At 41.5% G+C, this 576,716-nt stretch overlaps 3 protein-coding genes and 1 long non-coding RNA gene across 17 annotated transcripts; 2 read left to right on the forward strand and 2 right to left on the reverse strand.

Moving 5' to 3' along the window:
• Positions 1–1,724: 1,724 nt before the first annotated feature.
• SRGAP1 (SLIT-ROBO Rho GTPase activating protein 1) lies at positions 1,725–242,388 on the reverse strand. 6 transcript variants are annotated; one of them, XM_043494010.1, is made up of 23 exons: positions 241,660–242,387; positions 123,356–123,482; positions 118,601–118,796; positions 108,628–108,790; positions 96,178–96,240; positions 79,628–79,810; positions 79,020–79,148; positions 67,077–67,298; positions 62,088–62,189; positions 58,759–58,956; positions 58,570–58,654; positions 47,961–47,988; positions 45,928–45,961; positions 41,215–41,275; positions 40,967–41,044; positions 39,200–39,334; positions 26,712–26,817; positions 22,662–22,886; positions 20,079–20,158; positions 11,037–11,217; positions 10,267–10,401; positions 9,790–10,132; positions 1,725–4,954 (listed from the first exon to the last, which is right to left on the reverse strand). In XM_043494010.1, the coding sequence occupies exons 3-23, from the start codon at positions 118,639–118,641 to the stop codon at positions 4,580–4,582; spliced, it is 2,967 nt and encodes a 988-aa protein (XP_043349945.1). In that variant the 5' UTR covers positions 118,642–118,796; positions 123,356–123,482; positions 241,660–242,387; the 3' UTR covers positions 1,725–4,579. The 6 variants fall into 6 exon arrangements, 5 of the variants coding, with proteins under 5 accessions (XP_043349945.1, XP_038259972.1, XP_038259961.1 ...); XM_038404044.2 differs by lacking the exon at positions 123,356–123,482 and having other exon boundaries at positions 11,037–11,214; positions 241,660–242,388; XM_038404033.2 differs by lacking the exon at positions 123,356–123,482.
• A 39,002-nt stretch (positions 242,389–281,390) lies between these two features.
• Positions 281,391–302,004, reverse strand: RXYLT1 (ribitol xylosyltransferase 1). 9 transcript variants are annotated; one of them, XM_043494050.1, is made up of 7 exons: positions 301,111–301,313; positions 299,386–299,556; positions 298,015–298,177; positions 292,832–293,146; positions 289,036–289,206; positions 284,433–284,596; positions 281,391–283,095 (listed from the first exon to the last, which is right to left on the reverse strand). In XM_043494050.1, exons 1-7 carry the CDS (start codon positions 301,256–301,258, stop codon positions 283,076–283,078), a joined length of 1,152 nt encoding a protein of 383 aa, XP_043349985.1. In that variant the 5' UTR covers positions 301,259–301,313; the 3' UTR covers positions 281,391–283,075. The 9 variants fall into 9 exon arrangements, with proteins under 9 accessions (XP_043349985.1, XP_043349988.1, XP_043349991.1 ...); XM_043494053.1 differs by lacking the exon at positions 301,111–301,313 and adding an exon at positions 301,982–302,004 and having other exon boundaries at positions 281,391–284,596; XM_043494056.1 differs by having other exon boundaries at positions 281,391–284,596.
• Positions 302,005–453,261: 151,257 nt separating this feature from the next.
• On the forward strand, positions 453,262–467,433 carry AVPR1A (arginine vasopressin receptor 1A). Its single transcript, XM_038387516.2, has 2 exons — positions 453,262–454,391; positions 464,206–467,433. The coding sequence occupies exons 1-2, from the start codon at positions 453,320–453,322 to the stop codon at positions 464,454–464,456; spliced, it is 1,323 nt and encodes a 440-aa protein (XP_038243444.1). The 5' UTR covers positions 453,262–453,319; the 3' UTR covers positions 464,457–467,433.
• A 23,171-nt stretch (positions 467,434–490,604) lies between these two features.
• On the forward strand, positions 490,605–504,025 carry LOC122456155. Its single transcript, XR_006274847.1, has 3 exons — positions 490,605–490,617; positions 499,673–499,677; positions 503,851–504,025. It is a non-coding gene; the product is annotated as an uncharacterized LOC122456155 (long non-coding RNA).
• Positions 504,026–576,716: the final 72,691 nt, after the last annotated feature.

The following is a 576,716-nucleotide window of genomic DNA, read 5'->3' on the forward strand; positions in this document are numbered from 1 at the left end:
CTTATGGATCCAAACACCCCTCTCCATACCCTACTTCAAACATGGAGTGAAAATGAGGTAGCACTGGCCACTTGAATGGGCAGGCAGCTTGAAACACTAGTTTTTAGTGGTGTGAACTGTCCTAATGCTGTAATTTTCAGTGTCAACATTAACTAGTTTGTGGTAGATCGTTTTACTGATCTGCTAACATGCCTACCCAAGCAAACCAAACAGCACCTTCCCCAACTGCCAGCAGCTCCAATGGGTCCCTACTCACCTGTCAGTCTCCTGCCTCCCCCTTCCTCGCTCCCTGGTAACTTCTACAATAATTAAGCATTTTCAATATGAAATTCTGCAGTATATTGAAAATTAAAAATGCAGGGTACAACCTTGAATTTATTATGAAGTTAAATAACATGGGGATATTATAGTGATTGCATGAGTGATTATTTATTTTAATAAAAAATGTCAACTTAAAGTTGATCAAACTGCTGCACAATCCTCAGTCCCTGCAGTGTAGGGTTTTGGTACAGAATTTAGATCAAGCTTGCTGTGGAGTACACAGGCTTTGAGTAAAATATGACATTTTGCTCTGCCTGGTTGAATCCTTACTTTTGTGTAGTAAGGGACGAGTAGAAATACATAAGGTACATACTGGAAAATGGCATGCAAAGGCTCGCAACATGGGCTGATGGGTGAGCCTACTACTGCATAAAGCATCAGCCAAAGATGTTTAATTCCTATTGAATGGCATCCTCTGAACATTGGAAGAGCACTCCTGAAGGTGCTACCTGTAGCTGTAGCCTGCTAAGTGATTCTCCCCTGCCATTTTATAGCGCTTGAGTGCTACAGCCAGGGAAAAGACAATTCTGGGCCTTTTGACTGCTGCTGACTTATTTTTAAGAAGGATTTTGGTTTGGGTTCTCTGATGTGTGTTCTTGCTTCCACAAAGCCCTGGAAAAGCTACGAAGATAAAGTAGGTCAGAAAGAGCTTGGGTGTGTGGCAGGATAACATCTCCCAGATTAAAAATAGGCCATCCCTCAGGAAGGTCTATTTGAGTAGGAGCCCTCTGAGCCTTAGAGATACTTGGACAGAAAAATCTAAAGTCAACTGTGTGTGTGGTTTGTGGATAAAACATTGACTGTTTCTTGTAAACTAATGAGTGTAACCATAGCCTCCAAATAAGAGATGAGATATTTCAGCGGTTTCTTCTTAAGCCAATTACAAAACGAATGTATGGCCGTTGGCACAACTGACAGCGTTTGCTCGTGGCTAACCAGATTGATCTCCGGCTTGCCCCTAATAGCCACTTCTATTTCACTTTGAGGTTTTCAACCTCTTAGTGAAGGAGAACAAGTATTGTAGCTTCCAGACAGCTGACCTTATAATAAAGCTTGGTGTTGGCAGCTGGCATGAAGCCCCATTCAAAGGAGACCTACAGCAGTAAGTTTCAGGGAAGGGTAAAAAGCAGGGGGATGTTTATGCAGATTAGGTAGGCCTTTCTGAAGGCCCATGCAGGTGCCTCTGATCTTGTCATCTAGTCTGAGTAAGATTTCATCTGGAAAGACCACTTGGAGGAAGGGAGGCAAAATGGAAATTGGGAAGACTAATGGGGTTGATAAAACTAGCAGAAAATAGCAGTAAGAACCTCTCAAGCCTCTTGCCTTCACATTACCAAGAAGGAAAAAGGTCATTTGGGTATACACATGTAAACGTACTGAGGATTGCACACCATTAGACTACACCAATGCAGACAGAACTATCTTCTTTATTATAAAGATACACTATGGGGAACAAACCTGAATGTATACTGAAGCCTGTGATGGTACATGCCAAAATGTACAGTACTATACATAAAAGTGCATTGCCACAACAGATTAACAGTACATTTTTCTTCCATGACTGTATTTTTAACTTTTTTGAAAATGGCAGGAATGTGGCTGTACAAGAGCAGGGATGAATGCAATGAAAATGCAACAGTATACAAGCAAGAGTGACCGCAATGGAAATGCAATAGTACAAGAGCAAGGCTAAAGCTCCTCTAAAATTTTAAAGGCACTTTCACATGTACATACTACAGATGTACATTGACACAATTAGGTAACAGTCAACAAGCAGGAAGCTATCAATACTGCAACTTATCAAACTGACAGTAAAGGACAATACTGATTTGATTAGGTGTGCAGGAGTTGCCCCTTAGTATGTTTGTAGTTGTCAGTCTTTCCTGTTACATATCCACTTACTATACGTTAAGTATCTATAATAACCATCAAACTACACATTTAACTTGTGTGAATGCTCTAAGTGGATGCATTCACTAAATGCACTGTTTCTAATATTTTCTCTTGCTACACAATTTCTAATATAAGCATTATGGAATCCAATAGTGTTATTTAAATATACAAAATTCCCTATATAATTTAAAGATACAGATATTCATCTCAATTATGCCACACTGGTATTGAACAAATTACTGAACTAAAAACCATGAAAATTAGAGCTGGAATTCCAGTTTGTTCCATTGATCCTAATAAGTTTGGGAACTACTTGAAAATAACTTCTGGTCCTGGACAGGTGAACATACCAATAGACTAAAGCCAACCTTTAATGGGGACTGGCTTCAGTTAGAACCTTGCCATGGAGTTTAGGACTATAGGCGGCAGGGTACAGTCAAGAGATACAGGATTAAACATAAATTTGACAAGTTGTTACCCTGTTTATACAGTGGTAGCATCAGTGGATTAAACTGACTGACACCTGAAGAGTCCACTGTGCTAGCTAAGAGTTTATACATGTGGCAGCCCCCAAACAGACATACTTATAGATTCCTTGGATTTTTTTGGACCCATCCTTGGGCTGCAAATATCAGCAACAATATGAATGACCCTGACAGCATTGCTCTCTAATGCAGTTTATGGGATATTTGTCACGTCCAGGGCTTGGAGTTCCTTATCAAGTGATTACAGTTAGTAAACCACAGTGGAAATAAATAAATTCCCAAATGACAGCAGGACATGGCTTCTGTGACTTTATATAGACTATAATATACTAATCAAATCTTTGTTATAAGACACTAACTCTTCCCAATTATGTTTCCATATAGTGAATGGAACTTAAGACATTCCATAGGAAGAATGGTAAGATCCTAAGGTAACAAATGCTATGAGGAAAGACAACTCTTATTTGAAGCCAGTTTTATTCCTACAGATGACCATCAGCTGATTTTTTTTTCTTGGCCCCAGTATTTTAGGTAACAGCCAACAGGGTATCCTTTATAAATAGTTTGACTGCATGGCTGCGTAAATTAAAAACCTGCTATAAATGATCTTATAGATTGGGCAAGTAATGATATTATGGCTTACTGTTAATGTGCAAAACAGCTGTACAATTAATTCACATGTAACAGAAAATTTAATAATGGAGTACTAAGCAAAGCTGATAAAATCTTCACTCACACACACAGATGCGAGAAAGGTATAGACTTTTTTTTTTTTCAAATTGGTTCTGGCAAATTTTATTTCGGTTTAGTCTAGAGAGTAGCAAATGAGATTTCTGTGCTTCTAACAACCTCCTGTGTAATTGAGAGAAGTTATTCAAGAACTCAGGAGAAAAACTGTTTAGTAAGCATCATAGAGAAACCGTGCACATTGTTTGCACTGTGAAGGATAACTAGTGAGGCTACAGCAGCTTGAAACTGTGGTTATCGCAGCTCACATTGAAGAAGATACTGAGCAATAAGGTCCAAGGAATGTTTGAAAGTAGCAGTTGAACAATAATTCAATAAATCTTTTATTACGCTACAGAAAGATCCACAGACTTGTATACCTGCAGTTACTTGGTTCACTGAACTGTAAACTGTAAGTGAATTTAGTGCTTGTGAAAAGTGTCTGACAGTCCTGGGGACTGAACTTTTAGCTTCAAAAGAAAGGTACAGCACAAGTGGCAGCATTAGAAACTTCATACCATCCAGGCAATATACTTTAACCCTGACCTGGAGTGAGGTCAGAAAGAGTAATTCAGTCGCTCTACTTACTCAGCACTTGGCCTTTGATAAGACTACCAAAAATATGCTAAATACTTAGTGCCAACTGTGAAAGTGTTATTTTAATTTATATAGACTGAGATTACATATACACTTCACACAGGCCATTGACTAATTCCTCAGATGCTAACTTTTACCAACCAGATTGGGATTTGAACCAGTGATCTAATGGTCAAGGGTTCCATATCCACTTACGAATTCCTTCAAGTTACCTTTCTGTTGGATCCCTTATTAAGTAAACTATAGAAAGACTATGAAATATTGTACAAAGTGGGAAGCCATTTCTGATCTGTTCCTTTTATTACAAATGGTGCAGCATCAAGTTTTCAAGTCGGTTTTAAAATGACACACATTTGTCCAGTTTTTTTAAAAATTGAAACTATACAAAATACAAATGCCCGTGTTAATGATACTAGTTCAGACATTACATTCAAAAAAATTGAAAAACAAAACATCTCCAGTTATAAACATGAACTAATAGTGTTATGGAACCCTGACTTCTATCGCTAATCCATTCCTTTCTGTAACACACTCCACCTCCTGGGTTGCTTAGCTTTTTACATTGTGCAAGATTTGTCTGTTGGACCTTGGGAAGGAGGGGAAGGTCCTATAGTAGGATTTGTTTTTGGAAGAACAATGGGTTTTGGCCTCAGAGCTGGGGGTTTTAGCTGCACTCCCATTCTGGGGGCCACCATGGGCTTGAAAGTACTCATGGTATCACTGGAAGAACTAGTGCTACGTCGAATCTGAGGCTCGGTGCTCCTTAACACTACACTATGGAGAGGGCTTAGTGATTCTGTCGAGGCCAGGCTGGGTGAGTTTTTCATTTGTTCCAATGTATCCAGCACCACGTCGGGAGCGTGTTTCGCGGAGCTCTGACGTTCCAGCTCACGGAGTTCATTCAGAGCTGTGTTCATTGTCTCTTCAATATCCTAGTCAGAACAGAGAGACAGAGCAGCAAGTCATTAAATACTGAATGCAAAGAGTAGTTGCTGAGGAAGAAGTCTGAGAAATGCATAAATTCAGTTATAAACCATCCATTCATTTCTAACAAATATTATGAAGCAGTATTAAAGCACATTTACAGCCCAGAGCTGAAGAAGAGCTCGGTGAGTCTCAAAATCTTCTCTCTCACAACAGAAGTTGGTCCAGTAAAAGATATTACCTCACCCATCTTGTCTCTCTATTCTTGTCCTGGGACCAACATGGCTACACCAACACTGCATGCATGTACATCAACCTCATTTAGAAGTGGCCTTCCTGAACAAGATGGCAGCTTGGGTTGAACATAAATTAACTTAATGGCAGAGGATCAAAATTCAGTCAGGCCATTAAAAACATACTCTGCTGCTTGCTGTTAAATTACTGTTAAGAGAACAAATATTTGATGATTGATTTGCAACAATATTTAAATAAATGTGAAGCCTAATAGCTCATGTGCTATACTCCAGATTTTACCCTGAAATATTCAGGAACAATACTCTAGCACAGGGATTTTTTTAAATTAAAGTAAAACTGAAGTTGGAAAACTATGATTGAGTTTTTCAAAGCCACCTAAGGCATTTACTTGGACATCCAGGTTGGCTTTGAAAATCCTGGCCTATATTACTTTTTTAAATAAAAATGTAATTCAAGGCCAATGGTAAAATAGCTGTGCTTTTGATAACTTTCAGTTACGGGGAGAGAGAAGTTGGTGGTTAGTATTAAGATGCATCTGAAGTGGGTTTTTTACTCACAAAAGCTTATGCCCAAATAAATCTGTTAATCTTTAAGGTGCCACCGGTGCCTCCATGTTGTTATTAAGAATTAGAAACATCTTGAAAGATAATGGCCACCTTTCCAGCTTTTAAAAATGTTTGTGGCAGTGAGCTCTGCTTGCTTGTATCATAATTTCAGGGCAACTGCACCTGTATTGCCCCTCAAGGGTACCCACTCTAGGCTTTTGGTTCCCAGCCATCACCTCGCTTGGGTGGGGACCCGCATCTCGCTTCCTCCTGACTGGGACATCTTTAAGGTTGCACAGTTCCCTGCCTATGCTGTGATATCCCCAGCAAGCCAGACTGCCTAAAAAGGCCAGCACCTGAACTTCGTTTTCTCTCTGAGGGCTGTGACCAGTGTAATTACCAGCAGTTATAAGCTACCATATAGCTCTTTCTAAGCAAGCATATTTATTCTTAAGGTAAAAGCATTACAGAAAAAACAGAAAAGTTCACATAAGCAGGCAAAAAGCTTAGCAGAGGGCCCTAGTAGGATTGGGGCCCCGTCTTGGACAGAAGGTCCTGTCCAATTGCTGGATCAGGCCCTGTGTCAGTTTCAACTCAGGCTATTTATCCAGAAGTCCTTTCTTTGTCCTTAGTCTCTGGAGAATCTAGTTTGAAGTAGTATATATGCCTCCCAAGGCGATGGTACTTCTCTGGGGGAGTTACAACCTTGCTGATTTGCCTTAATCATCATCCACTGTTTTTAGTTCCTGGAGGAGCTGCAGTAGCCCTCCCTGATGACATAGAAAACAGTCAAACCATTAATTTAAAACAATGGACCCTAAAGATACTGCATGGAGTTGCAATATCTGTCACATCTCCCCCCAGAGAGGTTACATACAATCCCAGCCCACACTAATACTAATCAGTTCTTCTGAGGATACTGCAGGAAATTGCCATATGTAAGCCCCTTCGTTTTCAGTTTAAACTGATTTTTACTGAAAATTTCCCAGGTTTTACAAAAAGTATTCATTTTTTTCAGATTTTCTACTTTTGTATCATTCAAATTTATAAAAAAATAACTTGTTTTAGTAGGAAAATACAATATATTGCATGAGATATATGTATACCTCTACCCCACTATAACTTGACCCGATATAACGCGGGTTCACATACAATGCGGTAAAGCTCAGACACGCTGCTCTGAGCAGCGTGTTAAGGGTTCTGGGCCAGGGCCGAGGGGTTGGCTAAGGGGCAGAAGGTCTCGGGGGTAGTCAGGGGCTCCCCCCCCCAGGGTCTGGGAGGCAGGAGCTGTGAGGGGGCACTGTTAGGGGCCCCGCAGTCCCAGAGTGGCCCGGGGGATTAGCAGGGGGCTGGGAGCAGCCCGCTCCGCTTCCCTCACCCCGGCCCCAGCCGTGTTGCTCAGTGGAGGGGCTTGGGGGAAGGGATTCCCCCCCCCCGCACTCACTGGCAGTGGTGAAAGCGGAGCAGCCTGGCCCCAGCCCACTCCACTCCGCCAGTTCCCAGCTGCAGCACTCTGCTTCCTGCCGCCGGTGAGTACGGACAGCGTCCTTTCCCCAACCTGCCCGCACTCACCGGCGGCGGGAAGCAGAGCAGCCCGGCCTCAGCCCTCTCTATTCCGCCAGCTCCCAGCCACGGCACTCTGCTTCCTGCTGCTGGTGAGTACGGGCAGCGTCCTTTCCCCAACCTCCCCGCACTCACGGTGGCGGGAAGCGGAGCACCGTGACTGGGAGGTGGCCGAGCGGAGTAGACTGGGGCTGCGTTGCTCCGCTTCCCGCCGCTGCCGGTGAGTGCCTGTCAGGGGACCGGGGATGTGGATAGGAGTCTCTGGAGGGGGCGGTCAGGGAACAAGGAACAGGGGGGCCAAAGCGAGTTCGATATAACGCAGTCTCACCTATAACACAGTGAGATTTTTTGTCTCCCGAGGACTGTGTTATATTGGGGTAGAGATGTATTATGATAATACATTAGTCTCGGTGTATCTGCAAAGTTTCCTGTTGAAGTAAGGCTATGTATTAGTCTATAAGATGCACACAATAAACAGACACGCATGCAAACTCTGAAGTGCATGCACATCTGAACGTACTGATGAATCTCACGCCCACCACATACACATTTCAAGCTGTTAGCAGATAATGGTTAAAGATCTGACACACTAAAATAGGAAGAAAATGAAAATCTGCATCAGAATACATTTCAGTACACAAGGAAATATTCAAAAGTTTTAAATAACAAAAAGGATGAAGTTGAGTGTATGTGCAGCAAATTGTGAGGCCCAATTATTAAATGTAAATAGTTCTAAGTCTACAGCAGTAAACTGTTTATTCAAATGAAAAGTTTTATCTGAGGATTAGAGATATATTGTTTTCTTAAACTCAGAGGTGGCATTGTGTTTTTGAGTTCTGTTTTAGTTCTGCAGCAAACCACACTGATGAACGGAATTCAAAGCATTAATCTACCGAATACTTTTTCCCTCTGTCTTTCAGTCCACCAAAACAAACCCCTATATTTACCTAGTAAAAATCAGTGCAAAAATATTAATTTTTCCTGTTTTTGTTGTAATAAACACTGAAATTCCCAGGAAAAATTAAAATAAAAACTGAAAATTAAGGGCCCTACATATGTTATAACTTGTTCATCCAATAGATTTTTTTTTTCAACATGTAAGTGATGATGTGCCCCCAATAGCCTCATATTTGTAGTTTAAACGTTAAGGAAAACAAAGAAGAATATCAGACATGTTAGAAGTTGTCATGCAAGACAGTGTTTAGTGAGATCATTTATGAGAATATTTCCATGTTTGTTTTGCACATTTAGATTTATTCTTAAAGTACATCTGCTAAAAGGACATGCCAAGACTGGCTTCGTGGTTAATTTTTCAGTGTTGGTGAGGCACAAGTGGGTTAAATAAGAAAACTAAGGTATTTCATGCTTGTTCACAGCAGCATTTACATGATTCAGTCAAAGTTCAAGTTCTGTCTTTGTCAAATAGTAATTGGTCTAGGTGAGTACAAATTTAGTTAAAGCCAAATAGGGCTGTGCATAGCTCCTGGGCAGTAAATAAGTAACATAGCTTAACCTAGTATTTAAAAAGTTAGAAACTGTTGAAATAAGAGCAATGAAAATTGATGTCTGAGTCATTCACAACAATTGAGACTCTCTCCTCCCACTTCATAAGCAGCAGAGACTTTGGAAGCAAAAGTTGCATGACATTTTGAAATGTCAGTGCAGGATTATTTTAAATGCTTTTGTAATCAGATGGTAATTTGAGGGTGTTGAGTGTTTACATAATGATCATATTTTAAACTAAATGAGCTTTGAGTAGGACAGAAGTATTTATTAGCCCAGGATATGGCTATTATTGAGTTAGCACACTTTAGTAGCACAGAATTAATAACTTGCTTCTTGGTGCTATCTGTCTCTGCTATTCTATCCCTCTCACCTCTCAACTGCTGAGAAAAGACTAGCCACCTCTCCTACATATACAGTGATGGCACAGTCTATTACTTATTTATTCAGATTCTACCTAGCATGTTCCATAGGCACAACTAAAAGAGTTAAAAATCTCTACATTTATACAAAAACTATGTTAAAAGGACTGAAATGCAAATTCCTGTGTTTTCAAATGACTGAGGACAGTAGTAGCCAATTGAAGCACATATTTGCGTACTATAAGATTCAGAAATAATCATACAGTAATTATGAAAGCTAAACCCACTTCCATCAGAACACAGGGGTTTACATAACTGAGAAACAATACCTCTGCATTATCCCTATGCTCTGAGTGGCACAGAGAGTTTCATTTCAGTACAACTGAAAATTATTTCACTGTAATGCTGTTGCAACTTTTATTCCTATTGGCCCTCCTTTCTCCCATGATTATTTAACACATCTCTGTCCTAGACTCCCATGGCAGAAAGTTAAGTGGGATACTTTTCTGATACATCTTTTCAATAAAAAATTAAACTCTCTGTGTTGTGAAAGTCAAATGTTCATTTACATCTATTTGACCATGCTCCTCACTAAGGCAAAGAAAAGAGACCAACCTGAGCTATCGACTCTGGGTCCAGTGGCTTATGGTCATTGAAACCTGGGTATTGACCAGATGATGTAGATCTTCTAATAGGAGGACTATCAGTCTTCTTTAGTGAATCATGCCTACTAATGTTGGTGAGGCTGCCATGCCCAGGTCTACGTCTTCTTTCGGGGCTGTCTGCATTGAGGTTGCGATTATGAAGAAGGGCTCGAGGACTGCAATGACTTGCCATGTTGGGGGAACCTAGCTCCACTGATGAGTTGGTGAGTGTGTGTGGTGGATGTACAGGGCAATGGCCATCATTGGTCCTGCCTGGGCGTCTTAGAGGAGGTGGTTCTGATCTCTTTCTTTGCCTACACAAATGTAGAAATCATAGGACATGTTAGCATTATTAACAAGGTGTGAGAAGAAATCTCGCCACTGCATGAACCCAGAAGCAATCTAACAGCTGCAAAGCAATGCAGAAATGTTGCTATGTTAACCTTACCTTCCTAAATATATGTCAGGGTGACGATCAGTTGGGGAGTTCATGTCCTTAGATGAGGACTTGTCCTCAGTTATTGGCCCACTGCTGGCTTCACTGTCTGCTTTTTGGCTCAGCGTATCTGAGAAGGTATCATCCCTGAAAAGAAGATATAGATTGAGAAGTCACTTTCCAGGAAGTGAGGTATGTAGGACAGCAGGCATCACGGATCTTCTGTTTTTGTCCTCGTATAGAATTAAAACTAGACATATAATTGCATCTCCAGCTGCTGTACTCTCATTGATGACCTATTTGTTTATTGACTTCACTCATGTCACCTCTTAAAATTTAGAGTAACCTTTTGGGAGCAGGCACTTTGGTTGGTTTTGAAGTGCCAAGTACACCTCCGAGTACTATTAAGAAGTGCCATGGTGTACTTATCCAGCACTGTTACTTAGAAGTTTATTGGCAACAGCTGCTACAACTATATGGTAAAACTAAAATAGGTACAATATCCTCTTCTTAACATACTGTATGGGGATCATTTCTGTCAATGATGTAGCCGAGTCAGCCTATCAATGTTTTGTGATTCTGTGGTGTCGCTTGATGGGCATTACTTCGGGAAAATGTAACAAAAAGATGGTAGCGTCCAGTTTGGAGGCAAAATCTCCCAGGTGTTTATGAGCCTTCAAAGCACTCTCACATTTGGGTGATACCCCACTAGCTAATTCAACAAGCTTCTTCTCAATAAGGAGCAATCACTCAAGTATATTGTATAACTAGACACTGCTTACATATCCTGCACCACTATATATTGGTGAGGTACTAGGCCATCAATTCCATTATGCCTTCCTTCCCACCAGTCTTCAGATGCTCGATGATATAAAAGCAGGGAGGCTCCTTTTTTGAAGGAGAGTTCTCGTGCAGATCTTCCAGTGTAGTCAAACTTGGCTATAGCTTCTATAGGCTCACCTTCTAGGGGGAAAAAAAGTAAGATCTCAGACTCCAGAATAGACTTATTTGTTTATTTCAGCTTTGTAAAATGTAACCCCTCAGCATTAATATTCAAACAAAGCTTACAGAAGTCAGATATTGAACCAAGATATACTTCAGGCAGTGGCCATGTCCGTGTGCCCCAAGTACAAAGCAACTGGGCTGCTTTTAAGACCTCTAGACAGAGAACATAATACATTCAATGCTCAACATTTGAAAGTGGGCGGAGTGCTTGTCTCCTAATATAAAAAGCTATGTGATGGGTGGGGAATAGTTACAGGTGATAAAAAAGCAAAACCAAACCTGAGGGAGCCTGATAAATCAGATGCACAAGCCAAAGAGATGTGCTACAACAATTCGCAGTGAAAAAGGAACGAATAGCTAGGGGTTTCCTCAGCAAGAATAGGCATGAGTAGAGTCCTGTGCGGATACAAAATTTGTATTTGCATCCGATCTGCAAACATGATCTGCGGATATCTGCAGATTTGCAGGGCTCTAGGCAGGAGCTGAGATGAGTCAGTTTAATAGCTTTAGAACTCTATTAGAATTTGTCACTCCTGTGCTAAGAGTGCAGACCCAGTGTAAACCTCATATTTTACAAAAAATACAAGGACCTGTTCTTGGGCCTTCTCTGGTTTCTCTTGAAGCTCCAGTTTGTGCAAAGCCACCAAACATTTGACAGATCCAACTCCTTTGGGAGTACATCTCAGTATGAGGAATCACTGTATGGCACAGAGCTGGTAGGATAATTCTGTTACACCCCCATGTATGGGGCCATAGCTAGGTGAAAGAGGGCAAAGTGTAGGTGTCCCTCTGTTCCCAGTGATCACTGGCTGCTGGAATGGATTCTGTGAGCAGCCAGGCATAGGTTACAGGAGTTTTGACTGGCTCCTGGAAGGGGGGGAGAGAGAGAGAGAGTGTGTGAGTGTGTGTGAAGCTTCTCCCTCTACAAGAACGGATTTTAAAAACCTTATCTTCACAGAGATCATTTTAAGGATGAAAATGAGAATTAAAACCTCCCTTCCCTGTCAAAACTTCCTGATATATCAAAGTTCATACTGACAATGGCCCCATCCTATAAGTAGATATGGTTCTGCTAACACCTGTGCGGAGTCCACAGACATCAGTGGGCCTCTGTGCAGCCTCCAGGGTCCCTTGTTAGCATATCTATTTGCAGAATTGGGGCCAATGAGTGTAAGATTTTAACTGATGTCTTTGGAGCTGCTACTTTGTCAGTTGTACCTTGATGGAACAGCTACGATTTTATTGTATGATGTTGGCAATGGCTAGTTCTAAAAGTTATGAAAAACTAATGCCTGTGAAATCACATTTGTCAGGTTAAATTTATCACAGTATCAAAATGCCAACCAAAGCATTAAGAACTCATGCCCGCAAAAACGTCAGTTTTCATATTATACATTTTGTTTGCTCTGAGTAGCTCAAAAATAAAGCCATCCAAAATGAAAAATACCTTATACAATTAAATCAAAATTTAGAAAGAAATTAACAGATAGGCTGATGACTGCCGTATCACGTTTTAGCTTGGTGCAAATTTAATTTGCTGCATTGTAATACCTGAAAAACTTGGTTTATAATGAAGACTCCTGCCCCTATATTATGCATTAATATTATGTGCTGGAATGTCTCTTTAAAATTAAGTTCCATCTTGCAGTGTGGAAATATAATCCTTGTGCCCTATTAAGGTTACAGTTTGCAGCTATTTTTTCATACCTTGCCCAACCTGTAGAGGACTGTCCTGTAGTTGGCTATCTTTAGGCAATCAGGTTAAAGACTTGCAATAGTTCAGATGACTTGTTTAGATTAGTCAAGCCCAGCAAACATTGAAGAATTTCAGAAAGGCCTACACACAACTAGGTGAGGCGATGGCAGTGAAATTCAGTGTTACAAATGCAAAGTAATGCACACTGGCAGGAATCACTTCAATTACTTATTCATATTGCTAGTTTCTAAATTAACTGTATTTATTCAGGAAAGACTGGCTAGCTTAATGAAAACCTCTGCTTTTTTGACCACCAATGCACACTGAGCAAATCAAATGGTAAGATGTATATAGAATGGGCGAGAAAATAATAGTGAAAATTACAATGGCACTATATAAAGTCAGCGGCATGCTCTCACCTGGAATATTGTGTTCAGTTCTAGACACCTTATCTAAAAAATTATATAAACAGAAAGCAAAGAGGACCAGAGATGTGACAAAATGATTATAGGTATGGAAAGGCTTCCATCACTTGGAGAGACTGAAAAGATTGGGACCGTATAGTTTAAAGATGAGACAAATAAGAAGAGACATATTTGGGGTTGGGAAGGAATTTTCCTCCAGGGCAGATTGGAAGAGGCCCTGAAGGTGTTTCGCCTTCCTCTGTAGCATGGGGCACAGGTCACTTGATGGAGGATTCTCTGCTTCTTGAAGTCTTTAAACCACGATTTGAGGACTTCAATAGCTCAGACATAGGTGAGATTTTTCACAGGAGTGGGTGGGTGAGATTCTGTGGCCTGCGTTGAGCAGGAGGTCAGACTAGATGATCAGAATGGTCCCTTCTGACCTTAGTATTTATGTATCTATGTATAAAGGTATACAAATTAATGATTAGTTAGGAGAAAGAAAATAAAGCACTCTTGTTTATCTGCATCAATATATAAGGGGCTAGTCAATGAAACTGAAAGGCAACAATTTAACACCAGAAAGGAAATATTTTTATACATATCATAAAGTTAGCCTTTGGAGCTCACTGTAAAAAGATATTCCTCACATTATAAAAATGTAGGGTTGGACCTCAAGATCATCTAGTCTATTTTTCCCCCCTCCCCCCTCACTGAATACCGAGGCAGAATTAGCTCATAAGTATAGCTAGACCAGATGTTTGTATGAATAATAAGAACATGCTGTTACATTATATTAGGTTAAATAAAAGGAGAGCGGGGAAGTATAAACTCCCATACTTGAGGGCACAAGCCAATCTCTGATTGATGGGGGTTAAGAAGAAACTTCACCATAGGCAGGTTATTTCATAATTGCATGTTCAGGGTTTCCTTTCACCTTCCTCTGAAGCATCTGGTACTGAGCATTCTGAGGCAGGATATTGAAGCACTGAGTTGATCAGATATGGCAATTCCTTTTTGGGTGAGCCATACTACAATTAAAAGTTCAATGGACTGTTTGATATTAAAGACTTGAGTATACAGAGTTTGATTCTTCTCACTTACCGCATACCAGAGTAAATCAGAAGTAACTCCATACCTATGTAAGCCTAGTGTAAGAAGAGAGTCAGGCCTATGGAATGTTGAATTTTTCCTTTTCCTGTACCTTATTATAGACCAACGTCCTTTTTCAGACATCTGTAGGAAGTTGCTGTACTGGGAACAGCTGTTTGAACTATTAATCTACAGACAGTGAGTGAGACTTCTGAGACATGCTATTTATGTGTTCCTATGAAACGTACCCTATACAATGTGGTGTATAGCTGACATAGTTGCTTTTCTTAATGAAACTCTTATATTAAGCTCATACAAATTGTTCTTTTATTCTGATAGGAACTTTCATTACTAAAAATGTGCCCTTTACTTGGACAGCACATTTCTACAGCAGACAGTTCTCAGATTTTATTTTTCAAATACTAATTCACCTGTTAACAAATAGAACTTTGACAATTAATATAAAAATACCTTGACTGTTCCATTTGGACATAAAAAAAGCCAAAAGATTTATAACGTCAAAGTTATTGAGAACTGGAGGGAGCCATTTCACAACTAAAGGAAAGGGAATAGAGCTAATACAAATCTATGATTTGTAACTGAAATTCTGCTCGATATTGAGCCATGGGGTCTAACAGTAAAATTAAGACAGCTCAGAGGGAAATATAATTATACTGTTCTGTCCTATACCTCGAGTCATTTCCTATCTATGGCAAGAAATATATGATGACATCTGAAATATCACTGGCTATGATCCAGACAAAGACAGAAAAAGAGAAATATTAGGACAAGCTAAAGAACTGTGGGAAGAGCTCTAGGGATTCTGTTCTCAGTTTTGTACTTATGACCTCAAATTCTGCTAATATTATTACTGCCATTCAGTGACACATTATGGTGCCTTCCACTTAAAAATCACTGGCTAGACTGTAAATAGCTCTGTACAGGTCCAGTAGGTGATAAGGGGAAAGATGTAAGAAACAAAGGTTAGTCACTATTTCCATCTTTGCACTTCAAGAGCCAAACTCAGCACTAGTCTTCCTCAAAAGGTGGTGGTATGAGGGTGGAGCTATGCCATCCCAGCCCACTGCTAGGGTTGCCAAAAACCAGACACCCCAACAAGAGTGCTGGAACTTCCCCCCCGAGGCTCTGCCCCACCCTCATTCGCTCCTCTTCCCCCTCCCCCAGCTCCACGCCCCTCCCACCCCCAGTCGGGAGGAACTTAACTGGGGGCTGGGAGCTGCAGTCACCCAATGTAGGTAGGAGGGGGCCTCGGCTGAGTAGGGGCTGGCACAGGTGATCATCCAGCGCCTCCCCCACCTGCAATAACCGGTCCTCAGATCTGACCAGAAACTGTCAGGTACCCTTTTCATCTGGACTTTCTGGTCAAAAACCTGGCACCTGGCACTCTACACCCCACACCAGTGAGCCAAGTGGAGCTGAGCCAGCAGAATGAGACCATCCACTGTACCTTTCACTGGGTGCATCAGAGCAGCCCCTTCTCTGTGCTCCCCAATTCTTCCACATGCATCGTGCTTGTCTTAAGCAAAAGACATCCTGATCCCTATGCTCTCCTCTACACCTTATCAAAGGGCTGTGGCTTTACAGTAACAATCTATCCTCAAGTTCTCTGGAAGTTCTCTGACTGGAAAACAACAAAGGGAAAGAAGGTTGTGAATTACTGTTACAGCAGAACTTGGAAAAAAGTTGATCATAGTATGAATTATTTCAGAATAGTCAAATCTGCAATGGTGACCATTCAGGGACACAACAGCACTAACTCTCAGCCTTATTTGTCCTTTAATACCCCCAACTGTGTGAGAACTACTTTCTTGATTTATAAATGTAAGGCATCATAAGGTGTCAATGAACAGCAATAAAAATGTTAGCATGTTTGTGTTTTACATCAGGAATTACCCATGTGTCCGAGACTTCCTCAGGAAATTCTCTTATTTCCTTCGGAAACAGATCTAGTCAACTTTTATATGCATCGACTAGAGTAAAATATCTTCAGTGTTAAAGAATTTCAGAAGAAGATTGTACAAAAACTGCTTATTAAGCATAAAGATGTATCCCCTGAATCTTACACTCTTTTCTAAGAGTTATTTTCAGGCAAATGTCTTTCTGTAATGAAGTTACAGATAAATAGATATGGCTCATTCTGAGGCACAAGGTGAACTCTTTGAAATGCACAAAAGTTCATGTTTTCAGATCTAGGGGAAAATGCTATTTAGCAGGAATGCTCTTCTTTTAAGTAGACAATGTAAATAGAAGTTCTTACAGTGAAGGCTTTTTATCCTTACAAAAAAACCTCTTCACTATGACCTGAATTCAGAGAAGCAGGTAAACACATGCATAGCTTTAAGCATGTGAATAGCCCCAATAAAGTCACTGTGACTACTCACGTATTTACAGTTAAGGATGTATGTAGCTTTTTTATATTTCATCATTGTATGCCCCAAACCTTCAAAGGATAGAGGACAAGCTAATATTATTCCTATACATACATACATTATATATTACATATATATATACTTGCCGTATTTTTTTAAAAGAATAATTTAGCTTTATAATTCCATAAATACACCTTTACTTCCCCCCACAGTGGCTCAGCCTTGTCATTATATAGAGCCGACTTCTTGTCGGCATAGAGAGACTTACTTGTAATTTAACCTTATACAGCAAGTAGTTCTTATAGTGAAAATAAGAAAAATAGAAAAATAAATCCTCTTGCTTTTGATTACACGTCAATTGCCCAATATTGTTATGGGACTACAGGGTTTGAGAGGAAAAAAACCACTGCAGTATAAAATGAACTAGATTAAAACGTAATAAAGATTTACATGTTTAGAGAAGGCTCTGTCCAACTCCTAACAGAGAGAAATGCAAAAGTACAACATGTCCAGTTCGTAGTAGCAAGCTCAGTTCAACATTACCTTACTCTCATACACATGTAAATCAGGGTCCTGGTGTGACAAACTATTAATCAATAAATCTACTGAAATAAAAAATTTCGTTTAGTGGAAGCTTTCCTGTTCCCCCACAAAAGATCAATTATCTGATCCTTGTGATTCAAGATTGAATCACAGTTGTAAAATTGTTACGAATCACAGCGTACATATTATTGCAAACACTTTTTATTCAAGGGATAAACACAGGAATGTGTGTGCAAAAAGACAGTTAACAGCACCAGTTCGATGAAAATACCCACCCTTCATTATAAAAAAATAGCTTACCTAAAGGTAAACTTTTATTGGTGGAAAAACTTGATTAGAGCTAGCTGGTTAAGTGGAGGCCTCTCACTTCATGCACTGGTCTAGTCACACCAACTACACTGTCATCATCTTTGCTCAAGCATTACCACAAAGTTCAAATCTTTGTATTACCTTTTTCCCCCTTTATATGCAAATCCACAACATGACTGTTCACTTTCTGTATTCAATTCACAAAACAAAGGAATGGCAAAAACTAGGATTATCTTGCTGGTCATCCTGATAAACAAAACTAGATCAAAAAGAAAAGGAGTACTTGTGGCACCTTAGAGACTAACAAATTTATTAGAGCATAAGCTTTCGTGAGCTACAGCTCACTTCATCGGATGCATTTGGTGGAAAAAGCAGAGGAGAGATTTATATACACACACACAGAGAACATGAAACAATGGGTTTATCATACACACTGGCAAAAGAGCAAAGAGGTCCTCTTTGCAGTTTCAAGGTAGGCCTTGCTTGTCACCATGAAAGGTTTTCCTCCTTTCCCCCCCTGCTGCTGGTGATGGCTTATCTTAAGTGATCACTCTCTTTACAGTGTGTATGATAAACCCATTGTTTCATGTTCTGTGTGCGTGTGTGTGTGTGTGTGTGTGTGTGTGTATAAATCTCTCCTCTGTTTTTTCCACCAAATGCATCCGATGAAGTGAGCTGTAGCTCACGAAAGCTTATGCTCTAATAAATTTGTTAGTCTCTAAGGTGCCACAAGTACTCCTTTTCTTTTTGCGAATACAGACTAACACGGCTGCTACTCTGAAAACTAATTTAATTTAAGTAATTTAATCCTTTCTTGGCTACCTCTGCTCCACTGAGAGTCACTCCAGTCAATTTTGCCTCAATCAGTAATGCTATGCTACGCTACAACTTTACTATACTCATTGCATCCAGGATTGATATCAAGGCAAAAATGAAGTACCATACTACTTTCACATGGTCAAGATTTGCCTGTCCATGCTTTTCAGATGCCATTTAATATTTTACAATTGTGTACAAATGGATTAAAACAACTTTTGATTGTTGCATGTTTTTTTCCCTCCTTTTCATTCTCATGTGCAGGGAAAAGTTTTCAGAAATGCACATTTATGAATCTGAATTTCCATCATTTACACCTCTGTATGTATGTCAGAAATAGAGAAACCTCGAAGAGAAACTTGATATCATTAAGTGTTTCACCCCCTATCTGTCATCAGTTTAATCCTGAGCATTTCACAGGAATCTGAAATAGTCTTTTTTAGCAACATGAGAAACTGTCTGATAAATTAGTATATAAGGGGAGAGACCCATACTAACAAGTTGTGGCTGCTGCTCAAAATAAATGGTGGGTCTGGGGCTGGCAACAGGACCCTTTTTCCAATCCTTGAAATTATTATTTTTGACCCCACACTTGGACATTTCTGATCTCCTAAATAAAATCAACTATACCATTTTGGCCTCTTACTCTTCCCCACTTTGTCCCCTGTAATTCCTTCCCCTGCTCCTCCTGAAAATGCGAAGGAGGCCCTCCTGCACTCTGCTGCTTACCTTGCCCCCCTGAACAGGTTCTCATTGCAACCCACCAGATTACAGGCCCTATCTGCCTTCCCTTTCCTGTTTGGTCCCAGGCTCCTGACCTGTTGCCTCCTTGTTATCACAGGCTGCTTTATCCACTGTGCTACCCTAAACAAGGGAACGAGGCATCTGCCACTAAGGGCTTGCCTATATGGGGAAATATACTGGCATAGCTATGATGGAATAACTATGCCATTATATTTCTCTGTCTAGACAAGGCCTAAGTCTTACTTTGCTGAAAGAAAGAAGAGGAGATTTGATAAGCGATGTTTATCCCATTGGGCCCTCACAGCCAGCTACGACTCCTAGTCCAGCAAGGGTGAGCATGAACCAACATTATAGTGAATGGCTTTGGTTTAATAGTTTTGGGGGTCCTTAAATCCTCTAGAAAGTTGTGTTTTTAAATATCAAAATATAGCATATTGAATGCAATTCTCTAAGCTAAAATATTCAAAGCCATGGTTTGGATCAGTTTATCTTGTGCAAAAATGGTAAAAGGCCACTTAAAAAGGGAACATTACATCAGAAAGTAATTTGTGCTGACTGAAGTAGTTTCTCACTTGCTCTTCCTGTAACTGAGCAAGCCAGGAAAGGTGCAAGGAAACAGCTGGCGAAACACAGATGGATAAAAGTGAAAAACAAACAAAAAAATTGAAGATTAAAAATGGAGGTGTAAGCAGCAGAGCATCCTCCCAGAAGTAATTTAGTTTCAACTGAGAGACAGTGAGGAAAAGAGAGAGTATCTCCTGCATGAAAAACCTGTAACTGTAATTTATTTAAAAGAGGATTAAAGATGTAACATAAAGGACGTACCATCTTCACTGGTGTGGGGCTCTGTACTGGCATCCTGGTCCACTTCCTCTAGTGTACCATGTTCACTATAAGGGCTATCACTGCAGAAATACACAATGTTAAGCAAGTACAGGCGATTAGCACATGAAGCAATGCTTAATGGATGCTTATATTTGGCATAACCCTCCCCCCCCCCAAGCTAACAAGAGTAAGCTATTTCTATAGCAAATATCACTTAAATTTTCTTCTGAAACAAATAGCACTATTAAAATTTTTATTTATATTTATAAATATATGTGTGTGTGTGTGTAAGTAGAGGCTGTCAAGTGATTAAAAAAAGTTAATCACGATTAATCACGCTGTTAAACAATAATAGAATACCATTTATTTAAATATTTTTCGACGTTTTCTACATTTTTCAAATATATTGCTTTCAATTACAACACAGAATACAAAGTGCAGTGCTCACTTTATATTTATTTTTGATTAAAAATTTTTACACTGTAAAAAACAAAAGAAATAGTATTTCAATTCACCTAATACAAGTACTGTAGTGCAATCTCTTTCTCATGAAAGATGAAATGTAGAATTATGTACAAAAAATAACCAGATTCAAAAATAAAACAATTGTAGAGCCTAGAAGCCCACTTAGTACAGTACTACTATTTGTTCAGCCAATCGCTCTGACAAACAAGTTTGTTTACATTTGCAGGAGGTAATGCAGCCTACTTCTTGTTTACAATGTCACCTGAAAGCAAGAATAGGCGTTCGCATGGCACTGTCATAGCCAGCATTGCAAGGTATTTATGTGCCAGATGGTCTAAAGATTCATATGTCCCTTCATGCTTCAACCACCATTCCAGAGGACGTGTCCATGAGGATGACGGGTTCTGCTCGATAACAATCCAAAGCAGTGTGGACCAACCCATGTTCATTTTCATCCTCTGAGTCAGATGCCACCAGCAGAAGGTTAATTTTTTTTTTGGTCGTTTGGGTTCTGTAGTTTCCGTATCAGAGTGTTTCTCTTTTAAGACTTCTGAAAGTATGCTCCACACCTCGTCCCTCTCAGATTTTGGAAGGGACTTCAGATTCTTAAATCTTGGGTTGAGAGCCGTAGCTATCTTCTGAAATCGCACATTGGTACCTTCTTTGCATTTTGTCAAATCTGCAGTGAAAGTGTTCTTAAAATGAACAACATATGCTAGGGCATCATCTGAGACTGTTATAATATGAAATATATGGCAATGTGGGTAAAACAGAGCAGGAGACAAACAATTCTCCCCCAAGGAGTTCAGTCACATATATAATTAAGGTTTCAGAGTAGCAGCCGTGTTAGTCTGTATCCGCAAAAAGAAATGCATTCTTTTTTTAATGTGTGTCATCTGCATGGAAGCACGTCCTCTGGAATGATGGCCGAAGCATGAAGGGTCATCTGAGTGACGTAAATACCTTGCAATGCCAGCTACATAAGTGCCATGCAAAGGCCTGTTCTTGCTTTCAGGTGACATTGTAAATAAGCAGGAGGCAGTATTATCTCTTGTAAATGTAAACAAACTTGTTTCTCTTAGCGATTGGCTGAACAAGAAGTAGGACGGAGTGGATTTGTAGGCGCTAAAGTTTTACACTGTTTTGTTTGAGTGCAGTTATGTAACAAAAAAATCTACTTTTGTAAGTTGCACTTTTACGATAAAGTGATCACACTACAATACTTGTATGAGGTAAATTGAAAAATACTATCTTGTTTATCATTTTTAGAGTGCAAATATTTGTAATAAAAATAATATTAAGTGAGCACTGTACACTTTATAATTTGTGTTGTAATTGAAATCAATATATTTGAGAATGTAGAAAAACATCCAAAGTATTTAATACATTTCAATGGGTATTCTATTGTTTAACAGTGTGATTAAAATTGTGATTAAGTTGAGTTAATTATGCGAGTTAACTGTGATTAATCGACAGCCCTAATTTATATATATATTTTACACCCTGGTCTGAGGATTACATTGCTTCTGACTAACTTTTTATATATATATAAAAGTTTAAGTTAAAGTCAGAAACAATGTAATCTCAGACCAGGGTGTAAAATCATAACTCTTACAGGAATTAACACATCTTTCCTTCAGCTATCATTTCCATTTATTTAAATGGATAACAGGGTAACTGGATATTTCCCTTCTAGCAGTACTGAATTTAGCATATATGTGTCTGGGCTTAATGGTGAAACCATTATGAACTGAAATTCTTTTATGGAACCCTTCAACAAATGCAAGACTGGGACTACACCATCTGGCCACACACTCCCAATTGTACATGTAGACCTCTGTCAACTACTTGATGGTCACATCTGTGATAGTTCTCAGAATCCTAAATTAACTCCACTGAAGTCTTCTAGTTAGGAAACCCTGACAATCATCATGGTTATATTTGCCCCATGTGTTTCACAGTACCACTTTCCTGTGAATCTTCCACACATTAGAATTATTTTTTTTATTTTCATATTTATTTTATTTATGCAGAACCTCTTATATCATGGGAGTCATTCATGTAAAATGAAGGCCTAGCATTTTGGTATGAAGACAGAAAGATAATATTCTGACTTACCAGTAGTCATCTCCAGCCATACATTTTTCATAAACAGGGCCATCTAGCTCTTTAGCATCTGGGAAAATAGCCTCATGATGGATGATGATTGTTTTGATTATTTCATTCACATGAGCTTGACATGACACCTGGTCTTGCATATCCGGAACAGGCATCAGTGTTGGGCCAAAACATATGGCCAAGTTATAAGGATCCATCATGTTCTCATCACTGTACTGAGAAAGGCTTTGGAAGAAGAATCAAGAAAAAGACTTTTCCTCTGTGACTATCCTAATTCTGACAACTAGCTCAGAACAACCTTAAATTGTCAGCACAATGCAATGTTCTCCACCCTTTTTGACACTTAGTCCTGTACAACATAGCCAAAAAAAAAAAAAAAGAAAAAAAAAGAAAAAAAAGAATTTGTTCTTCTATTGTCTGGCAATATACAACACTGGGAGAATTTAGAATAAACTGACACTGGGGGAGGGTGCGGGAAATGAATTTGAATCAATCATTTTTTAGACATGGAAAACTTTACTCAGGGCTTGTCTACACTTACATTTTATAGCGCTCTAACTTGCTAAATCACCCCCAAGTGCAGCAAGTCGGAGCACTTTAAAGCGCTAGTGTAGACAGGCTCTGAGCGCTGGGAACAAGGCTTGGAGCTAATCCCCTTGTGGAGGTGGATTACCAGGAGTGCTGGGAGAACTCTCTCCCAGCGCTTGAGTGCGACCACACTCGCACTTAAAGTGCTGCTGCAGGAGCGTTCCCGTGACAGCGCTTTGAAGTTTCCAGTGTAGCCATGCCCTCAGGGATTCTGTATGATTTACAATAAAGACACTCTTCTATGTGTAAAAAAATAAAAAATGCAAACAACCGTCGGTGAGATAGTACTAAGAGCTTTCTGAGGGAAGGAACCCTCTCCCCTTTACTATGAAGCCATGTATCTAACAAAATTTCCAATATCTGAAACAGAGCACAGCTGACCACAAGATAGTCAGAGAGGGATCCTCTGGTCGCTGCTATGTCACTCCACCTATCTGAAAAAATCAGTCTCCGATAGAAGCAGGGTGTGGCTGGAGCTTTCCTACATCTTGCTGAACCCTGGATTCCATGTCGTCCCCTTACTGCTTATATCATAGAATCTCAGGGTTAGAAGGGACCTCAGGAGGTCATCTAGTCCAACCCCCTGCTCAGAGCAGGACCAATTCCCAATTTTTGCCCCAGATCCCTAAATGGCCCCCTCAAGGATTGAACTCACAACCCTGGGTTTAGCAGGCCAATGCTCAAACCACTGAGCTATCCCTCTCCCCCCAGCAGTGACTCTCAACCTTTCCAGACTACTGTACCCCTTTCAGGAGTCTGATTTGTCTTGTATACCCCAAGTTTCACCTCACTTAAAAACTACTTGCTTACAAAATCAGACATAAAAATGCAGAAATGGCTCAGCACGCTATTACTGAAAAATTGCTCACTTTCTTATTTTTACCATACAATTATAAAATAAATCAATTGGAATATAAATATTGTACTTATATTTCAGTGTATAGAACAGTATAAACAAGTCTTTGTATGAAATTTAAGTTTGTACGGACTTCGTTAGTGCTTTTTATGTAGCCTATGGTAAAACTAGGCAAATATCTAGATGAGTTGATGTATCCCCGGAAGACCTGTGTATACCCCTGGGTGAGAACAACTGTGGTAGAGGACCAGCCTGATGAATACCTGGCTCAGAATCAAAAAGGCTCCCTCAAGTTGAACTGTGTGCTCTTTAGCACTATCTGAGGAGAGAGGCTTATAGCTCCCCAGATTAGTCATTCTTAAGGACTCAGGACCCAGTCCCACAAGGCCTGAAATCCCGTAACCCCCATTGATTCAATACTGCTTGGCACCCTGAAGGATTAGAGATGCAGCTGGTATGTTTGCCCATCTTTAAATACACCAGCTTAAAAGGCTTTAAACTATACTTTATAGAGAAAACATTTGCTGCATAGCAACAGCATTGTGACATCAATACAAACTGAAAAGAGCCAAGAATTCTAAATGTTCCCTTCCAATTCTGCAAAATCTGCTTCTAAAATCTTTTTTGTGTCATATTTTGTTAATGTGCTGTGTGCTATTCAGAATCATAAATCTTGTTCTACAAATTACAAAGGCGATTTAGCCATTTGATTATTCATGAACTATGCTACATAGGTGGTTATAACTGATTTATGAAATATGAAAGGCTACATGCTGTTGCCTCTCTGTTCTCCATAACACACACTTGGTGGACTATAGTACAAGAGACTATTTTTATTTCAGCAAAGTGTTTTTTGTGCAGCCCCAATAGATCCACTCAATTATGGAGCAAATAGGAGCAAAGGAGGAATATGCTAACTAAGGGCCTGATCTCTCATTCACTAAGGCTATATCTACACTAGAGCTGGAGGTGTAAATTCCAGCTCTGATAGACACACCTGCCCTAGCTTTGATTGAGCTAGTGTGCTAAAAATAGTGTAGCCACAGCAGAATGGGTGGTGGGAGGGGCTAACTGTCCCAAGTATGTGCCTAGAGCTTTGATGGGATTGTATGTGAGATGGCTAGCCCATGCAGCTGTGGCTACACTGCCATTTTTAGCACACTAAGTCAGTCTACCTGAGCTGGAAATTCCACCTCCAGCTCAAGCGTAGATGCACCCTCAGTAAGCATAACATCATCTAGTGCTGGTAGTAGGTCCATTGCTGCTGGGGAATGGGAGGTAAAGTGGAGACTGGAGGATTGGGATTTTACTAAAGTGAATGTAAAATTAAGTGAGGAGACTACCAAAGAGCAGCAATGATTGTGGATTAGTAATGGCTGAGGTCAAGGAATACTGACCCAGACCATATAACATGTATTACCAATCCTGATCCATGTTAGGTGGTTGAGGTCAGGAAATAAAAAGCAGTCTTACATGCACTGCTGATTGTCATAGCCTTATTATAGCCATTCTCAAGAGATACAGCTGGGGTTTTTCAGGTGGAAAAAATAACTTGGCCCAAATCCTTATATTTAAAGACTTTGTGTGCGCGTTTGGAAAAATCACTTATTTGGTGACAAGTACAACGGAGGCTAGCCACAACAAATATACAGTATGTGCACACACTATTAAAACCTAACAACAAAAACTGTAGATTTAATATATTAACATTTAATAACACAGTTTATCATTCACATCCTGGATGATATAGTAGAAGCTCAACCCAAAATACACATTATAGTGCTGAAGGAAGGGAGGGTTTAAGGAGCAGCAGAACAAAAATCCCAGGAGGCAGGCAGTACAGAAACAGAAAGAGCCAGAAATAGGGCAAAACACTGATCAAAGAAAGCATAACACAGTGAAAATACCAGGACCAGGAAAAAAACAGAAAAGGGACACAGGTAAAACAATGTTTTCTCCCACACTACCCTTTCCTCTGGCCCAGTTTTTTCCTTCAGAATGGGCCAGTTTCTGATACCCCACCACCCCAACAACTGTCTCCGTTTTTCAGTATGAAGGGAAAAAAGTGGGATTCCTGAGCACCTGTAGCACCATCATTATTTTGGGCAAGAGCACCAGTGAATTTCCCAAAAGATACACACGAGGAAATTTGGATCTTGTTGCACCACAGCATCAAACCACCAGCTTGTAGGTGCTTTGGCTGTTTGAGTATGTTGCATTTTTTCCAATCAGAAAGTTAAAATCAGCTAGGAGTATAGGTGAAAAAGTTCACTTCTAAATTATGCAAGTTATTTTTAATGTGGATATTTTTTATTTGTTGTTTTGTTTTACAGCTCCAGCTTTAGCCAGTCCTTGCGAACAAGGCAATACTTTTATCAGTCTTACCATGACCTTGTAGTCAGTTAAAAAGAAAAGTAACTTCAGTTTGTACAAAAATGGGCCTTTTCCTTCTGTTTTAATTGCCAATTAAAATACCCTCTTCTGTGTTAAATGAAGCTAAAATGTAAACTTCATGAAGATTATGAAGATGATAAAGGAAATTTTGACACCAGCAGTGGAAGTGGGATGAAGATGCAGCATTTTGACAGGAACCTTAAGGTACTTACTGGTTAAGGAAGGCAAATAGGTATCTCATCACTATAAGGACAGACCTGGGTAAAGTCAGGAGGAGTTTGCGGATGTGAAGAGCCCTCTCATAGAGATTATCTATTCCTGAAAGGCAGAAGATAATATTTTCAGCTCCTTTTTAGGAGAAAACCTGTACATTCAGCTTAACGGTATCATTCTTATGCTAATATAGGTTGCTGGCCAACATTCTTCAAACTTTTGAAAAAAAATAGCAAAAATTTTGGAAAAGATCAAGTTCCGCTCCCCCTTTTTGACCAGCTTTATTAATACATAATTACCAGATGATGCTTTAAATATGTCCAGCAAGTCTGCTGAAAACTAACTTATTGCAGATTTCTAAGTAAGATAGCTTGCAAAACTGCAATAAGAGGATTTTCCCCTGAAGGTTAAAAAGTAATATTAGGAGGCTAGGAATCTCTGTCATCAGTTCCAAACACTTGCTTATTCTCTGTATTTGAATTTGCATATTGAAAATATCCTTCTGATCATTGATTGTAAAGCCTTCCCAACTTAGTTTTCTCTGTCAACACTATCTCTCCAGCTGTAAATCTATTAAAGTCAATTCTAGATCAATGCCTTCTTGTGTTAATCCAAAAATACAAAGTACAATGATCAGATGTGTTTTCCCTAGATAATTTCATTTAGGTCCATCAAAATGTTCCTGAAATAGGCAAACCAACAGCTGTGTAAAGGAGGACTGAGGCAGCACAAGAGCATTGGTTTCTATTGCCTTACAACAGAAATCAGCATCTATTATTTTCTACATTGTTCAGAATGAACATGTGGCTTCATCTGGAAAGCAAAACATCTTTCAAAGTAGCAAACGTCTATTCTGAATAAGAAATCCTTGAACTCTTCTCTCAAAGATATTTTTGGTGTAAATGACATTGCTAAGAGCAATTTAACATTTCAATAAGGCCCCCTAAGTCAACCAAGAAATAATAGTACAATTCACATAATTTAAACACAGTCCTAGTAGAATATTAGAATAATAGCACCTAATAGCAGTGCAATGGACAATTGGTAACATTGAGAAACTGTGAAATGAGGAATTGGGGGTGAAGCCAACAACTAAAAACCATTTGTTACAGAATACAAGATTTTTCACAGAAGACATTTAAAATAATCACTTATCTAAAAGGTCAGTGTTAATTATAGACAGTGTTCTCAAGGTTTATTTTTGGTCTTTTCATGTGCTTATTTTATACAAATTAGGACTCATTTTCAGATGTAAAATGTGTGTTGATTAGTGTTTAAATATTTCTCCCCTTAGGGAAAAAAAATCCAGTTTCTAACAGTTGATATTTTCATACCATAAACTGAGGACAAACAGAGCATCACAACAGCAGAATTCGCGTTTCTCAAACAAAAGTGATGCACCTCAATAGCACTTCCTTGAAGATAAATATTTCTGCCTGGTAAACTACAGGGCAAATACTGCTTCTGTATCAGCAGCCATGGAAGATTCCCCAGCAGAACGGGGGTGTGAGGGGGATTCGGGTTGTGGTGAACAGGGATTTGATTGCATGCAATCTAATTCCTTGGGGATCTCTTGTGCACAAGCAGATTCTTCCATCCTCTCTTCTCACTTCCTGTAGCAGGGATGGGTTGGGGCTGCAGAAGCTCCTGCAACAGCAGCAGCGAAGCTCTACAGCCTGGGGTGAGCGGTATTCCTCTCCTCATGGAAGAGAGCAGCATGTAGCCCAGCATTCCAGTTCTGGGGGTAGGTGTGTTGGTTTTCAGAAATTGTACCTTTATTTGCTGAACAAGCAGCTCAAAACTAAGGCTATGGGTTCGTCACGGAGGTCACGGATTCTGTGAATTTCCAGAAGCACCGTGACTTCTGCAGCAGCCAGTGCGGCTGGTCCGAGGCTGCCTGAGCAGTTCGGGCAGCTCCTGGGCCAGCTGCACCAGGCACTACTAGGGCAGTCTCGGGCCACCGCGCCCCACACCCCAGCATTAGAAGGAGTTTGGGTGTGGGAGGGGGCTCAGGGCTGGGATAGGGGTTTGGGGTGCAGGAGGGGGTGAGGGCTCCAGCGGTGCTTACCTCAGGAGGCTCCTCAGAAGTGGCAACATGTCCCTCCCTCAGCTCCTAGGCTGAGATGCAGGCAGGCGGCTCTGCACTTTGCCACCGTCCCCACAGCTCCCATTGGTTGTAATTCCCGACCAAGGGGAGCTGCAGATCCAGCGCTTGGGACGGGGCAGTGCATGGAGCCCCCCGGCTGTCCCTCCGCCCAGGAAGGAACATGTATGTTGCCGCTTCCGGGGAGCTGCATGGAGCCAGGCAAGGAGCCTGCCAGCTCTGCCAAACCCACCCTCCCAGCACCCATGGCTCCCCTAGGCAATTCCCCCCCCCCCATGAGCACCCATGGCCTCCCCAGGGCTGCCTCTCCCCAGACCACCCAAGATTTAGTCAGCGGTATATAGTTTACTGCCTGTGACCTGTCCATGACTTTTACTAAAAATACCTGTAACTAAAACATAGCCTTACTCATAACTACCTGCCAAGGGCATAGACAGTGTAAGCAAAAAGGGAACATCAGGTTTCATAGTATGGGTCCTATCACATTCTAGCAGCATGCTACCTGTCAGGACACAGTGTAAAACAGTCACTATAAGTCATTACAAACCGCATATTGCTGTAATTAGCTGCGTATATTTTAACTCATTCCTAGTAAAATTGTCCCAATTTTCTTACCACTCACTCATTTCCGTGGCGAAAGCATTCTCTTCTGAAAATCTGAACACTGCACAACTGTGAATTTGGCTGCTTTCCATTGTTTATTTCCGAAACACTGTTATTCCCCTCACAAGTTTTGCTTTAGTTTACAATGAAAGATAGATGAGAATGCTTTATACATTGTAATCTTTTACCTAAGGATCTCAAACATCAAGGACTAAATTCTAGCTGCTTCTATGGGGGAAAAAGGACTGGATGCAAGAACCCCCTTGCATAACTGTGTTGCTTTCCCCATTAAAGGGAAAGACAGTGTTGCTTTGCCTCTAAAGGTTACTTTTCCAGAGGTGGTGTGTCTGCGAGGGTAGGGTTGTTGTGTGGCCATAGCAAAGGCTAGCAGATCAGTTACTGTGAGGAGGGATTACTGGCTATAACAGTGCCAAGGAGGTAAAGCCCATTGCACACAAGTACAGCAAGTCTTCTGCTTGCATGCTGAAGGCCTCTTCTTCATCTTCATTACTTTGACTCTCAAGAACCATAATTTAGTCCTATTTCAACACTCCTCTGAAGTGAACTGGTATTTTTCCTATTTTTCAGATAAGATAACCTAAGCATTTATTTTAGAACATAAGAATGGTCATACTGGGTCAGAACAATGGTCCATTTAGCCCAATATCCTGTCTTCTGACAGTGGCCAATGCCAAATTCTTCAAATGGAATAAACAGAACAGGTAATCATCAAGTGATCCATCCCCAGTCATCCAGTCCCATCATCTGGCAGCCAGAGGCTTATGGACACCCAAAGCATGGTGTTGCATCCTCAACCATTCTGGCTAATAGCAATTGATGCACACATTCCATGCAGCCATGAATGTATCTAATTCTTTTTTGGAACTGTCAGGAAGGAGTTAAAATTCAGCCAGCAAAAAAGACAGAAACTGCTGAGAAGCAAGGACACTGACAACTGTAAACAATTAATAAGCTTATATAGTCAATGCCTGCCCAGTAACTCAGATTTTAGAACAGAATAAACCCTCCCTTCACAGCCCACCAGATATCTGTAAGCACTCATCCCTACCTCCCCCCAACCCTGCCTCCTGCCCCCACAAGGTAGCCATAGATGCTTGATGCAATAGGATGACCTCTATACATACGTACTGTTCCTATTTTTATCTTTGTTTAGGGTTCTCTCTTGATTTGTAACAATGTCTGTCTCTGTATGTACAGATAAATGCAAAAGAATTTATATAAAACTGGCCACTATGGCACCGTATTTTTGAAGCCCTGCTTGTCAGTCTTCCCGGTACTGTGAATAAACTCCCTTCAGTATTGTCTGTGCCTGTCTGATTTTTGGGGAAAAGAATCTTTTGCCTAACAGAACCGTTATGGTTTTGGCCTTCACAACATCCCCTGGCTATGTGTTCCACAGATTGACTGAGTTGTGTGAAGTACTTCCTTTTGTTTGTTTTAAACCTGCTGCCTATTCATTTCATTGAGTCACCCCTAGTTCTTGTGTTATGTGAAGGGGTAAACAACATTTCCTTATTCACTTTCTCCACCTCATTCATGATTTTACAGACCTCTCTCATAGCCCCTCCTTAGTCATCTCTTTTCTAACCTCAATAGCCAAGTCTTTTTAATCTCTCCTCATAGGGAAGCTTTTCTAGACTGCAAACCATTTTTACTGCCCTTCGCTATACTTTTTCCAATTCTAATGTATCTTTTTTTGAGATGGGGTGACCAGAACTTCACACAGTATTCAAGGTGTGGGCATACCATGGATTTATATATGGCATTATGATATTTACTGTCTTCTTAATCTCTTTCATAATGGTTCCTAACATTGTTAGCTTTTTTGACTAATGCTACACATTGAGCGGATGTTTTCAGAGAACTATTCACAACTCCAAGATAGCTTTCTTGGGTGGTAACAGCTAATTTAGAGCCCCATAATTTTGTATGCATAGTAGGGATTATGTTTCCCAATATGTATTACTTTGCATTTTTCAACACTGAATTTCATCTGCTGTTTTGTTACCCAGACACCCAGTTTTGTGAGATCCCTTTGTAACTCTTCGCAGTCAGCTTTGGACTTAACTCTCTTGAGTAATTTTGTATCATCTGCAATCTTTGCCACCTCACTGTTCATCCCTTTTTGTAGATCAATTATTAATATGTTGAACAGTACCAGTCCCAGTACAAATCCCTGGGGGACACTGCTATTTACCTTTCTCCATGCTGATAACTGACCACTTATTATTACCCTTTGTTTCCTGTCTTTTAACCAGTTATTGAGCCATGAGAGGACCTTCCCTCTTATGCCATGACTGCCTACTTCTCTTAAGAGCCTTTGCTGAGGGATCTTGTCAAAGTTGTTTTGAAAGTCCAGGTACACTACATCCACCTACCACCTTTAATAGATTGGTGAGACATGACTTCCCTTTACAAAAGCCATGTTGACGCTTCTCCAACAAATCCTGTTCATCTGTGTGTCTGATAATTCCATTCTTTACTACAGTTTCAATCAATTTGACCGGTACTGAAGTTAGGCTTTCTGGCCTGTAATTGCCAGGATCGCCTTTGGAGACTTTAAAAAAATATTAGCATAATATTAGCTATCCTCCAATCATCTGGTACAGAAGCTGATTTAAATTATAATACAACATACAAACTGTGGTATGCAACCTATGTGACTTGCCCAAATAATGCAGAGTTAGTTGCAGAAATGGGAATAAAACTTACAATGAGAGGAATGACCCAGGAGTCAAAGATCACAAGACAACACTCCCACCTTTAAGTCCAGGCAATTAGCCTGGCTTTGGCAAGGATAACCTCATTAGGAATTAATCTATCCTTTATGTGTGGGGTAGGAGGCAAGGAAGGGAGGTGCTTGGAGAAGGGAAGGAATATTGGCCACAACTGAAACAGCCTCAGGGGAACTGATGTCAAGTGGAGAGGTGCATATTTTGCAGCGGCCAACTATATTTAAATCAAGAGTGAAATCTACAATGGTGTGGAGGGCCTTGCAAGATCTTTTGCACCCTGGAAGCCTAGAGTTCAGGGAGAGGGAAACTATAGGTGTAGTGGCTGCATAGGAGGGTCTCAGCACTCACTCAGAGATCTCTGAACCAGCTGTGATAGGGCAGCACTGTGGGAGGACCACGTCAGGGACCATAGTCTTTTTGAGACTGTGCTTTCCAGAGGCCATAATGCCTAATGGAAGAAGTGCAGAGAGGTTGGAGCCACTGCTGACTGCATACTATAGGCAGGTATACAGTGGGGGTGAGGCAGGCTGTGCTGTACTGAACTCTGTCACTGGGTTTTTGTGTGTATTTCTAATCAATTGACTTAGTTCACTTACTGTGTAATAGAGCTTCAAATTTTTAAACAAAACTCTATTTTTAAAATCATCAGCTGCCAAAAATCACTAGAACCTGTTCATAATGCAGTGTCATCTCTGTCCATTTTGGAGATGCTGAGAACCAGGGTGCGCATTTGCTTTTCCTTAAGAAGCAGCAGCCCATTTTAATCACCTGATGAACTATCTTGAGGTTTCTGAAAACAGTGCTTAAAGCGAAATGCACGATAACCAGCATCTAAGGAATAAAGTAGACCAGAGAAGGGGAAAAAACAACAAAAAAGCCAAACCAAATAACACAATATTAAATTATACATGAAGACAAGAATATATCCTGTCGAAAGAACATAAGACAACATCAGGCAAATTGATGTTTAAGCAATAATCCCAAAGTAGTGGAGCATTTAACAGGCAATAAATGCTCAGGTATATAAACCACAAACGTTTGCATTTGAGCACAGAAGCATTGTGCAATGGAGCACTACTTAGTGGTTAGAATGTGGTAAGTGAAGTTAGCCTAGTGGTTATAACTCAATCACTGGGGTCAGGCTCTATTTCCATCTCTCCCACAACCTCCCCAGTAATGTATAGCAAATATTTATCCTTTCTAGGCCAAATTCAGTGGTGACAAAACAGAGGTGTGAGTTTCATATAAGGAGTATGCTGGTCATAAAATAAGTGCAAGTTCAGTAAAACCTGCCAAGAGCAACCACTCATGGGAGTTAGCAAAAGTGGTTTCTTAAGTGGTGGTCTCTTTTCAAAGGTTTGCACACCAGAGAGCGGTGGTGTTCCATGGCCTCTGCAAGTAGTAGCTCGTGACAGGTTGTCTTTCCTGAGAGGTGGTCACTAAAGGCAGGTTTTACTGTAGGTTCTAAGTGACAAAAGTGATTTAACGTATGCTGACATGGGAGTTGGTGAGTGTACAAAATAAGTGTAATTTACATTCAGCAGGAAAAGCAACTGATGAGAGTGCAAGATACAGTTGGCCATCCCTCTACTTCATCACCAGTGCTTCCAGTGGCCAAATCTGGCTCCGGTGTATGAAGGAGTCACTCATATTGCCTTCAGTATGACTAGCATCTACCGAAAAGGGCTGACTTCAATACCCTCAGAATACCAGCAGTAGTGTCCACCATTCTGCTCAAGCAGCAGAAGCAGCTGAATTATCACTTTCCGGTATAGAGAAGTCCATAATGATACAAGTTCCTTATGCCCTATCACTTGCTGCAGACTAGCTCTGGAACAATCAGGACTTGTCCCCAGTTTAAACCAAAGCTATTCAAAGATCAAAACAAATTAGCTATATAATTATTATACATTTATCTGGAAAATTGCACAGAAAGCATTGAGTCTTTTGTAGCACCATTTCCAAAGCACTTGCAAAGAAAAAGCATTAAATCACAATATGTTATTTCATTTGAAAATGTATGCATTAATGCCAAAAAAACAAAACAAAACAAAAGCCTCAGTGGCTACATTGTGAAAAGCTTCATTTTATGGTAGTAGCCTCAAATATGTTTGACATCCATAGCTGAACATTCCACTTTCAAGGTTCTTTCACTAGCAACATTATATTTTCAGATACTATCTGTGACATTTTGCCATTTTATATTTTTAAATGAATGCCAACTTTATGTATCAATTTCTATATCCTATTTTGTTGTGAATCACAGGAATCTTTGTAAACAGAACTGTAAAATAAATTTGCATTAATCTTCACAGGCTGTTTGGAAGGACACCAAGTGAAAATGGATATATTCATTTTCATAATGTACTATCAAAAACTCTATTTAATAAGAACTGGAGCATTTGCAAGCTTCATTAAAAAATAAAAGCTTTCCAGAATCTACATGCTATATAGTGCTCTCAACAAGTCCTAACAATTTCTATTCTCTTACAGGAAAAGGGCCTGTGCCTGCTTCTGTTAAAAATAATTAGCAAAACTCCCATTGCCTCTAGTAATAGTGATACATATTTGTATTATTATGATAGTGCCTGAAGGCCTCAATCTGGATGGAGGCCCCAATGTGCTGGGGCTGTACAAACACAGAAAATAAATTATCCCTGCCTTGAAGGATTTACAATCCAAACTGGGAGCAGGGTTTTGCCCAAACTGTCTGTCCCATTGCAGATTATATGATGTCTAAGGTTAAAAAAACAACAGTAAAAACTGCATTTGGGACTGGACTAGGATTTTGTAAATATATAATATCTGGGTTCCATCAAAATTCAGGTGGGGTATAGTAAGTTCTAAAATTAGTGAGTTTCTTGTATAAAAGATTATATTCTGAAAAGCAGCACACAACCTAAGTATACAAGTGTAGAGACAAAATTAAAACCCTGAAGAGGGTCTGAAAACTCACACCAGCAAAAGGAATTAAAAATACTGCTGCTGAGGTGCTCTCAAGACATCAGAGAAGAAACAAAAGCACAAAGTTCAGTACAAACATTTAAGCCATCCACCTGCCTTGTTCAGTGCAATAGTTCTCTGGAGGGCTGAAACATCTGCACTGAGCTTTGCGCTATGTTTCTTCTATGATGACTCTTTAAAAATGCAAGTAATGCTTTTAATTCCTTATACTCATTTTAGCTTACTTCAGTCTTAGTTTAAGGCTTAGAGTCTGCTTTGGTTTCCTTTGTTCTCGCACCTATTTTTGAGCATACAAACACCAACATGGGTTGGTTCGGGACATGAATTGACATTGCCTTGGATTAAAAAGCTAGGCTTTAATAGTGCGTGAATAAATATGATTTTGCTTGGAAATCAAATAATAGTTCATATGAACTATACTCCTTTCTACCTTATCATAGCAGAAAACAGAAACAAGTCAAAAATAAGCAAATATATAAATATTGTGATGGGCAAACATTTTAATGTAGGTAATATTTCAAGGATGAAGTAGTCAACAGACCATGAATTTCATACAAACCAAATGTTTCACTGATACTCAGTAACTGTATTTAAAAATAAACACACACATAAGTGTTTTATAAATATTTTAAGAAAGATACCCAAACTCTCCACCGTAGGTTTTTCACAGGTAAGCTACAGATGTAGGTTCACAGCTGACTATCCCTGGACTGGATCCTAGGGCTGGCTGTGAATATAAATGCAAGAACCATCCCCTTAACTTGATCAGACCACTTGCTGCTCCAGACAGGAATAAGAACTCTTCTTATTCCAAAACAAGATGAAACACCATGATCTACCCAGAAAAAACTCTTGGAACCTGCCAAAACTTACTCTACCCAACCACACAGCCAAGGAGTAGATGAATTTGCTAGGTCCTACAGCCACTTCTAGAACACTGCTAAAGACATTCTAGTACCAAAACACCCTCTCTCAACCTCCCCACCTATGCAGTCAGTTGACTTGTGAAAGAAATAACTGAAAGTAGTCAATGGCACACACAGAATTTCTACAAACCTATGCTACTGCCATAACAAAGGCAAACAGAACCTCTCTCTTCTTTGCCACTGAGGCAGAAAAGTGAAGCCCAGCAAAACTTTTTTAGGCTACAAATCATTTTGGAAATACAGACTGGCTCTACTCAACCCTAAGACACAGTGCCTCTTTTTGAGAGTAATTGTCACAAAGAAGGTTACTTACATCCAAGATGGCCTCATAAACCACAAGAGGAACTAGTCAAGAGCAGGAACAGAAACACAATACTCCCTTTCCAAGGAAAGGAGTGAAATCATTCAGGGTTACCATCTGTGACTCTGATATCTGCTCTTCCTGGATAGAAACAGAGAACAGGGAACTTCTGGGAGCCCTACTATAACAGAGATTGTCAACACTTCCTTTCAGGAAGATAATTTACTGCCTACCATAAGACATATAGTAGTCAGACTAAAGAAACCATTGGGTGATGCAAGAAGCCTCACAAACTATCACCCAATGCCCAGACTCACTTTTCTCAAATAAGCTGACTGATAAAATAAGCCAGTCTCCAGTGCCACATGAACCTGGTTCCCCCTCAGTGAAGCTATAGGCCACAAAATGGTGTTGCTTTGGCGCTGACCTATTGACAAGGGACGCATATCTATACTCATTCTGCCAGAACTCTACCATCAATTACCAAATACACCTGTCCTACATCTGAGAAGCTGAAGGAGGGAAAGGAACTTTAAACAGTTCAGGCCCCTCTTCTTGGAAAGAACCTAACAGGTTGTTTTGGACAACTGCTCTTCCATCTCCAAAGCCCTCATTTGAGCTATAAGGCTCAATCTTCTTCCTCCATAGCATTCAAATCTATTTAAAGCCATTGGGAGACCTGGTGAGATGACATAAGTTGAAGTGCCAGCAGTATGTGGGCTTACCCAGGTCTACATGTAAACACCACTATCTCCCAGCTGTCTTAATGCTTAATCAAAAAAATGAAGGCATAACAAGATCCAAAGGATAGAAGTTGAAATGAGAAAAATTAGACTGAAAATAAGGTGCAAATTTTTAACACTGAGGGCAATTAACCATTTGAACAGTTTACTAAGTGATGTAGTAAATTCTCCATTATTTGATGTCTTTAAATCAACATTGGATGTTTTTCTAATATCCATTATTTAGTTCAACCAGAAGCTATTGGACTCAATACAGGAATTACTGGGTTAAGTTTTATGCCCCATGAAGGAAGTCAGACTGAATGGTCCCTTTTCTGACCTTAAAATTTTTGACTCCATGACATTTGCTCTTGGATGAGTAGCAGCTGGTTAAAGGTGAACCCAGACAAGACTGAGGTAACGCTGGTAGAAAGGTTGAAATACTTTATAAAACTTGTCTTCTCTCACATCTCCTTCTGTTGGGGGAATCTGTCCTCGGATTGTTAAATTAGTCTGAAGTTTTGGGGCCCACAGTGCTGCTGGAGACTCAAATAGTCATGGTGGAAAAAAATGTGCCCACCTCCATCTCAGCAGGACCAAAATACTGCGCCCTCTCCTAAGTGACCGAGCGATCACAGTGATCCATTCATTAATAACCTCCATGCTAGATTACTGCCATTTATCCTATCTAGAAATGAAACCACACACTGAGCGCCACATAGTACAAAGCACAACTGCCCATTTGCTGAGCAACACAGGGTACCTGAACAAATCACCCTAGAGTTCTGCATGTTGAGCTGGCTCCTCACTGAGCAGATAGTAGAGTTCACGGTGCCTGTCCTAATTAAAACCCCCCCATGGGATTGAACGTAGCTACCTATGAGATTGTTTCCCCTCCTTCAGAGTAGCAGCCGTGTTAGTCTGTATTCGCAAAAAGAAAAGGAGTACTTGTGGCACCTTAGAGACTAACAAATTTATTAGAGCATAAGCTTTCGTGAGCTACAGCTCACTTCATGCATCCAATGAAGTGAGCTGTAGCTTACGAAAGCTTATGCTCTAATAAATTTGTTAGTCTCTAAGGTGCCACAAGTACTCCTTTTCTTTTTTCTCTTCTCCTCCTTCATAACACTTACATTCAGCTGGGACAGCCAGCCAATAGAGTGAGGCTAAGGGGAGGAAAGTTTTCCACAAGAGCTGGAACTTAACTATGGAACTCACAAAGCCATGTTTTGTGCCCTGTTGATTCTGGGCTGTCCCAGGGCCGTAGGGTATCCCAGTGTAACTCGGACAGCAATCGAAAGTTGCGTAAATTACAGTAACCTGTCCCTGCCTGCCTGTGGGCAACAGTACTGCCCAGACATTTTGCAGCATTAGGTGTTGCCGTCCCACTTCTTCCCAAAAACATCCAGTCCCATGATGGCATGCTCTTCATGCTGAGAGTTGTGAAGAAGTCCTCTGATGACAGCCTGCAGCTATCTGTCTCAGTTCCATGTACTCAGGGAATTTTTCATCAGCAGGTTCTGAGGCTTTCTGAGCCCTTTTATACTACTTTCCTCTCTTTACCTAGTGTACAGCGGAAAGAACATCACCTGGAATGAGAACTATTATACTCCTAATCCTTCAAAGGGCTGAGGTATCCCAACTCCCCAAAAAACAAATGGAAATTGAGAGCACTAAGCATCTCACAGGTGGTGCTCAGAATCAGACACTGTTGGGTCATTAAATAGTTATTCACCACCATTTGCATGAGACTACTGCAGAGAGTGAAACCATTGCTAGAAGTAATGCACTCTCTTGGCACACAGATGTCATCATTCCCTTGTTCTGCCCTAGAGATTAGAAGAAAATGGCAGTGTATGTAAATTTAAATATTTCATATACTAAGAAAGATTGTCTTCCTGCTGTACTACAAACAAAGACTTATACTGTACATTGATCCTTCTGGAAAAAGGGAGCAGTCACAGCTGCAAGTATGACTAATAATCGACACAGACTGTTGTAGATGGCAAACTAATTGTTTCAGAAAAATTAGTGAAACATTTTTTTCTAGGTAGCTACTGTATTTATGAACATGTAATTCTATAGAGAATGAAATAGGAATTTTTACTTACTGACACAGGAAATAAGATCATTAAATCTTTCCTTAGGAAAGACAGGACTTTCCAGCCCTCGGAAATAGAGCTTCAGTACTCCAGCAACTGAGTTAATGTCATGGTTACTTTGGTCATCTGCCAAAGGATTTTCACCTTAAAAATAAATAGAGTAAATGAAACATACACAGGCATTCTTGCTTAATAGTATTTCATATAAATAAATGAAGATTTGATTTGTCTGTGTGGGATGTTGCACGGTAGTAAAATAATAAACATTGGTTTAGAAATCCCACCCCGTGATTAAACTGAAAAAAAAAAAAAAGCCCACCAAAAAAAACCCCAGCCTGAAATAAATCTTTCTTTAAATTACGTAACCCAGTGATCCCATAGATCATGAAGTTCAGAATGAATATTTTGGGACAGATTATGATTTGCAATTAGTGAAATAAAGAATGCGATCATTCTTAGTGAAATAGGACTTTTAGGACTATTCCTAGGCAGCTTATATAGAACATATAAAACAGAAATTTATTTGAGCTGCACATCTCTCTTTAGATTGAAAAAGCATTCACAGAAACTCAGGAACATGTGCATAATGCAGTTTTATGAGTACAATGGACAGAATCAAAACAACTAAAACTCACAACAAAATACTGCATCATTTAAAAGACTAAACTGGATGCTAAAACATTTTTAGCTTTAATGATATTATATGATTTCGAGAACATTTCCGTAGCAAAACAATTTCCATTTTAATAAGGCGGACTTTAGAGATAGACAGTAACAATCCATTAATGTCCTCAGATATAAGGGTGCTGCATCATTTATCATATAAAAATAGTTACTGCACACATCTGCTCAAGTATCATATCTGATTTTACAAGGTATGCAGTTCATATTGGAAAGTGAAAATATCATCTACTCTTTCTTCTTGCTGTTAGTCACAAGACAGATTTTTCTCCAAGGGTTCCTCTGATTAAAAGGTGATCTGCAAAGGTTATGCTAGAAATTAAAAAACGGTTTGTAAAAATCTCAAAAGAGATGACTTAGCTTTTTTTTTTTCCTTTAGAAAAATGTAATTAACACTATGCTTTAACACAATCAGAGAATTGCTAGCTCCTTCAGATCCTGGTTCCTCTGCCACAATAAGTGACATCACAACAGTCGTAGACTTAATGTAGGTTGAAAGACAAACACATTTAAAACCTCTGTTCATTGTCTCACATCTTTCTCAGAAAATTATCCTCTGGGATGAAATTGCCTTAGGAATGAAAATAGAGGTTTAAAATGGAACGACTCTTTCAACCTATGTTTGTATCGATTGTGATGTCACTTTGGCAGAGGGACCAGAAAGTCAAGCACTCATATGCTGCAAGACCCAGTAACAGTGGTCTCAAATTGTGTTAAATATTGTCTGATTATCCATTTAATATTTTTGGTTCTTTTGGGAATCTTAAAGATAATAAAAACAGGAAAGACAAACAAGTCATCCTTTGCAGATCACCATTGGAAAATTAAACATTTTACAGATAGTGCAAGGGTCACAAATCTTGTGTACTCATATAGCAAAATATAATCGTATGTGCCTAGCGGCAGAATAATGTGAAAACGCTGAAAGAGTCATTACTATACTGTGCAAGTAAATATACAGTTAGGCAAAGCTTGAAGTACAGTGAATACAGTACATAAAATTGCTTAAATATCCAAGAAAATTATTAAATTAACAGATTATTTTTTTTCAAGAGCTGGATCTCAGGTTGCTCATAGGGATGAAAATTCAATTACCTCTCTCAAATGAATTTTTAATATCATTGACTTCCACCTGGGAACCAGACACTCTGAAAATTCCCTGATGCTGAAGACCTGAAGGGTAGGGGAAGAAAAGATGAGCAATGAGATCATGTGCTAAAGAATTAATCTATTTTTTAACAAGTAAATGACAAACATGAAAGTGTAAAATTATAATGCAAAATATACTTTATGCAAAATAGCCAGGGTGCTAATGAAGTGACATGACATATTTCAAAGCTTACCATATAAATTGATAAATCTGATACAGCTTTCCACTATGAGGGGAATGACTTGTCCTGAATCCTGGCAAAAGCAAAAAGAATATAATCACAAACTGAAAGAGACAGAAGTTAGATCACATGTGAAAATGAGTTTTATTGATAATTCAAGATTGACTCACAGTATTTACTAAAACAACCCCTTCCAAACAAAACTGTCTCCCCACTTTTGCCAGGCGTCTAAAAAAATAATATTAAGGTTCTTATGCAAATCATCAATTCAAGTAAATTCTAAGTGATGGCTGAAATTTTATCCTCAATTTATCTCATTGCATGTGGTTATCTTAAAACACATGAAACCTCATTTCATGCAGTTATTTTAGACTCTTGAAGCAAAATGAGTTAAACAATGAATTTCCTTTTAAATATACAATTAACATTAATGATCATGGTATAAAAATGAAGCTTGTGCATTAATTTAGCTTATTTTTCCATTAGTAGCTGGAGTGAATTTTATATACTCTGGGGCCAAATTCTTGCATATGCTTGCTCATATGGCTAGGCCTGAAAGGCCAGGGAAAGAAGTTAGTGGCCCCTATTCTGGCTCCTCTGAGGTGTCAGAAACGCTGCTCCACAGGCTGTCTGCAGTAAGAGCCACCAACTGGATAGCACGGGATGATATACTGTCTACTTCCTGACCTGGGAATTACTACCACCGACAGCTACCTGTACAATGTATTCCTATCCTTAGCAGGACTAAGTTGTTTGAGGAGCTTGTGTACAGGGCTGGGTCTCAACCAGAATAGAGATACACATTAATGCAGCTTTAGAAGCATGTGTTCTCCTGTGTGGGGATCCATTATGCCTATTTTCGGTGCCATTTAGGACCTACCCCTCTATTTGTGATACAGTCTGAAAGGGAAGTTAAGATATTTGGGCCTGATCCCCAAGTTCTCCTCAATGGGATTCTGAATAAGAGTAAGCAACAGTATGGGTCTGTGTGGAGGATCAGAACCTGTATTTCTAAAGTTTCAGAGTAGCAGCCGTGTTAGTCTGTATTCGCAAAAAGAAAAGGAGTACTTGTGGCACCTTAGAGACTAACAAATTTATTAGAGCATAAGCTTTCGTGAGCTACAGCTCACTTCATCGGATGCATTTGGTGGAAAAAACAGAGGAGAGATTTATATACACACACACACAGAGAACATGAAACAATGGGTTTATCATACACACTGTAAGGAGAGTGATCACTTAAGATAAGCCATCACCAGCAGCAGGGGGGGAAAGGAGGAAAACCTTTCATGGTGACAAGCAAGGTAGGCTAATTCCAGCAGTTAACAAGAATATCAGAGGAACAGTGGGGGGTGGGGTGGGAGGGAGAAATACCATGGGGAAATAGTTTTACTTTGTGTAATGACTCATCCATTCCCAGTCTCTATTCAAGCCTAAGTTAATTGTATCCAGTTTGCAAATTAATTCCAATTCAGCAGTCTCTCATTGGAGTCTGTTTTTGAAGCTTTTTTGTTGAAGTATAGCCACTCTTAGGTCTGTGATCGAGTGACCAGAGAGATTGAAGTGTTCTCCAACTGGTTTTTGAATGTTATAATTCTTGACGTCTGATTTGTGTCCATTCATTCTTTTACGTAGAGACTGTCCAGTTTGGCCAACGTACATGGCAGAGGGGCATTGCTGGCACATGATGGCATATATCACATTGGTAGATGCGCAGGTGAACGAGCCTCTGATAGTGTGGCTGATGTGATTAGGCCCTATGATGGTATCCCCTGAATAGATATGTGGACAGAGTTGGCAACGGGCTTTGTTGCAAGGATAGGTTCCTGGGTTAGTGATTCTGTTGTGTGGTGTGTGGTTGCTGGTGAGTATTTGCTTCAGATTGGGGGGCTGTCTGTAAGCAAGGACTGGTCTGTCTCCCAAGATTTGTGAGAGTGATGGGTCGTCCTTCAGGATAGGTTGTAGATCCTTGATGATGCGTTGGAGAGGTTTTAGTTGGGGGCTGAAGGTGATGGCTAGTGGCGTTCTGTTGTTTTCTTTGTTGGGCCTGTCCTGTAGTAGGTGACTTCTGGGTACTCTTCTGGCTCTGTCAATCTGTTTCTAAATGTTTCTAATGTATTTCTAAAATGTCTTGCCTTTGGTGCTTGAATCATAACCATGACGTTAGCTAAATACAGGGTTTTTTGTTTTATATTAAATATGACTGTTTAAAAAAATAATCAGTGGGAGGGAACAGGAAGTATTTGACCATACATGGATTCTAGATCAGTAAAGTTTAAGTTTAATTAGACTATTTTTCAAACCATTGATTATCCAAAAGAATTCCTTCCCTGAGGATTTTATGTGGTGAGAAGGCATGTGTGTTTCAATGACCCTGATTGCTTTGCTTTGCAGGAGTTTTAACTTCTGGTAGGGTCACCCAAACTGGATAGGTGTAAGGGTAGGGACCAAGCAAAAAAAAGTCTCTGTCCTCCACAGGCTCAACATAGTCTTATAAAAAAGTTAAGTTATAAAAACACAAAAAGTAGCCATTCCAGCAAACAGCATGAGAGAGAGAGGAGGAGGAGCATTGTTCATGCCCTCTGCAACGTCTGCTAGTGTCGAAAGGATCAGATCCAAGAGAATGGTTACTGTTTGCTGGGCTCTGCATTTTGGCATTTTAAAAATAGGATACTATTTACCCAGTGGAGATTAAGGACTCTGAAGGAGTCCTCAAATATGCATTGAGGACATGAACCATATATGGTTAAAAATAGTTACTGTTTATGCTTGAAAAAATAAACTTTTTTCACAACCAAAAGGTACCTTCAAAAATCATTTGGTGGCTACAATATATTTAGAAAAATGAATCTCAATTTATTTCAAAATTTAATATAAAAACAGATTAAGTTACAAAACCACATAGAAAACAAATAAAAAACTGTCACTCAAAATATGCAACCTTTCTTTTTCTTCTTATAAAATAGTCCTTTAGTTTCATGTGAAACTAAATTAGAAGTAAAGAAGGGAGAGCTAAGAATTAAGTCCAGGCAAAGATTCTATATGTAATTTGTGTGTCTAGTTTTTTAATGGAAGACCATGGGCAAATATACAGTATATATATTCTTATATGTTTCGGGGAAAAAATCTACAATGGAATTGCTGAGATGACCTAACTATTGCTTTGGTGTGCAACATTATAATGCTTTAATGGGGTTATTTATCATAATTCCAGTAACTATTCTACTTTAAATAATGTAAATTTTAGAATTTTATTTAAAAAAAAAGCCAAGGGGAGGGTTATGGCTAAGAACCAACAATAATAATTACACCAAAATTTACATTTCAGGTTGTGTAGCAATTCAGGAGCAGATAAATTAATTTGCACAAGATTTGCACAGTTCAGCTGCTAACCTAGTAATACTACAACAATTAAAAACAATAAATACTGGGCTGTCCGTACAAAACAGCAAAATATTAGAACACGTATCACATATACTGCTAGCATACTTATCTGTACAAGGAATGTAAAGCTGCTAAAAGGGTATTGTTTGCAGTAAGAAATTACCAGAGTACACATGACTATTTTAATGCTTGTTTTAGGAGTAGTCTCAAAACACTAAAACATTCAGCCTTAGTTTTCACATTTGTCCAGCTCATTGCTAATCAAAAGTAACAGGCCTGAGATTTTTTAATCCATTGGTGGAAAAAAATCATTTGAGGAAGGAATCTGCTTTTGCTAGATGTCACCAAGACTGACCCCTTCCACTGCCATTAATTCAGATAAAATATTTGCTATTAACAAGCACGTATTTCGGCCCGATGAGCACGTCTTGTTAAAGCAGTTATGTAATAAGGAGCCATTTTTTCTATCCTGTTGTGGGGCCAGTCAAAATGACTCATCCTTTCCATACAAAGCTCATTCTTTGACTAGAGGCTCTTTCCCGAGCCTTACTGAATGATCAGTCATTAGGCTACCTCTTTTTTAAGACTGGACATGCAGGGGAACAGCCTCTCTCCTTGTGGCAGAGCTCTCACCCACCTCGTCTCATAGTGCTTGTTCCAAGATCTGGATTGTGCTGGAAGGCAATACATTCTATTTTTTTAATCTGGGTGTGTTAATTTTTGTTTTATTTGTATATTTGTGGAGATAATTGAAGATAATGATGTTAATGTTTTGCCCAGTGCTATGATTTACTATTATGTCTTTATATCACAAATGGTATTGACATCTGTGTAATACCATTAACCTTCAGCGCAGTTGCGTAGGTGTCACGAAAAGCTCAATTTGAAGATAGTGGGATATTTGTGCCATTAATGGTGGAATTTGTCCTACAAAATATTTACTACCAGTGATGATGTACAAGAAGAAAGGAACTCATCTTGACTCTCAGATCCCAGGTGCATTTCCAGGAGTTGTTGTTTTGAAAAATATTTTTAAAATTTGTAAACTGATTACCTAAACCTTACTACTAGAGTTGACTTGAAGTTTTATTCTCATTCAACACAGGACATTGTGGGGAGCAAGTGCTTGCTAATGAATAAGGGAATATCTGTAAATTTATAGTTCATCTCTCCATAGTCATTCTCTAGGAGGACTATGGCAGCCAAAACTGAATTATGAAACAATCTAATTTCTTAATGCAAACCTCCCCTGTAAGGTCAACTGAAAAACTAATTTAAAGCCAGGCATGAATGCAACTTGTTAGTGAGGAAGAGTCAGCTTTCTTTTCACTAGAACTATACCTGGTGTCTGGTGTGAGAGTTCCTTCGTCCTCGGCTACAAGCATTATCAGAAATAAAATAAGAAAAAGAAGAAGATAGTAAATACAGCAAAGATACAAGATACAGAAGTATGCTTCTCACAATTTCACACAATACAATGAATTCCTGAAGTCATGGGAAATGAAAATCTTGATTTAAGACCCAGTGTACTATTGGTTGTACATAGCGTTCTGATTTATTTAAAGTGACTAAAACCGCTAGTAGGAAATAATGTCAGATTGTGGGATATAACATTAAACTTTATCTTTTAATGAACTGCAAATTTTTTACCAAAACCATCCATGCTTGTATTAAATAAATTGTAAGGAAATTCAATGTGAATATTGTATTCTTCTGTTTCCCTCTGACTTTAGGAAGTATTATATTGATCAGCTGGGCAAGAGGCCCAAGACAAATTTGAATGTCATGATCTGCCTCAGTTTACATGAGGTTTTGACCATTACAGTAAGAAGTGTTGAGATCAGCCACCCAGAGAGCCGGTGTCTGTACCTTGATAAATGATTCCAAATCACCATTAAACAACTTAGCATTATATTGTGATCAGGGTCTGGGCTTCCTGTGTTTCTGGGGTTTAGGGGGAAGGTTTGGAGGCCTAAGAGAAGGGAATGTGATTACTGAGCAAGTAGAATTAAGTCATACTATAAAATATCTGTAAGCTCGTGGCAAAATAATAAAACATTTTAAGAGGAGAAAAGGAAAACAAAAACGGTACTTGGCAAACAGAGACATTTCACAAGATTTATGTGTAACATAATAAAAAGAGGAAAAATCCTGCTAAAAAGAAATTCCTCACTGATAATTCTGACATTCCTTACAAATCCTCTTTTAAAGTTTTATTGTACACCCCCGCCCCGGCCAAAGTGTATGATTGGAATGGTCTTATTTTGTATTATCATCCACGAAATGTGCAGCAGGAATGGAAATCCATCCTGCCAACCACATCATGACACACCAACATTCTAAGCACCTCTTATTAAGCAGAGAAGTTGCCTCATGATGGAGAAACTTCAAATGAAAATTAAAGCTAGGCATTGTAATCCTCAGGCATTTCAAAAAACAATTCATGGACATTTTCATCTGGAGACAGTAACTGTTGAACAGATTAGCCTCTCACATTCATACTGACAATTTCTTTTCACAAGAAACAAAATACATTGCAATTTAGCTAGATGAATTAAAGGAATAGCATCAACATAAAGAACTCATGATGTACCTTTATCTGCTAAATGTTTACATAGTATTGTTACATGTAACACATGGGATGACTAGAACCAAAAGAGATTACTGAAATAAGTATTCTTCTCTAATTCACAATTTCTTTTGTGCACTTATCAATACTTGGTGTGTAGTTAGTGTCCCTATATAGCCAGTCAGGTTCCCTTGTTTCGATGGCTCCTTCAGATGCCAATAGAAGACAGAAAACCTTTTTTTAAAAATTAGGAAAAAAATCACATTAAAACCTAAAAAAAATGGTAGAGAGACTCTGGGCTGATGTAGGATTGGAAATTACTTTTAATTAATCTTTAAAGAAATCCTTCTCCCCTAAAACTTCTGTTTCCACAGTAGTGCTATGGTAGCAGTAGAAACTACATCTGAGAAGAGATATCTTGCAAAAGTGACAATTTGGAACATTACATTACAATTTAAGAGTGCAGAAATGTTAAAAAAAGATTTCATTCCTATTCACCAAAGCAAAAAAATTAACCTTTAAATTGATGTGTTTCAACTTCATGAGATTTTATGAAGGTGTTCACAAAAGTACTTTATAATTCCAGAAAAAAATGGACAAGTGAGTCCTTTATCAACTTAAAGTCACAGCATTAGCTTAGTTAGATGCTAGAATGTGTGATGCAAGTATGCTTCTATACAATTTATTTAACAATACTCATGTTTCAAATTAATCACATTGTTCATATAGATGATTTTTGAAACTTTATTATCTTTGTAGCTCTCTACAACACAAAAAAGGTAAAAAAAATAAAAAAAAATCTTACCTGGTGGTCATGTATTCAGCTCTGTGACCTAGAGGAGTTCAATGAACAAGGAAATATTCAGTTGTAGCTTATGGAAATAAAAGCTTATTTTTGTATGCAACTATACTTATGCTTGCCAGTTTACTATTCATCCTGAATTATTTTTAACCCCAAATTTATTTCACAAGATTTACAACTGTACAACGATTCAGGGCAATGTGAGGTTATCTTCCATCTCCATAGTTTTAAATAACCCAAAACAATCCACGTATAAAGCTACTTCTCAGACATTTTCTCTTTAAAAAAAAATTTGGTAATGTAAATAATGTGATGCAAAATTTCAAATAGCCTCCACTGTTTATGCTTATGTATTTTAATGACTAAATCAATATGTAAATAGAGCTATGCCAGGATTAGATTGCATCCTGGCTGGTGCCTAAACTTGTTCAATGCCAAAAATGCAGAGCTCTTGAGTAACTGCTTGCTAATAACAATTTATTTATTCTCTTAAGAGTATAATAAATGCTGCACATTGACCTGTCCACAGTGATGCCCAAGTCACTTTCCTGAGTTGATATAGTTAATTTATAACCATAAGGTATATGAGTAGTTTAATTTTTATCACCCCAATGTGCACTGTTTTGCATTTATAAATAATTAATTTCATTTACCATTGTGTTGCCCATTCACTTAGCTTGGTTAAAGCTCTCTGAAGTTCCTGAGTCTTCTCTAGATTTGACACAATTATTTAGGTTAGTCATCTGCAAACTTTTCCACCTCACTGCTCATACCACTCATCTCTCTCCCTCAAGATAATTAAATATATTAAACAGGATTTAACATGGAACACTGAGTCACCCTGCTGTTAACCTTTTGCAATGATAAAAATTGTTTACCTTAGAAAGGAAAATGAATAAGAGGGAACATGATAGAAATATATAATGAACGGTCTAGAGAAGGTAGCTGCAGTCAATAAGGCAAATAAGATGTTAGGATACATAGGAACAGATGGAGAAAAATATGCAAAATATTATAGTGCCATTATACAAATAAGTGGTGCAGCCTCATCTTGATTCTGCGTGTACTACTGGTCACTCCATCTCAAATTTTTTTTGCAGAATTAAAGGAGGTTCAGAAAAGGGTGACAAGAAAGATCAAGGGCATGAAGGGCATGGGTGGCGGGTATAATACGCTAGGGAAGGCTCTGCCTTCCTTGGCTGCATTTGCTGCTGTGGGAGGCTGGGCTGGGTCTGCTCTGGCCCCAGGCCAGCCACTGCGGCTGGGGCTGCTCCGGCTGAGGCTCAGGTCGGCTGGCTGGCTGGATTTGCTCTAGCTGGAGCTTGGGTTGGTCGGTTGGCTAGGGCTGGCCCGGGGCTCCTCTGGTGGCTATGAGAGGGAGGTGTGGGGAGCTCAGGTCCCCAGCCAAAGTGGGGATCCACCTGCCGCCCATGATCCAGGGCATGCGAGGAGAGAATTAAAGAGTGATTGTTTACCTTTGAAAGAAAATGAATATGAAGGGACAAGATAAAAATATATAAAATAATGAATGATTTAGAGAAGGTAGACTAGGGAGAGTCAATGAAATTAAAAGGTGGCAAATTCAAAATCAATTAAAGGAAATACATTTTCATACACTATATATTGAAACTGTGGAACTCTGTCACAGGATGTCATTAGGGCCAAAATTTAAACAAGATTAGAAAAGGGATTGGACATTTATATGGCTAAAAAGAATATTAGAGTCATAACAGTTAAGGCAAACAAATTCTAGAAGAGATTAACAAAACCTCAGACTTCAAGGTTTAGGCCCATCTCTAGCTACTGAAGATCAAGATGAGACCTATTGGGAGGGGCTGATTATTCTGCCTAATATGAGGTTTCTTGTACCGTCCTCTGAAGCACTGGTATTGGCTCTTGTTGGAGTCAGAATACTGGACTAGATGGGCCATGGGACTGAACCAGTTTGACAATTAGTATGTTTCTTATATTTGTTATTGACACGATAAAAAAAACAGTTACTAACTTTTCTGTAACGGTTGTTGTTCGAGATGTGTTGCTCATGTCCATTCTACGTTAGGATTGCGCATGCCATGTGCACCATTGCCAGAGATTTTTCCCTCAGTGGTATCTGTTGGGCCGGCTCTAGCTCCCTCTGGTGCCACACGCTTATACGTCAGTGTAAGGGCACTGCTGGCCCTGCATCATCTCAATTTTTTCTTGCTGGCTAACTCCAACAGAGGGATAGGACGGTGGGTCATGGAATGGACATAAGCAATACATCTCAAAGGACAACAGTTATGGAAAGGGTAGTAACTGTTTTTTCTTTCTTTAGTGCTTGCTCATGTCCATTCCATATTAGGTGACTCACAAGCAGTACCCAAGGAGGTGGCCTTGGAGTTCATGGACATGCATATTACAACACTGCTCTGCTGGGTGATGGCATAGTGGAAGGAGAAGGTATGCACTGACAACCAGGTTGTAGCCCAGCAGATATCTTGAATTGGGACCTGGGCCAGAAATGCAGCTGATGAGGCCTGAGTTTTTGTCGAATGAGTGGTCAAGAGAGCAGGAGGTGGAATGTCCGCCTGCTCGTAGCAGCACAAATACAGGAGGCTATTCAGGATAAGATTCTCTGGGTTGAAACCAGCAGGCCTTTCATCCTTTCTGCTACTGTCACAAGGAGTTGCATAGATCTACGGAACAGCTTAATCCTCTCAGTGTAGAAGGCTAAGGCATGTCTGACATCCAGTGAGTGAAGCTGTGGCTCTTCTGAATTCCTGTGTGATTTTGGGAAGAAAACTGGCAGGAAAATGGCTTGGTTACTATGGAACTGTGAAACCACCTTTGGAAGGAAGGCCAAGTGGGGACACAGCTGAATCTTGTCCTTAAAGAACATCGTGTATGGTGGTTCTGACACAAGCCTTGATTTCTGAGACCCTTCTGGCTGAGGTAATCACTATCAGAAAGGTGACCTTCCAGGAGAGAAACAGCAGAGGACAGGATGCTAGCGGCTCAAAGAGAGGGCCCATGACTCTTGACAGGACTAGGTTTAAATCCAACGGTAGAATCAGCTCGCAAGTCTCAGGGTGAAGTCTCTCTAACCCTTTAAGAAAGCGGATGGACATCTTGTGTGAGAAAACTGACCTAACACTCACTGGCAGGTGAAAGGCTGAGATCGCTCTTAGGTGTACCTTGATAGATGGAAGGGCCAGACCTTGCTATTTTAGGTGGAGCTGGTATTCCAGGATAGATTGAAAGGAAAACCAAAAGTAAGAGACAGACTTTGTTGCGAAGACCATAATGAGAAATGCTTCCACTAGGCCAGGTAGATAGCATTAGTAGACAGCTTTCTACTACCTAGCAAGACCAGGTGGACTTGTTCTGAACAAGCTTGTTCCTCCAAGTTCAACCATGGCTGAACTCCTCCGAGTTCAACCATCACACAGTCAGATGAAGGGCCACAAGGGTCATATGGAGTAAATATCCATAGTCTTGCGAGATCATGTCTGTGCAGAGTAGGAGGGTAGCAGGGGCACTACTGACATGTGTAGCAGCGTGCTGAACCAGTGTTGGTGTGGCCTCACCGGCACTATAAGGATAACACTTGCCTTGTTCTGCGTGATTTTCAGAAGGACCTGAGGAATTGGAGGAAACACAAAGATTAGGAGCTCTGCCAATGGAAGCAGGAAGGTGGCTGAAAGGGAGCAGGGTTGTGACCATGAAGCGAGCAAACCTGATGGCATTTCCTGTTCTGCCTGGTTGCAAAAGGTCTACCTGGGGAGATCTCTTACCTTTGGAGGATGAACCTGATAACCTCTGGATGAAGAGACCACTTGTGGTGAGAGGAGAAAGATCTACTGAGGTGATCTGCCAGGGCTTTCCGGGCTCCTGGAAGATGGATAGCCTTGAGGTGAATGGAATGCTGCAAGCAGAAGTCCCCATAGATGGACGGCCTGCTGACACAGGGTGGAGGACCTCACTCCTCCCTGTCTGTCAATGTAGAACATGGCTGCCAGGTTGTCTGTAAGCACTTGTACTACTTTGCCCATGATCTGGGGAAGAAACACTTGGCAAACTAAGCAGACCGCTCTGAGCTCTCTGACATTTATGTGTAGGGAGAGCTTTTCCTGGAACCACAAGCCCTGAGTCGATCGAGGTCGGCTCTCCAACCTAGATGGAAGCATCCAAAACTAGCATCCAAAGCATCCAAAACACCGACAGATGGACACTGACAAAGGGAACTCCCCTCCCACTGCTGACCAGGGGTCCTTCTACCAACCAAGGGAGGCGAGGACCGGGGCTGGAACACTAAACACTGAGTCTAAGTGATGTCTGTTCGGTGAGTACACTGAAGCTAACCATGCCTTGCGTCTCGTACCCTGTACATGCACACAGCCATGTGTGCCAGGAGCTTCAGGGAAACCTGGGCTGTTGTGACGGAGTGGACCTTGACCCTGGATATCAGATCTGACATTGTCTGGAATGGAGCCTCTGGAAGGAAAGCTCTGGTCTGTGTCAAGTCTAGCACTGCCCCGACTAACTCTATTCTCTGGACTGGAATGAGAGTCGACTTTTGTTCATTTATCAACAGACTCAGTGCTCAGAAGGTGGCTTGGACCAGGCTGATGCTGTACTTTATTTGAGCGTCTGAGTGGCCCTTGCTTAGCCAGTCGTCGAGGTACAGGTACCCTTTGCCTTCTGAGGAAGGCTGCTGACACAGGGTGTCAGCCATGCATTTCGTAAAAACCCAGGGTGCTGCAGACAGACCAAAGAGGAGGACAGTGAATTGGTAATGCGACTAGTTTACTACGAATCTGAGCAATTTTCTGTGGCTTTGGAAGATGGAAATAGGTGTCTTTCAAGTCGAGGGTGGCACAACAGTCCCCTGGATCTAGAAAGAGAATGATGGAGCCTAGATAGAACTACAGAACTTCAGTTTATTAAAATAACTGTTGAGGCGGCGCAAGTCCAGGACGGGTCAAAGAAACCCCCCCGCCCTTGGCCTTTGGGATTAGGAAATATCGTGAGTAAAACCCCTTCCCTCTCAAGTTTCAAGGCAACTCTTCTACGGCCCCACCTGTAGGAGGGCTTTCACCTCTTGGGCTAGAAGTTACTCATGAGAAAGGTCCCTGTAGAGGGATGGAGGGGGGAGGAAGGGGTGGAGGAAAACTGAAGGGTGTAATTGTCCACAACTGTATTCAGCACCCAGCGCTCTGATGTGATGAAGGACCATGCTGGGCTGAAGTGGGAAAGTTTGTCCAAAAACAAAGGGGTCAGGAGCAGGACCTGACATTGGAACTAGTATAGAGCCCTTGGGCAGACCTTCAAAAGTTCTGCTTGGGACCTCCTTAGTATCTATGGGACCGGTAGTGAGGTTGAGGCAGATGGGGATGGTTGACACTTGTAACCCCTGCTCCTTTTCTTGAACAAGTCCTGTCGTGGTGGCAGAGCTGAGAAGCAGGCCAGTTGCTGAGGCCTGAAATGCCTCCTCAAAAGAGCCGGAGCATAGGGACCCAGGGATCCGAGGGTAGCCCTCGAGTCCTTCAGGCCACGGATCTTTGTGTCTGTTTGCTCAAAAATGGTGAGGTTCCCTCGAATGGGAGTTCTTGGATTGACTGTTAGACCTCCTGTGGTAGCTCCAAGGACTGCAGCCAAGAGCATCGCCTCATAGCCACTGCAGAAGCCATTGTTCTGGCTGCCCTATCAGCTGCATGCAGGGCTGCCTGGAGGAAGGCTCTGGCTATGTTCTTTTCCTCCTCTAAGAGGACAGAGAACTCTTGCCCGGCATCATGAGGCAGCGAGTTTTTAAATTTCATCAAAGAGTCCCACATATTGTAATCATACCGCCCCAGCAAGGCTTCCTGGTTAGAGATACAAAGCTGCAATCCCCTTGTTGAATAAAAGTTTCTGCCAAACAAATCTAATTTCTTTAAGTATTTCTGTTTGGGGGTAGTACTTGCCTGGCCTAGTCTGTCCCTCTCATTAGCCGCTGTTACGACTAGGGATCCCGGAGACGGGTGAGAATATAAGTACTTGTACCTTTTGGTTGGCATGTAGTATTTCTCCTCTGCCTTCTTCAAAGTGGGAGGAAAAGAAGATGGGGTCTGCCACAGGGCTCTGACTGGACTCATAAACAGCCTCATTGATAAGTAAGGTCACCTTAGATGGTGCTGCTTCAGCCAAAATGTCAGTGAAGCTATGGACTTCTTGAATACCTGAACCTCTAGCCCCAGATTAGCAGCTATTCTCTTTAGAGGCTCCTGAAGGGCTCTCCTGCTCGGCCCTGAGACAGACTCATCTGGGGAGGAGAAGTAAGAGGCTTGTACCGGAGGGAGAGCTTTCTCCTCTTCTTCTGCCCCTTCAGACCCACATCTTGCATGTAGGTACCAGGCTTGGTACTAGAGTCAGAGACCGGTGCTGAATGGAGCAGTGTGGGAGCCAGCCTCTGGGACACAACTGAGCAGGACCGGTGGGATGACAGTCCTGGTATCGGGGGAAACCCCCACAGATTCCGGAACAGCCACTGCATTGGCCACTGCCCTGCCAGTCAGGTGCTGGTGGGGGGACCTGCACTGGGATCTGGTGGGATGTAGGATGGATACCACCGGTGGCTCTTGGGATGGGTGTAGGACTCCACCTCAGATTCTAAAGAAGAGGCCTCCTGAGATGAACACGGTACCCCTTGCTTCTACCAAGGGTGCGGGGACTGGTGCCAGACCGGGGGTGAGCTCACAGATGAAAGAAGGGCTGTCTTGCCTCTGGAAGGTACCGAGGGCCCTGGTGCTGGGAAAGAGCTTGGAGCTCCACACTCTCTTCTGCTCATGCTCATTAGAGCAGGCAGTTGTCCCATTGGGGTTGGCAGAGAAAATAAGTCCCTGGCTGCTTCAAAGGCCTCTGGGGTAGAAGGCACTGCAACCCCACTGGCACAGCAATGACTTCCTGGTGCGGGCGGGTTCCTGCACCGAGCTCAACTGCTCTTGAGGTGAAGTTGACGGTACCGCTATGGGACCGGGGATGGAGGAGTGGCCTGATGTGGGTTGCACTCCACTGCCTTCCCCCTTTTTGCCTTTTCTTGGCACTGGGGAGTGTCTTCTCTTGGACTGCTGTTCCTTATGTTTTTTCTTTGGCACTGGAGATGAAGAACAGTGCTGAGAAACATGCAGTACCAGAGGGGCGCTTTGCACTGAAGCGCTTGGTGCCCAATCCAATTGGCTTGGCTCCGACGCTGGTCTAAGAGCGGCTTCCATTAGGATAGCTCTCAGTCTAGCCTCTCTATCTTTCTTCGTACAAGACTTAAGGTCCCGACAGATCTGAAAGCGCTCTTGTATGTGACCCTCTCCCAGAGGCTTCAGACAACTGGAGTGGGGTCGCTCACTGACATAGGCTTGCCAGAGGAGGCACAAGGTTTGAAGCCTGGGGACTGGGGCATGCCTGTCCCACGATAAAGGAGGGGAACTAATTATCTACACTTAAAACTATTTACACTGTTACTACACTAAAACTAACAAACTAAGTTGAAGAGATAAAAAAACTCTGAAAAAACACCTTGCCGAAGCAAGAGGACCTGTTCCAGTAACCGTCAGGGCAGTAAGAAGGAACAGAGGGTGTGGAGCTGGCAGGGCCCCTTATACTGGCGCATAAGTGTGTGGCAGCAGAGGGCGCTAGAGCTGGTCCGACGGATACCACTGAGGGAAAAATCTCCGGCAGTGGTGCACGCAGCGCGCACATATCTAACGTGGAATGGACGTGAGCAAGCACTTGAAGACAAACATCTCTAATTTATTTTTCCAAATCTGCAGATACAGGTTCACCAAACTAAATAAATACTGAACTAAAAACTGAACTTTAGCAACTAAATGAACTTTGGTAGCCTATCACCTCAGCTAAAAAGCTGAAAGCTTCCTTCGGTGTGCTCTGGCTTCAGGTGATGTTTGTTTGCAGAGGTTAGTTTGTTTTAGTCTGTGTCTACAGTAGGTGCTGTGGGTGAGATTCCCTAGCGTGAGTAGTCACACTCCTGATAGCTCAGTAGGATAGCCATGGTAGTGGCAAGCAGTGGCATGGGCAAACTGTGCTCAGTAAAATCTGTCTGAACTCCATGGATACATACTTGGCTCACCTAGTCTGTGCCACCATGGCTACATTACTGTGTTTAGTGCCCGCTCAATGAGAGGTAGCATGGGTATGTCTATGCAAGCTAGAGAATCACACCCCTAGCTCTTAGTGTAGACATAACCTTAGTTTTACAGTGTAGTGATGCTAAGGACATAACCAACCTGACAAAGCACTGCCACCTACTCAGAGTTTTGTCCTAATTTTGATAGGGCTCTGCCACTTCCAGCAACTGTGGCCACCAAGAAACTATTTGGGGGTGGTATTACATGAGAGTTCCAGTACAAAATGATGGCCTTTGCAAAATTCTGTGGGACAATGAAAGTCATGAAGATAGTAATCATATGCTACATGAATGTATGCAAAGGGAAAAGAGAACTCAAGGCGTTATATGTTTCTGTTAACTACTAAGCCATATAATAGGTACATCCAAAATAGCTTCCTTTTCTCTCTTTCAATCTATTCTATGTATACAAGGTGTGCACATATCTATTTTTAATTAATGTAGTACCGTCTCAAGAGGCTACGAAATCAGTTTTGTTAGAAATACATGACATAGCATTACAACTTATGCACAATTTGTTTTTCCACCAAAATTCTTAGAAACTGTGCCTGTATAAACTATCAATTTATGTCACAGTTTAACAATAGATTACCAACTATCTATCTATATAATTGAGAAGAATCAGTTTCCCGAATAGCTGTGGAAGTTTAAGTTAATATTTGGATAACCTAGACTTGACAGAATCCTTTTTCAGGATGATCATGTATCTGTCTAAAGAAACCAGTGAAAAATTTTAAGACTGCTTGTTATAGGATTTATCTATACTCAAAAGACAACTTCTCTAATTACCCTCTCACTATCTTCAGTGCAGCAGGGAGTGAGAGAAGACCAAAGCACAAGCATCGCAGAATGGGAGCTGTCCCACTGCTCCCTTCTCCTTTAGTCCTCCACTTAGTCACTAAGAGGGCCAAGGGAGATGGTCCCACCTGAATGGCAGGCTGCTGGATGCACCTCTCTTCCCCTCACCTATTAAGCTAGTCTGGGTGTTTCAAAAGTCTCTTAATCTACTGTAAACTGCCCCTCCCTCCCCTTCACTGGTTGTGGATTTGGAGCTGTGCCATTTATGATGCTATTGGTCTAACCAATCACCTGTTTCTAGAGTTTAGAAAGGAATTTTTCCCATTAGGGCAAACTGGCATGAGGTCTAGTGGGTTTTTTCACCTTCCCTGCAGCCTCCTAGAGGCACAATTTGGTTGAAAGCAGAAGAATTCCAAAATTCACGTAATGCTGGTATGACCACTGACTCATCGCAACTTGTGGCTGGTGTCCTGTGCACATAAAGACTAAAAGGGCCAGCTCCCAGAAGTAAACAAGACCCAGGATTTCACTGTTGGACCTTGCTCTCAGCAGAGTAGAGGAACCTGAAGTATTTGCGGACTGAGGCAGCCCCCAGCCCTGTGGCCTCTATCATTACAGTCACCAAGTTGTTTGGTTTGTGGTTAAAGTCCCGTGAGAGCAGGGTGAAAAGTAGTTCCCCTCCCCAAGGTATAATTAATAGAGTTGTGGCCTGCAGATTAATTCCATCCCAAGTATCTGTCTCTCATTCACCCACATGTTCTGGTCAGTCTACTCATGATTCTGCTTGGCTTGACCACTTGATAGTTGATTTCATGGTGGTTTATTTAACTTTGCCAAACAAATCGCATATTAACCCCATGTACATGATGTGTCTGTAAGAAGACATAGGTTGATCGGGGTGATCAGGACCCAGATGCTGTCCAAATTTTAGATTCCTTCTGAATTTGGATTTTTATTCAAACTGTATCCATACTCTGAATGCAAATCTGGATCTGCCATCCTGACTGAACAGGTGGAACTTTTGTGAAAACAGATTTTATCACCAAATTTCCATTATTTCTGCTTCCCCCAGCATCTTGCTTTCTCCCATCTCTTGGGCCCCCACTCGCTAATGCTGTCTTGGATGGATCCATTTGCTTGTCTCCCCAAGGACAGGTCCCCATCCTGGAATGGAGCCACAGTGGGGCTCTGCAGGACATGAGAGTCTGTGCTGGTGGCTCCAATTGCAGGATAGGGGCCTTACAGAATGTTGCCATTTACGTGTTTACAAAACTCTCTCTGAAAAAAAATTCAGGAAGCAAAAACAGAACATCGTGCACAACTTTTAATTCAGTATGTGTCTAGTACTGTATTATTTTCTCAGATCAGAACACAGATGTTTCATTCAATACTTTCATTCCCAAATGCATTCATTTGTCCATATTGTTATATTTGTAAAATACAAACTAATATCTATTGAAGAAATAAAACCAGTTTATAGCTTTCTCTTGTGCAGGAAAAGGCTCTAACCATTGCATTGAATTATGACTGGTAAAGAAATCAGGCATACATTTACTGGGGGCTAGGACTCTGAACTTTGTAATTTTCCACTGCATACACTTTAAATATTTTAGAGGGGTCACCCTAGAATTGCTTCTCAGTCTCTTCTGCATCATTTACCTTCTCCAAGTGTCCTGTGCAGTAAGTCATGTTTTGCTTGCAGCTTTGTGATGAGATTACTCCCTTCCAGGAATTCTCTGAATTTCTGCAGAGACAAAAATCAATGGATTAATTTTATCTGTTATTTCAATTCATTTTGAAAACACTTGTTTGGACCAGATCACATGGCTGAAGAAGCAACCAACCTACCATGAAATAGAACTGCTCAGTCTCCTGCTGGTTAGCTCTTCTTTTTGCAATGCTGGGCTTACTCATGTACGTCTCAGAGACTGTTGACTTCACAGACTCTGTAGAGCGACTGTGCTGGAAACATTCTGACACGTCATAGTCCTCAATGGTGACCATGTCTTGTATAGTCTGCAAAGTAGCTTCTGTCGTTTTCTTAACCTGGTGTGAACATGTGCAATTTATCAAATAGAAAGGAAGATAAATAAATTCTAGTAGCAGCTTACAATGGAAACTAATGACTGAAATGAATTCACTCTTACATGCTCTGTGAATGAACTGAGGTATATGACAATAGCAAATGCCATGTTCTACACTGGTGTAGAATAGAAAAAAAAAAAGAGATCATTGGTTCCTAGGTCTGTCTCTATGCTTTAATAAGTTACTATAAGCAAACATAGGCTGCTCTCCTGTTGACTGAGTATGATCATCAGAATTTGGCCTCTGAACAATAAAGTGGGAAAAAAAAGTGGTAGTGAATAGAAACAGTACTGGTACTCTAACCCGAACTGTCGGCTCCCCAGATTAAAATATGATTGAGCACATCTGATGGCATGGCTGGCAGTGCACTGTATGCTCCCATGAGAAACTCTGGTGCAACAATTACCTTATGTTGGTAAGGGGTTTGATGTGTGGTAAAGATCATGTTTATAACCCACTGGTACAATATGGATGAAGAGAAGATGGAAGAAGGTACAGTTTACAGACCTATCACAGCATTTCCTACTAGCTGCAGAATTGTGTAGCTAGTATGGCCATTCAGAGTGGACAGATGACTAAAAACAGAACAAGAGATATACTGCATCCACACAATGAAAAGACAAGTGATAAGATCCAGATGATAGTGCGTGTACCATCAAGCTCTGCGGTAGTGAATATGTTTGGAGGTGAAGTTGGTGACCTGCGTGCTTACTCCATAAAAAGTCACTTCTACATACACCTCCTTTGCACAAGCACATCTGTCTCTGTGAAACAATGCTTCCCCATTCATATGCCCTGGCCTAGTACGATGAACCTCCTGCTTCTCCCTATATTTGTGCACTCATTGGGTGAGTAATCAAATATGCTTTCTTACCTTCTCTCACTTTAATCTTGCTTTCTCCCCATATCTCCTGAATGGTGAATCTGAGTTACTTTCTGAATTTAAATAGTTTATTAAATTATTGTATGTTTGTTTACATAAGTATGTGGATTCTGATTCAGGCCTTCAAGGTACGAATAGAGTAAGAAAAACGCCATGGCTTTTAGTTTTAGGAACAGATTCTCATTTACACTTCTTTAAGTATAATTTATGCACACTTTAAAGCCCCCATATGCTGCCAGAGTGGTATGAAGAGCCCTTATTTTTTTTTTTAAACTCTTTTTAAAGAAAACAGCAACTTTCTTTTACTAGGTGAGCCATCATCAGGAAAGGCATTCAATATCACTATGTATAAACAGCTCTGGCTAAGAGCATAACAAAGATTCTGCCTCTGCAGCCATAGAACACAGCCAAAATTCCTTCATCCTTCAAAACTGGTAATCTGGGAAATAACCATTTGTTAAATCCATGGTAGAGAGAGGGGAGGGGGAATTAGATAATTAGACCTCAGTAAGTCTGCCCATAATACTTCTTAGAATCTCAGCAACTGCCTCCAAAATTGACAAATTCCATTTTGTAGAAGACAATAAAAGTAACAGTTTTAATCTATTGATTTTATAAATTTCTCTCTCTCTCTCTCTCTCTCTCTCTCTCTAATGTTAAAACTTGAAAATCCAAAATGTATGGAACATGAATAAATCTAGAATCTGTGTTCTTCTGCATAACAAGTCCATGCAGACAGCTGCAATGGGAGATTCCTTGCAGCGGCTTGCCAATGACCTTAGCTATGAGGTACTGAAAAGGGGCAAATTTACTGTGCTAGTTTCAACAAAGACTCGTTGGCTGACATGCACATGTATTGCCAAGAATTGAAACATGCTGGTTTTTGCTTAAATGCATTAGTTTCAGTAAAGGTGGACTGAGCAGTTACAAGGAAAGTGCAGTAGTTTCAACAAATGCCATTGGTTTAAAACCACCACAACCACCTAAATGTGAGTAACTTGAACTATATTTGGTTTAAAAATAAATGCACTGGCTGGAATACAAGTGTTTCTTTAGAAAGCAAAATTAACGCGTTACACATATGGGTCAAATAAACAGAAGAATTAGCTGAACCACTTGAGTAACATGTTTTTTTAAAGCTGAAAAATATCCACATAAATAAGAATATTTTCGATGAATCCTAAATGTAAAGGAATCGATAGATACAAGCTCAAACACATATAATGAATTCTCACGGAAAGCAATACACAAACTCAAATGCACACATTTTTAAACCGCTTATAACTGATTCCAACTCATTATTGACTTCATTCCAGGCCTTTCCTAAAAGAACAATGGAAGTTTGTACCAAACCATGGAAATGTTTTTGGTCTGATCCATTTCTACAGGTGACTCAATGATCTGTAGGGCCAAATTCTGCACTGGTACACCTTCTGTGCAGCTCCTCTGACTGATAGTGATGCATTCGAGATGTATTAAGACATAATTTCACCTTTGGGATACAGATTTTAACCTCTGAAATGTTTATAGATATTTGATATTATAAATGAAAATTATGTGTGCAGATTTAAACCATTTTAGTCTAAATCAGTGGTTCTCAACCTATTTACCGTTGTGGGTCGCATCCAATACTATCAGTATGGCCCTGAGGATCTCACATGGGCTGCAGCTCTGTGCAGACTGGGCTGCAGGTTGAGAACAACTGGTCTAAATTATGTATCATAGTTTTTGACACAGTGGAAATCAGTGGCGGCAGGTGAACCATGGGCTTGGGGAGGCTAGCCCCTGACCTGGCCCACCCCTTCTGTTTGAGGCCCCACCCCTTATCCTCCCACTGGAGCCCAGAGTGCCCCCCTGCCCTCAGCCCTGGGCCATCCGAGTGCCTCCAGCCTTGGCGTGCTGAGTGGCATGGCCCCAGTGCCTGGGGGGCCCCATCCATCCCAAGTCCCGGCCACAGGTCGGCCGCCCCAGCCCCAGCCCCAGCCCCAGCCCCAGCATGTTTCCCGGAAGAGGAGCAGTCTGCCTGGGCTTGGGCCAAGGGCGAAGCGGCAAGCAGGAGGGGCCTTGGGGCAGAGCATGGGCGGGGCCACGCAGAGCTGTTTGGGGAGGCTTAGCGTTCACCAGCCTATGATACGTGCCTCCCATGGTGGAAATCCTTCCTCTCCAAAAATGTTGTTCATCATACTTTACAAGCAGACACAAATCTCACCTCTTCATTTTCAATTTTGAGTGTGGCCAGTCGTGACTGTAGCTGTTGATACCTGAGCATAAGCTCTGCTTGTACCGGTTGCTGGGCACTGACCTGACAAACCTAACAAAGAATCAAAAATGGCTATTAGACTCAGAGAAAATTTCAATTCACCAACACCAGCTTCTGTCACACTCTTTAAAACCAGATGAATTGCTGCTGAAACTATTAAAAATGTAATTAAATTTAGATTTTCATTTTCCAAATCAATTACTTTAAGTATATGTACTATAAGCCCTGGTCTACACTATGGGGATAAGTCGATTTTAAAATGCATGCTTCTACATAACCAACCCCGTTCTGTTGACCTAAAGGCTCTTAAAATCTACTTCTGTACTCCTCCCCGGTGAGGGGAGTAGCGCTAAAATCGACCTTGCTGGGTCAAATTTGGGGTAGTGCAGACGCAATTCGACGGTATTGGCCTCCGGGAGCTATCCCAGAGTGCTCCAATGTGACCACTCTGGACAGCACTTTGAACTCTGATGCACTAGCCAGGTACACAAGAAAAGCCCTGGGAAATTCTGAATTTCATTTCCTGTTTGGTCAGTGTGGAGCGCTCAGCAGCACAGGTGACCAGAATTGCAAACGAGCTCCAGCATGGACCAAAAGGGAGACACTGGATCTGATTGCTGTATGGGGAGAAGAATCTGTGTAGGCCAAACTCCGATCAAAAAGAAGAAATGCTAATATATATGCCAAAATCACAAAGGGTGGAGAGAGGCTACAAAAGAGACATACAGCAGTGCCACGTGAAAGTCAAGGAGCTCAGGCATGCCTACCAAAAGACAAAGGAGGCAAACGGTCGCTCTGGGTCAGAGTCCCATACATGCCACTTCTATGATCAGCTGCATGGCATTCTAGGTGAGGACCCTTCCATTACCCCACCACTGTCCGTGGACACCTGCAAGGGGGGAGTCTCACACAACAGGGAGGAGGATTTTGTAGATGAGGAAGAGAAGAAGGAGAATGTGCAGGAGGCAAGTGGTGAATCCGTTCTCCCAGGCAGCCAGGACTTTTTCATCACCCTGGAGCCAATACCCTCCCAAGGCGGGATCCCCGACCTTGAAGCCAGAGAAGGCAGCTCTGGTGAGTGCACATTTGTAACTACAGTACAGGGTTTAAAAGCAATAGTGTTTAATGTTAGATTTTCCCTGAAGAATTGGGATGCATTCACGGCCAGTACAGCGACTGGAAAAGTCTGTTAATGTGTGTGGGGATGGAGCGGGAATCCTCCAGGGACATCTCCATGAAGTTCTCCTGGAGGTACTCTGAAAGCCTTTGCAGAAGGTTCCTGGGGAGGGCTGCCTTATTTCATCCTCCATGGTAGGACACTTTACCACACTAAGCCAGTAGCAAGTAGTCTGGAATCACTGCAGCACAAAGCATGGCAGTGAATGGTCCTGTCGCATTCAAGCAACATTCGGGCTTTATATTTCTGTGTTAGCCTCAGGAGAGTGATTTGGTCACCTGATTAAAATAGGGGAATTTTTGTAAGGGAACAGTAAAAGGAACCCGTTCTTGCTGTAGTTGTTTGTGTTTGGCTAAAAGGGATCACTCCAGAGAATAGCCACATGGGCAGGGGGAGGGGTAAAGGGATCATCCCAGAGAATAGCCATGTTGCGGGGTGGGGGGAAGTGTGTGCTGTATATCCACCCGAAAAACCACAGCCCCTCCTTTTAAATGTGAAACCCAACAGGCATTGCTTGCTATGGGAAAGGATGGCACTGCAGTTTGAAACCATTCCCACATGTTATGAAGATGGAAGAAGCTAACCTTGCATACCAAAAGGCTTACCATGGCTGCCTGGAAATCGAATTCTGTTGCCCAGCCATTTGTGACATATCACCATACCGGCACATGCTCAATATAAAAGGCAAAATGCGACTTTGTACCTAAAGCACATGTCCTGTCTGTTGTGAATTACTTGATTCACTGTGAAAGAGTCTTCCTTTTGTTCTCAGAAATGTGTCATCTTAAAATTTACTCTCCCTTTTTATCTCCCCCCAGGAGCAAATGTTTCTATGCTCCTCCATCATCTCTGTCCCTGAGGTTATCACAGATTAGATGGCGAAAAAAACGCCCTCATGATGACATGTTTTCCGAGCTCATGCAGTCCTCCTGCACTGATATGGCACAGATTAATACATGGAGGCATTCAGTGTCAGAGGCCAGGAAAGCATTAAGTGAGCACGAAGAGCAGAGGCAGGAGGCAATGCTGAGGCTAAGGGGGGAGCAAATGGACACGATGAAGCGTCTGGTGGAGCCAACAAGAGCACAAATTCCCACTGCATCCATTGTATAACCGTCTGCCCTCCTCCTCAAGTTCCATATCCTCCTCACCCAGACGCCCAAGAACACGGGGGGGATGCTCCGGGCACCCAGCCACTCCACTTCAGAGGATGGCCCAAGAAACAGAAGATTGTCATTCAAACAGTTTTGATTCGTAGTGTGACTACAATAAGCAATGTGGCCTTGTCCTTCCCTTCTCCTACACCCTACCCCACCCTGGCTACCTTGTCAGTTATCTCACTTTTTTTTTTTTTCAAATTAATAAAGAACAAATGCATGGTTTCAAAATGATAGTTACTTTATTTCCTTTGCCAGCTGTGATCGAAAGGGGGTTTGCAGCAAGGAGAAACACATACAACTGTCACACCGTAGCCTGGCCAGTTATGAAACTGGTTTTCAAAGCCTCTCTGATGTGCAGCGTGCCTAGCTGCGCTCTTCTAATCACCCTGGTGTCTGGCTGCTGAAAACTGGCCACCAGGCGATTTGCCTCAACCTCCCACCCCGCCATAAATGTCTCCCCCTTACTCTCACAGATATTATGGAGCACACAGCAAGCAGCAATAACAATGAGAATGTTGGTTGCTCTGAGGTCTAACCTAGTCAGCAAACAGCGCCAGCGAGCTTTTAAATGTCCAAAGGCACATTCTACCATTCTGCACTTGCTCAGCCTATAGTTGAACTGCTCCTTACTACTGTCCAGGCTGCCTGTGTACGGCTTCATGAGCCCTGGGAGCAAGGGCTAGGCTGAGTCCCCAAGGATAACTACTGGAATTTCTACATCCTCAACGGTAATTTTCTGGTCTGGGAAGTAAGTCCCTTCTTGCAACTGCTCGAACAGCCCGGAGTTCCTAAAGATGAGAGCGTCATGCACTTTTCCCGGCCATCCCATGTTGATGTTGGTGAAATGTCCCTTGTGATCCACCAGTGCTTGCAGCACCATTGAGGTAAACCCCTTGCAGTTTACGTACTGGTTGGCAAGGTGGTCCGGTACCAAGATAGGGATATGTGTTTTGTCTATCGCCCCACCACAGTTAGGGAACTCCATTGCAGCAAAGCCATCCAGTATGGCCTGCACATTTCCCAGAGTCACTACCCTTGATAGCAAAACATCAGTGATTGCATTGGCTACTTGGATCACAGCAGTCCCCACAGTAGACTTGCCTACTCCAAATTGATTCCCGACTGACCGGTGCAGTCAGGCTTCCACAGCGCTATCGCCACTCGCTTCTTAACTGTCAGGGCAGCTCTCATCTTGGTATTCCTGCGCTTCAGGGTGAGGGAAAGCTACTCACAAAGTTCAAGGAAAATGGCCTTACGCATGCGAAAGTTTCGCAGCCACTGTGAATCATCCCATACCTGCAACACTATGAGGTCCCACCAGTCTGTGCTTGTTTGCCGGGCCCAGAATCGGCGTTCCACTGTATCAACCTGCCCCACTGCAGCCATGATGTCCCAATTGCCACATCCCGTGCTTTCAGGAACATCTGTGTCCATGTCCTCATCACAGTCGCCCTCATGCTGGTGTTTCTTAGCCCGGTTCTGCACATACTCCAGGATAATGCGCGAGGTGTTTACAATGCTCACAACAGCAGCGGTGAGCTAAGCGGGCTCCATGCTTGCCGTTGAATGGCGTCTGCACGGGTAACCCAGGAAAAAAGGCGCGAAATGATTGTCTGTTGTTGCTTTCATGGAGGGAGGGGCGACTGACGACATGTACCCAAAACCACCCTTCACAACGTTTTTGCCCCATCAAGCATTGGGAGCTTAACCCAGAATTCCAATGGGTAGCAGAGAATGTGGGGAACTGTGGGATAGCTACTCACAGTGCACCGCTCTGTAAGTCAATGCTAGCCAGGGTATTGAGGACACACTCCACTGACTTAATGCGCTTAGTGGGGACATACACAATCGACTGTAAAAAATAGATTTCTAAAAATCGACTTCTATAAAATCTACCTAATTTCATAGTATAGACATATCCTAAGATGAGGAAATAGTCACAATATTCTATGAAAATAGATAGGAATTGATGTTCCTCTGCAATATGGCTTTTGGCTGCTACAGGGCCACAAAGCAGTGCACATCCAAGATTTCCCTTGTGGAAGGGAAATCCCCAGATGCTGTAGTATTCTATGCTCCCACCAGTCCCTAATGTAGTGGAAAATAGGGGCATGGTTGGAGACCACTTGCATTCTGGCAGTCTCCAGATGATATGCTCCAAGTGCAGTGTAGAACAGCTCTGAGGCCCCTCTAAGTTGCACTGGGAAGCCCCACTGGGTGGTTCGTGATATAAAGCCATCATTGCCTCTGTTCCTGTGCTGGGCACATCTTGGAAGCGAAGAGAATCTGAGCCAATGTCATTATAGTGCAATACAAAACACAACAAGAAAGGATTGCTCTTGCATCAGAATTATTTTGAGCAACTCTGAATAGCATGTTTCCAGATCTGCCAAAGGTTTTGTTTGCTGATCCATTTGTGTCTGCATAAATAATACTGGCTTACATTTCACTTTAACTAGATTCTTTGTAGAAATGGATGAAAGCCACATCCTGCAGAAAATAATTCAGAATTCACATCAGGGAAGTTTTCCTTTGTGCAAAAACAGACATTATTGGTTTGGATTTACTCTATTTGTCTCTAAGAAGTCACTAACTACTGACCTCATCACCCATATGAGACTGGAACTCAAATTTCATTGGCGGACAAAAGGCAGTGGGGTACATCTCCATGAATCTCTGCTTGTCACTTCGTGGCTCCAAGCTGTCAACAGCATTCTCAATTATATCTAGGCCCTCATGTCTAGATGTTTCAAGGTTATACTCTGCAGAGAGATATGTTCTTAGGGCTCTGTTCAGACTTGCATGGTATCCAAGATCGGAACACTAATACACAACAAAGAGAGAAGAAAACAAATTTAAAAAGCAGAGACAAATTGCAATAGCCATAACATAAAAAACTGCGTAACAACAATTAGAACTAATAGTATCAATGTTTTGTTTTTTTCATCTGCAAAGCGCTTTACAAACTAATTAATTAAACCTCACAACAGCCATGTCAAGGTGATAAGTAGCTATTATTCCCATTTGATGGATGGAAAAATGAAAGCAGAGAGATTAAAGGACAATTTTAAAAGGGAGGCCAGAGGTCTGTACACAGAAGTGAGTTCATGTTTCTGGATATACATGTGCAATTGCCACAGTTGCACAGAAAAATGGGAGTTTGTACATGATAATGGCTATTTCTATATCATTTCTGTGTATGAACCTGAGACTTTTTTTTTTTTTAATCTGGTCTTATATAACCTCTCCAAGACAAGATAGTTAAGTCAGTGGCATAGTCAGAATTAAAATTAGAGTTCCTGTTTGTCAGCCCAGTGCTTGGATTAACACCCAAAGCACTCTCCTGTCTTTGAGATGTTTTTTGGTTTAAATCACAACAAAATCCTCCTCTAAAACAGAGTAAAAATGTATTTAGTAAAATGTTTTAAAAAGAGTAAAAATGCCTCTTAAAACATCATTGATTTGCATTTTCCATCTTTTATTCATATTTTAAAGTTATAACTAAGCAAATACTATTAATCAACACCTATTTTTAAAGAAAATCAGAGCTTTCAGGCTTGATCCTGCCTTGGTTTATACATTCAGAACCTCTGTCAGGAGGCTGTTTGCAGCAGAACAAAATGTCCAGTATCTGCTAGGGCAGTGGTTCTCCACCAGGGGTTCGTGTATCCCTGGGGGTACTCTGAGGTATTCCCAGGGATATTCAACTCATCTAGGTCAGTGTTTCTCAACCTGGGGGTTGCAGCCCCCAGGGGGGTTGAGGTCTGGGTTTAGGGGAGTCACATTAGGGGGTGGCAAGCAGGGCAACTGCCTGGGCCCCACAAAACTAAGTAACATGCTTCAGCCACACTGCCTGTGGCTTGGGCTTCACACAACGCTCACAAGTGAAAAACAGGCTCAAGTGTCACACTGAAATGTAAGTACAATATTTATACTCCAATCAATTTATTTTATAAATATAGGGTAAAAATGAGAAAATCAGCAATTTCTCAGTAATAGTGTACTGTGACACTTTTGTAATTTTATGTCTGATTTGTAAGCAAGTAGTTTTTAAGTGAGGTGAAACTTGAGGTACACAAGACAAATCAGACATGAAAGGGTTACAGTAGTCTGGAAAGGTTGAGAACCACTTATACTGGGGTGTCCCCAGGATACACTACAGCCTTAAGGGAGGTTGGCACCAGTCAGGGAGGGTGCATGGCTAGGGCAGTTGGGGGACATGCTACTTCAGTGCATCCCCCAGTCATCTTCAGTCACCCTAGGAGCCCAACTGAAGTTTAAAGCGAGTCTTCCCTCTGCAAACCCATAGGTAGAATGGTGCAAAAAAGCAATTTGCATTCCACCCCATGCCAGCAGGGTGAAGCAAGCCCATTGTGTATTCACGCATATGCACCTCCCTCTTAACTGTTAGTATCTCTTAGGGAAAGTAATATCATGCTTTGATCCCTCTGTCTTATCTATACAAAGAATTTCCAAACTATTTACCATAGCTGAGTGTAAAAATTCTCTTCAATGGAAACAAATCTTTCATACCTCGCCACATGTTTAGGACTCTAATCACTAGTCCTAAGAGATCAAATTCTGCTCTGAAATCTATGACGAAAAAGGGATGTTTCATTCACATTACTGACCACAAAACTGCTGTGATCAGCAGCTGCTTTTGGCCTTAGAGGTTACTGCAGGTCATTTACTGCTGATGGGATAATGGCCCCCAAAACACAATACATGAACCATTTTAAATCTACAAAAGAAGGATTTCAATCTTAGTTAAGTGCATGTCCAGTGATAGCCTTTCCCCACCACATTGGAAAATTTGTGTTACATTTACTGAAACCAAAGTCCCTAACTTTTTAATCTAACCACATCCATATTTTAAAGGTTTCCACACTAAAAAAATAAGGGTGTTAGCATTTATTTGTAAAGGAATTACCTCTCTCTGTTTTTCCCCTTGTTCTGTGTTAAATAAGCTTTTTAATTCAACTCACTATCTTGGATGAAAAGACAGACAAAAAATGATGGTAAGAAAGAGGATCAGGCCAGCTATTTTTATTTTAGGAGTATTAATTTCAGCAAGAACTCAAGGAAGGCTAAACTGAGAGGAAAAAGAAATACAAATGGCAATGGCTAATTTTACTATAGTGGCCAGTTAGTTACTTGTTTTAAAATTACAAGCAGTTAGAATCTGAATTTAGGAAAATAGGATTTGTATTAACAAAATAATTTATTGATTTATAGAGGAAATCAGGATTTCAGATTTGTATTAACAAGATAACTTATTGATTTATAGAGGAAATCACAAGAACAAGCACATGGAATTTTGATGTAGCTTCTCCAGAGAGCCAAAAAATGGTGTTGCAGCCTCCATCCTCTGATAGTCCCAAGGATGCCAGGATTCACCCCTCAATTCACTAAGCAACCATCTTCAACCACAAGAAGAAAAACCACGATCATCATTAGTTTGGGTAAATAAGGCTGCATGGGACTATCTTTGAAACTTAGTACTGCTTCTGAATCAACCTGAAAGGTTTCTCAAGTGAAGCAGGATACCCTCTTCAGCACTTCACAGCACTCTTATTGCCAGCAAGAGAAGTGAGAATGAGACCAGAATTTGAACCAAAGACTTCCGCACAGTAGATTTGTACATGGAGTTTAATACCTGAATTTGGATTTGTGCTTCAAAATTAATATGTGAATAAAAATAAAATTTGACTGAATGACGATTTGCCTTTACTTTGTTTAACAAGAAAATCCAGACACTCTAACCGCCTTCCCCCCCAAAACACCCCCCCCGCCAAAAAAACAAACTCTGTGAAGCTTGGTACCTCACAGGCCTGGGTTAAAATATACATATATATTTTCAAACAATGCCCCAATCCAAAACCCTATTTGTTGTGGATGGATCAGAGATTTTTGCACTCTGTGAAAGATTCCATCAGGCAGTATCCCAAAGACAACTAAGAAAGGAAAGGATGAAAGGTTTAATCTACCACCAGAGTAGACTTGCAATGACAGCTGAAAAACAGGGATGGCTGAACCAGTTTGGAAAGGATAAGAGTCAACGTTTTTTAATCTTCCTCCATTTCTAGAACCAAAACTATCTAAAAAAGTATCAGAACCTTACAAACTGCTGTCACTGCTAGGAGTGCAATTGTCATATCTCTCACAAAAGCACATTCTCTCAAGTTTTTCAGACTTTAGCCTGCAGAGCCAAGACATTTGGAAAGTTTGAATAAGCAACCAAAACATTTTGACATTTATCCAAACTGAACTCAACCTCTGAATCTTTGTGAGATTCACTCATCAATAACTAAAAGCAGAAAGTCCTTGTGGTTAAAGAGATCCATAGCCAACTAATGGATAGGCATTGAAGCTGGACAGATGATCTGAATAAGCTCTCCCCTAGCATCTATTGATGAACTGTGAAAAAGACTTCAGGAGCAGACTGCATTTGGATAGACACAACTACTCTGCCTACATGATCAGTAGATAGACCTGCTTTGCAAAGTGATGAATTTTGGCTGTTTTGGGTTAAAGTTCACTTTAGATTTGGATGCAGGTATAATAAAATGTTGTTATGCTTATTGTATGTATAAAAGGCAGCAGAACCTTATGTAGTATGCTCTAATTGAGAAGGTGAGGTCCTTCAACCGCACTTACTAAGTGGAGATAGCGATGCCAAGTCCAAGTGAAAGTCAGAGCGGGTCGGCACACAGTGTAGACACTGTTTAAAGGGCCTTAGATATCATTTGACCTTTCCCCTCCAGTGTTTAAAGACAGAACCGAATGGACTCAATTGAGCGTCCTTGTTTCCTCTCAATGATCTTTAGAACTGAAATCACACTAATAAACTGATGTAGGGGGCTTAGTCCTGGTGTGGGGACAGGGCTGTTGTGAAACACCACACAGAACAGGCAGCAGCAGTGAGTTCCTCTCTACCCAGTGAAATCATTAGGAGATGGGTTATGTGGTGGCAACTCAAAACACGACATCACAGTGAAGAGAAGCAGCAGCCGTGAGCAACAGCAGCAGTAGAAACAGCAGCGGCAAGCTGAAGCAGAGATTTCAGAGTAGCAGCCATGTTAGTCTGTATCTGCAAAAAGAAAAGGAGTACTTGTGGCACCTTAGAGACTAACAAATTTATTTGAGCATAAGCTTTCGTGAGCTATGAAGTGAGCTGTAGTTCACGAAAGCTTATGATCAAATAAATTTGTTAGTCTCGAAGGTGCCACAAGTACTTTTTTTTTTTTTTTTTTTTTTTTTTAAAGTAGAGGTGTCACTCAATCATCTCCCAATCCCACCTGAATATACCCCGGGTCTCTGATACTTTGCTGACCACAGATAAGCTGTGAGTGGGGTTGTCAAGGTTCCTTCCCCACTCTGAACTCTAGGGTACAGATGTGGGGACCTGTATGAAAAACCCCCTAAGCTTATTTTTACCAGCTTAGGTTAAAACTTCCCCAAAGTACAAGTTATTTTACCTTTTGTCCTTGGACTTTATTGCTGCTAACAAATATATAACAGGGAAAGAGCCCGCTTGGAAACGTCTTTCCCCCCAAAATCCTCCCAAACCCTACGCCCCCTTTCCTGGGGAAGGCTTGATAAAAATCCTCACCAATTTGCATAGGTGAACACAGACCCAAACCCTTGGATCTTCAGAACAATGAAAAAGTAATCGGGTCTTAAAAAAAGAATTTTAATTAAAGAAAGGGTAAAAGAATCACCTCTGTAAAATCAGGATGGTAAATACCTTACAGGGTAATCAGATTCAAAACAGAGAATCCCTCTAGGCAAAACCTTAAGTTACAAAAAGACACAAAAACAGGAATATACATTCCATTCAGCACAACTTATTTATATCAGCCATTTAAACAAAACAGAATCTAATGCATATCTAACTAGATTGCTTATTAACTCTTTACAGGAAATTTGACCTGCATTCCTGCTCTAGTCCCGGCAAAAGCAACACACAGACAGAGACAACCCTTTGTTCCCCTCCCCCCCCCAGCTTTGAAAGTATCTTGTCTCCTCATTGGTCATTTTGGTCTGGTGCCAGCGAGGTTATCTTAGCTTCTTAACCCTTTATAGGTGAAAGGGTTTTTCCTCTGGCCAGGAGGGATTTAAAGGTGTTTACCCTTCCCTTTATATTTATGACAGGGGTGCAACTGAAGGAAAGGCATGTTAAAGGGACATTTGTCTACTGGAATTTCACACCTGAAGGTGGGAAAGTGAAGGAAAGGACTCCTGTCCAAGATAGTATGGGGCAGGAGTTCACTTATGATTTGCATACTTTTGAATCACTGTTGCAATGTTTTCCCAAATTAATGCTGTGATCCCTCTCCCTTTTATTAAACATTTTCTTTTATATACACAGACTTAGTGCTTGCCAGTGGGGGAAGTACTGTCTCGTGGAAATGCCCAGAGGTGGTGTTTAGTGTTCCTAGATTTTTGGGTGTGGCAGGTTCAAGCTGGTTTTCATAGATTCTAAGGCTAGAAGGGACTATTGTGATCATCTAGTCTGACCTCGTGTGTAACACAGCATAGAACTTGCCCAAAATAGTTCCTAGAGCAGATCTTTTAAAAAAACATCCAATCTGGATTTAAAAATGGTTAGTGATGGAGAATCCACCATGAGCATTGACCTGTTAAACCCAGGGTTGTGAGCTCAAACCTTGAGGGGGCCATTTAGGGGTGTAGGGCAAAAATTGGGGATTGGTCCTACTTTGAGCAGGGGGTTGGACAAGATGACCTGAGGTCCCTTCCAACCCTGATATTCTATTCTATGAAATCTATGACACTTGGTAAACTGTTCCAATGGTTAATTACTCTCACTGTTAAAAACGTACACCTTATTTCCAGTCTGAATTTGTTTCGCTTCAACTTCCAGCCACTGGATCTTGTTATACCTTTCTCTGCTAGTCTGAGGAGCCCATTATTGAATTTTTGTTCCCCATGTAGGTAGTTATAGACTGTAATCAAGTCAGTCCCCAACTTTCTCTTTGTTAAACTAAATAGATTAGGCTCCTTCAGTCTATCACTATCAGACAGGTTTTCGAGTCTTAATTGTTCTCATGGCTTTTCTGTGAACCCTCTCCAATTTATAAAAATCCTTCTTGAATTGTGGGCACCAGAATTGGACACAATATTCCAACAGTGGCCCACCAGTGCCAAATCCAGAGGTAAAATAATCTTCCTACACCTACTTGAGATTTCCCTGTTTATGCTTCCCAGGATTGCATTAGCTTTTTTGGCCATAGCATCACTCTGGGAGCTCAAGTTCAGCTGACTATGCACTACAATCCAAAAATCTTTTTCAGAGTCACTGCTTCCCAGGCTAGAGTCCCCCATCCTGTAAGTATGGCCTACATTCTTTGTTCCTAGGTGTATACATTTACCATATTAAAAAAAACAATATTGTTTGCTTGTGCCCAGTTTATCAAGTGACCTAGATCACGCTGAATCAGTGACCTGTCCTTTTCATTATTTACCACTCCCCAAATTTTTGTGTCATGTGCAAACTATCAGTGATTATTTTTCTTGATTAGTTTTCTTCCCAGTCCATTGATAAAAATGTTAAATAAAGTAGACACAAGAACCAATCCCTGAACCACACTGGAAACAGACCCACTTGGTGAGGATTCTCTGTTTATAGTTATATTTTGAGATCTTTCAGTTAGCCAGTTAATCCACATAATGTGTGACATGTAAATTTTACATCATACTAGATTTTAAATCAAGATACCATGCAGCACCAAGTCAAATGCCTTACAGAAGACTATTACATTAACACTATGTCCTTTATCAACAAAATTTGTATTCTCGTCCAAAAAAAGATATCAAGTTAGTTTGACGGGATCTATCTTCCATAAACCCATGTTATTTGCATTAATTACATTACCCTCCTTTAGTTCTTTATTAATCTACTCCCATATCAGCCCCTCCATTATCTTGCCCAGGATCAAAGTCAGACTGACAGGCCTATCATTACCTGGGTCATCCAATTTACCCTTTTAAAAAATTGTCACATTAGCTTTCTTCCAGTCTTCAGGATGTTCCCCAGTAATCCATGATTCAGTGAAACATTAACTGTCCAGCGAGCTCCTCAGCCATCTTTTTTAAAAGCTCTTGGATGCTAATTTAAAAGTATCTAACTTTAGTAGCTTCTGTTTCCAGAGTAGCCTTAACAATGCTGTAGCAACTTCTCAAACAACTCCAGGAATCATGGTGGAGACTGTAGTTCCTTCCTCCCTTTCCCCTCGTCTACCAGTGCTCTTATAAACTATCCCTCTGGAGCATGCCCTGCAGCTGCTGAGGGGTGGGGCCTCCATAGCCCAGGACTGCTCTATGCCATGCCTTGATTTAGTTTGGGGTCTGCAAACCCCAACACAGAAACTTGTGAAATAAAGATGGTGAGCTGCATAGAATTTAGCCTTATTTCAAATTTGATCTATGAATGACTACAAAAGCACATCTTTAGAGGACAAATCAACTTCACGGAGGGTTTGGTCAGAAGCAATACCCACAACATTAGAAATCCTTTTAACTCCTATTCATCCCAAACACTACTACTGAACATAATTAGAAGGCCTCCAAGGAAGGATGAATAGTGAATATTTTATATATTCCAGGACTACAGGCAGATTTGCTGTTGATGCTGTTCTGTTTTGATTGCTGTTTCTTCAGCATTTACCGTTTGTTTTGTGGGTGCTTGAAATGTCTGAAAAAGGGCTCATACCTTCCTATTGCAAACAGACAAATCTTGTAATCTGAATGGCATAGCAATTTTCAAATAACTGAACAATGATATGCACCGTATGGACAAGCACTCAGATTAACAGGGGTGTGTACTGTACTGCTGCTCAGAGATCTCTAGTTTTAAGAAACAACCCCACAAACCAAATGAAGCTTGCTCAGTCTAGCTGAAAAACATTCTTTTCCAGTTTTTCCACACAATACAAGTCAAATGTACACTCTCTCCTGCAAATGAAGTAGATTTACAGTAGGTCCAATAGAAGGGAAATAATCTATTTAAGAGACATTCATATTCCTCTGCTTGAATAAAAAGGAAATAGAAACAATTGTACATATTCAATAATGTTTATCCTACCACTCCTTTTACCAAGGTTGGCCTCAAAACTTACTCCATAAAATGTTTAAGACTCAAGGTACATTTTTATCTGGCTTTTCTTATGAAGGCTTAATAAGATTATTAACTGCACAGCAGCATTTTAAGAAAGAAGCACTAAGCTTTGTTAATGAAATGAATGAATTGAAGAGTTCAAACTGAGTTCAGGGTTCAGCTAAAAAATTACAGTTTAGTATCATCCGTATGAATTTGCCAAAATCAAGTTGTATTACATTTTAGGGTAATATAAACACTATGAACTGTTACTTGAAAAATTTAATCCTGTTAATTCTGTTGCAATACTCCCAAAAGAAATTATTTACTTTGTAGTTCTTTTGAAATGCAGAAATGTGTACATACGTGTACACACACACAAAATATTTAAACACATCCTATAACATGCGTTCATTAAGATAGGTTAACCTGATAGAACACCTCTTCTATGTTAATTTATTTGCATAATTAGATAATTTATTACAATCAGTATACAAAATAGTTCATTGTACACCTGCACATAGCTAAGTCATCACTGCAAAATATATGCATCCCAGTGGCATGGGTTGCTACTCAGTATTATGTATTGAATATATACTCCCCAACATAGGACTAGATTCCATATTACTCTGGTCCTTTTGCACAACTCAGGCAGTGTAACCAGCTCCATCCCATTCCCAATCCCTCCTGTATGATCAGCACTTAAGATGCAGTGGAGAACTGACTTCATAACATGCATGTGCAAGGATGCATGGGAGGGAGGGCAGATGATGACAAGGTAGAGAAGACAGAGCAAAGTAGTAACTACAACATTGAATTTCCTCACTTTTGTAAATTTAAGTCAGGACTGTAACATTGCATAAGTAGTTTTACAGCATGAGAATTCTTAAATTCACCACAACATGTGGGCAGTAGAAAGCATGTTTCATATTGTGATTATGAACCAACTGCCTTGTGAGAACTTTTCCATTTACAAAACACTGTTTCCTTTGTGAAATAGTAAACACTTAAAAAAAAATCTATACTGACTTCAGACAACATTCTGATTAGACATGAATGTCTGAAAGACACTTCATTTAAACATTACATGACAGCAACATTATATTGCTGAACATGGCTCTGAACCAATTTCCAGCTACACATAATTATAGCTGAGTCCTGTATATCAATGGTGTAGATGGAGTGCAAAGTCCAATCCTTCATTTAAATTCTTTAAGGAATGGTCATATTTAAAACAATTTTGCCTATTTAAAATTGTTATTGCATATATTAACCCATGGCTTGAAAAGCTACTCATCCATTATGAATAGGTATCTTTCCCATGCAAGTGCCACTAAATTCTGTTGATTTTAAGTTTTCTGACATTAAAAAATCCAGTTTTTACGACTGTCAATAGCTTTTCAAACATGAACCTCAAATGTTAGCCAATGCGATGTTGTAGCATTGGCTAGGCAAATTTGTCTGTAGACAAACAGCTTCAGTGCTTCTGCTTCTGGTAGTATCTTTTCTCCAGGTCAGTGAAAACTGTTTGGTCTGGTCAGTTTTCACTCCTGCTATCGAAAACTCTGTGGAGATCGTGAAATTGACAGAATCAGGTCAATTTTCCAATCTGCAGCTTGAAAAAGTTCTTTCCAAAACTGGAAACAGGCACTGGAGCTATTCTCCGGGGAGGACGACTCAAAAATAGAGGCCAGACAAGGTGACGATTAGCAGGGACATCACCAATACACTTGCAGAGGAGGCTCTTGCAGAGGTGGTGGAAAAACAGAGAAAAAATCCTCCTTCCAGCAGATAGACGGGTGTATCTTTGTCAGATAACTACTAACTAGAGGCTACAAAAATGGAACCCCCAAACAGGGTCCAGGGACAGCAGTCTAAGAGTCTGGGAGAGCTTGATTTCTCACTTAAAGTGTTGCCCATGTACAGAAGAGCCTCTAATCTTAGATTGGTCCTCTGGCTTAATCTTCTGACTATTAGGAGTCAGGTAAATTTTTCAATGTATGAGGAGGTGGATTGGGGTGAGTGGATGCATGGATGTGGGTGGGGAAATGACAGAAAAGACAAATATGGGTGCTGTGGGAGAGAGATTTTGGGAGAACTGGGAGACAAAACAAAGGGGAAGAGAGAGAGCATACAACAGAATAAAAGAAAGAGGAAGAGAAGAGGAAACTGGAAAAGAGGAAATAACTGATATTGAGAAAACAGCAAGAAAAGATATGTCATGTCTTAGAAGAAAGAAAGGAAAAAAGGTATTGTGAAGGCAGAAGGAAAATAAAATAACAAAAGCAAGAGAAATTATGTAACTTGCATTAAAAATATATATATTAAAAGGAAGTTATAATGTCACAAAATTATAATTAAACACAAAACTACACAGCTATTCTAGTCTATTAAATTGCAGTGGGTATTTTTCACCTTGGCTAGTCAGTGTCATGTAAATTTTTCAAGGCCTGCAATAAACCCATGCTATAAAACACAGAGTCAAGCGAGCTTGTCCTATAATATAGAACATCTTGATGTCAGTGCATGACATTTGTGAATATATATGCCATTTAAAGTGTAGTTTTACTCTGAAAAGTGATTATAAACATGGTGATCTGATGTTTCCTGTCTCAAAGTTTTCTGTATCTAACACAATAAGTTTACTTTTTTTTTTTTTTTTTTTTTTAAATACCAGGCCTACAATCTCATCCTGGGCTCAGAGTCAAGCTGGGTTCCTTCCATCGCTTGCATACAGATTCCGTAGGCCAAATTCTGATATAAGTTACACCTGTGTAACCCCACTGCCTTCAATAGCTTTGCACAGACGTAGCTCATTGAAACTCATCAGACATTTGTGTTGATGATGTACAAGGTGGAATTGATCCAGTATACTCAATTGTAGCTGTGTTGTCTATGCAGTGCTAACAGGACTAAAAATCAGTAAAAATGTATTTTTGCCATTAAAATTAACATAAGTGATTCTGAGTACACATAAGGAACAGGGTTTTTTTTTGAGTAAGGTACCATTTTTATATGGTCATTTTAGAGAGTAAAACCACAGTTTAAAGTTTTTAACTTGCAGCATTAAAATTTTTCATTCTTGTTCCAGAAACATTTCCCACCATAATGTGGAAATGGCCAACCATTTCTGTGTTTAGTGCCATCATTGCCATGTTTTCTCCAGTCACCTAGGAGAAAAAAATTTGCCCACTAAATTTTAAAGACATGAACCCAGCTTCCTACCAGCATTTGTTTTTGTAAAATATAAAACTAAAAGGAAAACCTATTGGTTCCACTATGAAATATTATAGAGATCAATATACTATATGATCAATGACAAATGCAACTAAACATTGTAGACTTCCTCTTTGAAGATGAAAAGCAGAAAAAAAAAATACTACGTATTACTCCTGAAGAGAATATAGGTATAAACATCAAGTACTTACATCAATTAAATCTGAAAGATCATGAATATAATACTTGAAAACAGAAGCGTTGGTTGCTTCAAGGGTTAGTAGGTACTCATTTCTGGCTTTAATAGATTTCAGCTTGTTTTCAGAGTATTTTGCTTGACGCTGAGAAAGAAATTGTGTATTAATATAGTGAGAAAGTTTGAATACCTCAACTTTATCATTCAACTAAATAGGTAAGTGTGCATGAATTGTTACTATCAACTAGAAATAAAGTTCAATTTTTGCTATGCATTTAACAGAAACCCAATTTCAAAACCCCATCAACAGAAAATGTAATTTATGAACAAGCCATGTAATGAGAAAATTACGGGGAGTAAAATCACTCACTATCTCTGAATTGCAAGTTCTCTGTAAGCTACTACGAGTTTATAACATTAAATATCTAACTAGCTACTGCTAGTTTATCATAGATTATATTAAACTCATTATATGCCACATATTTCCTTAATGGACAATCTCTCTCTAAAACCATTCTATAGAAACATATACATCTAAGCTACAGCTTCAAAGGAATCTCAGAACTGCACTGAATTTATTTCAAATTAAACAGGACAATCAGCTTTTAATGAAATCCTATTTACTTTTTCCTTCATTTTCTCAATCTTCTTCACAGAACTCCTCCTCTGGTGCCTCTCCTCTAGTCGAATATGAAAGACAGGGTCTCCCGATCTCCCAATCTGTTTTTCTTCTTGCTTCTCAGCCTCCTTCAGCTTGCTTTCTGCACTGATGCTCTCTGCATGATACATATGGTATGTTTTCATGACCTGTGGAAGAGATAGTCAAAGAAGAATTAAGAGACAATGGATATAAAAAAGCATCTCATAAAAAAAAAATCACAGGGCCCCTGAATAAAAATACCATCTCATGAAGCCTCAGCAGGTGGGATGCGCTGAAGAAATGGAAGCAGCTTCTGTAGCTGAATAGTCAGCAAGGCCTAAGAAGCTTTCATAGGCTGGCAGACATTGAGGACTCCCAGCTGGATAGGCTCAATGGTGACTTAGTCTCATTTGACAGCTTTTGAAACATGGCTTAGAGCTGATTCTCAGCAACCTGCTGTGTGCTATTTCAGGTGAATGTAGAACAGATGTATTTTTAAAGTTTTGTGCAAAAAAATCCAAGAAGCTTTTGGAGAACTCTAATTGTGCATAATGTATGTAAGTACTAAACTATTTAGCACTTAAGCTGTTGATAGAACTAAAATGTGATCTATATTGAAAATAAAACAGCAGACTGTTCACTTCCCTCCTTAATGAACACAGAAAATTTGCTACAGCTTTTCAAAATGAGTTGATTTTTGAATACATTTGCAAACATAGGATTCCAGCTTCTATGCAAAAATACCTAATATATGGAATGGATATTATATTACAGCAGGATGCATTCAGAACAGCATGGCACTGCGCTGTGCACTATACATATGCATAGTAAGAGATACTCCCTGCCCCAAAGACCCTACAATCTAAACAGACAAGACAGACAAAGGTTTGGAAGAGGAAGCAGAGATACAGCAGGGCAATGGCCAAGCTGGGAACAAAATGATGGCCTATTGAGTCCCAGTCGTACATTGTTTAAATTTAACAATGTTGTTTTACCCATTACATTTGACATTCTTACTAAAAAGCACTTCTAACAGCAAGAAATAATCTATGCATAAGGATTCATATTATATATATGAAATAAAAGAATTGATAAAATACAACAGATCATAATTTTTCAATAATTTTGTTTTGTAAAATAAACACTGAAAAGAACAGCAAGTGATGAGATTCCATTAAAGATGACATGAAAAGGAAATTAAAAATATGGGTTGTGGCCTTTAGAAGATACTTTTTATATAAAAGGCCTACAAGATTTTTTCAGCAAAAGCATGCCAGCCTCAGAATGAGAACCATGCTCTTTTAGCTCGGAGGCCAAGGCCTACCCCACCATCAGGGCCAAATAGGAAAGTCATTTAGTTTTTCTGTCTCAGTTTTTTTTTTTTTTTTGCCAGTAAAAAGGGCATAATGACACTTAGTCACTTTTGTCAAGCAACTTGAGGTCTGCAGTTGAAAAAGTGCAAAGCCTGAGTAGTGCTGTTTTACAAACAAACTAGGCACTCAGATGTGAAGCAATTTTCCAGAGCGCCCCTGTAGTCTAGTTGATGAGATATAACTGTGTCTCACACTCCCCACCAACTCTTTACACATGAAACAGAAGCTGTGATGTTCCAGCTAGCAGCACTAAGGGAGTACAGGAGCCTCTACTGCTAGGAACTAGCTCTCTTGGAGGACTCCAATAATCCCAGACTGGAGTCAGAGTAGCAGCCGTGTTAGTCTGTATTTGCAAAAAGAAAAGGAGTGGGGTGGGGGGAGAAATAACATGGGGAAATAGTTTTACTTTGTGTAATGACTCATCCACTCCCAGTCTCTATTCAAGCGCAAGTTAATTGTATCCAGTTTGCAAATTAATTCCAATTCAGCAGTCTCTCATTGGAGTCTGTTTTTGAAGTTTTTTTTGCTGAAGGATAGCCACTCTCAGGTCTGTAATCGAGTGACCGGAGAGACTGAAGTATTTTCCGACTAGTTTTTGAATGTTATAATTCTTGACATCTGATTTGTGTCCATTTATTCTTTTACGTAGAGACTGTCCAGTTTGACCAATGTACATGGCAGAGGGGCATTGCTGGCACATGATGGCATATATCACATTGGTAGATGCGCAGGTGAACGAGCCTCCGATAGTGTGGTTGATGTGATTAGGCCCTATGATGGTGTCCCCTGAACAGATATGTGGACAGAGTTCCCCTCCACCCCATCCCCCACTGTTCCTCAGATGTTCTTGTTAACTGCTGGAAATGGCCCACCTTGCTTGTCACCATGAAAGGTTTTCCTCCTCCCCCCCCCCCCGGTGATGGCTCATCTTAAGTGATCACTCTCCTTACAGTGTGTATGATAAAACCCATTGTTTCATGTTCTCTGTGTGTGTATATAAATCTCCCCACTGTATTTTCCACCAAATGCATCCGATGAAGTGAGCTGTAGCTCACGAAAGCTTATGCTCAAATAAATGTTAGTCTCTAAGGTGCCACAAGTACTCCTTTTCTTTTTTCCAGACTGGAGTGCTATTCCCTCAAGCCTCATGTCCCCGGAGAGAGCTCCTTCTTCATCTCAACCTCTCCTTACACATAAGGATTACAAAATCCACAGCATCCCAATAGACACTACTTCCAAAGCAAATCTTTGTCAGCTCCACCCTCTCCTGAAGCCTGGCCTTGACTCTGTCTCTACCGAGAGAACCGTATTGATTTAGAAATTAATATAGTTAAATTGGTGTAGCCCCTAGTGCAGATGCAGTTATATCAGTAGCGACATTAACATATAGACGATGTGTCTGCATTCACACTGGAAGGTTATTCTACTTTAACTATATCAGTTTCTAACAGGTATCGTTTAATCAGTGCACAAAGCATAGACTAGCCCTTACTTTGCGCATTTGGCTTGTGTATAGTGTGTTTTGTTGATGGCCCTTCCTATTTCATGCATTGTTATGATTACATCATTCTCAGGCAATTCTCTGGAGAGCTCATAAGCACAGTCCTCCCCAGGTTCTGCCAGTGGGTGTTTACCAGTAATAACAGCAATACTTTAATTGCAGAGGCAGCAGCAGATGTTTGCACAGAATGAAAGGGATTAGAGGGGTGATTGGGCCCAAACATTTTTGGTGTTGTTCCCACAAGTAAGACAGACAACATGAAGTTTGCATGTGAAGTTGCACAATTAGCTCTTTTTCTTAATTTTCTACCATGTTTTGCGGGATGTTCTCTCTCTCTCTCTGCACTAGAGGGTCTAAAATGATGTCAAATAATAGAAGAGATTGGTAAAAACCTGCCTTGCCCAAGTCTCCTGCTTACTGAAAACTTGTGGAATGTACTTTAAATTCTAAATTCAGAAAACAGACTGGTTAGTTTAATTTTTTTGGTAGTCTGTTTCACTTTCTGGTTCTCATGCAGAAGTGCAATGTTGCAATGCTTATTTTGCAAATGCTGCATAAGAATATTGAAATCCAAACAAAAACCTAAATGTTTATTTTTTTTAAAGAAGTTATGAAATGCTACTAATATGAAAATGTAAAGACACCCTACATTTTGCAACTAAACTGCCAGTCAGTGTCTCTTTAAATGAATTACAAATTCTCAGTACAAATTTTAAAGCTGCCCATCAGAATGTGTGTCTCTATTGGAATGATTAAATTATCCTAGAATTTATTTTCTTATTGTTTTGTTTATTTAGTAAAAGCCCTCCATATAAGATAAACCCACACCTTCACTTCTAAATATTTTTTAAAGAAAAAGCAATTTCAAAAATATATGGATGTTTTATTCTTTGTGCATATCTACAATATAATTGGAAAATTCAAAGTTAATGCAAAGACGAGATCAATAAGATTTATGATGCATTTCCTGCCTAATGGCAGCATTTTAAAATTAAAAACAATTTAAAAAATAATCAAATCATTAATACATATCCATCTTGCTCATCAATACTTAGATATTTCAGTGGCAATTCTTTTAGGATCCAATTCAGTTACAGAAGTTGATGGGAGATTTTCTTGTACAAAGAGTTCTGATCTGGGTCCTCAAGCTATTATTTTGGAACAAATATCCTGGTGAAATGTACAATACTCCTCTCAATTGCCTGGCAAAGTGTTGAACTGATAGGCCATACTGTCAGAATATCCATCATTGCAGTGACTTTAATTAGTCCCAAAAGTGGTTATTGATCTGCCATCAAGTGTTCATTGAAGAGGAAGAGCAAGGTCATAATTTCACAAATGCTGGGCTGTCATCATGACAGATACAGTAAGATCCTGTTCTGTATTTGACAGACATCTTTAAATGCAATATTAGTCTTCCTATAAAATAAAATGAGTTTAATTCTGCCAATTTAGCAGGTGTTATAGGTGCATTACACTAGATGAACTGTTTTAAAATAAGGATTTCTGATCCCCAACGAAGTCAGCCTAAAAATGTCTGGAAAGGGTTATGCTGCACCAAATTACAAGTGTTCTATTTGTAAAGAAATAGATTACCCTTGATTTTAGTGTGGAAGCCTCAGTGTCTTTGATAGGAGTTCAGTATGTAGACGGAGGGCAGTATATGGCACTCACGCATCATGGTGAAGTGCATATTACAGAAAAATTGGATAATTATTTTAGTTAAATGCACAAATTCATTGTGCAGATCTATCAATAAGAAAGTAATTTGTGCTATGTAAGACAACTGAGTTTTGTGGGGAGATGGAGAGAAGTTTTCTTGTGAAAAGGCTGTTTTTTATTTCCTCTTTGCTATCACGTTATAGGATTGTTCCCATCGCTCTGCATTTTTCATAATAGTGGATTGAGTTCTGGCTTAAAAATTTAAACTTCTTTTGTTGAAAACTTCCTATCTCCCAACTATCAGAGCTGCTCAGAGCACCAAAATATAACACTAGAAGTTAACATTGTCTGCTGAGAGAAGGAACAAATCTAATTTTTATAATAAAACTGCATAATTAATAGTCTTGTCCCTTGTTCATCATGAAAATGCTACTCAACTGCATCAATGGGTGGGGGAACTTAATGGGGCAAGTGGTGAAAGGGGGACACTTTCTAGAGCACAATAGGTAGCTCCTCCCCCTGGGAGCCTCTGTCACCCATTTAGCCAGCTGCGGGGTGCTAATTGACCAACATTCCCCAGATCTCAGGATTTAGCCCAGCACAAGGGCTATGTGGAACCTCTTTCGGCTCCATTCTAGCAGAGAAAGGGTTACTCATCTGCTTCCAGCAGCAGCAACAGCAGTCCTCAAGTTGCAGAGGAAGGCTGGTAAGAATTCTGGGGCCCCTTTCCCCAGGGGCAGAAGGTCTACCTCTGCCTCCCTTGGCATAGGGGCTCTGCCTGCTACAGGAGCCATTCCATTACGACTCCCCCAGGAGGCCGGGAGCCACATGGGGGACCCAAAAGAGTGTGGCCCTGGAACTGTATCCAGGGCTGGCCCTGGACCAAATGGCTCCCGAGCTGAAGAGCATCTTTGGCGCCCCCTCTCCATTTGTTAAACTTTTGAACACCTTATTTTTATTGCATTAATAGCCCCTTTCATGACTTTGCTACACGATTTGCACGCATGATTTATCCCTGTCATAAGACAATAAATGAGGCTGGTGACGGCCTTTGTTTTACACCGTGGGTGATTTAACATCCTTTATCATGCAGTAAATGTCCTGGAAGTGGATAATGGTGTTACTGATGCTCTCTTGCTCTCAAGACGACCAATTGCAGGAACAAACCCAGCAGGGACTTGCAGCCATGGCCCCAACAACTTGGGGATATTGGCTCATGACAGTGGTAGGACTAGTTGAAAACTTGGTTGCCCTGAGGACTCTAAGAACCTATAAGGCCAGCTGTTCAGAATTAGCGAAATTTAGGGAACAGGAAAGGCTTCATTGTGGGTGGCCTATACCCATATATCAGGGGTCACAACAAGTGGTGACTTTGACCCACCACTGGTGTGCTCCCTTCACTATCTCTGGCCGGCTAGTGGGCATATCCTTCTGGAGTAGGTTGGTGGGTTTCCCAGACCCATGTGGGCATTTCATAGCAAGAAAACTGTTAGAAGGGTGATCCTGGAGGGGTGGGGCGTAGAGTGACGACAGGTTACCCATGCTGTTGGAGTTTCCAAAGGCTCAGCCTGAGGCCACAGCTGTAGGAGGCAGGCCATTTTATTTAAGGCGGCATTTATCTTTGCCTTATTTGGCACTTTGAGAGTGAGTAAGCTGATGTCTATGGGAGCTGTGGACAGGTCCCAGCATGCGTTAAATGCAACAGATGTGCAACTCTGTGCAGAAGTGGTGTCCTTGTGCTTACAGTATTCCAAAACAGACCAGAAGGAAAGAGGAACCTGTGTGGTGTTGAAGGAATGTGCAGATGAGCACTTGTTCCCCGTAAAGGTGATAAGAGTCTCACTAAAATCCAGGGCCTGCAACCAGGCCAGTTGTTCTCATGTGGTGATGGCAGCTTCCTGACAAGGTATCAATTCAGCATGGTACTGAAAAACACCTTGCACTACTGTGGTCTTCACCAGGGTAAATTTAGTCCTTATTTTTTCAGGATCAGTGAAATGTCAGTGGCTGCAGAGGGTTTTGGCCCACGTTAGGTGTAGGCAATAGGGCACTAAAAATCAAGGGCTACAGGACTTATGTCTGCACCAAGGAAAAGATGGCAGGGAATGGTGAAACATATGTAACCCAATGTGCTTGTTTGTTTTAGAAGCTACCCAGAGCGTACGCAATGTTTGGATTTGTGGGCACCCTATATTGCACTGGGGCCACAAGACGCTGCCAGGACAGTAGAAGGATCTCAGCTGGGCTTCGGTGCTGAAGCTGTTAGCATCCACAAGAGGCATGCAGTGGGATCAGGTTGTACCACTTCTACACTCACTGACAAAAAAGGGCTAGAGCCCCTGTGGGCAAGATTAGAAAAAGTAAATAATGGGGTCACCAAGATATTCCTGGAGAAAGGGATTCTATGATACACCATGGGGACATCCATTACTATTGGCTGGAAGTTTTCAGGGATGATGGCGTATATCCATCAGATGGAGGTGCTGACGAACGGCTATGGCATGTGCAGGCATGGGTTGAGCAAGTGGTGCGATACCAGGTGACGTGGTTGGGTGGAGAGTGACCAAGCTTGTTGCTGGCACTCCCTGTGGCTGGTTTCCAGTGCAGCCAAGAGGAAAAAAAAGATTTCTAGAGGTAAAAGACCTGGGATTTTGGTGTTGGGCCTTGGGCTCATGTGATATGATGAGACCTTCTGGCCTTTGTGGGCTGAGATCCTCACCCTGCTGCACCCTCGGTCCCTCTGTTGCTAGGACTCAGAAAGAACCGAGTCCTGCGGGGTAGGGCTGAAGAGAGCATACCCCGCCTTATGGGTTCTATGGTAAGTTCTGCAGTACTGGAATCAATTAAATGGCTGGTATAGGAAAGTATGGGTGATGAGTGGGTAGTGCCCCTTCCCCATGTTAAAGTTGTGGTCTGCCACTTAATTCCATGCATGTGTCTGTCCTCATTTTGCTGCTGTGTCCATATCAACAGGCATTTAATAGAACACCAGCTTATCGCTGCTGAAATTACTGTCTTTGATTTATTTCAAAACTGCCTCCAGTAAAGTAGTATTTCTTCCTGGAAATTGAGTGTGTGTGTGATTCATTAATCTGACCAGCTGGCACTTCCCCAGAGAAATAAAGCAAAATCTTATGCTAAATTTCCCATTTTCCTTGGTCTCTCATACTTGTGTTCAGAGGACTATTGGTAGACTAGATATTAGATATTTTCATCATCCTACTCACTTCCAAACCAATCTCTGATGCAAATATCTGGAAATATCACTGATGTTTTACTGCCATCTTGGCATTACTGACCTCACTATCTATCAAATGTCTAGTACTCTGCAATAAGTTGGACATACGATCATGTTACACAGAAGTTATTTGGTGGCACTCCTGTGCAGCAGAATGAAAATTCTGTAGCAACTTCCTTTAAAATTAAACACTGGAGATTTTTAATGAATTATATAAGGCAATGAGATATACAATTGGTACAGCAGCCCGTGTTATTTATTTTAATATTAAATTCATTTTATTTTGCACTGTCCCCACATTTTCAGACTTCAGCATGCCACAGGTTTTTGTATTGCTTATGAAAATTGTCAGGGCAGAAGGTTTTGACAGCTGAGTAGAGGATACCAACATGTATTTTTAGGATACCTCAAAAATTCCTGGTCTTTGATATACACAGCAGATATTGTCCGTCATTACTATCACTTAACTTCTGCAAAATGGTCTGATTGGAGTGGAGATGCACCAAAAGGAGCATTCTAGATCTAGATTTAAACACAGTTTACTTACCACTTACTGCAGTCCCTCTGAATCTATTAAAACTGTATATGGCCAAGGCTGGATTAAGGCAATCCAAGGCCCTAGGCTCATGGCCAGATTCCTGGGGTACAGTTTCTCAGTTGGAGCAGCAAATGCCCATTGAGGTACATGAAGCAGTTAACACCTCTTAAAGCTATTGTTTCAGGCAGTTTGCAGACACAGGCAGACATCACTGTATAAATTACACTCCGGTGATCTTCTCAAGATTGTCTCCTCTACCATAAGGTCTAGAGGGACTTACTGTGTTTAAATGAAAGCGGATACTCTGACTTGTTTATTTATTTGGTGTATGCAATCCAGTCAAGCCAAGCCACAGCGTTCTTATCAACGATATTTAATGCACAAACACCTCCAGAAAGTGGAGTCATTTTGCAGTCCTCAACAATGTGTGTCAGGGTTTGTGGCTGCCCATGTTGACATACTGGACTGTCTCTAAAATGCCACAAATTCCAATGCAGCACAAATTCTGTGTCTGGTACGAAACTGATTCAGAAGGCTCTGTTGCCTTTGCAGAAAATTAAACCTGGGTTGATGTTGAGTGGGGTCAGAGATAAGAGAATTATTTCTCACTTTCTCTGTGGACCATGAAGAAGAAAAATCATAGAAGATTAGGGTTGGAAGAGACCTCAGGAGATCATCTAGTCCAACCTCCTGCTCAAAGCAGGACCAACCCCAACTAAATCATCTCAGCCAGGCTTTGTCAATCCAGGCCTTAAAAACCTCTAAGGATGGAGATTCCACCACCTGAAGCTCACCACGTCCTCTACTGTAAACCACCACAGTTAGTACACTGCTTGTGTCTATGCGTGGTTGGCACCTTGTGTTGGCACTTCGCGTACTCACAAGAGTGCTTGTTTCAATGCACAGTGAGGTGCACTGTAGGTAGGTATCCCAGAGTACAACTCACTACCATCCACTGTCTTTTCAGAAGTTTTTGGCAAGGCATGGTGGGGCAGAAACCATGGAGGGATGATTAGGATTGCAGAGTCATGTTTCCATCATGCAACTTTCTCCATCTCATAATGTCATCTCTATCCCATAATTTTCATGCCTATTTTTAACATCTCACAAACCCATGTGGGACTTGTCGCTGTCCACTTTCTCTGACAGAAGCATCGAGCCTGCATAGCGCTGCACTGTTGTCATGAGCATTGCAAGCATAGGATGTACAATCCTCCAGTATTTGCAGAGCTGCAAAAAGAGCCAAGGGGAACATGATGATTTCCTGGAGGTCAGAATGCTGTGTCAACAGAGGTAATGTAGTGTCTACATTTGCGCTGCGTCGACCTCAGTACATCATCCATGGTTCAACGCCAGATGGGGAGATGGTGTTTGCATAATGGTTAGCATACATAGGTAGGAGACAAAGTTAAGTGTTGACACATGAATAACTAGGTTGATGCATGGTGGCTTATGTCAAACTAACTTTGTAGTGTGTGTACACACACACACACACACGCACACACCCCACAGTGAAAACATGAAAAAATGGGTGTTGCCATACCAACTATAACGAGAGTAATCAGTTAAGGTGAGCTATTATCAGCAGGAGAAAAAAACTTTTTGTAGTGATAATCAGGATGGCCCATTTCCAACAGTTGACAAGAAAGTGTGAGTAACAGCAAGGGGGAAAAAATAAGCATGTGGAAATAGTTTTACTTTGTGTAATGACCATCCACTCCCAGTCTTTATTCAAGCCTAATTTAATGGTGTCCAGTTTGCAAATTAATTCCAATTCAGCAGTTTCTCGTTGAAGTCTGTTTGTGAAGTCTTTTTGTTGTAGTATTGTGACTTTTAGGTCTGTAAGCGAGTGACCAGGGAGACTGAAGTGTTCTCCGACTGGTTTTTGAATGTTATAATTCTTGACGTCTGATTTGTGTCCATTTATTCTTTTATGTAGAGACTGTCCGGTTTGGCCAATGTACATGGCAGAGGGGCATTGCTGGCACATGATGGCATATATCACATTGGTAGATGTGCAGGTGAACAAGGTTCAGGCTATCGGGCTGTCTGTCAAGCATTCTTACAACTACAATACCCACCTGCTGAATGAAGAAACAGATTGACAGAGTCAGAAGAGTACCCAGAAGTCACGTACTACAGGACAGGCCCAACAAAGAAAGTAACAGAACGCCACTAGCCATCACCTTCAGCCCCCAACTAAAACCCCTCCAACGCATCATCAAGGATCTACAACCTATCCTAAAGGATGATCCCTCACTCTCACAGATCCTGGGAGACAGACCAGTCCTTGCTTACAGACAGCCCCCCAACCTGAAGCAAATACTCACCAGCAACCACACACCACATAACAAAAACACTAACCCAGGAACCTATCCTTGCAACAAAGTCTGTTGCCAACTCTGTCCACATATCTATTCAGGGGACACCTCCATAAGACCTAATCACATCAGCCACAATATCAGAGGCTCGTTCACCTGCACATCTACAGTGAGGGTAATTAACCACTGGAACAATTCACTAAGGGTTGTGATGGATTCTCCATTCCTAACTATTTTTAAATCCAGATTTGATGTTTTTCTAAAAACTATGCTCTAGGCATTATTTTGGGGAAGTCCTATGGCCTGATGCCAGATTAGATGACCACAGTGGTTCCTTCTGGCCTGGGAATTTGAAAACTGGTCTCTCCAAGCAAACAAACAGCAGCAAAAGTTGGAAACATATTCGGTCCTCATCTAACACACACACACACCCTTAATGAGGGCAATCCTTCAGGTCCCAGCGCAGCACACACAGTCAATAGAGGTACACACTGACACCATCCAGGCCTGTCTCAGACCCCAGAATTTACTTTTGCAGAACACATTATATCCCCCTTTCTAGTCTCATCAGCAATGACAGATCTGATATTTAGCTCCAACAGTTTATACACTTGTGAAGAAACTCAGAGTGCTAATTACTAATCTACATTGATTGAGGGAACAGTAGAAAGTGGAGCAGGAGAAAGGGGTGAAGTAGCTGGGGTGGGGTGCTGGAAACATGAAAACACTGATTGACTGGCACAGTAAAAGGAAAGTACATACATAATTAAAAATATAGTTGTCACTTTTAATGTACTGAACTTGCAATACTTCACCATGAAGTTTAAATATTTGATTATTTTCTGCAGAATGTTTGGAATCATAATATAAGAACAAGTGCAGAAACCAGTGAGAATTTTACTGAAATAAATTAAAATACCTAGACTTTGTCTTGAAATAATACACAGATGTATGCACTAATCATTTCAATATCATGTACGAGGTACAAGAATATTTCACACAATGAGCCAGATGGCTCGTCCCACAGAAGAAGCCACAGGTAGGGGCTTATGGGAGAGGAAAACTGATGTTTCCCTTGTGGGATTTTCAACAGATCATTCCTCCGGGGAAGCCCTTCTTGTCCACTGGGGGAAAAAAGGGGGCTCAGCACTCAGAATCTATGCTTCCCCAAAATCAACATGATCCTAGCTTCCAGTGGATAGCCAAAGAACCATCTGTTCCTGCTACTTATTACCTCAATCCTGTTTATGACATCATAACACTAATTACGTTACAAATAGAGAGTGACTATGAAAACAGCAGGAACAGATTAAATCCTAAGCAACAAGAATTCTGTTTTCATAGAGAAGTCCATAGTAATGAAAACAGGGAAAGAGAAATAGAAAAAGTATAAATCAGCATAATGGTCTCTAAAAGATCGTTTTTCTTAAAGTGTCAGTAGGTTTTTAGTATTCCAGAGTGTGCCTGAATTTTGGAGATATTTCATCTCATTTACATGTTTTTCAGTTCTAAGCTTTGTCATATTGAACATGAAGCAACATCACTTTGTAGCCTCTCTCAAAGGTCAGAGTTTGGGGTTTCATTATAGACTTATACTTCCAAATTCTTAAAATGCCCTGGAGCAAAAAAGAGCTATTTTTCAAAATTATAAGCCTTTTCTATACTCGACAGGAGGTGACAAATAGCTTGAATTCTTTTGTGACCTCTCTTCCATTTTTCCTCTTGGGCTAGTTTCTTCTCTCTCAATCTAAAACATTGTCTATTGACTTTAAGGAGCGAATACAAAAACCACTGAAATATTCCCATTGACTACAGCAGGCTTTAGATTAGGTCCTCTGAGAGCCGTCCTTGAACAGGCTAAAAATGACTTTCCCGGGTAGATGTGCAAGATTGGATTTCCAATGAAGGGTTTTGAAATTGTTTTTTGTTTCTAGCTCCCTCACTAATACAAAAAGATTAGAACATCTGATATAGCACTATTTCCAAAACTACTCCTGCACCACTTACTTAGCAATCCGCACATGAGATCAAGCCTAAGTTTTAAAAGGTTTCATTTATAAATTTTTGAACAAAAATCAGCAGGGATGCCCATAGAGAAGCCCCAGTCAACACAACCCATTTATCTAAAAGTTCTGAATGTCCCACAGAACCTTGAGATAAATGAGGTTGTACTGTATAAAGAGTTCGGGCATTCTGAAAGTATGAGTGGCTAAGCTTGCCTGAACTGCTAAAACGTTTGGAGTGGATGGTACTGTTTCATGTCATTCAAAAGATAACTCCTTTGAATGTGGAATAATATTTTGCTTCCAGCCAATGATCTTAAAGTAACCAGGTAGAGTATTAAAGTTCTCCAACACGTAACTTGCCGTTAAAAAAGTTCTTTAAGGCTTGCTAGAATGATTATATTAATGATTATTATTTGCATTATCATAGCACCAGGGAACCCGTCATGGGCCAGGACCCCATTGTGCTAGACGCTGTACAAACACAGAACAAAAAGACAGTTGTTGCATCAGAGATCTTACAATCCAAGTATAAAATAAGAGACAACAGATGGAAACAAACAGATGGGGGAATGCAAGGAAACAATAAGACATTATTGTCTAAATAGACAAGACAGACGTAGAGCGAGGAAAGGGTTAGAACACACAAGCAGAGTGAACAGCGTGATAGCAGCAAACATGTTAGTGCCAAGATTTCGATTAGTTTTGTTTTGGGTGGCTTTACTTAGAAGGGGTCAGGCAGAAAAGGAAAGGCGGGGGATGCAGGTGACAGGGGAAGTGGGGCAGGAGTGGAGTGAAGCTGATGTGAGGAGACTGAGGAGCGAGGGGAAGGGTTGGAGTAAACAACCAATCACTGTGGGACAGAGAAGGTTTGCCTGGAATGTCTAAAGGATGAAAAGTTCCTGCTTTGGATCCATCTGGTCCTACAAGCTCGAGTCTCTGTTAAAGGTTAGGTCCTTCAAATGGACACACCTAGGCAGATACCTGAGGACACTTGGAACCCGACTGAAATCAGTGGGGCTCTGCACAGGTACAGGGATGTGCCCAAAAATATCTATTTACAGGATATGGTCCTTACTGAGAAACTCAACCAGTAGAAATCCTAAAACATAACTTATTTACAATGACCACGCCTGCTCCTCAAGGAGGCAGTTACTTGATATTTCAGCTAATAACTAGCTCACTTTTTTCTCTCTGATGGTCTTTAATCCATCTTTGAGCACAGCAGCTTTTTAAACCTGGAAAGTCATGTAATGACCCTTTCTTATAAAATAATAAATTATACTACAGGTTATAAATCCTTCCTTATACACCATTTTCAGTGGATTAAAAACTTGAATCCTTCTTTTTACTCAGGGAATTCAGAGATGCATGGGGGTACCTGAATGCCAGTCAGCATTCAAAGATTTTAATTTTAACAACTGCATGAGTGGAAACTGATCATTCCATTAAAAAAAAAATGCAAGGAAGAGAACAAACCAAAGGAGAGAGAGATCAATACCAGTCTACCTTTCACCTAACTGAACCAAATTCAACTGCTTCCCTTCACTTTTTTCACACTGAAAAGGTTACAATAATTTTATGGTTTTTGTTTATTGCTCTTTATTGCTCATGACTAGAGCCAAATTTTAGTCATGTGTATTTTTAGTAAGAGTCATGGACAGGTCACAGGCAAACAAAAATTCATGGTTCGTGATCTGTCTATGACTTCAACTATATATCTCTGACTAAATCTTGGGGTGGGGGCAGCCTGGGTGCTCAGGGGGGTTCCTGGGGTGGGATGGGGTGGTTGGAAGGGCTGGCAGGCTCCCTACCTGGCTCTGCGCCTGCCTGGAAGTGGCGACATCCCCTGAGCTCAGCTCCTAGGTGGAGGCATGGCAGGCAGCTCTGCACCCAGCCTTTGCCCCAAGCGCCAGCTCCACAGCCAATGGGAGCTCTGGGGGCGGAGTGATGTTGTCACTTCCGGGGAGCCCCCCCCAAGGTAAGAGCCGCCCAGAGTCCGCCTCACCCCATCCTGGGCCCCAACCCCCTGCCTCCTCCCACATTTAACTCCTGCTGAATGTATAAAAAAACCTGCATTTAAGTCCACTCAGTCCTATTTCAGCTAATCACTCAGACAAACAAATTTGGTTACGATTTGCAGGAGATAATGCTTCTTATTTACAGTGTCATCTGAAAGCGAGAACAGGCATTCACATGGCACTGTTGTAGCCAGCATCACAAGATATTTACGCGCCAGATACCATAATGATTCACATGTCCCTTCATGCTTCAACCTCCATTCCAGAGGACATGCGTCCACGCTGACGACGGGTTCTGCTCAATAATGCTCCAAAGCAGAGTGGAATGATGCATATTCATTTTCATTGTCTGAGTCAGATGTTACCAGCAGACGGCTGATTTTCTTGTTTGGTGGTTCGGGTTCTGTAGTTTCTGCATCGGAGTGTTGCTCTTTTAAGACTTCTGAAAGTATGTTCCACATCTCATCCCTCTTAGATTTTGGGCGGCACTTCAGATTCTTAAACCTTGAGTCGAGTGCTATAGCTATTTTTATAAATCTCACATTGGTACCTTCTTTGCATTCTGTCAAATCTGCTGTGAAAGCGTTCTTAAAATGAACATGTGCTGGGTCATCATCCGAGTCTGCTATATGAAATGAAATATACGGTAGAATACAGGTAAAACAGAGCAGGAGACATACAGTTCTCCCCAAGGAGTTCAGTCACAAATTTAATTAACACATTTTTTTAACAAGCATCATCAGCATGGAATCATGTCCTCTGGAATGGTGGCCGAAGAACGAAGGGGCAAAGGAATGTTTAATATATCTGGCATGTAAATACCTTGCAATGCCAGCTACAAAAGTGCCATGTGAACGCCTGTTCTCACTTTCAGTTGACACTGTAAATAAGAAGCAGGCAGCATTATCTCCTGTAAATGTAAACAAACTTGTTTGTCTTAGTAATTGGCTGAACAAGAAGTAGGACTGAGTGGATTTGTAGGTTCTGAAGTTTTTCATTGTTTTATTTTTGAATGCAGTTATGTAACAAAAAAAAAAATCTACATTTGTAAGTTAAACTTTCATGATAAAGAGATTGCACTGTAATACTTGTGTTGGGTGAACTGAAAAATACTATTTCTTTTGTTTTTTACAGTGCAAATATTTGTAACCAAAAAGAAAGTGAGCACTCTACAGTTTATATTGTGTTATAATTGAAATCAATATATTTGAAAATGTAAAAATATCCAAAATATTTAAATAAATGGTATTCTATTATTTTTTAATATTGCACGATTAATCGTGATTAATTTTTTTAAATGATTAATTTTTTAATTGCTTGACAGCCCTACTTAAAACAAAACTCACACTTAAATATTAATACTGTGACAGAATTCAATATTCATTAGAAGCCATGGCATAGTGGTATGACTTCAATGGGACTACTTGATGCTTACAATGTAAGTGTTTCCAGGATCAATTCTTACAAAAATTATGAATGATTGGGCAATGTTATAATGAGCATGTAAGACAGAACATTTCAGCTGATAAATAAGGTGTGCACTGCACTAAGCACATTTACCGACTTCAGGAAATGTATAAAGCTCAGCTAAACATATTGAGAGGAAAAACAACCGGTTGTACTTTGCCTAGACAAAAATACTGTGGTATTTCTATTGGTGCAAGTTGCCATATGGGGTGCTGGAACAATTTTTATAGTGGGGGTGCTGCTGATGGAAACCACGTATTTAGTGTCTGTTATTACTACTTCAAGCCAAGGGATGCAGCACCACCCCTAATTTCAGCACCAATGGTTGATATCTAAAGGGATACTTACAGCATGCAGAAATCAATTTGTACAAACAATTCTTGCAACAGAAGCTAACTAAATGTGCTTACCGTATAAAGCTCATTTAGAACTTTCATTAAATCTTCATGAAGCTGGAATGCAATCTCTTTGCTCTGTAATTAAAAAGAAATTATTGTGAAGAGGCACTTAAATCTCCACAGAAATTTGCATTCATCATTCATTCATATTTGAAAGCTAGCACAATAAAGATTGTGAAGATGGCATTTTGACAGAATTCCAGTACACTAAAAATTAATGATTCAATGATATAGAGACAGACAACAGCTGGAGAGAAATTTTCTAATAGGAGATCCAGAAGCGATTTAAGAGTGCGATTCCCATGAAGTATCAGGAAATTAGGTGCCAACACAAAGGCTAAAGTTTAGGATTAATGTTATAAGGCTTTTTAAAAACTGTATACCATTTTACACATACATAATAAACCACTTGCAACGTTCTAGGATATCCTATCAATTTCTATCATGAGTGTAGCCTTTGTTTCTCAGTACATACAACTATGCTTTTATCTAAATATTTATGCAAGCAGTAATTGTAGTTCCTCTTTGAAACAGATAACCAACTGCATAATTTTCCACAGAACAGAGAGCTGAAACAGCTTTGTTTAACTTTTCTGCACTGAGTCTTTGCTTTCATTATGACCCATAAAGAAGAAATACTTGGCACTAGTTAGTGAAGAAAGCAAATATGTCAAAACAGGAGAGTTTAATTGGAGCCTCATTCAAATAGATCCCTTTGTTTTTTGTCCATGTAACAGTTCAGTCAGATGAAAATTGTGGGAACTGTGCAAGAGTTGCAGGCAATTGTACAGCAGTCTTTGGAAAGCAATTATGTAAAAGATTCATAGATTCTGGCAAACTGCCTATTTAATATTTTTCCTTTAGTGTCTATCATCATAGCTTCTAGCTAAACTACGGTGTGGGATCTCAACACATTTTTGCTTTTTGTGAGTAAACTGATAACCACCACTTAGCCTAAAAATCAAATGAAAACCAATCTCATGATATAATTGAGATTTTTAGCTGTGGAAAGCACTATATGCTTATATATTAGATGAAGGAAAATCATCTGTGGCATAGCAACTCGCATCTTAGCAATTTACATACTTAAACATCAGTGAAACACCTGTAGGAATAACTACTTGAACACACATTTTATACTACACCCTAATTCCCCAAAGAGCCAGAGGATACATGCCATCAAGTACACTTTCCAAGAAAATGAAACAAAATTTCTGGAACAGACATTTTTCATTTGCTTCCTCTCCCCCCCGCTGTCCCCATGTTTTAAAGCTATGTCACACCTATACCATCATTTTTCAATTTTTATTAGAAGCCTTAAAGGCAAGATGATTTTTGATCATTTTCTGAGAGCCTGAAAGACGGAAAAGGGTTAGCAAGATTCATATTGTGTAACAGACAATCAGCTTTGGTAACTAAGGTGTAACAAAATCCAGTTCCACATCTAGACAGCAGTTTTGAAGCTTTGTTATACAGATACCCCACAAAATCTTTCCCATTCTTCATGCTTTTGAAAGTTTGGCATATTTTTAATGCCGAATCTCTCCTTCAAGTGGGTTCTGCCATTTGAAAGTCTAGCAAACAAGGTTTACTACTTCAATGTCTTTGCAAAATCCAGACTAATGCATTTTATGTTATGATAACTAAAGAGCAAGTACTGCAAGCTACATAGTTTATAGTACACCATGTAAAGATACGTGATGTATTGCAACATATTGCAAATCATTGGTCTGAAACACAGTAAAAGCATCCTAAAAAATTCTAAACTACTTTCATTGCTTTATTTGGCATATTACCTCTAAAAGTTAACTCTCCTGCTTTATGATAGCCCAGAATGATTCTGATGCAGCTTGCCCATCACTTTACAGAACTCAGACCTGTTTTCCTTCAGGTAATCTTTTTTATGGAACTAAATATGATCAGCCTGTGTTAAAAATATTTTTGCAGACCAAGATATATAAACAACATGGTAGTAACCAGATTATACACCAGGTTGAAAACAAATCCATGGAGAAATCCTGAGACGAGATCAGTCCCCAACCCCAACTCAATACATCCATATTTTTCAGCCACAATTATCATAGAATCATGGAATATCAGGGTTGGAAGGGACCTCAGGAGGTCATCTAGTCCAACCCCCTGCTCAAAGCAGGAACAATCCCCAACTAAATCATCCCAGCCAGGGCTTTGTCAAGCTTGTTCTTAAAAACCTCAAGGGAAGGAGATTCCACCACCTCCCTAGGTAATGCATTCCAGTGCTTCACCATCCTCCCAGTGAAAAAGTTTTTCCTAATATCCAACCTAAACCTCCCCCACTGCAACTTGAGACCATTACTCCTCGTTCTGTCATCTGCTACCACTGAGAACAGTCTAGATCCATCCTCTTTGGAACCCCCTTTCAGGTAGTTGAAAGCAGCTATCAAATCCCCCCCTCATTCTTCTCTTCCGCAGACTAAACAATCCCAGTTCCCTCAGCCTCTCCTCATAAGTCATGTGTTCCAGTCCCCTAATCATTTTTGTTGCCCACCGCTGGACGCTTTCCAATTTTTTTTTCCACATCTACATTTTACTGCCTGAATACCGAACTTGACAAATCAAAACCTAAAGAGAGTAATGTTGATTCTAAAGCAGTGTTTCCTAATCTGGCAGGCAAGTGCCCAGACTAGTTTCAGGTGTGTGTTGAAGGGGGGAAGGGGCAAAGGGAAAGCAACCCAATACGATGTGCCCACTGCAAATACTGTTGCAGTTGAAATATCTGGTAGCTCTTTGAAAACCATGTGCCTTTCCTACTGCTCCCCTGTTGGGCCTTAAATCAACTAGCCATGGGATATGCTCCTATATCAGGAAGTAGCTCCCTGGCTCAAACTTCTCCTCTGCTTCTGCAGTTCTCAGCACAGTCACAAATTCACATGTAGCTCAGCTTTATAGAACCACCAATGATCACCCCCGGAATGCCCCCCTCTTCTCTCCCAAGCAGCACAAAGATTTTGGATGAATGGGGCTCAGGGGTAAATAGAGGGAAGTCCACTGGAGAGAAGGAGCTTTAAAAGTAGAAAGCTAAAATTATAAAATAGAAAGTAAAAAAGAAAAACGAAACAGAAAACACCAAAATGAGCAGGAAAAGAACAGACTGAGGACAGCAGAGACAGAGATGGCCAGAAAAAAGGACAGAGTAGCAATTGTGCAGGGTCATGGATAGAGGGGGATACAGAATATGGCACCCATTCCACCAGATCATCACGAGAGAGACCCCAGCAGACAGACGTTGGGAACTGCTCAAAACAGAGCGAACCTTGTAATGGAGCTCATGTGCAGTTTATTTCTGACATAGCCATTGTAATTGTGTGTTGGGGGGAAGAGGGGAGAAACAAGTGAAGGGATTTTAGAGTAGCAGCCGTGTTAGTCTGTATTTGCAAAAAGAAAAAGAGTACTTGTGGCACTTTAGAGACTAACAAATTTATTTGAGCACAGGGGATTTTCTTAACCCCCAGTTCCTAGCAGTCCAATGGACTAACTCTCAAGAACTAATGCATTTTGAATTAGTATTTAACATCAGGAAAAAATGGCTCAAGGGGCTAGTAACAAGGCTTTTAATGTGTAATATATATTGTGTGTGCCTCAGATGTGCAGTGCTTTTCCTTTCAGTTATTAACAGCTCCCTCCTCATTTTCAGTCATGCTACTTATTCTCCTCTCCTGCAGTACTTTAGCATGCTTGATTGTTACCTTCCTCTGGGAGTTTATCCTCAGCAAAGCCAAATTATAGCATGCAAGATATAGCACACCTTTTCCTGGAGCTAAGTCAGTATTCTCTTACCAGTCTCTTAAGATCTTAAAAATAAGCTTTGAGAAGCTTTGGTCTTCACTCTAACTTCAAGAAATTTACTGAGGTGTAACCCACATTCTGCTTAAAATTTTTAAGATATAACGGATCCAACAACTGTAGAGAAAAGCAAAGACCACAGGCCTTAATACAACCTCATAAGAATGGATTAAATAGTGATCTTCTTGTGTTAAACTATAAACACAATTTCTACTAAACCAATTATAGTAATTCCTAATCCAGTTTCAAAGTATATCGATTGTCTTCAAATGGTGTTAATCTATATCACAATAAATGTAAAAAAAAACCCTTACATATTTATTGTTCCTAATTTTATTGGTACAGTAAATATCAGTGTATCCAGAAACTGTACAAATTAGTGACCTGCACCTGCAAGTCAATGGGACGACTCTCATGCTTATAGTTAAACACAGGTATAAACATATGCAAGAATGGGGCCAAATATAAAACCTATTTTGTACTACTTGACATTAGGGAGGTGGGAATTGTTTTTGGGGAAACAGAAAGTCTAACACTTAATGTTTAAAACTGCAAGAGAGAAAAAAAAGGATTGTCAACAAATTATAAAATCCAAACAATACATGCTTTGCTCTCTCTAATGACACTTTAAACACTAACCAGCACCGGCATATATGCATAATGGTAGCATATCAAGATTTCATTAGATTTATTGTTTACTTTTCATTACCTAACATTTTACTACACACTAATGGCCTGCTCTCACTGACTCAGCACAAGTATTCCCATCAGTTTCAACTGGACCAGCACTGAGCCCAAAATTATTATTTGACTGGTTTTCATTTTAATTTTATAGTTAATTATGCTGAATTTTTCCTGCAATGCTGTAACACCTATGTTTGGGACATGTTATTTTACCATTAGTTACAGCATTCAGTGACACTATTCATGGAATATATCTCTTAAATGAGTCAGCTTGTTATGCTCAGAAAAGGTCATAATAAGCCGTTTTAAAAAATACAGCTTTTACCAGCTGTAGTGACTCTCTATAGACAGATAGTTAAACCAAAGTAAAATTGGCCCAGATCAGTTTGCAGTGATGAATTGTTTATCTAGCTTTTAATTGTTAAATGTAATTCCTTTAAATCTTAATGAGAAGAAAGTGATGCAGAGATTCTCTATATATCATGTGTTTTTATAATTTTCAACTAGAGCTGGTAGGTAGTCATATTTCCAGTTAATTACAAGATTACAGAACTTAAATATTTATTGTGCTTGGCTTCCCCAATCTCTTTTACTGTAAACATTGGAGATATGTTCATCTGAGCTCATTATGGTTTCGGTCCAAAGAAATAAAGTTTTTATAAACTATAAATACACAAATCTAGTTAAGGATTTTGTGTATATGTATTAATACAGTTGTTTATTAACACAGCAGCAGCCAGTATCATTGTATAAATGTTCTGTGAGATACTCTTCACATTTGTTGGTTTTTGTTATTCCTTTATTGTTCAATTGAAGCACATCTACCCCATCTGCCTGACAAGATCTGCAAGAACACATCATTTTAATAGGTTTGAACTCTGCTGTTTGAGGCTCTGTGTAATGGTGGTGTTCATTTTCCACATAAAATTGCAATCTGTATTGCTTTTATATGCTGCCAACTAAAAGGCAGAAAAGCTTGAGCGCTAAATTGGAAGCATACAGATCATGCAGACTGAGCTAGGGCAGGGAACTCTGGGGCAGCCCTACCATGTGGACTGTCCTGGGACTAGGGACCCCAGAGCTTCCAGAATTCTAGGCTAGCTGTCTTCCTGTGCTGTCAGAATCCTGTAGCTTGGTGAGCCAGCTGGTCCAGGAGGCTGGGGGTCTCTGGCTTCAGGATAGTCCACATAGCAGGGCTGCCCTGGAGCTGCAGACCCCAAGAGCCCTGGCAGCTGCTGACTGAAGTTGATTCTTACCAGTCTCAGCCAGCAGCTGTCGGGTTCAAGGGAGCATACTTCCTTTCGGAAACACCATGTGACAACAAGAAAAGGAGTACTTGTGGCACCTTAGAGACTAACAAATTTATTAGAGCATAAGCTTTCGTGAGCTACAGCAAGTGAGCTATAGCTCACGAAAGCTTATGCTCTAATAAATTTGTTAGTCTCTAAGGTGCCACAAGTATTCCTTTTCTTTTTGCGAATACAGACTAACACGGCTGCTACTCTGGAACCATGTGACGACGTTTCCCAAACATTTTTTTAAAATTTCTAGTTCATGGGAAATTTTTGTAAAATTGGTTGGTTTTGTTCCAAATCAGAATGCAAATTTTACCACATTGAAATTTCCCATGAACCAGAAAACCCAAGTTTCAGCCAGCTCTACACCCAATACCAGCGTTTTTCCTATTTTACAAAATGGTGATACAATTAATTCAGGGTTCATCCAGCACACAGAACATCAATTATGAATTAGTGGCAGCCAACTTTATAAAGGGCACCCTGACTTTCATATGCAGACAGACTGTAGGGAAATGGCAGCCATCTTGCTGACTTTAGACCTGCTTCCCTTTTCAACCCAAGTGGCTAGTCAAATTCTGGGGCCCTGGGAACGTGCCAGTTGGGAGTAGAAATGGATGGAGTCTGGTATTCTCTCTTATGTAATCTTGTTTATTTACAAGAATGTACAAAGTCGTGCTTCTCCAAATGCAGGAGAAACCAAGAACAAAAGGAAAAATGTTAGCTTAGAGCCCCAGGCCTGTTCAGCCAACAAACTCAAAAGTTCTCTCTCTTTTTCCTGGTCACACTGTACTCAAGCTGTGCTTGGCTTTTTTTTTTTTTTTGTTATTCACTCTTGCCCTGCCCCTCTATCTGAGCTGTCTGTTCCCAGTTTTTGTGTGTTCTCTCACCTGCCTCCCCTCCCATACTTGGTCACAATACCCAGTGGAACCCTCTGCCCACCTGGTGCTAGTTTCTGGGCAGATTCTATTAGGACTTGTTTTAGGTATGATCCCTCTTAAGTATTTTCTTCAACTGTCTTCAGTGAAGGGCATGTTCACACATCAAGGTGAATATGGTTTTAGTTCAATTCATAACAGGTTTTCACCCAGCTCATAACAGACCCATTGACAGTAAAAAGAAGACAGTGACCATTTTGAAGAAGGTAAAATTCAGGAGTTGGCAGTCTTTCACCACGTTTTCATGAGACAGGTAAAAAAAACACCTCCCAAAATTGCTAGAATCATGATCAAATAGTGAGAGTAGGCAATACTGAATTAGATTAAACTAACCCAATTTTGACCTTGAAAACCTATACAGGAAAAAGAACGAGATCAGTTTCATAATCAGGACTTAATACTTTTGGGACAGGACGTCTCTTCTCCCCTCTCCCCCATAAGCCTCCCCCCCAAATGTGCAAATAAGTTTACTGATGCTAGATCATCCCTTGACTTTATAAGTATCATTTCCAGAGTTTCCTCTTGAAATATTTCCTTATTTGCACTTTTTAGGCATTTTGGGTCTTAAAGCTTTTTAAAGAGGTCTCCTGAATTTCCCTTCCCTACTCCTCCTGAGAAAGAACTAAGTATAGAAAAAAAATGCTGCTTTTGACCTCACTATTCAGAAAAAGTGGCAGAAACATACAAGATGATACTAGACAGAAAGGAGATAATCTGCAGTGGAATCAGTTCCTGGAAATAACAGTCTGAGAAAAAAAAATGTCAGTGTGCCTGGAAGACGCTGCACTTCCCATAATACACATTATGGGACACAATTATTCTAGTAACCATTACTGTTTCATCTAAAGGGAAGCTGCAGCAGAATCTCCACTAATTAAGGCTGTGTGTATATTTAAAACGCTACAGTGGCACAGCTGTGGCCCTATAGCACTGTATTTCCAGTAGAGACAGGAAAGTGTCAGTACCATTGTATAAGACACTGGTGAGACCTCATCTGGAATAGTGTGTGCAATTCTGGTCTCCCTTGCTTAAGAAAGATGAATTCAAACTGGAACAGGTACAGAGAAGGGCTACTAGGATGATCTGAGGAATGGAAAACCTACCTTATGAGAGAAGGCAAAGAGCTTGCCTTGTTAAGCCTAACCAAAAGAAGGCTGAAGAGAGGGATGATTGCTGTCTCTAAATACATCAGAGGAATAAATGTAAGGGAGAGAGAGGAGTTAGTTAAGTTAAGCACCAATGTGGACCCAAGAACAAATGGATATAAATTGGCCATCAACAAGTTTAGGCTTGAAATTAGGTGAAGATTTTTAACCATCAGAGGAGTGAAGTTCTGGAACAGTCTTCCAAGGGGAGCAGTGGGAGCAAAAACCTAACTGGTTTTGACTGAGTTTGATAATTTTTTGGAAGGGATGGTATGATGGGACTGCCTACAATGGCATATGGACAACTGGCGAATGCCAGTAGCAAAAATCCCCAATGTCTAGACACAGGCCATTAAAAGGTTAGGCTCTGAGTTACTACAGATAATGCTTTCCCAGGTATCTGCCTGGTGGGTGTTGCCCTCATGCTCAGGATCTAGCTGACTGCCATATTTGAGGTTGGGAAGGATTTTTCCCTTGGGTCAGATTGGTAGAGACCCTGGGGGGTTTTCACTTTCCTCCGCAGCATGGGGCACGGGTCACTTGTAGGTTTAAACTAGCGTAAGTGGTGAATTCTCTGTAACTTGAAGTCTTTAAAATCACAATTTGAGGACTTCAGTCACTCAGCCAGAGGATAGGGGTCTATTACAGGAAAGGTGGATGAAGTTCTGTAGCCTGCAACGTGCAGAAGGTCGGACTAGATGATCACGATGATCCCTTCTGACCTTAAAGTCTATGAGCACTTCAGTGTGGATATTCACTACAGCAATAGGAGGGGTTCTCCCATTGCTATAGGTAATCCACCCCCCTGAAAGGCATTAGCTAGGTCAAGAAGAATTATTCTCTTGATCTAGTGCTGTCTACACTGGGGATTAGGTCGGCTTAGCTAAGTCTCTCAGGGGTGTGGATTTTTCACACTCCTGAGAGATGTAGCTATAGCAATGTAACTTTTCAGTGTACACCAGACCTAAGACTGAATAAGGAAGGGAGCAAACCTCTGTGGCTTAATTTAAATGTCCCTGTGTATTAGATCTGGATATAGGATAAGCAGGGCTCTCTAGGACCAGGGCTTCTAACATTAAAGGCCTGAGTTCTTATCTTTTGTTGTGGATGGATTCTTCTCTCCTGTTGCTTCAACAGATGAATGTTCAGCTAGTATTGACTTGATTTCTAGGTGTATTTATTTTTATAGCTTCTCACATGGCACCTCCACATTAGTACACTTCAGGTGGACTGCCTTTGGGGCCTGGAGACTTGCCCAGGGACAGCTGCTTGATGTCTCTTGTTATGAAAGAGCAATATAAAGCCTAAGCAAACAAGGAAAGACTTCTAGGACATGACATTCTCAGCTGAAAAAAGTTCTGTTGTTTTTACAAAGCCCATTTGTTCAAGTTCAAACACAGGCTGTCTTCATATGATCCTGAACAGTACTGATCATCATCTCATTATACCAAACAAATCTGCAACATACCATAAGTTATGGACACAACTGAATGTTTCCAAGCCATATATATTGTTTAAAGCTCCTCAAGAATTTTTTATCTTTTACTTCTCTTGATTTGTTTCTTTTTGTTCTCTAGGACTGTCCTAATTTTCTCTTGACAAAGAAACGAGGCTCAGGGGCCCAAACACTTCAAGTAATATGCTCTTGTAACTTTGGGCACAAAATGCTATAACTGGGTATCTCTATAGCATTTAAACTGAAAGATCCATCTTCCTGTGTTCTTCCTACTAAAACCACACACTTTAGTTATATGCAAAAAGAACAGGAGTACTCCTGGCACCTTAGAGACTAACAAATTTATTAGAGCATAAGCTTTTGTGGGCTACAGCCCACTTCATCGGATGCATAGAATGGAACATATAGTAAGGGGTGTGTGTGTGTGTGTGTGTGTGTGTGTGTACACACACACACACACACACACACACACACACACACAGAAATTGGAAGTTGCCATACAAACTGTGAGAGGCTAATTAGTTAAGATGAGCTATTATCAGCAGGAGAAAAAAAACTTTTGTAATAATCAAGATGGCCCATTTACACAGTTGACAAGAAGGTGTGAGGATACTTTACTTAGGGAAATAGATTCAATATGTGTAATGGCCCGCCACTCCCAGTTTCTATTCAAACCCAAGTTAATGGTATCTAGTTTGCATATTAATTCAAGCTCAGCAGTTTCTCGTTGGAGTCTGTTTTTGAAGCATTTCTGTTGCAAAATTGCCACCCTTAAATCTTTTACTGTCAATGAGTTACGCGCAAGGCCCAATGACTGAAGGTGCAGCAAATACTGCAAGATGTCCTGAATAGAAGCCAGCATCAACTGAATTCCATGGGCCAACAACCATACTAAAAACTGCTTCAATTTCACTGAATAGGCCATTCAGGTAGAGGGCTTTCTACTGTTGAGTAGGACTTGTTGAACAGCCACCAAACACCGCTCTTCCTTCTTATTCAGCCATCATGCAGCCATGCCGTGAGATGCAGTGAGCTGAGCATGGGATGCAAGGTGTGACCAGGAGTCTGAGAAGGTTGGGATGAAGAGGAAAGGGTATGGGTATGGGACAGCACAAGGAAGTCAGAAAACCTGCAAACTTAGACTTAGCTGTCCAAATGACAATGTTGTACTTGGACAGCAATGCCTTCTGGTTGTCAAACCACATCTGCAAGGAGGAGGAGGTGTGAATCTTCCTTCCCATCAGGTCCATTAATTTAGCGTCCTTATTCTTGGGAGTGCATGTAAATCTGCTCTGCCAAGCTCTATTGTTCACTGTGGTTATGACCAAGGAATTGGGGCTGGATGGGAGTAAAAACCCACAAATCCCTGCACTGGAACGAGGTAGCGATTTTCCATGTGCTTTGCTATAGGTGGTACCAAAGCCAGCATACTCCAGAGAATCTTAGCAGGGTCTAGGAGTGCACTGTTAATAGGGAGGACATCTCTCCCAGGGCAGACAGCTGCAGGATATCCAACAATGTATGCATGTTCTCCTCCAGGAACTCTGCTTGAATACTCAAGAAAGCAGCCAGGCACCGCAAAAGCTTCTGGTGCTTCTTGAAATCCTCTGGTACTGAAGGAGAGGAAGAGCCAGGCACTATAGAATTGTCTTGGGATGAAAATGAAGCTGACGGCAGGTGTGCTGAAAAAGTTACTGGTACTGAGGAGGTCCCTTGTGCCGAGCCTGGCTTCAGCCCCACTTCCACTGACTGTGTAAGGTTAACATTGAGGTATGGTGCCAACAGACCAACAGGTTCAGTGGCCCACTCAGCCAACGGAGCTATAAATGATGCAGGACTGGCAAAGTCCTGGACCAAGGGAGAGGTTGGAACACGAAGGGAGAGGAGTTCATTGCTGCCTAATACACCGTTGGTGCAGAAACAGCCAGTGCTGCATTATCCTTGTTGGTACCAGACTCAATGGAAGCCCCAAGATCGAAACTGGAATCAATGGTCTCTGACCTCACTGCCCGGAATCAGGGAATTATTGATGGGACCTACTCCATTCTGCGTGCCGGCATTCACACAGTGAATCAGCACTGATACATGCTTCTTCTGGAGGAGGCAGATGAATCACCATGCAACCTGGAGTGGCTTTTTCCTTGGCGCACTCGAGAGGAATGACTCCTCTGTGTGTCTTTGGAGAGGCACCAGTTCCAGAGCATGAAATGGCAGCACTCTCAGAGCCCGAGGGCAACCTCTGATCTGACAAGTACCTCAGTGTCGAAGCAGGCCAAACAGCCTATTCAAGCAGGTGCTGCTTAGACAAAGATTACTCACCACCTGAATTGGCTTGGTGAACAATCTGCAAATCCAACATTGCTCCTTGATGTGGGCTTCCCCAAGCATGGTAAGCACCACGTGTGTGTGGATCATTGTTGGGGATTGGCTCCCATATGACGACAGTGTTTAAACTCTGCTGAGGGCATCATCAGGGAAATACTTAAACTAACACTAACGGTGTAAATTAACTAAATACAACTAGAAAAGTCATTAAGAAATAGAAGAACTGTGAGATGAAAACCACACAGAGCTCCAACTCCAGCCACTGGTGGTAAGAAAGAACTGAGGGGTGGGGGTTGAGGCAACAGTGCCTCATATATCCAAGGGAGGAACTATGGCACGAAACACAAGTGCTGTTCCTTTATGAGTACTGTTAGGCAAAATTATTTGGCTCTGATGAGCTGGGCGCCCACACAGCTAAGTGGAATACACAGTTACATGTACATGAAGAACCACCATGGCCATACAACATTTCTGCAAATAATCCAACAATATTCTTTTGTCAATTCTAGGTTGAACTGTTTTTTCCTTCCTGCCTGACTACACAATACACTTTTGAGCAAAGAATGGGGCTTCTTCCTCACCTCCTGAATTTAAAGCAGTTCAGTTCCTGAGGTCACCCTCAGATAGTACATTCCCCACTACATTCGTAGTAAGAATTTTCCCTGTGAAAATTGCCATGAAACATCTATTAATGTGCTAAAGCAGATGTTACTAGACTGCTGAATCTTCCCTTAAAATTCTACCTCTTAGACACTTGCCTTTCAATGGTAACTGAAATTTAACATGATATATATTACCTTTTTGAACATTCTGGTGGAATCCTCACTTATCTGCATGAAGCGCATGATAACGTTGTTCAGATAGATATCACTCAAAGTTGCATGGTCTTTGCTTTCTCTTCTCACTTGGTTTAGGAGTAAGTACCAACAATTCACTGGAGATAATAGATTCTGGTCTTTCCTAAAAAGTATATATATGTTACATAATTAACATATCAGAAACATCTCTCTGCCACACCCATCCTCCATCAGATATACATAAACATGAACCCAACAATTTAAGTTTAATTTAAAATTAAACAACAACTGATCTCTGTAAAGAAAGAATGCACATGTATCTGCCAGGATAAATGCTGGAAGTCAAGTTCTGCTCCCTTTATCCATGCAAGTAGTTCCACAGAAGTCAACAGGGTTACTCTTGTGAATAAAGTAAACTGGATTTGGATCTAAATCTGTTTCTGAACAGTCAGTCAATCCATTCTTGGAATATATTTGGTTAGTCAAGCTTTACATTGTATTTTAAGGCACGTTTTACAGGCCCCATGAGGCACAAATAGAAAAAACTAAATAATTCATATAATTACAACCTATCTGCAAGTAACAAAAACTTGACACAAAGTTTGCAGTTGCTCACAGATGGACAATATATAACATTCAGAATCTATATAGGTCATTGCAAAAGAGTTGTACTAATTATTTCTCTTAGCACTGAAAATCTTGCCTAGTAAGCATAGTCGAAATACTTTACAAGAAAGAAATCATAGGTGTGCTTGTCTATCAAAATACTGTTCACTGTAATGAATTTAATTGTGATAGTTTTAAAAATGTCCGTAACAGTATATAATGTCTCCTAACTCTGATCTGCATTCATAAATTCCATTTGATCACTAATATTCATGTAACATTGTCAATTGCAGTTGCATAATATGAGGGCCACTGATATGACAGGGCTGTTTTTCAATAGTTCAGCATCTCTGTGTTTCCATTACAGACTCTTTCCACCCCAGTCTGAGTACTTAAATCACATATATATACATGAAGCTTTTTATTAAAAATGCCAAAATAAATTACTTACTTAATGACCTAAAAACCACATTCTTGAGATTTCAGGCCCCCCCCCCCACATCCTTAACATCTAATATAAAATATTAGTTAAAAAAAAATTCTTGCAAACAGACCTTATGGTGGACTCTGATATTTCAGTTTCAGTGTTACCTGCCAAACCTGAGCAGTAGCAATTTTCTGTAACTTCTCCCTCTGTGCACCAGGAGCATATTAAAACATTGTAGAATATATTTCATAGATTTTAAGGCCAGTAGGGACCATTAGACCACCTAGTTGACACAAAAATTGTGGGACAACTCACTGATTCAGAGCAATCTGGATGTTTTGGTAAACTGTGCGCAAGCAAACAATGCATGTTTTAATATTGCTAAATGTAAATGAATACATCCAGGAACAAAGAAAGAATGTAGGCCATTCTTATAAGATGGGGGACTCTATCCTGGGAAGCACTGACTTTGAAAAAGATTTTGTGAGCCTGGTGGACAATCAGCTGAATATGAGCTCTCAGTGTGACAAACAGGATCATGGAGTGCATAAAGCAGGGAATCTCAAGTAGGAGTAGAAAGGTTATTTTATCTATTTGGCACTGGTGCGACAGCGGCTGGAAGATTGTGTCCAGTTCTGGTGCCCACAATTCAAGAAAGATGTTAATAAATTGGAGAGGGTTCAGAGAAAAGCCATGAGAATGATTAAAGGATTAGAAAACCTGCCTTACAGTGACAGACTCAAAGCCCAATGTATTTAGTTTAACAAAGAAATGGTTCAGCACAACTTGATCACTATCGATAAGTATCTACATGGGGAAGAAATATTTAATAATGTGCTCTTCAAACTAGCAGAGAAAGGTATAACATGATCCAGTGTCTGGAAGTTGAAGCTAGACAAATTCAGATTAGAAATAAGGCATACATTTTAAACCACTGGAACAATTTACCAAGGATCGTAGTAGATTCTCCATCACCAACAAAAGATGGTTACCTACCTTTCGTACCTGTTGTTCTTCGAGATGTGTTGCTCATGTCCATTCCAACAGGTGTGTGCACGTGCTGCATGCATGATCATCTTAAGTTTTTTACCCTAGTGGTACCCGTTGGGTCAGCTGTGAAGCCCCCTGGAGTGGCACCTTTATGGCAGTGTATATACGTCCCTGCAGACCCATCACCTGTCAGATCCCTCTTGCCGGAATACTCCAGAGGGGAGGTGGGCGGGATTTGGAATGGACATGAGCAACACATCTCAAAGAACAGTTATGAAAGGTCGGTAACCATCTTTTCTTCTTCGAGTGATTGCTCATGTTCATTCCAATAGGTGACTCCCTGTCTGTTTATATAGAACATTGCTGTGGTGTTGTCCATCAGTAATGAGATACATTTGCCCTGAAGATGGGCCGGAAACGTCTGGCAAGCCAGGCGAACCGCTTTCAGCTCCCTGATGTTGATATGCAGCCACAGTTCTGGTTGTGACCACATGCCTTGAGTTTGATGCTGCCCAGTTGCGTTCCCCAGCCCGTCTCTGATGCGTCCGTGACAAGTGACAGCGAAGGCTGAGGTTTGGCAAAGGCGCACAGATCACCTGAGGTTGTAGCCACCAGCTGAGGGATTCAAGAAACTTGGGCGGAAGGGTAACCAGTCTGTCCAGAGAGTCCCGGCTGGGTCTGTATATCCTCGCCAACCAAGCCTGGAGAGGGCAAAGGCGCATCCTGGCAACCTGCACTACATATGTGCAGGTCGCCATATGCCCCAGAGGCTTCACGCAGTTTCTGGCCGTGATAGTTGGGAATCAGTGGAGGCTGATGATGATGCCCTTGATGCTTTGGAACTGGGACACCTTTTGACCGAAGAGATCCAGCTTCTTAGGATCTTTATTCTTACGGGCAGGCCTCAGCTGCCCCCGCTGCTCTTTGTGGTTTGGTGCTTTCACTACCAAGGTCCTGGGTTGGGGCGGGTGAAGAGGTGCTCAGACCCCTTCTGAGGGGCAAAGTAACGCCTCTCTACTCCCCTGGCCGTTGGTGGTATAGGGGCTGGGGTTTGCCAGAGCACCTTCATGGCGTTCTCAATGGTTTTTCTAAGTGGCAGTGCCACCTTGGAGGAACCCTCTGGGGCAAGTATGTCCATCATGGGGTCTGAGTCTTCCACCACCTCCTCTGTCATCATGTTGAGGTTCTAGGTCATCCTCCTAAGGGGGTCCTGGTGTGCTCTCATGTCCATCGCTGGAAGGACGTGGTAGTGCCCGCCACTGCCTTTCCCAGCAAGGAAGAAGATGAGGTTTGAGGTGGGACAGCGTCTTCCTGGTAACTTGCTCAGGGACATCCATCATCGCTGCTACTGGTGGTACAGGAAGTGCCGGTGTAGGTGTCTCTGACCATGCGCTTAATGCAGGAGGTCCAGTGTCTGAACCCTGTGGTGGGTCCTTGGGAGCCCTGGACTGATCGGGGCAACGGATGTCGCAAAAGGAGGGGCACGGGCAATGGAGACCACCGATGCTGCTCTAGAACCATGCCCTGGGCTTTGGCGGTAGGCCCAAAGTGTCCAAAAGGACCATTGTACTGGTCCCTGCCACTGGGGAGGCCAGGACACCTTTGGTACCGAGTGTTCCTCCACCCTATGGTGCCGAGACCAGTGCCAGGATCTCAAATAGTATCGGCTGCATCAGGACACGTACAACTCTGCCTCTGACTCCGATGAATATTCCAAGCCTGACCAGGGAGGGGTGGATCCTGACAGTGCCAGGAAGTGTACTGTGGCAATGGGGAATGACACCGCATCATGGGGGGCTTGCTCCGGTGCCAGATAGGAGATGCTGCCATTGGTGCCGCCATCGGTGCCACCGACAGCGCTGCAGACGGTGTCAGAAGTGGTGCAGCAGCCGGGCTTATGCCACCTACACCTGAGCCAGTGCACGGGAATAGGAGGCCGGGGACTTTGCTGTCATGGCAATAAAATCTTTGCACAGCCTCAAAAGTGTCTGGTGTGGAGGGGAGGTCTAGGTCCTCCTCTAACACTTCCTGGACCAGAGAGTCCACCAACACCAGACTTGATGGACCTCCCCTTGAGGCTGGAGTCGACAGTGCCAGGACCGACAGACCAGCCTTCTGGTGTCTCAACGTGGGACACACCCTGCTGAAGTCCTGTCAGCTCTTCTTGTGGAGGAGCGGCCCCGTTCCGCCTTCTTCTTTTTATGTGGCACCAGGGATTGTGATCAGTGCCGCACTGATGAGCCAGCCTTCCACGCAGGGAAACTGTGCTGATGTTCCTTTTGCGAGTCCTTCCTTGGTGTCAAGGTGTCCCGCACCGAGGCTGGTGCGCTGTGCCCTGAGGTTGCTGGTGCCGGCTCTTGAGCTGGTTGTGGCCGGAGAGCGGACTCCATCAAGAGGAGCTTGAGGTGATCGTCTCTCTCCCTCTTAGTGCTGGGCTTGAAGCCTCTGTAGATGGTGCACTTATCTTACAAATGACCCTCTTCCAGGCACTTCAGACAAGTGGCGTGCAGATCCCCTCTGGGCACAGGCTTACCACACCTATCGCACGGCTTGAACCCCGGGGCTGCGGCATGCCCCGGCAACGAGGAAAAATATGGGGAGAGAACCCCCCAAATTAAACATACTAATAAACTAACTAACTGACTGACTAAGATAGTGAAGGATAACAACTAGGAAGCACTTGCTAAAGCAAGAGACCAGTTGCTCCAATGACCGTCACTGGTGGTAAGAAGGAATTGAGCAGGCAGAGGGTCGACAGGGACCTAAATACACCGCCATAAAGATGCCACTCCAGTGGGCTCCACAGCTGACCCAACGGGTACCGCTAGGGTAAAAAATTTCCGACTATTTTGCATGTGCACACACCTATTGGAATGGACATGAGCAATCACTCAAAGAAGAGTTGTTAAATCAAGAGGATTTTTTTTTTTAAAGCTATGCTCTATGAATTATTTCGGGACAGTTCTATGGCCTGCGTTATACAGAAGGTCAGGTTAGATGATCACAATGGTCCCTTCTGGCCTTGGAATCTAAAGGCGCATAGCCTTAAAGACTAGAAGGGACCTCCTGCACATTGCAGACCATAGAACCTCGCCCACCCACTCTTGTAATAGACCCATAACCTCTGGCTGAGTTACTGAAGTCCTCAAATCATGGTTTAAAGATTTAAAGTTACAGAGAATCCACCATTTACACTAATATAAACCTGCAAGTGACCTGTGCCTCATGCTGCATAGGAAGGTGAATCTCCCCACCCCCAGGGTCTCTTCCAATCTGAACTGTAGGGAAAATTCCTTCCCAACCCCAAATATGGCGATCAGTTAGACCTTGAGCATATGGGCAAGACCCACAAGCCAGATACCTGGGAAAGAATTCTCTGTAGTAACTCAGAGCCCTCTCCATCTAGTGTTTGAGTCTCTTGCCATCGGGGATATTTGCTATTATGAATCTACTCTAACCTCCTGTAAAACACAGGCTATAGAATTTCATCGAATGATTTCTGAACCGAGTGCAACAATTTTTGTTTGAATAAAGCATATCTTCCAGAAAGGCATCCAGTCTTTATCTGAAGACATCAAGAAATGGAAAATCCACCACTTTCCTTGGTAGTCACTGTCAAAGTGCATATAGTGTTAATCTATGAATGGTTTATGTGTAACTGTGTTCTATTCCATAGGGGATGGTTACCACAGCTCCTTCATGAACTAAAAACAGAGGAGGGTGACTAAGGAAAGTCATTGAGACTAAACAACTCTAGAGAAGTACCACGCTCACCCCGGAGTGGTTTTCATATACTGCTTCAAGCTGGCTTTTCCAGAGACAAGACGACAAAGAAAAGACTTTTGGTATAAAAGGAAGAACTTGAACTGACACTGCCTTCTTTCTGATCCAGCAAATGGACAGGACCTTCTGTCCAAGGGAAGCTCCAACCCTTGCCAATGAGTTGGAAAAACTTTGAGCTAAAAGGACCCCATAAGACTGGTGAGTGACTCCTGGCATACTTTGTGTGTTTAAATCTGTTTTTTTTTTAAATAGGTTTTCTCTGTAATGCTTTTACCTTAAGAATAAAGGTGCTTGCTTAGAAAGCTGTGGGGTAAGTTGTAATTGGTGACATTATACTGTTGTTCATAGCCCTCCGGGAGAAAGCAAAGCACAGGCATTTGGCCATTAGACAAACTGGCTTGCTGGGGATATCACAGTGGAAGCTCAAGAAGGCGTACTGAGCTTCTTGGCTTGATGCAGAAATTGCTACCACACTGAAATCTTATGGCCTGTATTATGATGGAGCTCCTACTAGATTATCATTGTGGTCCCTAGCTTTAAAATATATGCATGAAATTCTGTCTCCATTGACATTCAATGGAAGTGTTGCCATTTACTTCAGTGGAACCAGGATTTTATCTTATGAATCTAGAATATTCAGGCTATCCCATTTCTAGTTGCAAAGAAAACTTTCCTGACATGAACCAAATGTAACTGATAAAGTGTTGTGTATGTGAGTCTGAAAACAGTTCTGAGTGTGATGAACTGCCCCATTCATCTCAATGGAGCGTTAACTAGGAAACCATCTAGAGAACAATTTATATGTCAGGCTGCTGTCAAGGGTTGCTGGGGGAGGGAAGGAGGAGTTCAAGTTACCCCATAACTTTTAATTTTGGTGCTTCCCAAGAGTAGAAGGAAAAGAAGTTACATGCAAAAGCCTCAACTGGCACTACCCAGTTGTAAAACCTCCAGCTTTGTCCTTGACAAATTTATATAACAAAAGTTGTTTTTGTCACTACAAAAGTATGTGGCATATTGAAGATATGGGGACAATATAAAGTAAATTCTATTTATTACAATATTAACACCAGGATTCCTGTACTAATTATATTATTCATTTTCATATTTATTCACTAAAAAACACCACTTAGTTTGCTTGAAGCTACCACAATATTTTCAGTGTGATGCAGAAGTTGGTATTGCAAAAATCAGAGGCCCTCCCATGCAGGATTTAGGTCTGAGTTGCCAAAGAGTACACAGAATCCTCATGTATAGTTGACAATGTAGGTGAACTACATTAAATTCACTTACAAAGATCTTCAGCCAGATAGTTTAAAAATATCCTGCTAATTCATATATTTTAAATTCAGAAGTGACCACTATAATCATCTAGTTTGTCCTTCTGCAGAACACAGACCACAGAACCTCACCCTGTAATTCCTTTGTCAAGATCATAATTTCTCGTTGAGCCTACAGCATGTCTTTTAGGAAGACATCCAATCCTGATTTAAAGATTAAAATGCCAATCCCCAAGAATGCAAAAATCATGATCCCAAAAAGATGTAGCACTGCTTTACAAGTAATGATATTTTTTAAAAGATTCTTTTTATTTGCCTTTTGGTGTTTGAACATTTAGATTCAAGTTTTCCTCTGCAACCATGAGTGCTAGAAACAGAGGCCTGGTCTACATTTAAAACTTTTACTGGCATAGTTATATTGGTTCCAGTGTCAAGAACAATCATACCTATAGCAGACATTTCTGTACTGGTAAAAGCCCTAGTGTAGTAGTGTTGCCACTAGGGTTGCAACTGTCTAATCCCACAAACCCAAACACCCTTGCCATGCCCCCGCTCACTCCATCCCTCCTCCCTCCCCCGCCTTCACTCACTTTCACCGGGCTGGGGCAGGGAATTGGTGTGTGGGAGGCGGTGCAGGTTCTGGGCTAAGCCTGGGGCAGAGGATTGGGGTGCAGGACGCGGTGCGGGATCTGGGAGGGAGTTTGGGTGAGAGGGGGGCTCATGGCTGGAGGTTGGGAGGTGATGCAGGCTCTGTGAGGGAGTCTGGGTGTGGGAGGGAGGGGGTGAGGAGACGGGCCGGGGGTTAGGGTGCAGGAGAGGTTGGGGTGTGGGAGGGGGTGCGGAATCTGGGAAGCAGTTTGGTTGCAGGAAGGGGGGAGAGGTGCGGGCTCCGGCCAGGCAGTACTTACCTCAGGCGGCTCCTGGAAGTGACTGGCATGTCAGGCTCCTAAGCTCAGGGGCGGTCAGGCGGCTGTGCACGCTGTCTTTACCTGCAGCCCCCCCCACAGCTCCCACTGGCCACGGTTCCTGGCCAAAGGGAGCTGTGGAGTCGGTGCTCGGGGCGGGGTCAGTGCACAAAGACCTCCTAGCCACCTCTCCATTTAAGAGCTAGAGGGACGTGCAGGCTGCTTCTGGGGGCTGCACAGAGCCAGGGCAGGTAGGGAGCCTGCCTTAGTCCTGCTGCGCCACGCCCACCAATTGGACTTCTAGCGGCCTATTAAAATCTCCTGGATTGGTTTCAGTAGCCAGTAGGAGATCAATGCCGATTCTGGGAGACCCCCAGTCAATCCTGGAAGGTTGGCAACCCTAGTTGCCACCCAGACAGACTGATTTTTGGCTTCTATGTCTGGGTGCCATTTAGTGTTTCCCAATGCCCATTTTCGACCGGAAAGTCTGGCAGCTGAATCAAAAGTCCAGTTACTGTGGGGCAGGGAGAGGCGCTAGCTCATTAACCTGTCCCAGCCCGTGCTCAGCTGGGGCTGCCTTCTATCTGCAGGCAGGCTTCTTGAGATGATCCACCAAGCAACAGGGGAGAAAAAAAAAAGTGAACAACGGGGTGGGGCCTTGGGGAAAGAGGCAGAGAAGAGGGCGGGGCCTTGAGGTGAAGAGGCAGATCAGCGGGTGTGGCCTCAGGGGTCCAGTTACCAGCAACCCTATAGTGTAGATACAGTTATATTGGGGTGAAAAGTCTTTTTGCAGGCATAGCTTATTTTGTTTGGGGAAACTGGACAAAGCTTTACTGCAAAAGAACCCTTTAGCTGGTATACACGGCTTCTACACTAGGAGACTTTGCCTGTATACCTATACCAACAAACCCTTTCTAGAGTAGACAGGGCCTGGCATTTTTTTCTTTTCCTTGCTGCAATTCATAAATAATCACATGATTCAAGGGATATAATTGCAAGCACTGCAACAACGAATTAGAGAATCTACCACATCCCTTGATAAGTAGTTTCAGGCGTTGTCCCTCACTGTTAAGAATTTGCTCCTTATTTTCAGTGTGAATTGATCTAGAATCAGCTTTCAGCCATTGGCTGTTATGCATTGTCTATGATCATTCACCAGTATTTTGATTAATTGCAATATGGTTTGAATGAGCTAATTTGGTTTTATATATACATGTAATAAACAAAAATCAATATATTAACATCCGATGAAGTGAGCTTATGCTCTAATAAATTTGTTAGTCTCTAAGGTGCCACAAGTACTCCTTTTCTTTTTGCGAATACAGACTAACACGGCTGCTACTCTGAAATCAACCAGCTCTGTAAGTTGGGCAAATACATAGAAGAGAATATTTCAACAATTTTTATGAAATATTTTGCAAAACGTACCAAATAAATTTGACAAATAGTATCTGACCAGCTCTGTGGTGAACAAAAGTTACTATAGTCTATGCACATTCATATACAACCATTTGCCATGTATGAAATATGACTCTTCCTTGTTTCTAAGGATAGCAGCAAAGCCCATATGTAAAAATACATACAATAACAAGTTTCCCTCCTCCTCTCCATTTTTTTAACCTCTTCCTAGCTCCTCTGGGAAGGCTGATCAGCCTTTATTATGAGACTGTCAAATTCTGAAAACTCCATTGCAACAATCAGCACAGTTTTGCATATCCAATGCTGTGCATCTCTTCTAGCTGCGTATTACATTTTGTTTTCCCACCAAGTTCTTTTCAGACGATAGTATTCGTGCAATTTAAATTTCAAGAGACTGTATCAGTCTGCCACGAACAGTCACTAATTTAACAGTACCACAAGTTAGTGGCACCAAATGCAAGAGAGATGACTGATTACACAGTATTTGGACTTTGACAAAATAAATAACCTAAACCACTTCTAACACTGGAAAGTGAATTGAGTTTGAGTATGAGAACTTCTCTTACTTGTACTGTTGATGGTCCTTTGTACTTCTTGTTTTTGCCATGAACCTTTCTGCTAATTTTTCTAGATTGCGGGAATATTCTGTCTCTATTTCTGCTTTCTTGCGGAAAAAATCCTGCAGGTCCTGAAGAAGCTGCACCCTGATTTCAGTTTGCTGCTCCAGACATTTCTGCTGCTCTATCAGTTGAGCTCGAATCTCTAAAGGAAACACGCATAACTGAAGTCAGTGAAAATAGGAAAGAAAAAAAATAGCACAAAAATAATATTTGCAGCACATTCTGAATAAAGCACATAAGTGTGAGGAAAAAATACAATCTAAGTTATATATATATAGAAGTTATATGGCGCAAGTAACCTAGCAATAAAATCCACACAGTTATCTTCTACTTTCAACAGAAGAGTGGTCACCAACAGTCACCACACAACTCTTGAGTTTTCACATGCTTCTTATTCTTAATATAGGTGGAAATTACTGTATCACAAGTATACCGATCGCTGGCAAGTGCTGCATTTGTAGCTATGACAGTAGAACAAACAGGTATTTCTGACAGTCAAAATGCATCACAGATGAGCATAGGGTCCTTGAGACTCCGGTACACTTAAACAAAATAAAAAAACAAACACACACACACACACACAGCCCCCTATAATATTTATCCAGAATGGTAAGAGAAAAGATCAGCTTTGCTTTCAAATTTGTGGCCACCATTAGCACTTGAAAATAGCATCTGGTAATGTTTATTTAGTGTTTATATTTTTGTAGTGTAAAAATACATCATTCTCAAGTTATAGGAATACCTATACTAAAGATATCCTTCTGTTTCTTTTAAAAGACATTAACTTAATAGGAAAATATCCAGAGCAGAAATTATGATTTCATTCATAACATTTATGTTCTTTTTTGTCACTGTCCCATTCAAATCTAGGCTAAAAAAATTATCACAACATAGTGCATAGTTACTAAGAGTAAACATTTTGTAATCTTATAGAAATATGTTAACAATACTGAAAACTACAAATGTAACAATATGATCAGCCTGAGTCAACATCTATTGAAGTCAAAAAAGCAAGACTCTCTTGGATGTTAAAAGGAGCTCAACTGGTTCCTAATTATGTGACCATTTAATAGGTAAACTGACTTTAGAAAATCTTAAATGTATTATAGACCCATGTACAGTATGCTCAACATTTGTAATAGAGGAGCATTACAAAACCAATATTGTACCTATGCTACTGGGTGCTAAACACTACTACTATTAAAACAACAATAATGTCACAAAGTCTTATTGTATATATTATTTGCATCCATATTGGTCTTAGAAGACAGGTGAAGGGAAAGATGTAATCTGAAATACCACCTGAATTGGAATTTAAAAATGTATGCTAAAGTGACTAGTGTTAGCACAGAATATCATTAAGCCAGTAGTTGTTCAAGGAGGGAGATATCCCAAAGCTCTCTCCCAAATCTCCTTTGAGCCACCAGCTATCGTGTTAATCATTAATGAGAGCATCCATTTCTACAGTCCAGGAGGTGAACCAAAAAATCATGTATTTGGTTTTCATTTCACTTCAACTCAAGTCACTGGAAAAGAACTATGCCTCCAGCAAGGATGAGCCACTGTAAGACAACATTATCAATGGCATACATATGCATAGAGGAGAAAACACATTGGAGTTGGAAGTTAACAACAGAAATAGAAAAGAGAAACCCAAGAATAGATGCTTGATGTGTCCACTATTTTTAATGCCTTTTGATTCTAATGGAAATGTTCTGAACACAATTCCTTAAGTAACTCGCAAACCGTAGTATGAATTTACCACTAAGCCCAAAAGTTTAGTTTTTGGAGCAGTAATTTTGACTGACTAAATCCATTCCTAGACAGGCCTGTGTAAATAGTCACTCTAAGCGAGATATCACTAGTAACTTTAAGCTGGATTGGTTTTTCAAATAACTACATCCTAACTATACTGAACATCAGTGGATCTTGTCACTACACTTTCCCCTCTTTGAGCAGGTCTTCTCCACAGCAACATGGAAGAGAAAAATATTTAAGAAATAAGAAAATGTGAGTGGAAAATCTACAAAAATGACTAGGATCATTGGGAGTAGGTGTAATATCTAAAAATACTTTAAACTAACCTTTTAAAACTGACTAAATTTCTAGCTGACAGTATTTTCTTAAAGCTTTTAAATACTTTAAAACAGAGAATGATATTTGAAAGATGGACACAGCTCAAGGTTGCACAGATACAGTAAGATGCAGTGATTATTAAAGCTGATTGCTTATCTAGAAAGTCACAGATTCCATTGCTTTATGCCCCACAATTTCCTACTTCTCAGCACCTCTCCTGGGAGGAAGAATCTGCTTTTGTGGGCAGCTCCAGTGGGGGGGGGGGGGGGAGGGAGGGTAGGAGGCGGGAGCCTCTCAGCTGCCAGGTGAAGATGTTGCTATATTCTTACCACCTGCAGGGGATCTAAGGAGGGCTCCACTACTGTAGACTAGTCCCTTGCAGGAGGATCAAGATCTGTTCCACCAGACTTTAAAGTAGCAATTCTCTTTCTAGCTTTATCCTTCTCTTCGGCTCTTGATCCTTTCTTTGCCTCATTCCCCACCCCCCACCTCCCAACACAATATATGCAGTGACATTTTGGTGGGTGGGAGAAGGGGAAAGAAGAGAAAGTTGTGACTTTCATTTTTTGTCATAACAAGGCTGTGATTTAAAAACTTTTTTTTTTTTTTTTTTTTATAACAGACAACCAGCCTTAGTAATTGTTTATCAGAGGTAAATACCCAAGGACTACTAATAACTATGGGCTTTGCACTAATCAGTATTATGGAAAACTCCACAAAGACACCAGGATCCTCTTCAACCACTCAGCATAAATCAACTCCCTAGTTCCACAAAGAGCTGTAAGAAGTATTACTATGCTTTATTTAATCTAAAAGCTCGACATGCAAGATTATGAAAGGGTGCAAAGCTCTCTAATACATACATGACAGGTACAGTATAGCCAAAGAACGGCCCTCCCCCACAAGGACACTAATTCTGACATGGAAGAGCCACCTGTATGAGTTAGGGTGGAATTCAGTCTCCCCATCCATTCAATCAATGACTTTTCTGCTAAAGGATAGTTGCTATCCTACTCTGCTGTATAGCATGTGGATATTAGAATCCGAGTCAATGCTGTTACTCCTGAAGCAGCTAGGGGGGTTAATCACTGAATTAAACTAGGCAGCACTTTGACCCAGTGGCTTGAGGAATTAAACCCAGTCGCAATTTATGGTATTCAGCTCTCCTGCATAAGATGATACAGCACTACAACTAAGTTAACATGCAACTCCATTTTTATATTCTAGTATATATCCTGGTCTTATATGATGTTTACTGAAAACATTAGGGAATTGTACAGACAAAGTTAATTATAATATACACAGGTGAACTGAAGTATTAAATAATGTACTGGAAAGAATAAGCAGAAGTATACTGGAATACGTGTTGATTAATTACACACACCCAGTTCAAAGCGAATGGCAGCCACCAATTTTTCCCTTTCTTCTGCTGCAGTTACATTATAATCAGACCTACGTCCCAGCAGTTTTAACCTGATCCCTACTGCATTACATTAAAATGGGCCTTAGCATGATTTTACCTTCCAAAGATTTCCTCCCTCCTCAAGCATTATTGTTGAATTGGATCATGGATTTTTCCTAGTCTCAGAAAATGCTACATGAGAAGACACGAAAAAGCACAATTGCAACTGAATTTTCACAACACTAATTTCTCACTTTCCATGCAGAAAAAATTCAAAGCATTTACCGCCTCAGTTATAAGAAGTTCTTTATATTGATTTCTTTCAAAAGTTCCCCCAACACACAAATTATCTATTAATTTAGAAAGAGAGGTAGCATCTCAGATAATCAAGAGGCTCTTAAAGTCAAAAACTAATATTTTAAAAACTTTATGCCAAAATTAAGTGACAGCCAGCTCAAATAAAAGAGCACAGGCATAATGGCAGTGTAGCAAGTAGGAAGCCACTTTCTGCACTAGTTTGTCATTTCTAAATTATCTTAAGGTGCAGTCGCATATAGAGCACACTGCAGTCTTCCTGTGTCAAGGCAACAAAGACCTGGAGAAGTGTCTGTTGGGGGGAGCGAATCCCAACTTTGGGCAATGGCTGTTCCTTGTAGTTCCAGAAGCAGCTGGGCTTACAAGACAACTCCCAGGCTGCTAAACAGAATAACAATCAGTAAATACTGTGATAAAGGGCACAGATATAAGGTGAAATGCTGGCCCCATTGACATCTCTCAGCCATTTCTTTTGGTGGTTGTCTGTGCCCTGTGAGCGGCTACAACAAATGCCAAGTCATGTTACTACATAACATTGCAGTAGTACGTAGCATTCTACAGTAACTGTGTCATACCAAGAATAGACCCCTACTCAAAATGTTTACAATCTAAAAGTATGAGTAGGTACAATGGACTGCTATACAATACAGAATGATTGAAATAGCTATGTATCAGCAAGGAATCAGATCTGTCATCCCAGCTTTCACATACACTGGCATTTCAGGCCTAATCAGATACCCCCCAGAAGTCAATGGAAAACTCCCATTAACCTCAATGGGCGTTGAATTGGGCCTGCTAGGCATATGCAATACTAGTTAAATTTAAAAAAAACCAACAACACATAATTCTATCATAACTACTCCCCTTTTTAGTAAATCTAACTTTTCTATTTGCCCAAAAATTCTTACATTCTTTGTTGTTTGTTAATTTAGTGCTCATGAGAAATGCCCAAATGGCAACAATCCAGACTCTTTCCCCCCTTTTTTGGCAAAGCAGCTACAGCAGTGGCAGGCCCACATGCAGTCTCAATCCTGTCTGAAAGAGTTACATATTTAAGTAATGATTAAAATACATAAATGCATTATTAATACATTTACACAGTTACTGGATAACAACACTGACAGGGTTAGTGCCCAATCCTGCTAACAATCCCCCCGCCACACACACAAGTAGCCGATTAGAACTAGAGAATATAGATGGGTATTCACCGTTTTTGCAGATCTGCTTGTCTCAGCATAACAAATGTCTCAGTGACAATGCTAAGAGCTTATATTCCAGGAGTGTTACATACAGCTCCAACCCAGCTACCATCCCTCCCCAACTTTTCTTGAATTGATGGCCTTCTTATTGATTTATACACCAGATCCTGTTTACCTAGAATAAGAGCCATTTAATTATTTCAGCTTAGATATTATCTGGTAATTAACACACATTCCTATTTAAAAGAGATGGCAGAAAATTAATTACCTTGCAATTCTGCTTCTCTGAAGATATGGTCTTGCAAGATTCTCATTTCTGGGTCCTAGTTGCTTAGCGCAAGACTGGCTAAAGTTCGAGTTGGCTAAGACCACTGGGTTACTCGGTGCCAGCATTGCCTGCATCAGTACAGATCCAACCTCCACTCCACCATAAGCCCAGCCGGCAGCTTCATCAATTAAGAGCCCTACATAATCACTAGCTAGGCCAAGCATTAGCTTCTCATCACTTGGAGCCTTCCTGCTTCAAAGTGGTACTTAGCATCAGCTCACTGGATGATGTAGGGAAATATCTGAGAAAGGGCCAGAAGCTACTCAGTGCACCTTGGATGAAGCCCCTAACACATGGCAGCATATCAGTGCCTCCGAGTCCTCCCCTCCTACATTCATGTCTTCAGAGAGGAAGGTGATGATTCTGGGTACCAGTATTACATTTGACATTCTGGTCCAGTCACTCTTGGTTCTCTAAGTGGCTGCTATGAAGCCCACATCACTGACCTCGAGGCACTGAACTGCTTTTCTTTCTGAGACCATTGCCTCTCATACAATCAAAGCATCTGAATGGCAACTCTGGACAACTGTATTTATAGTTGGCAGGCGGGTGCTGTGCCACAACTGGAAGGGGCCTGGCTCATGTTCTACTCCAAGCTACCACTATCTTCCTGGCCAAAAAACCTTAAGAACTTGTGAGTTCCAACAGACTCATTGTTGAAGAAAGATCCAGGAATGAGAATCATGCAGCTATGATACTTTTAGAAAAAACACATATAAACAGTTCACTAGCACATTCCCCAGTGAGAACTTTCTACAACAGACTAGTAAAAATTGTAATCATGCGAGTCTGTAAATCATGTAATCAAGGAGTCTATAGCCAGATCCTGCAAACCTTTATGTGATTAATTTTACTCACAAGAGTAGTCAGTGGCAGGTCTACTCACCTGCTTAAAGTTAATCATATGCCTAAGTGTTTGTAGGATAGCTCCTTAACTGATGTAGCTTCCCCCTTCATTTGCTTCTTCATCCACTTCGGCCTTAACTACACTACCATGGAAAGTTGACCTAAGTTATGCCACTCCAGCTACGTGAATAATGTAACTAGAGTCATCATCGCTTAGATCGACTTATGCTGTATATACAGTGCTATGTCAACGGTAGACACTCTCCCAATGACTTACTTTACTCTTCTCATTCCGGTGAACTACTGGAGTCAACTGGAGAGCACTCTGCTGTCGATTTAGCGGGTCTTCACCAGATCCGCTAATTTGCCCCCGCTGCACCAATCACAGCAGTGTCGATCTTCAGTAAGTGTAGACATGGCCTCACTCACAACATAGCCATTATACCAAGTTAATTTGGATTCACTTATTTGCCAAAGTGAAACTTCCCCATCATACATGCCATCTCTGAATTTGCCCCATATGCAATTTTTGAACCAGGCTAAATTTGCTTTCTAATTAATTCTCTTGGGATTTTATTTGGCAGAAACGGTATATTCTCCCTCTTCAAAAGAAAATGGTTCTTTGACAACCTATTCAATGGTACATTGGCTGGGGTGCAAGATTTATTTCAGTCCATCTGAAAGACTTGTGTAGAAAGCCAAAAGTCAAGGACACTGAAGCGTCTGTTGAAATCTCTGCCTCTACTTACTTAACACTACAATAAATTCATTCAAGAAATTAAAAATGGGGAGTCCCTATACACACATTAGTAGAAATTTTAGTTTATAAGGGACTATAATGATGACAGTGAGCACTTCTGGGTCCTTTTAATAACCATCATGTAACATCCAGGTCAAAAAGAGAATAAATCACTATTTCTTATGAAACTAAAACTAGTTCTACACAACCAAAATATATTTTCTTTAGTTTTAATTAAACCAGCCATAAACTGGATTAGCAATAATGCATCCTCTTAACCAGGGGTCTGCACAATCATGGGATCCAGACAGACAGAGCCAAAAAGGTGTAGAGGACTCCATTTGAATGCCCCTCACCCTTTTGTTCCCCATGCAATGCTAAGCTATGCTAAGAAGAGCCAAAAATATACTATATGTAGCTGCAGGAACTTTGTTGTTGTTGCTGGATAAAAAACCTGGTATTCACATCCACAGCTGACGGTCACCTGGCTGCCTACAGTCAGAGCCCTCTGAATGGATGGCATTTTTCTTGCTTGCAACTTGGTTGGATGGTTCTGCCACAACATTGGTGCCAAGCGGCCATAGGTTAGGCAGGCAAGCTGCCTGCCTAACATTTTGAGCTCCGTCTATTCTGCAGAAGCTGCTCATTTGTGCCAGCAATTAAGCACTGGCACTACATCTTTTCTTAAACTTAGCAGCAGCAGACTTCGTCCTTTGGTCCCTGCCTGGCAGCACACAGTTCTACCCGAGAGGGAGGGAGGGAGTACTTTCTATTGCTCGGTAGCAACCTTCTCCAGCTTACCCAAAAGTGCCATTGGTCAAAACAGTAAGCAGCAATGTCCAGGACTCCTTGTCCAGAAAGGACTGTTGGACAGGTGTCCTTAGGCAGGGAATAGGCTGAGGGACTCAACCCTGCAACTCCCCCTACCAAAAAAACATAAAACAAAACAAAAACAAAAGATAAGAAAAGCCAAAGGAGACCAATGTGATGGCACAAGGAGCTTTTTAGCTAGCTAAAAACCAAAAGGGACACATGCAGGAAATGGAAGGAGGGACATGTCACTAAGGTAACATACATGGGAATAGAGTGAGCATGTAGGAACAAAATCAGGAAAGCCAAGGCAAGGAATGAGTTACAGCTGGAAAGAAATGTTAGAGACAACAAGAAGGGGTTTTACAAATATGTCAGACAAAAAAGAAACTTCAGGAATGGTGTGGGTCTGCTGCTCAAAGGAGAAGGTGAGCTGGTAATGAAAAATAAAGGTGGAGCTGCTCAATGCCAATTTTGCTTCAGTCTTCTCACAAAAAAACCAACATGCGACCACATGACTAGTGAAGTTATCATACACAGTAAGGGGAAAGGGATGCAGATCAGGATAAGTAAAGAACACGTCAGAGACTTTCTGATTAATTTGAATGAATTCAAGTAAGCAGGGCCTGAAGCTATTCACCCCAGAGTGCTGAAGGAATTAGCTGAAGAAATCTTGGAGCCACTGGCAATAATATTTGTAAACTCACAGATAACAAGAGAAGTCCTGGAAGACTGGAGAAGGGCTAATGTAGTGCCCACCTTGAAAAAGGAGCCAGAGAACTATAGACCAGTTAGCCTGACCTCAATACCTGGGAAGCTACTATAGCAATATATAAAAGATTCAAATTTGCCAATACCTGGAGGATGAAGGAGTGTTCACTAGCAGCCAGCATGGATTTACTAAGTGCAAATCATGACAAACCAGCTTGGTAACTGACAAGGTAACTGGTTTAGTAGATGGGGGAATTTGGTGGACATAATATACCTGGACTTTAGCCAGGTTTCTCACACAGTCCCACAGGAGATTCTTATAAGTAAGATGGATAAACGCAGGCTCGGTAGAACTACCATTAAGTGGATACATAATTAGTTAAACAACCACAAACAAAGAGTAACTATTATGGAATGATGTCAGATTGGGGAACTCCACTTGTGACGTCCTTCCAGGGATCTCTTCTGTGTCTGGTATTATTTTACATTTTTATTAATGATCTGGATGCAGGAATAGGGAGCATATTGATCAAATTTGCAGATGACACAAAACTCTGTGTGTCTGTGTGTGTGTGTGTGTGTGTGTGTGTGTGTGTGTGTGTGTGTGTGTGTGTGTGTGTGTGTGTGTGTGTGTGTCTGTCTGTCTACTTTGGAGGATAGAACTAAATTCACAAGGACCTTGATAACTTGGAGAACTGGGCTATAGATAACAAAATGACATTCAAAGAAGAGAAATGCAAGGTGCTACACTTACGGAAGGGAAACCAAATGCACAAATACAGAATGCAGGATAACTGGCTTGGCAGCAGCACAGCTGAGAAGGATCTGGGAGTGTTGGTGGATCACAATCTCAATACGGGTCAACAATGTGATGCTGTTGCCCAAAGAAAAAGAAAAAGAAAATGCAAATGCAATTTTGACTTGCATTAACAGAGGCATAGCATGCAAGTCACAGGAAGTGATAATACCGCTCTATTCGGTGATGGTTAGGCCTGAACTTGGGTACTGTATCCAATTCTGATCACTGCTATCTGGAAAGGATGTAGAGAAACTGGAAAGGATCCAGAGGCAAGCAACAAGGATGATCAAAGGGATGCAATGCAAGCCATATGAGCAAAGGCTGGAGGAACTGGGTATGTTTAGTTTGGAAAAGAAATTGAGAGGGGACACGATAGCAGTCTTCAAATACCTGAAAGACTGCCATAAAGAAGATGGAGAAAAATTGTTCTCTCTTGCCACAGAGGGCAGGGCAGGACAGGACAAGAGGCAATGGGCTCAACCTACAGCATGGCAGATTTAGATTAAATCTCAGGAAAAACTTCATAACTGTAAGAGCAATAGGACAATGGAAAAAATTGGTAGGAAAGTCATGGAACCTCCTTCACTGGAGGTTTTCAAAAAGAGGCTGAGTAGCCATCTGCCTTGGAGGTTTTAGACACAACAAATCCTGCCTTTTGGCAGGGAGTTAGACTAAATCAGTGCCTCTCAACCTTTCCAGACTCTGTACCCCTTTCAGGAGTCTGATTTGTCTTTGGTACCCCCATTTCACTGCACTTTAAAACAACCTGCTTACAAAACCAGACACAAAAATACACAAGTGTCACAGTACACTATTACTGAAAAATGGCTTACTTTCTCATTTTTACCATATAATTATAAAATAAATCATTTTGAATATAAATATTGTGAGTACATTTCAGTGTATAGTATATAGAGCAATATAAACAAGTCACTGTCTGTATGAAATTTGCATTTGTACTGACTTCACTAGTGCTTTTTATGTAGCCTGTTGTAAAACTAGGCAAATATCTAGATATGTTGATGTACCCCCTGGAAGACCTCTGCATACTCCTGGGGTACGCGTATCCCTGATTGAGAACCACTGGACTAGATGACCATTGTGATCCCTTCTAACCCTATGGTTCTATGATTCTATGAAAAACAAAGCCAAGAAACTATCAGAAATGTTGACACTCGAGAAGAAAAAAAATACATAAAAGAAAGGAGTGAAGGAGATGTGGATCTGGTGTGCACCTATGTCTGCCAGCTAGAAATACTGTTTTGTATTAGGTGTCTATAAATTCATTAAGGCTACCTGAGCTGTCAGGATTTGTGTGACATCTTATTTTCCGGCCCTCAAGCGATTTAGACCATCAGAATGTTTTACACTGGATGACAAAGGCTTGGAACTTTTTCCTCAGAGGCATAAAATTCTTGAAGCACAAGAAAAAAATTTTCTCCTCGTCTAACTATAGACATACTAACAGTGGAAGAGGGAAGAGACTTTCATAATTCTCCTTCAAATTATCCTTTTCTTTGCAGCACAGTCTGAAATACAAATTGGACTAGAATCTCTTTATAAGAGCATTTTGCAAGACAGTCATCCCCCATTACATGCTATGGATTCCTTTACCTCTATTATCCAATTGCCTAGCATATGTTGCTCTATTTTCTGTAAACCACAAGTGATGTATCATCTTCATTTGGGACACATTTCCAAAAGTCAATTAAAATGAAAAGGATAAACAATGGAAGCGTTTTTCTGCATGCACTCTATGTAAAGAAAACTCTTTGACCAAGCAAAGTCATTGAAACAAACTAGGGTGGATTGATTTAAATCAAAGCACTGAAAATCACCAATTTTAATCATGATTTAATCATAATCAACAAGCAAGAAACCTTGATTTAAGTGGTCAATTTTAATTTTATTTTGCATTTGTACTCTCTGAGTTATTTTCATAAAGAAAAGTTCATTCTCTATGATTGGTATAATATGGAACTTTTTTTTGCTAACCAGGAGAATACAAAAAGAAAAGGAGTACCTGTGGCACCTTAGAGACGAACAAATTTATTAGAGCATAAGCTTTCGTGAGCTACAGCTCACTTCATCGGATGCATTTGGTGGAAAAAACAGCGGAGAGATTTATATACACACACACAGAGAACATGAAACAATGGGTTTATCATACACACTGTAAGGAGAGTGATCACTTAAGATAAGCCATCACCAGCAGCGGGGGGGGGGGGGGGGGGGGGGGGGGGGGGGAAAGAGGGAAACCTTTCATGGTGACAAGCAAGGTAGGCTAATTCCAGCAGTTAACAAGAATATCAGAGGAACAGTGGGGGGTGGGGTGGGAGGGAGAAATACCATGGGGAAATAGTTTTACTTTGTGTAATGACTCATCCATTCCCAGTCTCTATTCAAGCCTAAGTTAATTGTATCCAGTTTGCAAATTAATTCCAATTCAGCAGTCTCTCATTGGAGTCTGTTTTTGAAGCTTTTTTGTTGAAGTATAGCCACTCTTAGGTCTGTGATCGAGTGACCAGAGAGATTGAAGTGTTCTCCAACTGGTTTTTGAATGTTATAATTCTTGACGTCTGATTTGTGTCCATTCATTCTTTTACGTAGAGACTGTCCAGTTTGGCCAATGTACATGGCAGAGGGGCATTGCTGGCACATGATGGCATATATCACATCAGTAGATGCGCAGGTGAACAAGCCTCTGATAGTGTGGCTGATGTGATTAGGCCCTATGATGGTATCCCCTGAATAGATATGTGGACAGAGTTGGCAACGGGCTTTGTTGCAAGGATAGGTTCCTGGGTTAGTGGTTCTGTTGTGTGGTGTGTGGTTGCTGGTGAGTATTTGCTTCAGATTGGGGGGCTGTCTGTAAGCAAGGACTGGTCTGTCTCCCAAGATCTGTGAGAGTGATGGGTCGTCCTTCAGGATAGGTTGTAGATCCTTGATGATGCGTTGGAGAGGTTTTAGTTGGGGGCTGAAGGTGATGGCTAGTGGCGTCCTGTTATTTTCTTTGTTGGGCCTGTCCTGTAGTAGGTGACTTCTGGGTACTCTTCTGGCTCTGTCAATCTGTTTTTTCACTTCAGCAGGTGGGTATTGTAGTTGTAGGAATGCATGATAGAGATCTTGTAGGTGTTTGTCTCTGTCTGAGGGGTTGGAGCAAATGCGGTTATATCGTAGCGCTTGGCTGTAGACAATGGATCGAGTGGTATGATCTGGATGAAAGCTAGAGGCATGTAGGTAGGAATAGCGGTCAGTAGGTTTCCAATATAGGGTGGTGTTTATGTGACCATCGCTTATTAGCACCGTAGTGTCCAGGAAGTGGATCTCTTGTGTGGACTGGTCCAGGCTGAGGTTGATGGTGGGATGGAAATTGTTGAAATCATGGTGGAATTCCTCAAGAGCTTCTTTTCCATGGGTCCAGATGATGAAGATGTCATCAATGTAGCGCAAGTAGAGTAGGGGCATTAGGGGACGAGAGCTGAGGAAGCGTTGTTCTAAGTCAGCCATAAACATGTTGGCATACTGTGGGGCCATGCGGGTACCCATCGCAGTGCCGCTGATTTGAAGGTATACATTGTCACCAAATGTGAAATAGTTATGGGTCAGGACAAAGTCACAAAGTTCAGCCACCAGGTTAGCCGTGACAGTATTGGGGATACTGTTCCTGACGGCTTGTAGTCCATCTTTGTGTGGAATGTTGGTGTAGAGGGCTTCTACATCCATAGTGGCTAGGATGGTGTTTTTAGGAAGATCACCAATGGACTGTAGTTTCCTCAGGAAGTCAGTGGTGTCTCGAAGATAGTTGGGAGTGCTGGTAACGAAGGGCCTGAGGAGGGAGTCTACATAGCCAGACAATCCTGCTGTCAGGGTGCCAATGCCTGAGATGATGGGGCGTCCAGGATTTCCAGGTTTATGGATCTTGGGTCGCAGATAGAATACCCCAGGTCGGGGCTCCAGGGGTGTGTCTGTGTGGATTTGTCTACACCAACATCACATCAGCCACACTATCAGAGGCTCGTTCACCTGCGCATCTACCAATGTGATATATGCCATCATGTGCCAGCAATGCCCCTCTGCCATGTACATTGGCCAAACTGGACAGTCTCTACGTAAAAGAATGAATGGACACAAATCAGACGTCAAGAATTATAACATTCAAAAACCAGTTGGAGAACACTTCAATCTCTCTGGTCACTCGATCACAGACCTAAGAGTGGCTATACTTCAACAAAAAAGCTTCAAAAACAGACTCCAACGAGAGACTGCTAAATTGGAATTAATTTGCAAACTGGATACAATTAACTTAGGCTTGAATAGAGACTGGGAATGGATGAGTCATTACACAAAGAAAAACTATTTCCCCATGGTATTTCTCCCTCCCACCCCACCCCCCACTGTTCCTCTGATATTCTTGTTAACTGCTGGAATTAGCCTACCTTGCTTGTCACCATGAAAGGTTTTCCTCCTCCTCCCCCCCCCCTCCGCTGCTGGTGATGGCTTATCTTAAGTGATCACTCTCCTTACAGTGTGTATGATAAACCCATTGTTTCATGTTCTCTGTGTGTGTGTATATAAATCTCTCCTCTGTTTTTTCCACCAAATGCATCCGATGAAGTGAGCTGTAGCTCACGAAAGCTTATGCTCTAATAAATTTGTTAGTCTCTAAGGTGCCACAAGTACTCCTTTTCTTTTTGCGAATACAGACTAACACGGCTGCTACTCTAAAACAGGAGAATACACTACAACTATACATATGTATTTAAACAAACATTTATTCAATCTTAGTTTTTACTTTTTTATTATTAAAAAAGGTAAATGATGCATTTCTTAGTTACTTGATGGTGATTAACTTTTTATTGATAACTTATGTCAAGCTGCATTTTGATGGAAATTGGAACTCAATTAAAATGCACAAAACCCAGCATTTTATACTTGTGGTTTATTAGTTAAATAAAACTACCTTAAATGTGCCAGATTCATAAGAAAAAAAAGTAATTTTAATCAAAAATATGTTTTGGATTTAAAACTGATTAAACAAAGAAAGTATTATTTGTAATTAATGAATGGAACCAATTTGTTTTCGGTCATCATGTCCTTTAAGATTTTAGAACTAATAGATCTCATTCTTTCACACCTCATTTTTTTCATAAAATGGAAGAGAAAAACGAACTTTCCTGATTTCTCAATTTCCAATGGGTTTCTCAACTTTGAATGAACTAGTCATTGAACAGAACTAATTGAATAAACTGAAAATGAAGAAAATATTCTCTAGAAACCTGCAGAAGAGGCTTCTACTGTCAAAAGAACCTCAGCAAAGTCTGGATTCAGGTGCTTTGCAGTGACTTCCACCAATTCAGTGCTCTGACTTTAAAATATTGGCAGCGAACATGTTCTGCTCAATTTTTTGTAATTTAAATTAATAGATTATTGTAAACTTAAACCCTAACATAGGTAGTCAACATTTCAAATTTAATTTTAAATACGTTTATTTTTAAAAAGAAAAAAGGGCACGTCTACACTACAAACTTCTGCTGACACAAGTTGCATTGGCATAAAACTGTTGCAGTTAGTATATTGCTTATGCTCCTGGCATCGATCCTTCATGTACTCACCAGGAGCGCTTGTTTTGAAGCACACTGTATTGCAAACTGTAAAATACCATGGGCAGGTATTTTGGTGTGCAACTCACCACCATCCAGTGCACTGTCTTTTGGGAAATTTTGCATGGTGGGATAGAAATCAGTTGTGCAGGGGTGACTGGGATTGCAGGGTCAGGTTCCCACCATATAACTTTCTCTACCCCATGCCATTTGTATCCCATAATTTTCATGCCTATTTTGACAAACCCATGTGGGACTTGTTGCTGCCCACCCTCTCTGACAGAAGCATGGAGCCTGCACAGCTCTGCACTATTGTCATAAGTATTGCAAGCACCAGCAGCAAAACCCTCCCATATTTGCAGAGCCTCAAGAAGAGCCATGGAGCATATGATTTCCTGGAGGGCAGACTGCTGTGGGACATAGAGAGAACCAATTCAAGATTGTTGGTGGAAATCATGGAGCAGTTGCAAATAGTGGAGTGCTGCTTCTGGGCCTGAGAAAAAGAGCACTGACTGGTGGGATCACATTATAAGGCAGGCTTGTTTGATGAGCAGTGGCTGCAGAACTTTTGGATACGCAAAGCCACACTCCTGGATCTGTGTGTCGATCTTGCCCCCGCCCTCCACCATGTGGACACAAGAATGAGAGCTGCACTGACTGTGAAGAAGCAAGTGGCAAATGCACTACGGAAATTTACAACGCTGGATTGCTATTGGTCAGTGGGAAATCATTTTGGAGTTGGAAAATCCACTGTGACAGCCATTGTCATGCAAGTGTGTAGGGCCATTAATTGTCTTCTGCTACATAGTACTACATAGAAAGCTTATGCTCTAATAAATTTGTTAGTCTCTAAGGTGCCACAAGTACTCCTTTTCTTTTTGCGAATACAGACTAACACGGCTGCTACTCTGAAAGCTGCATAGTACTGTGACTCTTGCCAATGTGCAGGATATAGTGGAAAGAAAAGGAGGACTTGTGGCACCTTAGAGACTAACAAATTTATTTGAGCATAAGCTGTAGCTCACGAAAGCTTATGCTCAAATAAATTTGTTAGTCTCCAAGGTGCCACAAGTACTCCTTTTCTTTTTGCGGATACAGACTAACACGGCTGCTACTCTGAAACAGGATATAGTGGATGGATTTGTAGCAATATGATTCCTGAACTGCGGTGGAGCAATAGACACCATGCATCTCTCTATTTTGGCACCAGACCATTTTGCCATAGAGTACATTAACAGAAAGGGCTATTTTTCTATGGTTATGCAAGTGCTGGTGGATCACTGGGGATACTTCATCGACATCAAGGTTGGCTGGTCAGAGAAAATGTATGATGCTTGCATCTTTAAGAACACATGACTGTTCAGAAAGCTATAAGCATGGACTATTAGGAATAGTATGGTGCTTGGGGCACATATATGAAAGTAACACTGACAATGTACCTATTAATTTTGTGGTGCTTGTTGTACATTTATGATTATTACACTGTGTTTGTTGCTGATCCTATGAGTTATATCACAGTGTATAACAACAACTTAGTGGATCCTTTTACTACTGCCATGGATTTGCAGCATATGTCAGGCACTAATAAAGATGAATATTTTGCAAAGAACAGAGTTTCATTTCAAAAGGAATTGTCTGCAAGGTTAAAGCAAATACATTAAAACCTTAATAAAATGTATGGAACAGAGCTAAAAAAAGGGGAGGGGGAGGAACATTCATGTCCATTTTAGCTACACATACATCAACTGTGCCTCTCACAGATCAATGTATGTGAAGCTGTGCTTGTCCTTAGGTTGTCCTGGTGTGGAGTGACAGGAGTAGGGATACAACACCTGATGCCACATGGAATGTTGGAGGGGTTTAGGGAGGTACTATACTGGAGAGGCAAAAGGGAGACACGCCGGAGATTGTTAAACCTGTAGGTCCACAAGAATCTGCAGCATCTGTATTTGCAGCTGGAGCATATCGCCCCAAGTTCTCTTCTTCTCCTCCTTATTTGACACAGATGTTCCTCGGGTGTGAAGGGGGGACCCCACAAGGTCACAATAGCAGCAGCCACAATTAAAAGCACACAGAGGTATCACTGTCAGTATAGCCACAACGGAAAGTTAAGATTTAGAACTCCCATGCTAAGCGGCATGAAACTAAATGCAGGGCAATGGCATTGAATACTGGTACCATTTCCAAAAGGGGATGGTAATTTTAGCTGCTCTCTCACTTATTAGGGTAATAAAGGCACACAGAGCACAGTTGATGCTGGTGTCCTGAAGATGCCCAGGCCTGTGTGTGCTAGCTTGTTCAATGCAATGATGCCTACTGAAGTTACTGCCTGGCATGGGAAAGTATCCTACTGTGGAGGAAGAAATAAGGCTGCCATCCCTAGAAACCTTAAGGAAAGGATTGCAGAGTACCTCCATGAAAGTGTCATTGAGATCTCTCAGGAGGCTTGAACGGACATCCTGGTGCACAAACAACCTGCTCTGCCTGCCTCCCCCACCCCCACTTACCTCTACGAGAGAATGAAAAGCACATACCTCTACCTTTATTTGTTGTAGCGTTCTCTCTCCTAGTTTGAATAAATTAATGAAAAAAGTCAATAGGTGTGTCCTGCTAAGTTGGGGGTGCCATCACTGTAATGTGGAATAAATGTACACACTTAAGGTTCCTTCCCCTGCATTGGGCTCTCCCAGGCTCAACTGCCAGGACTGACTGGACTGTGATAGAGTCCCAGACAGGTCCTGGTACTCAGCATAGATGGACCCCTGGTCGCATCTCCCCATCCTCCTCCTCGTCCTCGCTGTTCACACCAAGGGTTTGTGTCTTGGACTCCCGAGAGGTATCCAGGGTAGTCTGCAGGGTGGTGATGGGGTCTCCACCAAGTACGGCATGCAGCTCTTGTAAACATGGCAGGTCTGCAGTTCAGCATGGGATCAACTGTTGGCCTCCCTGGCTTTCAGATATGCCTGATGCAGCAATGCAGCTGATCTCTGTCTTTACCCCTTCGCCTGCATCCCCTGTGAAATCTCTTCATAAATGTTCACATTTCTCTGGCTGCTCAGTGCCTGCAGAGATTCTTCTCCCCATGGACCCAGGAGATCCAATATCTCCTGTCTACTCCAAGCTAGAGTACATATGGAGTGTGTAGCTGGCATGGTCAGCTGGGCAGTTGCACACAACAATGGAGAACTACCTGGTGTGCTTGCCAAGATGGACAATCAGCAAAAGGTATTTCAAAAGTTTGTGGGGCTTTAAAGAGTTGTGGGGAGGGGCTTCTGGTCTCCATGACCTCTGGGCTGTGGAGCTCACAACTGTGACCAGAGTGGTCAGTGTCGGGCATTGCAGTACAGCTGCTGGAGGACTATTAGGGTCAACACAGGAAATGCAGTGTTTACATTCATGCTGCATCGACTTCAGTACATCGACGATGGCTCAATGTCATTTTGGGAGTTGGTGATACTATGTCGGTGTAATGGACAGCTCATATTGGTGGGAGACAAATATAAGTTTAGATATATGCACAAATAGATTAATGCAAGGCAGCTTACGTTGACCTATCTTTGCAGTTTAGACCAAGCCCAAGCATCTATTTTCCCATTGCTAGAGTGTCAAAAGTAGTTTTAGCATCAATTGCAGGCCAAACTCATGCTATGGTTACTGTTTCAGTAAAAGATCAAATGCTAAGACTCTTAGGATGAAGTCCTTGTTCCCATGAAGGCAGTGGGAGTTTTGTGGTCGACTTCGATGGAGCCAGGATTTCATTATTAGTTGTAGCTGACAGGTATGGCAAAGATTATCTGCCTGTTCTGTAGTAGTTATTTTTTATTAATGAAAATGCTGCATTTTCCCACAGTAGTCTGCTTCTTATACCAGCACCTCTGTACTCTTTGGGAAGATGGACACAAGTTCTAAAGGAAGATCTTTGGTGTCTGCAGCACCCCTTGGCATAGACTGGAAACTCTGTAGCAGCTGTCGGTACGTTAAAAATTGAGGGTTTTGTTGTAATTAATATTAAAATTAATACAACTGTTATAGTGTCCCTTATTTTTTATTTTGATATTATGTTTAAAAAATAAAAATCCTCTCATTTTCAATATGCTTCAGTTGTTTATGTTGACGGTACAACACAGAACTGAACTATAGAACCAGCTGGGCAGTTTCAGACTGTTTATAGACAGAGACAGACATGTTTTATGTTCAGTTCAGATGGTTCTTAGGAGATAAACGGCTGGTTATTTTTATTTTTGTTTTTTGTGTGCATGCGTGCTGAGAGACTTAAAGCTCTCAAGAATTGACAATTATTTTAGTTTGTAAAGAAATCGTTGTACTGATTTCTGCTTAGTTCATATTTTGATATTGCTCTTTACAACTGTACAGGCTAGAGATTTTATTCCTTTTAAAATGAGATCTTACACTTTGGAGCACAATTTTGCAACTGTGAAATATCAGCACTTACAGGGCACTGCTCATAAAACTAATCCTTTATCTCTATAATAATGTAAATAAACTAATCTACACATAACTGAGTCTAGCTTTTGTTCATACCCATAGCATCACCATGGAAATCCAAAGAATTCAAGAAAAGGAATTTGTGTGGTCTGTTAACCCTATCTATGGGTGCCTTACCAAAAAACAGGAAAGACTGCTGTACTGAGTGCCCCTCTGAGCTCACCAGTACACCAGTTTGTGCCCGCAGGGTGATAAATGTTGGGAGCTGGAGAAAGAGAAGAGAGATGGAAATGGAGAACACAGGAAACAGCTGAAAGACTCAATCTCACACATCTGATGGGGTAATGTATAGCCAGCTGCTGCACTGACAGAACAACATAAAGACTGACAGATCTTGGGGTCATCATTATAAACATGTCAGCAAAGTGCAGATAGGCATTCCCATTATCATAAAGGGTGTCAGTCTTGCCCTGGAATTCCTATTGTATATTATCACTGTTTTCAGCATATGCCTAGTCACCACTGGATCATCAATATAAGCAAGTTTCCATAGAGTTGTAAATGGGGAAAATAAAATGAGTCAAAATTTGCAGATACAAATAAGAAAGACTTTACTCTTTTAAATCACATTTAGGCTTCACTGCTGTTAACTTGTAGAAACCTCTCACCTGCTCTGGAATCTTTCTCCTTGTCTGTCAGTCTTCTGTTACTAAACACACTCAAGTTGGGTCCTTCTTCTGCATCTGTCCCATTCCCCCCTCACACCAGCAGTTATTTTTAGTACTTCTGTAAATCAATTCTTATAATTTAATGTAAATGGAAACAAAAATCAAATGTGGATTTAAGATTTTATATGCACCTCTACTACTTTCTTAGAGTAATACAGTTATGCAGATTAGAAAATAAGATAGAGCCAAACTCTGCTCTCAATTATACTAGTATAAAGCCAAATTAACTTCACTGACTCAAGTCTTGAAATAATCCCAATATCATAATTTGTTGAAGCCTTTTATAAAACAAAAAGTAGTATCTGAAATTTAGCTCAGGGAAGGCATAAAAATCACTGCAAATTCTAAGACTTTTCAATAATTTTCCATTGCTTGGATCAAGCTGATAAAGGAAGTGAACTGACAGAATGGCAGTGCAACAGTGTTTAAACACGGAACATGACCTTACTGATAAACATGAATACCCACATTTGTAGTATTTAGTAACTGCAACCTCTACAAATTCTCTCTCTAGTGCTCAGAAAATAGTATGAAATACAAGAATGAACTAGAGGAAGAAATCAAGTATCAGTTTGTCATAATCAGACTGGTAAATAAAACCTAATGATCTTAATCAGCTTACTTACTTCTAAAGCTCAGTAAAGACAGGTTAAATCTCTGACCTTGTTGCTAGGGCAACTGCCCTAGAGAGATGGACTATGAGGTAGACTCATCTAGCACCAAATGGTCATAGATACTGCATCATCAGTGTACCAGCGCTTTCCTGAAATTGCATCAGAATGAACATATCCCTCATCTAGCAGAAATCAAAACTATCCTAACATACTGAGGACAACCATTTCCCCCTGTTAAAATTACAACATTAAAGCCCTTTAATATTTAACAATTAGAGTAGACAATTTCTAATATTTCTCTAAGTACTGCACTGACTGGGTCAAGGTATATTTTCTCAGGTACAAAATGAAATATGTACCTCAATGGGAGACTGAGGCAAGTTTGAACTCAATTTATGGAGACAGTCCAATATCTACTAACAGCAGCTGAAAAGGATAAATCATTCACTGTCATGGGGAAGATTCTTTGTTTCAGTTTCCCACTACTGGAAAGTTTAAATTGGCTTGAGAACCACATGCAATTACATTTAGCTTCAATTGTTACAGAGGAAGGAGGGGATGGCTCCCCTGAGGTTCCCACTAATGGTGGTGATAAAAAAAATCAGAGTCGAGGGGAGGGGATTGATTGGAGGAAACCCCTGTTCACCCATTCAATGGCAAGAGGCAAGGTGGTGTCTGCCCCTATGATCTTTGCACTAAATCATATGCATATTACCAGCTCCCATGAATGTAATCAAACCCCCGTCTGCTAGAAATCAAAAAGATTTTTTTTTTAAAAAAAAAAATAAAGTGAAGAAGCTTTTGACCCCATCCAAACTTAAAACTGCCATTTTGGCATGCTACACTGCAGAACTTGTTTACCTGCACAGTCTTCCAGCAATAACTCATGAATTTAAGCCTATACTGAAAATAATCCCTCTCCAAAGAGGCATATGGATGGTTATGATTTCCAGCAGGGCTCTAACAACTGCTCTATGGTAGTGAGGCCATCAAGAACAGATGCAGTAAACAGACCTATTCATCTCTTTAAGCTAGCAGGAATGGGGCAAGGGAGAAATCTTTCATGTGCTATTTAACTGGAGACCTCTTCTGAAAATTATATTGTATAAATATAAGGGCACTGTGCTAAAAGTTTAGACACTCAGGCAGCTAAATCCTTCCCACTGTGATTAAAGAAGAGGGCAGTACAAATATTTGACTGGCAATTAGGACTTAGAGCAGATGCTTCTCGCATTTACAGGTCCTGGTTAGCACAGGAACAGAAGTCAGATCCTCCCACCAACTTGAACTTAAAATCAAACCTTAAATAAATCAGTCATCGATATAGCAGATAACGAGGAGGAGAGAATACATAGCACAAGGATGGCAAATTGGTGACCTGAAACAAGCTTTCTATAGTCAGCCATGATAGAAAAAAAAAAAAGTATGATTTGCAAGGTATTAGCTAAAGACATACAATACAGGGAAGTAGCCAACAAAAAAAAAGCAAAAATCCTGTGCTCTGTCCATCTGTCTTCCAAACATGGGCAATGGGCAAAAGAACAGAGAAACTTTTGAAAAAAATATAGTAGATGGGGAGGCCAAATGAGAAAACATAAGGGAATTAGGGGTGGTGGTGGGGAAATAGATAAGCTGGTAAATCAGATTCATCTCTGAGGCTTCTGACAATTGGCCAATGTGGCCCTTATCCTCTATTACAAGGACACGGCAGGGAAGCTAAATGATTTATTGGCATCAGTCTTTCCCACAAAGTATGTAGGGAAGATGTACCTACCCTGGGTCTACTCTTTTAATGGACATATAGATGAGGTAGAATGAGAGACTGAAGTGTCCGAATGGGTGCTGATACAAACTGATAAACTAAAGAGCAATAAGTCATCAGGACCATGTGGCGCACACACTGGATGAATTTAAGAGTGAAGTGGTTGAACTGCTAACAAAAAATATGCAATCTCTCACTAAAATCAACTACTGTACCAGAAGACTGGAGGCAGGAGTACCTATTCGCGCTGTGCTCTGCCCCCATCCTACAAAAAACAATGTGAGGGGTGGAAATTATTCTTATTTTGCTATCATATAAGTAATTTGAAACTATAATTAAAAATAGACACTTAAATGAACAAAGTAAGAAACCAGGGGAGTGTCTATAAAAGAAAAGTGTGCTTCTACAATCTAATAGAATTCTCTGAGCATATAAACAAATTAGCAGATAAAGGAAAACTAGTCGACAATTCATTGAGACTTTCAAAATGACTTTGAAAAAGTCTCTCACAAGATTTTTAAAAAAAGTAAGTAGTCCTGGTGTGAGAGACAAAGTACTGTTATGTCATGATGCCAATGCGAGTTGTGCACACTCATTCTAAGGCTGAATTTTGTACCAGGTATCTTATGGAATGCAGGTAAGTATTAGGATGGGTAACTATCTGTTACCAGCATAAGAACTAGATGGTTCAGTAAATACTGGCCATCTTATTTCTCAGGTTCAAGGTTGAGTTCAGTTTCATATATCCCAGATATATTTCATGACAGAAGCTCAGAATCAAGTTACTTGCAATCCATATCGCTCCCTCCCAATCTAAATTATATCATTAAACTCTTAATGAATGTGAAAAATAAAAATAACTAGCCCATAGAGCGTGAAGAGAATTTGATTTCTCCAGATATACTGTCCTGTGGGGGCATCTTCCTTCCCACACCCTATCCATTGTTAGGGCATGAGGTCAGTGACAGAGTGATAGGAAAGGCACCTCACAGTTCCTCCTGCATCTTCTGCTGGAGATCATCGGCCACAAATTCTTTATCCAGTAACAGGTCTGTCACGAATAGTTACTCCCCTTTAGCAGCATTTTAGGCAAATAGCCCTCTAGCCAGATGGTCACTTTGGCCACTACCCCCAAAAGGAGAACTAGGATTATAATGTATAATATGTTTACACGTGTTTAGCAAAATAATGCATGATCTGGCAGTGGTCTTTAGCTGCTACTACAATATAAATGTTAAATAATAAATAAATAATACAAAGAAATAATAAGGAATAAGGAGAAGTGTGATGGCCTCTGAAGACAGGCTACTCGTGGGAAGCAGGACCCATTTGTGAACCTATGCACAAACACCAGGTTCAGAAAAGCACAGGGTCATTACTTAGATTGTCAGTTCCTTGGGGCATGTATTTTTGTTCTATGTTTGCATGACACCTATCACTATGCGGTCCTGATCCATGATTGGGCCTCTGAGGTACTACCATGATACAAATAATAATTCATTATTACTGGCATTTGGGATTCATATGCCAGTGGTAAATGATGCGACTTGTACCGCATTAACATTTATTAAATAAATACTTAAAATAGTAAAAAACAAGATTCTTTAAAAATTTTTCATACAGATGTTGAGCTGTGTAGTGGGGATGAGGGAAGGAGCATAGGATAGGTGGATGCAGTCCAGAAAAATTAAAGGACCCCAAATTTAGCTAATCTAATTTACCTATGACCGAGAGGGAAGGGGGGATCTCTTCCCCTTTCCTATCATGGAAAGGGACTTGCAGAATCTTTAGCCAGTGTATGCGGGTCTCATAAAATCCACATGCTTTGCCAGCTGACAATTTATCCTCTTTCTGCAAATCTCAGTCTCAGATGCCTTAGGTCTAAGCTGCCAGAACACAAGGTGGACCTGATAATTGCAGGAAGATGAGGCCAATTATAACATCCAAAAATTCTCAGATACACATGCAATTAATCTCACCACCATTCCCCTCCATATTTTGGCTCCAGTTACAGATGGACAGTAGGGCTGTAGGAGCAAAATACACAAGAGATAAAATTTTAAGGGTAAACACAATAAAACCAGTTCTTATCTCCAAAATGAAGTTTTCAAATAATGCTAAAACCTCAATGGGGGGGAATAGCCAAACGAACCTGCCAACATTTTCAAATGTGGATGTTTAACGTTACATAAGTGGACTGATTTTTCAGAGGTATTGAGTGGCTTATTAATGTTCAATGGAATGTGTGTGTGTAACTCAGACACTCTTAAAGACAGGCCTCTTAAAGACATTATTTTATATATGGCTAACTTTAGACATCCATGTTTGAAAATTTAGCCCCAATTCTTAAAAATTTCCCAGTGTGGCTGCTCTCATTCTAATCTAGTTTGATACTGATGATGGGCAAGTGGCAAATCAGAAAACCGGTAGCTCAAATATTCAGAGCCGGCTGTAATTAAAAGGCTTTTGATGGGCCTATGAGGATCTACTGCAAACACCAAAGCAGCTGCTTGAGCTCCTGACATTGTGTGGATGTAGAAAAACCATTTAAGAATTAGTATAGTATCTAAATGAAGCAACTTGTGCAAAAGATTGTTGAAGATGGTTATTAACTCATTTGAGTTATAAATATCTTTAAAATATTTAGCTCCTTGAGTATCTCTCCACTTCTATATGAAATCATCATGACAAAAAAAATTATGCTGGAAAAAAATAGAAATGAAACAGTTTGTTGTTTTCAGACCGTGTTAATCTGCATCTGCCCGAACTGCTGCAATGCCTAATGGCAGTTGTAATTCAGGTCTCATCCTCCCAGTTTCCTCTATGGACCAGGCTTCCCAGCTAGACTACATCCAGCTCACTTGATTCACTGTGTAGAGAAAGAAGACTGCAGTGAATGATGGGAGATGTAGTCCAGTCAGGAAGCCTGGCCCCTAAAGGCGAGGTATTGTAGACAACTCAGGCGAATGCAGTTCAATGTTAAACTGAGGGGGAAAAAAACCCCTAAACCAAAACCAAAAATACCCACACATATGAATTCATTCAACAAGTGAAAATAAAACATTTCAATTCCAAAATTTCTAAATGTTTAGTTTTAATTGAAAATATCGAAACAAAATGTTTTGACATTTCAAATTAATTTTTTTAAGGAACTTTCTATTCTGCAGAGAGTTTTGATATGTTGGCTTTTCATGCCAATTCAGGATGAAAACAAATGCTGAACTAGAAACTGTATTTTTGATCAACTCGAATTATTATATAATATCTGTGGAATTCTGTTTAAACTTCCAAGAAAGCACAAATTACTACTGCCAATCCCTCCAACAACCCTCAATGACTTATCTAAAAATGGCACAGGAGGAGACGAAGCCTGGAAGAGGCAAATATGCAGTGTTAGGAATAAGAAGGTCTTAGAAACTTGCCATCGCTTTCATGAGTCTCAGCCTCCTCCATAGCACTTTTAGTTGTGAATGCTTGTTCACAGAATGAAAAAAAATCTTGTTCTTGTTCCTTATGCTGTCATTCGGCATACATTTAATCTCAGGCACTCAGTCTATACTTGCTCAGTTGCAAGAGCACACAGGCTAGCAGCTGTTCATGTTCAGTATCAGATCTCCTCCTCCTCCCTGGGCTCACCTTACTCGCCACTAGCATAGGGTGCTGTAATCTGCACCCTGCTGCACCATACGGGGCATTGCCTTGCTCTGCAGCATGGGTCACTTGCTAGGATTAACTGGGTATATCTCATTAAATCAATTCCTTGCCATTGCAGGGGCCTCACTCCCTAGTCTCCCTGAGGTCTGTAATACTTTGGCCTAATTCTGGATATTGGCCTTGGTGTGGTGGTGGCTGGGTGGTGTTTAGTGGCCTGCAGTATGCTGGAAATTCCGATTATGATTTTGTGGTCTCTTCTGGCCTTGAATTCTATGACTACCTACTCCAGAGCAGGTTGCAAATGGTGTTTGAACTACCACTCACCCTCCCTAGAGGTCCCATTAGGAAAGGGCAGTTTTAATTTGAAGCAGAGGCTCATGGGATCCAAACTGAATCCACATCTATTTTAGAATTTCCCTGGCCAGTTTTGGGTTTCTTTGGGGTTTGTGGATGATTTGCAATGCTATGACTCCCATCCCAAACTAGCCCCCAGCATGAGTCCTCCACTAGGGAGTGAAAAACCAGATCAGAATCGGAAATAAAACAGTAGTACAGCAAAGAGAGAACATCTTTAAGTGAACCTTTCAGGGCATGGGGAGGGAAAAACTGGTAGAAAAAAAGAAAAAGAGTTGAAGAAAAGTGCTGATGAAAAAAGAAATCACTTCACTGTATATTTACACAGCAACTAGACAGGCCTCTGAAACATACTGACTTGCACTGCACTCCCTCTCTCTGTTTACCAATATGTTTTACTTAATACCCAGATGCTCCCTACTCAGCTCCCATATGTTTTCAAAAATGGGGGAGGGAAAGCATTTGCTCCATTACAGGCAGTTACAAAAGAAACATTTTGGAGCAGAAGAGCGTCAAAAAATTGGCTGATTAAGCCATGAGATTTCTTGTCTCCTTTCACTATTCTAGGCTTTCAAAAATGATGTAGAACAAATTACTAAAATATTACTAAAATTTTTCAAACTTGTGGCAGTAAAATATCTGAACAACTGTGTGATGCTGTATGATTGAATATGACCATTTATATAATTGATGTTGCCATTGTTACACAATTGCAACAAACTGTGTACCAAGTATGTCATGTAAGGTGTCACTGGAAAAGTTATGGTTTGCCAAGTATGATTATCCTGTTTTTATGTTTTATTTTTGTATCTGAAGTTATGAATATTAGCTATGTACTAGCATCATACATATGTGCTGTATTCCTGGGTAACACTCACCAGGTAAAATGTACATTGAGGCCAGACAGCTATCTGTTGACAACCCATCAAAGACACTTAACTCTCACAATGAACCATAGAAGAAACTCATTCCATACTAACAGGTTTCAGAGTAGCAGCCGTGTTAGCCTGCTTTCGCAAAAAAGAAAAGGAGTACTTGTGGCACCTTAGAGACTAACAAATTTATTTGAACATAAGCTTTCGTGAGCTACAGCTCACTTCATCGGATGCATTCGGTGAAATGAGCTGTAGCTCAAGAAAGCTTATGCTCAAATAAATTTGTTAGTCTCCAAGGTGCCACGCGTACTCCTTTTCTTCATTCCATACTGATAGCTCTTCCTGTGGACACCTCAGACTCCAAGGGGGCAATGGCTCCCCCCTGTAAGTCATCAAACCATGTAAGGACATGTAATATGCTCATGTGACACTGGACTTCACCTTAAGCCAGTAGCTTTCCACAAACTGGGCTGTGAGATTTGTTTGAGACAGTAAATTTCCAGGCACCTGTCAAAGGATGTAAAAGACCCCCGAGAGCTCCATTTTGCCTCTTTCCAGTTCTGATTCTCTGGACTGTGGATTTACAACAAAAAGGAGCATTTTTTAAACAATGGACTGAGGGCCTTTCAATCTTTTGGAAGTTACCAGAGAGACTTTACAAGCTAGCAGTCTATTCCATAACTGCTACAAACCAGATATAAGAACTCTGCAATTGTTTGTATGTATATGATCTATTAACCATTATTAACTCTCCTTTTCTTTTGTTAAACCTTTAGATTTTAGTTACTAAAGGACTGGCAGCAGCAAGATTATTGGATACGATCTGAGTTATATATTTGACCTAGCTATGTGGCTTATCTCTTGGGATTAGAACCAACCTATGTTTGATGAAATAGAGTCCAGTGTCTGAGTGGTGAGACAAGGGCTGGAATGCCTAAGGAGACTGCATCTTTGACTTTTTGTTAACCAATTTGGTGAGACAGAAGTTTACTTTTGTTACTGGCTTGGTATAATATAATGATCGAATAACCACCACTTTGGGTGAGTTTGCCCTATTTCTCAGCAGTTTGGCATCCTCAGCTGTTATCCACTGAGGCACGGTGACAAACTGTCATATAAAAGTACATGATGTAGAGATTAGGTCAATAACAAAGATACAGCTTTATGCAAAGATGTAGTTGTGTTTCCTCCTGCATATGATAAGTCTCTTGTTCAGAATAGGACTCAGAAAGCCATCTACAGTACATAACTACTGTATTGAATGTACGGTACTATCTCATGGACAATTCTGTATATTTGTGTGTGCCAAATACTTGCTCTCTCTTTATATAACACTTCCCTAACAAATGCTGCATGTAAAAAAGTGGTTATGTTTCTTCTCAAATATTAAAAAAGCCCCTGGTTTGAAGCAAAGCATAAACAGTTTTCAAGAGGAGGGTGGAGAAAGGGAGTGTAGCTGGTATGCAGGGATCTAGGTTTTATTATTCCCAGTTCTGCCATTGATTGCCTTTGTGACCTTGGGCCAACTTACTTTATCTCTATTTGTGAATCAGTTCTCAGTGACCCTGCAACTGCAGAATTTGGGCCAGTGATATTTCCCTCCCATACCGGTGCAGAATTTTAAAGATCCTTAGAATAAAAGGCATCACAGAAAACGGCAAAATTTTACTATGTAAACTGCATTTTAATGTAACCTTTAGGTTCTATCATGGAATCTAAATGAAAATTTTCCTAGTCAGTAGTGTTAGATTTTAATATAGAATACAATTTCAATCAGAGGTGTGTTACTTCATGATGAAGTGATCTAGGCATGTTATTAATAGTTAGTAATAGCAAACGTGAAATTTGATGGGATTCTTTTCTGAAATGCTTTTTCCATTAAAGAATGTAGTCTTTTGCAACTTAGTGTTCGATCACACTAGCGAGGCAAAGCAACTTTCTTAAGTGAAAAGTCAGCAATAAGTGGGGAGGACCATCATGACAGATGTTTTAGCCTTTTGAAATCAAAGATAAACAACAAATTCTTTAGGAAGAGGGAAGAGAAGGAAAACAGTGTAGAGAACCACTTAGCAGCTATCATATCTACCATGGTTAATAGCAATCTCTGATTTACTGATATTATGATGAAATTAAGAAGCATGAGAGAGGCTACAAAGTTTTACGAAGTCAAGGCTGATGCCTGCCACTACACACAGCTTTGCATCATATTGCAGAATGGCAATCAATTTTTTTGTACACATTGCATTTTAAATTAACAGGATAAATTGATAACCCAAGCATATACAGTATACTGAAAGAAATGCTCTATCTAGATATTTAGACTGGGCCTATCGCTATGATATTTAAGTGTTCTGAAGTCTCAGAACACCTTTACAGTTTTTCTAAAAAAGGAGACGGAGAAAGAGGGACAAAGGCTAAACCTCGCCAATCCAGTGAGGATGGCTTTAAAGAGATTCAAAGGAGGCAGCTGACAAAAGCCCACATGGAAGCATAAATAAAAGGCAACCTTAAAAGAGATCTCGATATTTTTCGGAGTGGGAAGAGGAAATTAAAAATTACAATACGGTAATAGGAGCAGCAAGAGTGGAATCACTGCAGTAATCCACTCAACATCTAGATATCTACACACAAATACAAAGAAAATGGGGAACAAACAGGAAGAACTGGAAGAATTAGTAACAAGCTAAATTATGACTTAACTGGCATCAGTGACTTGGTGGGATAAATCCCATGATTGGAATACTGGTGTAGAGGGGTACAGCTTCTTCAGGAACGACAGGGAAGAAAAAAAAGGAAGGAGGTATTGCATTATACATCAAGAATATATACACTTGTTCTGAGGTCCAGAATGAGGTGAGGCAGACCAACTGAAAGTCTCTGGGTAAAGATAAAGGGGCAAAAATACGGGTTAGGACACAGTTGGGGACTACGACAGACCTCTCAATCAGGAAGAGAACATTCCTAGAACAAATAACAGAAACATCAAAAATACAAAACCTGGTAGTAATGGGGAACTTTAACTACCCAGACATCTGTTGGAAAAGTAATACATCAAAACACAAAATGTCCAGTAAGTCTCACAGATTCAAACTTTAAGGTGAGATGGGACCATCGTGATCATCTAGTCTGACCTCCTGCACATTGCAGGCCAAAGAACCTCACCCACCCACTGAAATAGACCCTTAACCTCTGGCTGAGTTACTGAAGTCCTCAAATCATGGTTTAAAGACTTCAAGTTACAGAGAATTCACCATTTACACTAGTTTAAACTTGCAAGTGACCCAGGCCCCATGCTGCAGAGGAAGACAAACCCCCTCAAGGTCTCTGCTAATCTGATCTGGGGGAATATTCCTTCCTGACCCCAAATATGGCGATCAGTTAGATCCTGAGCATGTGAGCAAGACCCACCAGGAAGATATCTGGGAAACTCTGTAATAACTCAGAGCCATCCCCAACTGGAGATATTTGCTACTGGAAGTCGCTGATGGATCACATGCCATTGTAGGGAGTTTCATCATACCATACCTTCCATAAACTTATCAAGCTCAGTCTTGAAGCCAGTTAGATATTTTGCCCCCACTGTTCCCCTTGGAAGGCTGTTCCGGAACTTCACTCTTCTGATGGTTAGAAACCTTCACCTAATTTCAAACCTGAACTTGTTGATGGCCAGTTTATAGCTATTTGTTCTTGTGTCCACATTGCGCGCTTACCTTAAATAACTCCCCTCCCTCCCTTGTATTTATCCTCTGATGTATTTATAGAAAGCAATCATAGCTCCCCATAGCCTTCTTTTGGTTAGGTTAAGCAAGCCAAGCTCTTTGAGTCTCCTCTCATAAGGAGACCCATTCCCTGGGTCATCATAGTAGCTCTTCTCTGCACCTGTTCCAGTTTGAATTTATTTTTCTTAAACATGGGAGACCAAAACTGCATACAGTATTCCAGATGAGGTCTCAGCAGAACCTTGTACAACACTTCCCTGTCTCTACTGGAAATACCTTGCCTGATGCATCCTAGGACTGCATACGCCTTTTTCATGGCCATTTCACATTGATTGCTCATAGTCATCCTGTGATCAACCAATACACCCAAGTTTTTCTCCTCCTCTGTCACTCCCAACTGATAAATCCACAGTTTATAGCAAAAATTCTTATTGTTAGTCCCTAAATGCATGGCTTACACTTTGCACTATTAAATTTCATCCTATTTCTATTATGTCAGTTACAATATCATCCAGGTCTTCTTTTATGATATTCTGGCACTTCTCCATACTGGCTATACCTCCCCCAACTATAGGTCATCCGCATGTACTCCCACTTTTTGTGCCAAGGTAAATAATAAAAATGTCAAATAAGATTGGTCCCAAGACCAGTCTCTGAGGAACTCCACTGGGTAACCTCACTCCACCCTGACACTTCTCCTTTCAGTATGACCCGTTGTAGTTGCCCCTTTAACCAATTTCTTGTCCAACTTTTAATTCCCATCTTAATTCCGATTTTCTCCAATTTAACTAATAATTTCCCAAGTGGAATTGTATCAAATGCATTACTGAAATCCAGGTAGATTAGCTCTAGTGCATTTCTTTTGTCTAAATAATCAGTTATCTTCTCAAATAAGGAAATCAGGTTGGTCTGGTATGATTTACCTTTTGTAAAACTATGTTGCATTTTATCCCAATTACCATTCACCTCTCTGTCCTTAACTACTTTTTGTTTCAAAATTTGTTCCAAGAGCTTGCATACAATTGAGGTCAAACTAACAGGCCTGTAGTTTCCTGAATCACTTTTTTCCCTTTCTTAAAAATAGGAACTATATTAGCAATTCTGCAGTCATAGGGTATGACCCCTGAGTTTAAATATTCATTAAAAATCCTTGCTATTGGCCTTGCAATTTCGTGTGCCAGTTCCTTTAATATTCTAGGATGGGAGATTATCTGGACCCCCCAATTTAGTCCCATTCAGCTGTTTGAGTTTACTTCCACCTCAGATGTAGAATTTCTACCTCCATATCCTCATTGCTATTAGCTACCCTGCCACTACCCCTAAACTCTTCATTAGCCTCATTAAAACCTGAGCCAAAGTATTTGTTTAGGTGTCAGGCCATGCCTAGATAATCCTTAATCGTCAGTCCATCCTCAGTACTTAGTGGTCCCACTTCTTTTCTTCTTATTTATATGCCTATAGAACTTTTTACTATTGGTTTTGATTCCCTTTGCAAGGTCCAACTCTGCTTGGCTTTTGGCAGTTCTCATTTTATCCCTACACTTTCTGACCTCCAAGAGGGAGCGTTCCTTGATGATACTTCCCATGTTCCATTCCTTGCAGGCTTTCTGCTTTGTCTTAATCACCTGTTTGAGATGCTTGCTCATCCAGCTTGGTCGGTAACCCTTCCCTACGAATTTTTTCCCCTTGCTTGGGATGCAGGCTTCAGAAAGCTTCTGCAACTTTGACAAATTAATTCCAAGCCTCCTCTACATTCAGATCCTTGAATTCTGTGGTCCAGTCCATTTCCCTAATTCCCTTAATTTTTTTTAAGTTAGCTCTTTTGAAATCAAGCACTCTTGTGGCAGATGCATTTTTGTTTATGCTTCTATTTAGTTTAAACTGAATTAACTCATGATCACTTGAACCAAGGCTGTCTTCTACAACCAGTTCTTCTGAGATCCTCACTACTCACCATTACCAAATCAAAAATGGCATCACCTCTTGTTGGTTCAGCAATTATTTGTTGAAGAAATCGGTCACCATCACATCCAGGAAAATCTGGGACCTACTATTATTAGTAACGCTTGTCCTCCAATATGTACCTAGGAAGTTAAAGTCTCCCATAATCACACAATCCTCAGTAGTATTTATTTAATGAAAAACATTAAAGATGTCTCTATCCATATCCAAATCGGATCCTAGTAGTCTGTAGCACACCCCAAGCACTATATGAGGGGAACCTCTAGTAGCTTTCTTCCCCAAAGTGATTTTGGTCCAAACAGACAGACTGTCTTATCCATTTCATCACTTATGATTTCTTTACCGCCTACCTCATCATTAAAACATACAATGCTACTCCGTCACCTTTGCCTTCATTTCTGTCTTTCCTGAACAGCACATACCCTTCAAATACCTATACTCCAGTCATGACTACTATTCTACCATATTTCTATTATACCTGCAACATCTGGTTTCACTTCCCGCTCCAAGAGTTCTAGTTCCTTCATTTTGTTATCCAGGTGTTCAAACATTTTAATAGTTGCTGCTTGGCTTTGCCCACATAGCTTGCCTGACTGGGTACAGTCATTCTACTGCCAGTATTGCCTATCTGACTGGTATCAGCACTATCCTTTCTCTTACCCTCTGCTGTTCCTTTCTCCATTGCTGTATCCATTCTTACTTGATTTTCCTCCCTCTCCATGTTAAAATCATCCATGGAGATTACATGAGCATCTCCCAACCATTGCCCCTGAGCTCCTAGTTTAAAGCTCTTTTAATGAGTTGTGCCAACCTCCTCCCAGAAGTCTATTTCCCTCCCTACTCAGATGGAGTCTATCCCATGAGAACTGTCCTCTGTTCATGAATGCCTCCCAGTGGTCAAATACCCCAAAGTCCTCCTTATAGCACCACTGCCTGAGCCAATTGTTGATCATCATAATTTTGTCTTGCCTTCATTCTTCTCCTGTAGGGACAGGCAGAACCCCACTGAAGATCACCTGAGCCTTCATTTCCTTAAGTGTCTTCCCCAGCTTCTCATAGTCTGTCTTGATATGTTCCAGCGAGAATCTAGCTGTGTCATTTGTTCCCACATGAAGGATAATCAGTGGATTCTTTACTGCTCTTATTAGGATCCTCTTCAGCCTAAGGTCCACTCCCATATCTTAGGTCCTTGGAATGTATTTGGGGACAATTTTTTGTTTCAGAAAGTGAAGGAAGTAACCAGAGGAACAGCCATTGTAGATTTGATTCTGACCAAAAGGGAGACATTGGTTGTGGATCTGAAAGGTGGAAGACAATTTGAGTGAGAGTCAAAATTAAATTATAAACTTAAGGACAATGGAATTCAAAAAAAGCAGACTTTAACAAACTCAGAAAACTGATCGGTAAGGTCCCACAGGAAGAAAATCTAAGGGATAAAGGAGGTCAGGAGGAGAGCTGGCAGTTTCTCAAGGAGACAATATGAAAAGCACAACTGCCAGCTATGCTGATGCGAAGCAAAGAAAGGAAAAATAGTAAGAGGACAATAAAGAACTCCTGATGGAGCCATAATGACCTTATAATAAAAAATAATCCTACAAAAAGAGGAAACAGACAGAAGCGTAGCACAAACATACAGGGACAAAATCAGAAAGGATAAGGCACAAAACAAGTTACACCTACCAAGGGACATAAAAGACAATATGAGAGCAAGAGAAAAATGAAGGAAAGTGTAGATCCTCTACTTAGTGGGGAAAGAGAGCTAATTACTGATGACATCAAGAAGTCCGAGATGTTTAATTCCTAATTTTGCTTCAGTCTTCACTAAAAAGGTTAATGGTGACCAGATTTTCAACATAATTAATATTAGCAACAAGGGAGAAGGAACGCAAGCCAAGATAGGGAAAGAACAGGTTAAAGAACTGAATACGAGTTAACAACGTGATGCAGTTGTGAAAAAGGTTAATATCATTCTGGGCTGTATTAGCAGGAGCGTCAAATGTAAGACCTAAGACGTGACTGTCCTGCTCGATTCATAACTGGTAAAGTCTCAGCTAGAGTACCGTGTCCAACTCTGGGTGCCACACTTTAGGAAAGATGAGGACAAACTGGAGAGAGTCCAGAAGAGAGCAACAAAAATTATTAAAATGACGTATGGGAAAAGGTTAAAAAATCTGGCCATGTTAAGTCTTGAGAAAATAAGTCAGATGGGTGACCTAATAACAATCTTCATATATGTGAAAGAGCTGTTATAAAAGAGGAAGGTGTCCAGTTGTTCTCCATATCAGCGGAAGGTAGAATAGTAATCAGCTTAACGGGCAGCAAGGGAGACTTAGGTTAGATATGAGGAAAAACTTTTTAACTATAAGAATAATTAAGCTCCAGAATATGCTTCCAAGGGAGGTTGTAGAAACCTCATCACTGAAGGTTTTTAAGAATAGGTTAGACAAACCCCTGTCAGGGATGGTCTACTTAGTCCTGCCTCAGTGCAGAGGGCTGGACGAGATGACCTCTGGAGTCCCTTCCAGCTCTATATTTTATGATCTTACAATATATAGCAAAATGTACTACAATTTTCCAGTGGCTACGTGAATTACTACTACAATTAACTAGAATTAGAGAGGAAAGTATCTGGGTGAACAAGTCATGCAAATTAATATCTATAATAAACAAACTTCTGTTGACAATGACTAGTCAATGAACTGTATTTTATGTTGACAAATAGATTTAGAATTCTTAAAAGGCTTACTGATTGCACATGGCAACATTCACCCCTCTTCTTCCTGTAATACAGCATGCAAATCAGAAATGTACCAGTATTGCACATGATACACAAAGAAAAAAGAACTACACACAGGTGCACTGGCACAGGGTGAGGCTCACTCTAAAGTAATTTATATACTGATTCACACACAAAATAAAAAGGGATGAGAAAAGGTTTATTCATGCTTTATGATTCATGTCCAATTTGATCAAATGTGCCATTATTTCTCCTTGGGGCTGGCAAAGGCGCTGTCAATGGTCCAAACTGGTAGGCAGTGTGGCATTCATTAAAATATATTTTCCAAAAAATGATATGCCAAGGCCTTGGCAAATGTAATACTATTAATGCCTGTGGCTCACTGTCTTACAATTCAAATCATATAATGCTGGGATGATTTCCATTACTGTTGGCAGTTAAGGTACAGTGAATGTTATCAAATATTTCTGTTTGTGTAAAATATTATAAACAGAATACTACAGGCTATGTGTTGGTAAGTGTCACTGAATAATTTTGGGAATGGACTACTGTATTTTCAGAACTGGGGCAAATGTTTTCTCTGTGAAAATCAATCAAATATAAAAGAAGAACAAGAAGAGAGGAGGAGCTGAGAACTGCAATCCAAGGCCCCACCACTTCTGAAATTTTCCCTGCTCCCATACCCATGTATAAAAACTACAACTGCCAGTCAAGAGACAAAGATGAGAAATAAAAGAGGAGGTTTTCCTAGGAGGATGGAGGGAAGTTCCATGTTGCCATAGGCAACTGACAGGTGGTATCTAGTGTCTATAGCAATGTGAATGTGGGAGGAGGGGAGAAGTGGAAAGAAGCTGACCACGTATGGGCTCCCCCACCTCTTAATCCAGTTATCTTTAAAGAGGAGAGGAAAGGATGGTACAATAATGCAACTTGGCAGCCATTTGTCTCCCAGCAAGAACTGTGCTACAGCCGTTCCTGGTGGCACACACTACCTCCTGTCTAATCTTGTTTCCTTTGTAAGGATTTCAGTTCAGCCTTACTGTGGAGAAGGCTATAATTCAATGTGCTTGGTTTACTGGTAGATGTTCCAAAGATGTATATAATTAAACTGTACTCTTAAGGAAAGGAACTTTGGCACTGGGTGCTAGACTGCAGCCCCTAGGGTAATGTTTTTATTGTTAGCAACAAAAGGCAAAATATGTTCGAAGTAACATGTTTCAGCTATTCTCTATGTGGATTCATTTTTCACTAACCTCCTAGAATGTTCTGGACCTTTGTAGAATCTTGTGGAATCTTCCAGACTTTCAGAGAATTACATTTTCCTTGAACTTCCTAGAATGTTGTCAGCCATGCCCTCACAGGTATACGAGGGGCATGGAGTCTCCAGTCAGTCAGTGAGATATAAGAATGAAGTGAGAGCCCAGCTGCGATATTGTAAACCTTCTTTTATTGTGTAATTGTGAAAGCATACTTGTGTTTTAAGACTTGAAGAGTGCAAGTTGTGACTAATAAAGGGACATCAGAAATATTTAATGAGACATCAGAGATCTCTACTGAATCCCTATCTATGCAACAATTATAAAATAACTACAGTTACTCTTTTTGCCATGCTTAACACATAATGTTTGATGACTTTCTAAGACTGCAGAACATAGACTTTTGCTTTCCCTAATACTGTCTGTTTTCCCCCACAGAAAATAAAACATGCCCCTGAAGAAACCTTCAGGAGCTCAGTATAGGAAGCAAAAAAAGCTCAATTGCAATCTACTTTGAAGCAAGAGGTGAATTTGATGGGAAAATATCTGAAATAGAACAACATAGACCAGGCCTTAGGCAGCAGCAATTGTTCCAGTGCAGAAGAAATTGAGGAGTGAAGCGTAAAAGATGGAAATCCTATTACTAAGGAATTAACAGATTTACTTGAAGATAAGGAATGGAAATGTGAGGAAAGTGATGGAGAATCATCCAGTTTTCCTGGCGGCGTAAAGGAAAGTGATGATAAAGAAGAATGTAGCTCACATGAAAAGGAGAGTAATGACAAAAAAGAATCAGCCTTGCATTAAAACAGCAGTGAGAAAAATTGCACATCACAAAATCGATACATCAGATCCTGCTTTCCTGCTTATGGCTGGCAATCCTAAACTCAGCCAATACTGACCGTACAATTTTGAATGGGGAGGGCAAAATCAAGGATATGACATTTCTAATAAATGAGCAGACTTCTCAATGAGCCACACTTCTCAAAGTTACACTGCGAAAGACAGAAACTGAATCGACATTGGCTAGTGTACTCAAAATCAACAACAAAGTGTTCTGTTTCTGTTGCAAATATTTGATAAGAATGCCAAATTGTTGCTTGCACTTTCTGGGTACAATTACTGGCATAACTTAGCTAATGTTCTGAAGCAAGATGAAAAATCACCTGGCCATTTTACAGCATAGTCCAAATGGCTGGAGGTCAAATCCAGGCTCAAACTGAATAATAAGCATAGACACAGAAAAACAGCACATTATTAATGTAGAAACCCAGCATTGGAAGAACGTGCTCAAGCATCTGATCTCAATTACCCTCTTTCTTGGAAAGAATAATTTGGCTTACCAGGGCTCGTTGGATAAGTTGTTCACCGAACATAATGGTAATTTTCTCGGTATGGTAGAGCTCCTTGGGAAATAAGATGTCATGCGTGAGTACCTACATCAAGTAATTCGTAAAGAAGTTATGGACCATTACGGCAGCCAATCAATTCAAAATGAATGGATAGACCTTATGGCAAGGAAGGTGCTTGATAATATATTGATGTGGCTCAGCAAAGCCAAGTACCATATCATAATAATGGACTGCTCTCCCGATATTAGTCACAGTGAAAAGATGTCATTTACAGTAAGATTTGTTGATGAGGATAGCTGTATACAAGTAAAGAAAAACGTTATCTGTTTCCTGTCTGTGGACAACTCTACTGGAAAAGGCCTAACAGAACTATTTGTGAACATTTTGAATGAAAATAAAATAAAACTTCAGGACTGCTAGTGGCCAAAGCTATGACAACGATGCAAACATGAAGGGAAGAAATAGCGATGTCCAGGTAAGGATCCTTGGGCTGAATTCCAAGAGATTTCTTTGTGCCTTGTGGCTGCTGTTCCCTCAACCTGGTTGTGTCAGATGCAGCATCATCTTTTTTAGATTCAGTATCTCTCTTCAGAGTACTACAAAGGATATACATCCTATTTTCAGCATCAACTATCAGGTGGAAGGACACTTGGTAGGACACTTGGAAGGACACCAAGTATCTCTTGGACACTGCTACAAATCTGACCATGAAGCCACTAAGTGACACTCGGTGGAAGAGCCATATTGACAACATAAGGCCAGAAGGGTACCAAATATACCAAACATAAAAAAGAAGCTTACAAGAAGTGGAAGGTTGGACATATGACCAGGGAAGAGTATAAAAATATTGCTCGGGCATGTAGGAAAGATATCAGGAGGGCCAAATCGCACCTGGAGCTGCAGCTAGCAAGAGATGTCAAGAGTAACAAGAAGGGTTTCTTCAGGTATGTTGGCAACAAGAAGAAAGCCAAGGAAAGTGTGGGCCCCTTACTGAATGAGGGAGGCAAGCTAGTGACAGAGGATGTGGAAAAAGCTAATGTACTCAATGCTTTTTTTGCCTCTGTTTTCACTAACAAGGTCAGCTCCCAGACTGCTGTGGTGGGCAACACAAAATGGGGAAGAGATGGCCAGCCCTCTGTAGAGATAGAGGTGGTTAGGGACTATTTAGAAAAGCTGGACGTGCACAAGTCCATGGGGCCGGACGAATTGCATCCGAGAGTGCTGAAGGAATTGGCGGCTGTGATTGCAGAGCCCTTGGCCATTATCTTTGAAAACTCGTGGCGAACGGGGGAAGTCCCGGATGACTGGAAAAAGGCTAATGTAGTGCCCATCTTTAAAAAAGGGAAGAAGGAGGATCCTGGGAACTACAGGCCGGTCAGCCTCACCTCAGTCCCTGGAAAAATCATGGAGCAGGTCCTCAAAGAATCAATCCTGAAGCACTTAGAGGAGAGGAAAGTGATCAGGAACAGTCAGCATGGATTCACCAAGGGAAGGTCATGCCTGACTAATCTAATCGCCTTTTATGATGAGATTACTGGTTCTGTGGATGAAGGGAAAGCAGTGGATGTATTGTTTCTTGACTTTAGCAAAGCTTTTGACACGGTCTCCCACAGCATTCTTGTCAGCAAGTTAAGGAAGTATGGGCTGGATGAATGCACTATAAGGTGGGTAGAAAGCTGGCTAGATTGTCGGGCTCAACGGGTAGTGATCAATGGCTCCACGTCTAGTTGGCAGCCGGTGTCAAGTGGAGTGCCCCAGGGGTCGGTCCTGGGGCCCGTTTTGTTCAATATCTTCATAAATGATCTGGAGGATGGTGTGGATTGCACTCTCAGCAAATTTGCGGATGATACTAAACTGGGAGGAGTGGTAGATACGCTGGAGGGGAGGGATAGGATACAGAAGGACCTAGACAAATTGGAGGATTGGGCCAAAAGAAATCTAATGAGGTTCAATAAGGATAAGTGCAGGGTCCTGCACTTAGGATGGAAGAATCCAATGCACTGCTACAGACTAGGGACCGAATGGCTCGGCAGCAGTTCTGCGGAAAAGGACCTAGGGGTGACAGTGGACGAGAAGCTGGATATGAGTCAGCAGTGTGCCCTTGTTGCCAAGAAGGCCAATGGCATTTTGGGATGTATAAGTAGGGGCATAGCGAGCAGATCGAGGGACGTGATCGTTCCCCTCTATTCGACACTGGTGAGGCCTCATCTGGAGTACTGTGTCCAGTTTTGGGCCCCACACTACAGGAAGGATGTGGATAAATTGGAAAGAGTACAACGAAGGGCAACGAAAATGATTAGGGGTCTAGAGCACATGACTTATGAGGAGAGGCTGAGGGAGCTGGGATTGTTTAGTCTGCAGAAGAGAAGAATGAGGGGGGATTTGATAGCTGCTTTCAACTACCTGAAAGGGGGTTTCAAAGAGGATGGCTCTAGACTGTTCTCAATGGTAGCAGATGACAGAACGAGGAGTAATGGTCTCAAGTTGCAATGGGGGAGGTTTAGATTGGATATTAGGAAAAACTTTTTCACTAAGAGGGTGGTGAAACACTGGAATGCGTTACCTAGGGAGGTGGTAGAATCTCCTTCCTTAGAGGTTTTTAAGGTCAGGCTTGACAAAGCCCTGGCTGGGATGATTTAACTGGGACTTGGTCCTGCTTTGAGCAGGGGGTTGGACTAGATGACCTTCTGGGGTCCCTTCCAACCCTGATATTCTATGATTCTATGAAATGACTGAGGTTTACAAATGCCCTGATGGAACTGGCATAGTTGAGTAAAACTGAGGCTAGAATCAGACATGAGGCACAAGGTCTGGCAGAGAAGATCACTGACTTCAAATTTCTGGTCTCATTTGTGGTTGGCACAATATCCTGTTCCAAGTAAATGTAAGCAAGGCATTTCAAACTCAGTTGATGGACATTGTGACTGCTACTACTTTGATAAGAAGCTGCCTCGATTTCATTGTGACCTACAGAGACAATGGATTTGAAGATGCTGTCGCTGCTGCCAAAGAAATGGCAGAAAACTTAGGAGTTGAATACAAGTTTCCTTGAAGACATGCTCATCGGAAGAAGAGACAGTTTGGTTACGAGGGCAGAGATGAGGTGGTGGGAAGCTCGGAAGAAACACTCATGAGGGAGATTTTTTTGCTTGCTCCTTGACACTGCTTGAGTGTCCATCGAAGAAAGGTTCAGACAAATGAAGCACCACAAAAAGACCTGGGGTTTTTTGTATGACATTAGTAAGCTGCTGGTGGACAGGAAAGCACTCTTGAACAATTGTCTGGACCTTCACCAGATAATGACACTGGGGAATGATTGGCTGTCAATGATAAAGACCTCTATGTCAAATGGGACAACATCCATCACATTTTGCCACACCAGAAGCACTCTCCAGTCCAAGTTCTCCAATTCATTCACGATGCAGAGCTGAAAGATGCTTTTCCTAATGTGTGGATAGCTTTGAGGATTCTGCTCATGCTGCCAGTCACAGTCATGAATGGTGAGCGCAGCTTTTCGAAGCTCAGGCTCATTAAAACATATCTTCAATCGATGATGGCCAATGAGAGACTGACATCACTTGCCGTTTTATTGCTTGAAAATGCCATTAGCCAGTCTTTGGATCTCTCTGACGCTGTGCTTTAGTTTGTGAGGGCAGAGGTGAGAAAAGCACCTTCTGAACTAAAGGACTAGGGTTAACATTCTAAGGCTGTCACCTACTGTAACACCCGATGTTGGTGCACACATCAATTTCCTGATGTTAGTACACTTTAGTTATTCTTAAAATTAAAAAGTTTTTATAAGCTTAGAGGAAACAATTTTTTAATTTGCTTATTTGTGGCATGAATAAATACAGATTTACAGATACTAGTGTGCAAATTTATTGTCTTATCTGACAGGAATAAATCATGCATACAAATTTTGCAAAGTCTTGAAATGAGCTACAAATGCGATAACAAATAAGGTATTCAAAAGTTTAACAAACTGAGGGGAGAGGCACCGAAGACGCTCCTCGCCTGGGGTGCCATTTGGTTTAGGGCCGGCCCTGGTGCAGCTACCTGGCAGCAAGATGCCTCCTGTAACTAAGATGAGATTGGCAAGATTTTCCTTACCACTGCCATTCTCACCCCAACAAAAGCACAATTTCACTCAAAATATCTAGGAAGATATGATACAATGCATTCTGTTTGACCAGAAAAAAATCATTGAGGCAAGAGCTCCGAAAGAGAATATACGCATCACATACAGTTGATTAGAGTGACTGTGTAGGTGGTTTTCAGTGCAGGCACCAGTATAGAGCATGCTCACAAAAAATGAAAGTTACAACTCTCAAAAAGGCATTGGTGAAGAAAATGTGCGACAGGAATTTCAAAAACAAACAGCCATCTCTTTGCTCAAAAGGGACTTAAGTTATAAAGCAAAAACATCAGAACAAGAAATGCCGTAGCACAAAATGTTATCACAGAAAACAAAACAAGGACTTGTCTAAGGAGAAAGGAATTACAATATATTATAAAAGCCTAAAAAAGTTCACATGACTTACTTCCACAAATAGATAAATGCAAAAGAACCCTGCAAAGAGTTGGATTTGCTATCAATAACTATGGGAGAATCAAAAGTTCCTTCTGAATCTTGAAACACTGCAAGCTCTCCTCTCTCTCTCACATCAGGGTGGAGGCCCACTAAGTTTTGATCACTCAGGGCCTTAAAGACAAACCATCAAATTGACTTCCAGACAGTCTCCAAAAATATGTCACAAGTAGTATCATGTTACACTTGTCCCAGCCAATTTCTGTGACTTTACACACACATTTTTCTACTTTAAATAAATAAATAAATAAAAATCTGTTGATATACCACAGACTTGCAAAAACAAAAACATCAGGAACTAGCTATATGGGAGCACAGTGAAACTGACTAAACAAAGTGCTATCAAAAGCACAAGCAAGGGAAACCAGGAGAAATTATTTTTCTCACTAATCTGTTTATCCTTCTTTTCCCTAATACTATTGCTGACCTCAGTGGTTCACAATTGTTGGTAGCAACAGTTATAACGTTAACATAGATTGGTTGCTGGTGTTTAAGTCACTGTACCATCTAACTCTGCTCAGAGCAGGTCTGGACAACACCACAATTAAAGTGTCAAGTGTGCAGGTATAACCCACACACCTCCTCGGTGTGGTGGTCTGTCCCATCTAGTGGCACCAAGATCACTTGGAGAGATTAATGAGTTTGCTCTACAGCCTTAACTAACAGCAAGTTGGCTTTTAGCTCATGCAGTAGAGGCTCATGCACTGAGCTCCAGAGGCCCCAAGTTCGATCCCGCCCGCTGACAACCAGGATCTGTCAGTGTTACACAGGTACCTTGTTTGTAGTAGTGCTCCCACTCCCATTCCTTCCTTCCTTCCTTCCTTCCATGTTGTGCTGTCTCCCTAATGCACTTTTTTGATCTCTATGCTCACATCCCCCACACCACTCTTCACTCTGAAATGGTGTGCTAGAATCTCCTTTGCTGACAGCAGCATGTTGCTTTTGCCTCCCCATTCCCTAATGTGAGGGAGGTAGGCATTTCTCTCTCTTGTACAAGTTCCCCCATGCAAATGGGGGTGGACAAGGGTGGGAGAAAGCTTCCCTATCTCATAGATTCATAGATAGATTTATAGATACTAAGGTCAGAAGGGACCACTCTGATCATCTAGTCCGACCTCCTGCACAGCGCAGGCCACAGAATGTCACCCACCCACTCCTATGAAAAACCTCACCCATGTCTGAGCTATTGGAGTCCTCAAATCATGGTTCAAAACTTCAAGGAGCAGAGAAGCCTCCCTCCAGTCAACCATGCCCCATGCTACAGAGGAAGGCAAAAAAACCTCCAGGGCCTCTCCAATCTGCCCTGGAGGAAAACTCCCTCCCGACCCCAAACATGGCAATCAGCCAAACCCTGAGCACATGGGCAAGATTCACCAGCCAGATACCCAGGAAAGAGTTTTCTATAGTAAATCAGATCCCATCCATCTAATATCCCATCTCAGGGGATTTGGCCTATTTACCCTGAATATTTAAAGATCAATTACTTACCAAAATCCCATTATCCCATCATACCATCTCCTCCATAAACTTATCGAGTAGAATCTTAAAACCAGATAGATCTTTTGCCCCCACTGCTTCCCTTGGAAGGTTATTCCAAAACTTCACTCCTCTGATGGTTAAAAACCTTCGTCTGATTTCAAGTCTAAACTTCCTGGTGGCCAGTTTATACCCATTTGTTCTTGTGTCCACATTGGTGCTGAGCTGAAATAATTCCTCTCCCTCTCCTGTATTTATCCCTCTGATATATTTATAGAGAGCAATCATATCTCCCCTCAACCTTCTTTTAGTTAGGCTAAACAAGCCAAGCTCCTTAAGTCTCCTTTCATAAGACAAGTTTTCCATTCCTCGGATCATCCTAGTAGCCCTTCTCTGTACCTGCTCCAGTTTGAATTCATCCTTTTTAAACATGGGAGACCAGAACTGCACACAGTATTCTAGGTGAGGTCTCACCAGTGCCTTGTATAACGGTACTAAAACCTCCTTATCCCTACTGGAAATGCCTCTCCTGATGCATCCCAAAACCGCATTAGCTTTTTTCACAGCCATATCACATTGGCAGCTCATAGTCATCCTATGATCAACCAATACTCCAAGGTCCTTCTCATCTGTTCCTGCCCTCATATTGAGCTCTGATCACACCATGGGGAAAGGAGGGGACAGGGAGATATACTTTTCCCCCCCTCCTATGTATTCTGAAGAAGTCTGGAGGTGTTTGAGGATCTTTGTTCATTCAGCTGACCCTAACTACCTCAGCCACAAAGGGCTTAGACAGAACAGAGATTACTGTGTTAAATTAACTGATTATTCTCTACAAGATTCCCCTTCCCTTCAGAATCCATGTTGTTGCTACTAATGTTCTCCACCCTCCTGTAACTGAAGCGAGATAAGGTGCTAACCCACGTAGCAGAGAAGCTGGAGATGCTTGACCAGAAAGGCTGCCAAATTCAGGAAAGCATCCCTTACTCATGAAAGTACTTAAGCACATGTTCAAGTCCCATTAAAGTCAATAATACCACCTAGCTCTTATATAACACTTTTCATCCATAAAGCTCACAGTGCTTTTAAAAAAAGGTAAGCATCATTATCTCTGTCATGTACATGGTGAAACTGAGCTACACATCGGTTCAAATGACTAGTCCCAGGTCACACAATAGGCAATGCTTTCCTAAATAGCAATGGATTTAAGCACAAGCTTAAGGGTTTTATTGAAATAGGGCCTAAAGCAAAAGTAGCAGCCTGTGTGGCAGGACAAATAGGAGTAGTTGTGAGTGAAAGGGGAGCTATGTCCCCAAAAGTCACCTTCCCAAAGCTGTGCGCCCAATTACATATCTATTAAACAACCTCCTCTTCCCCTGCCCCAGCAAAAGTACTGTAGCCACAAAGGACATAATCTAATGGTGCAGAAAAAGCAGGAATAACTGACAGTTCCTGTATAGAACTTGTATGCAAAACACTAGCCACTGTCTTAAATATTTCTTTTACTTTTAAAATAATCTCTCAAAAATCTAGGGCAGGTTTCCTAATAATTTCCTTCTAAGATGGAGTAGAGAAAGCATTTTGTTCTAGGTGTTGTGAAGTCTGCATATTTGAATTCCAGAAACAGACATCTGCATCTGGGAGACAGGAAACTGTACGTAATGCTCCCTTTAGTCTACAAAACAAATATCTGCTGAGTCTCAAGCAGTGTATTGTCTAAATTCAAAAGTAGTAGAGCTCTACAGCTGTCTACCTCTACTCTCAGCAGCTGGGGCTAGCAGTGGAAATAAAAACTACCATGGAGGATACATTGAGAGCTTCTTCCATGAAAAGAAACAATGCTAATAAATGAAAACAAAAAAATCAACAAGAGTACAATTTTTTTTTTGAAAGCATGAAAAGTTTCTGACCTGACATAGGAAAATGTCACCCAATCTGCATTCATGATAAGATACGTTCACAGTTCATAACTCTCATCTTTGAAGATTCCAAGAAAAAAGATTTAATGTTCTGTGTATCATTGGCTGTGATACTAAGATTTGAACTCTACAATTTTTAACAATGCTTTAGAATGGTAGGGAACTGATGGGGAAAGGGGGTGTTGTTTGTTTTTAAATTATTGTTGCCTGTTTGATAAACACTCTCCAGTCCCCAAAGGAGTGGATACATATATTAGCAGGCTGAAAAGCCATGGTTAAAGCCAATTTCCTGTCTACAAATAAAGTTCATTATTCAAACTGTCATCCTGAAGCCTGATAATCAATTTGAGAAGCTCAGTACAATTACTGTATTTTAATAGAAAATGGTGAAATCACTGTGCAAAGGGCTTTTTTTAAGTTACTATTTTATTGTTGTAGAACTCAAGAGGTAAAGGACAGTGTAAATTTTTAGAAAAGTGCCAACATAACTGCACACCTAATTACAACGCAAACTCTGCTCCCACACCTCACACAAAAAGAAAAGGAGTACTTGTGGCACCTTAGAGACTAACAAATTTATTAGAGCATAAGCTTTCGTGAGCTACAGCTCACTTCGGATGACTTTTCTTTTTGCGAATACAGACTAACACGGCTGCTACTCTGAAACACCTCACACAGTACACCTTCATCTCCACTGCTCTTCCTTCACTCAACACTTTTTCTTTTGTTTTCTATCATCATGCCCGGACCCCTTTAATTTATCTCCGTGCTACTCATGCAAGCCCTTTCTTTTTGCTAGCTCAGGCAACTCCTGATCCTATCTGGTTTATTTCCTAATATTCCAAACACTTCTCTTCTGCAAGTTATTGCACAGTTCCTCCATTAGCAGCACATGGTTTTTTGCTGTAGCACAATGCCCAAGTGGTGGGACAGTCAAATAGGCTGTATGGCTCTGACCAACGGAATAGAATTCTTAGTGTGGTTCTAGTCTGAAAAGTGTCTCTAAAATGGCATTGGGGAATTCCATGTTTATTGTCTAAAAGAGTTTCCATAACAAGTATATTCAATTTACAAGTAAAAAGATGTTTTTCTAATTGCCAGCCCTGCAAATTCAGCATGGGCTCTGAGAAGCAAATTGGAAGCTCATGCATTATTCCCAGTAATACCTTCCCCCCCCCAACCCCCAGGCCAAATTAGTCCCGATTTGCATCTCTGCAAACCCATGGCCTTCAAATTAGGCCCTCGGTGTCACCTGTGTAACCCCCCCACATTATCTTCAATTTGTTAAAATAATACAACTGATTGTAACTGGGTAAATAATTCTATTAATGATGCACTGATAGAACAGAATCCACAGCTCACACCTTCATAGCTGTGTTGGCTGTGCAGGAGTAGAAAAGCTTATCTGTGTCCTTAAAGTGAGCTGAAATGAGGGAAAGCCAACAGGAAGCAGGTATCTCTTTGAGTAAGAATATGCTGTTTAAAAAGAACAATTTTTCAGAACAGACTCATACTTTAGGACGTCACTGGCCAAGTCTCACTACAATGGAACTGTCTGAGTGTGATATGGAAGTAGAGCTGGTTGAAAGGTTTCTGAAAGAAGAGTTTTCCTTCAGAAAACTCTGAATCAACGAAATCAAAATGTTTCAGGAAATCATCAAAACATTTTGTTTTGCCTTTATTGTTTTGATGTATAGGATTATAAATATATTTAATTAATATAAAAATATTGAAAAACATTTCAGATTTATCAAAACCAAACTAAATATTTTGGAATGTTTCATTTTGTGAAGAATTCCAAGGTTACAAGCTTTCGTCCCAAATTGTGGCCAAAACCAAATTTTGAAAATTTCCCACTGAATGGAATTTCAACCTGCCTTACGTGGAACCCGTTGGGACACCTCGGGGCTGAATCTTGTGATTTTCTTGCAAAATAGTTAGAAAAGCTGCCTTACTATTTACAGATGCAGATATGGATGGACAAGAGAGAGAAGTCTCTGAGGCTATGTCTACACAGCTTGCAGCAGCAAGCCTCAGAAGCCAGGTCAACAGACTCAAGCTCATGAAACTTAGAGACTGGGTGCACTTCAGAGGCAGAACTCCAGCCACAATGTGTACACAGCTGTGCCAAAGTGCAAGACTGAGCCTGCTGACCCCAGCTCTGAGACTTTCTGCAGCTCATTGTGTAGACGTACCGAGAGGTTCATCTCCTTGGAAGATGCAATTTGGGCCAGATTCTGACCCCAATTACAGTGGTGGGAAGGTGGATAAACTCTACTGACTTCAGAGCTACCCCAGTTACAACTGTGTAAATGAGATCAAAATCTGTCCCGAAAGCAGTACGTTTGCATCTTGATTGACAGGGATTTAATTCTCCACATGATAATGAGAATATATGCCTTTGTCAATGACTGTGCAGAGCAAGGCAAGGCAGTAATAAACTCTGACTATTCCAAAGGAAGGAAGGAAGGAAGGCTAGGCTATCTCTACAACTTTTTCTGCAAGCAATGTAATTTAGATTTTCACAAGGAGGAGAAGCAATGAAATACATAATTATGACATCCTCCAAAGGACCCTATTTCCCTTTTTAAGAATAGGGGTTTTCCCCAACAATGTCCTGAGCCATATTCCCCTCCTAATTATGCTGGGCACTAATTGACTGAGACCTCTCCTCTAAAAGATAGCAGCATTTCAATCATACTTTGCATATAAAGTTTGTGAAGTATCCTAGAAAAGTAGGCAATGCAGCCAAGATAGCTCAGTGGTTTGAGCATTGGCCTGCTAAACCCAGGGTTGTGAGTTCAATCCTTGAGGAGCCATTTAGGGATTGGGGCAAAAATTGGGGATTGGTCCTGCTTTGAGCAGGGGGTTGGACTAGATGATCTCCTGAGATCCCTTCCAACCCTGATAGTCTATGAACATTCTAAGATGTATTTTAGGTATGCTTACGATCATCATCCTCTGGTGCAGAAGTTTCTATTAGCTGATGTATACACAGCAGGCCTAGAAACAAAACCCAACGAAATGAGAGAGTTTTTTTTTGTTTTGTTTTGTTTTTTTTAAAAGGTTTTCCTTTTTTCCTCCATCCTTTTCTTTTCTGTTTTATGATCATCAAACCATTCATAGTAAGTGTTTCAGAGAGGTTTCTTACTATTACAACACACATTTTGACTTTTTAAAATTTAAATCGGTGTCACTATTTTTTAAATAATTGAAGTTTTAGAGATAGCAAAATCACTCAAATTTGATCTCCATACACTAGCCCAAGCATCAGGTATGCCCAGCTGCCAAAAGATGATTGTACAATTACAGAAAAGCACTGTGGTTGGGCTGCACTGGAATGAACCAGTTCCCCTTGGAAAAAAGTTGTATGGAATGCATCAGACAATAATGAGAATTGAAGTCAAGGTTTTAAGTAAATGTGGATACTGAGGGATGCAAAGACCTATTCACTCACACAGATCTAAGTTCAGGATTTAGCAAAATGCAGAATTAAATTCTAATAGTTTAGGGCTGAATTTTCACTAGAGGAAAAATTGATCCTATTTGTGGAGTAAAGGAGTAATTAAAAATCCTCTTATTCCAGGTAAAAACCTGGTTTTAATAATATTTCATACTTGTAGACAATAAAAAATAGAAATCAGTAAATGCAAACTTGTTTGATTAAAAGCTGCCCATCTGGAGAGTAATTTTTGCTAGAGTATAATTTATACTTTAAAATGAAACAGATTAACAAAAAATTAAACTATTTTTATCCCACTGCTCCTCCTCAAAAAAGCTGTAGTCACTTTAAAAATAGTGTTTAATTCTAAAGTGAAATCCCAGCCTCTCAATAAGCAAAACCTGTAGCCAAAACTAAAAGATAATTGAAAATACTACATTATCCAGCAACAATTAAATATTCATATGCATTGTTAATATATTGCATTTGGAAGCAATATTCACAGCCCCAATCTAGAGTAAAATTGCATTTTATCCAGTCACATGAAAGTAATGAACAACAATGGTTATGATAACAGGTCTAATCATTTCCTCAGGCTGTCTCCATTCTGCATATGTTGACTTTGCATAATTCAGAGGTGATGCCATATGCTGTCTACAGCAAGCATCCCTGTAAGTGTTCTTGGCGATACTTGAAGGCATGTCTTCATATATTACATTACGACATATTAAAAAAAAACAAAAACAGCCAAAACAATTCTACAGAATATAATTTGCCTAAAATTTACATTAGTGGTTTGATGGACCTTTGATGACTAACTCACTGAATTACATCACTGTTCAGTGTACTCACTAACAGAACATAAGCGTCTTCTTTTAGTATGATTTTTAAAGGCAAAATCAACTTTTTTGGCTCTAAAACTAAGGAGCCAATCCTACAACTCCAATGCACATGGATAGTCCACTTTGGCTTCATTGGGATTATTAACACAAATAGGAATTATTCACTGGAGGAAAAGCCTGCAGGATCAGGATTTGAAACATCTCTGCAACTGGAGGAAAAATAAAAATTGTATTTCCTATTTCCTGATGGCCCTCTGGACCCCAGTGTCCTCTGTACTGTGACCCCCAGCTGACCTCACAGCAGTGTTGCTCACATTTTTTAAGCAAGTAAAATAAAAAGATAAGCAGCTGTGTAGCAAAGACAAGAGCACTGGTCAAAACAACAGGATGACAAACAACAGGATCTCCAGAGAGATCAGTATTGTTTGATGAGGGGAAGCAAATGAGGAAGAATACAAGTTGCAATGGGGGGGGGGGGGAGAGGAGAAGAGGAATGTAAAAAAGTGTGTTCCTTTTACTAGGAAGAAAAAAATTTGAAGGGAGATTTTCTGAAAGGTAAATGGGAGCTTAATTGGAAAATAGGCAAATAGGAATGGTGACAAGAATAGCTTTGTACATTTACGGTTTGCTTTTAAAATATTTATTAAAATCTAAGCCTAGTTATGTTAGATACATTCAAAAGCTCATTTATTGTCACAGTATATACTCAAGAACCCAGGAAAGTAGTCATGAAATCAAATTCAGAAGCAGGGCAGATTCGCTAAATCTCAACATCTATTTCTCATTTTCAGAAAATAAGTGTCATTAAAAATCTAGCACTTAACCCACATATCTCTTACACTGTGGATTTCACAAGCATAATTAAATAGTGTTACGGTTATGTAACGGAATCAAGGTATGACAAAAGTGAAAATTATCTAATATTTTTATGAATTAAATGCATGGTAGTTGACCCATTTGGCTTGGTTTTGCTATCTAATGGATGCAAAAAGGTTAAAATGCTTCTGGGACAAAACAGTAGATATGAGGTGTTTGTGTCACAGAGCTGTCCAGGGTGATATGAATGAACCACCAAGGGCTTGCTGGAATCAACACATATCAAAGGAGGATCCTGGAAAAACAACAAAAACCCCAATGACTGAACGATTGACAGGAGGCTCCTGCAGGTGGAACATGTGAACTCAGCATGGTTTTGCAGCTGGAGGACACTGACAGGAACCTATGATAAGAACTAGGGTCTCATCCAGGACTGAGACAAGAATAATTGAGGCAACAATGTGTTTTTCTAGAAAGCCTGTCTTTGGCAGGAAGGGACCTTTCTACATGTTACGATTTGGTCACCCTTTGATAGATCATGTAGATCTCACAGGATTTCATGCATGCAAATGCATTTCTACAGATCCATGATCAGTGCTGCATTTGCAGGAGAAACATGAAAGTGGACACTAGCAGAGTTTTCTCTAAAGCACTGTTAAGAGTACACTGTAAATCTGTCTTCTCCCCACATTTGAAATGGCTCATTTCAAGAGTATTGCAAACTTTGCCCATGTTTAAAAAGGTATTCCACAAATTAAAGCTAATATTAAAATTATATAATACATAGGTTGAGAAAAGTGTGTCTGTACATCTGGGTACAGTGCTTAGATTATCCACAAATACAAAGTTTGTTTTTAAAGTCATAAGATACATATAGTGCATAATCAGCAATAACCCAAATTCAGGTGAATGAATTTAAGAATACATTTTAGATATTTAGCATCCATGCATTTGGGTACATTACTCATGAAAAATGTTATACAGAGAGTTGGTGGGGGAAAGCAAAATATATCAATGAGTGACGATTGTCCCTCAGTAATTGAGAATTTAGGATAACTTGTCCATTTTAGAGAAAAAATAGTCCATCAGGAAAGTATTAGAGTTACTTTCCTGATTGTACTTCTCATCAGCACTCCAGCTCATTCCTCTGATTTGCAGATGTCTGGTGATGTGTCCTATGCAGATGTCCCTCGACCAGCTGATGGTGTCCAACACCATGAGTTGCCGCATCAACCGAGCGTAGCACATTCTCTCCACATTCTCTTTCTCGGTAACTCCACATTTGCTTGTAAATGGGGTCCCGTGCACTCAAAGCTCTGACAATCAGCACACGAGTTTGGACCTCATAGCCCCTAGCTCTCAGGGTGTTGGCCAAAGGGGCGTTTTTCTCCAGCTTTCAAGAGGGGCGTCGAGGAAAGCCGGCGGAGGCCTGTTTTCGAAGGGCACTGTGAATCCACCATGATGATCTTCTTCTGGTCCTCGCTGTCCAGTTGCAGTTGACTGTCCATTCTGGGGATGGCTGAGTTCATGGCAGTCTTCCTCAAAGGTGGCTGGATAGCTCTGACCTGGCGATCTTGGATGGCATTGTGTCGCAGCTGCCAGGCTCTGGAATGGGGCTTGCAGCTACACAAGATGTGGGCTAGTGTCCTAATACTACACCAAATTAAATTACTACACATAATTACTACACCAAAATTTTCCAAAACATGATTTTTCTCCCATTTAAGGTTTAAAAAAAAACATTAAATTCCAAATAGAGAAAAATATGCAAGTCTGCTTTTCCCTCCTATGTATGGAATATGTTTGTATGAAGCTTATTTGGAAAACTTGACCACCAAGTGGAGAACATGATTCCTTCTTAGCTGAAAGGACAGGTTAGTATTACATGTGGAGGAAAGCTAAGCAATAAAGGGAGAGAGCTGGGAGACACAGGTCAGAAACTGATGCTTTTGTTTTAGTTATGTTCTTATTTTTAAGTTTAAATAATAGGTTTTATTATGCATGATGCTCTAAGGTCTATGAAAGAGCACACAGGCAGGTATTATTCATTTAAGACTCAATTCTGCACACTGAAATCAAGTTTTTTCACTGACTTCAGTAGGAGCAGAATCTGGCCCCTTTAAACATCGTTCTTCTCCTATGTATTTAAGTCCCCTATACATGTGGAATAAGAAATGTAAGGCTATTGACTTGCTTTGATCTTGGGTAAGTCACTTAAATCATTCTGTTCCTTAGTTTACCCCTCTGTTAAATAAGTACAGTATAATAATGATCTCACAGGGATGTTGTGAGTTTTATAAGTGTCTGTTGAATACTTTGAGATCCACAGATTAAAAAATGTATAATGCTGTTCCAAGTCCTGAGACCTTTCTGTCTTTTGGAGAAAGTATCCATCTAAAAGCAATGTCCCTGCTTTAATTAAGCTAATATATAGGGACCAGTTGTTACAAGAGAAGTTCAGATTTAAACTAACCAAAAAGTTACATCTGTACAGTTAGATACCACCTTGAGCAACCCTTCTGATGAGCACAACTCTCATCTTCCAAGCTTTAATACAGAACTTTGCTAAAGCTTTAAGAACCAGATTCTGCTTGTGACCGTCAATATTAAACTTCCTGTCAAAAAAGTTTAGTAAGGATAAAAAAGGGTTCAAGACTAGAGATATATAAAAAACTACAACAACTAACAAAAAATTAAGTAAAAATGTAATTTAAAAAAACACTTGTGAATGAGACTATATCGGTTGTGCCTGATGTTTATGCTCTTACAAAAACAGGTTTCTCTGTAAAAACAACCACCATAGTTTGCCAGTAGCTGGAAAAAACGTATTCACCAAGATAACAACCCTAATACTGTCGCTGCAGACTCAAGTACTGAGGTTAAATAAGCAACAGTCTGAGACAGGTGTGGATAAAAATCAGAAGACAAAGCCTGGAACAGAAAATGGACTCAAATAGCCCTTATTTAACATCATAGATAACAGATGACATTGCTTAGCATTTACTTTATACTATTTAAGGGGTTTAAAGTAAAATCAGAGAGTACTGCAGCCCTTAATAGAACTCTCATTAAAGGATAATGCCAGACTATATAGAAAAACGGAAGTGCATCTATTAATTACAAATAAAGAGTGTTGGGACTTCTTGATGGAGCCAAGACAGTTAACAATATAGGAGCTTTAGCAGCAATTATAAAAAATTAAAATAAAAGCTTGATTTCTCTCCCCTTGGAAGTTTCTAAAGCATTTTGTATTGGAGAGCAATTTTCTGTTAATTCTACCAACAGTTCATCCTATTGCTGATACTCCAGGTCAACTCCAGATTGCATCCTTCATGGTAACATTTGAATGACATATTACTGATAAAGCTGCTGTTTCTTCCTTACTCTTATTTTTAAGAAGGGGATTTTGTTCTTATTTTTCTTGCTCCGGCTCAGTAGATGACCCCCACATCTGGTCCAAACCTCCCCAATAACAACAAAACAAAATAAAAACAAAAATTCCTCACCTTGAAAGCAGGTTTTGTGGGTGATGGGTCGGATACGATGGGTTCTCTTTTCTGCTATATTTCTCATTCTTTGGCATTAAACAAAGTAATACTCTTAATGACCTGGAGGAAGCTAAATACTCTGAATTCATTTTATTTGGCTCAAGATAAAAAAAAAAGGAGATGGAAAGAAAGATAAACTGGGAGATGTGTATGGTTCAATGACTGCTTTAAGTACCGATTAGATTATATCAGCATTCTGATCTTAAGTTATACTTTGAGCTATTATTTATATCACAACAGTTCCTAGCGGCCCCAACTGAAAATGGGGTCCCATTGTGCTAGACACTGTACACACGTGTGGTACACACACACACACGCTCACTCTAAGAGGTAGTCCCTGCCCCAAAGAGCTCACAATTCAAATAAAGACAAAGAAAGGAAGTATTATTATCCCCACTTTACAGTGCAGAAGTGAAAGAGGGAGAGATTAAATGGCTTGCCCCAAATATTTGGGAAAGCTGAGAACAGAACCCAGATCTCCAATGACCTTATCTAGGCATTTAACCGCAAGACTATACCCAATATCTCTCCCTATGCTGAGGACCATAAATACAGACCGACAGACTTCTCTGGAGTTCTCCCCCTAATTCACTAGAATCCCGTATAAATGTGACTGATTCCCTCTTTTTTTCCCTCCAAAGTTACTAGGACAATACCTTTTCAATTCTATTATCCAACTTGTTAATTTGAGTTTTTATGAATCATCAGTAGTTCAACCCAAATTGGATGACTGCCTCATTAAATTCTTCTCTCATTTCCATTAAGATTTTATAAATTTCATGGGAATTTATCATGTTACATGTCAGCTCTAAGTGTTTAAGCTTTTGTTCTAAATGGTTTATTTTAGTGGTTACTTATGTCTTTTTGCTGGTGATGACAGAAACAGTTTGCTCTCAGAGGTAGCCCTTTAGGGAGTCTCACAGGCTGCAAGATGGACCAATCTTTGTTTTTAGAGAAAGTTTGCAAAATGTGTGATACTTTTAACCATAAGAACACATTTCATGTGCTGACACACTGTTGCAATGCTATATTATTAAAAGTTCCACCACGAGGCTATATTATGCCTCTGGAGGAAGGTTTCAAATACACCAGCCCATGATCCACAAGATGGATGATATCAGCCATGACAGATTATGAATACTGTAGGACCGTACTATGTAAGCATCTAAGAATCTTGATATGTAACCTACTTGTTGAGACTGTTATAATTTATATTGATAGAGGGCCAGGGGAATATTTATTAGATGCCGTAATGCTTGAATTCAATAGGGACTGTGGAAAGAACAAACTGGGAAGCAACACAATGGTTTTCCAGATAAGAACATCTAAGTACACACTTGGAAGACAATGGGTCAAGCTGCTAGCTTCACAGATGTCTCCAAAGAGTTGCAAACCTTGTTGTGTGAGTTAGCAGATCAAAAGGGGCTATAAACGGGGGAGGGGGGGAATGTCAAGGGAACACAGAGGAAGGTTCTGTGACAGGGTCTATAAGGAAGCAGTCCATCCAGGGTCCCCATGTGGAAGATGATTAGACCCCTGGTAAGCAGATACGAGGACAGTCCATTTTATTGTTTTTAAAAGATACTTTTTGTTTTAAGGAGGCTGTTTGGTAACTGTATTAACCAACAGCCATTACCCCCAGAAGAAAGAGAATGGACATACATAGAACTGTAGGGCTGGAAGGAAGCTTCAGAGGTCATTTAGTCCAGCCCTCTCCACTCAGGCAGGACCAAGTATACCTAGAACATCCCTGACAGGTGTTGGTATAACTGGCTCTGTGGATGAGGGGAAAGCAGTAGACATGTTATTCCTTGACTTTAGCAAAGCTTTTGACATGGTCGCCCCATAGTACTCTTGCCAGCAAGTTAAAGTAGTATGGGCTGGATGAATGGACTTTAAGGTGGATAGAAAGCTGGCTAGATTGTTGGGCTCAACAGGTAGTGATCAATGGCTCCATGTCTAGTTGGCAGCCGGTATCAAGCGGAATGCCCCAACGGTCGGTCCTGGGGCTGGTTTTGTTCAATATCTTCATTAATGATCTGGAGGATGGCATGGATTGCACCCTCAGCAAGTTTGCAGATGACACTAAACTGGGAAGAGAGGTAGATACGCTGGAGGGTAGGGATAGATACAGAGGGCCCTAGACAAATTACAGGATTGGGCCAAAAGAAATCTGATGAGGTTCAACAAGGACAAGTGTAGGGTTCTGGACTTAGGACAGAAGAGTCCCATGCACTGCTACAGATTAGGGACTGAGTGGCTAGGCAGCAGTTCTGCAGAAAAGGACCTAGGAGTTACAGTGGACAAGAAGCTGGATATGAGTCAACAGTGTGCCCTTGTTGCCAAGAAGGCTAACAGCATTTTGGGATGTACAAGTAGGAGCATTGCCAGCAGATTGAGGGACGTGATCATTCTCCTCTATTCGACATTGGTGAGGCCTCATCTGGAGAGCTGTGTCTAGTTTTGGGCCCCACACTACAAGAAGGATGTGAAAAAATTGGAAAACTTCCAGCAGAGGGCAACAAAAATGATTAGGGGGCTGGAGCACATGATTTATGAGGAGAGGCTGAGGGAACTGGGATTGTTTAAGTCTGCGGAAGAGAAGAATGAGGGGGGATTTGATAGCTGCTTTCCACTACCTGAAAGGGAGTTCCAAAGAGGATGAATCTAGACTGTTCTCAGTGGTAGCAGATTACAGAACAAGGAGTAATGGTCTCAAGTTGCAGTGGGGGAGGTTTAGGTTGGATATTAGGAAAAACGTTTTCACTAGGAGGGTGGTGAAGCACTGGAATGGGTTACCTAGGGAGGTGGTGGAATCTCTTTCCTTTGAAGTTTTTAAGGTCAGGCTTGACAAAGCCCTGGCTGGGATGATTTAGTTGGGGATTGTTCCTGCTTTGAGCAGGGGGTTGGACTAGATGACCTCCTGAGGTCCCCTCCAACCCTGATGATCCTGTTCCTAAAAATCTCTAATGACGGGAATTACACAACCTCCCTTGTGATTACTACACAGGGGACTACAGCTCAAGGTCCTGTCTGAGAGCATGATTCCACCCAGAGTCAGGTAATGACTTGAAACCTGAAACCTAATGGGGGTACACTCCAAGAGATCAGGAGGGTGCAGAACTGCAGTTTGCCTGGTAATTGTGACATCAGCTAATGTAAGACTTCAAGAGACTCAGAACTTAAAATCACAACCATGGTGTGGTAGCAATACCGTATTAGGAAAGAGAAGGAATATCATCTGACCTAAGCACGTTTATTAGATGGTCATATCAAATTAAAGTCTAACACATAATATTCTCTGCTGACTAGCACCATTCCAACGAGAGCATTTGTACAAGGAAATGCCCGACACAGTTAAAAGTCTCAACAATAACAGAATCTTCAAATTCAATGCCAAACACATTATAATGAGCAGTTGAGACATGTAAGTGACTCAAGTAAGTAAAACTCATTGTATTTTATTTAAACTAAATCATCTGTTACATTTATGGATGATTCTATAAGTCATATAGTGAGCCAAGAATACAGAAATGCAACACTTTCTGCCAAGATTTTAGAAAAAGAAACAAGCAACCAATGGTCTCCCAAAATAAGTCTCTGAAGGTGTCCCAAAAGTGCATGAAATTTCAAAGTTTAGAAGTATATAGCCAAAGACATTCACTTTGGTCTTGGATGAAGTTAAAGGGGTAAAAAGAAAAGGAGTACTTGTGGCACCTTAGAGACTAACAAATTTATTAGAGCATAAGCTTTCGTGAGCTACAGCTCACTTCATCGGATGCATCCGATGAAGTGAGCTGTAGCTCACGAAAGCTTATGCTCTAATAAATTTGTTAGTCTCTAAGGTGCCACAAGTACTCCTTTTCTTTTTGCGAATACAGACTAACACGGCTGCTACTCTGAAACCTGTCGTTAAAGGGGTAGTGAGGCTTTTAGGAAAGGGAATGACTAAGAGAATAAAATAAATGTGGTTTGGAATTCTCCCTCCTTGAGGTCTAGAGCATGGGTTTTCAACTTGGGGGCCACAATCCTGAGGGCTCTCAAACAGGTGTCAAGGGTCACAACCATCATGCCCTTCCAATATTGCTAAATTGGAGCCAAGTCTCAGATATATGGAAAGAGGTTCCCATTGTGGAAAAGATAAACCACCACTGGCTGAGAGTACCACCTTTGTTTATAAGACTTCTCTAACTTTTTCTGTGAAGAGAAAGAAAGCAATTCTTCCCTTACAAAATTTTAAATTTTAAAATTAGATATAGAATTATGAAAGTTAGAGATGGAATTGACTTAACTATATAGAAGCTACATTCAGCTCAATCAAAACCCAGATATTATTTCAAGACACATTTGATCTATTAGAGAAATGGGAGCCCTACAAATAAATACCCTAAATAAGGGCACAGTATTAACACGTCCCAGGTGAGCATATGGTTAAACTGATTTTTCTAAACAGCTCTCATCTTCCTTAATGTTCACTGAATATGGTACTACTGATTTCATACTCAACACAAAAATACCCCACATGTTGCAAATTCACGAAGTATACTTCCACCACGTATTAGAATATATTAGAATTATTCTAATACGTCCATTAGAATAATTCATCTTTCATCTTCCCATATGAAAGACTCCTTGGGGTCAACAACCCAGATTTTGGGAGACATCCTTAGAAGACAGAGAAGCACAGACTACCAGTTTCAACAGTTACCTTTTCCCCATAGGAAAAATTATAAAGGTGTGGCAATGAATGCAAAGTCACCTTAACATAGATCAGTTTTGTCTTATTTGTGCGCAGGGTAAAGCCCAGCGGCCTGATTTCACACAGCTTTTGTGACAGTACCGTTCCTTCTATGATTGAAAGAAAAAGTCTCCCTACAACAGATGAGTGGATATAAAAAATGCTACATCAGAAGTGTAGCCTGTTACACTGATTTTATACAGGTGTACATGCCTCAACAAAGTTCAAGGCAGTGGAGAACTAAGGTTCGTACAGAGAGCAAGCTAAAGAACTGGCCCAATTATGTTCCCGTTGCTATCAGTGGAAGCAAGAACAGACCCAGTAGGAAAAGGATTTGGATTCTATTGTAATGAAATAATCAGTTTAAGGTAATCTGGGTTTTAAGTCTCAATTGGTTAAATGTAAGGTTTATTTTGTGGTCCGATGATTGTTAGAATATGTACTTGTCATGTATCTACTCCTTTGGCTCATGTGAAGATGATAAAACCCATTTTTTTTTTAAGGTCACAAGTATAGCAACCTTTTCCCCTTATTATGAGCAAAGGATATGTTTCTATGAGATAAAGTGTTCTTGGGAAGAATGTTACCTTGTGAGACTAAAATGTGTAGTATTATAAAATGTGTTTTTGAAAGCATATGCCATATTTTTTATTTTGTTTGAAAGGATACTATAGTGACAGATGTATCGGATACCTTCTTATATGGCATATGTATTTCTTAATCTTATGCATGTTATCCTCCCAAAAACAACATTCCTGTACATTTTATGTGGTATAAACAGACTTTTGAAGATTCAGAGGTTATTTTATTTTATTTTTACTTTTTCCTAAATCAGCATTTAAGATATCTAGTCTGTTTCTAATTAGCATAAATCATCAAATCAGTGAGCCACTTCATATGAAGAGATGAAAGTTAGGTAGTAAAAACATTTCATTTCCAGAGCAAAAAAACCCCACCCCTACCTTCATTAATCTGAACTTAAGGTGGTAAATATTTAATATCATTAACTAAGGGGGGTGCTTTAATAGTTTTGTGATTTTAAAATATAAACCACAAAGATTCTCAAAAGGAGCCTAAAGGATGCCCAGCTCCATTTGGATCCTGTGAAAGTCCAAGTCTAACTGAAGGCCAAGTAGTTCACAGTTAAAGCAATACTTTGTAACCAATGGAATGCATGGAAATGCAGAGGTAAGACTCTTCCTGAAAACAACTGTATTTCTATGTTCATATACCTGCTACTCTCTCCACCACTCATATAAGGTGGATACCAGGAACTCTGATGGCTAAATGCCATTTCAAAACCAATACACTAGTATTTTCCTTGCAACTGCAGATATCTTAAAATGCAGTTCTTGACCCATCTATTCTCCATATACACTAACAACTTTGTACAAATGGCATCAAGAGGTTACACTTATATCACATGTTTAATTTGCTCAGTTTATATAGATAAACAGGGTGTTTGTTTTGTTTAACCTGCCAGCCCTGCAAACATAGGTTTCAATCCTACAAAAAACTCTTAATGGACAGACACCTGTTCCTTCATAGAGCCTCAATGATTTCAGCAAGGCTCCCTGCATATTCAAGACCTTAGCTTAGGATATGAGGGTACGTCTTCACTGCAAAGATAGCATGGATGTGAGCAGCCACCCTGCAATGCCCTACCTGAGTTACTGCATCCTCACTGGTCCTGCACTCACCTAAGAGTGGTGCTAGAAGTTATGGTAGCATATCCCATAGTTTTTTGGTGCTGCATTAAGTTGAGCTGCCCTATAATTCTTTCCCAGTGAATTGTGGGAGAACTTGTCTGTCCTTCTGGGCACACAGGGGAACTGTGGGAACACAGAGGACTATCAGCATTTGAGTGTTTTAGCATGTGTACTCACTTCAAAGTGGATGGGTTGCAAGTCCAAGTCAATGTGGAACCTGGGCTCTAACCCACACCCCCAACCATGCCAGTCAGCCCAGGTTTGAAAGCATCACTAAACTCAGGCGAGAAGTTTGTGTGTCTGGACAGAAGGGGGGTTAGGACCAACATCCACGTCAAGAACCCAGGCTAATTCGGTGTTGAAGACATACCCTGAGAGACTCAAGATGTGTTATGGCACATGCACCACCATTAAGATTCCAGTCCAACTGGGCCTTCAGTTACATGTGTGAAAACCCACTGTCCTAGATTATGCTCTCAGTTACATCTGCATAAGCCAATTGCTCTCAGGTTTCACAGATCTAACCGATGGCATTAGGTTCACTTGCAGCCCCACCTGTGCAACTTAGTTAAAAAAAAAGTCTGATAATGATGAATGAGCCAGGGTTGTTGTTTGTTTGGTGGGATTTTTTTTTTAAATCCAAGTTTCTCTCTCAGGGTATGTTGGTTCCACAGGGCAGCCAGGAGTAAAATCTTACACTGTTCCTTAAAGCAAGGACTAGGGAGCTGATCTGCTGAGCAAATGGTGCCATTTTTACAGTGTCATTTTTAAGAGCATAACCATCGAGTTAAACCACAAAAGACGTGTTTAATTCAGAGTACATATTTACCTTAGCCACAAGGTTATAATGGGTTTAAGATGTCTGCAGATGCATGGCACCCTGCCACCTGGATAGTAAAAGATCAAAATGGTTTTACAATTTTCAGTGGCAAGGATAAGGGAAGTATGTGTGAGAGGTCGGATGGGATTTGGCTAAGTCTAGGCTGTCATAGTTTTGGCTTTAAGTCAAGTTATAACTTCTGCTACTCTGTTCAGAATGATGTTAAGGAAACAAGTGGAAGAATCAAAACTTTCAATCTGGATTTTCTAGTAAAGAAAAAGAGATGACAATGTTTTAAAGTCTCAAGTATGTCATACTTGTTGCAAGTTTAAGAGAGCAGGAGAACACTAATCCACTAGGGCTATAGCTACACTAGAGAGTTTACTGCAGTGCAGCTTCACCAATGCATCTGTGCCACTGTAAGCTCTCTAAGGTAACTGCTCTAACTGACGGGAGAGAGCTCTCCCGTCAACTTAATTAATTCACCCTCAATGAGAGGCAGCAGCTACATCAGCGGGAGTAGCTCTCCCCCTGACACATTGCTGTCCACACCAGCGCTTAGGTTGGTGTAATTTACCTTGCTCAGGGGGGTGATTTATTCACACCCGAGTGACATCAGTTATACATAAGCCCCTTCATTTTCAGTCTAAACCGCTTCTTACTGAAAAATCCTGGGCAAAATACAAAAAGTATTATTCATTTTTTCCCCTCTGTTTTCATGTTACTCTTATATCATTCAAATGTATAACAATAACTTGTTTTATTAGAAAAATACAATACATTGCATGAGATATATTTATTACAATAATACATTAGTCTGTGTATATGCAAAGCTGCCTGCTGAAGTAAGGCTATGTATTAGTCTAGAAGAAACACACACAAACAAGCACACATGCAAGCTCTGAAGTGCGTGCACATCTGAACATACTGAAGAATCTCATGCTCACCACATACACATTTCAAGCTGTTAGCAGATAACGATATAAAGATTTGACACACTAAAATGGGATGAAAATGAAAATCTCTATCAGAATGTGTTTCGGAATTCAAGGAAATATTCAAAAGTTTAAAAAAAATCAAAAACAAGTAAAAAGAATTAAGTTGAGCATATGCGCTGCAAATGATGTGGGCCAATTATTAAATGTAAATATTTATAGGTTAATAGATCGAAGTCTACTTTGTTCAAATGAAAAGTTTTATTTTGGGGATTAGAGAAAACTTGTTTTCTTAAACTGAGAAGTGGCATTGTGTTTGGAGTTCTGTTTTAAGATCTGCAGCAAACCACACTGATGAATGGAATTCAAGGCATTAATTTACAGAATACCTTTTCCCCTTGTCTTTCCATCCACCAAAATAAACGCCGCTATTTACCCAGAAAAATTAATAGTTTTTTGCACTGATTTTCACCTGTTTTTGTTGTTGTGGTAATAAACGCTGAAATTCCCAGGAAAATTTAAATAAAATAAAAACTGAAAACAAAGGGTCCTAGTTATGCAATAGAACCTCTGAGTTATGAACACCAGAAAGGGGAAAGGGAGGACTGCTGTGCTGTGCAGAGCCAGGGAGGGAATGGGTGCTGATGTGGGAGGGGTGTGTGTGTTCCCCTTCCCCTGCCTCAGATTAGTTGCTCAGATAGTTGTTTGAACTTAAAGCGACAGCATGCCAACACTCACTGTCTCTCTCACATATACACTCCTCCCTCCCACAATTTCTCAAAAACTCCCCATACACACAGTTTCTACCTCTTCCCCCTGCCCACCCTCATACATACTCCCTGTCACACACATTCTCCCCACCCACATCAGTTGAAAAGTGGCTGGCAATCAAGTAGGATGCCCATAGAATGATAGGATTGAGAAACCTGCATCATGTGACAGTGTACCTTCCCCATGAGGCATTGCAAACCCTTTCCAAATCACCCTTTGGCCAGTTGCAGTGAGATAGCTACTCACAGTGCACGGCTCTCTGTGTCGATGCCAGAGCTGCTAGCGTGGATGCACTCTGCTGACACAAGGAGCACAGTATGGACATGCAACAGTGGTTTAATTAAAGCGGCATAACTTTTGTAGACAAAAGTCTATAGTGTAGACAAGGCCTCAGTCAGAATACTATAGAGATCTGCCTGATTTCAGATCAATAGCAGTGCTAAGAGTGGATAGGAGTTCACAGAAGCTAAGCTCCAGCACTCTTCCCCACGCAACAGCTCAACACCAGCACTTCTCCCAAAGCTAGGGACAAATAAAAATCATGTCTCACTTGAATGAGAAGAAAGTGATGCAAGATATTAAATAGTAGGGGAGAAAATTTATATGAATCCAAATATACATGTTCTGCTGAGTTTACGCCAACACTAACATACTATATACTCCTTGTTCTCTGCTAAACAGCTTGTACCAGTTCTATGGCATGAGTTCTCCCATTTTTTTCCTTCTTATTTTAAGCACTGATTAATAGTGAAGCACGTTTTTTATTAGTATCATGAGCATCTGGAATTTTAATTTACTAATAGAACCTCACCAATCTAACAACTTTCACAGGAGACCTGGTTGCCTCACACATTTCTCAGCAAAGATTTAAACTGCAAAACACTGTAGTGATATCTGATATCAAAATATAGATGTCAATATTTAAACAAATGGAGTCACAAACAACACAGTCATGACAAAATAGAGGCAGTCTCATACAGTTACTGGTCTGTCTTGGCAATACACGCCAGATCTGGGTTACAATCCAAAACAGAATTGTATGTAAACATTAGATACTTTTAAAAAGTGAAATATCAAGCTACATTATCTCATTTTGGTTCATCTATACATTAACCAAAAAAAAAAAAAACTGGTCATACATAATCAGTAGCAGAATTCAACCATCCACATACAGATTTATTATGCAGCATGCCTGTTTATTGCTCTTTCAATTTGCAAAGCAGCAACACACAATCCACAAAGAAAAAAAATGCCAAAATTGTTCTCCAAACAGTCAAAGCCTCTATTTAACTGCAAAGCATGGGCTGCACCAGTACAAGTTTCCCCATATGCTACTTATAAAATTAGCAAAAGTTATGAGATTTTAAAATGTATACCAATAAAGTACATTAGAATTTATTGTAATAGGATACACGGACTCAGACATTAAGCATACTAAATTACACTTTAAAAGAAGCAGACAACCAATACGTTTGATGAAGCAGTACGCACAGCTGCTGTGGTGCAAGCTATTGAAGCAATGGGCAAAACCACTATGATGGTAGTTACAGTAGTTCTGCCAGAACAGTAGACAAAATCAGCCTAACAGCACTAACTTAAAGAGCTTTAGGCAGCAATAGAGTTGGGAAGCAGCAGCAATTATCTGTCGGTTCAGAATTTGCAATTGCCTATTTCCACTCTATTTGTATAAATGCGTTGGTCAAGTGAAGAAATACTTCCACCGAAAAGGCAGGTTAAGAACAAAAACAAAACAAAAAACAGAAACTCTTAATATTCTAAAGCATCATGCTTTAGGACATAGTACCATGACACCTGAAACATAAGTCAGTTAGGATGTAGATAATTATAAAACAGCAAGTAAAAAATTGTTTAAGTGCATTTAGATTTATCTAGTATCTATCAGAGTAGATCGTTAGAGTATATATACGCACACTAATGTTTTTTGTAGACAACATCCATCACAACTGTGCATCAAAGCCATTTATTATCCTGATAGCTTGCCGTAATTGTGGGACGTCTGACATCACTAGAACACCAACTTCATTCAAACCTTAGATACCTTGTATGTTTGTACAATTTCTATTTTAGTTTTGTCAAATATATTTCTGTTCTCTGTTCTGAGGCAATTGAGCTCCCCTGCCAAAACAGTCATCTAATGAATGAAAAGGAGAGGGAGATTGATAGGTCCAGAAGCTGTTAATCAACACAGATTTTCAGTGTTCGCATCTGACCTTTGCATTTTTCAGAATTTCATTGGTCTCCCTGGTGATGGTTGCTATGATAGTTTTCAATGTTTGTTAGTAGTAATACTCAAAATGAGATTTTGCTGTCTTTACACAGTCTTTTCAATCTCTGTTAATTCATTTTTGTCACTTTCTTCCTCTATAAAATAAATCATAGTGCTTCTCTTGTTCATTAGTGGTTTCCTCTGGAAGTTGAATCTATACATCTATTTTGTTTGCACTGGTTTTCTTAGCTTGCCACCCAGATTGTTTCAGTGTACTGTGTAAGAACATTGTGTATTAGAAAGACCTTTCAGAATCTGACCTACCAGTGCTGAGTGTCGGAAACACCCAGTGCCTTCATATTCCGTTAACTATGCTGGAGTTGAAGGCACCTAGTACATCTCAGATGCTCAAAATATTGCAGGATTAGGCTTCATTTAGTTTGGATCAAGCACTTAAGAACACAAGAATGGCCATACTGGGTCAGATCAATAGTACATCTAATCCAGTATCCTGTCTTCCAGCAGTGGCCGATTGCTGATGCTTCAGAGGGAATAAACAGAACAGGGTAATTATCAAATGATCCACCCCCTGTCATCCAGTGCCAGTTTCTGGCAATCAAAAGTTCAGGGATACCCAAAGCATGGGGTTGTGTCCCTGACCATCTTGCCTAATAGTCATTAGTGGACCTATCCTCCATGAATTTAACTGATTATTTTTTGAACCCAGTTATACTTTTGGCCTTCATAACATTTGCAGGTAACAAGTTCCACAGGTTGACTGTGTGTTGTGTAAAGAAGTACTTCCTTATGTTTTAAACTTGTCTATTAATTTCATTTGGTGACCCCTTGTACTTGTGTTATATGAAGGAGTAAACACTTCCATATTCACTTTCTCCAAACTATTCATGATTTTATAGACCTCTAGCATATCCCCTTTAGTTGTCTTCTTTCCCAGATGAACAGTCCCAGTCTTTTTAATCTCTCCTCATATGGAAGTTGTTCCATACCGTTTGCCATTTTTGTTGGCCTTCTCTGTACCTTTTCCAATTTTAATGTATCTTTTTTGAGATGGGGTGATCAGAACTGCATGCAGTATTGCAGATGTGGGTGTACAAGGGATTTACATGGTGGCATGATGATATTTACTGTCTCCTTATCTCTCTCTTTCCTAATGGTTCCTAATGTTGTTAGCTTTTCTGACTGACACTGCACATTGAGCAGCTGTTTTCAGAGAACTATCCATGACGACTTCAAGATCTTTTTTGAGTGGTAACACTAATTGAAAACCCATCATTCTGTACATATAGTTGGGATTATGTTTTCCAACGTGCATTACTTTGCATATATCAACATTGAATTTCATCTGCTATTTTCTTGCCCAGTGACCCAGTTTTGTGAGATCCCTTTGTAACTCTTCACAGTCAGCTTTGTAGTCAACTATCTTGAATAAAATGTGATATCTGCAAACTTTCCCACCACAGTTTATCCCCTTTTCCAGATCATTTATGAATATGTTGAACAGCACCAGTCCAGTACAGATCCTTGGAGGACCCCATTATTTAGCTCTCTCCACTGTGAGAATGGACCATTTATTCCTGCTCTTTGTTTCCCATCTTTAGAAAGTTACTGGTCCAGGAGAAGGCCTTCCCTCTTATCCCATGACTGCTTAGTTTACTTAAGAGTCTTTGGTGGGGGACCTTGTCAAAGGCTTTCTGAAAGTTCAATTACACTATATCCACTGGATCAAACTTGTCCATGTGTTTGCTGATCCCCGCAAAAGAATTCTAAGAGATTGGTGAGTCCTGATTTCTCTTTACAAAAGCAGTGTTGACTCTTCCTCAGTATATTGTGTTCACCTCTGTGTCTGATATCTGTTATTTACTACAGTTTCAACCAGTTTGCCTGATACTGAAGTTACGCTTAATCGCCTGGAATTGCCAGCATCGCCTCTGGAGGCTTTTTTAAAAACTTTTTAAAAAAATTACATTAGCTATTGTCAAGTCATCTGGTACAGAGGCTGATTTATGCAATAGGTTACATACCACAGTTAGTAAACTACAGTTTCTAATTTGAGGTTCCTTTGGAACTCTTGGGTGAATACCACCTGGTCCTCATGATTTATTACTGTTAAATTTATCAATTTGTTCCAAAACCACCTCTATTGACAGTTCAGTCTGTGACAGTTTCTCAGATTTGTCACCTAAAAAGAATGGTTCAGGTGTGGGAATCTCCCTCGTATCTTCTGCGGTGAAGACCGATACAAAGAAATCTTTTAACTTCTCCACAAATGGCCTTGTCTTCCTGGGTTGCTCATTTAGCACCTTGATTGTCCAGTGACTCCACCGACTGTTTGGCAGGCTTCCTGCTTCCAATTACTTAAAATGTTGTTACTGTTTATTTTTGTGTCTTTTTCTAATTTCTTTTCAACTGCTTTTTTTGCCTGCCCAATTATACATACACACTTGACTTGCCAGAGTTTATGTTCCTTTCTATTTTCCTCAGTAGGACTTAACTTCTAATTTTTAAAAGATATGTTTTTGCCTCCAACCACCTGTTTTTCTCTGTTGCTAAGCCATGGTGGCATTTTTGGTCCTCTGACTGTTTTTTTCATTTGAGGTATACATTTAGTTTGAGCCTCTATTATTTTTAAGAAGTTGCTATACAGCTTTCAAGCATTTCACTCTTGTGCCTGCTCCTTTTAATTTTCATTTAACTAACTTCCTCATTTTTGTGTAGTTCTCCTTTTTGAAGTTAAATGCTACTATGGTGGGTTTCTTTGGTATTTTCCACCCCCTACGACGATGACATACATTATGGTCATTATTACTGAACGGTTCCGCTATATACAACTCTGTGCTCTACTTAGGACTAAATCAAAAATTCTCTCTCTTTCCTTGTGAGTTCCACTCAAAGTCCATGGAAGTATTTTCATTGACTAATGGGCTTTAGCAGGCCCTCAGTGCCCCTCTCCTGTTATTACACGCTTGCCTTCATGCCTCTAAGCAGGGCGATCTGTATTATTCAGAGGGTGTAAAAAACAACTCATTTGATTCTACCCTTTTCCTATTTCTTTCTATGTTACTGATCAATGACATACAAGTTTTGCATTCTCTAAAACACACAAAATGTTGATGATTGGAGACTGAAGATGCTTCCCTATGCACTGTAGTAAATGACATGTCAGACAAGACATTTTTATCTTCTCGGTTCTGTCTATGTATAGTATACATTATAGCTCTAAACTGAAAATATTATGTGCATAATATTTTATATTTTCAGCAACTGAATCTACTTCAGTTAATGTTCAAACACTCTAGATACTACAGTTCAATATCCAGAAGTCTATTTAAACAGCAGAGGACCTCTTCAAGATGAAGTGTCTTGTTTCTATATATATCACAATGATCCACTACATGACATGCTGTAACTTTCCTACCAGTACAATGGACTGTAGGAAATCTTTGAACAAATGGTCCAGCCCCATCTTTGGCTCTTCTAGAACAAGTCCCCATTTTGCAGTGAGTGCACACTAGTTAGACAACCTTAAAAAAAAACACCCACAAGATCACTTGCTATACATTTTCTTTCGGTTTCTCAATGCAGGGAAAAAAGAAAATTGAATTCATCCCCATGGAAATAGACTACAACGCCAACGAATCAAAATGTAAGCAAGTTCTGAATGAGCTCTCCCTTGACAGCTAGTAAAGAACTGGTGGAGAAGACAGCAGGAGCAGACTGTATTTGCACAGAAACACCTACTCTGTCTAGGGCAGGGGTTCTCAAACCGGGGGTTGGGACCCCTCAGGGGGTTGTGAGGTTATTACCTGGGTGGTCATGAGCTGTCAGCCTCCACCTCATACCCTGCTTTGCCTCCAACATTTATAATGGTGTTAAATATATAAAAAAAGTGTTTTTAATTTATTGGGGGGGGCGGGAGGATCGCACTCAAGAGGCTTCCTATGTGAAAGGGGTCACCAGTACAAAAGTTTGAGAACCACTGGCCTAGGGGATCTGCAGAGAGAGAGACCTATGTTACCAAAGTGATCAATTTTGGCTGTTTGGGCTTAAAATTGACTTTAATACTAAATACAGGGGTAATGAAATGTTATCCTTACTGTATGCGTAAAGGGCAGCATGCTCTAATTGAGGGAGGTCACCCTACCTTAACCTCACTCATTGTGTAGAGGGTAGTGATGCCAAATCCAAGTAAGAGTCAGAGGGGGTGGGAACCTGATGGAATGGCAGGAATCATTTGACTAACTCCAGTGTTTAAGGACACAGCTGACTAGACTCATCCGAGTATCCTGGTTCTCTCTCAGTGATCACTAGAGCTAAACTAAAAGGGATGAACCTTAGACGTGGTACAGAGACACTGTTGCAGTGAAAAAGACAACTCAAAAAGAGACAGCAGCAGAGAGGCTCCCCACTATCTAGTGAAATCACTAGAGAGTCGAAATCACGGAGAACTGAGCTAAGTGGCGGAATCTCAGAACACAGCACTGCAGCAAGAGGTGGCAGTGACAGCAGCAGACAGAGCAACAAACAATGGCAGAGACTGCAAAGTTTCAGAGTAGCAGCCGTGTTAGTCTGTATTCGCAAAAAGAAAAGGAGTACTTGTGGCACCTTAGAGACTAACAAATTTATTAGAGCATAAGCTTTCGTGAGCTACAGCTCACTTCATCGGATGCATTTGGTGGAAAAAACAGAGGAGAGATTTATATACACACACACAGAGAACATGAAACAATGGGTTTATCATACACACTGTAAGGAGAGTGATCACTTAAGATAAGCCATCACCCACAGCAGGGGGGGGAAAGGAGGAAAACCTTCCATGGTGACAAGCAGGTAGGCTAATTCCAGCAGTTAACAAGAATATCAGAGGAACAGTGGGGGGTGGGGTAGGGGGGAGAAATACCATGGGGAAATAGTTTTACTTTGTGTAATGACTCATCCATTCCCAGTCTCTATTCAAGCCTAAGTTAATTGTATCCAGTTTGCAAATTAATTCCAATTCAGCAGTCTCTCGTTGGAGTCTGTTTTTGAAGCTTTTTTGTTGAAGCATAGCCACTCTTAGGTCTGTGATCGAGTGACCAGAGAGATTGAAGTGTTCTCCAACTGGTTTTTGAATGTTATAATTCTTGACGTCTGATTTGTGTCCATTCATTCTTTTACGTAGAGACTGTCCAGTTTGGCCAATGTACATGGCAGAGGGGCATTGCTGGCACATGATGGCATATATCACATTGGTGCCTGGATTTCTACATAGACTGCTTCCGCCGACGTGCACGAGCTGAAATTGTGGAAAAGCAGCATCGCTTACCCCATAACCTCAGCCATGCAGAACACAGTGCCATCCACAGCCTCAGAAACAACTCTGACATCATAATCAAAAAGGCTGACAAAGGAGGTGCTGTCGTCATCATGAATAGGTCGGAGTATGAACAAGAGGCTACTAGGCAGCTCTCCAACACCACTTTCTACAAGCCATTACCCTCTGATCCCACTGAGAGTTACCAAAAGAAACTACAGCATTTGCTCAAGAAACTCCCTGAAAAAGCACAAGAACAAATCCGCACAGACACACCCCTGGAGCCCCGACCTGGGGTATTCTATCTGCTACCCAAGATCCATAAACCTGGAAATCCTGGACGCCCCATCATCTCAGGCATTGGCACCCTGACAGCAGGATTGTCTGGCTATGTAGACTCCCTCCTCAGGCCCTTCGTTACCAGCACTCCCAGCTATCTTCGAGACACCACCGATTTCCTGAGGAAACTACAGTCCATTGGTGATCTTCCTAAAAACACCATCCTAGCCACTATGGATGTAGAAGCCCTCTACACCAACATTCCACACAAAGATGGACTACAAGCCGTCAGGAACAGTATCCCCGATACTGTCACGGCTAACCTGGTGGCAGAACTTTGTGACTTTGTCCTGACCCATAACTATTTCACATTTGGTGACAATGTATACCTTCAAATCAGCGGCACTGCGATGGGTACCCGCATGGCCCCACAGTATGCCAACATTTTTATGGCTGACTTAGAACAACGCTTCCTCAGCTCTCGTTCCCTAATGCCCCTACTCTACTTGCGCTACATTGATGACATCTTCATCATCTGGACCCATGGAAAAGAAGCTCTTGAGGAATTCCACCATGATTTCAACAATTTCCATCCCACCATCAACCTCAGCCTGGACCAGTCCACACAAGAGATCCACTTCCTGGACACTACGGTGCTAATAAGCGATGGTCACATAAACACCACCCTATATCGGAAACCTACTGACCGCTATTCCTACCTACATGCCTCTAGCTTTCATCCAGATCATACCACTCGATCCATTGTCTACAGCCAAGCGCTACGATATAACCGCATTTGCTCCAACCCCTCAGACAGAGACAAACACCTACAAGATCTCTATCATGCATTCCTACAACTACAATACCCACCTGCTGAAGTGAAGAAACAGACTGACAGAGCCAGAAGAAAAGGAGTACTTGTGGCACCTTAGAGACTAACAAATTTATTAGAGCATAAGCTTTCGTGAGCTACAGCTCACTTCATCGGATGCATTTGGTGGAAAAAACAGAGGAGAGATTTATATACACACACACACAGAGAACATGAAACAATGGGTTTATCATACACACTGCAAGGAGAGCGACCACCCAAGATAAGCCATCACCAGCAGCAGGGGGTGGAAAGGAGGAAAACCCTCCATGGCGACAAGCAAGGTAGGCCAACTCCAGCAGTCAACAAGAATATCAGAGGAACAGTGGGGGGTGGGGCGGGAGGGAGAAACACCATGGGGAAACAGTTCTACCCCGTGCAATGACGTGCACTTCGGTCTCTCTGGTCGCTCGATCGCGGATCTTGTAGTGGCTATACTTCAACAAGAGAGCTTCAAGGGCAGGCTCCGGCGGGAGACTGCTGAATTGGAATTAGTTTGCAAACTGGATACAATTAACTTGGGCTTGAGTGGAGACTGGGAGTGGATGAGTCATTGCACGGGGTAGAACTGTTTCCCCATGGTGTTTCTCCCTCCCGCCCCACCCCCCACTGTTCCTCTGATATTCTTGTTGACTGCTGGAGTTGGCCTACCTTGCTTGTCGCCATGGAGGGTTTTCCTCCTTTCCACCCCCTGCTGCTGGTGATGGCTTATCTTGGGTGGTCGCTCTCCTTGCAGTGTGTATGATAAACCCATTGTTTCATGTTCTCTGTGTGTGTGTGTATATAAATCTCTCCTCTGTTTTTTCCACCAAATGCATCCGATGAAGTGAGCTGTAGCTCACGAAAGCTTATGCTCTAATAAATTTGTTAGTCTCTAAGGTGCCACAAGTACTCCTTTTCTTTTTGTGAATACAGACTAACACGGCTGCTACTCTAGAGCCAGAAGAGTACCCAGAAGTCACCTACTACAGGACAGGCCCAACAAAGAAAACAACAGAACGCCACTAGCCATCACCTTCAGCCCCCAACTAAAACCTCTCCAACGCATCATCAAGGATCTACAACCTATCCTGAAGGACGAGCCATCGCTCTCTCAGATCTTGGGAGATAGACCAGTCCTTGCTTACAGACAGCCCCCCAATCTGAAGCAAATACTCACCAGCAACCACACACCACACAACAGAACCACTAACCCAGGAACCTATCCTTGCAACAAAGCCCATTGCCAACTCTGTCCACATATCTATTCAGGGGATACCATCATAGGGCCTAATCACATCAGCCACACTATCAGAGGCTCGTTCACCTGCGCATCTACCAATGTGATATATGCCATCATGTGCCAGCAATGCCCCTCTGCCACGTACATTGGCCAAACTGGACAGTCTCTACGTAAAAGAATGAATGGACACAAATCAGACGTCAAGAATTATAACATTCAAAAACCAGTTGGAGAACACTTCAATCTCTCTGGTCACTCGATCACAGACCTAAGAGTGGCTATACTTCAACAAAAAAGCTTCAAAAACAGACTCCAACAAGAGACTGCTGAATTGGAATTAATTTGCAAACTGGATACAATTAACTTAGGCTTGAATAGAGACTGGGAATGGATGAGTCATTACACAAAGTAAAACTATTTCCCCATGGTATTTCTCCCCCCCACCCCACCCCCCACTGTTCCTCTGATATTCTTGTTAACTGCTGGAATTAGCCTACCTGCTTGTCACCATGGAAGGTTTTCCTCCTTTCCCCCCCCCTGCTGTGGGTGATGGCTTATCTTAAGTGATCACTCTCCTTACAGTGTGTATGATAAACCCATTGTTTCATGTTCTCTGTGTGTGTGTATATAAATCTCTCCTCTGTTTTTTCCACCAAATGCATCCGATGAAGTGAGCTGTAGCTCACGAAAGCTTATGCTCTAATAAATTTGTTAGTCTCTAAGGTGCCACAAGTACTCCTTTTCTTTTTTAGAGACTGCAAAGACACTGAGGAGCAGAGGTGGAGGCATCACTACAACCTTCTACCCTCAGGGTTAGGAGGCAAACCCACTCAAATGCATCCTCAGTCTCCAAACTGAGAGTGGGGTGCAGCAGAGGGACAAGAGGAGTGCTATGTTAAAGATGGGAAACAAAGAAAAAGGATAGTGCCCAAGACACTGTGGGGCGGGTGTTTTACTTATTGGTTGCATACTTTCAAATCATTGTTGCAATGTTTTTCCAGATTAATGTGTGTTTTCTTCTTTTATAAAAAGTTTTCTTTTGTTATACACAGACTCAGTGTTTGCGAGTGGGGAAGTGTTACCTCTTAGAGGTGCTCAGGGTAGTGTTTAGTTTTCCCAGATTACTGGGTGGGGGCTTGAGCTGGTTCTGTTTTTTATTGTTAAGAAGAACCCATTAGATATTGAACCCAGCTCTTGTTGCTGCCTACACTGCCTGGCAGAAGGGCTTCAAAACCACACATTTTATCTTGTCATATGTTCTACTGAAGTAATACGATTATTCCCAGGAGGAGTCTTTGATAGCTACACTTCACCAAGAACTAACTAACAACAGTCCTAACACACACAGATGCCCCCAAATGAATAAATACCAAGTTACAGAGAAGAAAAAAATTGCCTACCTTTCTTTTAATAAAGTATGGTAGAACATCTTCACAAGCAGCACACTGAAATGCAGAAACTAATTTATAACTAAATTTCTTACTTCTCCACCTACCACTCATCTGTAGCATTGGAAACTATTTGACAGGTCCAAATATACTGAAAGTGAATTTTAAAAGGATGATCATTCAGAAGATTTTATAGGCGCAATTACTTGCGGGTCACTCTGGCTGCAGGTTACCTATGCAGAAGCAAAAACGTATCTAAAAATGATATGCCCAGTTAGTTTTTGACAAAATTGGGTTTTGACTAAAAGTTTTGTGCAGAAGTGCCTACTTTCCACAAAAAATGCTGCTTTTTGTCAAAAACCAGAATGGCTTAGAAACATGCAATTTACAGCTAAAAATTGAAATATTTTGTTTCAAAATGGCACTGCAGTGCATCCAGGCAGTAGTAGTTCAGGTGCCTTATTTCCCATTCTCCTCTGAGAGACAGGCTCTCTGGCCACACTACTTATCTTATGATAAGCCAAGACCAGCGGCTCCTATCACACAATCTGTCCCCCTCACCAAGAGGGGAGAAAGTGCTGCATCATGGGAGATGTAGTGCAGCCAAAGAACTTGACTCACAGAAGAAAATGGAGCACATAAGGCACCCAACTACAAATAAAGATCCCATGAGGTTCAGTGGGACCATTCTGAATTGAAATTTTGATTTTCAAAATTTTCCTGAAAAAGTCAAAATTTTCCATCAGACAGAACCCCGAATTTTTCACCTACCTCTACTAAACAACAATGGTTGGGAAACATTAGTAGAATTGATCAAATTACTTCTTGCATTATACCCTTTTGGATCAAGAATTAATACTTTGAGCAGAATACACCCTAATCTTAGTTGGAAACAAAACATGTCTTCTGTGATACAGTTGTGAATCTCTCTTAGCAGAATAATTTGGGAGGCTTTTTAAACATCTCATTATTTTGTAGGTGTGACACACTGAATGACTAACAGACTGATCTTTATTTGTTGGCTCCCGTTAGACATAAGTTATAACCCTAGTTCACATGGCAGGGGACAACTGTCACTGATTCAAGTCATTACGATTACACTTACATTCCCCCCAGAGGTGGAAAAAGTTTTGTTCTGACCAGAGAAACCTTTAGTGCTTTTCCTGGATGTCATGAATGTTACAGTCTTTCTTCTTACAACTCAGGATCTCAGAAGAAATTTAAACAGTACATTTCTTAGTTATACTGAAAAATAGGAGAGAGACTTCAGGGATAAGTGTCAAAGCAAATATGCCTAATGGATAAAGTTGCCAATTGTACTTTTCTCTATGGAAGTGGTGGTTGCCAGAAAAATTATATTGCTGGAAGTCGAGAGTGAGGAAAACATTCAAAAAAGTTACCTTAGAACTAAATTTAAACTCCAGGTGGACACAATTAGATCTAAGTATAGGCTTTGGGAGAAAAATGACTAAAGAGAATAACTCAGTCAATGGGTAAGAGCCTGAATTCTACCTCTGATGGCACTTGAAACATAAAATACGAGTATCCTGAAGGCACAAATCCAATTCCTTTTCAAATTCCCCTTGAAAAAGCAGTGTTTTTAGAGGTTTCAGTAAAATTTTCCACAACCAACCATCAGAGAAACCTAGCTATTCTAAACACTACATTCACATGCCAAATGATCAAAGCTCAAAATGTTTGTATCTGGAGCAAAGAAATTTCCCATGGTTTTAGCACATTAGAAACTAGTGAAAGGTGAACACACTGATTATTCAAAAGGAAATCAAGAAACCAGGCCCTCTGAGGTCAACAGGGATGAGAAGAGACTGAACAGTGTCACTCCTGATTTTCAAATTTTTTTTGGATGAGCAGAATCAGTGGAAAGGCACTGAGAAGTCCCTGGCTCTTGTACTAAGAAAATGGCCAGCAAGACTGAGAGCCTTGCAGTAGACATCTTTGTCTGGAGATTGTCTCTTGTTAAACAGATTCCCAAGGGGGAAACCCTATTTCCTTCAAGTAATCTTAAACAGAAATTTTAGTACTTGAATTGAGGTGTCCAGTATACTTTGTATTCAACCTTGAAGTAGATATCTTTGTCCGGCTAGGAATCAAACATAATAATGTGATGGAGTGATCTGCGGTTAAGAGGGCTTGACAGATGCATTTTCTCAACTGATGGTCAAGAAACAGTTAACAGTGTGCTTATACTAAGCAAGCAGTGGTGGAGAGGAGGCTTCTATCAGCCAATCATTTTACATATGTTCTGCAATACCCTCATGTCTCTAGACTGCAGCAATTATAGTCAGCCATGGACAGTTGACTCAAGGTTAACAACAATGCTAGCCTAACGGATGTGGGAGGTGCAGTGACTCAAAGGGGAAAAGATATTTTCAATAGCCTGGCTTGGCTGGATACATAGTAAATTCCCTGAACTCATTTTAATTTTGCAGACTATATTTTGAAATGTTTCTGACAAGCCCACTTAAATTACTTTCTGTCTAGAATTCCTAACAGTTAACAGAGTATAAAGTAAAGGGAATAAATAGCTCAAAAACTCTCTACTGTAGAACCAACAGTATGATCATCACAGCAAGGGAGATACTGATAATATCCTCAGTTTATAGAAAACAGTGAGGAACCTGGTCCAACAGATACACAGGGAAGGCAAGAGAACTTGCATGAACGATAGAAATGCCTGAGGTAAATAAATGCAGTTATTTCACATTCTTTTAGAATAGCCTAGAACACCTAGTTTTCTTTTACTGTTCAAGAAGCAAAGCCAGATATTCTCACAGACTACACTGGCATTGCAGCATCTGCATGGCTTGTTTACCACAAACAAAGAATCAACATAATCTCGGCACGATAACCAAGTTCAGGGTCTATTCAAGCTGTATCCTCTCCATACTGCTGTAAAGTTGTGAAACGTGGACACGATGCTGCTCAGACTGGGCAAAGCTGGAGGCTTTCCACACAAAATGCCAACACCAGATATTGGACATAAAGTGGATTGACTTCATTCGTAACTTAGATGTTTACGGTCGTTCTGGTCTACAGCCTACTGGGGACACTGTTCACAACTGGCGTCTTATGCTTTTTGAACATGTCGCCATAATTCTACAAGACGTTCCAGTGAACACCGTTCTCCAGGTGGCTCCGAACAGCCGGGATAAAATTCCACCAACCAAGGGGTGGAGATGGCCCAGAAGCAAACCCACTATTACATAGGTGCATCAAGTCTGTTCCAATGTTGGACTTTTGGCCCATGAAGCCCTTGCAGCTGCACAGGAATGGACCAAATGGCAAACAATCACTAGGGCCAGCCATTCAGCTAAGCATTGAAGACGACGGCAATGACATTGGATTGATAAACTGTCCACTGCAGATTTAGTGGGGGGCATGAGAGGGAAAATTTACGATTCCTTCCTTTTCTAAAGGAGGGACCAAAAGTATTAATGTTGTAATATCCCCATCTGCCTTTGAATTTTACCAGACATCCAAGAGATGCAGCACTCTTATTAAAATTTCTGTTCCAGAGTTGATCCTTTTTTTCCTTCTCACTGATTGTGTTTGTGTTTTAACTGGAAGAATATAGTAAGGTGTCTTTATCCACAGTTACCTTTTAAAGGAAGAGTAACTAAACATAAAATCTGAAGGCCAGATGCAAAGAATCCAATTTTATATTGCAACACATATAAAATCTGCTACAAGCCAATTCACGGAAAGTAACTTGCAGCCTGTTGTTGCACTAACTTTTTGTAGGTCTCTTGAAATTTCTCTAGCCATTCAATTAACGCTGTAGCAGAGGACAGTATGTGAAGGGAAATAAACACCAAAGAATCAGAAGAATTGCAGCCTATCTCCAGGGCTTTTTATCTGGAACATGCTTAGGAGAAACATTACCCTCCCTGCTGAATAAAGAAACTTATTAGAAGAAGCAGTTACCACTGCATCTACATTAGGAGATGAACTCCTTGTATGTTTCTTTTCTCTGGAGAGCCTATGCAGTTCATGAATTTGGCTTGACAAATAAGATTTGGCAATAGTTAGATAGTGATTAGTTTTCTAAAGAGGCATAGGGAGTGCATTATCTCACTTCATCCACAGTCTAGTGCTAACATCACTAGACCAACTAAAAGGTTGCCAAATTTGAAAGTTTTTTTGATTGGTTGCAGCTATTTGTCCCTTGTTAAAAGCAGGGATGACCCCACTGTTCCAGGTCAGAAGTTGATGGGGGCAGAAACAAAGAAAAGAAGATAAAAGAAAACCCATACATGTGCTATTTGAATAAAAAGTACAGTAGCTGACTATCCAGCAAGCTACTAATATTTTTACTGATAGTTTGAGATATTTTAAAACACTTTCAGGGAAAAAGCAGGGAAAAGATTTTCATACATCACTGTATGAAACTGTGAGACCACCTTGGGCAGGAAAGCCAGGTGAGGCGGCAGCTGGACCTTGCCTTTGTAAAAGACCATATAGGGCGGTTCCAAGGTATGCGCCCTAAGCTCAGAGACCCACACAGGCAGATGTTATTGCAACCAAGAACACAATCTTCCAGAAAAGGAGAAGAGAGCAGGAAGCCAGAAGCTCGAATGGGGGGAGAGGGGGCCCTGTGAGCTGCAACAGCACAAGACTCAGGTTCCACGGAAAGATGGGGTCCCTGATGTGCAGGTACTCGAGGTGCTCGAGGCCCTTCAGGAACCTGGCAGTCATGTGCTGGGCGAAAAAAGACTTACCTTCGAGATAGCAGTCAAATGGACCTTGATAGATGAAAGGTACAGGCATTGGAGCTTGAGAAGCAGAAGGTAGTCCAAGATAAACTGCATCAAGCCCGCGCAGGCCGAATGCTTTTATCCAAGGTCCAAAAGGCAAACCACTTCCATTTGGTCAGGTAGGTCACTCTGGTGGAGGGCTTTCTGCCGAACAGGACCTGTTGCTGAGCACTCCTGCTCCTCCACATTTAACCATGGGGCAGCCAAGCTGTCGGGTGTAGTGCCGCCAGGTTTGGATGCAGAAGAATGCCGTGGTTTTGGGACAGCAGGTCCGGCCTGAGTGGTAGCAGTAATGGAGCAGCCAACAAGAGGTTCAGAAGTGTGCTGAACCAATGCTGGCATGGCCAAGTTGGCACTATGAGGATCACCTTCACCCTGTCCTGCTTGACCTTCATGAGGACCCTGTGAATTAATGACACTGGAGGGACGGTGTACAACACAGCCCGCGATGACGGGAGCAGAAAAGCGTCCAACAGGGAGCCTCTGTTGATCCCCCGAATCAAGCAGAAAATGGGGCATTTCCTGTTCTGCCTGGATGCGAACAGGTCCACCTGGGGAGTTTCCCTCCTCTGGAAGGTGATGCTGACCACTTCCGGATGGAGGAACCACTCATGGCGAGACAAGAAGGGTATAACCTGAAGATATTACTTAGAGCACTCAATGGTCTCATGTCAGCAGAGACCAGGCCTACCGGAAGGAGTGCTGGCGGTGGAGGAAAGAGTGATAGGGTGGAACCTGGGAAGTGACTGGGACAACATATTTGAGTGCACCCTCAAAATGTCTGCATCTGGCCTCCTTGGTTCCTGGAAGGGCCAGGCTAAGCCAATGAATGGGAAGATGACAGGTTTCACTGCTTAGTCCTCTTGTCTCTATCCTTTCCCCTGAAGGTGCTCAGCTGGGGAGTTCCCCAGGATTAGACTGAAGAAAGATCTAAAGGCAGAGGAGGCCTGGGATTACTTTAAATCAAAGCTGCAGAAACTATCGGAAGCCTGTATCCCAAGAAAGGGGAAAAAATTCATAGGCAGGAGTTGTAGACCAAGCTGGATGAGCAAGCATCTTAGAGAGGTGATTAAGAAAAAGCAGAAAACATACAGGGAGTGGAAGATGGGAGGGATCAGCAAGGAAAGCTACCTAATTGAGGTCAGAACATGTAGGGATAAAGTGAGACAGGCTAAAAGTCGAGTAGAATTGGACCATGCAAAGAGTATTAAAACCAATAGTAAAAGGTTCTATAGCCATATAAATAAGAAAACAAAGAAAGAAGAAGTGGGACCGCTAAACACTGAGGATGGAGTGGAGATCAAGGATAATCTAGGCATGGCCCAATATCGAAACAAATACTTTGTCTCAGTCTTTAATAAGGCTAAAGAGGATCTTCGGGATAATGGTAGCATGACAAATAGGAATGAGGATATGGAGTAGATATTATCATATCTGAGGTAGAAGCAAAACTCAAACAGTTTAATGGGAATAAATCGGGGGGCCCAGATAATCTTTGTCCAAGAATATTAAAGGAATTAGCACATGAAATTGCAAGCCCATTAGCAAGAATTTTTAATGAATCTGTAAACTCAGGGGTTGTACTGTATGATTGGAGAATTGCTAACGTAGTTCCTATTTTTAAGAAAGGGAAAAAAAGTGATCCGGGTAACTACAGGCCTGTTAGTTTGACATCTGTAGTATGCAAGGTCTTGGAAAAAAATTTTGAAGGAGAATGTAGTTAAAGGACATTGAAGTCAATGGTAAATGGGACAAAATACAACATGGTTTTACAAAAGGAAGATCGTGCCAAACCAACCTGATCTCCTTCTTTGAGAAAGTAACAGATTTTTTAGACAAAGGAAATGCAGTGGATCTAATTTACCTAGATTTCAGTAAGGCGTTTGATACCGTGCCACATAGGGAATTATTAGGTAAATTGGAAAAGATGGGGATCAATATGAAAATTGAAAGGTGAATAAGGAATTGGTTAACAGGGAGACTACAGCGGGTCCTACTGAAAGGTGAACTGTCAGGCTGGAGGGAGGTTAGCAGTGGAGTTCCTCAGGGATCAGTTTGGGGACCAATCTTTTTATTACTGACCTCGGCACAAAAAGTGGGTGTGCGCTAATAAAGTTTGTGGATGATACAAAGCTGGGAGGTGTTGCCAATTTAGAGAGAGACCGGGATATCATACAGGAAGATCTGGATGACCTTGTAAACTGGAGTAATAGTAATAGGATGAAATTTAATAGTGAGAAGTGTAAGGTTATGCATTTAGGGATTAACAACAAGAATTTTAGTTATAAGCTGGGGATGCATCAATTAGAAGTAACGGAGGAGGAGAAGGACCTTGGAGTATTTGTTGATTACAGAATGATTATGAGCCGCCAATGTGATATGGCCGTGAAAAAAGCTAATGCCGTCTTGGGATGCATCAGGCGAGGTATTTCCAGTAGATGTAAGGTGGTTTTAGTACCGTTATAGAAGGCACTGGTGAGACCTCACCTGGAATACTGTGTGCAGTTCTGGTCTCCCATGTTTAAGAAGGATGAATTCAAACTGGAGCAGGTACAGAGAAGGGCTACTAGGATGATCCGAGGAATGGAAAACTTGTCTTATGAAAGGAGACTTAAGGAGCTTGGCTTGTTTAGCCTAACTAAAAGAAGGTTGAGGGGAGATACAACTGCTCTCTATAAATATATCAGAGGGATAAATACCAGGGAGGGAGAGGAATTATTTAAGATCAGTACCAACGTGGACACAAGAAGAAATGGATATACTGGTCATTGAGAAGTTTAGACTTCAAATTAGATGAAAGTTTATAACCAGAGGAATGAAGTTTTGGAACAGCCTTCCAAGGGAAGCAGTGGGGGCAAAAGACCTATCTGGCTTTAAGACTAAACTCGATAAATTTATGGAGGAGATGGTATGATGGGATAACATGATTTTGGCAATTAACTGATCTTTAAATATTCATGGTAAATAGGCCCAATGGTCTGTGATGGGATGTTAGATGGGTGGGATCTGAGTTACTACTGAGAATTCTTTCCTGGGTATCTGGCTGGTGAATCTTGCCCATATGCTCAGGGTTTAGCTGATCGCCATATTTGGGGTCGGGAAGGAATTTTCCTCCAGGGCAGATTAGAAGAGACCCTGGAGATTTTTCGCCTTCCTCTCTAGCATGGGGCCTGGGTCACTTGCTGGAGGATTCTCTGCTCCTTGAAGTCTGTAAACCACGATTTGAGGACTTCAATAGCTCAGACATAGATGAGAGGTTTTTCTTAGGAGTGGGTGGGTGAGATTCTGTGACCTGTATTGTGCAGGAGGTCAGACTAGATGATCATAATGGTCCCTTCTGACCTTAATATTTATGAAAGGATCTAAACTGGGGAGGCGGAGGCAGGAACGGCTTCCTAGCCTGCTAAGGAGTATGAAGACCCAAGGAGCTGAGAGTGGTATGGGAGTCTTTAAGGCCGTGGAGCCTTGAGTCCATGAGCTCAGAGAAGAGCCCAGCCCCCTCAAATGGGAGGTCCTGCATGGTGGCCTGCATCTCCTGGGATAACCTCTTGCCAGCGCTGTGCCTTCATCCACTAAAGCGACAAAACTCCTGGGCTTGGTCCTGCGGAAGAGCCTCCTTGAATTTGTTAAGGGAGTCCTACAGGTTAAAATTGTACCTGCCGAACACAGCCTGGTGGTTAGACATCTGAAATTGCAGGCTGGCCATCAAATAAATTTCTCTGCCAAACAAATCCAGTCTCTTGGAATCTTTGTTTCTTGGTGTGCCACTGAGTTGGTCCTGCCTGTCCCTTTCATTAACAGCGGACATGACCAGTGACGCCACTGGAGGGTGCATGTACAAATAGTTGAACCCTTTTTCAGGGATGTAATTCTTCTTTTCTGCCTTCTTAGAAGTAGGCAGAATGGAAGAGGGCATCTGCCATAGTCATTTGGCGATCTTAATGACCCCTGAATGGATGGGCAGAGTGACCCAGGCTGGGGTGGAGAAGGATATAAAATTATAGCGGTCGTCTGACTCCTTCGCGAACTCTGCAGTATTTAAATTCAAATTGGCAGCCACCCTTTTAAAGAGGGCCTGGTGCTCTTTGAAAGGACTGCCCATTTGGGAAGGACCCACTACCACTTCGTCTGGAGAAGACGATGATTACACCACCAGGGGACAAGCAGGTTCCCCTTACTTCTCTGGGGACTGCTCCTTACGTGTTCAAGCTTGCTGTGCTGCCCCTCTGTCAGATTCAGCAAAGGGTTCCGACTCCAGTGCCTGCAGTGCTGGAGGCAGTTTGTCTGAGGCGGCTATTGAAGACTGGTGGGAATATGGAACCGGCATTATGGGCATGCCCCCCAGGGTCCAGCATAGCCATTGAGTAGGCCACCCTCCCTGCAGCCACGTCGCTGCTGCAGATGCCACACCAGTCTCATGGGTTGGCAGCAAATCACGCCCCCTTGCCAAGGGGCTGAAGTCCCAGTCTGACTCGAACCATTGCCCTTCCAGCGACCAAAGCAGGGCTGTCAAGGCCCGAGTCTGCCAACTGACGCTGGTTGGCGATCAGTGCCTGCCTGAGGAGCGGTACCAGGGAGATGGAGACTGGTGCTATGCTGGGGAGTGATCCCACCTCTGTGGGGACCAACATCTGGGAGACTGTCTAGGCGAACGTGACCTGCACTGCGGCAATCTTTGGTGGGAAACTCGCCGGTATTGGTGGTAAGGGGACTGGTGCCTCGACTCTGTATCCCACACTTCATAGGAGAAGATCACAGCAGCAGGGACCTGGGCCTTCTGACCGGAGACGGACGGTGCAGTGTCGGTCCTAGGCCGCCCGAGGTCCAGGGACTGAGGGTGCTCCACTGCCCTATGGGACAGTCCTATGACAGGCTTTAGATGTTGGGGTCTTAGCTGAGTGTGGCATGTGGTGCGGTGATTGCGGTGTTGGTTGGCCTGCTTGTTCCTTAGCCACCAAGGCCACTTCGGGCAATGAGGGCCCTAGTTGAAGCCAGAAACTCCTGGGAGTCAGAGGCGGATCCCTGGCCGGGCTGGGTGGTCTGGATGCAGCAGTACCCCGTGAAGCCCTGAAGCAGGCACATGGCCTGACATAGGTCCTTTGCCTGGAACCCCTTTCACCTCTGGTGCCAATGGGCTCTTCTTTTGCCACTTCTTTGGCACTGGCAAGGGGAATGGTGCCAGGTGGAGCGCTCTGCACCGATGCTGAGGTGTTCGGCATGGGGTCCGAGGAAGAGGGCTCCAACGCAGCACGAAGCTGAGATCCATGAGGAGGGCCCTCAAATGGATACCCTGCTCCTTCTCAGTTCTAAGGTGAAAGTTTGTGTGAGAATCTGCACTTGTCCTTTCTATGGGACTCCCTGAAGCACTTTAAACAGCTGGCATGGGGGTCACTAATAGGCATCTGCCTGATGAGCATGGTTTGATGCTGGGAGAAGGAGGCATGCCCTGCCGGGACTCTAACTACCAACTAACCTAACACTTAACTTAATGGCTAACTAAGTACCTACAAAACTATATACAAAGAAGATAGACATAGGGCTGTAAAGAACCACTAATGTTCCTGCAATGCAAGACGAGGCGCTCCGACCAACCTTCACAGGTGGTAAGAAGGAACCGAGAGGGCGTAGGGTCAGCAGTGCCTAATATTCCAGCATATAAGCGCAGAACTCAAGGGGGCACCACAAACGGATACTGCTAAAGCAAAAATCTCAGACGACTGTGCATGTGGGCGCACGCACGCACACACACCCCTACCTAGAATGGAAACAATATGAGCAAGTACTTGAAGAAGAAAGCACAGCATAGGGGTAGTGCATTTCCACTCTATTCAAGAAGCATGCTGCTGCATTCCAGACACTTTCACAGCTAGTCCCAGGTAAAACCCATTATAACAGTACAACCAAACAGTTACGAAGGCACTGATTATCTCAGAGAATGTCTTCACTACCCGCCGGATAAGTGGGCAGCAATCAATCCAGTGGGGATCGATTTATCACGTCTAGACTAGACAAGATAATTGATCCCTGAGCACTTTCCCATCGACTACTGTACTCCAGCGCAGGCAGAGTCGACGGGGGAGCAGCAGCAGTCGACTCACTGCGGTGGAGACACCACGGTAAGTCTATATAAGTACATCGACTTCAGTTATATTATTCATGTAGCTGAAGTTGCGTAACTTAGATCGATATCCTCTCCCCACAGCGTAGACCAGGGCTCAGCAAGATACATATGACAGGTAGAAGCATGGTCTGTCAGGCACAGCTGTTCTGGTGATGAAAACAACCTAGAAGTCTAAAAGCAGTGCTTCTCAGTCTAATAAGACTACAGCATTAAAGACCACTCTCACTATGAATTAGTAGAAAACTTCACTTGATTGAACATTTATAGATTTTCACTTTAAGTCTTCAGATTGCTTAGCTAGCAGATCAGCATCACCTCAGACTCACCTGGGCTAAGATGCATGTAACATATTAATCTGTATTACATTCATAGCTCATGTTGGACTTCAAATTGCAATATGTAATTTTAGATAAAATTAAAAAGCTATGATTTTGATGTCATCAGTTATTGATATATTTTCAAATGTGCTCCATGGTGCATCTATATAAAATACTCATGTTGCCAAACTTAAAAAGACCAGTAAATTTTTAGTTCAGACCAATAGTTATTTTTAAAGCTATCATACTTTCTCCTCTCCCACCCACAAAATGGTTAAGTGACTGAATGCAAGACTTAAAAAATCAGTTTCCCGTCTATGGTTTGATACAGCCTCAACACAAAGTAGATCTTTGTTGAAATAAATTATTGGGGGAAGGGTGGAAAAGAGAAAAGAGTAATACATTTTGTTTTAAAATGTCTTAAGATCTGCTTTATTTCACTGCTCACCCAATAAACTAGGACTGCTCCGAATTAATAAGTACTATTTGTTTTTAAAAACTGTTTCTGTATCCATCTGTCTGTAGTGGCTCGGGATTGGGGGGTGGGGGGTCTTCTGTTCTGTTAAGTTAAATACACAACCAAAGGTGGCATAGTAAAAACTCATATGTAAAAGGATTTGATTAATAGTTGCTTCTAAATATTTGCATGGCAGAACAAAGCAGTACATAAATTAAATAAAAAAAACAGAAAGAAAGGTTCATATACCCCTCCTCACTATATATATATATATACATATATACATATATACATATACATATATACATATACATATATACATATACATATATATATATATATATACACACATATATATATACATATACATATATACACACACAAAATATATAAAATGAAAGCTTAACTTAATCAACTAAGTAAAAATCAAACTGCAGAGACATAGTGTATAAGTAACTGAAGTGTTATACTGATAACTGTAACATGCAAAAATGACACTGGGGTTTGGGATAAACACTTTGAGTCTGTTTTTGCAAACCATTTGTGCCCTTATCGCCCATTAATTCCAATGAGAGTCCTACATGCAGAAAGTTTGAAGGATCTGGCCTATTAGTACTTTTGAAAGGTTAATATTGCAGGAGTTTGTGATCCCTTTCTTTTTTAATGGAAACACAGAGACTAAAGCAGGAAGTACTGTATTTACACCATAACACTAACAAATATTTTTATACCAACATTTCATTAAGATAGACATGTGTGCATGCTTTACAACTTTTACAGTTAATTATAAGCTATTTCAAATGTAGTAAAAATATTTCATTTTTAGGTTTAGAACTAATAGCAGTTCAGTGCCTGAACAATCTTTTTACAGCAATTAAAATAAGAAAATTGCTTGTGTCACTGGAGTACAAGTGTGATAACTATACAAGAATTGTCAAGCTATTTTTATAGGGTGTGGATGCAATTCCCCTCCCTGTGCAGAGGGCCGGCACAAAATGTATGTACCACCCACTCATACCCTCAAAAAGGACTTAAGTGGGGCATAGGCCTTCTTCATAGATGGTATTTCATCCTCTCTGTAATAAGTTGTACAACAAGAAGATTAAAAGACCAGCTTGGCTTAATGGTGAAATCTTAGCGGATCTTAAACATAAAAAAGAAGCTTACAAGAAGTGGAAGGTTGGACATATGACCAGGGAAGAGTATAAAAATATTGCTCGGGCATGTAGGAAAGATATCAGGAGGGCCAAATCGCACCTGGAGCTGCAGCTAGCAAGAGATGTCAAGAGTAACAAGAAGGGTTTCTTCAGGAATGTTGGCAACAAGAAGAAAGCCAAGGAAAGTGTGGGCCCCTTACTGAATGAGGGAGGCAAGCTAGTGACAGAGGATGTGGAAAAAGCTAATGTACTCAATGCTTTTTTTGCCTCTGTTTTCACTAACAAGGTCAGCTCCCAGACTGCTGTGCTGGGCATCACAAAATGGGGAAGAGATGGCCAGCCCTCTGTAGAGATAGAGGTGGTTAGGGACTATTTAGAAAAGCTGGACGTGCACAAGTCCATGGGGCCGGACGAATTGCATCCGAGAGTGCTGAAGGAATTGGCGGCTGTGATTGCAGAGCCCTTGGCCATTATCTTTGAAAACTCGTGGCGAACGGGGGAAGTCCCGGATGACTGGAAAAAGGCTAATGTAGTGCCCATCTTTAAAAAAGGGAAGAAGGAGGATCCTGGGAACTACAGGCCGGTCAGCCTCACCTCAGTCCCTGGAAAAATCATGGAGCAGGTCCTCAAAGAATCAATCCTGAAGCACTTAGAGGAGAGGAAAGTGATCAGGAACAGTCAGCATGGATTCACCAAGGGAAGGTCATGCCTGACTAATCTAATCGCCTTTTATGATGAGATTACTGGTTCTGTGGATGAAGGGAAAGCAGTGGATGTATTGTTTCTTGACTTTAGCAAAGCTTTTGACACGGTCTCCCACAGCATTCTTGTCAGCAAGTTAAGGAAGTATGGGCCGGATGAATGCACTATAAGGTGGGTAGAAAGCTGGCTAGATTGTCGGGCTCAACGGGTAGTGATCAATGGCTCCATGTCTAGTTGGCAGCCGGTGTCAAGTGGAGTGCCCCAGGGGTCGGTCCTGGGGCCCGTTTTGTTCAATATCTTCATAAATGATCTGGAGGATGGTGTGGATTGCACTCTCAGCAAATTTGCGGATGATACTAAACTGGGAGGAGTGGTAGATACGCTGGAGGGGAGGGATAGGATACAGAAGGACCTAGACAAATTGGAAGATTGGGCCAAAAGAAATCTAATGAGGTTCAATAAGGATAAGTGCAGGGTCCTGCACTTAGGATGGAAGAATCCAATGCACCGCTACAGACTAGGGACCAAATGGCTCGGCAGCAGTTCTGCGGAAAAGGACCTAGGGGTGACAGTGGACGAGAAGCTGGATATGAGTCAGCAGTGTGCCCTTGTTGCCAAGAAGGCCAATGGCATTTTGGGATGTATATTCCTTAGAGGTTTTCAAGGTCAGGCTTGACAAAGCCCTGGCTAGGATGATTTAACTGGGACTTGGTCCTGCTTTGAGCAGGGGGTTGGACTAGATGACCTTCTGGGGTCCCTTCCAACCCTGATATTCTATGATTCTAAAAACTCAAGCACTCCATCTAATCAGTGTCAACTGCAAAGTCTCTAAAAGTCATAGCGATATACTTCAATTTTACTTATCCCACAGGAAATAGATTAGCTAACGAAAACCAAAGTAGTTAATATTACAAAATCAATAGCAAAATATAGAAACAACTGGGAATTCTATTTGTCGAACTCCTACAAATGAAGCATCTGTTGCTCCTTTTGTCAACCTAGCTCATTGTTTTTCATTTTACAATTTCAGTAATTCAAGATTCAGTAATGCTCTTTTACAACATCTGCTCCAATTGTGTGATCTTCACATAATGAAAAAAAGGTTAATGAATGGCAGCATATCCAGTTTGATTTAACACAGTTATATAAGAGACAATGTATTCCAACAAATGACAGAAATTGATGCACATAAAAAAATATAGTTTTTAATCCAATATTAGATTTTAGTGATACAGAACTCTTAATTATTGTAACATTTTTACAGTTAATCTCCAGAAGTTGATCCACACACAATTATTCTTTTACCAGAGTTTTAAATATAATCAGATGCATGGTTGCTTTATTATATTAAAATGAAACAATGCTGTCTTGCAGTCCTCCTAGTATCACATTATACCCATTAGCAATTGTTCAATTAAGCTTTTAACAGAAACAGCAGCCATATCAATTCACACTGCTAACCCCCCCTTTTTTTTTGAATGAATTAAGAAGAGGGTGAAAAAATGTGGCTTCTACTAAACTTCTATTCCAGCATAGGAAATCCTGTGTGATTAGACATAGTATCTGTCATGCTCGCAGATTTCACTCTATTCCCCCTCAAATGCCAACATCAGCAGCATGTCACAGGAAATTCTTCCTTATTTTCAGTAGTTCATAGGACAAGGATTCTTTGGATACAAGGTCAGCATGAATAGAGCATTGCTTCCTTATCACAGCTAATCAGCTGTGTAGAGGATGAAAGACAACACTGCACCACAACCCTGAATACCTCTTTTCATAGAGTTTAAGCATACTCAGCTCCAGGTTAGGAGTCCTGTTGTGCTTTTTTTAATTTTATGAATTTTTGTATCAAGCAGTGTCCAGAAATATTTATTTTAAAAATGCACTGAGTTAATATTGAAGTTAACACCACACAAACAATGAAATTCAAACTATATCTATCTGCCAACACATAGGCATATCAAGAAAGGAGGATAGTTAAGTGGGTTATTTACTGGGTTTAGATGCTGAAAGACAAACCCATAAAATACAATAAAAGTTAAGCCATCAGTGTGTGTCTGTGCCATCTTTCCAGGAAGAACGAGTTCTGAAGCCAATCTCACTCTCCACTCCCGTTGCACTAAGAAAAGGAGAACTTGTGGCACCTTAGAGCCTAACAAATTTATTTGAGCATAAGCTTTCGTGAGCTACAGCTCACTTCATCGGATGCATTTGGTGGAAAAAACAGAGGAGAGATTTATATACACAGAGAACATGAAACAATGGGTGTTACCATACCTGATCACTCTTGTTACAGTGTGTAAGATGAGCTATTACCAGCAGGAGAGCGGGGGGGGGGGGGGAGGGTCGGGGGAGAAACCTTTTGAAGTGATAATCAAGGTGGGCCATTTACAGCAGTTGACAAGAACTTCTGAGGAGCAGTGCGGGGGGGGGGGGGGAAACAAACATGGGGAAATAGTTTTACTTTGTGTAATGACTCATCCACTCCCAGTCTTTATTCAAGCCTAAGTTAATTGTATCCAGTTTGCAAATTAATTCCAATTCAGCAGTCTCTCGTTGGAGTCTGTTTTCAAAGTTTTTTTTGTTGAAGGATAGCTACTCTCAGGTCTGTAATCGTGCGACCGGAGAGATTGAAGTGTTCTCCGACTGGTTTTTGAATGTTATAATTCTTGATGTCTGATTTGTATCCATTTATTCTTTTATGTAGAGACTGTCCAGTTTGGTTAATGTACATGGCAGAGGGGAATTGCTGGCACATGATGGCATATCACATTGGTAGATGTGCAGGTGAATGAGCCTCTGATAGTGTCGCTAATGTGATTAGGCCCTATGATGGTGTCCCATGAATAGATATGTGGACAGGGTTGGCAACGGGCTTTGTTGCAAGGATAGGTTCCTGGGTTAGTGGTTCTGTTATGTGGTGTGTGGTTGCTGGTGAGTATTTGCTTCAGGTTGGGGGGCTGTCTGTAAGCAAGGACTGGTCTGTCTCCCAAGATCTGTTAGAGTGATGGGTCGTCCTTCAGGATAGGTTGTAGATCCTCGATGATGCATTGGAGAGGTTTTAGTTGGGGGCTGAAGGTGATGGCTAGTGGCGTTCTGTTATTTTCTTTGTTGGGCCTGTCCTGTAGTAGATGATTTCTGGGTACTCTTCTGGCTCTGTCAATCTGTTTCTTCACTTCAGCAGGTGGGTATTGTAGTTGTAAGAATGCGTGATAGAGATCTTGTAGGTGTTTGTCTCTGTCTGAGGAATTGGAGCAAATGCGGTTATATCGTAGAGCTTGGCTGTAGACAATGGATTGTGTGGTGTGGTCTGGATGAAAGCTGGAGCCATGAAGATAGGCATAGCGGTCAGTAGGTTTCCAGTATAGGGTGGTGTTTTTGTGACCATCACTTATTAGCACCGTAGTGTCCAGGAAGTGGATCTCTTGTGTGGGCTGGTCCAGGCTGAGGTTGATGGTGGGATGGAAATTGTTGAAATCATGGTGGAATTCCTCAAGGGCTTCTTTTCCATGGGTCCAGATGATGAAGATGTCATCAATGTAGCGCAAATAGAGTAGGGCATTAGGGGACGAGAGCTGAGGAAGCGTTGCTCTAAGTCAGCTATAAAAATGTTGGCATACTGTGGGGCCATGCGGGTACCCATTGCAGTGCCGCTGATTTGAAGGTATACATTGTCCCCAAATGTGAAATAGTTATAGGTGAGGACAAAGTCACAAAGTTCAGCCACCAGGTTAGCCGTGACATTATTGGGGATACTGTTCCTGATGGCTTGTAGTTCATCTTTGTGTGGAATGTTGGTGTAGAGGACTTCTACATCCATAGTGGCTAGGATGATGTTTTCAGGAAGATCACCAATGGACTGTAGTTTCCTCAGGAAGTCAGTGGCGTCTCGAAGATAGCTGGGAGTGCTGGTAGCGTACGGCCTGAGGAGGGAGTCTACATAGCCAGACAATCCTGCTGTCAGGGTGCCAATGCCTGAGATGATGGGGCGTCCAGGATTTCCAGGTTTATGGATCTTGGGTAGCAAACAGAACACCCCAGACGGGGTTCTAGGCGTGTGTCTGCACAGATCTGTTCCTATGTTTTTTCAGGGAGTTTCTTGAGCAAATGCCGTAGTTTCTTTTGGTAACTCTCAGTGGGATCAGAGGGTAATGGCTTGTAGAAAGTGGTGTTGGAGAGCTGCCTAGCAGCCTCTTGCTCATCTTCCAACCTATTCATGGTAACGACAGCACCTCCTTTGTCAGCCTTTTTGATCATGATGTCTGAGTTGTTTCTGAGGCTGTGGATGGCATTGTGTTCTGCACGGCTGAGGTTATGGGGCAAGTGATGCTGCTTTTCCACAATTTCAGCCCGTGCACATTGGAGGAAGCACTCTATGCAGAAGTCCAGTCTGTTGTTTCGACCTTCAGGAGGAGTCCACCCAGAATCCTTCTTTTTGTAGTCTTGGTAGGAATGTCTCTGTGGGTTAGTATATTGTTCAGAGGTGTGTTGGAAATATTCCTTGAGTCAGAGACGTCTCGGAGTCTAGGTCACCAAAGAACTGTATCATGTTCCTGGGGGTGGAGGGGCAGAAGGAGAGGCCCTGAGATAGGACAGATTCTTCTGCTGGGCTAAAAGAATAGTTGGATAGAATATTGCTGGGTGGATTAAGGGAACCACTGTTGTGGCCCCTTGTGGCATGTAGTAGTTTAGTGTCCTTTTTCTTTTGTAGAGAAGCAAAGTGTGTGTTGTAAATGGCTTGTCTAGTTTTTGTAAAGTCCAGCCACGAGGAAGTTTGTGAGGAAGGTTGGTTTTTTATGAGAGTATCCAGTTTCGAGAGCTCATTTTTAATCTTTCCATTTGCTGTAGAGATTGTTGATCAGGTGGTTCTGCAGTTTCTTTGAGAGTGTATGGCACAAGCTGTCAGCATAGTCTGTGTGGTATGTAGATTGTAATGGATTTTTTTATCTTCAGTCCTTTTGGTATGATGTCCATCTGTTTGTATTTGAAAAGGAAGATGATGTCTGTCTGTATCTGTATGATTTTTTTCATGAAGTTGAAATTACTGGACGAGTCTTCTTTCTCTACACTCTTGCCATCCCATCCCTTCCACAAAGCTCCAGCTTTTAGAACACTTAGCATTGTGGTAGATGTAGGTTATGAGTAGTCTTAATTAAATTAAGAGCTCATGAAGAAAGGCATCCACTTAAAATGTGAAAAAGAAAAGTAGTACTTGTGGCACCTTAGAGACTAACAAATTTATTTGAGCATAAGCTTTTGTGAGCTACAGCTCACTTCATCGGACTAACACGGCTGCTACTCTGAAACCACTTAAAATGTTGAAGAAAAATACAAGTTTTTCCAGTAACAGGAAACAGAAAAGCATTAACCTTCTAAGCCATGCAACCAATTTTGACAATACACTACAGCCTGTTCATCTCCAGCTCTCCCCAAAACCTGTTCACACATGTGTTAAACATACTGCTGTTTAATAAAACCATGAAAGTGTAATGAATTACTCTGGTAATATCTTGCTCATCAATTTCACTGCAAGAACACTCAACTTTTATTCACTGTTACTAGGAGTATAAAAGCAACTGGAAAAATGAATCCAATGAGTTCTTCTTTTAAAAAAAAAAAAAAAAAAGCAAATCAGGTGAAAGGAAACCTGCTTTCATAGGAATTATTGGTGACCACTGAGTCTGTCCAACTGGTAACCAATAACATGGAAAATATCACAGGATTTAGATTTAATGTTTCAGCTGCTTTTATACATAAAGCTGTTAATAAAAAAAATACAGTGGTCAAGATCCATCCACAAAATCACAAATAAATAACACTGTTGTTGGCTGGGAGATGCCAGGGCAGCATACTTGGTCTCACAGTGATCGACAGTGAAGGCTATTTGATTAATGATTAGTGCTGAAGGCTCAGGTGAGCCCCAGCCTTGCTAAAATTCCTCGTGTAGAAGGTCAATAACAATGGGTTTAGAAGACAGTGGGATGCAATGTGAGGTGAAAACAGATAAATGGGATAATCACAACGCTCTGGAACGGGACATTTAGGATTTCGGCAGGTAGGAAGAAATTGCAGCCCCAGTATTAGTACAGTGGCCTAGTGACTATGCAAGAGACTTTGGTGTGTATTGCAGTTCTGATCTCCTGCAAGCTGGAAGGGCTTCAGTATAATAAAGTGCCCTGGTGAGCAAGACATCTCAGGAGAGATCTGTCCCATTCTCCCGAACAGTGGCAATGCTGCAAGGGTCTCATGGCTGAGAGGGGCTATTCTGAGGGAAAATTAAAGCTCTAGCAGCACTGTGGTGAACAGCTCCCAGACGTTTTTATTCAATTATAGAATATGCACTTTCTAATGGTACTGGTATACATTTGGTCATACCAATCACATAGGCTAAAAATACCCCAACTGATAGATAGTAAATATAAATGCCACCTTATCTGCAGTAAATTACAACTACTTTTAGAGACTGTTGTATATTAAACTGCAGATTTTTTTTTCTTAAAACGTGTCACAAAAGTAATTAGCCAATGATAGGAAACATTAACAGACTAGAAAATGCCAACAAGCAAAGAAGCACACCCTAGAGTACATTAAGAGAGTCTACGTAGTTAATTGGAAACATATTCCAATGGTACTATGTACTGTGAATGAGGTTCATTTCACAGGGTGAACAGTGACATGTATGCTGTTGGGTTTGTCCAGCTGTCCAGAGTGATAATTTGCCAGATGATGCCATTTCCTTAGTAAAAAGGGAGGAAAGCTTGACTCTTGAGACATCTACAGCTTGCATCTGTCTGGCTTTTTCAGGAAGGGTTTGCTGTTTGTAAGATTTATAGAGAGTGTATTTATGCATCCAGTACATTTTATTCAACACTTTAGCTGCCTGTGGATACCCTGTCCCCTTAGTTTGGATGGAAGAAGGCGGCGGCGGCGGCTAAAAATATTAACCTCTTTAGTCCTTTTAAGAACTATTTTCAGAGCTCTTGTTATAGCCAATTTTTGCCATTTCATTAGAAAGACCAAAAACGATTATTTCTCTAACAATGTGAAGGAAAGAGAGCTGGGCATTAACAAGGTGATGTTGCCGAAACTACCTCATGATGGAAGAAACAATCAGAGTACTAGCTCCAACACTTTTTCCACCAGACTTAATTACCACTAGAAACTCTGCCTTGATGGACAGAAAAAGTCACCAGATAGAAGCATGAAGAGGTGCTTGAGAGGAGTTTGCTTTGCTAATATATCTTATAACAATATGTGGATAAGAGATTCATTCCTCTGATTCTAACCCATCTGACAGATCTATGAACTCCAAACCTTAAACATAGCCAATTAGCAAATTCTGGCTGGTTTCTTGCATATGCTAGGTCTTCTGAAAGACAGAAGAAGTGACTTGGTTACAATAGCCATTTATTGTTAGCTGGGCTGCTGAAAGGTCTATGTTATCCAACTCAGGGATGTCCCCTTACATTGACCACGAGTGTACATAATGTTACATTTAAAAAAAAAAAAGCGGTCACTGTCCTAAACAGCTTACAATCTAAATTAAACTAACATCATAAGCAGCAACGACAGATTATGGGGGCAGATAAAGTAAACAAGAGAAAAGGGAACGCTGTTCTCGAGAGACCATTTAAGAAAGAAAGAAAAGGAGTACTTGTGGCACCTTAGAGACTAACAAATTTATATGAGCATAAGCTTTCGTGAGCTACAGCTCACTTCATCGGAGTCTCTAAGGTACCACAAAGTACTCCTTTTCTTTTTTGCGAATACAGACTAACACAGCTGCTACTCTGAAACCATTTAAGGAAGATTTCAGATTACATATTTAGGTTTTGTTTAGGGTTTACTTGTGTGTGGTTCTACCCTCCATGTATCCTGCTTTCCAAATCCCCCATCCCTTTGTTTTATTTTCGATATGATCTGGAGAAGAGAGGGAGAAAATAGTGCAAATGCAAGATTAAATGGTGAAAACAAGATGGAAGTGAGCGGAGTTTGACTGAAGGAGTCAGCCTTGTGGGGAGGAGAATAACCGGTTGTGAACAGTTCTAGGTCGTCCAAAAATCAAATTGATCTTGGTCATGTCAGAGCCATCATAATGAGGCTCTGAATGCAGAGGGGGCTCAGAATGCGGGCACCAGGCAGCGCTTACCTCAGGCAACGGTGGCCACTGGGAGCTGCAGAGCTGGTGCTCGGGGCAGGGGCAGTGCGCCCAGCCCCTGTGGCCATCCCTCCACCTAGGAGCCGGTGGGACATGCTGGCCACTTCCGGGAGCTGCGCAGAGCCAGGCAGGAGCCTGCTAGCGTTGCCAACCGGACTCTTAATGACCTGGTCAGCGGAGCAGAGGTCAGTTCCTCCTTTGCCCATCTTATTCTTGGATCATTCTGTTTAACAAAGGAATCCAACCAAAATAAAATTTGACTTTGCTCTAGCCAGGTCTGACCATGCACATCCATCTTCGTATCATTCTAGTCTTATTGGGAAATATTTGCTGGCTTTGCAATGCCATCCTTGACACAGGCATATCAACTTGCGGCAGCTAAAAGGCCACTCATACCAATGAAGGGATTGCAAGTTGAGACACACACACTTTTCTAAATTATTATATGTAGGGTTGCCAATTTACTAATTGCAGAAAACCAAACACCTTTGCCCCGCCCCTACCCTGCCCAGCTCCTTCTCCAAGGCCTCGCTCCTGCTCACTCCATTCTCCCTACCCTCCATCTTCCCCACCCTTGCTCAGTCACTCATTTTCACCAGGCTGGGGCAGGGACTACGGGAGGGGGTGAGGGCTCCAACTGGGGGTGTGGGCTCTGGGATGCAGCTGGGAATGAGGGGTTTGAGGTGTGGGAGGGGGCTCCGGGCTGGGGCAGGGACTGAGATGCGAGAGGGAGGGAGAGCTCCGGCTGGGGGTGTGGGCTCTAGGATGGGGCCAGAAATGAGAGGTTTAGGGTGTGGGAGGGGGCTCTGAGCTGGGGCAGGGGTGCAGGCTCTAGGAGGGAGTCTGGGGGGGAAGGGGGCTGAGGCAGGGGGTTGGGGTGTTGGAAGGTGTACGGGCTCTGGGCTGGAGGTGCAGGCTCCAGGCTGTGGCAAGAAATGAGGGCTTCAGGGTGCGGGAGGGGGCTCTGGGGCAGAAGGTTGGGGTGTGTGTGGGGGGGTACGGGCTCTGGGAGGGGGCTCAGAACACAGACTCCGGGCAGTGCTCACCTCAGGCAATGGTGGCCACTGGGAGCTGCAGAGCTAGTGCTCGGGGCAGGGGCAGTGCGCCCAGCCCCTGTGGCCATCCCTCCACTTAGGAGCCAGTGGGACATGCCGGCCACTTCTGGGAGCTGCGCAGAGCCAGGCAGGAGCCTGCCAGCATTGCCAACCGGACTTTTAACGACCTGGTCAGCGGAGCAGAGGTCAGTGTTCCAGTCAAAAAATGGACACCTGGTAATCCTAATTGTATCCAGCTCTCCCTCTATCTCACCTTCACTTCTACATGCAGGACTTTGAAATTTCAGACACAACACCAGAGGCATGCACTTCCTAGCAACAGACCAAAACATAAAAGGAAGCAGCATTCATAATCTGGGAGTGCTATACAACTATAGGATTAAAGTATCACCTATAGTGGCTATGCAGATCCACTGTTCCCCCAACACAGAATAATAAGTTGCTTAATTATATTACATGGAATCTTTCAATAGGAGAGGATATAGGAGGAGAGAGAAGAAACATCCATTACTAAAATGAGAATTCCATGTGCAGCTGGGCAAGCCATTTACTAATCTGAATTTATTTTGTGTATAGGGCTGTTGAGTTTCTGCCCAGAAATAAGTAATTAAAATTCACCAGACCGGTGGTTTGCGTTTTCTACAAAAATTCAGAAAAAATTATGTACGTACATAGTCATTTTCAATTTAAAAAGTGTTTGGAAAAAGTCATTAAGGGTGACCTTGTCTACAACATGGTTCTGCTATTAACCCCAATAGATATAGCAGTTATCTTTATTGCTTCTGTCCTTGTTACTCACATGCTCTTCACTGTTACTGAGACAAATCTTGCAACCCATGCAGCAACTTTGGGGACCATAATGTAGTAAGTTCATAAATGATTTATGTATCACAGTAGGCCATACACCGTATGCAACCCTAGGGGAGGTTGCCACAACTCCCCTGGGAACGAAAAACAGAGCGGAGTGATTAACATGTGATTTGTAGACACCTCTAGAGAGGTACCACTTCTAGGGAAAATTACCTACATTAGTATAAACTGGGTTTTCTAGAGATCAACATACAAAGAAAGGGCTCTTGATATAAAAAGGTTGATCTCTAACAAACGGACTCAGGCCCTTCTTTCTGATCCAGCAGACAGACAGGAACTTCTGTCCAAGAAGGGATCCTTGCAGAAGGTTTGGAAAGACTTTGGCCTAGTAGGGCCCCATAAGAGTGACCTCTGGAAAGTTTTTAGTATTCACACATTAAAAAAAAACCAAAAAAAATTCCTATGATTTCTCTGCAATTCTTTTACCTTAAGAATAAATGTGCTTGCTTAGATGGAGTTGTGTTGCAACTGCTGGCAATACATTGGTTGCAGCCCCAGGAGAGAGGGCAAAGCACAGTCCCTGGCTGTTATCCCCAGACTGGCATGCTGGGGATATCACAGTTTAAGACAGGAAGCTGTGCAGCCTTAAAAATTTCTAGTCAGAATGGAGTGGGACAAGGGCCCCGACCCAGAGACAGGTGATGGCTGGAGATCCGTTTTGGCACTCCTGGAGTGGACCATGGAGAGACAGTACAGATGCAATCATCAGAAACTGTGACAGTTGCGATTAGGCCCTTTCCTTATTCATTTCAGTAGTAACTATTTGGTGTTAACCTAAAATGCATGCTAATGGTATCTTCAGAAAACTAGTATCTAATCTGCAAGTTATTTGTGCTGGGATTCTTTTTTCTGGTGGTGTGAGTAAGAGGAAACAAGAAACTGCAGTCACTGTTTTTTTTCCCTCTTTGCCTGGCAAGCAGTTTCATATTTGTGGTTTGTGTTTTCTAAAAAAAAAAATTCAGAAAAAATTCTGTATGTACATAGTCATTTTCAATTTAAAAAGTGTTTGGAAAAAGTCATTCATTTAAAGCTTTGTAGCGTTAAATGTTTTTACAAGTGATAATCATATAACTCCACTAATAAAATACAGTACTTTCTATCAGTCAGAAAGATGGCGTGACAACTGAATTAGCCACTACTTGAATCTGTACGACACTAGTAACAGCATCTGAATGTTAAGCATAAAAAGGTTAGCGACTAATATCCCCAATGTTTTTAACTGTATACAGTCAAAGCTTTTCCTTTAATGGAATTGCAGAAACAGAAGTACGTCTTTTTTAGCTTGTGAACAAGCTTGTGCTTACTGCTGCCAGTGTGAAATATATATCTCCTGGTACAGCAGTCATCCACAATTGGAATGAAAATAGTTTGCAAAATGCCACTGTACTATTAGTCAGATAGTATTACTCACTCAAGAAGGAACTCTGAGTTTAGAAATAAGAGTAGCATTTCCGAGCATGGAAACCGATTTGTCAAAACCCTTTAATAAAGTGAGCTCACAGCATCAGTAGACTTGCTAATTTATTGGCTAGAAAAAATGCCCTTTTGTACCATGTTGTGTGTCATTTCAATAGCAACTTTGGTAGTAGGCTGGTGTGGACAATTGAAGTGGTGAACTGTGACTGTGCAACGGTCTTGTAGCTTTTAAAATAACTGAGGTTCACCACCACCACATCTTGCCCCGCTGAGACTTTCATATAATCTTGAAAGCCTTAATGAAAATGGATACATTCAGGACTGAATAAAAAGAAGTCTCAGCAGGCCTGACGTTAAAGCTAAACAATGATACTGTAATGCAGGCATCCTTGTAATGGCATGACAGCTGGAGCATGCAGTGTTGTAGTCATGTGGGTCCCAGGATATTAGAGAGACAAGGTGGGTGAGGTAAGATCTTGTGCTGAAACCAACTTCTGTTGGTGAGCAAGACAAACTATTGAGCTTTTCTTCAGGACAGATGTAGGTCTGGTTAGCCACTGTGGCTGACAGCTTGCAATTTTTTGACAAGATGTGTAACATTTGCAGTTTCATTCAATTTGCAAGGTTTGAATTTTTAAATTTTATTTAATCTGGAAGATGCACAGCTCTTTTTTGTCCACACTGGCTTACCCCTTGTGGAAAAGTCTTTTTTTTTTTTTTAAATGGATGCTTCCATGGATATCATTGATTTAACAAATGAGATATTTTCAGCAATCTTACAGAATTTATTACAGACTTCACAGGGGTTACTAATACAGTAAATATTTAAAATTAGAATATTATTTACTAGCTACACACTGATGCTTTCCTGATTCTTTCAAGTGTGTTGTCTCAGTTGTATTACGTTTATTTACACAGCCACTTAAGCAAACCATTATACAGTAGTTAACTTAAGCAGAACTGTAAAACTGCCATGGTATTCACTGTGCATGTAGGTCTTTATCTGCACAGAGGTAGGAAGGCAACTGCACCCCTCCTTTCACCGGAAGGGCTTTAGGAGCAGAGCTGGGGGAAGGGCACCCCAGCCATGCTCTTCATGCACTGTCCTTTGCTAAAACTCCCAGATAATGCACTCCAAACTGCTTTTTAACTAACAGTGTGCCTGCTCCATGGCAGATACAGAGAAATTGTAAAGGAGCCAGTCAATGGCAGCCTGGCTCCTACTAGAGCTGAATTAGCAGGTGCAGAGGGAATTCAGGGAAGCAAAAGAGAGGCAGCAGCCATTGACGCAGGACAGCTATTGCTTCCACAGATTGGGGAACTGGGGGATGGACTCCTAACTTGTATTGATTTGCAGGATCCCTTCGGGTAAGAGACCATCCCCCTTGCCAAATCAACAGTCCCCCAGTCTTCTCCCCCTTGAAAATGCAAAGAAAGGAAACCTCCCTTTCCCTCTGGTGCCCTCCTGCAGTTTTCTCCATGAGGAAGGGATACCATCTGGCATGGAAACATTTTCCTTGCCCACAGCGATTGTAAAGCCTAAGGCTGGAATGTCAGATTTTAGTCTTGAGTTTTCTAGCTTTAACCAGTTTGTATCACGCACATTCTTAGTATTTCATTTTAAACAGTTTTGAAAGAGCTTTTAATGAAACAGTTACTTAATACTTGTCATCGCTGTATTTACTGGAGGACTAAAGAGGTTTTCTAGTTCAGTTTTGATTGCTCAAGCAAAGAATATATTATAGAATTGCTTAGTGTAGTGTCCATGGCCACACAGTCACATTAAATTATTTCACCTCCATGGGCAACTGATACCACTTAGAAAAGTTTTTACTGGCAGCAATTTCTAATCAGCAAACATCATAAAATTCATAATAATATATTAATAATATGGAGGCAATTTAGCAGCTCCATAGATAGGGTGAATTTTGCACTTAAAACAGGTTTAAGTTTCCTTGTATAAAAATGAAACTTCACATTCCCACCACACATGCTTCAATCTACAGGGAAATTTTGACGGATGGAGGAGAGGAAAGTTCTTTACGGCTGGGGTATTTTTGGCACAGGACTTTTAAATTCCATGTCTCCAGAGATCATGAGCCCGTATCACTCCTGATCCAAAGTCTACTGATGTCAATGGTAGTCTTTCTACTGACTTCAGTGCAGTCTGGCTCAGTCTGTTGGAGTAAAATGCAAGACCTCTCTGCAAAGCATTGCCACCAATCCCTCAATAGAGAAGGCTATGAAAATAGTTATTTATCTCCCATTTCCCTAATTATCTATCACCAGCACATCTCAGAGATCTCTCCAGATGAAGGAAGAATTGAAATCATTGCTGCTTGAGAATCAGCAATTATTTCTTTTAATTATTGCATTTGGTGTCTAAATATTTTGGAATTGAGCACAACACAAATGCCTAAGATAGATATAAAAATAGTTGTGCAATACCCATTTTTTAAACAAACCTCTCATTTTGAGCAGATTAAAAAAATAATCAAGGTTGGACCATGGAATAATGTTTGGTTAATTTCAAGCATTAAATCAAAATCAATGTTAGTTAAGAAAATGCAAAAGATAAATGAAATTATTAAAAAAAAACCCCACACTGCTTAAAAATTGCTAGCTCTCCCATCTCTAAATTTTGATGATTAGTGGAAACCTTATTGTTCACATTTCTGCTCAAAGTAACTTTACCACCAAATTAAAATCCCCCTGCAACTGTGAAATATTATTTCTCGTAGGCCACAATTCTCCAGTTCATTGCACACAGACAGATTGCTGAGCCTCCACAGAGCCTCACTGACATCAAGCTCTTAACAAAACAGAGCTTCTATATACAGTGTATATTAGAGAATGGAGCAGAATAGATTTACTGCCATTTTTCCTGCTCAATAAAATGCTACAGAATGTATTTAGTACTTTTAGACAAAAAATGTTTTAAGATTAGGGATATGGGGGACATGGTTACAATGCAAGTATTGACAAAAATTACAGCCGTGCGCACGCACGCACACACCCACCCACCCCACTAGGCTATTCATTTTATGTTGCAACATGAAAATTCTTTTTGTGAAATAAATTCAGATAAGTTTGGGGGTTTTTTGAGTGAAAAATATATTCAAGAAGGGACTTGTGAATGCTCCGAGGAAAAAGAAACCAAAAACACAGTATTTCAAAAATATTTTAAGAGTTTCCTAAGTAAAAATTACTGGTTTATTGTAAACTTGTCACTTAACTTTATAAACAGATGTGCTACTTCCACCCCAGTCATTGTTTTATTTATCTATCTATCTGACTTAATGCAAGTTTGTCTTACACAAAGCAAAAAGGAACACAATTGAAACTCCTATTGCAATTACAGGCTTCTTTGTTCTATTATAAACCTTACTTGACTGCTCAGTACTACTGCCCAGAAGAACAATGCATATTTAAATTTCCAATTCCTGAAAAGGAAGAGAGTGTCCTTCCGGAACACCATAATAGCTACAACAAACTGACTTGAGGCAAGAACAAGAAAATTAAGATTAATAATCCAGAAGGCTCACCCATTCATTACTTTAATTTTAAAATCTAACAGTCCAGGCCCCGCTGCATTCTATATTTCTCTAGGTAGCTGTAACTCGAGTGCAAGTATAACTTCCCAAATAGCATAGATGCATAAGTTTTAAACCTTCAAACAGCAAAACAGGGGAGAGGGTAGAACTGAAGAAGAACACCTCAGAACTCTGAATGGACAGTCAGAATTCCAAATGCTCAGTTATGAAATTGTTGGGCATAATGTAAGAACCTAGACTTCTGTCTTGATATTGAAAGCCCTCCATGGAATTGGCGCTTGCTTCTGAGAAATTCCATAAGCGTAGTTTTACTTCTTTATTTTGGGAGGGCGGGAGGGAGGCTCCAGTCAGGCCAATGCGGCTGCGTGTTGGGGAGGGGAGTCAAAATCCATGCCTGCCTCAGGCTTGCAGTTCGGGGGGGGGAGGGGCAATGGCCCCACTAACCACCCCCAAAGTACACTCATGACCAATTTCCTGTTCATCCACAACCATGACCTCTCATAACAGCTGCCAGGTTTCAGAGTAGCAGCCGTGTTAGTCTGTATTCGCAAAAAGAAAAGGACTACTTGTGGCACCTTAGAGACTAACAAATTTATTTGAGCATAAGCTTTCGTGAGCTACAGCTCACTTCATCGGATGCATGCAGTGGAAAATACAACGGGGAGATTTATATACACACACAGAGAACATGAAACAATGGGTTTTATCATACACACTGTAAGGAGAGTGATCACTTAAGATGAGCAATCACCAGCAGCGGGGGGGGAGGGGGAAAACCTTTCATGGTGACAAGCAAGGTAGGCCATTTCTAGCAGTTAACAAGAACATCTGAGGAACAGTGGGGGGTGGGGTGGGGGGGAGAAACAACATGGGGAAATAGGCTTGAATAGAGACTGGGAATGGATGAGTCATTATAAAAAGTAAAATTAAGTTAATTGTATCCAGTTTGCAAATTAATTCCAATTCAGCAGTCTCTCATTGGAGTCTGTTTTTGAAGTTTTTTTGTTGAAGGATAGCCACCCTCAGGTCTGTAATCGAGTGACCGGAGAGATTGAAGTGTTCTCCAACTGGTTTTTGAATGTTATAATTCTTGACGTCTGATTTGTGTCCATTCATTCTTTTACGTAGAGACTGTCCAGTTCGACTAATGTACATGGCAGAGGGGCATTGCTGGCACATGATGGCATATATCACATTGGTAGATGCGCAGGTGAACGAGCTTCTGATCGTGTGGCTGATGTGATTAGGTCCTATGATGGTGTCCCCTGAATAGATATGTGGACAGAGTTGGCAACGGGCTTTGTTGCAAGGATAGGTTCCTGGGTTAGTGGTTCTGTGGTGTGGTTGCTGGCGAGTATTTGCTTCATGTTGGGGGGCTGTCTATAAGCAAGGAATGGCCTGTCTCCCAAGATCTGTGAGAGTGATGGGTCGTCCTTCAGGATAGGTTGTAGATCCTTGATGATGCGTTGGAGAGGTCTTAGTTGGGGGCTGAAGGTGATGGCTAGTGGCGTTCTGTTGTTTTCTTTGTTGGGCCTGTCCTGTAGTAGGTGACTTCTGGGTACTCTTCTGGCTCTGTCAATCTGTTTCTTCACTTCAGCAGGTGGGTATTGTAGTTGTAAGAATGCATGAGAGAGATCTTGTAGGTGTTTGTCTCTGTCTGAGGGATTGGAGCACATGCGGTTATATCGTAGAGCTTGGCTGTAGACAATGTATCGTGTGGTGTGATCTGGATGAAAGCTAGAGGCATGTAGGTAGGAATAGCGGTCAGTAGGTTTCCGATATAGGGTGGTGTTTATGTGACCATCGCTTATTAGCACCGTAGTGTCTAGGAAGCGGATCTCTTGTGTGGACTGGTCCAGGTTGAGATTGATGGTGGGATGGAAATTGTTGAAATCATGGTGGAATTCCTCAAGGGCTTCTTTTCCATGGGTCCAGATGATGAAGATGTCATCAATGTAGCGCAAATAGAGTAGGGCATTAGGGGACGAGAGCTGAGGAAGCGTTGTACTAAGTCGGCCATAAAAATGTTGGCATACTGTGGGGCCATGCGGGTACCCATCGCTGATTTGAAGGTATACATTGTCCCCAAATGTGAAATAGTTATGGGTGAGGACAAAGTCACAAAGTTCAGCCACCAGGTTAGCCGTGACATTATCGGGGATACTGTTCCTGATGGCTTGTAGTTCATCTTTGTGTGGAATGTTGGTGTAGAGGGCTTCTACATCCATAGTGGCCAGGATGGTGTTTTTAGGAAGATCACCAATGGATTGTAGTTTCCTCAAGAAGTCAGTGGTGTCTCAAAGATAGCTGGGAGTGCTGGTAATGTAGGGCCTGAGGAGGGAGTCTACATAGCCAGACAATCCTGCTGTCAGGGTGCCAATGCCTGAGATGATGGGGTGGCCAGGATTTCCAGGTTTATGGATCTTGGGTAGCAAACAGAATACCCCAGACGGGGTTCTAGGCGTGTGTCTACACAGATCTGTTCCTATGTTTTTTCAGGGAGTTTCTGGAGCAAATGCTGTAGTTTCTTTTGGTAACTCTCAGTGGGATCAGAGGGTAATGACTTGTAGAAAGTGGTGTTGGAGAGCTGCCTAGTAGCCTCTTGTTCATATTCCGACCTATTCATGATAACGACAGCACCTCTTTTGTCAGCCTTTTTGATCATGATGTCAGAGTTGTTTCTGAGGCTGTGGATGGCATTGTGTTCTGCACGGCTGAGGTTATGGGGCAAGTGATGCTGCTTTTCCACAATTTCAGCCCTTGCACGTTGGCGGAAGCACTCTATGTAGAAGTCCAGTCTGCTGTTTCGATCTTCAGGAGGAGTCCACCCAGAATCCTTCTTTTTGTAGTGTTGGTGTAGATAACAGCTGCATTTGGTTGGTGTACATAACAGCTGCATTTCACAGGAACAGTAAGACTATAGAGGGAGGATTGTGAATGCTGGAGAAGCACTTTCATTGGAGCTAGATCTAGACTATACTATAGAACTCACACTTCCAAGGCATAAGAATGAGCAAGGACTTCACCACTTTCAAAACTGAATGAAACACTCATTTTTTTTTATTTAAACTTTTCACTCACAACACTCCTACCCACACCTGTGAACTAATCAAGCTATATATCCTACAGAATAGGAAGGAAGGAAGGAACTGACTCTATTTCTAAAAACCTGAGAGGCACTTGAATACTACAGTGAAAGGGCCATAAATATCTAGATAGAGTGGATTAAAAAAATACCTAATATCAAAAGAATATCTGCTAGATCATGGTAGTTTACAGTTATGGATTCAGTGATTCTTTTGTATAAATCATCACATTCTGCTTATTGACCTATATATACAGTATATATCAATGTTCAGCAACACCATTCTGTTACTAAATTACCTTTTGAATTGAACGGTTACATCACAGTACAATATTTAAATCTGCAAAATGATTCAACAAACTTTCTCAACCATGTACATGAAGTGTTAAATATTTTCTTGGCTTTTCTTTTTGATGCAAGAATCTTTCTGCTTCTTCATTGTTATATAGAATCTTTGTTCCATCAATATTACACTTTCACAGCTAAACATTAATAGGGTCATAAATATTCAGGTTATGTAATAAAGTAGTCAAAGCAGCTGATAAAATTCTCTTACTGTTCATTTACAGCAGCTGGGAAGGCCTTGCCAAATGTTGCTTTATATAATAGGTCATGATGTTCTGACTGCATTAAGCTTTCCGATCACTTTTTTTTTTAAATCTGCTACAATTTTTAACACTATATTTGAGACACTGAAAACACCATCCAGTGGATTTAGAAGCAAGCCTTTTGATGCCCACAAATATTTCAAAGATTTAAAAGATTAAAATGTCAAAGAAGTCAGCCTTTTGTTAGTATGTTTGTACTTTTTACATTTTGTGATACACAGATACAAGGGTGACTTTCAAGTAATTTATCCTCCCTATTTTAGGTCCATAAAATCTTTGTCTCTGATAAAGTCACTTTTACATTTTAAAGCTTGTTTTGTTTAGACTATTTTGTTTGAACTGCACACACACACAGAAAAGTAAAATAGCATGTATCTGAAAGGACTTCACTACAACAACTTTTAAGTATATCCATTACCATTAAACCATACCCATTACCGTATCCAATTTTATCCTCCTAATTTTATCCAAGTCAAGTTGTAGTTCTTGACTAGTTTCAATAGATAATTATTTGTATAATTGTAGATTAGCAAGAAGCTTGGGGGGTCTTAAGTATAGGTCAGATCCTTACTCAGATGAGCAGCCTCTTTGACATGGTACACTGACAGTGTCAAGGGACTAGGAATCGGTTATGAGCATCTATTCAAATGAGGAAAGACTTGCAGTGCTCTTCATTCATGTTGTATATTTTCATGATACAATAAAACCCCAATCCTGCAGACACTTACAGACATAAGTAATTCTTGGAAGGTCAGTAGCCCCAGTGAGGTCAACATATTGTGTGTGTAAATTTAAGCATGGTCTTGTTTACAGGACTGAGGCCTATGGCTGTAACAAACGCTTTATAAAAGAAAGCGGATACCAGACCAGATAATTACCACCTTTCTCCACCCCAAATCATACAGTGAGTACAGCTCAATAGCTAGTGACATCACAGTCTTGCATTAGTTAGCAATTGCTCATGGTAATGGGACACCTCATATAGTGACAGTCTACCTTGTGCACGAACAGTAAGAAAGCTAGAGCATGGGAGGCAGCCTGACTAGTAAAGTTTCTAATCACTCAAAGTCTCATTGGAAAACAAATCTTACTAAGGAAGCCACGAAATAATACACTCATTTGGCATTCTTAAATCTACACTGAATTACATGGAAACTAGCACTTCCACTGTGCCACAATCCTTCTAATAGTTTCTTCCAAACCTTCAGTAGAACAAGTGCCAATCAATTCTAATTTAGGCCTGGTGTAAGTCAACAGTAAACTGAAATCAACTGAACAACACCTGGTTCACATCAGGGCTCAGCTGGGTCTGAACTTGGACCAGGAAGGGAGAGAGACCGAACATCTGACAGATTAGGAGTTTTGATTTAGTCAGAATGTAGTACAGCTGATCATCCAGGATCAGAGACCTTACGACCAAAATCAGTCCTGGTGTATGCCTCCTATAACATTGTTGCCATTTATATTGCAGTAACTCCTGTGATTGCCAGTCAGACCAGAACCCTACTGTATTAGACATTGTGCAAATACATAAAGATTTTCCTTGTTCCAAGGAACTTAAAATACACCTGCCAATAGGGCAAAACTTGCCATGAAGCCTCTCCTCCATACTACATGTTGCAGAAGACATTAGGGGATAGTCTTCTTGATCACTTCTCCATGATCACGCATACTACCAATCTCCCAATAATCAAATAAAGCCCCTGTGGCAACTGCAGCAATTGCTGGCCTGGAAAATTCATATTTGGAAGTAATGTATTTTGAGCTCTCTTAATGCAAGTTAGCAGGTGGCAACAAGGAAGATAAGCCAACATTACATGACTAGCAGATGCAGATCATGTACCACAGTTTAGAAACTAACGTGTTAATGCAAATATTTACAGCTTGAGTTCATTCATATAAAGAGTTTATAAGCTCGGAGTCGAGGTGCCACTGGACTCGTTTTTGTGGATACAGACTAACATGGCTACCCCGTTACTTTACAAGCGCGGAGATTTATCTCATCCCTACAACAATATATCCCTTTAATTACTTGGATGAAGATGAGACTAAGAGGAATATTTAAAAATATTGTAAAATAAGAACTGCATCTGGTCCAGGACAAAAAAAAAAGATGTCCCATCAATATTAATTAGAAATCAGCAATTAGATCTGGGTAAGAGAGAGAGAAAACCCTTCTCTTGCTGAACACAAAATAAATCTAAAGCAGCCCTTCAGAAACATACCAGGAGTATCTTCTCAAACCTCTCTTTACAAGCTCATCAGATTTTGACATTCAGTTTCATTCTTCTTGTTTACTGCTGATATTAAAGCACACACCTGAGCTATGGTACTTTGCATACAACTGTACAATCAAGCTTGCTTATGAAGTGAGGTTCACTTCATCATAGGAAGATGAAACATGACAGTTTGGTTAATTGTCATAAGTGACCTCAAATCACTTCTCCTCCTTCCCACTAAATGTATTATGATTGGAGCTGGATGAGTAATACAAACATTTATTGTTATCTGATCAAGTAAAAGCTTCAGGTTTTGCTTCAGATGCTATTTGTGAACCCTTTCCCCTCTCTCCTCCTTACTTTCCACCAACATTCATTGGGATAAATTTTTGTGGCAAAATTTTTTAGATGGACATCGTGAAAGGTTTGAGAGCCTGGGAATCAGGCAATCAGGGAGCAGAAATATAATGCATCTTTAGATGTCTGGTTACACTGGATGAATAGCAAATTACAAATAGAATACTCAAAACAAAAGCTCACGACTGAAGTACGCTGCATAAACCTTTCAATTAATTTTGAATAAACTTCAGGTTTTTGTTTGTTGAAAATTCAAAACAGAAAAAGGTACTAATAATTTGTTGAAAGAGAATAGCTTACATTCCTCTAATTATGAGCCAGGATATTTCAACTCAGCAATTATTCTTTTTGTTAAAATTGGATGCAGTCTTCAAATATATGTATCCTCAGGCTATTTTAGTTCAGTATGACTATTCCTCTCTAGAGACTTTATACCCATAGTTATTTATTCTTCAAGATATCTACTACTTTAATGGGCGTGCTGAACAAATAAATTATCCTCTAGATTTTTTTCAAACTGATTTAGTAAAACAAATGATTACTTATAAAAGCAATTTTGTTTTTACTTTAAAAAAGGAGTACAAGCATATGGAGGGTGGAGTTCCCTTATTTATCCAGCAAATAAGTAGACCAGCCAAACATACTTTCCAGTAACAGAATGCCAAAATGCGTGCCTATCACATTCTAGAGGAACTACTTCCAAGGGCAAATCAACCTCCATGGCCCAGAACTTCAAAGGCCCTGATTTCAACAGAAGTGAGGTGCCTAATTACCTTTCTAGATCTAGGCCCAAATGCCTAGTCAGTCTTTGGCCTGTGAGTCTGTTTGCAGGCCTGCTAACCACAAGAATTTTTGTAAAGTAAAAGCCTACCTGTTCTGTTTAAACTCAAATAAGATCTCCCACTCATACCATGTGGTCACCTGGCAGCTTTCAGGTGGCATCAATTTAGTCATTACTGACCTATGCTGGATTCCAGCTGACAATCTGTAAGAAATATGCTCCATATTCTATTACCAATCTCCTGAGCCATCCTGCCCTTATGTTGTTAACTATCAGTTCAACAGAATGCAAGGGAGTTGGAGATTTAAAAAAATTTTTGCCTCATGTTGCAGCTCTTTTGCCCTCTTGACCTGTTTAGAGAGGTTGCCTGAAGTGTATTATCAAATCAATTGCATAAGGATCTTTTGTTTAAGGCCTAACAGAGCAGGGCTCCTCTCTGCAAGACAGGCAAAATTTGCTCTCTCTCCCATTCTAAAATGGGAGTTTTCACATATTAGCTACTGTTTGTTCATTGGCACCAGTAAATGACTTGCTCTTTCCATTAGCTCTATAAGCTGTACTACATCTCTCATCATGGATGCGCTCCTGATCTCTGCGATATGAATGTTGTAGTTGTGACCAACTTGTCAGCATATGTAAACAGATTTCTTGATGACAGCATGTTTATTGTAAGAAAGAAATCATGTGTCTGATAATGGAAAGGAAGAAAGCTTGCCAACTTGTTGTATTTAAGATTGATTATACATTACCAGACACCAAAACACACTGGCTCTAAGCTCCCTCTTAAATGACAGTATTTTAAAGGGCTGCTGATGCCACATAGAAAAAATGTTTTGAGAAATTGTATTTGAAAACACTTCTGCTCATGTTCATATTTCTCTTTAGTTGCATTACTATGCACATCAGCATGAAAATGGAAGTTTTATTTCTTAAGGCCCGTTGGTTTCTCTACTCAGAGCTCTTGACTTCCGAAGGCCCAAACATCCAATAGTGTCACACTTTCAAATGGCTAAAAACCTCAAATGAAGACTGTTACTAACCCCTCCTCTCCCGACAACCAAACCCAGATTCAGTATTTGGCAATAGTTTGCAGTTACATATAGACAACAGCAGATCAGTATGAATGGAAGTTTTTGACTCAAATGAATATTGTAACTTGATTAAATGAGAGGAATGGCCAAGATGCTCCTACTGCTTAGTTTTTGCCTTAAGTCAGAGCGCCAAATACTGTAAGTTTTACTCAACTTTTAGTCAGGCAAAACACCCACTGATATTAATGATCATTCTCCCCAAGTAAGAACTTCAGGATTTGACCCATTGTGTCATTGTGACAGTACAAATGGTTGATGAGGAAGGGATTATAAAGTCAACTACAATGTCAGGAGTTCAACTAAAAAGGTGCACATAAAAATCATCCTATCCAGAGCTGTTACAACAGAAATCATTTGGAAGAGTGGAGGAGGAGAGGGTAGCAATAGCTGTTGAGAAGCCTTCTCTTTTGGAGATAAGAGCATATTGGAGAGGAGACCACTGGTGGCCAGATATACAGCAGCAAGCCCCTCTACTGGACTCCCTAGTCTTTCTATTTTCTATGCAGCAGACCTTTTCCCACTCGGAGCTTCATTAAGATTTTAATTTAAGAGTATCTGTTGAGATTAATAAACACTTTTGTTCCATTTTCTGTCTTGACACTCAGGGTCTGACTAATTTTATCAACTTTTAGTTGGAAATTAGACATCAATATACAAAACTATTCTGAATAAAGCCACATATTAAAGAATCCTTTCACATTGGCATCTAAGACCCAGTTGTCTACTACATGGCAAAGCCAATAAGCATCAGAATATATAAGCTCTTAACACCTCATTGGAAATCCAGTTGTGGACTTACAAACAAAAAGAGAAAAGCAGATTAAAGCAGCAAGGCTTCTGAGCACATTACAGCAACAATATACTGTTAACAGAACACATGTTGAACATTTCAAATGAATAAAGTTTGTGTCAGCTGAGCAGTCTGAACAAGTCTATTTACATGAAATTGCAATACTCCTTTATTTTTCCATGGTGGCTAATTACATAAAGGTTTACAATCATTACTTCCTGGAAATCGTCATCCAGTAAGTCAGATACGCTTGTTTTTATTCCAAATATGATTTACAAGAAATACTGTATCATAACGGCTCCAATTATTAATTTTTGTAAATATACCTATGTTTCCCATTAGAGAAAAAAAGTCATTTTACGTAAAGTACATTTTCAGGTGTTTTTTTGTTTTGTTTTTTTAAATATACTATATTCAACAGCAATACCTTTCCACAGTCTACCCACTCACTTCCACTTATGCAATTGTGGGGAAAAAACCTCAGGAAATTACAACTGAAACTCAAATAAGTTATATACAAGAAAAAAAAATCTCATTGAAAATGTATGCATAAATACCCATTTCTAGACAATCCTGGTAGAACTCTTATGACAGGGAAAGAAAATTTTTCTCCCACTATCAAGATTATAAAAAACCTCTCAACCTCCAGAAGTTCCACAATTTAAGATATGCATGAGCACACATACATGCTTTTTCCAGAGGAAGTATAATCAAGGAACATTTACATATATACGTACATATAGATAATGTAACATAGCATAGAAATTTCCTCAGCATAAGTTTGATATGCTCACCTGAGAGTAACAAAGCCATAAGCTAATTATACAGATCATCCCAGCTCATACTGTTGACACCTTTATATCACAGTACGTCATAATGCACTCTGTACGTGCCACATTTTCTAAGAGAACTTTGAATGGAATCTCACTGACAGAGCAGGAGCACTGAAAATCAGGTTGCCTTCACACCATGAAGGTAGGCCTTTGAGGAAGAAGAACATTAATGTTTCAGAAATATCTACAAATGAATCTAATGTAACTTTTTCCTATACAAAGGTTATTTTGAGATCCCGTACCTCAGGATTTAGCAGGGCTAGATGCAAATACTTGGTATTTCCCCTTTCCAATGGGGTATAAAGTTCCCATTTCTAGTTCCAGTGGGCTGCAAGATATGTGACATTAAACTTGTTACTACTCAAAGATAGATACCTCCCACCTTCCATACAAGTCTGGTATAATTTTGGGTGGAAATGCCACATTTCTGGGAGAAAAAAGTTGAAATATCCTTGTCAGATTGGGGGAAGAGGGCAGAGATTTGCTTTCCTTTTTAAAAAAAATAGCAGCTACTTGAAACTGCTCAAGAGTATATTACAAGCAGTCCTGAAGCACACTGATCAGTGGATAGATTAAAAAGATAGATAATAAAATGCTGAGTTATGCAACAAGCAACATGGATATTACCAACATGTATCTGGTAGGTGTCTTTATACTTAGATGTTTTCCAAGACTGATTGACCTGACCACATTCCAGTTAATTTTCACAAACTGAAGAATATATTAATTCATGAGGCATTGGGTGGCTCAGTAGATAGGTTACGGGAAAAGAAAAGTTCTCTTTGGCTCAATAATGATGGAAGAGGAAAGCTGAAATACAGTATAAAAAAAAAATCTTCCTGATAAGGATATCCCCCTCAGGCTGTAGCATCATCTCTCAGGACGACTGATGGACGCCCAATCCTACAGTCATTTAAAATGGGACTGAAGATATAACGAAAATGAACTATAAGGAATAATCTGGCATTGACAGATGTATTATTTGTCAACAATCTAGTCACATTTACTACTATAGGGCTGAAGGGCCTACCAAGCATGGGGACGCATTATGGTAGGCATTAAACAGAGTAGCAAATAGTCCCTGCCCTGAAGAGCTTACAATCTAAATAGACAAGACAGACAGGGTGGAGGAAGGGGTATAACACAGAGTCAACAATGTGCTGGCAGAGAACGTCACGTTAGTGACACTTTTTAAGTTGGGTTTAGCTAAATGGAAAGAAAAAGGGAAGGGAAGAGGGGGACAGGGAGGAGGTAAGAGGGGCAGGTACAGAGTGAATTCAAGGGGGGAGGGTTTGAGCTAACAGCCAATCAGCATAAGAGAGAGAAAGTCCAGTCAAAACTGTTGAAAGTTCTCTGAACGTCCAGAGGTTCTGTATTGGACTGCTTCTGCTCCTACCAGTTGTAGTCTCTAGCTGGCTCCTCCCTGCACTCTTCCTCCTCCTTCTCCCACATGGTGGTGGAGTTCCAATGGAAGATGACACACCACCTGGGTCCAACTGCCGTGTGTGAGTGTGAGTGTGAGTGAGACTCTCCTGCAGTTCTGAATGTATGCATGCACACACGTGCATATAATAGGTCTTTTCCATCTCTAGTTTGTGATTTGATGAAAATTGCCATTATCATTTGAACCAGGTTAATGACCTATGCAAAGCGGTCACAGTCCACTTCCTTGTGACCCAGCTTTCACATAAGAACTGCCATCAGAGTTTGCATTCATTTTTGTCTAAGAGCTGAAATGGTAAGTGAGAAGGTGACTAAGCTAGCTTTCCTGCCCCAAGAATGGTCTTTCCAGAACAGGGGTAAGACACATTGGAATAGATTGTTGCCTATGGTAACCAGTAAAGAAAGGGCCTAAGGTAAATTATGACTAGTAACTGACAAAGTGAGAGAAGAAGGCTATGAGGCTTGTTTCCATTAGAAAAAAAAAGAATCCTGATACTTGAGTATGGTTATGCAAATTGGTGGAAGAGGTGCTAGATTGTTCCTTGAAACCTGAGCAGTAAGGGTAGATTATTAGAAACTAATCTAGATTTAACAGAAACTGAGTTAGCATTAATTTCTACTCATAGGAGCACAGGGGTCAGAGGTGGGCCACTGACATTCTGTTAATACAGCAACATGCCATTGATCCACTTGCACACGGCTTGGTGTGGTTGTCCCCTACCACTGTGACCAGTCTTGTCCAACATGCAGATGCCACACTGCCAGCAGAGGGTCAATGCTAAGAGCCTGTATAAGCATCAGCAGAGGATTTCTTACTGTAGAGTCTTATCGCTGCTAGCCAACCTTTTCCAGTGCTGACATCCATTGCCATTGGAGCTGTACTGATTGGCAAGGGAATCAGTATTCATGGAAACTGAAATTAATTTAAGCAAAACGAAGCAGAAAGATGAATTGAGAAGCCATTCCATCTGACCACAGAACCATTTCCGAGCTATCAGTCTGATGTTATTAGCAACTGATACTTTACTTCATAAAAAGTGAACAATAAAAAGATAATGGTAGGAAATTAAATGAACCTTAACATGATTTAGAACTTTACTATGAAATGTTGAAATATTATGGAGAAAACATTTGGAAAGATCATCAGAAGAAACCGTTGCACAGGATCCAAATTGCATTGGTTTCAATGAGATATGTGAGCACATTAAGAGGGAAGTTAGATCTTTCACTCTTAATGATTAAGATGACAAAAGCCAATCACCATTTTCAAGATAATTAAATATGGTAATTTATTTTATATTTTACACACACACACACACACACACACACACAGTTAAGACCCACCACATTCATGATTACTGGTTGTCTGTTCACATGTACTGAAGTGACCCAGATTCCATTCCCTCCAAATGTCCACTGAAACACAAGATATGAAATGGAAAAGGGATGGTCTCATGGTTAAGATGCAGGACAGGGAATCACATGTCCTGAGCCTATTCCTGACTCTGCCAAATAGATTTCCTTTGTGACTTTGGCCAACCCACTTATCTTCTTTGTACCAGAGTTTTCCTATCTGTAAGAAGGCAAAATTCATTACACGTTTTTAAAGCATCTTAAAACCCTCAAGATGGAAGACTTTCATTTGGTAATATTTAAATTTACATTCAAATGATATTCTGAGTCTCCTGAACAGCTGCTTTGAACAGAAATAAGGATTTATTTTTAAATGGAGGTCACAGAACAATAGTACAGATAAATCACACAATCTAAAAGGTGTAAGAAAGGGCAAAGTTTAAAGCCTATCGAAGTGCTCAACTATCAAAATGATAATTTTCCATTAGTTTTAGTTAGTTTCTACTCTTGCTAGTTTTTTGTTTCGTTTTGTTTGGGGGTTTTTTTTTGCAGATACGAGAAGATTAAGGAAGTGTCCTGGATTGTATTCTGAAAGTCATGACAAAATTCTTCCTGATGCCTTCCAATTGAACGGAAAAATTGATTCCCTCTCATGGTAAATCCACAATTTCAAAATGTTTCCATTCCAGAATGGAACAAAGCCCCACAGATTTCAAGTTTCCAGCAAAATGAGAGTCAGAATTTATGTTTTTTTAAGATTAATCAAAACATTGCTTTGATTTTTCCTTTTTAAATGTTATATCTAGAGTTTGTCTGAGGAATTTCAAAGAAAACTGGAAAAGGGTTATAATAAAGTCATTATATCCCATTTAAAATGTTTTCAAAACAAAATTTTTGTTATGAGTTTTGGTTTTGAAACTATTTTATATTATAAAATATATTGTAAAATACAATTTAAAAAAGTTGAAATAAAAAACAAAAACACACATTTCAAAAATTTTCTTTAGAGAATTTTGATGTTTGGTTATCATTCCAATTCAGAATAAAGCCAAACTTAAAATCCTTTGCGAAATGAAACCTCCATCCGCTGCATAGCTCTAATATAATACATAAATACAAAATTAGGTAGGAATGGAATGCTTTGATTTTCATTTCAAAACAAAATGTTTTGACCACACAACACTTTTTTCAATTTTTCTTTCAAAACGAAGTTTAATTCAAGCAGACATATTTCCACAAAACGTTTTGCTTTTGATGAATTGGCATCTTCCAACAGAGGAACCTTCTATTGGCAAGTTTCTAACCAGCTCCACTTCCAATCCTTAATTAACATTAGGCACACACCTTCAAATATTCACAATCTTACAACAGAAGTGCTTGGATCAGATAGTTAGTAAGCATGTTTACTATCCACACCAAGTTAATTTTACTTTGTGGAGGGCCAGTAAGGATATGTCTATACTGCAAGTAAACACTCACGGCTGGTCTCTGTCAACCCACTTGGGCCTGGGCTACAGAGCTGTTTAATTGCAATATAGATGTTTGGGCCTCGGCTAGAGCCTGGGCTCCGGGATGCTCCCCGCTTGCTGGGTCCCAGGGCTTGGGGTGGAGCCTGAGCCCGAACCTCTATATCACAATTAAACAGCTCCATAGCCCAAGCCCCATGAGCCCAAGTCAGCTGATCCAGGACAGCCACACATGTTTGTTTGCTGTTTAGACATACCCTAATAGGACTTAAGGGTGCCTAGGCCTATTTTAAAGGCTTATAGGGAATTTAGATGCTGCACAGGTGTTGTGTCAGTCCTCTGCATAGGGCTCAATTTTACATCCCTACTTGTAAAGGGAATTTTTTTTTTAAACCAGACAAAGTCAGACGTTCAAAATCTCAGTAACTGGTCACCATACAAAAAATACCAATCCAGACCCCAAGGGATGTATCCTATTATTTGTCTAACTCTCTGGGTTCCTCAGTAAATCCATCAAATTGGTCTTACTTTAAATTAGTACATTAAGAACAGTGCCAAGAACCAGTTGGTCTCTGAATAAAAACCAAGAGTCAGGCTGAAGTAGACAATCAAGTGAATGAGTACATTTGTGCTTGAGAGTGCTACACATAATTCTGAGATAGGCAGTTGATACAGGCAGAGTACACGTCAGCTGCTGAGCTAAACAGAACTTTCTCCTATTTCCTTTTAAAACATGTAATATTGTGTTAAACTGAATATTGAGACATGTCTAGGACTTTTGTAGGTCAGTGTTATGCTGTACCTTTATGTATGTTGCTCTAACACTACACAGTTCTAGCTATCTCCGAGTGCATATCATTTTAGAAGGCCTTCTTGCTCCCCAAACACCCAAAAAGCAGACAAGACTAGAGTTCTGAAATTTTACAACCAGATGACATCTCATAAGAGTATATATGAATTGTAGACTGAAAGGTATATAAAGTAAGTATAAATGAACACAAGTGGGCCCCCTCTAAGTCTCTTCCTCCATTTTGATTAAATTAATATAAGGAAGGTGCAAATCAGGTTGACAGACCATATTCAGAGTAGTTATTAATGATCTGAAAGACACAAGAATTCAAAATGACCTTGGCACACAGGAGAATTGGTCTGTAATCCACAAGATGAAATTCTATAAAGACAAGTACAAAGTATTATATTTAGAAAGAAAAGAAATAAAACAAATCAAATGCACAACTACAAAAATGGGAAATAACTGGCTGGGTGGTAGTACTGGTAAAAAGGATCTGAGGGTTACAGTGGATCATAAATTGAACAAGAGTCAGCAATACAATGTAGTTGCAAAAAAAGCCTAAAATTCTAGGCTGTATCAACAGAAGTTTTGCATGCAAGACATGCAAGGTAATTTCCCCCTAAACTGAGCACTGGTGAGCTAGAGAACCGTGTCTAATTGCAGAAGCCACACCTTAAGATAGATGTGGATATACAGAAGAGGGTCTGGAGGAAAGCAACAAAAAAGATAAAAAGTTTAGAAAACCTGACCTATGAGGAAAGCTTTAAAAAAAAGCTGGGGATGTCAGTCTTGAAAAAACGACGCCTCAGCGGGGACCTGATAGTCATCAAATATATTAAGGGTTGTTATAAAGAAGACGGTGATCAACTGTTCTCCACACCCATTAAAGGTAGGACAAGAAGTAATCATCTTAATCCACAGCAAGGGAAATGTAGGTTTGATATTAGGAAAGACTTCTAACTATAAAGATAGTTAAGTACTGAAATAATTTACAAAGGGAGATTGTAGAACTCCTATCACTGGAAGTTTTTAAGAGCAGGTTAGACAGACAGCTGTCAGAGATGGTCTAGGTATACTTGGTCCTGCCTCAGTGCAGGGAACCGTACTAAAGGAATTCTCAAGGTCCCTTCCATGATTCCAAGTCATTTCATTCAATTATCCAACAAGCAAGAGATCTGTAAGGCACATGCCCCAGACTACCTTACCAATTTTAAGCTTATCCTTAAGAGCAACTGTTAAAAATGGATTTGAAATAAACTAAATCCTGTTAGCCCTCATAAAGGATTATTAGAAAGTGACACAGATAATCAGTTTAATAAAAGTAACTATTCTTAACCAGCATTGCTCACTATACTCAAAGGTCTCACACCTCCAATGAATCACTGAATTTTAGGTTTATATGAAAGTGGCCTTTCTCCAACTATTCCCTACAAATAAAGGCTCCAACCTTGCAATCAGATCCAGTTAGGCCAAGCCTTGTACCTGGCATGGAACATCCCCAAAGTCAATGGGGCTGAGCATGGGGACAAGGGTCCACCCACATGGATCTAACTGTAAGATCACATCCAAAGACTCTATAGCCTTGCACTTGTTGGAGTTTAAGATTCTTATTTTAAAATTATTTTCTTTTTTCCACAAATTTGATAGTTTTATTCCTGGTGACAAAAGCAGTCTTTAAGAACAACACTAAAATCAGTAGCAGATCAAGTTTCTCATGGTTAGATGAGGGACCAGGTGAAACTGGAGTGGTATGTTCACATGCTCCACCCATGAATGAAATGTACCCTTTGTATTTCTGTTAGTTTATAATTCTATCTACTCTGCCCTCTGCTTTCTGAGGTTCTTGTATTAACTGCCTATAAGTGAGTCTACTCATACAACTAGAAAATATTGTAAGTAATAACTTTCAGCTCACATAAGCTAGAAACTAATTGGCACAATATCTAATAGAACTGACTTAGTCAAGGAATTAACAGCACAGCAAGAGATGTAAAGTAGGACACTGAAAATCCTCATTTCATATGTGGCACCACCACATACACAATCACACCTTACTAGTGATGTATAATAGAAGCCCATTTTCTCCAACAACATATTCAGATAAGTCTTGCAACTGGGCCTACAGAAATGCATATGTTTTGAGTTGTCAAATTCTGGAAGTTATGGCTTTTGGGACTGCAGCATTTAGGGACCAGAATGATCCCTGGGTCCCACCAAATTGTACTCAGCACAGGACCTTGGTGGGAGGAAAGGACAAAAGATGCCAGCTTTGTGCACACTATATTCTAGGGACTGCTCTAATCCCCATATCTCTAGGGCAGCTTTAATTTATGTTGATAGTAATAGTTCCCTAGGGGCCATTACACTAACCAGATATCATTGGAGGAAGAAGTGCTTGGGCCATGGCCCTTTTTCCCAGCATGCCTTGACACGCCTATGCTGGACAAGTGGCGCAGAGCTGGCTTTGTTGATTTTGCACTACCTGAAGGTTACCTTGCTGTCTAACTAAGGTACCCTTTACAGTCTCTTTGGGTTTCCCTAATGAAAAGAGAGACCAAATTGGGGGTCAGGATCTGACCCTAGTTTGTTTGTAATTTGTGTTTATATTTGCTTATCTGGCCTTGGAGATCTGCTGTGGCATTACACAAATATTCAGTTAGCATTAAGAAAGTGATGCCAGAATGGGAAAAGAGACTTCCTGTAATCTGGAATTAAATTGTTATAAAGGTCTTTGAAAAAGAGGCTGTGACTACAACCACAGGTCCTAGTGGATCTTTCTAAACAGTTTTGCTAAGGGCGTCATCACTTCAGCAGTGTCAAGACAACCATTGTACGCATTCAGAGACACCACAAGGGAACAATGTGAACAAATCAAAGTTCTTAATACATTAGCTTTATAAATGCATTGTGAAGTAGTGGCAATTATAAAGGGGGACTGTAACACCTGAGGAGACAGTTTATAACCAGATGCCTTCACTACCCAAGTCTTTGTTTTTAGTGAAATTAGCTAATAATGAGGGGGGGAGGTAGGGAGAGCAGACAGAGGAGGATACAAGACGACTCCTCCCCTCAAAGCACAGTATCTTTTTAATTCTGTTAAACACAGTGACGGTTTTCTTATTTCATCACAGTTGGTTGTCATGAAAATGCTGAATTTGTGATGATATAATCGTGATCTCATTGCAGGATCAAGTAAAAAGAGAAGATTGACTATGCAACTATTGATATTCTGTTGGATTTCATAACAATTGTGGGGTGTTTGGTACTCTCTCCATTTTCCAAAGCCTTGTTTGGATCCACCGGCCCCAATCCTGAATATGTGGGGGGATCTCTGCACCCACGTTGTGGGGTTCCACGTGAGGGCAGGCTTTGACCAGCATATCACATAGCAGGATCAGGGTCCTAGTTAGTATTTGCTTACATATTGTCTTTAGAATAGCATCAGTGTTAAAGGCTTATGTAGCATTTTGAGCTGTTAAAACAAGTCTGTAGAGCTATCCATTGGAATACATATCCACTGGAATAGTGTAAGCATTTAATTGAACAGCACAAGTTTTCACCCCCTGTGTCAGTATGGAAAGGAATTAACATGCACCAAGGAACATGCACAACCCCATGTCTTTAAAACATCAATTTCTTGTCCTCTGTTCCACAAAACGTATTTTTACAAAAAGAGACTGGTTTCCTTTCCTTTTGAATATTGAAGATCTAAGGAATATTAGCAGCAAAACCAAGACTCCGGTTGCACTGCTCTCGGCACAGTACTTGGATGTAAAAATGTAGTTAATATTGAAGCTGAAACACTTTAGAATATTGAAGACATCAATTTATTAATCAAGCAGCTACAGCACAACATACAAAGCAATCCTTGGGAAATACGGCCATGTGCATTATGAAGAAGGCAAGGCTTGCTATTGTCTTTTTTCAGGTTCACTGCCTAGGTTTTTAAACGGTTACTAAACCCCGATTAATGAAAAGTGCATAATCTCAGACCGTTCATAACCACTCTAGCTGTAAGTCAGTCCGTCCCCCCACCCCAAACTGATTCCTAACAAATTGTAAAGGGCTGCATGAGCGGCGTCTGCCTTCCCCTATCTTAAATGACACTACTAAGGGAAATTAAGTTCAGCAATTACTCCGTTGTTTGAAGTGCAAATCCGGGCGTCTGAAAATCTGTCCTCACCCCCAGTGCAGCGTGGCTCCAGAATGACTCTGATCAGCATGTACAGTACAGCTCATTCAACCGAAACTCATCTCTTTACCCTCCCCCGCCCAGTACTCGTTGCGATCGCTCTGAATTTTGTGATGAGCCCCAGAGGGAGCTCAAGTTAGGAACGGCGTCAGGCAGCAAAAAAAAAAAGAGGGAGGGGGGACTATTTCTGCCCCCACCCCCATTCCCATTGACATCCACTTACCTTTCACTTGACTTTCATACTCCGCTATAATCTCTTTGTCCTTTTTGAATCTGCTTGGTGTGGACATTATCCAGGCGGCGTTTCTCCTACGAGCTCTGAAGTTGGGTCAAATGGTCACAAAGCAGAGCCCCGCGGACGGCGAGGGGAGCGGCGCCCACGCGCGCTAGACCGGCAGCTGCAGGGGTGGGTAGGGGGCGACTAGAGTAACCCTGGCGCGGGCACCATCTCCTCCCGCCACGGCAGAGAGAGCCCAGCCCAGCCCCTGGGCCAAGGCGGGGTGGGAAGAAGCCGACTCGCCCCGGCAGCGCTCTCCTCCCGCCGCGGCGGGGGACCCGCTCCCTCTGCGCGGGGCTAGCGCCGAGTCCCGCGGCTGCCCCGCACCGCTGTCATGTCTCCGCGCGCCAGAGGAGGTGAGGCGGGGCGGGGCGGGGCGGGGCGGACAAAGGGTAGGGGCGGCCGGGTCAACGCCTCGCGCCGGGCTCCTCACCAGCCACCTCAGCTGCCACCGCCGCCGGCTGGGAGAGCAGCGAGCCCGAGGCGACAGCACCGAGCGCCTCAACTCCGGGCCCAACGCCGAGGGGGGGTCCCCGGGGATAAAGTTCTCGCCTCCGCCGTGTCTCCCCCCGCGGCGCCCGCTCCCCCTGCTGCTGGCCTGGGGCACGAACCCGGACTGCGTCTCCGCCGCCGCCGCCGCCAGCGACCCGCCCACCCCGCCGGCAATGGGCAGGGAGGGAAGCTCGCACGCTTCCCCCACCCCGGACGAGCACGCGCCGGGCTCTCGGCGCAGAGCGAAGCCTCTGGCGGCCAACCGCAGTCGCCACGCCTTCCCGGGCCCCCCAATGGAGGAGAAGGGGGAGGCCCCAGCAAGCTAGGCTGCCGGCTGCCTCCCGTGGAGCAGACCAGCCCCGGAGGCTGCTGAGCCAGCCTCGGCTTTGGCAGGGTGGGAGCAGCTGCTGCAGCCGGTGTCCTCTCCCGAGAGCATATGGTGAGCGGGTGTTAGCTGGGGAAAGGGGTGTGAGGCGGAGATAAGGTGATGGAAAGCCCTTGATCCTGGCGTGGAAAGTTAAATCCACACGCTGCAGCCGCCGCCACGGAGACATATGGAGAGGGGAGGGGAAGGTGGGCAGGCTGGGAAGAGACCGTTTAGTTTGGGGATCACGTTTACAGTCAGAGCAAAGCATTGTTTCTTCTTGTTCGTTTTCAGTAGAGGTCACGCCCTCTACCCCCCACTCCTAATACCAGACGTCGGGCAGCACGAGATGCGGGAGGGCTAGGAAGGGCCCAAGAAAACCGGCGAGCTGAATGAAAACTGTTTAATTTCCTTTATCATTAACAACATTTTCTATAGCCTCAGTCTCATGAGGCTGCTGCCTTTCTGATAAGGCTTATTCACAACAAGAGCCACATCACTCCACTAGATCTAGGGGTAAGGGCTTGCATTTGCCAACTCAAATCATAACATACAAATTAACGTAAATTGTCATTTGGCAGCTTAGAAGAATACGCAACTTTTTTTTTTTTTTTGTAATGGATGGGGTGGGAACCACAGGTGCTGACTTGTTTTTGCCCTTAGGCACTCCTCTCTAACCCCTTCCCCAGCGAGTGGCAGGCACGGTCTCTGGGGAAAGAGGCCAAGGGCGGCAGGGCCATGGTCTGGGTGCCTGGGCCCATAAAAGATTAATCTGGCCCTGTAAGTGCTGAGCACCCCCTTTTTTTTTTTCAGTGGGTGCTTGAGCCCTGGAGCACCCACAGAGTCAGCTGCTATGGTGGGAACAGCACTACAGCAAATTAAGGACCGAGCTTCCACCAGGTGAAAGAGGGGAAAAACAGAAGTCTGTTTAGTAACTTCAGAAGAAATTAGATATCAATGCCCCAAAGATTTAAAGGGTAGGAAGAATGTCTGTCAACAGAGAAGATGGCTAGAGGTGGGAGGAATTCAGAGTACGCCAGTGGCCCACAAAAAACACCCAGAGTTCAAACTGAAGTATGTGGTCTGTTGACATCACTGGTGTCCACGGACTCTGAAGATACCTCATCTCCTCTTCTTTACCATTGTTGGGAATAGTTCTGATCCTAATTGCTGACATTTTGGGGGGACTGGAACCTGGTTTACCCTCTGTAACCCTACAAGGGGGCTATGCTCTGTAGGGCTGGTACAATTTTAGATTATTGGTACAAACTCTGGAGGCAGAATTTTCTTGGAACCTGGGCTCTAGGTCTTCAGGTTACATGAAGAAGAGCTCTGTGTAAGTTTGAAAGGTTGTCTCACTCACCAACAGAAGTTGGTCCAATAAAAGATATTACCTTACCCATCTTGTCTCTCTGTCTTCTCTATGTCATTCATTATTTTCAAAACCTTTGTCATATCCCCTCGTGTTCCCCTACCAGTGAGTTATCTTACCCAGATTTCATGCATATTGTCAGTCCTGATGGAGCCTAGCTAAAACATCCCTTTCAGTGCAGTGAAGGCTATTTTCAAAGTTGTTTCTGAAGCTAATTTAGTTATGAGTTTGACCTACAAATTATATCCCTTCAACAAGAGACACAAAAGCAGTTGGTTGCTACCTAACCTAGAGTATAGGGTGCCTAACAGATAGGGGATTAGCTGGAAAGATAGCTCTTGCGTAATTATGCTATCTTTTCTTCAGGAAGTCCATCCTTTCTATTTGTCAGCCATGCCTCATGCCTGCCAAAAGCCTTTTTATCCTTGATCACACCTGATTGCACTCAAGTTCTCAAATAACAAATACTAATAACGAAGTAAAAAAAAAACAATAAAGAGTTTGAGGGCACATATAGTTGCCAACAAGATGGACTATATTGTCATAAGTATCTAGGAATTACTTGGGGAACAGAGAGGGTGTTGAAGTACAATACAAAAAATAGCCTGACAATATTGCAATGGTATAGTCATGTGAGCTGCCTATGCACCAGCCTCATTCCCAAGTAATCAGGCAGACTCAGCTCCATACAGAAGAACATTTGCCCCATGTAATAGGACTACCAGCCACCTCAGAGGATTATAGTCACAATTGGTTAGTTTGTTTTACTCCCTACATTTAGAGTCTAACAAGAACATTACTATCTTAGCCAGAGGAAAATAACATTAATAGGACGGCTTCTTTTACCAAAGGTCCAAATAATAATAAAAAAATCCCTAATCCCCACACTAAACCATAGCTAAAAGAGGGAATCTTCCTTTGACCCATTCCAAGTGTCTACAACCACAGGATTGCTTTCTACAGCCAAGAGCCCAGCTGGAAAAACCCCACCAAAAGCACCATTTCTTACTGTGTTTACAGTCTCCTGCAGAAATATATCTCATTGTTCAGGGGAGAAAATTAACTCCCTTCCCCTAGGCCCACTTATCCGCTCAACCTGTCTCTACTTCTGGAAGCTTCTGGTTCCTTTGCATGCCTTCTTACAAGGCACAGCTGTCAGTTTCATTGCTTAGTAGTTTTCAACAGGTTCAAACTCTTCATATCTCCAGGTCTAACAGCTCAGGCAATCTTTAAGGGCTAGCTTCGTCCTTTCTGCCCCATGAAGGGATTGAACTCTTTCCTACCTATTTGGTCACTGATAAAATGGATGAAAACTCCTTTAAGCCCCTTCTTGGTTCACAGAGGGGCAAGGTACACCCGCCTTATCACATCTGGCTAAACAGACTACCAATGGAAAGTGCATAACAACAGCCATGAAAGAACGAGGAATCTAAGCTCTTTCACTGGGAAAAGTCAAGAATGAAACTGTAAATGCAAGGTCTGCCTGAGAAATGGTTTGGAACCTAGGCGTTACAGAAGTTATGTCACCTAGCTGCTGCTCACAGCCCTTGGTTAGAAGTGGGACTGCATAGAGGGTGTGCATACGTGTATTTTGGAGGGAGCTGGCCATCATGGATTAATCTACACTATAAAAATTTTGTACCGATTTTCCAGCAATGATGTACCTGCTCAGACCAGGTCTTCGTGTGTGTGTGTGGGGGGGGAAGCTGAGCCCTCCCTATACTACTATTTACACTGCTAACACCGTGGAAAATGGGTACAACATTTTCTAGCATAGACAAGACAAAGCCCATGGACATATCTGTTAAAACAGAAGCAGATACATGTGTTTCTCTTAAAGAGCAATTGTCTGTGAAGATACAAATTTCACAGTCTGCCTCCAGAGATCTCTCTCCCATGTGTCAAGATGATTGCTGGTTAATTCAGTATGCTTAGCTCACTTACTAGTGTGTCAGCAGTGGGAGCCACCTTCCATGTATGGGCATAGAGAGATGTATGTATGCATGTTCGAGGGCAGGCCGGGGAGCCTGCCAAAGTCAGGAGTCAGAGCTCTTTGTGAGCTGCAGAGATAAATTTTGGTTCCTGAATTATGCTGAAACTCCAGGGCAACCAGCCTGAGCTGGCTGAAAACCCTGATTTTTTTTTTCAAGGATTGGGAAAGGATTGTGTGTTATTACATGGGTGTAATCTTCTTTTAAGGTGTTTCAGGGAGTCAATGAGCTCAAGTCTGGACTAAATTCTGCACTGATTTACACTGCATGCAATCCCACTGCAAAGACTTCAATCATAGGATGCAAGTCCCCACAGAATTTAGACTTTTATATTAGCATGGGCTCTATAATACCAGTATGAATATGGGAGAGGAGCCTTAGAGGGAGTAGCAGGTTGTTACAGAAAAGCTGTTTTTAAAGAAACAGGGCTTGGAAGGTAGCCTTCTAAATTAATACTACCTTTAGAAAAGTCTCCATGTTTTTTAAACCTGTCTTTGGGCCTTCTCCTACTCCCACAGAAGTTTGTGTAAAGCTCCCTTTGATTTAAATGGAAACTTGATTGGGCTCTAGTTTTCCTTGAACGTGGCATTTTCTTATTTCAATCATTAACAATAAAGAGGCTTTCTCACTGCCCCCTGTACAGCTCCCCCATAAATTAATTTGATAATGGTTAGGTATTGTCAGACAGAGAGAACACTCGGGCTTATTCTTCTTCTAACATTGTATTTGATAAACTTAATATGCTTGTTCCAATATTAGTGTAGTGTATATATATATATATATATATATATAATTCTCTCAGGAACAGGCACTGGTTTGGCTCATGGCTAGAAATACAGTAGACTTGATTCTGCTTTCACTTACATGGTGTAAAACTAGTGTAACTCTATACATTTCAACAGATCTACACCTGATTTACACTCATGTAACTGAGAGCAGAAAAAAGCCATCTGTCCAATGCACTGTAGCAAATTTTGCCTTTGCAACTAAGACAGAGACATTTTTTGATTGATTAACTTTTAGGTAAAACTGCTGGTTTCTTCTGGTTGCACTTTGATGAATTGGCTCGTGGAAGGTTTTTATTTTACTTGTTTGATTATCTACCTTTACACAAAGGCATGCATGAAATTTAGATTATGTTTCATATGATGAATGTTTAGAACTTTTTTATTTTTTACTGCTGTGACAGAGGAATGGAAGGCAAAAGGAAGGATGATCTTTATATTAAGGCATAGTACTGGGAGTTCTGGATACTGGGTTCTAGTTCTATCTCTGCCACAGGTTGATTTTGATGGGATCTGGATTTCACCTTGAACTAAGATCAGATTCTGTTCTAAGTGACATAGATGTAAAGCTGGAATAACTATTGACCTCAGTGTCAAAATCTGGTTCTTAATATCTCTCTGTCCCAGTTTGGTCAAACGGGGATAGTAGAATTTGGCTTTCCAACACTGGTGCTCTGACTCTAAATTAATATTTGAAAAGCATGTTTACATCTTTGAAAGAGGGATGTTATGGAAAAGTATTGCTGTGTATTTTAACAAAGCACACTATTGGATTAGTAATACAAATAAAGTAGGGTACTGCAGTAGTAGAAAACTGGTACACTACTTGTATACTGTGCTCTTGATTTCCACCTAAACATATAGGACTAACTAATCTACTCCAACAGAGAACTGGGGATTTTTAATTACTAGAATAAACACACACATCTGTATGGTAAAGCAAAGATGTGTTTAAACAGACAGCAGTTCCTATAATACCTCATGAATATAAATACAAAAAGGAAAAACAGCATAGCACTCTGGCTTTTGTCTGCTTGAAAACTTCATTATTGTGTTTCATCTGCATGTCCTGATGAACAGTTACAATATTTGCTTGCCTGTGCTACTAACAAAAATAGACCCTATAGCTGATTGCACTTTGTGGAATATCCCTGCAATATTCTCTGTGTAATACAAAATGTAACACATCAACCTCCTTAAGTAACAAAACCAGACACTAATTTTCTTTAGACTAAAAAAGGAGACAGAAATAATTATGCTTTAAAATCATCTTACTATTGGTCATAGTCTCTAAATGAAAGAACAAAGCTTGAATTGAAACAATGAAACATTTGAGGGGTATTGCAAAAATGATGATAGTCTAGATACAGTGTTAAATTGAGAGAGCTTGTTTAATGTTTGTCACAGATAAGATGAGCATTTGTAGAGAATAAAATTATATTTACTTGCAAGTAAGATTATTTCAGTAAACTCTGTTTAAGATTTAATGCTAGCAAGATTTCCGGTCCTCCCAATGAGTGGGACAGATGTTGCACAGTATGTATATAAGTACTGCAGGCACTAGGGATGAAATCCTGGCCCCTTTGAAGTCAATGGGAGTTTTGCCATTGACTTCAGTGGGGCTAGAATTTCACACCAGAAGAAACAAGAGAAAACAGACTCCAAAGCATACAATTAGTCTTTTATAAAAATGGCCCAAGCAACAAAATTAGGATCTGGACCCCACACATTCCTGGTGCTCTGATCAGATTTTTTGTTTCAAGCACATCTCAGGTCCTGAGTGTCACAAAATTCAAAGTTCAAATATGGGAACCTTAACAAGAAGTCCATATCCTGGATTTGGATGCTCATATCAGTACATAGGTGTGTACATACTTGTTTTACGTGGCAAAGTGTGGATATGAACATCCCATTTGTTAGCCAACACATGTTCTATGCACACACCACATTAATAGGTATAGTGTAATACTATTCTACTAATGTTGTGATTAGACTCTTAATAATTAACTAATAAATAATATAGAGTGGAAGTAGGGACTGATGTGAAGTTAAAACTAGGCTCTGAAATGAGGAACAGGCAAGAACTCTGCTCTAGGGTAACCATACAATATGGGCTGGCTGCAGGAATTAGTGGATGAAATTCTTTTGCCTATTTTATATAGGAGATCTTACTAGAAGAGCATAACTGTCCCTTCTAGCCTTTAAACCTATAAGCCTATGAAACTGCAACTGCCACACATTTAGAAGAGGAAAATATATAACAAAATGCTGAATTAATTAAATGTAGGTAAAGTAGGGGCATTCATACCTAACTGGAGCATTGTGTTGGTAGATATGTAAATATTCTGAAAATTAGTGTTGGTTTATTAAAAGTATGGCTATTAATTTTAATATTCTGATTACTACATAAAACATGGTCACAGAGCTGTCCCTTGAAAATCAGATGACCAGCCTAGTTGTGACAGACTCCTCTGAAGGGAATGAGCTAACCCAGGTCCACCTGGGGACAATTAACTGCCTCAGTGGCTGTAAAGCAGTTAATTAAGTAAGGAGCACCTGGACCTGAAAAAAAAAGGCTTAGGAAAGCTCAGTTGGTAAAAGCTTCCTAGGTAAGGAAGTATGAGGGACCCTGAACAAGAAGGGGAAAGACTGTAAAAGTTACCCAGGCAGGGAGGTGTGAGCTGCAGAGCTCTCCAGACAGTAGCGAAACCTGAGGCCTTACAGAAAGAAAGAGCTGCTGCTGGAATCCAGAGATTTTTGTTTTGGGACTTCTAAATTTTATTTGGGCTCTGAGGGTAAGAGCCTTGAAACCCTTGAGTAAATGCTCCTTTCAGAAGGCTTTATTAAAAGGAAATATACAGTTGTAAAGTAGAATGGTTGGCTTCTCCTTGATAAGGCTGTTTAAGCAACCTTATCCTTACCTCATTAAGGAGGGGAAATGGAGGCAGGCCACAGCAGAGCCAGCAGGCAACATGCATCTTCTACACACACATGTATTCTGTATCCTGTGCTTATCTGTTTCCCGTTTGTGATCCTGCTGGAAAGCATTCCTACTAGCATACCAGTTTTAAGGAGGATTTGGAAAAAGCGTTATTGAACAGGCTCCATTTTCCCATATTTTCTCCCAGCTCATGTGCCCACAAAAAGTGTCATAAATGTTAATGCAGAGAACAAAAAGCAAGTGTGCAGTCTAATGCTTTATAGTGATAAGTGCCACTTGTGCAGCCCAGCCCTGTAGTTGTACAATAGGATTTCTAATCTGTATAAACAGCATTAGCATTCATGGAGGCTTCTGAAGTTTAAATATGCTGAAAAGGAGAAGTCTATTATGTTCTAGAAGTGTATTCACAGACATTAGGTTCAAGGATGAATATTCAGATTTAGAGAGAGAAATGACCTAGGCTAAAACTTCTCATCTGTATTGCTTCTGAGTTGTGTGGCTTTTGTTTTGTTTTTTGTTTTTTAACCTGCTTGCAAACCTCTACCCTTCCCCAGCCGGGGTACTATATTGAGCTTCATTCCTCCCCTTGTCCAGGAAAGGATTAGCCTGTTGAGTCTCAGATGCTTTTGCGTCTCATGTAAGAGTGGACTCTGGCAAGGTAGTGGAATCTTCAGGCCCTTCCTCTGAGGACAAGTAGCTGCCTTCAGCTGACACAGGACTGAGGACATTTCCCTGCCCGCTATTCACAGGGAAAGCAGGTGAGGCAGAACTCGACTCTTTCTGGCTGCAAGTTATGACATTAACCTGCTTAGACATGGCTAAAACATTATTATGTATTAAAATATCAGCATGAAGCAGATTTCTAATGCCTACAATCGGGTGCTGGAACCTCAGTAGAGGTGGGAGGAGGGCACAAGCCGAGGGCTGCTCTTTGGTATCCTGGCACCCTGACCAGGACAGATAGAGGGTCCAAGGCTCCCTACAGTGGCCCAGATTCCCTGGGCAGCTCTTACCACTGATCAGCTCCCCTGCTGCGAAGCGCAGTCCTGCCTGTGCCACTCCGGCCTGTCCAAGGCTTGCAGTTTCGGAGGGCAACATGGCCCTCTGACCGACCAAACTACACCATGTTAAAAGGTGGGCATAGCCTTCCTACTTTAGAAGTGTGGGGGGCCAGGGCCCCCCCCCACGACCCTCCCCAGTTTTGGTGCCCCGCCTACAAAAATATCTCCTTGAAAATATCTCCTCTTCATGCTTGAAGTGGTCCTTAGTCAGAGGTAGTTAGAGAATTCAGCCAAAGCTAATATATTTAAACTTTTACCAGGGAGTTTGTCTTCCTCCTTATCAAACTTTCACTAACCAAAGTGACATGGGATGCTGTGACCCTCCAGCCCTTACAAGCTATGCCATTTACCTTAGCATACTTAATTCTTCACTACCTTCCCAAGACTCAGTCCCAATATAATTCACTGGCGTTTCCACCTCCTCTACTGATGCTTGTGAGGCAATGGAAGCAGCAGTTGCTGGGTTACTTTAAGTTTAGGGCAAATTTGGTTTTATATGGCTAGGAGCTCCATAGTTATGGAGTTATGGCCAACTTCCCTTAGAGTGTTTTTTTTTAAATTTGGCCTCCCTTGTGTTTTTTTAATTAAAGTTGGGGTTAGGTTTATTTATTTCTAAACCCCTTCTCTCTCTTAACCTAACTAATATGGGGATATCCCTTTCCCTGGAATTTGCACTCCCCAGGACCCCTTGGCTGCCTTTACTTCATCTGTAACTACCCATAACAATTGCTCCTGGGCCATAAGATCAAACAGTTTTTCATGATTACTGTCAGCCCCTGCCCCCATTATTCACTTTCTCATAAAACTATGCATTTTATCCATATATTAAACATGGGTGATATTGTCAAACATTTTGAGATTTCTATACACTATTTCAGTTAATAGGTCTCAGGGGTGATATTAAAGCTTTTCAATACACTTTATTTAAATTTGATGTACATCTTAACATCACCCTCCTCCATATCATTAAAAACTTGTCTGGTTTTCCAGTTAATCTGAAGGATAGGCATCTTCTTATCCCCTGGGATATTGTGCATCCCACATAGTCTCTCAAAGGCAGATGGGTACTTTTATACAATCAGTTTCTTTATAAATTGGACAGACATTTTCTGTCTCCTGTGTGTGTGTGTGTGTGTACGTGTACGTGTACTCGTACTCCCTGGGTGGGGAAGCTCCTTTTATTGCTCCAGTACTCTGAGCAACAATGTGTGAGCTTCCATCTGTCTCTGGTGTACACCCCTTCCTCAGCTTCTAGTTGTTCCATGTGCCTTTAGTGGACTTTCTCCTCAGCTTCCTTGGCTTGTTTGATCTTCTTGATCCGCAGTTCTGCCATCAGTCTCTGATGCTCATGTTCTTCCTGGGCTGCCCAGTACTGCAGTCTGCCGAGATCCAGTCTGCACTGGTCTCACTCTGTGGCACTGGAGCAGGAGGCTGCTCGGATGCCTGGTCAAAACGTACAAGCAAAGCTCTCAGCTTCTGAGCTGGAGTCTTCTTTTTATGGGATACTCCCCTCTACTTGCATAACTGTTCTGGGTCTTTTGTCTTAAGACCATCATATGACTGTGGTTCACTCGTGTCTATTTCTTTAACATTTAAAAGTCCCAACATAAAGTTTAAATTTAACAGTGTTGGGTTTTGATCTATAAATCCAGTTGACCTGTGGCATGTGAATCCTGCCAACTACGCCAGTGTCAGGCTGTCTAGAGCGGTTCACGAGAGTAAATACCAGCTTTGGGGCAGACTGTGAAGAAGTAGGGCACAAACCCCAAACAGGCTGTGAGTTTTATACTTAGATTTTACAACCAAGTATCAAATGTGAACTCCTCATGTGCTATAACAGCCTTAACATGGAGTCACAGACAGACCTCTTGGGTACTCCAGGCTATCTTGCCACCCAGGCAAGCTTGCTGTGTGATAAATGGTCCCTTACACCAAAAATCATAATATTCAGTCCCAAAGGACCAGCCACTTATCCCAGGTCAATTGCACCTGAAGCACATGGCATTGGCAATTGTCGGAAAACAGGATAGTGGGCTAGATGAACCTTTGGTCTGACCAAGTATGGCCATTAATGCTATATCAAAGACAACACATGAAGCCAGTCCTGTTATAAATTAACTAAATATTTATTAACTAGAAAAAAGATGTTATTTACAAGGTTAAAGCAGGTAAACACAGACGTACTTGAGTTACAGTTTTAGGTTTCAAAAGGTAATAGCAGTTGCTGTAATATGCAAGCTCTGTAAGTCCTCTAGGGCTAACCCAGGTCAAACAGCTGGGGATCCCTTGCTTATGCTTAGAAATCTTCATGCTTCAGAGCTGAAGTAGCATAGTAATAATTTCTTCTTGACAAGGATTTTTATTTTCTTTCCCCAGAGTTCAGGCTGATGTGATGAGTGCTTATGCAGGTCTCTTCTTCATGGGTGTGGGGTGAGCAATCAACAAAGTCTTTTCTCCATTGATATTCCACAATGGCTTGTCTGATGTCTGAACATTCTTTTGTTGGGCAGGAGATGACACCTCTTCTGGTAAATTAGTATTTCACACTTGATAATGATTCTTTCCTGTTTGATGACTTACACAATTACAGAGCAAACACTTAAATATTACCTTTATAACACGAGATACAGATATTGCAAGTGAGATTAATGCATGTAGCAACTCATAAAGTCTAAACACACTATTATAAATCTAATACCTATTTTAACAATACTAACACACAGGTGAGCCAGACTAGTTTACAGCTATGCATTTGTCAGTGTTCAGTGGAGCCTAGGGGCCTTGGCATGAGGTGGCACCCAGTCTGCTAGTGTTACAGATGCTTACAGTGAGGACTGACTGACTCAGGAGATTGCTAATGGGACACACAGCCTTCTAATAGTAGGAATTCGTGTGGTGTTCCAATTGAAAATGACTGAAAATAGTTTCCCTCTGACGTATTGAATGATCTACTGCACATGAAATGAACTGGTGGTTTTAGTGTAGTAGAGAGTGGTTCTCATCACAGAAAGTACCCTCCTCTGAAAAGGCCAAGGATGTAATTGGCTTGAGATGAAGATCCTACTGCTGTGGGTAGGAGAGGATTTCAGCCCCCAGGGTTGTCAAGCTGGTACTTCATATAACCAATAAGTTTGTTTTAAAATAAAAGATGAATATTGTAATTTGGTTTATGGGGCTTTTTGTCTGAGGAAATTAATGGAATTTAGCATAATTGGTACATTGATATTTAGTTTTCCAGCTGTAACATGTAGTTTAATGTTTCCTTGGTTAACTTTGTTCACATTAAGTGGTGCTAATAGGACTAATTACATAATAAAGAGCATAATATATTCACACCACTTTCCATGTATTTAAGTATATTATTCCTTTTTCATACAGCACTTCTATTCACTTCCCCATTAGTAATTACAGAGAGGAATGGTTTCTGAATAATTCCTCCCAATGCAACAACAGACTGAGGCAACCTTGCCGTTTGAAAAGAATTGAAATGTACAAGTAATTGTGCTGGCCCACGCCTCCTCGATTCATGCTGTGTGCCTTTGGAACTTCAGAATTGTAATTTGTATTTTGAAACTATAAAGATTAGTAGACGAGCAAGCACTTAAATGTTCATGACTTGTTTTGGCTCTTTATCTCTCCTTATTCTCAAACAAGTCGATTGTAGATAGAGGCATGGGCATCTTCCTGGTTTAGCTTTTCATCCCAGGCCTAATGGGAGAACAGTGAGTTTTTGAGCTCTTCCAAATGAGCCTAATGGGCCATGTTAGCAGTAATTCAAATCTCTGATGAGCAGGTAATTACACTTGGTTTTACATTTTCCATTTGCTTTGTTTGTTTGCTTCCTCGGTTCTCAACTAAAAATGAAAAACTTCTGCTGCTTTGCAGTCCTCCCAACATTGTGATGCTAATGGTTCTAGGAGGTGAACATTAAAAGTTAAATCAAATTCTAAAGGAGAAAAAACCCTATGTGCTTAAAGCAACACCAACCCATTAAAAATGATGTATTTTAAAAGAAATCATTAATATCCATGTAGATAATTAAAGGCTCCATCATGCTATCATTACCAGACTCCATTTCAAGTGTTTGCATGAATAAAGGTTGCAGGAATGTGCCCAGGTAGGGGATCAAACTCTATGGGCTGATGTTTTCCCACGTGAAGTCCTCAGAAGAGATTCAGGTTCCACAGAATATCTCCTGTAACTGTGAAGAAAGCCTTCTGAATGGGAACCAGTGTAGCGCTGTTGTTTCCTACCACAGTAGCTGGAGGATTGTGAACCATCCTAATTTATCCCAATTGGGTATTAATTCTGAAGCCCAATGATGGTACTTTCAATGTCAACATAGTTCATTTTAGCAGGAATATCTGCTTACTGTGCTTATTCATTATTGCAGCATGCAGTGTAGGAGAGTGGGAATGCATGCAGCCTTAGCCTATCAGTCTAAAAAAATACACTGCTATAAATGGACGCAGCTGTGCCATCTTTTCTCTGAGTCAGTATCTGGGCTCAACCTTTGACTGATCCCTGGCCTAAGGATGGCTGGGCTTACCTCTTAGGTAGGGGGAGTGGAGAAGAAAAAGCTGTTTCTCAATTACCTTGTCTTCCAGCCAGTAGGGGATACTAAGCAGCAATAGGAAGAGGGCACGAGAAAATAACTCTCTCCCATGCTCCTGCATTCAGTGCACCATAATGGTGAGTTGGGAGGGAGGAACAAAGGTACTTCATAAAAATGGCTCATCACTAAAAAATGTAATGTGTCCCTCCTCTCCACAGAGCGTTTTACATTCTGCCTTAGATTAAAAGAATTAAGATCTAATTTTATTTTCATCTTTTATGATGATTACATTTCTCTCAGCTTTGGCTTTTTTTTTCTTAAAGGCATGCACTAGCCTGATATTTGCAACCCAAACATTGTAGTACTATAGGGAGTAGTTAATTTCCAACAAAACAATGTTTTCATTAGACTCACACACACAGACATCCCCCGCCCATTTCCGTTGATGTTAAGCCTTAATGTTATCCAGTCTAAATTCAGGGCTGTAGCTGAACTGACAGTATCTGTGTAACAATAGCCGTAGTTTTCAAAAGAGTACAGATCTAGTATCTGAAATATTTTCTGTGGGACCACAGTACAACTGCCAAGTGATTGTATGTTCATAGTCTCCCACATACATTTTAGGTGTCACAGCTCCCTCATGTGGAAAGATAATGGAAGTGGGCTCATGTCAGAAGAGTGCTTCCACAAATCTCAAAAAATGAAAAGAATTGGAGACTTTTTCTTCAAGTATCTATTTCCCCACTCCCCTGAAATGAAAATATTTGACTAAAAGCCTTGTATGTAAACTAGGCAAGTTAGTCTTCAAGGCCCAATTTTCCATGCAGAACATTAGGCTGAAAATGTTGTTTATCTAGCAGAGGGTATATGTATTGTATGTTTAGTCCATGCAGTCTCAGATGCATAGGAATTATTAGAGTCTGCTGTACTGACATCCCACTAGCCTAACTATCTTTTAGTAAAGGGACCAATGATTACAGTGAATAAATATCAAACAGTTCTTTTCTTTGTGTGTGTATTATTTTGCATTTGTTTTCATAACATAAAGCAACATTATTTAGAACCCCTGCAATAGCTAATTCCTGCTTTTGTTTACCAATTTAAAGTTAGAAGTTAGGTTAAGGGAAGGCTGATTCATTATTATCCATATAATTAATACATACAAAATGTAAATTTATTCAGGAACATTTTCGCCTAAGATATCTTGGGAACAGAAAGCAGGAATCAATTATTACAGGGATTCTCAATTTTTTAAAATTTCTGAACACCCTAAAAATACTCATTGTTTCCTCCTGTGACTTTCCCATCACAGAATCCTTTGAAGGCTCTGGGGAAATCCCTTGTAAGATAAGAATTTTCTAAACATTTTAATTGATTTTTCCCAGCTATGGTAAACATCAGCAATTAAATTCAATGTTAGATTGACAATTTCATATAAAACATGTTTAACTAATAAAAGTTAATGAATGTCATTCATTGTTCCCTCCCCATTCACTTACTGCTCCTGCGTCCCCAACTCCTGTATCCGTTGTAGATTTCAAAATTGGGGACAGGAGGAGGCTAATGGATGTTGCTGGTAACCAAGAGGTAGCTCTATATGGTGTTTGTATTTAACAATAGCTCGCATATTGGAATTTGAGTCAGGTATAATGGTGGCAGCATCAGGGGAAACACACCAGCAGCTATATAACTCATGTGCATTGGCTGTTGCCTGGCAACTGTATAGCTTCATGTTTGTTCACAGCTCTGTCAACTTAAAGTGTTTTTAATGTCTTTGTGGGTACCACAGAGACATGACCTCACGAGTGAGAACAGCCAATCTCTTTGATCACCTCAAAAATGACATTTATTAAAAGGAATAATCTTAATTTTCACATCATCTATACTTTTCTCATGCAAAGATCCAGTGCTTCAGCTGTTCTAAGTACCTAATTACAGTAGTGCAGCTCTGGATAACTCTCCGTCAGCTAAAAGAAAAGGAGTACTTGTGGCACCTTAGAGGACTAACAAATTTATTAGAGCATAAGCTTTCGTGAGCTACAGCTCACTTCATCGGATGAAGTGAGCTGTAGCTCCAAAAGCTTATGCTCTAATAAATATGTTAGTCTCTAAGGTGCCACAAGTACTCCTTTTCTTTTTGCGAATACAGACTAACACGGCTGCTACTCTGAATCTCCATCAGCTGTTTCTTCATACAAAAATATTCCAGGAATCATAGGATACATAAAGCTCTCCATGTAATCATGGGATGCAGCTCCTTTTTATTCCCCTCCATCAGTTTCTGCTCACATATTCCTACTCACAGAGTGCAAAAATGAGAAGCTGCTCTTCAAGCATCTTTGTGGCTTGGACCCCTTCTTTCTTTAGGCAGAAAGCAGCAAGATGAATAAGTCAGTTGTCCCTGTCCCATCTTGATTGGTAACTCAGTTCTGGAGGGAAAACTCTTTGAAGGCACAAAGTATACAATAATTTCCACAAAATGGAAACCTTCCTAGTTTGAGTTCCTCTTCCTTGTCTTTAACAGGGTCCTCTCTTCTACTGGTTGGTTTCCAAACATGAGCAGGAGTTCTCAAACTGGGGGTCATGACCCCTCAGGGGGTCACAAGGTTATTATGTGGGGGTTTGTGAGCTGTCAGCCTCCACCCCAATCCCACTTCGCCTCCAGCATTTATAATGATGTTAAATATAAAAAAAAGTTTTTAATTTATAATGGGGGGTCGCACTCAGAGCTTGCTTGTGTGAAAGGGGTCACCAATATAAAAGTTTGAGTACCACTGTGCTAGGGGTCACAGCACATATGAAAGCTATGGGCCTGATTTTAAGAATAAAATTCCATTTGACATCAATTGGAGTTGTAAGCTGAGGACTTCTGAGAAATTAATCTCTACGTGTACAATGGCCGAGAGTAGTTGTAAACTATGGCTAGTGTACAATAGCTCAAAAAGGACAAAAAATTTGAACATTTTAGCAAAATGTATTTTGAAATTACAATTCCTATGTATACGTTAATGAGATGAACCACTGACATCTGTGAAGAGACGTTATTTTAACACCCAGTCACCAACCATCCATGTGGTTTGCACAAACTATTCTCAATCAAAATCCAGATGTTAAGGTGTTTCCATTTGATCTCTTTCGGGGCGGGGGAATTGCTTTTAATAGATGATCCTCTGAGTGCCTTTGTCTGTCTTGTGTACTGAGTCCCTACTGGGCGTTTGCTCCTCATGATTACATGGCCGTTAAAGCAGTTGACCTACACTGGAATAATTGAGAGCTGGATCACTTCCCCTATGAATATAGCTGTGGGAGGTGGGATGGGAGAAGGAAGGCTACATTGGGATTCCTTCATGAAGTTTTCCCCCAGATCGTGCTGTTGGGAAATGAGAGGGAGGGGTGGGGAAGGACCTCTGGAACACCCTGCAATCCCTAAGACCATCTGCACTGGCTCTGGCACCCACATCCCTTATTTATGCTAGGGCAACCTGCTTCACTGGAGCCATTGGGGTCTCCCCTGACTGCAGCTTCTCTTGGGACTCTGGGGAAAGGGTAATAAGCTTGAAGACAATTACCTTTTTCTGGTAGGATATATAAAGCTGTTAGGGGGACAATGGCTCCACCCAGCCTGCTCATTTGCCACCATGTGCCCTGGGATACCTTAGGAGGAGGGATGTGCCATGACAGTACCTGAAACATCCTTCCACAGAGATCTGCAGGATCAGAGGAAACCAGTTTGGGGACATGATCAATAGTTAACTCAGTAATTAATTATCAGAGGATACTTCTTAGAATGGTTTTTTCTTGGTGAAAGGAAAAAGAGATAACTAAAATATGCTTAGGGACTAACATACACCACATTAAATACATGATAATTCAGGATAGTGAAATAGAATCATAGAAATGTAAAGCTGGAAGGGACCTCAAGAGGTTACCTATTTCATCCCCCAGGCACTGAGGCAGGACCAAGTAAACCTAGACCATCCCTGACAGGTGTTTGTCTAACCTGTTCTTAAAAATCTCCGAGGATAAGGGTTCTACACATCACTAGGAACCTATTCCTGTGCTTAACTATCATATAGTTAAAAACTTTTTCCTAATATCCAAACTGAATCTTCCTGGCTGTAAACTCAGTCAAATGCTTCTTGTCCTGCGCTTGGTGGATTGTCCACTGTCCTCTTTACAATAACCTTTACCATATTGAAGACTGTTATCATGCCCCACCTCAACCTTTGCTTCTCTACACTACCACGCCCAATTCTTTCAGTGTTTTCCTCAAAGGTCACATTTTCCAAACCTCTATTTTTGTTGCTCTCCTCTAGACTCCGTCCAATTTTTTCACCTCTTTCTTGAAGTCTGGTGCCCAAAATTGGATAAAGATCCTTTTTGTAATACTGCTGCCGAGCCTGTAGTTTTCCTAACTTAGAGCAATATAGTAGCCGTTGGTCATCATTAGTGTTCCGCAGTTTTAATTTTTATTTGTAAAAAAAAAAAATTCTGGGAATTTCTCAGTTATTTTCCAAACATTAAAACCAGGATGAAATTGGGTTTACAAATTAAAATATAAAATTGGGAAAAATCAGAGAAAAAAGAAAAACTAATAAAACTTTCATAATATACACATTCTACTATAGTATATTGAAACTTTTTTATGTAAAAAATATTTTTTGTCTCAGAGCTAGTAGTTTTTAGCAGAAATCCTGGTTTGCATATGCTCGCATAATTTTCTTCAGAGTATCCTCGCTCGTGTTGAACATACAGTGTTGCTGTCTTGGAGGTAGTCAAACTTTGAAAATGAGCGCTCTGCATCAATAGGTTTGGGGGTATGCTTAAAGCTCAGTGTGCCACTCTGCTGAAGTTGGGAAGTGTGTTTTGATGACTGTTACAAAAAGCCAGCACATCTGGTTTCACACTGTCAGGGTTAGGCATGTTCATGTAAGTAGTAAATTCCCCTTTCAGATTTGAAATTTCATCTTTAGTGGCAAATAGTTGATACACTCTGGCATAATGGTCGTCGTCTGCTGCCAAATTCACCTTGAGAATGGGGTGCAACATTCATAGATACTAAGGTCAGAAGGGACCATTCTGATCATCTAGTCCGACCTCCTGCACAGCGCAGGCCACAGAATCTCACCCACCCACTCCTATGAAAAACCTCACCTATGTCTGAGCTACTGAAGTCCTTAAATCATGGTTCAAAGACTTCAAGGAGCAGAGAAGCCTCCCTCAAGTCAACCATGCCCCATGCTACAGAGGAAGACGAAAAACCTCCAGGGCCTCTCCAATCTGCCCTGGAGGAAAATTCCTTCCCGATCCCAAATATGGCGATCAGCTAAACCCTGAGCATATGGGCAAGATTCACCATTCCAAACATTCCAAAAAGAATCTTCAGCACCACACACTTTAGAATTCAGATTACAGGCTACGGTTGTCTCCCATTTCTTGCTGAGCATTGTGTTGAAGGTTTCGAATACTTTTTTGGTTTTCTCATATTCTGGGGTCAACAGGATTTCCAGAAACAGCTGGGTTGTCTCGTCATATGTTTCTTCTGCAGCTTTTATGCTCAATTAAGATGAGATTTTGGTTGTCAGGATCCAGTAAATGTCTGTATTGGCAAACGTTGGAGAAAACTCCAGTGGTTTCTGTGTGTCACATAGTGATTCCAAGTTTTCAACAATAAACATTACCTTGGTGCGCAGAATCTGGCAGTCATTTTGGTTATATGCCAGCCTCTTCAGAGTTTCTGCTTTATAACCAAAAAACTCAGGATGGTCTAGGAGACACATTTAGCACAGTCCATGCATTATTTATATCAGTGGCTCTCAACCTTTCCAGACTACTGAACCCCTTTGACTTGTGTACCCCAAGTTTCACCTCACTTAAAACTGCTTGCTTACAAAATCAGATATAAAAATACAAAGGTGTCACAGCACAGTATTATTGAACAATTGCTTACTTTCTCATTTTGTCTGTATGACATTTTAGTTTGTACTGACATTGCTAGTGCTTTTTATGTAACCTTTTATAAACCTGGGCAAATATCTAGATGAGTTGATTTAGCCCCTGGAAGACCTCTGCGTACCCCCAGGGGTATGTGTACCCCTAGTCGAGAACCACTGATTTACATGACAGGCAGAGAAGTACAAGCTCATCCACCAATGTGGGCACAACAGGAGTAGGTAATTGGCAATTGGCTTTGTACTCATCTTGCACTGTGTAAAACGAAGCCTTCAACTTCTTCACAAGCTTGAAAATGGCCCTGAATCCAATGATGCAAGATTTCATATCTTTCATTTCATCTGTAGCTTCAGCTTTGGTTTCTGATTGAGTTTAATCTCCCATGCAAACTAAGTCATCTTAGAATGGGAGATTCTGCAAGCAGAATCTGTGTTAGCTGTGGCTACATTTTCCTAAGTTTGTTGGTACATCTCAAACATGTCAATTATTGCTTCGTCAACAAAATGGGTGTCAGCAGAGGGGATGAATGTCACATAAGCACAAAACAGTATTGGTTTCTTTGCTTTCAAATAAAAATACAAAAAGCCAAGAATCTGATGGTCCAAAGCATCAGGAGACTTGTCAAAAATCAGACTAGATACCACATTTGTAGCATTTAATTCCATCAGTGTAGCTACTAAAGCAACATCATTGTCTTTAAGATATTTATGAGTTAGGCTGTCTGCATTAGGAAGGGTTTTTGCTGCTGGAAGCATTATTGCACAAAGTCACCAATAGGCCTTTCTGCAATTAACAGCAGTTGTGTGGCAAAACAAAGAGCAGGATTGATACAATTGTGCTGTGTCCTCTCTTTCATTAAAGTCCTGGTGAAGGCTCTTGATATTGACTGTTCATCCTGAAGCTCGCGTTCTTCTTTAAGCTTCTTGTACTGCTTGCTTTCGACATGCTCCTTTATTCTGTCAGCATGAGCACTGACCTCAATGCTACAGTACTTGCAGCGCAATGCATCCTCTTTACTCCCGTCCTTAGTTTTCTTGAAAATTTCTAAGCACTGATTTTCTTGTTGGTATTCAGGCATAGATTTATATTTTCACCCAAACTTTATCTTTTTACCTTATCTTTATCTGTGGAGGATTGATTGTTTAAATTAAGCACTGCACTAAATGGATTCAAAGAAATAGATGGGCAGCGTCTCCTTGTGAGCCAATCATAGCATGATACTAATGTTGTTTGATTGCCAGCCTCCACTGTGTATGTGTTCTGTGTTTTACACTGCAGAACTGCTTCAATCTCAGAGCAGCAGGACACAACAATCGCATAAAGCATTAGTGTTTAACAAAAATAAGTACCCCAGAAATATTGAGTGGATTGATAAATGGGTGTAAATCAGTAAAAACTGAACTTTAATAAAAAAAAACCCTGGTAATTTATCAATGAAATTCTGTAAAAACTCAAAACATGGAACACTAGTCATCATTTATGCCTGGAAGCCTTTAAAAAGAATCCACTTAAAAGCTACAGCTCACGAAAGCTTATGCTCTAATAAATTTGTTAGTCTCTAAGGTGCCACAAATACTCCTTTTCTTTTTGTGAATACAGACTAACACGGCTGCTACTCTGAAACCAGTGTATTAACAGTTTCTTCTTTTGTATCTAAAGCCCTGATTCCAGCAGCTACCTTTATAGCTAAAGAGGAATATGAAGTCACAGAAGAGCCTTTTGATATTTTGCAAAAGTGTAGCCTCTTTATCAGCTTTCAACTCTGAATGCATCCTTCAGTTCCTGTAAATAGATCATGTAGGAAATCTGAGCTAATTAGGCAAAAAGTCAGGAAAGGCAATTACCACCAATTAGAAATGTGTCAACGGTTTATTTAATAGTTAGCCTGTAGGTGATGTAATAAAAAGGTCTTGATATTAAAATTGGACATATTGCACAGAATGACTCACTTCAGGGAACCACAAATCAAGTTCACATTATTGAATTCTGCACTCATGGTAGGCTCCACAGGAATACCAGCGATTGCTGTTGCAGTTTACCAGATGCTACTGTAGTATTGTGATGATCATCATGATTTTCTGATAGTGGCAATGATCTGTGCAATTAACAACTTTTTCCTTCTTCTGCATGACAGTATGTTGCTATTTGATATATTTGCTTTGCTATGCTTTCTTCTCTATATCTTCATTTTTCTATTCTTTCCCTTAGTTTAATCATTGTTTTCTTCCATTTTGGTCAGATGTGATGCAAGACAAAATGATGCCACTGACTTCACTATTAAGAAACTTTATTTTCTTCTAGATCAGCCCACCCCGCCCCTGAATTAGGCATTACACAAAACAAATACCACCCTTAAAGGAGCATTGCATTTAGTCATTATGGGAATGATTTGAAGCCTGTTGAAATAAATTGCAATAGTTCTACTGACTTCAGGGGGCTTTCTATCAGGTCAGAATGAATGTCACAGAAGTAGTGGGTGGATAGATATTTTGCTAACTACATTTCTTAAGAGTATTTAATAATCTCCAATGATATTCCATTATATGAATCATTCAGCTGTGCAAAGATGCAATGAAAATTTACAAGCCGAGGCACAAAAACTTATTTGGCCTGTTTGCTATGATGAAAAAGTTTAATGATATTTTACTCACACATCAAAAAAACTACTTGCTGTGGGGAAGTATACTTTTGCCAGATAATAAAAAGATGATATTGAAAAAAAATCATATTGCTTTTATTAGCTTTTGGTCTTTTAATTAGCAAAGGGTCAATATATAAATGCTCTATAACAGTGATTAGCTCCTATGTATATACCTGAAAAGCGGAAGGAAACTTTGTTTTGATATTACTTCATATAAATAAAATAAATCTATATACAATCATTTTTTGACACTAGTCTTACAGTCAAAAATACCATTCTGATTAACCTGTTCAATAGACCACATGAACTTTCACTGTGGGATTATTATTTTGAAAGTGAACATTCAGAAGTTTATATATTATGTACTTATTCAAACTCTGGACATTTTGTTGCAATTGGCTCTGTCAATGGAAAATGAAGCCAATGGTTTTTGTTGGGAGCAGAATCAAAGGGAACGTGTGGGTTAAGAAAAAAACTGCTTGGGTTAGAGATGTTCTCTATTCCTAAATGTTCTGTGTAGTTAATATTTTTTGGGGTAGATCCTAGATACCTTCAGCTAGGCTGTCAACCAGTAGAAATATTAAGCTAGTGGACAGTCACTTTGTCTGTCATGCCAAAGCCATATCATTTTAATTTTGATTGGTATATGTATTTTAAAAAAAAACCCACATTCTTTTAATATTTAACATAGACCACTAAGTGCCTTTTTTAAACCTTCGCCACCCTCTGAAGTTTGCCATCTTCATTCTTGCTTTAGAGTACTTAGGACTCTAATTACAGTTTAGTCATGCCACAACAAGAAGATTACATAGGAAAAAGTGGAGAGCCTGGAAAGTGATAAAGAAGAACTCTAAAAATACATGGAACCCTCAAAATTTCCCTTTTTTATTGCCCCTCCCAAAAATACCAGAACTGAACTGAGGGAGGGGGCAGAGAGTATGTAGGGGCAGGAGAGGTCTCATCTTCGAGTGTACCTGACAGACAAGTGTTCTTTTGGATCCCGTCAACCTCCACATCTAGATCTGGTAGGTCTCACTGTGGACATAGGTGGCTTCTGCCTTTCCCACATTTTTCTGGTGAAAATCAGAAAATACCCAATAATGCACTAAAAAAATACTGTGGTTCCCTGGGGAGAAAAAAGCAGACGCTATGCGGACACTGTCAATGCAACTAGTTATGGGGAAACTCTGACCACATGGTAGATCACATCTTTAAAATCCAATTTGAGTATGGTAAGATTAAAAAATGAAAAGTGATTCAAAAATGCTATTTGACTTAGAAAATTCTGGATATGCTTGGGGGGAGAGAAGAAAGGTATTTGAATTTTTAAAACTTAAAGAGAAGCCGCTTTGCCTACAATCCTTCTGACAAAATTGTTAGGCAATATTGCATGCCAGCATATTCTGTAATTTTCACACATTGAAGGGTTATTTAAAACTGATGATAAAATGCTATTGTGCAAAAGGAATAAAGTTCTACTGTACAATTTGGAAAACAGAGGAAGGAAACAATATCAAAAATGCACTCCTAACGTCACTGGAAGTCTCCACACCAAAGGATTAGCTTAACAAACTGAAATGGATATTTCATATTTTTCTTACTTGACTAACGCCCCTTGGGGATTAGCAATGGGAGAATCCACCCTACATAAAGGCAACTTTATTCTCTGCAACTGTAAGATTCTCAAGTGGTTTCAAAGTAATCTGGAAATCCTTTGTGCTCAACCTCTAGTAAGTTTGATGCTGCTGTGTTCAAAAGGATACTTCTGCAACTTCAGCTTTTGCTGAAGAAAGGGGCATGCTGTGCAAAACTCTTATTTTGTGTGGGTGTCGTTAATTATGGCGAACCTCTGATAAACTCTTTGTTGTAGATGAATAGTAGAGTGAGGACAAATGTGAAGATTTGCTTCACAGCACCAGGTATGAGAAGGAAAGTGCTATGTCTTGTATACTAATACGCTAATGAAATTTTAGCTTTTTCCAAACCAAACATACAGGGTGACACTTTATCCCAGTGTCCATTTACTGTTATCATCTTCACACTTTTCTTTTCCCTGTAGAACTCTGCAGGTTGTTTTTGATTTAGTTCAGGAGTCTCCTGGGTTAGGTAGAGATCAGCTCCTGTTCCTTCCTAAGAATACTTTTCATTCTCCCCCAAAATCAATGTGCTGTATTTTTGTTGCTTCCTCCACTTCAGCAGGGGATGAGGTGCAGCTCTCTCTTTCACCTCCCAGTGGTTTAACAAGCCCCAACTACCAGCTGTTCATTCCAAGCCTGGAATCCCAGGCCAGTCTTCATGGCTAGTTGTTCCTTTCCTGCCGCGCTCTGGCACATACACCCCCATCACTGAAATATATTCTGCTGCTCCATCAGATAGGCACCCCTCTTCCCTCTTTGGTCTCCACAAGGGATTGTTGTGTTCTCTGTGAGAGAGAGGGCAAAGGCATGGACGCTCAGTGTGGCATATCCCACTTTGCCACAGCAGCAAAAATTATGCAATTTGCATTGTAAACTGTTTCCCAGAGCAGCAGTCACTCCCACTCCATGGCTTTCAAAGACCACAAGACAGGTTAGAGCACAGGAGTACTGAGTGGAGCTCTGTGAGCCATGCTGAAACCCATGGGAGGGTAGAGTCAGAAAAGGCTCAGAAGGAAAGGGACTCCCCTTCCTCCTTATAGCTTGAGAGCCAAAGAGTCTTCCATTTGTATCCCTGAAAATCACAGGCCTGTGTCAATACCTGGATCCAGTTGCTAGATGATGAGGCAGATTCCTGGCTCGTCTAGAGAGGTGCATTTCAGGAGGGTTGCATTCCCCTGCTGTGTAGTTTGAAGGGTGGAGGGGAGTATACAGTCCTATTCATTCTTTTGTACAGTATGGTGGCTCTACCGCAGATAGTGACCAGCCCAGATCCTCAAAAATATTTAGGCACCGAACTCCCCATAGCATTTAGGTGCCTAAATACCACTGAGAATCTGGAGCCAGGTGCTTAAAATAAACATGTCATTTACTGATAGTTAACCAGGAGCAGAAAACATTTAGTTATACAGTACAGTGTTCCCAGCTATGGATGCATTATCTAAAGTACTTATATGGCCCCCCAGCATGGTCGTGTCTGAGCACTTGATAATCTCCTAGTGCATTTATCCTCTCAAAGCCCCTGGGACATAGGGCTGCATTATTTTGCAGATGGGGAACTGAGGTACAGATAAACAAAGTGACTTGCCCAAGGTCTGTAGTGGGGCAGCAAACAGAACCCCGGTCTGCCAACTCCTATGCTAGCACCCTACTCACTGGATAGTTCTTCCTCTCCCAGACACTCAGCTAATAAAAAGATACATTTGATTAACTCTAATCTGTTCTTCTCTGTAACTCATTGGCCATTCCCTCTTGGGCAATAAAATGGAAAACATCTTTTCAATGACAACAGTTGGGGGTTACTGTGTCATCTGCTTCAGACCTTTAATCATTAAGATGTGATGGGCTGTGCACCGTGATCTAAAAACAAGCTTTGTAGTTGCTATGCCCAAGGCTGGAGGCCAAATGCTATTAAGCAAAAAGGTGTTATTATTAGATTATACATATTCTGTCATGTCTTATTGCTGTTATGCAGTATTAGTTTCTAAAGAAAAATATGCGACATGAAAATGAGATGACTGTTTAAATCAGCTATAATGTTACATTCAAGAATAATAGTTCCAAACAGCTGGAAAGCAGTAACAATAAGCCTATTGACTTTTAAGGTCCTATTAGGGTATCACAACGATGCACCACAATGATCCCTAAGAGGCAAAGAGACCCTCCCTTATATATGTGCTCCAGCCGCAGGGCCCTAAACAATGTCTGGCTGTCTGATCTGTCCTCAAACTATACATGTTTATGTGACAGTCCTTTAATTTCACACTTGGGGCTTGGTTTTCTTTAACTTAGTGGTCAAAACACCAACCTTTCCTGTGGGGGTATTTTCCTTAGCTCCGTGGCTGTCCCCCTAGACTTTTCCTCTTCCCAGGCTCATGAAAAGGAAGTGGAGAGACCCAACAGCAGGTCCAATTTCATTTAGGTCCCCCTCATCTCACTAAGCAAAAGGGAGTTTTTATATACACAGCTTATTTCCCAGCATTCCTTACTGTGAGACCTACATTTCCAATCATTTCCATGCAACTATGATTCCCAGAATGCTTTAGTTTTCAGCTGAACTGGGAACAGGGTTGTGCTGGGCCAGTATCTTCCCTTAAAAGGGCTAGCAAATACTCTGACACTGTTCTCATAGAAAAAAGTTTCATCTTTAGCTTCCAATTTTCTATGAGTCTAGGTAGTTTTAAAAACTGATAAATATTATTAAGGCTGAAACTGAAATTGTCACAAGCCCTTTAAACAGTTGATAAGAATCAGGCAGATTGAGAATATTTAAAAAGTAAAGAATACCTTTTATTTTTACAAATGTACGCACGTGAGTAACTGTACACATGTGAATAGTACCACTCAGGGAGCTGTCACAACTAACATGGGAAGGTTACTCACATGCCTAAGCATTTGCAGGACTGTGGCCTGTGACTTTATTTGAACACAAAACAAGCATTACTACAGCTGTTAATAATGATGGAGTTTTAAATTAATTAAGATCCCTGGACATGTTTCCATGATCATCAGATGAATGAGAGCAAACAAAGCAAATGGCACAAAGGTGCATGCTATTAAATGATCAACATTTTTTAAAAAACATCAATGAACTATTACACATACTACTTTTTAATCACAATAATCAAGAAAAATGTCCAGTGTTCCACTAAACTGGAAAAATAAGGATTATGTCCAATCTGGTAGGAAACTGATTCTCCCTGCTCATCCTTTCCCTCTGACCCACAATTTTGGGAGACCCTGCTGAGCAAAAATTGAAAGTCTGTAAGCAGCTAAGTGCAACTTTAGATCTGCTTTTCTGTGGGCAGAACAGGCATCTGCCAGCATTCTCCTGGTTATTTGAAACTAAGGCTCAGAGCTGATCAGAAATATCTGCTCTAATTTTTCCACCTGACTGGATTAAAGTTAAAATGCTTTGATGGGTTTAGATTATCAGGAGGAGAAGCAAACAGCAATATCCCATGGGTACATAGGAATACATTAACTAATACATTTCTGTCTCTGTCAAGGAGCAATTCTAATAATATTTGCAAGTAAACCATCTGGGATTTTAGCAAACAGATCTGAGTGACTGAAATACACAGAAACCATGTTTTTATCTCCAGTATATATAATTATTGTTTGGGATTTTATTCTGTTTGTACATAATAAATGTGATGAAGTCATGATCACTTGTACTTAAGCAACCAATAATTTTTAGTTATATGATCAATTCATCTCTATTTGTCAAGGTGAGGTTTGATATAGAATTGCCTTGTTGGATACAATGCTTCTCAAGTTAGCAAATTTTATCTTTAATTTTTAGTAATTCCAAAGATGTTTGAGTACTGGCAGCATCAAACCTCCAGAATAGAATCATAGAAATGTAGGGCTGGAAGGGATCTCGAGAGCTTATCAAGTCCAGACACCTGTGCAGGGTCAGAATCAAATAAACCTAGACCATCCCTGACAGGTGTTTGTCCAACCTATTCTTAAAAACCTCCATGATGGGAATTCTACAGCCCCCCCCCTCGAAGCTTATTCCAGACCTTAGTTACCCTTAGAGTTAGAAAGTTTTTTGCTTAATATCTAACCTAAATCTGTCTTGCTGCAGATTAAGCCCATTACTTCTTGTCCTTCCTTCAGTGGACACAGAGAACAATTTATCCCCATCCTCTTTAACAGCACTTAACATGTTCAGAGATTTCAAGGCCAGAAGGGACCATTGTGATCATCTAGTCTGACCTCCTGAATAACTCAGTCCAGAAAACTTCTCCAAAATGTTATCAGGAACCCCAAAACTAGAATGCCTTAATCTCAACTGAATAGTGATTGGTTTGCTTTTTGGTCAGACACAGTATGAAGACTAATCAGGTCTCCCCATAGTCTTCTTTTATCAAAATTAACATACCCAATTTTTTTAACCTTTCCTCATAAGTCAGGTTTCTAAACTTATCATTTTTGTTGCTTTTCTCTGGACCCTTTCCAATTTGTCCATATCTTTTCTAAAGTGTGGTGCCCAGAACTGGCCACAACACTCCAGTTGAGGAGTCACCAGTACTGAGTAGAGTGGGACAATTACTCCCGGGTCTTACATACAAACACTCCTGTTAATACACCCCAGAATATTAGCCTTTTTCACACTGCATCACATTTTTGACACATTCAGTTTGTGATCCATTATAACCCCCAGTTCCTTTTCAGCATAACTACCACCTAGCCAGTTATTCCCATTTTGTAGTTGTGCATTTGATTTTTCCTTCCTAAGTGTAGTACTTTGCCCTTATCTTTATTGAATTTCATGTTGTTGAATTCAAGCTAATTCTCCAATTTCTCAAAGTGATTTTGAATTCTAATCCTGTCCTCCAAAGTGCTTTCATCTCCTCCCAGGTTGGTGTCATCTGCAAACTTTATAAGCATACTCACCACTCCATTATCAAAGTAATTAATGAAAATATTGACTAGTACTGGTCTCAGGACTGACCTCTGCAGGATCTCACTTGACACACCCTCCCAGTTTGACAGCAAAGCATTGGTAATTACTCTTTGAATACAGTCTTTAAACCTGTTGGGCACTCACCTTCTACTAATTTAATCTAGACCAAATTCCCTAGTTTGCTTATGAAAATGTTGTGTGGGACTGTATCAAAAACCCTTACCAAAATCAAGGTAGATCACATCTACTGCTTCCCCCGTATGTCACTAAGAATTAACTCCACCAGGATAATGCAGCTTTTTCCTCCCTTTACACATTATAGATAGGTGCTTACGAAGCCTGTTATCCTGTTCATGTGATTTAATGGCCTTAACAGACACCATGTAGTACCCTATCTTGTGGTTTATCTGTTAAACATTGATCCAAAAGCATTCAGGATAATTTGCCTCTGAGTTGTCAGTTACTCAAAAAAAAAAAAAAAGTAATGCCATTTTAAACAATGCCAATCCCCACCCTTTTTGCTTAGACAATCCTTCCTAAATAGGTTATAACCAGCGATTTTAACATTCCAATCATGCAAATCTTCTCACCAGGTTTCAGCAAAACCAACTAAATTGAATTTATACTCATAAACCAGCAATTCTAATTCCTATCATTTATTATCTGGGCCCCTAGCATTCGTGTATATAATTAAGAATTTCTTCCATTCACATCCCTTGGTGCTTTGATTAATTTTGTTTATAACATGTTGATTTTGTGTGAAATGAGTGCATTTGTTTGTTTCCCTTGTCCATCCTCCCCTTTTGTTGTCAATTTAACCCCCTCCTGACTAGTCTAGGCAACCTGTCTCCTAGAAGATTGGTTCTTTTACTGAGGTGGAGGCTATCCAAATTATATAGCTCCCCTTCCCCATAGAAGATGGCCCAAAGTTCCACAAAATCCAAATCCTCTACTTTATACCACTCATCTAACGCGTGGTTCACGTCCAGAATCTTCTGCCTTCCTTTGTTCATGGGACAGGAAGGATCTCTGAAAAGGTCACTTGGACATTCCTCTCCTGAAGCAGCCTTCAGAGTTCCCTAGAATCAGGGAGGCAGCATGCTGAAATGCTCCCTCACTAGTGGAGCTTTGTCTGCTGACATCAGAAGACAATGCAATCTTTCAGTCATATCTCGTGCTGTAGATCTTGAAAGACAACACATCGTCCTTTTGTTTGCCTATCCCTTGCAGAATATTTTTCTTTTCTTTCTTTCTTTTTAGCGGAGAATCTGTCTTCTTTGGCTGGATGGAAATCTCTTCACAAGTGCATTTGATAGTCTTGCAGGTTGTTCTGAGTAGTCATCCTTGCTTATGTCACATACTGCTCTCTCTTCCATTCCACCAACTGGATCTTCAGAGATGTTTTCTATGGTTTCCATGCTGAGAACCTGATATTGATTGAATACTTTATCTGTGTGAAATTCTTCCTGGTCTTCTTGCTGGTGGTGTTGATACATGCTAGGCAATATATATAGAGAATCAGGATTCCCAGAACAAAAAGTACTTTGAAAACCATGGATGAAAAGCACCATGTAAGAGCTACATATTCTTTGTCTTAAGTAGTCTGGAGGAAATGCCTGATTCTGATAGATTTTCATAATTCACTACAATACCACTGTGTAATCACTGAAAATATTTGTGTTTGTCCTACATATATTACCTTAGCAAAATGGTATTCTGATATCCCAATAAACATTGTGACTCCTAAAAAGGAGATAATTTTGTACTATGGCTCCTTCCACTAAATCCACTTCTGATGGTTGTTTCAAGACCCCGACAAGATCTTTCATAAAATAGCCCTCAAAGTATAGCTTTAGTCTAGTTCTAGGAACAAATTTTGTACTTTATCTCATTAGTTATAGAGGGAGCTTCCATTTCAGCTCCACAGTAATACTGTAAGAATGCATACACTAATGAAAGCACTTCATTAGTTTCTCAGGATTTAAAAATTGGTAAATGTAATCAACAGAGGAAAATTACTGGAACAAACATGCACAAACGGCTTTAGGCACCTGCAGTGTGAACAAAGGGACAATGCTCATCAAAAGGAAGGATGAAATTAATTTCTATTTAAAGCTGTTGTGGATAAAGCAATCTGCAAGTGCACAAAATATCACTACAGTTCATCATTTATCTTAACAAAATAGAATATTGCGAAGCCTAATTACTGCTATTCAACACATGCTAGGAGAAAACAGACCACCGTAACAGGAAAAATCAGAAGACAAGTACTTTTTTGTGTGGCTGCCCTCTGGTGCAAAGTCTGTGCTCCTTGCCCTTTATTGGCACAACTTAGCTAGCAGTGAAATACCATAGGTCTGCTGTGCTCCCCATTTCAGGGAGTTTATTAGACTCCTCTTGTTTCCAATGTCAGATAATCATCTAGACATAATATTTCCCTACCTGATTTTGTTCCCCTTGCATAACTCAACATTTTGGAAGAACCAGCTCTGTGCCAGCTCACTAGACCACATCACTCTCTCAAACATGCTTTGCTAATGATGTACTGTTCATTTAGGAGCCACTTCAGTGACCAGCAAAATCAGCAACCTCTGGAGTGTACATGCAACATGACTAATCGTGCCTGCCAACACTGCACAATACAGCACAGGAAGTGATGCAATTGTTTAAAGGACTGAAAGGAATAAGGGTAGAATTTAATCAACTGAATTGTAGTTTCGCTGAGGTAGCTGTAGTGGGGTTGTCTGTTCAGTCAGCTGGCCTAGTGGTCAGGGCCTGCTGCTCCGGTTTCTCTTTTAGTTCAATGTATCTGGGACCTTCTGAACAGGGTTCAGCTGGGTCTATTCCTCCCCATCCTGCCCATCCCAGCACTAGGCTTAGGGGAATCTGGGCTAGGTAGGGGACAACCCAGGCCCTCCTGCTCCACCATGTCCTGGCTGAGACCTGAAAGTGTGACAGTGTGGGATAGCCTATGCTCAGCCCCCCTCCTGCTCAACTTCCCGGGGCCACTTCCTACTCAAGCCCCTGCCTCCATTTGGGGCATGGCTACGATTTAATTATGATCCTTTGCTCCACATCCCAGAGTCACAGGGCTGCTGCAGATGACTCTCTGGTGGCCCTGCAAGTAGTCCTCCTTTCCCTTGACTCCTTTAGGATCTCACCCCGGGGTAAGACTAACAATCAAACTTCCTCGGTAAGAGCTTCTCCTCCTCCTGGATGTGGCTTCTCTCCTCCCACCTGCTTGAGCTGCTGGACCTCTCTTTATCCTGTTCCTTTGCTGGAGGATGCTGGTCAGTGCCCGAGGAGCAGAGGTTTTCTGGCCCAGTTCTGCTCCAGCCTTTCCCCTGCCTCAGCCTTAGTGTGGGGTTTGTAAAACCCATCACAATATGTCAGTAATGTACACAAGTTACATGAGTTAACACCTTTACTCTTAGAAATCAGTCATGAGGTCTTTAATAATCGTAAGTGGACAGGCTCTGTCCCGAAAGCTACTGAGAATAGGAAATTGTTCAGTATATCCCCATGGCTAATGTCAGCTGATAGACAGGAAAATTACACTAGGAATAAGGTAATCGAAACAGAATATTAACATGTATTTGGACATGGATGGTCAAAAGAAAATATTTTATACAACATCTTTATTTTGTGACTAAAAATATTTCTCAGCAACTCAGATATTTTGTCAAGTTCTGCTGGGAATTCATAAAATAATCAGTAAGTATATTATCTCTCTTTTCTGCCTCTGAACTGTTATAAATCAAACATGTTGTTTTCATTTTACCATCTAATGTACCCTTCACAAGAAAGTTACATTATGCTTGCTACATTAAACAGCTGAGAAATTGTAATAGGCTCTTTGAAACATGTACTCTTTCATACAGAGAATGGGTATATCCAAGTGTATATCCAAGTATATCCAATTAATTCTAAGAGTGTGGATCATAACAAAATAATGCTTTCCTTTAGTATCATTTATTTCCATCATTTGTAGCAGAAGGTAGTAAGGACTTCACAGGGAGATTGAACAACTGCATAGATTAGGAACCAGCCCTCTGTGGAGAAAGAAGTGGTTCAGGACTGTTTAGAAAAGCTGGATGAGTGCAAGTCCATGGGGCCAGATGCACTGCATCCGAGGGTGCTAAAGGAGTTGGCGGATGTGATTGCAGAGCCATTGGCCATTATCTTTGAAAACTCATGGCGATCGGGGGAGGTCCTGGATGACTGGAAAAAGGCTAATGTAGTGCCCATCTTTAAAAAAAGGGAAGGAGGAGGATCCAGACCAGGCCAGTCAGCCTCACCTCAGGCCCTGGAAAAATCATGGAGCAGGTCCTCAAGGTATCAATTTTGAAGCACTTCGAGGAGAGGAAAGTGATCAGGAACAGTCAGCAAGGATTCACCAAGGGCAAGTCATGCCTGACTAACCTAATTGCCTTCTATGATGAGATAACTGGCTCTGTGGATGAGTGGAAAGCAGCGGATGTGTTATTCCTTGACTTTAGCAAAGCTTTTGTTAAGTCTCCCACAGTATTCTTGTCAGCAAGTTAAAGAAGTATGGGCTGGATGAATGAACTATAAGGCGGATAGAAAGCTGGCTAGATCATCAGGCTCAACGGGTAGTGATCAATGGCTCCATGTCTAGTTGGCAGCCGGTATCAAATGGAGTGCCTCAAGGATCAGTCCTGGGGCCGGTTTTGTTCAATATCTTCATTAATGATCTGGAGGATGGAGTGGATTGCACCCTCAGCAAGTTTGGAGATGACACTAAACTGGGAGGAGAGGTAGATACGCTGGAGGGTAGGGATAGGATACAGAGGGACCTAGACAAATTAGAGGATTGGGCCAAAAGAAATCTGATGAGGTTCAACAAGAACTAGTGCAGAGTCCTGCACTTAGGACAGAAGAATCCCGTACACTGCTACAGACTAGGGACCGAGTAGCTAGGCAGCAGTTCTGCAAAAAAGGACCTACGGGTTACAGTGGACGAGAAGTTGGATATGAGTCAACAGTGTACCCTTGTTGCCAAGAAGGCTAATGGCATTTTGGGCTGTATAAGTAGGGGCATTGCCAGCAGATCGAGGGATGTGATCGTTCCCCTCTATTTGGCATTGGTGAGGCATCATCTAGAGTACTGTGTTCAGTTTTGGGCCCCACAGTACAAGAAGGATGTGGAAAAATTGGAAAGAGTCCAGCGGAGGGCAATAAAAATGATTAGGGGGCTGGAGCACATGATTTATGAGGAGAGGCTGAGGGAACTGGGATTATTTAGTCTGGAGAAGAGAAGAATGAGGGGGAATTTGATAGCTGCTTTCAATTACCTGAAAGGGGTTCCAAAGAGGATGGATCTAGGCTATTCTCAGTGGTAGCAAATGACAGAACAAGGAATAATGGTCTCAAGTTGCAGTGTGGAAGGTTTAGGTTGGATATTAGGAAAAACGTTTTCACTAGGAGGGTGGTGAAGCACTGGAATGGGTTACATACGGAGGTGGTGGAATCTCCTTCCTTAGAGGCTTTTAAGGTCAGGCTTGACAAAGCCCTGGCTGGGATGGTTTAGTTGGGGATTGGTCCTGCTTAGAATCATAGAATATCAAGGTTGGAAGGGACCTCAGGAGGTCATCTAGTCCAACCCCCTGCTCAAAGCAGGGCCAATCCCCAATTTTTGCCCCAGATCCCTAAATGGCCCCCTCAAGGATTGAACTCACAACCCTGGGTTTAGCAGGCTAATGCTCAAACCACTGCTTTGAGCAGGAGGTTGCACTAGATGATCTCCTGAAGTCTCTTCCAACCCTGACATTCTATGATTCTATGAACTATTTCTGGACCAAGAGGCCATCCAGCTTTGCAGCATGAATAGATACCACTAACCCACGCCCAGGAGTGTTGCAACCTAGACAATAGTTTGTTCGTAGCTTATGAATTCAGGAGGGAAAAGTTTTCATCTTCTGATTAAGTAATTTAATGATGTACTTTTCGAACACTAAGTGGAATGGATGAAATTCCGTGTACAATCTATAGCTAAGTGTTGAGTTACTAAGTAGTGTTAGCAAAGAAAAAAGATAGAGGATTGACAATTCTCATAGGCCGCAGAGATTTGTTGGTTATAGATATAGACGGAGTGGGCAAACTTTTTGGCCTGAGGGCCACATTGGGTTCCGAAACTGTATGGAGGACTGGGTAGGGAAGGCTGTGTCTCCCCAAACATCCTGGCCCCTGCCCCCTATCCGCCCTCTCCCACTTCCCGCCCCCTGACTGCCCCCCTCAGAACTCCCGACCCACCCAAGCCTCCCTGCTCCATGTCCCCTAACTGCCCTGCCCCCTATCCACAGCCCCTCCCCCTGACAGGCCCCTGGGACTCCCGTGCCTGTCCAACCACCCCATGCTCCCTGTCCCCTGACCACCCCCAAAACCTCTGCCCCTTATCCAGTCCTTCCCCCCCGCTCCCTTACTATGCCGTTCAGAGCACCAGAAGTGGCAGCCACGCTGCCTGGCCAGAGCCAGTCATGCCGCTGCGCTGCCCAGTAGGAGTTTGCAGCCCTGCCGCCCAGAGCGCTGGCAGCATTGTGAGTTGAGGCTGTGGAGGAGGGGGGATAGCAGGGGAGGGGCCAGGAGCTAGCTCCCCGGCCGGGAGCTCAAGGGCCCAGCAGGCCGGATATGGCACACGGGCCGTAGTTTGCCCACCTCCAGTATAGACCATCACTAAGTGCTTAGTTTAAGCATTGGAAAGCACAATACCCTGCTCTGTTATTAGGTCTATTCAAAAAAGTGCACCTTTAATTAATTTCTGAGCCACACATGAAATCCCTATCAGAAGCTACAAAGTGACAGTATAAATCAGTGTCATATCATTAGAAAAAACTATTCTCAGAACCTCAACATCTTAAAACAGTCATCCAATGCGTGGATTTACTTCTAATAATCAGTGCAATAGCTTAACTCTTCAGAGCACTGTGCACATATTATTAACAAAGTCAGCCTCACAACAGCTGTCATGTAGACAAGTAGCAGTATTACTATTTTATAGATAGGGAAATAGACATGGAACCAGCCAGAACATCTGCACTGCGATTTTATAGTCCCGCAGCCTGAGCCCAAGTCAATAGTCACAGGTGTTTAATTGCAGTATAGACATACCCAGAGAGACCCAATAACTTACCTAAGGTCACCCAACAATTCTCTGGTGGAGCAGGGAACCCGACCCAGGTCTCGCAAGTCCCAGGCTACTGTCTGAACCATTGGACTGTCATTCCTCTCTAGCTGACCTCCTCTGGTCATATATTTCTATTTCCAGTATGGTTGCACTTCCTTTTATCTCTGTCCATTTCTAGTAAGATCTTGCCCTAAAATGAAACCCTCTCCCAACCCCCCTGCACCTCTGGGATACTGGGTACAGTTCTGGCCTCCACAGAATAGGGGAAAATATAGAAAAAGCAGAGAAAATACAAAGGAGGATACCAAAAGTGACTCCAAGATTTGAAGATAAGACATAGGAGAAACTGAGGAAGCTAAATTTACCAGTATGGAGCTAGATTTCCAAAGATGGACAGATGGGCACCAAATAGCATATATTGTCCTCAGATGTCCATGACCAAAATATTATGTAAAGTTTCATTCATTCAGGCCATGAAGTGCATTTCCTGTACTGAAAAATGAAGACATTTGGGCATTTGAGGTTGTGTCTATTTTGTGCTCCCCAAAACACAGTTTAATTTACCAAAATTTTAACACAGACATCTAAAAATCTTGAGGCATAGACTAGAAATGTTTCAGAAGCTCAGATGAGCTAATATCCTATAGAGATTCTTTCTGACAGCAAGCAATATAACAGCCAGAGCTGCACTATGGCAGAAATTCATCAAAAGCCTAATTACACCTACTCTACCACCTCGGAGAAATTCTCATTAGGGACAAGGAATATTATTTCTACTAGATTGCAGGACGTTTTTATAATCTGAGAATCACATGGAAAGAGAGTCAACTGGATAACAATAGCCCAGCTCAGTTTGAGTTTAGAGGGGTGGGGAAAGTGAGGAGGAGGAGCCAAAGTTGGGTCCATGCTATTCAAGGAAAGAATGAAAATTGGCACATGGCTATAACTAACAAATTGATGTGTGTGTCCACAATAGCCAATCTGTTGCCCTTACCAGTAGAATATATATAGTTTCCCTGTAAATCAGCTATTACACACAATACAACCTTAATATAATGGGTGAGGGGGACAATCCGGAGCCTAGAAATTGGGTCTATTACTCCCTGACAGATTGCCATGTTCAAGCTGCCACCCTACAGCTCTAACAGAGTAGTGATTGATGGGCTGAGAGCCTTGTGGACCCAGGCACAACAGGATGTGCCAGCCACAAAGGGCTCGACTGGCAGTGCTCCTGGGTCCCTGGTTGGTTCCAGATGCACTATTTAAACCGGGAGGGGACACCAGGAAGTTGTGCAACTAGGAGGTTGCACCAGCCAGCTGCTACAACAAACCTTGCTCTTCTACCTCCCTCTGGTTCCTGGCTTCCAACTCTGGCTCCACCCAGTAGGCCTGGTGACCCATGACCCAGCCACGACAGTTTGCTCAGACCTCCTGGACCCCTCTAGGGAGGGAGCTGGTATCCCATTGCCCAGCAAATCCCATGGAGCATCATTTTCAGGAGTGGCTCACTCATTTCCAAGCAAAGAACCATGTTCTGTGCACCTGGGTGATGTAACTTCCGGCAGAGAACCAAGCCCTTTGGGAACAGCTACCTCAACTGGAAGCAGGGAACACAACACTCAAGGCTTAGGCGGTTGCCCTGCCATTGAAGCAGGAGGCCACTGTGCATTTACCCAACTGTTTCTATGGGAACCATCAGGGGATTCCTTAATCAGTGCTGCCTACTCTTATGTTCCATCCCTGGACCTATCCCACTGATTGGACCAAGGCGGGACTGGTGCTCAGCCTGTTAAATAGAGAAGCCTTGGATTGGGCCTCTCTCTGGCTGGAACAAGATAAGTGTTCCAGTCTCAGCATCACACTTCCTCTGCATCTTCTTCACAATTTTTAATGATAACCACCACACGCACTTGGCTGAAGGTGCCCTGCAGAAGCTCCAACGGGGCAGGGGTCAGCCACAAGGCATGTCGCACTTTTCCGTTGGCTGATGGCAGACACAGAATGGAACGAGGCAGCCCCACTGTACCAATTCCATATAGGATTGAGCGAGGAGGTCAAAGATAAATTAGCGTGTGTGGAGACTCATGTGGGCATGGATGCATTGACTTACCCATCCACACTGATAACTGGCTGTGTGAGCAGAATAAGGAGAAGAGGGGAGTCATGCCAACACGTGCCTCCATCCCAGAGTCTGCTGCCCAAGCCCATGCAAGCTGACCTGGTCCAAAGGTGGTTGACTGCTCAATAAAAGGAACAGCATAGATGCAACAATTTGAGATTTTACTGCAGCAAGGCTAGAGCCACACTCACTACGTGTCATCAAGAATTCCTGCTTGGAGGCAGTCAGGAAACAAATGAGCCCAGGCATGACTTCCAAGCTATGCTTTGGAATGCCACCCTTGTCCCCCCCGCCCCAAGTTCTGACCGGCACCCATCTTGATCCACGAAGGCTGTTGCCGCATCTCTATATGCAGGTTTGTCTACATCCCCCCATTCCTAGGCTTCAGAACTTGAGATCCAGCCTAAGCCACAACTTCAAAGCACTGCCTATACACCCTATTTTTAGATTTTAGCACAAGCCCCTAGTCCTAGTCTGTCGACCGAGGCTGGGAGGCTTACTACAAAATTCTGCGTAGACATACTGTGTTTAAGAATGATAAATGCTCTACTGCCTGACCTACTGCAAGCAGCTTCCTTATCTGGAGGATTACCAGCCAAGATTTATGGACTTTTGATTAACAAGAAATCTATGCAATTCTTTCTTTCTGCCTAAACATCTGTGATGAGAGCAAAGAAAACAAGCTTAGAACTGCCCTAATCTTTGTAGGATAACATGGAGTTTTGGGCACTGGCATAAATTTAGGGTTGATCTCCAAATATCCTAAAATTAAAACTATTTTTGAACTTTGCTTTGCTGTTATCTGGACCAATAAAGACACATTAAGCCTTGGGATCTGTGTTAGATTCGGTTGTGCCTTTAGGCAGGGTTTCGTCAGGTCAGGCATTCTGTTCTTTATTTGATTCATCCTACCCTTTATGTAGCACCCTGTGCACTCACAGCATTATATAAACAACATCTAGATTCCGTTTCAAGCTTATTGGAAAACACCGGTTCCTCCATCTTTCAGAATAGCAATGTCCTTGGAAACAACAGCTGCCTCAGACAGAACTGGAATTGCATTTCTCAAATCTGTTTCAGTAGCATCTCTCCATTGTCAGTCTTTGTGCATACCGAACAAACAAACTGAACCTTCTTCAATAAGCATTTATTTTCCCCACTTCCATACACAATGTCTGGCAATGTTTTTGGAAGCTATAGTGTGTACATTGTTACCCAGCTATTTTGTGTCTACTGAAAATAAATAAGCTTTACCAGGAAATAATTAGATTTTATTTCCATGGGTTTCCCAGGCTATTTTAGTTAGGAATGTAAATAACTAGCAATGGACAGAAACTCCTTCCCCCTTCAGTTTCTCTACTTGCTGCATGGAAAGCTATCTTGATAAAGTAGGTTGCTGGAGAGCCTCCAACTAGAACTCTCTTTCAATATTTCTAAATACATAAAAGGCATGAGACCTTCTTGAAGCAAACTTGACTCATTTTGGCAATTGTGGACACCTTTGCTAAAAGCTGATCCAATTTGCTTTGAAAACAAGATGATCCTTAGGAGGTTCTACTTGTAGACTGCATCCCCCATGTACCAAATAGCCATTTCCTATGAAAAATGGTAGCACTAAAGTTTCCCAAAAAACACTTTTACATACACTCACAATTCTCTCTGGCATCTCATTCTGTGGTTTGTAGGGAAAAAAATTCTAGTAGACTGACTCTGACACAATATAAATTTACTAAGCCACACTGTTCATCACTTTTAATGAGAGGATCTAGGAAAAGCTATTGTGGGGACCATTAAAAACTGAATATCTATTGCAAAATTGCTTTGCTGTGGTATATTCTAAACACAGAAAATATCACAGTCAAGACAATACTATGGTACATATTTTACTATTTAGTTGAACTGGCTCTTGAATTCATGCATGCAATTGATACCATAAGGCATTCTTAGAGACAGAATAGTATTTAGGCAATTGACTAAACTACATACAAAATATGGGAGTATTGAGTGGGGTATAGCGCAGCCCAGACCATATCATTCACTGAAGTGATTACAACAGTGCATTAAATATTTCTTACACAGCAAAATAGTACCAGAGCTCCATGATACTCTCACATACTCAAAGCTCTTTGTATAGACAATATTATACTTGTAAATCCCCTTTAAATGTTGACAACTTAAGCAGATTTTGAGAATGCTCAAAATTGCCACATGAAGGTGCACACTTATGGACTGATAAACTCACAACTTCAGCTGAAGTCAGTGAGAGGTACAGATGCTCAGCCCCACAAAGTTATGCCCCAATATTAAACAGGAATGAAGAGAAGATTCTTTCAAATGGAGGGGAAAATCTGATCGCAGATATGTTTTTTTTCTTAGAAGTGTCTGCATAAGTCAAGGATCAGAAATTCTACACTGAAATATAGTTACACCATTTTTATACAATACATGTTTAACTAGCTTTAGAGCCGTTTCCTTGATAACAAACATAGCAATTAAGTGAAAGATTGCATTTTTCAAAACACACATCTACCATCTTAACCACCAATAACCGAAGCCTGGTTATTTTACAATGGTCATAGTTTATTTACATCTCTTCACAATCAAGTTACTCTGTACCATATAACTTCTAGTTACTGTTATCCTTTGATAGTGCTATGATGTTGGATAACAGCAGCTCACAGACACAAAATCTTTTTTATTTAAAAATATTCTTTGTGAGCTAAGAACCACCATCTACTACTTTTCCTTTGGAAATCTAGTACGCTCTCTTCTTCCTCAATTAAACTTTTCTGTTTTTTATGGAAAGATTAAGTTATAATGTTATAAAGCTTCAGGTCTTCATCAGTTTCACTGGACAGACAAATAACATACTATAAGGATAAATTAGTTTTGTCCGTTTTTATTGGAGCAGATAGCGATCCATAGATCTGCACCTGGAAGAGAAACTCTGCATTCCTGGATATACCCAGGGTCACACAGTAGACAATGTGCTACCTCTTCATCATCATCCTGCCACCTCCTGTGCCCAGACTCTGTGGAGGAAGCTCTGCAGATCCTTGCATGGGGGAAAAGATGAGAATAAGGGACACTGCACACTGTCTCACCCACACATGTGGAGAATCTGACAAGCAGAGAGTGCAACCCTCTCTACAGTAGTAGCACCAAATTAAAAACAAAACCTTTAATGGCCACATGTAGGTGCAATCACAAACAAATGCAGAAATGCAAGAATTGCCTTACTAGAGAAGACTGGTGGTCCACTAAGTCCAGTGTTCTGTCTCTGACAGTGGTTCGAACCAGATGCTTCTGACGAAAGAGCAAGAATATGGGAAGCAGGCTCCTAGATCACGCTGGCACATCTGAACATTTTTACTTCCAGTCCTTTTTTGAATCTTTTTAAACTCTTGGCCTCAAAGCTATACGATAGAAGCACAATTGTGTTTATAATTTTATCTGAACAAGTGGGTCTTGTTTTTGTTGAAAATGTTGCCCATATGCATCTTTACACACTGTACTCGTACTCTGACAACATCATACACAATCACCAAAACATTAACGGGAAAAACTTCCAATAAAAGGTAAACTGTTACTTTTTGGTGGGATGGGGATGGATCAGGAGCTTAGACAAATACTTAAAATATGAGAACGTTCCTTTACAGAAGTGTTTTGGATGAAAAAGATTTAATGATACCATTTATTCCAGGATGGTCTGAGATACTTTAGTATATGGTAGCAAGCTAGTCAAACAAGTGGGGTAGCAGGGAATATTCCATCTATCAATGGCCAGTTTGGGAGAGGAAAGTTCTTTTGATAACTTCACAGAAATGACATTTTTCAATACAATACAATTTCAATACAATCTCCCCCTAAGACACTAGATAAATGGGAGGAGCCCAAATTATTAAATGGCTTCATTTTGTACTTGCCAAAAGTGGGAGGAGGAGGGAAGAGCTCGTTATCTGCAATAGTTTAAAGACTTTATTTTGATATTGTTAAAAGTTCTGTCATTCAAGGCCTGCTTGACCGTAGTTCTCTTTTTCCTCAGTTAATGAAAACGATAATAAAATTTTATTTTAAACTAAGGAAAATGATAGGAGAATTTCAGGAAAGAATGCTAAAGATATAAATATTAGTGTAGTGAAGCCACCACTTATGCTTTTTGGATGATGTATTTGCTGAAATGCTTCCATATCTAGATTAAAACACAGAAGTGATGACTTGCTAAGAATGAGAGATGGTCACTGCAAAAAATAATAATAAAGTTGATGTCATCCATCCAGACTACTATCCTGTAAGACTGCATCCTCTCTGAAAGTAGTTTAGAAAAGAAGGGTGAAACTCAGCCCTGGGATAAGCTGGTGCAACTCTACTGACTTCAAAGAAATTGCACCTGCTCGGGAAGTGGTTCGTTTATTTTTTATTTTTATAGAAAAGCTTACTTGAAGGTCAGTGAAAATTAAACTTTTGATCTATTTTTTATTTTCAAAAGGGGGCAATTAACCTCCTTTATCATTTGGTAAAAATGAATTTTCCAAGATATTAATAAATTTATCTCTCATTTGTGCTTTGAAGTGCCGGTACCATTCTATAAGCTTTTTTCTCCTTTGAATTTTTTCTTGTAAGCTCATATTTTTCTCTTTTTCTAAAACAGCAGGAAGTTCTTCCCAGTTTTTAATAAAGATAAATGGAGCCCCCATGGTCTTTAGTAATTGCAGTGGAGCACTGTGGTATATAGATGAATTTCCACACTTGCCTGGTGTCATTACATCTTCTACAACAGGAACAGAGCCATATGAACAAGCTTCATAAATTCTATAGCATTCTGTATTTACTCCCACTGGGCACAATGTGAGATCACTCTGCAGCAATGCATCTTGATAGATTCTAAAACTTTCATTTGTTTCTTGAGGCTGCCACCTAGAAAAATAAAGAAGTTGACAATTAACATTACTTTTTCCCTCCAAGGGTAGATGTATTACAATGAAAAACAGAGATCAATGTTATAATTTTAGTATCAATAAATGTTGCAGAGCTGAAAGATTTGTAACAACAGATCTGAGAATCAGTAAGGTTTTATGTTTCAACCCACCTATTCCTAAATATTTTTTTTCCAGGTATTTATAGAAAAGTTCACCTGTAAGCTAGAAACTCCATAAGAACAGTTTTCAACTGAGGGCATTAAAAGGAATCATTAATACTTCAAGCACCAACAAAAGAGAACAAACATCTTTTAAAAAATATTTTATACTGGAAGCCCATATCACAATTTACTTCATAAGTTAAACTAGAAGGTTATTAAGTGGCTCAAAAATAGGCATATGGAGACAGAATGCTCTGACAGACTTTTTGAAGCAAGAATAATTTCTCCCCAAAATATTTAAAATCAGCAGGGGGATTTACTGTTCAGAAATGAGAACATTGACAATTGCTGCCTTATCTCTTCAATTTGCTCAGACGGTCCAAGGTACTTTGCGTGACAGCACTCTAGGCCATAGATAAAGCTCTCTCTAGATCAAGGATCTCAAAATCCCGGCCCGCGGGCCATCTGCAGCCCACGGAGGAGAGACCTATGCAACCACGTTGCCGGCTCTGTCTGCTGCAGGCGCCACCCCATGCAGCTCCCATTGGCAGTGGGAGAGGGACAGAGATACCATCACTTGTCGCCGGGCAGAGTCAGCCATGGAGGCAGCATCACTTTTTCCACAATGAATATAACCAGTCAAAATATCGAACACAACTATCTGATGCACCCCTTGCTGCAATCCTGAAGATTTCAACTGCTCAGTCACTGAGGCCAAATATCAACAAACTGACAGAACTGACGCGTTGCCAGGTGTCTGGCAAACACTAAAAACTCTGGCAGGTGAAGAATTGTATAACATTGTATGACAGTTTTATTATTTCTAAGAAATTCAAAATAAAAAAAATACAATGTAAACATTTTCTTTTCTGAACACCATCTTCAGTGAGATTATTGGCCCTCTGGGAGGATTTGAGGACTGGCATTGGCCCTAAGGTAAACTGAGTTTGAGACCCCTGCTCTAGATTCTATAGTAGCCTTTTTCTTAAGTTCTTTTGTCCAAATTTTCAGAAAAAGTGTAAAATTGCCTCTAGTTTTATTAAATCCTTTTAAAATTTATAATAAAGGTTTTTAAACCTTCCATGAGAACAATCGTACAAACTAATTAAGAGCAGAATTAATTTGTTTGGTTTAATCATGATGAGAGTCTACGCACTTAATAGTCAGAAAGACAATCCTGCTACAGTATTGAGATGGTCACACAATACCAAAAGCTTGCATTTACATTTTTTTCCCTCATCTAGACTATGCAGGGAACCACATTTCCCAAGTCAAAACACATTATAAAGATGTTTTGGTGCTTTTGGGCCAGTGACCACATACAGAGCCAAACAAGATTTAGTTCTACTCTGAATCCTTATAATTTATATTCTCTCAGTCCTTGTAATTTACCACCCAATCTTTATAATCTTATTCTATTGGTCTGGCCTCAGGGTTGTTTCTTTTCTTGGCAGTCTGCCTCAGAGTCCTTTTCTCAAGTCCCTCTCTATTTCTATGTTTATTTGCCAGTCTCCTCTTTGGTATAGTCATCTTCTTTTCAGCAGATTTCTCTGCCCGTGCCTTTATTGGTTCTGCCTTCCTTGCAGTCTCAGCTAGAGATAGTTATACATTGCAACTAGGGCTGTCAAGCGATTAAAAAAAATCTATCGCGATTAATCGTGCAATTAATCACACAGTTAAACAATAATAGAATACCACTTATTTAAATATTTTTGGATGTTTTCTACATTTTCAATATATATTGATTTCAATTACAACACAGAATACGAAGTGTACAGTGCTCACTTTGTATTTATTTTTGATTACAAATATTTGCACTGTTAAAAAAGCAAATAGTATTTTACAATTCACCTAATACGAGTACTGTAGTGCAATCTCTTTATCATGAAAGTTGAACTTACAAATTTAAAGTTATGTACAAAAAACCGCATTCAAAAACAAAACAATATAAAATTGTAGAGCCTGAAAGTCCACTCAGTCCTACTTCTTATTCAACCAATCGCTCAGACAAACAAGTTTGTTTACATTTGCTGGAGACAATGCTGTCTGCTTCTTATTTAGGGCGTTTGCATGGCACTGTTGTAGCCAGCGTCACAAGATATTTATGTGCCAGATGCTCTAAAGATTTATATGTCCCTTCATGTTTGAACCACCAGGGTACATGCGTCCATGCGGACCAACACATGTTCATTTTAAGTATCTGAGTCAGATGCCACCAGCAGAAGGTTGATTTTCTTTTTTGGTGGTTCAGGTTCTGTGTTTTCCGCATTGGAGTGTTGCTCTTTTAAGACTACTGAAAGCATGCTCCACAGCTTGTTCCTCTCAGATTTTGGAAGGCACTTCAGATTCTTAAACCTTGGGATAGCTGTAGCTATCTTTAGAAATCTCACATTGGTACCTTCTTTGCATTTTCTGAAATCTTCAGTGAAAGTGTTCTTAAAATGAACAACATGTGCTGGGTCATCATCCAAGGCAGCTGTAACGTGAAATATATGGCGGAATGTGAGTAAAACAGCAGGGGACATACAATTCTCCCCCTAGGAGTTCAGTCAAATTTAATTAACGCATTATTTTTTTAACAAGTGTCATCAGCATGGAAGCATGTTCTCTGGAATGGTGGTCGAAGCATGAAGGAACATACGAATGTTTAGCATCTCTCTCATGTAAATACTTTGCAATGCCAGCTACAAAAGTGCCATGCAAATGCCTGTTCTCACTTTCTGGTGACATTTGTAAATAAGAAGAGGGCAGCATTATCTCTTGTAAATGTAAACAAACTTGTCTGTCTTCGTGATTGGCTGAACAAGAAGTAGGACTGAATGGACTTGTAAGCTCTGAAGTTTTACATTGTTTTGTTTTTGAGGGGTTATGTAACAAAAAACCCCTACATTTGTAAATTGCACTCCCACAACAAAGATTGCACTACAATACTTGAATGAGGTGAATTGAAAAATACTATTTCTTTTATCATTTTTAGTGCAAATATTTGCAATAAAAATAATATACACTTTGATTTCAGTTACAACAACACAGACTACAATATATATGAAAATGTAGGAAAAAATCCAAAATATTTAATAAATTAAATTGGTATTCTATTGTTTAACAGTGCAATTAAAACTGCGATTAATCTCGACTAATTTTTTAATCGCATGAGTTAACTGCCATGAATTGACAGTCCTAATTGCAACTTTCAAGACTTCTTCCTAGTTTTATATCTTCCACCTTTTTAATAAATTAACCCATCTTAAAAATAGATTATTCATACACTGAATATGGAAAACTGAAAACAATCAAAATATAAATTTTTCACATAAAAATCCTCTTAGTATTATTTATATTTTAAATGGAGTAAGTATTTCATTAAGGATGACAGAACTGGCACCTTAATCTACAGTCCTATTTAAACCCTGAAAATCTCTGTGTATCCTTTTTGTAAACCTATATGGCTTATATATGTTAATTCTAAAATGGCCTGTATGTTTAATTCTAAAATCTGAAATTCTAAAAAGAAAACAATTATTTTTGAGATGGTATCAAGTGATCAACGTAATCCCTCAATTGTTTACAAAACTAGAAGCACCTCAACAACCATATCACTCCTTCCAGCAGTCCACACTTTCTCCTCTTAGAAACTGTACGAAACTTTATTATAAGTTTAAATAATCGAAGAAAGACTATTCAAATTTTTTAAAAGCATCTCCTCCTTTTTAAGGGAATACCTATCTAATCCTGCCAAGGTTTCAGGTAGAAGTTGTTAAAAGCAAATTAAAAGTACAATTAGAACCCATTTCAGTTAGTCAGAAGATCCGTTCTACGTCCCAAAGACAGAGAATGAACTACATTGTTTAGCTGAAGCCAGAATCTTTATACGTGGTTGGTGACGTAAAGTTCTGGTTTCATGTCCCCCTCTTCTGGTACGTGGATAATAGCCACAGGATGTATGACACAAATTTTGAATACCCAGTACCCCTTCAACCAAAACCAGGTATGTGTGAGAGAAAACAGCACTGGCTGTGTTATGTTAGCTATTTCTTTCAAAGTATTTCAAGTCACAACCACAATGGAAAAGTACTGCAGCACACAAGGGGTTAAGGCATCCAAGATCTGTATGAAAATCTCAGCTCAGCAAGGTTTTAAGTTTGACCATTGTCATTATTTATACTATTTTATTTATAACATATTTTAAAAGGGATGACAGCAATGATCTAGGCAAGGGGCTTTGAATAATTCAGCTAGCAAACTATACATTTACAAAGTAAATCATAGCTCTTACTGTTCTCTGGCTGCAATCCAACAGAGTTTATCAAGCCCGTCTTGTTTCAAAACTTCCATTAGGTTCTCCCTAGATGAATTTTTATACACAGTTCCTAAAAAATTACATAGATATGATCTTGGAGAACGTAGCATTGACCAGTTGGGCTCTACCATGGGGAAATTCCTATATCTGTAACAACAATGCAAACATTAGATGAAAATATTTTCATGACAAAGGAAAAAGATGGATCTTTGCACCACTTCATGTTTATGTAGCAGATTTTAAGAACTGAAATAGCTTTGTAATCAGTTCCAATATTTAAACTACTGACTGAATTAAAAAAAACAAAGATAGCCAAATACTGATGTATAATATTTATCATTATCCCTTTGTTTTTTTTCTGATTCACACCCTAGAAGATCCCTAACTTCTTTTTGACAGCACCAAGTGGAATTATGTGAACATGCTACATTATCCTCATCTAAAAACATTCTGTTTCAATAGCAGCTGTTCTCAATACTGCCACTTATTTTGGCTGAAGTTGCTGGGTTAGTGGTTCCCTTGGAGTTGACGTCTCAGTTATTTGAATCAGCAGAAAGTGTATGCTGTAAAAACAATGCCATTGGTATACTCCCAAATGAAAACTCAACTCTGTCCCTAAAATCTGTGCATCTTCATCAATTTAATCTTTGAATTGAACTTAAAGTCACTGATTTTAGTCATAACAGCACCAATGGTTCAGCTAAAGAGCTGGCACAGTCATCTTCATTATGTAGAGCTAATTTACCACACTTTTGTCTGTTTGTGTTAAATTGTATGTCCCTCTTACAGCTGTCACATTCTCAAAATTAGCTATGATTTTCTTTCTAACTGTTATTTTTAGAGAGTGGGGTCAATAATACTGCTAGTTTCTCTTCTATTTCTATATACTTTCTACATTATTACATTAAGGAAACAATTTGGAAAAAAACACACATTGATCACAAAATTTTCCTAGTTTCAAAACAAGCCTTTAGTCTTACTCCTGGGAGAATTCTGTGCCACTGTGCATGCGCAGAATTCACGTCCCCTGCAGATTTTTTTGCTCCCCCAGAGAAAATTGACTCTGATGTGGGAAGCAAAGGGAAGCCACAAGAACAGTCATGTAGCCTCCCCAGAGATATGTTTTGGGTGTCCAGGTCAGCCAGCAAAGAGTTAAATCATGGGGCAGAGGATGGGACTGGGAAGACCCGGCTGGTGGATCCTACCCTGCACCGGGCTCAACTGCAAGTCCCGGCTGGGCTGGGGAGGACGGGACTTCCTCTTCCCCTGCACAGCATCAAGGACCTGGTCAGACCCACCCCCAGATTTCTCCACAGGCTGCAGGAAGCTCTGCTCCTGCGCCCCCCTACTTCCTGCACCCATCGCTTCTCAACTGCAGGGAAAGGGATCACTGAACAGGGAGCTGCTCCCGCATCTGCCCAGCCCCCATGCATCCAGACCCCCTCATACTCAGACCCTCCTGCCAAGTCTCACCCCCCAACACACACACTCAGAACCCCCCTGCCAAACCCCACTCTCCCTGCATCTGGACCACCCCGATGAGCCATCCCACTCGGATCCCCACCCACCAAGCCCCAACCAGCTGCACCTGGTCCCCATCCCACTGAGCCCCACTCCCCCAGCATCTGGACTCCACCTCTGGGCCCTCCCACACCAAGACCCCTCTGCCGAGCTCTATCCCTCCCGATCCAGCTCCCCCTTCCCCCACTGAGCCCCAAACTCCTTTACCTGCCCCTCCCAGAGTCCCATTACTGTTGCATCCATAACCCCCCAACAAGACACTATGCATTCAGATCCCCCCACACCTGGATCCCCAACTGAGCAGCCTGCACCCAGATTGACCCAAACGGAACCCTCTCAACCCACACCTTGATCCCCCCCACACTGAACCCCTCCACACTTGGATCCTGCCAGCTCATACCTGGTGCACCTGACATGGAGGGGCAGGGCTGTGGGGTGTTTCTGGGGCAGGCCCAGTCCTTGTTCTGTGTCAGGGTTGGATGCAGCCTCACCACTGAGTCCATGTCCCAGGGGAGAGCTGCAGAGTGATCTCCCAGTTCCGTTCAGCCAGTGGCCTCTGTTCCCCAATGCCATGCTGGAGCCTCCACATTTATTTGACAAATGAAATTTGCAGAATTTTAAAATATTGTGTGCAGAATTTTTAAATTTTTTGGCGCACAATGCCCTCAGGAGTACTTTAGTCCATCCTCACTTTCCTTGGCTTCTCCACTGCCTTTGGTACTGCTGATCATACGTGCCCCTTCTGAACATCTTATTCCCCACTCCCACCCAGGGCTGTCATGATTCTGTCCTTTCCTAGTTCCCCTGCTATTTCTTTGGACAGTAATCCAGCACTTTTTTCAGAGGTTCTCTCTCTTCCTTGCCCTTGTTTCTCTCTGTAGGTTTCCTACCAGACTTTGTACTTGTTTCTTTCCACTTCTCTCTGTCACTCTCACCCACTCTTCATTTGAATAATTGCATCCATTTACATGGCTTTAACTTCCACTTTTACATCAATGACCGTAAATCTACCTTTCAACTTCTGACCTCTCCCTCTTTTTCTCACCCCTCACCCCCGCAGTCCTGTATCCCAACCTACCTGTAGGGCATTTCCTTCTAGTTGTTTCATTGTCATCTTAACATGTTCAAAATTGAATACATCTTTCCTTACAAACACTGGTTCTTTGCCACTGCAGAGACTCCATGTTTACTTTCTGTCAATGGCATCCTGAGCAAATTTCCTTTGGTTACAATAAAACATGTTTTCTAATGGCCAGCATTTCAAATTCAACATGGATCTAAAAATGAAGCTTTCTGGCTTGCATTATCACTATTGATAATAGAGATTCTGCAGTTTGAATAGTTCTGTTAAGACAGGAATAAGACCAGAAAGAATGAAGATAACTCTCCCATAACTGTATCTACTCTACAACACTAACAGGATTAAAATGTAGTCTTGCAATAAGTTTTTATATCTTACTAGCTCCCAGAATTTACCAATTACAAAAATGCAAGGGGTATCAAATCCCAGTTTACTAGCCAAAAGAGAAAGAAACACCACCTCTAATGTACCCCCGGGGAGGGGGGGAAGCACAATCAATACGTCCAAACTGGATTCTCTTATTAAGCCCCAGGCCTCTTACTGAAGTGCCTCCAACTCTTTCCTGCAGCAGAGCTTTCCATAGACTGACTTCTCTCTGGAAAATCTCTCCTTTTTATCCTGGAAAAGGGTCCCAGCCTGCGCTCATTTTAAAAGAGAGAGCAATCCATCACACTTACTTTTTGCCACTAAAATTCTAGTCTATGCTAGTCGGGTTCTTATTATGTGTTTAGAGTGCCTTTCAGAATGAAAAAACATACAAAGATGACTTATATCGGCATATTAACATTTCTTCGCTAGTCGTCCCCCAAACCAACTGTGGAAAGCTATATTGTTTGTAATGTTGTTTAATCCTTATGTAAATGTTAATAGTTGGTAATGTCAGCAGATATGGCAAATATGACTGTGAACAGTCACAAGAAGCAAATTGAACACACTCACTTTTAAAAACATAACTGCACTTTAACTTCCGAATTACCTTTTTCCTTTAAAATTTCTGAAGCTTGACCAAAGTCAAGTTAACAGTTTTAGACAGCAGAAATGATATAAAATGTTTTATATATAAAATGTTTCAGATATAATGTTACAGATATAACTGCTAAAAACAATAGGCATGTACAGTTCATGCATAACTGATTCCTTAAGTGTAATTTGTTTATGTTTAACACTTACGTAGCTACTCCTAAAGGCCACTGGAAAATATCTTCTTCGTTTACCCAGGTACAGTCATATACTACAAAAAGTAGTTCCACAAATCCTCCGTGTCTTCTCAGGTATGGGTGAATCCATTCATTGTTACACTGTTCACTTCCAAGCAGCACAATGGCAACATGCCTCAGCTGGCGAGTTTGTATTAAAGTTTGTGCATAATTCAGCCACTGAGTGGCGTAAGTGATCTTTGCTTCCTCTCTTCCATTCAGAACTAGAACCACATTTTCAGCTTCTACTGAAAAGTATCCCGGGACTACGGCTGGACCAGTGATGAAACTGTGAATAATAAAACACAAGCACTTTACATCTTCTGAGATATGTTACCAACTTTTATGCATATTCTGTTTACTGCATTGTAAACTATCTGCCTGCAGAGTTTAGAGGTTTTGTTTCTTCATTAAAACAGACATTATGTACTGCAAAGTATCTCTGCTATTGTGACAAATTTCAGATGTACAGAGTCTAAAACTACAATTTAAAAACTTTATTAAAGCTCACATTGGCCATTTACCTGAACAATAAAGAGATTCAAAATTAATTGCAAACACAGTATATTGCAGGGATGTCAGAACCTTCACTATATTCAAATACTGAAAAGTCTTGAAAATCTGGATGAATCCATTGAAACTAGACAGAATTCCTAGAATAATTAGTTAGGGTATGCTTTGCCATCTGTGAAATGGATCAAACTTTTTTTCTTTTCAAAAAGAACAGAATACAAAATACCACCATAGGGACTGAAAACCTTCAGTTTCATGTGAGAAATGAGAAATCTGTAATACTGTATTATGACAGACACTACTATGAAAGGAAGGATGGTCCAGTGATTAGGTCACTAGCTTGGGACTCAGGAGACCAGTGTTCAATTCTCTGCTCTATCACAGATCTCCTATGTGACCTTCATCTCTGTGCTTCAATTCCCTACCTGTAAAATGGGCATAATAGCACTTTTCTAATGGGAAGGGGGATTGTGAAGATACATACATTAATTCATTTTGAGGTACTCAGTTACTACAGTAATGGGGATCATTACAGTGCCTAAACAGATACTGCACTTCACCTTCGTTTAACCATCCAAAGGCCTGACCTTGCAAACACCTATGCATGTATGTAGTCTTATTGAAGTAAATGGACAACACACATATGTGAAGTTAAACATGTCCATAAATACTTGGGTTCTGATCTTGCAAACAATCCAGGAAGCAAGTTGGAGTTCATGTTCTAAAAATTCCCAGAGCGTAACTTAGAACTGGGAAGGTGTGTTATTCTTAAAGTCAAATCTGACTAAGTGTGTTTTTTTTTTAATTTACATTTGAAAAGTTCTAAGGAGGTTAAATTATTCCTCTGAAAATTTTTGGGGTAGATATATCATATCCTGTTATGCCACCATATTCTGCATCAGTGAGAACAAAGAAATACCCTGAGTTTATTTACCTGCCCATTTTAACTGGTACTTTGGCAATTATGTCTTTAGAGTTAATATTTTTAAAAAATACCCATATAAAAAGGTCTCAGTGTCCCACCAATAATTTATAATAGCGCACACACTCCCAGCAGCCTACAGACTATAATAATAATAATACATAAATAAACTCCATGAGCCCGCAACATTAAATAGTCAAATACAGATAAAAATTTATTTCAGTCAGCCAGTAAATAAAAAGGAAAAAACCACGGTATTTCCACATCACACCCAAGAACATACCCTCATCCTTCCCCACAAAATCCTATCAAACATGCGGATTTTGTATTGTGACTGGAAGTCATCAAGTTTGGGCTATTTCGGATTAAGGAAAAACAGACTAATCATAGATAGAAGAAGAGAATTCACATTTTTATACTTGATGCAATAGGTTATAACTAACCTATTCCAATTTTTGATTTTTGCTGTATTGGTACTTTCACTTTTTAACTCTGTATTTTGGAAGTATCTGAATAGGTTTTGCTTAAAACTGAGACTTGGCAAACTCTTCTCCTCTGAAGAAGTTAGGATAATCTGGCTGCACCCAGAAGACAGCCTATTTAAATGCCAGTAAAGAAGTCCTTTCTCCCAATGAGATAGATATTAAGAAACTATGTAAATTTGTTAAGAATTATTCACCTGAAACTGAAGATAATTTAAAGAAGAAAATGTTTTTAACCAGTCAAGATTCTAAAAACCCATCCATAAGCGTAGCAAAATATTTCTTATCACTAGTTAAAGCCAAGGCTTGACAAATCTTCTCTTGTCCACACCAAATAGGAAACTTTTCTGGGAGACTGACATCAGTTTATATAGATTCTAAGGTTTGGTTTTTTAAAAAGATTCTATTCATGAAAAGAACCTTCCAAACTTCCATTCCATTCAAAGATAAAAGGATGCACCGCTGTCTGCCTGAGTCTGCAGATGGACAGCTCCTGTACTGCTACTCAGAGCTTTCCCAAGGTTCATAAGCATCACTCAGAGGGCATTCAGCCACTTGCAGGATCAGGCTCTAAATGCACACTTTGTACTGAAGAGTTCTCTTTCCTTAAGAATCATAAAAAAGCCATTCTGAGCATTAAAAGGCTTAAACTAACCACTATTATTACACTACTGAAAAGCACTAAGGGTCAACCTTTGTAAACTGACTATTCTAAACAAAGTGCTATAGTAGGTTAGACAAGTCAAACTTAAATAAGGTGTAATTTAAAAAAACCAAAAAAATCTTATGATACTACTTGGAAGGATGGCATTTTATGATTCACAATGAATCCATTTACACTGAACTTGCTATTTCTGGCAATTCTATAGATTGGGTTAAAGCAAAGTACAACTACAGCAGGAACACACAAATTCTAAAGAGAACCTTACTTTAAAAATATTTGTGAAAAACAGCAAGAGTATCTCAAACCAAGTTCACTAATTTTATAATAAAAAGATGCTGTAAAAGAGCAAAAATACTCACTTCCATGAAAACACCATTAGCTTGATGTTCTATTTTATGTGTATGTTAGGGATAGTTTAACAAATTTTAAACACTGATGTGCCAGAAGAAGAGCGCTGTTACATTTTACTATACAAAACTTGACATATTGCCTTTATTATATTCAGCAGTAATGCAAGGGACAGCTTGTATCCTGCAAGACATTGGCTTCAGCAGTCAGCATGATGCCTGAAGCCTATGAACTTTGGCACAGATAAATGGCCCAACAGTAACCACTATATTTTGGGGAACTGGAAGTAGAACGCAAGGGAGAATTTTGTCCAGAATGACATCAGCCAACCACAGAAATGCGCTAACACCAGCTTTTGGAAAGTTTTGGAAAGAATATCCAGTCATAAGAGTGCCATACCAATTAACTGATGTATAGGATAATGAGTTCAAATCATTAATATATTAACCTATAGAAGAAGGGCACCTCAACATTAGTAGTCTGAGGAAATACAAATAAGGAAGAGGGGAAATACCCCTATTGAATATGCATTACACATAGGGTTGTCAGTGTAATGTATTGTAAAAGTTGCATCCCAGCCTGTGGGGAATAGGAGAGAGAGATGTATCCCTTGGGAAGTGCCAGAATGATGGCCACTGGTGAAGATGAGGAAAGTGGTGGCTAACATTTCAGGTTGTTCTGCAAGAGATGGTGTGAATATGGATGTGCAGATGTACTTTCTGTATTATTTCTATCTACCTGACTGAGCTGGAGTGTTTGTGACTGTGCATTTTTAAAATAGCCAACTGCAAAGTCAAACATTTAGGAACAAAGAATGTACATCACACTTACAAGATAAAGGAGCTGTATTTTGGAAAGCAGTGACTCTGAAAGTGACCTAAAAAGGTCATGATGGTCAACTTAACATGAACTCTGGGGGCTAAAAGGGCAAAAATGATCCTTGGGTGGATAAGCCAGGGAATATTAAGTAGAGGCAAGGAAGTGATATCATCACCACATTTAGCATTAGTGAGACCATTTTTGGAACACTGTATCCAGTTCTGGTGCCCACCTTTAAAGGGTTCAGAAAAGAGCAACAAGAGTTATTCAGGATCTGGAAAAACTGCCTTACAGCGTGAGACTATTTAGATATCAATCTATTTAGTTTAACCAAGAGAAGATTAAGAAGTTACTTAATCAAAGTCTTTGAGTATCTAGATGGGAAGAGATTTTTGATAGCAAGAGCTGGAAGCTGATGCTAGACAAATTCAGATTAGAAATAAGACATATTTTTTAAAAGTGAGGATGATTAAACACTGGAACAACTTATTTAGGGACATGGTGTATTTGTCTTCACTTAGACTGGATATCTCTGTGAAATATATGCTTTTGCTCAGTTATGGACTTGATGTAGAAATTAGAGGGTGAGGTTATATGACCTATGTTATAGGGGAGATCAAACTTTATCATCATAATGGTTCTTTCTGGCCTTAATACCTATGAAATTATTAAATTCACTTCTACAAAGATGACTAGTGTAAAATTAGACCTGGTGAATTTCTCTTGTGGATCATCAGGTGTTTATTTCAACCTATATATATGATTTTATTTTAAAAAGTGACATGGTCATATTCTGTAACGACAAAAACCCCAAAACTTTTCTAAACTGATGAATATCATCCTGTGAGACTGTACCTCAGATCAAAGAGTCCATGCAAGGCCCTGAACATCACTTAAGCTCTTACGTGGAGGTTTAAGTGGTGCACAGGTCCTTGTGCAGATGAATAAAGTTGTAGAGACTACAACTGTAATCTGTACGTGGGAAGAGTGGCCACAGAAGAGAGTGAATTCCAACCTTGCCAGCTTACTGAGTTCTTTGTACAAAGCCTACTCCTTCTGACTTTAAGCAGTGATGGACAATAGGATTGTTCTTGTAATTTCTAGAAATTACATTTTAAATTAAACATCAAACTGTCATACAGAACATATTTAACACAAGGTCCGAAATTAAGAATGGCAATAAATATGTTCATGGTTGGTCAGACTGAATTACCAAAACAAGCATTATTGTTATACCATTTACCTTTATAATAAAAGGTAATTTATTACCATTTATTAAAATATTTACAGTTGTTGGAGTGGAAGGGATAAAATATACAACTGGACACCTTTTCCTACAGTGTTTCGGTTTTCAACACAGAGACTGCTAAAGTCAACATAAGAGAAGGTCATTGTCATGCAACTGGTACCTGAAATGTGTTTTTCCTCCCTTTATGGTTCCTTCTCTCCACTGAGCAGGCACATCAGCAGGTTCAAGCAGACCTTCAAGAATATGTTGCCAGAGGTAAAGACCTACATAAAATAATGAAGAGCTGCTGGAGTACTTGGTGCATACATGGCATCTCTTGTCTACTGTAAAAATCATACCAAAAGGAATTTTTCAGGAATTGTGTGGCAATGATGGTGAGGGTGGGTGTCAAATTTTCCTATTTAACATGGACTGGTTGCTCCACCCCCCCAAAAATAAACAAACCCATCCCCACTCTTTGGAATTAGAAAGGGAGGATTTTCTACATCAGGCCAACATTTGGGCAGTTATTTTTTAAATCGTAGACACAGTGTCCTGTTAACTGCTGGACAGGAAAACAAAAAAAGGACTGTGTAAATATCGTATTTGTTAAAATGTTAAGCATTATCAGCCTTAAGACAAGTACATTTGTCACAAGATGACTGGCTCCTTTAAGAAGCAAGGGGGTCCAGAGCACCTGGACTGACTACCTGCTGCCCAATTGGGCTTAAGGACCCTATAAAGGACCCATCTGGACCCTATAAAGGCGGACACAGCTGGCTGGGGGGTGCTGGGGGGGGACTAAGCCCACACGACACACTCCATAGCAGCTCCCCATTCCAGGTTTTGTGAGATGGCACATGGAGCCACAGCTCTACTCAGGTCCTACCAGCCCATGCAGCCCTCACCCAGCCTTGTGGGACAGGAGCCACCGCTGAAGGATGAGCAGGGGCAGGCTCACTTTCCAACTCTCCCCACTATCCTGGCCTCCCCTCTGCACTGGGTAGAGATTAGGGTTGCAGTACTAGGGCAGAAGGTAGTGTATATATGTAATGATGGGTCACAAAAGAAAAGACAATGTCGTTGGTGAGTAGTCTTAGTAGAAAGTTTGGGAAGGGAACCAATCTGCACAACCCACATAGTGTTTCCTTTTCTCAACTTCTGATCTAGAAGTCAGCATGAAAAAGTATTGACTAGGACTCTTCAGGTTTTTGTATCACACTATGTGCTCTGGAATGAACAATGCAACAGTACACAATTTGCTTGGGATAATCCAACAAAGAGAGTTCCTGACAGCAGTATAGGATAAGAAAATGATCAAAGTATGCCAAAGAACTGAAGTTTGTTTTTCTTGTGTTGTTTATACAGTTCTGAATAATAAATACTTATCACTTATACCAGGCTTTCCATCCATAGACAGCACAGTACTTTAAACAGGTAAGCAAACACAGTTATACTCACCTTTACAGAAAGGAAAAGGGAGACACAGAAAGGTTAAGGGACTTGCCAAGGTCACTTAGCAGTATTAAACATATTAATCACAAATGCTTACCAATGGCTGCTTTACCCCAGATCTGCACTTTAAGGTCTGTTTGTTCTTGCTGGGATTTCATATTTTTTAACATTTGAAGGTTAGTTTCATATCTCTGCTGTGAAGCAATCTGCTCATTTTTTTCATCTCCTTCCCAAGGATTCCATTCTTCATTTCCCAAAGAAGAGTGTTCTGTGTTTAAAAGACACACATTTTGCATTAAGAACCTCAAGTCTACAAGTCTACTCCTAATTGTTACAGAAATAACAGGTCTCTTTTTAATAGATGTTTTCTAAGGTACTGTCAACAGCAAGACTATTTTCAAAACACATTTATGCCCAACCATGGCTACAGCATAGCTTGCATCTATGCTCATAGGGCTAGTCTACAGTGACAAAAATTAGACTTCTAATTCCCCACTGGTAGCAATAGTGGAAGCTTTAGTGTAGACAGGGCTCAGGTCTGCCTACGCAGTATTGGGGCCTACGTTTGTACAGCTCTGCTGGGTATCTACGATGCTACCACAATAAATAGTGAATTTTTTACTCCAGGGCATGAGGAATTTTCTTTGTGGAAGTTCCTGTAAGCAACTCCTGCAATGAAAGATTGAAGAGGGGGTGGGGAGAGGGAAGAGAGACAGAGAGAGCAAGCAGGGGACACAAAACAACCAAGACAGACCTGTATTTTACATGTTATAGAAACTATATTCAAGACTCAGGAAATATGCATTTTCCACCCAGGTGACTGATGGGGATAAAGTTTCGTCTCACTGATGACAAAATACAAAAAATCTGTCACCAAAGTTAGGAGAGTGACTAGCTTCAGAAGCCAGAACACTAAAAAGGCCTGTATTTAATCATCTGAATTGATGGCTAGATTAAGAACGACTGTTACGACAGTAAAATCTCACATATTCAAAACAAATTGGCCCTAAAGGGAGAAAATTTCAGAACAAACCAGCACCATGGATCATGTACCTGCCATCAAAGACGTGGACCTTGTCAACAAAAGCTTCATTGTGCTGCAGGCATTACTGACATTTACTGCTGAAGAGCTAATTCTTCCAAGCGTAGATATAAACATACACCGATTTTTGAGCAGGGGCCTCTCACTAGCAATTGAAACATGGGGCAGGTGCCTCACTCATTATGAGCGGCTACTAGCTAGGGTGACCAGACAGCAAATGTGAAAAATCGGGACAGGAGGTGGTGGTGGGGGGGGGGGGGGGGGTAATAGGAGCCTATATAAGAAAGGCCCAAAAATCAAGAGTGTCCCTATAAAATCGGGACATCTGGTCACCCTACTACTAGCTAACCCTCATCAACCCAAAAGGAAAAGGAGGACTTGTGGCACCTTAGAGACTAACAAATTTATTAGAGCATAAGCTTTCGTGAGCTACAAGGCTTAGCTTAGCTGGCTGCCCACTTCTCCAGCTTGCTACATAAGCGGCACCTCTTGCCGCGGCCCGGTGGGAGCAAAGCTTCTCCTCAACCCCTTTGCATCAAAGCCCAATCGCCAGGAGCCTCCCTGGGGCTTGCCCCGCACTGGGCATTAGCAGCCCGGCTACCAGCGTCTCCGGGCGCTAGGCCCGGCACTCGGGGGTATTTCACAGGACAGGAGCCGAAGGGGCCGGAAGGGACCGCAGCGTCCCCTCACACCGCCCCTTGCTGGATAGCAGCAGCGGGCGCCCAGCGCGGCCCCACGCGTGACAGCGCAGCCGCCGGCCGGGCCCCCGCGCCGCGTTACCTCTGGCGAGCCGCTGCGGCTGCCGGGGGCCGCCCCGGGAGGCGGGCGGGCGCCGCGGCCGCAGGAAGACGCTGTAGGCGGCGTAGAGGGAGAAGAGCAAGTAGGCGGCCAGCAGCGCGGAGCAGAGCCGCTTCCGCGTGGCCCGCATCCTGCTGCAGGCCGCGCGCCGGGCTGGGCTGGCCAGGGCCCGCCCCGTCACGCCACGCGCCAGCCGGCGGCGGCGGCCCCCGCCTGCCTTGGGGCGGGCGGAGAAGGGTAGCGCCGGGCCGGAATTGGTCCAGCCAGATGCGGGGACTCTCCACCCCACTGCCGCGGCCCCCCCAAAACCCGGGCCCGGCGCTTGGGGCCCGCCCCTTCCCCCCAACAAAGGACAAGCTCCTGCTGCACAAAGCAACCGCAGGAGCCTCCCGGCTCAAGAGCCAGATCCCGGGCTCTTAGCTGCTTTGGGCCCATTTGAATTGTACGACGCAGAAAGCAAGGGGAGCCACTCCTGCTTGCCTGGGAAAGTCTGACACCGCCTGGTGCAAAATCCCTGGAAAAAGAAATCTGAATCATGGTACCTGGAGCTTGATATATTCTGGCCCCAACCACCACCATCTACAGTGTAAGTAGAGGAAAAAAAGAAAATGTAGCAGCTCCTAGAGCACCAAAACATCCAGACCCTGTTACAAATTGGTCTATTCCGCTGTATCCAGCCTAATTAAAAGAAAAAAAATATTCTCGTCACGCAAATCAAGGCAACTAATAGAAAATAAGTCTAGTTGCTCCAATTCCACTGCAAAAAATTCAGGCATCCCAAGCCTACAAGTTTTTGACCTCTAGACCCCAAATGGTATTGTCAAAATACATCATGATGGATTGCTGATCCTACTTGGTCAGAAAAATCCAGGCTCCTGGCAGATGGACAGACCACTCTCCCCCAAAGTCCTGCCCTGCTTTTCTGCCCTCTCTTGCTAAATATCCCTCAGCTGTTTTCCCTCAAGCAGTCCCCTGCCTTAGTGCGTCTGCACCCTTTATCCATTATGAATATTATTTGTATTACAGTAGTATTGCCTACAGACCCCATTGTGTTCTGTGTGTCCATACTCATAGCAAGTGATGGTCTCTACCTAAAGAGTTTACACTCTAAGTAAACAGGACAGCTTAAGGATGGGAGGGAAAACAGAGGCAGAAAAAAGGGAAGAAATGTACCCACGGTCGCAGAACAGGTCAATAGCTAAATTGAGAATAGAAACCAAATCTCCTGGTGTCCAGTCTCATATCCTAGCCCCGGTCTCTACCATGTGCATCTAAGGGCACTGCCCTGTCCTCTTCTCCCACTACCTCTATACGGTACCAATAGCAATGGGAAGAAACAGGTAGTAGGCTCCCTGCAGGCTGTAGGGGAAAGAAGTTGTGGCTGAGACATAGATTGTTAGGAGGATTCGCAAAAAGAAAAGGAGTACTTGTGGCACCTTAGAGACTAACAAATTTATTTGAGCATAAGCTTTCGTGAGCTACGGATCACCCAATATTCACTCGATGAAGTGAGCTGTAGCTCACGAAAGCTTATGCTCAAATAAATTTGTTAGTCTCTAAGGTGCAACAAGTATTCCTTTTCTTTTTGCGAATACAGACTAACATGGCTACTACTCTGAAACCTGTCATTATGCTTAGGAGGATTGTAAATTAAGCCAATAAGACCCAGCCATTGGGCAGGAAAGGGAGTTAAGGCCAGACACGGGGCATGAGGCAGCTCCAAACTACCCCAACTCCAGGTGAAGCAAGGAAATAAATTCATAATCACGCCCCTGTCCCACGCAGTGATTATTCACTTAGTTTTATTTGTTCCCTTGGTTCACCTGGGGATGGGGTGGATGGAGCTCCCTCTGCTGCCTGAAACCTCTGGCTTGTTTCTTGCTCAGTTCCCTGCCCCAATGGCTCTTTCCCACATACACAAGCACAACAATGAGCAGAAGTACTGAAGGAGCCTCTTGCGGGGAGGCCAGCCCAGAGCTGCCAACAACCGCCTCTGGTGAAACATCAGTACAGCAGAATTCATGAACTGAGAACAGGTCTCAGCAGTATCATGAAATTGTGATAAATTTACAGAGACGGATGGCAACTCTGAATGCAAAATAAATGGACTCACTTTACATAAAAAGTTTGTGTGAGGGGTCCTTGAGCATCCGCACCATCAGTCTCCACTTCTGCAGCAGAAAATCTCCTTGTTCATTTAAATGCTCATGATCACTTTATATTGGTTTGTGTTTTCATGTCAAAGAAACAAACTAGAAATATAATTTTTTTAAAAAGCTGAGCTTCTCCTTTTGTATTTTTAGTTCTCCAAGTCAGGGTGAATATAAGTTGAAGAGGATGCAGTCATGGGCTTTGAGAAGCCAAAAGGCTGGCTTTGAATATTTGCATCATATAACTTATATTAAAATAACAAACAACATACATCTTTACTAGCTGCAGTCTATTACTTTTTTAGTGCTCTTTTCCTCAAACTTTAAGACACGCACTGAAATTATTAATTGACACATTTAAAGTACTGTGCTAGTATCCAAAGGTACCAATCAGGATCTGGACCCATTTGTGACAGGCATACAAACACATATGAATGAGAGCCACTGCACTAGGCTATTCAATAGTCTCCCTCAATCTCTCCTATTCAAGTTGTTCCACTAATTAAAAATTAATTGGACCAGAGAAAGAGTTAGAATGATGCTATAGTCTAGGTAGCAGCTCTCTGTTCAAACCCTTTCTCCTTGTCAAGTAGAGGGGGAACTTGAACTATCCTTGTTCCAAAGAATTTACTATCTAATTTAAAACAAAATGTGACAATGAGAATATAATAAACAATGGGAAGGAAGGGGAAAGGAGGATGTGGGTCATGTGGTTACATAGGCTTGCAAAGTGCACAGCTAGCTGGCTCTGAATTATTTAAAAGTTCTCACCCCCCACTGACATAGTCATCATTGGTTCACTGATTTCTTCTAAGCACCATAGCAGAGAGGCATCTGCTGAATGCCTATCTTCCCTGGTTTGTAAATGAGTAGGGAACTTTTACTGCAAAAATGTAGGCACTATATGAATTTATGTGGTTACTGAGTTCAACTGGAGTTTTGTGGATCGCCGTGGAGCCAAAACTGGGATGTAGGTGCCTAAACCTGAGACACAGATACCTAATTCTGGGGTTTAGGTGCTTCGGGCCCCAGTTTAGATATTATAAAAATTTTATAAATGAGTATTTACAATAGTATTGTGAAGGTCAGTTAATGTCAAATGCTTTACATTATGAATGAAAAGTTCTATAAAAAGGTGAGGAAGATTTATTAAAAAGTTTAACACAAAGGATTTCTAATAAAAACCTCTGGTTATCAAATAAATGTCAAATGCCCTCTCAATTATATGGCATGAGAAATTAAGGGCACCATATATAAAAAGATATTTCTGTATGATGTTAAAGGTTTCTAAGAAAACTTGCATAGCATACTGGTCAGGAATGACAATTGTTCTGAAGCAATATTCACGAATATATAATATAATTTTCAGAGGTTTGTGTTCCCTCTTCTCCCTATTGGCTACCCAGGCTTTTCAGTCTGCATTTCACCTCTGAAGGTGAGTTTAATTGTGACCAGGAACTCAAATTAAAATTAGCTCACCAAGCCAAGTATTTCTCTGATTTGCACCTCCAAATCCTTTTGTGTCCTTATTGTGTCATCTAATATCTCTATCTCCTGAATTCATAGTGTACTTTCTTACCTGAATCCTTGGAATTCTATGTCATTCACACATCTCAGGGAGACATGGACACTATTTACAATTTATGTACCTTCATATAATGAAATACTGAAATCTTAGTAGGAGTTCAATTCAAGTGCATGTTTCCACAATTATTATTGGTGGAATAGTTTTTTACCCCCCAATATTATTTATAATGATCAGTTACTCACACCTTCTTGTCAGCTGTTTGAATTGGGCCACCCTGGTTACATTGGCCTCATTACCACTACAAAAGTGATTTTTCCTCCCTTGGTATTCCACGGTTGAGAATAGCCCACTTCCACTTTAATTGAATTGTCTCATTAGCACTGACCCCACCCACTTGGTAGGCAGCTCTCATCTTTTCATGTACTGTGTATATATACCTGCCTACTGTATTTTCCACTCCATGCATCTGATGAAGTGGGTTTTAGCTCACAAAAGCTTATGCCCAAATAACATTGTTAGTCGCTAAGGTGCCACAAGGACTCCGTGTTGTTTTTGCTGATACAGACTAACATAACTACCACTCTGAAACCTGTCTTTTAAATACCTTAGTTCATTTCCAGCAAAAGCCTCAAGCTACTGTATGATTCAGTGGGATTTCCTGTAGGGAAGACACTGGCAGAACTTGAGGTCCCCTCCATATTCACCCCTTGACACGCAATTATTTGCTGCTCCTTCTCTTGTACATGATCATGCAATTGAATAGAACAGTGGTTTTGGATTCTTTATGATAAGGCAGTTTATGGGCAATGTTTTATATAGTGCACATGAACCTAATCCTGTTATGTAGAATCTCCTTGGAAAAGAATCCTTCAATTGTCTATAGATGTGATGGCTGTACAAACTGTTACCACAACTCCAAATCATGACAAGTGAAGCAACATCCAGCACTAGTACTATAATGTCAAATAGTTCGGGGAATGATGTGCTATAATTATTTCACATAATTTCTGCTTCAATTGCAGCAAGGGAGGTTTAGGTTGTACATTAGGGAAAACTTCCTAACTGTCAGGGTGGTTGAGCACTGGAACAAATTGCCTAGGGAGGTTCTGGAATCTCCATCACTGAGATTTTTAAGAGCAGGTTAGACAAACACCTGTCAGGAATGGTCTAGATAATTAGTCCTGCCATGAGTGCAGGGGACTGGACTAGATGACCTCTGGCGGTCCCTTCTAGTTCTATGATTCTGTGATTCAATGATCAATGCAACCATAAAGGAGACATTTTTGGTGATTACATTGGTGAATTAAACTTTGGAGGAAAAGATTCTCCTTAAGATGATCATTCCTGTGTGTGGCTAGAATGTTCCCAGAACTAACTAGATGGGTTCTATTTTTCATGTTGTCATAAATATAAAGGGAAGGGTAACCACCTTTCTGTATACAGTGCTATAAAATCCCTCCTGGCCAGAGGTAAAACCCTTTCACCTGTAAAAGGTTAAGAAGCTAAGGTAATCTCGCTGGCGCCTGACCCAAAATGAGCTATGAGGGGACAAGATACTTTCAAATCTGGAGGAGGGCGTGGGGGAACAAAGGGTTCTGTCTGTCTGTCTGATGCTTTTTGTCAAGAACAGATCAGAAATACAAGCCTTCCAACTCCTATTAAGTTAGTAAGTAATCTAGCTGGAAAATGTGTTAGTTTTTTTTTGTTTAATGGCTGGTAAAATAAGCTGTGCTGGAGGGAATGTATATTTCTGTTTTTGAGTCTTTTTGTAACTTAAGATTTTGCCTAGAGAGATTCTCTATGTTTTGAATCTGATTACCCTGTAAGGTATTTACCATCCTGATTTTACATAGGTGATTCTTGTACCTTTTCTTTAATTAAAATTCTTCTTTTAAGAACCTGATTGATTTTCATTGTTCTTAAGATCCAAGAGTTTGGGTCTGTGTTCATCTGTACAAATTGATGAGGATTATTAACAAGCCTTCCCCAGAAAAGGCGGTGTAGGGCTTGGGGGGATATTTTGGGGAAGACGTCTCCAAGTGGTCTCTTTCCCTGTTCTTTGTTTAAAAAGCTTGGTGGTGGCAGCATACTGTTCAAGGACAAGGCAAAGTTTGTACCTTGGGGAAGTTTTTAACCTAAGCTGGTAAGAATAAGCTTAGGGGGCTTTCATCCGGGTCCCCACATCTGTTTCCTAGAGTTCAGAGTGTGGAAGGAACCTTGACACACATAAATACTCATCTCCTTAGAAGTAAACACAGTTGTTCCCCCAATTTAGGCTTTAATGCTCTCAACTGTTCACTATGGAATGGAGCTTTCAAGAGATGTGGTTAACACAGAGACTTTTTGGAGTACCTATAGAATTTAAAGACAATGGACTTGACTCTTCACCAAGACCAAACTACTCGGCACAGCAGGGGTTTAGTGCAAATGTGGCTTCACATACCTTCATGGTTCCCTGATTGTAGGGCTGTCCAGAGCCACTTCAACCCACACATAATTTAGTGCAACTCTAGGGTTACTTTCGATTATGGCAGGCTGCGCACAGTCTGAGAAGCTTTTCTGACAGCTAGGGATTATGAGAGCACAGTGGCACTCTTACTACTCAGCCATATCAGGGTGCTGTGAGGTAGGTGTGATGTTTTGGGGATCACCTTGACCAGTAAAGGATTGTGTCACCACCTGCCTTGTGCTATGCTGCTATGGTTCAAAGCCCTAGTACCTGTAGCTACCCTACAAGCATAAAGGTCTCACCCTGGCTGCCACTGGCCTAGTTACTCCTTGCAGGGTGTCCTCAGCAACCCTTTTGGCCCCAAGTCTCTCCAAATCCAGCTATCCTAAGTTCTTAACTACCGGATTTTTTCCCTCCTTTTTCACCCAAAGGAGTGAAACATGCCCCTAGTTACCAGTTCACTTTGGGGGACACACTCCACACAGTTTGCACAGAGACCTGATTGGGGTTAAAAAGAGATCAAGGAAAGGTTTATTTAATAGAAATACCACTGATTCAAAGATGAAACAGTAAAGGGAAGCAAACACACAAGTTACACAGAAAATATAAAGATGCAACCTCAGGTTTTACATTATACTTTAACCTTTTCTAATAAAAGTTACCTATTGCCTTTGCTCAGTTTCCCAGCATGCCACCTAGCACTAAAGGGGGTGGGGAGAATCTAGTGTTCATAGACTCCCGTCTTTAAGACTGTCCCTCAGTTCTGTGTGTGCTTCATTTCAAACCCTTTTCCTTTTAATAGGGTTTGCAGAGCTTTTTTTCTTTCTTTCTTTGTTTCAGACTATGGTGATTCATGGTGAGGGAAATTCCCTCCTTTTAGTTTTCCCAAGACTGGGGTTCTCTTTTCAGTTTGAAGTTGTTTCAATGATACTCCTGGAGGAATTCTGAACCAAAAAATTAAAAATTATGTGCACTATATTTTAAAATTCTGCAAAATTCTGGATATTTTATTTGTCAAAATAACAATATAATCATGCCAGTTTAAATTATTTTGGTAATTTATTTCAAAATATCTGTCAGAAAGTATGTCTAACAATACAGACCAAAAAAAAAATTCTGGTAATTTTTTTTTGACAAATAAATTCCTTACTAGGCATATTAATACAGAACTTTGAGTAATTCATTTAAATTACAATACAGAACTGTATTTCCTGAACCTGTCAGAAGCAGTACAAAGGCTTGGGGGAGTCAGAGGGAAAAGAGGAACTGAGGGAGAGGGGAGGAGCCTAGAATGAACCTGGAGGGTTGTTGGGGGTGGGTGGGAGACATATGGAATAGAGTTTTTCTGGGGGGCAGGGGTGGGATTGTTAGGGAATTGTGGAGCCTCCCCCATGCAGACCCTGGCTGACCCCAAGCCTCTCCCATTCAGTCAGGCAATTCTCCCTACAATGGGGAATCCCTAGGGGACCAGATCTATCAGGTTTCCAGTTACTTTGCACTACTGGAGTGGCAGAAAGCAGCTGGAATGGGATTTATCCCAATATTATTCTTTGAAAAGAAAGAACTGATCATAAGTCCAGTTCATTAACTAGTTAATATATTTGTACAACACTTTGAAACCAGAAAACCTGATGTGTCCAAGTCTGATTATTAATAAGTAGGGCTGTCAAACTATTCAAAAAATTAATCATGTGGTTAAAAAAATTGATTGTGCAATTAATCGTGCTGTTAAACAATAGAATATAATTTATATAAATATTTTGGATTTTTTCCACATTTTTCAAATATATTGATTTCAATTATAACACAGAATACAAAGTGTACAATGCTCACTTTATATTTATTTTTTATTATAAATATTTGCACTATAAAAATAAAAGAAATAGTATTTTTCAATTCACTTAATACAATTACTGTAGTGCAATCTCTTTATCATGAAAGTTGAACTTACAAATGTAGAGTTGTGTACAAAAAATAACTGCATTCAAAAACAAAACCATGTAAAACTTTAGAGCCTTCTAGTCCACTCAGTCCTACTTCTTGTTCAGCCAATTACTCAGACAAATAAGTTTGTTTACATTTGCAGGAGATAATGCTGCACACTTCTTGTTTACGTCACCTGAAAGTGAGAACAGGCATTCGCATGGCACTATTGTAGCTGGTGTTGCAAGGTATTTATGTGCCAGATATGTTAAATATTCATATGTCCCTTCATGCTTCAACCACCGTTCCAGAGGACATGCATCCATGCTGATGATGGGTTCTGCTTGATAACAATCCAAAGCAGTGTGGACTGACGCATGTTCATTTTCATCATCTGAGTCAGATGCCACTTGCAAAAGGTTGATTTTCTTTTTTGGTGGTTTGGATTCCGTAGGTTCTGCATTGGAGAGTTGCTCTTTTAAGACTTCTGAAAGCATGCTCGACACCCCGTCCCTCTCAGATTTAGTAAGGCACTTCAGATTCTTAAATCTTGGGTTGAATGCTGTACCTATCTGTAGAAAGCTCACATTGGTACCTTCTTTGCGTTTTGTCAAATCTGCAGTGAAAGTCTTCTTAAAACGAATAACATGCAGGGTCATCATCTGAGACTACTCTAACATGAAATATATGGAAAAATGTGGGTAAAACACAGAGCAGAAGACATATAAGTCTCCCCCAAGGAGTTCAGTCACAAATTTAATTAACACATTATTTTTTTAACAAGTGTCATCAGCATGGAAGCATGTCTTCTCGAACGCTGGCCAAAGCATGAAGGGGCATACGAATGTTTAGCATATGTGGCACATAAATGCCTTGCAATGCTGGCTATAAAAGTGCCATGCAAACGTCTGTTCTCACTTTCAGGTGACATTGTAAATAAAAGAAGCGGGCAGCATTATATCCCGTAAATGTTAACAAACTTGTTTCTCTTAGTGATTGGCTGCATAAGAAGTAGGACTGAGTGGACTTGTGAGGGCTAGAGTTTTACATTGTTTTTGAGTGCAGTTATGTAACAAAAAAATCTGTATTTGTAAGTTGCACTTTCCTGATAAAGAGATTGCACTGCGGTACTTGTACAAGGTGAATTGAAAAATACTATTTCTTTTATCATTTTTACAGTGCAAATATTTGTAATAAAAATATAAAGTGAGCACTGTACACTTTGTATTCTGTATTGTAATTTAAATCAATACATTTGAAAATGTAGAAAAACATCCAAAATATTTAATAAATTTCAATTGGTATTCTATTGTTTAACAGTGCAATTAAAACTGTGATTAATCGTGATTATTTTTTTAATTGCGATTAATTTTTTTGAGTTAATCGTGTGAGTTAACTGTGATTAATTGACAGTCCTATTAATAAGTGAATTGGATGGCCCCAGGCCTCTACCACTTAAGAGACAGGCCACCCTGTTACAGAATGAAATACAGAAATGAACTTCAACACATCTAAAGGTCATGAAGGAAGGCATAAAGCATCATGCAAATAGGATTGAAATAAGGACTCGGTGAGATCAGAATCCCAGAATGACCATATGAATGGTAAGGTGTAGGCACTAAATCAGTAACACAAGTTAATTATGAACTCAATAAAGAACCACATCTGACACAGGATCAAAAAAGCACAAATAGGTAGTTATTGTCCAACAATAGAAACTTTGCCCATTACCACGTGCATCACTGTGGTGCCAATAGCAATCTGAACCCCTTTCATGTAAATTTAGCCAGGATCTAAAAGATACTAATGTTAAAGCATTTTAGACATTGCTGTGCTCAGCATTGCAGTGCCTAACTGATTTAGGACCTTAAAACATTTTGAAAACTTGAATTTAGGCAGGCACTGCAGAGCCAAAACTCCATTGGCTGTCAACAGGACATAGGTAGACTTGGCAGAATTTTTATTTTTCATCATTATTTTGATGGATAATGTCTGTTTATTTCTATTTTGCCTATTTTTACCAATTTAAATTTTTACAATTGTGAGAACTTGGGGGGCGGGGTCCAGACAATTATTTAATGAGAGTAGACATTGAGATTCAAGAAGCTTTAGAATTGTTGAAAAAACAATATAACCAGTATATAAAGTTCCCAAGCAGCATTTCTTACTTTGCCTATCTACAATTTGATCATCAATGGAAGGTTTTTTTCATTTGTGTGCGCGTGTGCACTCAGTGAAAGACATTTGCTAATATTTCTAAGTTTAGATATAGACTCATAAATGCTCAAGTCCATTTTGAAAGGGAGATTTAGATTCCTAAATGTTGAGCACAGCAACACCCAAATACCTTTAATACCTTTAAAATGACAGAAGAATTTGTCGTCTATGTCTCTAAATGATTTTGTTTAGATTTTTCACAGCACGGCTTCTTTCTATTGCTCTGCCTACAAAAATAGCAGGGGCACCGTTAATTTTCATTCATCTTGACAAGATCTCGTTATTAACAGTAATAATAACCACCCACATTTAATAAAAACATTGACCTTTGCATCTTTCATTTCAGGAAGTATGTTCAGACAAGGATTTGTAAGTCTGTTCCCACGTTTTGTTTTGTTGTTGTTTCATAGGCTTTGTGATTTCTCTCTCTCAAGATCCTTTCTGCATCTATTCTGTCCTCCCCTATTCCTCCCATCTGCCCATATTAAAAGAGAAACATTTTGTTCTGATCTAGATAGACCTCCTTTCCTCCGTAATCATTACGGATTTGTGAGATTACATAAAATATAAACACTGGAATTGCTTTGGTTTGTCCCCTTTTGACAGAGTACATTTCCACATGCCTTTTATCAAAATGCAGGACATCTTGAAATTCCATCAGGACAAATTATCCTTGTCAAAAGCAAAATTTGTCAGTATAATTCACACTGTGTATAATCACAAGACAACCAATGCCTCAGCTTCAAATAACCCACTTTAGAGTGCAGAGTGTCAGAACAAGTAAATGACCAATGGTAATTGCAGTATGTAGGCCTCCAGATATAGTAGCAAAATGCTTTCATTATGTAGTCAAATTCAAGTGATCAAAATAATAGCAGCTCTGACACTAAATTACTAATTTATAATGAAGCCACTTAAAATCCATTCAGTTACTTAAAAAAATTCACCACATAATCAAAAAACTTTGCTGTGGGAAGGGAAAAGATCAAGAGTTAAACTGGAAAGATTAGATGCTCAAAAGTCAAAGGTGGTTTAAGGTTTTTAAATATAAACTATATTATATTGTAATGACTCTTCACACTCAGCTTCTTTTTCTTAGCCCCCCCTACTTGGATACTTTTAGAAGCTCTGAAGCTTGTGTCTTTCCATATGTAGTTGGAAAAATGCACATCAAAAGTCTGATAAAGTAGATAAATTGGATTTTATTCTAGTTTGCGTATGTAGAGGAAGTGGCACAGATGCAGTTCTATAGATAATGCTGATTTAATTGACTTAAGTTATACTATCCTGATACTCTGATTTTAGACCAGAAATACACAACTATAGACAAGAACTAGTTTAACAAGAAGAGCCAAAGTTGTGGGCCTTGCAACCAGGGGCACCAATTCAGATTTTTTGGGGGGTGGGGAGAGGCAACTTTAACCATGATTCCAGGATCTACTTAGGCACCTGAAAACTCTAGTTTTTTTTCATTCCAGATAAGTTAGAAATTAGTTGTATCTAATTGCTATATAAAAAAGAAATTTAAATAAATATTAGACCCACTCAGCTCTAATACTAACATTCTCACATCTTATGTCAAGTCACTTAAGGGACACAGGCTAGGTTTAAAATTTTAATGTATATTCTTACTTTGTTACTAACTCTTGAATACAACAATTCTAGAAAAATCTAGATTACTTTCTATCACTTTTTTGCAGTTCACCAAGCTTGGAATGAATCATTTAACTTTTGGAAACATCCTACTAGGGAAAGGCCCCTTGAGTTTATACCCCAATGGCCTGTGAATCTAGGAGTGTTACCCCTGTACAAATAGTAGACCAGAAACTGACTTTAAATAGGAGTAAAACTGATACTTTCAAGTTACTCTCACAGTATTCATAGTAGCAGCCGTGTTAGTCTGTATTCGCAAAAAGAAAAGGAGTACTTGTGGCACCTTAGAGACTAACAAATTTATTTGAGCATAAGCTTTTGTGAGCTACAGCTCACTTCATCGGATGCATTTGGTGGAAAAAACAGAGGGGAGATTTATATACACACACAGAGAACATGAAACAATGGGTTTATCATACACACTGTAAGGAGAGTGATCACTTAAGATAAGCCATCACCAGCAGCAAGGGGGGGAAAGGAGGAAAACCTTTCATGGTGACAAGCAAGGTAGGCTAATTCCAGCAGTTAACAAGAATATCTGAGGAACAGTGGGGGGTGGGGTGGGGGGGAGAAATAACATGGGGAAATAGTTTTACTTTGTGTAATGACTCATCCATTCCCAGTCTCTATTCAAGTCTAAGTTAATTGTATCCAGTTTGCAAATTAATTCCAATTCAGCAGTCTCTCGTTGGAGTCTGTTTTTGAAGCTTTTTTGTTGAAGGATAGCCACTCTTTGGTCTGTAATCGAGTGACCAGAGAGATTGAAGTGTTCTCCAACTGGTTTTTGAATGTTATAATTCTTGACGTCTGATTTGTGTCCATTCATTCTTTTACGTAGAGACTGTCCAGTTTGGCCAATGTACATGGCAGAGGGGCATTGCTGGCACATGATGGCATATATCACATTGGTAGATGCGCAGGTGAACAAGCCTCTGATAGTGTGGCTGATGTGATTAAGTCCTATGATGGTATCCCCTGAATAGATATGTGGACAGAGTTGGCAACGGGCTTTGTTGCATGTGCCAGCAATGCCCCTCTGCCATGTACATTGGCCAAACTGGACAGTCTCTACGTAAAAGAATGAATGGACACAAATCAGACGTCAAGAATTATAACATTCAAAAACCAGTTGGAGAACACTTCAATCTCTCTGGTCACTCGATTACAGACCAAAGAGTGGCTATCCTTCAACAAAAAAGCTTCAAAAACAGACTCCAACGAGAGACTGCTGAATTGGAATTAATTTGCAAACTGGATACAATTAACTTAGGCTTGAATAGAGACTGGGATGGATGAGTCATTACACAAAGTAAAACTATTTCCCCATGTTATTTCTCCCCCCCCCCCCCCCCACTGTTCCTCAGATATTCTTGTTAACTGCTGGAATTAGCCTACCTTGCTTGTCACCATGAAAGGTTTTCCTCCTTTCCCCCCCTGCTGCTGGTGATGGCTTATCTTAAGTGATCACTCTCCTTACAGTAAGAAAAGGAGTACTTGTGGCACCTTAGAGACTAACAAATTTATTAGAGCATAAGCTTTCGTGAGCTACAGCTCAATGCTTATGCTCTAATAAATTTGTTAGTCGCTAAGGTGCCACAAGTACTCCTTTTCTTTTTGCGAATACAGACTAACACGGTTGCTACTCTGAAACCTGTCATTGACATGGTAATATTTGTGATTATTTTTTTATATTGTTGACTTCAGTTAGTGGGGTGATGAGGACAGCATACTTCAGAATGAGTTCTTCTTTCCTTTCCTTTCTTTCCTCTACTTCAAATGATATCGAATATCCTGCAATCTGACCACTTTAGAATACCATCGGATTAAAACTGAACAGGCAAGTTTGAACAGCAACAAGTTTGATCAGCTGTCTTGGAAAGCTATCTTGGATTTTGTATTTATATATCTCAAATAATCCTGCCTGGTGCGATGTAAGAGTAATTTAAAATGACAATGGTGTAGTTGATTGCATATTTATTAATATTATGGACATTCAAAAGGAGGACTCTACTTTTATATATATAAGTGTGATAAAATTTTCACGGCCAAAACCTTTGCCTATATATATATTCTACACTGACTATATTTATATCATTGCTTCATTTGCAGTCAATCCCAGGGCAACCCCTTAGCCCACGTGGCTTAGCTTCTGATCAGCCTTGCCATATAGACCATCGCCTTGTGTGGTGGTTTTCTATTTTTCCAACTATCATTACATAAAGGAGTGTTTCAATAGGTTTATGAGATTATAGTGATTCACAAAACTCACACCATCCCAGATTATCCACAACCTGATAGGATTGTGGCAAGGTTTAATTGGACTCTGGGAGTTCAACTGGCTACCTTTTGTACAACAGCACCAAAGGGTCTGGGACCAGCATAGTCCCTTCCTCTTGAGGTCTTACAGAATATCAGTCAATGAAAACATGAGGAACTCCTCAGGTTTGGGTTTGAGATAAGGCTCTCAGGTCTTGTCTACACAATGGGGTAATGCACACTATATGGGTGTGATTTCCAAAATTCACTAATGTGTTGCACATTAATTGGTCCGTATAGACATTGCTAGCAAGCACTAAAGGTTCCCTAGTGCACTTTTAGCTTAGTAACAGAAAGTAACTCCAGGGTGCACACAGTGGCAGGCTTAATAATGTTTCATAACAGGTCTCCTGCAGTTAATATCTCATGCACTAAACTCCAGCAGTGCTGTGTTCTCAGGATATGTAATTCATTATGGTGGTCTTATACCTCGTTACCCACTTCCCCTCTCCACACAAAGGGCTAACAAACACATACTGAAAGTCCAGACGGTTACCCAACCCATATACTGGCACAATGGAGAGACATAAGGCATTGCCTTAATTCCTTGCACCAGTGTGTGGTACTACTGCATGTAGGGAGTAGAAGGCTTTACATACCCACTCTTGTGAAAGAGGGGGTAAAAGGCAGGAGGGCACAAGGGGGAGCTTGCATCTCCCTTTGCTCCCTTCCCCCCCGTATGTGTGGCAATATAGCTTCCCTGACATGTGCAGCATATGCTGTGCTAGGTATAGACCTAGGACTGGTTATTCCCTTCCCAGAGCAGTGGGGAGATGAGTCACAATCTCCCTCTGAGGCTGCTCCAAGAACAGTGCAACAACATGCTGCCTCCAGCTATGGGCTAGATCACAAACTGACAGTGTCACTCTAATTTTAGTTTCATAAAATGTAGTCGCCATTATAGTCCTGCAGACCTTTTCAAGTAATTTTCACCTTGCTGTAGTCAAGATGCTACTTGTCCCTGGTTCTGCAGTGGTAAGAGGAAGATATGCTTTACAAAGGTTTCTAATGGAATCCTATGATTTGGGGGCATTTTACCACAAACAGACTTCAGTGTTTTGTGCAACTTTTTCTTACTTATTTTATTTTCTGGTGTCCTGAATGCCTCTAAGTGGAAATCATGATGTGTTAGTCTTCCTGATTCCATCTTTTCTCTAACATCAATTTAATATTCTGTCCGTTTGCTACTACATTTTTACTTATACTTTGAGTCTTTGCAAGTTTAACACTGTTTTATTCTACTGTTTTTGTAAATCCATCAGGTTTTCCATGTGCCTTCTTGAGTTCCCTTTTAAGCACTTTCTTTTCAATCTGTAACTTCTTGAACTCTTGATCCTGCTTAATTACAACAATTTCCACCTTCTTCACTTTGGCTTCTAAGTTTTTCTTCATAGCATAACTTTTTGTGCAATTTTCTCTACCCCAGAGAGATATATCAGATGGATTTGCTGGTATATCTTGAAATAACTTTTTCTCTGAAAGCAGAACTGCAAGAGAAGTTCTGACAGGTTCAGTAAGGTAAATGTGACCAGCTTCCCCTTTATCAGTATGACATCTCTGACTAACATAGTGTTCTCATACCTTGGCTGTACTCTGCCTCACCCATAGTAGCTTTCCCTTTTCCTGTCTTTGAATTTGGTCATCTGTGATGGATATTTTGCCATGTAGTGCTTTTTCTTGCCATATTTATGACTTTACTCTTCACGTGCTGGCTAAGGTGAATAACCTTTAGGAAAAGTTTATGACCCACCAATCTTTCTGCCAAGTTTTTGGAGACCCTTTACTTTTTGAGACTAGGTGTACTGGGTCTGCAGGCTTTGGTTCCTTTAGTGTATGTACAGATTGTGCATTATTTTCTATGCCCAGACCTCTGACTCTTTTACCTCAAATATTAAAAGTCTTTCCAATACAATCTCTCGCATTCAATTTGATTAAGATCTCATTTAGTTCATGCCTGAAGATAAGTACTTCACAGGAAGTGCAGGACTATATGAACATTTTAAACAAACCAGCCAAAGAACTTTGCTAAACTTTTTTCAAACCTCATAATGGTCTGGATTTGTTTCATGTTGAGTATGGGATACAGCTTCCTTCAACTTGGTTATTTCTCGATCCAAACTAGTTTACCCATTCCTAGAAATCACTCCCTTCTAATCACTTGCATAGTGTATACAGCATATGAGAAAGATAAGTGTTCCTGCTGGGAACATATGTTGAATTAGGAATCATTTCTCTGAATTTTCCATTCTTATACCTAGATAAGGCAGCAGATAGTAGGAGTGAGTAATGCGGACAGCATCAAACCGGGGACCTCTGAAGCTTAGTGCATGAGCCTCTACCACATAAACTAAATGCCAACTGGCTGTTAGCTAGGGCTGAAGAGCAGACTCATTTTATCCTTCTCTTTAAGTGGTCTCAGTGCCACTAGATGGGCCAGGAGGTGTGTTGGTTACATGAGCATGGAATGTTTTTCCTTCATTTTTGAAAAACAAGAGAATAACTTGTAAATGTTAAGCCTTGACTGGGGAAGCAACTGCAAATATTTGATATTATGATAATTTGATTTCACATTTAATCTCACACTATTTTGCTTAATATGGCCTCCTAAATTGAAATCAGACACTCACATAAAGGTAATCTAGTAGCAAACAGTGTGGGCAACTGTGTGGTTATCATCCACTTATTCAATCAACACACACTTAAATGCTCTCTAATCTCTGTAATCAATGGACTGATGCTACAAAACCCTGTAGCGAGACTCCTTTGAGGTGGTAACACCACAGATAACTAAGGGGTGCTCATGAGCAATGCAAAGTATGGCTTTTAACGTACTCATTCCCTTTCAATTGTAAAAGCTACGGTTATGCTTGAACTGAGAGCTCTAATATAGCAGTACGGTGCTCTATCCAGGGAGCCACTGGGTTTCACCCCGTCCACTCAATTTTAGATCAAAACCTTCCCGATTGTATTGAAATAATTAGGGCCAAATGGAGTCCGGCTGTAAGTGGATGCAGCTGCTATTTACTCCAATGGCAAATTCAGTTACTTCTGGCAGGGCTGATTTTGGACAGTGCTATCTGAAGAAATCAGGGTTAGTTTTATCTATCGTAAACTGTGCTAGAGAAGTTGCCCTTTCAGATTGATGGTCTGCAGTTAGGTATTGGCCCCCGTGACCATATTTACTATTTTTCCATCACTAATAATTTCTTCTTTTTCTGAAGGTATGGGTGCCTTGGTTGCACCTATGATTCTGAGCTTTGGGGTGGGGATGGGGAAATACAGAGTGCCACATATGGGGCTTGCTCCTTCCTTCCCTGAGCATGTTACTGGGGTTCTTTCAACCCAAAGCTCTTGGTAACTTTTACTCTGTGCAAGGTGGTGTCAGGAAATAAATCAGGGGAGACACGGCCATCTGACCAATAGATGGCTGGCACAAACAGGACAACACAAGAATGCTTTCACTTAAAGCTAAACTTTACTTAGTCTCAAGCACTTATACACATGTCTGCAACGGGTTAGTAAAACACCCCCAACCCTTGATAATTACCAAAGCTAAGTGTGGCTCTCTAGTGGCACAGCGGCAGCCCGCCTGCTAGTGGGGAACACAAGATGCATCCAGAGGGAGAGTCCAGTCCTGAAGAGTTCCCCTACCTCAAACTTTTCCCCCTTATTTATACATTAGTAATAGAATGACATGTCCCTTAAAGCAAACTGGTTAAGTAAGCAGTTTCAATGGTCAAGTGAGAGGTTCCTTCTGATTATCGATTAACCAGGTGTGGGTTTTTCCAGCGTTTGCAGCCTTGAGGCCCCAATAGACATTCCTGGGGCACATCCTGCTCTTCTAAGATGCATGTATCAGCAACTTCAACACAATTCTTATCAGGAAGGACTCGGGGTCAAGCTGTCCTCTCTGTGGCACCCAAAAACCCCGTTCCCCTCCTGCCTTGGTTAAGCTAAGCCTGCTGACATGGCTAATTTACAGCCTGCTGACTTGGCTGCTTTTAGCAATAAGCCATAGTGGTTTCAGGCACTTTACTGGTTTGCCAAAGTCTCCCTGTACAAGCAAGCCTCTCCAGCAGGGTATGTTTGGAATGAGTTGAGTTCCACTGAGGTGAAGGGCTTGGAAGGAGTAGGCCAGAGGCCAGAAGGGTTGAGGTCCTCCTGATTCTCCACCCCAAACCAGCAAGGGAAAGCAGCAAAAGTTAATACAGACAGAACCTGGATTAAGTCAAGCTTGCTTATGCTTCCATGCCCTGGAAGCCTGTTTTAGGAGAGTTGTGCGTGCAGCTCCTTTCCAGGGCCTGGGCAGCAAAGCAGAGTCAGAGGGCATCCGTGCAGATGTCTTTTGAGTCCTGAGAATCCCCCAGGATCCACTTGATCTTGGAGATAATCAATGGGTTTAGGAGGTAGATCCCCTGGATTTGTCTCAAGTGAGGACAAGTCCAACTCCCACTTCCTTCCCCAACTTTGTTGATGGGAAGGATTCTTCCCTTGCAGCTTGTTCTCAGATAAAGAAGGATGGGAGATTTGATGTACTGCTATCTCTACAGACAATGAATGGCTTCTCTGTGACCACTGCCACACCCATTCTATCTTTCAGATCCAACCCTCTGTGCAAGAACTTGAGGATGCATGGGAGAATTAGATATGGGCTCAAACCTAAATCTTAAGACTCCTGACCTTTCAGGAGGTTCAGATCCAAACTTTGCCATTGGCTCCTCTCATTAATGGGGTGAACAAAAATTCTGGATCTGAACAACCATATCCTTACTTTGCAAAAGCCTGGGATCAAATTTAGCAGCTTGGACCCATCTCTAGTAAGAATTAGGTGTAAAGAGAATGAAAGACAGTTTTGTTTCAACTTGTGTTCCCAAAGATGCTTCCTCCATTACAGCATATACAAATTATATATTTGTGATCTGACAGGAAAATGCATTTGCCATCAGTCAGATACACTTTTATGACTCTCTCCACCCCCACCAAATATCAATATGGCCTGAGGTAACAATGTGAGAAAAGATATGTTTATTTAAACTGAGCCGCAGATAGATGTTCAGCTGCTGAACAAGGCATGGAAAAAAGTGCCCCAAATGTCTTGTTTAAAAGTAACACTGTGCATTTCATATATGTATAAAACAGACAATGTGCTGACAAGGATTTTTATGGCAGTATCTGAGTTTATTTCAACCTCATCAGTGTATATTTATTTTTATATTCAGTTCCTGGTAATCATAAATTTTATTGGAGTTTTCAGTTTTACTTTGACAAGTATTTTAAATCTTCTGGCCAACATTATGTGTTAGTCACCTTTTTAACAAGTACACCATGTGTAATTTTAATATGACAGGAGTTAATCTTTGCAGGGTTGTTGTAGGAGTTAATAAGGTATCTATGGTTATATAATAAATGCCATGATATTCTCCTTAAAAGGTTAAAAAAAGAGCAGAGGAGAATATTTAATCCGCATTCTTATTATTTTAACATATAATGTAGTCACATCATTTTAGAACCTAAGTTAGAATTTGAAAACTGTCTTTATTTAAAACTGTCTTAACTAAAAAGAGACCTCTGTTACAAATCTCAGTATTACAAAGTTCACCTTTGATTTTGAGCTTTGGTTGTATCCCTTCAGCCCTCAGCAAGGTTGTGAGTAGTCCTGTGAAGACTGGAAGACCATAAAAGATGATGGTCCCAATCCTGTGCCCTTATGTGAAGTAAACTTCACAGAGTTGAGAAATGCCAAAATCATGCAGGAAGTTTGTTCTCTAGGGTAGGATATCTCCAGTATACTGAGCCTTTGAATTCTGCTGTAGTGCGTTTAGGTCCCCGCTGGGAATTAGAATTCACAAAGTGGGTAGAGTTGGGGTCGGGTCATGCAAACTCTTGCTTTTGTTCCAGGCTGATCTGAGATACTTTCAGAGTAGATTTATGCTGATGATCAAGAAAATGCTGACAGGCTGCAGTCAGAGAAGAAGCTATGCTGGTTCCAGTCACTGAATTCTAGTGAATGTCTATCACAGAAAATAGACAAGCTCCTGCTATTGTTTTTTGTCTTCTGAAAATATTATATTACAATTGAGATGCAAAATCATCATATTATTTGGCCTAAATAAAAGGATCACAATGTTAGAAAATACTCTGGGTGGGATTCTGGGCTATGCCACTAAAGAGGAACAGCCCAGTGCTTGCTACTCTGGAAGATGGGGGGAGAGAAAGAAGATTATGGGGGGTTTAAGCCACCATTATGTGCTTCTGAGTCTAGGCTGCCCCAGGGGCTGGAGAGGTTTCTGGCATAATTTAGACCAGCCTCCTGGTCTACTCTACTGTAGCACTGCCCAGGCACTTTGCAGTGTTGTGGCCCCGTCCTTGATACTCTCCTCCTGCTCTGGCACACCCAGTATGCCCAGGTTAATGAGGGGGTCTTTTGTTGGCAGCCTTATGGCTGATGTCAGGGTTCGTTTCCCACTCTGAACTCTAGGGTACAGATGTCGGGATCCGCATGAAAGACCCACTAAGCTTATTCTTACCAGCTTAGGTTAAAAACTTCCCCAAGGTACAAACTTTGCCTTGGCTTGAACGGTATGCTGCCACCACCAAGCGTTTTAAACAAAGAACAGGGAAAAAGAGACCTCTTGGAGACGTCTTCCCACAAAATATCCCCCCAAGCCTTACACCCCCTTTCCTGGGGAAGGCTTGTTAATAATCCTCATCAATTTGTACAGGTGAACACAGACCCAAACCCTTGGATCTTAAGAACAATGAAAAATCAATCAGGTTCTTAAAAGAAGAATCACCTCTGTAAAATCAGGATGGAAAATACTTTACAAGGTTTTCAGATTCAAAACACAGAGGATCCCCCTCTGGGCAAAACCTTAAAGTTACAGAAAACAGGAAAAAATCTCCCTCTTAACGTGGAAAATTCACATAAAACAAAAGATAACTAATCCGCCTTGTCTGGCTTACCTATACTGGTTGCAATATTGGAGAAGTGGATTAGGATGGGTTGAAGAAGATGAATTTCTGTCTGGCCTCTCTCAGTCCCAAGAGAGAACAAACACATAAACAAAGAGCACAAATAAAAGCCTTTCCCTCCCCAAGATTTGAAAGTATCTTGTTCCCTTATTGGTCCTTTGTGTCAGGCGTCAGCCAGGTTAGCTGAGCTTCTTAACCCTTTACAGGTAACAGGATGTTGCCTCTGGCCAGGAGGATTTTATAGCACTGTATACAGAAAGGTGGTTACCCTTCTCTTTATATTTATGACAGCTGACTATCACAGTGCCTATGCCAAAGGAATCCCTAGCCAGCATAAAGAGGCTGCAGCATGGGTGAGGATCCTACCCTCTAACTCAAAAGCCTAAATTTATTATACCATTTTAGTGAAAATTGGAGAATGCCAAAACATTGCCGTTTGCTTTTACTGTAATGCAGCTCAGAACTTCCCCAAAGATGGGTGTATGACCACAAATGCTGATATTTAAACACATTGCATAACCCTAAAATGGGTAGCAATAACTACGGACCTCTGTAGTTCATTTCTTACAAACTTGAGGGAAAGATGAGCATCCAGAAACACAGACTTTACCAAAACTCTGCACCCTCAGTATTTCCTCAGAAGCTGGACTGTTGGGGTGAATTAGCAATGAGCTTCAATGGATAATATCTGTGTGTATCTGGATACAAGTTCTATACTGCCAATTTTAACCAAATAATCATAGAATCATAGGACGGGAAGGGACATTGAGAGGTCATCTAGTCCAGTCCCCTGCACTCATGTCTGGACTAAGTATGATCTAGCGACCATCCCTGACAGGTGTTTGTCTAACCTGCTCTTAAAAATCTCAATGATGAAGATTCCACAACCTCCCTAGGCAATTTATTCCAGTGCTTAAGCACTCTGACAGTTAGGGTATGAAATTAGGTCGATATTATATAAGTCGATTTTTAGAAGTCGATTTTATACAGTTGATTGCGTATGTCCACACTAAGCGCATTAACTCAGTGGAATGCGTCCTCACTTCCGTGGCTAGCATCGACTTACAGAGCGGTGCACTGTGGGTAGCTATCCCACAGTTCCCATAGTCTCCACTGCCCATTGGAATTCTGGGTTAAGCTCCCAATGCCTGATGGGGCAAAAACATTGTCGCGGGTGGTTTTGGGTACATGTCGTCAGTCGCCCCTTCCTCCGTGAAAGCAATGGCAGACAATCATTTTGTACCTTTTTTGCGCACAGACACCATACCAAGGCAAGCGTGCAGCCCGCTCAGCTCACCGACACCGTCATTATTGTGTCCTGGGTGCAGCTGGCAGCAGACGGTGCAGTAAAACTGCTAAGCCTCGTCATACACCACTTCTGCTGCAACTCTGCTCTGCTGCTATTGTCTCAATAGCGAATTTCTCCATGTTGTCTGTCATGGGCTCCCGGGTACGTGTGTTCTTCCTTGGGAAATGTGCTAACTGTCGTCCTCCACCGCTTCCGCTGCAATTCTGCTCTCCTGCTCTCCTGAATCCACCTCGCAGATCATCTTGTCGTTCTCTATAAATATCTGTTCTCGTGGCATCGGTTGTCAGCCACCGCTTCTGCTGCAACTCTGCTCTCCTACAGATGCCATACCACGGCAAGCATGGAGCCCGCTCAGATCACCGCAGCAGTTATGAGCATTGTAAACACCTTCTGCAGTATGTGCAGAGCCAGAACCTGCAAAAGCAGGCGAGGAGGCGATGGCAGTTTGGTGACAACAGTGATGAGGACATGGACACAGACTTCTCTCAAAACACGGGCCCCAGAAATTTGGACATCCTGGTGGCTATGGGGCAGGCTCATGCTGTGGAACACTGATTCTGGGCCTAGGAAACAAGCACAGACTGGTGGAAATGCATAGTGTTGCAGATCTGGGATGATTCCCAGTGGCTGCGAAATTTTCGCATGCGTAAGGGCACCTTCATGGAACTTTGTGACTTGCTTTCCCCTGCCCTGAAGCACAAGAATACCAAGATGAGAGCTGCCTTCACAGTTCACAAGCGAGTGGCAATAGCCATCTGGAAGCTTGCAACACCAGACAGCTACCAGTCAGTTGGGTATCAATTTGGAGTGGGCAAATCTACTGTGGGGGCTGCTGTGAACCAAGTAGCCAACGCAATCACTGAGCTGCTGCTATCAAGGGTAGTGACTCTGCGAAATGTGCAGGTCATAGTAGATGGCTTTGCTGCAATGGGGTTCCCTAACTGTGTTGGGGCCATAGACAGAACCTATATTCCTATCTTGGGACCGGACCACCTTGGCAGCGAGTACATAAACCACAAGGGGTACTTTTCAATGGTGCTACAATCACTGGTGGATCACAAGGGACGTTTCACCGACATCAACATGGGATGGCCGGGAAAGGTGCATGATGCGTTATTACAGTACTGTTCATTAGTTGCTCCAAAAGAAGCAGGAAGATACAAGTTCTTTCATTTATCCAAAGCATTTCTGGAGATTGTTGTAGTGAATGCTAGTTCAGTGGTGTAGGAGTCAATAAGAGAACACATACAAAAGAGCACTGACAGGAGCTGCAGGAAGGAATCAAATGAAAGTTGTCCCAGTAACTTGCACTTTCCCCACAGGGTAAGTGGCTGAGGACTTCATTGCAGGGTCACCAACACAAGCAGCAGGGGCGTCTCTCCTTTCAATCATAGCCCACATTTTTCAGTGTGAGCAGCTTGATTGGGTGCCCCCAACTGGCCCTTTGGCTGGCTAAGGAGATGCTCCCCAAGCAGGGCCATTCTGGACTGCAGTGTCTGAAAACCTTGAAGGAGGCATCGTAGACATACTAAGCTGACAATGGTTTGCATTGTTATTGATCTATCCAGACTTGGCTTAGACAGGTATAAATAGTCCTTCTAACTCCACTGTTCCTAGCAGGAACCCAGCTTCTCTGCCTGGAGTCCTTCCATATCACAGTCTAGTCTTCCTCCCATACCTAGGCAGTGACCAGGTCTGCGGTGGCCACTGAGGAGGAAGATTTCCTGATGGAATGCTGATTCACATGCAGGTGGTAGAAACCCACTTGGTGTGCCAGAGGATGGTCCTGGCTAGTGCCATCAGAACTGGAGACCTCCTGGACTACATCTGGAAGGACTGGATGGACCCCATGGTGCTTAGCCAATGCATGGGGTTGCCTACTCTGCACATCCCTCGTTGTGTTTTCTGGGAGGTGAGGGCAGCCTTGACCCTTGTTTCCTCTCACCTTTCTCAAGTGGGTCCTGTGGGAGGGTGCTCCCCACCCACCCCTTAAACTGGCCCTTTTGGAGCTCATCATCAGGCTCTCCCCCACAAGCCTCCCCAGTGGCCTCTGACATGCCACCTAAGTCAGCTGAATGTGATCCAGCAGGTCCATCTCTGAACTGTGCCTCGAGAACATCTGTACACGCACGTGCTACATATCATCCACTGCCTCGCCTTCATATCCTGCCCCGACAACAAGTGGTGGGACTTGTTGCCATCTGCAGAGGGCGGAGACCCCTAGTTGCCCTGCTTATATTCCATCTTGGTCCCACAGCCTGCCAGGAATACTTTTTGGTGGCTACTCCATGGAGCTGTAAGCAAAGGCATGTACCTGGCACAGTTCAAGGGCTCCTCGATACCTGGCCCTTCTGTGGTGATTGAGAGGCCCTGGTGCGTATTTACATAGAGTATGCTGTCTTCAGTCCTTCTTCTGGCTCTTCCAGAGCCTTTGATTGAGGTTCTAGCTGCATTTCCTCCCCACTCCTCCTGATTCACATAGACCTTATCTGTGGTCCCATCAAGTCACAAGACCTTGTCAGCCTCCTGCAGGTGCTGGCCAAGATGGCTATTCATTACACCAGAATAAGGAAGTGGAACATGATGGTGCTCTCTGACTGTAGGGCCTATTTCCAGTCCCTGATTAAATCATCCCTCTAAGCAGAGTGCCTCTGGCAGTGACTCCAGTGACTTCTTAGACAACTTTGAGGAGTGGGGGGTGCTGTCAGGGGTTCTGTGTTCAGCATTCCCTTCTGGTTCCCAGATTTTTAACCCTTGACCCTCACTCCTGTTCTTGTTTTTTCATTTGTTGTCCCAAGAATTCATTTGTGGCCTCGGTTCAAGGGTTCCTCCCCCTCAGTTTTGCTTGGGCCTAAGCCTACCCATCGTAGTACCTGCATGTGACTCTAGGCATCCCTGTATTCATATCTTACACACTACTGCAATGACTTTTGTATAAAAATTTGCATTGTGCGGGGTCATTTGAAAACTAAACACACTGGTCAATAGTATCATTGTAAAAGATATGTAACAATGCTGCATGTGAAATTATGGTTACTCACTAGTATTATGCTTAAAGTCTGTGACTAAAAGGTGTTTAAATCAGGAATGTCAGGGGGAGTTGATAAACAGATTTTCTCCAGACAAAGGAAAGAAGCTGACATCTAAAACCAGGTGTGACCCAAATTCAATGGGCTACTCATTGTATGGGAGGTCGCAGAAGGAAAAAATAATTTGCATGGTAGCAACTACCAGTGGAGGAGGAAATAGCATGGAGCTTTATCTTCCAGACACCATGGCTCCTTTATTCAACATGAAATAATGAACTTTATCTGGGGGTACCCTTCAGAAGAATACGTTTCAAAGGTTCACTGGACTATAAAGGGAGGGGGAGCAAACCCCTAAGGTGACCTTCAATTTAAGGAGACAAAGAAACCACATTATTTGATCTCCATAGTGGGTCCTGGCCAGGCCAGCCAGAGAAAAGCTGAAAAGAAGACTGCGGATGAGAGAAACCATCTTGAATGCACGTTTTAAATGCATGTTTTCATTTTTATTTCCTTGTAACCATTGCTGCCTTTATCTCTTTTACTAGGTATCATTCATTCATGCTATTTTGTTAATAAACGTGTGGCTTTCATTATAAATCATCAGTGCTGCATATAGGGTGATCAGATGTCCCGATTTTATAGGGATAATCCTGATTTTTGGGTCTTTTTCTTATATAGGCTCTTATTGCCTCCCACCCCCGTCACGATTTTTCACATTTGCTGTCTGGTCACCCTAGCTGCGTATGTTCAGTACAGTGTGTGTTTCTAGAAAGCTGACAGATTGGAATGCTCTGTAGAGGCAGCAAATCTAATGCTTTTTCTGTGAGGTCCAGAGAGAAGGAGTGGATCCTGCAGGAGTACAATTTTGGGGTGAATTCAGGCCTGGAAGAGTACTAAGTTCAGCTTGTAAGGAGAAACCAAGTTGGGCAAAGCCAGTATGAGGTTTGTGGGCTGCTGGCAGGCTGTTGGGGTCAGAGCTGTGAACCAAAGCTGCAAAGCCACAAGACACCCAAGGTTATAAGAACTGTTTACTGGCCCGAGTAAACCCCAAAATGTCACACTTATAAGTGCACCTAGGCTCTTTGCTGGTCCTCTTCTGCCGGGACAGCCACCTTAGCCATTCCAGCTGGAGTGCAACTCTGCTCTTCCCGGCAGGAACCATCACAGCCTCTCTGCTGGGAGTTCATTCTCACTCAAGGAGCATCGCTCACTCCCCCTGACCCTCTTACTGTTCCCCTGGGTCCAGCTGTTCATCTTGGAGACATCAGTGGTAAACCCCTCAGCCGCTTCTCGGCCTTCAGCCCTCTCTGGGTCTTATTTCTGCTCTCTGGCATAGAAGTCAGTAGACAGCTCCCTCTGCTGCTCTCTGGCCTTCAGCCGTGGCTCTCTAGCTTGGGGAGATCAGCTAGCAAACCCTTCTTGCTGCTCTCCCTCCTTCAGTCTACCACCAGGAACCACCTATAGCTTCCTTCAGGGGTTTTCTACAGTCCTTTGGTGTCTGGTAGCTCAGACCTGCCAATCGGTCACTGCCAGGCAGCTCTCACCTGCACTTTTCCTGAGAACCAAGCCACTCTGATTCACCAAGTCTCTCTGACTGGCTGGGCCTTTTTCCTCTAAGAGGCTCTCTGCTCCTTCATAGCCCCAGGTTCTGCACTGCCTTTTTAATTGGACAAACTGGGAACACCTGACCTGGCACAGGGGAGCTGGACTTGCTTCATTTAGAGGGCCACACCACCATGTAATAGCATCATCGATTATAATGCCAGAAGGGACTATTGTGATCATCTAGTCTGACCTCTTACGTAACACAAGCCATAGAACTTCCCTGAATTAATTCCTGTTTGAACTACAGCATCTTTTAGAAAAGTATTAATTCTTCTTTGAGTGATTGTCCCCATGGGTGCTCCACTTCAGGTGTATGCTCTGACTGGAGATATTTGGTAGCAGTGTCCACATGCCCTTGTGCTCTGATCTGAAGGCCACATCGTCTCACTGTAAGGTCATGTTCAGCTGACTATTCACTAGGATCCCCAACTCCTTTTCAGAGTCACTGCTTCCCAGGATAGAGTTCCCCACCCTGTAAGAATGGCCTACATTCTTTGTTCCTATAGATACATAACTTTACATTTGGCTGTATTAAAATGCATGCTGTTTGCTTCTGCTCACCTTATCAAGTGATCCAGGTCATTCTGTACCATTGACCTGCCCTTTTCATTATTTACCACTCCCCCCAATCTTCATGTCATCTGCAAACTTTACCAGTGATGATTTTATCTTTTCTTTCCGGTTATTGATACAAATGTTAAATAGCTTGGGGCCAAGAGCTAAACCCTGTGGGATTGCACTAGAAACACACCACTTGCAAGCAAACATTCCCAGCTAATATTACCTTGTGAGTTATTAATAACTGGTAAGTTTAAGTAAAAAAAATCATTCACACATGTAGGGAATTTGAACAAAAAGACTCTTGAATAACTAAGAATGAATGTGCCAGATCCTCAGTTGGTGTATGTCAGAGTAGCTCCCGCTACTTGCCAAAACATTTTGCCCAGCTCAACTCTACATTTCACACATGTGATACATATCTCAACGGATTCTTGTTTCACTCTACTATGATAAATTCCCAAAGAAAATAAATTGGTAAATTCCTTGGGGGCATGACTGGAAATGAGATTCTAAGGGCTAAAATCTCCTCTGTGCCTGATATGAATGGTGCTCGACAGGAGGGGAGAGGGGGCTGCAGGGAGATGGTTGCATCTCACCAATCCTGCATCACCTGGAAGAGCTGATCTAACTTATGCCACTGTTATAATGTCCTTCCTTAAATGACCATACACCAGTGAAGGAGAGGTATAATGGAACTCCCCTCTGTCCTCCCTCACATTTCTCTTCCTTCCCTGAATGCCAGAGGTGGGGGTGAAATGGAAGTGCAGGGGGTGGCTTAGCTATGCCACCTCCACAGGCAAAGAGAGCCCTCTCCTCCGTCCAAAATGTTGGTTGCTTTGTGCAGCCTTGGTGATGCAAAGTGGCTGTGGTAGATAGAGAATCCAGCCCTAACACTCCAGTAAAAACTTTAGTGTATTTAATTATTTTTTACACTCCTTTGTGCTATGTGAGGCAACACTTGGCTCAGGGCTAAAAACTCTTTTGTTTACCACATTCATTATGGAGAGAGGTAGGGACAAAACAGTGATCTTACCAAAAATCTACTGAAATACATTAGGATCATTTTAAAAAGAAGCATTCATACTTTTGTGTGTCCATGTACTCCAATTTGTGCATCTGTGTCTGAGAGAGACAGAAAACAACCCATTGCTTTGAGATTCTCCTCATGACAAAAGTCTTGTCTGTTTAAAGTGAGAAAACTTTATTTTTTCAGAAAATTTCATTTGGTTCAACTTGAGGAAGCAGGGAAAGGACTCATACTATATAATGACAAGATCAGATAGTGTGAATGGAGTTTTTATCAAAATAATGTGAAATAAGAAATAAAATAAACACATGTTAAATAGAATGGACCAAATGTATACAACTTCACTGAAAGCAAGGATGAATCTGGCCCAATATGTCTCAGGTTTTTCTGAAATTCTGCATGTCTCAAGTTTCAGAGTAGCAGCCGTGTTAGTCTGTATTCGCAAAAAGAAAAGGAGTACTTGTGGCACCTTAGAGACTAACAAATTTATTAGAGCATAAGCTTTCGTGAGCTACAGCTCACTTCATCGGATGCATCCGATGAAGTGAGCTGTAGCTCACGAAAGCTTATGCTCTAATAAATTTGTTAGTCTCTAAGGTGCCACAAGTACTCCTTTTCTTTTTGCATGTCTCAAGCAGCTACTATAGCTACCTAAAGCCAGGAGATGGAGCTCTACACCTAAAGACTATTGTCAATCCCACTGTCCTAAACCTAGAATAAATGAAACGGAACTAATCCTGCTTTTCAGTGTTGTTTTATTGCAATTTTATTTGGTGTGATTTTGTATCAATGTTTCTTGTCTCTGAAATACAAAATCTCTCTCTCAAGAACTTCTCAGCCATTTTGTTTCTAAGCCGCATAACAGAGAAATGGTCTGTGAAGCCTCTTTTCTCATAGGAAATTAAATAGTTGGATGATAAAACGTGGCAAATCCTCTATCAATGTATCTTACTCCATGTTTTGTTAAAATACCCACTGACAGTTCTATCTAAATGCTTATTAATAGGAATAAATTGGTTGAAGTGATTATAGCATGGGAGTGTCCTATATTACCCATATCTATTAAGCAGGCTACTTACTGTTTAAGTTTGCATTATTCCTGTGGTATATATATTAAGAAATGCAGTGACAGTTTAATCCATTACCAGGGGCAATCAGTTCAATAAAAAACTGATTGCAAGGATATTGCGTGGCCTGCAAGCACTCTTTTTTTAAATAACATTTGATTTAGTCAAAGACATATAGATTCCAAGGTAAGAAGTGATCATTGTAATCATTTAGTCTGACCTCCTGTGTAAGACAGGGTATAGAACTTCCCCACAATAATTCCTAGAGTACATCTTTCAGAAGAACATCCAATCTTGATTTTAAAATTCTCAGTGATGGAGAATCCACCACGACCTATGGTAAATTGTTCCAATGGTAAATTACTCTCACCATTAAAAATGTACACCTGATTTCCAGCCTGAATTTATCTAGCTTCAACTTCCAGCCATTGGATCATGTTATACCTTTTTCTGCTAGATTGAAAAGCCCATTATTAAATATTTGTTCCCGCTATAGGCAGTTATAGACTGCAATCAAGTCACCCCTTAATCTTCTCTTTGTTAAAATAAATAGATTGAGCTCCTTGAGTCTATCACTATAATCATTGTTTTCTAATTCTTTAATAATTCTTTTGACTCTTCTCTGAACCCTCTCCAATTTATCAACATCCTTCTTGAATTGTGGACGCCAGAATTGGACACAGTATTCCAGCAGTGGTCACACCAATGTCAAATACAGGGGTAAAATAATCTCTACACCAACTCAAAATTCCCCTGTTTATACATCCAATAGCCCTTTTGGCTTCAGTGTTGCATTGCGAGCTCATGTTCAGCTGATTATCCACCATAACCCAGATATCTTTTTCCGAATCACTGCTTCCCAGGGTAGAGTCCCCCATTCTGTGTATGACCTACATTCTTTGTTCCCAGATTCGTACATTTACATTTAGCTATATTAAAAGGCATATTGTTTGCTTGAGTCCAGCTTACCAAGCAATCTAGATTGCTCTGTATCACTCCCCCATCTGCAAACTTTATCAATGACAGTTTTATGTTTTCTTCCAGGTCATTAATAAAAATGCTAAATAGCATAAGGCCAAGAACCGATCCCTACTGACTCTACTGGAAACACACCCACTCAATGATAATTCCCCATTTACAATTACGTTTTGGAGGTTTATCAATTAGCTAGTTTTTAATTCATTTAATGTGTGCCATGTTAAGTTTATATCTTTCTAGTTTTATAATCAAAACATACAGTACCACGTCAAACACTGTCCTGAAATCTAAGTGTATTATATCAACACTATTACCTTTATCAACCAAACTTCTAATCTCATCAAAAAGTATCAAGTTAGTTTGACAGGATCTATTTTCCATAAACCCATGTTGATTGTCATTAATTATATTACCCTCCTTTTAATTCTTTATTTATCGAGTCCAATATCAACTTCTCCATTATCTTGCATGAGATGAATGTCAGATTGACAGGTCTATAATTACCTGGGTTCTCCCATTTATCCTTTTTGAATATTGGGACAATAGCTTTCTTCTAGTCTTCAGGAACTGCCCTAATATATGAAGCAAGGACACCAAATAAAAAGGCTCTGGGCTAGATCCTCAGGTAGTGTAAGCTGGCATAGTGCCATTGATGTCTATGATTCCATGCTAATTTACACCAGCTGAGGATATGGCCCTGGGAATGACTTAAAAGCTAGAAAGATTAATATTAAGTTAGACAAGATTTTCAGTTTGGAGATTCAGCGTTATTACAGTACTGTTCATTAGTTGCTCCAAAAGAAGCAGGAAGATACAAGTTCTTTCATTTATCCAAAGCATTTCTGGAGATTGTTGTAGTGAATGCTAGTTCAGTTGTGTAGGCGTCAATAAGAGAACACATGCAAAAGAGCACTGACAGGAGCTGCAGGAAGGAATCAAATGAAAGTTGTCCCAGTAACTTGCACTTTCCCCACAGGGTAAGTGGCTGAGGACTTCATTGGAGGATCACCAACACAAGCAGCAGGGGCGTCTCTCCTTTCAATCATAGCCCACATTTTTCAGTGTGAGCAGCTTGATTGGGTGCCCCCAACTGGCCCTTTGGCTGGCTGGCTGGCTAAGGAGATGCTCCCCAAGCAGGGCCATTCTGGACTGCAGTGTCTGAAAGCCTTGAAGGAGGCATCATAGACATACTAAGCTGACAATGGTTTGCATTGTTATTGATCTATCCAGACTTGGCTTAGATAGGTATAAACCAAGCCAAATAAATTGGAGATGCCTTCTCAGTAGCTAGGAACTGTATTATACCTGACTGGAGAAAATCAGTGTAGTCAGTAGAGGAACAGATTAAATATCCCTGATGCTTGCTTACAGTGGAAAAGGCAGTTTATAGTTTATAAAGCCTCTGATATAAGGCTTCTCTAGGACTTCTGAGAAAATGTGGAAATCCTACTTTGGGGCTTAATTGCCAGGACTGATTCTGTGAGGAGCAGGGTGCCTTCAGCTTTCATTAAAATTGGTGGAAATTGGGAATGCTCAGTACCCTGAAGGATGGATCTGTACGTTAATTACATGTGTAAGTGTTGTTGAGGACTCAGTCATAAGGTTGGCTTTGCACTTGTGTAGGAGAGTAAGGGAGAATAAAGTGGCCCCTTACTCTCCTGCATTTCTTACCTGCATCCACTGTCTGTGTGTGATGGGGAGAGTAGCCACTGGACTATTACTCTTCTTCCCACACAGGTGGATGGAGATTGGATGGGCAGGGAGTGGGTGGAACCCGCGTACCAACTTCCCAGGGCACCATTCAGCTCAGCTGAGCTGGTACAAAGGAGGAAATAGGTGTGCCAGGAGAGGGCTGGTGGTGACCTTTCTTCCAAACATGGAATCAAGAACTCAACTGTGACTCTCAAAGTTACAGTTTGCACACTATCCTGCTCCTGGGCAGTGCCTCTCCCTTGGTCTGGTTTGCAAGGTGCCAGTCTAGGCCTGCTTATTTTGTCCAATTTTTAAAAATATTTCCTGTTTTTATGATGTGTTTTTTTATCTTGATTGCAGAGGCAGTGCATCCTAGTGGACAGAGCACTGCGCTGGGACACAGGAGCCCTGCATTCTTTCCCCAGATTGGCTCCTCGCCTGCTGCATAATGATGGGCAAGTCATTTTACCTCTCTGTGCCTCACTTTCCCATCTCTAAAATAGGGATAGTGATACTGATCTCTTTGTAAAGCACTTTGAAATTTACTTATTTAAGATCTTATATAAGAGGTAGATATTTCATGATGATGGTGATGTATCAATTCTTAGTGTTATATACAATTATGAGCAAGAAAAGAAGAAATACAATACTTTGCCAAACACAGAGTTCTGAAACTAATGCTGAACCAAAATAGAAACTGATTTGCAGTCTCAAACTTGGAGTTGTTATATTGTTGATGACCATAGTCATATTCTTTTTCATCACAGTTGCACCCAATAAGAGATACGTATCTGCTTGATGCTAATAAACACTGAAAATTCCTCTTTGTGTGTTTATATCAGCAGATTACTTGGGAGTATCATGGATGATATAGGTTAGCTGCTATTTCTCATGGATTCCCTCCAGGCCCAGAGACTCCTAATGTTTCTGATGCAAACATTTGCAGCAAAAAAGCTTGGAAGATTTATTTATGCATGCACCGGCACAAAAGATGAAAAATACAGTAGAGTATATTACAACAGAGACTGGAGATTAAAGTTAACTGTAAATGATTCAGCTGGAGATTAAAGATGTAATTAAAAGAAGATGTCCTGAAAGAAATAACATACTCAGATGACATTTAAATTGAGAAAGCAGGGAAAACAATAGAAAACTTATGGCTTTACAACAGTGGGTGCAGAATCCATAGCACACAGATAATTAAGGTATACACTTCACTTATGCAAAAGAAATGAACTTGAGGATGCAGCTGGAGATCTGTTATTAATAGAGCTGACAGAAATATTATTCTTTATATGTGAAGGGTAATGTTAAGCACTGTAAGTACATACTTCTTTTGTCTTCTTCTAAGGCATATAGTAGTACCAATAATGTTTATATAATTAGCCACAGTGAAGGCAAGGAAAGTGGCATGTTTAAACTCTTGTTATGAATTTGTTTCTAGACTGTTGACTGAAACAATGCCATACATAAAGCCTTCAAATTAGCAATGTCTTAATAGAGTACCATACCTACTATATGTCATTTTTTCACAAGCTATTCCATGATGTTCTTGGCCAGCATATTTCAATATTTTTCATTTCTCTTACAGAAAGTCTATCTTCTTTCCTGCTTTGCTGTTGTGTACTATGTATTTACCATTCAGATTATCAACTGGTCTACATTGGCAAAATACCACTGAAGTCAATGGAACAATATTAATTTATATCAGTTGGTGATCCATCTCCTCCATTTTCTATGTGTTTACAAATGAGTTTATATATTGAAGAGGCTTACACATTTCATGGTTTATGGTTCAGCTTCATTTTCTATTCTGTAGCATCCACTTCTGCTGTTATCAGAAATGTGATTGTCTCTGTATCCTATCCTGAAGAGGAGATTTGAGAATACATTTATGAGTCTCTATTGCTTGAGTGTCTGATGCTAGCCAGAGATCTCAGTGATAACTCATCGGGAGCTACAGAAAAAACAACAACCTTGAAAGTTCCTCAAACATTTCATTTGTCAGATGTTAATAGCTGTGAGTTATTGTTGTAGTTGCCTGTGTGGTTCAGTAACATAACTCAACTGGCATATGACTTTAGAAACTCAGTTAGGCTGATCATCCACAATATCTGTGTGTTCATGGGAAATGTTTTATACTTTATGAATATTTTCCCTACTTTATTAATTCCAGGCATCTACACAAGAACAATGAGAAAAGTATTTGAGGTCACAGAATCGGTGAGAATTTCCTATACACTATTTGAACCCTAATTATCTGTGCTCTGAGAACACTTACCAGAGCAGGACCCAAAGGCAAGCTAGGCAGGGAAACTCTAGTTTGAGGATCCCACTGGGGCTATGACATGAGATGTGTGTCTATTCTGAGGCAGCTGTGCATGTGCTCACTGGCAGGAACTTAGATGCCTGGGGGACTCTAATGGGGGAATTTTAGGCACCTGCAGAGTTAGGTGCCAGCTGAGTGGGGTTTGAGGATTTCAGTGGTGCCTAAATGTTGGATAAGGCACCTGAAGTAGTAATTAGGCACCTAATTGCCTAACTACTTATGGATACAGCCCCTCATCCTTAATGTGGATTATAGTGAGTTTCTACTGTTCTTTTTCATAAGGGTCTTCTAAGCGGAGATTCAGAATTTTCTATCTCACATCCTATTTTCACATAAGAGAAGCAGCAGCTGCAGGATCACGTTCAGAGATGCTCTTGAAATTGAGCCTCAAATAATCCAGTAAAAACTGGCATAAAAAAACTGGCATAAGTACCTTCGTGCTATTATTTTGATGGCTGTAAGAATGACTTCATTGTTATAAATCACAGTAAACCACATTTTAAATCAGCAGCAATACTTTCACATTAGTTCTTGAAATAGGCACCTAAAGCTGCACCGTTGTACAATAAATCAGTCATGGATTGGGCAAGCCATCCAATTGACCATTCTGGCCATATTGGGGTATAATCATGGTGATGTCAATAAGAAAGCACAATTCTTATCTAATCACCTCATTCTCAAAGTTGCCTAGACATGAAACCCTGCCTATTGTATTTCTAAAACAGGAGAAAATCATGGGCTGCAATTTTCATGCATCTCAAGGGTGGGAATGATTTTTGTCAAGTAGTGTCTTCTCTACAGATGTTAGGAATTGGGAATTCTATCCTGGGAATTCTATTTTTATATTGAAATGTTCCTCATTCTGGCCTAGATATAGGAAGGTACCTAAACACGTGCCTAACTTTAAGCATATGGGTAGCCCTACTGAAGTTAATGATACTATTTGTTTGCTTAAATTAGGTACCTTCCTGAGTCGGGTTGTGTATTATTATTCCAACTCATTTATTTTGTGTCATCTTTTTTCCTTTTATTCATGCTTCCTCAAAAATTTTCTGTATAATTCATAGTGTTATTTATGACCAAATATTCAGCTGGTCACTAAACAGCTTCTACATTTAAACACACAAATCAGGTTATTGCATATCTAGCTACAAGATTTGTGTTGATCAAATGTAGATTCTGCGCATGCAGGTGGATGAGCATGTATTCTTAAGTACACAAAATCAGAGGCTGCAGGACAAAATATGACTCCTAATAGCCACGATACAGCAAAGCACATAAGCATGTATTTAACTTTAGGAATGGACTTAAATGCTCTGTGGGGCCAATAAGCAGTTATATAGGATGCTTATTATGTCAGTTCACTTTACGGTGAATGATTGGCAGATCCTCACACCCCCAATCTGGCTGAACTCACAGGGCCAAGCACTCTGCTGGTGTCAATGGGAATAGCTCCACTGACCCAAACATGTTAGTCTGGCTGAACAACTGTCTTCCCCACCTCAAACCCTTCCATCCTCCCCCTACAATTAAAAGACTTGGGAATCTATCTGACAAGAAAGGATTATTAGATTGATTTTTCCACTGCTAGTTATCTAAGGTGCATTAATTCTCTGAATTCATAGATTCATAGATACTAAGGTCAGAAGGGACCACTCTGATCATCTAGTCCGACCTCCTGCACAGCGCAGGCCACAGAATGTCACCCACCACTCCTATGAAAAACCTCACCCATGTCTGAGCTATTGAAGTCCTCAAATCATGGTTCAAAACTTCAAGGAGCAGAGAAGCCTCCCTCCAGTCAACCATGCCCCATGCTACAGAGGAAGGCGAAAAACCTCCAGGGCCTCTCCAATCTGCCCTGGAGGAAAACTCCCTCCCGACCCCAAAAATTATAACAGTTTAAAGTGTACCCCAGTACTGAATATTTATTATGATCTTTAACTGCCTCAAAGAAATCTAATTTATAATGAGTGACAGTGCATAAAACTCAAGGAAGTATCCTCCTGAGCAGTCTATGGGCTTGTCCACTTGGTACATTAGTTAGCTGGGGTGGAAATTCTAGTGCACACCAGAATGTCAGGCACGAACTATCTGTGTGGACAATGCTGGTGTGCACTAAAAATTCTGTAGTGTGAACTGACATAGTACTGTTTGAAACGGGACTACATCAATGTACACTAAGGGACTTTTAGGGCATGCCAGCAGGATCCACACAGACAGTTCATGTAAATGAATGCACCCTTGTATTCACACCCTACACACACCATTGTCATAATATTTGTACAAAATATGCCTTATGTAGTATTTAAAAACTAATAACTTGCTGGTCAATAATATCATGGTGAAAAGTGCGTAGGGACATTATATGTAAAGTTATGGATATAATATGAAATTATGACAGAAGTGTGGTTACCAGGCAAGTCTGGGGAGGGAGTAAACCTGTTTCTCAAAGACAAAGGACAAGCTGATGCCTCTAACGAGGAGTCATCAAAGCTGATAGCAATCACCGGTCAAGTGGCCATTCTTTGCCAGCAAAGCCAGGCAGAAACAGATTGATCTACATTTTAACAAACAACAACATTGAACATCTTTGACCTGAGATCCCATGTCTTCATCCTCACAGCTAGAAGGAACTGTATCTAGGGGTAACCATCAGGAAAAGGCATTTGAAAGGGTGATGACTATAAAAAGGAGGGGCAGAAACACTCCAGGTATTCTCTCTCTTTCACACACACACACATGCACTGGGAACCTGTGGTAAGAATTTACCTTGAACCAAGATTAGTTTCTTAAGTCCAACCTACTAGAAAGCATTTTATCTTTATTTCTCTTGTAACCATTTCTGACTTTAATGCCTTATACTTGTACTCACTTAAAATCTATCTCTGTGTAGTTAAATAAATTTGTTTTATTCTTTAATCAAAATAAATTCAGTGTTGTGTTTAAATTGAACTGTGTGGGTAACTCCAATTAAACTAGCAAACTGTTGGCCATTGACCCCTTATGGGGTCCATAAACCTCCAATATCTGAACTGTCCAGAAGAGAGCTGGACAGTGCAGAACACGCATTTTTCGGGGGAAATCCAGGACTGGGAGTGGCTGGGGTCACCCTGCAAGTGTTAAAAGGCTGGTGGAAGCCAGAGTGTGACTGGAGTGTGCTGGCAGGCTGCAGCTACACACAGATACTCAGGGTGTGACCTGCATGCTAGAAGGCTGTTTGTGAGGGACCCAGGTAGGAGCTACAGCAACAAAGCATTGTGCAGCACCAAAGGTTGTAGTGCAGATGGGGACACAACCCCTCACTACTCTGGATTGCACCCCTGAATGTCATAGTGCGCTACATGTTGGTGCCCACTGGAATTTCTACCCCAAGTAATGCACACTGATGTATTGTGTAGACAAGCCTCTAGTCTGTTTCTCAAGTGGTAATTTTTATTGGTCTTTGCACAACAGTTGATTTCATAAACTTTTTATGGAGACATTTTATGGGCTTTTTTTTTAAATCATTAGTGCAACATTACATCAATTTAGCAAAATGGTAAAAACCTGATGTTATGAACTTATTCACACACTGTAAATCCCACAATAGCTTGATAACTAATTGCATGAAGCATACTGCATTTCTTACATCTGATACTGCCTCTGCATTATCACATACCTTTTTCTTTTGTAAAGTTTATTAATCATAATATTCTGTTTAATCTTTTCATAACCCAGCCCTGCTTACACAAATAATCCCATTCAGCAGGTGAATTGATTTTGTTTCTTATTCCTATATTATCAAATAGTCATTTCATTTTAATTAGCTATTTTATAGTCTTCCCTTCTCTATAAAGCTAGTTGTGGGTTTCATGTATATTGTGTTCACAGTAAAGATGAGAACTATTAAGAGGTAATTTATGTATGTATCTTAGCTACTCAGGAGCTATCATTACGGTTGTAATAGAGTGCATCATAATCTTTAGCAAACATATCCTCACAACACCCCTGTGAGTCTGGGAAGTATTATTATTTTCACTTTGCAGATCAGGAATTGGGGCAAAGAGTTCACACTGGAAGTCTGTGGCAATGTAGTATGCTGAACCAGCTATGTCTCTTGAGTTCCCGGCTGACATTCCCACTAGATCATCCCTCTTCTAATGTATTTTTACAGGTCTGGGAATGACAAACCATTAATGCCTTGTAACTGAGCTTTATAAAGAGGGAATATTGTATTTCCATGGGAGAGATTTTTCAAAAGTGCCTAGCCTTGTCTTAACTCTGCTCCCATCTAAGTAAATGATAAAACTCCTTTGACTTCAATAGGAACAAAGTGAGCCAATGCTGAATGCTTTTGAAAATATTACCCAGTATTTTTAAGCAAAGATTTTATCAAAACCCGTTTGATGAAAAACTTCAAAGCAGTTACACACAACAAGCCTAATATTCAGTCAGTGATGGTGCAGATAAACTTTGCTGAGAATTTACATGGTGTGCCTCATCCTGAAGTTGTTGCATATGTGATCAAGTCTATTATGCTAAAAGTCCTATTTACCATTTGGACAAATAAGCTGCTATTCCTTCTCAATATTTCTTCACCGGCCTACGGGGCAATTTCCCCAGAGCTTTAATATGCTCCGTCCTGATGCTTAAGTTCATCTTATACTATATAGCTGGTGAGGATGTTGGACAAATGACAGGAACTTGAAAGGAAATGCAGACTTGGTAAGCAACTCATTAGGCTACTATACTAAGTGAAGTTGGCAGTGTTTTTTGGACAAAGAAAAAAGAATATGAGTTGATAATGGTACCTTTAATAATCCTGGACCCCACAGTCTGCTGTGGAGAAGAGTCAGGAGCCTTTTGTGTGTGTGTGAGCTTTTATTTTTCATTTTAGTACAATTTCCTATTTCCCAATTCTATCTCCGTCTTTTAGTATGGGATATTCCAAATGACTAGAAACGGGGTGGGGGGAACTACCAAAACTAGCATCAGTTTTAGACTTTCAACAACAGATGAAGGTGTTAGATGGTGTGGACTGAGTTACACTTTCCCCCCACTCCCAAAGGTCAGTAATTTCACATTCTTGTTAATCAGCACTCCTAGTTCCAGCACCCATGTTTGTTTATTTATTTGTTTGGTTTTGAAGGTTTTTTCTGTCTTTAGTTTTTCAAGTACCTTTCCTTCCCCCCCCAAGTTATACTTGGACTGTATAGAATTTAACTCTATCCTTTAGCAGAACTACTCAAGTACTTAAAGTTAAGCATATGCTTAAGTGCTTTAATGGATTGGGACCCATGAGACAGTGAATTGAATCAAACATTCTGTACAAACTGAAAACAGTTTATAAAAGCATGAATCCTGCAATACTTATGTATATGAGCAGTCCTACTGATTGTTGTTGCCATTAAGATGAATAGAAGTACCGTACTGGGAAGCATTTTCCTCAGACCCTTCATCCCAGTACAGTGAACAAATGTGACTTTTTAAAAAAAAGTCTTATTATTTTATTTTCAGTGTATTTGTTCCTGGCTATTATTCAAAGGAAGACTCTTGGAGCAGCGCGTGGGATATATAAGAAGCCTGAGAGACAAACCAGAGATGGATTATTTTCCCAAACAAATTTTTATTAACAAGCCCTACAAACATTAACCTTTCCCATTGTGATCTCACATCATCTCAACACTGTACAGCACCACATAAAAACAACTATCAAAAGGAGACTTTAAAAAACAATTTGAGCTAAAACCCTTCCTGTCTCAGCAAGTAACCCAGCTTGGCACAAGGGAGGTGCAGGGGGCTGTGGTATGTGTGTGAAGGAATCTTTCCTCCTCAGTCCTACATTCTGAAGGGGTAAATGCGTGGTAGATCTAACTAATGTCAGAGCCACAGGCCCATCTCTGCTGCACATGCATGAGTAGAGAATCCCTGTGAAACTAGGCTCTGCAATAATTGAGGGTATGTGGTCCTCTAGTCCAGGCTTCAGAAATACTGACCACCCCTGTGCCATGGGACTGCATTGGTTCTACTATGACTGAGGACACCCATTTTAACAGAAGAGGGAGTAGGATTTAATTTATCAATGTTTCTGACTGCCACTTTTCATTTATCACACTTGTAAAGTCCTGGAGAATGAAGTTTTCTATCCACAGAACATGAAGCGAATGGGCAATGGCATTGGCATGGTGCCCAGCTAGTGTTCCTCAGCTCTCTTCTGGAGGGGTCACCTCACAGAATAGGTTTCACTGAATCCTAGAGAGTTGCATTTGATGATGAAGGTGACAATTAAACCTCTCTCATGAATGGTGAATTTTACCAGGTGGATACCAAGTGCATTAACTGCTGGATTGAGATATCATTCTGCAATAGGTCACATCATACTAATGACTTTTAACCACTACTCATTGAAACTTAGAAGTGAAATGCTCTGTGTCTTATTAATTCCTTCAGCCACCCAGCCTCCTATGAAGGTAAAACAACATATTCAATTGCATTTTTCAAGCAGCTACAGAAGGACTTACTTCTCATCAGGGGACCAAGGTGATCATTAAAAGAGATAGCACCACTTACAAAAATATTTCAGTAGAGAACCAGAGAACCAGCCCCACCTTAGATTTTCACTGGTAGTTTTCTAATTATGGGATTTGGAAATTTGCTTATGTTCATTTTAGTTTCAAGTCATTGAACCAGCCAGCAACTTTCAAGATGTTACAGTCCCTGAAAATATGCTGGTATAATAAAAATGCAGATAAAATCTTCAGGGCCTTACATATTTATCCTTATCATGTGGTAAAGCCCTATTTAAATATAAAAACACTTTTCATGGGATCAGCATGTGACACTGGGCCTATGTTTAGTGTTCTAAGATGATGGATAGGTGGTTTGGGGCTGATTCTCCATCCTGTTACAGCCCTTTTATGCCAGTGCAATTCCATTTATTTCAATAATTAATTTGATGTAAACTGGCCAGATCTAGAAGGTAGCCATGATCCTTGATTTTGGAGACAGAGATGGTATTGACTGAGGTGAATACATTTGTGGCCCCTCTAGTATATCGCATGGCATTCAAATGAAAGATTGATGCACTAATGGAGATGCATTGTTAAAAAACCTGCACTGCATGCTCCTTCCAAGAAAACCACCAAGTTTTGCTCATCTCATACGTCTTTTTACAAAATACAATAAGCTATTTACAGATGCCTTCCATTTGTCAGAAGTGCTTTCTACTAGTGACTGGATTTCTATTGTCTAGAATATACATATACACAAAGGAAAAATCAGATAATTAAATACATCAGCCGCACTGCAGCCATCAGTTGTCAGAGGAGGAAATTAATGAGCAGCAATGTTGTGAAATGATTACAGTAGTAAAATCAGCAGAATTAAGTTTGACTAGTGATACTGTAAGTCAATAGATCTTATTTTTGCTGCCCTGTGGGCAGGGTAAGTAAGATATTTCTTAGCAATAATAAGTTGAAAGAAGGATAGCTGTGCTGGCTTCTCAAAAATGGAGAAATTATGGCAGAAGGAAATATCCTTGATGGTATTTGGAACTTTTTTCCAAAACATAAGGTTTGTTAGTACATGCCCACAGATGTTAAACTGATACTGCTCTGCAATGTTTGAAATGGTTTGTGATTTCCTTAAATCTTTCTTTGTAATGTCTTTAACTGATCTAGCTATCATGGTAATGTGGAATTTAGACACTTAGCTCAACCCAGGACTCTGTTATTACCAGTGATACATTCTGGCATATAAGAATTCTTGCTAGTTGTAAAGTTTTGTCATTTAAATGGAAGCTGACAATGAAGATTTAATTAATCTCTCTGCAGGTAGGAGGCAGTCATCTTCCACAGCTAGAGGAGGAGGTTGGGTTATGGGGGTCCTGTGTCCAGATGGAGAGAGAAAGCTAGCCTATGAGATGCAAATCTTCACAAGAGCCCACAAGAGTTACTTGCATTGCTAGTATTTAATGCTGGCTTGACACACATTACTCCCCTCTCTATAAGGCACATTGAAAGCCTTTGTTTTATTATTGTTTGTATTACAGAAGTGAAGGAGGCCCCAACTGAGACCAGGGCCCCTAGACACACACACAATAAAAGCTAATCCTTTGTTAGGGAGTATACAGTCTTACACAGATAGAAAGCATTATCATCATCAATCCCATAGGGGGAAAGTGAGACACAGCAAGATCAAGTGACCCATCACTCATGGTTATGCAGCCTCTGGCAAAGCCAGCAATCAAATCCACATTTCTACCATCCCAGACTAGGACCTTAACCACAACACCATCCTTCCTCTTCTGAAAGCTATAAAATGAATGTAGAGTGGACAATTACCTTGTGCTTACAGCTAACACTGGTGGCATCTCTTCCTCCTCTCTCTCAAATCCTGCTGCCTAAGAGCAACACCAACTTTCATGTTCTCTGGAGATGGTATATGGGTATGGTAGGTGCATCATGATTATATGAGTTTAAATTCTGGCTCTCATAGTCTCATATATGTCTGCAGATATCAGGGTGACTTGCCCCATCTCTCTGGGCAGTCTTGATTTTGTTTTTAATGGAATGTAATTGTTTTAACTGCTATTATGAAAGATTCAAATTGTTCAGCTGCTATATAGTCTGGATGAATTCAGCTCCAGTGTTCCCAGACCAGCGCTAGGGTTGTATCTTTTCTAATTTGGCTTTTAAAAAAATTTCACCTTCAGTCCCTAATCACTAAGGAAAAGATTTTCTCAAGGGTATTGATAATAAAAGTCATGGGCGAGTCCTGATAAAAATCTGCCAGTGGCAGCAGCACCAGAAAGATCTTCTGACTTTTAGCCCAGTAGTTTGAGAACTCACCTGGAATTTGGGAAACTCAGGTTCAATACCTCTCTATGTGAGTGAGGAAGGGGATTTGTAGGGGGTCTCCCACCTCTTAGAAGGGTGATCTAATCACTGGGCTATGAGATAGTCTAATGTGGGGCTCTTTCAATCGCTTCCTTTTTTGAGTTAAATAATAAAAATAATAAAAGAGACATCAGGCCAGAGATAACAATAAAGAGAATTGCTCTATAGCCTGGTGGTTAGTAAGCTGGGAAGTTGGGGACCCAGGATCCAATCCCACTGACGCTTTAATTATTTATACAAAGTACTGTAGAACAGCTTCAATAAGAGAGCCATAGCCTAGTGGTTAGAGTACTCACTTCAGAGGTGGAAGACACCCCCCCCACTTCAAATTATTTCACCCCCCATCAGGCAGACAAGGAATTGAACCGGGGTCTCCCATACCACAAGGGAATGCACTAACTGCCAGACTAAACATTATAAGGTGGGCAATACCTTTGGCTCTTCTGGGTGGAGTGAGGCAGGCACCTACCTCATTCTCACAAAAAAAAACATCTTAGGGCACGTCAGCACTGTGAGCTGCAGGTGTAAATTCCACCTCATGGATCTACCCGTATAAGGCAGATAAGCCCACAAAGATTCTCTACTCAGACTCACAGTGCTGGTATACAAAGATGTCACTAATTTAAAAATGGTGGGCTCTGTCTTCCCATATTCATGCTTTCCCTCCCTGGCCTAGCATCTGATCAAGCTAGCATGGATATGCCTCCTCAGCTGGAATTTATAGCTTCAGCTTGAAGTGAAGATATACCCTTGGATGCCTAAGTTGCCTGACTCCAGGAGAGGGGTTTCCGGCTGTGGATCAGAAACAGAGATCATGGCTATCTGTATCCCAGACTGGGGTGCCTTACTGTGTGATAGGGACGGGACTTAGGACACATTTCTGTAGTGTCACCATCTAGCATGCTGACTTTTATGGATCCCATTCTTAAGCTCCTATCTCTCCCCATTCATTGTATAGAAAGCCTAGGCACCTAACTCAGGCTTGGGGATCCCCATTGTTGTTCCAGTGATTTTCTAGGTTCCTACACGTTAGGTGTAGATATGGACTAAAGTACTAATTTGTGTCTTACCCTTAGTCTTTAACACCTTGAATACTATTCTGTCTAATGGCATTATATGTTCTCCTTTCTGGGACAGGAAGTTTAGATCTCAACTTGCGGTTGGCAAGACAAGGGTTAAAACTGTCTCTCCTTGATATGAAGAAACCACAGCTGTATGCCCTAAGTGCAGGGATTGTCAGAGTAGTAGTTCTGGGCCAGCTGTGATGAATTAAGTATTTACTCAACACAATATAAAAGAGGGAGGTTGTGCATTTGTCTCTGGTTTAGCCTGCATTAGGAGTTAAGGTTGCTTTAGGGGGTGAAAGCTGTAACACCAAGTTCTTTATTATATTTAGGCTGTATTGAAGCTATTTTATTGACTAATTTCATTCAAGAACAAAGGTGACTGAAGTCTTTTTATGTTAGCTTAATTCTCTAATTAGAAGAAGTTTTGGTTTTTTAGCTGCAAAAAGCCAGGGTACTCTCATTCCTTTTACTATTATTTTATAATATAGCATATGAGAAAAACAAGTCTTAAAGAGCATATAATAGAAATGATGGATTTGGCAAATAAGTGAGCCTAAGACATACATGGCAGGGAAGAATGAGGAAGGAAAATAAATAGCTATAATAATATGATTACTTAAGTTAGATCTCTGTCTTGGTAGTATACTTACTATTTGGGCAAAACACATTCATATTTTGTAGGTGATGTTACACTAATGGCTCTTTAGATGTGATTTGACTGAGATGAGTGAGGAGGCAATGAAAACAGAATTTAGAGGAGCATTTCAAGCCTACAGGGTAGCATGGAAGAAAGCATGAACCTTTGAGAATATTAAAAAAGGTGTTAAGGCTGGTACATCTGAGGTGGTGGTGGAAGTTGAAAGACTTATTCAGTGATGTAAACAAATTCTGTAAGATGAAGAGTCTTGAAAGCAAGGATGAGAAGTTTCAACATGACCTAGAAAGCATTAGGGAGCCAGTAAAATGACTCAAAGAAGGGGTGGGAGGTGATCTAGTAAAAGACCTCTTTTATACCCCACTCTTGGTGATTAGTGAGAAGAGAAATGAATATTTAATGTGAGCCTCTGGAGAATATTTGTCACTTCTAATAAGATGGTCCTAATTTTAACAAATGTTCATAGTCATAGAAGCTAGAGGAAAGAGATCAGAGATCATGTAGGTTCTCTATGCCAATGCAGGGCTGTTCCTGTGGTACATCTTCTAGTACTTAGATATGCTGTTAAAGTTAATGACAGGGCATCTACTACCTCTTCTAGGGAGACTCTTCTAAAGTCTAACTACTTGTCTGGAAGCTTACCTTGATATTCAACCCAAGTTTTCCCATTTGCCGTCTTGATTACTGCACCACTTCACACTACCATTTACTTGCTTCTTTGTGTTCACACCTTTCAGATACTTAAGGATTACGTTACTATGTGGCTATTATTTGTCCAAACTTCACATTTTTGTTTTTTAATCTTCATCAGTCACTCACTGCAGGTCATGTTTGTTTCTCTGAATTCCTTCTAACTTTGTCCATATTTTCTGGCACTGGGGTGATAGACATTTAACACAAGAGGCTTAATTCTCCACTGAGTAGCTCTGCCTGTGTATGGCTGGTGTTAAATCTTCCCATGGTATATGGCACCCACTTAATATTTGCTTCTCCCTTTGTGCAAAGTAGCTGTAGTTTACTCTGGCACTGTGAATCAAGGTATAAGTTTTAAAAAGCATGAGTCAAATAAATGTGTGGCTGTCCTGTTGGGTAACTTGGGAAAGTGAGTGTAAAGTAGAACAGCCATGAGGCCCCTCTCCTCAGATACAGTACACAAAGATTTCACTAATCTAAGAATGATATGCTTGGTCTTCCTCTTTATATACTTATCCTCCCTATGATCTCATTATATAAGATTATGGCCTGGCATCTAAACCATAGAAATGGCAGTCCATTTGCCCTGGTGTGGTTCTCAAGGTCTATTAGTATAGATGCAATATGTTAGACACTGAGGACTTGCATACAGGTGAAATAGGAAAGGAAAAAATCTCTCAGCAGCTGAGGCCTGTTGGCTGATGTGGCTGGTACCCTCCAGAGCAAACCACTTCTCACTGAGTTGAGAAGTCACTTTTCAAGCTAATATGGGAGTATTGCATCAGTTCAGATCTTGGACAAACCCTTGCTGGTTTGACACAGCTGTTGCAAAGCTTCCCAAGGGGCATTTCTCTACGAATTATGTAGTATCTTCCTTAGGAACTGCTAGTCTATTTTCACTTATAGCCCACTGAGATCTTTGTTTGTTCTTGGGGTGCTCTACATATTGCATGAGCAACGGTGACAAGATCAGCAATTCAGACACTTTCACCTGGGCTACACTACAGGGTTAGGTCAATGTAAGCTGCCTTGTGTCGACCTAGCTGTGGAATTTTCTTCACTTTTGGCTCTTGCTGACATAAGTGCCCCTGTATGCCAATTTAGTATAACCACCTCCCTGAGCAGTGAAGAGTCTGTCAATGTAAATGTAATTAGGTCAACACTGCATCAGTGTAGACACTGAGTTGCTTGTGTCAACTATTACTGGCTTTCAGGAGCCTTCCCACAATGCCCCATGCTGACAATACAGTCAATACAGAACTATTGCTTTTCTGCTGTGTGACATGCTGCTTTGTATATGCAGCAGTCCTAAATCTTCTTGTCTGTTAAAAAGGGATGTAATATTTTCACATGAAAGATAAAAGGCTGCTGGTTAATGATGCTTATGAACTCTTGCCACCATGCCATTGATTACATCTGGATGTGATTCTATTACATGATTAGTATGGCTAAGTTGATCCAAGCTGCAGCCCTGCCTCAGAGAACAAATTTCTAACTTAGTACTGTTCTTTTGTAATGAATGTTTTATTTCTGATATTTACATGGGAAAGACTTATAAACCTCTTACAACTTCAATAGCTATTAAAAAAATAAATCTGTTAATTTGTAGTTTTGAATTCACATGTCCCTTTCTCTGGCTGACTATTGTCTTTTCTTAGCTGGTTGGGTTACAAAAGGGATGTGTTTAAAATATAGAATATTATGTTTGGGGAGTTCTAAAAAATTCTTCTAAAAAAATTAAGGTCAGAACATGGCATTAAATATCATCCTCTGGGAACCTTGTTTTTTTCAAAAACAAGATTGTTTGTTTGAAATTTCCAGTGCAGTCTCATCATTAACTGTTTAAAGCTATTCAAACAGGGCTTTAGATTGCTAGCACAAAAAAACAAAGAAATGAGGAAAAATCAAATCAAATGGATCTAAAAGCAGAAGATGTACCAAAAGAGATTAGATGAACTGTCACACTGCACTGTCTGTCTGAATTCTAAGGTTAGAGAAAGTTCATCTTCCTGAGGATTGAAATAATGTTTAATGTACAATAAAGCCTCTGAAATTTTTAAACAGACTTATGGGGATTCAAAGGCAATATTGCAGTATTTATGGCTCCAGTGGGCTGCCTTCCCAGATAAGGTCTCCCTATCTCCTGGGAAGAAGGGTCTAAAATCTGAAATTGATTGAAGCATGAATCATTAGGTGGTAGAAAACCCACTTAACAATAAAAAAATCTATTTTAAAGATTGGCATTTTAAAAACAGCCCTGTCAGGTATATCTTTCCATCTGTGAGCACTTGGTGGCATTATTCCCAAGTTTGAACAGCAACTGCCTTTTTAGGGCTAGAAAGTGTTTGAGTTCTTCAAAATGAGACCTTACTTTTGATAACGGTGTATGATGGGGGAAGGGTAGACGGAGCTTCTGAGCCTGAGTTTCTACTCCCCCATGCAGTTCTCTAAAGTGAACATCTAGTCCTGGTGATGCAAAATTGTGCTTTTTAAAATAAAGCTTTTTGTAGGCTAACTCTTGCTGAGTAGGCTGCTTCTTGAACAAAGCCAAAACCATGTGCAGGTTTCCACTTGCAGAATGTCCCTGACACATTCCAGAGTGCAAGCCAGTGATGGGTTGTCACTGCCTGCCCCACAACTTTGGGAGCCTCACAATGCTTTGCTGCTGTAGGTCCCAAACTGGATGCATGCTGCTCAAAAACAGCCTGCTGGCATGCAGGTTACACCCTGAGTGTCCGTGTATGGACGCAACCCTGGTGCAGCAGCCTGTCAGCAACACATCAGCCACACTCTGGCTTCCACCAGCTGTGGTTGTTACTTGCAGGATGACCCCAACATATTTGGAGTCCTGAATCTTCACAAAAATGTGTGTTCTGCACTGCCCTGTGTTCTGTCCATTCCCTGGACAGTTCAGTTATTAAAAAGTTCATTGCCCTGGTAAAAAGTCAATATTCCATAGTTTGGTACTTTAACGGGAGTTACCCAACAGTTCAGTTTAAACACAGCACTAACTTGTTTTATGTTTTAATCTGAACCAAGTTTATTACCAAAAGAACATAAGATTTTAAGTGAATTCAAATATGAGATGGTTATATATGGTCACAAGCAAATAAAAATGAAAACACACATCAGAACATCTAAAACTTAATCTAGCAACTTTTTAAGGCTTTTGTTCAAGATGGGCTCTCACCTACAGTCTTCCCGCAAGATGGTGACTGACCCGTTTCCTTGGTTAGGATCTCCCCCAGAGGGCCGAAGGTGCTGGTGCCTTTATCTTATGTAAAAGAGGGAGAACTTGGGGTTCTCTCCACCTCTCTTAAAGTCCAGTGAACCTTTGATGTGGATTCTTCTGAAGATTGAATAAACTTTGCTTTGAGGGATAAACAGTAAAGAAGGTGACAGAGCATGGAGCCCCCTTCACCACTAGACTCCTCCTTCCCACCTGTGTTTGCTCAGATGCAAATTTTTGCTTTGTCTCCTGCCATTACCTCTCCTTGCTGTCTCGAGGATACTGTTTACCTCAGTTTACACATAAGTAGTAAACATAGTCCTCTGTTTAGGACAAACTTGTTTAGCAACTTTTGCCTAGGCAGGGCTGTGTGGTTTTGAACATGTGCTAACATCATCACACAGGGGCATTTCATAACTTTACATGGAAGGTTGCTATGTACATTTCACTGTGCTATTGACCAGCAACTTGTATCATTTGAAAATTAATCTCTCAAGGCATATTTTGTACAAAGATTATTACAATAGTGTAGGGTATGAATATTGGGGTGCTTTTGGTCAGTCCCCCATTTAAAATTCTTCAGAATTGTCCCAAAATGGTACAGTCTCTTTTATAGGTTGCAGTGTTTGGCGCCACTTCCTGTTGATGTTGAGGACTCTGATAAATAGAACCCGCTTCAGTCATGGCTTTAAATGAATATTTTACCCTAACCAAATTAAAGGTTAACTGTGGCATTTGGCAAAGCTACAATATTTTATAGCTATATAACATATGCTAATAAAACTCTGCAGTACTTGGAAAATCAATGCTGTATATTAAATAAAATCCAGAAATAATCCCTGCACTAGGAAAAGTGTAGGGATTGATTTACAATACCTTTGAGAGATAATGTGTTATACTCACGCAATAGACTCCAAGTACGAGCTTAACAGGAATTGAATTGCTGGAAAACTCTGGAAAAGGAAGGCTCTACCTCAGCTAATAGGTTCTTTGGTGAATGATCATTCTAATCTTGAAGTAAGTATTTTGCTAGAAGGGAGGGGGAACCTTTCCTCTCCCATTAATGCAACATGGAGGGACAATGTGTTACTAGCATAGAGGGATAAACATAATGGAGGAAGCATTTGAGTAGGAGATGACTGGCTTGCTAAAGCAGACAGTTCTCAACCAGGTACTTCACAAAACATCATGCTGCTTCTGGGAGTCTATGCGGACCCTTCAGATCTCCAGAAATGTAAAAGGGGAAAGTGGGTATAGCCTGGTGCCTGGCAAGTAGGGTGACCAGATGTCCTGATTTTATAGGAACAGTCCTGGTATTTGGGGCTTTGTTTTATATAGGCACCTATTACACCCCCACCCCCGTCCTGATATTTCACACTTACTGTCTGGTCACCCTACTGGCAAGTCATGGAAATGATGTAGGTGAAAAATAGTAAACATAAGATTCCTACAATAAAGTTTTGCAGGTTCATTTCAAAAGGTCATGTCTCCAGCAGCAGTAATAACAGGTATTTAAAGAGGGCTGCTGATCCAGCACTAAAAAGTAGCCCGTGCTTCGTTTCAGAAAAGAGAAATGACAAGCTGTTCAAATACAAGGCAGTTCACACTAACATCTCTCTAAGGGGTCAGATATAGACAACCTATTAGAGAAAACAAACTTGCCCTGCAGTACAGGTGAATTCTATTCACAATCACAGGATGAAATAATGATTGTGAACTTATTCGTTGTCATTGGAATGATACATATAGGCCCCATTTAGGGATCAGGGCCTCATTGCACTAAACACTCCTGCCCCGCTTCCTCTCCCAGTCATGACAATTGCTTTCATTGGTGCTAAAGTACCTTGTGCTGACCTCCCCTGTTATGCATTTACTTGTTCATGATCAATCTTCCTGCTACTGTCTTCAGGCTCTTTTTAAGATAGCTGCTAGAATCTTAATAACAATGGTAACAAGCAGAACAGTCACAAATGTTAATGACCTGATCTGATTTGACAGTTTAGACTGGCCCAATTTGGGTCTCCTATTATGAGGAAAGAAATAACTCCATGGCATGAACTACAGTAGAGCACCAGTCCTGCTATAAAGTTTGTGTTGCTTTCAGTTCAAGGATTGACTGTAAGTGCTCTAAAATATAGATGCTGACTCCGATTGTCTTGAAATTTGCAGTGCCTAATGGGGTGCAGGCCAACTTCAGTGGTCCAAATTTGGGATCACTTGAGCGAGGAGTTCTCAAGATAAAGCTCCTCTAAAAACCAGCTGTTCACAACATCTGGTTGGTATAGATGCAGATCCTTCATAGGATTGATTATGTGGTGGCTCTTAAAAGAGCCTTTTGTATCAGATCACACAGGGAAGGCACAAGGTCTGTTTTAAGTTGGTAAAGGAGCAGATCTGCTATACTAGTGAAGATATGACTGATGTAGTTGAGCACAATTGACTTGGTGTCACTGTAGAAAGCATAGCTCTGGTCTGAGTTAGGGGGATTCCATGTTGCAGCAGCTTTCACCACCTGAAAGACACCCATGATGTGGACTTAGACATCCAAATGGTCTTTTGGGCCCAGAGAAACATCCTGAAACACAGCAATGGAAGGAAACATCTATGTTGGAGGATTCTTCCTCAGTGTCTTGGTCTGTGTCTTGATGGGGGCTGGAAGTCTCCTCTAGCCATCTGTTGGTATCTGCCAAGATGTCTGCCTTGGGCCATGTTCACCCTTTCAGGCTCCATTAAGGGGCCATGGCAGACAAATTATTGTTTGGGACACATCTATAAGGTGGAGGTGTCCTTTGAAAGTGGTAGAGGGAGAAAAGGTGAATCTCAGATATGGTGGCAATAGTGTATGGAATGGAGTGTGTCCCTTGCTTTTAATTGCTCTTATAGCTGCTGAGTGGACCCTAGATGTGTTGCAAATGAAGGCCAGGGGCACAGTCTATGATGAGTCCTGCTTTTATACTGAAAGGGGAGAAGTAGTGAGAGGAGTAAAGGGAAAGGAAATGTCAGTGTGACCCAGGGTGCCTAGGGTAACCCTCACTGAAAATGCCAAGGTCAGGGCAGGCTGCAAAAAGGAGAGCAGATTCTCCCCAAAATGGAAGTTAACACTGAAGTTAGACTCTGTAGCCAGTCACAAACTGTGCTCCTGATTCCCCATCTGGTTACCAAGAAGCTGAAAAAAGAAAGCGCATAGCATCCGTTATTGCATTCCAGTGTTAGGCTCCCAATCAGCACAAAAGTCCAGTAAGGTGAGGAGTTATTTAAAACTCTGCTCACAATATATCCCTTAGACAGGCAGCTCTTAATCCTTTGTTTACAGTTCCAACCTGTCAGTGTCCTTTTACTTCCCTTATCTATTTTTTACAGCTTCTAATTTGACTTGTTTTCACTATCATCATCTTCTCCATCTATTTGTTAAATATGTGTGTGTTGGTTTTTTTTGTTTGTTCGTTTTTTTAGATGCTGTAAGGCAGATTGTTTAACTAATATGTCCATTTTTCTTGATGGTAGCATTGTGGTTTTTGGGGCATTTAGTAAAGTGTTTTAAACAGCCCCCAATTATCTTTCACATTTTTCTGTTTAAATTCTTTCTCCTAATTGGGTTGGCTCAATTCTTATCAGCTTTCTGAAGCTGACCCTTTCAAAGAACCTGGTATATATATTTCTAGTTTGGACTTCATTCTGTTTGCACACAACAAACATTTATGAATCATTTGTATCTAAACTACTTTAGTCTATGATCAATTCCTCTCAGTCAAAATGAGGTCTAATAGAGAATTCTGCCCCTCTGCCCCTGATGTTGGATGGAACACTTTTTGAATTAGGAAATTGTCAGAGATAATTTTTAGACATTTGAAGAGTGTTTTAGTAATGGCTACTCTGAAACCTCCAATATATATCACTCAGATTGAAGTCCCCCAGGATAATGCAGCTTTTCCCCTGCATATTACAGATAAGTGCTTAAAAAGCTTGTTATCCTGTTCTCCACTGTTCAGTCTTTTGCAGAAACCAACTAGTATCCTCTATTGTGTGTGTTCTAGTAGAACACTGATCCATAAGAATTCAAGATCATTTACTTCAGAGTTGTCAGTGACTTGGAAACAGGTCATGCTATTTGACAATCCCCCTTCCCCTTTTGTCCACTCAGTACTTCCTAAATAATTTTAATCTTCCCACCAGGTTTCAGTTATACCAACTTGTTTGAATTTATGCTTCTAAATGAGCAATTCCTTTATTACCCAGGCTCCTAGCATTGGAGTATAAGCAATTTAAAGAACTTCTTCTTTGTCCCTTTGTGCCTTAATTTTGTCCTTGACATCTTGATTTTGTGGTAAAAAATGCTCATTTAGGCTATGTCATACAGTCACTACTGTAAAGGGTCCACATACATGGTTATGTAATAACCAGTCCAGTCTAAGGGCTTGTGTACACTACCCCTTATGTTGATGTAACTTATGTTGCTCAGGGGTGTGAATAAAGCTCCTTCTCCCTCCCCCGAGTGACATAAGTTACACCGACCTATGTGCCGGTGTGGAAACTGCTGTGTTGGCAGGAGAGCTTCTCCTACCAACATTGCTACTGCCTCTCGAGGAGGTGGTTTTATTATGCTGACTGGTGAGCTCTGCTGTCAACATAGAGCATCTTCACCAGTCGCACTATAGCAGCACAACTGTGCCACTTTAGCACTTCTTATGTAGACTATCCCTAACCCTGTACAGTCACAGGACAAAGGAGGGTTGGTGGGTTACAGAAAGTTGAAAAGAGCCATAAATCCAGTGTCTTTATTACGTCCCTGATTTTTGTGTCTAGCAGAGTTATGAATGAGTTCCCAGGCTCATCTTTTGAAGGACACCAAAAAAATAATGGATTTAAGACACTGGATGATGGCTCATTACAACAATATCTAGCCCACTAACATTTCTTTATCCTAATACTATAGAGGTGTTAATTGCCCACTTCACCATGAATTGTCTCTTGCAACATGTTAACTCCCTATCTATTCCATGCTCATATTTAATTGTGACTGAGTACTTTTCCCAGACCGAAAGAAGAGTTCTGTGTAAGGTGGAAAGCTTATTTTTCACCAGCAGAAGTTGGTCCAGTACAAGATGTTACCTCAGCCAATTTCTCTGTAATATGATGTGGTAAATGAAAAATATTTTTAACTGCTCTCTTAACCAATTTCTATGTTAAATGCATTTGCAGGAAGCTCTAAGGGTAATAAACTATAAAATAATCTAGGGTAAATATAAACTTTGGGAATTTCCAATGTCTGGGCTAGTTTGATTAATCTTAAAATTAGATTTGAGCGCCATTGTACCAATCAGTAATTAATAGATGGTGATGTATCTATTACAGCTCTCCAAGGATCAATCTGGGCTCCCAAACCTGTCTCAAACTAATTGACCTTGTGCCACCAAATTTTCCAGCACTCATTTGGGTTGACAACATATGTTTTGTAGCTAGGGATACTATGGAACTCTTTAATTTTTCCTTGTCATTTTAAGTCCGATACTGAAGCAACATTGATTCAATAACTCCTACATTTTTGTATTTGGTATAAACATTACTGAGACTGGCAATTTCCTTGGTGAAAGGCATATCTGCTTGCCCTTATTCTAAAACCAATCCCAAGGAGAGGCAATATTAAACAAAGTAGGGAACAATGGTTCTCCTGTGTGATCCTGTTACAGAAAGGGTTAGAATTAGTACCATCTCTGCCATGTAAAAACTTTGATAAAAATCTTTATCTATGGAACATATTATTTCTGTGTATTTTTAGAACATATGATATGGCTGTGGCCCACTGACTCAAATGCCTTTGTCAGGTCAATAAATACAACCACCAATACACATTTAGCACACAATCACATTTGGCCTCTTTTTGTTATTGCTAAATATTAATATATTTTCTTTGCAACCAGGGATTGCTACAAATCCCTTTTGTTGATCACAAATTTTTGGTGGAGCAAATTATGGTAAAACAGATAGTCAAAATTTTGTAATAGTGTTTTTTTCACATTGATCCAATAATTACAGGTTGCCAGCTGCAGATATTTAAGATATTTAAGACTCGTCTTCTTTGTAGTTAGTATCAGGCAAAATATCTTTTTTGATATGTCTTCAAATCTTTTGAAATCATCCCTCAAAGTGTGTAAGTGGTCTGCTAATGATTGACAGAGGCCTGCACGTGTTTTCAAATCCAATTATTTTTCTTGGAGAGCTTGACGTGTGGTAAAAGTGTTGTAATATTTCATTCCACATGGTCAACATGAATACAAACTCTTGTTCTTGCATCTTGTTTGCAATGTTTTCTGCCTCTCGTATATTTTCTCCCTTTTGTGATTGGTCTTCAGCTATACTTTCTAATGCATCCACAATCCTTGAACAGGACTCCAGAATTGCACTTGTTGCCACTGTATGTGCCTCCCAGCGAGTATTAGAAAGAGATTTCAACACATGATCATTGCCCAAATATGTTTTAAGAATTGCCCATTGGTGTGTTGAGGCAGAGAAAAATATATAAAGTAACTGGACTGTTGAGAAAAAACTTAGTGCCACCAGACAACAATCAACAGCACTGCGACCAACAAGATTGAGAGAGTATGCAGCACATGGTATGAATATGACATATTTGTTCTAAAAGCTTCTTCTGCATTCCTTGATAACGCCCTGACATGTTGGCAGCGTTGTTATAAGATTGACCTCTGCACTTTGAGAAATCTATTTTGCAAATTTGGCACAGATAATGCAGTACTTGATTTGTCATTTCTTCACCCAGTGTGGCTTTTCAAATTGAGGAATGTTATAAATCGTTCAACTGGTTTTCCATCTATGGGAGATGCATCTTAGTACAATGCTCAATTGATCAATATGTGAAAGATGAGGTGGAGAATCAACAGATAAGTACTGGTGGGTACTTCAGTTTATTTCATCCACAATAGCTGAACAAACTTTGTCACTCGTTAGACCAATGAATTCATCACATATTGTCTTGGATAAGCATGATGGGTTACCTTTGCCAGCATTCCCATATTTTGAGATATGGCCTGCTAAAAATGCATCAAACTGAGCTACAAGCTCCAACAATCCCAAGAAATTTCCATTCGGAAATGATCCAAATGTGTCATTTGATCCCCAGAAAGGTAGACCACGTTCAACTAACGTTTGAATAACAGCTATAACATGCTGCAAGACATGTTGCGAGTATTAATGCTCCCCTTTAATTATTTGTTCCAATTTTTGTGTCAATCCAAAGCCCTGTCTTCGATTTAAATGTCAACATTGAATAGTGCTATTTTCATGTTTTTCAATTAAAACAGTATTCTGCCAGTCACTAAATCCATCTGCAGCAAACCGGGATGTTGAAGGTTTATATGCAAACAGTTGCAAACAAAACAGTACACAGATCCCGTTGATGGTGAATACAGAAGCCATTCTCAAATGTATTTCTCACCATTCGCTTTCATGCCGAAAATTATTTTTTGTGGACAATATCTTGTTTGCCATTGGTAAAAGTCTGATGTGATTTCTCAAATGGCCCACTGTGGTGTTGAGTCATTTGGTCCACGATCTATCCAGTAAGCTACATCACTGGTACTGAAATCAACCCACATACCAGGATCATCCACACCTTCTAGAACAATGTCTGTTTTACCACCAGGAGTAGGATGATCAGTTACAGTTTCTGACACATCCACATGTTCTGGAATAGTATTTGTTTCACCACAGAAGGGTCAGTCTCTGAGAATGTAGTGGAGTGTAAGGAAGTCTAACAAAGTTCTGGTTTTTCCTATGATGACTACTTTGATGCTTTTTTTGGAATATCAAATATCAAATTTTTAAAAAAAAAATATATTTTTTGGTGTCCCCTGTTTTGCTGGTGCCCCAAGCATGTGCTTAATCTGCCTATTGGGTAATCCAGCCCTTATGCTACCTAAATTAAAATACTTCAAAAAATTCTTTTTTTTTAATCAGTCAGGAAGAGAACAAACACAAACAAAAGGAGGATGTTCATTTTGCTGAGTCCCTGATTCACTCATGATCCTCATTAAAGGAAAATCAAGAGAAGTAGGGAGGGTTGGTCTCCTCCAGATCTAGTGGATGAATCTATTGCTAGCTGTAGAAAGAGAACCCAAACTGGAGTATCTGTTGCAGAGGAGGAGTTACCAGATTTGCCCATTACTTTAGGGTATGCTCATTTATTAGGGTTACTCTTCCTGGGGGGGCAGGGGTTTCTGTAATTCTATCCATGTACTAGTGTTCTTATACAGAGCTCTACTTCTCCCTTCTGCAAGTTTCCTCCCAATGGAGCATCCTGCAGGACCTAGATTCCCTAAGGCTGGGTTCTTCCAGTCCCAGAATCAGATGGACATTCTCACTCAAAGGCACATCTGAGATGACCAGGTTAATAGCACTCCCAAGCTGACCCCTTATATGTCCCTGGACTCAATAGGCTGGGTTGAGCAGCACTTCCAAACTGTCACCCTCATATGCCCTGGGCACTGCACCAGAATAGAGTATGTCTGAGCAGGCTGAGTATGCCAGAGCAACACTTTCAATCTGCCACCCTTCTATGCCCCAGGTTCAGCATGTCCCTAGCCCCACTTTCATGTTAGTTGTTCTCTTAATAACCCACTTGATGAGCAAACGCCACAGGATTTTTGGGCGCTGCAGGAATCTTTAGCTTAGGTACAAGGAGTGTTGCTGCAGAGAGAATGAGGAAGCCAAAAAACACCCACCGGGGGGGAGGGGAGAAGCAACCAGCTTAACCATGAAAGTTGTTTGTTGCCAGGTAATAATCACAGAGGAGCCAAACAAAACAGTTATAATATTAAATCTAACTTAAATTTGATTATAAAAGTCAGGTTTAGAAAACTATAACTGATCACACAAGTCAGGGTCAGAAGTCTATACCTAGAGAGAGAGAGATGGGTTCTCACCATGCCATGAAGCTTGAATTGATTGGAGGTTCCAGGTGGTGGTGGTAGCTGAGGGTCCGGATGTCCCATCTCTGATGCAAATGATGCTTGGGGAGTTTCCTTAATCCTGTCACTCTTTTCCTGAGGGGTTTAGGTGTGTCTTCCACTACCTTTTCATTGCTTTTTTTAAAGTCTTCCTTCTGATCAGCTTTGGCTCAAGCAGAGGCTGCGTGCCAGGGCAGGGGTGAAAAGTCCTTCGTCAGTTAGACGAGCTGGGTACTGTGCCCTGGTTCCCCAAGAACACAGAGCTGATAGGTAACAGGGGGGAAGTAACCTGAGTTTGTTATACCAATAAAATAAAAACCAGCAGGATCTTATTAAAGGGGATAAGACAAAATGTCACATTTATTGTGAATACAGAAAGAATCATAGTAGGCAGTCAGTTATAGCTATAACATTTCATTCAGTTTCACATTCATTCACATGTTCATTCATACACACACACACACAGGTTCTGCAAATTTGTTATAGTTGCCAGCCTAGAGGTTGCTCATGCCAAGTTACTGGCCAGGTAACTTGGGCATGAGAGTGGAGCTGAGTCTTTGTCAGATGCGCATCCGATGCTGCTGGAGGGTGGTAGCAGAACCAGACTCAAAGTTCTCAGTTTCTAGAGTCCATTTTTATAGGAATTTCTTCCTATGCCAATCTGGGAATTGTTTCATCATGCTGTTGCTGAATCAATCAGCAGATGGCACATTCCTGACGGCTCCGTGCTGCCAGATGTTATCTTGTTTTTTGGTTCTCCCATCCTTGAGGCTGTTGGGTAGATTCCAGTCTGCCCTCTGGGGGTCATCTGGTTGTCTCCACTCTGCGTATTATTCAGCCGATCAATACTGAACTCCTAGGCTGGCACCTCCCTGATCATTCATTTATTATCCACACCAAGCATCCATCCACATACATCCTCTATCTCTATTTTAATCACAATTGTTAACAAAGCGAGATAAATACAACAAAAGGGTGAGGGAGTCTGTGTGCTGTTTCTGTTGCATAGTATCGCTATGAGTCTGTCTTAGGATGTACTAACACAATTAGCAGCTTGCAAGTTTCACACAGAGAGGGAAAGAAACAGTAACAGAAACAAAAACAAAAAAACCCCAAACCAAGAGACCTCTTTATTAGCAGTGCTCTGGAACTTAAACTATGGGACTCAAACGTACTTGTGATTTTAATACAGAAATTCTTTAATATGATCCAACAAGTTCTGTCCATCCAGAGGAAAGAGGGCTCTTTTTTCAATATAGGTTGGTCCTTCTCCCACTGGGTCACTGCTTTCTTTCTCATCCTGAAGGGCCCTGTCCTCAATTGCTGCAGTCACCTTTTTAAAGGCTCTGACTCACCTCACTCAGCAGCAATAGCACCTGCTCCTGTTTTTGTGGATTAGAACCAAGAGTTGTTGGTGGCTGCTGCTTCTCCCCTTGAGTGGTGTGGCTGAGAGGGATGGAATTTGAGTATAACCCTTGTGTCAGGTGATATTGGCAGCAACAAAGGCTGGGTTCAATAGCTAGGGGTTCCTCTTAGCATAACAAAACAATCAGCTCAAGCCTCCACGTGGAGTTTTGGGAAAACTAAACACCACCACTGGGTGCCTCTAAGAGTCAATATTTTCCCACTTGCAGGCACTGCGTCTGTGTATAACAGAAGAAAACTTTTAATAAGAGGGAGAGGGGAACTCGGCACTAACTTGGGAAAACACTGCAACAGGGATTCAAAAGCCTACAAACCATAGGTAAACACTTTTCCCACAGTATGTTGGGCAGTGTCCCTTGCCTCAGTTTCCCACTTGGCAGTGTGAGTGTCCAATGGACAATTGTCCCTTGACACACCACTCCCCTTTCCCTCTGCTGCACCCACTCACTGTTGGCTGTTTGAAGTCAGTGAAGTCCCAGAATTCAGGGGCGCCTGCATGTGGATTCACCTCCTACCTAAAGGGTCATGCAATGCCTTTGCTGCAGCTAACCCCCGTCTGCTCACCACTGTGTTCTGAGGTTCCATCACTTAGCCCACTTCTTCGTGATTTCAGCTTAGTGATTTCACTGAGTGGTCAGTAACCTTACTGCTACTACAGCCTCTGTACTGTGCCACTAGACCTGCTCCTCATTACTTTCAGTGCTAGTAATCAAGGAGCAGAAAAACAGATTCTAAATTGAGTCTGATTAAATTTGTCTTTAACACCACAGAGGAAGGATCAGATGGGATCCAGGACTCTTTAAACACAGTGCACACCACCAGGCAGGAATTTCTTTCCCCACCCCTCTGACTTTGACTTGGCATCCCTACGCCCTGCTTAGCAAGTGAGGTTCAGTCTGGGCATAAGTACAGTTCTGCTGTCCTTTACTCGTACAATCAGGATAACATTTGATTACCCCTGCGTTGACTACTAAAGTGATGCTTAGACAAAAGCAACCAAAATTAATTACTTTGGCAAAGCAGGTCTGTCTGCATAGGCAAAGTAGGTGTCTATGCAAATGTGGTCTGCTGCAGAAGTCTTTCCCCCCTCCCCCCAGCCTCCCCTGTTCATCACTAGGTGTCAGGGGAGAGCTCATTCAGACCCTGCTTACATGAGGAACAACTCTAAGGCTGGTGTTGGTGCTGTGCAGCTGGGGGCTCTACCCCCCAGCCCACAGCAGTGATACAGTATTCATATTGCCGCCTGTGTAAAAGATGGCTCCAGAGGTTACTGGTCCCACTACCAGCAGCTCTGCACACAGCATTCTGGCAGAGGTAGCAGGTCATCTGTGAAAGTTTCCCTTGCCCCGACCCAAGTGCTGCCAGGCAGCAGAATGGGCCCCCTCCTGCTGTGAATGTTCTGTGGCTGCAACTCTCCCTTCCCCCTCTCTCTCACGGGCAGGATGCTCTCCATTCCCTCCTCTTCCCAGTACTGCCCCCAACAGGTGTGCAGGCAATTCCATTTCCTGTCCAGTCTGAAATCAAAAGGTTTTTGTTTTTTGCAAACTTTGGAAAAGAGGGAAAACTCTGACCCAGCTCTGCTTAATAGACTGTTTCTCTTACTGTGAGATGCTAAAGCATTCCCCTACATCTTAGCTGTACAGTTTGCTACAACTTGGGTAGTTAATTATTTTTGTATGGTAATAGGATAATGCCACAGATTTCCCATCATATCTACTCAGCATAGATAGCAATTGAAGTGTATTTGGCATTATAATTCTGCCATGACATGCTCTCAATAAAGTAGTGAAAATGTAGATGATGATAATGATGATTTTATAGTACCTCAGAGTATGCTAGGTTAGTTACAGAAGAATCAGGAAGTCATGATCTAATTGTTTGTAGACATGATGCACATAACAGAGATGGATGAGGTGAGGGAGAACATGGGCTAGAACAACAAATCACACAGCCGTGCACTTGTAATGGCGTAGCAAATTCTGACGGATGATAGCAATGGAGTTTGCTAATGGGACAGTATATTCTGACAGATGGGGATCTCTGTCACAATTTGCCACCTCACCTTTTGCATCCTCTAGTCCTGGGGTAGCAAACTGACAGGGCATCAACCATCTATCACAGTTAGCTGCCCCTTGAACAGAGGATGACAAAGGTGAGAGGTAGCAAGCCATGATGGATTTTGATGTCCTGTCACAATTTTTCTACCATTTTTAAATTTACACTGTAAATGTGACAGGTTTCAGAGTGGTAGCCGTGTTAGTCTGTATCAGCAAGAACAATGAGGAATACTTGTGGCACCTTAGAGACTAACAAATTTATTTGGGCATAAGTTTTTGTGGGCTAAAACCCACTTCTTCAGATGCATGGAGTGGAAAATTCAGAGGCAGGTATAAATACACAGCACATGAAAAGATGGGAGTTGCCTTACCAAGGGGGGGGAGTGGGGGTCAGTGCTAATGAGCCAATTCAATTAAGGTGGAAGTGAGCTATTCTCAACAGTTGATGACAAGAAGGGGTGAATGCCCAGGGAAGGGGAAAAAAAGATTGTCCGGTTTGGCCAATGTACATGGCAGAGGGGCATTGCTGGCACATGATGGCATATCACATTGGTAGATGTGCAGTTAATTTAAAAACTTTTATTACAACCAGGCATATAAACAAGCACAGTTTACTTTGCATTCCAACATTTTTTTCAAAAATAAGGATCTATACATCTGTATAGATAGTTATGAACACCTTTTTCTGTACTGAAATGAACAGTAAAATTAAACTTCTTATTCATTTATATTCCATCTGTGTTCCAAGAAAAACAAAATATTACTCTTAAAACAATTATACAATGTACATTTTTGGTAAATGTCTGAACTATGCACACTTGTTGCACCTGTACTTTCTTCTCATCAGTAAAGATTTCTGCATTGGTTCCTTATGGAAGGCAAGGCATATGTGCTCACTTCTTTTAAGAGCCAAACTGCACCTTGACAAGTAAGATGAGAAAATGAAATCACAGAACTAATAATGCGAAACATAATTTCTATTCATAACGTTTGTAAAATGATATTCATTCAACATATATGAATTATTCAAGATCTGACTATCAGCAGGGGTAAAAATGTACTACTGTGGAATTATGACAAGAATCCTGATTCTTAAGCAGGTTATTACGTTGGGTCTATATGCAAGTGGCTAGATGCTGTTGTACAAACAGTCATATTCTACTTATTTATTTGCTGCAACATATAGTATGTTTCTCTTAAAACTGTTTCTTACCATCATGCAGTCTTCATTTCCTTTTTTGCAAGTGACAAAGTAGCAGTATATGCAGTACTCTTCCATGCTCACTGAAAAAGCTATATGATGTACTCAAATGATTACTTTGTGACCAAAACTCTAAATAGAAATCTTGATGTATTCATTAATATCAATTATTTCAATTAACTGGTTTGCAGTTTTGTGTGTGGATGGGGGGAAGTGGTATACATTAAATTATATTTGGTACCTCAGTCTGTTTCTCAAACTTTTACTTGACTGCTAGTGGATATAACAATATCCAATTGCTTTACACTGCTCTATCAATAGCAACCATTCATCCCATCCATATGCTTCAGTACTTAAAGAAATTATTCATATAGCATCACTGTTAGAGTACCAAACCTGTGACATACCCCACTCTCAGAGTATTAAGATAACTGTGTGTGACACAATTCCACTTCTCCTCTGGTTATCTTCCAAGACACTATGGGATCACTATGTATTGTAACAAAGTTATTACCTTACTCCTTCATTAAAAGAGTTGCTATTTTTCTTCTAAGCGTAGTCAGAGCTGCTTGTGTGGTTTCTACAATACTGATGTCTTTATGCTGTAAATACATTTCTGCAAACTAATAAATATTTAGAAAAGACATCTTAATTACACATTAACAAATGACTATGAAAATTTAGTATTGAATACTTTTAGGATGAGGGTCCACAGGTGTGCCCATCAGTTTGTCTCATGTTCTGCAATTATTGTTTTCCAATCCCTTGTGGATTTTCCAGTTACTTCCTAGATGAAGATTTTGAAATTTGTATTGAGTACGGTAGCCAACTGTATAAGTGGGTTTCTCTTTTTCTTAGTTTCTGTACCTGTTGAGTAATCCTTTCTTTCTCTATTTAATGACTGGTTGCAATGACTTAGTGCTCATATACACTTGTTTTCATATTATTGTATCAGTCTTATGATATATAATTTGTTTTGCTGTGTCCCTGTTGCTAATAGCACCTTTTAACTCATGCTAAATGCTAGTGTTTTGTGTCTACATTCAATGAAGTAGTTAGCCATGTTCAAATAGCACAAGTTCACTCAATGTCCATTAGTAAGCATGGTCAATACAAGTGTGTGCTGTTTCCATTTTTATTTTCAGGAAGACATTAGCCTCCCTTTTACATTTTATTGAAAATAGTTTCACGCTAACATTACCTGCAAACTGTGCAAATAAGTATCTTAAAAAATCACCTCAACTTCCTTAGGAAGGCTCTTACGTATGTGGTCTCATCACACAAGGGGGTCAGTTATTAACAATTCTTTGGTTTCCATCAACGTTATCTGTAAGTGGCCTACCTTTCCACTTGCTTTTCAACCATCCAAAAAAATATGCATCAATAACCTACAAAACATGTTGAAAGAATAGATAAAATTTCAATAATTGATGAATCAATCCAGTCACCATCCATGTTTCCTGCTATTTAAATGTACCTCATCACCCAACCATCCTCTTGGCTTTGGGCCATGAAATGAAAATTCATAAAAACCAGTTTCTCCTTTTGGCCTCTAATCTCTTTGTAATGTTGTGGGTCTATACAAATTTTAGTAGAAGAAAAATCAACACATATACATGCATGGTAATAGTTTCCTTATTCTCTGTTCTAGCATTGTGACTGAGTGCTGCCATTTTTACATGAAAACTTTTAACATTTAATAAATGCAAGTATGTTAACAAATTGCTTACCACACTTTTTAAAAACAATTTCCTTTCAGAAACCACTCTGTCTTCCCCATCCTCCATAAACATGTCGTCAACATCACTTGGATTGCTGCTTGCAACTTTGTCCACTAGACACTCCTCTTCTGTGTCTGTGACCTCCACGTTTATCACTCTGCTGTCATGAGGCTTGTGAGATACATGGCCACCCATTTTTCCAATCTCTTCTGTGGGTTCTTTTTTGTCATCACCCACAGCAGTTTCCATTTCAATGGATCCATTTCCTGTGATCTATTCTCAACACCTTATGTTATTGGGCCTTTAAATGGTTTTAAGTGGGAGATACTGTACATAGATCCTAAAAGTTTCCCTGAGATGGTTTCCATTTTAACTCTTTTACTCACAACAGTGGTAACTTTGTATGGTCCACAATAGGTAGGTTGAAGTGGCCCTCCCTTTTTTGGTCTCTCTCTCATATTCAGTAACCTAACACAGTCCCTGACCTCAAATGTTACTTTCCCATATTTATAACGCTTTTTTCTAGCATAGTGTTTGTCGTTTTTCTTGTGCTTTAGAAATATTAGTAAGAGTCAGTGCAATGTCAGCATTCTTTCTAGATTTCAAATTTATGCTGTACTCTTTGTAGTATTCTTCACCGAGTTCATTGAAATTTGGTAGCTTTGTAAGCAAGCAGAGAAGGGGTTGTATTTGTAAAATGAAGACTCACAGAATAACACATTTACATGGAAGCTGCCAGTACTGAAATGCGGTTGCTGTGTAATTCTTGGAGTCTTGGTCTGGAAATCTTGCTTCAAAGCCATATATTAGTCGAATGGGTGACATTTTGTTATGTTCAGTTTAGATCACAAAGAAAATGTCATCAGGAAATTCATCCCAATTTACTTGCAGTGTCCTCAACCAATTTCTACAACGCTCTGTAATAAATGGTGATCGATTAGATTGCGGGGGGGAAAAGTAAACATACAGTCTTGACAGACAGATTATATGTAATTGTAACATGGGGGAGCAGCCACTGGCAAGGTGCCTCCTGCTGGTTGGTCTGGAAATGAGCTTTTCCAGCTCTGGAGCGCCCTCTGCTGGCCAGTGTCGCCCTTGCTGCCACCAGCTTCTTCCTTTTTTCCAATCACACTTTAGTTCAGGCCCCGTGCCCCTTCGCTCAGGCACTGCCCCCTGGCAGTACCTCACACTCGGGTCATCCCCTCCCTGGGGAACTCCCAATCCCCCTTAGCCCACCTTGCCTCAGTGACCAATTGCCCGTCTTTCATCTAGCCCCTTTTCTCAGGGGCAAACTGTAGTCTGAAATGGCCGCTCATCATTGGCAAGGGGGTTTGGATCTGCTGCCTTTTCCTGGCCTGGCTGCATTGATCACCACAGGCCCTTTTAGCCTGGCCTCAGCTTGGGGACTTGCCTGGCCAGAGTTCCCCAGCTCTGCTTGTCCTTCCCCAGCATGGACAGCGGGCCCTTGTAAGACTCCTGAGGAAGGAGGAGGATGTTTGGGATACCCTCCTCTGGCCAGCAGCCAGGTCCTTCCCATTCCACCAGCGGAGTGAATCTCCCCCACCTAGCTCCCAGCCCTTTTACCAGGGCCTACTGGACCCAAACTGGGTGTGGCCACACCTGCAGCTGCCTACCCAATCAGCCTCCCTCAGCTGCTTTTTACTCAGAGGGGGTGACTGACCTGCTACACCCTCCCTCCCCCCCGCCCTTAAGATCACCACCCATGAGGGTAGAGGGGACTTCTGCTTGGCACAGACCAGGGATGCCCCTCCGGGTGTGCTCGCCTCTTCTCGGCTTTGGCCAGCTCCTTACTGAGATGTTCAGGTTCGTCTACCGCTGCCTCCCATTCTCTGGCCATGTCCCTGGCATTCGCCTCTACCTTGCAGCAAGCCTGCTCCACTGCCTTCAGCTGCACACGTATGCCAGCATCCCCTGGACCGTTTAACACCAGGGTCAGGGTCCTCATCATAGCCTGCTCCATGACAGCCTGGGTCCTGGCCTCTTGCTGGGCCCATTCTGTCCTAATACCCTTTTCTGCCACCTCATGCTGGTAGCCCTCAGACAGGTCTACTGCCTTCACTGCAGCATCCCTTCTACCTGCCTTCGGCCCTTCTTGGTCCTCCAGCCCTTTCTTCCTCAGCTGCCCTCCCCGAGGGGGCAGTCCCTCTTTATATGGCCCTGCTCGCAGCTGCTGAAGCAGACTCTCCTCCCCTTTGCTACCTTGGGCCTCTCATAGTCTGTCTTGGGTCCCCCCTTCTTGCTGGGCCCAATTGGACCCTTCACCTTGTGCCTGGGCACTCCCACTGCAGGTGTCCGTGTTGCCCACAGGCCCAACATGTCCGTAACCCCCTGGGGGCCTTCCCAGGGCTTTGTCCCTTCCTCTGCTCTGAATGAGGCTCCTTGCCCCCATCTCAGTAGAGACAATCCCTCCTTAAATGTCCATGCCTCCTGCAGGCGTAACAAGCCCTGTACTCTGCCACTGGCCTCCTGGCCCTGGTGCGGGGCTTTCCCCACCACACTCTGTGGTCTCTCCTGGATTCCTTCCTCGGGAGTCTTACAAGGGTCCACTGTTCATCAAGCAGCTGCCTCATCTGTTCCTGCAGGGCCCAATACATCTCTCGCTGTCTCTCCTGGATCACCTGTAGCAGGGTCTCTACTCATCCCCACTACTCACCAGTCCCCTTTCGCTGGGGCACCAATGCTGGAGTCCAGCCAGGGATGGCATAAGAGCCCTGGGTGAAAAAACCTTCTACATAGCTGGGATCCATCATCCTCTTCCCTTATATTGGCAACCTTGCTCAGTCCTCACAGTTCCCTTTGTATCGGGGTGGACCACAGATGCCTGCATTCGCCATCATGTGTAACACGGCAGATCACTTACCGGTGTGGCGCCTCCTTCTAGTTGGTCTGGGAATTCTCTTCCAGCTCTGGATCGCCCTCTGCTGGCCAGTGTCTCTCTTGCTGCCATCAGCTGGACCCTAATTGGGTGTGGCCACACCTGCGGCTGCCTGCTCAATCCTCCTCCCTTACCTGCTTTTCACTCAGAGCAGGGTGACTGCCCCACTACAGTAAAGAAAAAGGTGGAAGGAGGTCATCACAATGCATTGGTATTTTTCATTTCACATGTGATATGGTAAAAAAAATTTACAATGTAATACACTGACTTTGAAAATTTAGAAGCAAGTTGCATCTTCTGGCAAGGTGCATTCTGCTTGCCTTAATACTGTCACTTAATTTTCCTACCCCTAAAATTACCTTTTGCTGGATTTGTTAGTGTTTGTAGCCAATCCACTGGTTTGTGGGTGCTATGGGATGGTCAAACTTCATTCTATTCCCAATTTTTTTCTAAATATCCAAGTTAAACTGAAAGAAAATAACTATCTTACTCCATAAACTTCCAGAGACCCTGTCCAAAGGAATATTCCTCCACCTATTTGTCATTGCTTTTTATTACTGTGCTTTACTATCCCATCTTTTAGTATTACTACTGGAAAAAGTGGGGAGTGGGAGGGGTTGGTGGGTATGAAGATACTCCCAAAAAGTTATAGCAACCCGGATGCAGTGACCAAGAGCTGGGTTTGCAAAAACTAAGGTGGATGTTTACAAACACCTGTCAGTAACAATGGACATTCAGAAAATAAATCACAGGGCAATGAAGCCCACATTCACCATAATCTGTGATATGGTAGTGGGGTTGAACAAATAGTAAAAATAACCTCAAAAATAAATCTTTACCTTATTATTGAAATCAGAAACATGATCTGACAATATCTGCTCTGGATATACAAACAACCATTTGGTATGGTTTTCTTTGCTGCCTCCTATGCTGTTTTATTACTAAATGGAAATGCTTCCACCCATCTGGTAAAATAATCCATGACTGTCATTATATAGTGGTATCCCTTCCTTGTTGCTGGTAAGGGCCCTATTAAATCCATTCCCACTAATTCCCAGGGCTATCTGACCTATATGCAAGGGTACCGGTTTCAGTCATGCTTCACATTTCTTTCATTAAATGTTCTCAATAAGCCCATAAATAGTAAGCATAGTAAACACTGTAAGGTAGATTCTGATTGTGTGGCTGTTGAAACTAACGCCCATTTTTAAAAACGGAGGAAAAAGAAATTAAAAAAACAAACAAAGTAGTACAGTAATTGGCGTAAGAAAAAATGATACAAGAAGAAACCTACAGAAATATGCCATGCCAGTGCAAGGAGCAATAGAGCTCATTGGTGCACTGTGTTGTGCCACTTGTATGCATTATACTCATTTTTGCGAATTAAAGGCCTCATTGTGTAGCAATAATAAAAATGGATAATTATCTTAATCTGTCTTTCAAAGATTTCTTCTTTTAAGGAAATGAATAAGACTGTCATATATATATATATACACACACTAAGAACATTCATAATGTATTGACAATGGAAAGGATGAAAAATTTCTGAAGAAACGTAATAGATGTCTTCAGTTGTTAACATCGGCTCCTCTTTCTTAAAATACCAGTGTTGTCACCAGATGAAGCCCTCACAGCAGTCACGTGCTAACTCTTGCAGAGAAGAGGAGTCATTAATGTGACATGGCTGTGTTGAGATGATTTGTGTATGATTTATCATTATAACCACGTATATAAACAAAAGCAGTTTACTTTTGTTCCAACATTTTTTTCAAAAACAAGCATCTACACATACATCTAGACACAGAGTTATGAGTTCATTGAAATTTGGTAGCTTTGTAAGCAAATGGACAAGGGATTGTAGTTGTAAAATGAAGACTCAGAATAACATATTTACATGGAAGCTGCCGGTACTGAAATACAGTTGCTGCATAGTTCTTGGAGATTTGGTCTGGAAATCTTGCTTCAAAACCATACATTAGTCAAATGGGTGACATTTTTGTTATGTTTGGTTTAGATCATGAAGAAAAAAAAATATCAAAACATTTATCCCAATTACTTCCAGTGTCATCAACCAATTTCCACAATGCTCTGTAACAAATGGTGATTGATTAGTTTGTGCGGGGGGAAAAAAAAGTAAACATAGTCTTGACTGAGACAAATTATATGTAATCAAAAAGATGGAAGGAAGAGGCCATCACAGTGCATTGGTGGTGATATTTTTCATTTCATATGTGATATGGTAAAAAGATTTGCAGTGTAGTACACTGACTTTGAAAATTTAGAAGCAAGTTGCATCTTCTGGCACGGGGCATTCTACTTGTCTTACTACTGTAATTTAATTGTCCCACCCCTAAAATTACCTCTTTCTGGATTTGTTAGGTGTTTTCAGCCAATCCACTTGTTTGTGGGTGCTAGGGGCCGGTGAAGCTACATTCTAGTCCCATTTTTTTGGCAAATAGGTTAAAGTGAAAGAGGAAAACTTACGCCATAAACTTACATCGAGACCTGTCCAAAGGAAGGTTCCTTCGCCTATTTGGCATTGCTTTTCATTAATGTGCTTTATTATCCCACCTTTTAGTATTACTAAATTATTACTGGAATAATGTGTGGGGTTTTTTGGTGCGTGTGACTACCTCCCAAATATATTGTAGCAACCCTGTTGCGGTGACCAAGAGCTGGGTTTGCAAAAAATAAAGTGGGTGTTCACAAACGTTACTGACAAGTGGATGTTAAAAAAAACAAAATAAAACCCAAAACAGGGCAATGAAGCCGATGTTCACTATAATCTGTGACATGGTAGTGTGGTTGAACAAACGGTAAAACTAACCTCAAAATTAAGTCTTTACTGTATCATTGAATTCAGAAAGGTGATCTGACAATATCCACTCTGGACATCCAAACAACCAATTGGTATAGTTTTCTTTTCCACCTCTACGCTGACTTATTTTGAAGTGGAAATGCTTCCACCCATCTGGTAAAATAATCCATGGCTGTCATTTGTATAGTGGTATCCCTTCTTTGTTGCTGGTAAGGGCCCTATTAAATCCATTCCCACTAATTTCCAGGGCTGACTGACCTATATGCAAGGGTACTAGTTACAGTCATGCTTCACATTTCTTATTAAATGTTCTCAATAAGCCCATAGATAGTAAGCATAGTAAACACTGCACTGTGGTTTCAACAGCCACACGATCAGAATCTAATGCTCATTTTTAAAAACCGAGAAAAAGAAATAAAGTAGTACAGGGATTGGGGTAGGAAAACCTATACAAGAATAAATCTGCAGAAATACACCATGCCAGTGCAAGGAGCACTATTGCTTACTGGTGCACTGTGTTGTGCCACTCATACGCATGGCACTTGTTTTTGCGAATTAAAGGCTTCATTGTGTAGTAGTAATAAATATGGATGATAAACAATTACCTTAGACTGTGTCTTTCAAAGATGTCTTACTCCTGTTAAAGAAACAAATAAGACTTTTTCATATATATATGCGGTCTGCACTAAGAACATTTTTAATGTATTGACAATGGAAAGGATGAAAAATTTCTGAAGAAATGTAATAGATGTCTTCAGTTGATAACATCAGCATTTCTTTCTTTTCAAAATACCACAGTGTTGTCACCCAAGAAGCCCTCACAGCAGATGTGCTAACTCTTTCAGGGATGAAGAATCCCTGTGATGTGACTGTTAAGATGACTTATTTCTAACATTTCCCCCCTTGCATTCTCAATGACTCAGCTATCAGTTGAACAAACTGTGAATGACCTGCCAGATGGATTGCCCACAGCAAAAACTGCCTATGCAAATATAGATATTAGTCTAGTAACTGCCACACCCCACTTCTGGATGTTTCTGGGGTATTGATAGCCCTGCACATGTGCAGACACACACCATCAGAGTTATAAGTGAGTTAAAAACATCTTTCTTGCAGCCTATAAGAATGTGTCCTCACACCTTTGGGGCTATCACAATCATCAACTGATAAATATTGCAATGGAAATTTAAGAAAGTTGCAAGAGACAGTAGTCTGTAACCCACTAATGCTGCTTCGTTGTTCTGACTGCAGAGGTATTCGCAGGGCACTGAACATGGAATTGTCTCTTAAAATGTGTTAACTACTTACAATTAAAAAAAATTCCATCTTGTATTTAGTAGAGAGACCTCTGACTGATGAATAGTAATCTGATGTTGCACGTTTCCACAGTGCAATCTATATTCACTTCTCCACTGTCAGTGCAGTTCTCATTTTGGTGAGTTTGACACAAAGACACAGGAACGTGGCCTTGTGCATCCAAAAGTTCTGCAGCCAATGCTCATCATTCCAAACCTGTATCATGATGTGATCCCACCAGTTGGAGTTTGTTTCTGAGACACAGAACTGGTACCCCATCATCTGCAGCTGCTCCATGAACACCACCAACAATTTTGAATTGGTGGTTGCTATGTCCCACAGCAATCTGTTCTATACAGAACCATCATGTTCCCCCCACTTCTATTCTTGCGGTTCTGCAAATACTGCAGAACTGTGCACCCTGGGCTTCAATGCTCATGATAATAGTGCAGAGCCATGCAGGCTCCATGGTTCTGTCAGAGATGATGGACAGTAAGGAGGGTCACACAAGTTTGTGCGATTTGGGAAAAAAGGTGCAAAAATATGTATAAATTTACATAGGGGATACATCTAAACCTAGGATATGATGAACAGTGTTCCCTGTGAAGTTGGTCCCTGTGCGACCCGTTTTGGCTCCAGCGTGCATTGCCAGAACTTCCAAAAACACAGTACGGTGGACAGTGGTGAGTTGCACAGTGGGATACTTATTCATGGTGCACCACACTCTGGATCAGTACAAGTATTTTTGCTGAGTAGGCTCAGTGATGAGACTAGAGTCACATAGGCACGTGCACATTTGACATACTAACTCTGGTGATTCTATGGTGATGTAATTGGAGATAACATATGTTTGTAGTATAGATATGGCCTTAAGTATATGAAATGTTTGAGAGAGGTACCAGAAAAAGTATGAGGATAGGACAAAATTCATTCAGATGTTTAGGCACCTGCTTTTGTGGAACCAGGCCTACTGCACCCTAAAGTCTCAGGAACAAAGAAGCACATAAAAAGAACCCACTATCAATTATTTCTTTATAAATTTCATGACCTGAGGGCGTATAACTCATGATTTTGGAATTCTTGTGGTTGTCAGCTATCTTGGGGTTGTAGATATGTGTTCTTTATGTTGTGAAGGCCAAAAACTATAACTGGGTTCAAAAAGGAATTAGATAAGGTCCTCATGAAAGATCCATCAATGACTATTAGCCAAGATGATCAGGGATGCAACCCCATGCTCTGGGTGTCCCTAAACCTCTGACTCCCAGATGCTGGAAATGGATAACAGGGGATGGATCACTCAATTGCCTGTTCTGTTCTTTCCCTTTGAAGTACCTGGCACTGGCCACTGTCAGAAGACAGGATACTGGGCTAGATGGACTATTGTTCTGACCCACTATGGCCATTCTTATGTTCAGCAAAAATTACAGAAGATTTTTGCCCTTGAGAAGGAGGCAATATGACATAGTATACTACAACTTATTCAATATTTGAGAATCAAGTTCTACACACAAGGAATGACATGAAAAAGAACTAAGGGCTGGATAACAATTGCAAAACGCAATCCCCATTGGTGGATCAAATGCAAACCAAGTTTTGACACCAAGCCAGGAAATCAGTCAGACTGGAAGTCACTTGATCCAACAGAATAAACTTGTGCTATAAAAATAAGAAAAAGTTAGAATTAAAAATTCCAAATTGAAAATCACAGTAGAAAACAGAGCCAGGGCTATACTAGAAACACAGATGTCATTGCTAAAACTACTAGCAACTATTTACTTATCAATATTTTGAATATTTGCTATTAAAATAAAAATTAAATGGCCCAATGACATGCATCTGCATTGGTAAGAGGAACAAGAAATAACATTTTTAAAAGAGCAAAGCTCTATTAAAAATGGATTACAAGGAAGGGAGCACAGCAAAGACAAATTTGTGAACTGTTATGAGACTTCATGTAGACAAACTGAAAAAGGATTCTTTTTAATACTCAAACAGTTTTGAGGGGGTATGTGTAAAATATTTCACTGAATCAAGTCTCTTGTAGCACCTCAGCACATTATATCAGAGAGAGGAGCTGCTGTGTCTAGGCATTAGGATACCTGTGCCTTTAAAAACTCAGCCATGGGAAGCCTATGCTGAGATGTACTGTTCTGTGGGAGAGGAAATAAAAAAGCCCATCTGCCCCCCTCCCTATTTTTGCAAACACGGCAGGTAGCTCATCCCATCAGGGTGACTGTTACCCCCTCTGCTCCTCCAATGTGCTGGAACCTTAACTCCAGCTCCTAACCCCATTACTGATTTTGCCCTCAGCCCCACTCCTATCCCTGCTTCCAGCTGCTTGACCCCTCTGGCCAGTAAATTTCCACCCCATGCTTAGACCCTGCCCATCCACCCCTCTAATTTGCTCCCTTTGCCCCTTTTTAACCCCACTAAAGAGCACACAGTAGAATCTGATTCCATGTATGGGCAAGGTGACGGCAGCTGCTGCAGCAGATATTACAGAGCATTCTTGGTGCAACCTAAGCAGGGAGCAGTTTGACAGGTACTGGAACTGCTGAAACCAGGCAGGAACACCTTCCTTGCTCCTCTGGCTCCAGCCAGCCACTGAATTTCTTCAGGCTCAGAAGCACCTTTTATGAGTCTGCTTGGCCCTGACTGGCTGCTCCCTGCAACCTCTCTACTCTAGCTGGCTGCTTCCCACACAGTCTCTCTAAGCAGTTTGAAGGACTCGCCTCTTCTGCACTTTTCCTGGGGCAAGGTGTAGTAAACCACAAGGCCTTTGGGTCCAGTACATCCCATCACAGGTACACAGTGAACAGGGAAACAATCGCACAGTATTAATAAGTAATAGACATCTTCTCTCCACATGTGGGAATACCTGCCCATTAAATCTTCCTGTGATAATCCAATCCAGTATAAGGATGTCGGGATTCCAAGAGTAGATATTTCTACAAATGGCAAACTGCTGCCAGGCCTGCATTTCCTCTGTGCTAATTTCTGTTGAATAAAGTAGTTTATTAGAAATAGCAAACTATTTATAATTTTCAGGATTATTTTCTTAACCAAATGACCTCCTTATGTTGAACTGGATTTTTTTTCTGTTTTTTATTTCATCCCACTAACAGACTATTCAAATGCATATTTGATCAATTCAATTCAACTAAATATTTATCCAACAATGAGCTTAACATTAAGCTGATTAGCAGGCTAAATTCAGATAGCATTGCCTCGTCACTGTGACAGCCTCTTGGAAAACATAATATGTTGGCTGTTATAAAAGAATATTGCATCATACTGGCAATTTAAAAATGAGAAGGAAGAACTTCAGAATAAATACGTAGTGAACCCCATTTTCTACGGTATATCAATGATTAACACACAGGTTCTACACAGTGGTAAAATCCAAACTGTCTCATGATATATTCTATTGTAGCAGAGTTTATATGCTCAGGGTAAAATTGCAACTATAAAGAACCCTGTCTGCCCTGAGGGTGTGGAGAGGGTTTATGCAGGGTGGCCGTTCCTAGAAAACTTGTGCCTGGATAGAAGTGCTAGTTTTGTTCCAGGCCTGTGCACAGAGAGGATTTGTTAGCCCTACCCCAATGTATTTGAACAGGGCTAGACAATCTCGTTCAGGGACAGAAAGTCCCAAAGGACTGACTTCCAGCTGGAGACGGATGAAATGTGCGCCAGCAATGCTCCTTCCCTGCCCCGAAGACAGGATTATTGGGGAACATTGTATTGAGAGCTAGCCATTTCAGGTGTACATGTGCTGGGAGCTGCAGATGGTTTCCACTCTTTGGGCTGCTTTTGGAGTGCAGTACGGAGTGAAGCAGGGCAGTGTATCTGCCCCTCAAGGGGATATCTTTTCAATCTTTCTGGCCTTTTGGAGTCATGTTCTGTTTTATGACCTCCTCATTTGATGGTTCACTTGTGGAGAGCCTACCCCATAAATAGACATTGTGATAATGGGCTCTAAGCAGATAGAGGGATTCTGGCATCAAAGGCCTATAATCCAGCTCCCTTGCACCTCCTGAAAATGTGTAATTTAGCCTTGATTTAGGTCTGGGTTTCTCAGACCACGAGCTGAAAAGCATTTAATTGTTTAATCCCTTAAATTGTATTTCAATACTGAGATAAATCTGATAGGATGTTGAATATCTACTAACTTAATCATTTAGGGTTTCTGAATATTGCATAGCATAGCCATTAGAAGTGACATATCTTCATATGGAGAAGTAGAGGTTAAATTGGATTAAATTACTGAAAAAATTGAGGATGATAGTTGTGAACAAGACTGTGTGTTTAAAATATTAAACAGCAATAGACCAACGTGTCCATGGAATATTTGGTTTGGAACTTCTGTATCACAGAGTGTGGTTTTGGCATAACACCTGCATTTGATCTGTAGTTTTTGCTGATTTAAAAAAAAAAAAAGTAATGCCAGTAAAATTTTGCTTATACCCACTTTTCAATCTGCCATTTTGAGTATGTGAAGGAATAATAAATCCAGGCTATATAAATGAGTGCTAATTTAATATCACTATAGGTAGGTTGTTAGAGGGCTGTGTATACTACTCAGCAGAGCTGTGAGTGTCACATCCACCTCTTTATCCAAGATCAGAGAGAATATTATGCACACTGCTTAGTGATTCTGCAATGACACATGGACATAGAGATTATTTTGTCACATCAGGGTGATCTCTCCTAAATTCTACAAATACCCCTCTGTTCAAGCTAAGCATTTAATTAAATCCACAGTTATTCTTCAATACTCTTATCACCACTCTGACCTATCAACCACCTTTCATTTATTTAGTGATATCAGTACGTTATTTACCAGAATCCTTTTAGTTTGTTTGACTAACGTGATCTGAAACAATAGTTACTTTCAATCCATTCTTTCTGCATGGCTTCACTCTGCTTTTGAAAAGCATAACACATTATATTCAATACTGAACTGAGTTCTTATTCACAGCTCCCAGTCACCTTTAAGAGACAGTACCACCCAGTAGCTCATTATACAGATAGTAACTGCTAATACAAACATTTTAAATAGTACTGTACTCTGAATAGCTTTAGTTTTAAAAGTAGTTTAGGAAGTAAGTCTCCCTGTGTGTTCTGCCATTAGTCATCTACAAACTTTCTGCTGCTATTACAATATATAAGCATAGAAGGTTAGTATGGCTTGTAACTTCTACATAAGTGTGTGGGTTGCCATAATACTCTGGTGTAGTGGCAGAAAAAGCATTCATCCAATTTTGCTACCGGTAGCAGCTTCTGCCGCGCATAAATGGCCTTTTGGCTTCCCGTCGGAACTTGTAACCACCTTGTTGGTCAAAGGGTTGCAAATTCAGAGGGAGGGGGTTTCAGAGTAGCAGCCGTGTTAGTCTGTTTTCGGAAAAAGAAAAGGAGTACTTGTGGCACCTTAGAGACTAACAAATTTATTTGAGCATAAGCTTTCGTGAGCTACAGCTCACTTCATCAGATGCATTCGGTGGAAAATACAATGGGGAGCAATTGATTGATTTGATTCTTGCAGGGTAAGAATGAGAGACACTTTTGCATTCAGTGATGTGTGCTGTGCTGTCTCATTTTGTCTGCATCTTTGCATTTTTATGTCAGATATTTGGGGTACAGAGGGCAGCAAATGGAGCCCCCATGCATCAGACTTTGCTACCCATGTGCCTGTCACGGGTCCAGGGGTGCCTTTCACACACTCTGGTCTGGGGTAGCAAATTCGGAGGGCAGGTTGCTCGACAATTGACGGAATTTGCTACATCCGTGCTAATTTGCAATTTGATTTATTTGATTGTTGAGGTGTGCTGTCTCTTGTGTGCGAGTATGTTTGAAGTGAGGTGAGACTTGGGGGTACTGAGGACAGACATGACTGACATGGCCATCAAAGGGCTACTTCCGAGGGTAGCAAATTGTGGCAAAGTGGGTCTCCATCCAACAGACTTCACTATCCATGCACCTGTCACCAGTCCAGGGGTGACTTTCACATCCTCTGGTCTGGGGGTAGTGAATTCGGAGGGAGGGATGCTTGTATAATTTGCATTATACACATGGACACACATACAGAGACGTACTTTTTAAATTTTAAAAACTTTATTATGATCTGGTATATAACTAAAAAGTTTGCTTTTTGTTCCAGGATGTTTTGAACAACAAGCATTTACACATAATGTAATTTTTTTTTTTTAAAGAACTGAACTGTGCACCATTTTTTTTGCACTTGTCGTCTTTCTTCTCATCAGTCATGTTTTCTTGATTGGTTCCTTCTGGAATGCGGGGCATATGTGCCCACCTCTTGCAGGACTCACAATTGAGAAAATTAAATCACAGACATTGTAATTTCCATTCACTCATGCTATTCCTTCCACATGTAAGCATTACCTAAGATATGCCTATCAGCATGATTAAAATGTTTACTGTTGTGGAATTTTTATAAGAATCCTGATCCTTAGGCAGGATATGGCATGTGTTTCTGATACAATTCTGTTTCTTACCATCGTGCAATCCTCACTTTCCTTTTCACAATTGACAAGGTTGCTGTATATGCAGTAGTCCTCCATGCTTTCTGAAAAATCAATATAGCGCAATGAAATGCTGATTACGTTATGACCAACACTCTAAATGCAAATCTTGATTTTATTAACTACTGTCAATATTTTATTCCAGTCACTGGTTTGCACATTTTTTTCTTTGAGTCATATTTTCTAAAAGTTTTACTTTACTTCAGATGGATATAAAAATCCAATTTCATGTAACTGGTCTATCAATAGCAACCATTCATCCCATTCAAATTTTTTGGTACTTAAAGATATTATTGATGCAGAGTCACAATTACATAATCAAACCTATGAGATACCCCACTTTAGGGGTATTAAGATAACTGTTAAGTGACATAATTCCATTCTTCCTGTTATCTTCACATGTGCCTAATGAGCCCATAGTACAGGGGAGAAAGTTATTACCTGACTCCTTCATTAGAACAATTGTTATTTTTCTTCTAAATGCAGTATTAGCTTCTTGTGGTGTTTCTATTGTACTGATGTCTTTCTGCTGCAAATATGTTTCTACAAACTAACAACACTTCTAGTTAGATAAAACAATTACCAGAGGTGAAAGTGGGCTGGTCCAGCATTCCAGTAAGAATCAGCCACTGGTTCTGGCCCATACACGGCTGACGTTTCAGTGCTGCTGTGGCAGTGCTTTATGCTTTAATGTCGCTGTCCTCTTTAGCTCACCATGCATCAGTGGCCCTGCCATAGGGTGTGGCAGCACTGCTGGATGCTACCAGCAGGGCCACTGACAGTGGGGGAGCAAAAGGGGCAGCTGCCCTAGGGGCCGGTGATTTTAAAAGGGCCTGGGGCTCCTGGCCACCACAGCAGCAGCTGTCAGGAAGGGCTTGCTGGGGGAATCTGGCCCCCCAGCCCTGCACCTTCTGCCCGAGACCCCACCCCTTCTGGGGGCCCAGAGCCCACCCCACACCTTTGGCAAGGACACCGGTGCAGTGCACACCGGTAATCTCCAGCATTTACTTTCACCTCTGATAATTATACATAAATAACAAATGATAATGGCAATTTGGCATTCAATACCGTTAAGATGAGTGGTCCGTAGTTGTGACCATCACTTTGTCCGGTATGCTGAACAATTTTACTCTTCCAATCAGATGAGGATTTGCTAGTTAATCTTTTAAGTATCTGAAATTTGTAGAGAGTACAGTAACGGACTGTATAAATGAGCTGCTTTTTTTTTTTTTTTTACAGTTTCTGTACATGTTTAGAAATCCTTTTTATCTCTGTTTAATGATTGCAATGGCTTATTGCTCATATATATACACACACTTGCTTTCATATGATTGTCTCACTCTTACACAATGTATCACCTGATTTTGCTGTCCCCCATGTTGCTAATAACACTTTCTCACTCATGCAACATGCTACTGTTTTGTGTCCACATTCTACGAAGTAGTTAGCCAGACTCAAATCACACAAGTTCATTCAAAGTCCATTAGTAACCATATTCAGTACAAGTACATGCTGTTTCAATTTTTCTTTGTAGCTAACAGGAAGATATTAGTCTCACTATTTATTATTACATTTCCTGAAAATTTTTACAGTAACAATTCATGTACACTGTAAAAGTAAATATCTAAAAAATGACAGGTTTCAGAGTAGCAGCCATGTTATAGTCTGTATCCGCAAAAAGAAAAGGAGGACTTGTGGCACCTTAGAGACTAACAAATTTATTAGAGCATAAGCTTTCGTGAGCTACAGCTCACTTCATCGGATGCATGCCTCAATGCTTATGCTCAAATTGCTCACTTCATCGGATGCATGCCTCAATGCTTATGCTCAAATTTGTTAGTCTCTAAGGTGCCACAAGTACTCCTTTTCTTTTTTATCTAAAAAATCACCTCCAATTCCTCGGGCATATTCTTTCATATCTCATCTCATCACACAAGGGGTCAATTATTAACAGTTCTTTTGTTTTCATCAATGCTATTTGTTAGTGTAAATATATATACAAATTATATTGGTAATGTGGTGATTTCAACTATTTTATAATTTCTCAAAAAAATCCCCATTAACATATTCTCATTTGTAATGTCTCACTAACACACAAGAGAAAAGCATATTGTGAATTCATTGATCAGATCATTAGACTGTATCCTTCCAAGTTACATTAACAGAATTTCACAGTCTACACAGTAGGATTTTATTTTTTCAAACTCAGTTCTTGGAATGTCAAGAGTTACATTCACATTCCACTGTCTTTTGCATGCACTGAACTCACTGAAAACCCACAACATGGGAAATTATATCACTGCTACCCAGCTGTGTTACAAATCTCTTATATAATACCACATTTAGTGCCCATAATCCCGAAATACAATAGAAAACATCTTACCGCAAGAACCCAATGAACTGGTGTGTTGTAAGGAAGCAATAATATCATATTGAAGAATTCCACTCTGTATTCATTGAAAAAAAAATTAGAAATGCAATTAGTTTCCAGTGAAGCAAACCATGAAATGTAGATTATGCTGTGTTTCCTGATTTCATTACATGAATTACTATTACAGTACTCATTCCACATCAAACATAGCATTGTATTTGCTGTTTCACACTGTGTTTGACTGACTGAAAATGTGCTTCTCATGCTATGTATGAAAGATTGTTAGCATTTACCTTCACTTTCATTTGTGTTGCTCTGCCTGAGAGAACGACAGTGGAAAGTACTGATGAGATGGCTTGTACCTGTTGACAGTCAACCAAGTTGTTAATGCATTAATCATTCTTGCACATAAAGAATACAATGAAGTTCATATAGACAGACATGCAAGGGATCCTTAGTGTTACAAATAAGATATGTAAGAGTCATTGATTACAAATTTTTGTTTTTACATGTGCTTTGTCTCACTTAATGTAAAAACTGACTAAGCTGTTCGCATACTTGTGTTTAATTCATGGACCCAGTGAACTGTATAGCAAAACAAATGTGGCCCTCAATGTGTCAAGGATTGTGTGTCAGATATGCACCTCCAAATACATTTCAGTACATGTTTGGCAGCAGTAAATACACTAAAACATTGCAATTTCAGGTTTGTATTGATATTTCAAGGGTATTTGGACTTAAATATGTTGTACCACATATTCATGTGATTGTTTGTTTATTTATTGATACAGTTTATACTTTCATGTACCATCACAGTAAGTGACCTACCTTTTCACCGGCTTTCTCGACCACACAGCTCAAACACATGATGAAAGAAAGGGAACAGTTTAAATAATATTTGATGAATCAGTCCTGTTACCATACATGTTTAGTGGTACTTAAATGTACCTCATCACTTATCCAGCTTCTTGGTTTCAGGCAATGAACTGAAGAGCCATACAATTTGATTTTTCTCACTTTAGCCTCCAGTCTCTCTCTGTGATTGCCAGTCATTACAAATTTGACTAGGATAAAAAAAGTAACACAATACATGTATGGTAATAGTTTCCTTTTTCTGTTTTACTACTGTGAATGCTGCTATTTTGTACATGAAAACCTTTAACATACCAGTACTTCATAAATGGAACTATGTTAAAAACCTGTTTAAGAAAGGTATGGTAACCAATTACCTTTCAAAACCATTGTTTGACTTCCCCATCCTCCATAAGCATGTCATCAACATTGTCCTCATCATCACTTGTATCATTGCTTGAAACATCTTGTCCTATATAATCCTCCTCTTCCATTGCTCTGACCTCTGTTTTTCACTGTGCTGTCATGAGACTTGTGAGATACAGTGCCATCTATTTTTTCAATCTCTTCTGAGGGTGTTTTTTGTTCAGTGTCACCAACAGCAATTTCAATTTTGATGTTTTCCTCTGATCTGCTTTCAGCAGATAATGTTGGTGGCTCTTTAAATGGTTTTAAGTGTCCGTCCGATACTGTACATGGTTCCTAACAGTTTCCCTGAAATGGTTTGCAATTTAACTATCTTACCCTCAACAGTCTTAATTTTGTATGGTCCCCAATAGGTAGATTGCAGCTTTCCTCCTTTTCTTGTTCTTTCTCTTATTCAGTAACATAAGTCTCCAACATCGAATGTTATTTCTACATATTTAGACATCTTTCTTTTAGCATAATGTCTTTGTTGTTTTTCTTGTGCTTAAGAAATGTTACGAAGAGCCAGTGCGATGTCAGCATCATGTCTAGATTTCATATTTATGCTGTAGCCTTTGCAGAAATCTTCCCCGAATGTATTCATATCTGAGATCTTTGTAAATAAATGAAGGGGTTGTATTTGTAAAATGAAGATGCACAGAATGCCATATGTACATGAAAGCTGCTGCTACTAACATACACTTACCGTGTAACTCGGAGACTTCTTCTGGAAACAGTGTCATCGCAAAACATTAGTCGAAAGGGTGAAATTTTTGTTGTGTGTACTTTAGTTTGCAAAGAAAACAAAATGGGCTCAAGGAATTCATTCCAATTATTCCCAGTGTCATCGACCATCTTCTGCAATGCTCTAACAACTGATGATGATTGATTCATTTATGGGGAGGAAAAAGCACATGTTCAGTTTTGACTGAAACAGATTATACATAATCCAAAAGGCATAATACATAATCAAAAATACTTTCAATTTAACAGATTGATTTTGAAGACTTTGTAGTGAGTTGCATCTTCTGGCATAGTACACCCTACTTGCCATTACTACTGTAATATTCCCACCCATTCACTTACCTTTTGATGGATTTATTAGCCTTTCCAGCCAAGCCATTGGTTTGTGGGTGGTATGGGCAGGTGAAGCTATGTTCTATTCCTAATCTTTTGCAAATATACAGGTTAAACTGAAAGAAAATAAGTTACACCATAAACTTACTTACAGACTTGTCTTAAGGAATGTTCCTTCACCTATTTGCCATTACTTTTATATGTAATTAGCAACAGCAATAGCCCATCTTTTAATATTGCTATTAGAAACAAGTTGTGGATTTTTTTGTAGATATGAAGACATCCCAAAAAATGTTCTAGCAACCCTGACTGTGACCAACAACAGTTTATCAAAAAAAGTATGGTGATTGTTCTCAAACAGTTAACAACAATATGCCTTTAATAAAAATAAATCACAAGGGAGATGAAACCTATGTTCACTGACAGCTATCTGTGACCTGATAGTGAGGTTGAATACATATAAAAATAACCCGAAAAAACAGTCATTACCTTATTATTGAATTCAGGACCGAAATCTGTCAGTATCTGATGTGGGCATCCAAGTTGAACCATTTTGTACATGCTGTTTGCCACCTCATATGCTCACTTTTTTCAAAGTGGAAAGGCTTCCACACATCTTGAAAGATAATCTATGGCTGTCAGTATATACTGGTATCCATTCTTTGTTGCTGGTAATGGTCCTATTAAATCCATTCCCACTGTTTCCCAGATCCAAGTGACCTATATGCAAGGGTACCAGTTAGTCATATTTCACATTTTTCTTTCTAAATGTTCTCAATAAACCCATATGTTATTAGCAGAGTATACAATGTAATATGGTTACAATAGCCACACAATAAGAAAGAAAGAAAGAGGAGGAAAGCTGAAGAAATATGCCCAGCCAGTGCAAAGGAGCAGTAGAGGTCATTGCTGCACTATGCTGTGCCACTTGTATGCATTGCACTCGTTTCAAAATCAAGGCCTCATTGTATAGCAGTAATAACAATGCATAATGATAAACAATAATGTGTCTGATACAAAATATCACCTTTATGCTTTTCAAGGTTGTATCCAGATTAAATTCCTTTCCCTCTTTCTGGCAATGCAGACATTGCACAACCTAGTTTGGATGGAACAATATCATGACCTTAACATTTCATTATGGAAATAGTATTGCAAGGGAACAGAGTTCACATTTGCACACCAAATATATTTTTATATTTCTTTTATAAATTTTGAACTTGTATTTTAATTGTAAATAGCATTCTTCAGGATTTAGTTTTGTTACTCTACATACCTAATCAGCTATGTCTTTTGTCATCCCTGGCCAATTGTATTTTGATGTCAGCACGGTTCTCATTTTGAATATTCCTTGATGTCCACCATGTGGATGGTCATGATACATTTCAAAGAGTTGCAGGGCTTGTTTAATGATATGCACAACAACCTTTCTTCCTTTTGCAGAATGGAACCATGTCCCCTCTGCTGATCATAGAAGATGGAGGCCCTGGGCCAGAGCAACTATTTGTCCCCTACCCACCCTGTCCACCTGCTGTACCACCCATGGCCCTTTCGGCTTCTTCCCCAGGACCAAGCCATGTTCCACCTAGACTCCCCTCCATTGTGCCTACCCCACAGCTCCTTTGCTCATTTCCCACACAGCCCCAGGACCAGAGAAGCTCTGTCCTGTTTCACGGCCTCGAGGTGAAGTGAGTACAGTTCCAGAGCTGTGGTGGGGGGTTTGGGTGCTGCACTCCTTTAGGGGACCAGGAGCGGGGTACTTGGACTTCTCCTGCCCCACCCAGCACTTCTACTGGACAGGGGGTCGGGCACAGGGGCTTCCCCTGCTGCCCCGCAGCTTCTGCTAGGGCTGGGATGGGGGTGACATGGGAGGGCTTCCCTTGCCCCACCCACCAGGCGGAACTCGGGGGCCCCCCCGTTGGCCACGGCCCCACAGCATGGGCTCAGTAGTCACAGTGGCTAATCCACCCCTGAGGGAGACATGATGAAATCAAGTGTTGCACTTAAGCTGTGATCGGTTATTTGCAAAGCCATCATTAATTATAAGGCATATGCATATCAAAGACATCTATATATACAGTATGGTTCGTAATGGCTTGAGTACAAGGCGGGAATGTTAGAACGAGCTGTTTATTTTTTTTTTAAACTAGAAATCATTGCTCAGTGAACATATAGTGATTGTTGGTGCTTGCAGCACCCGAGATGACATACTTGAGAAATGAAGTGAACTCATAGGGTTTTTTGGTAACATTTAGAATTTATACTCATTTCTCATGTCACTGCCCAATATATCTGTTACACCACCTATATAGATAGCAAAGGAGATTTTCTGGAAAATTTGAATAAAAACTAGTGATCCCAGTCCTGGTCCCATTGAAGGTAAGGTTAACACTCCAAATAATCCCAGTGTTGGAACATCAGGACCATCATTTTCAGGCTGAAGTTTCCAGTGAAATATTCCAGTGTCAGTATTGTATGAAAAAAAGGATTCCTTGCCTTCCAAAGAAAATTTTACAGCAAATTGATGCAGGTTCAGTCTGCCTGCTTTATTCATTCCTTCAGGATATGGGTTACTCCCTATATATGCCAAAACATTTGCAATTTTTTCCTCAAAAGATTTCCTTGAGAATTGTTCACAACAGAAAACAGTTACTTAAGTGGAAACAGGCAGTGTCAATCCATATAAGACTCTAAGTTCAGTTAGAAGGTATAAGATGTACATTGCGGACATATAAGCAGGGTAAACCAAAATCAACAATGCATCATTCATAGGCGAGTCACAAGACAGACACCAAAATTATGCACATTGCTGCAATTTATTTGAGTATTTATGGCTTACAAAATATGGCTGTATTCGATCAATGCAGATCGAATGTTTGAAATAATGAAATCACCTACAAGATTGTAACCAACTATAGTCATAGTAACTCAGGACAGGAAATGTAACAGCACAAAAATGTGAATAAAAAACAAAACACAAGCAGAGGTGCTTGAAGATAATGGGTTCAGAAAACAAATGAATACATATGGAAACATTCTACTTACCTACCATAATGATGTGTGTAGTAAAGGTAATTTTTTGCTTCGTGCAACTTTTTGGGAGAGACTAGCTTTCTGCAATTCTGAAGAATCTGAAATAAAGAAACCCCTATAACATACACATTTCAGTTTCACCTGTTAGAGGGTTTATTCCTTCACCCTCCTATTCCCCTGGTCCTTCTTATGTGAACAGAGAGCAACAATACCCAAAGTCCAAAGATGCAAACAATTCAATATTCATTGGGGTGAGCGTCCAGCAAGAAATGATTCTTATTTTCCCCAACTGACATCCTGTTTGCCCCCAATTTATATAGTAACATTCTCAGCTATGCCTTTAACTGATCATTTTACTGATATTTAACAAATCAATCCTAACATATTGTAACTTGATTATCTAACCAATTATATCCCACCACCTTAACTGGTTTACACCCAGCAAAATTAATTATACAGCAGACAAAAAAAATCAAACCAGACAGAGACCATATAGATAAACAATAGAGAAATGGGGACCACAAAGACAAAAGAATAAAGAAATCACCATGATTACAGGCATTCAAACCATTTAAGAAATGACTCTACATTTTTGTAAAGATTCTTCATTATTCATGCACTTACCAGATTTGCCCATTACTTGGGGTATGCTCATTTATTGGGGTTATCTGGGTGTGTGTGTGGGGGGTTCGATAATTCTATTAATGTACTACTTGTGTTCTTAGAGCTCTACTTTTCCCTTATGTAAGTTCCCTCCCAATGGAGCTATCCTGCACCCAGGTTCCCCAGGGCTGGGCTCTTTCCACCCTCCGAATCAGATAAGCACACACACAAACAGCATGTCGGAGAGGGCCGGGTAAGCAGCATTCACAAGCTGACCCCTTATATGTCCCTGGACTCAGTAGGCTGGGTTGAACAGCAGTTTTAAGCTTTTACCCTCATTCCCTTCGGCTCAGCAGGCTGAGCTAATCAGCACTTTTCAAGCTGCAGCCCTCATGCCCCCAGATTCAGCAGTTTCAGCACAGAACCCACTTTCATGCCACAACTGTTCTGCTGGTAACCCACTTGATGAGCAAACCCCACAGGATTTTTTGGGCACTGCAGGGATCTTTTAGCTTAGATACAAGGAGCGTTGCTACAGAGCGAATAGGGAAGCCCAAAACACCCAAGCGGGGAGTGGGGGGAGAGAAAGAGAAGCAACCAGCTTAACCATGAAAGTTATTTATTTCCAGGTAGCAACCATATAAGGGGAGCCAAACAAAACAGTTACAGTGAAAACCCCGTGTGTCTCTCTCTCTAATTTTTTGGGGGAGTAACATTTCCTCCCCACTGCTTTCCTCATCTCTGATTTTCGGAGCTCCCATGCTGAGGAGGTGCAAGACATGTGGAGTGCTTCTCCATACTGGCCGCTTTCCATACTAATTGCAAGGAAAGCTCCGGAGCACTCCCATTAACTTTCACAGCCAACTGGATGTTTCTAGGTATTTCTAGCCGAGTCCCCTCCTCTACTCTTAACGGAGTTCAGGGACAGATTCCAACAAATGTATTACTCCTCCCTGCTGCTGCTCTCCCATTCTTGGGACTTAACATGCTGCAATATAAAAATATGGGTTACACAGTCTGAATCAGAGGCCTGGTCTACACTAAAAAGTTAGACTGAGCTACATCACTCAGGGGTGTGTGAACTCCACACCCCTGAGCAATGTAGTTGAAGTTGATCTAACCCCTGCTATAGACAACACTAGGTCAATGGAAGAATTCTTCTGGTGACCTAGCTACTGCTTCCCAGGGATGTGGAATACCTATGCCGATGGGAGAACCTCTCCCATCAGTGTAAGCAGTGTCTATGCTGAAGCCTTCCAGCTGTGCTGTTGTAGCATTTCAAGTGTAGACGAGCCCTTACTGAATTCATCACTACACTAAAATAACAGCAATGGAAGATTGTGCTCCTTCATCTTAGAAATGACCTGGCCCTAATTCTTTGCTAGTTGTATCTGGCATGACAGATATGGTAATTTTCCTGCATATCCTTAGGACACTAGATCAAATGAAGTTTAAGTACCTTTGTGGTTCATTGTTTTAAATGCCTTTCCCCACTGTCTCCCCCTACCAGAACCTTTCCTTGTGGTAGTGGAAGGCTCCGACAATGGGTAGCTGCTAAAATCTTTCTCTGCTGCTTTGCCTCTGCCTTGCTGCCAGAACCTTTCACTGAAATGTGTAGCCACACTCTGCAGAGTGGACACAGTGTGTGTTTCACTGCAGCTTGAAGCTACATGTATGCTACATGCCGCCAAAAGTGGTGCATAGCGTAGATGTAGCCTGAGACTATTATGAACTTGTAACCACAGGGAAAACCTGATTGTGGGATTTGAAGGATTGACACCTTCCAGAGCCCTAGGTTGGAGCTTGGGGTGACCTCTGGTAAGCTTTTTAACATGCATGTACAATCTGTTGTTGTTAATATGGTTTCTCTGCAATGCTTTCACCTTCAGAATAAACGTGCTTTCCTGTGATAGGGTGCCCACTCCACATAAGGCTGGAGGGGTTAAAGTAGGTAAGCAAGCCAATTAATTGCCCAGGCTGCATCTAAGGAAACAGGGATCAGGCCACTAACTGGAAATGGGCTCAGCTGGACAGGAACAAGAGGGGTCTATATAAAGCCCAGGAGCTGGGAGCAGCAAAGGGCTGTAAGAAAGTAGTCTACAGTCTCCCTGGGAGGAGGGAGATTGGGCTGGCAAACCCAGAAATGGGGGGGAAGCCTGATAAGGGAAGAAACTCAGGGAAACAGCAGCAAGGTGTAGGACCGTACAAACAGAGGCTGCTTGTTATAAGGTCCCTGGGCTGACACCCAACGTAGAGGCTGGGAAGAGGTGCAGGGCATTGGAAATTCCAACTGGACAGCTATTCCAGAAGGACTATTATTTCCCCAGAAAGGGAGGACGTTGATGACCTGACTTGAAATTGTGTAACTGTTTGTTGGTGATTGAATATTAGGGATTCATTCGCTACTCGAGGGAGGGGAGTTATTTAAGATAAGGGCCAATATTGGCACAAGAACAAATGGATATAAACTGACCAGAAATAAGTTTAGACTTGAAATTAGGTGAAGGTTTCTAACCATCAGAAGAGTGAAGTTCTGGAACAGCCTTCCAAGAGGAGCAGTAGAGGCAACCTCTCCTGACCCCCGGGGGGCAAATAAATAAATAAAATATTTAAGAGTAAGCTTGGAAAGTTTATGGAGAGGATGGCATAGATTCATAGATACTAAGGTCAGAAGGGACCATTCTGATCATCTAGTCCGACCTCCTGCACAGCGTAGGCCACAGAATCTCACCCACCCACTCCTACAAAAAAAACTCACCTATGTCTGAGCTATTGAAGTCCTTAAATCATGGTTTAAAGACTTCAAGGAGCAGAGAAGCCTCCCTCAAGTCACCCATGCCCTATGCTACAGAAGAAGGCGAAAAACCTCCAGGGCCTCTCCAATCTGCCCTGGAGGAAAATTCCTTCCCGACCCCAAATATGGCGATCAGCTAAACCCTGAGCATATGGGCAAGATTCACCAGCAGATACCCAGGAAAGAATTTTCTGTAGTAACTCAGATCCCATCCATCTAATATCCCATCTCAGGGGATTAGTCCTATTTACCCTGAATATTTAAAGATCAATTACTTACCAAAATCCCATTATCCCATCATACCATCTCCTCCATAAACTTATCGAGTAGAATCTTAAAACCAGATAGATCTTTTGCCCCCACTGCTTCCCTTGGAAGGCTATTCCAAAACTTCACTCCTCTGATGGTTAGAAACCTTCATCTGATTTTCAAGTCTAAACTTCCTGGTGGCCAGTTTATACCCATTTGTTCTTGTGTCCACATTGGTGCTGAGCTGAAATAATTCCTCTCCCTCTCCTGAATTTATTCCTCTGATACATTTATAGAGAGCAATCATATCTCCCCTCAACCTTCTTTTAGTTAGGCTAAACAAGCCAAGCTCCTTAAGTCTCCTTTCATAAGACAAGTTTTCCATTCCTCGGATCATCCTAGTAGCCCTTCTCTGTACCTGCTCCAGTTTGAATTCATCCTTTTTAAACATGGGAGACCAGAACTGCACACAGTATTCTAGGTGAGGTCTCACCAGTGCCTTGTATAACGGTACTAAAACCTCCTTATCCCTACTGGAAATGCCTCTCCTGATGCATCCCAAAACCGCATTAGATTTTTTTCACAGCCATATCACATTGGCAGCTCATAGTCATCCTATGATCAACCAATACTCCAAGGTCCTTCTCCTCTTCTATTACTTCTAATTGATGCGTCCCCAACTTATAACTAAAATTCTTGTTATTAATCCCTAAATGCATAACCTTACACTTCTCACTATTAAATTTCATCCTATTACTATTACTCCAGTTTACAAGGTAATCCAGATCTTCCTGTATAATATCCCGATCCTTCTCCGAATTGGCAATACCTCCCAGCTTTGTATCATCTGCAAACTTTATTAGCACACTCCCACTTTTTGTGCCAAGATCAGTAATAAAAAGATTAAATAAAAGATTGGTCCCAAAACCAATCCCTGAGGAACTCCACTGGTAACCTCCCTCCAACCTGACAGTTCTCCTTTCAGTAGGACCCATTGCAGTCTCTCCTTTAACCAATTCCTTATCCACCTTTTGATGTTCATATTGATCCCCATCTTCTCCAATTTAACTAATTCTTCCCCATGTGGCACGGTATCAAATGCCTTACTGAAATCTAGGTAAATTAGATCCACTGCATTTCCTTTATCTAAAAAATGTTACTTTTTCAAAAAAAGGAGATTAGGTTGGTTTGGCACAATCTACCTTTTGTAAAGCCATGTTGTATTTTGTCCCATTTACCGTTGACTTCAATGTCCTTAACTAATTTCTCCTTCAAAATTTTTTCCAGGACCTTGCATGCTACAGATGTCAAACTAATGAGACATGATGAGACTGCCTACAATGGCATATGGCCCCTCCATGACTGGTGTTAGCAAATATCTCCAGTGGCCAGAGATGGGCCACTGGATGGGTTTGAGGGGGAAGAGCTCTGAGTTACTACAGAGTTTTTTCCCCAGGTGTCTGGCTGGTGGGTGTCTCACACATGCTCAGGGTCTAACTGATCACTATATTGAGTTCAGGAAAGATTTTCCCCTCAGTTCAGATTGGCAGAGGCCCGGGCAGGGTGGAGGAGGGAGGGTTCATCTTCCTCCTCAGTGTGAGTCATGGGTCACTTGCAGGTTTGAACTAGAGTAAATGATCAATTCTCCATAGCTTAAAAAGTTTTTAAATCAAGATTTCAGCACTTCATTGACTCAACCAGAGGTTATGGGCCTATTGCAGGAGTGGGTGGGTGAGTTTCTGTTGCCTGCAATATGCAGACGATTAGATCATGATGGTCCCTTCTGGCTTTTAAGTCTGAGATCACACTTTCTGCTTTCAAGAAGGGCAAATTTGCTGCTTCTGCTACATAGGCAAATAATTTCCCAGCTCTGACTGGAAGCTGCATGTTGAGATGGCAATGTCCTATTAAGATAAAGTTGCTTGAGCTTAGTTTTGTATTGAGGTTCGCGAGATCACATTGACATAGTGAAATGAAATTGGCCTAGTTGAGATGCTATAATTTAACATTTTAAACTAATTCATCCAGCTAAATGTAGCACATAAGAAAACACACTGACTTTATTCTGAAGAGATGAAATCAAGCAATTTGCAACTGGTATTAGTGACAGCATTACATGCTCATTGAAACTTAGCTAAACATGTTAATCCATTCTTACCCAGGTGCTGACATATTATTCTAAACGAGCACGTGCTCTTCATACCAGAACAGCATTATCTGGACTTTCTTATAGTAGTTAGAAAAGTGTAAGAGTGTAATCCTGCTGGTCTGCATACAATATCTGTATCCCGCTGGGCAGCACTTAAAATGAATAGAAGGATCGATCTTAACTGCTTTATGTGCAACTCTCACTGTCTCTCCTAGCTCTGATTTTAACGCAATTAAGGTTTTATTCTGAAAGGTTTCTAAGTAACAATTTTTTAATGATTTGATTTCTGGGCCTGCAAATTGTGCCATGGTCAATTCAGATTGCAGTATTGTGGGGAGAATTGGCTGCGGATGTAAGAGATGGATTTTACACAATTAAGAAATGACAATACCTGGTTGGAATGGCAATGACTGCTGCTCTGTCTAACTGCAGGCCATTTACCTGTTTCTGGCAGAGTGAGCACCTGGAAACACCTGTTTTCATCCACAAAACAAGCTAAGTATGTTTTTTTTTTTCTCTGCAGCAGTGATGAACCACTAATGGGATGGTGAGGACACAGCACTTCTTGTGATTTTGGGACTGAACAGGGCACCTGCTGTCTCTATAATGCATTCACCCTCTGCCTGAACGGGCAAGAGCATTTTCTTTATAGGAGTTGGCTTTTACTGAACACATGCCAGAAGTTTTCCAGGTGTGTCCCCTCACCTTAGAACTGACTTAGAATCTCTTGTACCTAATGATGTATGGAGCAACCCATTTTTCCCACTGCTGTCTTTCCAGAGCAAATAACTCCATCATAATTCATCTTCTTGGTGGCAGCATTCCTTTTGATAGTCTTGCAGTAGCTCATTCTTTACGCTCCATGCCTTCCATTTCCTTAAGGAGAATTTAGTCAAAGTACCTTGTGCTTCTTCTACGGGGCAGCCTGACGATATGACTAAACCATAGTTCTCTGTCTTACCGAACCTGCCATCTGCTGATCCGTGCAGCACAACACTTCCTCCTTAGTCTTTCCAATGGATTCCCAAGATTCCAAGCTTGGAACAAGAGAACACTATAACAGCGTCGGGCTTTATTCCAAGAGCACAACATCACACCAAGCGGGGAAGGAGCCAGACACTCGTTGTGTGGAGCAGACACTGGCACTCAGAGTTCTTATATAGCTGGTGTGAGTGGCCTTTAGTGGACAATGACCAATTGGCGGGGGGGGGATAAGATCTACTAGTTCAATTACAAGCCCTTCACAAAGAACTGGAGGACTTGTGGCACGTTAGAGGCTAACATTTATTTGAGCGTAAGCTTTCGTGGGCTACAACCCACTTTATCGGATGCATAGAATGGAACACATAGTAAGAAAATATCTATCTACACACACGCATACAGAGAACATGAAAAGGTGGAAGTAGCCATACCAACTGTAAGAGGCTAATTAATTAAGATGAGCTATTATCAGCAGGAGAAAAAAAAACCTTTAGTGATAATCAAGATGGCCCATATAGACAGCTGACAAGAAGGCGGGAGGATACTTAACTTAGGGAAATAGATTCAATATGTGTAATGACCCAGACATGAAGTCTATTTTTGAAGCTTTTCTGTTATAAAATTGCCACCTTTAAGTCTGTTACTGAGTGACCAGAGAGGTTGACGTGTTCTCCTACTGGTTTTTGGATGTTATGATTTCTGATGTCAGATTTGTGTCCATTTATTCTTTTGCGTAGAGACTGTCCAGTTTGGCTAATGTACATGCCAGAGGGCATTGCTGGCAAATGGCATATCACATTGGAAAACATGCAGGTGAACGAGCCTCTGATAGTGTGGCTAATGTGATTAGGTCCTATGATGGTGTCACTTGAATAAATATGTGGATAGAGTTGGCATCGGGCTTTGTTGCAAGGATAGGTTCCTGGGTTAGTGTTTGTTGTGTGGGGTGTGGTGGCTGGTGAGTATTTGCTTCAGGTTGGGGGGCTGGCTGTAAGCGAGGACTGGTCTGTCTCCCAAGATCTGAGAGAGAGAGAGAGAGAGAGTGTGTGAGTGTGGGATCATTTTTCAGGATAGGTTATAGATCTTTGATGATGCACTGGAGAGGTTTTAGTTGAGGGCTGAAGGTGACAGCTAGTGGTGTTTTGTTATTTTCTTTGTTAGGCCGGTCCTGTAGTAGGTGACTTCTGGGTACTCTTCTGGCTCTGTCAATCTGTTTCTTCACTTCAGCAGGTGGGTACTGTAGTTGTAAGAATGCATGATAGAGATCTTGTAGGTGTTTGTCTGAGGGATTGGAGCAAATGTGGTTGTATCTTAGAGCTTGGCTGCAGACAATAGATCATGTGGCGTGTCCTGGATGGAAGCTGGAGGCATACAGGTAAGTATAGCACTCAGTAGGTTTCCAGTATAGGGTGGTGTTTGTGACCATTGCTTATTAGCAAGTAGTGTCCAGGAAATGGACTGCTTGTGTGGATTGGTCTAGGTTGAGGTTGATTGTGGGATGGAAATTGTTGAAATCATGGTGGAATTCCTCAAGGGCTTCTTTTCCATCGGTCCAGATGATGATGATGGTGATGATGATATCAATGTAGCACAAGTAGAGTAGGGGCACGAGGGGATGAGCGCTAAGGAAGCAGTGTTCTAAGTCAGCAATAAAAATGTTGGCATACTGTGGGACGATGCGGGTATAGCAGTGCCACTGATTTGAAAGTATATATTGTCCCCAAATGTGAAATAGTTGTGGGTGAGGACAAAGTCAAAGGTCAGCCACCAGGTTTGCCATGACATTATCGGGGATACTCTTCCTGATAGCTTGTAGTCCATCTTTGTGTGGAATGTTGGTGTAGAGGTCTTCTACATCCATAGTGGCCAGGATGGTGTTTTCTGGAAGATCACTGATGGATTGTAGTTTCCTCAGGAAGTCAGTGGTGTCTTGAAGATAGCTGGGAGTGCTGGTAGCGTAGGGTTTGAGGAGAGAGTCCACATAGCCAGACAATCTTGCTGTTAGGGTGCCAATGCCTGAGATGATGGGGCATCCAGGATTTCCAGGTTTATGGATCTTGGGTAGCAAATAGAATACCCTGGCCAGGGTTCTAGGCATGTGTCTGCACAGATCTGTTCCTGGGCTTTTTCAGGGAGTTTCTTGAGCAGATGGTGTCATTTCTTTTGGTAATCCTCAGTGGGATCAGAGGATAATGGCCTGTAGAATGTGGAGTTAGAGAGTTGCCTAGCAGCCTCTTGTTCATATTCCAACTTATTCATGATGACAGCACCTCCTTTGTCAGCCTTTTTGATTATGATGTCAGAGTTGTTCCTGAGGTGGCTGTTGCTGTTGTGTTCAGCCACGGGTGAGTTTATGGGGCAAGTGATGCCGCTTTTCCACAATTTCAGCCCAGGCACGTTGATGGAAACAATGTAGTAGTTCAGTCTGTTTTGACCTTCAGGAGGAGTCCACGCAGAATCCTTATTTTTGTAGTGTTGGTAGGAAGGATTCTGTGGGTTAGTATGTTGTTCAGAGGTGTGCTGGAAATATTCTTTGAGTCAGATGTCGAAAGTAGGATTCTAGGTCACTGCAGAACTGTATCATGTTCTTGGGCCTGGAGGGACAAAAGGAGAGGCCCCGAGATAGGACAGACTCTTCTGCCGGGCTAAGAGTATAGCTGGAAAGATTAACAATATTGTTGGGTGGGTTAAGGGAACTACTGTTGTGGGCTCCTTGTGACATGTAGAAGTTTAGTGTCCTTTTTCCTTTGTAGAGAAGCAAAGTTTGTGTTGTAAATGGCTTGTCTAGTTTTCGTAAAATCTGAGGAAGTTTGTCTGGAAGATTTTTTTTTTATGAGAGTATCCAGTCTTGAGCGTGCATTCTTTATCTTTCAGTTTGCTGTATAGGATGTTGATCAGGTGGTTTCGCAGTTTGAGAGTGTGTGGCATAATCTCAGCACAGTGTGTGATATGTAAATTGTAATGGATTTTTTTTTACCTCTTGTCCTTCTGGTATGATGTCATCTGTTTGCATTTGGAAAGGAAGATTGTCTGTCTGTATCTGTATGAGGTTTTTTCATGAAGTTGATGGATTTCCATTCTATATGGCTAAATTCAGTGCCTTGCATAATGACAGGTTTCAGAGTAGCAGTTGTGTTAGTCTGTATCCACAAAAAGAACAGGAGTACTTTTTGGCACCTTAGAGACTAACAAATTTATTTGAGCATAAGCTTTCGTGGGCTACAGCCCTGCACAGGCTGCATGCTTCCCGTAGCATTAGATTTGACTAGTTTTCTAATGTGCTCTCACCTATCCAATAGTCTAAATACTGGTTGGCTCATACCTTAATGTCATTGAGATATGGAAAAAAAGAAGCATTTTTCAAAAAGCCGCTGTCCTCAGTCCTCCAACTTGCCTCAGAAGGTATCCCTGTAGAATGGATGGTCAAATCTTCAAACAAATGAACATACCTCCAAGTGGTTTGGTTGACAATGTGCAACTTCACTTGTCTACACCTCACATCAACTATTTTCAGTGATGAGTTGCCTTCCATATTCATTTATTGAATGATAATAAAACTGCAATTTTCCACATCACTAATTTTTGAACTCATTTCCCAGCTAGCTCTTTAAAGGTTTCTATTTATTCTAATGTGCAGAGTAGAATGAATAATGGCTCCAGAAACATCTATAGCTGCAGCATCTTGTAGGTGCCATCAGTTCAAAAAACTGACTCAGATTTGCTGTTCAAAGTGCAAGCAATACTTGATCAGTGCTTTTTCTTTTTGCCATGTTGCTTGTGTTTTGTCTGATGGCAGCTATTTGCAAGCATAGTAAATCTGAAATCTGTTTGTGAAGAAAAGACCACATTTAGTATTTCATACTATCTAGTATCAATATCAGAGTTTGCTTTTGCTGTAGATATAAAAGATCTAAGGCCATCCAGATTGAGTTCTATATCCCATGTTCCAATTTCATAATATTTAGTCCTCCATTTGATTCCATACCAGCAGCAACTATCCACTCAAGAAGTTCACATTTATCTTAAAAATTCCAGAAGTGGAGGATGGATGCAAAGCTGGAGTTGAACAACTGTGGCTCTTGCAAAAATATTTGCCTCAATTATTTTTTCATGTAGGGAATCTGTTTGACAAATCCTGCAAGTTTTGCTACAGTACTTGAAAAGGACTTGTTGCCATATCTGGTTTTGGTTTAATGCTTGGAAAGACCCTAACAGCAGGTGTTCCTCATTTTGTCTACCTTTGTCCATTTTTGTAATATTTTGAGAACCATATTATTGCAGTATTTTCCAAATCTTCTGGACACTGTGGATACATTTCTAGTAAAGTAGTGTAACAGTAGTGTCTTCTGCTTCTCTGCTGTCGGCATGGATTGCCAGCCACTGTTCTGACTGAACATTACCTGAAACAAATGCCCTACTGCAATGACACAATGGCCATCCCTTCAAAATGTGAAATATTTCTTGGGCTGAGCAATCTAATTCACAGCACTTTTTTTAAAGGGGGAAAAAAGTGCTGTAGTTTTTGCAGTATCATCATCCTTTATATTGTTACTTAAATCATTTTAAAACAATTCCTCAAAGGCTTTCCGCCTGGGTTCCCCTTTACTCTGACCCTTATGTATGTAATGATTTAATTAAGTACAGCATCAGTGGACAGAATGCAGAGTATATCAGTGTGGGCCCTTCAATTTTTGCTATAAATCTATTGTGCCAATTCACTCAAGGATCACTGTGGCCCAGGAACCTCTTAGTGCTAAATGGCAAGGGTCACAGCCAGGGTGCATAGAGGTTACAGGAATTTCTTGAGGCTGGTAGGTACATTCTAGTTCACCAAAGAACATAATGTGAGGTCTCAAATAAAAGCTGGGGTCACATTGATCATGAAGATCATTGCAAAACATATATGGATGTTGTGCAATGATGACTTGTGTGTAGATATACTGAAAATGTTTGTAAAGTTTGTGTCTGTGCATTGGTCACCAGAAAAGGTGAGAGGTTTTCTGTCAGACAAGTGATGTTTATCCATCTATTATATGTAAACTTGAGTATTGTCTCATTCTCAGTGGGTCTCCTGTTACCAGCCTGAACTCAATACAAATGAAGTAGTGTAAGAAATTTAGGAAGAGAAAAACAGCAGGGGTAGAAAACCTTATCCTGATATGCCACTAAGAAGAGGTCCAATTTATGTACAGGCATGACTACCTGCCCTTTCCTGGTTACTATATGCAGCCAGTCCGCATCCAAGTCCAGTAAAAAAGAATTTAACAGGATATCAATCCAAATGTATAAGTATTTATTAATGACTTAAAACCACTATCTGAAAGGACCGATAAATAAATAGCAATGGATATAAAAGTGTTGATAAGTGATAATCCATAAATTTAAAATATGGAAAATATAGCTAAATTTAGTAATAGTAGGATACATGGAATGGAGCTCCGGGATCTCTACTTGTCACTGAACAAAGGCATTATCTGCAGTGGCATATAAAATGAGTCAAAGATTTTCCTTAAAATTTTTACCTCTCTCAATTCCTAAGATTTTTAAAAGATCATCATTTCCTTCACTCCATTTGCCACAAGCCCCAACTACAAGACCAAAGAAGTGGTCATTTGTACCTCCCGTTAGTTTAATATCTTCCTTCAATTTGAGGTAATAGGCGACCTTCTCTTTGTGGGCATTATCCTCCCAGCAAATTGTGACATCCACCGCCACCGCAGTATCTCCTTTTATAAAAACAATATCTGGCTTACTCAAAATTCCTTCTTTAGTTAAAGTGAGGTTCTACTATTGATTTTCACCCCAATTTTCACACCTTATCTACTACTGCAGAAACTACCGTTATGTCGTCTTATCCTAGCTTCTTTGGTTTTAGAACATTGTCCAGATATGTGGTATTGTCTCTCTAGCCTTACCACACCATCTATAGGTGGCATTTAATCCTTCTCTCCTTCTTGCCAATGTTTCCCTTGTAGGGTACACATTAACCCCAAGCTGTAATGTGGCAATCAATGAGGAGGATTTAACCACAAAAGATCTTTTCAAAATTGAATTTCTAATTACATCATTTTAAAAATACTTCCGGGCACCTCAACCCACACCATCTAAAAAATTCTTCCTCCCTCCATTTCTTAGAATTTGGCGTTGCTGCCCTAAGAACCAATATTTTAACAACAAAATTTTCTGCAGCATACATATAGGATAAATCTATCCAATTATCTTTAGACACAGTATGTCTTCTCCACTTGCAGATAAGCATATTGGGTACTTGCACACTAAATTTGGTTAATGCAAGTCCTCCAACTCTTCCCCATGCATAAAATAATCCATCAGTGGTAATTTGTGGGAGATGTAAATTCTGTTTTGCTATTTTCCTAATTATAACATCCAGCTCATATAAAAGATAAAAAGGGGGCTCAATTAAAAGTAAACTATAAAATAACCTAGGTAAAATATACGTTTGTAAAATCATCGGTTTTTGGGCCGGTTTAGGAGGAGCCTTACTTAAACTCTTGCTCCATTCAGTCAATTTGTCCTTGAAACTTTCCTCCAATCCCTATCTAAGGATCTATCCTTGCCCCAAGTATTTTTCAAATTCTCCTCGCTGTACATAATCAATTTCAGTACCCATTCTCCAATTATCCTTGGGGTTGATCACATACGTTTTATATTTTGCTAGTATGTGAAATCCCTTAGTTTTTTTTTCACATTAACCCAAAGATTGTTTCTGCAAAAATTCTAATCTAAAATTCCCAGATTTTTGGCCATCCCTTGATAAGATCCACTTAAAATTGCCACGTTGTTGGCAAACGCCAATGACATGACACTATTCTCTTGAACATAAAACCCAAAGCCCTCAGTTTCCAGCTTAGTTAATAAAGGATCCATGGCAATATTAAATAAAATAGGAGATAAGGTCACCTTGCTTAACCCCACTCCTTATTAAAATAGACTCAGTGCTCTTATCACCCACCCAAACCCTTGTAGTGCAGTTATCAGAGGTCTCTTATAATGTCTATAAAGTGCTCATCTATCCCAAACCTTCTCAGGCTGGACCTATGTCCATGTCCCACCAAATCAAATGCCTTAGTCAAATCTACAAATACAACGGCTAACTCATCTCCATTTCACTTTGCTCCCTTTATCAAATTGTCTCAAATTGAGAGATTCTCTTCACATCCTGGAGCAGAGAGAAAACCTTTGTGTATTGCAAATTTTGGCTGCAGTTATTAATTTTTTAAGCTAAAATTTTCATATACAGTCGGATCTACACAGAACCTATTGTTAATGGCCTCCAAGAGGACAGTTTAATTCTTCCTCAATTTGTACTTTAGGAATTAAAATTCTATTTTCTTTAAAAATTTCTGGGACCTGCCTATTTAAAAACCATATATTAAAAATTATCGTGAGAATTAAGGAGTCCAGATTAAAAATATTCCATAAATCATTCACTGTTTTATCTGGACCAAGGGCACTATCTTTGCAAATCTCTCAGGGCCTTCCTGATTTCATCCACTCAATAAATCATTATCCACTCTCTATGGCGGGAGCCATCCTTCTGTACTTCCATGTCCAATTTTTTCCAATGTATCTACATGGTATGTCTATATGTTTGAGGGGAATATTACATTTAGCTCTGTCTGGTTCTCCCATGATTGTGAGCTAATCTTTTTATCCTTACAAATTTTACCAACAATTATTTGTTATCTAGCCTTCTTAGTGGCATATCTCCAAGGTCTACTTCAAAGGTTTGCTCTATTATATTTGGGGAGAGGGGGCAAAGAAGACACTCTTGAACCCTTCCCCGAGGAAGTAAATGGAAAGTAAGTTTGCTTTATGAAAAAGGGGTCTCAACCAGGCTTGGCTGAAAATGCTGGAGAGATCTTTGGGTGAGATGAACTTTTTAAGACAGGAAGTTAACCTGTTAAGTTTAGTATCTAAAAAGGGTGTTATGACTTTGGTTTATATGTTACCACTGGTTTCCAGTATTCTTGCTCACTGTTACTTGAATCTCTATTCTTTGATGATAAACTTATTCTTGTTTTCACTATAGATACATCTCAGTGCCGTGCTATTAAATCAAGTGTTGGTCCTGACTTGAATCTTGGGAAGGGTGGGCCTGCTAATTGTGTGTTCAGTGAATTAAGGGCTGGACGCTTAACAGGGAACGTACCAGGAACTTGGGGCTTTGTGTGTGCCTATCATCTGTACAGAGAAAGCAAGGCCTGGGGGAAGCCTGGAAGGTAGTACATGTGTTGCCAGAGTCTGGTAGTTTCAGGGAACTGATCCAGAGCATGCACAGAGGAGATTGCTTCATGCTAAGGGCAGGTGGTGGTTAGGTGCCTCACAACCCTTGGAACCTCTGGGGAGCATCATAATAATTTCTTGCAGCTGTAAGTTGTCACTGTCCTTCACTCTTGACCAGCAGGGCAGTATCCTAGGGTTCAAATAGGAACTTAAAGCTGCCCCCTTCATTGCTGGTTTTCTTGGTTTTTTTCTTTATGCACTGAGCTCCATGCTGGGTGTGCCACTGGCAACAGTTTATAAATGGTACGTACTCTTCATGAGCTTGTATTTCTGAATAGTGCTGCTTACTGGGATGTATGGCAGCTAATGGAAAGTCAACATACAAATTCACTGTCATAACGTTGCCAAAATGTTCTGCTATCACTAATAAGTTCCTCATCAACACTATCAAGCATAGAAACATCAGGTGTTTGTTCTAGCCAATAATCGCTGTGGATATGTGGACTTCCATAGTTTGGAAACTCAGCATGATACTCCTTAAGATTGAAATTCAGACAAATTACTTTATACAAAAAACAGCCTAATCTTGAAAGAACCATGAAACAATTAATGGGTTTTCATTAGGGAGTTCTGGATACTTGTTTGCTATGTTTTCTGACATTAAGTAATCTAGATCTAGATCTAGCAGTCGATACAGTTCAGGCCAGTGCAAATTAGCTGCACTTAATGAGAAGAACAATGTCAGAGGTCTCCATGTTCAAGAGCTCATTGCATCACGTGTGCCAGTAGGAGTTAGTGCAAATGAGCAAATGGAAAGGCTGAAAACAGTGGCCACATTTGCCCAAAAAAATGTTTTTCCAATCCTCTCCGATGGGTACTAACACGTAATGTGTTCCTTTTTACATACCCTGTTCCCCACTGAAGTGTGGTCCATTGCATTGTAGAGTAAATGGCAAAAAAAAAATCTATATCAAGGATTTTTAGCAAGGCTCCCATCTCTATAATGCACCAAATGTTTGACATAGTCAGACTGACCTGACAGCCTTAACTCTTGCTGAGCCTAAATCTGCTGCTCCAGTGGGAAATCGCTTTGGAAATGCCATAACAACGATGTCCAGCAGGCTTAAACTCATTGATGGTCTCTGGAAATTTCTGGCCATGGTACAGGCTCATTTTCTGTATGAAGAGCATTTGTTGTTTGTTGTTAGCTGATGGAGTTGCACTGATGAGGCATCTAATGTAATCAACTCTTGTTCAATTTCAGCTGCCTGTAATTGTGCTACATTACTAGTTGGTAGGTCTCCAAATGCAGCACCATCTTCAGGGAGCTGCGACAAACTGTTTTCATTGATTTCTATATCTCTGTATTAAATACGTTTTCAGCTACAAAAAAATAGTGTTTCACTCTTTGCCAGTTAAGAAAGGCAGCACGTCCATCTTTTGTACTGCCATGCACTACGAGTATTGAAGTTAGTGAGTTGAATGAGTGCAGAAGAGGCCTTGCTGTAGTGTTCATTCAAATGCTGGTGAGAGAGAGCATGCTTGATTGTGAAATCTTTAACATCAGTCTCAGGATTTGAAAAGTTGGCGGTGAGCATACCTATCCTTCTGCTCCAGCACCCTGCTTCTGACCCCTCATTCCTCAACCTGGATGTTCCCATACTGTTGAAACACAGAGTATGGGCCCTAAAAAGACTCAGTGTTGTCAGAGTTTGGTGCCATATGGATCAGATTTTCAAAGGCATTTAGGCACATAAGGATGCAGTTGGTGCCAAACTGCACTAGATGTTTTCATAATGGCAGCTCAGGAGCCACCTACTGTCCCCCTGGGCCCAGTGCTCTAGGTGTCTATTCACCTGCCATTCAGCACTTATTAGCATTTTCAAAGCACTTTAGAAGTTGCCAGTATTTCATATCTATGGCCGTAGGATTCCCAGCCTATACTTTGGTTCAGTCCCTTCCTTTTCCAGCTGCAAGGATGTAATAGGAACTTTTTGTTCCACTCTTTGAAGCAGAGTCAGAATGTGTAAGTAGCACTTTCAGACTGGTTGAGAACACATCTATCTCACTAGTATGGGCTGAAAACAGGTGTGCTGGGAACAAGCCTAACACCTTCTAATCTGCCATGCTGTGCATCAGGGAAGGACTAGACACACAAGTGATGGGGTACTGAGGAAATTCTTGGGAAGCAGAGGGTTTGGGGAGGATCAGGATCATGGTAAGGGAGGAATGGGTCAGATGATGAGGATCAGTGGAGGCTTATGGTACATACAATTCAACTTTAGAATCATAGAATCATAGAATATCAGGGTTGGAAGGGACCCCAGAAGGTCATCTAGTCCAACCCCCTGCTCAAAGCAGGACCAAGTCCCAGTTAAATCATCCTAGCCAGGGCTTTGTCAAGCCTGACCTTAAAAACCTCTAAGGAAGGAGATTCTACCACCTCCCTAGGTAACGCATTCCAGTGTTTCACCACCCTCTTAGTGAAAAAGTTTTTCCTAATATCCAATCTAAACCTCCCCCATTGAGACCAACTTGAGACCATTACTCCTCGTTCTGTCATCTGCTACCATTGAGAACAGTCTAGAGCCATCCTCTTTGAAACCCCCTTTCAGGTAGTTGAAAGCAGCTATCAAATCCCCCCTCATTCTTCTCTTCTGCAGACTAAACAATCCCAGCTCCCTCAGCCTCTCCTCATAAGTCATGTGCTCTAGACCCCTAATCATTTTTGTTGCCCTTCGCTGTACTCTTTCCAATTTATCCACATCCTTCTTGTAGTGTGGGGCCCAAAACTGGACACAGTACTCCAGATGAGGCCTCACCAGTGTCGAATAGAGGGGAACGATCACGTCCCTCGATCTGCTCGCTATGCCCCTACTTATACATCCCAAAATGCCATTGGCCTTCTTGGCAACAAGGGCACACTGCTGACTCATATCCAGCTTCTCGTCCACTGTCACCCCTAGGTCCTTTTCCGCAGAACTGCTGCCGAGCCATTCGGTCCCTAGTCTGTAGCGGTGCATTGGATTCTTCCATCCTAAGTGCAGGACCCTGCACTTATCCTTATTGAGCCTCATTAGATTTCTTTTGGCCCAATCCTCCAATTTGTCTAGGTCCTTCTGTATCCTATCCCTCCCCTCCAGCGTATCTACCACTCCTCCCAGTTTAGTATCATCCGCAAATTTGCTGAGAGTGCAATCCACACCATCCTCCAGATCATTTATGAAGATATTGAACAAAACGGGCCCCAGGACCGACCCCTGGGGCACTCCACTTGACACCGGCTGCCAACTAGACATGGAGCCATTGATCACTACCCGTTGAGCCCGACAATCTAGCCAGCTTTCTACCCACCTTATAGTGCATTCATCCGGCCCATACTTCCTTAACTTGCTGACAAGAATGCTGTGGGAGACCGTGTCAAAAGCTTTGCTAAAGTCAAGAAACAATACATCCACTGCTTTCCCTTCATCCACAGAACCAGTAATCTCATCATAAAAGGCGATTAGATTAGTCAGGCATGACCTTCCCTTGGTGAATCCATGCTGACTGTTCCTGATCACTTTCCTCTCCTCTAAGTGCTTCAGGATTGATTCTTTGAGGACCTGCTCCATGATTTTTCCAGGGACTGAGGTGAGGCTGACTGGCCTGTAGTTCCCAGGATCCTCCTTCTTCCCTTTTTTAAAGATGGGCACTACATTAGCCTTTTTCCAGTCATCCGAGACTTCCCCCGTTCGCCACGAGTTTTCAAAGATAATGGCCAAGGGCTCTGCAATCACAGCCGCCAATTCCTTCAGCACTCTCGGATGCAATTCGTCCGGCCCCATGGACTTGTGCACGTCCAGCTTTTCTAAATAGTCCCTAACCACCTCTATCTCTACAGAGGGCTGGCCATCTCTTCCCCATTTTGTGATGCCCAGCACAGCAGTCTGGGAGCTGACCTTGTTAGTGAAAACAGAGGCAAAAAAAGCATTGAGTACATTAGCTTTTTCCACATCCTCTGTCACTAGCTTGCCTCCCTCATTCAGTAAGGGGCCCACACTTTCCTTGGCTTTCTTCTTGTTGCCAACATACCTGAAGAAACCCTTCTTGTTACTCTTGACATCTCTTGCTAGCTGCAGCTCCAGGTGCGATTTGGCCCTCCTGATATCTTTCCTACATGCCCGAGCAATATTTTTATACTCTTCCCTGGTCATATGTCCAACCTTCCACTTCTTGTAAGCTTCTTTTTTATGTTTAAGATCCGCTAGGATTTCACCATTAAGCCAAGCTGGTCGCCTGCCATATTTACTATTCTTTCGACTCATCGGGATGGTTTGTCCCTGTAACCTCAACAGGGATTCCTTGAAATACAGCCAGCTCTCCTGGACTCCCTTCCCTTTCATGTTAGTCCCCCAGGGGATCCTGGCCATCTGTTCCCTGAGGGAGTCAAAGTCTGCTTTCCTGAAGTCCAGGGTCCGTATCCTGCTGCTTACCTTTCTTCCCTGCGTCAGGATCCTGAACTCAACCAACTCATGGTCACTGCCTCCCAGATTCCCATCCACTTTTGCTTCCCCCACTAATTCTACCCGGTTTGTGAGCAGCAGGTCAAGAAAAGCGCTCCCCCTAGTTGGCTCCCCTAGCACTTGCACCAGGAAATTGTCCCCTACGCTTTCCAAAAACTTCCTGGATTGTCTATGCACCGCTGTATTGCTCTCCCAGCAGATATCAGGAAAATTAAAGTCACCCATGAGAATCAGGGCATGCGATCTAGTAGCTTCCGTGAGTTGCCGGAAGAAAGCCTCATCCACCTCATCCCCCTGGTCCGGTGGTCTATAGCAGACTCCCACCATGACATCACTCTTGTTGCACACACTTCTAAACTTAATCCAGAGACACTCAGGTTTTTCCACAGTTTCGTACCGGAGCTCTGAGCAGTCATACTGCTCCCTTACATACAGTGCTACTCCCCCACCTTTTCTGCCCTGCCTGTCCTTCCTGAACAGTTTATAACCATCCATGACTGTACTCCAGTCATGTGAGTTATCCCACCAAGTCTCTGTTATTCCAATCACATCATAATTCCTTGACATCACCAGGACCTCCAGTTCTCCCTGCTTGTTTCCAAGGCTTTGTGCATTTGTATATAAGCACTTGAGATAACCTGTTGATCGCCCCTCATTCCCAGTATGAGGCAGGAGCCCTCCCCTCACAGACCTTCCTGCCTGTGCTTCCTCCCGGTATCCCGCTTTCCCACTTACCTCAGGGCTTTGATCCCCTTCCCCCGGTGAACCTAGTTTAAAGCCCTCCTCACTAGGTTAGCCAGCCTGCTGGCAAAGATGTTCTTCCCTCTCTTCGTAAGATGGAGCCCGTCTCTGCCCAGCACTCCTCCTTCATGGAACACCATCCCATGGTCAAAGAATCCAAACTTTCTTGAGGTGAGGCCTGCAGAGTCTACCTTCGGCTTAGTGATCTTGGCAAATGCTGCAGTTGTAACAGAGGGGCAGAGTCCTCACTAGACATGACAGGGAGCCAGGCCAGAGCAGAGCTGCTACTGCAGTTGAGGGCCCACATCAGTAGTTGGACAGAGCTGTCATCCTCCTTCTGCCTCTGCATCTGGAGGTGGTGGTATCAGTCACGTGGGAGCTTGATGGTGTTGGATCTGAGCAGGCTTGCTGCTGAATGAGTGAGAGAAACACATTGAAAATGTACATTCTGGATTCCAGTGGAATGGAACCTAACCCAGGGGGGCAGGATCCATGAGCCCAAGCCTGAGTGCTGTGTGGCAATTACAGCCAGCAGAGATTACTTTAACATTGCTTTGCTGGGCTTGTGAAAGGGGTGAGGTGGGAAATCAGAGGGCCTGGGAAGGAGAGTGGTGGATGGGCCTGATGCAGATTTCTGGAAATATCTTCCATTCCTATCCCCTCCATAACTCCTCTCTCTTCCTCCGCAATGACATGCAACATCTTTTTCATCTGTTCCTGCTGCAGCTGCCACTATATATAATTTTTTTAACTGTTCTTGATGCCTCTCTAATGCTCGCCCACAGCATTGACTATATTCCACAGTTTCCCCCCAGATCTCTGGCACTGCCAGCCACTCTGTGCCCATCCAGGGACTTGGCATGCTTGGTTATGAACTCATTCATCATTTCAACCTGACCTGCAGAGAAGCTGGTGCTCTACCCAGCCTGCTGCTTCCTTCTTCTGTTCTGCATTGCTGACCTGTCACACTCTGAGCTGGATATTGCCATTTTGCTGGGGCACGGAAAAGAGTACAGAAGTAATTGGACATGTCATGTTAATCAGCTCATGATGTCTTATTATTTGTTTCTCCAATTCCTGACTTGTAGGAAACATGGCTGTAGATGCCTAACAGAAGTCAGCCTGTTCCTTTAAAAATGCCATTTTTTTAATGGCACCTAATTTCAACATCTCATGGTAAGCATATGCCTATGATGTCCTAGGTCTTAAACCCAGGCCTAGAAGTCCACAGACAGCTACTGCATCCTGGCCTTCTGAAGCCTGGTCGGCTGAGAAACTAGTAGGACTATAGCCTCAGCCAAAGCACCCCTCCCAGGAGCTCTGATTGGACCAATCTGTGGAGCTGGGTGATCCTCCAGCTATGTTTAGGCAGAAGGAGGCATGGGAAGTTTGTCTGAGCAGCAAGGTAATTTCCTGTTGTGGCTGAATTGGACCCTGCTTGTACCTGCCTCCTGCACCCAAACCTGTTCCTGATTCCTGCTCTGCTTGTGCCTTCACTCCAGTTCCCATCATGCTTCTGCTTAGTGCTTGATCCTTTCATCTCCTCCACTTCCTGCCCTTACACCTTGTCTCCAATCAGTTACCAGTCCTGGCTCTGATTCCTGACCCTGACCGGCTTGACCTTGGCATTTGATATCTGACCTCAGCTCCAACCCTCAAATTCAATTCCTGGTTTTAACTCTGGCTTGACCCCTGGCTCTAGTGCTGACCCTTGGTTTCATTCCCCAACGTGAACACCTGCTCTGCCCACTAGACTTGACTCTTGCTTGGACTACTAGGCCAGTGTGCCTGGGGCAGCCCTCACTGAAAATGCCAAGGTTGGGGCAGGCTGAAAAAGGGAGAGCAGATACTCTGAAGTTAAATTCACCTTCCAGTCAAACTGTACTTCTGAGCCCTACACTGGTTATCAAGAAGCTAAAGAAAGAAATCACACCTCACTACTCATCCCTGAACATAGCCAGCATATTGGCCATGGCAAGCCTGCAAAGATTTTCTTTAAACTGCTTGCTCCTCTCTATTCCCAGGAACTAAAATAAATCATTACCATTTACCACATGCCCCAATTATGAGCCCAAAGCAGTGGATGTTCTTACCTCTAGAAATCTTTTTGATCTCCTCTTCCAGCTCAGAGTAATATTCAGCCTTCTCCCAGTGGGCCTTCGCCAAACTGTCAGAATTGTCTTCCCACCGAACTGTAACATCTTCTACAATTGCAGTATCCTCCTTTACAAAAACCTCCGGCTTTCACAGATTTCCTTCCCTATTTCTAAGATGTGGTTCCACTAATGCTCTCCTCCCAATCTTATTTGCTTTATCAATCACAGCTTTCACTATCCTATTGTCATTTAATTCAAGCATTTTTGGTCTTTTAATACTGCCCAGATATATGTGGGATTGATGGTCACTCTAACCTTCCCACACCCTCTCTCCCCCTCACTAAGGACTCCCTTGTGGGATATATATTTGCTCTCATTTGTAGAGCAGCTATAAAAAAACAACTTGGCCATACAGGGTCTCTTTAAAAACAAATTACTAACAATACCATTCTTAAAGTAAAATATCAGGGGGTGGGTATTAATTTATAGTGCTGCTCCACCTACCTGTGATGGGATTGGGATTCCACCACCACAGTGCTTTCTGCTGACTCAGGGAATTAGCTCAGTTCAGTGTGGAGCACCCTCCACTGGTGGTGTCCCATCCATCTCTCACCCTCTCTTGGCACCCGGACTCATGTTGCTCCCTTTTTGTGGCATCCTTTTCAAGACACTGCCCTCCGGCAGTGCCTCCTAGTCCTCATTCACCCCCTTACGGGGGGGGGGGGGAGGAGTTATCAGCAGTCTCACTTCACCCAGCCACAGCAGCCAACCACACCCCAAAGTCTAACCCCTTTTGCCAGGGGTCTGGTGCAGTCCCCTATCGCCACATCCAACAGCTGGGTGTATGCACAAGGGGGAGTCCCCCCTCTATTCCATGTCCCGACCCAGGGACCCTTTGGCAGCAGCCTTCCTGCCCTCCTACTCCCCTTGTCCACCTCTCTCCCTGGGTTGCTTCTCCTTCGTCCCCTTTGCACCAGCCCAGCCCAGCCCAGCCCTTCCCTCAGGGCCTGCAGCCTGCCAGATATCAGGCTGGAATTTCTTTTGTTCCCCGTGCTGCACTGTCCCTGGTGCTAGTCCCCTCACACAGAAGGCAGACCTTCAACCTCTGAAGGCCTGGGAAAGACTGCCTAATTCCTTCCTGGGCCACCTTTATATAGGGCTGAGCCTGGCCCTGATTGGCTATCTCTTACTCAGCCTCTGATTGGCTCCCTAGCAGGCCTTCTCTGATTGGCCGCCCCCCGCACAGCGCCTCTGGCCTGCTGGAGCCCCCTCTAGTATAGGAGTGGGGTAGCCACTCCACTACCTTACCCCTAAGAAGTCGAGGGATGAGGAGTTTTCTAGATGGAATAGTTTAAGATCTTAACCACCAAATTTTCTCCAGCATAAATATAGGATAAATCTATCCAATTGTCTCTCAAGACTGTCTCCTCCACTTATGAATCAACATATTTGGAATCTGCAAACTAAATTTTGTTAATGCTAACCCACCATCTCTACCTCTAGCATAAAATAGCCCATTTGTATTTCACTGAGAAAGATGTAAAATATTCTTAATGACGTTCCTCACCGAAACAACCAAATAACTTAAAATATAAAAAGCTAAATATAAAAAGGGAGCTCAACTAAAAGCAAATAATAGAATGGTCTAGGTAAAATATAGGTTTGTAAAATCGCCAATTTTGGAACAGATTTAAGGGTGGCTCTACCTAGACTGTTGCACCACTCAGTCAACTTAATTTCTAATGACACATCGTCCACCCCAATCCAGAGGTTGATTTTTGCTCCCAGATATTTTTCAAACTGACCAGGCTACACATAGTCAATAATCTCACTACCTGGCTTCCAATTCTCTTTAGGGTTAATTACATAGGTCTTATTTTTAGGTAATATATGAAACCCTTTAGTCTTCCTAACATTGACCCATAAGCTAGTATTCATACAAAACTGGTTTAAAATCTCAAGATTTTTATTCATCCCTTGATAAGAACTACTTAAAGCCACGACATCATCAGCAAAAGCCAATGTTGTAATACTATTTCCCTGAAAGATAAAACCACATCCCTCAGACTCGAATTTAGTTAAAAGGGGATACATAGCAATGTTAAATAGGACAGGAGACAAGAGATCTCCTTGTTTTACTCTGTTACGTACTAAAATGGACTCTGTGCTATCATCACCCATGCACACCTTTGTTGTGCAATTACTATACAAATCCTTTATAACTTCTATAAACTGTTCACTACCCCCAAACCTCTTAAGGCCATATATGCTATGCCCATGGCCGGTAGAATAAAAGACTTTGGCCAAATCAACAAAGACAATAGCTAACTCATCCCCATTCTGTTTACCTCCCTTAATTAGATTATCTAAAATAGACAAAGGTTTTATTTGCACACCAGGGTGTGAGGAGAATATTTCTATTACATATTTTAACTGCATTGGTCAATCTCTTAGCTAAGATTTTTGTATACAATCTAATCCATACCGATTCAAGGTCTCCAAGAGGACAGTTTAACTAATTCTTCTGGATCCTGTACCTGGGGGATTAAAATCATTCTATTTTGTTTAAAATAATCCAGGATTTGCATATAAAAAATTGTAATGAGAATTTGGGAGTCCAGATTAAAATTTTCCCAAAGATCATTAATTGTTACCCTGTCAGGGCCCAGAGCACTAATTTTCCGAATAGCTCACAAGGCCTCTCTGACTTCCTCCATAGAGACTGGACTCATTAATAAATTATCAGCCTATTCCTCTACTGAGGGCCAACAGATTGTACTGCCATGTCCTATTTTATCTAACATATCTCCAGGCTGAGAGAGGCAGTCACAGTCACCAAGTGGTGATCTGAGAATTGGGCCAGCCAGATACTGGAGGAATAGGCCCTTGAAAGATGATGGTGAGATAAGTAGATGTGGTCCAACCAGGAGTGACATGACCAATGTGCCTCCACACAGAAATAGGTGAACATTGACATGTCAGCCGGGTGGTGGTCACGCCAGATGTCCACCAGGGAATGATGGTCAACAATCTCCCGGAGGACATCCATGGCGGCCGGGCACTGCTTGGTCCCGCTGATAGAGGGTGGTGTTAAAGTCCCTGCCAAGGACCAGGCACTCTAGAGGATCAAAGGAGTCGAGGAAGGTGGATGCCGTCTGGAAAAAGCACACCTGCTCTGGGACCAATTTCAGGGCAGAGATGTTCACAAGGTTCACCACCAGCCCCTCCATATGGACCCAGAGGTGCAGCAGGCAGCCCAGCCTGGCCCAGCCCGGCCCCCTGACCTATGGCCCGACCTTGGCAACCCCCAGCACCTTGGGCCATAGGTCAGGGGAGAACAGGGGAGCCACTCCAGCCGTATGAGTTGTGAGATGGCTAAAATATACTTCAGCCACTAACTTGCTTCAGCGGCTGAATCCGTATGGGTCTCCTCCAGGAAGGCAACAGAGTAACCCCGCTCCTGAAGGAAGGAGAGCACCTACCACCTGTGGAGACCCATCCTATAGTCCAGAGTGTTTAACGTGGCAAAGGTGATCAGTGCCAAAGTGAGGACTAGGGGGGTTCCTCACTAGCAGGGATGCTAACGGCCCCTGTTGGACCTCGCAGTAATCCGAGACTGACCCCAAAGGTCAGCAGGGAGTCACAGAAGCTGCAGGTCCGCTGATAGGCTGTAGCGTCCTGCCTCCTGGTCCCTTTACCTTCCCCCAATATGGCCCTCAGGGCCCAGAGGACTTGATGGAAATCCTCCCAGTGCCGTAGAGCAAGCTGCACTGTATTCCGGGACCCATGAATGTCCCGAAGAAAAACGCACAGCTCCTCTCGCAACGCATTGAGGGATGGGATCGCTGCCTCTGACAGTCCTCTGGTGGGGTCCCCATGACAGCCCCTTGGCCTACTGAGACAGGCAGGCAGGGGACAGACCCCCAGCATGGAGCCCATTGTATTGGCACCGCACAGTCTGTCCCAGACCATGGATCAGGAGGGGGCAGAGAAGGGAAACCCTAAGGGGTTGGGATAGGGGAACAGAAAGGCCGCCCCCCTGAGGGTCATCCAACAGGAAGAGGAACGAGATGACCCCAAGCGGTGGGAGTGGCATGGGAAGTAGAGGGGGGAGAAATGGGATCAGCATCGGGAACAGGGATGGGACTGGAATCAGGGAGGGGAGCAGACCTGGATCACGGGCCCCGGCAGCTGAGCCACCAGGGTGTGGCATCTCTTGGCTAGGCTCAGGGGTCAGGGGAACAGGAGCAAGAGGGAGCCCTCAGTGATGCTGGGCTGTTGATCCTGTAGCCACGGCAGCAGGGGATGGAAGTTCAACAGTGGGGAAGGAACTGGGAAGGAAATCGGCTGCCCCACTCCAACAGGAGGCACCCCCCAGTGCTTCAAGGCTCTACCACGTGGCACTGGCCATTGCTGCAGTGGCCTCGGTGGCCACTAGTGGGGTGCCAGCCAAGGCTGAGCAGTTGGATGATTCTGAGAGCTTCCTGAGAGTGGGAGCAGCAGCTGGGGGAAGGTAATGGGGGACAAGGGGTGGTCATAAAGCCACCCAGATCGAGGCCCCCTGTCGGAAAGTCATTCTTCCCCTGGGTGACTGGGGTCAGACCCAGGGCCTCGATCACCTAGAAAATGGAGAAGTCTCTGCCCATTACCCCAGGGGCCTCCCCACTGGCATCCAAGGCAACACTTTCCTCGGTGCTGATGGGGGGCACGGATGGCAAGGGGAGGGGTGGGCAGAGCTCCATCAGAGGCCCCCATGAGGAGGGACTCCAGAAGAGGGACAGTACTGCCCCTTGTTACTGCCATGACTTCCTGAGCCGGCCCCAGTGATTGGAGCTTGTCTGGGGACAAGGCAGAAAGCTCGGCCCCAGCGGCCCTCTTCCTGGTCTTACAGGGGGCTTCTGTATCAGGGGGAGGGAGGAGCTGAACCTGTGCCTTCTGCTTGCTCCTATTCCCCAGAACAAGGACCCAGCCCTCTAAGGTGTTATCGGAGGGCTGGCTGGCAGGGGCAGGGCCAGGGGTCAAGGGCGATGGTACGGGTAGTGGGGGCATCATGGGGAAGGGAAAGCTCCCCCTAGGGCCCTCTCCCATGCTGGGTGGTAACCCTGCCGCACCCTCCTCTACGGGCCTCGCTGGACTGCACACAGCGGAGGCGGGTCCTGCTCGCTCATCAGGGTGTGCTGGGGGGGCTGAGCCTGGGTCCCAATGGGAACGGTGGTAGGCTGGGAAGGAGGAGGGGCAACTATCGATGCCAGGTAGTCAGGGTTGCTGGCAGTGATGAGGCTGGTGCCCTGCCATGGCTCCGTGGTCTTGGACGCTCCTCCATGCCGGGTCAGGGGACAGTCCCTCTGGATGTGCCCGATCGCCCGGCAGAGGTAGCACCAGGCCTCCCCCAAGGAATAGTGCACCCAGTATTGGGCCCCCTGATAAAGGGACCAAAAAGGACCCCTCAAGCATCTCTCCATCAGGCGCTGCCCACAGCACTTGAAGTTGCACCTGCCAGCGGAATGAGAGGACATGACGGAGGGCGGGGTCCTTGCAGCTCTGTGGGAGAGGGCTAATGATGGAAATTGCTTTCCCCAGGGTGGAGAGGGAAGGCAACAGGCATTAGGGAGGAAGGGCGGGCCAGAGGTCAGAACCACCAATATGCCCAGGTCCTCCAGTGGCTTGAGAGGAATATACATGCCCCCCGCCCCGCACCAGACCCTTCTCCACCACCTCCTGAGCAGCAGCCTCTGATGCCAGGAAGACGAATACCTTCCTATACATCTTGGAGGCCACTAGCACGGCCCTGGGCCCCACCGCCCTCACCAACACCCACACATAGGTCTCCACGTGGGAGAAGGTGGGCACCAGAAGGCAACAGACACCAATGCTTCCTGGTCAAGGTGGGGAAAGGGCCGTGGCTGGCAGAGATGGAACTGGAGGCAGCGGCCAGGAGAGATGACACAGCGGCGGGCAGGGTAGCTGCTGCCACCTGCGCGTGTACACCCTGAGGGCTGGGAGAGGGACACCCTTATGGATGGTGGAGGGAATAGCAAGGAGAGGACAGGGGAACGCTGTGGTTGATGTCTGGGCCATGGCAGACGGGGCAGCCCTATCACAGAGGGTTTGCCCTTCTTAGTCTGCTGGCTGCGGGGGCTCCCCTATGTTAGAGGGGACAAGGGGTGTGGCAGCAACAGAGCCCACCTCTGTGCCCACCGCTGGTGCCCCAGTTGAGGCAGTGGCAGGTGGTTTGGCAGTAGCGGTCAAGGTGGTAGCCACAGAGGGGGACAGGTGGAGGAGGGGCAGCAGGTACTACCTGAGGGGCCCCACCCACCTTTCCCCCTGCCATAGTCAGTGGGGACAGGAAACAAGCACTGGAAGGTGGGGAAGGGAGAACAGGGGATGAAGGTCGACCGCTCCTTCCTGCTAGGCTGCAGGCCAAGAGAGGGGGGAGAGCACAGGGGCACCTATCAAGGCAGGGAAGGAGGGGTGCAGTCACCAACATTAGATGGGATTACTGGCTCTGGCTGCACTAGGGGAAGAGGGGACTATAATGTCATTGGGGAGTGCGGTGAATACTTCATTCAACATAAAAGGGGGGCACAAGCACATAGGAGGGGGACATGGGTGCACGGAACAAGGGGGCTAGCCAGGGCAAGGGTACTGCGTAGGGAAAGGGGAGAAACCAACAGGCTGGGGGGCAGGGCAAGCAAAGGAAAAGGACTAGCTCCAGGGGCTGGGGCACGCAAACCAGCAAAACTCCCAAGTGCAAAGGGTGGGGTGGGCAAACGAACTGAAGCTACCCGGAGCCAGGGCAAAAAAAAGAGCGGGGGGGAGAAATTGGTAGCAAGGGGCAGGCGGGGCAGATAGGTTAAAGAGAAGAAAACTACTGCAGGGAGAAGTTCCTCTGGGTGGCATCCACTGACTCTCTCTCTTGGTGGACAAGGCAGAGGATGGGAAAGTCCACCAGCTGAAAGCAGCAGGAGAGGTAAGGGCCAGTCCAAGGGGAGGGAGGAGGCACGTGCGCTTGTAGATGCAGTTCTCTTCTGGCTGCTGCTACAGGCCCAAGTGGTGGAAAGAAGGGTGAGGCAAGCAGCTGAGTCCCAGAGTAAGGAGCAGAGGCAGATGATGGAGGGGGCAGCGGTGGTGGTGGTGGTGGTGGGGACAGATGGAGGTGTGGCATAGAGCCTGCCCCTGGTCTGTCTCCCCACAGCAACAGCCGATACCCCACAACAAGAGCAAAGTTGGAAAGTTACTCAGTCCTTCAGGAGGCCCCCTCCACAGTGTCCTGCAGGGTTCCTGCGCACTCCCCCAGCAACAGAGGACTCCCTCCTCAAGGCACCAGCAGGCTCCCAAGCAGCAGGGGCAGCACCAGTAACAGTCCAGTCTGGCAACTAGGCAGGAGGGACCCCTCAGGTGGTATCAGCAATAGCAGGGGCGGAGTCCCTCCCTCCCCCTCCGGGGAGCAGGCCAGCAGCAGCAACTAGGGAGGCCACCAGCAGCAAGGTGGGGGAGAGGGAGCTGGCTCAGATGGGAAGCTGAGGCAGCAAGAGCCTTAGGCCCAGCAGCAGCAGCTCCACAACCATGAGAGGGTCCTCGAAGACCAATATCGTAGCCCTAGAATGTTAAAGGCCCTTTTTCCTACAAGCTGAGAAGGGATTATCTCAGGTAAATTAGGAACACCTGAATCCAATTAAGGGCTGCCTGAGGCCTTTAAAACATCCCTCCTCTGGGGAGAGCAAAGAGGGAGAGAAACACAAGCTACTACCAGAGTAGTAGCGCTATTGGGATCCAGGAAATGGGGAGGCAGGGCTTGCCCACTGCTAAAGGATCCCACCCCAGCCTAAGAGGGGGGTCCACAGGACCTGGAACCAAATAATTATGGGGGATAACTAATGAAATAACAGGGATAGGAGTGCAGTCAAAGGGTCAAATGAAGGGAACCAGACGGGGACACCAAGCAGAGAACCCCAGACAGCACCCACTGCTCCTTGAAGGCGTCAAGAGAGTCAGTGGATGCCACCCAGAGGAACTCTGCCCGGATGCGTGAATGGACGGAGGATCGGAAATAGGCCCCACAGTCACAAGAGACTCCGTAGGCCAATCTCCTCACCCTGGTTTTATAGATGGCCACTTTAGCCAGAGCCAGGAGGAGGTTGACCAGAAGGTCCCGTGACTTTGTGGGGCCACGGATAGGGACTGCATAAATAAAAAGATAAGGGGAAAAGTGCAACCAAAATCTTAACAAGATGTCTAAGAGGAGCCGGAATAGGGGCTGCAGACTGGCGCACTCCAAGTAAATTTGTGCCACGGTTTCCCTCACGCTGCAAAAGGGGCAGGTGTCTGGATAGGGGTAAACCGCGCCAAGTACAAGCCCGTGCTCTCGGCCCCGTGAAGGAGCCGCCAACTGATATCCCCAGTGGACCTCAGGACTAGGGTGGAGTATAGGCTGGCCCAGTGGGGATCCTTACCCCTAGAGGTGGCAGGAGGTCCCGCCACTTTGTGTTAGGGCGGTTTGCAAGGGTGAGGATGTAAAGAGTGTGGAGCACGAGCGTGTATAGATGTTTCCTTGGTGCAGTCTAAAAGCAGACCAACTGCAGATTGTGCAGCCGGCTCACGGTGAAAGGGCAGAGGGGTTGGTCGGGTCTATGGGACAGGGACCCGATGAAAAGGTTCGGAGGGCCTGGGGTGGAGGGTTGGCAGGGCGTGCCCTCTCTTAGGACCCAGTCGAGGTAAACCCGAGCAGCGGGTGGCAAAGCGGCCCTCATCTCCTGAAATACATGCTGGGGAGTACGACGCCTGGAGAGCCCCATGCGCTGAACGAGCGTCAGGGGATCCAGCCAGTTTCCCCGGTCGTAGTTCAGGAGATCTCCAACTCCGGTGACTTCTGCCAAGACCAACCTCTGGTGCACTAAGGAGGACTCTGACACCTGCACACGCAGCTGGGGGTTGTGTAGCAAGGGCTCCGCTAGGAGATCTACTCCCACAGTGGTCGCCACGGACCAGATTGCTGAAAACAGTTTCCAGGTCCGGAAGAGGTCCTGGTAGAAGAGCGGCAGCCCAGAGAGGTCTCCTGGAAGACCTCTCAGATGGAGATAAAGGAGCTGCTGGTCATATCGGAGTCCTCGGAAGCAGTGCAGGAAGGCATGCACCAATATGCTCCACGCCGGACTACCTGCACCATAAAGGAGCCTCTGCAGGGCCTGGAGGCGGAAGACATGGACCTGAGTGTGTAGACACTTCAGGGCCTGCCATCCCTCCTCCGGGGTAGATGGAGAACCCCTGCAGAGACCCAGTGCAGTCCTGACTAGAAGAACTCCAGAATCGATGCCCGGAGGTGGGCCAGGAAACCCGGGGCTGGGACCAGGGTGTTGAGCTGGTACCAGAGGATGGACAGGACTAGTTGATTAAGCACCAGTGCTCTCCCTCGAAGGGAGAGGTACCGGAGTAGTCCTGTCCATTTCTGGAGCCGGTCTGTCACCTTGCCCTCTAAACTGTGGCAGTTTTCCGGTGGAGACATATGCATGGCAGAAAGGTAAACGCCGAGACAGAGCAGCGGATCCGTGCTCCACCGGATGGCCTGAAGCGCGAGTGGGAGGGAGCTTGCCTGCCACCCACCCCCAAGCATCAGGCCAGAGCTCTTGACCCAGTTGACCCAGGCGGAGGAGGCTGCTGAATAGATGGTCTGGCTGGCCTCCACCCACGCCTAGTCGCCCAGGTCCTGGGCCACGAGAAGCATATCGTTGGCGTATGCTGACAGGACCAGCCGCAGGTCCGGCTCTCACAGCACCAACCACGTCAACGTCCTATGGAGGAGACAAAGGAAGGGCTCGATCGCCAGAGAGTACAGCTGGCCCGAGAGGGGGCACCCCTGCCGTACTCCTTGCCCAAAGCTGACCAGTTCGGTCAAGGTCCAGTTGAGCCTGACCAGACACTCTGCGGAGCCATACAGCACCTGGAGAAAACCCACAAACTGGGGTCTGAAGCCAAATGCTGCTACCAGACTAATAGCAGCAGGAAAACAAACTTTTCTAGTCTGAGAGGATCTGCGCCTTCCCCCAGGGGAACAGCCAAATCTGAGTGTCTGCTAAGGGAAGGACTGACACCCCAGGGGAAGCAACAGGACAGCACCCTGCCCCAACAAGGAGTCAGGGAATGGTGTCCCCTTTTGTTTCAGTGTTTGAGACTATTTGTTTCCTTTTTGTTTCATAGATTCATAGACACTAAGGTCAGAAGGGACCATTCTGATCATCTAGTCCGACCTCCTGCACAGCGCAGGCCACAGAATCTCACCCACCCACTTCTATGAAAAACCTCACCCATGTCTGAGCTATTGAAGTCCTTAAATCATGGTTCAAAGACTTCAAGGAGCAGAGAAGCCTCCCTCAAGTCACCCATGCCCCATGCTACAGAGGAAGGCGAAAAAGCTCCAGGGCCTCTCCAATCTGCCCTGGAGGAAAATTCCTTCCCGACCCCAAATATGGCAATCAGCTAAACCCTGAGCATATGGGCAAGATTCACCAGCCAGATACCCAGGAAAGAATTTTCTATAGTAACTCAGATCCCATCCATCTAATATCCCATCTCAGGGGATTTGGCCTACTTACCCTGAATATTTAAAGATCAATTACTTACCAAAATCCCATTATCCCATCATACCATCTCCTCCATAAACTTATCGAGTAGAATCTTAAAACCAGATAGATCTTTTGCCCCCACTGCTTCCCTTGGAAGGCTATTCCAAAACTTCACTCCTCTGATGGTTCGAAACCTTCGTCTGATTTCAAGTCTAAACTTCCTGGTGGCCAGTTTATACCCATTTGTTCTTGTGTCCACATTGGTGCTGAGCTTAAATAATTCCTCTCCCTCTCCTATATTTATCCCTCTGATATATTTATAGAGATCAATCATATCTCCCCTCAACCTTCTTTTAGTTAGGCTAAACAAGCCTAACTCCTTAAGTCTCCTTTCATAAGACAAGTTTTCCATTCCTCGGATCATCCTAGTAGCCCTTCTCTGTACCTGCTCCAGTTTGAATTCATCCTTTTTAAACATGGGAGACCAGGACTGCACACAGTATTCTAGGTGAGGTCTCTCCAGTGCCTTGTATAACGGTACTAAAACCTCCTTATCCCTACTGGAAATGCCTCTCCTGATGCATCCCAAAACCGCATTAGCTTTTTTCACAGCCATATCACATTGGCAGCTCATAGTCATCCTATGATCAACCAATACTCCAAGGTCCTTCTCCTCTTCCGTTACTTCTAATTGATGCGTCCCCAACTTATAGCTAAAATTCTTGTTATTAATCCCTAAATGCATAACCTTACACTTCTCACTATTAAATTTCATCCTATTACTATTACTCCAGTTTACAAGGTAATCCAGATCCTCCTGTATAATATCCCGATCCTTCTCCGAATTGGCAATACCTCCCAGCTTTGTATCATCTGCAAACTTTATTAGCACACTCCCACTTTTTGTGCCAAGGTCAGTCATAAAAAGATTAAATAAGATTGGTCCCAAAACCGATCCCTGAAGAACTCCACTGGTAACCTCCCTCCAACCTGACAGTTCGCCTTTCAGTAGGACCCGTTGCAGTCTCCCCTTTAACCAATTCCTTATCCACCTTTTGATGTTCATATTGATCCCCATCTTCTCCAATTTAACTAATAATTCCCCATGTGGCACGGTATCAAATGCCTTACTGAAATCTAGGTAAATTAGATCCACTGCATTTCCTTTATCTAAAAAGTCTTACTTTTTCAAAAAAGGAGATTAGGTTGGTTTGGCACGATCTACCTTTTGTAAAACCATGTTGTATTTTGTCCCATTTACCATTGACTTCAATGTCCTTAACTAATTTCTCCTTCAAAATTTTTTCCAGGACCTTGCATACTACATATGTCAAACTAACTGGCCTGTAGTTACCCGGATCACTTTTTTTTTCCTTTCTTAAAAATAGGAACTATATTAGCAATTCTCCAATCATTCGGTACTATTCCTGAGTTTACAGATTCATTAAAAATTCTTGCTAATGGGCTTGCAATTTCAGGTGCCAATTCCTTTAATATTCTTGGATGAAGATTATCTGGGCCCCCCGATTTAGTCCCATTAAGCTGTTTCAGTTTCGCTTCTACCTCTGATATGGTAATATCTACCTCTATATCGTCCTTCCCATTTGTCAGGCTACCATTATCCCTAAGATCCTCTTTAGCCTTATTAAAGACTGAGGCAAAGTATTTGTTTAGATATTGGGCCATGCCTAGATTATCTTTAACCTCCACTCCATCCTCAGTGTTAAGCGGCCCCACTTCTTCCTTCTTAGTTTTCTTCTTATTTATATGGCTATAGAACCTTTTACTATTGGTTTTAATTCCCTTTGCAAGGTCCAACTCTATTCGACTTTTAGCCTGTCTCACTTGATCCCTACATGTTCTGACCTCAATTAGGTAGCTTTCCTTGCTGATCCCTCCCATCTTCCACTCCCTGTATGTTTTCTGCTTCTTCTTAATCACCTCTCTAAGATGCTTGCTTATCCAGCTTGTTCTACAACTCCTTCCTATGAATTTTTTCCCCTTTCTTGGGATACAGGCTTCCGATAGCTTCTGCAGCTTTGATTTAAAGTAATCCCAGGCCTCCTCTACCTTTAGATCCATAAGTTCTTCAGTCCAATCCACTTCCCTACCTAATTTCCTTAATTTTTGAAAGTCAGCCCTTTTGAAATCAAAAACCTAGTTGCAGATTTATTTTTGTTAATCCTTCCATTTAGTTTGAACTGAATTAGCTCATGATCGCTTGAGCCAAGATTGTCCCCTACAACCATTTCTTCTATGAGGTCCTCGCTACTCACCAAAATTAAATCTAAAATGGCATCCCCTCTAGTCGGTTCAGCAACTACTTGATGAAGGAATCCATCAGCTATCGCATCTAGGAAAATCTGAACCCTATTATTATTACTAGCACTGGTCCTTCAGTCTATATCTGGGAAGTTAAAGTCTCCCATGATCATGCAGTTTCCATTAGTATTTACTTTATTAAAGACATTAAAAAGGGCTCTATCCATATCCAAATTAGATCCCGGAGGTCTATAGCACACCCCAAGCACTATCGTAGGAGAGGCTTTACTAGTTTTCTTCCCCAATGTAATTTTTGCCCAGACGGACTCTGTCTTATCCATTGCATCGCTTCTTATTTCTTTACATTCTACCTCATCATTGATATACAATGCTACTCCACCCCCTTTACCTTTGTTTCTGTCTTTCCTAAAGAGCACATACCCTTCAATACCTGTAGTCCAGTCATGACTATTATTCCACCATGTTTCTGTTATCCCTATAATATCTGGTTTCACTTCCTGCACCAGTAGCTCTAGTTCCTCCATTTTGTTACCTAGACTCCTCGCATTGGTGTACAAGCATCTTAATTTTTGCTGTTTGGACTCACTCACATTTTGTACCCTATTAGGCACAGTCATTCTACAGCCAGTATAACCTATTAGACTAGTATCCACACCGCCCTCGCTCCTTATATACATTCTCCTACCCATGGCTGTATCCTTTCTTACTTCATCTTCTTCCCTCTCAATGCTAAAATCTGGCGTGGAGATTTTCTGGACATCTCCCATCCATCTCCCCCCAATTCCTAGTTTAAAGCTCCTAGTTTCGTGAAGGATCATCCCTTAGGCCGACTCTGGAACCTACCCTGAAAATATAGCCAAAGGAGCACAGTAGATGGAAGGCAAACACTGCCCAGAGTGGGGCTGATTTACCCCAGGTCTGCCTTCGCCAGAGGGGGAAGTGCTAAATCTGGCAAGATGAAGGAGGTGCTTTGCCATAATACATAGTCAATATTCTTAACTTCAGGTACAAAAATGATACATGCATACAAATAGGATAATCATATTCAGGAAATCATAATCTTTCCAACAATATCTGACATGACCTATCTTGCATAAAATACATTATTATGTCATAATCATATCATAACATTACTGTGAAGGATAGAGGGTACAGTGTCACACATGCATGGCAAAAAGCTTACTAGAGGTTTGTTTCAGTTCTTTAAATCCCACAAGTGGGTTTCCTCTGTGGTTACAAGTTCATAACTCTTAGATTCAGAACCAGAACTACCATGAATAGTTGAGTCTTTCCTGTATACAGGTCAGGTCTTTGACCTTAGCCTCTTTTAACAGATGATCAGCAGACAATAGCCTTCTCATTTTTGGGGGGCAGGGGGAGGGAGTTTCTAAAGGCTGGGCTTATTCATAATTGAAGATGGAGAATTTGAATTCACCTCCATCTAGATATTCCCCCAGGAAAAACACTTTGGATTTTTTGAACAAAAATTGTTTTCTTGTCTGACACACTATTCAAGATAGTCCTGAATTCCCAAATCTCACATCAGTCACATCTCCCAGCTTGAGAGGTTACAAGAAATTGCAGCCCACAATACTATATAAACCACTTGTTTAGTACAGTGGACCCAAAGATATTTAAACTTAGTTCTATAAGGTCTCCCAAAGGTGCAGGAAATTGCCATGTCTCTCACAGGCTCCTCCTTTGGAGTCTTGCATTCCCAGCAGTTCTTGTGCTGTTCAGGGAGATGATTCGGTGCAGACAGTGCTCTGCTATCTTGTATTCCTTTTGCCTGGGTTGGGATGACTGGGGTCCCCTGCCATTATGCAACTGCATCCAACTTTAAACAGCATTTCTTATATGCTTTTCTATTATAGCTGTATTGCTACAATCTGTCAAGGTCTCCAGGGTTTTCTTGTCAACTACAATTGCTTTGATAGCTAAGTTATTTGTAAACAGTTTACCAAGCTATCTGATTTTAGAGGGGAACCTATGGCAAATGCATGACTAACCACATTGATCAGATAAAAAGAAAAGGAGTATTTGTGGCACCTTAGAGACGAACAAATTTATTTGAGCATCCTTTTCTTTTGCGGATACAGACTGACACGGCTGCTACTCTGAAACCATTGATCAGATGTCTCCACCAACTTTATTCTACCCTTTATTGCTCACAGTCAAAGCATTAATTGTCTCTTCTGACACTCAAGTACACTAACTTTTCCTCTAGCTTGTTTCCATTCCAGCATTCAATTGGAACTTGACTAACATGATCAGTGTTAGAGATTTTATTTACCTTACTAGTTCCCTACTTTGATCTGAAGCCCAGTAGCTTCTTAGCTGATCAAATCTCTGCATGAATCATGTGCTTCTTCCTCTTGGCATCAATTATCATGTCAGGTAGGGATTCAGTTTAATAATGTTGCACTATTAATGTCATTTAATTTGACCTTTCACTGAATCAAACATTATCTCTGCTTAATACTCTCAAGTTCAGCTTTTACCTGTTAAGTAGCAAGTAAATATCTTACATTAAAAGTATTTTTTGGTTATATGATGAGAATAGTTGGTATAGTCATAGTTAAAAGTTTTGTTTCAAATGGGTTTCACCTTGACCAGCTTTAAAGTAATTTTTCTCCAAGATTTAGACTTCAGATAAGTTGCCAGAACTACAACCTCATTCCAAAACAGGAATGTTATTGTAATTGCCTTGTTTGCAAGAAGAAAAAGAGCATGCATTTGTTTTGAAATCAGCAGAGCAGAAAGTGGAACTGATATTTTATTATAAGTCTGAATATATTTTTATTTTTCTGATGGATGAAAATTTGAGTGACTGGTTTTGTTGTTAGGGTTTTTTCTGTTAGTGAGTTATTTTTATAGTGGGAGTTGTACTGAATTTTTCATGAATTGGTGACAGTCTTTTTAATATACTTGACTCACAAAAGATCATTATATATCTGCATTGCTAATATTTTTCTGGGGAGGGGGAGTGAATGGACCGACAGTTGTGGGGAGAGAAAAGGGTTAGCCACCATCACATAAGAACTGAATTCCAAGAAAGAGGCTGTGGTTCTGACAGAATAATTTGATTTCAGTGTTAAGCTACTTAATCAGACTCAAATTATAGCTGAATGACTATGGTAAAATCCTCTAGTTGGGATTTATTACTAAATAAACTAACAGCACCTTGGACTCTTACCATTTATATAGGGATTAATTATATTTTTGGTATTAATTTGACTTAACTCCAATACCGTGTTGAGACTACCTAGTTTGATTGGTATTTGATAGTGTTTTGCAGTTTAGTTAAGTATTAATGGCTTGTCTTACTTTTGCTATGTTTTCTTGATCTGACTTTAGTTTGTTATAATAAATTTTATAAAACAGAAATGGATCTTGTCATAGTTCTCCCAATAAACAATGTGGTTTCCAAAACTCTTGAGGGTCTAGGAGTGGATACTAGCCAGCCAACCTAAAAGCTGGCCAAATTTCTCCATAAATCATTGGTTCTTGCTGCTAGCTAGTGTGTGTCCTAGTTGCTGTTTTGGGTTGTCTGGCTTTTCCATTGTTGTTTGTGGCAAACTTTCAAGCAGATAGGATACATGTTATCCTTGATCCAGGCTAAGACTACTGAAGTATTGTTGTTCAGAAGGTTTTGGTTATGGCTGTTGAGATTAATACTAATGTCATGGCAATAAACCTTTACCATCTTCCTGCTCTTGGCATAGGAACAGAATGTCCTATTTCATTTTTGTCCCTATCTCCGGCAGTGACTGGAGCAATATGAATTTGTTCAGTACAATTGTGACATGCCATGTGGCATGTGATGTGCTTGCTGGCTTTTCTCCATACCACCTACTCATCATCTGCTTCCTTCCTCATTGAAATGAAGCAGCCAACATGTCACTCTGCTCTTAGCTCCTGGACCATTTAAGCTGATGTTAATCTGCCTCTGTTAGCCAACTATTTTATTTTTCCTGCCTATGTACTGAGCATATGTTTCTTTCTCCACATCCTTTCAGTTAATGTTGTTTATGGCCATCATGTACACTGTGGTCTTCTGCCTTGCAATTCTACCTCACTTGCTCTTGGGCCTTATGATAAGGTGCCCTCACCTGGAGCAGGCCACGAAACAATGCCCTTCCTTGTTCTGCCTGTGAAAGGAACAGTCTCTCCATGTCTGACAAAGTCTTAGAGTAAAACTATCTTCCAGTCTCCACTATAAACAAACATACAGCTGGTTTGGGACATCACTTCCAAGTCACCCACCCAAGAGTCAATAGCAGCACTCCCTTCTCAGTTCCTTTGGCCCCTGAGTCAGGGCCCTGCTGTCCAGCCCTCCCTGCCTGAGGGTGACCAGTCTTCCACAGACCTTCACGCAGATCTTCCCACAGAGGTCTCCTCTTGCAGTGTTCCACTTCTCCAATCTCTCTGCCAGTGACTCCTACCCCTGCACAGGGGGCTCACCTTCCTGCAACAACCCTCTTGCTTTCAGATTCTGCTTCTCTTGACCAACCTGGATCATCCCCTTTTTCCTACGAGCCCAAGCCTTTTGCTTGTAAGTTGTCAAATGTGGTCAGGTTGACTTTGCGCTGTGGAGTAGAGTGCCTTGGGTACTATTGTGGCCCCGGAAGATACATGGCTTGGGGGGTGGGGGAAGTGTAGGGAGGTCCTGGAATGCAAGAATCAGGGCAGACAATCCCCCAAAATGGGTGGTTTATTCTATAATTAGATCTACCAAGCCAGTAACAAGAGCTTCTGCAGTACTACACTGGTTAATCAGAAGCCAAACACAAGTTTCCTTTAGGCATTCCAGCCCTTGGCTCCCATCCAGACAATCAGGTCTAATATAGTGAGAGGTTACTGAAAACCCAAGTCGTCATATGTGAGGTCCTTACTAATCCCAAAGGATCAGATACATATTGACCTGGGGGTAAGTATCTCAGATCTTATCCAGATATCACACTGTCAGCCAATCCTTAGTAAACTAACTAAAGATTTAAAAGAAAAGAGTTATAAATGGGTAAGAACATAAGAATGGCCATACTGGGTCAGACCAAAGGTCTACCCAGCCCAGTATCCTGTCTACTGACAGTGGCCAATGCCAGGTGCCCCAGAGGGGGTGAACCTAAGAGGTAATGATCACTCTCTTGCCATCCATCTCCACCCTCTGACAAACAGAGGCTAGGGACACCATTCCTTACCCATCCTGGCTAATAGCCATTAATGGACTTAGCTTCCATGAATTTATCCAGTTCTCTTTTAAACCCTGTTATAGTCCTATCCTTCACAACCTCCTCAGGCAAGGAGTTCCACAGGTTGACTGTGAGCTGAGTGAAGAAGAACTTCCTTTTATTTGTTTTAAATCTGCTACCCATTAATTTCATTTGGTGGCCCCTAGTTCTTATATTATGGGAACAAGAAAATAACTTCCTTTTTCACTTTCTCCACACCACTCATGATTTTATATACCTCTATCATATCCCCCCTTAGTCTCCTCTTTTCCAAAGCTGAAAAGTCCTAGTCTCTTTAATCTCTCATATGGGACCCGTTCCAAACCCCTAATCATTTTAGTTGCCCTTTTCTGATGCCAGTATATCTTTGAGATGAGGGGACCACATCTGTATGCAGTATTCAAGATGTGGGGGTACCATGGATTTATATAAGGGCAATAAGATATTCTCAGTCTTATTCTCTAACCCTTTTTTAATGATTGTTAACATCCCATTTGCTTTTTTGACTGCCGCTGCACACTGCATGGACGTCTTCAGAGAACTATCCATGATGACTCCAAGATCTTTCTCCTGATTAGCTGTAGCTAAATTAGCCCCCACCATATTGTATGTATAATTGGGGTTATTTTTTCCAATGTGCATTACTTTACATTTATCCACATTAAATTTCATTTGCCATTTTGTTGCCCAGTCACTTAGTTTTGTGAGATCTTTTTGAAGTTCTTCACAGTCTGCTTTGATCTTAACTATCTTGAGCAGTTCAGTAGCATCTGCAAACTTTTCCACCTCACTGTTTACCCCTTTCTCCAGATCATTTATGAATAGGTTGAATAGGATTGGTCCTAGGACTGACCCTTGGGGAACACCACTAGTTACCCCTCTCCATTCTGAACATTTTTCATTTATTCCTACCCTTTGTTCCCTGTCTTGTAACCAGTTCTCAATCCATGAAAGGATCTTCCCTCTTATCCCATGACAACTTAGATTTCCCGAAAGCCTTTGACAAGGTCCCTCACCAAAGGTTCTTACATAAATTAAGTACACTGTGTTCACTGGATCCATTGTCCTTGTCCATACGTTTGTTGACCCCCTCAAAGAACGCTAATAGATTAGTAAGACCATTAGTATGATCTCCCTTTACAGAAACCATATTGACTTTTGCGCAACAATTTATGTTCTTCTATGTGTCTAACAATTTTGTTCTTTACTATTGTTTCAACTAATTTGCCCGGTACTGACATTAGACTTACCGGTCTGTAATTGCCAGGATAACCTCTAGAGCCCTTCTTAAATATCGGCATGATATTAGCTATCTTCCAGTCATTGGGTACAGTAGCTCATTTAAAGGACAGGTTACAAACCATAGTTAATAGTTCCGCAATTTCACATCTGCGTTCTTTCAGAACTCTTGGTTGAATGCCATCTGATCCCAGTGACTTGTTACTGTTAAGTTTCTCAATTAATTCCAAAACCTCCTCTAGTGTCACTTCAATCTGTGACAATTCCTCAGATTTGTCACCTACAAAAGACGTCTCAGGTTTGGGAATCTCCCTAACATCCTCAGCCGTGAAGACTGAAGCAAAGAATTCATTTAGTTTCTTCGCAATGACTTTATCGTCTTTAAGTGCTCCTTTTGTATCTCGATTGTCCAGGGGCCCCCCTGGTTCTTTAGCAGGCTTCCTGCTTCTGATGTATTTAAACAATTTTGTTATTACCTTCTGAGTTTTTGGCTAGCTGTACTTCAAACTCCTTTTTTGCTTTTCTTATTACATTTTTACATTTAATTTGGCAGTGTTTATGCTCCTTTCTATTTACCTCACTAGGATTTTACTTCTACTTTTTAAAAGATGCCTTTTTATCTTTCACTGCATCTTTTACATGGTTGTTAAGCCACGGAGGCTTTTTTAGTTCTTTTACTGTGTTTTTTAAGTTGGGGTATACATTTAAGTTGAGCCTCTATTATGGTATCTTTGGAAAGTGTCCATGCAGCTTACAGGAATTTTACTCTAGTCACTGTACCTTTTAATTTCTGTTTAACTAACCTCCTCATTTTTGCATAGTTCCCCTTCCTGAAATTAAATGCCACAGTGTTGGGCTGTTGAGGTGTTCTTCCCACCACAGGAAAGTGATCATACACACACAAATGTTTGCAAAGTCCTTATATCGGGTTGTAGCGGTGATGGAATAGACTGCTGGCTTGCAAAAGTCTCTTTGGTAACTTCCAAAAGATTGGAAGGTCCTCAGTCCATACTTCAAGATACTCCCTTTAACCCTAAATCCACAGTCCAGAGAATGAAAGCAGGAATGAGTCAAAATGGAGATGTCTCAGGTGTCTTTTATACCCTCTGCCATATGCATGGAAATTTACTGTCCTAAACAAAGCCCACAGCCATGTGTATGAAAAGTTACTGACCCAAGATGGAGTCTAGGGTCACAGTAGCATATCACATGCCCCTACATGTTTTGCTGAATTACAAGGAGTGGCCATTGGCTCCTTGCTCTCTGAGGCATATGCAGGAAGACCTACTGGGCAGGATGAGATTCTTCAATGGCCTATTGTGAAAGTGGAGGTTTCAGAGTAGCAGCCGTGTTAGTCTGTATTCGCAAAAAGAAAAGGAGTACCCGTGGCACCTTAGAGACTAACAAATTTATTAGAGCATAAGCTTTCGTGAGCTTATGCTTCGTGCATCCGATGAAGTGAGCTGTAGCTCACGAAAGCTTATGCTCTAATAAATTTGTTAGTCTCTAAGGTGCCACGGGTACTCCTTTTCTTTTTGTGAAAGTGGAGTGTCCTTAATGGGCCATCAACATGTAGTTGACCAGCCCCATATCGGAGGGGTGTCACCGAGGAATACAACTATGGTTAAGATACAACTACATAGCCAATGTTCGTAAAGATATCTTGAAAACTGGGTTTTGTTTTAACACAAAAACCTTTCTCGAGAAGTAAATCTCTTTTCTTTAATGAATAATCTACAGTCAGCATCCAAAAATTGTACTAATTTCCCACCCTTCATCAATAATTTAACCTGGAGCAGTTTATATATATAATATATATGAAAAATTGAGTACCAGTGTTATCTGTTTTTACTTGTTCAGGGAAAGCTTTAATGCTTTCTTTTAATTCTTCCTTAAAACCATGCCCTCTTTTCCTACAGCCTGAGAAGTTCCCTGACTCCCCCCAACTGCTCGCCATATAACCGTCCCACCCAAAAACCACCACCCTTCTTGTAAAAGCGGTATGGCTGTGGCTCTGCACCAGAGCAACTATTTGCCTCCTTTGTTTCTGGCAAGCCTGCTGCAGCTCTTTGATTTTTATAAACCCTTCTCCTCCATGCCCCGAGCAATATGGCTGTAGATGTCAGAGTTTCTGCTGCTGGAGTGGAGCTGTGACTGCACAGCCTCCTCTCCCACAGATCCAGGAGACCCACCACCTCTGGTTCTCTCCAAGGAGTGTGTTTGCTGCATGGAGCCAGCATGCTCAGCTGGGCAGTTGCTATGTGAGCCCTCCATGCTGAGCAAACAGGAATAGCAATTTCAAAACTTTCCCGGGCTTTAAAAGGGGAGGGGTGCATATCTGTGTAGCTGGCTGCAGGGCAGTGGAGTTCAAAACAGTGACTAGAGTGGTCACAGTGGGCAGCATGGGACACCTCCGGGACAATCTACACTAACACTGTGTTGTTCTAACTATATCGCCCTAGGCTCTGTCTATGCCTCTTGTCCAGGTAAGCATACCAGGTGAGTTAAAGCGGCGGGAGAAGCATTGCAGTGTGTACACCTTCATAGTTAGGTCAGAGTATGCTGCCTTAATGGACTTAACTTTGCAGTGTAGACATACCCTTAGTAAGTTCCTTGACTTTTCAAATGAGATGTTATTATTCACATTACAATAACTGACAGTAGCTAGAGATGCTTCAATGAAAACACAGGCAAGTGAAATATTACATTTTAATCTTACAGCAAGTGATAAAAATGCTTACCAAAAAGGAAGACAGGGTGAATTAAAAATAATTAGGATCAGTCATAGAATAATCCTATTTGGAGTTTCAGACACAGTCAATTTAAAATCTTTTTATACTTTGTTGCATTTACAGGAGTCTTGTGAAATGATTTTTTTAAAACGCGAAGTTCAGCATGCTAGTTTTTTCTCTCTTGAGTTCTCTGCTCTGAATTCTTTCCCGCTTCCCCATCCCCCATAAGTGTTGCCTGTTCCCTGCTGCTCTGCTCCACTTAATGAGGTTCATATCTGTGTGTGGGCTAGCACCAGTGTGAAACTTATGACACTCCTGTTTACTGTGGTCCCAACAAACAGCTTCAGATTCAGTTATTTCCTTATTTAATCTTCCCACCTGTGGTGTGTGACCTAATAATAGAAGTTACCACTAAGCTGTTAAAAATTATGCCCATCCACAGGGTATAAAATTATACACTCTGACATGGATGGCTTAGATCTAACCTTAGCTAATAGGAGTGCTTTTCCTTTTATTTGCTTTATTGGCACCTCCTCCATCGCATAATTTATTGCTTTAGGATTCGTATTCCTCGAGCATTAAAACTTTCATCTGGTCATGGAAACTGCCAAAGGTGGAAAGGTGTATGACCAGGTGTTAATTCAAATTTTGTTATTCAATGCAGAGATGAGAAGAGCAGAGGGACTGTGCAAATATATCAAATACACAGTGTAGCTTGGGATTAAAAATGGCAAGACTATATTAGTCAAAAGTATAAAACAGGAAGCAAATCTGTAAGACGGAGTAAACTTCCTAAAGTTAACTATTTTAAATGGTATTGCGTCTTAAGGATCCTTTGAATATAAATTACACAGCTTGAAATCCCTTAGATGTAGTTTGACTACCTTTATGCGAGTTTACATACACTTAGTGGTATCACTGACACATTGTCTCTGAATTTGGTTCATAATATCGTCTAGATGTGCACATTTCCCATTTAAGAACAGGTGCTAACACACGTGATGGCTGTACCCTAAAATTGTCCTTAATCCACATTTCTGTAGGGTTTTTGCTTTCATTTTAATACTTAGTTTTCTAATAGAGGAAGAACAAAGGGGACCCCTACATGACAGGATAAATTGTACAAGCAGTAGTGTGATAGAACGAAGAGTCTCAGACCTATGGCACTTTCATCAATGAGACTGGAGAATTAATAACACCAGAAGGCAGATACTGGCATCTTTCAGTGAGCTTTTTGAGAGAGAGAGAGAGAGAGAGAGAGAGAGAGAGAGTGAAATGAAATGGGAGCCAAGACGCAACTGAAGAAAGGGATCATGGCAGGCTTGTGTCTGGAAATTAAGAAGTCAGGAGAGAGCAAGTTTCCTGTCATGAAAGGAGGAGTTGAATTCTAATCTCTCAATCCTGCTGAACAGGACTCAGTAAGAGGGGGATAGTCCCTTAAAAGATGGAATGGGAAGGAAGGGCTGGATGAACCAGGAATCTTCCTGACACACTTAATGTGGTGCAAGTGTGTAAGAAGTGAGGAGGGAGCTGATTTCTTCAAGCACTTAGATAGCGCTCAGGACAAGTTTATTTTCATGTATTTAATTTTTTCCATTCTTTACTGAATATATGTCATGTCCTGTATTTATGTGAATAGTGTTCCTGGGATTTTTGGACATTGTTTTGCTCATTAGGCTTTATTGTTTCCACACAAAAACTGTTACAGATGGATTAAGGTTAAACTCCAGAGTCCACAAACTTTCAAAAGCAAGGCACTAAGCAGAGTTAAGACATTCAGTATGTTGTGTAGACTCCACTCTTTAGTTCCCCTTCTTCTCCTCCACAGCTGCCACAACTCCACTCTCATCCCAAACACCAGGGAACTGAGGCAGCAGCACTCAGGGGAGCCTTGGTTGTGCCAATGCCTCAGTACAGAGGCACTGGGTTGCCCCCAACTCCAGCCACTTACACAACCCTGTTCCCCTGCCCAGATCCCCACAACACAGACCTTATCCATATCCCCCTGTGCCTCTCTGCTCCCCCCACCCTCATCTATGTTCCTCTCCCTGCTGACAGGGATGGGGACCTTGGGAAGGATTGGCAGTAGGACATGGGACAGGATGAATACTATGTGAGGGCAAGGAAGGCTAATGGCAATTATGGGGAAATAGGATTTTGGTTAAGGGACTTGAGAAGGGGGGCCAGTGTCTCACTATTGAAGCATCAGGAATTAAGGGCTCCCCCTGACATTGTTGTCTCTGTTCCCCACCTCAAAGCAGCAGCCTTGTGGGGGCCGTGGTATGCACATGCTGTGGCTCAGGAACACGGCTTCCTCAGCCTCAGTCTGTCTGTACAGCAGTGGTCCCTGCCCTCTCAGGCCCTCTCTGCAGACTGCCATGAGCCCCTCACCCCAAAGGGGCTCCTGGCATGGCAGCATGAAGAGCCTGGGTGAGAGTAGGGGCAAGGCCAAAGGATGGCTCCTCTAGGAAAGCGCAGCATGACTTCTCTGGTAGAGGCATGTAAGCAGTATTAGTGCTACTTCAACCAATAGTCTTGGTGCATCTTGGGCCATTCCCACCCCTTGAACACATGCACAGACTCAGTGACAAGGCCCATTCCTGCCCCCACACAAGTAACTTGACCATAGGGTTTTCTTGTTGCTCAGATACTACAGTGATGAGCTGCAGGACATAAAACTGCTAACTTATCATTAGATTGATCAATACTATCACAAACTTGCTTTTTACAATGCTCCTTCATATGGTGACATATATTTTGGTAAAACTGCCCCATATCACTTTTATAAGTCATAAAAGTCAGGCAACTATGTCTGTGAAATTAGAAGCTGACAAATATTAGGAATTAATATCAGTAACCTTGATTCAATTATGCCACATGTGGAAAGGAAGCAGCTTTAAAACATTCTAAGAGCAAGTAAGAGAATTTTAAAACAAGCTCATATTTGATAAATATACAATAAAATATTATAGCAAGCTTTCACTGTGAATAACAAACATCATTTTAATTTCAGTCATGACCTAGCCTAAAAAAGAAAGCGATGAAACCGGTTGCCATCTGAGACAAAGGCAACAAAAATAAATCTTTTATGACATTTGTTGCAAATCAAGCATTTCAAAACCAGTATCTACTTAGGTGCCACCTCAAAAAGTTTCCCTTCAAATATGCAGTCTTCTCTATATTAAATGTAATGTTCTTTTCCATTCCAGATTAAATTCAACAACTCTTCCACCCCACCACTTATTCATGGACTGAGCAGAGGTGGCTCCGTACTGTCTGGATTCAGAGGAGGGGGCTAGGTACTGGCCCTGAGTAGGTCATTTGGAGAGTATAATGGGTGGGGCGGGGAGGTGGAAGGTGCCAGAGGGAACCAGGGGATAGAATACTAGATTTACTTTTATGCTGAACTGAAAGTTAAAAATCATACATGGAGCTCAAGCAGGGCAGAATTGCAAAGAAGTTACAACAGTAGATTCCAACCCCAGTCCCTATAGTCCTGATTGGATGCCATTGGGCTATGATGGAACAAACTCATATTTCCACATTTCATCCCCATCTCACGAAAGACTGGTTGAGTGCAGGGACTATAGAAGATTGTCTGAAACACGATAATAATCCGGATTCCTGAAGAGCATGTGGGTTTTCTTTGCATCTGATGGAGCATTAACCATCCTCCAGAAAGTAGTTTCCCACTTAGAATTCTGAGTTGTTACCCCAAAATTTGAACCGAAGGTACTTCAATATTGATCTGCCTATATTTCTAAATTAACTAATCAATTTGTTCTGTCCAAATGGGGAGAAAGGTAGTGGCCTGCCCTAAGGACCCACAGAGGACTTCCCAGAGCAGGCTAATCCTGCTAACCCTTGGAAAAAAAAAAGACATGGATACAGCCCTCTGATCAAGCATAGGCATACAAGTAGAAGTGCTTGGAAAACAAAGTCTTATTTATTCAAAGAAAGTTAGGTGGTTACAATATATCCAGTAAAGCAAGAAAGGGAAAAGAAAAAGAAATGACAATGTATAGTAAGCAACAAGGCCCAACTGGATTACTTAAAAATCATGCATTTAAGAGACTACACAGACTGCTAAGACAAATACAGTGTTGCAATATCAGTACACATTGAACTTTTCATACACATGCATAAGGTCTATAACACAATAACCTTACATTGTAATGAGTTTAACGTACAAGTACCTGATGCATAAAACAGCGCTGCAATATAGCATTAAACAAACATGAAATGCTTAACAATTACCATTCTGCAAGCAAAAAGAAAAGGAGTACTTGTGGCACCTTAGAGACTAACAAATTTATTAGAGCATAAGCTTTCGTGAGCTACAGCTCACTTCATCGGATGCATCCGATGAAGTGAGCTGTAGCTCACGAAAGCTTATGCTCTAATAAATTTGTTAGTCTCTAAGGTGCCACAAGTACTCCTTTTCTTTTTGCGAATACAGACTAACACGGCTGCTACTCTGAAACCTGTCATTCTGCAAGCAGTGGCCGGCTGCTCACAGGATGGGGTGTGGAAGTTCTCACTCAACAGCAGGAATCAAGCTTTATTGACAGACACACACAAGTGGTCTTTTAGAATGGGTGGGTGGCGGTGGTGGGGAATCAGACTTCTCTCAATCCCTTTGACTTGTCTCAGTCCTTCTGATCTGTCACTCTCTCTCACTTTCTGATCGTTCCCCTCTATCTCCAGTCTTTGGTCTTCTTCTGCTGCTGCTTCTCAATGATCTTCTCTCACTGCACACTTTCTAGCTTGCCAACTGTCTCCTTATAGTCAGTTTTCTGACCTTTTCTGATTGGTTGACCTTTCAAGCTGCCTGCTCCCTGCATGGGTGTCAACTCATTCAGCCAATCAGCTTTACACTTACATCATAACTACTCCTCCTGTCCCCTCCCTGCAGATTGAGTCATTCTCCTGAACTTTGTTTAACCCTTGTCTCTGACTTGCCATTGGTTAATTTAGCCTATGTCCTCCATCTTGGGAATTCCTAATAGAAAATAATAGTGAGGGCCATGTTGGATTTTTAATTACAAACAATCATTAATTGTAACTTCCCTAAAGCATCTAGCTTAAAACTAACTACTGTTTCCTGCAAACTACAGCACTCTGATACTAACGCTACCTGTGAAATCTGAATTGGGAGAGGTGAATTATGATGTTTCTCACTCGCCCTCTCCGGCTGTCAGTATCCCTTTCCAGGGTACTGCAAACTACACAAAAGTCAAGCAAGTGAAAAGAAAAGAAAAAGACCTCTGGTAACAGTGTGACTGTCCAAGTCACAGGCTGGAGCTTGTTCCTGGAAACACAGTAGAAGGAAGCAGGAAAGGAAAGGAAAGGAAGCTGGTATCTTTGACAAGTAAAAAACCCTCCACAACTTGTCTCCCAAGAAGATGAAAAAACTCCTTTCCTGTGTGGAGATACAACTGATCGCTACTGGCAAAATCTGGGATATTTACTGGTTAGCATCACATGAGAGATCAAGCAAAACCAGTTGGAGTGCAAACCTTGTTCTTCTCAAGCATGCCAATGAGGTTTTCTCAAAGACAGATGCAAAACATAATGCCAAATACAGTAGCTTCAGAAATATCCAGACCAGGGTTTATACTTAATGTTTGATGCTTTGTCCAGCCTCAGATTTATGAAGATAGTTGCAAAGAAGTGAGAGAGTACTGCTGAAAGCTCAAACACTGTCAAGTTGATTGATCTTTGCATTGAAAGCTGATGCTCCAGGACAACATTTTGAAGAGGCAGACCAGGCCACCAGCACATGCAATACTCAACAACACCATGAATGTCCAAAGTCATGCTGGATAGATTTTAAGGAGCCTTGTGAAAATCATGGAAAGAAGGTAGATATGCACAAAGACCCTCCAACATCTGTGTATGACTATGGTGTGTCTCTAAGGTGCCACATGTACTCCTTTTCTTTTTGCGAATACAGCAGGATGTTCCTCTTGTGGATTCCAGGAAATATTTGCACCCAGTGACCTGACCTTGTAATAAATACATATTCCCTCCAAGCTACAGTGGCCCTTGAACTACTTCTCAGAAGACACTTAGGCCCAATGGATCTAAGATCAACAGAGCTTGCCTGCTCCAGAAAGAGGTATGCGTTACAATATCCTAACGTATAGAGCAGTAAATGCATTTTCCCTTCATGCCTTGGAACTCCTTGGGTTGTAGAGGGCCATAGAAAAGCTGATAAAAAGTATATGGGAGGCACCTAGCACCCTTAACACTCATAAAAGTCAATGTGGCTTGAAGCCACTTGGCATCTTTCAGGATTAGGTCCTATATATAGAATCTGCTTTCTCAATCATACTATAGTAGGGATATTGTAATGCTATCTATCATGTTAAATTGCCAAAACTCAAGAGGGTCGCTGATGCTTGGACTGAAAATGAATTTTAACAAATCACAGAAAAAACAATTTGAATGGGATTTTCTCTATTGACACAGTGCATTCATTCTCAATACTGACTCTCATGACAAAATCCTCAGAATAACCAAAACAAAAAAACAGATTAAGAACAATGAGTTTTCAAATCCTCCTCTACAGAATGCTTACTAAAAATATCTGCTAAAATATACTGTCTCATTATTTGAGCCATTACACCATTTACTCTGTATATATTAGGTTTCTCTGTCTTTCAGTTAGAATTATGATGCAGAAAGTAGCTAGAAACAGGAACACAGTACCAATTTATTCCCTAGCTATAAAAACTCCTCAGCTCTTGGCATATCTCCTATATAGAAGGCAATTTTTTATAATGATTAGCTTCAACACAGTTGTTATGGATCAGTTTCTTATCATCATTCATAACTTCACTGTCAGTTGCAGTACGCCTCTTATTGAAAAATGGTTGATGGTAATCCATATTTTATAGTAATTTAAAGCACACAAGATAGCAATACAAGTATTTCACTACATAGTATATAATATTTCTTGTAAGAGAATCACATCACATTATATTAAGTGATGCCAAAGAGAAAATCTTATTAATAAGCATGAACATTTCATTTGTTTCTTAAGATTTGCCCCAAATCTTATAGTCTATTATTATTTTGATTTCCTTTTAGTCTGGTTTACTGGGTATCAGTCAGCATAGGTCCTATGGGGACCATGAAGATCACAATCAAGCTGCTTCTTGATGAATCAATAATGCATAGTATTGGAATTAAAAGGCATGAGATATGTTAGTGCAGTGATATTAACTCTGGCTCATAGATATAGGTACTTTATCACAGCTGCTGCGGATCTCAAGTATATGGCTTTTAGTATGTTCTTGATGGAAATAACTGAAAAGCAGGTTGAAGTCACACTAGAGAACATAAAAGACAGACTTTAACTTATTCTGAAAAACAATATTTAGAGATAAAATTGCAGAACTTTAAACTTGTTTAAAGTAAGAATAGTGATGTGCTATCTATAAAAGCACAATTTATATTTAGTGTATTTCAAAGCTGTGAAGACAACCATAAAAATTATATCATTTTACTGATGTATTGCACTTCACGGTGAATTTTTAAGCAACAACAAGCAATCCCATAAAATTTACTCTTTACCTTTGCTGCCAGTGCCAGCAGTTGGGGAGTCAGTGCCCCTGTGGTTTTAATCTTCCAGATTAGAGATACTAGAGACCAGTGGCTCAGATTACAGCCAGGCTGTGTCTCTCTCACACAGCACTTGTTATGTATGTATGAAAGTCAGCATGATGGGGAAAATAGGAAAAGCTTTCACTCTTGATTTCTTCCCCTTAGTATGGATGTGCCAAGTTCAAAATGCAGCTGATGTCTTATTCACTACTACTTTCATTGTTTACAAACTGCAGCAAGAGTTAGGAAGCTTTATATCAGCATTTCTATGTTGTAGCTAAAATAGTCACTTTCTTTCTATTTTGGCTTCCAAAGGCCTGGATCACTATCAGTCGGGCCTCAGAGACTTGCATAACAAAGCAATTGGAATAAAACTGGCAGTATCACTAGCAATTCTAACAACAATCTGGCTGTATATCCTCCTCTGACTGATACCATTTTCAATTTCATAGTCCAGACACACATTTCCATTTTGGTGGGAGGGTATGACACAGGCCCAGTTGTATATCCACACTATATATATGTACACAAACATTCTGCTATGGAACTTGACATAGTTTTAGTTAATAAACAAACACAAGAGCTGAATGGTAGTGTTAGACTCCACATGCCAACATTTGCTTTTTACAGCTAAGCAGCTGTTATTTGTAAATTTCATCTCAAGTACTAATCACTGGTGGTTTGTTTGAATACAGGTACTAGCTCTGTATTTTCATTAATTTTCTTTCCAGAGCTGGAATTTGTGTGCTGCCCTGTTGGTTTGCCAGCTTACTTTATTGCCTGTAGCTTGGGTAATTTTTCAGTATTTTATTACATTGAATAAAATTTTTAGCACTAAAATTTATTAGAACCCTGAGTACATATTACTGCTCTGTATTGGTGGTGGTTCTATTTTTATTTCTGTTCAGGCAACAAAGGATAGCTTTTTCCACCACTCACACACATAGGACCTTAGGCTATGTTCAGCCACTCCTGACAAATAGACCGATCTAATGCAGACATGTATCAGAAAATAGCTAGGTACTTAAATGGTCTTCAGTTCCATAGTATCTGAGTGCCTCACGGACATTTAATTAATTTCTTCTTGCAACACTCCTGCCCCTGCCTCTGTCTGACAGAACTTGTTGGGTATAGAGGGCTTGATCTTTTTGCTTATACTGCTTTTTTGCAACTAGAGTGTTCACTTTGAACAAATTAATAATTCAATAATATTTTCAATAAAAATAAACCAATTTCACAAATAAAAAATTTGCAAGTCAGTTTTCCATGACAAAATAATTTTCAAAAAAATAACATTTTTGTTGAAAAAGATATGTTTGTAAAATGTCAATCACCATAGTCTTCAAGAATTGAAGATGCTACAACTTGGACTAACTCAGACAATTCCTTCGTTACATAAAGAGACTGAGGACTTGTCATCATGTATAGTGCAACAGTGGCACAGCTGAACCCGTGAAGCTGTGCCTCTGTAGCACTTTAGTGAAGACACGACTGCGCAGATGGCAGAGCTTCTCCCATTGGCGTAGTTAATCTACCTTCCCAAGAAGCTCTCCCGTTGACACAGCGCTGTCTAAATAGGGTGTGTCACAGGTCATGTATGCCCCATCCCCTTTTGGGATGAGGCACGGTTCATTACAGGCCTGCAGGCAAGTCTGCATGACCCCTCTGGGTCTCAGAGTAATGTGGCCTAACAGCCAAAGTCAATCTACCTTCCCTCTCTATCAGGGCTGTGCGGCCAAGCGGCCAGAGTCAGTAGAGTGGTCCTCGCAATTAGATGCACAGTCTAGTGGCCAGAGTCAGTAGGGCTGGTTGGGTTGGGCAGTAGGCCCTATCTTTCCACCAGGTCCCAACCCATGGCCCTGTCGGTGGTTGGGTTGCCCGTCACCAGCTCAGAGGAGATCCAGCTGGAACACGCTGAGATAGTCTCTGGGTCTCCAAACATCTCCCTGCAAAGCCTTCTTGGGTTATTTCCTACCTGCTTCTCTGCAGCTTGTGGTCTCGTGGTTCCCCAGTCTTTCCTTCATCTGTGGCAGCTGGAGCCTGGGGTTTGTGGGTCGCTGCTCTCTGTCTGGCCTCTGCGTCGTGGAATGTTGGCAGTCCTTCAGCAGGAATCTGCAGCACACCTCCTTTCTCTCCGGCGGTCAGCCCCAAATGAACTGGGTTGCTCCCTTTTATACCTGGCCTCCAGCCAGAGCATGCCCAGCAAGCTGGAGGGGGCATGGGCTCCTTGGCCCAAAGACAAGAATGAACCTCTGCAGTCCCAGTGCGGGCCATGCACGACCCGTCACAGGGGGTTAGGTCGGTATAATTTTGTCACTAGGGATGTGGATTTTACTGATATATATCTGTAGTATAGACCTGGCCTAAGATTACTATAGGCAGCTAAATATCTACACTACAGACCTATAACAGTATAACTATGTCACTCAGGGATGTGAAAAATCCATACCCCTGAGCAATGTAGTTATACTGACTTAACCCTCTGTGTAGACATTGTTACTGCCTCATGGGGAGGTGGATTTACTATGCCTATGGGAGAAGTTCTCCCATTGGTGAAGCAAACTTTCCAATGTGCCCTGGGGTGCTTGACCCTAGCTCTGTCCCAAGCCCCACCTCGTCCTGCCCTGTTCCACTCCCTTCCCCAAGTGTGCTGTGCCCCTCTCCCACAGCACCTCCTGCACACCATGGAAGAGCTGATTATGGCGGGTGGGAGGTGCTGGAGAGGAAGGGGGGAGCTGATGGGAGGTTGCTGGCGGATGTTCAGCACCCACCATTTTTTCCCCATGAGTGCTCCACCCCCACAGCACCCATGGAGTCGGCGCCTACGGGTGCAGCTGTGCCACTGTAGCGCTGTACGTGAAGACAAGACATAGTAAGACACAACCTTCAACAACAGTTGCACAGAAAATGACTGAATTTAGCAACAAGCCACTTCATCCTCCAGATAGACTTAGAAATCCTGGCAACCTTTAGCCTCCAGAGAGCAATTTTGCATGTCACTCATTGTTTGGCTACTGTTTCATCTGCTGCTACAAAGTAGGGGCAAAACACAGGATTTTGTTGGTTAGATAGCTGAGAGATGCTCATTCTGCCTATGAAAAGACTCAGTTTTCTCCATTAAATTTCAGCTTTGAACTGAGAATGCTATTAATAGTCTTTCAAGTAACTAATCTCCTGGTTCTGGTGAGTTCAGAAGTGAATTCTACAAGTCCTTTCATCAATTGCTTTCTTCCAAGTTACTCCTGATGTCCAGTGTTCTCTCCACAGAAGAGTCCTTCCCAAATCTAGTCCTCAGGACATCATTTACCTTCATCCTAAAAAAGGACAAATATTTAGAAAATTGCAATTATACTGATCGATTTCCAGATTAATTTGGACAACTCAGCTCTCACCGATATTGCTAAAATTAATTCAGCCAGTACAATCCAGATTCAAGCCAGATTGACACACAAGTCATAACTTCAGAAGAACTCTGAACATTATCCACCAGACCTGAGATCACCAGAAAGAGGTCATTCTGTGGGCATTAGACGCAGAAAGGACTTTTGCTAATTTCTCTAGAATTACCACTTAAGGATAACTTAAAAATATAACTTCCAACCAGGCTGTATTAAGGCCATTAAGTTATTGTATGTATCACTAAGAACTTCATTGCTGGTTAAAGAGTAGCAGCCGTGTTAGTCTGTATTTGCAAAAAGAAAAGGGAGTACTTTTGGAACCTTAGAGATTAACAAATTTATTTGAGCATAAGCTTTTGTAAGCTACAGCTCACTTCATCGGATGCATTCATCGGATACTTCCTGCTGGTAATAGCTCATCTTAAGTGATCACTCTCCTTACAGTGTGTGTGGTAACACCCATTGTTTCATGTTCTCTGTGTATGTAAATCTCCCCACTGTATTTTCCACTGAATGCATCCGATGAAGTGAGCTGTAGCTCACGAAAGCTTATGCTCAGATAAATTTGTTAGCCTCTAAGGTGCCACAAGTTCTCCCTTTTCTTATTGCTGGTAAAGGTGATGAAAGTTCACCCAATTCCTTTCCAACAGGATGTCTATTATTTGCTTTATCTATAATGTGGCATGCACCAAGGATGTTTATTATTTACTTTATCTATAGAGCCTCTTGCAGTAACAATTTGTCAGTAACTGTCCATATTGGGATAACCACATACATAGCATATGATTTTGTTGTTTGCGAATATATGTTGTATGCCGATATTCTTTTATATGCAAGTAAAAACATTTAAGATGTTAGAAAAACATTGGGGCAATTTCTGATTTTGAATCAATATGTCTTAAGTCAGAAGTAATGCCACAAATCAACATTTGTGTCCTTCGTTGTATGATTGCTCAGCCAATTGGTCTCCTCTGGATCTCTGGTGTCTGGGAGTGAAGCTTTCCATTTACATGAGCAAGCTGTTCATTTGAAATCCTTTATTACTGTGAGAAGAAAATTTGTACTTTAAAACATCACTCATCATATCAAAACACATTTAAATTTAGAGATTTGAGGGGATATGATGTCTTCCTCTTTAAAATTGAAATATATAAGGACGGCATCCAGAAGTTGCAGGCAACATTATCAAATAACTATTAAGTCATTCAAGTCCTGTGAAATGCTTGGGGCAAATTTTCCTCTCTGGTATTGCAAATTTGAAATAACTCTTGAGACAAAGAAGTGTCCCTAGTTATACCGAAGGTACCAGAAAGCAGAACTTCACTTGTTTTTTTCACTTTAGAAAAGAGTAATTTCAAAATAATAGCCCAAGTTCTGATCTCATACCAGTAGAAGTCAGGAATAATTTCATTTAAGTCAATGTAGTTACACTGGCCTAAAATCAGTGGGAGCAGAATTGGGTCCAATGACAAAAATAACACTAGATCTGTCAGTCTTTCCTCTGATCTGAAAATAGCAGGTGCAAGGCTCCCCCACCTGTTCCTAAATTCAGAAAGATTTTAGCTAGTCTCTTCATCTAGACCTTCTAAGTAGTCTCTAGTTTCTCTAATACTAGTCTCTAGTATATGTTTTGTTTCTTAGTGTTGTTGAATATAACTAATAATTAGGTCAATGTAAGCTGCCTTATGTCGATCTAACTCTGTAGTGTAGACCAGGCCTAAGTAAGATTATGTTAACCTTATGCTCTATAAAAAGTCACTATGATTACACCTCTTCATCTCTGTTTTCAGCTCAAATAATATGATTTAATACAGACAAAGAAATATTAATTTTGTTGAAATAAAATTATAATATTTAAAAACAAGAATGAAAACTCAATTCTATTATTATATAACAGGCTTGGCCAAACCGCAGCTTGCAAGCTGTATGCGGCTCTTTGACAGGTTACCTGAAGCTTCCAGAGCTTGAGGTTTCAGCCCCATGAGGGGGGGCACCAAGGCTCAGGGCTTCCCCCCTATAGCGGGGCGAGCCAGCACTCGTGGCTCCAGCCCTGCATCGGGATGTGGAGGCTTGGTGTTTCCCCCCAAGCCGGCACTCATGGCTCCAGTCCTATGGGGAGGCATGGAGTCTCAGGGTTTCAGACTGCTAGGGGTGAGCTGGTGCTCATGGCTCCAGCCCTGTGGGAGGGGGAGGGGAAGGAGGGTGTGAAGGCTCAGGGTTTCATCCCGCAACGGGGTGAGCCGGAGTTCAGGGCTTCAGCCTCATGGGAGGGAGGGGGCGGAGGCTTGGAGCTTCCTCTCCACAGGAGTCAACGAGGCAGTGCTCAGGGCTTCAGCCCCGCAGGAAGAGGTGAGCTGGTGCTGGGGGCTTCAGCCCTGGAGCGGCACCTAGGCTCTAACTTTAGCTGCACACTTATTATAATCGGAAATTGCATCACTGTAGTGCTGTGCAGACCTCATGTGCTGTGATCTCCCTGCACACTGCATGTTACAAGCTGTGTTTACTGTTCATAAGTCCCATTTGAATAGTTTTCGATTTAAGTGTTAACCCTACATTAATTTTGTGGATGACAATGACATCTTCAAATAACGCAAGTATGAAGAAGAAAACCTAAGTTTTCAGCTAGAATGATGTGAATAAATTGAGCAACTGTCTTGTCAAGCTTGAACGAAATAGAAGTATTGCGAATGTTAGGCCTCAAACTTCCGTATGCTTTACAATGTAAGCCTTGCAAAAACAAAGCTTAAGCTTGTGGCTTGTGGTCAGGACGTGCTGCAACCAGATAATAATTTATCTGGTACATAGCTGACTCCTATGTACTTATCAACCCCAAATTACCCACATTCAAGATCTAATTGGCTACTGAAAATAAATAGGCCTCAATTATACAAACAACTAACCACTGGACATAAAAATTAAATACGCATCAATTATACAACTAGGGCAACCACATAAACAATGTGGCCCACCCTGATTGGTTGGTCTGTTCTAAAACATAGCTGTCAGATCAGATAAAAAGAACGAAGGCACAGGACTGTGTGTGTGTGTTTTCGGCATCCACACCCCCTGAACCGAAGGGACATGCACTTCTTGACTCTCCGCACCTGGCCAGTGCAGAAAGCGGTCGTCTGAAGAGTAATGTATTTTTGGACAAATGCAGGGTAAGTCTATGGAGTAAAGAAGTCTGGTTGCTCGAGCCGAATTGATCATAGTCATATCGATACTGTAGCATAAAATCAATAGTAGGTGGCTGATGCATAATAGCTTTGCATGTATTGTGCTTGTCTTTCAAGTAGACTGAGCAAATGCATGTGGTGCTGTCGTTTATCAGCTTTATGTTGCCTTTGAAATAGTTTGTCACCAGGAATATAGAGCTGGTGAATAATAGCTTTACTTATCTTGTCTTTGGGGCTTTTATTATGACCTGCCAGGACCAGCATATGTAGAGTCACTGTTCAGAAACTCGCAAATGGTTCACAATATTGCATGTACTTGCGCTTGTCTTCAATATAATCTGCCTTTTGTATTAATTCTTATTCAGTGCTGGTCTTTGGTTTTCCTTTTCTTGTTTTGTTTATGCTGTTATTATAGTCAAAAATCATTAAAAGCCTTTATTGAGGAATAATTAGTAGTTCTTACTTATTTTATGTGGACACCACTTAACCTCAGTACATCTGTGTTGGGTCGTGGGAAGTAGTGAACACCCCAGGTGAAATAGGGCCCCGAGGTGTGCCTCCTTCTTCCTTTACCTCCGCAAATGAGAGGAAGATTTTGCATTCACTAGTAAAGGTGGCAAACTCCTGTACCTAATCTGCAATGCATCGCTTTCTCACTACAAAGTGAGCAACTTGAAATGTCACTACAAAACAATTCACAATATATTTTCATCTAAGTACCCTCCTGGATCAGAATTAAGGAAAAACAAGCTAAACACATTAAAATTATGCTTCAACAGTAAACAGACACTACTTTCTGAGTTCAGTAAGGAAGCTGACACAACGACTGAAGCTAGTTTTGTTATGGCATGGAATATCACTCGTGCTAAATATCCATATTGTGATGGAGAATTTGTTAAGAAGAATATTTCAGAAGTGGTTTCAATTTTAGATCCAAGTAACACAAAACTTCAATGACTAATACAGAAAATTCCAATTTTGCACCACACAACGGAGAGGCGTATCTTCCAGAAGATCAGTGCCGATGTTGCAAGCAACATGCAGAATGATCTAAGAATTCTGTAGCATTCAGCCTAGCTGCCGATGAATCTACAGATATACAAGATAAATCACAACTACCAATATTTTTTGCTATGTTTCCACAGATGTAATTGTGAAAGAAGAAATGTTGGACTCAGTGGTGCTAAAAGAATCAACCCATGGTGTTCACCTAAAGAACGCACTTGACAAAGCATTGACAAACCCCGATGTACCACTTGATAAATCTATCAGTGTTGCAAGGGATGGAGCAGCTGCAATGGTGGGGAAAAAAAGAAGGCCTTATTGGACTTTTGAAACGTGATCCCAAATTTCCGCAGTTTCTCCCTGTTCATTGCATCATTCATCATGAACATCTCATAGGCAGATACTTCAAGTATGAAAATGTTACGAAAATAGTTCTAGAAATTGTCAATTTCATCCACTTGAATGGGAAGACTCATTGACAGTTCAAAAATTTCATTGAAGAGCTGGATCTTGAAGACAAACCTAACAACGTTTCTTACTACTGTATTGTGAGGTGGTAATCAACCAGCAATGTCTTATATAGGTTTGTGGAACTGTTGGAGTCTATCAGTGTTTTCCTTGAAGAAAATGAAAAGTCCTATCCACAACTGAAAGATGAGCAATGCATGCAGAATTTGATGTTTTTCTCTGATATTAGGCAGCATCTGCAAACTCTCAATTTGGCAAACCAAGGGAAGGATAAGATTATTTCTGACCTTACGCAGACATTCTTCAGCTTCCAGAGCAAGTTAAAGTTTCTGCAAAGAGACATAGTGTCGAGACTTCAACCACTTTCCCCATCTCAAAAGTAGGGTAAACACATTCCCTGAAATCAAAGTAGATCACAAACTCAAGGAATACAGAGATAAATTACAAGGACTGCTTGATGACTTTTAGGCCAGGTTTGAAGACTTGCAGAAGCTGAGATCCTGCTTCGCCTTTCTTGTAAACCCATTCATGGTTGATGTGATTAATGACGGCTCTCTGATTCTCAAAACCGGGGTTACAGAAACATCTACTGTAGAAATGGAACTACTGGAACTCCAGAAAGACCAGGCTCTAAAGATGATGCATAAATCAGTCTACAATTGAGCTCTGGAAGCAAGTTCCAGGAACAAAGTATCCTCAACTCAAGAAGACTAGTATGCAACTCATTTAAATTTTTGGCACAACATACTGCTGTGAATCACTGTACTTTGTGATGAAATTCATAAAATTGAAACATTGTGCAGTCCTTACAAATCAACATCGGACTGAGCTCCTCCGTACTGCCTTGACAATGTATCAACCAGATTTCCAAAGACTTACAACCAGGATGGGAGACCTACAAGGCAGCTAGCTCTAGCAGTAATTAGCTGTGATACAGTAAGTAGGATATTTTAAAAAATGCATGTGTAAAAGTTGTGTGTGTCTTGCGGCTCTTAAACATCTGGCGATTATTGTTTGCAACTCAGAGGGTCAGTAAGTTTGGCCATCCCCATTATATAACTTACTTGAACTGACTCTAGCTCATGCTATCAGTATTAATTATAGTCTCTGGGCCTGATTTTCATCTCACTTAACACCACTTTCATACTAGTTATTACTATTTATTATATAACTCCATTACCTTGAATGGAGTTACTCTACTTTAACTCCACTCTGATGGACAAATTTTGCCCTCAATATTACTGTTTAGTTAAATTATAATTACGCACCAAGTATTTATTTAGGAAGTGTAAAATGCAGTAAATAGGTTTTATTTCTGTAAAGTAAAGAAACACAGATTGAAAAGAGACAATGTTAAAAGTTCACATATTACAACAAATTATAATGCTAGATTTGAACATTATTTGTTCACATTATAGTTAAAACTGCTATCAGCATATCATATGTGTATACTATATTAATGATTTAAAATGTAATTCTGAAGAATACAGCAGCTGTTTTATTATCAAGGTACGCTTGTAATTCAGTGATATATTTATTTTTAATAACAGCTTTAGAGAGATTAAGACCCTGGTCTAACAATGCACTTAAATTTAAGCACATGAATAATCACACTGAAATTTTTGCACATGCTCAAAGTGCTTTGCTAGATCTGGCTCTTACTAAAGAATTTGATTATAACTAAGCAATGTGCCATTAGGTAGGACTTTGTTGAAACAAGCATGGGTGGACATTTAGTATAAGTAAAACTGGAAAGCATTCTGTAAACCGATTGAGAGAAAAATAGAAGTTCAGTGATCTTTACTGTTTGTTCAATCTTCTAAACCTACATTCTTACAGGGTAGGTAGCTATCAAATTATGCAATTGCTCTGTGACCATCATACCTTGTGGCTATAGACCGGCAATATTTTGGTTAATAAATATTGATACTTGGTGACTTTGTTATAAATAACTCTCAATCAACCATCCTATGTCCTTCTACATTAACAGTAACCACTGGGGGGAAGATCTGGGTATCACTGTGAACTGCTTGATGCATATAGTGATATAAACAAACCAACTCAGCAAACGGAATGTAGGATGTAGAAAGAATGGGATAAAAAATAATACTGAAAACGTGGTAATGCCCCTTACTGCCAAAGTACACCCTTGACTTGAATACTGTGTTCAGTTCTAATCACCCCATCTCAGATATAGCAGAAAGAGGAGACCAAAGACATAACAAAAATAGAAGCACAGAAACACGTCCATATAAGGAGAGACTGTAAAGAATTGGACTGTTTCGTTTAGAGTGCAGACACATGATGGAAGATATTATAGGTATTCAACCTCTACTGGACCAAGTGGGAAGCAAGATACAGAGTCAAAAATCAGAATCAGGTTTCTTACAAAGAATGCCTTGCCAACAACTCCCTTTCTTTTAAACAAGAGCACCACTAGTACGAATGCCTCCAGTACCTGAGCTGGCTGCTAATTAGTATCCAAGTGGTATTTCATGTATTGTTTTATTTATCAGTCCCTAAATGGTCTGAGATCTGGATAACTGAAAGATTATGTGCCTCTCTCCTATGTGGTACACAGCCTCAGTCGGCTAACCATAGATTCATAGACTCATAGATTCCACAGCCAGAAGGGACCATTGTGATAATCTAGTCTGACCTCCTGTACAACACGGGCCATAGAACTTCCCCAAAGTAATTCCTAGAATAGAGCTTTTAGAAAAACATCCAATCATGATTTAAAAATAGTCAGTGAGGGAGAATCCATCATGACCCTTGTTCTAACGGTTAATTACTCTTACCATTAAAAATGTACACCTTATTTCCAGTCTGGATTGGCTAGCTTCAACTTCCAGGCATTGGATGCTGTTATACCTTCCTCTGCTTTTGAAGAGCTCATTAAATATTTGTTACCCATGTAGATACACATATACATGACACACATGTTACGTTAATTCTGTTCATATGAGCTTTAATTAGGCAATTTTTCCCTTGTGAATCATGCCTGAATCACAGGAAAACAATGTTGAAAGGAGTGACTGTTCCCAAATTTCTTACCACAGCAGGCCATACATATTTAATCTGGAGGAGTCATTGGTGGCTACCTTGGAAATTATACCTCGAAGCCTCTTTTTTTCCTCTGTATTTGACCTAACCCTTGTCCCATTTGATTTTAGCTGCTCTTTTCCACACTGCGTAGTTGTGGAGATTATATGGGCCATGTTTTTTTTAAAACCATAGCTGTTGTGAAAATTGTTGACATTTCAAAGTTATTTCCATTTCAAAGTCTTTTGAAAAAAAAATCATGAAATGATCTGGTTTTCAGTTTAAAACTTTTTATCAAAAAGCATTATGTGAATGCTATCAAATGTTTTATACTTTAATAATGCTTATGATAAAAAAGCTGGGGAAAGGCATGTCGTTTTTCACAAAAAAAATCATTTTTGAATAAAGGCCATTTTTAAATGAAAAAATCTTGTAATCATAAATTAGAGCTGGTCAAAAATGTTTAGTGTAGTCTGGGCTTGATTCTGCAGTCTTTATACCGGCAAAACTCATAGTGGCATCCCCCCTCCGCTAGACAAGGCCTCCCAAAATCTCTAACACAGTGGGACAGAGTCAAAGATATGAAGTAAGAGCGTGTTCCTTCTGCCACTGCAATTAATGGGAGTTCTGACACTGACTTCAATGGATCAAGCTCTAAAGCTCTGCTGTGAGCACTTTATGATAGCAAGCCTCAAATAAGATACAAAGTGCAGGATCAAGTCCAGGAAGTAATTTATTATATCCTGAAGTATATAATTCATGAGTCTTTCATCTACAGACAATCTGGAAGAGTCCTCTAAAACCAGAATCTCAAAACTGCCTTTTTAATGAAAGACCAAATATAAATTTTATTCTTTACAACCTTTTTTATAAAGCAGATTTTTTTTCTCCTCTTAAAGCTGTTTTAGTTAAAAATCAGCCCAAGTAACACAGTTTTGTTCCAGTCAGATGGGACCTGATCCAGGATTTTCTATTGAAGACAATGTGGGTATTTTACCAGTGAACTGAACTGGAGCAAGATCTAGCCTTAAATCTCATATATTACTTCATATGACAGAATGAAAGCTGTTTCTAGGTTATAAGGACCAAATCCCGGTCCCCCTGAAATCAATGATAAAATTCCTATGTATTACAATGGGGCCAGAATTTTGCCTTAAATCCAGAATAACCTATGAAACCAAGAAAATGAAAAATCTTTATCTGCTAGTTTCTATATTTAAGAAATTACTAAAGTTAAAGTAATCAACTATGGAAATATGTTTGCAATCACAGTACTTTAGAGGAAGTTTTAGATCCATGCTGCCTTTTTCTGTGCTGAATCCTAGGTGAATTTCTACCATCGTAGGTGAAATCCTGGCCCCACTGAAGTAAAATGGAGTTTTGCCATTGACTTCAAGGGGGTCAAGATTTCACCCTTTGTTTCCAGTTTGTGCTGCTGATTCTCCTGCCCTCTCTTCTGGGCTTTATTCTAGTACAATTGTTATAATCCATGAGAGGACCAGACAGTACTCTGCTAAATGCCAGAACATCACTTTCCATCCTTGACTTAGCCTTGGACAAAAGAACAGGACAGAAGGGAAAAGTAACAGAGATATTTCCTCTAAAATGTTGTTTTGATTATCCCAAATAACCAAAGTTGTGACAAAATTCTGAAAGCGCTGTTTGTTCACTATTGCCTTCTCAAACTCAATTCTGTAATAAACTCTACCCCTTGGCTTTTAAGAATGTGTACACATATGGAGAGTAACAGTTCAACACATTTCTCTTTCATCTCTTCTCTGTGTGTGCAACAGGAAAGGGGTACAAGGGATAAATCCGGAAGACAGTATCAAAGCCATATCACAACCTCCTGGGCAACAGACGTTATTAGAATCCGTTCTGTAAATGAAAAAATAATAATTCATAGATACTAGTAACAGACTGTGTTTGAGTGATGCTGCTTTGTTTTTCTCTTGGATTTAAGGAAATAAATGGTGCTGAAGATCATATTTTTCTTCACACTAACTCTTCAAAAGAGATGGCTAGGAGTAAGGAAACTGCCATTACCCAGAACTGCATGCCATCTGATACATCTCGCTGCTCACCTAGAAGAATCTTCCAAGCAATGATACAACCCCTGACAAAAACAAGGCTCCACAGTGGAGAGGCAGAGGGGTAGCATTCCTACAGCCAGCAGGTCACTCTCCCCTCCCTCCGATGCTGTTCTTGTGCCCAGTTCCTTTCTCTCCCACAGGTTTCAGAGTAGCAGCCCTGTTAGTCTGTATTCGCAAAAAGAAAAGGAGTACCCGTGGCACCTTAGAGACTAACAAATTTATTAGAGCATAAGCTTTCGTGAGCTACAGCTCACTTCATCGGATGCACTTTCTCTCCCACGTCTCCTCTTATTCTTACACCCCTGCCAGGTGTCGCCACCGCCCCTCCACGCTCCAGCTTGCCTCTCCCCCTTCTCCTGCCCTTGCCTCTGCCCGCCCCTTGTCCTGCTCTTTCTGCTGCCCCACACCTGTATGCTGCCGTCTCTCTCCGCTCTTCTCCCTCCCTGCCTTTGATCCTTCCCCTCCTGCTGCCCCGCTCAGCAGCTCTTCCCCAGCGCAATGAGACACCGCAGCTTTCCGAGGGGCAGGCAAAGGGAGTTTCCCAGACCAAGGTGTGAAGGTGCCGATCGCCGACCTCTACGTGGCCTTCCCTCTCCTTGCATTGAGGGACAGAGCCCGAGCCCAGCCCCCTGCAGGGGGGACGCGCCCCTCATTCTCCTTGGGCAGAGAAAGGTGCGATCCCAGGGAGTGACCGCTGCGGGAGAGAACCTGGTCCGCAAGCGCGGGGCGCATGGGAACGGGGGAGCCCGGGGAGGGGCAGGAGGAAGGTACCTAAGGGGCGGGGGGCAGAGAGCCCAGCTCCTGTGCCCCGGGGGGCAGCGGCGGCGCTGCAAAGCGAAGCGGGGGGGAGGGGGCGGCTGGCGTCAAGCGCTGACCAGCCTCGGAGACGGGCGCGCCCCTCCCCGCCCGGCGGGATAAAGGCACCGGCCCCTGGCGCTCGCTCGCAGAGACCCGGCGGCGGCGAAGCGAGCGGGAGGTGCGAGGGCAGGGTCCCGCCGGGCGGCACCATGCGCTCGGCCGCCGGCCCCGGGCCCTCGTGGGAAGACGCGGCCGCACCCGCACCCGCACCCGCGGCCGGGAACGGCAGCCAGTGGCGGCTGGCGGCGGGGAGCAGCAGCCCCAGCCCCAGCCCCAGCCCCAGCCCGGCGCCCGGCTCCGCCGCCCCCAACGCGAGCCGCGCGGCCGGCTGGGACCCCTACGGGCGGGACGAGGAGCTGGCCAAGCTGGAGATCGCCGTGCTGGCGCTGACCTTCGCGGCGGCGCTGCTGGGCAACGGCCTCGTGCTGCTGGCGCTGCGCCGCACGGCCCGCAAGGCCTCCCGCATGCACCTCTTCATCCGCCACCTCAGCCTGGCCGACCTGGCCGTGGCCTTCTTCCAGGTGCTGCCGCAGCTGTGCTGGGAGGTGACCTACCGCTTCCACGGGCCCGACGGGCTGTGCCGCGTGGTGAAGCACCTGCAGGTCTTCGGCATGTTCGCCTCGGCCTACCTGCTGGTGGCCATGACGGCCGACCGCTACGTGGCCGTGTGCCACCCGCTGCAGAGCCTGCGCCAGCCCGCCCGCCGCCCGCACGCCATGGTGGCGGCCGCCTGGGCGCTCAGCCTGCTGCTCAGCACCCCGCAGTACTTCATCTTCTCCCTCAGCGAGGTGGAGCGCGGCTCGCAGGTCTACGACTGCTGGGCGCACTTCGTGCAGCCCTGGGGGCCCCGCGCCTACGTCACCTGGATCACCGGCGGCATCTTCGTGGCGCCCGTGCTGGTCCTGGCCACCTGCTACGGCTTCATCTGCGGCCACCTCTGGCGCAACATCCGCGGCAAGACCCGCCGGCGCGGGGAAGGGGGCGGCGGGGCCCGCCGCAAGCCCGGGGCGGCGGCGGCGGCGGCGGCTGGGCCCCCCGGCGGCGCCTTCCTCAGCGGGCTTCTGCCCACCCCGTGTGTCAGCAGCGTCAAGACCATCTCCCGGGCCAAGATCCGCACCGTCAAGATGACCTTCGTGATCGTCTCGGCGTACATCGCCTGCTGGGCGCCCTTCTTCACTGTCCAGATGTGGTCCGTCTGGGACCCGCAGTTCTCCTGGATCGGTAGGTGAAGGGGGGGCGCGGGTGTCCAGCCTCTGCTCTGATTTGCCTTGCTGCCACTCCGGAGCGACTCCGTACTCAGACCGAAGTAACTCACAAGAGATTCTGAGAGAGAGAGACTTACGTGAAATACTTCCCCTGCCTTCTGCTGTGGGTGTGTTTGGGGAGCAGAGGGGAAATCCAGACCAAGGATTATCTCTTTAGACGATAACGGGGGAATGAGTCGGTTTCACTCAGAGCAGCTGCCTTTTTTTACAATTAATAGTTTGCCCTTGATGGTTGCTCTGATGACCGGGCCAGCTCTGACAAGAAAACCCCGTTGTTTCAGTTGTTCTTGAGGAACAATTTGAATAATGGGGCTTTTGGTTTTAAGCAACTCTCCCCGGTAAAACAAATGTGGAGTTCTGCTGAAAAAGCGATGGCCCGATTTGTCTCCCTCTCAATTATTTCTTTCGGGAAACATGTTGAATAAAAATCACCATGTTCCTGAAAAAGTTTTAAAGGATTTTTTGTGTTTATATTGCATTATATGAGTTAAGTAACTTGCAAATAACCACAGGAATGCTTTCTCACTTACTGTTTTGCTTTTGCTACTGAGTGACAGACATAATGTTCTGGTGCAATAATTAATGAAATGCAGCTGCTACCCTGGAAAGCCTTTCTCCTGCTAGTCTTGAACGCGTTTCAGTTTTGCCACTTACCGGCACTCAAACAGATTGAAAGAGGAAAATAAATGACTAATCTGGGGATTCCATTTCATTGTAAAGTTTGTGTCTGGGACGGGTGTAAACCTAGAGCCTGATCCTGCTCTCGCTGAAGTAAATGAAAGCAGAATCAGGCCCTTTAGAGATCTAGGGAAGATTCTACAGTATACCTCAGCTAAGTAACCTCAAGAGGCTAAATCATACAGTACATGGACAAATATCCCTGACTTCAGTGAGTGTTTTCCATGAATAAGAACTGTAGGACTGGATGCAATGTCTTGCTGTCTTGCTTGGGTTAGATCAAAACGCAGTGTTCAGTTGATAGGAGCAAATCCTTTTAAACTCCATACTATTACAAATGTGTTGTTGTGTTGTTGTTGTTTGTTTTTAACGTGATTGTTCTAAACTATTGGTTCTCAAACTGGGGGTCGTGACCTGGTTATGTGTGGGGTCACAAGCCCCAACCCCAGCGTGCGGCTGCAAACTGTGAGCCCCAACCCCTGCACCGGGCTGTGAGCCCTGACCACGACAGCGACGTGTGGCTGCGAGCCGCGACCCCTGGGTGCAGCTGTGTAACTGCGAGCCACGACCCCAACCCTGGCCAGGAGCCACAAGTCTTGACCCCTGTGCTGGGCTGCAACCTCAAGCTCTGATCCTCATGCGGGGTTGCGAATCCCAACCCCAACCTCCATGGGGGACTGTGGGGCCCTGACCCCAACCTTGGCCAGGAGCGGGGCTGCGAGTCCCAACTCTGACCTCCATGTAGGGTTGCGAGTCATGACCCCAGCCCCCTTGTGGGACTGCTGGGCTGCAAGCCCTGATCCCAACCCTGGCCAGGAGCGGGGCTGTGAGCTCTGGCCAGGCGCTGGGCTGCAGGGCAGTACCGGGTTTACAATGGCGCCAGTGGCACCTTGGGGCCAGGCCCACACTCAAAAGGGGCTCCGGCCTGGCCCACTCACTTGCGCTGTACCCAAAGCAGCTGGCTCCTCTATACCCCCCCGGCTCCTCCCCCCACCATTTGCTCCACTCAGTTGGCCAGCCCAGGGCTTCTCTCCATCTCCTGTCCCTGCCTGTCGGTTCCTCCCCACCCCATGACCCACAAGCGCCACCGGGAAGATCAGCTATTGGAAACTGCCAATCAGCTATTTAGCATGCGCAGCAACCCTCATCAGCTCTTTGGCTGGCTGCAACCAATCATCTGTTTGGCACAAAGTCCCCGCCTATCAGCTGTTTCGCCTGTGGCTGCTGAAGCTCCCAGCGGGCTCCCACCTTCCACTGCAGGCAGATGTGAGTCCTTTTAATTTTCAGGGCAGAGGGAGCTGGGCTAAGGGGACAAACAGCCAGGGCAAGGCAGTTCTGTGCTAGCTGTGGAGGGGTGGGGGAGATAGGTTGTGGGCAGCTTCTTGGCAGGGGGCTGGGAGGAGATGGGCGGGCAGCTTCTCGGCTGGCTGCAGAGGGGTAATGGGGGGAGTACGGACCAGGGGGTTTCTCGAGGACCAAGTCAGCCATTCTCAGCCCACTCTGGTCTCCCCCAGGACCTGTGCCCCACTCCAGTGCTCTGTCCAGCCAGTTGGGTGCGCCTGGCCATGGCCAAAGGTGAGAAGGGCTTCGCTGCAGCCCCAGCCGCAAAGGAGTAGCCTCCTCCAGCCCAGACCCTGCCTGTGCCCGGACCCCTCCCACGTGGACTCTGGGAGCTCCCAACCCCTACGGTTCTGACCCAGGTTCCAGGGCTCTGCATCCCTTCCCCTGTGCATGGAGGGACAGGAGGGGGCAACACACCAGTACTTCTAGACGCATCCTCCCTGCGGGATCTTCTCCCTGGCTGGCTCTCATGCCTGGCAAAATAACACTTGCTCAGCTCAAAGCTGTTTTCCCCCTCTCTCTCTCTCTCCCCTTCCCTCCCCCAGATCAAGCCTGCCTGAGGGGCTTTTCATCCTAAAGAGGAAGTTTATCCCCGCCCCCCCAGATCAGCATCCCCTCCTCCCCGAGTCAGGATGGATTGACTTCCTTTCCCTGGATCCACACTCCCCCCTCCAGCTCCCAGGGAATTCCTTCGATTGCATTCCCCCCCCCCCCAGCTTCAGTCAGGAGATGCTGCCTTGCTTCACCTTGGGACACCTGGGCTCGTCTAGGGCTGCAGCGGCCCAGAGGAGGAAGCAACCCCCCCTTCCCCCTTGCCTTTGGCCATGGTTCCAGTAGGGGCTCCCCTCCCACAAAAGTTGCAGAGTGTGTGAGGGAGTCGGGGGTGGGCTGCAGCCCTGGGGACTGGGAGGAGCTGGAGCCACACAGCAGCCATACAGCAGGATGAATGAATGGGAAATTTCTATGTTGGGCTGTTGAATTAAATTTCTCTCTGTGTCAGGGTGGGCAGTTTCTGGGCTGGCCGCAGGGGGTGGGGGTGGAGGGAGACAGAGCTGCTTTGAGTGCGTGGGTAGGAGCGGGAGCTAGACAGAGCCGACAGGAGGTGGGGAGCAGAGAGAGAGAGAGAGAGAGACTGGGGAAAAGGGACACAGGTGGAGAGCAAGAAGTGGGAAACATCAGGAAAGAGAGATACCAAAGATAGACACGCATTCAATAACTAGAATGAAACTGTATAAATATGCTGAAAATAGCCTCCCCTCAAAACTGGGAGAGCACCCCTCCAACGCACACACATTTTGCCCTTAAAGCAGGAGGGGGCAGAAAGGAGTGAGCAGCAGGTGGGAGGCATTTAGGGGAGGGGGTCGGCGGGCAGGAGGCATTCAGGGGGGTCGAGGAGGATGGGACAAAGTGAGGGCAGGAAGAGGTTGAGTGGGGGTGGGGCTTTGGGGGAGGGGGGCGGAGCCAGGATGAGGCACCCACCAACAAAACCAAAAGTCAGCACCTATGCCATGACCCCTTCCTCCCGTCCACTGTTTGCTCTTCTTGGCTGGCAGCAGGCTCCTCTCTGCCCCGGCAGAGAGGAGCCTGCTGCCACTGCCAGTCCGGGCTAGTGACTGTCCGTTTCAGGCTCCCTTGGGGCAGGGGGTGCCTCTCTCTGTGGCTCTGCAGAAGCAGCAGGCTGGAGACGTTGGTGGCTCCCCCACCCCTCCATGCAAGCAAACACCTATTCCGCCACGGGCAGCACCAGTGCCAGGTGGGTAGGGCTCGGTGGGGCCCTAGGGAACAGGACTGCTCTGTGCTCCCGAGCTTCAGCTGTCCTGCCCCCTAGCACTGTGCTGGGAAGGGGGATCCCTGTTCTGTGCTGGCTCAGCAGGGCCTGGGGGCAGGGAGTGGGGGAGGCTTGTGTGTTTTGGGGTACTGGGCAGTGGGGGTCTGATGTGGGGTTGTTATGTAGATGTGGTGGTAGGGCTGTGGGGAAGGACACTGGGCAGTGGAGGTGGGGGAGATCTGTGCGTGTTGGAGTACTAGGAAGTGTCGAGTACTGGGCAGTTGTGGTTGGGGTGGGGGTGCATGGGCAGGGGTGGTGATGTGGGGGGGCGCTGGGCATAGGGAGTCAGGGGGCACTGGGGGTTGTGTGGCATGGCATGGGCCCACCCCCATGGTTGAAGGGGCACGCTGGCAGCACAGGGCTGGGTGGGCCAGTGTGCGTTTGGCGACTGCCGGTTTCTAAATGGTGTCCTCACATTGGGCGAAGTGGGACTGCCCCTGCTGTGCCATGCCCCACTGCCCCTGACCAGCCCCTTGCTCCAGGGACCAGCTTCCCTGCCCCATGTTCCATTGCCTCCATGGGGGCACACAAATATATTTGGGGCCGGGCCCACAAAAGATTAATCCGGCCTTGTTGTGGGGCTGCGAGCCCTGACCCCTGTGCGGGGCTGCGAGCCCCGACCCCAGCCAGGCGTGGTGTTGTGATCCCCAACCCCAAGCAGGAGAGGGGCTGTGAGTCCTGAGCTGGAGCATCCAGGATGCTGTGAGCCCAGACCCCTGTACTGGGGTTATCAGCCAGGAGCTCCGCTGGGCACAAGGTTGTTAAGCCCCAGCCCTGCTATACACAGGGTTGTCAGCCCCAAGCCCTGCCAGCTACTGGGAGCCCGGCAAGGCTCTTGATTGTGAGCCACCATCACCACCAGGTGCAGATCTCAGAGCCCCAAGCTGCTCCAGCCCAGCTCCACCCCCAACTCTACTCCACCTCCAAAGAAAGGGCGCCAAATAGAAGTATGCCCAAGGCGCCATTTTTCCTATAGCTGTCCCTGGTACAGAGATAACATTAGAGGGCTTGATTCTTTAGCAGCTGAACAAGTACTTTATTAATTAACAATCAGACACACAAGTGCAAACTTTCTCCTGAAAATAATGGCCACCTGTATTGCTAAAACCTCTAAAAAACAAAAGTATCTCGAGTTTTACATTAAACTTGGTTTTACCAGTATCATCCCCTCTGATATTGAAAAAACGCAATGCGTCATTGGCGGTGAAGTTTTGTCTGCTGAATCAACGAAACCATGCAAACTTCAGCGACATCTTGGCACTAGACATCCTGAGCATAAAAATCAAAACGTGGATTTTTTTAAACGCAGAGAAGATACAACAAAGGCGGCCAGGCCTGATGCTGATGGAAGTTTCCGACAGCAAACATCCTCAGCTCTGGAGGTCTCTTATGTTGTGCCACTACGAACTGCCCATACCAAAGCGCCGCGTACAGCAGGTGAGGTGCTTATTCTGCCAGCACGCAAGGAGATTGTGGCACTCATGGTTGGCAATGATACTGCCAAAAAACTGAATATGCTCTCCACGTCTAATGATACCGTGAAACGCAGAATATGTGAGATGTCTGAAGACATCAAAAAACAAATTGTGCATGAAATTAAACATTCTGCTTTCAGTATGTTCAGCTTGCAACTTGATAAAATCACTGATGTTACTCACTGCACACACCTGATAGCATTCATATGGTAAGTTAATGCCAGGGATGTTAAGGATGAGTTCTTACTCTGTGAACAACTTGAAACAACCACAACAGCACAGGCCATTTTCAATAAGGTGAACGCCTTTTTTCGAAAGCAATGGCATTGAGTGGAAAAACCTTTGTGGTATCTGTACTGATGGTGCTCCAGCAATGATGAGTGCACGGTCTGGCTTTCAGCAGAAGGTAAAGTGTGTCTCACCTAATGTGATTGTCACTCATTGTGGAATCCATCGTCAAGTCCTAGCTGCAAAGACATTGCCAATATGCCTTAATACTGTGATGGATGTTGTTATACGAGCAGTGAACTACATTAAAGCTCATAGTATTCATAGCTGAATAGTTGTCTCTTTTGAGAGCTCTGCAATGAAATGGGAGGTGAATATGAAGTTCTGCTTTTCCACACTCAAGGCCGATGGCTTTCTAGGGGACGCGCATTAAAGTGCGTTTTTTTTACTTTGTGAAGAGATGGCAGAGTTTTTCCTGCGAAAATAGAAACAAGAGCTGAACAAAATGTTCAATGACAAGAAATGGTTTCTCTGCTTGGCATACCTAGTTGATATCTTTGGTAGCCTTAATGATCTCAATCTGTCACTTCAGGGAAAATGTTCAAATTAATAGACCTGACTAATAAAATCAAAGCCTTCCAGATGAAGTTGGATCTGTGGTGCAGGAAGCTGGACACATACACATACGGCATGTTTCCAACACTTTCCTCGTTCAGCAAGGAGGAGGAAGTTAACATTGATAGTGCTCTCAAGTCAGCGATCAGTGAATATTTGAGAGCCCTTCATGAAGAGTTCTCACACTACTTCCCAGTGCTACCAGAAGCACTTCATTCCCTGGTGAAGAACCCTTTCAGTGTGACAGCTGAGCAGTTACCTACTGACGATATTCACGCACAGGAACAGTTTGTCGACGTGATCAATGATGATGAAGTGAAAGCAAAATTCACACAGCTGCCTCTAAACCAGTTCTGGTGCTCAGTTGCAAGTGAATACCCACTTGTGTCTGAAATGGTCCTGAGAGTACTTCTGCCATTTCCCACTTCCTACGAATGCGAGTGGATTCTCCAGCCTTCTCACAATAAAGACAAAATCTTGAAACCGGCTTGATGTGAAGGACGACATCAGATGTGCCCTTTCTAAAAACAACACCAAGAATAAAACTTCTTGTGTCAAACAGCATAATCCATCTCACTGATTTTTGGCTGCTTTAGGTCATTAATTGCCCTCAAATATTAAAATAAAATTCTACTTAAAAATAACTTTTCCACTAATATTTAATTCGATAAAAATGTGTTTTAGTCTTAATTTAAAAGCAGTGAGAAAAGATAAATTCATTTTAAGTAATAGGGTTTAAATTTAGTATTTAACATAAAGTTAAATATAAAAAATGTGTTTTTAATTTCTAAGGGGGATCACACTCAGAGGCTTGGTGTTCGAAACGGGTCACCAATACAAAAAGTTTGAGAATCACTACCCTAGAGTAACCAGGAAGGCTGCCAACCGTCTTGTATGCCTGCTTGAAAGTTCTGTGATAACTTAAATGTTTGACTTGTAATACTTCTACCTTTTTAAAAACGTAGAAAAATAAGAGAATTTTGCATTTCCCAGGTTTTCACGGTGTGTCTGACACTTCAGCTATTTGTACACAGCCAAGGAAAATATCAAACTATCATCCGCCTAAAAAAAGTGCTAAGCTCAAATGTTTTACAAAAGCTTTTAGAGATTATAAATTTGCTGTTTTGTAAACAATCGGCTCTTCTCGAAGGAAATGGTCACATCTGCTTCTGATTTAATAAAAGGTAAATGGTTGTGATTAAAACACTTGCTGAATTAATTTGAACAAACATAATTTAGTAAAATGTTTCCCCAAAATTCAAAACTCCAGATGTGCTTTTTGTTTTTAAATTAAAAAGTCTATTCCAGAAATAGCACAGTGAATTCATTTTGCCCTTGCTATGGATAAAATTCTGGATGTAATTTTCATTCATTATAAAGTATGCATACATATATAATGTATGTAAAAACATGTAAAGTGAAAGCTGGAAGCCACAAACTTTAGATGATGATACTATATTGTACTTTTGTACTTCAAACTGTCATTGACAATAGTGGGAACTTTGATTACACAAGAATTGTGGGATTGAGCTCAATCACAATACATACCATAGTTGATCAAATATAAATAGAATTGAAGGTTTGAGGCAGACTAATATAATTTTGATTTCAAAAGGAGGAAAAAAAACTGTCAGGACATTTCACTGTATTAAATAGAGAGATTAATATGAAGAGACATTCTAAAAATCTTGTAGAACTGTACAACACAGTGAATATATCACTGTGGAGATTTAATATTCATAAAGTGAGGCCACTTTTAATTGAATATACTAAGTACTTGAAAGAGTCTGACAATTTAATTAAACTAGTAGAGGTAAGAGGATGAATTTTTTTCTATGACAAAGTTTACTTGAAGGAAAAAAAAAGAGCATCTTTCTCTGATCTCTAGCATTATGGACCTGATTCAAAGTCTATTGACTTCAGTGGGTTTTGGATCAGGGCCTATATACATTTTGGAAGAAAAAACTTAGGGTGAAATCCTGGCCTTGCTGAAGCTAGTGTTTTGCCAATGATGTCAATTTCACTCTTACCTAATCGAATTTGGACTTCAGGTTTGGGATTTAAGGCTCCTGTCCAGCAAAGCACTTACTTAGGCAGTGGCTAAACTAGAGAGCTGCAGCTGCATTGCTGTAAGCTCTCTAGCGTACTCACTTTAAAATGACGGGAGTCATTTTCCCCTCCCCCCGCCCCCAACAAGCTGCAATAGCTATATCAGCAGGAGAAGCTGTCCCACCAACATAGTGCTGTCCATCCCGGCACTTAGGTCAGTGTAATTTATGTCTGTCAGGGGGGTGGCTAATTCATACCCCTGAGCGACATGACTATTACCAACATAAGTGGTAGGGTATGCATAGCCTCAATGTCAATGGGACTGCTGACACTTATAGGTTAACATGTGCTGAAGTGCTTTGCTGTCTTGGGTTCTTAGAACCCAAACCAGAAGTCCTTAATCTTTACTCAGATGAAAGTCCAGTTAACTTCAATTGGAGTTTTACCTGATTAAGGACTTCCTGATTGTGTCCTTGGGATGATTTGGAGGATCTATCTGTACAACTGCTGAATTCTGGTTGATATGAAGTGGTTACTATGAAAATTGCTGAATCAGCTTTGTTGTATCCACTATGGGCTAGAATGGCTGTGTTACTTCCTCCTCATATCTGGTCTAGGAGGTCATAAAACTCAAGGACTCTATTCAGGTGATAACAACTTGGAAGAATGGATGAGCTCGGATCTAAAGGAGAAACAGTTTTATGTTCCCTCTCTGAGGGGAGGGGGAACTGGAAAAAAATGGAAATTTACGAGGTGCAGAGCAAAGGAAGCAGGGCGACCAGTTAGGGCTTTAGATAAAGACTTACAGGGGAGGAAGGAAGGGCATGGACAGTCTAGGTCAGAGGATTAGCTGAGGGGAGAATACTCCATGTTTCAGCATGCAAATAACAGAAGGATGCTGGACAGTCCCTGACGCCAGCCCAAAGAATGATCTGGAGTGGTGAGGAAACTGAGGAAGGGAAATGCATGTAGTTTATTATTTTTGTATGGATCTGTGTATTTCTCATATGATTAAGTGAAGAGCAGCAGCATTGTAGAACTCTGGACTGTATGTCTGTGTTATATGTAACACTTCCCACATGGTGGCCCCTTGGAGAGGTAAACTAGAAGTCTCTCACCTTTGGTGAGATTATAGAAGAGGTGTGTGTAAGAGACGGGGGAGCCTGAGGAGTTCATACTGATTACAGGGGCTGGGCAGGGTGCCATGAGTTCACAGCTCTCCAGATAGAGTGTAAGAGAGAGGGTCTTCATTCTAACAATCTGCCTGGGGACCCCAAGACTGGGACAGTGCTTGGGTTTATAACACCTGGGGATCCAGAAGCTGGATTCGCCCACAACAGTCTGAAGGGCCGCCAATAGAGGACACCCAATCAGACCAGTGACAGTATTTATTATGGTGTTAAATGTCCATTGTTGTTCAGTTCAAGGATTGCTTTTCTCATTTCTGTTCAACAATTAATATAAAAAATCAAATGGTTAATGAAGAAATTGACTGTATGTTGGCAATGTTCCTTTAATTCTGCTACTAAAACAGTGTACTTTTTTTTTTTAAATAGATTCTGAAAACACTGTCATTACAGTCACTGCTCTGTTGGCCAGTCTGAACAGTTGTTGCAATCCATGGATCTACATGTTCTTTAGTGGACACCTCCTGCAAGACTGTATACAGAGCTTCCCTTGCTGTCAAAAAATAAAACAAAAGCTGAGTAAAGAAGATTCTGACAGCGTTAGCAGAAGACAGACTTCTTTTACCAACAACAGAAGCCCAACAAACAGTTTGGACATGTGGAGGGGTTCACCCAAATAATCAAAATCTACCAAATTCATCCCCATTCCAATCTGAACGAGTTACACAGAAGAGACAGGTCTTCAAGTGCAGTAACAGCACTTGTGAGTATCATAGTGTGGCGCTTCAAGCTTGTCAAGGCACTAGTCATGAACAATTAACTACAGCAGTAGCCATATCATGAAATGTACAATATTGCTAAATAAACTATTTTGAACTGCTGTAAATTATATGAAAAGTATTAATGACATACAAAGCAGTGGAATGTGGGCAATTGCTCTGGAAAGAGTACTAATGACCATAGTTTTTCTAAAGTTAACTTTATTCATTTTTTGTTTAACACTTTGTTTGCATGGTCATAATTTTAATTGAGACACTGCTTCAAAACAGTAGAGGACTGGTAAGTAAACTAGAGTAACTCCATGGCTCATTATTATAATGGCTATATGTTGTACTGATCCTCTGAAGTAATTGGAAAATCACAAGGTGTAAAGCAGTTCATAATTTGACCCTAAACCATGGGGAAATTGCTAGAAGAAATTCCAGTCTTACTGGACAGGGAACATTCTAAATAGCTTGGTTAACCAGGCACATAGAGTTATTGGAAATTTAACTATTCCTATTGCTTTACCATTCAACTCCACCAGGAAATGAACTGAAACTGGCCAACGTTTTTCACTGAGGGCCCAGTTGTGCAGTCTTTATGCTGGCAAATCTTCCATTGATGTCAGTGTCTAGGTATGGACTTCATGGCTGGATTTTTGGGGCTTACTCCTGCTCCCATAGATATTGATGGATTTTTTTCATTAGATGCTGGATCCAGCACCTGCCTTTTAAATTAAAAAGCAGAGACAGAGTGACAAAAACATTACATGTCAAACTTAGTTGCTCCCCAGCTGTTGGTAAAGTGCTACTGAAAGCCACAACAAGACCAACACCAATACAAAAAAAAAACACCTGGTTTAAGAGTAGAAACTGCTCTTGTTTTGTTTTGTTTTCTTGCTAGGGCCTAATCCTTGCAATCCACAATTAGTCCTTACTTATGGAAACAGTCCCACTGAGTTCAATGGAATGACACTAATTGCCTAGCAGCTTCGGGGTCAAGCAAGTATATTCCAGGATGTGAATTTCAGACTAATCTTACAGTTGTTCTGAGAACATGCAAGGATTGCAACTTTTTGGCAGTCCTAAATGAATTGCTCACTGAATGCAAAGATGTGAAGGGGCATTCCATGTGACTACATAGACTTTAAGTGCATCATGGTTGCCAGCTGAAGTGTGCTGACATCTAAGCATAATTCATCATCATAACTACTCTTAAAGTGTGCCAGTATCCCACTACAACTTATGCTTTGCTGTGTGTTATTCCTATAGCATCTGAGTACTTTAATAACACATTTTCATGAAAGCTTGGTTTTGAAGCTCCTTGAACAAATTTTGCTGTTTGTTACAAGTCCTAAGAATCTCTTAAAAGGACAACATTGAGGCTAGTGAGCTTAAAATGAGACCTATCATTTTAGTGTGGTTTTGGAGGCACACCTATCACACTGTCACTCTGTTCTATCTGTTTGCTCCATTCTTTTGAGCACATCAGGTATGGAAGTTTTCAATAATTTTGCTGGTGATATGCAGGATTCAGATTTGAATTTCTAGCATGCTCTTGAGAATCAAAAATCAAGCAGAGTGGAAGAGCAGTGGTATATTTATAAATATACTTGCATCACATGCATGCTCATACCTCTGATCAGAAACAAATTCCCTCTGTTTCTTGTTGGTAGGTCACTATAAAGAGGATTTGGGATTTAACAAGATTGAGCCCTAGTTATTGTTTGGCTAGTTAAATATTGGGCATGTTGACCCTAAATATGCTTTTCATGCAGAGCAAGATTGGGCCCAATATCTCTCTAAGCATTCAAAAGGGGAAATAATAGAAATAATTGAAACTGCATACTAATTAGGCTATATTCTGCCTCCACAGTACTAATGGAGCTCCCATCCATTTCAGTAATAATTTTGTGCAAAGAATGAGGTCAGACTACGTCCTGACAGAGAAGAGTGATTTTCATGCATTGCTAGCCCCATAGAAAATGATAGCTATTTCTTCAGGAACAAAAATATGGGGAGAAAAGCCTACAGCATTAAAATGGTACATTGTACTTTTTATGTTTTCTTTTTAATATGCATTTAAAAGCCTGAAGGATCAAAGTTTATACACAGATGTACATAAAACATATAGATATGAGTAAATGTATGAACCTGTTGAAAAAATTTGGTCCAAATCTACATATGTATGTATTGGAGGACTCTGTGTGTGTGTGTGTGAAATGTGTATATATACACACAGTGTGTACTGCATAAGCATCAGATACATATTTAGGTTGCATATGTCTCATATGAAGATGCTATTCTTTGACTAATTTTATGTTTTTGTTAATATTACTATCTTTGTACATGACATCTATGCAACTAGGTGTGCTTATAACATTTTATCAAAGGTTATTAGCCTGAATTTTTCTATAATTATATACATTAAAATAGACAAGACAAATAAAAATTTTGAAATCTTAATGAAAGTTGGGCAATGAACGGCATAAAATATAAACAAATTATGGCTCAAAATTTTAGCAGAGTCTTTAATTGTTTTCCAAGTATGCTACAAAATCTATGCCTAAATTTTGGTGATTTCCCATGCAGTTGTATTTCATAAGTGCTATGTAGTTCTTGTGACTGATTTGATAAAACTGCATAGGACAGGATTTGAGATTCCAAACATTTTGTAATTATTACTTTGAGTTTCTTCTTTTGCTTAAACTTTTTTTCAGAGTGAAAATTAAGGTGTTCTATACAGATACAAAAGTGCTTCTTAATAGTTGGTTGAAGTTAATGTTAGCATAAGATTTTCATGTGCTAATGAAAAATTTCTTGTTCTTCCTGTTTTCAATCAATGAATAAATAATTGCTCATTTAAAATGTATAAACTTGCTCCAATAGACTTCTGGATTTGTTTGAGAAGCATTATATAGTGGGGTTTTTTTGTTTTTTTTTTTTTGTTTTTTTTTTTTTAAACCAATACAGAAGACCATTAATAAATACCAGAATCTGCAGAGTCAGGGTCAGGCAAACTCTGCATTGATTTTTAATGTTACGTGCACATAAGGTTTTCAGGACTGAACAAATTTTAAATCACTTCATATTATGTATAGTTCATGTGGGATGTATATCCTAATACAAAGAATATGCAGTTTGCTTTCCACTAAATACTATAAAAAATCACTCAAGTGTGATAGAGCACTAATTTCTGCTCTATTGAAGTCATTTGGAGTTTTGCCCTTAAAGGCTCCTGCTCCTATTGAAATCAATCTGAAGTGAAACCAGACTGGTGTCTCTGCACGCTACTATTCATGTGGTGATGATGGGATTACAGCAGTTTAAAAAAGTTTAGACGGAACCACTGGAATAAGTGGCATGATGCAAGAATCAGCAAGGACTTAGATCTGATTTTTTGATAAGAAACGGATGTGTTGGCAAGAAGCACACCCCCCTCCCCCACACACACTAGTCACTTCCTAATTTGTGAGTAAATAGTGTACGTACTTGGAAGATGTTGTTTCTTTACTACCAAACTAGGACCACATTCTGCAGTGCTCACACATGCAAAACCCAATTTGGACCCAGTCCTGCAGCCCTGACTCTGAGACAAATCCTGGCCTTACTTGTTTCCATAACAGAGAGCTCACTGGAATTGTCCTTGGCTGGGCTCCACAGTTGGAGAGGACTAATGAAATCGTGGAGCCTCCTTCCACTTTTTCAGAGTAATTGCATAAGATTTTTGCAGATGCCCAGTCTTGCCCTCTACCTCATCGGGACCTGAATGTTGGTGCTGAGGAGGTATTGAGCATGCAGAATTCTTCCTCAGCGCCCGAAGGTGGGTTCATTCCTGTCTATTAGTATTCTGGGGAGACTGACTGGCAGTGTAGCCCAAGGCAAGTAATGGATCTGTCATCTATGGGTGGAATAAGTTCTAACTCATTTTACTTTCTAGTAACCAGAGAGGGAAGAAAACAGCCTCCCAATAAGCCCTCCCATTTCCAACCCCAAAGTAGCAGATATAGATGGGAGCCTCACTCTCCCTGTGCATGGGAAAGAAGAGAAGGGCAAGGTCTGAGGAAAGTTTTTCAGGGGCACTGGGGAGGTAATCTGCGCGAAAATCCTGACTTCCCCTGAGCAGTCCTGTACCACCTGCGTATAGGTCACACTCAGAGCCCTTTTACCTTCCTTCCACCTTGCATTAAATCATTCCACAGATCAGGTGTGCTGGTGTCGAAGTATAATACTTGCTGTAAGGGGCTAGCAGTACTAACAGGTGCATAGGCAGGACTCCAGATTTAGTACTCACATTGCCTTCAATGGGAGTTTCTCTAAATAAGGGCTGCAGAGTTATCATCATTAGTTATTTAAATAGATTGTGCTCAGATACTTCAAAAAGACACAATTCTATGGAAGATAACATTCTCCTCCTTTATATGGTAATTTTTTTAGATGCTCAGTCCTATGAAATTTGCAACACTTCTACCTTAGGTTAAACAATATAACATTGGTAGTGCTGGGAAAAATAACCCAGGAATTTTGGCTTCTACTTTTGTCTCTTAACCACTTATTAAAGCACATTTCTTTTCCAAACTCTTGAACATTTTACTCTGTGTTACTCTTTGATACGAAAAAAAAGAACGAGGAGTACTTGTGGCACCTTAGAGACTAACAAATTTATTTGGGCGTAAGCTTTTGTGGGCTAAAGCCCACTTCATCAGATGCACGCAGTAGAAAATACAGTAGGAATATATATATGTATATACACACACACACACACACACACACACACACACACAGAGAACATGAAAAAATGGGTGTTTCCATACCAACTCTTAACAAGACTAATCAATTAAGGTGGGCTATTAATCAGCAGGAGAAAAAAAAACTTGTAGTGATAATCAGGATGGCTCGTTTCAAACAGTTGACAAGAAGGTGTGAGTAACAGTAGGGGGAAAATTAGCATGGGGGAATAGTTTTTACTTTATGTAATGACCCATCCACTCCCAGTCTTTATTCAAACCTAATTTAATGGTGTCCAATTTGCAAATTAATTCCAGTTCTGCAGTTTCTCATTGGAGTCTGTTTTTGAAGTTTTTTTGTTGAAGAATTGAGACTTTTAGATCTGTAATTGAATGACAAGGGAGGTTGAAGTGTTCTCCGACTGGCTTTTGAAGGTTATAATTCTTGATGTCTGATTTGTGTCCATTTATTCTTTTGCGTAGAGACTGTCCGGTTTGGCCAATGTACATGGCAGGGGGCATTGCTGGCACATGATGGCATATATCACATTGGTAGATGCGCAGATGCACGAGCCTCTGATAGTGTGGCTGATGCGATTAGGCCCTATGATGGTGTCCCCTGAATAGATATGTGGACACAGCTAGCAACGGGCTTTGTTGCAAGGATAGGTTCTTGGGTTAGTGGTTCTGTTGTGTGGTGTGTGGTTGCTGATGAGTATTTGCTTCAGGTTGGGGGTCGGTCTGTAAGCAAGGACTGGCCTGTTTCCCAAGATCTTTGATATAAGTGATTTACATTGCTGTGCACATGACTTATGTCTTTATACTGGTTTATTTATTTGCTCAGCACTGAGCAAATCATAGAGGAGGACCTGGGCTTTGACCCAAGGAACTTTCAATCTAAATTAGTAAACCAATACAGCTGAACCACATAATGGATCTAGAAAACATTACACATCCAACAGATATGTATAAACAAAAGAGTGACACCATGTTAACATTACTTTGCATCAGTAGCTGTGCTGTCACTGGTCTTCCACTCAATACTGCCCTATTTGTCCTCTCTAATGAGCCGGGAAGACACAGAAGGAGAGTTAATGCGGCTCAATAATTAGTACGAGTCTCCCTTACCACATTCTGGCACACAGCAAGAAGGCAGTTAGGCTTTATAACACTACACAGCATGTATACACAGACAACAGTTTCACAACCCTCCTTCCACAGAAATCTAAGTCGCCGTGTCTAGGGTTCTGATTGGGAGATAGGAGGCCTGGATTATATTCCCAGCTGACAATGACTATTTGACCTTAAGTCACTTCACCTCTCTGTGTGCCTCAGTTTTCCCTTCTGTAAAATGGGATCATGATATGTTCTTTAGTACACTGCTGAGAGATTTATGGATGAAAAGTGCCGTGTAAGGATTAAGTATCAGTGATGCAAAATACAGACCACAATTTCAAGCAATTTTTTTTTCTGGCTCAGCTTTCTCTCTATCATAATAGTCTACCCTAATTTACTAAAGCACCCAACATTCGACTGAAATGTACAGGCAAAGAGGGCACTTCCCAGTCATTTTTTTTAAACACTTAGGTATAAAATAGAAGATTTTCATTACAAATAAGAACATAAGAACAGCCATACCGAGTCAGACGAATGGTCCACCTAGCCCAGTATCCTGTCTTTGACAGCAGCCAGTGCCGGATGCCTCAGAGGGAATGAACAGAGCAGGGCAATTTATCAAATGATCCATCTACTGCCATCTAGTCCCAGCTTCTAGCATTTGGAGATCTAGGGACCCCAGGAACATAGGATTGCATCCCTGATCATCTTGGTAATAGCCATTGATAGACTTATCTTCCATGACCTTATCCAAGTTTAAATCTACTGAAAAATTAAACCAAGTGGAGAGAGAAAAAAATGATCATTATTATAAATGTTAATAGCAACAGAACACTAACACGGAGTGATATCAGTACAATCTGCCAGTTTGTAAATATGTGGTATTTTCCTTGTATTTAAAAAAGACCCCCATGTCTCAATAATGTGTAAATAGCATGCCAATCTTTTCTACTCTAATGTGTTTTTCCAGAGAGATGCCTGGATTTGTCCGAATCCCAGAATTTAACACCCCTCTCATTGACAAAAATATTGCTGGAAGACTTCTATTCTGAAGCAATAATCATTGTGGCAATGGGGAGCAGCTGATGAAGTAGGGAGCCAAAAGAGTCAGCAGCCTTTTAAAATTTAAACAATCATTATTATAGTGAGGAACTTGTGTGCATGCAGTTCAAATGCTCTCTTCTCATTCAGGATATACTAGCGTTAACTATAGAAGACTTGAGAGAAAATAAACATGGAATTAATGCAATTTAAAAGCTGTGACGGGGCAAGGCCAGATGGCTATAGAAAAGTAGAGGGAGATAGATATATTAGCTCCAGGCTAAACAAATCCCTGGTACCAGGTTAAGTGAAATAGAAGCTGCTCCAGGTCAATTAAGACACCTGCGGTCAATTAAGAACTTTCCAGAAGGCAGGGAGAATGCTATGTTAATTGGGACACCTGAAGCCAATCAGGGGCTGGCTGAAACTAGTTAAAAGCCTCCCAGTCAGTCAGGTGGGTGCGCATGTCAGGAGCTGTGGGAAGAAGTTGTGCAGTTGGAGAGGCTGAGTAGTACACACCATATCAGGTACAAGGAAGGAGACCCTGAGGTAAGGGTGAAGTGGAGCTTGAGGAAGTGAGGGCTGCTGTGGGGGAAGTAGCCCAGGGAATTGTACATGTCATGTTTCTAAAAGGTCAGCTACCATAGCTGATACTATCAGGGTCCCTGGGCTGGAGCCTGGAGTAGAGGGTGGGCCCGGGCTCCCCCCCCCCCAACCTTTGCCCCCTGTTTAATCACTGAGACTGGGAGACAACAGAGACTGTGCAAGGAAGGATAACTTCTCCTCACCTCCCTCGCTGGCTTATGATGAAAATGGCTCAGTAGACTGTGACCCTTGTCTCTAGAGAAAGAAGGGTTACGTGGAGGGTCACAGTGAGCCTTTGAGGCTAGCGAAATCCGCCTGGAAATGCAGAGGCAAGGACAGAGCTTTGTCACAGAGCAAATGCACTCATTGTCCTTGAGGTAGTGTAACACATTACAAAAGGGAAGAATCATTCAATACTATCCGTAAAAGGTTTAGGTTATGTCCCAATCACAGGCAAATGAAGTCTTTGTGGTAATTCAAGTTTGAAGAATTATGAAGAAAATTACTATTAATGATTCATCCAAAGCATTATTTGGCTAAGATCACAAAAAAGGGGGCAATCAACTCAGAATGATTAGGAGTAAGCCACGTTTAAGCAAATCTCTCCTTATAACGGGTAAAAAGTATAGAATAATCACCTGATTGTACTTCCATTTACTTCAGTGGGCGCAAAAGAGGGTCCGAGGTGTCACGAAAGGCAAGTGAAGCAAAAAATGTATATCAGTGCAGGCAAGAATTAAGGCACTGATCCAGTAAAGCACTAAAGCATGTGCATAGCTTTAGACACCTGAGCAAGCCCATTGTCTTCAATTATATGTTTTAAGTGCTTTGCTGCGTCAAAGCATACATGGATGGCAGTGAAGGGAAACAGATGTATATAGGGAAAAGAAGATAAAAACAAAGGCGAAGGTACATTGGCCTTTTTTTATATAGTCTTATCTTATTTTCTAAAGTAAGCTGTGCCTGATTTTTAAGAGAAAGTGAGAAGGGATTTAGATATGTATTTCATTAATAATTATTGTTCACCAGGAAATAGATTTTGTAGGAGTCAAGCACCAGAAATGCTGTGATATACCTATGGGTGTTTTCTTAAAATAACAGATGTGAAGCTTCTCAATTAATAAGTTATTGTTAAATTATTGTTAAAAGCCAGAAAAACAAGCAGATAGAGTTTTATCTGTAATCTCACATTCTTTTAGTATTTGTACAAATAAGAAATGTTACTAACAAGTTATAGGTCCACTCTTGAATATTTTAACTAATATATTCCCCCAAAAAACTATGCATAGTGCTGGCTCAACAGCCATGGAGAATGAAGTTCTCTAGCTAAAGAACAGATACAGCTTGGGCAGTTTTTCCACATTACTCTGTCAATGTGCCTCAGTCTGGATCTCCAGGGATCACCTGTAGGAGTCTGAAAGGGCAAATTAGTGCTTAAGGCCATTTTGTCCTTGGCTTTTCTTATGTGACTGTCATCAAGGGCACTTATTTTGATGGCGTTTTTTAGAAGTATGGATCCCTGTCCATTAGAAACCGAGATGAGACTACCAACTCATTTCACATTAGACACCAAGGGGGATGCAGGTGCCCCGCTGCCACTCTAAGTGCCTAAGTCCAACATTTAGGCACCATTGTCATTCACAACCCCCCTGCTCACCTGCTGCCTAATCTTGGAGGCACTTAAAGTCTCTAAGCACCTAAGTTTCTTCTGTTAATATCCCTGGGGTGCCTGAATTTTGGTGGCAGGGTATGGGCACCGCTGCTTCAGTTCTGACAGTGTCCAGCAACTTGGTACCTAACTCACACCTAAACCCCAGCAGATTCACAAACTAGGGGTTCCCACAGCTCTCTCCCCTGTGGGGCCTAATCCAGCAGACATGCTCTGAGTATATCTAGACCCATGCATAGGTGTCTCTGCTCTCTCTTCTGTGTATGTTGACCTTTTCAGTTCTTACACAGTTCATTACCTCTGTGCCTAAAAGTGGGTTTGGAGTAGGACTGTGACTTTCAGCCCTTAGGAGGCAAAACTCCCATACACTAGTAGGTACTCAGAGGCTACAGTGATGAAGGTCATATAATTATCTAGGACAGAGATACCATAGATTCAAAGGGAAGATTTCCCAAATAAGTACTGATAAAGACCTCAGGATTGGACCTAAAGTGCTCCATGATGTTGTCTGGGGATATAAGAAAACACAAAGAAAGCAAGAGTAGCATGTTTGGAATCTCTAAATATCTGCCACCCATGTGCAGTACTTGAAATAGAAATTCTAGAGAACCCATTCCTACAAATCTAATTCTACAGTAAGATTGTGGGAATAAGATCAATTTACAACACCTTGCATGGAATGCTAACAATGCTTGATTTCTGGAGATTCAGAAGAGTAGGCCACTGGGTAATAAGAACATTAAGTATTTTAATAAGTATATTTGGTCAAAAATGTTCCCACCAAAACTGATTTTTGAAACAAAATTGAGTTTTTGATGAAATGACAAAAAGAAAAAGTTTCTTCTTTCTGCAGAAAATTCCATATTTTCATCAGAAAGTTGAAAGCCCCAACATTTTTGGTTTTTCAACAAAAGCATTTTGGCCAAAACCTAAAAACTTTTCTAGTCACTTATTCCTCAAAAAGTCTAAATTTTATATGGAAAACTTGAACAAGTTTTTTTTTTTTTTCCACTTTTGTCTAAACTTTCTGCAGGATTTTTTTTTCTGACCAGCTCTATTTAATAAATACCACAGTATAGCATCAACAGTAAAAAAAATGAAAGTAAAAACTTTAAAGAGAATATAATCCCAGCCCTGCTATATCTGTTTTCCCTGAGCTAAAAATCATATAGGACATATTTGACAGAATTTCCAGTGGAGTTTGCAATGTTCCAAACAAGTTACTATACTGTTGCAATCTTATACTTTCATTTTCCCCTGCTTTCCATGTCATATTTGCCAGTGATGGACTTGGCCAGCTTTCAAGACTCAGTCAAGAATTAATTCTGATCTTCGGCCCAGAAGCCTAAATCCAAAGGAACTCCATTGAAATTCAGCCTGTTGGATTTACATCATTTTAGCAAAAATCTGAATCTGGTCCTCAACTGCTTCAATTTGAACTTTGGCTAGGAGTATTACAGGATATATCCTCAGGGTTAATTCAGGGCTTATGGCATTCTCCAGCTCTGATCTTTCCTAAGACCTATATTTCATTATAGCCTGTAATGTCATTTTCTAATAAAATTTCTAATAAAAACCTTGGAACACCCAGGGTTAATGAATTGAGGTCAAAACATTTTAGGAGTCTTTGGGTGGGATAATTTCATTTCAATATAATATATATATGGACCCATCATTCATTAACATGGTTGAACTTGCTAGATTTTCTAGTATATATTGCTAACTAATGGTATATTACTTTTTTGTTCTCTAAACATTTTCAACAGGAAGACACACATGGGCAGCATGTATAATAGGCAGGGTAAGGCTGTGCCTCCGCAAACAGTCCTGCGTGGCCCCACCGTGAGGCCCCCTTTTGCTGCTAGTTGGCCCCAGCCCAGGCATAGGTGCCACAAGTGCTTAACACCCACTGGCAGCTAGCTGCCCCCCTTTCCAACCAGCACTTCCTGCCCGCCGTTGGACCCCACCAATCAGCTATTCCCACTCCCTCCCAGCACCTACTGTCCACTGGAATCAGCTGTTTTGCAGCATTCAGGAGACTCTGGGAGGAAGGGGGAGGAGTGGGGATGGGGCATTCTCAGGGGAGGGGGCGGAACTGAGCAGGAAGAGGTGGGGAAGGGGCAGGGGGAGAAGAGGTGGGGTGGGGACAAGCGGGACAGGGGTGGAGGTTTGGGGGAAGGGATTGGTGGGGGCAGGGCCTGGGACGGAGCAGTGGGTTGAGCACCCCCAAAGCCCAGAGGAAGCTGGTGCCTACGAGTCCAGAGTTTAACAATCTTTATAGGTTAGATATTAGGGAAAAATATCTAACTAACTCTTCCTTGCTGCAGATTAAGCCCATTTCTTCTTGCCCTACCTTCAATGGACATGAAGAAAAATTGATCACCAACTTCTTCATAACAACCCTTAACATATTTGAAGACTGTTATCAGGTCCTCCCTCAGTCTTCTTTTCTCAAGACTAAACATGCCCAGTTTTGTATACCTTTCCTCATAGGTCTAATTTTCTAAACCTTTTATCATTTTTGTTGCTTTCCTGTAGACTCTCTCTGATTTGTCCATACTTTCTAAAAATATGGCATCCAGAACTGGACACAGTACACCAGCTGAGGCCTCCTCAGTGCCAAATAGAGTGGGATAATTACCTCCCATGTCTTACATACAACACTCTTGTTAATACACCCCAGCATATTAGCCTTTTTCACAACTGCATCACACTGTTGACTCATATTCAATTTGTGTTCCTCTATAAACCCCAGAGCCTTTTCAGCAGTATGACTGCCTAGCCAATTATTCCCCATTTTGTAGCTGTGCATTTGATTTTTCCTTCCTCAGTAAAATACTTCATACTTGTCTTTATTGAATTTCATCTTGTTGATTTCAGACCAATTCTCTAATATGGTAAGGTCATTTTGAATTTTAATCCTGTCTCAAAGTGCTTGCAATCCCTCCTAGGTTGGTGTCACCTACAAATTTTTTAAGCCTACTCTCTACTCCATTATGCAAGTCCTTAATGAAAATATTGAATAGTATCAGACTCAGGACTGATCCCAGTGGGATCCCACTAGATACACTCTTTCAGTTTGACAGCAAACCATTGCTAATTTCTCTGTGAGTTTGGACTTCCAACCTTTTGTGTACCCACCTCTATTTCATCTAGACAACGTTTCTCTAGTTCGCAAATGAGAATGCCATGTGGGATTGGGTCAAAAGCCTTACTAAACTCAAGATATCTCACATATAAAAGAAGAGAAGGAATGGAAAAGGAGAAGAGGGAGGGTCTAGAAGCGGAATAGGCAGGAGAGAAGCCTGTCATCCTACCATATTTCCTTGGGAATGTCCAGAGGTTGAGATGGGTAGTAAAAGAAGAGGACACTGCAAGCGAAAACTACTGTGGAAGCACTGTCAAAGGATTAAGGGAATCTAGGTTTCATATTGTCAGAAATGAAGGCACTGAGAGATAAAGAGGCCAGGGCCAGGAGGCCTCAGGTCAGCTAGCCTTATGCAATTAGCTCTGCCCACTACACCTGAACCAGGTGTTAAATTTAAAAGAAGGAAAGCCCAGCAGTGGGGGTTGCCTGAAGAGGAGAGTAGTTGAGCTGAGTTGTGGCTGGAAAGGCTCCAGCGTGGCAGTCCTTAAATCCAGTGTTCCTGAAGAGGAATCTGGGCTTGAGTGTCTCATCCCTCTAGAGAAGGGCAAAAGATGCTCCAGCGCTGTTTGGTTTGACATGAATTTTACTGACAGACCCCAGGGAGAAGTCTTGGGACCGTTACTCTGAAAAGAAGAGTGTGATTCCATTGAGTTCTGTTTGACTTTGGAAAGACTTGCTGTGGATCGAGGCAGAGCTGGGTGAGGGGACTTCGAAGAGGCCAGGTGAGAAAAAACAGGTTAGGGCTCGACTGGTTAGAGCTGGACTTGGATACCCCAAAAGAGGACTGAAATTGAAAGGTGACCTGGCCAGGGGGCTGGGCCACAGAAGCTGCAGAACCAGAATGGCAGACAATAGGTGGTGCTAGAGTAGAATAGCCCCTGCAACACCTAGTCCTGGCCCAAAGGAGTGTGCTGGCTGTGAGTTCCCCTGTTGCAGGCCTCCAGGGAAAGGAGAGAAAAGGAGGCCTCCAAAAGTAATCACGCTGGGTCTACACACTATCTTAAAGGCTCAAAGGGATGGAGATAGTCCTTTCACCATTTCGTACTGGGGGGTTGGAATCACTGCTTACACTATTTCCGGATACTATTCTGTGGTGCGCTGAGCTACCTCAGTGTTAGGCCTACTAGCCATGTACTGCCCTCCAGCCATGCTCCTTGTGTTTGAATGTACCATGTTAGTATGTAGTGCCTGAAACAGACATTCTTCTTTCCAGGGAGAAATTCTGGTGTACTGGGGAAAATAAAAATAGGTTGTTTCAGCTCATGCTCAAAATTCATAACTCTAAATAAATTCAAATGTAAATCGACTAGAGTGACCTGGTCCTCTGCCTTCTGAGAAAAATTAAACATTTGACACAGGAATTGCCAAAGCTCTATTGTGGGAGACATCAGTTCCCATATAATAGTTGGGGTTTTGCAAGATTTTATGAACTGACTTTATTCCCTTGGTACTATTTTCCTGGTTCCCACAGAGATAACGTATATTGCAGACTTTTGATGTGAAAGTTGCCAGATGTTCCCAGCAGAAAGCAACTCCTTAATCTTTAGTAGCTATTTAGTATCCCCCTCATTTGAAAGGTACATCTAAACACCAAGAGCCAAATCCTGAAATTCTGACTAACGGCCTGACTCTGCCAACCTTAACCACATTGTGGGATTGCCTTGTTGATTTTGGGACTACTAGCAGAGTGAGCTTTTACTCACTTTGAGCAAGGATGGAAGAATCAGACTCTCAGTTTGAAAAATCTCCTGACTCAGGTGAATCATAGAATATCAGGGTTGGAAGGGACCTCAGGAGGTCATCTAGTCCAACCCCCTGCTCAAAGCATGATCTAATCTCCAACTAAATCATCCCAGCCAGGGCTTTGTCAAGCCTGACCTTAAAAACCTCTAAGGAAGGAGATTCCACCACCTCCCTAGGTAACCCATTCCAGTGCTTCATCACTCTCCTAGTGAAAAAGTTTTTCCTAATATCCAACCTAAACTTCCCCCACTTCAACTTGAGACCATTACTCCTTGTTCTGTCATCTGCTACCACTGAGAACAGTCTAGATCCATCCTCTTTGGAACCCCCTTTCAGGTAGTTGAAAGCAGCTATCAAATCCCCCCTCATTCTTCTCTTCCCTAGACTAAATAATCCCAGTTCCCTCATTCTCTCCTCGTAAGTCATGCGCTCCAGCCCCCTAATCATTTTTGTTGCCTTCCACTGGACTCTTTCCAATTTTTCCACATCCTTCTTGTAGTGTGGGGCCCAAAACTGGACACAGTACTCCAGATGAGGCCTCATCAATGCCGAATAGAGGAGAACGATCATGTCCCTCGATCTGCTGGCAATGCTCCTACTTGTACATCCCAAAATGCTGTTAGCCTTCTTGGCAACAAGGGCACACTGTTGACTCATATCCAGCTTCTTGTTCACTGTAACTCCTAGGTCCTTTTCTGCAGAACTGCTGCCTAGCCACTCAGTCCCTAATCTGTAGCAGTGCATGGGATTCTTCTGTCCTTAGTCCAGAACCCTGCACTTGTCCTTGTTTAACCTCAGATTTCTTTTGGCCCAATCCTGTAATTTGTCTAGGGCCCTCTGTATCCTATCCCTACCCTCCAGCATATCTACCTCTCCTCCCAGTTTAGTGTCATCTGCAAACTTGCTGAGGGTGCAATCCACGCCATCCTCCAGATCATTAATGAAGATATTGAACAAAACGGGCCCCAGGACCGACCCTTGGGGCACTCCGCTTGATACCGGCTGCCAACTAGATATGGAGACATTGATTACTACCCATTGATTACTGCCCGACAATCTAGCCAGCTTTCTATTCACCTTATAGTCCATTCATCCTGCCCATACTTCTTTAACTTGCTGACAAGAATACAGTAGAAGACCACGTCAAAAGCTTTGCTAAAGTCAAGGAATAATATGTCCACTGCTTTCCCCTCATCCACAGAGCCACTTATCTCATCATAGAAGGCAATTAGGTTAGTCAGGCATGACTTGCCCTTGGTGAATCCATGCTGACTGTTCTTGATCACTTTCCTCTCCTCGAAGTGCTTCAAAATTGAGTCCTTGAGGATCTGCTCCGTGATTTTTCTGGGGACTGAGGTGAAGTTGACTGGCCTGTAGTTCCCCGGATCTTCCTCCTTTCCTTTTTTAAAGATGGGCACTAGCCTTTTTCCAGTCATCCAGGACCTCGCCCGATCACCATGAGTTTTCAAAGATAATGGCCAACGGCTCTGCAATCACATCCGCCAACTCCTTTAGCTCTCTTGGATGCCGCGCATCCAGCCCCATGGACTTGTGCTTGTCCAGTTTTTCTAAATAGTCCTGAGCCACTTCTTTCTCCACAGAGGGCTGGTCACTTCCTCCCCCCTGTGCTCCCCAGTGCAGTAGTCTGGGAGCTGATCTTGTTTGTGAAGACAGAGGTGAAAAAAGCATTGAGTACATTAGCTTTTTCCACATCCTCTGTCACTAGGTTGCCTCCCCCATTCAGTAATGGGTCCACACTTTTCCTGACCTTCTTCTTGTTGCTAACATACCTGTAGAAACCCTTCTTGTTACTCTTAACATCCCTTGCTAGCTGCAACTCCAAGTGTGATTTGACCTTCCTGAGTTCAGGCCTGCATGCCTGAGCAATATTTTTATACTCCTCCCTGGTCATTTGTCCAAGCTTCCACTACTTGTAAGCTTCTTTTTTGTGTTTAAGATCAACAAGGATTTCACTGTTAAGCCAAGCTGGTCGCCTGCCATATTTACTATTCTTTCTACACATTGGGATGGTTTGTTCCTGCAACCTCAATAAGGATTCTTTAAAATACAGCCAGCTCTCCTGGACTCCTTTCCCACTCATGTTATTATCCTACGGGATCCTGCCCATCAGTTCCTTGAGGGAGTCAAAGTCTGCTTTTCTGAAGTCCAGGGTCCATATTCTGCTACTCTCCTTTCTTCCTTGTGTCAGGCTCCTGAACTCGACCATCTCACAGTCACAACTTCCCAGGTTCCCATCCACTTTTGGTTCCCCTACTAATTCTTCCCTGTTTGTGAGAAGCAGGTCAAGAAGAGCTCTGCCCCTAGTTGGTTGCTCCAGCACTTGCACCAGGAAATTGTCCCCCACACTTTCCAAAACTCCTATTGAGAGTGTAACCTGGAGAGGACCTATGTAAGGGCTCCATGATTTGGCCCCAGGGATGAAGAGGAATTATTTAGGATGGGGGTACAGCTAGAAGTAACAGGAAGGAGAAAGTAATTGACCATCAGGAAAAACTTCCTGTGACAGCTGTTAGGCTATGGAATAATCTCCCAAGGCAAGTGGAAGAAGCCCCATTTCTTAGGATATATAAAATAAGACTGGACAAGACACTAAAAAATGTAAGTTAAGGAACAGTCCTGAACTGCAAGGTGGACTAAATGATCTTCATGTAAGCTGAGTACATACAAATCTTTGAACTGGTTTTGCTAAACTCTCAAAACAGACTGACATCAATAGAATGTTTTTTTTCCTTTTTATCTAATTTTCCAATTTAATGCTTAAAAATATATATTCCCATACTTCCAGTTTTAACAACAAAGACATGTTTTGTTACCAATGGACATGGAAGATAAGTTTCCCTGTGAATGACTGAGAATCAGGCAAGTCAGCATTGTCTACTTAAACAAATAAGAGATTCATAATCCTAAATGGGTTGGAAATGTATGTAATGAGTAATACTATAACTAACTGTTGTGGCACACTTACTTTTCAGTATTGGAACGATTTGACTTTCCCACTTGCTCAATTTATTGTCTGTCCTATGTTATGATATTCCAAGAGTAATACTGACCAGTGAGGGGCAGCATCGCCCTGGCCCTGCAACATGGAGTGTCTCCCAGTGCTTTGCTGCTGTAGCTCCCACCTGGGCCACTCCCAACAGCCTTTCAGCATGCAGGTCACACCCGGAGTGTTTGTGTATAGCTGCAGCCTGCCAGCCACACATCCGTCACATTTTGGCCTTACCAGCCATGGTTACCACATGCAGGTTGACCCCAACACACTCTCATTCCCAAATTTCCCCCCAAAACCTGGTTCTGTCTCTCCTGGTCAGTTGAGATATTTTAGGTCCGTTGCCCCTCCAAGGGGATCAATATCCAAGAATTTGCTACTTTAACTGGAGTTATCCAAACAATTCAGTTTAAACACAAAACTGGATTAGTTTTGATTAAAGAATAAAACAAGTTTGTTTAGCTACAAAGAGATGTTTTAAGTGAGTACAAATATAAGGCATTAAAGTCAGAAATGGTTACGAGAGAAATAAAGATAAATCACTTTCTAGAGCTAAAACTTAACAAGCTAGACTTGATTCAAGTTAAAATTCTTACCACATGCTCCCAGCAACAGGGCTCACCAAATTTCAGGTCAGGATCTTTCCCAAAGTCAAATGGCTGCTTCTTTTGTCATCTTAGGTGAAAGAGAGAGCGAGATGGATAGGGAGAGATCTTTTGGGGATGTTTTGGCCCCTCACTTTATAGTCCAGTCCTCCTTTGAAATGCATTATCCTAAGGGTTACCCCTAGATAAAATGAATTCTGCTGTGAGGTCAGAGTCATGGAGTCTCGTGATGAAAGAAGTTTCATGCTATTGTTTCCTAAGATGCGGATCTGTTTGTTCCTGCCCCCTTTCCTTACCAAGAATGGCCACTTGACAGAGTGAACTCTGGTAAAATTTTAAAAAAATCTCAGTTCCACAAAGAAGGTAAGAATATGATTAAACATTATATTGCTATAATTTTAAACTTCAGAGTATGACATAGAACTAAAATAAAAGACAAGCTAATAATAATCCATTGGGACTTAAAGGGGAACTAATAGCCTTTTTAAAAAAAAAAAATCGGCAGGAGTTAGGAGGCGAGTATGGGTTCATTGTTTCTTCTCCAATAGGAGCTGACATAATTACGACCTACAGCAGTGCATTCTTTTAGGCCTTATTGAAGTCATTAACTGTGACATAGGAAATACAAGACCTGATCTCAGAACTGAAGTCTTGACAGATACAAAGAACAGAGAGATGTATTTATTATTGTAAATTTTAACTTGTACACAAATATGCTCTTAATATTTGGAATCTTAGTCAGTTTTCTATTTATAAAAAGCATCCTAGTTCACTTTTAAATAATATTTAATACAGTACTTTTTTAGAGACTTTTTTCAAACATCAGTCGATTTAATACTCTCAGCTCCCCTCTGAGGTATGTATTTTTACAGATAAGTAAACCAAGACAGAGAGACAGTAGGGCCAAAAGCAAGTGCCTAAAATTAAAGGAGTACTTGTGGCACCTTAGAGACTAACAAATTTATCTGAGCATAAGCTTTCGTGAGCTACAGCTCACTTCATCGGATGTATTCGGTGGAAAATACAGTGGGGAGATTTATATACACACACACAGAGAACATGAAATAATGGGTTTTATCATACACACTGTAAGGAGAGTGATCACTTAAGATGAGCCATCACCAGCAGGATGGGGGGGAAGGAGGAAAACCTTTCATGGTGACAAGCAAGGTGGGCCATTTCCAGCAGTTAACAAGAACGTCTGAGGAACAGTGGGGGGTGGGGGGGAGAAATAACATGGGGAAATAGTTTTACTTTGTATAATGACTCATCCACTCCCAGTCTCTATTCAAGCCTAAGTTAATTGTATCCAGTTTGCAAATTAATTCCAATTCAGCAGTCTCTCGCTGGAGTCTGTTTTCAAAGTTTTTTTTGTTGAAGGATAGCCACTCTCAGATCAAAAGACCAGTCCACACAAGAGATCCACTTCCTGGACACTACGGTGCTAATAAGCGATGGTCACATAAACACCACCCTATATCGGAAACCTACTGACCGCTATTCCTACCTACATGCCTCTAGCTTTCATCCAGATCACACCACACGATCCATTGTCTACAGCCAAGCTCTACGATATAACCACATTTGCTCAAACTCCTCAGACAGAGACAAACACCTACAAGATCTCTATCATGCATTCTTACAACTACAATACCCACCCGCTGAAGTGAAGAAACAGATTGACGGAGCCAGAAGAGTACCCAGAAGTCAGCTACTACAGGACAGGCCCAACAAAGAAAATAACAGAACGCCACTAGCCATCACCTTCAGCCCCCAATTTACAGATCGATTACAGACCTGAGAGTGGCTATCCTTCAACAAAAAAACTTCGAAAACAGACTCCAGCGAGAGACCGCTGAATTGGAATTAATTTGCAAACTGGATACAATTAACTTAGGCTTGAATAGAGACTGGGAGTGGATGAGTCATTATACAAAGTAAAACTATTTCCCCATGTTATTTCTCCCCCCCACCCCCCACTGTTCCTCAGATGTTCTTGTTAACTGCTGGAAATGGCCCACCTTGCTTGTCACCATGAAAGGTTTTCCTCCTTTTGAAATTTGTCAATTCTTTTTAACCAACTCTACTCACATGATACTAACATAATGCAACCTTTTAAAGTGCTAGTTTTTGAGAATTAGAGAAATTCAATATTTATCATAAGAATCATTTGTGAAAACCGAGAGGTTATCAAACAAGCTAAAGAGAGATCATGCAGGCCCGTCTTACACTACAAAGTTAGGTCAACATAAGCCACCTTGCATCGAAGTAGTGGTGCCTGGGTCTACATTTACATTTGTTTCCCACTGATGTAAACTCCCCATTACACCAACATAGTAACACCACCTCCCTGTGCGGTGTTGAGCCATGTCAATATACTGAGGTCACACATCACCAACGTAGACATTGCATTACGTGTGTTGACCCTAAAAGTTCTCCAGTAGCTGTCCTGCAGTGCCCAACACTGACAGTTCTGATCACAATTGTGAACGCCACTACCCAGAGATCACAGAGAACAATGGAAATCCACCAGTTGGGAAAGAAAGTCACTACTTGTAGCTTTCTGAACAGTCCTGTATTCTTAAAGATGTGTGCGTCATGCACCTTTCTTGATCAGTCAACAATGATGTCAGTGAAGTGTCCCCGGTGATCCACCAGCACTTTCTGTTGATGTACTCTGTGGCAATGTGGTCTGGTGCCAAAATAAGGATATGAGTGATTAATATTGCTCCATCGCATTTCAAGAACCCCACTGCTGCAAATCTATCCACTATGTCCTGCACATTGCCCAGAGTCACAGTCGTGCATAGCAGGAGACAATTAGTGGCCCTGTACTCTTGCATGACAAAACCCCTCACAGTAGATTTTCCAACTCCAGAATGATTTCCCACTGACAAGTAGCAATCCGGCATCCCAAGTTTCCACAGTGTGATTGCCACTTGCTTCTCCACTGTCAGTGCAGCTTTCATTTTGGTGCCTCTGCGCTGGAGGGCTGGGGTGAGTTCAGCACACAAATCCAGAAATGTGACTTGCACATCCAAAAGTTCTGCAGCCACTGCTCATCATCTCAAGCTTTCATTACAATGTGATCCCACCAGTCAGTGCTAGTTTCTCAGGACCAGAAGCAGTGCTCCACCATTTGCAGCTGTGCCACGAATACCAACAACCTTAAATTGATTCTCACGATGTCCCACAGCAATCTGCCCTCCAGAAAATTGTCATGTTCCCCACAGCTCTTCTAGCGACTCTGCATCTGCAAATACCAGAGTTTACTGTATTTGCAATGCTCATGACAGTAGTGCAGATTTGTGCAGGCTCCGCCTTTGTGTCAGAGCTGGTGGACAGTGACAAGTCCCATGCGGGTTGTCAAGGTTCCTTCCCACTCTGAACTCTAGGGTAAAGATGTGGGGACCTGCATGAAAACCCCCTAAGCTTATTTTTACCAGCTTAGGTTAAAACTTCCCAAAGGTACAAACTATTTTCCTTTTCCCCTTGGACTTTATTGCTGCCACCACCAAGCATCTAACAGACATATAACCGGGAAAGAGCCCACTTGGAAATGTCTTTCCCCCCAAAATCTTCCCCAAACCCTACACCTCCTTTCCTGGGGAAGGCTTGATAAAAATCCTCACCAATTTGCATAGGTGAACACAGACCCAAACCCTTGGATCTTAAGAACAATGAAAAAGCAATCAGGTTCTTAAAAGAACAATTTTAATAGAAGAAAAAGTAAAAGAATCACCTCTGTAAAATCAGGATAGTAAATACCTTACAGGGTAATCAGATTCAAAAACAGAGAATCCCTCTAGGCAAAACCTTAAGTTACAAAAAGACACAAAAACAGGAATCTACATTCCATTCAGCACAGCTTATTTTCTCAGCCATTTAAAGAAAACAGAATCTAACACATATCTAGCTAGATTACTTACTAAGTTCTAAGACTCCATTCCTGTTCTGTCCCCGGCAAAAGCATCACACAGACAGAGAGATCCTTTGTTTCTCCCCCCCTCCAGCTTTTGAAAGTATCTCGTCTCCTCATTGGTCATTTTGGTCAGGTGCCAGCGAGGTTATCCTAGCTTCTTAACCCTTTACAGGTGAAAGGGTTTTTCCTTTGGCCAGGAGGGATTTTAAAGGTGTTTACCCTTCCCTTTATATTTATGACACGGGTGCTGGGGATTTTTAAAATAGATGCGAAAATTGTGGGATAGAGATGACTTTATGCAGCAGAAAAAGTTTGTTCAAACAAGCTTCTGTTAAAAACACATAATTTCCTTTACTAATGTTCTCCCTGTTGTGTGGGTGGGAGGGCATGAGAGCTTCTCAATACCCCAGTTGTCTACACCCATTACAGTGTTGTATCCTAGACCAATATTATACAAACCTGAGATGAGACTTACTAGAATATCATTCCCTCACATATGGAAAAAATTCCTGGATGGTTCTTCCATTTTGACCCCTGTTTGTTACCTGAGTTGGCTGGTGACAACCTATAGACACAAGATCTCAACTCAGAAATGTCCCTTATTAGCATAATTAACCTGAAAACAGATATAATTTAGGCAATTTCAAAACCAAATAAGTATAAAACAAACAGAATCACAGCTTTCAGCTGCCATTGTGATTAGTATTAGTCAAGGACAGGTTCCATCTCAAGAGGGAACCCTTTTGTCAGTGAAAGAACAGCAGTGGCATGATAGCTTCTAGAGGGAGTTCCAAAGAGTCATCATCGCCCAGGAAAATGATTGTAATGACCTCACCTTAAGGGGGACGGTGTTGAAAGAAAAGCACATATGGGAATCACTAGGGTATGAAAGAAACACAGGGCACCCCAGTGGCTATGGGTGTGATTGAGGAGGAGATCAGTCTGTAGTATCTGAATTTATTTCAGACATTAATGTATTTATCCTCACATCATCACTGTGGGGGAGATAGGGAAGTAGTATTATGCTCATTTACAGATGGGGAACCCAGGCACAGGGAGATCAAGTGACCTGCCTGAGGAAGTCCCAGTGTAGTGCCTGAACCAAAAGGTCATTCTTCTTTCCAGGGAGGAATTCTGGGGTACTGGGGAAAATATTCTAGAAGCTACAAATACATATTTTAAGTGACATTGTTAATCTCTTATTCAGAGTTTTAGTTTTGTCTGTTTGCTTATTGTTCTTTATAAAAACTCCTTGGCAGCTTGACACTGAAATGCCTTTTCCTCCTAGGGTACACAATCACTAGTATAAGCGATGCTTTAGTTTTGGAAAAACAATGAAGCATATAAAGAATTACAGGGCCTTTGCAAACAGATACAAGTAAAATCAGAACTTGCATGGTCCTTGAGAAGTGTCACTTTAGATGAGGCATTTGGTAAATGTAACAGGCCAAGGGACTTGTCCAGTTTAATGGGTGTATGCAGTAACAAACAGAATTACACATTTATCCAATAAACCAGAATAGTCATAAAGAAGCTCTTCTGGTCCTACAGAAAATTGTACGAGCCACATGTTGCCCTTTATCTTTATGTGCCTCTCTGACTGGCAGTTCTGTTGCAGAATGAGAGCTGTATATAGACACCTCTATGTGTTCAATTTTTTTTCCTTCCAGATAAAAACACCAAGGAGTCTTACTGTATGTGCCCAGGATAATTCTTGTTTGAGACTATAGTATTACAAAAATATGTTAACCACCTAGAGTCACTAATTTGATGCTCAAAATAGCTTAAACCAGCAATTCTCAAACGTTAGCAACCCCAGGACCCCCATTTTGATTTAAAAATTTCTGTAGATCCCCATGCCCCCAGCTCAGCCCCAGGCCTCACCCCCACTCCACCCCTTCCCCCAAGGCCCCACCCCCACCGTACCTCTTCCCACCCCGCTCCACCCCTGCCCCTCCTCTTCCCCACCTCTTTCTGCCCTCTCCCCCGAATGTGCCTCATCCCCTCTCCTCCCCCTGCCTCCCAGAACCTCCTGCATGCCACTAAACAGCTGTTCCCAGGCGTGCAGGAGGCACTGGAAGGGAGGGGGAGAAGCTGATCAGCAGGGCTGGTGGCCCCAACATGATTCCGCCCCTTTCCCTGAGCACACCCTGTCCCCACTCCTCTGCCTCCCTCCCAGTGCCTCTCAGCTGAACAGCTGTTCCCGGGCATGCGGGAGGCACTGGGAGGGAGGGGAAGGAGTTGAGGGACAGATGGGGAGGAGTTGATCAGCGGGGCCCGTGGACCCCCAGGAGTACCCTTGCAGACCCCCAGGGGTCCACAGACCCCAGTTTGAGAAACATTGGCTTAAACTATTTAAGCTAATTTTTACAAAATATAACTACGGGTATGTTTACACTGCAATAAAAGACCTGTGGCATGGCTGTGGCTGGCCTATGTCAGCTGACTTGGGCTTGTGGGGCTGAGGCTGCAGGGTTAAAAAATTGCAGTGTAGATCTTTGGGGTCAGGCTGCAGCCCAGGCTCTGATACTCTGCTGTTTCTCCTTCCCCTTCCCCCCTCCTCCCCCCCCGCTGCCTGAGCCCCATAAGCCTAAGCCAATTGACCTGGACTCTGAGACTCATTGCTATGGGTTTTTTACTGCAATGTAGATGTACCCTCAGTTCTAAGTGTTGCGTACGGGCTGTGGAAATCTGTACTAACTTCTAACCTTAGGGGATTTAAAGCAGTCACTAATCAGCCCCTGAATGGTCCTTATCATAGAAAGCATGACAGGCCATTAACAAGTGGCACTGGTATGTAGCAGATCCTTTTCCAATATAAACTTGACTGTTAATCATATTTACATTTATAATGATAGGTACAATAAGCTATTTAAAGAATTTTCTGTATTTTAGCACATATTATTTTTGACAGATTTGACCTAGGTAATTAATGAGCTGGTATTGTATAACGTGGCATTTCATTTACTGCTACTAGCTGGAGGGAGTGTATAAATTTTTACTATTTTGAAAGAATGGAATTAATGTGCTTCCCATTGCAGGATTTCAGATGCAATTTTGCAAGTCTAGCCTATTCCATATAACCTTTTGGTTAGAAACTAGACAATTATATTTAATGGTGGATCATTTACCTAACAAAATCCCATATGTCACTGGTGGTGTATGCAGCATCTCTCTTCCCTAAGGCCCTCTCATTTACCTTTAATGGCAAATGAATCTTAGACAGTCTTTCCTTTTAAATCAATCAGGGAGTAAACTGAAGCAAGATTACAGAAGACAGCTGAAAGCAACTAAAATGCCTTTAAATCTCTCCTGACAATAATTTTGAAGTTGAGTATGGCTCATGTGAGATGAAATTCACTCCTGTGCAGAGTGCCAGTACACATCCTATTCACCAGTTAAGAATCACTTAGGAGGAGCAATCTTGAGGATTTAAGTCCCCCTTGAAAGCTTAGGTTTTGTGCTGGCCCTTTGATGGTCATGCATTCATGCATTTCAGGTAGCAAAGTGAAAGGGTTCTGTCACAGGCTGACTGGCCCTTTAAGGAGAACTGGCAATGACCTGGCAGCTATCTCCTAGCTGAGTGTGATATCGGAGATTTGATTAAAATGACTGAGCCCAGCTACAAGGGGGATCAATGGCGATTACATAAACAGAGTGGGGAACACAGTTAGGGATAGGCCAGGAGAGAGGAGCTGGGAAGTCACTGACAAATGCCAGGGAGGTGAAAAGGCAGCTCCGAGTGAGCAGGGAAAGGAGCTCTGTGAAAAGTTGTGCATGTGGGGTTCCTAGGAGCTTTTGGAGATAATTGCTGACTTTCCTTGGCAGAAGCCTTGAAGGTGTTGTGGCCATACTGCCTGCCCAATTTCATAAGTGACTGCCCCATGCGCAGTGAGCCTCATCAGTGGGACTCAAATAGCCCAAAGAGAGTATAAGCTATTCTGGATACAGTCATCATAAAGTTTTGAATATCTCTACCTCATGGGCCATATTCTGCCCTCAGTTACACCCATGAAACATCAGCAACACCAATGGTTTCCCATCCCACCCTTTGTCTGTCTTGTCTAATTAAATTTAAGCTCTTTGGGTTAAGGACTGACTTTTACTATGTGTCTGTACAGCACCTACTTCAATGGAGGCCCTGATTATGGTTGAGTCTTCTAGACACTACTGTAATACAAATGGCCCAAATTAATCTCTGATGTAAGTGAGTGTCAAAAATGAAGTAAAAAAGAACAGCACCTACTTACACCAGGGACGAATTTGGTCCAGCTGATTTGCATGGGTGTCACTGACAGCATTTCACCCCTAATAATTGTTGAAAATGTTTCCATTAAAAATTACAACAATCAGCTATTTACAATTGCAGCCGTCCTACTTGATAAATAGCAAGTGCTATAAGACCAAGCTACAATTCACTAAAAAAAATAATAACCTGTAAATACATATATAGCTGGACAGGGAAAAACATAAAAAAAGACATAAGGAACAGATCGTATGTTACAAATGTTCCTGTACTGACAGTGCGCATGAATTTAAGATGATCCCAAATACTTTCCCATTAAAAACAAAGGCACACAATGTACATTTCAGACCATCAGGCAGCTGGAGACAGGACAAATAGAGAACTAGTTAACTATACTACGCATGGGACATGCCAAAAAGTGGAAAATTTGATCCCATATCAAAAGGGAGTGTGTCTGCTTTTATGGAGTCTTGTCAATAATAATAATTAACAACTCTTAAGTAGTACTTTGTATGGTCAAAGCACTGTACAGAAACAAAGACCCTACAGTTCTTATTCAAGTAAAACTCCCATTGACTTCAACAAGGCTTCAGTGGGCGATTTGGCTGAGTAAAAACTGCAAGTTCAGGTACATTCATTAATTAATCATAGCACCTAAAAGGATCAAATCCTGAAATTCTTATGCAGCCAAACTCTTATTAAAGTCAATACAAGTTTTGCTTAAGTTAGGACTGAGCAAAAAGGGACTAAGAACTTCAGCATCAGACCCAAGGTGAGTATGTGTCTCACGCAATGTGCAACCTAAATAGTGCTTTGTATTATCAAAACTTAATATAATTCCATAAAAATAGTCTATGCGTCTTATAAGTAGTTATGAATATACATCTCTGTCACAGAAATCCAGGTGAGATTGGATTAAGAGGCCAATTTAGCGAGGTGATGAGTGTCCTTAACTTCTATTGCCCTGGGAGTTAATGGTGCTCAGAACCTTGCAAGAGGCACTCAGCACCTCACCGGGGCAGATCCATCTGCTCTTGAGCCGTCCCTTCTGCAGCCATCTCCCTATTTCTCTATGCTCCGTGGAAAGTACTCAGTAGGGGTGAGATTCATGTAGGGGAAAGGGACAGGAACTGTATGGGTTTAAATAGGAACTGTATCATCTCTGTCTAGAGCGGGGTGGGAGCATTGGTTCTGCAATAAACCAAGAGAGATTTCATGGGAAGGGAAATACAGCCTGGAGTCATATTGCCTTTATCACATTGCTCCATCCATGCAAGAATTCCATTTTAATGAAGGTCCTGGATTCAGCCATGGGGCCAGGGGTTTCCCTGGTAGCACAGTTTCACTGGAGCTTTGGTATTAGAGAGCCCTGAGGCTCCAGAGCTAGGGACCTCTACATTGATGGCCTTGATTACCTGCAGATCCTGGGGATTGGCAGATTTTGGGTACAAGCCCCATGGCTCATTCCATGGAGATAATGCAAATTCAGTTCCCCCCGCCCCCGCTCTGCCCCGCCACTCAGATGGAACAATTGAGAAGAAATACTGAGAGACTCTGTGGAGTTTTCCTCCCCCCAGTACGCTTTACCACCGATGGTGGTGGTGGGGTGATTAGGCCCTTAGTGATTTAACTTTGCTGCTGCAGAAAGCACCATAAAATATTTCACTTATTAACTATTTCCTAAAGTATCAGTTGATGTCTCTATACTAAGGTGAATACAGACAGAACAAAGGGAATGTCTTTACAAATAAATACATGGAAATGGAAGAACAGTTTAAAAAAAAGAACTCCTAAAGATTGGCTCGATAGCTACATCATGTACAAGCAGGACTTTGTCTGATTCTAGCCAGACTGTTTGCTGACAAACCCTGCAAGCTTCCAGAAAGCAAAGACAGAGATGGTATTTAGTGTGCTAGATCAGGGGTGGCCAACCTGAGCCTGGGAAGGAGCCAGAATTTAACAATGTACATTGCCAAAGAGCCAGAATAATATGTCAGCAGCCTCCCATCAGCTCCCCCACCCTGCTCCTAGCACCTCCCACTCACGGCAGCTCTGCCGATCAGCGCCTCCCCCTCCCTCCCTGCACCTCCCGATCAGCTGTTTCGTGGCGTGCAGGAGGCTCTGGAGGGCAAGGGGGAGAAGTGAAGGCACTGCAGGCTCAGGGGAGGGGGCAGGAACAGGTGGAGTGGGGCAGGGCCTGTGGCAGAGCCAGGGGTTCAGCAGTGAGCCCCCCCCGGCACATTGGAAAGTTGGCGCCTGTAGCTCCAGCTGTGGAGTTGCTGCTATACAAGAAGGTGCATATTAACTTCTGAAGAACCACATGTGGCTCCAGAGCCACAGGTTGGCCACCCCTGAGCTAGATGAAAGCACATACCCCCTGGATTTTCCAGAGCAGTGGAACTTTTGACATTGAAATAAAAAATGCAGATTAAGAGACCATATTCAGGCTATATCAGGGGGAGCTTTGGCTCCTAAGAGGTAGACCTCACCAAGTGTTGGAGATAATCAGAATCATCCACATATTGGCACAAGTCCCTTCCTGATCACCTATTTCCTTTCCACAACCTTTCCTCTGTTTAGGACATTGTTCATAAAGCCCTAATACTGAGGGGCCAAAGGAAACAATAGGAAGGCAAGAAGAAACTGGCCAGCAACTTTATATTAAAAAAAAAGAAAAAAGAAATGAGTGATTGTAATCTTTTAAGGGCAAGGAACTTACTACAATGTTACTTCAGTGTCTAACGCAAAGGAGCCCTAGCCTGTAACTGCTACCACAATACAAATAATAAACAATAATAATATGTCTCCAGCACCTGAACAGTTTTGATGTTATTTATTTGACACACCCATTGACATAGTTACCTACATTATAAGATTCTTACTATATTTAAAAAAGTTTTGTGTTGTGAAATTTCTATCAAAATCTAGATCTTCAGAAAAATATGTGCGATACACAATGCCATGACTAGGATAAAACTGGAATCCTGTCCATCCATGAAGAAGATCTACACATGGCAGATGTGTACACAAAAGGAATATACTCAGTTTAAGGCATTTAAGGTCTTCCTAATTTTAAAATTAGAACTATTACAATGCAAATTGAGTCATTTTGTAAGATTATTAGCAAAAAAGCATGTTGTCTATTTCTAATGGTTCTACATAAAACAGAGTCAGTTTAAAAAAATGTTAATCTTGTAATAATAATGTGTTACACCAATACAGCTCCTTTCCTCTGAAGTTCTCAAAGCATTTTTAAACATTAATATTCCTTACAATCTTCCTGTGGCATAGGGAAGTATCATTAGCCCTATTTTACAAATGGTCCAGTGAAATGAAATAATTTGGAAAAATCACTAAGTGAATGGCAGTTTGGAATAGAACTCAGAATTCTTGACTCATGTCCAAATGACAAGATCATTGTCCCACTATCAGGGAAGTCCACAGGGAATTGGTTAGCTCACTAAAGTTCCTGCATTCCAGTATAGACATCAGTGATTCAGTTCCCTTAAGGATTCTTGAACTGAGAAGTATTTTTTCTCACCATATCAGTGCACTGTTACTGTAAATTATCTACGAAAATGTTGCCACTGGAGTGTGTGTGTACATGCACTATTTATAGATAATGAACTAAGCATTGGTATCACTGGCAGCCTGGAAAATGCCAGTACTCTGACAGCTATGACATTGACATCTCATCATACAGATTACTCTCTTAATCCCTTGAAGATTGATTCAATGATCCAGAATCACATGAAATAAAGAGCCCTGTCTGGGGTAAAGGAGCTATCATTCTTGAGAGCTACTTCAAAATTACAGTAGTGTAGTTTAATCTTACTGTAAAATTATACAGTAGAAGGTGGGTATCAACACCCTGAAGCTGATTCCTCCTTCTCCCATGACCTCTCTTCCCCAGCTGGCAACCCTACAAGTGGATGAGGGAAGGGGTAGCCCTGGAGCCCTTTGCCATCACAGTATGGGGCAATGGCCAGGGAAATGGGAAGCTTTAGAGCCCAAAGATAGATATCTCCACTGCCAGTAAGACACTTGTCTGTGCACAGTACCTTCCAGCAGAGGACACAAATGCAAAGGCACATGGCTTAGGAGGAACCATCGTGAGAGGCCAAAAGGCCACATGTGGCCGTTCCACCTTTGTAGCATCACCCAATGTTTTCTACAATGAGTCAGAAATGACTTACCTGTTATGCTTGTTATCAACCAAATCCTGGACCCAGCCTGCATTCCAAGGGGCGACAGGCCACTGGGGTGTTTTACAAGGGCAGGAGGGAAGGAATCTTTCTTCCCAGCATTATGCAGCAGCTAGCTGTATCCTGGACCCTGTTTCACTAGAGAGCTGGAGCAAACTCAGGGGGGCCCTCGTTAGCAAAGCCATCCTTTGAGGCCTCTGAAGAACCTCAGTTTTCAGTGGGTTTTAAGTATGTTTTCCTTGAAAAAAGCCTTGAGGCCATAAACCAGTTTAAATTGACACAAACCCATTGCTGAGAGTCTTGTTATTTATATTATTGTTGCATCTTGGAGCCCGAGTCATGGACCAGAACCCCATTCTGTTAGATGTATATGTGGCTGAGATCCCCTTCTGCAGCAGGTCAGTGAAGTTGGTTTCAGAGTAGCAGCCATGTTAGTCTGTATTCGCAAAAAGAAAAGGAGTACTTGTGGCACCTTAGAGACTAACAAATTTATTTGAGCATAAGTTTTCGTGGGGCGAACCTAAAGATCCTGCCCCCCTTTACTCTACACATTTTTATATCAATTATGTTTGGAGAGTATCCCATATAGTCAACTCCCAGACCTGCCCTAAATCCTTAGGTTAGCTCTGAGAACAGGGAGAATGCCACAGCACTCACATGAAACTTGCACAAGTCCCCAAATCCTCCCACTGAGGGGAAATGATCTGTGAGTTATGAGTGTAATTCTCAGCTATGAGCTAATCTGCACTGTAAACAAGCTGATTTTTATCCCCTGGGGGGAAACTGACAAATAAATATATAAGTTATTAAATTAGTGTTCCGCTCCCAGGAGAAGCTCCCAGGAGAAGCAAAAAAGAAGAAAGGGCACGCTATCTTGGTTTTTTTGTGTGTGTGTGGGTTTTTTTTTTAATTTTTGTGCCCTCCCTGCAGCATTCCTGTGAATCACTAGTTGTTTCACTTAAAGGACAAATTCCTTAACTTTTCCATGAGGAACAATAAAACAGTCCAATTTCCTGTTTGTGCAGCCACATCCAATGTGTATTTCAACCTAGGAGAGTTATAGCCTGTTTGAGGGCTCTGTTTACATTTATTCTAGTCAACAGAAAAGTTATAGAAGAGCAGCAAAAAATGCATAAATGGCATTTTTCAAAGAAATAAAGCCCTAATTATTAATTGCTACTGTCTTTGGTCCTTTGCAGGAAACCGTATGCTGAATTCAGAATATTCAAAGGACCCTGGCATCTTAATTAAGCAAATCTTTGTCCATTATATTTTTACAGAGCTGCAAACATGCAAATCACCTTCCTTGGTATTCTCTTCCATTCAGGAGTAAAATATATTTATATGATGGATTATGTCTCACTGTTAAACATGCTGCAATGTCAATGGAGTAAGATGATAAAGGGCTAGACCACCAGACATCACCACCCCCAAAATACGAGTCCATCTCCTCCAGCAAACGAGAGTTTTGCATAAAATTGATAAGTATAAGTAACAGTCAGCAGTGATAAGTAACAGTCAGCATGGATCTGTCAAGAACAAATCATGCCAAACCAACCTGGTAGCTTTCTTTGACAAGGTAACAAGCCTCATGGATGGGGGGAAGCAGTAGACGTGGTATGTCTTGACTTTAGTAAAGCTTTTTATACTGTCTCACATGACCTTCTCATAAACAAACTAGGAAAATGCAACTTAGATAGAACTACTATAAGGTGGGTGCAAAACTGGTTGGAAAACCAAAGAGTAGTTATCAGTAGTTCACAGTCATACTGGAAGGGCATAACTAGTAGGGTCCCACAGGGATCAGTTCTGGGTCCAATTCTGTTCAATATCTTCATCAATTATTTAGATAATGGCATAGAGAGTACACTTATAAAGTTTGCGGATGATACCAAGATGGGAGGGGCTGCAAGTGCTTTGGAGGATAGGATTAAAATTCAAAATGATCTGGACAAACTGGAGAAATGGTCTGAAGTAAATAGGATGAAATTCAATAAGGACAAATGCAAAGTACGCCTTTAGGAAGGAACAATCAGTTTCACACATACAAAATGGGAAATGACTGCCTAGGAAGGAGTACTGCAGAAAGGGCTCTGAGGGGTCATAGTGGACCATAAGCTAAATATGAGTCAACAGTGTAACACTGTTGCAAAAAAAGCATACATCACTCTGGGATGTGTTAGCAAGTATATTGTAAGGAAGACACGAGAAGTAGTTCTTCTGCTCTACTCCGCGCTGATTAGGCCTCAACTGTATTGTATCCAGTTCTGGGCGCCACATTTCAGGAAAGATGTGGACAAATTGGAGAAAGTCCAGAGAAGAACAACAAAAATGATTAACGGTCTAGAAAACATGACCTATGAGGAAAGATTGAAAAAATTGTGTTTTGGAAAAGAGAAGACTGAGAGGGGACATAACAGTTTTCAAGTACATGAAAGGTTGTTACAAGGAGGAGTGAGAAGACTTTTTCTTCTCAACCACTGAGGACAGGACAAGAAGCAATGGGCTTAAATTGCAACAAGGCAGGTTTAGATTGGACATTAGGAAAAACTTCCTAACTCTCAGGCTAGTTAAACACTGGAATAAATTGCCTAGGAAGGTTATGAAATCTCCATCACTGGAGATTTTTAAGATCAGGTTAGACAAACACCTGTCAGGGATGGTCTAGGTAATACCAGTTCTCTGCACTGAACTAGATGACCTCTTGAGGTCCCTTCCAGTCCTATGATTCTATTACAGTTTCCCCCAGCCCAGTGGTCTCTTTACTTCACACCTGGTCCCAGGTGGAGTCTTCCTTCTATCCTAGCCCTGGTTTCTCAGCCTCAGCCCCACGATTTTCTCTCTTCAAAGCTTCCCCCTCCCCTATTTCTCTGCTCCTAACCAAACTTTTCCATTTGTGGATGTTAGACAAAGTCGAGATTTCCCACAGAAATCAGACACAGAAAGCAGACACTTTTTGTGAAAAAAATGTGTTTAGTCAAAAATCCCATTTTTCCATCAAAAGCCATTTTGATAGAAATTTTTCATCCAGCCCTACTGTGAAGACTCTGCACTGGTCCCCAGTATAAATTACAGCTGCTCAAGTTTACACTGGTGGCAAATAACCCAATGGGCTATTGTAGGACTGGAGCTCACCAGCATGAAGGGATCCCCTTGCATGCCCTCTTTCACTTGACCATTGGCCTTGTATAGTCCATGCTATGCCACTTGAGTGGTATCCCCCTAAGCAGGGGAATATCCTAGAAGCCACCTAAACTGGCTTTACGATCATTTCATACTGGCAGTGTAGAAGAAAGTGTCCCTGGAGCAGCCAGAGTTTGGGGCCTCTGATGAATGTATTTGCAAACCTTGCAGAAGACAGACTTTACCATAATATAAGGAAGGCACTGACTTTCCTTCAGATGGTACCTAGATTTCTGCAGTGCACAGATTATACAACACTGGCACCACACTGTGGACATTTAACATTATTGCACAAACCCTTGATTATGCCCCTGTGTTTAACATGTATTTTATTCACCAGGATAAAAATTGTAAAATTTCCTTTTTCGGAGGATTCAGAAATTTAATATTATGTTTCTAATGTTAGTTCTGTGAAAAATCATTCCTAGTGCATGTATGCTATGGTGACAATCCCTACAGTCAATTATATTAGCATAGGTTAATTGCTTAATTGTTTTCTTAATTTAGGGCTTTGAGGAGGAAGGGATTTAGAAAATAAAACCCACCCTTATTTGAAAGTTTGCTATCTACCTTTTCTAACTTTGCAATTTTTTTAAGGCAGGATATAAATTCATCACAGTAAGTTTTATTATGTTATCACTGGTGTACCTTCCCTGACTTGAAAGGAATTGTACAAGAGATTAATTTGAATCAGCATTCTCAGCCTATAGGAGAGATTGTCCATGGCTGTGGGACTACAGGTCCCACTGAAAGTAAAAGGAAAACAATTGTCTATCAATGGGATTTTGCTCCTGTGATGCTAAAGACAGTTGTCTTTCACACACTTACAGTTGTTATTTGTTTCAGCTTTTTTGGAATGTCTTTTAGTTTGATTAGTAAAATAATAATGACTTTAAATTAGGCCTTTGGGAAATGCCTACTTTTGACTATTAAAGTGCTGCTCTGGGACTCAGGAATGATCTTATCTTCCCTACCTCAGAGGTGTTGAACATACAGTCCACAGGTTGAACTCAGCACATACAATGTATTTATGAGGCTTCCCTAGGGTGACCAGATAGCAAGTGTGAAAAATCCAGACTGGGGGGCAGGGAGTAATGGTGGGGTATAGGTGCCTATATAAACCTAAGCCCCTAATATCAGGATGGTCCCAATAATATTGGGACATCAGGTCACACTAGGCCTGCCTCACATACTCTGAAACTCAGTAAGTTTCTAGCCTTCTAATGCAGAAATAACCTTGTAAATGGGAACCAAGTATAAGCCGATGTTATTGTATCTTCCTGTTGTGCAGACAGCTGAAGCAATGAGAGATGTGAACTGTCCTTTCCCTATTAACCTCAATTGTATATCAACTCTAAAGCCCAGTGATGATATCTTAATGTGAACATTAACTATTCTGCCGCTGATCACTTTAAAAGATGGAACAGTAAGGGGACTGGAAGTGAAGTTGTCAAGGGGTGGGAATTGGGAGTTGCAGCAGGGAAGGAAATGCAGCAGGAAGAACAAATGAGACATGCAAAGAGAAGAAACTGGGAGAGAAAGAGGGAAGGGAAGATAAGAAGGAAGAAAAAAAAAGGACAGAAGTAGCAGTGCCCTAACAGAGAGGACATTGTCTCAGGTTTCAGAGTAGCAGCCGTGTTAGTCTGTATTTGCAAAAAGAAAAGGAGTACTTGTGGCACCTTTGAGACTAACAAATTTATTTGAGCATAAGCTTTCGTGAGCTACAGCTCACTTCATCAGATGCAGTCGGTGGAAAATACAGTGGGGAGATTTATATACACACACAGAGAACATGAAACAATGGGTTTTATCATACACTCTGTAAGGAGAGTGAGCTTAAGATGAGCTATTATTGCGGGTGGGAGGGGGAGAGGAAAACCTTTTATGGTGATAATCAAGGTGGGCCATTTCCAGCAGTTAACAAGAACATCTGAGGAACAGTGGGGGGTGTGGTGGGGGGGAGAAATAACATGGGGAAATAGTTTTATTTTATGTAATAACCCATCCATTCCCAGTCTCTATTCAAGCCTAAGTTAATTGTATCCAGTTTGCAAATTAATTCCAATTCAGCAGTCTCTCCTTGGAGTCTGTTTTTGAAGTTTTTTTGTTGAAGGATAGCCACTCTCAGGTCTGTAATCGAGTGACTGGAGAGACTGAAGTGTTCTCCAACTGGTTTTTGAATGTTCTAATTCTTGACGTCTGATTTGTGTCCATTTATTCTTTTACGTAGAACTGTCCAGTTTGATCAATGTACATGGCAGAGGGGCATTGCTGGCACATGATGGCATATATCACATTGGTAGATGTGCAGGTGAACGAGCCTCTGATAGTGTGGCTGATGTGATTAGGCCCTATGATGGTGTCCCCTGAATAGATATGTGGACAGGGTTGACAACGGGCTTTGTTGCAAGGATAGGTTCCTGGGTTAGTAGTTGTGGTGTGTGGTTGCTGGTGAGTATTTGCTTCAGGTTAGGGGGCTGTCTGTAAGCAAGTACTGGCCTGTCTCCCAAGATCTGTGAGAGTGATGGGTCGTCCTTCAGGATAGGTTGTAGATCCTTGATGATGCGTTGGAGAGGTTTTAGTTGGGGGCTTAAGGTGATGGCTAGTGGCGTTCTGTTATTTTCTTTGTTGGGCCTGTCCTGTAGTAGGTGACTTCTGGGTACTCTTCTGGCTCTGTCAGTCCGTCTTTGTGTGGAATCATTCCACACAAAGACGGACTACAAGCCATCAGGAACAGTAACCCCACCCTACCCCCCACTGTTCCTCAGACTTCAGAGTAGTAGCCATGTTAGTCTGTATTCGCAAAAAAGAAAAGGAGTACTTGTGGCACCTTAGAGACTAACAAATTTATTTGAGCATAAGCTTTCGTGAGCTACAGCTCACTTCATCGGATGCATTCCTCAGATGTTCTCGTTAACTGCTGGAAATGGCCCACCTTGATTATCACCGTAAAAGGTTTTCCTCCTTCCCCCCTCCTGCTGGTAATAGTTCATCTTAAGTGATCATTCTCCTTATAGTGTGTATGATAAAACCCATTGTTTCATGTTCTCTGTGTGTGTATATAAATCTCCCCACTGTATTTTCCACCAAATGCATCCGATGAAGTGAGCTGTAGCTCACGAAAGCTTATGCTCAAATAAATTTGTTAGTCTCTAAGGTGCCACAAGTACTCCTTTTCTTTTTGACATTGTCTCAGTTAGTGATACAGTTTGTGACACTCAAGTACAGAATAAATCATAAATATAAGTTTAATTACTGTGTTAGTTTGCCCTTGATATCTATGCAAACATCCCACTGTCATCAGTGGGGGATCTGCCACGGACTGAGGCGAGTATGAAATCCTGTATTTAAAACCTGGCCCATGAATCATTAATTAAATAGGGAATCTGGCCTTGTCCTCTGAATGAGTTTGACAGCCCTCTTCTATACCATTCATTACTTTATATTTTTATCACGTACCCTCTTATTTATCTCCTGTCTACAATGAGCATTCCCAGTTTTTTGTCTTTTTTCATCTGGAAGTCTTTCCATGACTGTAATCACTTTTTGTCACTGGTGTCTGAAATCCTTCTATCTCTGCTATATCTTTTTTGAGATAGGGTGACCAGCATTGAATACAGTATTCTCAGGGGTGGTTTGTTTTTATTTTATCAAATGGTACTGTAACATTTTCACTATTATTTTCCATCTCAGTCTTTATACATTCTAACTTTTTGTAAAAAAGAAAAGGAGTACTTGTGGCACCTTAGAGACTAACAAACTTATTTGAGCATAAGCTTTCGTGAGCTACAGCTCACTTCATTGGATGCATTCCTTTATCATGAAGTGATAAACATCCGATGAAGTGAGCTGTAGCTCACAAAAGCTTATGCTCAAATAAATTTGTTAGTCTCTAAGGTGCCACAAGTACTCCTTTTCTTTTTTTCATAATGTGTAAACAGTAAGCACATTGTTATAAATCCAATACCCATCTTAACCACACTTACACACAGGTGAGACAGATTGGTTTCCAGCAACGAATGTGTCAGCACTTGGCTAGGGCCTAAAGACTTGGCAAGAGCTGGCACCTGAGCTGTAGCTCACGAAAGCTTATGTTCTAATACATTTGTTAGTCTCTAAGATGCCTCAAGAACTCCTTTTGTTTTTGCAGATACAGACTAACACAGCTGCTACTCTGACACCTTGTTTTGTAATTCGAACCCTAATTCTGCATTTCTTGGGTTTCAGACACTTGGGAGGTGGGTTCTTGAAAGATAATAGGACCTTTCACCATGAATACATGCCTAGAACCTTAGCTTCACCCTAGCAAAGATTTTTGTGTACATTCTCTTTGTAACATTTATTGGTACAAAATTTAATCTAGAATAATAAATTATAGTATTCTGCATGTTCTGATATAGCTATCATAACTTTCTAGCAAAACAGCAGGAAAATGAAAGCTTGAAGGTATAGGAATTAAAGGTTATTGTTTATATATTGAATAATATATAAATAATAAAGGGGATTATAATACTGCCCTTTTGTTAGTAAATAATGTTAATGTAAACATAACTTTCCACTCAAGGTCATTAGGCACTTCAGGCAGTAGTTTGGAAGAAAATAAACAGATTATGGTTAGTCCAAAATACAAACTAATTTCCAAGAAAAGCTTCAGAGGAAATAGGGGGGTTTTCATTGTAGTTTTAAAAATCAAATACATTTCCAGTTTGGGGTTTTTTGTTTATTTATTTTTCATCTTTCTCGCCCCTTATTGCTTTTTTCAACTTGAAGACAGGAGAGGCAGTAAAAACACAGAGAAAGAGAAAAAGAAAAATTTTGGAGGAAAATTGGGGGAGAGGAGTATAAAAAGGGAAGAAAGCAGGGAGAGGGCAGGATTTGTGTAGGATCAAACCCAAGCAGTTTTCAGTTTCTGAAAATCTAAATGAAATGTTTAATTGTTTAAAATTTTTTCATTTGACTATTTTGACAAAATCAAACATTTTCTGCAATTTTTTTCATTCAGTTGAAAAGTCATTTTTCCATTAAAAAAAAAAACAAAACAAAAAACTTGAATGAAAGATTTTTGACCAGCTCTGAAAGAACTTTTGCACTTATACAATAAGGAACAAGGAGGTGGTAATAATATGAAATTCTTGTGGCTCCATACTGATGAGGTAATATCCTGATGTTAAGGACAATTCCTCTTCCCAGCCACCAGCTAGAGCCACTTAGGGTATGTCTACAGTATGAAATTATTTCAAAATTATTCTATTTGAATTTTCAGAAGCTATTTTATACATTCGGTCTTCTGTGTCCCACTAAAGTGTGTGAATTGGGCAGATTGTGTCCACAGTACCAAGGCTAACATTGAATGTTGGAGCGGTGCACTGTGGGTAGCTATCCCACAGTTCCTGCAGTCCCGGCCACTCATTGGCATTCTGGGTTAAGCTCCCAGTGTATGATGGGGCAAAAACATTCTCGCAGGTGTTTCTGGATATGTGTCGTCAGAAAGCTATGGGAGACAATCCTTTCGCACCTTTTTGGTATGCAGATACCATTGCTCTCCTGCTACTATGAATCCACCTCTCCAACTCAACTCTGCTCGGCCATCGTGAACCGAGCAGCACAGCTTCTGCTACCAACTCTGCTCTCCCACTATTGCCACTCTTCCAAGCTTCTCCAAGTTGTTTGTCCTGGGCTCCCACCTCTGTGAAAGCCACAGAAGACAACCATTTTCAACCGTTGTTCAGCTACCGTGAACCGAACAGCACAGCTTCTGCTGCCAACTCTGCTCTCCTGCTATTGCCACGCTTCCGAGCTTCTCCATGTTGTCTGTCCTGGGCTCCCACCTCCTTGAAAGCCACAGAAGACAACCATTTTCAGCCTTTGTTCGGCTACCGTGAACCAAACAGCACAGCTTCCGCTGCCACTCTGCTCTCCTACGTTTCGCGCACTTTTTCCAGGATTACCCGTGCAGGCACCATAGCCATGGAGCCCGATCAGATCTCCGCTGCAGTTTTGACCATTGTAAATACCTTGCGCATTATCCAGCAGTATGTGCAGTACCTGCAAAACCAGGCGAGGAAGCGACAACAGCGCAATTACTATAGTGATGAGGACATGGACACAGACAGCATGGCATGTGGCGATTGGGAGAGCATGGTGCTGTTGGGCCAGATTCAGGCTGTGGAACGCTGATTCTGTGCCCAGGAAACAAGCACAGACTGGTGGGACTGCATAGTGTTGCAGGTATGGGATGATTCCCAGTGGCTGCAAAACTTTCGTATGCGTAGGATCACTTACATGGAACTTTGTGACTTTCTGTCCCCTGCCCTGAAGCGCAAAGACACCAAAATGAGAGCAGCCCTCACAGTTGAGAAGCGAGTGGCCATAGCCCTGTGGAAGCTTGCAACGCCCGACAGCTACCGGTCAGTCAGGAATCAGTTTGGAGTGGGGAAATCTACTGTGGGGGCTGCTGTGCTGCAAGTAGCCAATGCAATCATTGACCAGCGGCTATCAAGGGTAGTGACTTTGGAAAATGTGCAGACTATTGCGGATGGCTTTAATGAGCTGGGGTTCCCTAATTGCGGTGGGGTGATAGACTGAACGCATATCCCTATCTTGGCCCCAAACACTAGGGCGGCCAGTATATAAACCACAAGGGGTACTTTTCAATGGTGCTGCAAGCACTGGTGGATCAGAAGGGATGTTTCACTGACATCAATGTGGGATGGCCAGAAAAGGTACATGACGCTCATATCTTCAGGAATTCTGGTCTGTTTGAACAGCTGCAGGAAGGAACTTACTTCCCAGACCAGAAAATTACTGGGAAAATTGGGGATGTTGAAATGCCTATAGTTATCCTCGGGGACCCAAACCTACCCCTTAATGCCATGGCTTATGTAGCCGTACACAGGTACCCTGGACAGTAGTAAGGAGCAGTTCAACTATAGGCTGAGCAAGTGCAGAATGGTGGTAGAATGTGTGTTTGGACGTTTGAAAGTGCGCTGGCACAGTTTACTGATTCGGTTAGATCTCAGCACAACCAATATTCCAATTGTAATTGCTGCTTGTTGTGTGCTCCACAATATCTGTGAGAGTAAGGGGGAGAAGTTTATGGTGGGGTGGGAGGTTGAGGCAAATCGCCTGGCAGCCAGTTTCACACAGCCAGACAACAGGGTGATTAGAAGAGCGCTGCAGGGCGCGCTCCACATCAGAGAAGCTTTGAAAGCCAGTTTCATGATGGGCCAGGGTACGGTGTGAGAGTTGTGTTTGTTTCTCTTAAAGTTGCCCGCCCCCAATATATATATTAAAGGAAATAAATTCACAATTGTTTAAAAACAGTTCTTTATTATTTGTTGCACAAAACATTGAGAGAAATCAGAAGCTAGAAGGGGGTGGGGAGGTATTGGGTTGGGGGGTGGAGGAGGAGAGAAGGACAAGTCCAGAAACCAAATCAAAATTTAGGATATGCCAGCTTTCTGCTGCTTGTGCAATCCTCTGGGGTTGACTGTGTGGGTCCTCCTCTCCCCCCCCCCCCCATGTTATTGGGCATCTGGGTGAGAAGGCTATGGAACTTGGGGAGGAGGGAGGGCGGTTATTCAGGGGCTGCAGCAGCAGTCTGTGGCCTTTCTGCCTTTCCCGCATTAGATCCACCATACAGCGGAGCATGTCAGTTTGCTCCCCCATGAGCTTGACCATAGCATCCTGTCTGCTCTCATTGCGCACGTCCCTCATCTCTTCGTATTCATGTAATGCTTTATGCAACTACGCAGCTGTTTGTCTCCACGCATTCAACTGGGCCCTATAAGTGCGGGAGGACTGCATGAGCTCAGCAAACATGTCGTCCCGAGTTCATTTTTTCCACCTTCTGGGGTGGAGTAGATAGGGGCAGCATTGAAACATTTGCACCCTGCTGCAGGAAGAGAAAAAGGGAGGGTAGTATTTTAAAAGATACATTTTAGAATACAAAGGGGACCCTGTTTCTCAGTGAAACAGGCAATTCATAGTACACAGCACATGTTCTTTCTGTACAAGGTCTCATTTTGCCTCTTATTCTGAAGTGCCTGCCACTTCGGTGTGAGTAAGCCATCACATGCGGCTAGGCAACAGAATTCAGCTTGCAGGCAGTGGCCAGGCAACAGAATTCAGCTTGCAGGCAGCCTGCAGGCTCTCTGGGATGATTGGTCCACACAACACCCTCCCCAGCACACACATACACACACACGCACACACACACATACACCCCGCGGGGCTCTGATGAGGCTCTGAGCAGGGAAGGGCCCTTTAAACTAAACGCGAACAGCCCAGAGTGGCTCCAATGAGGCTCTGAGAAAGGATGAGCCCTTTAAACTAAACACGAACAGCCCAGCATGGCTCTGATGAGGCTCTGAGAAGGGATGAGCCCTTTAAACTAAACACAAACAGCCCAGCACAGCTGGTTTTCCTCCCACCCCCCACTGCGTGGCTCCGATCAAGCTCTCACTCATCAGAAGTGCCTTCTCCAGGGTCATAGTCTGGGAGCATGCTTTGGTAGTAGGGGGAGGCTATTGGTTCCAGCGTTAAGAATAGTTCCTGGCTAGGGGGAAAACAGATTCCCCACTTGCCGCCTGTACACTGTCCTCCTCCTCCTCCTCCTTCTCCTCTTTGTCCTCCAAAAACTCATCCTCCTCGCTCTGTGATACTCCCCCCTTGCAGGTGTCCATGGACCATGGTGGGGTAGTGGTGTCATCACCCCCCATAATTACATGCAGCTCATGGTAGAAGTGGCATGTATGGGGCTGTGACCCAGTGCGCCCATTCACCTCCCTAGCTTTTTGGTACACTTGCCTGAGCTCCTTGATTTTTGTACAACACTGTTCTGTGTCCCTGGAGTAGCCTCTTTCCATCATGGCCCTGGAGACTTTAGCATACGTATTTGCATTCCTTTTTTTGGAACGTATTTCTGCCATAACAGATTCGTCTCCCCAACATTCAGTGAGATCCAGTACCTCCAGTTCGGACCATGCTGGAGCTTGTCTGCGAATCCGGGACTGCATGGTCTCTTGAGATGGTGGACTCTGCATAGTCACCTGTGATGGTGGGCTCTGCCTGGTCGCCTGTGATGGTGTACTGTGCTGATGGTCAACTGTGCTGATGGTGACCAAACAGGAAATTCAAAAGTTCCCGGGGCTTTTACTGCCTACCTGGCTAGTGCATTGGAGTTCAGAGTGTTGCCCAGAGTGGGCACAAGGGAGCATTCTGGGATAGCTCCCAGAGGCCAATATCGTTGAATTATGTCCACAGTACCTGTAACCCGGAACTGCGATCTCGATTTTAGCGCTACTCCACTTGCCGAGGTGGAGTACAGAAATCAGAGTAAAGAGCCCTTTAAATCGAAAAAAACGGTTTGGTCGTGTGGACGGAACCAGTTTTATTTTGAGGTAACTTGGCTAATTCTGAAATAACCACGTACTGTAGACGAGGCCTTAGTTGGCCACTGAGAATCTCCATGGTTATATGTGGGGGTAAAACTCCATCTATAGGCCACAGATTGGCGGAGGATATACTCCAAGCCTCCGTGGCCCTAGTACAACTTCTTGTACAGGACACAGTGGACTGTGGATCTAACATTGTCGTCTTTCCTCTGCTGCTCACAAAAAGCTATTGTGTACAGCCATAGACGGAAGCCCAGTGAAATAGAGCCATAGAAATCGTGCTCTCCATGAACAATAGACCTCAGTAGTTCTGTTGCATCCGAGACCTTTACACTCACAGAGGAGAGACAGGATTTGTCCCTTGCTGCACTTGTGAACTCTCTTGATGGCAAGATGAAGTCCCAATATACTGCTAACTACTTCCACTGCTTTCTGTTCTACATGCACAAAAGCTCTCAGTGGACTCCATGTTGTCACCTGCAAGTTGATGAATCTGAAATCCTCAACCATTGCCCTTCTGAGGTGCTTGTTGTGCTTTTTTGCACAGGCCTGCACATTTTCTGTGTGTACCCCATTTTGTTGCAGTTTCAACAAAGTTTGTCCTTGTATGGCAATCATTTGCATTTTGTGACTATTTCCCACAAAGAAAACACTTAGAGCTGGGTAGGAAATGCAATTTCAGCTCTGTGAAAAAAATTCATTTTTTTCTGAAATGTTTTTGTCCTGAATGGAGAAAACCACAGAAAATGTTGAGTTTTTGGTTAAGGGAAATTCCACAATATTTTGTTTTGGAAACATTGAAACCTTCCCCCAATGAATACCTTTTGGTGTTTCTGAAACAAAATATGCTCCCCATAAAATTCCCAGCTCCCTACCTGGCAGGTTGCAGTGGAGCTGGGAACCTCAGCTCCATAAGCAGCCAGTCTGGAGGGCTATCCTATAGTTAGGAAACCTGGAAGCCCTGGTTGCTCAGCAGCCCTCTTGGTGACTTACTGAGAAGCCACAGAGCCATCAAAAAATCATTCCAGTGGAAAATTCCCAACCACCTTTAGAAAGCACACTGCCTTTGAGAGTTGTCCGAGTTATGCTTTCTGCTTTGTCCCCAGTTTGTTTGTTTGCACAGACTACATGATGCTGTTGCAGCTCTCGGGCATCCTTACTAGATGTCTCTCTTGATACAGAGGTTTCTAGTGCAGATTTTAGTTTCAAATCAGCCTCTGTCAACAGCTAATTTTGGAGGGCTTTGCTTTGCTTACTGCATATCGATTGGTCCCTTAAAGCATCATTTAAACTCTTTCCAAACTGGCCAGGCTCTGTTAACTTTTTTAATTCAGGCACATATACAGAATTTGCTTAATTTTCTTTTTGAGCCCATTGATAAAAGCAGGAACACTCCCGAATCGTTCTGGGCCTTTGGGGATTGGGCATTTTGTAGAATTTTCAAATGTCAACAAATGTTTTGTTTGCTGGCTTAACAGGACTTACAGGCTGCTCTGCAGGTTAGAAGTTTTATCCCCAGTTAAACTCAGTAAAACTGTCACATTTTTCTCATCAGTTACACTTTTTGACCCCAAAGTTTAGTCAAAGTTCAGGGGCCTGCAGGTTGTCTTGGCTAGGAGCAAGAATTAATGATGGATTCAAATATCTTTGATATAATCCTGTTTATTTACAAAGAAAAGAACAAAGTCCTGTTTCTCTGAACACAGTGGGAGGCAATATCTTTGTTCACAGTTCCAGGTCCCTTTCAGCCAACACTCAGCCCAAAAAATCTGGCTCTAGGCTTTTCTCAGCGGACTTTACTGTAAGTGCAGAAATAGGACAAAGAGAATCTTCAGGCCCATTGCATCCTGGTTGGAGGTGGGGGACATTGGTACATTTATGGTTCCTGTTTGAATGCTGAATGATATGTACCAAAACCTCAAGGAAATATTTACCTTTACCATGCTCACCAGCCTATTTTGATTGGTAAATTTGCTTCTAACGTCTATATCATGAGCTCTAAGGTGCTTATTCAGCACAACACTCCAGCACAAGTTTAAAGTTAAGCATATACATAAGTGTTTTTCTGAATAGTAGGTAATATGGTGAGGCCCATTATTATGCATAGAAAATGAGTTGTTTTGGCAACAGGGGCACTGCTTGCTCTCTGCAGATTTATATAGCCAATTACTCAATTGTTACCTGATAACAATTACCTGTTAAAATTCTCCACAAGAAACTCTGTAGTTTTCTGTTACAGTGTGTCCAAAGTTTCCAATTTTGACACCATACCAACAAAGGGTTATTGTATATAACTTAATTAATATTTGTCCTGTAATGGCCCAGTGGCTGAAAACGATTGAAATGTATATGGAAGTATATTAAAGGCAAGACGGGATGGCCTGAAGAACTTAAAAGTCATACACAAGAACTAAATGTTGCAAATAGCCAATCTGGATGAAAATTCTTTTATTTTTTAGTATTTATGGACAATAAAATCTGATAAAAAAAGGAATTATACTTGCCCTGCTGGGTTGTTTTATGCATAAATATTTTCCACAATCATCAGTCTAGCAGGTTATGTGCAATAAATTACCACGTTAGTCAATCTTTTGGTAAAAAGTATAGGTCAAGATATTACCCATCCCCATAACTGTTTTTTCTTGGCAATACTTGCTTTTCACTGTAGACTTGTCTCAATGTTACATTTATCCTCAAGAGAAGTGTTTGTACACCAGTCTCACATATGTGAAATGATACATTTAATCTATCTGATGCATTTTTCTATGTAAATACCCAAAATATTGCTATTTTCCTTGACAACCAGCATATTTTCCTCAGCAACAGCACTGAAAAAAGTAACATAAACCCTTTTACTGGAATCCCCTGGTTACAAGACACTAATTCTTAAATATGTATAAGTGACAGCTTATCTGGATTGATATGAATTGATGTAATTATTGATATAAATCAAAAATTTATTTTCTTATTCAAATCCAGTGTTTATTTTGAATAATGTATATTGCTGTCGGCATTGTCGTGCTTATCCCCCAGTATAATACATTTTTATTTCCCAGTCTGACAATCATGACATGCTGCTCATCAAAGTCACTCTCATGGGACATGTCATCTTTGTGAATAAGAGGGTTAGCAGCCTTTTTGTCAGTCTCCTCGCATGTATGACAATTATACACATCTGTTCAGGAAAGCTCAGCAGCAAATCAGGTATACACCTCCCTTTTGGCCATTTCACATGCTTTCAGGCACAATGCACTGCCTGCAACATGCTCTCTGGTGCTGGACTTCTTGTCATTCAGCTAGTGGCAAACTCCTTGTTTTCTCAACGCCATCCATGTTCAGCAAGAGAAAGAGCATTAATCCTGTTAACAAGAGAGCCTTGTTATAGCAGATGATGCTAGGCAGAGCACCTTGTATCAGGCATTAGTGACATGCTGGGATGAAGCTTAGTCACCCAACTGGCACACACATTTCTCAAGCACAAGGAATGTGGTGCCTTGAAGTGTGATGTCTTTCCCAAGGTGTGTGGAAAGAACTCTTCACTCTCAGAGGCCACAGCAAATATCTGTCTCTTTCCCTGCCCATACAGGGCACTTGTAGCATCACATCCTGTGAATGTGTGGTGTTCAGTAAGGGAGGTACAGAGCCTAGAGTTGAAGTGACTTTCTCCAAATCAATAATGTGGCTTTGATTCCCAACATCAGTGAAGAAATGCAAACTGACTGGCAATTGTGACTTAAGACTGATGCCTATGTCTGCAACATCTGTATCTTGGCTCCTAATTATCACATTCTGGTAGTTGCTGGCAGCAGGTTTCAAATGAAGAAATATATGTGTGTCACATTCTTTGTGGTCACAACTTAATTCATCAATAACTGTGGCTGTCACTGAATCCTTCTGCATAGTCAGGCAGTGACACTCCTCTCCAGGGACTATATAGCCCATGTCCTTACCTACAGCTTGCAAATCTGCATACCTCCACAATAATTTCTCCCATGCTTCCTTATTGTTACCATCAGAAAGAAACATCTTCCATTGAGAGGAGGGTTTCTGGTCCTTTCTGTAGATTTTGGAGCCACCAGCTGCTAGTTCCACATTTTGATGCTCACATAGGATACTGGTCTGTAAGAAGGTCCAAACAAGTATACTTGTACTTTCTTGCAAGCTAAATCATGTACATGGTATTTTCAAGCTTACCAAATGTGGAAGGAACATCACATAGTTCTTGGATGATAGCAATTTCATCAAAGATGCTGTTCTTGGGAACATGGTCAATAAGGCAGTCTTCACCTTTGGACTGAAGAAGATCAAGCAGAGATGATCTTCTGGTTTTTGCCAGAGTACCATCAGCACCAGTAAGAGAGTGGAAAACTGCTCCCAAAGAGTAGGACAAGATTTCCCTGAGATTGGTTTTCCTACTTTGACCTAATACAAGGAGTCTTGCAAAGAGATTCTTGTCATTATGAAGAAACACGGCTTTGCCAACAGTTTGTGCTTTTGTTTTTGGTTTGATCACTGAATGTTTTCAGTTTCTGGCTTTTGACAGGAGAAAAAATGTTTTGAGTAGCAGAAAACAGTCGCTGGTTCAAGAAGTCCATCAATGTAATTTCACCTCTCTTCTGAGCAGCAAGTAAGTCATTTGTAATCTCACTGGTGGCAACAACACCTGAACTTAAACATGCTAGTCCATGTTGAGGAGCATCAAAAAGACTGATCATACATTCAGTAGTGCACAGCATGCTCACTATGGCTGTCTCATCATTCTGAATTCTTGTGGCTATCAAGATCTTTCCATTTGTGTACCTCTGGAGTCATGCCTGCCATCACTTCACATTATTTCATTATAGCAGCTCTCTCACATTGTGCTAAGATCTAGCGATAAAATGCTGAACAGTTGTGTGTTGATCCAATCAAGTCACCTTTTGTTTCTGAATCTTTATTGCAGGTTTGTTCAATTGCATGTGACCAGGCAACTGAAGAGAATCCATATACTCATTGACGCTGGACTGTCCACTGTCCTTGAGTGCTGAGTTCTGTGTAACATTCTGGGTGTCAGATGATGGGCAGTTTCACCATTTCTAGACAATATGATGGAAGACACCTGGCATAGTTCACCCAATTCTAAGAGAAGAACTGCAGCATCATGAAGTAGATAGCAAAAGTGCAAATCCCAGTCAGACTCATAGGTTGCTTTCATGAAAAAGAAGCAAGATTTGCACTATGTCGATGAAATAACTTCAGAAGGCAAATGTTCAGTTCTCTCTGTTCTTCCTATGGACAAAGTCTTTGTATTTAATGATCACACTGGTGAATTCATCAGACGAGTCAATGGGGAATTCTAGCTTCATTTTTTTTTTTAATGAGCTCTAGGTACTCATCTGCTTTGTTCAATAAACAGAGACATCTGGTCACCCTCTCTAGGGTTTTCCTGTTACTGCTGGAAGTGTGTGTTACTTCCATGTGATGAAACTCTTCAGTATTCCAGTATACATTTATCTGTTCCCATGTTCAGACAATTTTCCATTTGACCCTGTGTCTGCAGATAACTACTCTCAATTATCCCTATGCACATTCTATCTAATTACCTAACAAGTATGATCATAATTATCTCATATAAATATCCTGTATGTGTCAGCATGTACTTTTTAATTCCTTGCTGCCACAAATCTCATCTTTCGTAGATGTTACAAACATTATCCTTACAAGAAACATTACTGAGGGGTCCCTAAGTGGAATGCAGGTTTTGACATTGAAGACCATAAAACAAGGCCTTTTTTCTAGTCAGTTAACATTTATTTTAGAATGCGTTTCTCTTCCATTGAAAGTTCTGGACTATTATTTTATTAATATAAATCCATTTAATTGACAAAAGTTCCAAATGGCTGCATATAATTTAGAAAACTGTTAATTATCTGTTACAAACCAGACTGTAACTAACTGTGATGCATAGATTTTTTCACTCATAATTTTCTAATGATGGTTGCTCCTGCCAACTGTTCCACAAGTCCGTCTGTAAAATTGAAAAGGCGTAAAACATATTTCTGTTTGAACAGTAACTATCTCTTACTGATAGGGTAGATGCCCTGTTGATCAGTACAAATTCTGTAGGCTGAGATAAATATTAGTCCATTTCCTATAGATCTGGATTGCTGTTGGCACACTTTCCCAAGTGGTGATTTAAATAATGTAATGTTTATTTCAAAAACTTGTTTGCAGGTGAACTGTGCCCCATGCTCTGTTGAATTACAGTATATATTCTACCATCTACACTATAGTACAATATATTCTGCAAAGGCTTGTGGGCTCTCTTCCTTTATTGCGAATTAAAGGATATTTTTAAAAATACATATAGTATCTTTTTAATTCTGTATAGTTGATTACTGAATCAAGCATCTAGCACCTGAACTTGTAAGCATCATACCTAAATCTTATATATAGTGATGTACTTCCAATTATCTCGAAGTACTTTACAAAGAAAGCATTAGCCCCATTCTGCAGATCGGGAAACTGAGGCATGCAGGGGTGAAGTGACTTGCCTAAGGTCACCCGATAGGCTAGGGGAAGAGTCAGGAATTACAGCCTAGGTCTCCTGACTCATATTTCAGTGCTCCATGCACTAGGTTAAAGACATACAGTTTCTTGACCATAATTCTGGGTCCCCATATTTTTGCTACAACCTTACTACCCACTACAATGTGGGGTCCAATTTAATCAGTTTAAACCAATAGTGATTTTTAAATGGCCAAGCTACTAACCTTCTTAAAATTGTTGTTTAAAGCAAAACAATGTACAATCAAGAGGTATTGGAGTCCCAGGCAAGATAGGTGATGATAAAAGCAGGTAAGATACTTAGAAAAGTGAATCTATACAAGGCAGCAAGTTTAGACTACTGTATATACATAAGACTCATCTGTCAAATTATTCAAACAGGTGAGTGCGGTGCTATTTACTAGGCTAATATAAAGATGCATGTTTTTTCACTGTAGGTAGGCAGACATTGTCCCAAAAGACGAATAACTACTGTAAGTATATTTTTATTTTAGAGGCACAGGATAACCAGAAGACAGCAGTTTTTAATTTAGCCATTAGAGGTCAGTAAATCCCAGACTATTCATCAGTTTGGTTACATTTTTATTTTTATTTATTTATTTATTTATTTTAATATCTTATAACAAGGAAAGACAAAATAATCACAGCGGTTCCTGAGCTCTTTCTTGAAATACTGGGTGTATCTCTTAGGGAAAAGTCCCCTTGAATTTCAACAGGGAACAAACCAATAGATTTCAATAAAATTAATTGTTGTATAGAGATGACTCTAAATGACAGTATTTAATGACAATCTTTCTGTGTGGTTTTTTAGCTGTTCTACAGATTTTGATAGAAGGGAAACAACTACCTATTTCATTTGACAGGATTGTTTTCTACATCTTTTTAAAACTTAACTTTCTAATATATAGGACTCTTCCATTAAAGATTTTAGATCACTATCACACATATCCAACCTCTAATTTAAGATGAGAGAGCCCAGAAGCATTTGGTTGGTATGTGTGATGGGGTGTTCACCCCACATTAGCCTGTAAGAGGTTAATGGAACCCTAGGGAAGCTGCACAGAAAGCAACCAATAGGAGAGGGGCTGCAAGGAGCACCCAATCAGATCCTGGCAGGCCCATATAAGAAGAGCTGCAGGCAGAGCAGGTTCAGTTGCTCCCTTGAGCTTAAGGATGGAGGACTGATAGAAGAAAGCTTGCATCCTGGACAGAGTAGTGCTGGGCAGGATCAGGGGAGTGAGAGTGAGCTCCTGACTGGCTCCCAAGACTGGTATGCTGACCCTGAGGTAAGAGTGAAGAAGTGCTAATGGAGCAGGGGAGTGGCCCAGGGAAAGAGATTGAGCAGTTGGAGAAGATGCAGCAAGTGGCTGCTATCTACAGGGTCCCTGAGCCAGGACCCAGAGTAGTGGGCAGGACTGGGTCTCCCCACCCCCATCACCAATGAGGAAGTGACCAAATAATTGGCTGTGGTTGCCACTGAAGGAAGTAGTTCAATTGGACTGCAGTTCCCCAACTCCCCAAAGATTAGGAGTTGTGGGCTAGATTCTGCCATGCTTACTCACATGGAGTAACATCTTACTCTGAATAGATCCACTGATTTCAGTGGATGGTTCATGGAGTAAAGTTCTACTCCATATATGGAAGGGTAGCAGTCTAAATAGGTTATCTTACATCTCTGAGTACATAGACACAGAAGGGAAGCAGATATGAAACTGAGGAGATGAAGCTGGTAGAAAATGGAGTGCTAGTTCGATAGTGCTGGTCAAAAGGGGATGAGTGGGGGAGAGTAACAATAGGATAACAGTGCTACTGTCTGTGAGGATCACTCCTTGCTGGTGAAAAATCAACATTTGAAATTGTCACAGGCTGTCTTCCACTTTAAGGGGGAGTTGGGTTAATCCCCCCTCCTGACTAGTGATCTGCCTCCCAGCTAAGACTATCAGGCCAGGATCAGGTGATAGCTTAAAGACCACTTGGTCCTAATAAAAGCCAGTGTAAGTTTCAGTGATTTAAGCAGCAATTGGATTGTGAAAATGAAACTCAATTAGCCAGTTATTGGGGTAACCGGTTTTATGAATGAATGAATGTTTCATTCATAAAACTTTGCTTATGAAGTTATATTAATAAAGTGAACAATTAAACATTTTCATTGATCAGTTCTACACACTGGTGTGCCTGCCAGTGAGTTAGCCTACTGGCTTATGGAAACATTCTTTTGCTCTGGAAGATGTGTTAGTTATCTTTTATTTTATTTTTTTTAAGTGAAAAACAAAGTCATCTCACTGTGCCAGTGACTCCCAGATCAGGGAGGCCATGTGTGTCCTTGCCATCAACCCAAGGGAAGATTCTACAAAACTACATGAAAGGCAGGAGCTGCCAGTAAATGCAGGGTGTAGGTCAGGCTGTGTGGACCCTTCCCACAAAGAGCCATCTCTCACTCTATCCTTTTAAATGTTTTTTATTTTTTCAGAAACAGGAGCCAAATATCAGGCTTCTCTAGCCAGATTTAAGTTAAACAAGTTGCCTGTTTGACCCAGCTCCCATTGACTTCAACACCTTTGAAAATCCAGTACAGTGTATGATGCTGATATTACATTCATTAATATTGATGGAACTCCAGCACTTTGTATCAAGATAATAAAGCCGTTTGCCATATGCAGCTGTATGAGATTTCAGTGACTCTACTTCTTTCTAAGTCCTTATTTCACTGAGTTGGGTGATTTGATCCTTCATTTTATTTAATCAGAAGCTCTGGAACTAAATTTGTATTGAGGATGGGCAAGCCACTGAAATAATATGGGTCCCAAAGTTTTGCTTGATCTCACATAATTTTGGGGTCATAATCTGTTTGTGGAAGATTGTGGACAAAACCACAGAGGGGAAAGAAAGGGAAAACAGGATGTAATGTAGAGGGGAGTGACCAGAGTGAAAACCAAACATTGAGCTCTGGATCTGAACTTTGTGACTTGGGCCTGTCCCTATTTAGAACACGCCTCTTCGGGTTAAAAAGGCTAAAAAGTACCAATATCAACTGTTTATTTTGATCATCAAAGGTAGATGTTAGTTTAGTCACAAGGTATATAGAAAGTTACAATATAGTTAATATGGAAAAGTGGATGAGATAGCTGCACAAAGTGCCTAAGGCAGATCCATGTGATAATAAAAGATGGTTACAGCTAAAAGCTGTGGTATTCACACATTGTTGTATCGTCATAAGCTCTATCATGTGCTATTCATGCTGTGATATGCACCCTGGAGGCAATATTCAAAGTCACGAATTTACTTGAGCTACATATGAGCAGCCCTGTAGATAAAGAACAATTATTTGAAACATATGCTATACTCCTCCTGTGTAATGTAACTATGCTGATCGGTATAATACAAAGTACTTCTGACACTTCTTTGAAAAGTGCTAAATCTTCCCAGTACTGAACAATGATGAGTTCCACAGGCACTGGGAGGAAGTTGCCCAGGGCATGTACTGATAACAGAGACAGCACGAATACTCAGCCCCTGTCCCCACACACTAGTCTGCACCGAGGCACAGGAAACCCCTTCAAAGTCATCCTCTGTGACCTAGAAGAGGAATGGATCAAAACACCAAGTGCTCCTTGTGCAAGTAATCTCATTGGATTAAGTGGGACTATTTGCCTTGATAAGGATCTGTCACTGGAGTAAGAGTTTCAGAGTAACAGCCGTGTTAGTCTTTATTCGCAAAAAAGAAAAGGAGTACTTGTGTCACCTTAGAGACTAACAAATTTATTTGAGCATAAGCTTTCGTGAGCTACAGCTCACTTCATCAGATGCATTCGGTGGAAAATACAGTGGGGAGATTTATATACACACACAGAAAACATGAAACAATGGGTTTTATCATACACACTGTAAGGAGAGTGATCACTTAAGATGAGCTATTACCAGCAGGAAGGAGGGGGGAAGGAGGAAAACCTTTTGTGGTGATAATCAAGGTGGGCCTTTTCCAGCAGTTAACAAGAACATCTGAGGAACAGTGGGAGGTGGGGTGGGGGGGGGGGAGAAATAACATGGGGAAATAGTTTTACTTTATGTAATGACCCATCCACTCCCAGTCTCTATTCAAGCCTAAGTTAATTGTATCCAGTTTGCAAATTAATTCCAATTCAGCAGTCTCTCTTTGGAGTTTGTTTTTGAAGGTTTTTTTTTTTTTTTTTTTTTTGAAGGATAACCACTCTCAGGTCTTTAATTGTGTGACCGGAGAGATTGAAGTGTTCTCCGACTGGTTTTTGAATGTTATAAAGCACAAAGTTCAGCCACCAGGTTAGCCATGACATTATAGAGGATACTGTTTTTGACGGCTTGTAGTCCGTCTTTGTGTGGAATGATTCCATTTTTATGGCTGACTTAGAACAATGCTTCTTCAGCTCTCGTCCCCTAATGCCCCTACTCTACTTGTGCTACATTGATGACATGTTCATCATCTGGACCCATGGAAAAGAAGCTCTTGAGCAACCACACACCACACAACAGAACCACTAACCCAGGAACCTATCCTTGCAACAAAGCCCGTTGCCAACTCTGTCCACATATCTATTCAGGGGACACCATCATAGGGCCTAATCACATCAGCCACACTATCAGAGGCTCGTTCACCTGCTCATCTACCAATGTGATATGTCATCATGTGCCAGCAATGCCCCTCTGCCATGTACGTTGGTCAAACTGGACAGTCTCTACATAAAAGAATAAATGGACACAAATCAGACATCAAGAATTATAACATTCAAAAACCAGTCGGAGAACGCTTCAATCTCTCCGGTGTCACGATTACAGACCTGAGAGTAGCTATCCTTCAACAAAAAAACTTCAAAAACAGGCTCCAACGAGAGACTGCTGAATTGGAATTAATTTGCAAACTGGATACAATTAACTTAGGCTTGAATAGAGACTGGGAATGGATGGGTTATTACATAAAGTAAAACTATTTCCCCATGTTATTTCTCCCCCCCCCCCATCCCACCCCAGCCCCCACTGTTCCTCAGACGTTCTTGTTAACTGCTGGAAATGGCCCACCTTGCTTGTCACCATGAAAGGTTTTCCTCCTTTCCCCCCCCTCCTGCTGGTGATGGCTCATCTTAAGTGATCACTCTCCTTACAGTGTGTATGATAAAACCCATTGTTTCATGTTCTCTGTGTGTATATATAAATCTCCCCACTGTATTTTCCACCGAATGCATCCGATGAAGTGAGCTGTAGCTCACGAAAGCTTATGCTCATATAAATTAGTCTCTAAGGTGCCACAAGTACTCCTTTTTCTTTTTTTCTAATCTGTTAACTCAGCTTCACCTATCAGCCAGTATTACTGGAGCTGTCCACAAGGCTAGTGGCTTCAATCATTTTTCATATTCATATTAATGATGTTCATATTAATTTAAGAACATCCATATCAAATCTGTTAGATGATCTTTGTACTTAGTCATGTGACAGCAGGTGGAAATATGATTTTTTCAGTCTAAAAAGTTTCAGACCCTTCATTAGACAAACATTTTTATACCAGATTCTTGAACAGCAGTTGCTGCTGCTGCCACTAGTTTCAGCTCTGCTTGTTTGGCCCTGTTCACTCTCATTATACTATTGGTCTCTAGAATCCCATATTATTTAGCATTTTTTAAAAAGTGCTCTGGGAATTCATTAAAATACGAAAATATCAAACCATAGCTATGCTGCCAATTCACCCTGTTGTAATGATAGTACAAATAGCTTCCGTATCTATGCTGACAAATAAAAACTTTCTGAAAATATTTTATTTTAAAATAATCCCCTTCATTAGCGTATCTGAGGTCTGTCTTTGTTTTTACAATGCTATGCTTGAAATAGCTCTAAAAATTATACTACATTTATGGAACAATTGACCTTTGTTTAGTTGCAGTTAGATGTTAACCTTTTTGGCAAAAGAAAATAGATTAGCAACATTATAGTTATTGGGGGCTATCACAGTGTGAAAACTAATTGGATCAGGAATTCTTAGTTCTAATCCTGGTTATGATTTTCTCTGTCATCTTCAGAAAATCACTAAAACCCAGATCCTCAGCAGGATTTAGGTACCTAATGGGAGTTAGGCACCTTAAAACCTTTGAGGATCTGGTCTTAAACCCTTTGCTAGTTTCTCCATCTGTGAAATGGAAATAATATTTACTTAACAACCTCACACAGATGTTGTGAGGCTTAATCATTTAATGCTTCAAAGAGCCTTCAAGATAAAAGTACTATCTAAGGCCCCAATCCTGAAAAGACTTATGTACGTACTTAACTTTATGCACCATGAGTAGTCCCATTGACTTCAATTGTAACTACTGACGGCATAAAGTTAAGCAAGAGCATCAGTCTTTTCAGGATTGGATCTAAAGGGCTGAGTATATTACTTCTTGCATACCTATCAAGCTGATAAATATTTTTATAAATACCCAATTATTAATATCCTTTTTAAAAAAAATTGAAAAAGCAAACTTTCTGTTACAAAATTATAACCACATGAGCCTGATCTTCCAGCCCTTACTCAGGTAAGTAGTTCACTGAGGTCAATTTAACTATTCGTGTGAGGGCTGTAGAATCAGGCCCGTGGGTTTTGTTTTGTTTTTTAAAAACACCTTTCAGTGGTATTCCCAGTTTAACCTCAATAGAAGTAAAATGACCCCAAAATGAGCTTGTTAGGAACAGGGTTTGGAAGCTGTGGCAAAAGAAACCTCATTCCATTTTAAGAGCTGAAGAATATTTGTGCGCCCAGATAATTGTAACATGTATTTGAAGCGACTGTGCATTTGAATCTTCAACATTAAAATAATGATATTTTGTGTTAGAAAACTCAGATCAGCTCTATGGATGTGAGGCTTATTCAGCCCAGAACAATAACTGTGAAGCGTACAAGGAAGAATTTGACTGCAGAATATACAATAACAGAGAAGGGGACATGGTGTCCTTTTTCAGGAATCACATTTGAAGGATAAGATTAAAAAGGCATTATCTTGATGTAGGATTATAGAAAGACCACTTGCACAGCTGGTGCAATTGCTGTTGAGAGAGACAATCTGGCTTCTGCTTAGCATTCAGACAGTAATAACATCACACTTTTTTCATAATACAGTAGAGTAACATTGGGGGTTTCTTTTTTTAAATTTTAAAATAATTGCTGCTTGTGTATAATGCTACTAATAGTCTTTCATTATTGCCGGCTTTTAAGCTGTAACATGTGAAGTTGCAATGCTTCTTAATTTCCATAAACTTGGGGGCTATCACAGTGTCTTTAATGTCTTTCATTTGTTGTGCTTTCTGAAGGAAAGAGCACATAATTACGCACGGTACTGTAACAATTCTCACTGCCACAGCTTTCCTAATACATTCATTCCTTCAGGCTAGGTAGGAGAGGAAGAGCATTTTATAGTGGATTCTATAACTCTTACTCCCAGGAGCGGTTCCTACTTATTAGAGAAGTCCCATTAACTTCAGTGGGGCTACTCAAATGAGTAGGGATTGTAAACTACACACCTAAAAACTCTGTGGGGGCCAGAGGAGGGGCAAGGGTGCCACAGACAGCTGAGCACCCTTTCCTTGTGGGATGTAGGCGTTCAGTGGACAGATCTGTTGAAGGCACAATCTTCCCCAAGTGAATACATAACCATACTATAGTCATCCCTTCAGCAATTGATTTTAATGGGAGTTAGGTACCTAAATACCTTTGATCTAGGCCTTAGCCCTGCTCCTGAAAACCGTTTACTGTGTGCACATGCTTAACTTTACATACATTCAGAGTACAGTGGGACTGCCCATGTATATGAATTTATGTATGTGTATAAGTCTTTGCAAGATCAGAGCTTTAGACGGATGGGTGACATTTTCTACAGAATGACATATTAGCCAGCCCAATTAACCCATCCCTAAGTATGAATAGAAAGAGCAAGAATAGATGAATTTTTGGGAACCAACTTGTTTTTATACAAAAGTCCAAAGTGCTGGTTAAAAAAATAAAAAAAAAAAACAGAGAGAGAGAGAGAAGGAAAATATCTATTATACCAGAAGGATGGTTTGTAAATATTTTCCAGTAGTTTTTTTTTTCCAAGAAGCATCTGCAGCTTTACGCTTCCACTTACAGCACTGTAGCACCAGCAATGAGTACAAGCTAACTGCTGATGTGGGACTAAAGCCAGGACATTTAGTACATAGGTCAAAGAGTCATTGATACACTGAGAATTCAGGACAAGACCTAATAGTATAATGTAGTGGAACAGTTGCTTGCTTCCCTTTTTAGTATGTAAAATATTTTCTATCATGTAATTTTCTGTTCCTTATCCTATATGTTATCGTTGGCTTCATGGACCAAAAACAATGTTAATTTCTATTTGGGTCATTTTTTGAAACACCACCAAGTCCTAGCATTGGTAGTCCATGTCATAGTTTGATATAGCTCATATCTAGGCTTCCAGAATGTTTGCAGAACAATAAAGGGAATAATGAAGAAACCAGAGTGGAAATTTGTGACAAAACTTTTATTAGATAGTGCATCAGGGAGCATAACACAAAACATTCAGAAAGAATGACCAATTTCTTATTGCTTAATGAATCACTGCACTGTTAAACTGAAAGTCAAAATGACAGCAATAAAATGGTTATATAGCCAAAGAGGAGGCATTTTCAAAATGTCTGCTATGTCACAATCACCTCTCTTTAATTTTTGCCTGACCTTAATGATAGCATAATTACAGTAGCTGATCACCACTCTTAAATATAAGGTAAATTAGTCTTTTCCCTTGTTAGTATCTAGAATTCTTCTGGTAATTCTAAAATTTTACAGCTGTCCTAATAACAGCTTCATGGTCAATTCAGGTTCTAATAACAGCCAATGCCACCATTGATCTGCAAATTTACTTTTTATGAGCTTACTAATGTCTCTCAAAATGACTTGCATAGGTAAGATTTCAGAGTAGCAGCCGTGTTAGTCTGTATTTGCAAAAAGAAAAGGAGTACTTGTGGCACCTTAGAGACTAACAAATTTATTTGAGCATAAGCTTTCGTGAGCTACAGCTCACTTCATCGATTGCATTTAATGTATCCGATGAAGTGAGCTGTAGCTCACGAAAGCTTACGCTCAAATAAATTTGTTAGTCTCTAAGGTGCCACAAGTACTCCTTTTCATTTTGCATAGTTACCTATCTAGAGAGTCGTATCTCCAAGGAGTCACATTTGATATCCTGCAGAGGAAATATAATTTTAATGTCTTTTCAAACCAAAAATTCAAAATGTATTGACTTTTTGAAGGAGGACTTTGACAAAAACAGTTCTGTGAAACCAACCTCAATTTATAAAATGTTTTGGTGTCACTGCATTTTTTGCCAAAAAGTTTTGGCCAAAATATTTTGCCCAGCTCTACTCAGGACCCAATCATGGGGTGTTTGACTGTTAATTGTCTCACATTTTACATCCTCAAAGAACTGCTGCCTCTTATAATTAGGTCTCTTTGTTCTCTTCCTTGGATTGGGTACCTCCTGCCTGGCTTTTTCTTCCCTGTAAACAAGTTTGGAAACATTCAATGTCTCCCATCCATCTTGAAAGGACTATCAGCCAGCCACAGCCTCCTGTCCCTCACTGCTTTGTTCCAGGGTTTGGCAGGACTCTTTTTATTGCCTTCGCATGACTTGACATGCAGGATCATTATATATATATTTATTTTTTTGGTCTGGCAATCAAAATCTAAATGCTGATAGGGTTACTTTCAATTGCCAGATCTGTCAGATAAAATCTAATTAGGACACAGGCATCTTCTGTCTATCCTCCTTAGTTATTAGAAGACCAAATTCTATATGGCATCATCATCAGGTAATTCTGGCTGAAAACAAACTAATTTAGGGCTAAATTATAGTTTTGCCACAACCCCAGGAAGGATCAGCACCGAGATGTACTATCTGGGAACAGATCAAGAACCAGATTGTGAATCAGAGTCACCATTTGCTTCATGGTCACCCCTTAGGCCTTGTCTGGAATAGGAAGTAATCTGTCTGACCTATACCTGGGCACACTGGCTCAGCTAGAGAGAGTGGCAAGGCTCCACCAACTCCCCATCCCTCCATACCTACTTTACCTGCCTGCACAAGAGGGGGATCAGTGGCCCCACAAAGACTGCTCTTCTGCCTTACATCACTGCCTGTGGTATAGTTAGCTGGTGTGGTGGGAACACTACTCCCTTGCATCACAACAAAGCAACTTTCTAACCCTTCACATGTTGCTTTAGGCACTCACAGAATTATTGTATAAGAATAACTCCTACCCCAGATTACTGTATTGTACTTCTCAAAATATGGTTTAAAAACAGTTAATATTACAATGATTGTTAACTAGCGTACTTAAATGTTGCTGTTTTGGCTTGATGTCCAATACAACAGTTAATATGGAATAATGGAAGTGACTAGATTAACACAGCTGAGAATGAGGGGGTGGAAGTTGTCTCCATAAGTTCTCCACTGAAATAAGGAAGACTATGCAAGCCAGATATACAGGATTTGCCCCCCTGCATGATATTCAACAACTCTTCAATATATATATTGTAAGTATGTGGTCACCTGGGACATGTTGATTCTTTCACTATGCTACAAACCATAGCTAACTACCAGCAACAACAGACAGAATCAGATGTCAGGCTCCTACCACTTGAGCAAAAGGAAAGTAGCAGAAACCAGGATAGTGGTGATGAGACAACTGATGTTCTGATTCCATCAAAGAGGAGGCAACAGCAGACAGACATCCTAGCTAACTTATCACAGTAGTGTATTTTACACCATTTCTGACTGATAAAAGTGTAATCAGCTTCTACTTCAAATGCTTCCTTAAATGTAAAGCCTCCTGAGGACTGATTTAGTGTAATTGCAAAACTCACTTCACATAGACAGCCAGTCATCATTCAAAGATAGGTTATGTCTCTAATAATTAAAAGGAGGAACCTTGTTTGTTTAAATTTTAATTAGCTAAACTAAGTGGGTGCTGGAGGTATTATTTAGGCAAGGTAAATTGTATTAGTTTAAGACCTGCCTATTAAATCAGTCAAGACACAAAAAAGTGAACGGAAGATGCACACAAACCCTTCCTTTTCATTAGCACTGGAGGGTTAATGAAGAAAACAATTGCTCACAGAAGCGTGTCAGATGCCAGCCTCAGCCATGCCCTTCAGTTTCCTAGCTTATAAAATAGTGTTTTGGGGGCCATTCCTCAGAGGTGCCACAATGTAATCTGCAACCCTTTAATCAGCACTGAAGGGTGCTCAGCACCTGTCGTGCACCATGCCCATGCTGTGTTGCTTTTAAAAGGGAAAACTATCATCCTGATAAAAACACACATAGGACTCCAGCCTCGCCTCTTATTCTACTCTGGCTCACTTGGTGCTGCTCCTTCACAGGAAGAGTTATGTCTGCATCTTTATGTCTGGATTCATACATTGCATTACATGCCCCCAAATAACCTTACCCCCGGTAAACCACCCACTCTGACAAATTCCCTTCCTCTCCCCAAGCAAACCATCCATGTTATATGTACTATTTCCACACACATCAGTTTGCCTTGGTAGATGGAGGCTCCATTGCCTCTTTGATGAAGAGTGAGAACAGGAACAGACTGGAGTGGGGAGAGTCTAGGGCTACACACAGTGCTTCCCTGTAGGATGCCCCAAAGCCCACGTTCCCTATCTGCAGTAGCTATCTCTAGTAAATAGCAGGGCTGCTCTTCTTCTCCTCCTGTGGGAAATTATTTTGGTGTGCTTGCTTCTTCTGTCTCTCTGTTCAGGCAGGGATGGCTCCTTGCCTTGCCCTACTTCATTAACTGTTCATTAACTCTACTGCCACTGCAGTCTTCCCAGACAGGAGAAGTGGAAAAGCCATCTTCAGATATCTTGCCCACCACCCTACCAGTTTGGGATTCCTCCAGGCAGTTAGAGCATCTAGTGCTTTGTCCAGTCTAATCTGAAACATCTTAAGAGTCAAGAGTTCCCCCCCCACCCCCACTTCCCCTGGGAGATTACTCCATAACCTAGTAGATCTCACCATTCTGAAGTTTTTCCTGGTATTCAAACAAAACTTCTTTTTCCCTAATTTCATCCCCTTGTTCCTAGTTATGCCCCCTTGATCATATGCTAATCCGTTCCTTTCTGTTACTGGCATTAGGATTCTCATCATATATTTGTAAATTACGATGTTCTCTCTCACTTTATTACTTCAGATAGTCATACATTCACATGTGTGAATGCAGGTTTGGGAAGGATATGATTTAATGTTGAAAAGTTCACCACCATCTGTTTAAAAGCTAACCTCCCCCCACAAAAAAAGCATTAAAACACTAAATTTAGGATCTATAATAGATTCACAGTTTCCTTTTCTGGTTTTGTTTGTTTTTGTTTTGATGAGACAGCTACAACACTATGATTCTGTAATTGTTTGTTATGAAACATGGAGAGGGGAAGGAGGTCAGCTGAACTAAATTGCACAGTCTGTGTGTGTCTCTCTCTCAGCTTGTCATAGCTGTTCTTCATAGCACAAACGGATGCATCAATATCTGTTCCATTAGGTGTTTGCTGAACTGACCCTGCTGTCATTATAAATAAGAGTGGGAAATTAGTTCTTGTTTCATGTTTTAAACCTCAGGTAGACACAAGAAGCCACTTGAGTTTCTCAGCCTTTGTACATACAGGCTGAGCCACAGCATCCTGAGGAAACAGCAACATCTTACTTAAACTCCTATTCTATGATTAAAACAGGGAAAGAGCAATTTATTCCTTGTGAAACCATTTAGGAGATTAAATACCAAACTTGAACCCAACAGGAAATCATAAAATGCTCCAATATCTATGTCATAAAAATAAAGGGAAGGGTAACTACCTTTCTGTATACAGTGCTATAAAATCCCTCCTGGTCAGAGGTAAAACCCTTTCACCTGTAAAGGGTTAAGAAGCTCAGCTAACCTGGCTGGCACCTGACCAAAATGACCAATGAGAAGACGAGATACTTTCAAATCGGGACGGGGGGGAAACAAAAGGTTCGTCTGTCTGGGTGACGTTTTTGCTGGGAACAGATCAGGAATGCAGTCTCAAACTCTGTTAGTAAGTAATCTAGCTAGAAACGTGTAGATTCCTTTTATTTAATGGCTGGTAAAATAAGCTGTGCTGGATGGAATGTATATTCCTGTTTTTGTGTCTTTTTGTAAATTAAGGTTTTGCCTAGAGGGACTCTCTATGTTTTGAATCTGATTACCCTGTAAGATATTTACCAGACTGATTTTACAGAGGTGATTCTTGTATCTTTTCTTTAATTAAAATTCTTCTTTTAAGAACTTGATTGATTTTTCATTGTTCTTAAGATCCAAGGGTTTGGATCTGTGTTCACCTGTACAAATTGGTGAGGATTTTTGTCAGGTCTTCCCCAGGAAAGGGGGTGTAGGGCTTGGGGGGATATTTTGGGGGAAGACGTCTCCAAGTGGGTTCTTTACCTGTTCTTTGTTTAACACGCTTGGTGGTGGCAGCGTAAGGTTCAAGGACAAGGCAAAGTTTGTACCTTGGGGAAGTTTTTAACCTAAGCTGGTAAGAATAAGCTTAGGGGGTCTTTCATGCAGGTCCCCACGTCTGTACCCTAGAGTTCAGAGTGGGGAAGGAACCTTGACAGTTTATGTTAACAATCTTTTGAAACAAGTTCTCAAGCTTGTTTTTGTTTAACTACTTTTTAATGCTTGGCAGAAAGCCAGAGGCCCTGGGCATCTATTGTGTGCTCAGATACAAACTGTGATGGCTCATGCTCATAATAAGTGAACACATTTTCTCTATGGTGGAGGTGTCACGGGCAGTGTTTTGTTGGTGGAGAAGGCGGGGGGAGGGACATCTTCTTTCCTCTTCCATGCCCTGCCTCCTTTTAGACTAAATATTGGGACTTTTACAGTAAAAGAGAGGGTAGGAGAAAACAATGTAACCCTCTGTGATCCTTTTACTATTCTTTATCTGAGTCCCAACCAAACCCCCTCTAATCTAGCTTTTACCCTACTATCCCCTATACTCTACTTCTATGAATCTAGTCCTACAGAAGCCTGTATTCTCTGCACTGTCTTTCTCTGCTTCCTGCAGTTTATTGGACAGCCAGGCTAAAAGACTGTTGGTGGCAGCTAGCTGTCTTGAATCTTGCAGTAGTTGCAGCAGTTCCTGCCCCACTAGGAGTTCCCAACTGGCAGAAGCTGGTACCATATCCTGCCCTACATCTGCCACACTTGTGACATTATTGGTGGAAATACATCAGTAGAAAACCAGTGAAAATGAGATAAGAAACTGGCCCATTTTCTTCTCTGAACAATATTTTAGTAGTGGAATCTGAAGAGTCCACACTATTGCTTCCCATATTTTTAGATCTCAGATTGGTGCATCAAGTCTGTTATTCTACCACAAGGTGTGGTTGAGCTAGAACAGTGCAGAAAAACTCAAACATAAGGGTACCAATGACATATCTAAGAAGAGTGAGGAGGAAAAGAGAAACTTTCAGGGACATGAGTAGGAAGCTAGAAAATAATGCCTATAAATAGCTTTGTGAACAATAGTGCACAGGAATAGGAAATACAATTAAAAATTGTTACCCTGTGATGGCTGTTCATTGGCCTATCTAAAATGAGATGAAGGCCTCTATTCATTTTCTTGTGGCCTCCATGTTATTAAGCCACCATCACAATTGTATAGCATCCTGAGCAGTATTACCACAGATTAAAAGAGCTTGAAAACTGTTCTACTTTCTCACTCCTAGGATTAGAATCAAAGAAATGTAAGACTGGAAGGGATCTCGAGAGCTTACCAAGTCCAGCCCCTGACCTGAGGCAGGATCATCCCTGACAGGTGTTTGACAACCTGTTCTTACAAACCTCCAGTGATGGGGATTCCACAATCTCTCTTGGAAGCCTATTCCAGAATTTAACTACTAGAAAGTTTTTTTTTCGTAATATCAAAACCAAATCTCCCTTGTTGCAGATTAAACCCATTACTACTTGTGCTACCTTCAGTGGACAGTGAGAAAAACTAATCACTGTCCTCTTTATAACAGCCCATAATGTATTTGAAGGCTGTTTCAGGTCTCCCTCTTCAGTATTCTTTTCTCAAGACTAAACATGCCCATACCCATGCCCATCCATGCCTCATAGGTCATGTTTTCTAAACTTTTTATAATATTTGTTGCTTTTCTCTTTCCAATTTGTCCATATCTATCTTAAAATGTGGGGCACAGGATTGGACACAGTACTCCAGCTGAGGCCTCACCAGTGCCGATTACAGCAGGACAATTAACTCCCAAGTCTTACATATGGCACTCCTGTTAATACATATTAGCCTTTTTTGCAATTACATCACATCGTTGACTTGTATTCAGTTTGTGATCCATATAACCCCCAGATCCTTTTCAGCTAAAAAAAAGTAGAGCGGAAGAATTACTATTTGTGTCTTGGTTACAACACTCGTGATAATACATCCCAGAATGATGTTCACTTTTTTTTTTTTTTTTTGCTACAGTGTTACACTGTTAACTCCTATTTAGCTTATAGTCCACTATGACCCCCAGATCTCTTTCCACAGTACTCCTTCCTAGGCAGTCATTTCCCATTTTGTATGTGTGCAACTGATTGTTCATTCCTAAATGGAGTACTTTGCATTTGTCCTTACTGAACTTCACCCTATTTACTTCAGGCCATTTCTCCAGTTTGTCCAGATCATTTTGAATTTTAATCCTATCCTCCAAAGCACTTGCAACCCCTCCCAGCTAGGTATCGTCTGCAAACTTTATAAGTGTACTCTCTATGCTATTATCTAAATCATTGATGAAGATATTGAACAGAAGCAGACCCAAGTCCGGAAGCAAGTAGTTCCTGCACCACACAGAACACAGGGAGTTCAGGGACTGTTATTGTCCAGATGTGCAAGAGAGAAGCTTCCTGAGTGCTTTGGCAAAGGGGCTGCTCACAGTGTGGGCCTCAACATTAACAAGCAGACTCTCTCTCTTTAAATCTACAAAACTAAATAGACTACTGCCATGCAACACTAACAATACTGAAGTAAGATTTGCTCTCAAGACATCCAGTTCTTGGATCACCATTTTAAGTTCATGCCTTGTCAATTTATGTGTGAGATGTTAAAATTAAATCTCACTGTACAAGGGTGAATGTCAGCAGCATGCAGCAGCCAGCAGAGCCCTCTCAGGGCAGCTGAGGCAGGCAGCAAAAGGTCTGCATTTGCTTTTTGCTTTGGTTGCTGATTGGATTATCCATTAGACTTATGACATGACCGGGAAGAATTCAAGCCTGGCTACATTCATCAAACCTAATTTCTTTTTGATTAAAAAGAAATGTAATTATGGAGGTGCCTACCTCAAATCACTTTTCCTACTGGGAACAGCATTAATATCTACCAAGAAAGGTGGCCATCAGTTAAAGCTGAGTCTATTCTGTGTAAGAACCTCCTGGATACTTCTGAGGCCATTTGTAAGGCTCTCTATAACACTCTATATTCTTCTCTTATTCATACACAAATAGTTCCCATTATTACTGAGGGAGAATAAAAGCCCTCTGCTTATTATCTGACTGCCTTCCCTTAGCTCCTAACTCAAATTAAATCTCATTGAAAATGCTGTATCCCTTTGGAATGGTCCAAATGCTTCCCTCATGCAGAGGGGAAAACAGATGCTCTGTATTTCAATGGCTACCTTTTGGCAAAATACATGGGTGAAAAATTTATTTTTAAATTGTATTCAGGATGCCCTAATTTATGGAAATGTTGCAATAATATTTTTGGGTAGGAATCTCTCCACTTCAGGGATTTTGAGGAATTTGGGAATACTTTGGAATATAGGAAAGTCATTTCCCCTCATGCTGGCATAACAAGTTCCCCAGCTCGCGTGCTCTGCTGTGATTCACATATTAGTCTCTGATTTACTCTTTGATGAGGAACTAGTAGATTAGGTAGACAGTGAAAAGATAGACACTTATTTGATTAACTTTTAAAAACTGATCAATTCTTTAATTTAAGGCATAGATTTCTAACCCTAATGGGTCACTTTTTCAGGTGAGAATGAATACATCACAATATTTACATTTTTAGTGTGGCCCTGATTCAGCAAGGTACTTAAGCATGTACTTAACCTTAAATCCAATGGGAATAATTATGCTCTTCAGGATAGATACATGCTTAAATACCTTGCTGAATCATGGCCTAAATTATGTCTCAGTGGACAAAATTCTGCTATCAGATACAGCTGTGAAACTTGGCCCTATGAGCTGATACACACTGGGATTAGAAGAGCGAGCAATACCTGAGGAGTGGTGGCTGAGGGCATTATGTCTCCAGATGCCAAGAGCAGGTGTAACCCACACACCTCCTGGGTGTGGTGCTCTGTCCCCTCTAGCGGCACTGAGACCATTTAGAGATTAATGAGTCGGCTCTACAGCTTTAGCTAAGAGCCATATGGCTTTTAGCTCATGTGGTAGAGGCTCATGCACTAAGCTTCAGAGGTCCCAGGTTTAATCCTGCCTGTTAACGACCTGGGTCTGTCGGTGTTACACAGGCATAAATTTCTCCATATATGCAGAAGAAAGCACAGTTGACCAGTAGAAGGTGTATGATATGTGCTTCCCTCAGCACAACCCTGAAGCCAAGTGATGGTGTCTAGGTTGGGAGGAAATCTCCCATGCCAAATCTCCTGTGGGGCATTGAGTGCTTCTTGCAGTTCCCCTCACACACACTTTGTACTCAGGGAGCACAGAACTCACATTATGACCATCCTTGTGTCCTTGCCAGTCCACCCAAGAAGTTGCATCCATTATTTGTGCATGAATATATATTATAACTCACACACACTGGCATTAGTGAAGGAAGAAGATGACCAAGTGATTTACAGTCCACATACTGCACCAGTATCATCAGATACAGTAGAAACTCAGAATTATGAACACCTTGGGAATGGAGGTTGTTCATAACTCTGAACAAAATATTACAGTTCTTTCAAAAGTTTACAACTGAACATTGACTTAATATAGCTTTGAAACTTTACTATGCAGAAGAAAAATGCTGCTTTCCCTTTATTTTTTTAGTAGTTTACATTTAACACTGTAGTGCACTGTATTAGTTTCTGTTATTTTTTTTTCTGCTGCTTCGTGGTTGCATACTTCCAGTTCCAAATGATGTGTATGGTTGACTGGTCAGTTCGTAACTCTGGTGTTCATAATTCTAAGGTTCTACTGAAGTCACAAAACAATGCTTTGTTTATATCAGTATGAAACTGGCTTTTTCCCCCTAAAAAATAGTGTATGCATGTGAGGACCAGCACAGTGAAGAATCTCTCATTCTCCCACAGTGCAAAAGTCTGCTGAAAACCATGGGAACTGAGTTCCCAAGTCTTTTATGGGTTTCTGCAGCATGAAAACATGCCATATAAAATTTTGCTGAACCAAAGCTTTAACAAATTGACTTGATTTCCTATTGTGTGATTGGCCTCATTTTTCAATGTCAAACCAAGAGAACATAATTACCTTGTGGACAAGCAATCCATAATACCAGTAAATGTGCTGTGCAAATGGAAGTTCACCGTGGGCACATTCTGACTAAAATGACTCTCATTTTGTATGAGAAAACAAAGCTTCACAGGAAGCAAGAAAATCTAACTCCAAAAAAGAACTTGTGTACTACATGCAGCCTTTGCATTTTGGGAAAAAAGTTCTCAGCCAACCCCAAATATTCAAAAATCATAAGTCAGGCCTCCCACAATCATGTTAGACTTTAAAATCATAAAATTTTTAAAAATAGTTCAAGTTGGATTCTTTTCATTTGCCTTCAGGTATTTGAACCATTCGGGTGCACGTTTTCAAGCGTTTCTCTGCAACTGCTAGAACCTCCTTTATTTTAATGAAAGAATATAAGAACATAAGAGCAGCCATACTGGGTCAGACCAAAGGTCCATCTAGCCCAGTATCCTGTCTTCCGACAGTGGCCAGTGCCAGGTCCCCCCAGAGAGAATGAACAGAACACATAATCTTTAAGGCTACGTTTTAGTCATGGACTGTAAGCAAAACTCACCAGCCCGTGACCTGTCCATGACTTTTACTAAAAATACCTGCCATGACTAAAACTTGGGCAGAGGGGCAGGAGTGCTCTGAGGGGGGTAGTCTGGGGGTGCCATGGGCACTGAGGGAGATGACCTGGGACCCCCGCTGGTGCTGGGGGAGGGAGGGTTGGCAGGGCTGGCATGGGCTTCCCATCCAGCTCCACAGCCCTGCAGCTCCTAGGCGACAGAGGCAGGGGCCAGGGCAAGAGCTCCCCCCACTGCTCCCGCCACAAGCGCCAGCTGCCAAAGCTCCCATTGGCCAGTAACTGCAGCCAATGGGAGCTGCGGGGAAGGGACTGGGCCTGCTGGAGACACCCTCCCCACCCTTCTGCTGCCTAGGAGCTGTGGGGACCCCCACCCCAGGTAAGTGCCCCCCCATCTCAACACCTGCCCCTAGCCCTGAGGCCCCTCCCACACACCCAAATTGCTGGTGCTGGCCCCAGAGCTGCCTGGCTCAGGCAGCCCCTGGGCCAGCACCACCAGCTGCAGAAATCACAGAGGTCACAGAAAGTCAAGGAATCCATGACTTCTGTGACCTCCAAGACAGACTTGTAGCCTTAGTAATCATCAAGTGATCCATCCCCTGTTGCCCATTCCCAGCTTCTGGCAAGCAGAAGATAGGGACACCATCCCTGCCCATCCTGGCTAATAGCCTTTGATGGACCTATCCTCCAGGAATTTATCTAGTTCTTTCTTTTTTTAAACCCTGTTATAGTCTTGGCCTTCACAATATCCTCTGGCAAAAGTTCCACAGGTTCACTATGCATTGTGTGAAGAAATACTTCCTTTTGTTTTAAACCTGCTGCCTATTTATTTTCATTTGGTGACCCCTAGTTCTTGTGTTATGAGAAGGAGTAAATAACACTTCCTTATTTACTTTCTCCACACCCATCATGATTTTATAGATGTCTGTCATATCCCTGCTTAGTCATCTCTTTTCCAAGATGAAAAGTCCCAATTTTATTAATCTCTTCTTATACAGAAGTTGTTTCATACCCCTTCCCTTGTCTCAACCTTTTCCAATTCCAATATATATATTTTTGAGATGGGGTGACCACATCTGCACACCATATTCAAGATGTGGGTGTCCGTGGATTATAGAGGAAATATGATATTTTCTATCATATTATCTATCCCTTTCTTAATAATTCCCAACATTCTGCTTGCTTTTTTGACTGGTGCTGGTGACACTGAGTAGATGTTTTCAGAGAACTATCCACAATGACTCCAAGATCTCAATCTCTCCTCTCTCTCTGGAGTGGTAACAGCTAATTTTGACCCCATTTTATATGTATAGTTGGGATTATCTTTTCCAATGTGCATTTGGAAAGCTGGAATTCTCCTGTAATCCATGGTCTCAGAAATCAGGGCTATAAGAAAAATACCAAATAGTGCCAGAATAGGAATAAAATTTAAAGTTGTGAGCACTGATAGTGCCTTCATAGCCTTTGACTTTCAGGGTATTGGTGACACTGTATGCACATTGTCCCCTCGTTTAGACACAAATGCACAACAGCTGTCTATGATGATCGGCTCTAGCAGGGTATTTAAGCACAGATAGCCCCATAGAAATCAAAGGAACTACTCGTGCTTAAAGTATCCTGCTGAATTGGGGGCCATAAAGAATAGAACCCTTTTATAGGAAACTAAGGTGAAATGATCTTTGGTATCAAACTATTATCACACTGATGAAGGTAGAGTGGCATCGGAAGTATATAGTGTATAACCAGGTGATTGTCAGTATTTAGTATTTTTTCTAGATAACTGGGACATTTACCTACATGTTCAATGTAATGCATCCGATGAAGTGAGCTGTAGCTCACGAAAGCTTATGCTCAAATAAATTTGTTAGTCTCTAAGGTGCCACAAGTCCTCCTTTTCTTTTTGTGAATACAGGCTAACATGGCTGCTACTCTGAAAAATGTAATGGGAATTTCTGTCAAACATTTTTTCACATAAGTTTTCCTAAGTTTTAGCTGTATATAGAAGAGGAATGATCAGAATTCCTAAATATTCACCCAGTTAAAAACATCTGAAGGAGTAGAGAAATCACAGCACTTAACATGATTTTAATACAGCCCTGGGTAGCAGAGGAACAGACTAGTTTTCCAAGTTTGATACATAAACCAATGGCCTCTTTAGAACACAAAAAATTAACTAATAGAAAAGGATTTTTTTTAAAGATGGGAAATAACACGTATTTGATGGAAAATATTTAAAAATGGAAAAATATTGTCTCAGCATTCAAATAGGCACAAATTGTAATATACAATAAATGAAGAACATGTATTCCCCCAGGCTTTAATATGTGAAATTCACAGTATTGTAGAGGGACCACATAAGGCATGCCATACTATTGAAGTCCTGTGGTAGCCCTGGTCAAAGTAGCTAGACAAAAGGGCCTCTGCCACCTCTGTAAACTTTATGCCAGTTCCTAACAGGCAACTGTGGACAGTAGCAATGGGGGAAGACAGGGACAAGAGAGAGGCTACTAAATATGTGCTTACATCAGTGCTTGACTTTCTTGGGAATTATATTTGACTTCTTGCTCAGGCTCAGGCTCTTAGGGTGGAGTCTGTTTGGGGCAAGAGTTTTGTTTCTGAGGCTCTGTGTCCTTTTTCTACTCTGAAGATCTATCTATAAATAATAATACAAGGTGTTTCCTGACATCTCAGTAGTAGAGAATCACAGGTGAAATGGATAGGAAGGTAAATGATCAGAGTTCAAATTATCAGAATCACTGGAACTAATAAAAATGCACTTTGGACTGAAATCAAGTATGGAAAGTTTGTGCCTGAAAGGAATTTGTTTGATAAAGTTATAGATAAAGATATAAAGATATTTATATTGATAAAAACTGAAAAAGGGGGATGGAAACCACACCCCAGTCTTAACTCTAGCATGGGCTTTGGGCAAATATTATAACTGCAGCTGTCTGTACCAAAGCAAAAGATGGAAGCTTATTTAGCTGTAATAAATCATAAGAAACTCACTTTTTCCCCCAGGCTAAATAATAAATGTCTTATTTGTGTTGTAATCTCAAGAATGTTAGTAGATGAGAGTCATCGTCACCACTGTCCACCCACATATTAGGCCACCTCCTTTTCTCATTTACAGTGGTTTTATAACAGTGGAACTCCAGTGACTTCAATGGATTTAGGCCTTGATCTGCAAAAACATGTGAATGCTTAACTTTATACACTGCAAACAGTCCCAATGATTTCAATGGGCTACTCCGTGCATATGTGTGTGAAACTTTGCAGAGCCATGGCCTTAGACTAGCATTACTGAGAGGACAATCAGACCCTTTTCTCTCATTCTCTCCAAAATAGTTTAAAAATTGTTAATAATGAGTTAGGATCATTCTGCCTTCTATATTTTATGACCATAGCATGCCCACCCACCTAAAAGTAAGATGCTAGCTGTAATGATCTTGGGGTTCATTAAATAACAAAGCAGTGAATAAGAAAGGAATAAAACTTTATTAAAAACAAGAGAGCTACTATGGTGAACAGCTGCACACAGCCATGCGGTGTTCCCAATTCCCACCTCCAGCACGCATCTCCAAATTCCTATGTTCATAATATTATCCCTTATGAGAGAGCATCTCCAAATTATAATCTTCTACAAATGTATTTCTACGTCTTCCCTCTTAAAGAAAAACTAACTCCTATAGATATATATAAAACAGCTATCTAATAACACAGACATTAAATTCTCAACCCATCTAGCACGTTACCATAAACCCAATGTGTCAACTACCTAGAGAGGGAAGGTTACCAGCACATCACTCTTGAGTGAGTCTTTACCACTCACTTTCCTCAAATATTCCATCTCCAGGCAGGTCAGCAAGTCTCTGAGTCGTTCAGAACATTTAATCTCTCACTCAGATCTTCTCAGTATCAGCCTTGTTTTTCTCTTGACATTTTTTCCTTTTGTGTGTCAATGGTAAAGGATCAGTCAGATGGGAAATGCAAGAGTCCACATCAGCTGTCAATGCATTTGAACTTTCTGGGATTACTCACAGATGCCTCTGATTATGTCAAAATGCGTCCCCTGGTATGTCTGGACGACATAAGACCTTGGATGCAGCTGCTGTTTAATGGTACCCCTTTGGCCCCAAGTATTAGAATGTGCCTGAAGAATCACACCTCTATCACCTAGGTTAAGAGATGGAAGGACACAGGCTCTTTTGTCAAAATAATATTTCTGCTTCCACTTCTGACTTTCTTTCATCTTCCATATGGTTTCATTGTTATGAGATTTCAGCAGGTTATCAGTAATTGGTAAATTAGATCTGATCCTTTCTCCCATTAACATCAGGTGTAGAAAAGCCATTCTCTAGGAGTATACTTCGGTAAACCAGTAACGCTTTATAAAAATCACCCCCACTGTCAGAAGTCTTTTTCATAAGATTCTTTGCTGTCCATATAGACCTTTCCACAAGTCCATTTGATTGGGCATAATGATATTTTGTGATGAAAATCCCAATCTATAGCAAATTGCCTAAAATCTGCACTGGAAAACTGTGGCCCATTATCGCTAGAGACTTTATTTGGAATTTCATGTCTGGAGAAGATTCCCTTCGTGCTGACTATCATTGACTTACTATTAGTACTGTGCAGTGTGCAAATTTCTGGATACAGAGAATAACAATCTGACTATTAAATAATTATTTGATTTCCAGGTAAATAAATCATGCCTACCTTCTCATAAGGCCTTTGTGGAATTGGATGAAGTTTCAGTGGCTGTGCTTGTTGGCATGGCTTGTATTTCAGGCAGGAAAAGCAGTTTCTATCACATTAGTGATGTCGTAATTGATCCGTGGCCAATACAGCACCTCTTGTGCTCATTGTTTGCACTTCTCAATTCCTAAAAGACTCCTGGATTTTCTACAGCATTTCTTTTTGGAGATTTATTGGGATTACAACCTTACTGCCCTTGAAAATCACACCATGATTCAAAGTAAATTCATGTCTGCAGTTCCAATAGTCTCTTATACTTGGACAGCAACTGCTTATTTCTTCAGGACATCCTTTATCACTTCTTTAGGGATTCCCAACAATTCATCTTTCTCTGTTTCCTCTCTCATTTGTTGTAGTTTCCTGCTAGCTATGGGAATTAACTTTACAATCAGATCTACTACACAGGCTTGCATCTCTGTCTCTAAAGTCTTCTCTGGTTTTGTGGGAGCCACTGCTCTGGAAAGTGCATTTGCAGTGAACACGAATGTATCAGGCATGTACGTCAAAAAAGTGTTCCCTCTAATTTTTCCCACTCGTGTGTAATGAATTTTGTTATGTGCACAAATATGGAGGTGATGTGTGACACATCACCTTTGTATTAGTGCACATAACAAAATGAATGTGGTGAGAGTGGGGCCGAGGGGTTCAGAGTGTGGGAGGGGGCTCAGTGCTGGGGCAGAGGGTTGGGGTGTATGTGGGGGGTGAGGGCTCTGGCTGGAGGTGCGGGCTCTGGGGTTGGGCCAGAGATGAGGTGTTCAGGGCTGGGGCAGAAGGTTGGGGTGCAGAGGTGTAAGGGCTCCAGCTGGGGGTGCAGGCTCTGGGATGGGGCCAAGGATGAGGGGCTTAGGGCCGGAGCAGAGGGTTGGGGTGCAAGGGTGAGAGATCCAGATGGGGGTGTGGGCTCTAGGGTGGGGCCAGGGATGAAGGCTTTGGTGTGCAGGAGGGTGCTCTGGGGCTACAGCGGGGAGAGAGGACTCCATCCAGCTCTCTCTCCCTGCAGCAGCACCTGGGCTGGGGGGAGAGGTGCCTCTCTCTGCTGCGGCAGCCTCTACCTTAGCAACAATGTTTCATTGCCCAACAAGAACCAATCACAAAGCCTTCTCTCCGGCATCAGGGTGTGTTGGCCAGCACAGATTACAAGTTCCAGCACACATTATGTCCTGGAGTGGACGGGTCAGACCGGCAGGAGGTGCCTGATATCTGTGCTCCTTCACAGCTCTAAACCAATCAGAGCCCTCTCCACTGTGAGGTGCAAGTATATGAACCAAACAATGCCCGAGTTAGTGTGAGGATTTGGACCAATTAGGCCGCCCCTCCCTTGGCAGCGGCAGGTCTTGGGCTGGGTTGAGGCCAGGGGAGGAGCGCCCCACCCCTGGCTGCAGCAGGTTCCAGTTGGGCAGGTTCCCTGAGCACCTGCATGGTGCTAAATAAGCTGATGCGTGACTGCCCAGCTTACAGGGAACTTAGGTCACAACCAAATGATATTTTTGCAGCTGTATGATCATTCTTTGAATTCTTACAGTACAGTCATTTAGCGGTTTCTTAAATAATACTATCAGGGGCTTGTGGTCCATTTCAACTTCCACTGTCTGTGCGTCAATATACTAATTGAATCTCTGACAGGCAAACAATATTCCTAAAAGTGCCTTTTTGATCTGTGCATATCTGATTTCTTCCTCAGTCAGTGATTTGGATACATATGCCACTGGTTGCCAATAATCCTCATGTTTCTGTAAAATCATTGCACCTAACCCAGACTGTGAAGCATCTCCTGAAATTTAAATAGGCCTTCCAGGTGCATAGAACTTCAACACTAGTTCTTGTATCAGTTATTATTTTAAATCTTCCCATGATTCCTCCTGTTCTTCCCCCCAGTAACATTCATTTTTATTCTCTAGGAGTTTTCTCAAAGTTGCTGCTTTGGTAGATAGGTGAGGTATGGATTTTCTAAGAAATTATCCATTCCCAGGCACCACTGGACCTCTTTCTTTGACTGGGGATGTGGCATCATTTCAATGGCTGAACTCTTCCTCTTGTCAGGTTTTACACCTTTGTTAGAAATAATGTCCCCAACAAAAATCAGCTCTGTAACCCCTAAAACACATTTCTCCCTACTTAATTTGAGGTTTGCAGCAATAATTGTATCCAGGACGTCCCAAAGTCTGTGATCATGTTCCTGTTTCATTGAGCCCCAGATGATGATGTCATTGATTCAGGTATCAACACCATTAATATGTTCATAGATCGTATGTATGGTTTTGTGGTACACTTCTGGTGCTGAAGGTTTGCCGAAAGGTAAGTGTAAGAATCTGTATCTTCCAAATGGGGTATTAAATGTGCATAGTTTTGAGCTCTCTTCAGTTAATTTTAGCGGCCAAAACCCTGAGGATGCATCCAATTTATTGAAATACTGAGCATTTGCAACTTGAGCCATAATCTCCTCTCTGATTGGTAGTTTGAAATATTCTCTTTTTACAGCCTTGTTGAAGTCTATGGGATCTGAGCGTATGCATAGCTGTCCATTACTTTTCTCCACAATGACTAGGGAGCTCATGAGTTCTGTTGGCTCCTCAATTTTTTTGTATTACTTGCATTGTTTCTATCCTTGCAAGCTCAGCCTTGAGTTTATCACAGAGTGCAAATGGCACCTTTCCACATGGATGGATAACTGGGGAGACCTGCTCGTTTATCCTGATTGTATGTTCACCCTGCAAGTAACCCAACCATTGAAACAGGTCACAATATTCCCAGAAGAGTGCCTCATAGCCATGTTCAATATGATATTGTAGTGAGAGCATTTGTTTTACCAAACTGAGTTTCTCAGATGCAGCCAGGCCTAAAATTTGTGTCACCTTCACTGGTATATTTGTTCCAGAATAACCAATTAGTTTTATTTTTGTTTGTCCCAGTTTTGGTCTTCTTAATAGTCTCTCATAATCTTGTTCAGACAGAATATCGTCCAGTTTCAGTGACATAATTGTTCCACCTTAGAGACTAACAAATTTATTAGAGCATAAGCTTTCATGAGCTACAGCTCACTTCATCGGATGCTTTTCTTTTTGCGAATACAGACTAACACGGCTGCTACTCTGAAACCTGTCATAATTGTTCCATTCACTGTCATAGGCTTCTTGATCCCAGTATATCTATGAAAAAGTCCTCAACCAGATTGTCTTTAACTGAATGCACTTGAATTTTCTGCATTTGGGATCTGCAGCACCTTGCAAAATGATTATTTTTCTCACATTTATGACAGTTTCCCAAAGGCAACAGAGTTTGGGGCCATGCTGCAATCCACACCTTCTGTACCCAATCTTCTCCTTAGCAATGGTTTTCATAGCAAGTGGTTCCACTCTTTTCCACAGCAACTAGTTCCACTTTTGACCTATTTTGGCTTGATTCTTTTGTACTTAGTACATGGATAATCCCTTCTGTTGAATACAGCTCTTTGGCTTGTGCTTTCACAATTTCTGCTGCCCTGCATCTTCAGAGAGCTTTTTCTAAAATTAAGTCGGCTTCATGGAGCAGGTTCTCTCTTAACACATAGTCTTCAATGCAACAAATGATTCTGTCTCTGACCAGAGACTGTCAGCTCACCAAAGTCACAAGTTTTACTGAGTTTCCTTAATTCTGTGACACAGTGCTCTATGGTGTCATCATTTTTTTGCATGCATGTGAAAAAATTTTGTCTCTCAAAGGTTTAATTCCCTTTTGGCATTCAATGTTCCTCAAATTTAGTCAGTATTTTACTTAACTTCATGGTTTCACCTTATTCAAACTTAAAATTGTTATAAATATCCAATGCTTCCTCCCCAACAACATGCAAAAAGATAGATGATTTAACTTTATCATTTTTCTCCTCTGCCCCTCAGGCTGCTAAATATAATTCAAATCTGTCCTATATTGCCTGACAATTGCAGACTGGATGGAGGTTGCAACACATCCATTTTTGGCTTTTTCACCTTTTTAAGCTAGTCAAGCTCCTCTTGTGCTCATCAAATACATGCAAAAGCCTCTGTGCCTGGTGTTCCATGTGCTTCTCTGGTGTCTCCCTTTGTCTCTGTTTTCAGTTGCAAACACAGGAGTTAACTTCAAAATGAGTTCAGTTTCCTTCTCATTCAGCACTTCTGATACCAGGGAACAATCTTGGGGTTCATTAAATGACAAAGCAGTGAATGAGAAAGGAATACAACTTTAATAAAACAAACTGAAGCGCTACTGTGATGAACTGCTGCACACAGCCATGTGGTGTTCCCACTCCCCTGCCTCCAGGGCAGATCTCCACATTCCTATATTCATAACTGTCCCTAATCTTCTACAAACATCTGTACACTAGCTACAAACCTCCATATTATCCATAATGTATAAAAGAGTAATTTAACATGGAGTCAGTCAACAAGAGCATGTTAGCCTTTGACAGCTTTATTTTATGACCTTCCATTGCTTCAGTTCTTGTGGGAAAATCGTTCCCAGAGAACACCTTTCAAGCCCCTCAAAAAAGTAGCTGCACAGAGTAAATAAATGCTCTCATCTCAATATGGTACTAAAGGCAATCTCGAAGAAAAATAGGTCCATATCCTAGAGTGGATAATACACTACTTGAAAGCAACCAGAGAAATACTACAACAGGAAAGTGTTTGATACTTTGAACCAGGAATGTTTGTAAAGGATTTTTGTTGGCACTTTACCATTATTTGCATTATTGCTTTACCATTTGTTAATGGACAAATTAATGTTTACCCTAGGACTTTTTAGGGGCAGGTTATATTTGTGCATATGTGTATTTTTTTTAGCAATGCAACTTTCAGTGCTGTCACTTGTAACAATTTTGTTAAATAAGGATTGTATTTTAAATGCTGTCATTATAATATTTTATTTGTGTTGGGACTTTCTGTATTAAGAGAGAAGCTTACCCCTCCCTGTATAAATCTTGAGTAATAGGGCTTTGTGGTATGAAGTAAATACGGGATAGAACTTATCACCATCTCATATTTGCAGGCAGGCCTCAGAGCTACGATGCAGTACTTATTTGCGGCTGTTGAACTGTGGGATCCAAGCTTATGTGGAATCAGCAGTATCTCCACTGACCTGCCCTCTGTGACTCCAAGAACCCTCAATGCCAACTGGCAAAGGGTTCACTGTTCTGTAACAGCAACTCCTGATGGCCCTGACAAACTCACTATACCTAGCATATTGCTTTCATAGCATTTATCCACAAATACTGTGTGAAGTCTTAAATGGAAGCCAGGATCATGCTGAACATTAGGGTTTGTACATACATTTCACAATGACATTATGTAAAAAGTTTTGTGTGTGTGTGTATATGTATGTATGTATGTATGTATGTATCTATAATTAATCGAAGCAGGGTTAACAAACAGGTTTCTGCCAGAGAGAGGAGGTATGTTTATCTGTCTACCATAGTTCACATGTAAATTAAGCATTGTAAGTCAACAGAATGGAAATGTCATTTACATCTGAAGTCAACAGGAGGATGTGAAGACAACTTGGAGTCAGCACATCAGGGGATAAACCACAGGAAGTCACCCTGACTCAGGTGGAAAACAATGAACTTTGGGGGATACAAGGAGAAAGCAAAAGGATACCCCTTTATTCAGCATCTGAGGAAGTAACTGGGCAGTGTGATTACCTTCATGAAAACTGAATCCCAACCTGCCCTGGTTGGAAGCATTATAAAGTACATTTAGGTGAGATAAGATTACTTTTAGACAGATGGTTAGCCTAAGTTTTTTGTTGTTTCTATTATCCTTACTCACTAGTTCTTAAATCTTAGCCTTTGACAATAAACTTATGATTGTTTTCACTCTAAATATATCTCAGTGCTGTGATGTTATATAGGAGCTGATTCTCAGTTGAATCCAACATGCTGGTATGTGTACTGTTACCCTTGAAACAGCAGATCTGGTATTACTGTAGCTGTTCAGTGGATCAGTGGCTGAACACTATGGGGGGTTCAGGAACTGGGGTATACCTATTGTTAACCTGAAAGGCAATATGAGGGCTGGCAGAGCCCTGAGGAGATTGTTTGGGTGGCTAACAGGTTGAAGGTCTGAGGGAAACCCAGGTAAGCACAAGCAAGTCTCTCTCTTGCTGAAGGCAGGGGGGTAAGAGAGTGATTCACAGACCTCAGCACCCAGCAAACCATCACACCCTCACCAGGTCATTCTGTACTGGCCTATTTGGAAGAGACACAGAGAAACCCCCATGATGCATGAGGTGCAGAACCTCCACACTGCAGCTATTTCATTCCCTGAAAGAGGGTTCCCCCTGAAGAATGACCCTTCAGGAATTAAATGGTGTGGAAAGCTGGGTCTTCCCTGCACCTGCTTGCTCTGAAGTGGAAGAGGTTTTCACAATGGCCAGTGGAAATAATCTCTCTCAGCACTCTGCTTCTGTGTCAACTATCTTAGACTTAGCATTCATGGGTCTGATTCTCTTTTATGCTAATGCCTCTTTATACCACTCTGTCAGCATAAAGGGGCTTTAAAGTGGATGCCAGAGCAGTACAAATGGATCTTAGAGTAAATGAGAATCTTTTTAGGCTCTTAAATCAGATTATCTAGCGTAGTGTGGATGCTTCGCACTGCCCTGCCAGCATAATCTGCGCCCAAAACAGCTTAACCTGCCCATGGAAAGATCTCAGTGAAAGAGAGGTCCTTCAGTGGTACCAGGTTTATTTTCTTTTTCTTATTGAATAAAACAAGCCACTGTTCAGTAGGATTGTGAATGGCCTGGATGATGATGCCACATATCCTATAGTGGTAGCATTGCAGACAGGGTTTATTTCTTTATTGAAAGGGCTTTTCTACCATTCAAGAAGACTGTTTGAACCTGCACATGCCTATCAAAGTACTCCCTCTCCTAGAGCTAACTGCACAAGTGATGTGCATTATGTGTACAGCAAGGTTACTACAATGTTCTCATGCCATGAGAAAATGATTGCTTACTATCAGCTGGACAGCGAGAGTTGCTATAGCAAATGAAATGTGGAGAAATCATTCAACACTTGCAAGAAACCAAAAACAACTTTAAGTTAAGTAATTTTTGGTAGCTCTTGAGACTGATAATCTCCTGATGAAAAATAACTGTTAATTATTTAAAAAAAACAGGCAAGGAGAAATCTAAAAACCCATGAATATGAAATTAACTCATGTTTAAATTTAGACATTTTAGTTTTCTCCAGCATGAAAGTTCCTCTTTAATGTCTTATTGGCATTTAGTTAAAAGCTACATTAACTGATTTTTAATATACCGTACTAGCAACAAAGAAGTCATTTATATCAAGACATTATCTTCATAAGAAAATGTAAAAATAAATATGCATTAGATAGAGACTCTCACAGCTTTCTTTTCAGTATCTGGATCATCAAAGGGAATGCACGAAAAATACAGTTTATAAAATAGAGCTCAGCAGTCCACAAAGGATGATGCAAAGCACAAAATTTCAGCATGATGGGCAGGGGAATGAAACCATCCATTCACATGAACAATAATGAGTTTTCATTATGTATTCTGCTGAAACTCTTCTTGCTCTCAAAATAAAACTTAAGCAGAGCTTGAGTGAAGCAAAGGCCTTTTACGGGTCCTCTGAATTTCACTCAGCCCTGTAAGTGGCTTGTTCAATGTCACACAAGAAGTCAGTGGAAGAGCTGGGAATAGAATCCAATTTTCCAAAGTCCCAGTACTATGGCTTCCTGCCAAGATCATACTTCCCACACATATAAATATATAGACACGTATTGTATCTGGGTGAGTTTTCCTGCAACAGTTTAAGGGTATTCCATAAAAGTTCTTCACATCTACTTTTAAAACTTTTTTTGCCGGTTTCAGGAGGCTTCCATTCTAAAAATATGCTCTATGATGTCTGATTCTTCCTGATTATGATTCTGTAGCTCTTTCTCAACGGGTCAAACAGCAGGAAGCAGCTTATCGTTATAATCACTTAACTCTAGTATGGTGCATTTCTTTCATTAAGGAGACAAACACAAGGCTTCCTGGTACTCAATTTAAGCACACTTTCTAGCTGATAATTACCAGAAACTACAGGGTTCTAAATAACAGCAGTTCTGTGTGCATTTAATAGTACTGTGCTAGGCTCTCACATATTGAAATTAACACTGAAAGATTAAATATTTCAGGAACAGGGATGTTCCAAATAGATTGAAGCAGTTCCATGCATTGTGAATGCAGGATATTCTGTCAGCAGTTTTGCTCTCTGTTAGTAAATATCCACATATATTATGTAGTATGCCTCCTGAGAGGCAGAGAGAAATTAGTTTTATCTTGCCTTTCACTTTCTAATCAATGGGAACATTCTTTACTTGGTTTCTTGTTTCGGATGTCTTTGTTTTATTAACCTGTCTGTGCTGCAGATATTTTCCACACGGCTACCAACTTTGATCTTCCTAAATCTACAGTAATGTGCACCTCTACAGGACACAGTATGAATGCAGAGTTTTTACAGATATTTCTAAAAGGATTATAAGAATGCTAAGCAAGGCAAGGAGCTTCTTAACAAGCTCTGATCCCTCATCCCTTTAGGATCCATTAACTGCTAACCCAGGGTGGGGCTCCTCAGAGAACAGGGGTTTAAAAAGCCAGTTTCTAAGAAACCAGAGGATCTAGTGAACAGGAGCAGCAGACAGGAGAATTTTGCAAGGGAGTTTAGAAAGTGTGCATGAGAGCCAGATACACTCTAAACTTAGGCCAATAAAAATCCCTCTGTGCCCCCACCACAACAAAACAAAACACAAAAATAATAAAATCTACAGGAGTACAAAGAATCCACATGGTTCCAACTGCATTACTGACCAAACTCTTTAGGTCAGAACCCCTTCTCCCAAAGTCCAAAGGCTGTTTTCCTTTGTCTTCTTAGGTGCAATGCCAGAAACAGACAGGTAGAAAGGGTATCTTTGGGTGTTCCCCCACCCCATGTAGTTTTTTAGGCTCTCTTTTAAATGCATTTCCAGCTGAGAACCAGGAGACAGGCATTCTGGTGAAGGAAGGAAACTCCATGCTGTTTCTTTGCTAAGATGAAGATCTCTTTGCCAATGATCCATTTCTTGCCAAAGAATGGCCACTTGGTAGGCAATCAGAGTAGCAGCCGTGTTAATCTGTATTCGCAAAAAGAAAAGGAGTACTTGTGGCACCTTAGAGACTAACAAATTTATTTGAGCATAAGCTTTCGTGAGCTACAGCTCACTTCGTCACGAAAGCTTATGCTCAAATAAATTTGTTAGTCTCTAAGGTGCCACAAGTACTCCTTTTCTTTTTGGTAGGCAATGGCCCATCAGCTTTGTTGACACCTGGCTGAGGTGTCAGCTTGCCCTTTGTCTTTGAGAAACAGATTTAACCACTCCCCAGACTTATTTGGGAAACATACTTCAGTTATGATTTCAGCTTATATTCATATCTTTACATAAAATGTCACTATATGCATTTTTCATAATATTACTGATCAGCAAGTTATGAGTTTTCAAATGATACCTCCAAAGGCATGCCTTCTGCAAAGATTATTACAATAGTGTGTATCGTGGGAATACAGGAGTGCACTCAACACAGGGTGGAAGATCCACAGGTCCTTAACCAACAAGGAGGCAGAACCTAATCTTGCCATTAGCAGAGTAGGACTGCAGCCAGGATTGCAGTCTGTCTGGAGGAAAGGATTCCTTCACCCTTTGCAGAGATCCCATATGCTCTGCTGAGCAGAATACTTGGGTTCTAAAGTATGCATAACTGAGACCTCTACAACAGCAAGAGTTCTCTCCTGATTGTAAATTTTAGTAATGTACATTAATGCAAAGTTCAGATAATGCATAACCAATTCTGCAGCGATTCCTCTTGTTTCCTGCTCTATGTATGTTGTGCTGTAGCTTTTTGCTGTATCTTTTCCTTAAAATAGCAACCATAGTTAGCACCCCACCATTCAGTAACATAATACATTGTGCTATCCGCTGCTAAAAATTCCTTCCTTCTCTCCTCTTAATGTTCAGTCTCACCAGAAGTTGGTGCTAAAATCTCTAAGGTGGCATGTTATGTATTTTATGTCAAGGAAACTTTTACAGCTGTAAGACTTATTCCCAGTTCAGCTGGGTAAATCGGAGGTTTGGGAGCATCAAGATCATGGGTACCATAGGTTGTGGATCTTCAAAGAATCCAGCATAAAGAGATACCTCATTCATTATGCAAGCAGCAAATGTCCTGACACTTTCATTAAATAGCCCAAAGCAGCTCTGAGCATTGTGTCCAGAGATTGTGACCCTTGAATGATGCTTAGACATGTACCTAATCTCTCACACAAATGGATGGGTTGTGGGATTTTTGTTTGTTTGTTTGATGTATTTTGTTTAAGGTGTGGCATGAAATATTACTGATGCAAATCCAAACACAGCACACTTTGTTCCAGTGACACACATCCAACACAGTCTATTTCTGGAGCATTTACCAGGAACAATGTTGATCACATGCTAACCGAGCGGTCATGCCAACCACTCGTATGAATTGTAAAACCAAATTTACTGAAACATTATTGTGAGCTAAATATAGAGTATGTGGACATGAAGACCTCTATTCAGATTATATTGGATGACTGAGCATTGTGGATAATAGTTTCTATTTCTTATTATTTATTTATTTGTATAGCGGCAAAGGTGTATGTGATGTTTTACTGTTGATTAGAAGACAAGATCCTTGCTCCAAGGAGATTAAATGATGTCAGGAGTTAAAATAGAGTAATATCTATTGCCTAGGCAAACCATATTGTGTATAGCTTTTTCTGCTTAATGTATTTTTTCAACCTTATTATTCTGTGGGACCTCAAATTACAATCTGGTACCAGTTCCTGGAGAGCGGAAGCTTTTTACAGTGTAGACTCACTCACGCAGTAAAATACTGCTGAAACTTAAGATGTCCTAGAAGCACATTGTACCTCAGACCAAATCATGGCTTTAAGCCGCTTTCCATAGAATCATAGAACAGGAAGGGAGCTCGAGAGATCAGCACCAGGAATTGAGTAGAACCAGGAGTTTCAGATTTTAGCTGACTCAGTGATAAATCCCCCTAAGACTAACTGGGAGCATACATTGAGTGGAAGCTCTACCACCCTTGGAAAGGGTGCAGAGTGGGCTCGATCTCTGAATTGAGCCAAAGCCACTTTGGGGGGGCCAACCACCAGCAGCACAGTCAAACAGTAACCTATAGCAGTACCTGTACTCTTCATCAGTTGTGGCTGAGCCCTGTACAGAGGCACAAGTGTGCAGGGAGGGGCCCTGAGCCCCCTCATCCACTTTTCACACCTGAAATTTCTGAAATTCCCTAACCTTGCTCATTATCTCTCCCTAAACTACTACCTCCCTCTGAGAGATTCATAGTTTCCATGACTTTCTCAGGCCTTCAGAGTTATGGCTGTCCCATCAGGCAGCAGACAAACCACCCTGTGTCTTCTGCCACCAATCACAACTAAGCAACGGAGCTAGAATTTTGTATAATGCATATCAAATACTCACAGGAAACCATTTATGGTCAATCCCAGGAGTACAAAAAATCATTAAAAATTTGAATAAAAATGTAAGAAAATTGCAGTCTGGCAAAAAGGGGCTGAAATTGCCCATTAAATTATTCACCATAAATTATTGCTTTACTAGTGTTTACACCACATATAATATGTTTACACCACATGCAATATAGCACTGAACCCTTCAAGAACCAAATATTTCACTGACCTTTCTAATGAATGACAAGCAGCCAAAATGAAGCACACAGTGAAAACTAGTGGAGGAACAAATTTATAGTGATGGGAGATTATCCTCAGCATATATAATGCTTCACACATCTGGAGTTTCAAGAGTTCTTGTGTGTACAATTAAACGTAAAAAATAAGAACCCCAGACTTAGAGGTATGCTGAGACTGAAATGAATAACAATATGCATTTTCCTTAGGCACAGCTGATAGGTCTGAGAACATACAGTTTTCAGAGTAGTAGCCGTGTTAGTCTGTATTCGCAAAAAGAAAAGGAGGACTTGTGGCATTTTAGAGACTAAAAAATTTATTTGAGCATAAGCTTTTGTGAGCTACAGCTCACTTCATCGGACTCATTCAGTGGAAAATACAGTGGGGAGATTTATATACATAGAGAACATGAAACAATGGGTCTTATCAGTGTAACCCAGTCAAACCAAATTAACAGAGTGCTAACTGCTCTCACAGCAATTGAACAGATAAACCTACTGAAATAATGGGCCAGACCCTCATTTGATGTAAAATGGTGATGCTCCGTTCACTTCATGAAACAGTGCCAATATATATCAGCCCAAGGATCTAGCTGTACAAAGGTCTCTAGAAACATTTTAAAAAATATTACCATGCAACTTTAAAAGAATGAAAAATGGAGTACAGTAGAAAATTATTACAAGATGTATACATTATCTCCAAACCCATTGTAGTATATGGATGATACAGTTTAATGAAATGTGACACTTTCTTCCATAAGGTACTTTGGAAAGCAGCTGAGATAATAAAGGTAATGTGTCAGCAGCTCTCCCATCACCCCAGCTTTTAGTAATAAAACACAGCAGCTAATCAGACATTACTTTAGAAGACTAGTGTAACCAAGCCCAAGGAGCTCACCTAGGTCCCTGTGTGCTGGTAATTCAGGGAGGGGCACACTGTCCCTGGTAGGGACGGGGAGCCAACGGCAGACTCAGAGTCTACCAGGCAACTCAGATGGAGAGAGGAGAGACACTATTTAGAATGACATGGGCCCTGTTGGCTTGGGGGAGGATTGCAGGTATGTCTGCTTGGAGGAGGGGGCAGAGTCAAATGATTGACAAGGGAAAGCCAAGGAAGAAGAGCTAGCCTGACCAATAGGAAATGATATGCCCTCCCTTGGGATCCATATGTGGGATGGAGGAGAAGCCATTTTGGGAGTAGTCTGGAGCCAGCCACAGAAAGGGAAGGACTGGCTGTATGGTGAACCCCAAGTCTTCATACAGGGTGTGACACTGTACCCCATATTCTTCATAATGGTATTATTATGATATGATTATAACATAATTATGATGTATTTTATGCAAAATGGGTCATGTAAGATGTCTTTGGAAAAGTTATGATTCACTGAATATGATTATCCTATTTTTATGCATGTATCATTTTTGTATTTGAAGTTATGAATATTGACTGTACAGCTGTACTTCAAATATAGGTACATCTGGGTAATGCCCAATAGATAAGATGCTTTGAGTCTAGATAGGTGGTTGGGAAGGGCCTATTCAGGGAAATGAGCCATTAGGGAAAACAATAGGTCTCAGGAGAAGCTTATCTCCCACCTGGTGAGCCTTCCTGAGAACACTCCAAACAGCCTGTAAGTAATGGTTGCTGTGACTCTACAAGGACATGTGACCAGGCCACATGATTCTGGACTCCATCTTGGGATGTCAGTATTTTTTCACAAACCAGTCTGGGAACCAAGTTTTGAAACAAAGGGTTCCCGCCATATGCTAAAGCTATATAAGGCAGTGAGTACCATCCGTTCTTCATTCCCCACACAAGAAGACTCCTGGAACCATGTGAGGAACAAGAACTGAACTGGGGAAAGTGCTGGACCCAGGCTAAAAGGATTTCTAGCCTATATATGAAGACCTGAGAAACCCAAGCTATAAAGACAGGTTTCAGAGTAGCAGCCGTGTTAGTCTGTATTTGCAAAAAGAAAAGTAGTACTTGTGGCATCTTAGAGACTAACAAATTTATTTGAGCATAAGCTTTCTTGAGTGCATCCGATGAAGTGAGCTGTAGCTCACGAAAGCTTATGCTCAAATAAATTTGTTAGTCTCTAAGGTGCCACAAGTACTCCTTTTCTTTTCTCCAAGCTATAAAGTTAATGCAGCTTGTGCCTTAAGAATCTACAAGTCTGCCTGAACCATTAGTGAGGGTGTGAATCTGCTATTCATATCCAGTCTATCTAGTATATTAAGCTTAGGTTGCATTTTTGCTTATTTGCTACATAATCTGCTTTGATCTGTTTGCTATCACTTATAATCACTTAAAATCTAGGTTTTGTCGTTGTTAAATTTATTTTATGTTTTAATCTAAACCAGTGAGTTTGGACTGAAGTGCCTGTGAATCTTAGCTCAGAGACGCTGTTGCATATTCCTCTCCATATTGAGTGGGGGGAACTTTATGAGCTTATGCTGTACAGTTTCCTGTTCAGCGCAAGATGGTATAATTTTGGGTTTATGCTCCAGAGGGGGTGTGTGCCTGGGGAGCTGAGAGTTACCCTGGCTTTAGCCTTTCTACTGTTGGTTCGTGCAGTGGCTCGTCAGAGAGTCTGCATGTAACTGCAGCTGGGTTTGTCCCTACCTATGTGTATGCTGGTGGAAGTGTAAGACCAGGAGAGTATCTGCAGCTTGTCACAGTAGCACAGTGTGAGAGGGAGCCCAGTCTGGTGGGTCAGAAGGCTCAATAGTATCTCAGTTCCCGGTGGCACCCTGAGGGGAACCCGTCACACAGGGTTCCCCCTGAGAACTGGCCTCTGGGGACCTGGAAGTAATATCCCTCAGTTTGGGCCTTTCCTTCTTCAAGGTGACACTCAGTGTGTAGAATTTTGTTGAGAAAATCCATGCCCACCCAACCCCTGCTCTAGCCAGGCTGAGTTAGTCTTCCAGCTCCCCAGGTAAAATCATTCACCACCTGGCCAGCTCTGTTCTGGCTCCTAATCCAGGGCTGCCACCTGCTGTGAGTGTGCCTGAGCCAGGGTTGGAGGCTAAAATTTGGATTTTTAGCAAAGTTTTGTAATCTGCACTTGGAGCCCCACCCCTCTTTGTGGTGAGGGGAAGTCCTGGCAGCAGAAGCAGCCTGGCTCCTGCATGAAGAGGATGCCTGCCAGCAGTGATCATCAGTAATGCTAAGATTATGTCACAGAGGTCACGGAAGTCATGGGATCCGTGATTTCCAGAGACCTCTGTGACATTTTCTGCTTCAGCCCCAGGGCAGTGGGGGCTGGAGCTGTCAGCCAGCTGGACTCCACAGCCCCCAGCCACTGCAGGCAGTGTGGGGGGACCCCAGAGCTGTCAGGTGCACTTGCGGCGGGTGCTGTTCACTCCCCTCCCCCATACCGCTCCTGGAGCAGGGCTCGGGCTCTCATCCCCTCCTCAGCCCCATTTTGTCACAGTTATTTTTAGTAAAAGTCAGCAACAGGTCACAGGCTTCTGTGAATTTTTGTTTATTGCCCATGACCTGTTTTACTAAAAATAACCATGACAAAATCTTAATCATCGGCCTCTCTACAGTGACTGAGGAGTCCAGAGCCACCTCTGAACCTGAGGATCATTCTCAGAGCTATGAGTCCCCATCTTTTAGTTAGCTAGTCAGGGAAATTGTTTGGGAGTCACCCTATTCCCTGAACTGTGCCTCAAGCCAGTGGGTAAGGGTTTTGGGGATTTCATTACCTGCTGCCTATAACACCCGTGGAGGGACTTACCATCTTATCTCACATGTGAGTCGTTTGGGCTGTACTGAACCCAGTCAGCCAAACTGCTAACTGCTTCACAGAAGCTATTGTGGGCACAGGTCATCAAGGGCCCCTACAAAGTATGCATACCAACGGTACACTAATTGTTACATTTGCTATATCAAGTCACCTGACTGGGGAAATTCATGAGTGACCCTGATAATAGTGTTTTACCCAGTTATGTTATGTTTATCTCCTGTTTAATACAATTACTATATTGAATATATTGTATGTGTTTGTGTTATTTCTTGGGAATATAAAGAATAAACTCTCCAACTGTTTGGCAAGTAAGTGGGGTTATACGGTGGTTAGAATTTTCCTCCCAAGTTGCCCTGGTGACCTTGCCAGGAAGGAGCGAGGGCAGTGGAGGCCCTGCCAAATAAATTCTGGAAAGAAAATAAAGAAGTGGGAGGTGGGATCCAGAAGAACCCAGGCCTGTCCATCAAAACCCGAATGGAGATTGGTGCTAAAGGAGGTAAGTGGGTGGATAGGGGGCACTACACTAGTAATACAAATGAGAGAAGAGATCCTCATTCTTGGCAGTATAATCATCTAGTGTTTTATCTTACTGTCAAATATGAAATGTGAGATCTCTCAGTAACTTAAGCTACCTCCTCTCTGCATTAATGTGACTGTGTTTACATTAAACTGATCCTACTTCAGTGCTCTATTGTTTTTCTCTTATTGTTTTTTGTTTTCTTAAGTCCAGCAAACCTTAAGTCCCTGTAATGTGCCTGCCCCTTCTCTGCACCACCACTCACAGTGGTGGTCCTTGGACAGTGCAGACCCAGAGTCCACCTCCCACCCCAGGTGGAGGGGGCAATAAGGAGGCACCCTACTTGCTCTACTGCTTGGCCATTCACCACACCTTTCCACCAGCCATCCTGCTGGTGACGCAAAGATGTCTTCAGGACCTCACACTTAACACAGCTCTCAGTGATTTCAGCTGTTAGCGGGGGAGCCTCACTGCTGGTGCACCCTGGACCGTCTCTTGCATCACAGACACTGTCCCAAAGCAGGTCTAATATGCAGACCTAGGTATTAGTGATTTCAGCTCTGTAGCATGTAACAAGATTCTTAATTAGCTCTGTTATTACACAATGGCAAGAAAAAGGATCAAAGGCCCACATTACCAGGCACAAATACCCATCCCCACCCTCCCTCAAATCACTGAGCTTTGGAACCTATGTCCCCTGCCTAGTGAGTGCCACTTAATTGAGAGTGAGTCCCTTGACTGGGAAATGCCAAGTACAGTTCTGCTACCCTTGACTCACACAACAAGGATAACAACCCTTTATTACTCCTTCCCCAATAACAGGGAGACTGGGGATCCTACACCAGCCAAAAGGACCATTTGGACAAGCAATCCCATCATGCTGAGAACCTAGACAGGGTGGATGTGCCCATGCAAACGAGATTAGCTCCAGAAGTCCTTTTCCACAGCGCACCATTAGATGCCAGGGGAAAGCTCATTCAACCTCTGCTTACAACCTAGCTGACTCCTCTTGGGAAGACGGATTTACTGCACCAATGGGAGAACCCCTCCTGTTGCTGTAGTAAGTGTCCACACTGAAGCGCTACGGCTGCACAGCTGCAGCACTGCAGCTGTGCCACTGTAGTGTTTTAAGTGTAGACATAGCCTTAGTGTACTCTAAAAGCAAGAAAGTATCACTTCCTATTTTTACTGTAGCTTCTGTCTTGAGACCAAGGTATGAGCTTTTAGGTGCCTCATTCTGTGGCACTTAATAGTAAACTATAGTTTGATGTTTTCAATGTTCTGTGATATAATTGGCAGAAATTCCCAATATCCCTCTGCCCATTTACAGCCTTCAAAACCAAAGTGATCAGGAAAGCTAAGCCAATCCCCAAACAGATTTAAAACGTAAGGATATTCATCACCCAGATGCTTTTAATTTGTGCTAGACAAGCTTACTTTTATGAAAAGTATTGTAGTGAGAAATTATTTATGAATATTTTGTCAACTTCAAAATAGAATTACACGTACTGTATTTACATCACATTTTATTAGATTTTCATTAACTTCTGTACTTCCATGTTTTATTCATAGGAATCCCATTTTGGAAAGCAATTTTTCAGACAATAGCTAAATTTATTCAGTGACAAAATTAAATTCAGGGATGAAAAAATTTCCATATGACTTAGTATTCAAAGGAATGCTTCCAGTGAATAGTACGTGGACAATCCATTCACTGAAATTTGTTAACAAAACAATTGTTGAAGAATAGGAAAAAAATCAGCAAAAATTGAAGTCTATTCATAGACAATTCACAAACAGGAAAAGGGGTTCCATTTGTTAAATTAATTGTTCATTGTGAATTGTTCACCAGCTCCATTAAGCAAGTGCTGTAGCAGGAACTGAGATATAGGTATCACCACACTCGGGTACAGCAGTGGCTAACATAAGTGTTGTGTGCTGGCACCAATAATGGAAGGGAGAGAGGTGGAAGCTGCTGCTGAGAATGGCTACCTAACTCTAGTGGCCAGAGTTTGCCTTGGAGACCAAGCTGTACTAGAGGGAACTGCTTCTCAGAGCAGAACAGTGGCCTACGAGAAAGGCAACACCTGGTTGGTAGAGAGGAGCTAGCAGGAAGAGGGAGTTACTATTTCTGACTAGAAAATCAGCCCCCTGTAATATTTACTCCCTTTGTGTTCCAGGAAGAGACTACAGTTGTAATCACTGTAGTCAGCTTTCTATTTCAGTTTTACAAAGAGGAATCTGTCTTCAAGCTTTGTTCTCTAATATTCTTTTACAATCCTGTTCTCTAGAACCCCAATCCTGGCAACTCTTACAAACATGGTAACCTTACGTATGGGAACAGTCCCACTGAAAGACTGATTGAGCATCATCAGCCCATGTGTAAGGTAGCTCATGTGCACAAATGTTTTGCAGGACTGAAGGCTATCATTCTGCTGCTTTGTTAAACTTCTCCTTGCACTCTTTATAGAATTATTATGGTAGGTATTTCCTGCAAGATAACAATATTTGCTTTCTGTCTTTTTGTCTAGCACTTTTTTATATACCTAGGGGGGAGGGATAGCTCAGTGGTTTGAGCATTAGCTTGCTAAACCCAGGGTTGTGAGTTCAATCCCTGAGGGGGCCATTTGGGGCAAAAATTGGGGATTGGTCCTGCTTTGAGCAGGGGGTTGGACTAGATGATCTCCTGAGGTCCCTTCCAACCCTGATATTCTATGATTCTTCTACTTATCCAACTCTTATCTATCAGTTAACAGTCAGTTGCCTAAATACATGCGTAGGAGACATTTCTTATCTGATGGCTATTTCTTAGCAATGTCTCTCATTCTTTAGCACTAATGAGTACTATCTCCCACCTGTGGAAGTCAGAGGCCATCCAGTGTTTGTCCTGGAGGCTCCAGAATTAAACCAAACCCTTCAGCTCAGGCCACCAGAAGAGTTCTTCCAAAGTGGCAGTTATCGGCATTGAGATGACAGCTTGATACAATTTGCAAATAACCTTAAGAAAGTTATATGTTCAAGTCTTTTTGTAGAGAAAAAAGAAAAGGAGTACTTGTGGCACCTTAGAGACTAACAAATTTATTAGAGCATAAGCTTTCGTGAGCTACAGCTCACTTCATCGGATGCATTTGGTGGAAAAAACAGAGGAGAGATTTATATACACACACACACACAGAGAACATGAAACAATGGGTTTATCATACACACTGTAAGGAGAGTGATCACTTAAGATAAGCCATCACCAGCAGCAGGGGGGGGAAAGGAGGAAAACCTTTCATGGTGACAAGCAAGGTAGGCTAATTCCAGCAGTTAACAAGAATATCAGAGGAACAGTGGGGGGTGGGGTGGGAGGGAGAAATACCATGGGGAAATAGTTTTACTTTGTGTAATGACTCATCCATTCCCAGTCTCTATTCAAGCCTAAGTTAATTGTATCCAGTTTGCAAATTAATTCCAATTCAGCAGTCTCTCGTTGGAGTCTGTTTTTGAAGCTTTTTTGTTGAAGTATAGCCACTCTTAGGTCTGTGATCGAGTGACCAGAGAGATTGAAGTGTTCTCCAACTGGTTTTTGAATGTTATAATTCTTGACGTCTGATTTGTGTCCATTCATTCTTTTATGTAGAGACTGTCCAGTTTGGCCAATGTACATGGCAGAGGGGCATTGCTGGCACATGATGGCATATATCACATTGGTAGATGCGCAGGTTCATAAAGAACCAACCTTCCAAACAAACTTCAGAGGTGTTTTGGAAATATTCCTTGAGTCTGAGACGTCGAAAATAGGATTCTAGGTCACCACAGAACTGTATCATGTTCGTGGGGGTGGAGGGGCAAAAGGAGAGGCCCCGAGATAGGACAGATTCTTCTGCTGGGCTAAGAGTATAGTTGGATAGATTAACAATATTGCTGGGTGGGTTACGGGAACCATTGTTGTGGCCCCTTGTGGCATATAGTAGTTTAGATAGCTTAGTGTGGTTTTTCTTTTGTAGAGAAGCAAAGTGTGTGTTGTAAATGGCTTGTCTAGTTTTTGTAAAGTCCAGCCACGAGGAAGTTTGTGTGGAAGGTTGGTTCTTTATGAGAGTATCCAGTTTTGAGAGCTCATTCTTAATCTTTCCCTGTTTGCTGTAGAGGATGTTGATCAGGTGGTTCCGCAGTTTCTTTGAGAGTGTGTGGCACAAGTTGTCAGCATAGTCTGTGTGGTATGTAGATTGTAATGGATTTTTTACCTTCAGTCCTTTCGGTATGATGTCCATCTGTTTGCATTTGTAGAAGCCCTCTACACCAACATTCCACACAAAGATGGACTACAAGCCGTCAGGAACAGTATCCCCGATACTGTCACGGCTAACCTGGTGGCTGAACTTTGTGACTTTGTCCTGACCCATAACTATTTCACATTTGGTGACAATGTATACCTTCAAATCAACGGCACTGCGATGGGTACCCGCATGGCCCCACAGTATGCCAACATTTTTATGGCTGACTTAGAACAACGCTTCCTCAGCTCTCGTCCCCTAATGCCCCTACTCTACTTGCGCTACATTGATGACATCTTCATCATCTGGACCCATGGAAAAGAAGCTCTTGAGGAATTCCACCATGATTTCAACAATTTCCATCCCACCATCAACCTCAGCCTGGACCAGTCCTCACAAGAGATCCACTTCCTGGACACTACGGTGCTAATAAGCGATGGTCACATAAACACCACCCTATATCGGAAACCTACTGACTGCTATTCCTACCTACATGCCTCTAGCTTTCATCCAGATCATACCACTCGATCCATTGTCTACAGCCAAGCGCTACGATATAACCGCATTTGCTCCAACCCCTCAGACAGAGACAAACACCTACAAGATCTCTATCATGCATTCCTACAACTACAATACCCACCTGCTGAAGTGAAGAAACAGATTGACAGAGCCAGAAGAGTACCCAGAAGTCACCTACTACAGGACAGGCCCAACAAAGAAAACAACAGAACGCCACTAGCCATCACCTTCAGCCCCCAACTAAAACCTCTCCAACGCATCATCAAGGATCTACAACCTATCCTGAAGGACGACCCATCACTCTCACAGATCTTGGGAGACAGACCAGTCCTTGCTTACAGACAGCCCCCCAATCTGAAGCAAATACTCACCAGCAACCACACACCACACAACAGAACCACTAACCCAGGAACCTATCCTTGCAACAAAGCCCGTTGCCAGCTCTGTCCACATATCTATTCAGGGGACACCATCATAGGGCCTAATCACATCAGCCACACTATCAGAGGCTCGTTCACCTGCGCATCTACCAATGTGATATATGCCATCATGTGCCAGCAATGCCCCTCTGCCATGTACATTGGCCAAACTGGACAGTCTCTACGTAAAAGAATGAATGGACACAAATCAGACGTCAAGAATTATAACATTCAAAAACCAGTTGGAGAACACTTCAATCTCTCTGGTCGATCACTCGATCACTCGATCACAGACCTAAGAGTGGCTATACTTCAACAAAAAAGCTTCAAAAACAGACTCCAACGAGAGACTGCTGAATTGGAATTAATTTGCAAACTGGATACAATTAACTTAGGCTTGAATAGAGACTGGGAATGGATGAGTCATTACACAAAGTAAAACTATTTCCCCATGGTATTTCTCCCTCCCACCCCACCCCCCACTGTTCCTCTGATATTCTTGTTAACTGCTGGAATTAGCCTACCTTGCTTGTCACCATGAAAGGTTTTCCTCCTTTCCCCCCCCTGCTGCTGGTGATGGCTTATCTTAAGTGATCACTCTCCTTACAGTGTGTATGATAAACCCATTGTTTCATGTTCTCTGTGTGTGTGTGTGTATATAAATCTCTCCTCTGTTTTTTCCACCAAATGCATCCGATGAAGTGAGCTGTAGCTCACGAAAGCTTATGCTCTAATAAATTTGTTAGTCTCTAAGGTGCCACAAGTACTCCTTTTCTTTTTGCGAATACAGACTAACACGGCTGCTACTTTGAAACCTGTCATTTTGTAGAGAAAGTTTCAATTGTTATAAATTCTATTCCAGGGTGGATTGAATGAAGAGAGAAACTACTAACAGACAGAAAATGATTGTCAGGAGGGAGCTCCTTTCAGCTGAGATTGAGTACTAGCCAACCCAGCTTCAAGAAAAATTAATAAATTTAGCTAGGTTGCAGTAGCACTGTCTGAATGGCCAGACTGCCTGAGTGGCTGACGGGAAGCAGCAGGCCTGCTTTTAAGTTCAGCAGCAGCAGCAGGTCCCTGATTTATGCCTGCAGCTGCAATTACTACTGTGCAGGCCTTGCTCCTGTCCTGCTCCAGTCCTGCTGTGACAGATTTCTGTTACCAAACTGCATGAGGCGTCAGGTGATCAGGCTGAGGCCACAGGATCATTAAGGGAGGAGATGACGTAACACACCAAGTGTCTAAATTTTAAAGCTTTATTGATAAAATAATAAAATAACAGCAGAGAGGGCTGGGGGGAGGTTCCCCACATCACTCAGAGGAAGGAAGAAAGCTTTAGTGCCCCAAGTCCCAACCCACTTTCATACTCACACACGCACTACCAGAGGCTGGCCAGGCCTAGGTATAATATAAGAAGAAGAGGGGGAAGGGTGGATGGGAGTTCTCTCCTGTGCACACAGGTCATCTAGGTCTGCTGTGATCTCCAAGTTGCTCCAGCTCTCAGGAGGGTTTTAAGTCCCAGGCTCCTTGGGGGGCAGGGGTGCTTCATTCAGGGACCTTTGCTCCTGGTGCCCTCTGTGCAAGTCCAAACTGGCTTTCTATGGTGTCTTCAGTTTTCTCAAAACACCCCAGCTCCAGGGACGCAAGGCTCAGCTTCCCCTCTTGCTGTCTCGTCGGTGTTTTCAATCTCTGCAGTCTTAGACCTTGTTTTCGTCTTTGTTGGCCTCACTGCCTTACAGGTCTGTGCAGTTGGGTTTTAATTTCTCATGGCTGCTTGGGCACATTCATGCCCCCTCTTTCTCGGCTGTCAGCCAAGTCTCGGCTGTGAGCAGCGTCCTTGGGCTGGGGCCAATGTCTTATCGTTGGACTGAGCTTGCTAGCTGCAGTGTTGAGTTAACCCATTCTCTGCTCTCTTTTTCCTTCCTCCTTTGGCCTCTTGCAGCCTGCAAAAGAATCTTCCACTCCCCACTCACACCCTTGACCCTCACCAAAATGCTTTGTGATGCTTGCAACAGCGTTAGCAACATGCAGTGCTGGTCTGCCTTCCCCAGGAGAACCCCTGAATTTGTGACACTGCTTCTCTGCTCACTCCCAACTGGCTCTGACCCCTGGCTCAACTTCTGGTTCCTGATTTTGGCTCTGACCCTCAGCTCCGATTCCTAGCTGTTGACTCTGGCTCCAACCACTAGGCCTGACTCCTGTTTTAGCCATTAGGCCTGACTGCCCACTCACAATGATCAGGTAAGAAATTTCTCACTTTGCTGCACAGCTTCTCCCCTCATTCATTACTAATGGGTAATAGTGTGCAGTGAATCACAGAAATAGGGAAAGAAGCAGAGTTTTCATTAGACAGAAATAGAATTTCCCCTGCATGTTGCTTTGTCATTTAAAGAAATTATATGGAAACCAACCCAGCAATTCCTTCCTATCAATGGATGCCTCTGTAGAGGAATGGAAACCTACTTTGCAAATCTTCTTCAGATAAGGCACATACTTTCCCCCAAAATGCCAGTAGGACCTTAACTCCTTCTTCATAAATAGTAACCCAGATGCCTAGCATGCCAACTGATGCAGGATTTTTACATCTTGCTGGCAGCAACTTTGGAATCCAAAGGTCCTGGCATTTTGGATAGAAAGAAATGAACAGGAACAATTGGTGTGTGTGCTTCATATGCTTGAGATATAACTTTAAAATTCCAGGAATGCTCATTTATGCCACAACCTTCCAAAGGCATGCCAAGGAGAACTTATGAAAGGAGAACTATTTCTCAGTTATTTGGGGAAAGAAGAACTTACCTTCAATGGACAGGTTTCTGGAGCTATAAGAATAACTTTACTCATGATCACAGTAATGTGGCTCTTCTATGAACAGAGAAACTAATTCCAACCCCTTTCTTTTGGAAGCAATGGCAACTAGAAAGGCAAACCGGAGGCTTGTCCAATCTGCTATTCAGATTAATCTTGACATTTGTTGATACTCAGCTGTGGAGTCTCATATACTCACCTAAACAATGCTGCTTGAGGTGTTACTTACTTTTCTATGGTGCTTGGTTGTAAGACTCCAGTTGAGCATCTTGGAGAAACTCTAGTGAAGCTGAGCTCACCAGAACTTTGCAGTTATAATAATAATTTGTATTATAGTAACATCTGGAGTCCAGGGCCCCATTGTGTTGTGCACTGTATAAATAAAGAAATAGTTCCTGCCCCAAAGAGCTTTTTGTTTCCCTTCACACTAGAAATATAATTTGATCTGATCAATGACTGAAAGTTCCTGGTTGAGTACTGTCTAGATGAACAAAATGTATTGATGAGAGTTTTAGAGAAACCCTAATGACCTACACTTCTCTTCTGCCAGGCTATAAACTAGTTTCAGAGTAGCAGCCGTGTTAGTCTGTATTCACAAAAAGAAAAGGAGGACTTGTGGCACCTTAGAGACTAACAAATTTATTTGAGCATAAGCTTTCGCGAGCTACAGCTCACTTCATCGGATGTATTTTCCACTGAATGCATCCGATGAAGTGAGCTGTAGCTCACAAAAGCTTATGCTCAAATAAATTTGTTAGTACTCCTTTTCTTTTAGGCTATAAACTGTAGATCATTCAATTCCAGATAAAGAAGTCCCTGCTTCAAGGTAAAAAAATGGTAAATGGGGTGACATAAATAATTATAGGGCCTGTCAGTTTGACATTAATCGCAGGCAAGATACTGGAAGGGCTGATATGGGATTTAATTAATAAAAAAAAATTAAAGGTGGGATTATTTTTATTATTCTAACAGCATGGGTTTATGGAAAATAGATCCTGTCAAACTAATCTGATACTTTTTCTGATATTACAAGTTTGGTTGATAAAGGTAATAGTAAAAAGAAAAAGAGTACTTGTGGCACCTTAGAGACTAACAAATTGATTAGAGCATAAGCTTTCGTGAGCTACAGCTCACTTCATCGGATGCATTTGGTGGAAAAAACAGAGGAGAGATTTATATACACACACACACAGAGAACATGAGGTTGATGTAATAGACTTAGATTTCTGTAAGGTATTTGACTTGGAACCACATGAAATTTTGATTTAAAAAACTAGCATGACATAAAATGGAGGTGGCGCACATTAAATGGATTAAAAGATGACTGATCATTTACATTTGGATACTAAAAATGTAATTGTAAATGGGGAATCATCATCGAATATATGTTTTCCTAATGGGGTCCTGCAGGAATCTGTTCTTGGCTCTATTTAACATTTTTATTAATGACCTGGAAGAAAACAAAATCATCATTGATAAAGTTTGCTGATGAGACAAAAATTGGGGGAGTGATAAATAATGAAGAGGACAGGTCACAGATACAAATGTATACATCTACGAACAAAGAATGGTGTCCATACTTATAAGAGAGGAGATTGTATCAGGGAAGCAGTAATTCTGAAAAAAGATTTGGAGGTCGTGGTGGCTAATCTGCTGAACATGACCTCCCAGTATGATGCTGTGGCCAAAAAGGCTAATGAGATCCTTGGATGCATAAACAGGATTCTTGAGCAGGAGTAGAGAGGTTTACCTTTGTATTTGGCAATGGTGCAACAGCTGCTGGTACACGGTGTCCACTTCAGCTGTTCGCAATTCAAGAAGGATATTGATAAATTGGAAAGGTTTCAGAGAAGTGTCACAACAATGATTAAAGGATTAGAAAACATGCATTATACTGATTGAGCTCCTTGAGTCTATCTGTTTAACAAAGAGAAGGTTAAGGAGTGACTTGATTGCAGTCTATAAGTACCTACATGGGCAGCGGGTGCAGGTGCCTTTGGGGGAGACTAGCGCCAGCCCCTCCCTCTCTGCCCGAGGCCTCACCCCTTCTGCTCCCCCACCGGAGCCCGGAGCACACTGCCCCACTGCGGCTGCTGGCCCCTCTGCGTGGCCTCAGCCCTAGCACTGGGCGGGTGGGCAAGGAGTGCTGCCGGAGCGCACCCAGCCCCAACTTGGTCTCAGTGCTAAACAGTTAGGCTAGATTATCACAATGGTCCGTTCTGAACTTGGAAACTATGAATAAAAGGTCTGGTGGTATTTTGCAGGTGCAATGAAGGTTCCACAGCTGCCTGTCAAGTCTCAATTATCTTCTGAGATAGCAGGGGACTAGGAGGAGGATTTCAACTCTTCCTTTTCCTCTTGTCTGCATCCTTTATTCAAACTATCTTTGAAACAGCAGGTTCTTCTCTCCTAGGACATGCTTTCCATTGCCACAGAGAAGCTGTGGCCTGTGGTTTCTCCCTAGTTTTGGAAGGGATATAAGCACTCAGTCAACTTCTGGTGGGAAATAGGAGGAAATTTCCCCTTCTTCTAAAGCAGTTGGTACTGGATACAGTGGCACACTGGTATGAACCAATGTGGCCATGTCTGTATGTGTTTTTGTTAGGTATGTCAAAATGAAATAGAAGGATGTGTACTCAGAGCTTTTGGAAACTCGTCTTCTAGGTAAGATCTTCACCCTGCAGGGCTTGCTTCATTAATGGATATGCAAGGACCTAAGCGAAAATTGTTTTGGTTGTCAGTATGTAGTTTGTACTTTATTTAGCAATGGAGAAACATTCATATGTGTCTGGGAATGACACATAATTTTGCTTTGTATCTAGTGAATGGGTGTATTTGTGGAGGTGCATTTTGAGAAATCCCATTCAGTATTCACTGATTTATTGTACCGGCTCTGGAAAACTTATTTGCTGGAGATAACTGGCAACATATGATCACTGCCAGGAAATGGCTGACACAATGAAGTTTTGGATCTTTGCAAATCTTTACCATTGTGATAAAATTATGGCCACAAGAGCTATATCTGTTTTGACACATGGGTATACTTCTGTGTATTGTGTTCTAAAGGTTCTTGATTTTAAACTGGTGGGAATGAATCCTTTCCTGTAGCTGGCAAGTATGAGTGAGTCTGCTTTTCTGGACTGGGCACTGATTGGCATGTTGTCCATGAATGGATATAGATTTATAACTTGTGACCAGAGCCTTGCTGTGACTACTAACCACCATTTTGGGGTGTAGAAGGTAGATCAAAAAGAAGAATCTTGTGAGCTCTCCTACACAAATATTCCGTTTTGCTTTTGTTGTTCTAAGGATTTTAGTGATGTTGGAAGAAAATTTATATTCAAGTTTTTTTGGGAGCTTCTGCTCCAGATTTTTTCCTCTGCTAGAGAAATAGTCCCTTCTTGAATACCCATCGTGATGGTGTTGATCAACAGATTGCTGTGCGGGCTTTGATAGTTAGGGTTGAGGCTTCTCTGCTGTCTCAGCTATTAATTTATCTAATATTTCCCCAGACAGCTAAAACGTTGTAAATTTGGATGCCCAAGGTATCTGTTCAGGATGAAAGATTGCTATTCATGGGTGTAACACAGCTTCATTATAGCCACCAACTTAGAAGCCATTGCATTCGTCATAAGTCTCACCAAGGTTTTGACAAAAATAGATCCCAAGAGCTCCCATTCCAAGTGAGCATATCCCTAGTCAATGAGACAGTTGCTTGCCTCCTAGTAGATTTCCCTGACTAAGCACAGGAAAAACATTTGGTCTGAGAGCTACAGTTGAGGCTTTGACATTTCTGCATAGTGTGTCAGGATCTTTTGAAAGGAAGTTGCCTTCTGATAATGTGACTGTCTTTCATTGGTGATGCTACTGCCACACCAACATTATGTTCCCAAAATGTCTGAAATTCCTTTAGTTATAGCTAATCTAATCTATCTATCTAAACATTTTAATTTAACTCTTTTTGGGTAGCGCGTGTGCAGTACTTCCCCTGGCTGTTCACAGGAGGGAGGTAGCATGCTGTTCATCCTGGCCTCAGAATACCTCAGCTAATTAGAGGAACTGGCAAAAATACTTTTATTGTGGGAATAGCTTGCTAGGAAGGAACCAGAAAGGATGCCTGCCTGTTCCCCCAGACTGGATAGCGCCTATCTGAGTCCTTTAGGAGAGAACTAGTACATGGACTCAGTAAAACAGGAGTTGTTTTGAACACAGGAAGGGATTTCTTACTTATCTCCCAGTAATCCCATAATGGTGCAGCTCCATGGGGAATGGAGTCCTTACGTGCCTCTTCTGGGCACAGACTGCTTGAAGCACTCCTTACACTTTAGTGTCAAACCAGCCTGTGAAGAGGGGGAGGGCAGAGAGGGAGACCCCTTCCCACCCATCAGACTCTGAGCCCGTTGCCCTGGCAGAGAGAGGATCTGTGGGCTGAAAACCAGAGAGGCACAATTTCCATTACACTTCAGTCTGAGACCGGACTTCACAGTGGGATAGGCTTGTCTGAATAGCCCGACATGCTGCAGGGTGGGGGAGGGGCAGTGAGCCTGATACAGAGCTTCTGTGAGGAGAAAAGTCCCAGAAACTCTCTCTCGGGGTGGGAAGGCAAAGGAGAAAGGGTTTAAATCCTGATTTTTGTATCACTTACATTTTTAACAATATGAATTGCTGCCTTCCAAAGGGAACGTTTGTTTTTGCCTTTTGGGGACCAGGAGTCTCTAGAGTTGGCAAGACTCACCTGAGCAGGTTGTGAGAAGTTCCCCTGACCATGGAAATCCTCACGTTATTGGTTGAGCCTCCCACGGGTGCAGTTGTGGTTTTGGGTGGGGTCAAGAGCCTACACATCTGTCCAACTCAAAGCCTCATTCCCTGGTAGAGTGAGATCAATGGCCAGTGGCAGCAGGGCATGGCTTGCTTCCTCAAGCCCCATCTTCTGGAAGAGCAGGGATCAGGGGCTTATAGCACAGGGCATAGCTTTCCCTCTGAGGCTCCTGAAGAGCTGCGTATAGCACCTCCTGCACCTGGCTCAGTGCTTGCAGGGCATCTCTGTTGTCATAGTGAGGGGCAGAGAGAACCTGCTTAAGAGGTGCTTAGTCCTGGAGCCTCCAGCAACAACACTGGACCATTTCTGAATTCCATAGGTGAGAGGCATTAATCATTAGTGCTGAATGAGGAGAGAAGCTGTGCAGCAGAAACATCTTCAGCATCTGAGAATTCAACTAATCATTATTTGCTCAACCTTATTGTTCAGTCAGATACATCTCTTTACTGGCATATTGGGTAAATGTAATATCCATGACTTCTACTCCTGAATTCCTTCTGTATTGCATAGGATTTTCCTAGGTGATCAGATTGCATAGCTCTATCATGCCTGGTCTTCCTCTGGATGTCAATGCATCCAGTCTATCATAATATGAAGGCTTCTCTATTGTGTTACCAATCATTCCTGTTGTGGGGCAATTATAGCAAGTAGGCTATCATACTATAAAAGATCATCAGTTAATGTTTCCATCTTCTGTTGTTGCTATTTGCCATGGTAGTGCCCACAATACAATCTACTGGGAATGCCTGCAAAATAATTACTGTTTTCTGTCTAAATATAATCAGCTGTTGTTTCTTCTTATGAAGCTAGGTATTAGCTATTGTAGATTATTCACACTTTTACAAATATCTTTCTCCTTGGTTTGCACCTTCCCATTTGTTTGTTTTCTTGTCTGTCTTTGTGATACTGAGCATACCTCTTTCCATGCTTGCTGACCACACTTTGCTGCCTCCTCCATCTCCTGGGTTTCTAATTTACATACCATGACTTACATGAGTGGCCAGTATAATAAGCATGGGGAGGCTAAGCCTCCCCTAAGCCAGGCCGTGACCCTGCCCTCATTTCTCCTCTGTCCCAAAGGCAATGGGGGGCTCAGATCAGGCCGGTGGCCTGGAGCTCAGGGCTCAGCTGGCCTGTGGCTCAGGCTGACCGGTGGCCTGGGGTAGCTCAGGCCTGCCTGGAGATTGGGCTTTTGCTTGGGTGGGCCAGTCCGAGGTGGCTGGCAGCAGCCTGGGGCTTGGGACTACTGGGGCAGATCATCTGGGGCTCCTCCAGCCAGGGGTCCGGGGGTTCCGGGGTCTGGCGGGTGAGGGAAGGCAAACAGGACAGGGACTCGGTCTGAAGGGGCAGTGTCGGAGTCTAGCCTCCTCGAAGGGGAGGTTCATGTGCCATCCATGATGACTTAGCAAGAAATAGGTTAATGAGTCACATAATTAAATGGTTGGAAAGAATTATCAAGAAAAGATTTTGTGAGGAACTGAAGCAAGTGACAACCAATTCAGGTTTATGCCAGGAAGGTCAACTGTGGATGCAATACTTGCAGCCAAAATATTGCAGAAGATGTACAGTGAGAAATGCAAGGAACTGCAGTTAATGTTTGTGGACTTAGAGAAGGCGTCATAGGGTAGCTGACCCTCTAATGGAGTCTGACAGGGCCTGCAAGGAAATTGAGCCAACCCAGGTCCTCCTGGGTATAATTAACTGCCTAGGTAAATGGCAGACAGTTAATTAAACAATGAAGCATTTTGGCCTAATAAAAGGCTTGTGATAGCTGAGTTGAGGGAGACTCCAGAGGAGGGGAGTTGCCAGACAGCCTGAGTTAGGCAGAAGCTGCGCTCCCGGGGTAGTGGGTGTGAACTAAATCAAAGCTGTGCTCCCAGAGCAAGGAGCCAGAGTCAAATGAGAGCTGTTCTAGGGTGAACTGAGCTGAACCTGTGCTCCTAGGGCAGGGAACATAAGTTGAATGGAAGATATGATCCTAGGATGGAGAGCCTGGATAAAGGTGAATGGTTTACTCAGGTAGGGGCAAACAGACTGAGTCTCTCAGACAGGAAGCTGAGACAAAGGATTTTGTTTGTGCTTTCTGTAGGACTTTCTGTTAAATAAATGGGACTCTCAAGGGAGAGTGCACCTTAACTCCTGAAGCTTGTTTGGACTTAATTGTACTCTAGGCTGTAGGGTGTTGGATCTCCTGAGACACACGAGGTCCAGATGCAAGGGCATGCACTGGGGACACTCTGCATGATGATACATGGCTTATAACAGAGTTCCTAGAGAATTGATATGGTGGTGTCCATGGTCATGCAATCAGCTGGAGATATATGTTCTGACAATTGTGAATACGTACGACGGTAGCACAACAGCAGTGAGAAGCAGCTGTGGCTACAGTGAGCCACTCATAATAAGGGCAGGGCTACATTAAGGATCAATTTTAATCCCATTCCTCTTTCTGACTGTAATGGACATCTAGATGCAGGAAATTAGGGGAGAGGTTCCATGGGGCATGCTTGTTACTTATGACGTTGTGTTGCAAAGATAAATACAAACTGAAAAGGGATCTAGCTTGATGGAGGGCTGCACTAGAAGAAAATCAGAGGTTTCAGAGTAGCAGCCGTATTAGTCTGTATTCGCAAAAAGAAAAGGAGTACTTGTGGCACCTTAGAGACTAACAAATAAAGGTGCCACAAGTACTAGAAGAAAATGGTTTACAAATCAGCCAACAAAAGACTGAATACATGTGATGCCTTCTTGAAAAAGAACAACAAAAAGCCAGTAAAACTAGATGATATAAAGCTAGTCTGTGCAACAATTCAAATACCTCAATTCAATTGAGTTATGATGGAAGTGTGGATGTTCGGAGTTGCATGAAAAGTGCTTGGTGCAAATGCAGGGAGTTGATGGGAATTTTCTATAATAAGAATATGCCAAATAAACCAAAGAGCAAAGTGTACAAGACCATAGAATATCAGGGTTGGAAGGAACCTCTGGAGGTCATCTAGTCCGACCCCCTGCTCAAAGCAGGACCAATCCCCAACTAAATCAAGCCTGACCTTAAAAACCCCAAAGGAAGGAGATTCCACCACCTCCCTAGGTAATGCATTCCAGTGCTTTACCACCCTCCTAGTGAAAAAGTTTTTCTTAATATCCAACTTAAACCTCCCCCACTCCAACTTGAGACCATTACTCCTTGTTCTGTCAGCTGCTACCACCGAGAACAGTCTAGATCCATCTTCTTTGGAACTTTCAGGTAGTTGAAAGCAGCTATCAAATTTCCCCCTCATTCTTCTTTTCCGCAGACTAAACAATCCCAGTTCCCTCAGCCTCTCCTCGTGAGTCATGTGTTCCAGTCCCCTAATCATTTTTGTTGCCCTCTGCTGAATGCTTTACAATTTTTCCACATCCTTCTTGTAGTGTGGGGCCCAAAACAGGACATAGTACTCCAGATGAGGCCTCACCAATGTCGAATAGAGGGGAACGATCACGTGCCTTGATCTGCTGGCAATGCCCCTACTTATACAGTCCAAAATGCCATTGGCCTTCTTGGCAACAAGGGCATACTGTTGACTTATATCCAGCTTCTCATCCACTGTAACCCCTAGGTCCTTTTCTGCAGAACTCCTGCCTAGACATTCGGTCCCTAGTCTGTAGCAGTGTATGGGATCCTTCCGTCCTAAGTGCAGGACTCTGCACTTGTCCTTGTTGAACCTCATCAGATTTCTTTTGGCCCAATCCTCTAACTTGTCTAGGTCCCTCTGTATCCTATCCCTACCCTCCAGCGTATCTACCTCTCCTCCCAGTTTAGTGTCATCTGCAAACTTGGTGAGGGTGCAATCCACACCATCCTCCAGATCATTAATGAAGATATTGAACAAAACCGGCCCCAGGACTGACCCTTGGGGCACTCCGCTTGATACCAGCTGCTAACTAGACATGGAGCCATTGATCACTACCCATTGAGCCAGACAATCTAGCCAGCTTTCTATCCACCTTATAGTCCATTCATCCAGCACATACTTCTTTAACTTGCTGGCAAGAATACTGTGGGAGACCATGTCAAAAGCTTTGCTAAAGTCAAAGTCACCACTGCTTTCTCCTCATCCACAGAGCCAGTTATCTCATCATAGAAGGCAATTAGATTAGTCAGGCATGATTTGCCCTTGGTGAATCCAGGCTGACTGTTCCTGATCACTTTCCTCTCCTCTAAGTGCTTCAGAATTGATTTCTTGAGGATCTGCTCCATGATTTTTCCAGGGACTGAGGTGAGGCTGACTGGTCTGTAATCATGATTAGGTCAGTCATGACATACAGATTGGAATGCTGGCTAATGAGGAAGAGAGAAGGAAAACTAATCACACTGCTGAAATGCGAATGCTCAGGTGGGTTCAGGATAAAACAAGAGCTGATAGGCTACACAGTAAAATTGTACAAGCCATGGTAGCCCCCATCATGGAAGAGCTGAGGGAGTATCAAGTGAGGTGGTGGGTCATGCGAAACGATGAGACACAGGATATGTTGGTCAGAAGTACAAGATTTAGTAGTCATAGGACTAAGACTATGTGGAAGACCCAGAAAATGATGGGCTGAGTTGCTAAAGGAGTATATGAAGAAGGTTGGTGTCAGCTTGGAAGTTACACTTCACAGAAATGCTTGGAAATGAAGAATAAGAGCGGCCAATTTTTTAAATTAGTTTGTTTGACGAGGCTCTGTCCCCGTTTTTGTTTTCCCTCTTTTTTTCTCTTTCTACTAACTTATTATTCCAATTTTTACTGGCATCAGAATATCTGGAAAGTAGAGCTGAGTGACAGAATTTCTCTCCTGCGGGAAATTCTGATATTTCAATGTTTGTTTTTGTCCCAATCAGGATGAAACGTAAATATAATTTTTTCATGGAATCAAAAGTGCAGAAAATTGCAATCTGGAAATGTCCAAATGTTTTGCTATACCTGCAGTTGTGTATGTATTATGGGAGTCACATGGCTTAGTCAGAGAAGAGACCGTGGTGCATCATAGGAGACATAGGCTGGCCAAGGAGTCAGCTCCAAAGAGGAGACTGGTGGCATGAGGCCCTGCAACAAACCAAATTTGGGTTGAACCCAAAACAAGATATTTCACTTAAATTTTTCTGACCAAAAAAAAAATAATTCTGCTAAATCAGTTTTGAGAAAACTGCATTTTTTGTTGAAAAATCACATTGACCATTCCTAACCAGCTCTAGTGGAAAGAGAATCTCAAATTTTCAGGTAAAAATATTAATTTAAACTGAATTTTAAATATGCACACGCAAGTATTGGCATAGAAAGTGTATATTCATCCAGTAAGAGAATAGAAACAATACCATGGGACTTGTCTGACCAACTGTGGTGTATTGAGGACTGTGTTGGAACTGCAAGCTATCACATAAAGACTGTGGCCGTGGCATGGAAGTGGTTGAAGGTTCTTGGTCCAGCTTGCAGGCTAGGGGACTCTGTAGGGAAGTGTGCAATCAAAGTCAGTCTGGAAAAAAACAGCCTAAAACTATGTGGGATGAGTTGTCCCTCTCTGCCTTATGGAGCAGCCTGCTCTCTCTCTCTCTTTCTCTGGTTACTGTGTATTATCATTCTGGATTCTAAGTATAAATAATGTTACTTTGCGACCTTCCAACAAGTATTTGATTTTTTTTCTAACATTTCTCTGTGTATTCCATGAACATAACACCAACCATATCCAATCAACAGAGCCTGAACAGATAATACTGGAATCTCAAAACTGTTTGTGTTCAGTCCATGAAGGAAGACTGCAAAATGAAATTGTCCAATGAACTGAAACAACAAATACCTTTGAAGAAATCATGTTTTGCTCACAAAAATTCTGCAAGAAGAAAAGGAGGCTAAATTTGTCAGATAAAACATTTATTGTGAGTCATTCACCAGCTGTATTGTCCATAAAATGGTTTCAGCTGCAAAGTAGCAAGGAAATAATTACATCTGATTCACCAAGAGAAATGATTCTTTCTAAGCACATTCTACTATATTAATTTGTATTTGTATTCTGTATGATTTCCAGCATAAATATTCAACCATGAAAGAGATATTACAAACACAATATCGTTGCTGCATCAAATGTTTTCATAACACATTCTTCTTTGAAATAGAAACAATCCTTCTTTCACAAGGTTAAACTTCATTATTAATACCCATAAGGGCATAGATAAAGCATGAAAATATAATGAGCTGTCTTAAGGGAGGAAAAAGGAAATGTGGAATTATAGATGCACATTACAAACCTCAACTGAGGGCAGAGAAGCCTATTTTTAAAATAACTAAAAAAGTTTTAAGTATGCTGATCAGTATAAGCATGCTGTTACATCAATACTCACTTTATTGCAAATACAGTCCCATTCAGTGGACAAAGTCCAATAACAGATACATAGCATAGGGCTTTGGATTGCATTTACAGGCGATAGCACAGTAAATAGTTCACACTTCCATTGCCAGTGGTCTTAACTCTCCATAGCACTAGTTCCTAACTATTTGTATGCTTAGGCTTTTGTGCCTCTGATGGAGCCCACTATTAGTTCCATAAAGGAACTTAATGGCTTCTTATAACTGTCTTAAATGAAGGAGAATGGTTAGACTTTTGTAAGTCCTTTGACTTGGTACCACACAACCTTTTCATTGAAAAACTGAATGATATAAAATTAACTTGGCACACAGTAATGCATTAAAAGCTGACTAACTGATAGGTCTCAAAATGTCACTGTAATTGGGGAATCATCACTGAGCAAGTATGTTTCTAGGGGGTTCTAGAGGCATCAGGTCTTGGCCCTGTGCTATTTAACATTTTTTATCAGTGACCCGGAAGAAAACATAAAATCATCCCTGATAAAGTTTGTAGATGACCAAAAAGAAAAAATTAGGGGAGTGGTAAATAATGAAGAGGACAGGCTACTTCTATAAACAGATCTGGATTGCTTAGTAAGATGTGCGCAAGCAAACAATATGTGTTTTTAATGTGGCTAAATGTCTTAATGTAAATGTATAAGTCTAGGAATAAAGAACAGAGGCCATACTTACAGGATGGGGAACACCATCCTGGGAAGCATTAACTCTGGAAAAAGATTTGGGGGTACTGGTGGATAATCAGCTGAATATAATCTCCCTGTGTGATGGTGTGGCCAAAAGAGCTATCCTGGTCTTTGGTTGCATAAACAAGGGAATCTCAAGTAGGAGTAGAGGTAATTTCACCTCTATATTTGGAACTGGTGCAACCACTGCTGGAATATTGTGTCTAGTTATGGTGTCCTCAATTCAAGAAGGATGTTGTTAAATTGGAGATGGTTCAGAGAAGAGCCACAAGAATAAGACTCTAGGAGCTCAATCTATTTAGCTTAACAATGAGAAGGTTAATGGGTTACTCTGTAAATACCTTCATGGGAAACAATATTAAATAATGGGTTATTCAGTCTACCAGAGAGAGGTATAATATGATCCAATGGCTGGAAGGTGAAACTCGACAAATTCAGACTGGAACTAGGCTTATATTTTTAACAGTGAGTGTAATTAATCATTGCAACAATTTATCAAAAATCATGATGGATTCTCCATCACTGGTAATTTTTAAATCAAGATGGGACTTTTTCTGAAAAATATGCTCTGGGAATCATTTGGGGGGAGTTCTGTGGCCTGTGTTATACAGGAGGTCAGACTAGATCAGTGGTTCTCAAACTTTTGTACTGGTGACCCCTTTCACATAGCAAACCTCTGAGTGTGTCCCCCCCTTATACATTAAAAACACTTTTTTATATATTTAACACATTATAAATGCTGGAGGCAAAACGGGTTTGGAGTGGAGGCTTACAGCTCACAACCCCCCATGTAATAACCTCACGACTTCCTGAGGGGTCCTGACCCACAGCTTGAGAACCCCGGGACTAGATAATCACAATGGTCCCTTCTGGCCTTGGAATCTATGCCCAACCCACAACAATATTTAATAAAGGCTAGCCAAACAGGGGCGGGGGTAGGCGTGAGTATATTAGTAAAACCACAGCTTTTTATTTTCTGTTAAAAGAAAAGGAGTACTTGTGGCACCTTAGAGACTAACAAATTTATTAGAGCATAAGCTTTCATGAGCTACAGCTCACTTCATCAGATACATTTGGTGGAACGAAAGCTTATGCTCTAATAAATTTGTTAGTCTCTAAGGTGCCACAAGTACTCCTTTTCTTTTTGTGAATACAGACTAACACGGCTGCTACTCTGAAACCTGTCATTATTTTCTGTTGTAACACTATGTAATTAGCTGTTCTTTCAAAGACTGCTCAGTATCAGGATTTGGGGACAGCCTATATGGTGACACTACACCTCACAGTTAGTGTTTGGTCCTATCTGTGTCCAGTTACCTCAATAAAGCATCCCCTTTATATTACAACTCATGGATACTACCATACATGTAACTTTGAAACATGGAGGAGGACGATTGATGGGAACTAGGGCTGTCAAGCGATTAAAAAAATTAATCACGATTAATCATGTGAATAATCACACTCTTAATAATGGAATACCATTTATTTAAATATTTTTGGATGTTGTCTACATTTTCAAATATATTGATTTCAATTACAACACAGAATACAAAGTGTACAGTGCTCACTTTGTATTTATTTTTGAATACAAATATTTGCACTGTAAAAAACAAAAGAAATAGTATATTTCTAATACAAGTACTGTAGTGCAATCTCTTTATCATGAAAGTTGAACTTACAAATCTCAAATTATTTACAAAAAAATAATTGCATTCAAAAATAAAACAATGTAAAACTTTGGAGCCTACAAGTTCACTCAGTCCTACTTCAGCCAATCGCTTAGACAAACAAGTTTGGTTACATTTGCAGGAGATAATGCTGCCCGCTTCTTGTTTACAATGTCACCTAGAAGTGAGAACAGGTGTTCGCATGGCACTGTTGTGACCGGCATCACAAGATATTTATAAGACTTCTGAAAGCATGGTCCACACCTCGTCCCTCTCAGATTTTGGAAGGCACTTCAGATTCTTAAACCTTGGGTTGAGTGCTCTAGCTATTTTTAGAAATCTCACATTGGTACCTTCTTCGCGTTTTGTCAAATCTGATGTGACAGTGTTCGTAAATCAAACAACATGTGCTGGGTCATCATCCCAAACTGCTATAACATGAAATATATGGCAGAATATGGATAAAACAGAGCAGGGGACATACAATTCTCCCCCAATGAGTTCAGTCATAAATTTAGTTAACGCACTACTTTTTTAATGAACATCATCAGCATGGAAGCATGTCCTCCAGAATGGTGGCTGAAGAATGAAGGGGCATACGAATGTTTAGCATATCTGGCATGTAACTATGTTGCAACGCTGCCTACAAAAGTGCTATGCGAACGCCTGTTCTCACTTTCAGATGACATTGTAAATAAGAAGAAGGAAGCAGTATCTCACAAAAATGTAAACAAACTTGTTAATGCTAGTGATTGGCTGAACAAGAAGTAGGACTGAGTGGACTTGTAGGATCTTAAGTTTTACATTGTTTTGTTTTTGAGTGCAGTTATGTAACAAAAAAGTCTACATTTCTAAATTACACTTTAACGATAGAGATTGCACTACAGTACTTGTATGAGTCGAATTGAAAAATATTTCTTTTATCATTTTTACAGTGCAAATATTTGTAATCAAAAATAATAATATAAAGTGAGCACTGTACACTTTGTATTCTGTGTTGTAATAGAAATCAACATATTTGAAAATGTAGAAAAACATCCAAAAATATTTAATAAATTTCAATTGGTATTCTATTGTTTAATAGTGAGATTAATCATGATTAATTTTTTTAATCATGTGAGTTAACTGTGATTAATGGACAGCCCTAATGGGAACAGAACTATAGTGTCAGTAAAACCTGTCTTTAGCACACTTTTATTTACTTGTACTGCTGGTTGGTAGTGCTGAACTTACCACCTGTACTTAAAATAAATTCCTCTCCAAAGCACATTCATTAATTTTGGTGATCTACAGCCATGGGGCATCAGTCAGAGCTGGATAGATAGATATTAGGCCTGATTCTAATTTTGCTTACACCTGTGTAACTCAGGAGTATCTCAAATTACATCAATGGAGTTAAAACATGGTAAGTAGGGAGAATCAGGCTCACTGAATATATAATCCTTAAAGACAGAATTAGTTGAAATGCCATGGCTTTTGTTTACATACACAGATTGTTTTTGAGACTGTGGACTTTCCCTTTGAGAATTTTATCGTTTAAAGAATTTCAGAGGATAATTGTCTTTACAGTATGTGACCCCAGGCAAAATGTATCCTACTAATTGGTACTT

Source organism: Dermochelys coriacea, chromosome 1 (genome assembly GCF_009764565.3).
Source record: "Dermochelys coriacea isolate rDerCor1 chromosome 1, rDerCor1.pri.v4, whole genome shotgun sequence".
NCBI lineage: Eukaryota > Metazoa > Chordata > Testudines > Dermochelyidae > Dermochelys > Dermochelys coriacea.

Bases quoted from the DNA above. Each gene is read 5' to 3' on its own strand.
- SRGAP1 (XM_038404033.2), bottom strand. From the start codon at position 241,726: ATGTCCACACCAAGCAGATTCAAAAAGGACAAAGAGATTATAGCGGAG. The intron at 108,791-118,600 runs GTAAGAGAAGTT...TATACTTTTTAG, and splicing joins AAGGACCATCAACAGTACAA to GAAAGACCAGAATCTATTAT. The intron at 67,299-79,019 runs GTAAGTACTTGA...GTTGTGTATTAG, and splicing joins ATCTTTCAGATTTAATTGAT to TGTTCCGATCTTGGATACCA.
- RXYLT1 (XM_043494056.1), bottom strand. From the start codon at position 301,258: ATGCGGGCCACGCGGAAGCGGCTCTGCTCCGCGCTGCTGGCCGCCTAC. The intron at 299,557-301,110 runs GTAACGCGGCGC...TTTTAAACACAG, and splicing joins GCCGCAGCGGCTCGCCAGAG to AACACTCTTCTTTGGGAAAT. The intron at 298,178-299,385 runs GTAAGCATTTGT...TGATTTTTACAG, and splicing joins CTGGGGTAAAGCAGCCATTG to TAGACAAGAGATGCCATGTA.
- AVPR1A (XM_038387516.2), top strand. From the start codon at position 453,320: ATGCGCTCGGCCGCCGGCCCCGGGCCCTCGTGGGAAGACGCGGCCGCA. The intron at 454,392-464,205 runs GTAGGTGAAGGG...TTTTTTAAATAG, and splicing joins CCCGCAGTTCTCCTGGATCG to ATTCTGAAAACACTGTCATT.